Genomic DNA, 575,678 nt, shown 5'->3' with positions numbered 1-575,678 from the left:
TCCTCCTTAGTCTCTACCAAAGTAGAGACTATTCTTCCCAATATAAAAATATTACAATTTATACATTTAGAAAACACAGAAAAAAAAAGTTACATTAACCCATAAAGTCCCAAACATCCATGGCTGACTGAAATCATTTACTGATCTAAAATGTTTAATAACTTCTGAATGATTAATTCTATTAATACATGTAAATAATTGGTGTAAAATGCAATTTGTCATCTTTTCACGGTCATCAGATATGACCCATTTGGACGGTCAGAGGCTCAGTGGTGAACATGGAAACACTGTCATCTTCTACAACATTGATTCACTGGTAAAAAAAAAAACCCAAGGAGTTGGATCAACGACAGTGGATGGAAACACATATTTTATGTTCAGTTAATGATATCTTTGCTGAAAGCCACTTTTTCTTCAGTTTTCTCTGTTTCTGTTAAAATAACCCTCAACTTTAATCTGATCTTTTATGAACATCTACATGATCAGTCAAATATAGGGAAATGCATGATTTGCACTGAAAAAACAAAATACAGAAGATAATATTTAAATTAATGGTGACATTCAAGAAGCTCTGGGTCTTTATGGGTTAATTTAGCATTGTTTCATTACTGATTACAGATTTCTTAAGATTGGTTTTACCTATTAACATAAATTCTGGAGGTAACATATTCTAATATGAGATGCCTTGGTATTTAAATGTGTTTTTGAGCGCATTAGTGATTAATGGTTTGTTAACCCTCAAAGACCTAAACAGCCACTGGCAACCAAAAGCATCTACCGATCTATAATGTTTAATACATTTCTAATCACTAATCCTATTAATACATTTAAATAATTCAGGTAAAATACAGTTTCTCAGTTCTTCATTGTAATCAGATATGACCCATTTGGCCCTTGTGAACATGGAAACACCATTGTCTTCTGCGACACTCATTCACCAACAAAACCCATGTAGTTTAACATAAGAAAACAGTTGCAAATGCTTGTTTTTATGTTCAGTTAATGCAATGTTTTGGTGAGAATGTCACCTTTTCTTCAGTTATCTCCGTATTGATATTATAACCTCTGAATTTACTCTGACACCATAATCAGTAAATAAAAAAAAAAAAAAAAAAAAAAAAAAAAAAAGGCAAAAACCTGATTCTCACTGAAAAATGCGAAATGGTTAGGTTTAATACAGATACAAATGAATTTGGAAGTCACAACAAAAATAGTTTTAGGTCTTTGAGGGTTACGAATGAAATTTGCCGCTTGACAAATGCATTACTAACTTGTTTCACTGTTACTCATGGCACGTAACCAATCAAATTGCACTGTAGGCGGGACATGGCTTGAGTGACTGCTATAATCAGAATGAGGAGGCTGCATCAAAGTCAAAGTAGAGCATTCATTTCATTCATTACATTCATTTATTTGATCAGTTTCTGGATTAAAAAAAAAAAAAAAAATACACCAACAGTGATAATCATAAAAATGTGACTGTTACCTGATAAATGGTCTATCCCTAATCTGTAGACCAACAGTGATGGAGTAAACATTTCTGGGCGAATAAATCTGATTAAATGTCACCATTAATGAATTATTTTACATGCAGGAAAAACAGCGGTGGGCTAGAGAAGTAGAGCGGATGATGAAGAAACAGGAGCATGTTGAGTATCAGCTGAGGCCTTAATTCACAAATGAGAGAATTATAGGGGGGTATTAGTTAGTCTTATAGGGTTTTCCTCAGGTTTTCAGAGGGCTTAGGTGCTGCTGGCATCCTATGTGTGTTTAATTTGAACTTTAAGCCTCTTCACACACACTTTTGGATCATTATACTTTAGGATATATAAAATAAAGTTGACAACAGTTAATGCACTTCCAGTCAACTTTTTTTTTTCCCTTTTTTTTTAACTTCCAGTCAACATTTATTGCACTTAATTAACACCTTTTATTTAAATTTAACCAGGAAAAATCCCACCGAGAACCTTAAGAACCTCTTTTCTGATGGAGTCCTAGCCAAGAGGCACCATGAAATACAACACACAGTTACGACATACAAAAATTTACAGGACAAGTCAAACTATGAACAAGTGTAAGTTATTGAGTTAGTTTCTAGCACTTTGAGTTTGGAAAGTGACTGAATTGATCTGCTTAAATGCTTTTAAATCGAGTCTTTTCGCTACATATTCCATGCGCAAGGAGCAGAGGAGAAAAATACCCCTTTACCCAGTTCTGTATGGACATATGGCACAGACAGGAACAACTGATTATTTGATCACAGACAATAAGAATCAACACTTATTCTTGTATTTAGCTACAGACATAGGAAGGAAATAATCCAAGTATGGGTTTGTAAATAAAGGTGTACCAATGTCATCGCCTCCTAGTGGACAGGGCAGGCCATCCCACTCGGGAATGCAACTCAGTGATATATCATAGCTTTAGAATTAGTCATAAACCTGAACCGTGTCAACGATTTGAAGTCATTTTGATGATGCATTCCTATAAAATAGATCTCCATATTAAAAAAAAAAAAAAAGTGGCAGTAACAAGGCGCTTTTTTACATCAGAAGAAAAACACAAGTAATTTCGAAAATAAAAGCCCAATTTAAAGTTTAACACTTAATTACCTGAACTTATAAACAAGTCTTCAAATACATGATTATGTTCTTTTTATCAATAAAAAAACACTCGGAACGGTCATTATGTAACATCTACCAATTAGCTTTGTTGGCTCACATAAATTAATTCATCATACAGCTGGATGACATGGCCAATAATTATAATCTGTACCTCTGACCACATTTTTTTTTCCCCAATCAAAGCTATACATTTATGTGTGCAATGTCAGTGAACAACAACAATAATAAAGAAGTAGTGCTTGTAAAGGTGTCACCGCACAATATTTGTTAAAAATGAAGGTGATCCTAAATAAAATAAAACCCCTCCATATTGAGTATATTATAACAAGTAAATCAGTTGCATTTTAAATCCCATGGAAAGCACTTTTTTTTTTTCTTTTTTTTTTTTTTTTACATTTTACAGAAAGAAATCCAATATATTACTAGTTGTAATTCATTACATAAATATCTATGTCAGAAACACTTGGATGCAACACGTAAGGCTTCCTACGGGAGGGAAACCCTGACTTAAGATATTAACCATACCAGCATGATCTAAAACTACTTATTATTGTCATTATTATGTGCACTCTCCCTGTTCATTAGACATTTTGCAGTATATACAGTTTGTCGTGTCTCCACCAGTGTTAAAATTAAACCTCCAAAACCCTCTTTCTGTCCTCACTGTTGCCCATCTTAGGTGATCAGTTAATCAGATTGCTGTTTTTGCTTCAGTTTTACTTCCAAACGGTGAAAACGCAGTATCAGTGCCTCCCTACGCTCAGTGCTCCCCCTTCCCCATTAACAGCTTGATCTTACCTCGCACATGGACCATCAGTTTGTGCTTCACACATACGTCAGAGCGGGATGACACATGGAAGTCAAGTCTACACTTGCCTCTGGATTTTCATAGACTTTATCCCCATTTCCATTAATTCTCTGATCCCTTTTTGCTTGATATTCTCGTGAGACGTGCTGTTTTGTTCGTTTGTTTTTCCTTAATGAACTGTGTTAATGAGAACAGAACTACATTCCCTTCAAGACAGCAGCGGATGTATTTGCCATCGTTAATAGGAGTCTGTCCACATTTGTCTCCTTGATCTTTAGCGGTTCATGATCTGAGTCCTGTGGATCTATGCAGATGAACCCCACCCAAAACTAATCCTCAACCACACAGCGTCCCTGACCACTGCCACCACCACCACCACCACAAACCCCCCTGTCCTTTCTGTTGTAAATATGTCCTGAGGATGTGGGATCCTAAAATGCCCCCCCTTCAACCACCTCCCGACCCCTTTTCACCTCCCCACCCCCCCACTGTTGGAATCTCACTGTGTTTTCTGTTCGCCTCCTTGGTTTTTGTCTGTTTTTGGAGATTTTTGCCGCATTTTTCTGTTGTCTAAAGCAGTGGTGTGAGTTGATGAGTAGGACTAAGCTGGATGTTAAAAAGATGAGATAAAGAGGTCTTTATGGAAAATATACAAAAAAATAAAGCTTGAATTGAGAAAAGGGTTCAAATATAGAGAAAAAATTATGATAAAGTTGTCATATTGTCATACTAGAGATGCTTTAGTTTGCTAATTTACTTTCTTTTTTTTTCTACAAAAGACTTGGATGAAATTATTTATAAGATGCGTCCCACAAGTCATGATCTTTTTTGGACGTAAAACAAATACATTTATGAACATTTTGTTCAAAAGAAAATAAATATAAATTATGTTAAACATTACTAGTGTTTGTATGTAATTATTTCCTGAGTGTCTCTGAATTTACACCTTGCTTTCCCCAGCTGTATTACAAATGAGGCCTTTACCTCAACATATTCCTAAATTAAATAAAGGCTGAATGAATGAATTTTTATCACTGTGTGTCCAGCAGATGGCAGTACAGGACCATCACATCATCTGCTGCTGAAAAATGTCTAGTGCACAAAATGAAATTAATCTCTTTTTCTTCTGTTCAGTCAGTTTGTTTTTTAAGGTGGAAACTGTTCAAATTACCTGCACTTACATGAAAGGAATAAACCGGACACAAAAATGAAAAAATAAAAAGTACAGGAAGATCACATAATATGACCGGATATTTCTTACCTTGAGTAAATTAAATAGATTACTCTACAATCATGTTAAAATAAGATCTTCAACTCTGACTTACCTTGTAACATGTAGAAACCCCAGAACAAAAGGTCCAGATGTAGGAAGAGATGTTTATTTACAACATCCAGGTTCATATGATGGAATCTGATGAGACAAAAAGTGCGATCATTAACCAAATTGTATGCATCAAACAGTGCAAACCAGTTTTACAGTGCATCACAGCACTGCACTTTTACATTTTCTTGTGTTACAGCATTATTTGAAAATATATTAAGTTGATTTTTTTATCTCAATCACAAAGTAAAAGAAGTTTGAAGTTTAAAAATCAAAAACAAAAAGACATAACATGTACACTCACAGTCAATGAAAACTTTGAGGCCATATTTTTTGATATAATTTTTATTTTGAAACTCTAAATTGTAATTTTTTCATATGAATCATTTGTTTAGGATATTGGCATACAGAAACAAAAATGTAAAGTTTCAAGTATGATTTAAAAACAAAAAAACTTAAAAGAAAATGGCACCTGCCAAACACAAAGTCACACCAGTAGCAGTCCTGGTTGGGAGTTGTCACTCTCTCTTTCTCTTATTTTGGACATGGTCTGTCGTCTTCAGAGCCTGTGGTGTTGTGGCGTTCAACCAGGTTTCAGATTGTGGGTTGGGAACAGCCCATACATAGGCCTGGCTTTATCACTGGAGCTCAAACCGGCCTCCACCATACCCAGTGCCCGGAGACATTGTTCATGTGATGGAAGTGGCATGATGCCGTTCACTGGACTAACAGTGGTGGCCTTTTTTGGGCCTTTATACAGGCCTTCAAAACCAATCCTCAAATTGTGCAGATACCCACTGAGTATTGCTCAATGTGTATTTGGTCCACTTTTGCAAAGAGACCAACCCATGTGCAATGAACCCTGACAACATGACAGCTCATCATTATCTCAACTACCCGAGCACTAAGTCATCAATAAATCCACAATGAATTATTTTAACCCCCCTACAAGTAGAAATATGCAGACATTTCTCCTCAAAGTTTCTACTGACTGTCAGTATACATAAATATTCACAGCGTTTGGTCAGTATTGTTGCTGTACCTTTGTCAAGTCTGTTTGGTAATGATGGCACAAGTTTGACACGCCTACTTTTGGGCAATTCCTCCCATTCTTCTTTGCAGATCCTCTCCAGCTCCATCAGGTTGGATGGGGAGCGTCAGATCTCTGCAGATGTTCAATGGGCTCTGGCTGGGACATTCATTCACAGAGTCGTCCTGAAGCCTCTTTGATAAGGTGGTCATCATCAGGGATGTGTTTGTCCGTGGCTGCATTCATCTTTCCTCCCACAGCCTGATGCTGCCTCCACCATGCTTCACTGTAGGACGGTGTTGAACAGGTGATGAACGCTGCGTGGTTTCCTCCAGACATTCAGGTCAAACCGTTCAATCTGTGTTTCAGACCAGAGAATGTTGTTCCTCATGGTCTTTTGTCAAACTGCAGGTGGTCTCTCATATGCCTTTTACTGAGGAGGGCCTTCCATCTGGACCCTCTACCGTACAGGTCTGATTGACGGAGCACTGCAGATGATATGTTGTCCTTCTAGAAGGTTCTCCTCCCTCCACATATCGACGTTGGAGTTCTATCAAAGTCACCGTGGGCTCCCTGGTCTCCTCCCTCACTAAAACCCTTCTACTGCCATCCCTCAGATTGGCGTCCAGTACTAGGAAGAGTTCTAATGGTTCTAAAAGGTCTTCCATTGACTCACTGGAACCTTCAACACTGCAGACATGTGAGCCAATACAATCCTGTCTCTGAGATCGACAGACAGGTCCTCAGACTTCATGACTTGGTTTGTCATCTTCAATCAATTGAATTTAACACAGGTTTGAGTCCAGTCAAGTAGTGGAAACATCTGAAGCATGATGAGTGGAAACAGGATCAACCTGAGCTCTGATTTGAGTCTCATGACAAACACTCTGAAAACTTATGGACATGTTAGATTTTAGTTTTTCATTTTTTAATAAATTTGCATATGTTTCATACAAATTTTTTTTTACTTTGTTATTATGAGGTGTTGTGTGTAGAATTTTGAGATAAATAAATGACTAATCTATTTTAGAATAAGATTGTAACACAAGAAAATATGAAAATATTCACATTTTATAAACTCTAACGACTTTGAAACTTTGTCACATAATTCCACGTAAGTTCCTTATAGAAATCAAACCCTTTTTGACCGAAATTGGTAAAACTTTGGTTTATAAAGCTGGGATATTTATTTGTGTCAGGGGTAAGAATATATATAATATGCACTATTGTTACTTTTTTTTTTTTTTTTTTTTTTAAGCTTTTAATAGCATACTATTTTATTTAATTTGTCATTTTATTTTCACAAACCTAAATTGTGACCCTTGTGAGTCATTTTTACACAAATTTAGCTCTTCTAATTAATAAAAATTACATATAATCTTATAAAATCTGTCACTGGCACTTTTCACATTATACACATAATCATTTCTAAGTTTAACTGAGGTACTATAGAGGAGTTCAGATGACGACGAATAAGGATTTTACTACAAAGTGAATCTACATGTCAGAGGATTCATGTACATCTTTAAATATAGAAATATAGATGTATGAAGGATGAGGATTGAATGTGTTTTGTTTGGTTGCAATGTCTTTCACAACAATACAGCAATATGAACAAAATAAGTATTGAGTCAACAGCATAAACTCAAGAAAACTGAAAAAAACAAACCAAATACTCAAGAAAATAACAAAATTAAAATTACAAAAAAAATTAAAAAGAAAGCTTATAAAAAAACAAAATAATTAAGAAAAAGGGACAAGTTAATGAAGAAAAGGAACAAAAAATAATAATTAAAAAAAGGAACAAAAGAAATTAACAAAACCATCAAAAAAAACCCAAAACAAAATGAACAAAATAATCAAGATCACAAAAAAGAAGTGAAAATGACCAAAACAATGAAGAAAATGAACAAAATAATACACAAATGGGCAATCCAGTAAAGTGACACACACCCCTCACCTTTCTGAATCTTTTTTCAGGGTCTTGTTCCATCATTCTTCTACAGTTTTTCATAGCTTTAACTCTGCAAAATGAGTTTTTGAAACTGGAAATAAATGTCATAAAAACCAGAAAAGCCGTCCAGACTACACCGTGGAGAATGGTCCGTCCTGAATGATCCACTGGGAGCATTTTAGCCATTTAGCCACTTTAGCCACCAGCAGCAGCAGCTGTCCTCAAAGCTGTTATCAGCTGACAATAGCTCTTCCTGCTCTTTTAAGTGGACAAAACAAAGCCAAAATGAATCCAGTGTTGTGGATTTTGTTCTCTGGATTTCACCTGTTGTTAATTCTCTCCTCAGTTGGTGAGGTTTTAGTGCTCTAATGGCTCTCCAGACAATTTGACACCCATGCGTGCACCTGTGGGCAGGTGTTTGGGTGTTTGATTTATGGCACTTAGCAGGTCCTCCTCTGTAACCTACGCCGATGAGAGCTATATTTACACTGTTGTACATATTTAAGTCCTCACAGGCTGGTTATATATAGAGCTATATATTTTTGAGTGTATTCAGTTAAGGAACATGCTCTATTTTACAGAATAATTTTCTCATTTTCTCTCATGCACTTTATTGTGTCACTTCATTTTATTGTTTGTCAGTTTTATTGTATATTCTATGGTATTTATATATTCTTTATATTAACTACTGTGAAGCACTTATATACTATATTAGATACTTACTTCGATACTTATATTAGAAAGTGCTGTGCAAAGAGATTATCACTATTAATATGGGCCTGGCCAAGTGAGAAAGCACTGTGCAGCAATACTAATCATTCCATATCTGTCTTTAAAAATTAATTTAACAGCAATTATAATAGCTCAAATTGTAGGTCTAAGCAAGTACTTTAACATGCCATTAAGGAATAATAAACAAATATTTTATTTAAAAAAAACATGAATTTATCATCATTGACAAAGTAACGGAGTGAGGAAAAATATACAGCGGTTATTCAAGGTTTGTTCAGTGTGATGCACCAGAATAATAATAATAAAATTTTTATCAAGATACTGATAAAAGTCTTTGGCCACATATGTTTCATTACTATATTTAATACACCTTTTCCTGCTGTCTTTTATAATAAATAACATTCAAAATCATTATAGTGTTTGATTATTATGAAATATAAGATTAGACAGGCATTTATTTATTTACACATTGCTATTTACAATCTGAATTTATGCTGTTTACATTCATTTACAGCCTTTGCTGTTGGGAATTTACACTGTATTCTCATTTATTTTCTTATACATCCAGTTGAAATTCAGGGACAAATTAAATAAACACAGTTTTAGAAAATAGAGATGTTTGTCTTTCAGGCTGAGTAATCAAAAATATTGTTTTAGCGAAAAAAGAAACTGAACCTGACATTCACTTTCGCTTGGCTACGCCCATATAAGGAATACAAGTTCAAGAATTACAGCACTGCTTCACACAAACACACATGGTCTATTGAGCAAATTTTCTTATATCTCGATGGCTGTAAAAGTCATAAAAGTTTTAAAACTGTTAAAAAACATCATCACAATTGACATTGTTACAATTAGAGATAGCCTACACTTACAATTTTGATTTAGAAACCAATTCCTTATGCGTATGTAGAATGGTTTTTCATTTTGTACTGAACATATTTAAATTCCCAATTAGAATTCTGTTGTAATTTGATATGTATCTGTAGATATCTGAAATTACATTAAACCATCTACCAGTTCAATAAATTTGCATAACACAATACTCTAAGTTATCCTGACAAAAACAAGTGTATCTTTCAATGTTCTGTACAATCCCTGTTTGGAATTTGTTATAAATGCAGAGTTTCTGCAAAGTGCATCACTTTCCACCAGATGGAGGCAAAAGCAAAACAATGCATCATTTTAACCACAAGGTGGCAGCATAGGACAGCTTTAGATTAACTGTGAAAGGGTTTATTTAGTATAAACACATTTTCCTGGTCTGTATGGATCTATATAGACTAGAAATAAAAGAGAAATGAGCAGATAACACTGTGGCGTAATAACTTTAGAGTTTAAAATGCAGTAAATATGTAAATTAATATGTTGCATGTAAGTATGTAACATAATGAAGGATGTTACAAGGATGGATGGATGGATGGATTTTGCAAGTCTGACAGAAAAAGAATGAAGAAAGAAAACATGACACTACTTTGATTATAATGATTCTACTTGAGTTCATCTTCGATATTGTGCAGAAAGCATCCTCATGATGAAGCCTCTCCACTGCACATTCTCCGAGGTTAAAACAACTAAATGTACCAGCATCATTTTGCATACACCTTTCATCCCTGTGTCAAGATGAGATTAAACATTTTAGTCCACATCAAAGTAAATGTGGACTCTAAAAACTCGTTGGTGCGTCTGTGCTGCTGTTTAACATGCCTCTAATCTCCACAAAGTGAAATGAATGCAGTCTGCTCCTTCAGCTCTGACTATTAAAGTGGTTTGACGGCATTTTCCTCTCAGTGCCTTTGCCATTTGATGCAGTATCCCACAGCACAGCTCACACATCACCCACTCACTTTTCCTTTTCCTTTTTTTTTTTTTTTTCCTCTGAAGCCGCACATCAACTGTCCTGACATTTCGACATCTCATGGGCTCGTTTCCTCATTGTCCAGATTGTATGAACATTGTACAGGAGTTGGGGGAAATAGATTTTTTCCTAAACTCTTAACCTCAATTTAGATGGTCAGTTCTGTCTTCAAGACTGCACCGAACACTATTTCAATGTAAAAACCCTTATTTCGGTCAGGTATATCTATATGTAGAAGTCCAAAAGTAACTGTATAGTCTACATTTTTGTTATTTTGACCATAAAGGATTTTTATTATCAAAAATAGCATGGATGGGATTCATGTCATTTTGAAAGGATGATGTCAGATCATCTGTGATGCAGCTTTTACTGAAGTCATTCAGAGCAATATCTTATCAAAACTCTGAAAGATGAGCAACATTTGGAAATGATGGCTTTCATCTTCAGCCTTGATGCATTGAGATCTAAAATATGCTAGAAAAGCAAGCTGTTGTAAACCATTTACAAAAGGGCATGTGTTTGTGCATCATCCCCATTACAGCCATCAGACTTTACAATTCCTACTTTAATTTATTACCCCGCCCCCCGAAGTGGAGGCAAGGGGTATTGTTTTAGTTTCAGTTTGTTTCTTTGTTTGTTAACACTTTAGCAGCAAAACTATTGGATGAATTCATACCAACTTGAATTTATAGATTGCCAGCGACCCAGAATAGATGTGATTACATTTTGGGAAAAGTAGGTCAAAGTTTAATTTTTTTTATATCTTTTTTCCGCCCATTTACTTAAATTGGCCTATATTTGTCTATGCTGTCTATATCTATGCTGACATCAGCTGGATCGATGCCAAAATAAGCTATAATATATGAAAGGGGCGGGGTTTGTTGTTCCTGGCACCACTTGTTTATAATTTTTTTGGCTTCATTTTATTTTCTCAAGCTAATGTCAAACAAATTTACCCCATCTGTATGTGATTAATATATAGTCATAATTTCAACATTTCTAGTGTAAAATGATGTATCATGGGTGTAAAATAAAGGAGCATCCAGTAAACTACTTTATCTTTGCTGTGGAGGACCTTTTTTTTCTTATTTAATTCTACCTTTTATATTTTATTAGCTTACTTATTCTATCTATGGACAATAATGTTTTTTTTATTTTTTTATTTAGGGATGTGTATGAATAACCTGCCTAGTTTTGTATGTTTATTGTACAAAAAGTTGTTAAATGTATGAAAAGAAAATGTATTTCTGTTACTGGAGTTAAATTATTTTCTTCTTCCCACTCCTTTTTGAGCATAGATGAATGATTTTGGAATTTTGAATTTGCATGTATTCTGTAATGCACGAAATAAACAAATAAAACTAAATAAAAATGAAATGGAATGACATAAATATACATTTAAAGATGTGTAATTCATTAATGGTTTTCAAAACATTGGTTTGTTAAGATATTTTCGAGGGATATAAGCAAGAATGATTTTTGATGTATTGACTGGTATCCTAAAACTGATTTTGATTTGAATGTAGGTGAGGCGCATATAAGCATTTAGCTTCTGCCTAAGTCTGTTCAGTCTCAACAGAATTCAGTCGGTTGAATTAAAATCAACCTCACTGATTGTATGTTCTGAATTATGGAAGATGACTGAACAAACTTAAACCTCAAACCTTAGCTGAAGGGTGAGGATTGTCATCTTTTTGCATTCTTCTTCTTATTTGGGCAGGGGGCATGGATTAACTATATAGTGAGCAATTAAATAAGTACTTGCCTATCCTTGTTTTTTATGGATTAATTCAAGATTCATAGGATTATTACGAGGCTTTATATTACTCTACAGTTGTAAGTTACAGTGCACTAAATTGTTAACTGATTTTTGTTCTAGCATTTTTATATTTGGAATGACACTAAAGATCCTTGTATCTTGTTTTTTTTTTTTTTTAACAACTTTTATTTTTCAATTTTTAACAGTACAATACAGTCTCCTCAGGTTGAGGAGCAGGAAAAGAGCAAAAAAAACAAACAAACAAACAAAATATATATATTAAAAAAAAAAACAACAGAAAAATAAACAGATGAAAAGAACAGCCTGTGTTGGTGTCAGAATATTAAGGACCCTTAATAGATACATTTGTCTCTGAATGTCAGCCATTTTCCCCAGTTTTTCATAAAGACATTTTCTTTTAACTTCAGTTTATATGTCAGATGTTCCATGACAAGTATATCATCTATGATTGAAATCCATTGTTTATAAGACGGAGCATCAGTCTTAAGCCAGTTCTTTGTTATGGCCTTCTTCCTGGCCACCAGGAGGATCTTGACAAGATATCTGTCTTCTTTATGCACTGATTCTTCCAAATGTCCAAGGTACAGAACAAGACAAGAATTTGGAATTGCATATCCCAACACATCACAGAGAACTGAGAGAACCTTTCCCCAGAAGGGTTGGAGATTTGAGCGTTTCCAATTGTATCTTGTTTTTAAAGACACAAACAGAAACACTCTGCAAAGATGTAATGAAAAGGGTCATATTTAATCCAAAGCATGAGCCTTTACTAACTCTAACTTGAGGATTTTTATTGGCTAAATTTTAAAACCTACAGGAGCTCAGATGCATACTTCAGTTTCAGATAACAAGTCCTGGATTTTCAACACCCATCAGCCACCTCCCCCTCTTCTTACCTATTGAGGGCGTGCAAAAAAGTCGTGGTTCCTACCATGAGAAATTGTTTTGACATCGTACGTATCCATGCTTTGCAGAGAGGCTCAGCGGCAACATTAAAAAGCCCAGTCAGTCTTTCTGCACACTTAAAAGAACAGAGGATGCCAGCCTCCCTCCCACATCTTGTCTTCTCTCTGCCCACTTTCCTGTCCATTCTGAGCTTATATACTGAATAAACTGGCATTTATTTTGCCCCAGAAATGCTTCAGTGACTTGACACCACCGCTAAGATCACCCAACATACCACCCATCTGACGCCAGGCATCATCTGCATCAAGGCCCTGCTTGGCCAGCAAGCTGCAGCAGCAAGTTGGAGGGGTGACAAAAAAAAAAAAAAAAAAGAAAAACGAAAGAAAAAGGACAGAAAAAAAGAAAAGACTTGTCGCAGTTCAGTCTCTTGGCAATGTGCATTTGCTGCTGCTGCTGCCTGAGGGAAAACAGCTGCTGTTACCAAAGTATGTGCAGCTTTGAGGAGTTAGGCACTTTGTCAGAGCAGAGGCAAAAATGTGTTTACATGATTCTTTTTGTCTGTGTGAAGTGCAGAAACAAGGTGAGACACAGACTTACACCAACACACATGACTAGGTTCATTGGCTGTGCAGTTGTACACTGAGCCCCCCGGACACTCATGTCACTTCCCATCTGTCTTGTACTTTCTGTCGAACAGCCCCATGGAGCTAATGTGTTTTCAATCTAGGCTGAAATAACTGCTGCAGCACCTTGGAGGAAGTACATTAAAGTTTAACACCGTTGTATGAATTTTCTGTGATGTTGCATTTGGAAAAAAAAAGTTGGCATGTTGTCGAGAGTTGCGCACAAGTCCAAATCAAGACTCACAGTCTCAGTATGCCCTAAATACCGCTGCAGATACTGAAGTGATATAATGCATAGTTTTAGCTGTGTTTTTAAAGGAGTTATGTGTTGTAATGATATTCCAAACTCACAGAATGACTCAACACCACACATCCACAGACTGTATTAGCCACTTAATAAAGTATAAAGCTCTTTGTTCACACGTCTCTCTATTATGATATTAAGTTTTTTCCAGCTAATCAAAATAACACTGTGTCTTATCTTCATGTGCTATATCAGCTGAAAATCTATATTACAAAAGCCAAGTGTGTGTGTGTGTGTGTGTCCAAGGATTCACACAAAGTCTGGAAAGAGCTGACTGCTGCAGTTTGGCATACTTATGTATTTTTGGTCAAGGACAATGGCGAATACGGCAAGATGACAGGGCCAATATTTTGGGAGATATCATCATTTTGGTGTAAAATAGCCTTACAATCACATTGCTATGGCCAGAACACTTTTGTGGTGACTGCTGGATAAATGAGGTACAGCATCTATGAATACACAACAGCACAACACAAACCACCTTAGTTTTCTGTATGGTTTGTGTTGTCAACAGCTTCACTATTCACTCACTGAACTTAGTAAACATATCAACATCCCATAACTTTGTATCTTTATAAACCTCAGAATCAAACCTCACTGATGTAGAAGACATGCTGCCATTTCAGAATCAAATTCCATCCTTTTCGATTACAGCTGTGTCCAGTAGTGAGAACATCATCAGCGCTTCTAGCTTTTATCACTTTCTATGACTCTAAAAGTTGTTTCTTATTAGTTCTCATCCCTTCTGGTCACTTTCTGACTCTTTGGTCAAAGGCCCCATGCTGTTATTTTTCTCCACCATGGAAGACTGGCACAGTGACTCACTACTCCCTCTTGTGGTCACATAAATGCCCTGGCTGTTGGTGTAAACCTATTAAGTTCATAACACTACAATCCAGTTCAGTGGCATTTTTGGCAGAGCTTCAGGAACCTATTCTACACTTTCTACAGCTCATATTTATATTTTATATACTTATATTATATACTATTGAATAATAAGACAAGAAATGCCTTTTTTTTTTTACTTGCATCACCATCCATCACCTCTTTATTAAACCGATCACAGTCATTATTCAGCAGTGACACATGGTTCATGCTCAAAGTTCCTCAAACACTAAACTTTTAAAAAACTATTGAATTTACTTTTCAACGCATATTAAAACCTAACCATATTATCCCTGTAGGTCAGGTTAAAACAGTGATTCCAAACTATAATGCTCTAAATGTATCTGCTTTTAATATGTGCTGAATGCATTAATAATCCTCTCTTGTATGCATTGAATCCTCATGCATATTCTTTGATCATTATATAAGACAAAACAATGGGCCTTTCTTAAAGAGGGCTAATCAGATCTAACTGCCGTCTCCTGCTGGTCAGCAGGAACCAGCAGAGGCCACAAAGGCTGCTCAAAGTATTGATCACCATCTCGTGGTTTCCTTTTTGGCCTCCTCTGCTACCTGCTGACCAGTAGGTGAAAGCAATTAGAGCCAATTATTCCACACTTGGTTGAATGTATTACAGTTTTTTCCAAATGCTTACACTCTGAAGACCCCACAAGAGAACTATAGAGTCTCTTTCACACCCAAATTCACAACAATACATAATGAATTGTCACAGATTTGCTTTTTCTTTTACTGTCTCCAAAAGCATGCCCTGTTTTTTTATGTTTTTGTATCTTCTACTTTCATGGTTTTTATTTTGCCTTCTGAAGATACAAAATTCCAAGATTCATTCTCCATAAAATAAGGAAATGACCCATGCTGCAACATGGAAACTCCAAGTAAACATTCAACAGACATTGTTCTTTACTTACATACATCAGTTTATGTCCTATTTTTTGTTGCGTCTTTTACAGTTTAATTTCCTACTGCTTTTTCACCATTTATAAACTCAGACAACTTCTCTTCTATATTAATTAGGAAAATGAATTCACATATCATTAGTTAATACATTTTCCTGGGATATTTGATCACTTTATAAGAACAGATCTGCAAAACATTTTGGATCTCTGTAAGTTTAGAAAAAACAGCCTCAAACAAAAGCCCCAGAATACATTCTCAGCTTTGCAACATATTTGCAATTCTTCAACAGGCTCTTGGAGTCATTGAGAAAACACTTGAGGCATAGCTAGAACTGGTTACACACAGCGTCTCAGCAGCACAGCAGTAGCTCTACAAACAGACCTCAGGTCAGATCACCTCGATGTGCAAACTCTTAAAACCTGAGTTACTTCTCAGCCTCGAGGATCTTTCCTCCACAGTCACTTGTTTTGTAGAGTCCTTCATACTGATCAATTCACTCTAACAAGAGCAGAGAAGATATTCATTCAGTTTAGGGGTTAAGTAACGCACTGACACACATAACAGTAGCTGATAAATACAGTTATGAGGGCAACAATTAAGCTGGAGCATCATTTATGTGTTTTGCTGCAACATTAAACAAACCACATTTCATTCCAAATATAAATCCAACTTAAAACATTTCACCTCAAGAAATACATTTTTACTGCGCTGTATGATTTTTTTGACACTTTATTTATAGATATTTTAGTTTTACAAAACAAGAACATGAAAGTGTGGTCTAGGGATGACAATTATAACATACAACATCAGCCGTTTTCTTTTTTTTTTTTTTTTTTAATTAGTACTGTCATCATTTAATGTCTGTCCATTTTCTCCAGTGCCTTTTTCCCTGCTCCTCCTGAAGCAGAAAGGCGGGTGCGGGTGGCTCCTTCTGTAGCCAACATTTTGTTATGTCTTTTTTTAGCTGATGTCAGCAGTATCTTTAGAAGGTAAACATTCATGTGCTAAGTAGCCAAGATACAATACTATAAAAAAGCAGCTGATGTTAAAGCTAGTGTTTTTGATATTACTTTGGTTGCCTCCAACCAGAAGGGCTGAATAAGTGGACACAACCAATGATCTGCTGTTGCCTCCCCACACTCTCCAACACTGTGCAGAAACAGCACAGAATTTGGACTTTTGTTTAGGTGTTATAAAAAAAACTAAATGGATAAGATTTTTCCAACCAAAGAACACCACATATTGGAGTTTGTTGGTGAAAAATGTACTTCCCATGCCTTTGTCCACATGTCCTCTGTGATCACAATGTTCATTTCTCTTTCCCATTTTTGTTTTATGTAAGTTGTTGAGTCCATCTTGAATGTGGTCATGCTGTGGTAGAGTTTACTTAAAAGGCTTTTGAGACTTTTGGAGTCGTTAGCCCGAATGAAAAATGTTGATACATGTTGAATGTTCTTTCATGTTTTCTGAAACTGTAGGTCTCTCAAGATCATACTTTATAAAGTGTCAAAGGACATTAAGTTTGCATTTCTATTGGCCTTACACACAGCAGTAAGGCCATGTAACACCCATTCTCAAAATCTTTTAAATCATTTTAAAGATTCGGGCATTACGTAGGGTAAAAAAATGGTTCCGATGATAATGAGTCGGCCTACATTTACCTGCCATATAAGTGTCATGCATGGATGGAAAAGGGCTTTCCAGTACTTTGAGACCTTGCAAAGACATTTGTCAATTTCAGCCATGGTCACTGAAATCTTTATGAAAAATATCTTGGTTGCATGGGGTAAAAAAAAAAAAAAAACACCAAAAGTTGGCAATTTTTTCAGCATATCAAAAGTTGCTGTTTTCACTTGAAGTTGCCAAAATTAACATTATCATAGTGTGAGGGATATTGTTGACTGCAACTCATGCAATTTTGAGAAAAAGAGAAAGAATTTATCAGTCTAGGATTGGGGGATATCAATATGAAGGGAAGTCTGGTTATGTATAGTAAAGTGATTTTGGTTCCGTAGGGTAAATTCTCAAGCCCTTGAAGCTGCTAATCAAAATGATCTGTCAAGCCCAAAGGATTTAATATTATCCCAATATCATGCTTGAAGTGAATAAGTATAAATAATGTTTTAAACCTATAATCATTAAGGTTAAGATATAAACCAGTACTCTTTTGAGCAAGTAAAGTATGAGACAAAAAATGTAAATGTCAAATATGTATAGTGTACTATTTTTTATGACTTAACTTTGCTCTGAATGTTGCATTTGCTTATCTATAATCCCCCTGATTTGCCTCTGTGTATAAAATATTCTATATTGTGAATAAACTTTACATAATATTCCCCATGGTTTTCTGACCAACTTTTTATTCTTGTACATTGTTTTATTTGCAGTGGTCCTCAGCTCTTTAGTTATTTAGCAGCATTTTCAAAACCTTCACGCCACCTATCCATCGAACTTCAACATCCCTGAGGATCCTCAGGAACCCATGGGATGACGCTTGAAAGTTCTTCAGGAAGGAGGAAGGACTCAGGCCCTCATTCCTTTGGTGAAAGCTGATGATGTAGCTTTTTGTAAATAAGACCTTGAAGTATCCTTCCGCAACTTTGAGAAGCAGCTCTAGAGATAGAGAGACCAGGAAGAGGAGGAGGAGGAGGAAGTGAGTGCAGGATGAAGATCAGGAAACAGATGGAGACAAGGCTATATCACTGACTGTAATATACCAGTGCACTGTACTTTTACACAGACGTTTTGTTTATATGTACTGTTTGTCTCTTTATTCCTCTGTAGTAAAAATAAATAAAAACAAGTAGTAACCTGTCACTGTTTTGTGATCACTGATATTCAATGTCACATACAGAACAGGAACACTTTTTCACATGATAAAAGTAAAAGGTAAAACACAACACAGAGCCCTAGACAGCATTATTTCACATAAACTATGTCAGTGTGGTGTTCAAACAAATAATTGCAGTTACCAAAATACTGTTCTGATAGGACATTTAATCTTGAAGTGAGATGTTTAGCTCCAAGTATTGCATCGTATGAGGCTACACTGCAAAAATCTAAATCTTACCAAATGTATTTTTCTCATTTCTAGTCAAAATATCACATCATAACAAACCTACAAAGCTATTAAACACAAAAGAGGAAAAAAAAACAAAAAGAGGGACAAAAACCCAAAAAAAACAGCAACATAAATAATATTAACTCCTCTTTACAATGCTCGAGGCTGATTAAGAGTTAATATAATGTATACTAACAACAAATTTCTCCATCAAAAGGACATAGGAGACAGCAGGACACTTGTTGAAAGTAGAGAAAAAAGGATTCTATTGTCCATTTGTTTTGTTTTTTTGTTTTGTTTTTTGTATTGTGTCAGAGCAGTTCCTTATGCCTAAGTACATGTTTATGTAAATGTATAATTTGAAATATTAAAAAAAAAAAAAAAAAAAAAAATCACATCACACTTAAAATAAGACAATCACCTAAAGAGCAACTTTTCACTGAGATATAAGAACTTATTTTTAGCTAGTAGTGTTGAAAATCTTATTTCAGGAAATCTTACCAAGATAGGCAGATTTTTTTTTTTTTTGCTTGAACCAAGCAAAAAAAATCTGCCAATGGAACAAATGAAAATCATCTTGGTAAGATTTTTTGAAATAAGATTTTCAAGATCTATTGTCTAAAAATAAGTTGTTATATCTCACTGAAATGTTACTCTTTAGGTGATTATGTCTTATTTCAAGTGTGATGAGATATTTTGACTAGAAATGAGAAAAATACACTTGATAAGATTTGGATTTTTGCAGTGTAGTGTGCCAGTATGAGTATGTCTCCTAATATATTTCCCATATTTTTATTCCACCTAAAGCACATTTATTGACATACTGTTCACATCCTCAAGGTACATGTTCTGCTTTCCCTGTGGTTCTCCACACAGTCCACTCCACAGTCTTGTCAAAAGGTCATGTTGTGGAAACACCCCACAGCACGAAGCTCTACAGGGTAAAAAAAAAAAAAAAAAGACTGTTGTGTCATTGTGTAATTACAGTTATCACAGGCTATCAGTGTTTGTACAGAGTTGTCTTCAGTGAGCGTCATCAGGGTGTCAGAGGAGGATTTGGCTGCATTCTTTTTCCTATTTTCAGTGATGTGGATGAGGCAGCACGTTGCTTTCTGTAGGGTGCATAAAGGAGTAGTCTGAGATGTATATGCAAATACAGACTTTTACTAACATGGATGGATTTAGCAGGAAATTAAAGGCTTAATGAGAGGGGAAGCAGTTGTGTGAGTCTAGAGGTATAAGGCTATAAACCAGGAGAGATTTATCACTACGGTACATTTCAGGTAAATAATACCTACAGCACGCTGATACCTTAGCTCATCTCCTGCGCAGACAACGTGGTAGAAAAAGGGAGAGACTCAGTTTGTTAGACAAAATATTGAATTTAACACTCGCCCAAAATGATTCATTCAAATCCAAATACGACGACACATCACTCAATACTGCAGACGAACATTTTCATCATCATCTTCTTAATCTCCATTTTCCTAATCTTCCTTATCTTCTTCATTGATCATCTATTTATCATTGCCATCATATTATCCTCATTTTCATTGCCTTCATCTTCTTCATCATCATTATCTCCATCTCCATCAGATGAGATGACTATTAGTCCTATGATGGGAAAATCACAGTATTACAGCAGCCTGAGGACAGTAATAATTAAAGGATTAAAGTCAGAAATATGATAATATATATGTAAAGTAGCATTCAGTAAAAACTGGAATGATAAATATGCACAGAAAACATATGTAAAAGAGCAAAGTATGACCGATATTTAAGTCTAGCAAGTGATAAGACAAAAATAATAATAAGTGCATAGCTGGAATTAAAAAGACAGCATTGATTAAAAAAAAAAAAAAAAAATCACTGAATGTGTATTTAAAATGCACAGACAGCATATAAATAAATAAATAAATAAAACTGATTGTAGAAAAGGCTTGTGGAAGTCAAATAAAGCACATAAGTATATGGACAGTATAGTCTGCATGTCTACACGACAGATGATTGAGCTACAATGGGCTGTCGAGCTGCTCTTTGATGTTCAATTGAGCAGTAAATACACATTGTTTTCACCCATTTCATGCTGTGGAGAAACAAAAGGTAAGATCAGCCTTCTCTACAATGCGAGAAAATGTCCTACTTTGAAGCTGTAAATTCATACAGATGCAGTTTTTCACCATTTTTCATGCTTGAGGAAAATTTGTTACACGTGTTTTTACATAGAGTAATAGCTTACATCTGTGGGTGTCATTCATTCCATTTCATTTGAAATAATGCAAGACGATGTAGGAATAATGTAGCGTAAAATTGCTCCAGTATTTACATTATGTTACGTACTTTGAAAGCAATACAGGTCACATTTAAAAGTATGTACTGTATATTTACCTCCGCCAAGGAGGTTATGTTTTTGTTGGCGTTGGTTTGTCTGTTTGTTTGTGTGCAAGATAACTCAGAAAGTTATGGATGGATTTGGATGAAATTTTTCGGAAATGTTGATACTGGCACAAGGAAGAAATGATTACATTTTGGTAGTGATCGGGGGTGGGGGGGGTGGGGGGGTCCACTGATTTGCCTTGGTGGAGGTCTGCGCTCTACGAGTGCTTTTCTAGAAAAGACAGCACAGACCTCCGCCAAGATAGATCAGTGGGCCCCCGTGGCCCCCACACCCCCGATCATCACCAAAATTTAATCATTTGTTCCTTGTGCCAGTATCAACATTTCCTGAAATTTTCATCCAAATCCGGGGCACTGATCTGCCTTGGCAGAGGTCTGTGCTCTCCGAGTGCTTCTAGTTAGAGTATCACTCCTAGCATGAGCAATGACAAATGCTCAAAAACCCAAATTCCAGGTTCAGACAACCGAAACCACAGGAGGTGTGTGCTGATGGAAAGGTCAAGTTTAGATTATACCAATAAAAAAAGACAGAGCTACAGCTCGTTGTCAAACCTCTTAGCCTCTTTCTTTGCTTCACTTTACATTACAGGTAGGACCAGAATGTTATGAACCATTTTTACATAATGAACACTAAATTTCAAAACTAACTATATTTAACTGATTACACTGGTCTATGAGTAAAAAAGAAAAAAAAAACATCCAGAATAAAATTAATGAATTTTTATCAAATTTGAGTCACTAATAATGAAAAATTAAGTCAAAAATTATGGTCGACTACAGTTTCCAAAATACAGTCCTGGGTCAAAATAAGAAATTTTGAGAATTAATGAAAGGATGGGTTTTAGTCAAAAGGATTGTTTATGTCAGAGCTACCAGATCTACATTCACATCACTTCACCGCACTACAAGATTTGTGAATCTATTGTATAAATGTCTATAATCAGTATATACCCTATGTGTAACAGCAGACACTGAAAACATCAGCGAACCAGCACTTTTCTCATTTGTTTTCTAATTCATCTTATTAAAGTATTTATTAGATTTGTTATGACCCTGGGTCATAATTTGGCTATTTATGTGTATATGTGTATATGTTTTCTGTTTAATGTGTGTTCTCCTCCGTCCTGTAGGTATGCTGTGCCCTTTTTGTGTCTGTCTTGTTTTTTGTAGGTGAAGCTGCTGATTGGTGGAGCAAGATAACCCAGCCCTTTTAAAAATGGCACTGATCCTCCAGTTCGTGTTCTCTCCTTGTCTGCTGCCAGTTCCCAACTGTGTTTCCCGTGTGTGGTTGTCAGTCTTCATGCGTTCGTGTGTTAATTCACAATTTTGTAAATAGTTGCAAATAGAGGTTTTTTTTGTAAATCGATCTTTTGTCTGGTAGGGGAGGACGGCCCTTTTGTTTTCACATTTTCTCCTGTTTTTTATAGGGAGTTTAGGTTAGTTTGCTGTATTTTATTTCTTGCATTTATTTTGGATTAGGAAATTTAGTTTTTAACCTTGAAGACTTTTATTTGTTGTTTTAGCCGCATCCTCCCTTAACCCTCCTTTAGTTGTTTAAAAAAATAAATATTGTGAACTTTAGTTTTTGACTGATGTGTGTGCTTGGGAGCTGGGAGGGGACAAAGTGTGAGCACGTTATGTTCGCCCAGGCTGGGCGTAACAGATTTAGTCTCTCAAGCAGATAATTTCCACAAAAAAAAAATAAATAAAAATAAAATAAAATATAGGACCAATGGCCCTGTAGCTTACCGGCCAAATTAAAAGCTTTGGGAAATGTATCCAGATGCCATTTATTATCACCCAGTTATGTGTATTTATTATGTTACAGAAATAGCCCATGTTTTGGTCATATTCCAATCCGATCTGTAAAAAATTCAAATTCCAACTTGATATCATTGATACTTACTGATTTATTGTATCAATCCACTTCCTATCTCTTATAATGGGAAAATTTTTCAAAGTCGCACCAAATCCAGAATCAGATCCAGATCCAAATAATTTCACTAACTTTTGTTGACATCATCATACGGAAGCTGTATACCAAGTTTGAAGTCAATCAGAACTGGAGTTTCGGAGAAGAAGACGATTGAAATTTTTTCCCCATTAGAGCCCATGTTAAATTTTCCATAAGTTCCCGAATCCAGAAGAAGATCCTGATCAGCATGTGGACATTATGTTTTGGTCATCTCCCCATCAGGACTGGACTGTAGAAATTTCAACTTGATATCATTTATATTTACTGAGTTATTGCATCGATCCACTTCCTATCTCTTATAATGGGGAGATTTTTCAAAGTCGCACCAAATCCAGAATCAGATCCAAATAATTTCACTAAATTTTATTGACATCATCATAAAGAAGCTGTATACCAAGTTTGAAGTCAATCGGAATTGTAATTTAGGAGAACAAGACGGTCGAAATTTTTGTAATGGACGACAGATGACAGAAGCTGCATGACAACAATAGCTTACAGCTGATTGGCCGGTGAGCTAAAAAACTAAGCAAGAACAAAAACTTTAGACCAGTATCATTTGTATTTATTTATTTAGTTATAGGACAGTGTGTATTTTCTGTCTGTCATCCTGGACAAATGACCAACATAATAAAACATCATATGGATTACCAAGTAATAATATACTGGAGGAAAACCGTTGAACATGACAAATATAGGAAAGTTTGGTCAGGCTGAAAGGTTTCAGGCAAATACATAAAAAGGAGTTTACATTCTAGAAGTACAATAACATCTCCTGGAATAAGAATACGCTATAAAGAAGAGAAGCGAGAGGAGAGAAAAAAAATTCTTAGTCTAAAACCTACTTTTAATAAGAATTTTTGGGTCACAGTAGTATTACTTGCAGAGTACTTTCACAGCATGGATTTATACCGAAGTAAATCAATTACATATCTGTAATTAGAGTAAAGTTATGGAACAACCTTGATAAAGAATTAAAACATGCAATACATGTCAATACATTTAAAAGGATGTTTAAAACTAAGGTATTCAATAGATAAAAAATATTCGGATAAAGTAAGCCAATTATCAGATTTTGCTTAGAATATATTATTTTTAAAAAAAATCATTATTATTGTTTAAAACTGTGCCATCTTGTTATCTTGTTTTGTTTCTGCAATTTTCCTTCTTGTAAACAGGGTAGGCATAAATGAGCCTACGCCTTTTCACCCATGTTTAATATAGAAATCCAAACTGTATTTACGTATATATCATGTTTTGTTAAATGAATAAACTACTACTACTAATTTAATTCAATTCATTCAGCGAACCATTTAATCCTAAAAGGTGTTGCAGGTTCAGTTCAATTTTTTAGTATCATTACACAAGCCGTACCACAAAATAAAGGATGTGCTATAACCGACCAGTGTCTACTTCTAAAAAACACACACACGCATCTGACACATTCACTTAAGTTTAAAAATAAATGATACAAATGTTTCAGACTTTGAAGGCTGCTAATGTTTTTACAGAGTTCTAATGGCCAAGGGAATAGAGCTATTCTTGAGTCTGTTTGTTCTGTGTTTCATGCAACGATAGCGCATCCCTGTGGGTAAAATTGCAAAAAAGATGATGGTGATACTATATATCTGCATGTTTTTAGTGATGGGAGGAGAAAGTCACCATCAGATCCACTTTCTGCCAATACTATTACATCAAACCATGAAAATATTTTAGTTATTTCAGTTTTGGCATAAAAAAAATACTGACCTTCCAGTGTTCTGTCATGTAAGTCAATACCGACTCTTAACAGGGCATTAGTTTTCCGAACATGGATCATTGATGAGACTATTGATTCTGCCTCTCTGGTTGAATTGGTTCAACATGAGAAACAGGGATACTACACCTGATGAGTGGCGTTTTGGCACTTAAGCTCCTCCCCTTTGATGCTCAAAATGAGAAGATGATCATTATGGACCTTGAATCAGAATGCAAAAATAAGCCATACAGCCCAGTCTTTTAAAGTGTTGGACAAAACACACAGTTTGTTGAATCTGAAAGAAAACACAGGATCATGTTAGTCTCACATTTATGTCAAAATAAAGATAGAAGACATAAAGATGAACAGTTCTTGGATGAAGTAATAGGAGCCCCTTCTCACCAAAAGTGTCGCCACATGAAAAGGTCAATGAGAGGGAGTGCAGCCTTCAAATAACACGTGATCAGGTGCAGTTACTCAGATAGATGAGGAGGTGATGAACGATGAAGGGTCAATCAGTGATGGGGAATGAATAAGCAGCAGCAAGGTCACTGGTGTGAGATGGAGACAGGAAATTTAAAAAATAAAAAAACACAAGGCTGTCTTACAGACCACATAGTTCTAGAATATCCTGCATCTGCCATCTTGAAGAATTCAGTGATGCACGCAGTGTTTATGCTTATTTATAGTTTCCCCATTTTTAGCTTCATATTTTATAAACAATTGTTCTTGTTTCACCTGATTTGTCATTTAATTTGTTTTTTTAATTGCACTGCAATAACTATGGGAACTGATTTTAAAGACACATTAGTGGTTTTACATTAATGACGCAGCATTTAGTAAACACTTGATTAAGAACTCATGAAAAAGATTCAGATTTTATTTTAAAAAAAGACATACAGTAGATGAAGAATATGGGAGGCATATAGTATTTAGAAGGAAAACATACTGGCTTGCATCATTAACTGCATTTTCTTTATCTTCATAGTCATATATGTAGCATATAAAAAACATGACACAAGTCAAATAAAACAACTAAGAGATGAAAACTTGAATTACCCTGAAAAATGGGTTCAGTTTTATCTTTTGTGGTTTGAAATTCATTTACTGTTTTGTCTCAGTTTCTTTTTCCAGATTAAGAACTCAAAAACCTGATAATTCCAAATGCATTCAAAATTAGAAAACATTATCAATGATAATCCTAATACAAGTGGTGCCAGGCACAACAAACCCCACCACTCTCACGTATCATAGCTTATTTTGGCATCAATCCAGCTGATGTCATCATGTCTATGTGTGTGCTGACGTCAGCATATCAACTGCCTCTATATATGTGGCAAGGTTGAAGTACATTCAAACAAAATTGATGTTTTTATAGACATTTGAAATGTCCCCATTTATAAGTAAATGGGAAAAAAAAGATAAAAAAAAAAAGTCACAAAAAATTGGAACTTTGACCTACTTTTCCCAAAAGGTAGCCACATATATTCTGGGTCACTGGCAATCTATAAACCCAATTTGGTATGAATTCAGCCAGTAGTTTTGCTGTTACAGACATGTGAAATTTCACCTATTATAAGTAAATGGGGAAAAAAAGATTTTAAAAGTTCATGAAAAATTGAAACTTTGACCTATGTTTCCCAAAGTTTTATTAATCAAATTATCAAATGGAGGAAAAAAAAAAGATTTTAAAAATTCATAAAAAAAATTTTGAACTCACTTTGCCCAAAATGTAACCACATCTATTCTGGGTCACTGGCAATCTATAAATTCAATTTGGTATGAATTCAACCATTATTTCTGCTGCTAGAGTGAGGAATTTGCCATAAAAATATGAAGCACATGTCGCCCATTATAAGTAAATGGGAAAAAATATTTTTTAAAAAGTCATAGAAAATTTTAACTTTGACCTAATTTGCCCAAAATGTAGCCACATCTATTCTGGGTCACTGGCAACCTATAAACTCAATTTGATATGAATTCAACCAATAGTTTTGATGCTACAGACGTGAAAATCTGCCCATTATAAGTAAATGGGGAAAAAAAAAGATTTTAAAAATTTATAAAAAATGAAACTTTAACCAACTTTGCCCAAAATGTAACCACATCTATTCTGGGTCACTGGCAATCTATAAATTCAATTTGGTATGAATTCAACCATTATTTCTGCTGCTAGAGTGAGGAATTTGCCATAAAAATATGAAGCACATGTCGCCCATTATAAGTAAATGGGAAAAAATATTTTTTAAAAAGTCATAGAAAATTTTAACTTTGACCTAATTTGCCCAAAATGTAGCCACATCTATTCTGGGTCACTGGCAACCTATAAACTCAATTTGATATGAATTCAACCAATAGTTTTGATGCTACAGACGTGAAAATCTGCCCATTATAAGTAAATGGGGAAAAAAAAAGATTTTAAAAATTTATAAAAAATGAAACTTTAACCAACTTTGCCCAAAATGAAACCACATCTATTCTGGGTCACATGTAATCTATAAACCCAATTTGGTATGAGTTCAACCAACAGTGTTGCTGCTAGAGTGAGGAATTTGCCATAAAAATATGAAGCATATGTGACCCAGACAATGTCCAACTGGGGGAACATGCTGGCTTGCATAATGTCCATAACATGACCAGATGCGGTGTGTTTGTTCAGTTTTTTCGGAGACAAACTGCATTTATCACCATTACATTAAATGTGTCAGTGTTTGCCAAACATTTCCCACAGTTCTCCCTCAGCCAGATATTAAATGAGCAACTTAAACAATCAAACAACAGCACTCAAAGCTAATGCAGATGAAGCAGGATCAGAGTTTATAGGATAAAATGAGCAAAAATAAGACAATTCAAACAACTGATACGTAGGGCACTAATGGCTAAATGATGAGCACTTGTCCACTTCTTGTTCTTCACCTGTTCCTCAGTACTACTGGACTCTAAAGCACCTCCGTGGCTCATTAATCACACATTATATCCATCAGTAGCTTCATGGAGTCTCTGCTGGTTGCCCGGCAACCGCATAGTGACAGCCAGACTCCAGGTCAGGACACCCTGCTGAGAAATAGTAACAGTGAAATAGATGTAGCAGCAAAAATGTGTTATGTAGCCGTCATATGAATAATAGAGAAGTGGTAATAGCAAACACCGGAGCGAATGTAGTTCCTGAAATGTCGACTTATTTGGTTTTTGTTATTACTCCGACGGCATTTGGAGTCTCTGTGCAGTACATTGATGTATGTGCTATGGGAAGTGAGTCATACAGGAGGAACAGAACTAATCTTTTATTTGTTTTTTTCTGTCAGTGTCCGAGAATCTATAAAAAGTCACAATTACCAGATGGCTTGTGAGACGAAGCTGGCTGCACCAGAAATTTAGCAGATATTGCCCTGCTTCACTTCTTCTCCCTGTATTTTTTAAAGCTCTCCACTGCATGAATCATTTATGGACAGCGTGCCCTGTAGCTGTGTCAGGCACTGAAATATCTTCTGTTTACATAAGGGAATGTTTTCTGTCGATGTATATGTTGCATTGTTGAATCGCAGGCTTCTTTGTTACTGGTGTCCTTCGTTTTTATCCTGCAACTGCGGCTGTTTATTGGTCTGTTCTCTCAGTCAAGTCTGTGTGAAACATCGCTGCACAACATAAATGAAACCCCTTGCTATTTTCTTTAATTAAAGTTGATATTATCATCCTCTTACTCTTATTAGAGGACTAAGTGTTAACACAATCAGGATGCTCTTTTGTGATAAAGGTCAAACAAGAGGATTAAGACACAAAAGATAAGACATGACAAGATGCTCTTCATTTGTTCTGGTGTTTTATTTAACCCATAAAGACCCGGTGCTACGTTTGTGACAATTCCCAAATACATTTTTCTCTGTATTTAACCTTTCTTATGTGGCTTATCACAATTTATTGTTATATTATCCTCTTCATTGCATGTTTTTTTTCCAGTGAAAATCATCCAATCCAATTTTATTTGTAAAGCACTTTAAAACAACCACAGTGGACCAAAGTACTGTACAGAAAAAAAAACAAAAAAACAAAACAGAGTAAAACACAAGAATAGATTAAAAGATAGAACAGCCGTGGAAAAAAATAGAATACCAGATAAAACCTAAATAAAAGAATAAAATACAATAAAAGCTGTACCATTAAAAACAAAAAAATAGGTATTTTCCTATATTTAATTCACTGATCATGTAGATATTCATAGAAGCTCAGATTAAAGTTGAGGATTATTATATCAGAAAACAGAGAAAACTGAAGAAAAAGGGACTTTTTTTTCAGTAAAATCTATCATTAATTCAACATAAACCCAGTGTCTCCATCCACTGTCATTGATCCACTCCATGGGTTTTACTGAAGAGTCAGTGTAGTAGAAGATGATGGTGTTTCCATGGTAACTACGGAGCCTCTGAACGTCCAAATGGGTCATTTGTTATGACCATGAAAAGATGACAAACTGTATTTTACACCAATTATTTACATGGATTGATAGGATTAGTGGATCAACAGGTATTAAACAGTTTAGATCCGTAGATGGTTTTGGTTGTTTGGGTCTTTATGGGTTAAAATGCTCAGGTTTCAGTATCAGTTATTTGTTAATTTATCATTTTAATCCAATTTTCAGCACATATAAACACATGCTCTTTCCACAGAAACAGGCCAGGACCAGTGACCAAAGGTTCTATATTACAATTCTGACATATATATTTGTCAAAGTTTTTATTTCCTCCCAGAATAAATGCACCAACGTAACTTCAGCTGTATTTAGTCATAAAAATGAAGCCAAAAAGTGATTAAAGCAGCACCGAAACAAAGTAGAGTTCCACAAATCTTGAAAATATCTCACATTCTCATTCACTCACTCTACTTTTTTGCGTTATTATTTTTTATTTTACCATTTTTGAAGCTCCTAAATGTGTAAAAGAACTAACATATCTGTGTCTGGTGGTCGGACTCATATGCTGTTCTTTAAATAATGGACTTTTTTGCTGTGAAATTCTGGAATAATTCACCTGCAGAGATTAGATTTGTTGAATGAATAGTTTTGCAGTTTTATTAATGTAATATTCATTTCCCTGTGAAGCAGTTTGCGAGTCTATTATGAGTGCTAAAGAAATAAAGTGTCTCTTCCTGATCCTCATCACTATCATCTTCTCCAACATCATCTTTTTCTTCTCCATTATCATCATCCATTATGGTCCTTGTACCTCATTGTCATTGTTATCATTATCATCATCTTTCTCCATCCTTCCTTCTCCATCGTGATGATCTTCTCCATTATTGTCATTCTTCACCATCATCATCCTCATTATCTTATTCATCCTCACCTTTCTTCTCCTCATCATCATGCTTCATCATCCCTTATAATCCTTGTCCCTCAGTGTCATCGTCATCATCCTTCATCATCCTTCATCATCATCATCCCTCTGCTACATTGTCATCTTCTCCAACATCATCTTTTTCTTCTCCATCATTATCACTCTTCATCATTATCATCATCCGTTATAATTCTTATACCTCATTGTCATCGTTATCAATATCATCATCATCCGTCTCCATCATCATCCTTAATATCTTATTCATCCTCACCTTTCTCCTCCGCCTCCTCATCATCCTTCATCATTCTTCATCATCCTCATCATCCTTCATCATTCCTTATAATCCTTGTGTTTCAGTGTCATCATCCTCCTCCTCCTCCCTCTGCTTCATTGTCATTCTTCTCCATCATCATCTCCTTCTTCTTCATCATCTTTATCATCATCCTTCTTTATCTAACAGTTCAGTTTAACTGTTGAAGGGTGTTCAAATGTAAAAAATATATAGATAATAAAAAGTAACAAAATAAAATAAAATAACACCTCAGCTTCTGGCTCTTTCTTTAATGAATAAACCTGATGAGTAGAAACTGGAGCACTACTTAGACAGGAATGATCACATAACCTTAAACAGATAAAACTGAGCCAGAAAATGTAAAATAAGTGCCAGTAACATTAACCTAAAGCTGAAGCAGAGGCTAAAAAGATAAAATCCTGCAGCAACTTGGAGGAGGAGGATCTGATCGATTTAAACATTAGTAAAAAAGAATCTTTAAAATCAATTCTAAAACCAATGGGTAATCAGTTCTGAGACTTGAATACAGGCGTGAAACTGCCTGACCAAAAAAAGCTCATATTTCACAAGTCTGCCGTTAACTGATGCAACGTCATGTCCCCACAGGCTTGGACTGTAGGCACAAGGCATGATGGGTAATCACTTCCCATGATGTTTTTCCATTGATAAACAGACCAGTCTTTGTGTTCTCTATCAAACTGATAGTTGTTTAAGAAATGAGAAACTACTCACAGCATTAATTTAGACCTGACAAGAGGTCATAATAATCAACAAACCGGGAGCTCATACAAGTAGTGGTTTTTCAGGTTAAACTTCTCAGTTTGTCAAGATAAGATGAATGACACAACCATTAAAACAGAAAAGTTACAAGCTTTTCATATAGGTTCCAAAAATTCTTGAAATAAGATATTTCAGCTAATAATGAGGAACATTAACAAGTAAAAACAATGGTTTACATAATATCCCAGCAGAGGAACCAGGCTATTTTTATTATTTTAAGAGTGAAACCCCTTGCATAGCGTCTCTATTTATAAAAATGTAATTATTGTCCTTGGAATATGCTAAATCTACTTAGAATTTGGCATTTTCCCCTAGTTTTAAGGCCCATTATGGTCTCTCAGAGGCTTAAATTTAATCCTACTTTTACAAAAACTGTCCAAGTGTATTTTTATCCTGTTGGCAGACCTTTATTTTAAAATATAGGTCAATTTGTTTATATTAAATAACATGTGGTTCTTTCTAGCAGGGGTGTTTTAGAGTATGCATATATAAAAGAATAAAGCCAATAATATAGGAATACAAAATACATGTAAAGGCATTGGAATGTGTACATGTATATAGAATTAGCATATTTGGTTAGGATCACACTTTGGCAGTTTTCTACGCTCTTATGGCCCTGAAGTACAAACTGTTCTGAGGTCAGTGGGTCAGAAAGACAGTGATGAGTTTTTAAAAATCTTGGCTCCTGCTCTAAGAAAGTGTGTTCTAAAATGAGGTCAGAATCTAACGTGACCCTCAGGTTTTTCTTCTGACCTGGTTCCTGGCAGGTTGTAACACCGCCTTTAGACACTATTGATGCAAAATCATTGAAGAGGAAAGAGAAAGCTGGCAAGAGTCTCTAAAAAACTCCATTAAACATTGATTTTACTCACCACATGTATAAAGTTTAGATAAATGATAATTACATTGGGTTGAAATATTTAGTTTCAGGTGCAGTCAAATGTCAGCATGTTATTATTTTCTTGTGGGTCCTTAGAATGAGCTGGATCAGAAGTTACTTAAAGTCTCAAAGACCTAAACAGCCCCCGGCAACAAAAAGCATCTACTGATCTAAAATGTCTAATAACTTTTGAAGCACTAATCCTGTCAATACATGTAAATAATTTAGCTAAAATGCCGTTTCTCAGCTTTTCAAAAGCAACACATGCATCTTATTTGGACATTCAGAGGATCTGTAGTGAATGTGGAAACAGTGTCATCTTCTGCAACATGGATTCAGCGACAGAACATGTAGTCTGATAAATAACAGTGTACAGTGAAAGACAGTGTCATTTTAACTTTCAGAGAGTTGAATTTAATGCTGTTTTAGATAACATTTGGTCCCACTCAAAATTAGATTAAAAATACTCTATGGCCAGTTTCAAATTTTCAGAGTTAATTCTACTCAGTTCAGTGTCAAAATTAACAATGAAATGAGTAAAAACATTGAACCCTGTGATGTTTTCAAACTGTTGAGAGTAATAGGATTACACTTTATACAGTTATTATTACTCCAAATTTTGTTTAGAAACAACTAATATTTTAATATTTTTGCTCTGCGTTGTTATTCTCATCATGAATTTGCACCCCATATGAATTTTGAAACAATGATGAATTGTAGCGGTCCCAAAGGTAGTTTGCTCTATGGGTTTCAATCACCCAACAACATGCTTTTCCTTTGAAAGAGCAAAGCCCTCCCTGCTTGTATTACAAAGATTGCTTTAGTGTGACAGTCAGGTTCGGCATTGTTCTGCCTATAGGTTTAACTAACAGTGTCACATTGATTAAAAAAAAAAAAAACATAAAAAGGCCAATAAATATTGTAAAGCAGACACATTTACCTAAATAAACATTAACACAAACCCCCTTAAACTCCTGCACATAAAATAGAACACAATGAATAAAATGTTGAGTACCCACAATGCAATGTGGCAGACTGGCTCTAATCATCACTCTGTAGAGTTGAATTTTACACTGCATCTGTGCAGAACTTTACACTGACTTTTAACTCTACTGTTAGAGCTGGTTTACTCTCCATAGAGCTATAAATACTTGATCTAGGTTAAAATAGGTTGACTCTGGAATACTGACACTGCATTTTTTACTGTGTGGTTGTGGAAATGTTTTATGTTTATTTACTGATATATTATGCAGAGTCACTTTTTCTTCAGTTTTTCAGTTTTGAAATAAGCTTTGACTTTGCTCTGATCTTTTATGAACATCTACATCCCTCCATCCATCCATCTTCTGAACAAGTGTTGTGGAGATGCCACATGGAGAGTCTCTCCCAGTTACCATTGGGTGAATGCGGGGTACACCTTGAACATGTTGCCAATTCATCACAGGGCTGACATACATACAAACACCCTTACATTCACACCTCCGAGATATTTAGATTAGCAAATTAACCTAGTAACATGCCTGTTTGTGGACGATGAGAGGAACTGGAGTCCCCAGAGAGTGAACATCTGCATGAGTAAATCAGTGAATTAAGCACAGGAATGATTTTTCCTGAGAAAAATGTAAAACGCAGAGGATAATATTAGCATTTAAGGGTTGTAAATCACTTAGGAAAGGTTAAATTTAGAGAAAAATCCATTGCTCTGTAAGTCTTTAAGGGTTAAAGAAAAATGTTTTCAAAATAGCAGGATAAGTAGTTCAAGGGTGAGCTTGAGAAAACTGATTTATGCGTTTCAGTGATTATGCGTTTTCGCCCGCACACAGATGCAAAAAGACACACACACACACACAGCGTTTCAAATCAATGTGTTTCTCCCACGCAGCGAATGTGATGGCGCTCAGGACAGCTTGAAGTGCCCCTGAATGCACGGTGAGGACAGAGGAATGAGGGGGTGCGGACTCTTAAACCCCTAAACGTCCACACACATCGATTATAATCACAGGAGGACTGAGGAGAGGAGGGTGGAGGAACGTGTTTGTTTTAAAAGACGGAGAACAAAGCACAAGACTGCATGTGAAAACAACGCTGCCAACGGTCTCTGTGTGAAGCTGCAGGAAACACAAGAACATTACGTATGACTTTAGAGCATATGTGCAACAACATCTACACTCCTCGCCCTGTCTTTCGGTCATTGTGTCTTCCATATAACTGCTGGTGGTAAATCACTCATTAATCTTGAAATAATTTAACTTTCCTTGGATGCTTAATGTAATTCAACCCGAGATCAATCATGGAAGTCCATCGCCCAAAGGCAGATGGACAAAATTGGTCGAAAACTTTGAAATCAGTTCTGTAGCCTTTTATAGCACTAGTTAACAGCTCATAGTTTCTCATTCATATAATGGAGACACATTAAGGGGTATTTTCCTGTCATCACCAGTCATTTAGTCACAACTTTAGGGTCTAAAATGAAATGTAACTCTAATGAGCTTTGACTCTTACCAAGAGACATGACGGGTTTTTTTTGCTCATGTTTTAATCATTTGTCTTTTATTGTTTAAAAAATGACTTATATTGAGCTTGTTTTGAGTAGAGCTAAAACTTAGAGTGACATTTTCTAATTATCCACCATTAAAAGTCTATTAATGCTGCTTCAAGGGCTTAAATTTAATTTTTAAGTCACTTAGTGCCACTGTGAAAGCTTGACTGCCCTAATACTAATGCACTGCATAAAAGATCTCAAGTGAAAGTTTCTCTGTATTAAAGTTACAAAATAAAAATGCGTAAGTGGTCCAGTCCAGTCAAAAAGCTCTTTCTTGAGGATGTTCTCTTCACAGTCTGGTTGTTTTGGAGTGCTGTTGCAGTGAGAGGGCAGCTTAAGAAGTAGAAGAAAAAATGAAGATGAGAGCAAAAGGCACTGTGTGACGCTTTGTAACCCCCCCCCCCCCCACACACACACACACACACACACACACACACACACACACAAACACAAACACACACACTGTTCGTACATCATGCTTTACTTGGATTAATTTACTTTACAGGTACTTTCAAAACAAGTTATTTCCATCGGCGTGATCAGTGGGACGCTGTTGGCAGTGCAGCCGGCATAGCAGTGTTTAGTGTCATCTGAAATATGATTCTTCCAAGTTCTCATAAATAAATCAGTCTTTAAGAGAAACACAAAAGGAATGAGATTAAATCATCATTCAACAGTCCTGCTTGGAGGTTTATGCGTTTCTGAGCTGCACTGCATGTGAACTGAGTGAAAAAAAGAAGCTTTGAGGGTCTACTGTCAGGTACTTTTGTTCTTTAGAGATACAGAGAATAGATAGAAAAGCTCAGGAAACACAGGCAATAACAGATTAACAAGCGCTTCCAAAGTCAATTTACAGGATGAATAAATTGTAATTAGTCTCCTTGTGCGAGCGAGATGATTTTAAGACAACAAACTGTATCAGAATCCTGTGTAAATTGAGAAAATAATGGGACATTCCTCCTCTGTCTACTGGAATGTACCAGGCTGGCAGGCAGACGGTTAAACAGTCCAACACGCAGAAGGCTGATAGAGTCATAAGGCTTATGAAACTAGAAGTTGAAAGTATTTTCTGAGAGTGGAGTATAATTCATTCGTGCTCAACTCTCACACCCAATTCTTTCACGGTTTGGTGGAGAGAGAGGGAAAACTCTGCCCTGCCTCATTTCCATAAATGGACGATTCTTTAGAGCCACGCGGTATTGAATACATTTCTTCAGTAGCTTTTTTGGAAAAGCCTTTATGGAGGATTGGACTTTTGTTATGTCAGTGTTGTAGCAGTGGTGGTTTCCAAAAGAAAACACAATGTGCTCTTTGTGGCTATTCCTGCAGGAGAATAAAAATAAACATCCATTAGTGGGTCAAAGCCAAAACGGCATGGGATCATCAGCTCAATTCATCACGTTAAAAGTCTTGCAGCTTCAAGGGCAGTAAATTCCTGTAATTGCGGGTGAAATGGTGCCTGACACAAGCACCATTACCATGATAGTGGTGATGCTTGTAGAGGATTAGCCTTATGATGAAGTGGACGCTCTCTGTTAACAGGTGCATGAATTTTCTCTGTGCATCATTTGAGCAGCGCCTCTCCCACCCTTCCTGTTTGGATTCCCAAAAGACATGCACACACAAGGTAAACCTAATGTAGGATTAAAACAGTATTGTATAAAATGTGGCAGTGAAACAGACGGTAAAGTCACAAAAATGCAGTAAGGCCAGTAGTGACACATGGCAACAGATGGCAACAATTACTGAATCTAATATCTTTTTTTATTCATTTTTGTCACTAAATTTCTCTGTCTCACAGCCAGATGGTTTAGTAGTATTTGAGGCATTTTTTAAGGAACATACTAACATAAAACAAGGAGAAAATGACAATTTAGAACTTTAGTGATAACACAAAAACTGGATTCGTGAACTTCTCAGTGAAGAGTTTTTAACTAAATTACGACATCTTTTTTCAGATTCAAGCGTTGCAGGTAAATAGTTTGTACTCCAGGGAAGAGGTAAGCTCTATATTAAGTACAAGTATGAAGTTAAAAAGACACTATGAAGTTCAGTGTAGCACAAAAGCTTGACTCAAAAAGAAAAAACTGAAACAGATAAATGAAATGAGTTAAAATGTCTGCTAAATAAGATATTAACAGGTAAAAATATCATCAAAAATGAAAATACAGGCCAAGTAAAAATAGGTAATATTTTCTTCAAATGGGACAATTAAATATTCAGCTGACATTAACATAAGAGACCCCTTTTCTGTTTTTCTACCCACTGGGTGATTATCATCCATCTTATCAAACATGCAAAGAGAACGCGCCAACTCTGATTCAGAGACCAAAAATGAAACGCTGGAGAGCATAAAAAAAACAAAAAGAAGAAGCTGCAGTGAGCTTTGAATCATGCTGTAGTTGTTTAATCTGCAAGCGACTGTTTGTAGAGGTTCATTTGAGATTCCATTTATGCAGCCTGTTTGTCTGCATTTCATTTTTTTTTTTTTTTCCATCCTCCCCAATAAATGGTTTGAACACTGTACAAAAACAGAGCCATTATCTCCTCTTGGAAATTGAGGAAATGTTCATATTTTCTTTGAAGTCTGTAAAACCTGAGTGACTTAGGGACAATATTCCTTCAACAGTCAAGTGTGCTCTGAATTGGAGTGTGAAGACTTACTGTGCATATGGCGTGTCCATCTGCAGTTTGGATGCACTGATGCACATGCAGAATAATGTACAGGATGTACGTTACGTGCATGATGACGTAGTAAGTGCATTTTTATCACTAAAAATGTCACATGTTGATTAACTGTTCATATTTTTGATGCAAATATCCACAAAATACCATTTGGAAACTGTTTCTGTATTTTCCACTGCTGTGACTGTACACACACACACCGAATATTTATGATAGCACAATTATTTCCTCATTTCTCAAAGAGCAAATTTTCCCACAGGGAGCATTCATCTCTTTCCTCTCATACCATGAACAGTTTATGGGCATAAATTAACACGCCTGAGAGCCGCAGATCAAGATATGAAAAAAGTGTCATGACCTTTAGTCTAGAGTTGTTCCGGTCTGATTGAGATTCCTCTTTTGGCAGTCAGCCTGTCAGACCACAAGTCATCCAAATCTGCTAAAAAAGCTCATTATTAAGCTTCTGCTCATTTCAGGTCTGACCTTCACTTTGCTGAGGATCTTCAGCATCACCCAAACATTTTAAAGAAGAAAAAGATGGTGTGCTCATCAAAAATTTAGTGTTGTTTTGGTCTGAAAACTGACGCTCAAAGGTGAGGTTTTTTTCATAAGACACATCGTACTCAAGTGGAAAATTAAGTAAAATAGGTAGAGAGTAAAGAAAGGACAAGAGACAAGTACATCCTGCTAAACTTGTTCGAGAAAAAATACTGAGCAACAACAGAATGTTTCCAGAGACCAGTCTTTAAAGCAAACCTGACTTGTTGATTTAAGAGGATTAGAATAGGTATATAAAAGGAAAAAAAGTTTATTATATCAAGATATACCTTTAACCTGGGGCTAAACAGTACAAAAACATTTGCTCAGTGTTTTATCATGTGACAAAAAAGTCAAACAATGTCAGGAGATGGACTGTTTTGGACATCATTTGTCTTTTATTTAACCCATAACGACCCAAACATCCACCACCAGCCAAAACCATCTACTGATATAAACCATTTAATACCTGTTGATCCATTAATCCTATCAATACATGTAAATAATTGGTGTAAAATGCAATTATGGTCATCAGATATGACCCATTTGGACGTTCAGAGGCTCCGTAGTTACCATGGAAACACTGTCACCTTCTACAACATTAATTGGATCAATGACAGTGGTTGGACACACTTTATGTTCAGTTAATGATAGATTTTACTGAAAAAGTCACAATTTCTTCAGTTTTATGCATTTCTAATATAATAATCCTCAACTTTAATTTGAGCTTTAATGAACATCTACATGATCAGTGAATTAAATATAGCAAAATACCGGATTTTTATTTCAAAATGCAAAACACAGGGTATAATATTTGAGAAAATGGTCATGATCACTTAAGAAAAGTTAAATATAGAGAAAAAGGGCAGACACATACTTATGTAATTCTAACAAATGTGCTATACAATCGATTATTTCCGTATATTCAGCTTATTACTTGATACTTCACACAACTCGGCTCTGTATATATTTTTCATTTTTATCACAATTCACTTTTAAGTAGCTGCTATTCCAGTTTTGTTGTATCGGTGACTGTACAATGACAATAAAAGCAATTTAATCTTATAAGAGTGAATAGAAATACAGATGTAGAAGAAGAAGTAGTAAAAAAAAAAAAAAAAGACATCCTGGCAAAACTTAGAAGTGCTGATAAGACTATTAAACCATTACGGCTTCAAATAAGATCAAATTAAAAATGCAATGTACTGAAAATAATGAACTGCATAGTAATGATAATAAAAATCAATAACCATTGCATGAACACTAAAACAACAGGCCTGCATAAAAAGGATGTAGCTGTCAGCAAAACAAATAAAATACAGATACCTGCAGCAATATAGTGTTTGTTCTTCCCACCTCCGGGTTTACATTTATACACACAGAGCTGACATTTACCTTAACTCAAGGCAAACACTGGAGCGTCTCCTCTCACTTTCAGTCCCGCGGGCCATCATGTCTTGTCAGAATGATTGACGGTTTCCCAACTCAAGACAAAACCATCCATCTGGATCAGTCACAGGTTGGTGTTTCTCCCACAGGAATAAAATGACTTTTCATTTTTCATGTGGCACTCAAAAAAAAAAAAAGTGAAATATTACTTAAGCAGAAACAAAGGTGGGCGCATTACTTAAAATAGATTAATGAGACCTGGGTCCCATCCTCATCCGTTATTTTCTTCCTTTTTCGTTATTCATTTTTTTCTCTGCATAATTCTCCTTTTCCTTTTTTAATTGAAGTAAAGCAAGACAGAATAATAGCGTTATTTTTGACTACGCTGCTTGGAGGTGAGCACCATAAAAAGATACAGCGTTTGATTTTTTTCATTAATGTTTTCTGTCTGCCTTAAAATGAAAGGATTCTATTCTGAACATTAGTAGAATTACTTTGTACAGTGAATAATTTAAGTGATATAAGCTACATACACACCTGATCCAAATTTTAAGACCAGTTGAAAAATTGCGTGAATTCACATTTTGCACCGTTTGAGCTTGAGAAGGTTCTAAGTAGAGTTTCAAAATGCAAAAAGAAGAAATGGGAGTGAGACAAAAAAAAAAAAAATTAAGTAAGCAGCAATTAAACTGAAATAGGCTGTTCATCGGTCGATCAAAAGTTTAAGACCACAGCCTTTAAAAGCCAAAATCTGTGCTAAAAAATGTGGATTCAGTGTCATTTTCTGTCAGGTATTCACACTGTCATGACCTCCTGATGGCAAAGGCAAAAAGCATTCCCTCTTTGAATGTGGTCTGATTGTTGAGGTGCAAAAGCAAGGCCTCTCGCAACGCACCATCGCTGCTGTGGTTGGACACACTAAGAGTCAGTAATTTTACTGGTCCGGCCCCCTTCAGATCATATTAGGCTGTATGTGGCCCCTGAATTTAAATGAGTTTGACACCATAATGTAGAGGCTTGGAAAAATAGTTTCACTTTTGCAGGAATGCATGAAGCAACATCAGGTTCACGTTCATTTTATATTTAGTCTGATTTGGACTGAGAGGAAGGAGCTGCAGAAACCAAGTGTGCAGTTTCAACCTTCAGACATTTTCTCCTCCAGATTTCAGCTCTAGGTTTTTGTGTACTTTTTGATACTGAATTGGACATGGTTAAGTTGGAGACTTATTGTGGAGTAATTCCGCAAACTAACAAAACCAAGTAATTTACAGCAAATGTGTTTCCCAAAATTGTTAAAACATTAGAATTTGTGTCTCCTCAGGACCCAAAGTAACAAATGTCCATGGTTATTTATACTTCATACTTTAGTTAGGGCTTTGTTTACCATGTTATTTTTGTGTTTTTGGGTCAAAACACAGTAATGTCCTGTCAGAGAGCAAACTTTAATTGATTGCCATTCCAACATTTATTTCAGTATAAAGTAGCTCCTTGTTTTGGATAATCCCTTATGGTCCAACTGAAGCAAAAATGAGTTTCAAAGTAAAAATATGGGTCATTTAGCAACACTAATCTGTCAAATTGTCTCTAAAATGTCCCGTCAGAGAGATTTCGAATACCGCGTTTTGACCCTTTTGCATCTTTTGCCTAATTTTTGCCCGTTACATGTGGTATAATTGTCATCATTTCTTGTTATGTCTTACATCCGAGTAGTAGTTTCTTGAATAAATAGTCCACTACACTCTTTACATTTCATATTATTCTCATGTATTTCATGCTAACAGTTGGCAATGCAATAAAAGAGAATCATTCTGGGTTCTAACTCGGTGCTAAAATAATGTTAAGCTATACATGAAAATGACTTGACAAATCATTACGTCAGTGATGTTGTAGCAAAGGAGATGCCAATCAAAACATGATCTGCCACATCTACATAGTCTAAATAAGGAACTAAACAGCAGAACACACTGCTTAGGAATACACTGCAGTAAGTTTTGGGTTGACTTTTCCTCATATTCTTGTCAGAAACGTTATTACAAACCAAGTTTCCAGAGCCTTTAAAAGGTTACAACCAACTGAATACCCTTCACCTGCACTTCCCTTTGTTAGAGAGGTAGAGAATGAAAATAAAACAACTAAAACACACAAAGGTGCTCAGTTGTTAGTGTTTGGCTTGTCTGTCCTAATCTACTGTAAAAATACGGCAGGTAATCAAACACACCCAGGTGATTACAGAGTGGGGAAGCAAAATTTACAATGAACATTTAGTTGTTTTTTCTCAGCAGGCACTACGTCAATTGTTTTGAAACCAAACATATATTGATGTCATAATCATACCTAACACTATTATCCATACCTTTTCAGAAACTTTTGCCCATACGAGTAATCAGGAAAGCACACGTCAAAGAGTGTGTGATTTGCTGAATGCACTCGTCACACCAAAGGAGATTTTGCGATAAGTCTGTCATTTCTGCGGTTCAGAACAGCATCAACAGTGAAGATCTTTTCACCTGAAAAGATCATTACAATGGAGGACTTTTTCTTGAACCATGTAATAATTTTCTTGCACCTTTCCAATCTCTTTTCCTTCATAGCTGTTGTCAACAAGTGTTTTGGTGTTCTTGTGTAAGATTTTAACTTCAAATCATATTTTATTGCATTTCTAACGCTCTTGTTGTCTACCTCAAGCTCAATTGCCATTTTTCTCATGGATTTGGTTGGATCCTTTAGGATTTTGGATTTGAGAGCTTTAATAAAAGCTTTGGTACATTTTTTGTTGCTTCCTCCACTTCCAGACTTTCTCGTAATAGTTTTGCTCATAGTCATTCTCTTCTTTCCATTATAAACAGTCTTTATGGACACTCCAACTATTTTTGAAATCTCCTTTGGTGTGACGAGTGTATTCAGCAAATCACACACTCTTTGACGTTTGCTTTCCTGATTACTCATATGGGCAAAAGTTTCTGAAAAGGTATGGATAATAGTGTTAGGTATGATTATGACATCAATATATGTTTGGTTTCAAAACAACTGACGTAGTGCCTGCTGAGAAAAAACAACTAAATGTTCATTGTAAATTTTGCTTCCCCACCCTGTATAAGCATACTCATGTACATTCTAGTGCGTTTCTGCAGTTAGATCCCTCAAAATCCTCTACCTTTCAAACAATCGACCGGTGTTGTTTTTGTGGTGAGGTCGGGCTGTTTATTTAAAACCAGTGAAGTGGTTCTGACATTTTTAAACAGCTATTTGTTTGGCTCCATCACCTCTCTGGGTCCCAGGGCACAGAGGATGACTGTAACTCCAAGTTAATGCTGCATCCGAAGTTGTTACTCTTACAGACAAACAGAGAGACCACAGCATATATTTCAGTTTTATGCACTGGTTCACCCAGTGTTTTTCAACCTTGGGGTTGGAGCTCCATGTGGGGTCGCCTGGAATTTCTAGTAATTGATAAAAATAAGAATAAAAACTTACTTATAAAAAATATATGGTGAATTGACAGAGACAATCCCAATCCATAAAGCCAAGACTGAAACTGAGGCACTGTGGTACTGTTTATCTTTCAGATCTTCATTGTGGTCGGTTTCTTTCATAATTATTGTAATGCATTATTGGTTTTTTTTAGTATTAATTGTCAGCCTTGTAAATCCAAGCTGGACTGACTGTACATATCCTGACCAAGAAAAATAAAATTCTCACTTTGTGCAGTAATCTACACCTGTCTTTTCTGCCTCCGTCCATAATAATATACATTATATAGACTAAATGTCATCTAAAATTAACGTTTATTTGCAACATACTATAGCAAACTATTACATAGTCAAAAACAAATTAATTTCAGCAAAAAAATGTCTCTGTTTTGAATGTCTGGGGTCACCAGAAATTTGTGGTGTTAAAATGGGGTCACAAGCCAAAAAGGGTTGGGAACACTGCTATAGATACATTACATTACATTAATAAAATCACAAAAAAGAGCTATTAGAATAATTAATAAAGTAGGATATTTTGAAATTAAAATTATCATAGTAAAATTCTCAGTAATCTACATCTGGCTTTTCTGCCTTCGTCCATAATAATATACATTATATAGCTTAAATGTCGTCTAAAATTAACATTTATTTGCAACATAGTATAGAAAACTGTTATTTTTAGGAAAAAAAAAAGTCTCAGTTTTGAATGTCTGGGGTCGTCAGAAATTTATGATGTTAAAATGTGGTCATGAGCCAAAAAAGGTTGGAAACCACTGGGTTAACCTCTCACTACCTTTGTATTAAAACAAAAATGTATGCGGTGCAGAATTCAAAAGCATCTGTGTATCTTCATCGTCGGTGTCGGTGGCATAATCAGAGAAGTGATGAGTCTCTGTTCTGTTTATGTCGATCTTAATCAACACCTAATCCTGCTGCTTTGATGTCACACTGAAGGGCATATTCATCTCTGGGAAAAAGTAAGCAATCCCAACCCAAGGGGCTGCATTAAACTCAATCTGCAAAATCCTTTGGCAGCTGGGAGGCATGTGTGATATTTTTGTCTGCTCTCAGCTGTCTGTATGTGTTTGGAGGTGACATCCAAAGAACATCACTGCAGTGTGGATGTTCACCCCAGGAGCAATTCTGTCTGCTTTTTGTTTCTGTCGTTTTATCACCACACATGTTCCTGTATGTAACGGCCAAGGCCCAAGCCACCTCATCTGGCTGGCGGACCCCCTCCCTCCCCCCTCTCTCTCTTTCTCTCTCTCTCTCTCTCTCTCAGCAGAAGGCGGCCCAGTGCCATGGTGCCATGTGGTGCAACCTCGGAGATCAACATTTTCATAATGAGGTGTCAACAAGGATGACGGATGATATCGCTCCTCTCCTCCTCACTTTGAGCTCCGAAGTGCAGAACTCGCCAAAACCGGCCAGTAGGAAATCAGAGAGTGGAGGAGATCTGGGCGTTGTGTGTTTTTTCATCTCCCTTCTATTAACGGAGATATCAGCTGTGATGCAAGCATGGAGAAATGCCACAATCCCAGTCTAATCTGCTGATTTCTTTGGTTTTAAATACAGTTTCCACCACTCTGTGATTGGTGTTGATCAAAGGCTGAGATTACATTATTTTGTTCTGCCAGCCTCTATAAATTTGTTTTATGTGCACTTCACCTGTTATATTAGACCAGGTCGCACCACTGTTTTGCTTTTCTTTGTTTTTTTTAACAACAACAATAGAGACAATGGGTGAAAATTATAGCACATATACAAAACAAACCTTTCTAAATGCCATAATACTGTATTAAGCCATAAAGACCCAGCGCTACTTTTGTGGCAGTTTCCAAATGAGTTTTTTTCTGTACATTTAACATTTACTTCCATTTATTATAAAATAATCCTCCACATTTTGCATTCTTTTCCAGTGAAAACCAGGTATTTTCCAGTATTTAATGTACTGATTATATAGATGTTCATTAAAAACTTAGATTAAAGTTGAGGATTATTAGATAAAAAACTGAGAAAACTGAAGAAAAAGTGACTTTTTCTGTCATTTATATCATTAATTGAACATAAAACAAGTGTCTCCCTCCACTGTCATTCATCAAACTCCATGGGTTTTACTGGTGAATCACTGTTGTAGAAGATGACGGTGTTTCCACGGTAACTACAGAGCCTCTGAACGTCCAAATGAGTCATATCTGATGACCATGAAAGATTTTACACCAATTATTTCAATGTATCGATAGGATTAGAGGATCAAAAATAATTATACATTTTAGATCGGTAGATGATTTTGGATGATGGTGGATGTTTGGGTTTTTTCTACCATTTACAATACATTCATCTTACATCAATAGGGTTTTTTTTTTAAAAATACACAACTACATGAAATCATGAGTCATTATGAAATGTTTCATTAGAACAACTTTAATTAAATGTCCAGTGTGTAAGATTTATGGTGATTTACAAGCACAAAAGAAATGTAAAATTCATTATTATGCTTTATTGCCTGAAGGACTATTTGAGCTACTGTGGGAGCAAATTGAACTTAGACATTAAAAACAGAGTGGTTTTCTTTCTTCCTTTTCTCCCATTTTCTTACAGATGGCAACCAGCACTAAGGTACTTTACTATCCCTTCGACTAGAGTTATTACACCGATAAACAAAAAGCCCAGAAGGGATTAACCAAACACTGACTCGAACAAAAGCTTTAGCCTTTTTCTCCTTTTTTGCCACAGTAGGGGACAGTTAGGTGAGGTGTGTTCAGATGGGTGCAATCTGAAACGTCACCACTAGATGACACTAAATATTACACACTGAACTGCGTAGTACACATTGGAGCACCTCTGCATAATTAAAGACATTGCATAATTAAAGATTTGATAATATGCACGTATATACACAAAGATAGTGCTGGGAGGGTCCCTTTTAAAATGTAATTCACTACAGATTATAGACTACATGTCTGAAAATGAAATTTGTAACATATTGCATTAAAGTGAGAACTGGATTAACAACATAATTTGTTTCATTAGTACATGTAACAGTAGAAGTATATTCCATGTGCAAATAAAAAAATATATACATAAACATTAAAAAGAGTGTCTGTAAGTCAGAATATCACAAAAAAACATTTGCTTGGTTAAGTGGAATGAAAACAGTGAATAATTGTGTTTTCTGTATCATTTCTGAATTTGGATTAACAGACAATACAGAAATACCAAGTTATATGGGGGGAAAAGCTATGAAATGCCACCATATATGAATAGCTGCAGGAAAAAATGTTAAAGGCTCTGACAAAGTGAAAGAATCGGAAATAATGCTCTTTCTATTTGCGTAACGGTCGTAGATGGAATTATGCATATTTGGGTTTTCTTCTGCATTTGGATGGAAATCTAGTGTGAACAAATATGGGGTTAAGACATGACTGGAGTGATGAAATTATTATTATTTTTTATCCCTGTTTGACGCAGTGAGTAGCTTCTAATTTCTTAAACAACCATTAGTTTGTAGAGAACATAAAGATGGGACTGTGTTTCAATGGGAGAACATCATGTGGTCTCACATCAGTGTGAGAAGAGAGGGGATGAAGTGATTACCCACGATGCCTTGTGCCTACAGTACAAGCCTGTGGGATCAGTGTTCTGATCTGGGGTTGGTTCAGTTGGTCAGGTCTAGGTTCAGCAATGTTATGCGTCCACAAAAAGTCATATTTTTGGCCAAATTGTAATATCTGTGTAAAATGAAGGAGCAGTTTTAGAAGAGTAAAGTTATATAGATGTTACAATTTGGCCAAAAATATGACTTATGCAATTATACTACAGTGGCTTTTCCACTGGATATACAATATGCACAAAAACTTTACCAATATGTACTAAATGTTGAAAAAACAGAAGTGCATAATGTCGGTTTTTCCATTAAATCACAAATGTGATGATTTGTTCATTCATTATCACGGGATGGGAAGTCATTCCATAAACATGTCGACAAACATAAATATGGTGTTGATTTGCAGATGTATTCATTATTATTATTATTATTATTATTATTGATAATAATATTAATAATAATAATAATAATAATAATAATAATAATAATTACCCCTCTATCCCATACTAAATTAAAAATGATTTGGTTTCCTGGTGTGTCCACACATATCGCGCCAGGTTTCTTTTAAAACTCTTCTTCTTCGCTTGTTGTAACGTCTGTCAATGTCCGCTTTTTTTTTAATTCATGGGACTCTAGTTGTGGAAAAAGGTCTTTTCATTGCAGTTTTGCGTGATATACCAGTTGCGCTACGTCCAAAAAAAACACCTCTTGCCAGCGCAAAAACTTTTAAACGAAATACGAGAGTTTTGGCAAAATTGTTGTTTTTATGAAGTTATATTCACGCAATTAGAGGGTCAATGGAAAAGTGACTTATGACACCAACATCAGTGGATTTTCTTATTTCCTGACGGCTGACATTTTCCAAGATGACAACACCAGGACTCATCAGTGTCACACATAGATTGGAACACACAGAGTCCAGACCTTTGAGGATCTTTGGGATGTGAGGGAGGACACTTTACATGGCGGTCCAACAATCTCATCATTAATCCAAGATCTTGGAGAAAAATGAATGTAATTAAGGGTGTAAATAAACACTGTGACCTTTATTGTGACTTTGCATAATCACTGCAAGGCATAAACGATGCAACAGCAAATGTGCTCACTGATAAAAGCTGAAGGTGGTCCGATGAAATATGGTGTGTGACTTTTTCTTTAGGTAGGCAGAACATACTGTATATAGCTCATATATAGATTATTTAAACACAGCCTTTTGGTTCCTTCTGTTGTCTGCATGAAAACAACAGAGCACAGATGTTCAGTTACTGTCCAGTTCAACATGTCACTTGATTGGCTATTGCAACTCTGTACCGATTTAGCTTGGTTTTGTTAGTTAAGGCTCCTTTAACATCTGCAAAATGTTAACAGTCTCTACACAAATCCCCATGATGTGACTGAGTTCGTAACATCCTGAAGAGATATTGATTTTGATCATCTCTTCATCAATCTGTCAAGTGAGCAAGTACAAATGGGTCATAATGGAGCTCATCCTTGAACACACAGGGCTTTAGTTACTGTCAATAGTCAAATACACTCTGCTTCTGCGTAACATCCTTGAAGTGAACAGAACTGAGAGGTTGATTATAACCTTGCAATCATTAAAAAAAAAAAAAAAAAGACTCGAGCTTAGTCAATTTACCAATGACATCAGTGTGTTTGTGTGAACTGGAGGTGTTGTCAGTGTGAACCAAACAGGAGCTGATGCAGTTACATGTGCACTCAGTCTCTAGGGCTGAATTGTGATAGTGTTGGGTGTGTGCAGCTGTGTTCGCTAATTATTCGTATCCAGTCGGGTATTCCTAATTAGAAAATCATCCTGATGTCTGAATGTGAGAGAAATTAAATTTCACTTTCATGAATAATGCGGAAAAACTGTAATTTTTGTGCAGCAGCAGTTGTGATCTACATACTGAACACGCTGCTCTTGTTGTTTTCCACAAGTATTCATCAGGAGAAATTAAACAGGAGATCATTTAACAAATGAGAGCCCTGATGTGCTCCTTGTTTCGTTTGTAATGATTACTGGTGGTGTAATAATGATCGTGTCAATAATGGGTCAGGACGATGGCACTCATCATTTATTTACCAAAGAGCTCCACAGTGAAGTGGGGCTACTTTTGGCTTCCAAGAGCAGTGAATCTTGGGTATTGATCCATCCGTCATTGCTCTTGAATTTCTCTGGAGGTTTATGTACGTGGCAGTGAGAGGCTTCTTACTGTTGCTTCATCTGCACCAACAGAGTTTTTCTTTGTCCCCTGTGACTGTGGTTTACATTAAAAATAAATTACTTTTGGTCTGGTAGACACATTTCTTATGACCCAGTATTGACTGACTTTAAGATGTATGTAAATCCAGCCTGTTTATGTTAACTGTTAGTGTTTACACTTTACACTAAATGCTGGATCAACAGAGCCAAAAAATAAAAATAAAAAAAATCCCACACTCTAATATTCCTTATAACCACCTTCAGATTTGATCAGACATTTGCTGTTAATTCCAATAAGCTTATGCAGTTACAACATGTATTTCCATCCATAACTGCATTAATTTTTTGCCAAGGTCTCACACTGATAACTAGAAAAGCACTTGCACTCTAAAAAAATGATGAGTTGGCTCAGCGTAAAAAATTGAGGCAACAATTTCCAGTAATCTTTGAGTTATTTCCACTTGGCCGTAATTGCTTAAATTCCACCAGACTTCTGTAGTTCGGTAAACTCTATTACTTTAGTACAAACAACATGATTTGCTTTTTACTCTACAAGCTTAATTAAGTCTAACCAACTTAATTTTGTGTAAAAATTACTCCATTTAGTTATAATGACTTTTTGTTTTACTTTTATTCTCCTCAAAAATGTCCATACAAGTTTTTACCTCCATTTTTGAGTTGGTCTAACTTATTTCTGTACATCAGAATAAATTCCCCATAGAATTTTCAGTTATTTGATCATATTGCTTATTTCTCTATGCATCTTGATTACTAGATCTGTGTGCTTGTTAATATCTGAATTGTACACAATACTGTTGTCTCCATGTTATTATCAACAGTGATTTATATTTGTCAAGCAGTGAGGCGTTACATCAAACAATAAAACTGTCATCAGTTATAAACATTAAAGGCATCATTTGTTCTATGGTTCTGACTCATGGTGCAGTTCTATAAAAATACAGAAATAAACACTAGAAGGCCAGTAAACATTAGCATACACACATTAACTCCAAATTAACAACAATACCACAACCCTGCTGAACCCCTGCACAGAAAAGAACACATTTACAATAATATACCCAATACCCACAATGCAATGCAGCAAACACGCCACAATACAAACTACAATTTTAAATTAGAAAGGAGCAAAATGTGTATTATTCAGTCTTTGAATAATTAAAACTACTGTTGGAGAAACAAAGCTAAATTCTGTCAAGCCTTAAAGTTTAGTAAAGTTCTGTGTAAAATCGTGTTTCTCCTTTTTTTTCTGTGCTTTCCTCCATTTCTTGTGGTGGGCGTGGTCTGTCAGTACAACATGTCCAGGTACATCAGATTTGAACTCAGCTTTAAGAGGAAGATTACAAGAGTTTTAAGTTGTACTAACTTAATGTACTAAGTTACTAAGTTAAGACCGTTTCCCTTATTTTTCATTTAGACCAACTTCATTAAATAACTTAACTGATTGCAATGTGTACATGTAACAAACTTATTTTTTTAAACAGAAAAAGCTCTAGATTTTAAGCTTAACTTACTAACCCCATGACTCATTTTTTAGAGTGTGGAGAGCACAGACCTCTGCCAAGGCAGATCAGACCAGCCACAGATGAACAACCATTCACTTACATTCACACGTACTGGGGATTTAGATCAACCAGTTAGGTGGTAGGATGAAGCCGGAGTACCCAGAGTGAACCAGAACATGCAACACACCAACAGCGCTAACCACTGCACCACATACCACCCCCCACTGCATCAATAACAGTTAAGGAACTTGTTGCAGGTGAAACATATTAATCATTGCAGTAGTTATCAAATAGAAGGATTATTTGCTCAGTTAAATCCAGGCAAAGATTTTCTTTTTTTTTTTTTTTTTGGGCCAGTCTATGTATAATCTTTTCCATAATGAACAATCTGGTCTAAAGCCTCAGTACTTCAGGATGTCATACTTCCTTAAATAGGCTTCCTTTTGGATAATTTCGTGGCACATCACTGTCGGAAATCACCCTTTTGTGCCACTGCTCATAAATGCACTTTAATGATAGAACAGACTGATGGCATTTCACCTGGAAATGTTAGCGGCAGGGATATTATACCCATTAAGTTTCTTTTTAAAGTTTTACCCTTTTCTGTGTTACAGTGAAGCGCCTCAATCCATTTTCCTTTTGTGTGAATCTCTGAAGCTTTTCTTTTTTCGCCTTTCGCTACATGATTGAGAGTGACTGAGAGGGGAAAAAAAAGTAATTGCAGCAATTTTATTGAAGTTAATTTTGAATATGACCGGGTTCCCATGCCATTCAGGGTTTTAAGAAGCAACTTGGAATGCAGTGTCAATTACAGAAATAGATTTTCTCCAGAGGGCATCCTCCATCTGCTGCAAAGAGCCTCATGATGATTGCGGTGAAGTGTGATTTCTTGAGGAAGCTTAAGTGTATGGTTGAACTGTCTTCTGCTGCTGAATCGGGTTGAACACACAAACCCTGAACCTGCAGTTGAGTGAATAACTGCATTCGCCAAAGCTCATAGCTTAAACCTGTCATACCAACACTTCAGTCCAATGCAGGAAATTAATACAAACATTTGCCAAACACCACAGGCCTATAGCCCAGACTCAGCAATGGCAAGGACAGACAACATAAATGCCAAATGAGGAAGGTAAGGTCCAGTCCCATTTCTATTAGCTGCCATAACACATGCCAAGTAGTTTTACTCCTCGCAATAAAATGCTCCTGTGTGCCAGTGCCATCAGCAGGAATAAAATTGCTGTGAGCAGAAATTCCCACAAGTTATCCAACATAAAACATACACAGCTCTGGAAAACATTAAAACACCACACTGGAAGTATCAAGGCATAAAGTATCAAACAGGAAATGGGAACGACTGTTATTGGGAAGAATGCCAAAGCACATAGACGGGCAGGGCCTGAAAATCAACGCTATTACACTAAATACTGATTAAAATCTATATAATGTTTTCTGAGTTCAAACATAAGTATTCTGTGGTTTAGAGCCAAACATGAAATTACTTCCTCACATTATTTAAGCTCAACAAACACAGTGACTGATTTGTTTACAACTATTTTCTTCATTTTCTGCAAATAAATGCTCTTTATGAGCCAATGTCGTAAAAAACGATGCCGTTAGAGACTGCCTGGATGGTTTGGCACTGAGAATGAGATTTTATGTAAACTGTGACAATATATTTGACCCTGTTTTATGGAGAGGATGTGGGTTATTGTGAAATTTTTCCCACAAGCATTATGGGAGAAGTTAATAATGGAATGCACAGAAATTAAATTCTGGACATAGACCATTTGTACCACATGTCATGTACTGAACAACTCAAGTGGTGCCATTTTATAATAGTAGGATCGGTCAACAGCCATATGTCTTGTGAAATTTTATAAATTATGAGTTGACACTGACTGCATGTATGTGTGAGCATGAGTCTATAGTCTAACATATTACAGTGCTTTAACGCTGATAAATCAACCATTTCTGAAAGTTAAATATATGTCAACAGTTAAAAGTTGGAGAACAGACACCTCTTCATGCAGTTTTGGAAATAATCAGACCTTCTGAGAGTTTTAAGACGACATTTGATATAACAATTCTTTTCCCACAATGCAAACAACGCAGTCGGAGGGCTTGGTTTCACCCTGACCTTTAAAATCAGTACAGATGTTTTCAGTACTGTACGAGGCTGTGACAGAACATATGGATGAGCGTGGCTTCATAATCCTTATATTTCGCACAATGAGCACTAACCTCAGGGTAAATATGGGATAGTTTACTTTTGGGGATATGTATTCAACAGACATGAATATACATTTTAATCAAAACTCAGTGGTCCAGTGATTATTTCCAAAGTATAATTTCAGTTCTTGTGTTAGATCCACAAAGCTTGGACCAGTGGACTATTGACTTAATAAAATCAAACTGGGTTTTCAGCTTCATTTGGACACTTGTTTTTAACCATGGCCTTACACACCTTCCTTTAAGATTCAAAGTGTTTTATTGTCATGTGTACAATAAGGAAACCATCCACACTGAATGTCAAGAGAATTTAAGATGTATAAAAATAGAAACAGAAAAATGTAACTGGGAAGAATGAGCATAAAATATACACTATTAATGCAAAGAGAGAGAGAAAAAAATCTCTATATATTTATGTTTATGTTTATGCATTTGGCAGACACTTTTTTCCAAAGCAACTTACAGGGGAAAAGCAATCAAATTACTCAATCAAATGTTATTTATATAGCGCCAGATCACAACAAAAAAAGTTATCTCATGACACTTTATATATAGAATTGGTCAAAACCAGACTCTAAGCCAATTTACAGAAACCCAACAGAATCCTCCTATTTAGGTTGTTTTTTTTGTTGTTTTTTTTTACATGCAGTATATACACATTTGCAATGTATGGGTAATTGTGTAAACTGTCAGATGAACTTTAAGAAGGTGGTGTGGAAAGAACATAAGAATGTGTATAACCTGTCACTATACCATCATTATGTGCATCATGTCAACATTTACTGTGCGAGAGTGTGGGTGAAAAGCATTGGTATTTTTGGGTTTGTCTTACTGTAAAATGTGTTGCATTATTGTTATATGTGTTATTTAGTCTTTGCGCTTGAGCCCCTCTCAAAAAGCTCTTCAGCTTCCCTGAGTGTCCCATTTCACATAATGTAAATGCAAAATATAATGTTTTTACACTTGGATCTTTTAATAGATATGCGAATAAAATAAATGAAATGAAATTAAATGTACGCTAAGTTGTAGGAGACATTGTCAAGCAACCTTTAAATGCTATATAAGGCTCAGAAGTTAAGGTAATTTATGATGAGGATATACATGGTTTAACAGTGAAGTAAACTTACATTACAGGGAATAAGTTAATTCATGTATTTGAGTTAATTTGTTAAAAATATATTGACAGTGTTTACCCAATTAACTTACTCTCTGTAATATGAATTTGCCTCACTGTTAAACCTTATATTTCCTCAACATAAATTACCTTAACTTTTGAGCCTTACACTAGTATTTCTATTCATACTTTAAGACAAATGTTGCTAGTAGCTTCTAGAGAAAAACAGAAATCATTTTACCCAATAAAGACCAATAAAGGTGGTTTATTAATGCTTTCCAGAGCTCTATAAGCCACATACACATGCCATTTAGGTTTCATTCCCATGCACCCAAGCCACAAGCTCCAAATTTTAACTCCAAATATGACCGCCCCCTCTTGTTCATGGTCCCCTTACCGTGCAGTCCACCTGGGTGAATCTCCAGGCAATATGCCATTTTTTTATGTTGCTGAGACTGTCCTTTACAGTTCACTTCAGTTACTTGGCAACTAAATGACACGGCACGCAAAAATCTTGAGCCATCAGAGGTAAAATGACTTTAGGAAAGCCCATGTGGAATGCAATTTCAGCTTTCTACACCTTGACATAATCTCTCCCTTTCCATCTTTCTGTGAAAAGGTTATATTACACTACTTAACCTTTCAGTCTGGGTCATTTTGAGGAAATTAATACAGCATTGCCTGACCAGGACACGTCGAGTTTACAGCGCCCTTCATTATCATGTTTTGCTCAGAATGAAACCTGCATGAACTGCATTGAAAAAAAGAATAATAATTCAGGGCCCAGAGGGCTTTTAGAGCAGAATCTGAGAAACCACTGTATGCAAAGGCCACTAGAAATGGAAACACTACCTAAACGTGACGCTGAATCAGTTATGAAGCAACATCTGTGGTATGATATTAGTAGGATGAAAGAAGAGGAAGAAATTAAATGCTTTTTTTCCCTTAATGATCTTAGCAAATACTTTTTTTTTTGCGTATTCTACATTTCATATACAGTCTTCTCTCTAAAAACAAACAAAAAAACCCTGCTGATGAGACGATATGCTGTTAAATAAACTGCTGGTCAGGCCCACAGCTTCCTCTGTTTTGCAGCTCACATTGTGGGAGTGGAAGGAAAAGACAGAGACGCTGGAGGTCAGGTTAGGCTCTGAGGAATACCTGGTAGACGTTTAGAAATAAGATAAATGAGCTGACGGTGTTGCTCTGTTGGGGGGGGGGGGGGCTACACAGGAGTCGTGTCCATTTACTAGATACTCCACTGTTGACTTCCATTAAGGAACCCTGTGGCCAAAGACAGCCTTGAAAAATAGTGTTGGAATCAGCAGGCTAATGGCATATACAATACAATATGGGCACCTGCATCACACAGGGCCTGAGACGAACAGTGTTCACAGGAAATACAGATGAGCTGACAACGTTCTAAGAATGCAGGTCTGCACACGTACAGATGTTGAATAATCAAGACATAGTGAAGCAGACTGATCAGGGTGTAGTGTATCGAATAGGGCTCAGACTGACTTGACATCAGTCTACTTTATGTCATTTTAGGATTTTCATAACACAATCAGGAGTAAGATATGGCTCAAATGTGTTTTTATGCCTGTCAACCATGCTTGGTGTGATTTTGACCATCACTTACAAGGCCTTAACCACCAATAAATCCTCTTCAAATCAGAAATTAAATTGATTTATCGTGAAAACGGTAATTTATATCTCAGTATGATTATTTATTTTACACTTTAACACTTCCCATCAGGCATTGCTACCTTAACAAAAACATTTTTCTGGTTAACTATAAGCTGACTAACAGCTGCATGTTTGATATAAGTTACTTATTAATGTTTAGGGAGGTGGGAAAATGGTTTAAATTCAACCAATAGGTGCATTTACAATGTATTTATGGAAACATCAAAAGATTTGCCAAATAGAAAAAAAAATGTTTTGCCCCTTTCAGAATAAATTATGACATAGCTGTTTACTGTGTATTCCCTGATCTTCTGCAGCATTATCTGGTATAACATGTAGTATGAACTGATGATGATGATGATGATGAAGTATCATCCCTGCAAAAGACATCAAAACATCGAGAATGCTCTGCGTCTTTTTTACTAAAGCTGTGGAAAATTGTTAATTAAATCCCTAGATCTATTTTTGTGGTGACTTCTATGTGAATTTTTCTCTTTACTTAACCTTTTGTAAGTGATTTATTACCATTTCTTGTGCTATTTTCCTTCATATTTTTCAGTGAAAATCTGATATTTTCCTATATTTAATTAACTAATCATGTAGATGTTCATAAAAGCTCAGAGTAAAGTTGAGGGTGATTATGCCAAAAACAGAGAAAGCTGAAGAAAAAGTGACTTTTTGGTCAAATACATCCCTAATTGAAGATAAAACCATGTGTCTACAACCACTGTTTGTCAAACTCCATGGGTTTTACTGGTGAATCAATGTTGCAAAAGATGGTGTTGTTTCTATGTTTTGCGTAGCATGTAATTTTCGTGTCCTTTTTACTATGTTACACGCCAATTTTTGTTTCAAAAATACTATTAAAAAATATGAAAAAGTGTTTTATCTGAAAAAAAGTTTCTCTTTTATCTCAGTAAATGTGTATTTTTAAAATAGACCCAAAGTGCTTCCGAACTTGCTTCATAACATTAGTCTCCATCTGGTTTGAATTTTTAGTCCCCATGTCCTGTTTTTAGGGACCAGTTTCATAGAAGCACCCACTTGGAAAAGCCTGCTGTCCATAGTTATCAGACGTCACACTGAGCAGCCTTGATAAGCTGCTGATGTTAGGTCACTTACTTGTTCCAGATGATAAGACATTTTCCGACGGTGATAAATGAGAGCAGGAGGTGTGTCTGCACAGTTTGCATTTCACCTTCTTGGGGCCATCCTTTATCCTCTCCAAATGATCCTTTTATTTCCTGTCCGACAGACGGAATTAATTTATTACCATCTGATTCTTTGAGATATTCAAATAGAGGTACTTCACAGAAACATTTATCTTGTCAACACTTTTTTTTTTCTTTCTTCCAGACCTCATCAGGAGCTGCACCATCTGCACCTCAGACCATGTGTCCAAGACGCACAAAGGCCAACATTCAGAGAAGATTCATACCTCAGAATTTGTTGATGCATCGTCCTTTTCCAAATTGTCTGTGTTCCAAATGAGCAGAGACAGGACACAGGAGCTTGTCCAGTCCAGTCATCATCAGACCAGCTGATGCGGCTGAGCTTTGGGTGTCACACCTGCTATCAATTAACACTTTACCTGCAAATGTTAAGGCGTCCAAATAAAACCAAAAGTTTGAATGCGATCTGTACTTTTGTCTTTTCTTATTATATCCAACTCATGTCGATTATTCAATTCTGTTGCAAGTCACATTTGTCCTGCTATGACTGATAGACTTATTTCTATCCAGCTCTTTTTATTTCCATTTTCAAGTTACATGTAAAGGAGCCCCAAGTGAAAAAAACTCTGAATGCAAAGGGAAAAAAATTACCCTGGGGAGAGACAAAAAAGTTGTATCACTTCAATGTAAATAAGTGCAACTGAAACGGAAGTAGTGAATAATGTGCTTAAATGTGTGCAGTGATGAGGAGGCAGAGGCATCCAGTGAATTAAACTTACAGAAGAAAGTAACAATGGCGCACCAGAAAGAGCTGCAGAGACAAAAACATTCTGGAAACTGTATAAAAATGATCCAGATGAGTTAAAACAACTCCAGGTTTTTGTGAAAATACATTTAACATCCATCAGCTCCTGTATTAACATTTTAGGTTGAGAAATTTTTTTGAACCACAATGGTGATAAACCCACTGTTAATATTTGGATAACAGCAGGAGATAAACATGCACATACATTCACAGTTTTCACAAATTTCCTAAGTATTTGGTTAAAATGTGCTTTCCATTCAGACCTTGTGTCTCCCACTTTTAATCTATTGAGCAGAAGTCCAAAATCACTATGACCCAGGGGACCTTATTTGGGGGAAAAAACTGCAGTATGTATCATTTACAAATATGATGTTTGTCACTTTAAAAGAGAATTATCCAAGTCACAGTCTGTGATAAAACCTTCTGTGAGAATATGTAAAAGGAAAGTCCATTGCGCTGTTTCACACAAAACTAGATGCTTCTTTACTATTATTACCACAAACCACTTTCTCAGCTCTTACAATGATCTTTTAAAACTGACAAACATCTTACATTTTTATTTTATTGGTTTATTTAATAGGGGCTATGCATATTTATGAACATTGTTGTATAAAAAATACACCCATAAATATGCCAGAATTAGTAAAAATAACTACTTTTCATCTGCAGTCCCGAGGTAGATGACAGAACAACACATAAAACAGCCAAAACTGATACATCACTCGTTCGCTATGAATTAAAAATTTTAGAAATACACATAATGATGACATAGACATCATCAAAACAAATGAACAAACAAACAAAAAACAAATAGACATAAGATGATAACAAGGGCATTAGCCTATATGTTCACCTCTTACTTACATACAATTTAATGTGTATATTATGTTCAAATCTGATCTCACAATCGTTTGCCATTAACTGCTGTTCATATTTTTTCAGAAGTTAGGCCCCGTGGGTCAGCTCTCTACAAATTCTTAATGGAGACATCAGTACTTTTTTTCATTTACATTATTGTCCATCATTATCCTATCACTTCTTATTCCTTATGCCTATATTTCTGTTACATCCCTATGTGTTAAATCTGTTTTTGTTTTTTTTTCCCCAAATACTTAAAGTTATTATTATGACTCTCAATCAGCCCTGAGCATTGTAAAGACAAGTTAATAATATTATTTATTTTGTTGTTGTTTTTTTGTATGATTTTGCCTTGTTTTCTTTTGTTTAATAGGGTTATTGATTTGTTGTGTAATTTGTTTTTTTTGTATTGTGTTTGTGTGAGGGGTTTTATGTCTAAGTACATGTTTATGTAAATGTATAATTTAATTTTAAAAAAAAGTTATTATTGAGAGCATAGATATACATTAGTGTTGCTAGCTCATCTACGATTGATAACATTAACTAATCTGATCCTGACACTTTGTTTATCAGGGAAAATGAACTATGTCCGGACCATCTCCAACATTGTTTGTGATCCATATATAATGCAGAAGTCCACCATAATGCTAATTCTGAAAATAACCATGAGGTCTTTTGTCCATCATTTAGCAGAATGAAAGGTAAACCAATAATGGTCCATTACAAAGCATTATTTTCTATGAATTTTCATGCATTTTAGAGAGTTTGACCTTACTGTGGGTTCAGAATGGGAGAAAAACAAAACTGCACAATGTGTTTTTACAGCATGGCTTTGATTGTGGTTTTTCACACATAGCAGTTATTCCGAGCTGAGCAGATACGCCGTTTACAGCAGTAAACAGCAGAGCATTGATTAATATTCAGAGAACATGGCATATTCACTGGCTGTGTGAAAGAAAAAAAAAAAAAAAGAAGAAGTACCGTGGTCTTCTGCTCCGCCTGAGAAAAAACACAACTGTGATTCTGCTTTAACACGAGCTCAGATCGGTGTTTCTGAGGGATAAGCTTGACAAAAAAAAAAAAAAAAGTAAATATATTTTATCTGTATTTTCGGGTCTGAAATGACAGATAAAAAGTTGTGGCTTAGCACGTTGCTATGGCGATGACTCTAGAGTGTTCAGCCTCTTCCTCATTTCCCAGTCTGTGAAATGTAAGCTTGAATTTACTGAGGGCTTCTTGTTCCCTAAGGACTCCAACCTTACGTACCATTGTTTGTTTGGTGTATTATTATTCATTGCGTGTATGTTTGAGGTCTGAATACTTATTCACAGTCCTGCCATCCTCTGTTTGACATGATAAAAGTGCTCAAAATTTAGCATAGTACAATCAGTTCACCAGCTTTATTCTATGGTAGTTTTTAAAATCACCCACAGTGTCTTTTTTAGCTAAAAACTCAAGTAATCACACATTCACCCACACATGTAGCATAAAGAAACATCCATCCTTTTTCCCCAATATTTATTTTGTTTAATATTGGACATTTGGCATGAAAAATACAGCAAATACATGTAACCAGCAACCATGAACCAAACAAAAACAAGACAGTCGGCTATCATATATCAATATCATAAGTATATCATCATACCAGAGATACAATGAAAGCACAAACATCAATAAGCTCACATTTAAAGCCTCTCGCTAACATGAGAATAGAACTAACCGACATATATATATATACAAATTTTATTATTTTTTTTACAGTGTAACACAAGCAGGCACCAGATGTGGCAAAAAAGTAAGAAAAAAGCAATCTGGTAGACTGCTTTGGTAAACATTTATCGGATGTAAACGCACAAACACAGCCAGCTTCACCATCAGAGAAGGATTTCCAATGCTAATAGAAGCTAAATATAAGATTTCATCATTTCATTTGTACGCCTGCTCTCTAGTGACCTCAGCGCTCCACAGTGGGTTTACTTGTCAAGTTCTCCTGCCAGAAGCTGAGACTTTAACTAGACATATATGATAACACTCAAGGCGCCTCCTCAAAAGGTGTTAAACAGAGAACAACTCGTCTCGTCGTCCCTGACTCGATTTCTGAGAAAGAAGAGGAGCCGAAAAAATAGGTTTTCCTCTTTGTACAGGAAGCGTAAGGCAAAGGGAAAAGACTATATATGACAGAAGGAACAAAAATAGCAGCTCTTATCACAAATATTTCTTGATCAGGTGAAGAACCTCTAGGCCCAAACAAAATATCCCCCTCTCTGCCTGAGGCGAAAATCCTTCTTTGCAATAATGAATTATTCCACAAAAGAACAAAACAAAAAAATCCAGCTGGGGCACATGTTACTCACAGCTATCCTCGAAGAAGTCATTATAAATAAATGAGAGATAACTTTCTGTAGTGTACTCGCAAGGGTTTTTGCTACTGGCTGAAAATCTCAGAACTCCCACAGGCCAGTTTTCCAGGAAAGTCTGGAGCTCGAGGTGGGAATCCTACGCTTAAATTTGAGTTGTAAGGACCAGAAAATAATGAGACCCTCAGCAGAGCACGATCAGGGTCAAAGCTATTTGTTGCTTCATGAGCTGGAGAGGCTGTTTTTCCTGTAGGGGTGACATATATGCATGACACCAATGTTATTTTTTTTCCCAGAGGCCACACATGAATCATCCTAAATATGAGAGGGTTACTATTTCACTGCCAGAACGGTGACATTTACTGAAGATGACATATTTTGTGCTGTCACTCATATCAGAATTCGTGTGGAACTGAACAGGCAAATGAGGTTTGCTGCTTTGTCCTCCTCGTGCGTCGCCTGAAGCACCTAATGGGATTCTTGTCGAGGGAGGTAGAGATAAGAAAGAAAGTGCAGAGTGTGCACCGTCCCCTGCCTCTGTCTCAGTTTGGTTTCGATCTGCATCAGGCATTGTTCAGGGACAGGGTCAGAACTAGATTTCTCATCCCCGAAGGTGGATTTTTACCTTATTTCTAAAGACTCAGTACACTTTCTGCATTACAGTGAATTTTTTTTTCCTGATGCACTGTTTGAGGATGAAGGGGTTTGGGAATTGAATGCAACAACAAACCCCTGCCTCTAAAAAAGGCACGGTTTATTTCAGTATATTTCAACTCTGTCAACATTAATAACAGCCTGACTATCAGCCTAATCAGGGAGAAATGCTTGTACAATTATCTCTGCTTCAGCCTCCGTGATTTATATCTGCAGCTTAAAAATAATACAAAAAGCAGAGACAAAAAAGTAGTTGTGTCAGAGTCAAACCAAAAATCAAAAGGCAGAAATTATATATGAGTTATCTAATTTTGCTCTTGTAAAACAGCCGAATTAAAAAAGGTGTAGCAATTTTGACAGGTTACAGATACACTGAATACACCTTTGGGATTATGTCAATTTATAGATTATATTTGAAAACATTTGCTATGCTGTAAGCAGTCACAGAAAAAATTATTAGACCACCCTTGTTTTCTTCAATTTCTTGTTCATTTTAATGCCTGGTACAACTAAAGGTACATTTGTTTGGACAAATATAATGATAACAACAAAAATAGCTCACAGTAGTTTAATTTCCGAGCTGATATCTATCCATTTTTCATGGTTTTCTTGATAATAACCAAAATCACTTTAGTTCTTACATCAATATCTATGGCACTGTACTGACAGAAACAGTGCTTTTAGGCATTCCATGTTTTCTTGTCTGTCTGTTTTAGTCACATGATACACACAGGAGTTAGTACTTGATGGCATAACCATTGTTTGTCATGACTTTTGATGGTCTAATATTTTTTTCTGTGACTGTAACTAAACACAGACTTAAGGATTTTTTCTTAAAATACTCAACTCATCCTCACTATAGGAAATGCTGCTGACCCTGTTTAGTTTATAATATGATGTGGGCAGACAGAAACGGAGACTTTTAGAAATGAGTCAAACATAGATGTTATAAGCACATAATCACATATTAACCTGTCAGTCCCCTCTATTAGATGTTTACACATCATGGATACCCAATTAAAGGTGATTCTGTTCCTGTTGTGCAGTTACATTTTTAGAGATAAACGGTTAGCTCATTTTAGTGTCCCTGTAGGGAAATTTAGTCTCTGCATTTTACCCATCCTAATACAAACATCAAGCCTTTGTTGCATTAATTAATTACACACAGAAAAAAAAAAAAACACCCCCAGTGTGTAAAGGCCATCAGAATAGGTAAAGAACCTGAAATCCTCATGTGGATGAAGATACAGTTTTAACCCATAAAGACCCAGTGTTACATTTCAGGCAGTTCCCAAATAAATTTTTCTCTCGATTTAACTTTTCTTAAATAATTTATCACCCTTTATTTTAATACTATCCTCTGTATTTTGCGTTTCTTCAATAAAAATTAAGTATTTTCCCTTATTTAATTCACCGATCACGTAGATGCTCATAAAGATTAAGGTTAATTGTCATCATAACTGATCATAAACCAAGTGTCTCCATCCACTGTCATTGATCCAGTTCCATGGGTTTTACTGGTGAATCAATGTTGTAGAAGATGACGGTGTTTTTACGTTCACTACGGAACCTCTGAACGTCCAAATGGGTCATATCTGATGACCATGAAACTACATTTTACACCAATTATTTACATGGATTCATAGGTTTAATGGATCAGAAGTTATTAAAAATGTTACACTGGTAGATGATTTTGGTCACCAGTGGTTGTTTGGGTCTTTATGGGTTAAATTACATCTAACTGGTTCTACAGCTGATATGTTGAGACACAACGAGCACCACTCGACAAGTAAAACACCAGAGAACAGCAGTTTATAGAACAGCAGGTTGGGTGTTTTTCACATCTGCTGCAAACCTGCTCACTCTGCAGTTGTGAGGGTTAGAAGAGACAGATATCCAACAAAAGAGCATTTTTTATGATAAACCTCAGTCTTTCTTGGAGGCTTTTGGGAAAAACTTTCATGTTGGCAAGTTTTTTTGTTGTTTTTCTGCAGCCTCTAAGGATATACCAGCTATACAAAACTGCAATAAGTTGCATTAGCTGTGGAATAACTTTTAACTTTGCATGACTAAGAGCTTACCGTCATTATTCTGAAATAATGCTATTCACCTTCACTTAATTCTCCAGTCTAAGGATAACCACAGGACAGAGTCTAATTGGTGGAGAGTGAGAGTATTCACAGCGAGTCAAACCCTCGATGAATTCGCACATTTCTCCAGAGCACAAAGTGCTGGCAAAGATATGGAAATCACTCATGGTCTCCTGCTTTAATTACAAAAGCACACACAGAGCGAAGGGCCGCCAGACCAAGTGTTTACAAGCAAAACTCTGCTGGGAGTTTTCATTTGCCAATTGTCTCGATATACGCCAAACTCACTGCTACCTCTGCCACCGCCTTTAAACGGCTTTCTGACAGCGCCTGCAAATCTCAGCTGTCACCCCCACGCCGTTGTCATTCATGTATTCACCCGCCTCTGCATTAGAAGAGGGAAAAAGAGGGGGTGGTGGGTGGGTGCCGGTTTCAGCGACGATGGATGAGATGGGAGGACATGAAACACAGGACCAGAATGATAAGAAATGACGGCACCAAGCTGTCAAACTATACAATATGTAGGATGAAGTGTCACCTCACACAACTTAACAAAAAAAAATAACCTTCTGTAGAAGCGATAAAATCCAGGGTGTATTCTACATCTAAATGAGAAGATATAATATTCACTTCAATCTTATGAATTAGGGGATTGTTTTGTTTGGTTGTATGTCAGTAGATAATGAATGCGTTGTATTCTGCTGATACAATACGCACCGCATGTAAAGCCTGGCACACAGACTTGTTTATAGCTTAAATACATGGTTTGTCATTTCTGCATCGAGGGAGCCCACACAAAAACAAAAGACATAGTTTGTTGTTGTCAAATAGAAGCTTATGATTGTTTTCACCACATTGCAGATGAGGTTATGTACTGATGTTTCATTCACATTGCATTTAGTGACATTATGTCATTTCAGTCTAATGTAAAAGCCACAAGTGTTTTTAGAACGTGACACAAAAGCTTACTATCTACAGAAAGCATTGCCTGATTTCTTTAAGTATTTTTTTTTAATTCATTTATGTTTTTAACTTAATGGGTTGTCTCCACAATATCTTAATGTACATTTCTGCTGTCACCCTTTACCTCCCTCTTGACATAAGTCAAGAAATTATTGATAATGGTTTTGGATACACATAGTTTTTTTTTTTTTTTTTAATGAGGGTCATGTGTTGAAGATTTTAAAGGTTTTGTACAACTTTAAGACTATATTTCTTTGCAATTTGTAAAATATTTTCAGTTATCTCCAAAAAAAAATAAAAAGAAATAGCTGCAGGTAACGATAGCAAACATAATATTAAATACTAACTTGTTGGCTTGTGTTATGGTAAGTTAGGTACTCATAGTAAGCTTAATATTGAAGTATAATCAATACATTCACCTGCTATGAGTTTACTGTATTATTTTTTCCAATATGATATAATGACAGGTGGTTAAATGAAACATGGTATTACATTGAATAAAATTACATGTTTTCTGAATTGAACATGGTTGGAAATATCTGATGATAAAGTACAAAAATCTAAACATTACATTATATAGATGTACTTGTTTTAGGTAAATGCAAAAATGTTAAATATTATAGCTTTAAAGACAAAAAAAAAAAAAAAAAAAAAAAAAAGAAAAATCAAAGGTAAAGAAGCAGAGGCAGTCACTTCTAGTCACCATGTGGGTCAAGCTCCAAAAATAATGGATCCTTCATTTCCCAAAATCCAACTCTGAATGTCAGATCCTCCCTGACTTTCTGTTGAACACTAATAACATCATCAGGCATTGTGTTCTCTCAGGCTACAGCAGAGAGAAATCTACCCTTAGCTGCAGGAAAGATTTTACGACTGTTCACACAGCTTCGCTTTACGATCAAACAGTGTGAAATAAGATATGATTGCTGTTTTATCAATGTTACTTTCTCCTTACTGTAAAGCACTCTTAGCTACATTCTTTGCAAGTAAAAATGCTACATACATGAAATTCGTTGGTGAATTTTTGTGAAAGAATTGAGGAGCTCAGATGTGGTGTGTCGGTGGAGCAGCATGTTGTTGGGTTTCCAAAGGCTCAGCTGTGAGATTTGCACGGCAGGAGACAGTCCCGCAGAAACACCTCGTTAGTCTGAGCCTGGAAACAGGAGCTTTGTGCTTAGGTAATGCTTAGGGTAATTGGCAGCGCTGTGGCAGAAGGCAGAGAGAGTCCATAAAAGACACCACAGAGATAATTGAGCAGAAAAGGTGAGTTTGACTAAAGCACCTTTCTGTGGTATTTGAAGCAGGGGCAGACTAGAGGAGCAAGCAGGTGCAGCGAGCCTTTCAAGAACGGACAATCTGCACCTTCTCTGCTAATTGACCCACTCACGCTAATACCTGCATCGGTGCTTTGCCTGCATTTGTAACAGCTGCAACTACAGAACCATATTTGATCTTGGTTTTGGAACACCCCGGAGTGGATCAAGACAAATTAACCAGGTCCTGTCGTAGGCAAAATGATCTTCTATGCAAACACACACCTTTTCAGTCTAGAAATTCATGCAACAGTTTGCATTTAGATTTTGTCTTGGAATATTTGTTAAGGATCGATGGATCGTCACTATATATTTTTATGATCGTCTGTATGCAGTTTTAATCTGATATCTGATAAAAAATATAGTTTTACTGTTTTTCTTGATAAATTTGTTTCAATCTGGTTGAAAATGCACAGGTGTAATTAATTCAAAATAGCTGCATTCCATGTATATGCATCAGTTCCAGGGTTTTGTTTTGTGTATGCTGGCTCTCCGGGACATTTACATGGAACAGCGTTTAATGTTATTAGAATCACTTTTGATTTTCCTGCTCAGACAGGCCAAAATGTCTGCTGTGGGTATATCTGGGTAATATCAGACTGACGTTTACATAATGCAGTAATATGAAAAATGAGCATTAATAATGGAGTGTAAATGTTTAATCATATAAGCAAGGCTAGACTTTAAGGTCATGCTGTGACTTGTTACCAGGAAACACTTGTGTTTGTTTCTAACAGCCACAAATCAGGGAAATATGCTACGTGTTACTATTTATTTTCATGATAACATAGATGACTTACAATCAGCCCTGAAGTAAACATGAGTGAGAGTACAAAGTGATGAAATAAGAGCTAAAAACTTTCCTTTAAATCACTCTCACTGCCATCCCCTGCATTATGTGACTGTGTAATAAAAAGTGTGATTTATATTTTTTATCTGTCAGTGAGCTCTTGCTGCCTTCAAGGCCCATCAGTCTTCAGAGTTTCCTTGTGTAACTTACAGGAAAATAATTCTGATTAATGTAGCTGAAATCCACACCGACTCACCGCTGAGCTGATCAATCCTCCTCGTTTAACATTATACAGTATGTATGTCTCTGTCAAAAATTAACCTTTGGCACAGTAACAACATAAACACAACATAAAAATGTACAAGAGATTCATATTTGCAACATGGTTTTCCATTAAAATGTCTGCCGCAGCCAGTGAACAGACTTGAATGACAAATGAAGCCACACAAAGAGCACAGGCACTTGATGTTCTTTCTGGGATGCAACAAAGCGGATGCTGCCAATTAAACATAAGAAAAAGAATGTCACCAAAGTGAAACAGCATTTCCCCTGTCACATTCTGCAACCATGCACGCAGAATTTAAACAAGACCTCTAAGAGCGGCCTCGTAAACCGGGGCAGGGATATTACTTAGGGTATGACTCAGAGTATATTAAAATGGAGGGTGAAAAACTGGAGATTGACAAAAACAGATGGTGCAGAGTAACCGCTGCCTGTGATGTGAGCGCCGGCCTCCAGACTCAGCAGGTGCCCACGGTGCTGACGGTGGTGTAGCTGAACTTGGACATGGAGGTGGCCATCGATGTGGCCATGGAGGTGGCGATCATGCCATCTTCTAACCCTCTCTCCTTCCTCCTGCAACAGCTGCTGCGACGGCAGAGCCGATTGCGGCAGCAGCAGGCGAAGGTGGACAACAGGGCTTTGCGGAAACGTGTGTTCATGAAGCAATAAATGATTGGGTTGACGCAGGCTGAGGTGTAGGACAGCAGGTGAATGAAGGAGATGGGCGCTCCTGACAGCGCTTTGAACGCCGACTGCTGATCGAAGGCCTTCCAGGCGTTGACTAAGTATATGGGCATCCAGCAGATGAAGAAGAGCGCCACGATCACCATCAGCATGCGGATGACTCTCCTCTTGGCTTGCAGTTTGGCCTGAGACGTGTTACTGCGAGCGCGCTCCGTCTTAGCCTGGTGTGCGTTGGATGCGGCTGAGAGGGTGGGGAGCTCCACAGCAGACGACGGTTTCTTGGATACCTGGATGTAGCAGCCATCATCGTCATCATTAGTCCCGGTGAGAGGCTTAGTCACACCGTTCTGCTGGCCTGTGAAGAGGCAGGAAGACAACGAAGGACGTTCAGAGTGAGATAACATGAGTAAAAATGGATTTATTGGCAGATCATGTTGAAAATCTCTCAGGGGCTGCTTTTGAACTATCACAAATAATACATCAAATATGACAAGAAAGATACAAACCTTAAACATAGAATCACAAAAGACAATATTAATTAAATAATGATGAGACAGTCCTACAATACATATAGGATTACACTCCATTTAATATCAGGATTGACTAGAAGACCAAAAGAAAATCTTTTTCTGCAAGTTTTGCATGACAAAAAGTGATGCAATTTGAATAAATAAGCAGTAACTAGGGACTGGAGATGGAAACTAGCAACAGCTATAATCTCTTTATGTGAATCATCAGTTAGTACAGCTTGTTTGTAACAGGTAGAAGATATACTGCGTAATTTGCATTCGCACTTTATAAATAAATGAACAAGCTGAAACAATGGTTTGAATGCAACGAGAGGAACAAGATTATTTTTCATATTTTAAGAGTGAGACCACTTACATTACAACTGTTTTCATTGCTTATAATAAGAATACCTTGTTTAAAGGCAATAGTGTGTACATTTAAGATGGATCGAACTGGAATAATTCACATATCATTTTAGTAATTATGCATGATTGCTGTTTTTGTTGTCTTTAAACGAGCTCTTTATACCTGTAGAGGGAATTCATGTTTCTATAGCTGCTTGGCTTCAAAATTACTCTGTTAATTCATTTCATTTTGTAGCAGGTGGCATTTCTATCACTTACTATATTTGAGTGTGGGCCAGATTTATTAAACTCTTAACTAAAAAAGCCAAGAGCAGACCAAACAAACATTGTGGCCACCTTAGGGGAGGGTGAGGCAAGGGGTATTAGAGTGTGGGTTTTTTGTTTAACACAAGACATTTCAGTTATATTTAATATAAGACACACAACAGTCTCTGAGCTGATGTACAGTCGCGGAAAAAAAATATTAAATGACCCTTGTTTTCTTCAATTTCTTGTTCATTTTAATGTCTGGAACAACTAAAGGTACATTTGTTTGGACAAATATAATGATAACAACAAAAATAGCTCATAAGAGTTTCATTTCAGAGCTGATATCTATCCATTTTCCATGGTTTTCTTGATAATAACCAAAATCACTTCAGTTTTTACATCAATATCTATGGCATTGTACTGACAAAAACAGTGCTTTTAGGCATTCCATGTTTTCTTTTCTGTCTATTTTAGTCACATGATACACACAGGAGTTAGTACTTGATTGCATAACCATTGTTTTCGATGACTTTTGATGGTCTAATAATTTTTTCCGTGACTGTATGTAAGAAGAACTATTCATATTCTCTGTTCAGATACAATTTTGCTGTGATTCTCTCTCATTACGGTATGTGGGGCTGACTCGTAGATTTTGTGAAGACGCCGTTTTGCAGATTTGTACCATGCAGTTCTACAACACAGTGACAGAAGCAGAAACAAAAGAGAGAATAAATTCATTTGCAGTCTTATTCACTGAGATCTTCCCCGGATAATAATTGATCTATACCCAGACGTGAAAGATTTTTTTCATTTTGTATAGCAAAAGGAACTTTATGAGATTGTGATAATGAACTGAAAACAAACACTTTCTTTGTTTTAATCTCAGGAGGATCATTGTCACTGCACTCAAACACTTTAAGAGTGTGTTGGTTCAGCTCAGTTTTAATGATACACAACCGGAGCTGACAGGATGCTTTAATTTCTTTAACGGATAACTGCTAGATATGCTGTTTCACCACAAAAGTCCATACTATATTTAGCAGTAGATTAACAGTTGCTACTGAAGGCTATTTCAGAATATCTCAGTCTTGTGTGTGATTCATCAAGACCGAGATGGACGCCATGGAAACGGGGGCTGCTAATGCACACAGTTACAGCAGCAGTAAAAAAATCCACCTGAGGGGAGCACATTGCTGAATTTACTGCATGACAAATGTATGTGAGGCCACGCAGGAATTCAGAACATGCTTGACAACAACTGAAGGAGGTTTTAGAGACGACAGATGAGGAGTATTTTTAGATGTAACAGGTGCAAAACATGTAGGAAGTCACAAAATAGGTCAGTGTCACACCTGAGGCAAGAAAAAGCAATCCTCCCTTTGCAGGTTGTGTATTTTGCAATATTTTCATGGGTTTAAAGTGTGACAACTAAATTTAATGTCACAAAATAACAGAGTGCCTTTCTTTTGATAAATCCTGTTGCTGTTCTCATGAGAAGGCATTATACAAAAGTCTACAGACGTGAAATAGACGACTCCACTGTGTGAGTATAAAGTATTTGGCGGCTTGGGTTGAATTTTATGACAGAGCTCACCAGTGGCCTCTGCGTTCTGGCTCAGCTCAAACTGAATGCCTCGGAAGAGCTCTCTGGAGATCAGACCGTAGGCTATAATCATCACCACTCCTGGGATGAAGAACAGAGTGAACAGCAGCAGCACATACCTGAAAAAGAGCCAAAAAAAAAAGAGAGAGACGGGTGTGAAAATCAGAGGGAAATACCAGTGAATCTGAGTCAAATTTGTTCTACAGTATCAGATCTGAAAGGCCTGAAAAACTTTCATCAGGACCAGATAATCTAACATTATATAGACCTTGATGTGTGATCTGGCGCTCTGCTGGAGGTCTTGCAGATGGATGACTTCCCCCACTACAAAAAAAAACAAAACCTGCAGATGGTTGACCCCTGTATCTACATGTAGTCGATCAAAAAGTACTGCAGCGTCCCAGGGCAGCTCTGCCAGCCTCTGAAACTGCTTCTCTCTGCAGGTTGTCAAACCGCACCCTGCAGCTTAATCCTTCACAACTCTTGCATCTCTTCTGAAAACTTTCTATTTGCCACTTGGGGTGTTCCCCGTGTTTGCATATGTTATTCCCTACTGTAAGTTTACTTGCATATATTTTACAGTTCAGTTAGTATACGGCCCTCCAGGTAAAAGATACCCGCAGAAAATTAAGCTTACTCATCTAATGATGCACACGCAGTCATAAACATGTTTTGGACATGTCCTGAAGAGGCCCTAAAGACCCAAACATCCAAAACCATTTACTGATGTAAACTGTTTAATATCTGTGAAACCACTAATCCCATCAATACATGTAAATAATTGGTGTAAAATACAGTTTGTCTAATCTAAATTCTAATTAAGTCAGAGATTGCGCATTTCATCATGTTCCCAACTATCATTACTTTTTCCACCTTTAACCTATAAAGACCCAAACAGCCACCAGCGACCAAAACCATCTACTGATCTAAACTGTTTAATACCTGTTGATCTATTAATCCTATCAATACATGTAAATAATTGGTGTAAAATACAGTTTGTCATCTTTTCATGGTCGTCACATATGACCCATTTGGATGTTCAGAGGCTCCGTAGTCAATGTAGAAACACTGTCATCTTCTACAACATTGATTCACCAGTAAAACCCATGGAGTTTGATAAATGACAGTGGATGGACACACTTGGTTTATGTTCAGTTAATGATATCTTTGCTTGACAAGTCAGTTTTTCTTCAGTTTTCTCTGTTTTTGATATAATAACCCTCAGCTGTAATCTGAGCTTTTATGAACATCTACATGATTAATTAAAAATAGGAAAATACCAGATTTTCACTGAAAAAAAAAAGAAAAATACAGAGGATAATATTATAATTAATGGGGATAAATCACTTGAGAAAAGTGCAATATAGAGAAAAACTCACTTGAGAACTGCCACATAAGTAGCGCTGGGTCTTTATGTGTTAAAGAAACATTCCTTCAAAATTTCAACATGTCAAGATCCAGAAGTGCAGAGAAGGCACTCATGAAAAAGCCAGGCAATTTTAAAGATTGCTAACACCAGCATGTAAAGGTCTCAAAATCATGTGAAATATGGAGTTGGAGAGGATGAGAACAAGACTTTATCACATGGAACTAGTAGGATAATGGTAACTGTCCACTGTCGGCTCCTTTGGCTTATTTCATCTCATTTGTATCCGACTGTCTGAGCTCAAACATGCTGAGTTTTAATAGACCTTACAGACTTTCAATAGACTTTACAGCTGCTCCCATTGATATAATTTTTTATTTCTACTGCGAGACAATGGAACGAGCATGAGATAAGTATGAGCCATTTACTTTCATGACTGTACACAAATCTTAGATACAGACATATATACATGTTAAGACAGCAGCTCTACTAGGATATCAGCTTTAAATCACTTAAATAACTGATCAGTCTCTCATAGCCAGATGTACTTCCATACTTGAGCACCATCACTATGACCATTATTAAGTTTGCATTAAATTTAAGACAAGATAAAATACATCTTTATTGTCATTGTACCAACGTACTATGTACACAGTACAACGAAACTGGAGCATGGCCCTACACAGAGCAAAGGAGAAAAAGCACACAACAATAAAAACAGAACAAAATATACACAGAATAAATGCGCAAAAATATGCATATGTGCAAAATAAATAAATACAATGTGTAAGTTTTTTGCTTAAGTTATGAAGTTTGGTTTGGATTTCTTTAAACAAATCACCTTCGTGTAACAGTAACTTTGCAAAATACTATCGGGAGAGAAGGTGTTTTTGTGGAATATTTGCAAGGAAGGTGTGGAATTACGATATCTAAACCCAAACCATAAAAAATGCTGACTGAAATAGCTGTAGGATCAGGGGTGCCGCTACCAATTATGGGCCTGATGAAAGCATAATCGTTGTGGATCAGGACGGGGGGTTGGTGGTGGGTGTCACTTATGATACTGTGAAAATGAAAATGAAACTTAACATGCTTTCAACATTTGCCTCTTGACTTCTACACCTCTCTTATACAGCGGATCTTACACAAAATTTTATATCCACTGGGCCCCCTCCACCACTGTATGGGCCCCCACAAATGCTGGGCCCCATGAATTTGTTATGTTTACCCCCCCCTTATTGGTGCCCCAGTGTAGGATTATTCCAGCGAAGTGCATCGAATTAATTACAAACAAATATACAACTGATAGAAAGAGGCACAAGTGACACATTAACAGACATGGAATATCAGCTGACTGAAAGTTCCAAGTTTTGGATCTGTACTTGAGTCGCATTTTCATATTCTCTTGAGTTCCTCTGATGTTATTTAGTACCATCTTATACTCAACCACACACTGTTCTTCATCCCAGTTCTTCATATCACTACACTCCCTTGTGCAATCACATATTACAAAGTGAAATAAACACAGCTCCCCTGCAGATATCACCCACTTTTTGTTAAATTGGGTGTAGACTATGTATATACAGCTGAAAAAACACAGAAGGAACAATTCCGAATAGACATGAAAGCTGTGATGCGTGGAATCCACATGACAGCATGAGCTGAAACTGAAACAACAACTAAGCTCTTGTTTGGCTCCAATTCTACCTCCTTATAAAACCGTGTTCTGTTTGTTTTTACAATAGGTGTTGATTAATTTGTTCCTGGTCTGCAGAGAAAGGTGGCTAGTTGGACCAGTTGGACCAGTTTAATCACAAAATCTAACAGGACACACTTTAAGAGGATCATCACAATCCGGCATAAACCAATAAATGCTTTCAACATGACCTTATAAAGTATCTAGTTCATGTTGACACGTAAGGTGACAAGATCTTAAAATGTCACAGAAGTACATTGCGTAAACACCACACGCAATAAATGTCAGAGACACAACATGAAGAGATGTAGCAAGGTTTCAGAGACAGTCATGAAATTACATTTTGCCAAGCAAACAGTTAAATATACTGTAATGGCAATCTGAGACACTTTCCGCTGCTGCAGGCTGAGTATTCGCTTGTAAATGTGTCAATTTTCCTGCACAGATAGAATAACGATCACGGCTCCCTCAAGTGTCTGGATTTATCACACCTCAGAGAAAACGATGTGAACAGAGCAAAGAGCAATAAAACTGCTTCTGACAATGACATTCACCACGTCTGTCTTCTGCACCTTCAGCACTGGATGGTATTTGTAGAGGCCATGTATAAATCAGAACTTGTAATGTGAGTAAAAATGACCATATGAAATGCATTAATGTTGAAATTAACAGATGGTCCCAATTAATTTTGTGTTCATATTTAGGGATTTAATGGACACATGTGGCTGAAGGTTATGTGGGTCAACCATTCATTTTCATTTCAGTTGCATTTTCATCATGCAGAAGACTGCGAAGGCGTGATTCCAAACAGTCTTATGGAGTGTGACCGTGATGTTCTGTGTGTAAGACAAAGGAGGATTTAGGAGGATAAAACAACAAAAGAGGAATATGAAATACTGTCATATATTCTGGCATTGTTTTGTTTGTGTTATCTTAAAATAACAGGTTTATATCTACAGAGAAATGTGTTATGTGTGGTCCCGAGTTAACTGAAAACAGAACAGACAAAACAAACACAACAAACACCAAGTCATACATTTTCAACCAAACTCGTGAACTTTGGAAAAGTTTCAAAAACAGAAATGCAAATGTGTGTTTCTATCAGAGGAAATTGTTTAGGTTGCATTGTAATCGCTTTTCTATTGGACATAGGTGCAAAACTTTACTGATATTTACTAAATATCCAAAAAACAGAAGTGCGTAATGTCAGTTTTTCCATTAAATCACAAATGCGATGATTTGTTTATTGTCGCAAGATGACACAAGAAGTCGTTCCATAAACATGGTGATGGACAGAAATATCATGTTGATTTACAGACATATTCATTATTATGATATATTAAACCTCTATCCCGTACTAAATGAAAAAATGATTCGGTTTCCTGGTGTGTCCACACATACCGCACCATGTTTCTATTAAAACTCTTCTTCTTCGCTTGTTGTAACGTCCGTCAACATCCGTTTTTTTAAATCACGTGACTCTAGTTGTGGAAAAAGGTCTTTCCATTGCAGTTTTGCGTGATATACCAATTGCGCTATGCCTGAAAAACCACCTCTTGCCAGCACAAAAGCTTTAATCGAAAAACAAGAGTTTTGGCGAAATTGTCGTTTTTCCATTAGATACATTTTTATGCGCAAGTAATATTTGTGCAATTTGAAGGTCAATGAAAAAGTGGCTTGCCAACAGGTAGCACTGCAGGCTACGTCATATATGGCTGTAATAAATAATTCTGTCAGCTCATCAGTCCACATTACCTGTTGTACTGCACATGTTTTGCACTGGGAAGATGCGACAAACACCAACTCAGTCAGCAGATCCGTCATGAGTGTTAAGTTTGTTTCCTCTATACACATTTACTCATTGGTAAAAAAGGCAAAAACCACCTAAAGTGAAAAAAAAGTCAGTGCATTAAATAGATTAAAACCCAGTTAATGACTCTAATGAGGGACTTCTTCACTTTCTGCAGCCTCCATAGATGCAGGTGGGAGTGGGACCACTAATAATTCCACTCATCGTATCAGCTCAATGTGCCTCAACTCTGCATAGAATTTTTTTTTTGCATGATTTGTTAAACATGGCATAAAGTCATGCAGATCCCAGATCCAGAATTATCCAGAATCATCATTGTGTCATCATGTGACAATTCAGGATACTAAGATGAGCTTGTGGGAGACCAGCATCCCCATGAGCCTCATGATGGATGGATGGATGGATGGATGAATGGATGGTTGCCTCCAGTGCCACTCACACTGGTGTATGAATGTTTGGTGTTGGTCGGAGGGGCAGTAGGTGCAAAATGGCAGCCACGCTTCTGTCAGTCTGTCCCAGGACAGCTGTGGCTACAGATGTAGTTTACCACCACCAGAGGGAGAATGTGAGAGCGAATGAATAATGGGTCAATAATGTAAAGCACTTTGGGTGTCTAGAAAGGCGCTATATAAATCTAATCCATTATTATTATGGATGGATGGATGGATGGATGGCAAAACCTTTCAAATCAAACATTTAATTTTGTCAAGTATAACGTAGTGTTGTAACTTTTCTTCTCTGCTAATGTTACCTCACTCTGAGTAACTGCAGAAGAAACAAAGTAATAATATGTTTACATTGCGTTGCTATGACAACCAGGCACCCTGAGGGAGTAGTACACCTGAAGTGGAAAGGCAACATGCTGGCGCAAAACCATGTCAATTCACATCAAGCTGAGACAAGTTTAGCTGATACATAAGTGGCATAAATGTCACTAAATATCATACACTGAAGGTGTGTCTAACACTACGTTCAATCAGCAGGTCTTCATGCACAATTTGGATTTTTTTGGTGAAATCTGATTTTTGTGTGCTTGTTCATATTACACATTAAATGCGACTTATATCAGTTTTGAGTATGAACTGAATGCGACCCTGAAGTGACCCGAATGCGCAAAAGAGGTCCTGACGTAATACGTGACCACGCAGGCATGCACTGTGTTTACGGAAGTAAATATGGAGGCATCTTGTCTCAGTGCAGAATTATGACGTTTGTCACATTTCAATGACATAAAGCAGGCATGCCCAAAGTCCGGCCCGGGGGCCAATCACAGCCCGCGGTCAGATTTTATACGGCCCACAGCTTCAGTTTTATATTATATTATTTATGGCCCTCTTGGACTGTTGAACCGAGTACATGAATCATAAAAGGTTCAAAATGCAGTTTCTCCTTCCACCTCATGGTGGCAGCACCACTCTAACTCTATCTGGCTCTGTGACCTTACCGTGAACCCTTTTTCGCTAATTTCTAACCACGGCGCCTGTAAATAAAAAAACGAAAGTTGACAGTGAGGGCCGCCGCTTCCAGGAGAGATGGGAATTGCAATTTTTTTTCACTGAAAATTGAGGCAATTATGTTTGCCTAATTTGTCAAGAGACTGTTGCCTTGTTTAAGGAATTCAATGTAAAGAGACACGAGCAGACAAAACATGCTAACGCATACGACAAGCTAGCAGGGAGTAAGCGTTCCGAAAAAGTGAAGCAAATTCAAGCTGCTTTAAACTCACAACAGTGACTTTTCATGTGAACCTGTGAGTTCAATGAATTCGCCACCAAGGCAGGCTACCAAGTTGCCAGGTTAGTTGCCTATAACTGCTGGTGTTATGTACTTGTAGATGTGACACAAAATATTACTTTCAGAATGTTTTTTTCAAAGAGTAAGAGTCATATGTTTTAATCTTAAACGTTAACAGACTTTACATTACTGAGTAATATATGAGTAATGATTACTCATATAAGTCATGTTTAAAATGAATGTGGGGTTAAGATTTTTATCAACTTGGATGTTTAAGATACGCTGTACAGTTTGTTCTATGTTATCTGACTCCAGATGTGAAAGGAAGGCAGAATTGTTTTTTTTTTTTTTTTTTCTATTTGTTCACACCTGAGTGGCTTAGATTTGGTTACATTGCCATTTAAAAAAACAATATTGTGACAATGAAAATAAAATTGTTGTAGAACAGCGCATTTATATGTAATTTTTACTGTTTAAAAAATGTCTGAAGGGACCACTGGCCCCTGGCAATGTCCACATTATCAGATCTGGCCCTCTGGACAAAAAGTTTGGACACCCCTGACATAAAGGTTGGATAAATGTGACCTGGCTGTGACTAAATTTGATATCCCCCGTAAACATTTTTACAAATATTTGCAACTGTGGGATTTTATCAGGTCTTATCAAAGCAATTTTACAAAAATTCCTTCAATGCCAGACTTAGAAAAAATTCAAACCAAAAATTCTTATAGCAAGGGTATGATTTCTAAAATGTATGATTTGCTTATGTCAGCTTCTTCTGAATCTTCTGTCTCTAAATTTAGTGCTCGGAAAACTGATTTACAGGAGGAGGTAACTATGGAGCAATGGAGGAAAGCCTGTGAGGTAGCCCAAACACAGACGGGCAATACATGTCGAAAACTGCTGCAATTTAATTGAGACTTTATTTTACACCAGAAAAACTGAAATTAAACATACAGATCCCAAATTTCTGTCATAGATGCAGAGAAAATAAGGGCACTTTGTTCCATTCCATCCATCCATCCATCCATCATTTTCCACTTATCCGGGGCTAGGTTGTGGGGGTAACAGTCTAAGCAGGGATGCCCAGACTTCCCTCTCCCCAGACACCTCCTCCAGCTCTTCTGGGGGGATCCCAAGGCATTCCCAGGCAGGCCAAGAGACATAGTCTCTCCAGCGTGTCCTAGGTCTTCCCCGAGGTCTTCTCCCAGTTATGTCCAAAAATCAAGGAATTTTGGGGAGAAGTTAGAGGTATGTTACAGGAGATTTTATCAGTGAAACTAGTGCTGGAACCCAAGTTTTTTACACTAGGATTATACCCTGGAGAAATTCACATAAATCGCTATGAGAAAATCCTCATAAATCTGGGAATATTACAAGCAAAGAGAGTGATCGCTCTGTCATGGAAAGAAATGGGCAAACCGAGCATAACAAAATGGCTCAAAGAATTGTCTTTGTGTTTACCGCTTGAAAGAATCACATACACTTTAAAAGACAAACGACATTTTTGAAACAATGTGGGGCTGTTTCATTAATTATATTAAGAACAAAGATTTGACTTATCTGTCATGGGTATCTGGGACATCATAATTATTCCCTGTACAGATCCACAGTCATATGCTGTATTCTGACAGTACTACTCATCATCTGGAAGGACTCTCATGGACTCAAGCACTGATTTTAAATGTACCTTTTTGTCTGTTTATTTGAATGTTCATATGGTTCTATTTTGTATGTATAGCCTGTAAAAAAATCTCAGTGAACACGTTATTGAAAAAAAAAAAAATAAATGTGACCAGGCTTTTCAGACTGAAGTCGCATTGCAAAATATCAGATGCGTATCGGATTTAGGATCATATATGAAAGTGGCCTAGGTCAGATTTGTGCTGTTCAAACAGTCTTTAATAGATCGGATACAGGTCACATATGGGCAGAAAATCGGATTTGGACTGCATTTGCCTGCAGTCTGAATGTAGCCTAAATGTTTAAACCACAGCACCTGAGTCCTGAGATAAAACAAGAAGGTCCTACTTTTGATCCTAGGGCTGGCTTATGTGGAGTATCCTCCCACCGTCCAAAGACATACACCGTAATAGGATAATCGGTCTATATAAATCACCCATAGGTGTGAATGTGAGCATGAATGGTTGTATGTTTCTGTGTATATGTCAGTTCTGCAATAAAGTGGGTATACCCTGTCTTCCCCCAGTGGTAGCCAGGATAGCCTCCAGCACCCCCAAGGCCCTCCCAAGCACTAAGCAGCTAAGAAAATGAATGAACATGTTCCTATTGCTTTATGTAAAGTGCACTATATTACTTTGCTGCAACAAATGAGCTGTATAAATGAACTTGTCTTTTCCATTTGGCTCCTTATCAACTCTACATCAAACAGACACAGAAGGGAGAGAGGAATTGTTATAGCTAAATGAAAAAAAAACTAGAATTAAACACAGCTGAATGAATACGATAAAGGAAATGTACAGATGTGACTTTGATCATGGTAAATCTTTACCATCTGCAGCCCTTTTGAAACGTTGTAATCAGAGAACACGTGTAACCGATGTCTGTGTCGTACATCAGTCAGCACATGAAAGAATCAGCAGAGGGGAAGAACCTGGGTGTTGCTCGTTCTCTGATATTCTAATGTCTTCCTGGGCAACCCTCTGAACTCCACACAGCCCCTCTCTTTCACTTCTCATACCGCTTTAAAACATTTTAGAAAAAAAAAAATGCTTCAGTCAAAGCCGCTCCTCCGCTGGCTGTTTAATTCTGCGGGAAAATCTGTTAAACAAAAGCTGGCAGGAAGTGAAATGTGTGGAAACGCTCGTGCACATGAAGAAAAAAGGTGCTGGTGCAGTCTCGAGGGGGAAACCCAGATGGATGAGAGCAAGGCAAAGGGAAACATGAAAAAACACAATGAATATTCATATTCCCCCCCTTTTGACTGTTTTCGTATCACCTGAACGCTGCATGATAATCAATCAAAATAGGTGTGTTTGGTTTCTATTAATCATGAATTCGTATATTTTTCTGCAATGTAAACAAAATATGACCACAAACTCATTTTTCTGAAATGTAAAATTATTCTTCTTCACTATATTTGCACTTCTCTTTTTTTCAGTTTTATACTAGCCTGAATTCACCAAAAACATACCAAATAACCAGTTGATGGTGGTGAATAGGGAGAACCCTTACAAGAATCTAAACTCTGAGGACTTAAAAGCAGGAAACTGATCTCCCTGACTTATTTATAGTCAAGGCTAAATACTATTGTAAAGCTATGTTTAGTTCAGCTGTAATCACCATCTCCTCTCACCATGTTGTGCTGTGCTTTAACAGCCTAAACAGCTGCCAGTGACCCACTGATCTAAAACATTTAATAACTGTTGAACCACTAATTCTATCAAAACACTTAAATAATCCATGTAAAATTTAGTTCCTCAGCTTTTCAATAGTTTCAGATATGACCCATTTGGACATTCAGAGGCTCCGTAGTGAACATAGACACACTGTCATCTTCTGCAACATAAATTCACCAATAAAATCCATGTACTTTGACAAACAGATGCTTGTTTCGTATGCATTTAATGATATACAATATTTTGGTGAAATGTTCACTTTTTATTAGTTTTTCTCCGTTGTGATTTAAAAAGCTTTAAAATTTACAAAGTGAATTAAATATAGGAAAATATATGATTTTCAGTGATATGATTGATATGATCTAAAACACTGAACTAAACAGATATATCCTCCTGAGACCCAGGAAAGTGAAAATTTTAGCTTTTGTACTTTAAACAATTGTGTTAATTGGAAACTGCATAATGCAACAGTTTTTTTCAGATACATTTTAAAAAATTTATTTATGTATGTATGTATGTATGTATGTATGTATGTATGTATTTATTTATTTATTAATAAGATGTCCTTTGCAATAGACAGCATTTTTTAAGTAAAACTGTCAAACTTTTGTCCCCTAGAGAGGATAAAAATGCATTACTGGGTCTCAGGAGGATACTGAATACTTTTAACAATACAAATTCTCCCAAGCGAACACAATGAGTCCAGTTGGTCACAGTAAAGCACCTCTAAGTTGATGTGAACACAAATTAACACAAAACAATCAGTAGAACAACAAAGCACAAGCTAACAATCAGGACCGTCTTCACTGCCATAAAAATTAATCTGGCAATGCAGATTTAATGAGTTTTGCCATGTTTACATGTTGCCTCGTTTATATTTTCCACCTTCACCTCTTTCATCAGTTTGAAATCCTAATACGCTGCCATATGCTGGTGCAGTTTTAGCTTTCTTTGTGACTAAAGTTGGCATCTCTCTTCTTGTCGTCTCCCCTTAAAAATGCATTAGCTTTCTCATAAACAGATGCAACACCCCCCTCCCCCTACCTCTACCTCTATTTATTTGAGTGCCTCGGCTCAGTTAAGTCCTCCTGGTTCATCAGACGTTAACATAATAGGCTATAATGCACAAGATGTGGCTGGTTGCAGGGTTCTGACACATTTGACATTTCAAAATTCCATATTTTTTCCAGCTGTCTTGGTAAAAAAAAAAAATTCCAACCATCCAACCAGTCTTTACACTGGAAAAAAAAAATCTAAATCTTACCAAGTGTATTTTTCTCATTTCTAGTCAAAATATCTTAATATCTCATCACACTTCAAATAAAACATGATCACCTAAAGAGTAACTTTCCTGTGAGATATAATAAGTTATTTGTAGACAACAGCTCTTGAAAATCTTATTTCAAGAACTCTTACCGAGATGATTTTCCATTGGTAGATTTTTTTTGCTTAATTCAAGTTTTGTTTTGTTTTTTTTTTGCTTAATTCATCCAAAAATCTGCCAATGGAACTGGCTAGGGTCAGGGTTAGGGTTAGACTGGATGAACTGGAAATTGACCCATGATATGACATTTGTCCTGGTACTTTTTGGAAAAAAGAAACGTTCGAGTAGACAGTATTTTGACTTTCTAAAAGGGTGATTAAATCTAAATCCATGAGATAATGCATCCATAACATTTTAAAGGAGTGATATTTTGTTTTTTTTGTTTTTTTTTTTTAATGGAATGATCCATTTTCAAACATTTTCCTGTGGTCTACATAAACTGTAAATGCTATGCTTGGCTCTGAATTCTTCAATAATTCAACTCCACAGGTCCATCTTCATCACTATTTCTGAGTAATGACACCAGAAAGGTCGTTTTGAGCGCTGGCCCTTTAAATGCAAATGAGCCACTTCACGCCCCATCCCCTCCAGGTTGTTGGCTGTGCTTCTCTGTCCCGTTCAACCACTTGTGTTCGTTAATACAACCAACAACTGAACATTTTAGGTGATTGGCTCGAAGGTTGGGCATATTTTTCAGTTTTTACTACAACCACTGCTGCTGATGAACAATTATGGCGTACTTGGATAAATGTTCGTCGGAAGTCTTGATCTTATATGTGCAAATGTCGTGATGTAACTAGTTATAGACGTAACAAATTTAGCAGGAATTAAAACAGGTTGTAGAAATCCACTCGATTTTTTCCAGAATGTTTAAAGATAGTTTTGCAGCACCTGGAGGGTTCAAATACAAACTTCATGAACTATTAGGGTCCAAATACACATATAAAAGTTCCAAAAACTAATAATAAAAGTGGGTTTAGCAAATATGACCTCTTTAAACAATACTCCTTGTGCAAAATTGCCAGTGCATACCATGAGTAATCACAGAATTAGAATATAATTGCATTGGCTTTTGTTCACACAACTGGATCATTAAGAACCTGAGAATCATTTGCTCACCATGTCAGAGTGTGATTTCAAGCTGAAATTGGTTCAATAACTTTAGGTAGTGCTTCATTAGGTGCAAAAGATCAGCCAATTTTCTTAGAACTGTTGTGAAAGTAAATGAAGTAGAAGTTTTGAACCCCTAACCCTGCCTGTTATAATAAAAAAAAAAAAAAAAACTTTCTAAATGTGTGAAGATGAAACCGGAGTTAAAAACTTGAAAAGGTCCTCACACTCAGTGACGCATCTGGACTTTTGACATCCGAGTCTTCTTCTTCTTCTTCCTTGCTGAACAGACTAATTAACTGCTCTCCCACTGCCATGTCTTTTCCCTCTGAAGCTTAAGACTTGATAGACAGACAGAGAAAAAAGGATTCTGCAGCCTGTTCAACCACAAAAGCCTGTCAAATACAGAGATGTTCAGTACAACGTTTCGCTGTTTTGAGCCTCTTCTGCCTCTTAATTGCATCATCCCAGCGCACCCCCAGTTGTTTATAGACAGATGTAGGAAAATGCCTGAACAGTACATCCAAAAGGTGCTCATCAACTGTCTATGCACAGAAGGACATTCCTAACACTGAGGAATTCAGATGACGGCACTGATGCGTATTTCAATCCTGACCTTTAGCGTAGGCTTTAATCTTTCATCTTTTTCAGTCATTTGAAACGACAAGAAAATGGTGACATTTATCCTTGCAGCTCCATTACCGAGGACAGACACATTATCTTCTGTAACTCTGTCGAACTATGTTGTCTTTACTTCTTTTCTAAGTCCTGCTGAGACCCCTGCTGTGATATAAAACTGATCTGTTTCTTTTTGTCTCTAATCAAATCTCAGCAGGAGCTGCCTGTTCACCTTTTCATCCCTCACCCAATGATTTCCTTCATTTTTTTTTTTCCACACACACCACAGCCTTTACAATGTCAGCCCTGGGATTTAATCCTAAAAGGACAAGAGGGGAGCTTTCCCTTCATTATTACTTCGAGTCTTTATCCCTTTCATTCCTGACTTGGTAGGAAACTGATAAATCTCACAAACCACTGGTGTTGAAATGTGGCTTTGCGTTATTCAATTCACTTTGAAAACCTGGGATCATGAGGGCAGTGTTAAACATAAGGTGGACAGACACTGTCCAACATACTCTCGAATTAGCGTCAACTTTCGAGGCATGATCAACCTCCATTGCTGCAAAACTGCTTTAAGTTGTTAACCCACTTCTTGTTCGCCTTTTGTATACTTGTGAAATGTACATTATTTTTCAGTTTTGTTTAACCTTACCTTTTTTTTTTTTTTTTTTACCTCTGAGAGTTCACCGCTTACCTTTGTACCATTTCAAACTGTTCATTGGACTTGAACTGCTTGAATTTCAATACAAACTGGAAAAATTGTGGTGTTCTAAAACTTTTGACTAGTAGTGTATATACAGTTACGGAAAAAATCATTAGACCACCCTTGTTTTCTTCAATTTCTTGTTCATTTTAATGCCCAGTACGACTAAAGGTACATTTATTTGGACAAATATAATGATTAATTGCATAACCATTGTTTTTGATTACTTTTGATGGTCTAAATATTTTTTCCACAACTGTGTATATATATATATATTTTACATTACTCTTGTATATTTACATATCTATTCACACACATACAATCATTCATCCACATACATATGCATACATACATACGTTTACACATATACCCAAGCACACATACACTCATACAAATACACATATAATCTTTTACTTATGCTTTTCTTAATTGTGATGGCTCATAAATAAATAATAAATAATGCAAAGTAAGAAATATATACATAAACAACAGTGAACATACTTCAGCATCTGTCTGTAATGAAATGACCAGTTTCAATTCCATCATCTAGGTATTTAATGGAAACACTGCACCTGAATGTACAGAGAAACATGGACTGGTGTTTACTTAATTTAGTTGTTGTTCATATTGCACGTGTACATATTTCTCATCTGTATATTGCATATTTCAGTAGTTTTTGTAGTACTTAGCAGCATATGTATATTTACTATTTTACCCTGTAGCTTTTTACACATGCCTACATTTTCAGTATTTTGTGTGTTTTGCTGCTAAACAGAACAGAGCTGCTAAACTGATTTCCATCGTCCCTGTGACAGTGACAATTAAGATCTATTCTATTCTCAATGTAGATATTGTCAATATTGTAATAACTGGTCCAAAATGCAAACAAAAGCTACCACACACAGCTTAAACCTCCAGAAACCAGAGAAAACTCCAGGAAAACTTAAAGCTTCTGTGATTCATTCGACTGTAATGCTACCTCAAAACAAATATTTGTGATAGTGAAAAACAGATATCCATTTTACAGCTTATAACTTTGATAAAATGAAGCATGTATCATTTACCCTCAGGGGCTGAAGTATTAAAATCCTTTACTTAATGCTGAGGAAGCCGACTTAGAACCAAGTCAAAGCCCCAGGATTTGTAAAAGCAAACCTTCCTTTTGCTGTTTTCACCTTTCAGTTCAAACCAAAACATTTAATTATAGAAATAGACCTGACTTTGCTTCATGCTGCGCTAGACAACAAACCACTCCGAGCCTCAGATAAGCTCCAAAGCAGAGCAGTACAGTCACATCTGAGGATACCTGAACAGAGATTGGTAATTGCTGCTGTCAGTCAAACATGTCCAAAAATATGGCTATGATTGACTAACTGGTAAACTGGTTCCAGATTCTTTATTCTGATCACATTCTCACATGAATGAAAGTTTTCCTCAGGACCAGCAAGGTGCATTATTCCAAAAAAAGAGAAAAAAAGAGGTATGATTAAGAACTTATATAAGTATAACTATAGATGTGTAATAAATAACAGTGTAAGGTGATAAACTAAAAATGAAGGCGCTGAAAAGACAGAGCAGCATGAAAGAGACCAAACAGACCTGAACTTAATTGAAAAACTCAAACCAAAGATTAAAGAATTCATGGTTGAATCCTTGCTTCCTCTCAGCCTTAAACTATAATTTGCTGAAAAGCAATTATGGAATTTTTGCTCAATGATGCTGCAAAAACTATCAAGCACTGCAGCATTTAGTAAGGGTACCAATACAGCGACCCAAAAATGTTCCATTCAAGTAAAAAAAACCTACATAAGACAAACTATATAACTATATATTCTCCCAGTAAAACGTTAACCCACAAAGACCTAAACAGCCATTGGCAACCAAAGCATCTACTGATCTAAACTATTTAATACCTGTTGATCCACTATTCCTATCAGTACATGTAAATAATTGGTGTAAAATACAGTTTGTCATCTTTTCATGGTCTTCAGATATGACCCATTTGGACGTTCAGAGGCTCCGTAGTTACCATGGAAACACCGTCATCTTCTACAATACTGATTCACCAGTAAAACCCATGGGGATTGATAAATGACAATGGATGGAGACACTTGTTTTTACATTTAGTTAATGATATTTTTGCTGAAAAAGTCACATTTCCTTCAGTTTTCTCTGTTTCTGATATAATAACCTCTGAATTTACTCTGAGCTTTAATGAACATCTTTATCATCAGTGAATTAAATATAGGAAAATACATGCTTTACACCGAAAAGATCCAAAATACAGATGATAACATTACAATAAATGGTGATAAATGACTTAAGAAAGGTTAAATGTAGAAAAAAATAGATTGGGGAACTGACACAAAAGCAGCATGAGTTAAATTAGTTATGGAAAATTAAAGATCTGGCTCCAATTCTGTGGCTTTCACTCATTTTAAGACAGCTAACACTGTGAAAATCATACTTTTAACTCTCCTCTTTGCAGGTACAGGACTGATTGACTCTGGACAGGTGTGCTGGAATAGTGCAATGCCAGAAACAAAGATATTAGTCCAGAATTTTCTCTTATTGCAATTTGGGCAACAATAAAATGACACGGATGACTCACATATCTGCCTCGTCACTGACATGATTTCGCTGCCACCACTTTCTGGCACGTTCAGTCTGAAGACAGAGAACGGACCACGCTGTCTGTTTAGCAGTCAATGTGATGTATCTTCACTTCAGTTTCTCTCGGATTAATTTCACCGTCTCCTTTCCTTTCCATGTCTTTCTGCCACTCATCCATGGTTAGACACTACAACTGGGCCATGTAGTCAATACTTGTCATGTATTCTCCCATCATTTGGACAGATATAATTGTAATATTTAAACACTAACTTGAAGCGAAACAAAACAATCTCACTCACAGATGGATTCCGCCTTTCCTCACTGACAACTGCTGTGTTTTCATTGATTACCTCAGTTGCAGAGGCCGGTCACAGCCCAGTGTGTTCCACCACAGCTTCATAATGAACTGAACATTGCTCATAACATCATAAAAGTTCTGTTTTGTGCCAGACTGAGACCAGTTATTTCTTCAAGTTTTAAACATCCATCTCAAAGTTATAATAAAACAACACATTACACCAACTCCTGTCAGTTAAAGTGGCCTAAATAAACTTTTACAGTGCTGACAGATCCTAAGGAATCTGAAGAAACATTAACCCAGTGCTACTTTTGCGGCAGCTTCTGAATAAGTTTTTTCTTTCTAATTCACCATTCTTTTTTTCCCCAATATTTTTCATTGAAGAAAAATAGAACACTTCCAATCACAGATGCATCCAAAAAAAAAAATGAAAGAGCACTCTTACTAGAGTGTAGGAAAAAAAAACAAAAAGAAATTAAATGTGCAATAAAATAAAAAAATTACACCCTCCCACACCCCCCCATCCCAAACCCTGCCCCACCCAAGCTCATCCTGACCAGTACAAAGTAATGGTTACTTAGGTATTATAAAGTACAACAGGCACACATTCAATCAGGCAGTACCTCTAAGTTCGTTCTAGTTAACCATTCTTAAGTGATTTATCACCATTTATTCAAATATCATCCTCTGCATTTTGCATTTTGTCAGTAAAAATCAGGCATTTTCCAATATTTAATTTACTAATCATGCATTTTATCACCATTCCTATGTTAGGCTTGAGGGTTATTATATCAAAAACAGAGAAAACTTAAGAAAAAGTGACTTTTCCAGTAAAATATACCATTAATTGAGCTTAAAAATAAGCATCTCCAACAACTGTCACTTATCAAAGTACGTAGGCTTTACTGGGGAATCAATGTTGTAGAAGATGACGATCTTTTCATGGTAACTACGGAGCCTCTGAAAGTCTAAATGGGTCATATCTGATGACCATGAAAAGAAGACAAACTGCATTTTACACCAGTTATTTACATGTATTGGTAGGATTAATGGATCAACAGGTATTAAACATGTTACATCAGTAGATGATTGGAGTCGCCAGTGGCTGTTTGGGTCTTTCTGGGTTAATGCTGCATACATCCCATGATACAATATTCTCCCTAAAATCCAGTAATTACACTGGTATACAGGCAGCTCAAAATGAAGAGCACAATGAAAGTTTTGACACCACTGTACGATCCGTCTGAAGAGCAGAATATATGATAAAATTAAGATCAGTCCCAATTTAAACTCAACAGATCCCCCAGTCTGTCTATTCCTAATGTGATGTGGTGACAGGTGTGTGTTTGGAAAGTATTTGATAGCAGTTCTGCCAATCATAATCAAGAGCCAGATCAGTTTTACAAGTATTGATCTGGTCCTTCTCACTGACATTTTATTATAAGTGATTATTTCAGATTATTAATGGTGAGCTGTGAGTGTGGCAGCAGAATATTACTGTTGTTTCTGCTGGAGGTGGAACTGATTTAAACACCAGGACACCAGATAAATAGATAAATATGAGAAGTGGTCACATGATGAATGGGAAAAATAAAACTGTTGTTATACACAAATCTGTTTTCAGTTTTTGGACACATCATATTGGATGGTTCATGGTTTACCACGTAAACTTCAGAGGGAAATCGGGATTCCCACAGATTTCTGCAAGTTAAATTTAAGAATTTTTCAGACTCAGAACAGAATTTAATGTCCATTTCACAAGCAAAAATTTGTGACTCCTAGAATTTAGGAAAGTGCATTTGTTTACTCCAACGCCTTGATTCCCACCGTTCTGAGTCATTTGTCACCGGGGGCTGCAAAGTTTGCAATAATTGGTTCCTAATTTCAATATAAATTGTCAGGTTGGAATGGGTGGAACTGAGTCGAATAACGTTACTGTCTTTGCAACTTGGACATATTTAAACACAATACAGCGAACAAGTTCATAGCAACATAACTAAAAATCTACCATGCACTGGAAAAAACATCAAAATCTTACCAAGTGTATATTTGTCTTTTCTTGTCAAAATATCTCGTCACACTTAAAATAAGACATAATCACCAAAAGAGTAAATTTTCAGTGAGATATAAGAACTTATTTTAGACAATAGATCTTTAAAATCTTATTTCAAGAAATCTTACCAAGGGAATTTTCAGTTGTTCCACTGGCAGATTTTTTTTTTTGCTTGAATTAAGCAAAAAAAAAATTCTTGAAATAAGCAAAAAAAATCTGTCAATGGAACAAGTGAAAATTGTCTTGGTAAGATTTCTTGAAATAAGATTTTCAAGATCTATTGTCAAAAAATAAGTTGTTATATCTCACTTACAAGTTACTCTTTAGGTGATTATGTCTTATTTTAAGTGTGATGAGACATTTTGACTAGAAAGGAGAAAAATACACTTGGTTTGATTTTGATTTTTGCAGTGTATCAAATTCAATACCTTCTAAAGACTTTTTTCAGGTATTAAATACAGATTTGTAAATTTTAAGACTTAAAATACTTTTTAAGACCCCGCGGGAACCCTGGAAATGAAACCTTGGTGATGGAGGCGATAGCAGCTCATAAACATGAAATGTGAGCTTGACTACATTCTGCTTTTTGGAAATTTTATAACTCAAAAAACCATTGATTTAATGTTTAAGCTTGATTTGTTTTGTATTGTTATTATCATCTTCAAACTAACTAAATCTGTCAGAAGAATGTTGCACAGGGTGAAATAAGTTAAAAACTGATAAGTTGCCAGAATACATGAACAGTGGAGCAGTGAAGCTTTGCTGAGGAAATGTCAGACATTCTCATAATGACAAAATCAGCATGCAATCTGCGTTCAATCTACATTCAGTACAAAGTACACAGCTGGAAAATGAAGCTATATTTTTTGTGTCAAGGTAATGCATATGTAAATTATACAATTACAGTCTATGTAAATTTTCTGGGAGCTGAAATCCCGTTTAATGAGAGACTCCATTCGCACATCTATTGAGTCTCTTACCCCTACTGTGGTTGTGGAAACACACTGAAAGAATGAAAGCCATGCATATAAATATAATATTAATTCCACATCTAAACATTTTACATAAAGATAGAAGATAACATTCTGAATAATAGAAGTGTGTTATGACCATGTTGATGAGGCATGTGATCATCTGTATTTTCTCTGTATGTACGTCTGTCAGCAAGATTACACAAAAACTACTACACCTGCTTTCACAAAGCTTAGCAGCATGGACAGGGTACAAGCTAAGGACGAAGCCATGACTTAAACAGGAAATGAGACATAGGTGGAGGCCGATGCATGTCATTAACCTACTAACAACATCATATTTTAAAAATTAAAAACCATTATTGAACCATTAAAAGTCATCAAAAACAATGGTTATGCAATCAAGCACTAACTCCTGTGTGTAGCATGTGACTAAAACAGACAGAAAAGAAAACATGGAATGCCTATAAACCCTGTTTTATTGCTATTGATGTAAGAACTGAAGTGATTTTGGTTATTATCAAGAAAACATGGAAAATGGACAGATATCAGCTCTGAAATTAAACTCTTATGAGCTATTGTTGTTGTTATCATTATATTTGTCCAAACAAATGTACCTTTAGTTGTACCAGGCATTAAAATGAACAAGAAATTGACGAAAACAAGGGTGGTCTAATAATTTTTTCCACGACTGTATCTTAGTACTTTGAAACAGCACATATTGTTGACAGCCACCCGGGTCCGTGATAAAAGGGGTGTATTACATGTCCGCGGTGGACTGTATTTGGACCGTCAGCTGCTTCTTCTTCTATCTTTATGACGTGTGCTCTGTTATACGTTAATTAGCCATTTACACAAACTGATAATGTCTCTGAGGGTTCTATGTAGCACCACAGGTCAAATGTTCTCTATAGCATTTCTGAATGTTCTGTGTTGAACAATTTAATGAGTGCACATATTATTTCTAGCCCATAATTGGTTAATAAGCATCATTAATCAGTCTAAGACACCAAAACCAGAGAACCAACATATTATAACAATGACAGACCAGCTGTACATACCAGGCCTGCTCTGACTGGTTGCTGGGCCAGTGCATGCGACACATGTGGCCGACCGTCCCGTTGTTCTTGGGGAAACACTTGAGGACACTGAACACGGGGTAGGGCACCATGACGAGCAGCGACAGCGCCCATGTGGCAGCGATGACGCGGTAGGCGTGAGAGCGGGTCTGCCAGGCCCGGGACTTCAGGGGGTTACAGATGGCACTGTACCTTTCAATAGCGATGGCCACCAGGCTGAAGGTGGAGATGCTGACAGAGATCCCTGCAGGAGGCAAAGGAGGTGAACGTTAAGGTGCTGTTCAGACTTTCCTTTAAGTCTATCATAAGTGAGAGTGGAATAGGCAACATCAGATTCAAATTTCTGATTCAAATTTATTTGTCATTCCAGCATATAAAATACACAGAAACAAAACACTGTACTCAGGTTCCGCTTATCAGCAGCATTTAGAAAATAATATAAAATACTGATAAAAATAATAAAATACTAATAAAAATGGGAATAGGAAAAATCATGAGGAAAAAAAAAACAAGGGAATAACAGTAGTTTAGGACACAAAACAGACTTAACAAGCACGGTCTGATCTGAGCTCAGCAGTTTCTTAATCCCATCTAATTCCCTAATGCACAGTGCAAGCTATCATTTCCTATGGAATTTAAAAAAAGCATCAAAAGAGTGAAGGCAGAATGAAATGTTTTGCTGCCTTCTTATTTTTTCCTAACCACCACATCCAGTCCAAAAATTAGCATCTAAAGCATTTAACCCAGTGGTTCCCAATCTTTTCTGGCTCGTGACCCCATTTTAACATCACAAATTTCTGGTGACCCCAGAAATTCAAAAAGGAGACTTTTTTTTTTTTTTTTTGCTAAAATTGATTTGTTTTGATCATGTAATAGTTTGCTATACTATGCTACAAATAAATGTTAATTTTAGACGAAATTTAGGGTATATAATGTATATTATTACGGATGGAGGCAGAAAAGCCAGGTGTAGATTACTGCATAAAGTGAGAATTTTATTTTCCTTGGTCAGGATATGTACAGTCAGTCCAGCTTGGATTTACAAGGCTGACAATTAATACTGAACAAACAATAATTCAAACTATAAATTATGAAAGAGCTACAGCATCTGAAACCAACCACAATGAACATTTGAAAGATAAACAGAACCACAGTACTTCAGTTTCAGCTTCACAGTTTGTCATGTGTTATACATGTTGGGATTGTCTCTCTCAACTCACCATATATTTTTATTAGTAAGTTTTGTTTGATCAGGCGACCCCATTTGAATTCCAGGCAACCCCACATGGGGTCCCGACCCCAAGGTTGAAAAACACTGATTTAACCAAAATCTCTTAGCATATTTCTGATAGTAGCGGCATAACATTAGAGTTCAAAAGTAGTAAATTCTGTTGATTTTTGTGATAAAAGAAAAAACAAGCCTGTTATATCCTCCTTAATGTATATTTGTACATATTTATTCTATTATCAGTAAAAGATGCATAAAACAAGGTGTGATTTATGATATTTCCAGTATAGATAGAATTGGATTTGATAATTTGTCTGTTGAAAAGCCCCTTGATGGAAAAACTAATAAAGCAGAGGAAATTATTTAATCACTTGTGCTGCTTCAATGATGATTGGACCTTCAAGTAACCCGACTGAAGTGTCACTGCTGTGCATTACACCTACTACACTACATCTCATAATGCATTTCTGTGCTCTATTTTCAGACGACTTATAACACTTTAATAGAAGACGTCAGCTGTGTGGGCTGCCCTTCACTGTGTCCCAGGATGCATTTGTCCTCCCACTGCTTGAGGAATGTGGACATAGGCAGGCCTGACCATTTGAGAATGTGAACTGGGTGATCCAATGATGGTTCTGCATAGTACCATAAGACAAAAGGTTCTCCACGGCAGCTCTGAGGGTTCGGTACAGCACCGTTTGACAAAAGATGCAAGAAAGCAAACATCGCTGACATCTGTTCTTAACTCATAAAGACCCAGTGTGATTTTTGTTGTAGTTCTCAAATGAATTTTTCTCACTACTCAACCTTTCTGAAGTGATTTATCGCCATTTATTGTAATATTACCCTCTGTATTTTGTGTTTTTTTCAGCGATAATCATGAATTGTCTTATATTTAATTTCTGGTCATGTAGATGTTCATAAAAGCGCAGATTAAAGTTGAGGGTTATTATATCAAAAACAAAGAAAACTGAAGGAAAACTGACCTTTTCAGCCACGATATCATTAACTGAACATAAAACAAGTGTGTCCATCCACTGTTATTTATCAAACACCATGAGTTTTACTGGTGGATCAATGTTACAGAAGATTATGCTGTTTCCATGTTTGCTACAGAATGGGTCACATCTGATGACCATGAAAAGATGACAAACTGCATTTTACACCAATTATTTATATGTATTGATAAAATTTGTGGATCAACAGGTATTAAACAGTTTAGATCAGTAGATGCTTTTGGTCGATGGTGGATGTTTGGGTCTTTATTGGTTAAGAAATGTGTCCACACTCCAAAAAACGAGTTTAAATTGAATTGTGTTACTTGCAGTTGCTTTAGATGTTTGTTGGTTTGTCTTATTTTTGGATGTTCTGTTGTTCAGTATATGCCAGTCAAAATCCCTAGTTTTTAGTCTTGAGTGAAAATTGAAGATGAAGATATTTACAGTTTTAAATGGTTTGTAAAGTGCATAACAAGACAAAAAAAAACAAAAAAAAAAACTGAAAAATGTTCTTGTCATCTTGGATGCAATAAAAAAATGAGCACAATGTAAGATCTTACACAAAAAGACAAAAACAATATAAAAGATGGCTATTTGTGGTTTGAACTCACATTTATGGCCAGAACCTGACAGGTATAGGCAGTGGAACATTACAGAAATACAGATAAACAGTCAAAACAATTATAATGATAAAAAGTTGGTTTAACACTTAAATACACATGAGTAAAATTCAACACAGCGACTATTGGAAGAATGTAAAAAAAAAATACATCACACTGACAATAATTACTGTTTTATCACCCAACTCTATTAGGTTTTGTCTCAGATGATGAAGTTCATCACTGGTTCCATAATTCAATAGATAACCTGAAACATTAATAAGAGAACTACTCAATTAAGACCATAAAGACAGGGTGAGGAAAAACAGTAAATTGACTTGAGGATGTCATTTTCTCCTCTTGATGTAATAACAGAGTGCAAGGACGCTGTCAGTAAGGTTCAACATGAGCAACATTCCTTCAGTGACGATCCGTGGCCAAGTGGTATTTGCATGTATGAATATGCATAAGCTGCAGATGGAGGAGCTCAGTGCACAGCTTGTGTGCTAAAGGTGAGCCACGGTGAGACAAATAGCATTAATAAACTCATACCTGCGTGTCACCAGCAGCTACAAAGCAGACCTCGAGGAATAAACCCAATGCACTGATCCTCTGCTCAACAAGCAACAACATCAAATGTTGTCTTATATTAATCCCCATTGTTCCTTCACAGCGGAAGGGCGCGCCTTGTCTGAACTATAGCTCTGTATTATCATTCAGGGGAGGAAGTCATTATGCATATGGCTGTGAGCATGGCACAAATCAATTTACAGGAAACATATCCGAGTGCTGGCCTGTCCTGAGAAACATTTATCCACCCTGGGATCAAACACAGCATCGCCTGTTCACCGGTGAGGTTTTAAGGTGACTTTTTAAGAGAAACTGCATACACGGATTAAAGCCGGAGCACTGTGTGGAGATTGGTTGCGGGATTTGATGCAGAAAGAAAGCAGGAAAGGGCTTTATCTAACTCCCGTGGAACAGAACAAAGACACTCACTTACACAGAGATAGAGAAGAACAAAGAGAGCATCGTTATCACAAAAAGACGACTGAATGTCTTTTATGCTGCGAGAGCGGTTAGATAGACTGTGCATTATTAAAAGCATTTCAGCTCTTTGTAAGATGGGTAATTTTTTTTTTTTTTATTGCTGCTGTACAGACATGAAACTTGACAGGATACTACATCAAAACCACTGGGCTAGGACGCACTCACACAGAGAGGTCGAACTACAGATTGTGCTCCATATCAGAATCGATCTCGCCGAAGTCCACAATGTCTCATTCCGGTGAATAGTAGAGGTCAGGTCATTTCATGTCTGTCTACCTCTGTTTCCAAACTTCTCATGACACAACAACATCTATATCAAGGCTCCACCAACAACCTAGGAGATAACTGTGTCTCGGTTTTCTCTAATGTAATGCTGCTTTTTAGTGGATGAAAACCTAGTTACGAAACAGCTATTGGACAAAACAAGAAATTATGACTGATGTATGCGACTGGAGCGGTGAGGTTTTAATGCAGTAGGTTGGAGAAGATGGGTTTTAAAATGCTAATGTAGACTGTTGACTGCAGCATGGCTTGCAAATCCATAAATATTTTTCCAATGCTGTCATCTTCTGCCTTAAAGATGAGTGTCTACAGAAGTTTGGCAGTAAAATGTCTGATTACATGTCAGCATTTGAGAAATGAACACTGGGATGTCATTTCCAAAGGTTTTTTTTTTTTTATGATGAATGTTTAGATACATAGGTTTTTAGGTCTTCCTTGGAGACAGTAATTTATATATTTTTAGTCTAGCAGATAATAACTCAGTCCCCAGTCAGGCACAGTAGGTAAAACTGGATGCCCCTGAAATTAAAAAAAAGAAAAAAAGACAGAGAAGAAACTGAATCCACTACAAGATAGAGCTCTGACAACAGCTGGTGTCGAGGCCAACGTGAACAAATAAAAGCTGATTCTGGGTAAAAATAGTACAGATAAACTTCTGATGCTGCCGATTAAGCACAGCGTTCACCTCTAAAAGCACATTTAACAAGAAAGTCTGGCTATTTTCGGCATTTTTATATCACTCATGTGAAGTTTTATTGTCAGATCTCAGTCACCGCAGCTCTGTGTCTTACTTTAAGCACCACATTACAAGCAAGTACGCACTTTAAAGCATCTATATGTAATAATTAACATTACAATGCTCAATGATCTCATGTCAAAGATGTCAGTACATTGCATTGCAGAGATATGAGCTGAATTTATTCATAGCTACGGGTTGACATGTTTGTGTAAATGTATGTGGCCACTAGAGGGAGTAGTGAGTCACTTTGTCGGGCACCCATGTCCAAGCTGAGGATGAGAACTGGTAAGAAACAACTTTCAGAGTCAAACAAAGTGACAAAGTGATGAAAAAAATTGAACTGGAAACAACTCTAAATTTAAAAAAATGGGGTTTGATGCTGAAATGGCAGCATTTTTTTCAACACTGGTGAGTTTGATTAAGAGGCTTATAAAGATATAAAGTTATTATGTGATGTTATTATCTTTGCTAAGTTGATTGTTTGCTGATTAATAGTTGAGAATAACATGTGACATTTGTGACTTTATTTGGCCGATTCCAAACAGATATTTAGTGCAGCTAGTGACAACACAAACCATACAGAAATCAGAGGTGATTTTACTGTAGCTGTTCAGATGAGCATTATAAGACTATGTTTTTTAGAGAGTTTTTGTTTGAAAGACAAAATGTAATGATATTGTAATACAGGGTTGAAAAGTAACTAGGCATTAGAAATTGCTTATAGAATTTTTAGTATCACTGAAGTCATGACGAAAACATTATGGGGATTTCTTATTTTCTTGTTGTCTTATTTCTTATTCTTGGACTCAGGAGGTTCTCAATGATATCCCAGACAGCATCCTTCAGTAGGTTGTTCATTCCATCCCTGACCGTTTGAGGAAACTGGTTGATACCACCGGTGCTTACGTTGAAATATGAAGATTTACTTTCATTTTCCCAAGTAATAAAGAGCATGTACCATTTGTTTCAATACATTTATAATAGGAATATGGATTTTATTACCAATTTTTAATGCCTAGTTATTTTTCACCCATCCTGTAGATGTGTACTAAATAGAACAGAATAGACTTTATTTGCCATTTGCACAGATACATCGCAGTATAGGTACATTGGAATTCTTGTGCATTTCCCTGAGTCACAGAATCCAAAAAGAGACGTGAACAAAAACAGAAACAAAACATAAACACAGCTAAAACATAAAGCCCTCTTCCTATGATCTTAGAACTATAGTTAGATTTATTACTTTTGTTAAAGGGGTCATATTTTGCTACAACTGCTTTCATTTATTTGTGTATTTGGACCCTAATAGTTCCAAAAGTCTGAATTTGAACCCTCCAGGTGTTGCAAAGCTATCTTTATATTAATTTTGGCAAAAATCGAGTGGATTTCCACAACCTGTTTCAATTCCTGCTTAATTTGTTAGTATTTAACTAGTTATGTCACGACATTTGCACATATAAAGTCAAGACTTCCAAAGAATATTTCAAAGTACAACATAATTGTTTATCAGCAGCAGCAGTTGTAGTAAAAACTGAAAATATGTCCAAACTTCGAGCTGATAACCTAAAATGTTCAGTTGTTGGTTGAATGGGACAGAGCAGCACAGCCAACAACCTGGAGGGGGTGGGGCGTGAAGTGGCTCATTTGCATTTAAAGGGCCAGTGCTCAAAACGACCTTTCAGGTGTCATTACTCAAACATAGGGTTGAAGATAGACCTGTGGAGCTGAATTAATGAAGAATTCAGACCCAAGCATAGCATTTACAGTTTATGTAGACCACAGGGAAGTAAAAAAAAAAAAAAAAAAAAAAAAAAAGCTAAATATCACTCTTTAAAGTTGCTATCTTTATATTTATGCAGAAATAGAACAGCATAAGCCTGCTCATCACTGAATGGTAGTGGTCAAGCAGAATGACCCCCCCTCCAGCTCCGACTCAGTGGAAGAAGGTAGGTGGCACAGTCAACACATGCAGATCTTAACTGTGCGCTGGCACTGTAATCGTCTCGCACAATAAGGCTCTCACACCCACACGTCTCTTTCAAGTGTTGAGCACAGACGCAGAGAAGCCGAAACCAAATCACACACAGGGGGTTTTCTTTTGTTGATGCTCGAAGGCGGTCATGCCCAGCCACAGCTCCAGCTAACACTGATTGTATAAATGAGGGCCACAGAGAAGAGTAAATTCTGCTCTTTTTCTGTTTTTCATACAACAATAAAAGAGCAAAGAAGGAGAACTAATAATAAACAATAATTTCAAGGAATGAAGGCGGAAGAATGATGGTTTCACAACCCCTGAAAACATTAGCTTATTACATTTGGCTCAACACAATATAATACGCAATTTTTCCCATTAATCCGTACATGAAGATGAGCAGTTCAGCTTACATAGACCCATTGGAGGGTGAAGTGAAATTGAGCCACAGGTTTTCAGATGAACAGCATTCAGACCTGCACTTACAAAGACTAACTGCTAGGACACTGTGCACATCTATTCTGAAGGAGAAGTGCACTTTGGGCTGATTTATGGCACAGATTCTCCATTGATTTGAATCAGTGACATCGATGTTTATACAGAAAGCCCTAAGAAATATCAAGCAGAGTGATGTGCTTTTTGTCTGAAGGATTCGATTTATTGTTGAGCTGTAGGCCTGAATTCATCAAATCTTTAAACATTTCAGTCAGATCCACTTGACCATCTGTTTTATTACAGCTAGAGGAGGCCAACATGGGTCTCAGATCAGCACTACTACTGTTCACAAAAAAAAAAAAAAAAAAAAGAAGATGGAAAAATTGTGTTTTATATAAGCAATAAAGCTTCATGTAGAGCTGGGAGATACAGACAAATCTAATCTTGATAAATGTTATACACTTTGGCTGAAACAGGGATGTGCAATAATAATAATAATAATACATCTTGATATTTTTTGAAGTGAATGAAAGTATCAGTTGTAAGGGAAAACTACACAAGACGCCACAAGAAACACTATTATTTATCAAAATAAAAGATGAAGTACAAGATGAGAGGTGTCCTATGATGCCCGCCATGGTGAATAATGACATCATGTGTAGCTACATATGTGATAATTCAGTTCCTTGGCTGGTGAAACCTACTCCCCAGATGTGGATTCATGTTTCTCTCATTATTATTTATTGTCATTTCAAAGTTACTTGTGGTGGAGTGGAAGTGATTTCAGAGTCAGCGCTGTCAGTTCTATTATGAGAGTATAAACAGGTCTAATATGAAAAAGGAATGAATGAATAATGAGTGGAAATAGCCAATCTGAGTTCAGGAAGGGCCAAGAAATACAGTGGATTTAGAAATGAAATGGAAAATGTGCTCTCTTGTTATGCAGCACGTGTGTGAATGGCAGAACTGTCGCTGCCTTTATTTCTGAGAAAATCAAATCACAAAAGGTCCACCACGACTGGCCTATCTTCCAGTGGTGAGGATCATTTAAAAATTGATAGAAACCGGAGATAGATGTGGTGGTCCAAGATATGGGACAGAGCTACCATGTGTGAAATTTTCAAGCCAATCGATTGGGGTGAGGTAGTTAACATAGGCTGCAGCATGTCAGAAATAGCAAAAAAAAAACAAAAAACTTACAGTATCTGAGGGAAAGTGCTCTCAGTAACAAACGACAATTAGGCTACAGGTTAAGAACAAAATGCAAATGTGAACAAAGTGTTTGGCTTTCAAATATAGAAGGGCTAAAAGGGAATAGGTTATTAACAAGCTAACCCAGTGTTTTTCAACCTTGGGTCGGGATCCCACGTGGAATTCAAATGGGGTCACCTGAAATTTCTAGCAACTGATAAAAATAAAACGTACTAATAAAAAAATCTATGGTGAGTTGAGAGAGACGATCCCAATACATAAAAGACATGACAAACTGTGAAGCTGAAACTGAAGCACTGTGGTACTGTTTATCTTTCAAATGTTCATTGTGGTCAGTTTCAGATGCTGCAGCTCTTTCATAATTCATAGTTTGAGTTATTGTTTGTTCAGTATTAATGGTCAGCTTTTTAAATCCAAGCTGGACTGACTGTACATATCCTGACCAAGGAAAATAAAATTCTCACTTTGTGCAGTAATCTCCACCTGATTTTTCTGCCTCCGTCCATAATTATATACATTATATGATAGCCAATGCAGCCAATCCTCTCACTGACATCTTGCAATTAATTAAAAATAACAGTTGTGTGACAGATTCTTAGTATTTCCCCAGAAGCAGCAAAATATGCTACACAAACTCCTGCAGGATGAAGTGGATTTACCAAATGCATTCAGTGTTGAAAGTAACTATAAACAGACTTAAATGGCTTACAAGCCTCAAAACATGAACGCTACAAACAACACATGATGCAATGCTCTCTGAAAAACTGCTCTCAGCCAATTAAAATAAGTGTGTGAGAGTGATAACAAGGGAGTCAAACTGTTTCATAACTGTGGCTTGAAAATAATAAGACGACAGTTTCTGAATCCCGAGGTGACAGTGCTTTTGCAGTTTTGCAGCGCCAACACTTTGAGTCAGTCTTCTGCTTTTAATATGATCAGCAGAATCTTTTTTTTTTTTTTTTTTTTTAAACTGAGGTGTAAATAAGAATATGAACAATTTGTGTTAAGAGACTTATATTTAATATTTCACTCAGTTGATAATACTCAACATGAGCTTATGATTCGAATTTTTCTACTAAGGTTTGCCTGCATTTTAGTGTTTTGTTTTTTCCACAAAAAAATAAAACCCTTTTTCTTGTGGGATTAAAATTCTTCCATCCCTTAATGCACTGAAGAAGTCAAGTGGTTAGGTGGCAAAGTCATGTTGGACCTCATACCCTGTTATACTTAAGTCCCTGATGGGAACTGATGAGGACTAAACCCTGCTACCTGTGACATTTGGAGCAGGTTAACCCTCTGCTTTATGTTCATTCTGGACTTCAGAAAGTGTCTGTATCTCACTATACATTGTTAGAATTATACAGTTGAAGAACATATAAAAAAACCCTAAGCATTATATAATTAGAATGCAATATGTTATAATCATAACTATGTTTCGTAATTGGAATGTAATACAGCAGTTATATAATAGCTGTGATTTCTGTATTTTGCTGATTTGCTTTAAGTTGTGTTAGAAGGTAACAAGCTTAAAAAGGTGGAATGTAAAACACAGACAAAGGGACACAGGTGGGTTAGTTTAGTTTTTAGGTGTGAAATGTTTATTGTTTTATTATACATAAGGAGAAGAGTTTACGAGGTCTGTGGGGTAAGGACAGGGGGTGACAGATGTAAGGTGGGGGAGGCGCAATGTTATTGGTTGAGGCCAGAAAGAGACAACACCCTATGTATGACTGTAAAGGATGAGAAAAAAGGTTTCTCTGGGCTCTTGAGGACAGGGATCCAGAGAGATGGGTTCTGTGTTTGGAGACTTTATGTCTGTGGGCCTGGAAAACTGATTCTCTGTACCCTTGGGAGACCACGGATCTGTGTAAGTTTGTTTACTGTTCATTAAATGATTGACTCATTGTTATTCTTAAATCCTGTTTCAGGTCTGTTTTATGGTCAAGGTAATAACCAATATAATGAATGTGAGGGACAGAGAAGTGGAGTCAGATTTGTAAGTAGAATCCCAACATCACAGGGATCCAATGAGAACACAGCCTCATGTCACCGGTTGAGCAAATGTTTGAGGAGCCACAAACATGCTCATTTTAACCAGAAAGTGAACATATTCACACAAAAAGGGACAAGAGAGTGGACCACATCAGTCCAGTTCTGAGGTCTCTACACTGGCTCCCTGTCTCTCAGAGAATAGACTTTAAAATTATCTTGCTAGCATATAAAGCACTGAACAGTTTCGGCCCAAAATCCATCAGAGACCTTCTAGTCCAGTATGAACCATCCAGACCACTCAGGTGGTCTGGTGCAGGTCTGCTGTGTTCCAAAAGTCAGAACTAAACATGGAGAATCAGCGTTCAGTTTCTATGCTCTGTATATCTGGAACAAACTACCAGAAAATATCAGGTCTGCTGAGAGTCTGAGTTCTATTAAGTCCAGGTTAAAGACTCACCTGTTCACTGCTGCCTTTGACTAAAAGGCTTTTTACTTTTTAAATTTTATATTCTCATTTGAAACTCTGCACTGCAGCTCTTACTTTAATATGTGTGTGTTTTATATTTTTGGGTTTTATGTGTTGTTTTCTTACTTGCTGTTTTTAATCACCTTTTACATGTTTCTTTTATAATGTTTTAAATGTGTTTCTTTTTCCCTTGTCGTTGTATTTCAATGTCCTGTGTGAAGCACCTTGAATTGCCTTGTTGCTGAAATGTGCTACACAAATAAACTTGCCATGCCTAAATACAGTTAAAATTAACTGTAATAAAAAGTGACATGAATGACAGGACACAGGATGTGTAGTATATCAATAATTGAAATATATTTTTCATTTCAGAGACGTTTATCATAAAATTAATATGTTTCAATTGGTCTTGTTCTTCTTCTTCCGTCATAACAATATAACACAGTCTCCCGCAAAAATCATGATTGCAGGTGGAAACCATTAACTTCAATTTTATTTCATATCATTTTATGAAACTGTACTTTCAGCTCCTCTGTGCTCCTTTCTGTCATCCTTTTTCTGCCTGTAAATTAAACAGAGCAGACAGTTTTCCATTAAATGCATGTCTGATGTGTCTTGGTGCTGAAAGTCTGTTCAAGCCGCCACATTTTCAGACAGACGTTCTGATCAAAGACTTGCTCCCTGACACTTGGCAGTCTGGAGAGGCTAATAGAGAAGAAGACGATATTTTGCCATGTTCCAGGACAAGTTCATTACCAGTCTGCTAACCGACCGAACACTAACATTTTCCCCTGTGTTGTGAAGGCGTTCTAATCCTTTTTCTTGTTCATTAAACCTAATCGAGTGAACATTCACAGTAGGCTGCTTGATTACTCGCTTCTCTGAGAAAAGCTGGTCCATTTTGAGTGGAGGGTCTCCCTTCACACGTCGACTTCAGTGGAGCCTGAGAGAAAATATTTACAAACCTCAGCTGAAACTGCACGTATTAACCCATAAAGACCCAAACATCCACCGGCAAACAAAACCATCTACTGATCTAAACTGTTCAATACCTGTTGATCCACTAATCCTATCAATATATGTAAATAATTGGTGTAAAATGCAGTTTTCCACCTTTTCATGGTCATTAGATATGACCCATTTGGATGTTCAGAAGCTCTGTAGTGAACATCTTCGACAACACTGATTCACCAGTAAAACCCACGGAGTTAGATTAATGACAGTGGATGGAGACACTGGGTTTATGTTCAGTTAATGATAGATTTTACAAATTTTCACATTGTCTTCAGTTTTCTCAGTTTTTGATATAATAACCCTCAACTTTAATCTGAGCTTTTATGAACATCTTCATGATCAGTGAATTAAATGTAGGGAAAATACCTGATTCATACATGAATACAGAGGATAATATTAGAATAAATGGTGATAAATCAGTTAAGAAAGGTTAAAAACAGAGAAAAACTCATTTGGGAACTGCCACAAAAGTAGCACTGGGTCTTTATTGGTTAACTCCACCTGGCATCTAAACTCTCTGAATGTTTCACTGAAAGTTCGCCAAAAACCCTGAAGGTATTAAAGTTTCAAAATAGAATTAATGTGTTACAGGAGCCAGATGCCCTTGCAGCCATGTACGTAAAAGTTTGCTAAAAGCACTGAAAACCCGAAAACTAATATATTATGCAAACTACACCTCAGGGCGAGCTGGACTGGTAAGTTGGCCTGTAATTGCATCATAGGGACAAAAACACAAACATAGATATACAAATGTGATTGAAGGCTGCACACACACACACACACACACACACACAGAATATTGCAACATCGATCTCCAACTGCCAGCGACACAGTAGAAGCTATGACTCACATGATTATTGAGCTAAGGACAAATGAATGGATGCACGGACCAATGGGTGAACAGAAGGATGGATGGTGTATTATATGTCTAATGGGCGTGAGCTAACATATGAGTTTGCAAAGGGTAGATGAGCTTGCTGAGCAGGATTGCAGCAAAATCAATAGATGAGTATCGTCACAATGACCCTGTGTATCGACAGGCTTTGGCTGATCTATGGCCTCGCTTAGACAGTGCAGTAGCAGACACTAGGATGAAGTCTGATTGATTTTAGTTTAGACCGGTAAAAAAAAATGACATCTGTAGTTTAAAATCTGGATGATTTTGCATCGAAACAGGATGTGCAACAGATTTAAACCGATCTATTTGCAGAAATAGAAGAAAATATTCAGCATTAGGGTTTTGTGAGTATATAATAATCATCGTAATCGTGTTGTTTCCAGGACCTTGAACTCTTCATGAAATGTTCCTACATGTTTCCTCTCTTTATCTGCATTACCACTATCTACTGTGTAATGAAAAAATTATAAAAAAGCAAACAAAAAAGCCCCAAATGGATAAACAAAAAGCAAGGGTCTTATACACAGTAGTGGGGGTGAGGGTGATATTTATGGAGAGACATTTGTTTCTTTATTCATCAATCAAATAGAATAGATTTGCAACCAAAAAAGAGCAAAGAGCAAAAAAAACGGTAAGTGGCAATCAAAAAAAAAAAATCTTTTTGCTTTTAAATCAGTCCTCTTTACTTGCGAGTTAAAAACTTTTGCTTGAGCAAATCTATTCTATTTGATTGATGAATAAAGAACCAAATGCCTCTCCACAGATATTCAGTTGGCTCTTCTACAGGCTACAAAAGATTACTCACTGAACCTTAAAATACGGCAGCTTTATAAATCTTATCATTGTTATCCATTGTGCATTTATTTGAAGGACGAAATGGAGAGAAGCAGGAAATGAGGGGCTACATAACTACAAGTACTCCCGATGATTTTGATGAAAATGAAAGGGAATGACCTGCTCTTGATGCCTCATGGATGTAATCAAACCTGGACTGCTGCGATAAGGCCTTGGTTTGTGCAGGATATGTGGGTAATAAAGAGCAATGAAATAGTCAAAACTGAGAATGGAAAACATGAAAAAAGCGGCTTTACAAACACTGGTCTAAAACTGTTCATACAACTAAGGATGTATCTGTAGCTTTCATCTTTATTCCATAAATTAGCGTGGTTGAGCTGGAGAGGGCTGGGGCGCCAATAAGGGGGGGTAAACATGACAAATTCATGGGCCGCAGTATTTGGGGGGGGCCCAGTGGATATAGAAGTTGTGAAAAATGTGTGCAAGATCCACTGTATAAGAGAGGTGTAGAAGTTGAGATGCAAACTTTGAAAGCATGTTCACGGTATCATAAGTGATGTTGTTTATGGACCGCACCCCCATGTGTATCCCCCCCCGTCCACCAGATTGAGAAGATAGTCAATTTCTGTAGGCGGTTATGGGGCCCATATTTGGTAGCGGCACCCCTGGGAGAGGGCATTGTACTCTGTCCCTCATGATATCCTGTGTTGGTGTTTGGGACTATGGGGTTCATGGCCTGCTGGTCTCTGTACAACCAGTGTATTAGCTTGGATCACACTACCAGGAGTAAGTCCCACTCGTTCCCAGTGGAGGGCTCATTGCAGATGATGTGGCCCTGTGACCTCCAGTTTACGCTAGAGTGATTTGTAGCCAAGTGTGAAGCAGCTAGGATGAAGATCAGTACCTCTAAGTCTGAGGCTGTGGTGAATGGGGAAGGATGGAGCACAGATGGACGCAGTATCAGTCTGTTGTGAAGAAGAGGGGGCGGAGCCAAAAGGCAACGCTAACTTTACTTAACACTAACTTTACAACACTAACTTTACAGGCAGATCCAGGACAAGTTGGAGGGATGATATCTCTGCTGCCCCTGTGACACAGACCAGGATATGCAAAGGAGAAGGTAGGGATTGATGGGACTGTGCAGCTACAGGCTCATTTGGGATTCCTCTGAATGTGACTCAGATAAGACGAGGTGCCTTATAGAGGAAGGTGATAAGCTATTCGGGGGGAAAAAAACCCCCATAAAAGTAGAAGTCAATTTGAAAAGCTCACATAAGAAGGCAAACTGAGCTGACATTGACGTGATGAGGTAGAACCCCCAAACACAGACACTCATCTGTTGTGGACGGTAGTTTGTTGTGCAAAGTGAATATATTTTGTGATGTTTTTATCTGCCCTGTCTCTTCGGTCCCCATGTTTATCAGTCACTTAATCATAACTTCCTCCTCTTGCCCGCAGTCATATAGATACTGTATATTCTCCAGTTTTATTTCACACAGTTCTTTTTTTCTTTCTTTGGCTGTTTTTTCATTTGTTAAACTGCAAGTTTTTCAGTTTTGTTAACAATAACCTCACTAGAGCCTTCCTGTTTGTTTACATTTAGACAGATTTCCATCCCCCAAATGTACCTCAAACTTAACAAATGAAAATATGCATTTCCATCCACTAAGATCATGTGAACTGAGTATTAGAAAATGGTTCATCATCATAATACTCATCACGTTTTAATTCTTTGCCTATGCACAGTGTTTCAGAGTGAATGAGCTGACAGGAGGCCAAACTTTCTGCGTAACCTGATGCTGGCTTTAAGTTTTTCTTGAAAAGCACGGCTGGTCTGAATCATAGCAAAGTCTAGAAAAAGGTCTTCAACAGTTTGTCAAAGTCTTAGGCTACATTCAGACTCCAGGCAAATGTGGCCCAAATCTGATTTTTTTGCCCATATGTGACTGTGTTTACGATCTGTTAAAGACAGTTTGAACAGCACAAATCTGACCCAGGCCACTTTCATATGTGGTCCTAAATCCGATACATATCCGTTATTTTACAATGTGACTCCAGTTTGAACGGCCAGGTCACATTTATCCAACCTTTATGTCATTGAAATGCAACAAACGTCACAATTCTGTGAAACAGGAGGAGGAGCCGAAGGAAAAACATATTTCCTTCTGTAAACATAGTTGCATGCCTGCGTGGTCACATATTACATCAGGACCTCTTTTGCGCATGTGGGTCACTTCAGGGTCACATTCAGTTCATACTCAAAACTGATGGAAGTCGCATTTAATGTGTAATAATAAACAAGCACACAAAAAACTGGATTTCACCAAAAAATCTGAATTGTGCATTGACACCTGCCTTAGTCTTACATTTGCTTCTGCAGCTTTTCACACATGGTAGCATTTGTTGCAGTTTTTCTAAATGTTCTGTTTGTTTCTTGTGTAACTTTTCCACTTTTTTTTGTTTCCTCTTTTGAAGTTTTCATGTACAAATTGAAAATGTAAATTAAAACAGCTGGATGGAAACTTATCTCTGCTTCTACATTTTTCAATATGGTTCAAAGTTTTGTTAAAATTTTACTGCATAAAACTTCTCCTGACCTTTTTGAAAGTCAAAAACTAACACTGAAACAAAAAAAATAAAATAAAATAAATGAACTGATTCAAACTAAACTGAGAGATTGGAGATCTTTATTCGTGTCTCTGTGGAAAACCCCACACTATTTCATTATTTAATCCCACACTGTGCTGTGCAGTGATAACATAGTTTTAAGTTAGCTGTAGTTAGGATGGGATATCTGCAGCAGAGGACATACTGGTGAGCAATAACTCACTGTAATATGAAAGGCAAGTCTTCATATAAAGAGTCATCTTTTCACAGATGTTCATTATCAGTTAAATTAGCCTGAGGCTCAATCTGGAAAGAAATGACAAGAATGAAATAAGACAATGCAGCACGATAGCAAGAAGTTTGTATTAATGTCCGAGTCAGCCAGCGCTCCTGCTCTCCACCTTATCACAGCTCAGAGAATGCAGTAATTGAAAAGGAGATCCAGCAGCCCTGTCCTCACAGATGGTGCACTGCATTTCTGAGACAATAATAGGATTGTGGACCTCCCCATTCAACAGCTCTTCTCAACCATTCAAAGCTTAAAGTGAACTGAGAGGACAGAGGACTGCAGCGGATCCCGGTTTCAGCCCCGTTATGGGCCTCACGTGGCACCTCAGTTCTGGCCTTATGGGAGTCAGTCAGCTCATCGCAAAGTCACACTCTTGGAAATGTGTGATTGTTCAAGAACTTTCAGGGTGATGGATACTGTCTAACAGGCAAAGTAAGGTCCAGAGAAAGACCCATTAGAAAGAAATCCTCCTGTTAGGTTTTTGAGCAAATTCCTGGAGTGTTTTTCTTAAATTGAACCTCCAGCAACGGGGAAAGGAAGCGTTTATATTAGTGGTTCCCAACCTTTTTTAGCTCGTGACCCCATTTTAATATCACAAATTTCTGGCGACCCCAGACATTCAAAACTGAGACTTTTTTTTTTTTTGCTAAAATTAATTTGTTTTTGATCATGTAATAGTTTGCTATGCTATTTTGCAAATAAACATTAATTTTAGACTACATTTAGGCTATATCATGTATATAATGCACCTTTTTGGTGTCTGCTTCTCAGTTTCTCTTGGAGATGTCTTAGTGGGGCCAGGCGGGCAAAGAAATCTTTCCATTCTCTGTTTGGTCCAGTTTTCTGACTGTGACTGTGTCCAGGCAGGCTGAAGCATAGTAATGCACGCAGTCACATGATCACGTCAATCAAGATATGCCCTCTCAGATATCATATCCTGCATTTTACTTGAGCTTGATTTTTTTTTTACTTTATTTTAATTGTTTGATTTCTGTACATTACAAAACAAAACAAAAATAAGGGACATTTGGGATACACTGACCACAATAAACCTTTGTGACTAACAATTGTTTTTAGTAATGTGACATTGAAATGAAAATTGTCCCTTTCTTCCATTTATCATGACACTGTTCTTCTTGAGTCCTCAGTCTATGGGTCAGAATCTCCATCTCAAATATTCCATTCACAATTTGTATCCAGTTTTTAGTTGTAAGTGGTTCTAATCTGCACCATTTTTTGGTAATAGCCTTTTTATAGGCCGCTAATAGTATTTTACACAAATATCTATCATTTTTTATTTGAACTTTATTTTATTAGGAAAAGTGTGTGGTGTTTTGAATGTAAAAATATATTGAATCATTAAAAAAATATTTATTATTAGTATTTTTTTTTTTATTTTGATCAATTGCTAGAAATTTCAGGCAACCCCATTTGAATTCCAGGTGACCCAACGTGGGGTCGCAACCCCAAGGTTGAAAAACACTGGTTGATATGTTGACTGAAAACCTATTAACCCAGTCACAAGCCGCTGACTGACCAGTTCACACTAAAATTAATCAAATTAATCTCTCCCCAGTTCCTATTAGCTTTATTAAGCATGGCTGCTGCTTGTTATGTATGGCACTGGAAATAATGAGCTCATCTCCATTCAAATTACCATTTCATTCCAGCTCTAAATGCAAAGAAGGATACAGTTTATGCGCCAGGTTATCGCTGCCACTTCCTCAAATTCTATGTTTATTTAATGTTTATTCAGCCAATTAAATACTTCTATCCCTCACACTGTCAAACTGAACTTGGGCAGCTTGAAGTATTTATGGTTTTCTACTGATGTGAGCAGCTTTAATTGGCTGTAATGAAGGAATATTACAGTTTAGTTCAGGGTTAACCTTTAAAACATCCACACTTTTCATGAAACTTTGGTTTATGCCACATTAAAAGAATTTCAAGAAAGTAAAAGCACATTTTTTGGGGGGAAAAGAATCTAATTTTCTTTTCTAAAAAGAAAATTAATCCTCCCAAGCATGTTTTTCATAAGAAATGTGATCTCACAAACAACAAGTGAAAGAATGTTTTGCAGTTGCATAACACTCCAGCTGAGGAAAAAATATTGTTTTGCTCATTTTTCTTGCACAATTTCTTCTACTCATTTTGGCAGCATTTCTAGTTCATTCCCGCTGTGGTCTTATTCCAGTTTTTAGAAGTCTAGCCAAGCAAAATTTATTTACCCCATTATCACATTCTTTTCTTTGTTTAATACAAGACAATTTGGTATAATTCCAGCTGTTTTTTAGCATGACTGGTTTAAGTTTGGACTTAAAAAATGTACATATAAAAGTTTTTCCACAAACGGCAAACCTTTATTTGTTATTTTACAAACTCAGAGGTACTGTCCAATTGAATGTGTGCCTGTGGTTGTTGTTGTACTTTACAATACATAAGTAACCATTACTTTGTATTGGTCTGGATGAGCTGAGGTGAGGCGGGGTTTGGGGTGGGGGGGGGTGCAATTTGTTTATTTCATTATACATTTAATTCTTTTTTTTTTCTGCTACACTCTAGAGTGCTCTTTCATTTGTTGTTTTTGTATGCATGCATACATGTATATATATGTGTGTGTGTGTGTGTGTGTGTGTGTGTGTGTGTGTGTGTGTAGACAGACAGACAGACAGACAGACAGACAGACAGACAGACAGACAGACAGACAGACAGATAGATAGATAGATAGATAGATAGATAGATAGATAGATAGATAGATAGATAGATAGATAGATAGATAGATAGATAGATAGATAGATAGATAGATAGATAGATAGATAGACATTTATACTTAGAAATCAGAAAGGTAAATTGTAATTCTGTGATTGGAGGTGTCCTATTTTGCTTCAATAAAAAATATTTGGAAAAATAAAAAAGGCACATATTAGACTTCACTGGACAGGACATATGTTCTAGTTTCTGCCCAAACTACATAAGTTCAAGCATGCTTGAAATGTTATCCAAGGTTCAAATGCTGTTTCTCACCCATAAAGTAGGAGCCGATCCTGCACATGGCAGCTCCGAAGATGAAGTCCCCCAGGATGTTAGGGATGAGTGTCAGTGGGATGCAGAAGAGGGCCATCATCAGGTCGCTGACCGCCAGCGACAGCAGGAAGGAGTTGGTGACGGTCCTCATGCGCTTGTTCAACATCAGCACCACGATGATGATCAAGTTGCCGAAGACGCTGAGCAGAAAGATGAGTGTGTAGAGCAGGATACGAAACACGTCCATCTCTGAAACAGACAGGACATTATAGGTACTTTTATACCTTTATCAATTGCACTGTAGAAAGAAAGGACAAGTGACAAATGAATACTGAGTGCACAGCCAAGCAATAATGGATGAGAAAGAATTATATCTTACTGTAAAATAGAAAAATATTAACTTGTTCCATCAAAGTCTCTCGGCGTGCTTGAGTGGGTATTTTTCCAGCAGCCACAAGAAATAAAAATGTTTAATATTGCTATAAACAGTAATGAACAAAGAGCAGAGGTGGTCACATGGCTGGCTGGCAAACACTTCCACCCAAAGAATGAAACAAAAATGATTTGACAGGAAAGCAATAAGTCTAAACTGGCTTAAAAAAGATCCCCCGACATTTGATACATGGCAGTCAGCAGTTAAGAGAATTTTCATTATGGAAAAGATAACTTTATGTTGAGACTCACAGAAAACACACAATTTGGAAGTGGTGGGTGAGGAACGGGGTTAGGTGAAGGTGGAAAACTCGTGAAGTCTATCAACCTGTGCATCTGAGCTAGAAACTGTGAAAATTCCTTCCTCTACATTGTCATTGTTGTCTTTGTTTTATGATCAAGCAGAATGTAAAAAAAAAAAAACAAATGTATCAAATGGAATATGTATTTTTCTGTGGCGGTGTTGTTCTATTAAAAATAATTTGACAAAAACATGCATTTACTCCGTGTGTGCGCAGACGTGGGCACATTTTCTCCTCATGAGAAAACTATGCATTAAATGACACATGAAATAAAAGCACAGGAAAGAAAATAAGAAGAGGACAGATATGAATTCAGTCGTTCGCCTGGGAAATAAGATTTCAAGTGAGCGAGCTACACCACAGTCAATTCCAAGAAGAGTAAGTTTGCATAATCAACGATTTAAGTTGTGCTACTGTCAATATACTTAAACTCATTTTGGAAACGGAACTTAATTAAAATACTGATATCAAAAGGAAGAGATAAACAACAGCCCTAATGATGAGGAAGCAGAATCAAACTGAAAAAAAAAAAAAAAAATCAATCTCATTCACTTCTCACCCTGCTTTATATTCCAATGAGCTATTAAAACTGAACCCTGGTCCTTGTAATAAAAAAAGGAAAACAGGGGTGAGTGTGTTTTATATCATTTTCTTCTGTGTTGCCATTCAGCTGAGCATCCGTGGAAGCAGGGCAGCCCAGCCGCAGGGTTTTAGGGATGCTCCCTTCACTCACACTGGCCTGTCACAGCGAGTCTGTTTGAGCATGAGAGTATCTGACAGAGGACAAGGTCGGGGCCGGCCATGTGCAGCGCTGACTGAGTCCTCCTGTAAAGACAGCGACATGGGAGACGTCTAAAGGTCTGCAGAAGGGCTTGTAGACGGAGCGTCGCGCATCACCGTGAAGGCAGACTCACTCTTCATGAGGAGGGGAATCAGGACACAAACAGTACAGTGTGTTCACAGAGGTTACATTTACATTCAGGAGTAGAAAAGTTAGCATATCTGCCCCTCCACTGCTTCATGTTTTGCTTCTTTTTTTTTTTAGCCCCGTGCTGCGTGAAATACTGGAAATTTTACTGGCATATGTTTGAGAAAAAATATTGTTCAGTCTAGCAACTACTAACAACAATTTCCAAAGAAAAATATGGCAACAAATAAACAGTAACTGGCAGAAAGTCACACCTCTTCAAAATAACAAACTAGAATGGCCTTCAGAGAGCAGAATAAACTACAATAGTCCATTGTTTTTCCACAATATATTGAACTAAAAACTAAATCAAGTCTTATCATTCAACTTCTGCAACTCGTTCACAAACAGACATATGAGCACAGAAATAAATAAATAAATAAAACAGAAATAAATAATGCACTGTTTTCAGACTGTAATAAATGCAAAAACTTGTTCCTATTTTTGTATAAACACAACGCTTCTAAAAAACACCAAAGCCTCTGTTTAGAGTCAGTGTTTTAGTTAAGGCGGTAATAGGTAGGGCTGAGTACTAAACTTCTGTATGTGTAAGTTTCTTGTTTGACATTAAATTTCACCGTGTATGGTGTAAACCTTGTCAATGTCTGCAAACAGCAACCGGCTTTTAAACATTTTTTTATGTTTATTTTTTTATTGCAATTTAAAATGTGTTAAACAAGTCCAGTGAAAAACACACCAGAACACGTGGGGGGGTGTCTGATATATTGGGGGATACACACACACATACGTACTTAATTAAAAGTGTTCATAACAGTATTGTGAACATTATTCTTACTATGATCAAAACCACCATTAACAGTACTAATAATAAGAGTAACAGCCATAAGAAGAAAGAGAGAGAAAAAAAAAATACAAATAAAATAAAAATAAATAGTACACATAAATACACATACATGTATAGATATACACAGCACAATACAATTACAGAGTTTTTCCTGAGGAGTCCAGATATTTAAGCAGTGGACTCCAAACTTGTTCCCATTTGTCTGGTGGGTTATTGTCTTTTTCAGTAATGACTGTGGTAAATAGATTTAGATTTACTCTATTCCTATTCTCTGCATGTATAGAAATACCAACAAACTGGAAAATACATTGACCATAATGTGACAAAATGGAAAATTACTTTTGAAAAATATCATTTAGGAACTGGCACAGAGGGCTAGGTATCAGTTCTTGGTGCTGCTATCAACCCTAATTATATGTTTAAATGAGGCTTATGCTCTCAGCCTCTGACAAGGGTATATCCCTGAAAACCCCCCAGTCCTCTGCTATATATAAATCTATCATCCACGATAATTGTTAGACAATCAATATGAACTCAATTTGAGCTGCATGGACCTGATAATGGTTGAATAATGGTCAGAGAACCAATTATTCCCCACAAAACTACACCAAATGAATGAAATTGACACCATATGAACTCTGAATGGTAGACAGAAAACAGACAATATGAGACAAATTTTATCTCAATCTTCCTATTCTTACTTGATTTATGTCCAAAAAACTGATTTTCAACTAAAGTACCCCCATTTGGATGACTTATAATACTAATAGAGAAGCTGAAAACGATAGGGTTCTTCCACCAGGGGTCCACTATGTTGGTTATCGAGGGAGAAGACATCCAACCAAGTCTGTCCTAGTTATCGCATTCACACCAAGGATATCTGGCGGTGGATCCGGCAGTGGCGTATATCCGTGAAACTCCATTTCGAGGATATAAATAGTAGGTGATGGTAAATCATGCTAAATGCAAAAATGTTTAAAAAAAAAAAAAAAAAGGAGTGTGTTCTAAGCTACTTTAGTGACAGGAGGTGACCCGTTCCTTTCTATAGAAATAACCAGCCCCAGTTTAAGGACTGCTCTGATTTTCAATGCTTTTTCACTCATGAAAACATCACTATTTATATCCTATTCTATTTCTGCAGTTAGGTCATGCACACCACACCTTTTCACTTAGGATCAGAAATCAATGTTTAGCAGAATAACCCTCATTTTAAGTCGATCAGTCTATTGCATTACTGTCAAGTGCTTTATGAAGAGGCCTTGCTTTGTTTGATGGCTTATAACCATCCATCTTCCTCTTCATCAGAGGTTTTCAATAGGGTTCAGGTCCGGAGATATGGAGCCGTCTCTTCATTTCAATACACATCCAGCTATTCATGAAATTAAATGTAAAGATGTGGAAGAAATGAAAGCCAACACTGGACGATACACCTTTTTTTGACAGCAGCAAAAAAAAAGAACAGGGAGAACCAGCTCAGGGGCTTTGCGGGCACATGTTAAGCACCTTAACCACTTGGATGTCATGGTTGCTCCACCAAACAGCTTTCATTCTGAATTTGAAGCATGGACATTGTGGGATGCATGACAATCACTCCTGCCACCTGAGAAAAGGAGTCCCTCTCAACTGCAAATATGAATAATTCTTTTGATGCAGGATCCCTCTATCAGATGGAGATTCCTGTCACGGCCAGGGTAGTAAAAGTAGCATCCACTGAGAGGTAAATCTACAACACAGGTGACAACTTTGGCAAGGTTTGATTTATCTGATGTAATTACATCTGATATGCATAATCAGCATTAACTTATGATCTTCCATCAATCGGTGGACTCTCATTGGCTCTACAATGTCTATTATGTGAGAGATTTTGAGGTGCAGTCAAGGAAAATTGGAATTATCTGTTCACTGAGCAGCAGCAGCAGCAGTATGTCGGCTCCCGTGAGCATAAATATTCCAGGACAATTCACTTTAGTTCCCATCAAGCGTGGCCGCTGCACTCAGATCCACAGGCACAGATAAAAGTCAGCTGTTTACCTCTTAAACTCTCATATATAGACGGACCTGCTGACATGGAACGCTTTACAGCAAAGAGATCAACTCTACGGTATATTTATTTAACCTTTTCTTGCCGCTACTGTGTCTCCTCTTAGCTGCTGTGATGCAAACTGTAATTACACTTCCCTGAGGTGATCATTAAAGTGTCATCATGTCATTACTATCTTGTCTTATTTGAGCAGGTAAGAGGTGGATTTAATGGCCTGACTGATGATCATGGATGTCGTTCTAACCTGTGAATAAATTGTTACAAACATCAGCAATAATGAGTGCTAATGATCTCAGAGGTGATATGGTTACAGAGCAAAAAAAAAAAAAAAAAAAGAAAAAAGAAGAGCCACCGTTCTGAACTAACCTTTCATCACAATCTCGCTGCGGGGCTGAAATGATGAAATATTTCAAACTGTTAGAAAAGAACTGTCAGCCCTTTCCAAAACTGATCTTACTCCTAATTGCTAGTGAGCAGAAAGCCTGATGGACAAACTAGTGAACCAGAAAAGTCAGGAGAGGACTCCTGAGTGAAGTTGTAGCAGTCAGCAGCTAAATCTCCTCTCCAGCAAAAGCATAGTTACACCTTTCAATCCCTGCTCTGGTAAAACTTCAATACAGAGTAACAATACAGAGTTGGTTATCGCTGCCATTGGCAAACACTGTCATGATTTCAAAGGTTTTATTGAGGTTGTTTTTGGTAGTTCTGCTCACATTGTTCCGCTAATTGAACTTATAACACTGACACTTTATTTAACTGATGTGATGAAAACAAAGCTCTCTTCAAAATAGCCGATTTAACCATTGAAAATAAAAGGTGAGGCCAAATAGCAGCAAATATTTTCATTGTTTGCGCTACTTTTCTCACAGTCAATTTTTAATGTTAAATAAAGTAGGATGGTTTGTCATTTGTGAAAAGTGCGAGCCCACAAAATACACCATAAAGATTATCACCACATTTGCTATTCATTAGACACTATAGCACTGATAGCACTAATTAAAGCTATATTCTACTCAACGGTTTTACTTTAACAACTCCATAACTGTTGTTTATTAATAGTAAGTAGGACAGATACAGTAAACAGTCGTGGAAAAAAAAAATATTAGACCATCAAAAGTCATCAAAAACAATGGTTATGCAATCAAATACCAACTCCTGTGTGTATCATGTGACTAAAACAGACAGAAAAGAAAACATGGAATGCCTAAAAGTACTGTTTGTCAGTACAGTGCCATAGTTATTGATGTGAGAACTGAAGTGATTTTGGTTATTATCAGGAAAAAAATGGAAAACGGATAGACATCAGCTCTGAAATTAAACTCTAATGAGCTATTTTTGTTGTTATCATTATATTTGTCCAAACAAATGTACCTTTAGTTGTACCAGGCATTAAAATGAACAAGAAATTGAAGAAAATAAGGGGTGGTCTTATAATCTTTTTTTGTGACTGTAAGTCATAATGTATTGCCCAGTGGGAAAAAAGTAACACATCAATATTTCACTGGACCACCTTTAACTTTAATTACAGTATACATTTACAATGGCATCATTGATGTCACATGATGGAAAATCACAATAAATGCCACAACAGTTATTTTTGTCAATAGTTGCATTCATTTTTCTCCTTTTTCTTCTATTCATGTTCAGCTGACCTCATAATGTTGTTGAACCTAGACCTGACCAACTGAATCAACCCCAGATCATAACACGACACCCACAGGTTTGTACTGTAGGCACTATAGGCATGATGGGTACTCACTTCATCACTCTGGAACAGGGTCAGTCTGGACTCATTAGACCACGTGACCTTTTTCCATTGCAACACAGTTCAATCTATCAAACTGATGGTTGTTTAAGAAATGAGAAGCTATTCACTGTATTAGTTGAAGGGTTAAAGAACCTGCAATGATCAAACATATTAATCATCGCAGTAATAATCCAGTGGAAGGATCTGAACTAGGTAGGAAGTTTATTTTCTTCTTTTTCAGCCAGGCAGTGTCTAATATAAATGGGAATCCATATACACACAATATAATTATACATGAGAATACATTAAGAATAGACATTATTTAGTCAGTTCTAAACAGCATAAAGCATATTAAGATTGTAATTCATTTACAACTTCCTTACTTACAGCGGCATTCGGGAGGTTACTGAAGGAAATCTATTTTTTAATGGCCAATCAGTCATGTAGAATAAATGATCTTAATATGCCTCGTTCAGAATGTGCCTCATAAGAAAAATCTTCCATACAAAGATGGTGCAGCAAAAAGTACTCACTTCCTGTTGAGAATGTGTAGATGGATAGGCCAAATAAAGACAATAATACCAAGTCATTTACCAATAACTAACATTCTTTTTATGAGCATCATTTGCTTTGTTTTTACTCCCTTTGGAGATCTGGCAGGTCTGATGCTCAGACAGAGACAGGACTCAAGCAAAGTTAATTCTGATCTGTGTGTCTGAAAAATGACATTTTATTGTCAGAATGTTCAGGAGATGTGCAGCTGGTGAAAAATGGGTCCAATATTTACTGAGTTCACGTTTATTCCTCCCATTGGAAACGAATGGGGAAGGCGTGTTGCTTGTGAGCCTCTCATGAGACGTCTTATCTGAGAAACATCTTTGTAGAACCACGGAAATAGTTATTCTCCCTTAATAAATACAGTTTATTCTAATGTAACAAAGCAAAAAATGTATAAAGACTATATGTCGTTGGTGTCAAAGTATCTCTAAATTAACACTTTCTTCCTATAGTGAGTTCTTGTTAATAACTTACCTAGTGGTTAAATTTAATTTTTAATTTCACATTTATATTAAGTCTCATCTATTGAATATATATTAAGATCGTTACTCAAGTACAAGTTTCTTCTTCACAATCAGTGATCAGTAATTAGAACAAAACGTGAATGATAGGGCTGAAAGATCACATCATCATGTTTTATAATTGCAATTTTGATTGAATTTGAACAGCAATTTTCATTTAACGTTCTAGTATAGATTAAGGTTATTATCATGAACAAAATCTAAAACTGAAACAAATTTTGTTAACTCAAATAAATAAAAACTATAATCAAAAGAAAAAAACAATAACTGAGACTGTATTGTGTGCTTACAAAACTAATTAAAACGTATAAAAATTATGGATAAAATTCCCTTCATTTTCGTCTTTGTCAAAGTCAGATTGATATGAAATCAATTTATTTCACTCGAGCAATTCTTTCTGGCGGCACTATACGACACTTCACGGACCATCACTCCTTGTCACTTATCCTGTAGAGTCCGCTTACCGTCCCCACTCTACCTGGAAACATGGAGACTAAAGTTGGAAGAAAGCAGCTCCTGTATGGGATTAGTTTGAATACCACGGCAAGGAAGATAAAAGATATGAAAAAACTAAACCAAAACTAAGCATTTAGAAAAAAATTAAAAATAATAAAAACGATCAAACCTGCTCTAAAAACTAATTAAACTGAATTAGAAAAAAAAAAATTTCAAAACTAAACTATAATAAAAATCTAAAACTATTATAACCTTTGTATAGATCAGTATTTTGGCATTAAAAAAGTAATTTGCAGTGAATATTAATTAATAATAGAAAAAAAACGAGACAAATTCAAGTATTTTTCCTTAAAGCAAACCAGTGTGCACTTTTCAGACTTAATACTTTTTCAGAAATTCATATTCTACTGACACTTGGCATGAAGCCCATATTTTCTGCTGCTTTAAATGCTACTGCCTCTTTATTCTCTTTTACTCCTTGAGGCATAAAATGAGAAACTGTCCAACCCTAATCAGGAAGTTATTAAAGGAAAACTGGCCTCACAGTTACAGAATACGATCATGCAAAATAAAACAATAGCAAGAGCTTTATATTAAGTAATGTAAAGGTCGTATAGTACTAATATGTATGGTAATAAGCAACAGTTTGATGGTAAATATGTATGTACCATTATTTCTCTTCTCTGGGAATATTTGGTTACTTCAACTAATACCATCTCTTCCAATGGCTTGTTTTTCTCATCCCATGAGTCCATATTTACATTTTTCTATGTGCAGTGATGTAACGGAAAGAAACCAGTGAACTCACAAGATGCTGAGTTCCACATATGAGCTTTCTCCACGGGTTTCTGCCTTCTCTAACTGCCTCCTTCAGCTTCCTTCTGTCGAACCGGTGCAATTTTTACAGGATTAAATGTAGCTTCGGAAAACAAACATATTACTGTGAATTCTGGATACTAAATTCTGTCTGACAGTAGAAATATTATAGAAATCTGTTTAATATGATTACATTTCCCAGTGTAGCATTCTACCGAGACATTTGCGACTTTGCCTACGGAGAAAACATCCTTAAATGAAATTTGCATCCTTATTACGGGGAGCTTTGACTCAGCCGTGAAGATTTCTCAACATTTAGGAGTGGCCCAGAAAGTAAGGAATATGCGCAAAAAGGATAAAATACTTTCAACTACATGCAGTTCACGTCCCTAGAAGGCGTTGTCATGCAGTGATTTGGCAGAACAATGAATAAAAACTAATCAGACTCCAGTCTCTGTAACTTAATGAAGCTGACATTTACCATCTATGGCGTTCATCAGCTAAAGAGCACAAGAAGAAATGGATAAATTCAACTTTTTGTTTTCCAGTTTCTCTGACGGGCTTTCCAATCACACTGAGCAGCAGTTTATTAAATGTCAACATCTGTTTTCTCCTCACCATTAATGGCCGTGTTTTGGAATCATTTCATTCTAACGAAGCAAACACTCAAGTGCGAGTAAACCATCACAAACAGTCAGGATAAACTTTCTCTCAGAGCCAACAGCTGCCTCTGATGCTGCATGTGTGTCCACTCTGCCAGTAAATCTCACATCACAGACCAACTAATGGCTCTGGATTCAGTCCTTGTCATTCTTTCACTGTGGATTCATGTCGTCGGAACCAATCGGACACTGCCATCTCAAATTGCCAACGTATCTTCAGAGAGTTGACACATGTCTGGTATCCTAAAACGTTCAATCAAAAGATAGAGATCAGGCCAGAGTATGTTTGACCTCCTGAATGCCAACTCTGATCGCTTCAGACATAAGGAACTCTTTGCAAAGTTAATTTCACACATTTTCTCTGACTTTTAGGCAATTTTACATGATCAAACATTCTCTAAAATATGTATTTATATAAAAACTATGAGTAAAAATAGATTTGCCTGAGCCAGTGCCTGCAGTGAAAAAAAAAGGCGAAATGGGGGTTGTGGAATTTGCATAAGGGTCTGACCAAGCGAGGAATGGAGTGAGATAGCACCGTGCTGCAAGACTAATCAGTCCATATCTGTTTTTAAAAAATAATTTAGCAGCAACCATAATAGCTCAAATTGTAGGTCTAAGCCAGTACTTTAACATACCATTAAGGAATAATAACCAAATATTTAATAAAAACATGAATTTATCATCATTGACAAAGTAACTGAGTGAGGGAAAATATACAGCAGTTATTCAAGGTTTGGAAAAAGTACCAAAAAGTGCTCTTGTTTAAGAAAAGTGCAAATATTTAGCATACCACACTTTTCTTAACATATGAGAGTACATTATATCCAAAAATGAAACTGATACCATTTTTATTTTAGCTTTAAAAATTATTAAACCACCCTTGTTTTTTTTTTCAATTTCTTGTTCATTTTAATGTCTGGTACAACTAAAGGTACATTTGTTTGGACAAATATAATGATAACAACGAAAATAGCTCATAGTAGTTTAAATTCAGAGCTGATATCTAGCCAATTTCCATGGTTTTCTACATAATAACCAAAATCACTTGAGTTCTTACATCAACAGCTATGGCATTGTACTGCCAAAAACAGTGTCTGTTTTAGTCACATGATCACATGATTGTTTTTGATGACTTTTGATGGTCTGATAATTTTTTCCACAACTGTATGTAGAAAGGTAATTATGGAATTTTTATCCAATAACACTAAAAAAACATATCCATCGCTGCAGGTTTAACAGAAACAACCCTTTCTGAAACTGTTTGAGCTCCACATTTATTCTTGATACTTTCTTTCTTGAGTTTTCTACCTGAATATCTCACTTTGATGCTCAGATCGACTAATAGCTGCTGACTGATGTCTTTCTTACTGAGCTGCATTACTTTTAAACTCTCTGGACTTGAATTTACCAGAGTTTGAACCACTGACTATCCTTCGAGGCTCAGCTTTACTGTGACCTGAACCGCTGAACATGCATTTTTCTCCTGTAGTGGGATTCTAGCCCGAATACATGTCAGTCAAACGATGCAGATAGAGAGAGACCGAGGCTATTTTACAGACTATTGTCATCAGAATGATAGTGGCTTTGAAGGAAAACAATAGCTCAAAAAATGCTTTATTTTTACTTCAATTTACAGCATGTGTGCAGATCATCAGCCATCTTCTTTTTGTAATTTCTAATAAAGTCACAGATTGCTCATTTAATCGTTCCCAACCATCATTATTTTTTCCACCTTCAACCCATAAAGACCCAAACAGCCACCAAACCATCTACTGATCTATACCTGTTGATCCACTAATCCTATCAATACATATAAATAATTGGTGTAAATACAATTTGTCATCTTTTCATGTTCAGTTATTGATATCTTAGCTGAGAAAGTCACTGTTGCCTCAGTTATTGCTGTTTCTGATATAATAACCTTCATGATAACCTACATGATCAGTGAATTAAATATAGGGAAATACCTGATATACACTTAAAAAATGCAAAATGCGGAGGATAATATTATAATAAATGATGATAAATGGGTGTTTCTTGGAAACTGGTCCCTAAAAACAGGACATGGGGGCTAAAAATTCAAACCAGATGTAGACTAATGTTATGAAGTAAGTTTGGAAGCACTTTGGGTCTATCTTAAAAATAAATATTTACTGAGATAAAAGAGAAACTATTTTTCAGATAAAACAGCTTTTTATATTATTTTTCATACAAGAATCTGCATGTAACATGGTAAAAAGGACACAAAAATTACACACTACTATTTTTTTGAATATCTTTTTATTCTCTCACAGGTACATTTTGGGAATCAAACTAATTATGGAGGTCACAGTGTTTCACAAAAATGACCACTGTTGCAAAATCACTCATGATTTATATGAGTTTAACTGGGCAGGTTCTGCATGTAACGCCAGTGGACATGATGGTTTACACATGAAACCTGGAATGAAACTGCCGATTCATGAAAAACCCACATGTCTGGATTAGAAAAACCACTAGGATCAACAGATTTTAACACAGTGTCTATATTTATAGCGGTATATAAGACCATTTCAAGCCATGTTTCCAAGATCAAATGCACTGACACCTAGGCTTCTTTTCCTGTCCTAATTTTGGCCCCAATATTTGATTAACTATTCATTAATTTTGGGATGGCTCAGAGCAAGAGCATAACTTTTTTGCATTCATCTGAGGTCATCATTAGGTACATCCTAGGGGGAAATATGTCTAAATTTCTCTTTTATAATTGGGTCTAAAAAGCGAGCAAAGTGCCAGATCCCAAAATGAACCCAGTTTCATAGAAGCACCCAAATCACTTAAGAAAGCTTAAATACAGAGAAAAAGTCATTTGAGAACTCCCACAAAAGTAGCACTTGGTCTTTACGGGTTTAGAATCCATTATTGTTTGACCTCTAACTTTGCGCTTGTATTTATCAGGAAATCTATTAAGCAACAGAGATCCTGAAGGTGTGTGTTTGTGTTCTGTAGTTTGATGACAGTGATCACAGACAGGCTGTTGTTCACATGCAAGATACAGACACGCTAGAGCCAATAGTACGCCAGTAGTAGAAGTGCTTCTCCAATGGTCAAAATTACAATTATTTTAATGCACAGTTGGCATTTCAGTCTCTGTTTTACCTCAAGCTATGATCTTTTTTTTTCATTATTCCACCAGCATTCTATTTTTCTCCCATTACACAGTCAATATTCAGTTTTGTCAGCTGATGCTACCCAGAAACACAAACAGACTGTAGTCAGTTAACAGGAAATTATTTTAATAGCATCATAATGAAGCTGGAACAACTTATATGTAAAATCCTCCTAAGACTCAGCAATGCATTTTTGTCCTCTGTAGGGGACATAAGTGTTACAGTTTTACTTCAAAAATGTTGTCTAGTGCAAAGGACATTCCATTAAAAAAAATAAATAAATAATTTTAAAAATGTATCTGAAAAACTGTTGCATTATGCAGTTTCTAATCAAGATAACTGTTTAATGTAAAAAAAAAAAAAAAAAAAACAGCTAAAACTTTCACTTTCCTGGGTCTGACTCTAACATGGTCAAGGAAATGTGAGGGGAAATATTACATTCATATAAATTAACAGTCTAATGCCTCCATGACTGACAGCACAGGGATCTACAGTATATGTTGGGAAATATCCATAAAGAACTGCAGATGCATCATCACAGTGAACTATAGTGGCCATGTTAAAAGGATGCAGGACACAAAGACCGGTACTTAAAAATATGGAGGCCATTCCTGGACTGCATTACAAGTTTAGTGGGTGATATTTAGTGATATATAGTGGTGAAGGACAATATTACAACCCTCAGCCCCAAGTTACAGCGGCTACGAAATTGCAAAAGTCTTTCATTAAAGCTAGACTTTTGTTCTTATGCAAGGGGTTGCGAACTCTGCTCCACATTCAGAACCTGATGGTAATAAACTGCAACACTGGATGACGTCTGTGATGAAACAAAAAAGGAAAAAGTCAAGGTCTGTTTGGAGCTTTTACAGAAATATGGTTAACGGCAAACCACTTCTTCTGTAGATATGAAAGGCATTGAAATTTTTGTAGATAATTATTTGGGATGCACTGGTATATTGGCTGGACATCAGTATCAGCTGATATCAGCCAATATTGATATATGATGTCTGTTTAAGATGTCAATCAAAAGATTATGTGATTAAGGGTAGGAGTTTAACCCTTAAAGATCCAAACAGTCACTGGCGACCAAAATCATTTCCTGATCTAAAAGGTTTAATAACTTCTGATCCACTAATTCTATCAATACATGTAAATAATTGGTGTAAAATGCAGTTTGTCATTTTTTTATGGTCATCAGATATGACCCATTTGGACGTTCAGAGGCTCTATAGTTACAGTGGAAACGGTGTCATCCTCTACAACATTGATTCACCAGTAAAACCCATGGAGTTGGATCAGTGACAGTGGATGGAGACACTTGGTTTATGTTTAGTTCTTGATATATGTTGCTGAAAAACTCCCTTTTTCTTCAGTTTTCTCTGTTTTTGATCAAATAACCAAAAATTTTAATCGGATCTTTAATGAACATCTACATAATCAGATAAATGAAGCATAGAAAAATACCTGCTTTTCACTGAAAAAAATGCTAAATACAGAGGATATTACAATAAATGGTGATAAATCACTTAAGAAAGGTTAAAAATAGAGAAAAAATTCTATTCGGAACTGCCACAAAAGTAGGACTGGGTCTTTATGGGTTCAAATACTGTTTTTAAATTCATAATAAAGATTTTCTTGTTAATGGTGGTATAAATAACGACAAAAACAAAATCAAGAATCACAAGGTCACGTCAGGACAGACATCAGCTACTGACCATTTTCTATCATTAAAACTGTTTACATCCACACCAAAAATCTTTTTATTATTCAAATTCTGCATTAATCAGATTATTCAAATTAGCATGTAACCAGCATATTGTGATATGCTTTAACACACATAGATTTCTCTCCAATAGGCTGATGTTTTTGTGCATGTATATCCCTTAATGTGATTTATTTCATTGTTTTATATCTGTGCATATGTTGGGAAAAAATAATTTAAAAACCATAGAAAACTATAGTGAGGTAGTCACAATGTGAGTGGAAGACTGTAACAGGAAGTTTGATTCTACCATCACTACATATGTACGTACTCCAAAAGAAATCAGATAATGGACTGAATCTTGTAAAAACTGGGTTTTTTGATTATCGCATTTCTGAAGTGAATGTAAATATGTCAGATCCAAGTATTACATTCATCTGATTACTCTCAATTATCTGAATTTTATGGTCATGTACCGGGCTCATTGATATTGTCAGAGAATTTTGCATCAGTGCATCCCTTATAATTATAATTAAAACCTACCTGTTCTCCTTGGCCTTTTAACACTCGTGCGATGTTGACATTTTGTTTCTGCTTTTATATTTTAACTTGTTTTATTTATCTATTTTTATTTGATTTAAATTTTTTAATGCTTTTATTAATTTTTATCGTGCTCAGCACTTTGGTCCACTGTGGCTGTTTTAAAGTGCTTTATAAATAAAGTTGGATTGGACTGGATTATAATTAAGAAAACTGAGTTTTTTTTCTCTCTTCCTAAATACCCTTAATTCTGACACACTGGACTGTACAGCAGAAAACGTTAAAAACTGACCTCACATCATATACATCTCAACAAAACATCAGTGTATTTATTCACATGTAGCATAACTCACTTATTTCTGCAGTCAGGTTGTTCATGACAGTACAATTCCTACTTGTAGACTTTTTTCACAGTTTTTTTTTTTTGTTTATAGCCACAAAGCCTGGCATATATTAGGTTAAATTCATTAAAATTAATACAAATATGCTTGACTTCAATGATTAGCTCTGTTTCTTCTAAAAACATGGCCAAACCGCAATGTTGAGTCTCATAAAAATGGTGGCCAATTAATTCTCCGACAGCAGTTTGGCTTAGTGCTCGATGTGCATATGGCCATCTCTGGATCACATTTTATCACAGTAATGGGCTGAGTTACTGTTACAGTCAGCACAATGCAACTCAATTAGTCTTTCAGCAATACACCCCATGAGAGAATACTATTGATCTAGCATTACTTTGAAATTTCTGGAGTCGGAAAGAGCTTGTTTGCAGCGCATGACCAAACTCATTACATATTCAATTACCCATAAGGCCTTGTTGGACGTGCAACTTAACATACATTCTCTCTTTCTCAGCTTCATCAGAATATTAAAAAATACTTTGCTGAATATTTTAACTCAAAACCTCATTTGATGAAAACAAGCAGGAAAGACGGTGGCGTGCAACAATAAGCTTCGGTGTTCACATGTTCAGTAGGTGTGAGCTCGTGTCTATTTAAAGAAAAAGCATTTAGCAGATAAAATGTGACTGAATTACTGCACTGCGAGCTCCCTGGAGGCCGATACGTTCGGTAAATTTCTGTCCACTCTGCTGCCTCTGCAAACATAATGAAAAAGAGCCAGACGCCTTCTAACATTCAACAACATATAAATCACATTCTTATAGATCGCATGTTTCTAGTTCTACTGAATGCGCATACTTATTACCCTGGTAACGTCCAGCAGACATATTAAGTCCTAAATGTTACTGTAATTCACTATCATTACTAGTTTTACTGTCCATTTTTCAAAATTATCTTTGAGAATCTATTTAATTGTTTCATCAAAATTTTTTTTACTCAAATTAATGTTGAATGTGTCTTTTATTTGCTTAAATTACACGCTAAATAAGATAAACAGCATGGTGACAAATGCAGATAAATGGACAGTACTTTTATCAGCAGGTCTGTGCGCAGTAGTAATCCTAGTAGGACTTTCACAGATGTGTAAAAGTGGTCTTAAATAGAACACCCACCCTCGGGATAATGCGGATTTAAGATCATTGTACTCTCTGTGCACGCTAAGGCTACATTTTAATGCCTTTTAATTCATTTTATGTTTTACATCAGTGTGTTAAAATGAGAACAACCTCTGCACATGCAATTATTCTGGCAAAGTTTCAAAGTTTGTCTGCTCACTTGCACTTGTTTCAAACACAAAACCAGGGAGTTGATGATGTTGTTGGACACGTGAACTACCATAATTAATTGAACAGTCGTGACTCTGGTTGCGGAAAATGGTGTTTCCATTGCAGTTTTCCGTGATATACCAATTGTGCTACACGCAAAAAAAAAAAAAACACCTCTTGCCAGCGCAAAAACTTCTACGCGAAAAACGAGAATTTTGGCGAAATTATCATTTTTCCATTAGGCAAATTTTATGCGCAGTTTGAGGGTCAATGGAAAAGCGACTATTGTCATAATCATTTCATGTCAAGAGGGAAAAATATTTTATTCCAACTTCATGAGCAACAGTGTATAGTAAAGTTACAGTTTTTGTTTTTTTCCTTTGACATTTTGAAACTCAAATCTAAGCTTTTACCTCAGTTTGTGACACATGGTCTGTGTGTGGTACCCAAAACAACTGATTAACCATCAAAAATCATGTCGCATTTTTGGTCAGAAGGAGAGTATTATGGGTGCAGGTTTTACAACTGTGCAAATACAGTGTCCTTTTTAATGTAAGAAATGAAATATGAATGAAACATTTCCAGGGCAGAAGAAATGACTGTCCATCATGGAGTTGTTTTATGTTAATCAGAGAATGCATGGTGGCATATATGTCAGAATATTAATGGTTTTACTCCCTATGGGGAACACATGAGGTTGTAATTATTTATACTGATGGATTTATTCCACTTATTCAAGGTTATGGACAAAATGCACTGTCAAACTGTGTGCTAAAACCCTGTATGAAATAGAAATGTGTTAATGGTGGACAATAAATCAGTCTATCGGAACATAATTACTATAAATACACATGCCTCATCTGCTGCATAAGCAAGAAGGGGAGGGAAAATCCACTTGAACAACATCCAAAAGACATAAAAATTACAGGGAGTGGAAGATCAATCTTATGAGTCATAAAACATGTCTTTGAAAAATACGTCTTTAGTGTTAATAGAAAGATAAGAAAGTATGACGCCAATTCATGTGTTGCTTGTGCATCATGGGCAAAAATGTATTCCTTTGCTGTTTCAATGTAAATATAAAACTATATTTATTAAATTAAATCAGAAAATAAATATATAAATAAAAATAAGATAACATAAATTAACTTTGTGGTCATTGAAAGTGGAATATTCATTCGAACCAGCCATATAAAAACATGAGAAGAACAGTCTTTTTGGAATAAGGGTAAAATAACCTGAATAATTAACACATATAAATGAAGTTTCATGGCAGTTCAGGCACAGAAGCCATACATATACAGTCACAAGCTCCTTTTCTGTCTAGTCACTCATGACCTCAGTCTGTCTCACCCCAATTAGAGCAGTTAAAAACCTCTCCAACCTCCTCCTGCATAAAACAAGAGGTCATCTCCTTGTGTATAATGTGAATTTCTTTATTTGCTCTTTAATTCATTCATAACGTGTGAATCTCAGGCTCTGGTGGGGGGGGGGGGGGGGGGGGGTGATGATCTCAGGGACTATCTGCATCATGCTCTGGCCGAGTCACTGCCAAATGCAAACGTATGTAATTCCGTGATAATGGTGTGGTCTGACGTTAAGAGTCCAGCCTGAAATGTGGTCGATCGAGGCTGCCTGCTGACGAGAAGCAGGAGGAAGGGGGGGGAAATGGGGAAACAGAGGGTGTAATCTGTGGTCTTCTAATAGAATTGTGCAGTGAGAAAGGAGAAAGGAGAGTTTCTTGACACTTCTGTAACCTTAAAGGAAAGATTTTCAGTCATTTTGAGGTGTGGTTTACCTGAGTTTTCCCTGAAGGCAAAAGCTTTTTTTCTGCTGAAACGAGTAAAGCTCAATAAAAGCCATGTCTATTCAGTCTGAAAGTATTAATTAATCCTATTTAAGGTCGTCAAGAACTAAATAGCTTTGTTGACTTGCAATTGAAGTCATGCACCAAGCACAAAATGAGCTGACTTAACCAATTACACCCAGATGCAACATATGTGTGTTTATGCTTGGGGATGTTTGCATGCATTTCCATTTAGAGCGAGGAGAATATATGACAAGAATGTGTTGATGGTGGCTTAGTTTTAAAGACACGACTGGTTAAATGACTCACTGAAGAAGGAAAATTATGCATCATGGCCTCATGTATATTTCAGTAAATCACAATGCATTTCATCAGTCTCATATCTTGGAAACAAAACCATTATGTACGAGGGGCATTTATGTTGTGTTTGACTCTAAAGGGAAAAGCAAACAAAAAGCACCCAGGCTTAAACCATTATATCATACACATCCTCCTACATAATTGTTACGACTGGTCATTCCTGTGTTGCATCTCATCTTAAACGCACACTAATATGTTTAATCCACCCTTTAATGCGGAAGTGCTTCGTAGTTTTCTGGCATCACTGAGCACAAATTCCATAATTACCTTTCAGCATTCTTGTAATTCAAGTGATCTGTGAATAAACAACAAGCCTACCGATGTCTATCCAGGCTGTGGGAAATCTGCCCCCTGACAGACTTTGGTTAATCGCAGACAAGTAGGCGGATAAAATGCATGACTGACGTCCGTTCACATCCTTCACAGGTCATTTATGTTTATATTTAGTAGAGCTACACAGTGTATCTTTGAGCATCGTCATCGTGATGTACGTGTGTGCACACTGTAAAAATCCAAATCTTGCCAAGTGTATTTTTCTCATTTCTAGACAAAATATCTCATTACACTTAAAATAAGACATAATCACCTAAAGAGGAACTTTTCAGTGAGATAGAAGAACTTATTTTTAGACAACAGATCTTGAAAATCTCATTTCAAGAAATCTTACCAAGATAATTATCACTTGTTGCATTGGCAGATTTTTTTTGCTTAATTCAAGATTTTTTTTGGCTTGAATGGAACAAGTGAAAATTATCTTGGTAAGATTTCTTGAAATTGGCTGATTTTTTTTTTTTTTTACCTCTGCCAAGGAGGTTATGTTTTTGTTGGCATTGGTTTGTCTGTTTGTCTGTGTGCAAGATAACTTAAAAAGTTATGGACGGATTTGGATGTAAATTTCAGGAAATGTTGATACTGGCACAAGGAACAAATGATTAAATTTTGGTGGTGATCAGGTTACTCTTTAGGTGATTATGTCTTATTTTAAGTGTGATGAGATATTTTGACTAGAAATGAGAAAAATACACTTGGAAAGATTTAGATTGTTTGCAGTGTAATAGTCACATCGCAGGTCCTGCAATGTAAGAGGCAAATGAACTCAACGTGTTCTCATCTAATTTCAACCTGGGTCCCTGACACACACTGCGTACAGCAATCCACCAGTCACAATCGTTCTTAATCAGTTTGCCGAAGCAGTCCACACCCCTGCACATGGAGTGAGTGGCTGGTAACAACATTGAAAAATGAGCAACGAACAAGAGAAAATCACCAAAAACAAAGACTTGGTGCCAAAAAGAAAAGTCAGTTATCTGGAATTCTTTAGGCTACAAGAAAGATGATATTGAAACACGTGTTCTGTGATGACAGTGCCTTGCACATGTTGCACCTGTTTGACCATTTAGGTCGGCACAACACAGCTATTATATCCTCCTGAGTATTTTTCATATCGCAATATATATCCCACGGTAAAAAAAAAAAAAAATTGCAATGTCAATTTTTTACAGTATCATGCAGCCCTAATATTTAGTCTTTTGTTTAGGACTAACAGGAGACATCTGCAAAAAAAGAGGGTATGCATTTTCCAATTCTGACATTACTTCATTGTTATTTTCTGGCTGGAGCAGCTTTAAAATATTTAAAGAAAAAAAAACAACAACTAAATAATACACCAGCCAGCAGCAAGCTGAAGGCAGTAGACTAATGAAAGTCCTATATGTTATTACATTCAGTCTTAAACGCATATACTACATCTGGCCTTACATGTAAAATTACATCTGGTCTCTAATGCATACTGCTGTGTTTAATCCATCCTTTTGCCTGTGTTATATTAAGTCCTCAATTCATATTCTACATCTGCTCTCAAACATATACATTACATGTGGTCTTCGGAGCCTATATGTTGCATCTGATCTTAAATGGATAAGCTGCACCCGCTTCTAACAGCTGGGAAAACCGATCTGAAATAAAAGACACACAGAAAGCGTTATACTCAACCGTGTGAGCCTGTTGAAACGATACCCGACTACACACAGGCCTGGTGAGTCCTTTCCGGCATTTATTGAACTTGATGCATTGCCCAATTACCATGTAACGGCGCCCCAGGGGAAATATTTTTCGTTGGGCCCTTAATGAACATCTTCACCTCTGTCCCTTATGCATTGTGCACAAAGTCTGCTGCTTGTAATCTCCTATTAAGTACACTGCCCAAAACTTACGTTATTATTTGTTGGTGATCCAAACACCACATTGCAATTCTCAGTGAAAGAGGTGGAATTGTACCCAAATTAAGCCGATCAATTAAATGGGAATCCCTTGTTTACATATATAGTGAGATGTTTAGAAAAGCCAGCGTCTTCTACAACACATTAAACATTCACTGGTGGGGTTTGCAGCTCAATTCCCATAAATCACTATGTAAACAATGCCAGCTTAGGGACACTTTGCAGTTCAATTACTGATTGGACTTTACTTTACTCTAGAAACTTAGGTAGATACAAGGTCCACTGAGTTAAGCTCAATCTATAACTGTACCTCCAAAAATAAGATAAATTAACTAATCATTTTCTGGATCAGCTAGTTGCATGGAGGACTGAAAAGCTATTATGTGCTGGCCGGGTTTACCCTCATACACAGCCACTGTATGCGCGGTTGAGTCACATGATGGAGGATTAACCGAAAGTGAAATGGGTCTCCATCAACGTACACTAATACCAGCTCTGAAACTCCAGCTATTCCCTCCATTCCTCTGCTCGAGTGAGTAAATAAAGGAGCTGTGCAGAGAGAGGACATTAAAGATCAATACAACCATTGCATGGTTGATGTTTGAAGGGATTTTTATTAGTGCCATCACGTTCTACATTCTCCACGATGGGCCTTCAAGATTTGTGATAAACACAAGGGCCACTCTTTGACTATGCTGGAAATTAACCAGCATACCTCTAATTTCCTGTATGTAATGAATTTTTCATTTTCTGTCATACCATTGCATAGCTAAAACAACATCTATAATGTTTCAAAAGGCAGCAAATTATATAATTTTGACCCCTGCAAACTGTGTATACCTCTCTTACTTATAGCTATACGACAAACAACGTAATACCCTTACAATTTTACAAATACAGCCACAATCCCCCTATGACAGGAGGTAGTGTTCAGAGCACAGACTGCACATAGAGATTGATGAAGAGAAAGACACATCAAAATACACTTCCGGTACATTTTAACTTAAGGATGTTAACAGTTTTTTAAATGTAAGTTTTTCACTGACGTCAGTTTTTTCACTGCCAGTTACTTGAATATGATGTATATAAAGTGTTGAGTCTGAATTGTTTTAGTTCCTACGTTCCATAAAGGCAACACGAGTGTGGAAGGTCTCTAACCCTTTTTGTTATGCTGTCACTAGTCGCGTTTCCATTGGACAAAACTTTACCAATATTTACTAACTGTCAAAAAAATAGAAGTGCATAATGTATTTTTTTCATTAACTCACAAATGCTATGATTTGTTTATTTGTTTATTTATTTATTTATTATCGCGAAATGACATGAGAGGTCATTCCATAAACATGGCAATAAATGTAAATATCATGTTGATTTACAGATATATTCATTATTATTATATATTACCCCTCTATCCTACTAAATTAAAAAAAGGATTTGGTTTCCTGGTGTGTCCACACCCACTGCGCCATGTTTCTTTTAAAACTCTTCTTCTTCACTTTTTGTAACATCCATCAACATCCTTTTTTTGTTCATGTGACTCTAGTTGCGGAAAAAGGTCTTCCCATTGCAGTTTTGCATGATATACCAATTGCACTACGCCCAAAAAACCACCTCTTGCCAGCGCAAAAACTTTCTGTTGAAAAGTTTGAGTTTTGGCAAAATTGCCATTTTTCCATTATGTAAATTTTTATGCACAAGTTATATTCAAGCAATTTGAGGGTCAATGGAACAGCGACTACTCATGATTCCATGCCCCTCTCAGTTGAGGCCACGCCCCCCACACCACATCAGGGCCAGAAGTTTTGCTCCCAAAAAACATGCAACTGGAAAAAAATTCAACCTCAAAAATCAAACTATATAAGGAAGTGAAAAATGAAAAGAAACAATCTATTCAAAAGAATTACCAAAGTGAATCAACATTAGATTAAACCTGAAAAAACCTTTTCATACACTTATTTTTAATTTGAATACATTGTTGTATTTTTCAAAATTCAAGATCAAAACTTGAAATTTCAGTTTCAAATTTTATTTTTTCATGTGCAAAACTTTTGGCCCCAGAACAGCTCCATAGATAAAAAAAAAAACGCCACAAGTGATTAGGCAGGTATAATGACTAATCACAGATCAGAATGAGTCAAATATGTCTGTATTAATCTGACTGTGGCTCCAAATACAGGCAATTGTGTCCCACAGGACTGTATTTTAGAAAACAATTGTATTACAGTCAATGCGAGAGACAAGTCATTTTTAGATCCTGTTTGAACTATGCCATCATTTAAACACATATTTTTCAGCTTAAAAAATAATTTCACACATCAAGAAAGCTGCAGATTGCACTGGTCCACAAGTAAAATGCCTGCAGGATAAAAGTACTGAAACGTTACCAAGTTTGAGTCACTGATAAGGAAAAATTCTGTCAAAATGTTGGTTGGTTGGTTGGTGGTAGTTTCCAAGATACAGTATTGGGTCAAATGTGAAATTCTGAGAATTAATGAGAGAATTCATAACTTTGTGCACATTCACTTTTCAGATTCTTTCTAGGGGACGATTTATAAATCTATTGTATAAATGTACATAAACCAATATATATGTGCAATAACACTTCATCATAGATATTAAAAACACCATTTAACCTGCCTTTTTGTCATTTATTTAATTGATCTTAATAAGGAATGTAAAATTTAGAATATTTAATCTCGGAGGCAGATCATTTCTTTAAAAATAATGTAGACCAGTGTTGCTGAGAGACTGGTAGACTGTTAAAACAAAAAATGAAAGACTATGCATTGGAAAGTCATCCACAGTCTGGTCAGAGTCGATGAAGACGTGTCTGCAGTTTCAACATGACCAGATTTGCAATGAATTTCAGCTCTTTTAATGCTTTTTATATCTCTCCACTTGTTTAACACAAAACCACGTTACTTTACTATCTTTACCACAAACTATGACTGTCCTGGCTACTTAAATTTAACATCAACAAACATTGTGTGAAAATAGTTGCACAATGACTGCAATTCACGTTCTTTTTAAAGTGAGGTACCATGGGGTATCTCAAAAGGGGCAAGACATTGTCTATCTATTGTAACATTTGGCTTCATTTTTATTATAATGAAACATATTTTGAATCATTAAAAACATTTTTTATTAGTATTTTTTTTATCAAATTTCAGGCGACCCCATTTGAATTCCAGGCGACCCCACGTGGGGTCCCGACCCCAAGGTTGAAAAACACTGACTTAAGGGCTCAGTATTATTTTTATTGCTCCACTGTTTGTATCTCTCCTCATGAAATAATTGTGACAATGTGATTTAGTCTTGATAGATAAAGTGTCACTGGGACTCAAAGGTGATTACTGATGTGTATAAATGAGGGAAAAAAGGAATGTAAAAACAAAATTAGTCCAACTTGATGGGCAACAGTGTATTTAGAGTTATATGTATCAGTGTTATTAATTATATAGGTGACAATAAAATGACAATGAATACTATCTTAACTTATCTCATCTCATCTGATCTAAAATTGTTTGGTCTGTTAGTGAATTCTACAGTAATCAAAGTCTTTATCACATACAGGATAACATCAAAACATTATATATATGTATTCCTAGCGGTAGAATAACCAATAAATCTGATGTCACACATTAAAAAGACTACAAATGGAGTATTAAACCATAGTGTGTTAGATTCAAAGCACCCATCATTATGCATGACAAAACCATAATTTCATATTGATTTTCATCATTACATACCCGCTGTAACACTAAAGGATTTTTCATCTTCAAGGAGGAAGCAGCTTATAATAAGAAAGATACACTAATTATTTTTATTCTCTCACAGCCGGCGTCGGTGCTGTTTGCTCTGCATCACCAGGTCGCTTCAAATGTTTCTAATTATTTGATCTGATTACTGTGATCATGTTATGGCAGTCACCACATGTATACAAGCTGTTACAAGACACCTTGCTGTAGAAACTGCTCGGATATTTTGCTGCACACCAACATTTTTAGTGCAGTTCACTGATGCTCTGCAGTAAGAAGTCTCTGTGTGTCTTTTTTTTTTTTTTTTTAACTCAGAGCCCAGAGGCGACTGCTTGGTTCGACTCGGAAAAATGAAACAGTGCTCATTTAATGCTTATGAGATCCACTTCATGATAACTTATCTCACATGCACTCAAAAGGACCGGGTGAGCTCAGCAATATGCCACATTGAATCAGCAGCCAACGTGGAGTGTCTGGGACGAGCGAAGGTGCAGCTACAGATGTTGTTCCACATAAGCAAAGCCTCGTCTGGACTGAACTGCTCTGAGGAGTCCCCAGTGTTCAGATAATGTGAAATCTGTGCCATGTTGTTTCATTTCTGTATCGTTTACAGCTGCAGAGCAAAGAAACACAACAAAACTGCCTTTGTCTAAAGCATGTACCCAAAACCCCAGATCTTAGAGAAGAATATACATTGATTTCTTAAACTATTTGCCCCTTAACATGTTGTTTTATTGACAGAAAATGTATCAGAAATAGTCTAAGAGTTTATAGATTTGCTAAAAAATACACATCTGATCTGGTCTGATGTCAAGAATGAGCATAAAAATGCTGATCTGATCCAAGAATATGCAAATTTTTTGAGTTCTCTGAATATATTAGTCACTTAATTGACTGTTTTATATGCAAAAGTCATCAATAATTATTTTAATCTTTTATGAGATCACAGATTTATTCAGTCCTTTAAAACAGACATGTTCTTTTTCTATATCCTTTTCTCCAGAATTAACAGATATTTGAAAGATAAATACACACATTTTTGGAGTAATTGAATATTCTGAAACCATCGGTCACTTAATTGGTCATTTTATCAACAGAAAATCAATCAGAAATTGCTTATCTATTTGCAGATTTGATTATTACATCCTTTTAAACAGTTACGATTCTGCTTTTTCTCTATATTTCCTCCAAAATAAACATATAAAAGCGTAGAGAAGCATAGAAGAATAGAGAAGCATAGAGAAGACAGCACAATATCAGCTCCTCAGTTGATTTTATCAAGAGGAAATTAATCAAATAGTTAAAAAATTATCACAGATTTAAAGTTTCTATCCTTTTTTAAAGCAATTTTTATGTTTTTCTTAGTGTTTAAAATTGAAAATACTGGGGCTTTGTCTCTTACAAGAATATAATTTATTAGACAAAAACCTCTGTGTAGGTGTTTTTCACTATTTTCTGCAATTTTAGAGTAAACTAAATGTAATGAGTTGCAAAGTAACTGAAAATAACTGCTTGTAGAAAATAAATTAAAGTGTGTTTTCATTGCTAAAATGTTTAATATTCATTTCAACACTGAGAAAGGCACATTAAGCCCACAAAAATACAGGTTTGTTTGCACATAAAGGTTTTTTCCAATAGAAATAAACCTTTTACCATGTGATAATAGGCATAAAAGTCTGCACCCACAGTCTGCAAGTCAAGGACAAAATCTCCATTTCAATAATTCGGTTGTTGGACAAGTAGAAGGTCAGGTGGGGCTTTAATTTCCTGTCCCAGCACAGGAGTATTACATTTAAATGCAACAATGCAGCGGAATCCGACCATCAGGCTTCACTGCCTCGCTCTGTCTGCAGAGGAGAAACAGCTCCACCAAGAATCAAGGTAAATTAAATAAAAGAAGACTGAGTCAAATGTGTGTTACAGAGGGAGTGAGAAGGAGGCAGTAATCTATCTGCCAGAAATTTCCCCTGGTCCTTGGTCAAACACTGAGCAGCCCCTGTTGATTTGATTGCTCTCCAGGTAGTCGGACCTTGAGGATGCATTGAAGCCTATACTGCTGCTGCTGTACACTCCTACCTGAATAAGGTCAATAAAAGTAACGCAGCACTGAAGAGGATTAGCTGTGAATTATTTAGTGGGGGAAGATTTTAAAATTTCTTGACACTGCAGCAAACACTAGGGAGAAAAAAGTAAAAATCTCACCCACGTTCGGAACTCATTATCTAATCAGTCCATATTTTCCACTTCTTTTCTGATGTGAGACAAAAACTCGGGCGTCTTATCTTTTCTGGCGTGAAGCTTAATCTCTTCAGTATGGAATCAGCATTTGGGAATTACAAGGAAAGAAAATAAACATGCAGAAACAAATTAAACAGCTTTTCTTATAGAGCACAGCCACGCTGCTGCTAATTCTGGCAGAATAGATGCAAAGAAACCTAAATGGGGCTCTGTGGTGATTGAATGGAAACAATCACACTAAGTGCTCACTGCAAGTCAGTTATATTTTCAAGTAATCACAGTGGTACAAGACATCTATTTAGAGGCAGTAAGTGGAGATTTTTTGGCTGTGTGGGGGTAAACATCACATTCTCCATGTGTGATAAAACAATTTTTTTAGGTCTCATGGTAATTTTAAGGCATGTGGCCATTTGTTATCACAAGAAAATGCAGGAAAACTGGCAAGGTCCGATTAAAAACCAGCCTATTTATTTAATCCAGAGGTTGTTGCATTTGATTATGTTGAAAGACATAAACTTGGAATTGTGAAAAAAAAAAAAAAAAAAGCATACTCCCTGGACATTTGGAAAGATTAACCCTTTCATGCATGAATTACGAGAGCCTTAATTAGGATTTTTTTTTTTTTTTTTTTTTTACTGAGTGTTTTTATTCCTCTAGGCATTAAAAAAACATAACGCAATCGACATGTTTTTATGAACCTCTTTTTCATGGAGTTGCAAAATTGTCCTTTTGGCTGGACACCATGCATTTAATTTTTGAAGAGAAGAAACGTATTTACTGAAATACTGTGTGAAAACTATGAAATAAAAACATTTTAATGCAGCTAACCTGATGTTTTCTCACATTTTAGCATACTCTAATACTGGTCATTACTCACTCCATGGAGATAATATGCGAAAAAAAAAAAAGAAAGAAAGAAAGAAAGAAAGCTGTTTGTTTAACCCATAAAAACCCAGTGCTACTGTTGTCATCATTATGTTTAAAAAAAAAAAAATGTTCATTACGGTCTAATAACAACAACAAGCAAATGATTTACACTCAAACATGTTAGTGTAGATCAAATTTATGAAGAACAGCAAGTAATTATATGAACTGCAATGTATGGGATGATGCATGAGCATCCACCGTGTTGGCAGATATGGAACTAAAATAACAAAATCCATGAATAGAACAGCTGTAAAATAGCTGTCCACTGTAGTGACCACTGTGCATGAAAGGGTTAAACACAGATTTCACAGACACATAATTATAATGAGTTTAACAGAAACAATAAGGTTGGTTTATCAACCATCTGTTTAAGTCCAGATGTTGATTTCTTTTTTCTTTTTTTTCCCTGAAGGGAGCACTTGGATGCCATCTGAGTCTGAATCTGAGTAAACGCACTTTAACACCTCAGCTTGGATGATTCACGAGAAGAGAAGAGAAGAGAAGAGAAGAGAAGAGAAGAGAAGAGAAGAGAAGAGAAGAGAAGAGAAGAGAAGAGAAGAGAAGAGAAGAGAAGAGAAGAGAAGAGAAGAGAAGAGAAGAGAAGAGAAGAGGCTCTTACCTTTTGCTTTGGTGGCCGGTCTGGGGATCACCGAACTGCTGTTGGAGCTGATATTATAATCAGCAACTTCCACGCTGAGGTTTCCACAGCCCGACCCCTCCACCTGGCTCGTGTTGACAGCCTGCAGAGCCATTCCTGTCTGACGACCGGACGATGACAATCAGAATAATTCTTCACACCTGACCGAGTTCTTTCTTTCTTTCTTTTTTTTTTTCTGCTGAACCTGGACTCAACTTGCCACCATCGCCACCTTTCCCTCCATCACAGCCGGAGCAGGGGTGGTGTGGAGGAACTTGGATGAAGCAGAGTGAAGTTTCTGGTGGTTGAAAATCTAGCGGCAGCAGGAGTAAGAAGAAGAAGCAGAAGAAGCAGAAGGAGCAGAAGGAGCGGACTGTGAGAGGTGCGTCAAAGCGCACACTTGAGGAAAGCCCCGCGTTACGCACGACGCAACGGACTGAAGCCTGACTGTGGAGGAATGAACAGGAGCTGCTACTAAGGCAACTGATGAGCGCTCTCTCTCTCTCTCTCTCTCTCTCTCTCTCTCTCTCTCTCTCTCTCTCTCTCTCTCTCTCTCTCTCTCTCAGTTGTTCATGAATGCTTGTTATCTAAAGCTGCAAATTGAAACCACTCCAGGTAATAAAAATCAGGGAATTAATTTGCTTTGGATTGTTATGTGTCAAAAGGTTAAGTTATGATTGAATAAATGGGCCTTTTTAAATGTCTTTATAGCACCGCTTTGGTACAGACTGTTGTGTTTTTTGTCACACTAGAATCAGACTTTTATACGTGTTTCAACCAAAAGGATTTTTTTTTTTTTTCTCATTTCAGGTGCATTACTGCTGCTGATGTGCAATGCATTAGTATTTTAAGGTGTTATACTGCTGCTGGCCACTAGATGCTGACTCCAAAATGACTTGGGTCCCACCTATAGATTCTCTATACATATACACTGGGAAAAAAAATCAAAACCTTACCAAGTGTATTTTTCTAATTTCTAGTCAAAACATCTCATCACACTAAAAATAACAACATGGAGAGACTTACTCATATTATAAGACTATAGCACGCAACTTGTGAATATCGCTGGAAAAAATGGACAATAAATAGGACGATAACTGACACTATGATATAAATGTTTGTGTTGTAAAATTTCAAAAATGAAACAATAAAATATAAGTTAAATAAATAAGTAAATAAGACATAATCACCTAAAGAATAACTTTTCAGTGAGATATAAGAACTTATTTTTAGACAATAGATCTTGAAAATCTATTTTCAAGATCTCTGTTCAAGATAATTTTCACTTGTTCCATTGACAGATTTTTTTTTTTTTTTTTTGCTTAATTCAAGTTTTGTTTTTTGTTTTTTTTTTTGTTTAATTAGAGCAAAAAAAATAATCTGCCAATGGAAAAGTGAAAATTATCTTGGTGAGATTTCTCAAAATAAGATTTTCAAGATCTATTGTCTAAAAATAAGTTCTTATATCTCACTGGAAAGTTACTCTTTAGGTGATCATGTCTTATTTTAAGTGTGATGAGATATTTTGACTAGAAATGAGAAACATACACTTGGTAAGGTTTTGATTTTTGCAGTGTACAGTCAAACATCTCCCACTTGGTCACGTACTAACATTTGTGCAGGGTGTCACATTTAGACACATGGTGTATCATTTTAGGTAGGAAGGGGTTGACTCGCCCAAAAGATGACAAGTCACTTTAGTTAAGTAACAACCTGACTGGGGTTAGGAGAATCATTTAGGGGTTTTAGACTTTGGAAATAAGGGTAGGGGAAGAGATAAATTTAGAAAGATAAAGACAGAATGAAACGGGACCCAAACCCTCGTCTCCACATACTACCCTGATCACCCCCTTCTAAAGTTTTTGCCACTTCATCATCTTCTTAGGACTTTTTCTGCCTTTTGTTTGATACCTAGAGCCTCAAAAATCTGTACAAAAGGGGCACTGAAAACATCAATAGCATCAATGTGTGATGATTTGGAAGTGAAGGCCTGTTGCAACTTACTGTCAAGTGGCTTAGTGTCAGAATCACTGCCACCATTTCTTCATTAAATTGTTTCCTCAGTAGATCAATAATGCAAGCACTGCTCATTTTCACTCAAGGAAGGGACAGTAGTTCTGCAAGATCATTAGGAAAACAAAGAGCCACAGGTCTGCAATGTTAACAGGGAAAATCCCAATCACTGCTCTTTAAAATGCATTGTTTTAACACTTTTCTAAATGCTTGTGTCTTGTTTATAGCTTAAGTGCTTTAAATGTTCCATTTGACACTAATCTGCATCTCTAGTTGCCCAGAAGAGGGTTAGATGTTATGTGTGGTGGCTGTTTTTCTTGAGAATAATCACCAGATACCTCAGGGTTAATTCACATATTTGCATCCTGAGAAATACTACTGAAAATGCTTCTTGAAAAAAATGTGAAAATACAGGTTCCAGTGAGAGGTGGTGTTAGTTTACACTATGGGAAGGCTTCACTGTTTTAACTGTGATGGGCTGTTTGTTGGACAAATGTTCTTGTCTCTATTGTTACTGCTTTTGTGCTGCTCTTGCATGTGGGAGGTTTAGTGTATGTGTGTGTGATGCTCATGATGTGTTGGTGTTTCTTCCACATTTTACACATTATTAAAGAAATGGTGCTTCTTCACTCTTTCTGGCATTCCTCTAATGCTGGCAGTTTGTCAGCTACTCAATATTGATTTTTCCTGCGTGAAGGTTTCACACAAGCCATGGCCAGCATGACTGATGAGATGGCGAACCATTCACCTTCCCATGAACGAACATCCTGCTCCAGTCGAGGCATTTTGTCAATATTCAGCTGGAGAAGAGTTGAAGTTAGCAGTGTGAAAATCCACTCAAGAAAAGGCAAATGATGCTCATATGAGGCACTAAAACCACTATTAAAGGTAATGTCACTTACTCAGTTTAGGCATTCACAGAGCCTCGGGTTCTGTTAATGAGTTTGATTGCTTGTGCTCTTCCAGGGTGAGAAACTGGAGAGGTGACCTTTGACACGAAAATGATCTAATAACATATGAGACAGTCTGCTCTGGGCAGGACAGAAGAGAGTTCAGTCAAGAAGATAGTGACTGTGTCTAACCATAGTCCTTTTTTTTCATTCAGTTTTAAAGTGAATGAAATAACATGGATGTATCTCAATGCCAAACATGATAAGAGTTGTTCAAATTATCTAAATGCAAAGGAAAGGAGCTTCAGTGTAACCATTATTATCACCTTTAACAGAGGATGCACTGGATACAAGAGAGAATGCCATCCCAGAATTTAGAGCAACAATAACATCTAGACTGCAAAAAAAAAGGGTGTCTAAAAGCAAGATAAAAATACTAAATCTGAGGGAAAAGGTACTCAAAACAAGTGAAATTATCTGTCCATGCAGCAAGATAATATCACTTGACAAGATTTCTTGAATTAAGATTGTTGAATCTAGAAATAAGCATGTCTACGGATGTATTTAGAAGGCTTAAAATAAGTATAAAATGCTGGTTTTAAGAGGAGATTACTTAAAATTTAACTTTTTACAGCCTCAAACTAAGTGAAATATATTAAATATAAACTGACTGAGTTGGCTATAAGAATTTAAGTGTTAAAATAAGAGTAACAAGTTGGGGAAAAAAATCTTAAAACAAGCATTTGATTCAGCTGAAAATGAGCAATACTATCAGGAACTGAACCAGAGTCTACCATGTCAGAGTCCAAAACCTTATTCACTGAGTTAAACAGCCATGCAAGCAAAACTTTAATTTACTCCTCCTTATCAAGGAGACATGAGTGTCCATGTTAAATTGACTAAGAGACCACTTCTTAAAGAAACTGCTCTTAATCCATAACCGCATATCCTATCTCAAAAATTCCTGCAGGTGATACTTGTGGTGAGTCTTGTAAATGCATCAATATATAATATGTGGAAAAAAGTCAGAACTGAATAAGCAGTGATCATGGGAACATAGACTTTGTCAAACATGTTAGTGACAGACATTTAACATGGACGTGAATGAGAGAAAAAAATCAGCTTTGGTTTCACGTCTCTATGACATTCTTATGGTCATTTTTCACATTAGTCAAGGGTCATGTTAAACTGTGTTATCATTTTTGTCCTGTTTTAAGTGTAAATAGCAATTAATTGTTTAAAAAAAAAAAAAAAAGTGAGTTGCTGTCATTTTTTCAGATTAATTTTTTTGCAGTGCATGCTTGAAGTCAGAGCAAAAATAAACACTGGTTCTTTCAGATACTTTTTCTGTGACTTGAATCTAGCAACTTGTCTTTGTTTGTTGTCTTTGTCTTTGTCACTGAAGCTTAAAACAAGATTTATGTTGCTGAGACTTTGGGGGAGAGATGTAATATATCTTATTTTAACAGTTATTTATCTCACTTTAAGATTTCCTGTCTATTTGAGACAAAAAAGATAAGGTTGTGCTTGATTTAAGATTATGGTGTAAAGCTGAACACTAAAATAAGAAATTAACTCTTAAAACAAGATAAATTAACTAACACTTCAAAATCTCAGTTTTTTGTTTTTTTTTATCTTGGTAAGAACCAAATAATTTGCTGTGTACCCTGATTGGATTGCTCACAAAAACAAATCTTCAACTTGACAGACAGGAAGCACATTTTCTATGTTATTTCACAGCTGTGTAGTAGTAACAGTAGATCAATACTGACAAGTTTCTACAGTTATGTCTTCATTTTGAGAGCTGTTACATTTTATCTTTTAGGAATATCATTTATTTTTTTCTGCAGTTATGCCTTAATAAAACTGAACTGTGAACTGGAGCTTCAATAGGTAGAAAAATGCAGTAAAATCAGGCTGAAGGAAGTGAAAATGTGAGTTATGATTATTATAATAAATGACGGAAGATGATGTCTTTAATTCAACTCAAACTTAGAAATGACCACGCAGGCTAATAAATTTGCAGCATATTATCTTGTACAGATTTGTTATTTTTATTCAATTATGGTGATTCAGGATTCACGCTGATAAATGCGAGTCAACAGTATGACTGGTGGTGGAGCTTTTGCCTTTATGTATGGTCTATTTTCATTCCGACCCTGTAATAAAGTCAGATTTTTTACCATGTTGTTCACGTTTATATCCTGGGGATGTATCCAATATGTATTTTATGCAGCCCTTCATCTGAATATTGTGGTTTCACCCACATAACAACCATCTCCATGCATTATAGTGTTGCTCCTCCTTTCCATCTCTCTTGACCTCATGACGTTTTCCATCAACATCAAGGAGAACTGTTTCGGAAAAGTGAGTAGATAGGAGGTAATTATTTAGATTTTTTTGGATGCACTCTATCACCTAAGTCTACAGTCCTATAAAGAGGCTAAATCCTGCCCCATCTGGCGTTCACCACATGAAAAAAATCATGTAATACACACAGCAGTTAGTGGTGAAAGACAAATCATTGTGTTGTCATTTGCGTATATGATATTTCTCAATTTTAGATCATTTTACAAGGCAAGAAAGTTGTAGTTTGTTCGCGTGAAATGCTTCAGTTGGAACCAAAGATGACACAACACCTCTGCAGACTCCACATTTCATCTCATTCGTCAAGAATCAGTGGAAAAATTACTAAAAGAGATGAAATTAGTTACTTGAGAGCTGCAGAAACACCTTCAGCAGCTCCGGGAGTTTGTAGAGATACACCTATAAAGGCATCCCTGTTACCAAAGCAAGTGATGAAGAAGTTGTGATGATGTTTAGTTAGGTTTGAGATCTGTTGACCACCACATGGAATATATATTTACATAGTAGGGGCTCTGTTGTCTAGAATATGCACATCGTTTTTTGTTTTTTTTTTTTAATCTTTTTTTTTTTATCTATTTTCATTGTGCATCTGCAAAAGTACAATACAAAAAAAGAAAGAAATTCACATTTTATGATCCAAGATTTTGTGACAAACAAAGTATAAACCCCCCCTCCAGAAGGGATGGCGACCCACATACCAACCCAACCTGGAACTCGAAATGCGAAAAACACTAATAAAAACAAATACACGTATATAGATGAAAATGAATATAATAAATATGCACATATTTTTCTGATACTGGACTCGCTTTTGTGTGTATGTGTCCTTTACTTGACTCACTTTACTTTTTTTTTTTATTGGCTGTTCTCAAACTTGATGTGTGTGTATTTTACTCAAAACAAATCAGTTGCGATGTACAGTGGTATTTTGCAATGACAATAAATCTTATTCTATCACCTCAGAATGGATTTATGATTGTTCATGAACCCTTTACAGAAGGGGCTGTTTTAGATGGAAACATCAACAATCTTCTTATTTTTTAACAAACTCATCTTATTTTTACTTGGAAAATTTTCTTTTGTCCACTTTTTATCATCCACTGAGGCATTTCATATAAAATACAATGGCACTAAGCGATCTTCATGTTAAATTACATCTTTCTTAAGCTGAAATTGATGGCAATTGATTTTTTTTTTTTTTTTTCTGAGAGGTGTGTCCCATGGGACCCTCATTATTTCCTGCTATCTTTAAGCCAAGTCAGCTGATTTGTGTCTTCGCTCAATCTCAGTCTTCATCCACTCTCTCCACCACACACAAACTCGCCTTTAACCACTCTCTTGTAATCTGTCAAACTCTAAGTGCTCGCTCTCTTCGCTGTCACTCAGCTGTCACTTCAATTTAGCGGCTGTTATGTGCTGCCAATTTTCTCATTTTCTCTCATTCCACATTAAGTGTCTCCTTGAAATACAGTATATACAGAATGTGTGTCATTTCCTGATTACTTGCTCTATATTATTCTATCTATGGTGAGAAAAACACCTTTATCCCAGCACCATCTGTTACTCCTACAGCCATGGCAAGATGAGTTAATAAAATTGTACACAGGCGAAAAGATAACAGCGAATGCCACATTATGATAAATATGTCTTCAAACAGGTATGCTCTTGTAATTGCTTAGTTCAGATTATCTGTGTGTTAAACTGATGCACTGTCTTATCTGTGAATCTTCTTTCTTCTGAAATACTAATATTATCTCTCTCAGAGCGGATCTAGATGGGAGTTGGGAAGGTGGGCAAGTCAAAATCTCTTAAAAGCATGCATTAAGTGTGTTTTTATGTTGGTTTCAGTGCAAAATTATAAAACGTCAGTCTGAGTGTAGCTGAAAATGTCAAATTTAACCACAAAGGATTGAAAAATACTAAATATTTTATCCATTTGGAGTGTACGGAAGTGTGCTTATTATAAATAATTTCTGCACCTTAAAATATCATGTGAAAATATATTCTATTAGGATTATCTCTAAATTTGAATATCATTATTTTTGTTCAGTATTGTGCTTAACCCTTTATCGGGCATGAAGTGACTATTTTTGGTAATTTCTGCAAGCATTAAATACGAGGCCAATCCCATGCCTCAGTGGCATCAAGAAGCATGTTGGTTTTTTATAAAACTATACAGTGAATCAGAGAGATTTTATAGAAATTTTGAAGCTGTAAATGGTGAATATGAGTGATTTCTGTCAGTTAAAGACCTTAGAACAGTTGCTATAGATCTTTTATGGCAAGAGAAGGGAGACTGTTGTCACACCAACTAACAAGGAGGCAGATGATGATGTCCAATAACACACTAAGATTGAAATTTTGAATTTCAGAGTATTTCAATAAGTGCCGTATATAGGGTTAAAACGTATGCTCTCTTTATCAACACTTGAATTTTGTTTTTTGAGTGTATTCTTCTTTGAGTTTTTGCTTATTTTCATATTTTTTTAATGAGAAACACTAATACAAACTAGTTATGATACTTGACCATGTCACTACTGTGTGTTTGCCAAAGTGGGTGAGGTTCATGTTGTTAATTTGTTTTAGTATTTCTTCCTGATATATCAGCTTTGTATCTGACAGGAATGAAATACCTGCAGCTAACATCTAAAAGCAGTTCTCTCTACTTTTATGACATCAGATGAACTAAGCATCACTTCAATGACTATTATTTCTGCATCATTCTGTATCCCTGTCAGCAGTTCACTGAAACTGATAATTCAGGATGCTACGCCTCTGAATTTCTTAAGAGGCCTTGGCACTGAAACAGTTGGGAGACCCAGCGAGAGATGATGAGAAATGTATCATCAGCAATCTGCTTCTCACGTTGTCAGAACACGGACGCATCAATGCAAGTCACGCTCAAGCTATAGTTTGTCCAATTGGGGAAAAGGGTTCCTCTGAGGTCTTTTAGAAGTCGTTAAATTACATTTACAACAGCATGTTACTTTTTTTTTTTTACCCGTCCCATACATGAATAATGCCTCAAGCAAGTTCACCTTATGGAAAAAAAAATCTTTGTCATCGGAGTCCTTGATGTGAGAACTCGTAATCCTCAGTGGGATGCCCGTCATGCTGGCCTGTCACATGTCTGAAAGCTGTTACAGTTAAGTGCTCCCTCTGAACTACACTTGGCTCCTTCTTCTTGCTAAAAAAAAAAAAAAGTAAATCGGCTTCAAACCACAAATTCTGACAAAAGCATACTTGCACATTTTTGTCTGTCTGTACCGCCAGCAGACGCCTCCCCTCCGAAATCCCACCAACACATAAATGCTGCTCAGGGACGTGTGCATCAAAACCTGTCAGTACCTTCAGCTTTTCAGATTTTGCAGATGTTAACAGTGGTTTCCCCTCACCGCTCACGTCTTCCAAGTCAACATCACCTCTTAAAACCCCTCTCTACTGGTAAAATAAACTGTTAGAGTGGTCATAAAGTGTTAGATGAAAACTGTCAAGTGATGCAATGTTTGGCTGAATCTCTGGCTCTGAAAGGTTTGTTGTGTCTCCCAAATGAGGATAAGAGATAAAACAGAATTTTATAGTCAGTATGTAGGAACTAAAGCAGTCAGGTCCATGAGTTATGTAGAAGTACTCACACCACACTGCAATAAAAGTAGAAACATTGCCTTCAATCTTCACGTAGGTACATATTTTCTGTAAAATGCACGTAAAGTCAGAGTAATAAGCACCGGTAGACCATAAGAAAAATGTTCTTTGTCAGTGTTTTGTCATTTTATTGCTGTATATGTTAAAAGTTGAGCTCATTTCGACTGCTTTATATACTGTAGGTAGTTTAATCCACAGAAATGCATCATATTCTGGCAGATCATTATATGTTTTTGCATTACTGTCCTAAAAACAGACCTCATTTCAGTTGTGTGATGATGTGTTTTCCACTTAAATCTTGCAACTATTGATAGTTTTTAGCATCACTGAGCAAGAATACAAAGTTACCTTTCAGCATGTTTAATTTAACTGGTCTAAGATTAATTTAATTGGTCAAAGGAAGTGAGAGTCTTGCAGCTACTATTTACCTGTGTTTTCAGGCTATAGAAAATCTAGCCTGTAATGCAGATTTTGACTAATCATTCAGGTACAGGGATTAATACATGGCTGACTGCTGTAACTACAGATTCTGGCAGGTACGTCTCTATTCATCTCGACACAGCTTTATTTTTCCAGAACAGAGTGACACACTGTCAGCATCTACATGTAAGATTAGTCTTTTTATTTGAACTGAGAGACCTGCAGGAGGAAGGCATGTATGTTCCACTTCTGATAGGGCTTTTTTTCTTGTGATTTTGGGTCTTGGAGTTTTAATCCAAGAGAGTTTATGTAGCTGACGAAGGAGTAGATTTTATTCTCAGCCTATAAAGAAACACTGAATGATTCAGCTAGTTTTCACTGGACGGGAAGAGGGTGAAAAATTGTCATCTGAAATTATATTTGCTTCTGAGATGTCATGAAATAGATGCATGAAGTTGCACAAAATGGAAATGTGTATTTATCGTGAATGCAACACTTGAATAACAATATACTAAGTTACATTCCACCACTGTCTAAAACTCATGAATAATCCATTTTACTGCTCTGAATATTTGCAGCCCAAACATACAGCTGCTAGCAGTGAGTTTAAAGTACTATGCATGCACATATGCACAAAGAGACTTTATCAAATGTTATGAGGCTGTGTCTAAGTGCAGCAGAGAAACCTCGCTACCACTCTCATCCAAATGCATTAGTTCCTTCATCTATCATTATGAAAACTCAGCTCCTGATGTGTGCTTTGACTCTCCATCAAAGACATAAACACAAACATCTTTGGTAAAGGGCCAAGATGAGACAAGGTCTTGTCTCTGTATCTTATGAGCAGCTCATGAATAGACACGATGCACATGTCAGCAAAGAAGCGGGAACAAAGAGTTATTGCTGAGCTGTAGTTTACACTCAAGCATTTTGCTGTCAAAGTAAAGCAGCCTGAGTGGCACACAATAAAGAGAAAGGCTTCAATAACACTAAAGATAATTACAACAAGATGAAACTTTACTTCAAAGAACAATGCGGATCCTGTCAAAAATAACAAACTATTCAAGGTCGAAAAACAAAACCGCTACTTCTGCCTGTAATAAACAACAATATGTCCACTGATGATTACCTCCCATTAAGCTGTGTTTAATGGGTGCATAGATGTGATCATGTGTGAGTACAGAGCCTCTATCAGCACCTATGATTATCTGATGCTGCAAGTTTGAACCCAAAGCAGCGTTATACTGACCTCTGCTGGTCACATTTTACGAGTAAATCAAAGTCATTCACAAAAAAGTCCAGCAACATTCATGTATGTCGAGTTTTACACATATTCTTTTCCATTTATCCTTCTGTAGCCTAGGACATATTAAGAGTAGGGTGTTTTTTGACAGGATAATGGTGCATTTAATATCCCCATGTCCTTTGATCTGTTCAATATAGAGGCAGATGACAGCAAATGATGTAAATGTAATAAGCAAAGGAATGTGAATGTTGATTATTGGTCATTTTTTAAATAAAATTTTCAAAAGAATATTATACACAGGTATAATGTACAACAATGACCCAAAAAAATGCAACATTTAGACAGCGAAGTAAAGGCAGCGAGGGAAAAAAAAATCCCCGAACAGTTCTTACATGCTCTGGATGCTGTTTATCACGGTGCTCTGAGGTTTGTTTCAGACCTCAGAGCTCATATTCATCACTGTTTTCTGTATGTTTGAGCTGGATGGATAGATCTTTTTACATTCAGACTAAAGCATTGCTATTCTTTTATTTATAAATGTATTTTAGGTCTGCTTTCAATATATTTACATCATCTGTTGCAATGACTTTAACCCGTAAAGACTGCCAGCGACCAAAAGCATCTACTGATCTAAAATGTTTAATACCTGTTGTAGTTCTATCAATACATATGAATAATTGAGGTAAAATGCAGTTTGTCTTTTCATGGTCATCAGATTTGACCCATTTGGACGTTCAGAGGCTCTGTAGTGAGTGTGGAAACACCATCACCTTCTGTAACTTTGATTCACCAGTAAAACCAATGGAGTTTGATCAATGACAGTGGATAGACACACTTGGTTTTGCGTTCAGTTAATGACATATTTTACTCAAACAGTCACTTTTTCATCAGTTTTCTCTGTTTCTGATATAATAACCTTTAAATTTAATCTGAGCTTTTATAAAAATCTACATGATCAGTAAAATAAATATAGGAAAATACCTGATTTTCACAAAACAAAATACAAAATACAGAGGCTAATATTATAATAAAATGCGGTAAGTTACTGAAGAAAGGTTAAACAGAGAGAAAATTAATTTGGCAACTTCCACAAAGGTAGCATTGGGTCTTTATGGGTTAATAGTTACAGTCTCTGTTTCCAGGATCTGTTATCTCTACATGTTCCAAAAGTCAGAACAGAACTGTCAAAGAAATGCTCTGATCCTATTACATGGAACAACCTACAGAAGGAGATAAAAATGAAGGATCTGGTCTCTTTAAATGCATTCAAAGTCATTCTGAATGAATGGGAAAAGGGAAAAAATCTGTGTCGGTGTTTTTCAAACTGATTGAATCATGTTCTGCTTTGAGACACTTTTAAGGAACATTGTCATTATACTTGTAGTACCTTTTAAATTAATGATGGTGTTTTATATGTATGTTTTTAGTTTATTGTTTTATGTATGCTTTTAGAACTGAACATTATTATGTGTTTTATGTACATTTTTAGTGTGAATGTATGGCTGTAATTTCTATTTTTTTGAAACTTTTCTTGGCCAGGACACTCTTGAAAAATACATTTTTTAATCTCAATGAGTGTTCTTTTCTTGGTTAAATAATAATAATAATAATAATAATAATAATAATAATAATAATAATAATAATAATAATAATAATAATAATAATAATAACACCAGCATTGCTAAAAGGTAATCATTTAGTCATCATGTTCTACTAGATTCACTCATTCTCATTTTATTCATTGTTCACTCTGGCAATCACAGTTTCCTCAGAATCCATCTCTGTCTCCCTTTAAGCCACTCCATCATCTGATTGCCCAGAATAGGTGTGGATGGTACAATAAGTCCCTCACTGCTAGTTCAGACTGTGCTTTACAAAGTCCTGATGGCTTTACAGACTTATCCTTCAGCACACACAGCTGTAGAGACTCTGGTATGCATTGTTTTATGTTTCCAAAAAGGTCCTATGAAGGGGTGACGTGTAAATATGTACCCATGGACTTACATTCCAACATGGACTATCATGGCTTATACTTTCAAACGCACAATAGTAATGGATATTGTACATCACCTGCAGCCCAATCTGTGGTTTGTTTTGTAAAATCAGGTGAGTTTTTTTAACAGTCTAGCACAACTGCTGCACTGATGAGTAAAATATATTTTGCAAAGCTGATATACCTGAACTTTAATGGGATTTAAAAGCCAAAGAATCTGTCATTTACGAAACACAACTGCTAATATTCTCCATCACAGAATTTCATATGACTCGATGGAAAATCACTGAAGACATCACTGATACTCAGCCCCGGAAAATAATCTTATGTAACCACTCTGTTATGAGTCCATAATAAAACAGTGACAAACACTTGACCAGAAAGTTTTTCCAAGATCCTGCATTAACAACTAAAGTAATATTCAGAATGTAATGGATTCAACAGCTACAGCTCATTATAATTAAAGTAATATGTCATGTAAAAAGGTCCTAAAGGTACATGGCAGCTTATGACTATGTGCAAACCTGAAAGTGACGCCTTATTTGTATCTCAGTATTTGTATGATTTTATGAACTGTTGTGTTAATTAGTGCACACAGATTCAGCATATGCAGAACATGTATCTCCCCAAACCACCACAGACTGGACGTCAAGTAATTTGGATTCTACGCCTCTCTTCTCTTTCTTCAGACTCTGGGACTTTGATTTCCAAAAGAAATGCAAAATTTACTTTAATCTGAAAAGAGAACTTTGCACCACTGAGTCATAGTATCTGCTGGTGCTGGTCCACTGTGTTTTATCAGGTTAAAGGTCAACGCAGGCATCTACAAGGAAGTTTTAGAGTGCTTTAGGCTGATCAGCTTTATGGAGATGCGAATTTCATTTTCCAGCAGGACTTGGCACCTGCCCACACCCCTAAAAGTACAAATGCCTGGTTTGAGGACCAGGGTATTCATGTGATTGACAGACCAGCAAACTCACCTGACCTGAACCTATTGTGAAGAGGAAGATGGGAGACACCAGACCCAACAACTTGACGTTGTCACCAAAGTGAACTATGGAAAGACCTACGAGAACAGGACCATTAGCCTGCTCTGGCATCCTGTAAACTGTAAATGACACCCTCAGGTCACATGTTAGTCTGAACGTGGAGGGTCCTGCAGTCTCCTGATGTTGTTTGTGTGACTTCCAGATTGGCTGTAAATCTGCATCAGCTAAAAAAGCCATCTGGATGGACTGCAGAGGGTGGATCTCCCCAGCCTTCTGTGAGTACTTTATCAATCAGGTAAAAGACAGGAAATGGAACTTAATAATTACTCATTAAGTGGAGGATCTGATTTAATATGAACCCATATGTCAGCCAGACTCAGGCTGATGATTAAATACTTGCTATCTACCTCAAAACCAGTTGCTGCAGACATACAAAACAGACCCCGAAATGGAACAGATGATGAAGAACATGGACTTCTCCGTCACCCCTGTCCTCAACGTGGACGGCTACATTTACTCCTGGACGGACAACTGATGGATAACATTTAATTCCACTTACCTCATGGCTTCTGAGCAGCGCCCTATTTCCATGAATGAACAGGATATGGAGGAATGAGAGTCCTTGAGTAATAAATTCTTCAAATAAGCTAAAATCAGGGAATAAATTGGTTTCTGGGACTCAATATGCCCTGAGTAAAACTAAAATGGATAAACAGCTAAAGATGAATACAAATTGTTATGCAAAAATCAATCAAATCCAGCATTTAAGACCTAAACAAACTAAAAAAAAGCCATTTGCTGGTAATTTCCTGAAGTATAGTGATCAGGACCAACTAATCTAATCTATCAACCTTTTATTACCTGTTTAGACCCGAGTATGGAGGAAGAACAGAACACTAGGACCTGAAGGTTGTGAATTTTTGGGCACAATTTTTAATCACAACTTTGACACCAACTGGGGCAGTAGTCTTCTAATGATTTCCATTAAGGTTCTCATTCACAAAGACTGTTTTTTGGAAAAATGCAGACATAATTCTACCTGACTTTGCACCAAGAGACTGTTTTCCTTGAGAGAGAAGATGCTCCAGAGAATCTCATTGTGAAATTCATCTTTTCTAAGCCCAAAACTAACATTACTTGCAGCTAAATCTTTTGACATTTAGGAAACCCAGTAAAATTAGCACTGTTATTAACATTGGACTCTCATTGCTGTATTATTGTGCTGTTGCAGCTGTGGGGGTATCATTTGACTGGTGCTCTGAATCCTACCCTGGGAAGTCCACCATGTCAAGGGGTGGAAGCATAGGCCATTACGGACTTTGTAGGAAGACAAATTGATGAAATCCTGTTTCCTCACAATCCACTCCTATGGCCAGAAGCTTCTCATCCCATACGGACACTCGAACGCCATCATCCCAAATGAGAACGAGCTGGTATGTAAACACACAAACACCACTATACTAGATATTGTGCACATTTATGAGGACACACAATGTTTCCACACAATATCAAGTGTATTTAATCTGTAAAGACCCACAATAGCTTGAGAAGATAAAACAATCAATAAGGGATGGAGTAGGAAATTAATTGATAACTATATTGATAATGGATGCAGTTTGAGTTAGGCTTCTTAAAAATTTGTTTTCTTTACTCTCCTATGTCAGCAAATGCAATGTCTTTTTTGGTTTGGACCACACAGGACACTTGAGGGTGTCCTCTTGAGATTCTAGCAACACTGATTAACACTTTTCTTCACTTTCGTGTCATTTCATAGACTAAACAATTCATCAGTCAATCAAAAAAATAATAGCGAAAAAAAAAAAAAAAATCCTTCCATTAGTTAAATACTGCAGTGACTATGTTTCAGCTTCAACTGATACAGTGGGTAGCTTTATATTATTTATAAACAACCATTGCTTTACAAGAGAGGATAAAAGATTGGAAAATGTCTGAAAATTTGGAAATTTAACAATTTATTGAACTCTAATGCGGCCTGTAGACATAGCAGTCCAATATGCTACTTGAAATGTTATTCAGTTTAAAGATCTTCATTTGGTGGCTTTTCAAAGCAAATATGCACAATAAAATCAGCCTGTTCAAAATGCATTTCTGCCACTGCTCAAAATCAGCATGATGTGGAAGTGGAAAGCCATTTCTTCCACTGTGAAGAAAAAAAAAAGATCATTTCAGCGTGCCATAATGACGTACTTTCCACACTATGCCACTGAATACACAATATGCAGATGAATATTCTAATTATCACTGGATGCATTTACATTAATAAAGACAACACTCTACACATTGTCATAGAAACTGAGCTCATCTAAACCACATAAAAACACTGTCAAAGAGACCAAAGAAACTGAAGTACACACTGATGTTGATTTGCATCTATTTTTGACAAATAGTAACAATGCACAGCAAAAGCCCCTTAAACATCATAAAAAAAAAAAAAAAAACAGTCCATCAGTCATTGAATCTCCATCTGCCAAAATTTAACAGGAGATGACTTGGAAAAAGCTGTGAAACCCTGATAGTGGAGAGGCAGGGGTTGTTTGTTGTTCCTGGAAAGGGTGATGCAGGTAATAACCCACAGGAGCAATCTTCTAGAGAGAATTATGCAAAACAGGACTATGTCCATTCGTTTCTCCAGCTTTAGGAGGACTCGAGCTGTAGGAGGCTGGCCGACTTTGCTAAGCTATTTAAAGCAGAGCATCACTCATTGGCTTGGATTGGTGCACAGACATATTAGACTTTAGCAGGTGATATATGAATCTGAGGAAACTGTGTGTTTGCCAAAGCCCTGAGGTGAAGTATCTCACATATGCTGCAATGTTTATTTCTCTATTGCAGTCTGCACTGTGCATATACACTTGGTACAACTGCTTAAGCCAGTGTTTTTCAACCTTGGGGTAGTAATTGATTAAAATTTTTTAAAATTACGATACATTTTTTTACTGATTCAGTTTATATTTCATTCTAATTAAAACACCACACACTTTTCCTAATAAAAATCAAGTTCAAATAAAATGCCGGGTATAATATCTGAGAGGGCATATATTGATTGACCCGATCATGTAACTGCATATGTTACTACGCTTCAACTTGCCTGGCCTGTCCACCTGACCCCACTAAGACATCTCCAAGAGAAACTGAGAAGCACACACCAAAAAGGTGTATTATATACATTATATAGATGAAATGTTGTCTAAAATTAACATTTATTTGCAACATAATATAGCAAATTATTACATGATCAAAAATAAATTAATTTTAGCATAAAAACAAGTCTTATTTTTAAATGTCTGGGGTCACCTGTGATGTTAAAATTGGGTCACGAGCCAAAAAAGGTTGGGAACCACTGATCTAAGCAAAAAAAGCATGAATCCTTTAGTCTATTCTGAAAAAACTTTGAACTGTCTTCAAACTTCAACTGTTTCTTATGTTTACATTTATGTAAATCTGTTTCATTCAGGTTTTGGATGTGTTTCTGCACTCCACACATCCTCTTTGACACATCTTAATATTCTGACAGGATGCAATCGCACCTCTTACACCAGTTCAAAGAGGGTATCATAACTCATAAGTATGCAATCACATGTGCACGTGTGCATGACAGCTGTATTTTCTGCTCATTTGGCCAGACATCTAGCGTTGGTGGTGGGGTGTCAAATCCTGTCAGGGTAGAAGAAGCTCTGTACAGTCATTTGCATTTCCTGTCTTTGTAAGCCCTACTGTACAGACTCCACCAGGGAATCATGCCTTTGATATTGAGCACATTTAATTCTGTAAAACTCTTGCATAAATATTTAATGACGGAAGAACAGTGAACCACTGCAAAATTTATACTGTATTTGGGTAAATGTTTTAATTCTTAGTGTGACACTGACTTGTGTTTGGTTCATTAGATGGAGGTGGGTTTGGCTGCTGCAGAGGCCATTAAGAAGGTCCATGGGAAGTAATATACAGTAGGAACATCACCAGATGTACTGTTCAAGTACACAGCGAGTTTAACTTGATCTACAACCTTTTTTTCTGCAAATAATCTGTATATTTTTGCATTGTATCAATATAAATGTAGTGACTGTTTCTTCATGATTTCACAAATACCCCTTTAAGCAAAACAGCAAAATACTGCAGAAAATAAAAGAACATTTAGGACATATCTACAGTAGATACATAACTTTGAAAACTGCAGATGGAAATATGCTACCTTTTGTCAGACAAATCAAAGTATATTCTATAAATATAACAGACTGTTCTGCTTTTAATGTTAGGGTTTACTCTTTGTCTGCCATCTGTACATTGGCAATAAAATGGTCCAGTTTTATCGCTGCTCATATATAAGTCAATGGCTATCAGTGATAAAATCTCAGTTACTTTAACTTTATATATATATCGCTATTCACCCAATTCTTTTCCAATTGGACACACGTTCTTTATCACTAGGAGAGGTGCAGTTTACATTTTGATGGCTGAAATTCTAATTCTAAAATTTTTTTAATACATTTTTTAAATTTCAACTTTGACAATTTGTCCAACCAATTTCTCTGACATTATTCACCCAATTCTTTTCAAATTTCACACACATTCTTTTCTTGTGGCTTTCTCTCATTTTTTTTCTTTTTTTTTGTTTTACAGATTTTTGCAATTTAAAAAAGACTGAAAATTAAGTCTCAAAATTAATCGCTGGGTAGGAAGGGTATCAGTGAGCAGGTGGGGCAAAGTGGCGGGGGTATTAGTATTATCCAGTTACTTTTTCACTTGTTTAGTAGAATAGTCAGTCAGGGAGAGTATCATATCCAGCTTTTGTTTAGCTGCTTATGTTGAGCTATTTTCAGATGGCTGAACACGAGATATGCTAAATATGTGGGTTTTTCTAAGATTTTAATTTAAGTTGAATAAACCTATTAATAAAAGAATGAAAATAAACCAAAAAAGCAACTACTATAATTATAAAAGTGTACCAGGCCTACAAAAGATTCTAGGTCTTTCACCTCTTCTGGAAATGCTAAGTCTGTGCTGATTTCTTGTGGATTATGAATATATCAGTTTTCATATTTACTGTATTTGTAACCTACTCTAAGATATGCTGTCTGTTTGTTTTATTTTTCAATGCAACACTAAACTCCACAAAAGCAGAAGACATGTAAAGACGATGTTTTGCAATGTCTCACGTTCATTATGTTTTGTATTTATGTGGATTTTCCCATATTTAAGGCAGTATGCGTCACTTTTCTGTTGAGTATTAAGTGTTTTGTTGTTTGAGGAGCCTTTTATACAACAAATAAAAAATTTCAGTACACAGTGGGAAGAGTGGAAAAGGTGGATATGACTCTGAAACAAGAGCAAGACCGTTTAAGTTCTGACCTTTTTCCACAGATCTCAACTCTGGCTCATCCAGAGACTGGGCTCGACTACAGGGGATCCCGTTTGCTTTCACCTTCGAGCTGAGAGACGATGGGACATACAGCTTCGAGCTTCCAGAGGACCAGATCCAGCCAGCCTGCGAGGAGGCCTACAGCGGAGCCCTGCACATCATCATCCACGTCCAAGATAAGGAGTTTATCAAGCCGACAGGCACAGCAGCCACTGTGACTGCAACACTGTGGACCACCATGATGGCTGTGTTTGTCACCAGCACAGCAATAGTGTAAAAAATGTCAAAAACCTAACTAACCTAAGCAAACACAGTTCAGACATGGTAGTAAAATATTCTTAAACATGTAACTTATTTATACTCTCAGCTGTTTGATCTTTATTTGTTCATATTTGTCTTAATTTTCTGATCAAGTCTGAAGTTGATACACTGAAATATTTTAATTCTCATTATGTAACACACATTACCTGCTAACAAACACCAATAACAACTTATGTAAAAGCAATAAGCATGTCATAATGTGTGCATCTTTTAACATTAATAAAGCTTATTTATTGAATTTAACACACTTGGTAGAAACATATCACTCATGTTTGTAACATTTTTTCAGGTCTGAGCACAGTAACATAAAATGTGACGTCCAGTGTGATGTCTGAGGGGGAAAACATGTAAACTGACCACTGTTAAAGCGAGTGCTAAGACTGGAGGAGAGGGGTCTTCTCAAATTCAACAAGTCTGACTGTCATTGTCTGTAGCTGTGTTGTTGAAAGGCTGGAAACCTTGTTGTCTCAGACCAGCCAGAGGCAGGAAGAGCTGCTCCTCAGGAGGAAACTGGTCCCATCTTGTCCACGTCCAACCTGGAGGAGGAAAGCAAGACCACATCTGAACCTCCTGAGACATTCACGTGCATGTGAGGACATTACATTTAGGGTGTACTGCAAATTATACTTCATTCTGCTAAAATGTAACACTGTTCTCATTAGCAGACATGTTTTTGCAAAAGTGAAACACAGTAACAACTGTAATAAATAAAGATGGTATAAATTTTGGTCAAATATTTCTAAAGGCAAGTCTTGGAGATAAACAAATAAAGTGCAAAACTTAAATTTTTTTGGTAGAAAATAGTTAATTTGTGTCAAATAGCATTTATTGTTAGACATGTCATTCAGATTAGTCAAGTTTATGTAATAATAATAATGAGATGCTAATTAGGAAGCAAGACACTGGAACTTCATTTGTCCAAAATCGAGGTGAAAAAGTTGACCTGAAAACCCAGGTGAAAAGGCTTTTCTGGGACTTGTTCTGTGCAGCACATACGCAGCCTGTGCCTACAAACTGAACACGGCTTTCGCAGCATTTTATGTTGGAGTATGAAGAGTTACAAAACAGTGAAAAATATGATTTTAGCATTGTTACAGTTGAGTATGCTGATGATATGACATTCCAGTCCTTGTAGAAATTCATATGAAGAGGACTGAAATAAACTGGTTTGTGCTTTCTGACACACTGGTGAAAACCAGTAAAATCAACCCTAGGTTCCTATATGAGGACTTTTCAAAGGCAATGCTTAGTATTTAAACATATAAGGTCCTACTAATGCCCAGCAGCTAAAATGAATTATTAATGCATACAAAATAAAAGCTAAGGGATAATCTTGTTTTTTTCTCTTGTGCACATCAAATACAAGTAGTATTGAAAAAAAAAAGTAGTTCAACTCGTAACATACCCTCGTTCTTCTCTGGTTCCAGGTTTTCCGGTTCTCCTGAGTGTTTCCTGTCCAGTTCACCTCGCATGATTATGGTGACATAATGATACTGCTCCTCCACTCTGATGGAGTTCACCACTGACGCAAAGCAGACGTTCACCAAACGCACTCCTGCCTCCTCCAGCACCTCTCTGTGAGCACATTCCTCCCACGTTTCTCTTTTAATGACACAATAACACAACTAATGTCACATCCTCTCAAGAGCATCACATTCTGATGATTCACTATCAAATTACATGAGTCTACTGTTAAAATCAACATATTGACTCTAAAACTAAATATTCTCAGTAGTTCGAGTAGTAGTACGATAAGCTCTTGCTTTTTTTTTTTTTTTTTAACCAAGGCGACTAATGAATCACAAGCTTAATTACACTGCAAAAATAGCACAGAAAGATGGTAAATAATGCTGAATTTAACTAAATTACCTTATGTTAAGCACAAACTTAAGCGAGCTTTTAAATAGTTATTAAAGACACCGTTGATTTAGTTTATTACTAGTGAGATCTAGCTTCAATATCTTAAGACAATGTTAGATTTATCATCTTAAATTGTGATATGTTTTCTAATAAACATGCTTGGCAAGAAATGGAAAAAAAAAATTCACAGATAATACTTTTTTCATTTCTTTTACCTCCTTGTGTGCTCGAAACTGCATTGGAAAATAATGTTAATTTATGTCTTGTGTAGGGCTTTGTGTAAGATACTTGCATTAAATCAATTCAGGACATTTCTGAATATTTAGTTTTTAGTTAAAGTTGAATTCGGAACACTAAAATGGGTTATTGATATTCGTTCAGGTATGTGGGGCTATATGCAAAACTCAGAGGCTGCAGCACAGAGGTGAATGTATGAATGAAGATGAGTCATTCATAAATACATGTTGATCGGCTGTGATGATTTATGAATGGAGATCACTACCTACCTACCCAAACTCCAAGTGACCTCCGGGCAGCTGATACTTCCCTTTGCCCATTGCACTTTTGCGTTTTCCCAGTAAAACGCAGCCTGGATGGGCCAAGTCTGTGACCAGCACCCCGACCCCCACACCGGGCCGCTTCAAGTTTTTACCTGACATCTACTTCTGGTCATTAACTAGTCATAAATGAAGAGGATTAATGATCTAAACAGTCTCACTCGACCCACCGCGTTTAGCCAAAGAGTGTGTGTGCAGGATGTGAACATGCATTCACCTCTGTGCACTTCCGGGTTGTTGTGCGATGGGTGGGGTTCAGCTTTGTACGATTTTCTTTTCATTTCAGTTACGACAACCTTCTCTAAAATTAATGAAATTCGTGTATAGTTTCCTGAAACGTCACAAAATCATCAAACGTCATCAAAACGGAAAAACTGGCATTTATTTATTTATTTATTTTTCCTCCAACTTTATTAATCAAAATCTGGTTAAACATTTCCACCATTTTCATACAAAAATTCTTATTTTCTCCAGACTGAGCAACATTTTCAAACTTAAGAGAACAATAGTATTAAAAAAACATCTTAAAATAAAATAAAATACAACTGAATAAAATAAATTAAATAATTATCAAAATAAAGTCAGAGGTCTAATCAGGAATCAACAAATTTAAATTGTCATATACAATCAAAGCTTGTTTGGTTTTACATGTCTTAATGTCTTTTTAAAATTTGTTATTTCATTTTTGTCAATTGAGAACAGTGGGGGGGTCTTTACAAATCTACATTTATGTATAAATTGTTTGGCCATAATAATCAAAGTGTTATACATAGTTTCTCTTTTTCTGTTTTCCATTATAATTCCAAATTTAATGTCTTTGTATTCCAATTTAGGCGACTGAGTGTCCTTTTCAGATGTCCAGTCTTGAAATGTTGTCCTAAATGTCTTGGTGTATGGGCAGTCAAAAAATAAATGTTCTAGCGATTCAATTTCAAATTTACAAAAAACACAATTATTTTCCCTAATATTAAATCTTTGTCTCATAAAATCGTTGCAAGGGTAAATATCATTTAGTATTTTAAAATGAGTTTCTTTCGCTTTTGGGGGTATGGGTAGAGTCAGGTATTTGGTTCTAATTACCTCCGCCAAGGAGGTTATGTTTTTGCCAGGGTTTGTTTGTTTGTTTGTTTGTTTGTTTGTTTGTTTGTTTGTTTGTTTGTTTGTGTGCAACATAACTCAAAAAGTTATGGACAGATTTGGATGAAATTTTCAGGGTTTGTTGGAAATGGGATAAGGAAGAAATGTTTACATTTTGGTGGTGATGGGGGGGGGGGGGGGGGGGGGGCACTGATCAGCCTTGGCGGAGGTCTGCGCTCTCCAAGTGCTTCTAGTCTTGATTATAATTTCTTGAGGAAAATCTTTTAATACATTGGAAAAACTGACATTTAAGATCTAAAATATAGAGACTTTAAGGATAGTGATAAATTATAATCAAGATTAAAACCAAATACCTGACTCTACCCATACCCCCAAAAGCGAAAGAAACTCATTTTAAAACATTAAATGATATCTATCCTTGCAATGACTTCATGAGACAAAGATTTAATATTGAGGAAAAATAACTGTGTTTTTTGTGAATTTGAAATCGAATCTTTCCAACATTTATTTTTTGACTGCCCATACACCAGGACATTTTGGACAACATTTCAAGAATGGACATCTGAAAAGGACACTCAGTCGTCCAAACTGGAATACAAAGACATTAAATTTGGAGTTATAATGGAAAATAGAAGAAAGAGAAATTATGTATAACACTTTGATTATTATGGCCAAACAATTTATACACAAATGTAGATTTGTAAAGACCCCCCGTTCTTAATTTACAAAAATGAAATGACAAATTTCAAAAAGACACTAAGACATGTAAAAACCAAACAAACCTTGATTGTCTATGAAAATTTAAATTTGTTGATTCCTGATTAGACCTCTGACTTTATTTTGATAATTATTTTATTGATTTTATTTTATTTTATGATGTTCTTTATTAATATTGTTCTCTTAAATTTTGAAAAAATAAGTATTTTGGTATGAAAGTGTTTGAAATGTAAAACCAGATTTTGATTACTAAAGTTGGGGGTAAAAATAAAAAAGGACAGTGATGCAACACTGCCCCCTAGTGTAAAGTTACAATTATATTTATGAGTGGAAGTTGAGTCTTACTTAAAACGTCACATTTATGTATATATTCTGTTTGTTATCTGGGCATGATTTTTTCACCCTATAGTTTAAAATAAAGACGACAGATTAAATTTATTTTGACTTGTTTGTGCTAAACTAATCTAATTTAGAGTACTTTCCACTTTCTTATTGTAGCTAAACAGATTTAACAAAGATAAGTCCTAAAATAAAGTGTAAAAAATAGTATGGTGGTTGATCAAATTTGAAGTTTACAGCTACTTACCCAAAGAGCCATGCTCGGCAGAAAAAAAAGAAAATTTTAACGAAAAAAATAGAAGAGGAAAAAGAAGAAGAAGTCTAATTAAACTGCATTGATTGTTTGTTTAATTATTGTTCGAGCATGCGCAGTTTAATTTCAGTTAATAGGCGCTGGAAGGTAGACTTTTACAGTGTGTTGTTATAAAGACTAACATTAAAGTGTGTCATTTTAGGGCTTTTGCTGGTGTTCAGTCTATTGTCTGATGATACAGGTAAGTAATAATGACCTTTTCCCTGTTAAAACAGTGTGAGAAGCTAACAATTCTGATACACAACTAGCCTACTATTAGTGAATGTTCTAGCATAGGGTTTTATTATCAACAGGTGTTGCTAATAAAGGCCTGCTCTGTTAATTAGTGAAGTAAATTAACATAGATGTAACTTCAGTGTTGAATACAATGATATTACATTCTGCAATTTACATTCACTTGAGTCAGAGTATCAAAATTTTCACTTACATCTGAACTTCCATTTTAGTATGATAGTTGCACTATTGCTAAGCTATGTAACTAATCTTTTCAGTTTTCCAACATTTAATCTATGTAAAGTAAATTTTATACCAGTAGATCAAATATGAATAGATTATGGGACAGAAAGATAATCGAGTACATTTCTCATATGACTTAAAACTCATGAGTTTATTATTTGACTCAAAGAAACTGAATGAATAAAAGAGTAGATGAATGGATGTGTAATAGAGCTGTTTTTCATCTGGAAATACTAAAGTGTAAGATGTACTATTAGAGTGATTAAGGCTTGTAAAAATGTCAGATCAGTAATGCTGGAAAAGAAAGATTTTACTCAATAAATACAGCTTTATGAGCGTTAAATAAAGCATATTAATAGCCTAGTGTTTGATCATACTGTAGGTAATGGCCAGTTGCAGTAATTTTCTAGAGCAAAGTTAATAAAGCAGTTTTTTCACATATAAGTTTTACTTTTACTTGCATCCGTTCAAAAGTTCTCCAATCACAGCTGACAATTCCCTTCAGGATGACGATGGAGCTGTTGCTTTCCTTTCTCCTTCTGCTGCATAATCTACTTTTATCATTGATAGAAGCAGAGGTTGGAGTTGGAATATCATTTGGCTCCTGTCTTGATGATGGAGACAGAGGAAAAGTCTGTTGTGCATCATTATCATTTAAACCATGGAAGACTGAGTTCTTCATACTACACAGCTGCCAGCGTTTTATATTCTAATGGTGAATGAACTTATTACAATTCAGAATCAGTTTGACGCAATAACAATGAGAATGAGCTTGATGCCTGCATCCCTGGTTGCTGATGTTATAGCCTGTGGGTGGCCAAAGGAAACAAAGTTAATAGCGCCATTAAATGTTGATATTGGGCTGTTGCTAATGCTGATTACTATTTTTTGAAGGAAATACTGTATACTATAGTGTTGCTTCAGCAGTGACCATGGGAGAACTCAGGAATGATCACTAAACACAGGCCATAATTGTAAATTTTCTATTATATCACTTTTATTAATCACAAATGCCCTTCCTCAGTGGTGGCCTATAGTTCAACATCATGCATTTTTTTACATATTGCCTGAATTCTAAAAAGAGTAGTGTACAATTAACTCTCAAAAGTAAAAGCTGAAGTATTAATTGAAATTCATCACATTCTTATATTGGATATAAATCCTCAACGTCAGATTCTTCAAGAAAAATACATGAAAATATACAATGCATATATACGTTCAAACACATAATATTAAAATAGCACAGGTCTTTCAAAATTTCTGCAGCTGCCTCCCTTATGTTAATGTGATCGATTTAATTAAAGTTGAACAGGTTGGTCTCGATACAATACACATGCTAATGGATGTTGTAATAAAAGTTGTTATCCAGTTAATTTTCTGAGAAGGAACCTAAGGTAAGAGACATTTATTCTGGGACTAATTTTAGCAAGAGGCTTGCATTAACTAGGACAGTCACAATTATGGCATAATTGCCTTAATGTCATATTTGCAATTATGTGAACTGACCGCAATTATTTAGCATAATTGTCTCCATTCACCTGTATAAAAACAGAAAAGTCATTTATCAGTATTTCCACATCATTTTCCATTTGCGGTTGGACAGGCTAACTTCTACAGGAACATAACATTATCAGTGATTTCTTTGTATATTTCAGTAATAGGATTTGTCTATTTAATTTGTATCATATCTGCTACCTATGTGCAATTTCTGTTTCCAAAGCCAAAAAAGCAAAGAGAAATTAGATTCTTGCCTTCCAGTGTCCAGTACCATTAAGCCTCAGGTGTCTAATTTACTACCCTCTTGAGTGATTCTGAACAGAAATGTCCACTTTCAAAAAACCGCTATGAAAACTTTACTGATCTAATGTGCCCTTGAGCAAGGCACTTAACCCTCCATTTGCTCCCCGGATGCTTGATATGGTGAGCTCACTGCTCTTAGTATGCAGTATGCGATGCAAGTATGTATATATGGTGATGGGTTAAATGCAGAAGACCAATTTCAATGTGTGGTGCATGCGCTTGTTTACGTGTGTGAACCCTACTGACAAATAAAGATTCTTAATTCTTAGTTTTTCTGCTTTTTTCTGCATACATCTCAGCCTTGCTCAAAACTATCAAACATTCAGTCATCTTAAAGATTTTAACGCCAGTGACAGATTTAAAATTTACTACCCTCTTGAGTCATTCAAGACAAAAATGTCCCATTAAGTCCCATTACAACTACATTTTTTAATTTCAAAGCCATTACAAAATAAAATTATGCATCCTGTAATTTTATGGTATTTTTTTCTTAAAATACCCATTTCCTCATTATAGGTCTATGCATAAAATACTTGTCTTTTCATTTGTTTTAATGCTTGTGTTATTGAGCTTATTAAGCTGTTATATCAAAATGTGTGTCTGTTTGCTGTTTCATGTCTTTGACCTTATTGTAAAGCAAATAAGGTGAGATGAACTTGCATTAGTAAATTGTCAAACATGGTCATATCACTATTTTAAGTAAATAAAAACATGCTCCCCTTTCTCTTACTGCTCTTCACAGAGGTCACTATGGAGCTTGGCTGTCTGGTCATAACATTCCTGTGACGACCAAGGAGCAAGATGAAGAGGAGCTTCTCTGTGGAAGAGGCTCAGAATGAAATCATATGCCCTTTAACTCTTAGGGAGATACAGGAAAGTGAAACATCCACAACCTCAGAAGGAGAGTGTGATATGGGTTTGGTGGTGGAGTCAGATCTCTCTGCTTCCTCTTCTTCTTCCTACTGAGAGTGGAGAGCACACAAAAGATCCTGCAACAGAAAGGACTTGAAAAAGTGGGCATGGTTTCCTACTGATGCAGAGACTACCCACTAGGTTCTACATATAGAGCCCAGAACATTTTACGTCCACTGTGGACATCCCAGAGTCAGCAGGTAGATTCCCTTCGGACCAGTACACACCAGCCAAAATGAGGAGTCCACTGTGAGTAACTGGACAAAAATGTCCAAAGTGACACATGACTGTTAAATAGCAGTTATTCTTCATTAGATTCAATGTATGTGCGTAAGTACACTATAAGACTTATATTATGCCAGTGACCTGATAATAAACTGTGATCATTATGTCAGCCTCTTTAGAACAGTCATTCTTAAGGCTGATCATATTTCCTGAGGGAGCAGTCCAAAAACTTTAAATCTAAACTACTGTATTTGATTTACTAGGAAATGTTAAAGCAGCTCACATTCACTTAGATGATACCTCGATGGGCAAGTTTTAATGGGAGGATAAAGCTTCCTCAATGACCCACTGTCACCATCCCCTGTCGGTGCAGTGTCTGTATGGCCTGTATCAAAGACTACTGGAGCAAGGATGACCCTATGACCCCATCAGGTTGTTATTTAACTAAACTGACTTGGCATCTTTCAGACTAGTCAATGCATTGACAAACGACACCTTCCTGCATAAAAAAGATGTCCTAAGGATACTCCATGCATCTAAATGTGACACCCTGTCCAAATGGCAGCATGTGACTAAGTGGGAGATGTATAGACTGTATATGTATAGAGAATGTATAGGTGGGACCCAAAGGTTTTTGGAGTCAGCATTTAGTGGCCATCAGCAGTATTACACCTTAATATACATCTGCGTTGCTCTTCAGCAGCTGTAATGCACCTGAAATGAAAAGAAAAGTCCTTATGGTAGAAACATGTTTAAAAGTCTGAATCTAGAGCGACACAACATTCTGCAGTTAGATCCATACACATCTTACACAGTGGTGCTTTAAAGACTTATGAAAAGACCCATTTTTTAAATCAGAACTTACCCAGGAATCATTAAACCTTTTGACACATAACATTGCAAAGTAAATTTTATTACCTGGTGTCATTTTAATTTGCAGCTTTAGATAAGATGTTCTCATGAACTGCTTTGGCACAGTAACAGGGAGCTGAAATAGAAACAGAAAAACACACACACACACACACAGAGAGAGAGAGAGAGAGAGCTCATCAGTTGCCTTAGTAGCAGCTCCTGTTCATTCCTCCACTGTCAGGCTTCAGTCCGTTGAGTCGTGTGTAACGCAGGGCTTTCCTCAAGTGTGCAGTTTGATGCACCTCTCACAGTCTGCTTCTTCTTCTTCTTCTTCTTACACCTGCTGCCGCGAGATTTTCAACTACCAGAAACTCCACTCTGCTTCATCCAAGTTCCTCAACACCACCCCTGGTCCGGCTGTGATGGAGGGAAAGGTGGCGATGGTTGCAAGCTGAGTCTGGCGCGACTTCTCCAGGTTCAGATGGTTAAAGACAAAAGAAAGAAAGAACCAGTGCAGGTGTGAAGAATTATACTGATTGTCGTCATCTGGTCATAAGAGAGGAATGGCTTTGCAGGCTGTCAACACGAGCCAACCTCAGTGTGGAAGTTGCTGATTATAATATCAGCTCCAACAGCAGCTCGGTGATCCCCAGACCGGCCCCCAAAGCAAAAGGTAAGACCTTCTTCTTCTCTCTTTTCTAGAAAAGCACTCGTAGAGCACAGACCTCCGCCAAGGCAGATCAGTGCCCCCACGCCCCCCCCCACCCTTGATCACCACCAAAATTTAATCATTTGTTCCTTGTGCCAGTATCAACATTTCCTGAAAATTTCATCCAAATCCGTCCATAACTTTTTGAGTTATCTTGTACAGAGACAGACAAGCTACACTGGCAACAACATAACCTCCTTGGTGGAGGAAATAAAATCTTCTATGGCAGCGATAACCAACTCTGTATTGTTACTCTGTATTGAAGTTTTACCAGAGCAGGGATTGAAAGGTGTAACTATGCTTTTGCTGGAGACGAGATTTAGCTGCTGACTGCGACAACTTCACTCAGGAGTCCTCTCCTGACTTTTCTGGTTCACTAGTTTGTCCATCAGGCTTTCTGCTCACTGGCAATTAGGAGTAAGATCAGTTCTGGAAAGGGCTGACAGTTCTTTTCTAACAGTTTGAAAAATTTCATCATTTCAGCCCCGCAGCGAGATTGTGATGAAAGGTTAGTTCAGAACGGTGGCTCTTCTTTTTTCTTTTTTTTTTTTTTTGCTCTGTAACCATATCACCTCTGAAATCATTAGCACTCATTATTGCTGATGTTTGTAACAATTTATTCACAGGTTAGAACGACATCCATGATCATCAGTCAGGCCATTAAATCCACCTCTTACCTGCTCAAATAAGACAAGATAATAATGACATGATGACACTTTAATGATCACCTCAGGGAAGTGTAATTACAGTTTGCATCACAGCAGCTAAGAGGAGACACAGTAGCGGCAAGAAAAGGTTAAATAAATATACCGTAGAGTTGATCTCTTTGCTGTAAAGCGTTCCATGTCAGCAGGTCCGTCTATATACGAGAGTTTAAGAGGTAAACAGCTGACTTTTATCTGTGCCTGTGGATCTGAGTGCAGCGGCCATGCTTGTTGGGAACTAAAGTGAATTGTCCTGGAATATTTATGCTCACAGGAGCCGACATACTGCTGCTGCTCAGTGAACAGATAATTCCAATTTTCCTTGACTGCACCTCAAAATCTCTCACATAATAGACATTGTAGAGCCAATGAGAGTCCACCGATTGATGGAAGATCATAAGTTAATGCTGATTATGCATATCAGACGTAATTACATCAGATAAATCAAACCTTGCCAAAGTTGTCACCTGTGTTGTAGATTTACCTCTCAGTGGATGCTACTTTTACTACCCTGGCCGTGACAGGAATCTCCATCTGATAGAGGGATCCTGCATCAAAAGAATTATTCATATTTGCAGTTGAGAGGGACTCCTTTTCTCAGGTGGCAGGAGTGATTATCATGCATCCCACAATGTCCATGCTTCAAATTCAGAATGAAAGCTGTTTGGTGGAGCAACCATGATATCCAAGTGGTTAAGGTGCTTAACATGTGCCCGCAAAGCCCCTGAGCTGGTTCTTTTTTTTTTGCTGCTGTCAAAAAAAGGTGTATTGTCCAGTGTTGGCTTTCATTTCTTCCACATCTTTACATTTAATTTCATGAATAGCTGGATGTGTATTGAAATGAAGAGACGGCTCCATATCTCCGGACCTGAACCCTATTGAAAACCTCTGATAAAGAGGAAGATGGATGGTTATAAGCCATCAAACAAAACAAGGCCTCTTCATAAAGCACTCGACAGTAATGCAATAGACTGATTGACTTGAAATGAGGGTCATTCCGCCAAACATTGATTTCTGATCCTAAGTGAAAAGGTGTGGTGTGCACGACCTAACTGCAGAAATAGAATAGGATATAAATAGTGATATTTTCATTAGAGAAGGATCGTTGAAAATCAGAGCAGTCCTTAAACTGGGGCTGGTTATTTCTGTAGAAAGGAATTAGTCACTGCCTGTAACTAAAGTAGCTCCCTTTTTCTCCTTTATTTCTCCTTTATTTTTATTTGTTTTATCAACCAACAATACAACACAGTAACTAGGGGTCACTGGTTGAACACAAAATATTTAAATGACAGACAGTAGTAATTATGTTTTGTTTTGTTTTTAGTCCAGCCATTTTCTCCAGCGCTTTATGAAGATATGTTCCGTGAACCATAGGTATGAAGTCAATCTTTCCGTAGAGTAGATTTCCTCTATTATAACAAGCCACCAATCCTGACAGGGTCCACAGGGTGAACAGCAGTTTTGAGCCAGTTCCTTGTAATGGTCTTTTTTTAGAAGCGATTATAAGAATTTTAAAGAGGTATTTGTCTTCTTTCTCAATTAAATCTCCAGGTAGCAGTCCCAGCAAAAATAGCTTGGGGTCCATAGGAATTGTGAAAGTCATAATGCCCGCAATTATCTCAAAAAGCCTTTCCCAGAAAGACTTCAAATTTGTACATTGAACATAATCTTTTTTTTTATGTTTTACTGCAGGTGTCGTCCAGTGTTAAGGTATATTGTCATCACCTGCTATGTTAACACATAGTTAGAGTTGGTAGAAATACCAGTTTGTCACATTTGTCACACTATGGTCAATGTATTTTTCAGGTTGCTGGCATTAATATACAGAATAGAAATAGAAAATATATAAATCTTTATTGTCTGTGTCTCTTTAAGTTTTATTTCCATTCAGAACATAAAAACTTCATTTAACTGCTATGAGTTAATGTTAATTAACATATTATGAATACAAACTTAAAAGCCAGGTGCTGTTTGCAGACATTGATGAGATTACTTCTTAGACATTGAAATTTAATGTCAAACAAGAAACTTACACTTACAAAAGTTCAGTACTCAGCCTTACTTAGTACCACATGAACTAAAACACTAACTCTGAAGGGAGGCTTTGGTGTTTTTTGGGGGCGATGTGTTACATTTTCCTTTTTATATTACAAGGACCACGGTTCAGTTTTAGTAACTCATTGGAATATTAAGCAGAGTGAGAAACGGATGAGATTGATTTGTTTTTTCAGTTTGATTCTGCTTCCTCATCACTAAGACTGTTGTTTATCGCTTCCTTTCAGTATCAGTATTTCAATTATGTTCTGTTCTTAAAATGAGTAGAAGTGTATTGACAGTAACACTACTTATGGCGTTGATTATGCAAACTTATTCTGTCTTGGAATAGACTGGTGTAGTTTGCTCACTTGAAATCTTATTTCCCAGGTGAATGACTAAATTCGTATCAGTCCTCTTCTATTTTCTGTCTTTTCCCGTGCTATTATTTCATGTGTCATTTAATCCATAGTTTTCTCATGATAAGAAAATATGCCTGTGAGTTTTTGTCAAATTATTTTTGTTTCGTTCTTCAGGTGTAAGTGTTTGTCAGCCAGCCTTGTGACTACCCAATATTTTTATTATTTCTTGTGGCTGCTGGAAAAATACCCACTGACAGACTTTGATGGAACAAGTCAATATTTTCTATTTTACAGTAAGACATCTTCCATTCTCATCCATTATTGCTTGGCTGTGCACTCGGTAATCATTTATCACTTGTCCTTTCTTTCTACAGTGCAATTGATCAGCAGATAAAAGTATAAAAATACCCATAATGCCCTGTCTGTTTCAGAGATGGATGTGTTTCGTATCCTGCTCTACACACTCATCTTTCTGCTCAGTGTCTTCAGTAACTTAATCATCATCGGGGTGCTGATGTTGAACAAATGCATGAGGACCATCACCAACTCCTGCTGTCACTTGTGATCAGTGACCTAATGATGGCCCTCTTCTGCATCCCATTGACACCCATCCCCAACATCCTGGGGAACTTCATCTTCAGAGCTGCCATATGCAGGATCGGCTCCTACTTTACAGGTGGGAGCCCCCCTCCCATCACGGCCTGCATGACTTTGGACATGCCTGATTTATGCAAACAGATCACCACATGGAATGTACATTTACATGGTAAAGGATTTTCAAGAGGTATTCATGGGTGAGAGAACAAAATAGCTGCTTCTGCCTGTGATAAACAGGAATATGCCCACTGATGATTACCTGTCATTAACCTGTGTTCGGTGGCTGCATAGATGTGAACATGTGTAAGTACAAAGCTTCCTTCTGTACTTACGTCTATGTTTGAACCCAAAGCAGCTTTATATTGACCTCTGCTGGTCACATGTTACGAGTAAATCAAACTCATTCACATAAAAGTACAGCAACATTCATACACATCGAGTTTCACAGACATATGTATTTTTCCACTTATCCTCCTTTAACCGAAGATATTTCAAGAGAGATTTGACAAAATTTGACCTCTGTATTGAGTGTTTTTTGGACAAGATAATGGTGCATTTAATAATCCCATGCCATTTGATCTGTTAGATATAGAGGCAGATGACACCAAATGACGTGAATGTAATGAGATAAGGAATGTAAATGTAGGTTATTGGAGAGTTGACCGTGACCCAAAAACAATCAAACAGTTAGACAGTAAAGTAAAGGCAGCAAGGGAAAACAATCCCACAACAACAGCATTGTAAAAAGGTAATTATTTAACCACAATGCTCTACTAGATTTCACTTCTGATTGGACAGAAAAAATCTGGATTGTACAATTAAAAACCGCTCACTCCCAGTTCAGACTGTGCTTTCCAAAGTCCTAATGGCTTCAGCGGCTCAGTTATGGGCTGTTTTATGCTTACAGAAAGGTCCTATAAAGGGGCGACATAAATATGTAAATATTTGCCTATGATCTTATTATGTTCTGACATGGACTATCATGGCTTATAGCGGTGTTTTTCAACCTTGAGGTCGCCTGGAATTCAAATGGAGTCACCTGAAATTTATAGTAATTGCTAAAAAAAACAAAACATAACAAAAAACAACTTACTAATAAAAAAATATGTGGTGAGTTGAGAGAGACAATCACAAAACATAAAAGACATGACAAACTCTGAAGCTGAAACTGCAGCACTGCGATACTGTTTATCTTTCAAATCTTCATTATGGCCGGTTTAAGATGCTGCAGCTCTTTCATAATTCATAGTTTGAGTTATTGTTTATTCAGTATTAATTGTCAGCGTTGTAAATCCAAGCTGGACTGACTGTACATATCCTGACCAAGGAAAATAAAGTTCTCACTTTGTACAGTAATCTACACCTGGCTTTTCTGCCTCCGTCTATATTTGTATACATTACATAGCCTAAATGTCATCTAAAAGTCATGTTTGTTAGCAACAGTATAGCAAACTATTACATGGTCAAAAACAAAATAATTTTAGCAAAAAAAAAAAGTCTCCATTTTGAATGTCTGGGATCGTCAGTAATTTGTGATTTTAAAATGGGGTCACGAGCCAAAAAAGGTTGGGAACCACTGGCTTATAGTTTCAATGGTACAATAGTTTACTTTGAGCAATCTTGTTATGGATAAACTTACTTTGTACCTCACCTGCAGCCCAACCTGTAGTTTGTTTAAAAAAAAAAAAAAGAAAAGAAAAGAAAAGAAAAACCAGGTGAGTTTTTTAACAGTCTAGCACAACTACTGCACTGATGAGTAAAATATCTTTTGCATCACTGATATACCTGAACTTTAATAGGATTTAAAAGCCAAAGAATCTGTCATTTAAGTGACACAGTTGTTTATATTCTCTGTTATAGACTTTCATGTGACTCAATGGAAAATTACTGAAGATATCACTGATAAACACCTCGGAAAGTAATCTTATGTAACCGCTCTGTTATGAGTCCATAAAACATTGACAAACACTTGACTATAAAGTGTCTTTAATATCTTGCATTAACAACAAAAGTAATGTTCAGCATGTAGTGGATTCGGCAGCTACAGTTCATTGTAATTAAAGTAACACGTCACATAAAAATGTCATAAAGGTATATGACAGCTTACGATTATGTGCAAACGTGAAAGTGACTCCTTATTTATATCTCAGTATTTGTATGATTTTATGTACTGTTGTGTTATTTGGTGCACAAAGATACAGCATATGCTTTATGGGTTTATTACACTGCATGTTACTCTGAGTATATAAAATGTTATCTGAACAGTAACATGACCTAGATAAATGTTGAGCGACACACATCTTAAACTGTTAAATCCTACCTTTATCAAAGTTGAAGCTTGAAGTTGCCATTTGTCAGAGTAGAACATATGACAATAACATGATTATTGAATTTATTTTTTAAATTAGAATAAAAGAAGAGCATTGCCTGGATAAGTTCATAAACGGCTACCTCACCAAAACCTTGAAATGCTGGGGAAAAGCCTTAGTCGTAAAAGACAGAATAAAACAATGCAAAACATGTAAAAACTGACTACCTGAAATATGCAACAAAATGAAAACATCCTATATTTACTTGTGTGCATTAGCATCTGAATTGGCTACTCTTTGTGTTTACAGACTGGTGGTGAGTTCCTGTTGCTAAAGTGTAAATAATGGTGATTTTTAGTATGCTCTCTGGATAATCTGACTCTTTATGGAATTATGCTGTGACAAATTGTGATAAATATATGTCTTGGGTTTTTTTTAATCGATAAAGAAGATCAGGCACAATCGATAAAGAAGATCAGGCGCAGCTTTAATGTGTTCAGGGCAGAAGATAAAGTGTCTGCCATTTTCAATTACAAGCTGCTGTTTGTGGTAAATAACTCAGGTCCATCCCATGTAGTAGTGGTGGTAATGTACCTTGAAATTGGTTGACATACACTATAAAATGCATGAAGATGATGATAAATTATACGCTCCTGTTGTCAATCAAAACAACCACCACCAAAAAAAAAAAAAAGTCAGTGCTTCAAAGACAGTATCATCATGGTCGAGGACTTCAATATTGAAGCATTTTTCTTCCAGGTATGTAATTATATCACTGATTATCAAAGTACGGAAGAGAAGAAAAAGCTCTGAAATATATCCAAGTAGATTATTTTAACAAGTTGTCAACCATCCAAGAACTGGCAGTGGAAGTAAATCAACAAAAGCTGGCAAAGGAGAACAAGACAGTCCATATTTATAGCACGATAAAGTGGTGCTTATCTCAAAATTAGATGCTATACTGAAGAGGATTTTTTTGTGACAGTATCACACAAAGTTCATTTCTGAAACAAAGACTCAGGAATTCAGGGCTGGATGAGGGTTTATTATAAAGCAACCTGTCATGAAATATAGTTTTAAGTTTCAGTTAAACTCTTCAAAATGTGTGTCTTCGTACTTTGATCTAAGTCTCTGTGGCTTTCTGGAGGAAAATGTAACCCACCAGTGACAGTAATAAAAATGTTTCATTTCTTGATGTTGATTATGACACACAGGAATCTAATCAAACACAGCTAACATGGGAATTTAACATTAGTTAGACTTAGACAGACTTTGTTGTCATTCAGACATACAAGCATATACAGAGCAAAATGTCATTGCATTTGCTCCCTACAGTATGAAGTAACAGAATAAAAATATAGACAGTAAAAATGTACGATATGTACACAGTGGAATATAGATCATGCAAAAGGCAAAAAATAGTGCAAAATACAGTGTAAAATGTAATAAAGAATGGATTAAAAGTGTCAGTTGTGCAGTAATACTAGTACAGTCTATGAATTTAAGAGTGTGATGACCTGGGGGAAAAAAATAGTTTAATTAGTCAGGTTAGTGATAGGATTTTTCATGTTCGTTGATTGGAAGCTCCAAAGACGAGTTCAGGATGCACTTGGTCTCAGTCTAAGAATTTATTCTGATCACATGTGAAATATAAAAGCTAGCGCTGGTCTCTCTGGACAGGAGCTCCCGCAGGAACTCGAGTCAAAGAGCCCCAAATACCGGGTGTGGTTGACAATTATCTTCTTGGGTGACTCCACCCCGAACAATGGGTTGGACTTCGTAACATCATCTGACTTCGTCTTCTGATTGGGCCTCACCTGTTGATGTGAGTTGCCACCCGTCAGTCCACGTCTTGTTGCTGGGATGTGTTACGCAAAGTGTCATGACTGTTGTTACCTCTGCCAAGGAGGTTATGTTTTTGTCGGTGTTGGTTTGTCTGTCTGTTTGATTGTCTGTCTGTCTGTCTGTCTGTCTGTCTGTCTGTCTGTCTGTCTGTCTGTCTGTCTGTCTGTCTGTCTGTGTGCAAGGTAACTCAAAAAGTTATGGATGGATATGGATGAAAATTTCAGGAAATGTTGTTACTGTCACAAGGAACAAAGGATTAAATTTTGGTGGTGATTGGGGGTGGGGGGGCCACTGATCTGCCTTGGTGGAGGTCTGCGCTCTCCGAGTGCTTCGAGTTTTAGACATGTATCTATTGAAATGCAAGGTCCTAGCTTCTGTAGCCACAACATCTTCTTCAGTGAGCAGAGCTGACCCCGAACTTATCAGTACTGGTGTCCATGAGTTTACTGGGAGACAAGCTTCATCAGCAGAGAAATATGTGATATTTTAGAGCAGTTCAGAGCAATACCATAATTATTCTATTCTTCATTAGTAATCACCAACAAAGAAAGAATGAAAGTTAAAACTGAGAAATCGGAAGCAAAGTAGAAAACAGTAACAGTTAATAGCACTGAATCATTTAAAATGTATTTTTCATGGCGGTGATATCACAATCATCTGATCAAATGTATTTCTGAAGACTGAATAAATTCAAGTGTTTTAGCTCAGATTACACATTAACCCATGCAGCAATAACATGCGTCCTACGTATGGTAGAGGCAAAGGTGTATCTTTGATGAGCTCCTCAATACCTCTATAAAAGCTCAAGCAGACCAAAGCAAACAAGGGGTTTTACCTTCACAAAGTGACCATGGTTACATTAGTGGGACTCAGCCTTTTGCTGCTGCTTTCAGCTCAGCTTTTAGCAGAAACAACACAGAGGTGAGTTTCATCCTCAAAAGGACTTGAGTTTAAGGAGAATTTAGTGTCTGTGGTGACTCAGAGAAAGCAAACTCAGAAAGGACCTGAAATTTGGAGGAGTCTGATAGCATTGTTTTTAGTGAAGACTAGTATTAACCAGTTTGAAACATATAATATCTATTTAGTGCTTGTGGGTTGAAGAAGCACAAGAATTTCTGGCACTGTTTGAGGGTGCCTTATGAATTGCAAATCCTATCAAACTGTAATTTTAGTAAATACATTTAGACCAAATATTGTAATCTAAACATTGTACGCATCACATTTTTTATGTATCATTGAATTATTTCTTTGTACAGATCAAATGTTAAGTCACAGCAGCAACATGTGTAATAACAAAATAACAAATATTTACTAAAATCTTCAATACAGTTAAAATTACATATAAAATATAATATTCTAAGATGTAGTGAGACTTACATTGCCAGACATTTGCATGTTCTCTGTAAGTGCCTAATATGTCTTTTGTTTTTTTGTGATGCAACAGAGTGGAGTATGACTACTTCAAGTACCATCCCATGGGGGAGGTAAGAACAAATAATCACACACATACACTATTAAATATTATATTATCTAATCAAATTATTTTCAACCAACAAACTCCACTGAGGTTATAATCAGTCAAAGATATTTTTAATCATCAGTTAATCTATAATTGTTATTCCAAGTAGTGTTTATACATTACTTAAATGATTTTTTGAAAGTGGTGTGCACTTAATAAGAATAAAGAGTCAAGAATGAAAGAATATGAAGTATTTAGGTTGAGAAATACTGAAATATCCAGTATCTCAGCAAAAACTCAAAAAGCAGAAACAGTCCCAAAACTGATAATAGATCAATGTAACTTCATCATTTTCTTCATTCATCTCCAATTAATCATGTAATGAACCCTCATCTTTATCTGGTCTCCCTTCATATAAAACTGGAATGATCGAATATTATGTATAAAATAACATGTGTCCGTATGATGGACCAAACCAGTTTACTTACTATAATACTTTAATATTTTAACTGCTGCTGATACTGTAAAACCAAAATGCTCAATCATGCAGATCACCAACTGGATGGATCAGATTGTGAAGGAAAACCCCAACGTCGTCACCAAAGTGGACTATGGAAAGACCTATGAGAACAGGACCATTAGCCTGCTCAAGGTAATCCAGCATGCTGTTAAGTAATAAAATGACACCCTCAGAATCACATGTTAGTCTGAACGTGGAGGGTCCTGCAGTCTCCTGATGTTGTTTGTGTGACTTCCAGATTGGCTCTAAATCTGCATCAGCTAAGAAAGCTATCTGGATGGACTGTGGGATACATGCCAGGGAGTGGATCTCCCCAGCCTTCTGTCAGTACTTTATCAATCAGGTAAAAGACAGGAAATGGAACTTTATAATTACTCATTAAGTGGAGGATCCGAGTTAATATCAACCCATATGTCAGCCAGACTCAGGCTGATGATTAAATACTTGCTTCCTACCTCAAAACCAGTTGCTGCAGACATACAAAACAGACCCCAAAATGGAACAGATGATGAAGAACATGGACTTCTACGTCACCCCTGTCCTCAACGTGGACGGCTACATTTACTCCTGGACGGACAACTCGGTCAGTGCTCAAAACTGATGGATAACATTTAATTCCACTTACCTCAAGGTTTCTGAGCAGCGCCCTATTTCCATGAAGTAACAGGATATGGAGGAATGAGAGTCCTTGAGCAATACATTCTTTAAATAAGCTAAAATTCAATCAGGGAATAAATTGGTTTCTGGGGCTCAACATGCCTCAAGCACAACTAAAATATATAAACAGCTAAAGATGAATACAAATCGTAATGTAAAAATCAATCAAATACAACATTTAAGACCTAAAGAGACAAAAAAAAATGCTTTTTGCTAGTAATTTGCTGAAGTGTGGTGATCAGGACCAACTAATCCTATTCATGAACCTTTTTTACCTGTTTAGACCCGACTATGGAGGAAGAACAGAACACCAGGACCTGAAGGCTGTGAATGTTTAGGCACCGACCTTAATCGCAACTTTGACATCAACTGGGGCAGTAAGTCTTCTACTGATTTTCATTAAGGTTCTTATTTACAAAGACTGTTTTTTGTCGACATGCAGACATAAATCTACCTGACTTTGCACCAAGAGACTGTTTTCCGTTAGTTTTGTTGTTTGATGAAGATGCCCCAGAGGATCTCATTGTGAACAATTCATCTTTTCTAAGCTCAAAACTAACATTACTTTCAGCTAAAACTTCTGACATTTAGGAAACCCTGTAAAAGAGGCACTGTTATTAACATTTGACTCTTATTGCTCAGCTTTGGGGATATCATTTAACTGCTGCTCCATCGTCTACCCGGGGAAGTCTGCCGTGTCAGAGGCAGAAGCGCAGGCCATTACTGACTTCGTAGGAAACCGAACTGATGAGATCCTGTGTTTCCTCACCATCCACTCCTACGGTCAGATGCTCCTCATCCCATACGGACACCCGAATGTCATCGCCCCAAATGAGAACGAGCTGGTACATAAACATAAAAAAACCACTGTAGATATTTTACACATTTATGAGAACACACAAAGTATTCAAATCCTGTCAAGGCAGATGAAGCTCTGTAAAGTCATTTTCATTCCTTGTCTTGTAAGCCCTACTGTACAGACTCAAGGAGAGATCATGCATTTGATATTGAGCACATTTAATTCTGTAAAACTGTTGCATAAATATTTAATAATATAAGAACACTGTAACACTTTAAAATATATGTTAATCTCCTAAGACCCAGCTATGGGTTTTCTGTCCACATTTGTGGACAAGAGTTTCACAACTTTATACAAAAAAAAAAACAAAAGAAAATAAAACTGTCCACCACAAAGGACACTCCATAAAAATTTTAAAAACTGCAACTGAAAAAACTGTTGCATCATGATGTTTCCAATATAGGCACTTATTTAATTAAAAATGAAAAAAGCTTGTACTTTGCTGACATTTCCTGGGTCTTAGGAGGTTAATGTTTTAATTGTCAGTGTAACACTGACTTGTGTTTGGTTCATTAGATGGAGGTGGGTTTGGCTGCTGCAGAGGCCATGAAGAAGGTCCATGGGAAGCAATATACAGTAGGAACATCACCAGATATATTATGTAAGTACTCAAGGAATTTAACTTGATCCATTTTTTTTTTTTTTTTTTTACAATTAATCTGTATCGTCTTGCATTGCTTCAACATAATTTAAGATTCAAGTACACAATGTGAAGAATGGAAAAGATGGATATCACATTGAAACAAGAGTAAGACAGTTTAAGTTCTGGTCTTTTTTCACAGATTCCTTTTCTGGCTCATCCAAAGACTGGGCTCGGCTACAGGGGATCCCATTTGCTTTCACCTTCGAGCTGAGAGATGATGGGACATATGGCTTCGAACTTCCAGAGGATCAGATCCAGCCGGCCTCTGAGGAGGCCTACAGTGGAGCCCTGCACATCATCACCCACGTCCACGATAAGGAGTTTATCAAGCCGACAAGCACAGCGGCCACTGTGGCTGCAATGCTGTGGACCACCATGATGGCTGTGTTTGTCACCAGCACAGTGATAGTGTAAAAAATGTCAAACACTTAACTACCTTCACCCTTAGATGCATGAGTGACTGGATCCTACACACTTTTATAAGTAGGTCAAAAATGACCTGTATTGAAATCAGTGTGTTTTTATGGCACTTTTGTCATTTTGTCATGTTAAAAATATTAATTTGTATTTTATAGAAAAGAAAGAATATTTAAAATAAAAGAATATTTGAAGTATGTTTTATCTTTCATTTTTTAACTTTTTTTTTTTTTTTAAACAATGTCAACATTCGTGAGTGAGTGAGTGACTGAGTGAGTGAGTGAGTGAGTCAGAGAGAATAGAATAGCCTTTATTGTCATTATGTAATGAAATTAGGAGTGCTACTCCAGTCAGTGCAGCAATATAAATAAAACATTAACACTTCAGATACAAAGTAGAGCAAATATAAAATTACAACAACTAAATAAGACAAGAAAAAGGAATAAATTTTTTACATAAGAAAGATAAGAATCCTGCTCAGTGGAATAAAAAGAAAAAAAGACAAAATATGAATAGACACAAAGTTTATGGTATTAACAGTATGTGACAGTATGCATATCTATGAACTCCAGTCTGTATAAAAGTTGTGCATTTATATTTTAATAAATATTGCACTGTTATTGCGTAACAGAGGATTATTGCACGATTTATTGCACATTATTCACATTTGCGAGGTTATTGCACAGTTTGGAAGGGATTGTATGAGGATAAGTTGGGGGAAGGGATTGTACAGGAAGAAAAACGCCAGTTATATCCTATTGCAGTATAAGAGAGTGAGTACCTGAATGTGTGTATGAGTGAGTGAAACTATCCTGTTAATGAAACTCACACAAAGTTTCCCGAAACATAATGTCAAAAGAGAAAAAAAAAAGACATTTTGGAGCTCTCATGTTGAAATGTTAAAGATTGTGATTCAACACTGCCCCCTAGTGTAAAGTTACATTTACTGTACATTTATCAGTGGAAGTAGCCGCATGAGTCTTGTTAAAACACGTCACATTTACATTTATATTCTGAACATTGTCTATGATTTTTTTCACCCTGTAGTTTGTAAAATAAAGCTGATGGTGTGCAAATATGCGATTAAATTTGGTTTGGCTTGTGCTGAACTTTAGAGTACTTTCCACTTTCATATCGTAGCTAAGTAGATTTAACAAAGCTAAGTCCTAAAAAAAAGTACAAATATACTATGTTGGTTGAGGAAATTTTAATTTTAGAGCTACTTGAACCCAAACGGCCAAGCTCGGCAGAAAAAACATACTGTAAATTTACTGACTTGAAATACCGCTACAAAAAAATTGTAGAAGAAGAAGAAGAAGAAGTCATTCGTCATTACACTGCACTGATTGGTTGTTTAATTATTGTTCGAGCATGCGCAGTTTAATTTAATTTAAAAGTAGATTCTTACTGTGTAGTTATGTAGTCTAACATTAGAATTTTTCATTTTAGAACTTTTATTGATGTTCAGTCTATTGTCTGATGATACAGGTAAGTAATAATGGCCTTTTTCTTGTTAAAACAGTATGAGAAGTTAATGATTCTGGTACACAACTAGCAAACTATTAGCAAATGTTTTAGCATGGGGTTGTATTATCAACAGGTGTCGCTAATAAAGGCCTGGTCTGTTAATTAATAACTTAAAACGACACTGTGATGTAACGTCAATGTTGAGTATAATGACATTACACTGCAGTTCCTGTTAAAATTCTGTTTTAGGGATAGATGTGAGGAATGTGGCGTGGGCTGTAATAGTTTGCTGTTAGAAGGGGATAAAAGTGTATTTAAAATATACATTGTAATGAAATTGTTTAAAGTAATAAAATGAAATCGTCCCTGCCAGTGTTTTTTTTTTTTTTTTTTACTATACATGTGATGTATTTGGATGTATTTTACCACTTCTTTATGTGTATGTTGCATTTTACTGATGTGAATGATATCTACATCTATTTTATGAACATCATAATATGATAAATGTATTATTATTATTATTATTATTATTATTATTATTATTATTATTGAATAGTATTCTATAATAATAATGATAATAATTTTATAGAACACTTTTCAAATAAAGAACAAAAGCATTTACAATGGAAAATGATGAAATACAAGATAATACAACACAGAAGGTAAAAGAATAAAAATAGTACATAGGACACAATAACATAAGTGTGCAGCTCAGCTGAAACCAGGATATTCCCTCCAGTAATAGTGGACACTGACTCAGAAAGTCTGGCCATTCCACAGTCTTTTGTTGTGGTGTTGCCCTCCTGTGGTAACTACAACCAGTGAACAACAGATTTTCAGCTTGGTGGCAAGTCACTTTTCAGAGAATCCTAGAGGGTTTTTAAGACTTGGTTTTGCTTAAGAAAGGGGAGTTTTGTTTTTTAACTTAATTCATCAGGGTATCACAAAATTTCAGAACCAGCAAATTTCTATGTATACAACATGTACTGTAGTGATGTAGTAGTATGATGCAGCACTAAATGGAAATGCAGTTAGTAAAGAACCTCCGATTTGAAGTACAATACTTGAGCGAAGTTTCAAAAGTTTCACTTATATCTGAGCTTCCACCTGTTGTACACCATTTTAATCTGATAGCTGAACTATTGACAACCAATGTAATTAATCTTTTCAGTTCTCCAACATTTCACCTGTGTAAAGAGCACATTTTGTACCAGTGGACCAAATACGAATAGATTATGGAACAGAACTATAATTGAGTACATTTTTCATATGACTTAAAACTCAACAACCCGCAAAGTCTGGTTTCCTACTGATGCAGAGACTACCCACTATGTTCAAAATAAAGAGCCCAGAATGTCACAAGTTCACTGTGGTTATTCCAAAGACTGCAGGTGGATTTCCCCTTGGAGCAGTACATACCAGCCAAAATCAGTGGTCCAACATGAGCAAATTTACATTTTTGTCCATTTGCATGAGGGTTAAATAGCTGTTATTCTTCATTAGATTCAATGTATGTGCATAAGTACACTCTAAAACCAATAGTAACAATTCATCATCATGTCAGCCTCTTTAAAACACTTATTCTTAAGGCTGATTTCATTTCCTGACAGAGCAGTCCCAAAAACTTTGAACCCAAACTATTTTGCTCTTTATTTATTTTTTTATTTACAGTGAAATGTTTAAGCACCTCCAATTCACTCAGATGATACCTCCATGGGCCAGCTTTAATGGGAGGAAAACAATTCCTTTCTCTAAATCTGCTTATGAAGTTGTCAGTAACTTTAAAAAAAAATGAAAGTTCTTCATCTCTGTTCTCAACTTCTTGCCTGTTTCTTCCTCCTAGTGTCTGACAGAGTGAACATGAGAGGTAAACTGGACAGAGGAGCAGTTCATCTACCCCGTTTGGACCTCCCCAATGACCCAGTCACCATCCCCTGTGGGCACAGCTACTGCATGGCCTGCATCAAAGACTACTGGAGCAAGGATGACCTTATGCTACTCCTAACCCTAAACAGGTTACTTAACCAAACTAACTTGCTGTGGCATCTTTCAGACTAGTCAGTGTATCAACAAATGACACCCTCCTGCCTAAAATGATATCCCAAGGATGCCCCATGCGTCGAAATGTGACACCCTGTGCAAATATTAGTATGTGACTGAATGGGAGATAGAATGTACTGACCCAAGGCTTTTTGGAGTCAGCATCTAGTGGCCAGCAGCATTATTATACCTTAATATACTTCTGCATTTCGCTAACATCTAAAATTCTTCTAAAATTCTGCATTTCGCTAACATCTAAAATGAGAAGGAAAAAAAAGCCCTTTTGGTAGAAACAATGGTAGTGTTCTACTATAAAAGTCTGATTCTAGAGCGACGAAAAGCACAGCATTCTGTAATTAGATCCATATAAATCTTACACAGCAGTTTCAAGACATATGAAAAGGCCCATTTATTAACTCATAACATACCCAGGAATCCTTTATCCTTTTGACACATAACATTGCAATGTAAATTAATTCTCTGAATTTTATTACCTAGAGTCATTTCAATTTGCAGCTTTAGATAAGAAGCCTTCGTGAACTACTTTGGCACAGTAACAGTGAGATGAATGGAGTGAGAAAGAGGGAGTTGTGTTTGTGTGTGAGTGAGAAATAGAGAAACACACACACACACAGCTCATCAGCTGCCTTAATAGCAGCTCTTATTCATTCCTCCACAGTCAGCCCATCTCTCACAGTCTGCTTCTTCTTCTTCTTCTTCTTCTTCTTCTTCCTCCTGCTGCTGCTAGATTTTCAACCACCAAAAACTCCACTCTGGTTCATCCATGTTCCTCAACACCACCCCTGCTCCGGCTGTGATGGAGAGAAAGGTGGCGATGGTGGCAAGTTGAGTCTGGTGCGACTTCTCCAGGTTCAGACAATTAAAAAAAGAAGAAAAAAAGAAATAATTCAGGTGCAAAGATTGTCATCATCCAGTCGTAAGAGAGGAATGGCTCTGCAGGCTGTCAACGTGATCGAAGTAGAGGGGTCGGGGTGTGGAACCCTCAGCGTGGAAGTTGCTGATTATAATATCAGCTCCAACAGCAGCTCGGTGATCCCCAGACCGGCCACCAAAGCAAAAGGTAAGAGCCTCTTCTCTTCTCTTCTCTTCTCTTCTCTTCTCTTCTCTTCTCTTCTCTTGAATCATCCAAGCTGAGGTGTAAAAGTACGTTTTTTCAGATTCAGATGGCATCTAAGTGCTCCCATCAGGGAAAAAAAACAACCTTATTCTTTCTGTTGAACTCATTGCAATTATGTGTCTGTGAAACCTATGTTTCATCTTTCCAAATGTCCTGGGAGCATTTTTTATTTTTCCAAATCCACAATTCCAAGTTTACGTATTTCAACATAATCAATGCACCAACTACTGGGTTAAACAGATGGACCGACTCTTAATCAAACTTTGCCAGTTTTGCTCTATTTTCTTGTGATAACAAACGGCCACGTTGCCTTAAAAATACTACCAGGAGACCTAATAAAATTTTTATCACACATGGAGAATGTGATGTTTACCTCCACACAGCCAAAAAATGTCCAATTACTGCCTCTAAATAGATGTCTTGTATCACTGTGATTATTTGAAGATATGACTGACTTGCGTTTGTATTTCTCTGCATCCATTCTGCCAGAATTAGCAGCAGTGCGGCTGCGCTCAAATGCCCAAATGCTGATTCCACACTGGAGAGATTAAGCCTCACACCAGAAAAGATAAGACGCCTGAGTTTTTGTCTCACATCAGGAAACAAGTGGAAAATATGGACTGATTAGATAATGAATTCCAAATGCGAGATTTTTGACTTTTTTCTCCCTAGTGTTCGCTGCAGTGTCAAGAAACTTTAAAATCTTCCCCCACTAAATAGTTCACAGCCAATCCTCCTCAGTGCTGCATTACTTTTATTGTCCTTATTCGGGTAGGAGTGAACAGCAGCAGCAGTATAGGCTTCAATGCATCTTCAAGGTCCAACTACCTGGAGAGCAATCAAATCAACAGGGGCTGCTCAGTGTTTGACCAAGGACCAGGGGAAATTACTGGCAGATAGATTACTGCCTCCTTCTCACTCCCTCTGTAACACACATTTGACTCACAGTCTTCTTTAATTTACCTTGATTCTTGGTGGAGCTGCTTCTCTTCTGCAGATGGAGCTGCCTCCCTTCAGGTCAGAGGGTGGCAGTGAAGAATAATGGTCAGACTCCGCTGCATTGTTGCATTTAAATGTAATACTCCTATGCTGGGACAGGAAATTAAAGCCCCACCTGACCTTCTGCTTGTCCAACAACCAAAGTATTGAAATGGAGAGTTTGTCCTTCACTTGCAGACTGTGGGTGCAGAGAGCGTGACTTTAATTTCTATTATCACATAGTAAAAGGTTTATTCCTATTGGGAAGAACCTTTATGTGGAAACAAACCTGTATTTTTGTGGACTTAAGGTGTCTTTCTCAATGTTGAAGTGAAGATTAAACATCTCAGCAATGAAAACACAATTTAATTTTGTTTTGATAAGCAGCTGTTTTCAGTTACTTTGCAACTCATTACATTTAATTCACACTAAAATAGCAGAAAATAAAGGAGAAAAAAAAAAAGTCCAGCAACATTCATGCACGTCTAGTTTTACACATATAGTTTTTTCCACTTTTCCGCTCCATCTTTAGTTGAGGATATATTAAGAGTGATTTGACATCTCTGTAGATCAAGAGTGTTTTTTTGACAAGATAATAGTACATTTAATATCCCCATGTCATTTGATCTGTTAAATATAGAGGCAGATGACACACAACGATGTGAATGGAATGAGAAAAGAAATGAGAATGTTGGTTTTTATAAATTTTCAGTGGAATGTTATACACAGATATAATGTGCAACAGTGACCCAAAAACAATGCAACAGTTAAACAATGCTAACTGACAAATTTTACAAGTAAAACCCCTCACTGCCGGTTCAGACTCAGCTTTACAAAGTCCTGATAGGCTGTTTTATGTTTCCAAAAAGGTCTTATGAATATGTGCCCATGTGCTTTTTATGTTCCAACATGGACTGTCATGGCTATAGTTTTAATGTTACAATAGTGTACTCTGAGCATTTTTGTTATGGATGAACTTACTTTGTACATCACCTGTAGTTTGTTTTATAAAATCAGGTGCATTTTTTAACAGTCTAATACAACTGCTGCACTGATGAGTAAAATATCTTTTGCACAGCTGATATACCTGAATTTTAATGGGATTTAAAAGCCAAAGAATCTGTCATTTAAGTAACACAGTTGTTGATATTCTCTGTCATAGAGTTTCATATGACTCAATGGAAAATTACTGAAGATATCACTAATACTTACGCCCGGAAAATAATCTTATGTAACCACTCTTTCATGTGGGGCCATCTGTGCATTATAATAATAAATGTTTCACTCAAGAATTAATAATTGCTTAGATAATTTAATCAACAATGAGTTAACAGAGTCTAAACACTTGACTATAAAGTAATGATCAGAATGTAGTGGATTCAGCAGTTACAGTAACATGTCACTTAGAAGGGTCATAAAGGTATATGGCAGCTTACGATAATGTGCAAACATGAAGGTGACGCCGTATTTGTATCTCACTATTTAAATGATTTTATGTACTGTGTTAACTAGTGCACACAGACACAGCTAATGCTTTATGGGTTTAGGACACTGTAACTGCATGTTACATTTAGTCTGTCAAATGTCATCTGAACACTAACAAGTCCTAAATAAATGTTGAGCGACACAAAGCTTAAAATGGTAAATCCTGCCTTTATCAAACTTGAGGCATGAAGTTGCCATTTGTCAGAGTAGAATACATGACAATAACATGAGTAGTAAATTTATTTTTTTTATTAGAATAGAAGAAGAGAATTGTCTGGATGAGCTCATAAATGGTTACCTCACCGAAACCTTGAAGTGAAGGGGAAAAGTCTTTGTCATAAAACACGTAAAAACTCACTTCTTAAAATATGCAACAAATTGGAAACTTCCTATACTTACTTGTGTGCATTAGCATCTGAATTGTTTGCTCCTTTTGTTGACAGACTGGTGGTGAGTCACTGGAGCTAAACTTACTTGAGATTAGAATATTCATTGTTAGAGACTGAGAACTACTTTCTTAATGTATTTTTCTATGCATTTAGCGTTTTCTAAGTGATTTTTCACTGGTTTTTAGAATATAAACGGCTGCATTTTTCATTTTTCTTTATTTAATTTACTGAGTTCATAAAATGTCAGAGTAAATTCAAAAGTTATTATATCAAAACAGAAAGACATCATCAGTCATTAACTGAACATAAAAACAAGTGTCTACAACCACTGTCAATTGTCAAACAAGGTGGATTTTATTGGTGACTCAATTTTTCAGAAAATGATGGTCTTTCCATGTTCACTATGGAGCCTCTAAACATCCAAATGGGTCACATCTGATGATGTTGTAAAACTGAGAAACTGCATTTTACCTCTTGTTATTTGCATGTATTGATGGGATTAGAGTTTCTAAAGTTGTTAAATACTGTAGATGGTGACTAGTTAGGCTCTGAGGGATAAAAGTGAAAAGCTAAATAGAACACTGTTAGTAAAAACATTAAAATTATAGCAGTTCATGAAATTCATGGTGAATGTGGGTCCTGAAGAGACATAGTTTGAACAACTGAACTTTTAATTCTTACTTTTTAGTGACAGGTTATTAAAAATAGGTTGACGTTGCTGCTCTTAATAACATTTATGATCCTATGTTGTGTGGACCTTTGTTCTTTATCCGAGTTATCTTATTTTTGTCTCCACACATATCTCTGACTCTTTGAATCTTATCTAATCTGGTTTCTAATGAACGTCATCTTCATTACTATTCAGTTCAGACTGCAAGCAGCAGCTCATGGTATTGGCTGGTGCATTAGTCATGGAATTGTTCAGTAAAAGAACATTTATACAGGGCGGTTGAACGTGTTATTGATGACTAGTTTTGGGGTTTATTGATGGCTGCTGCAACTGAGCAACGCTGATCCTGTTAAGGGAAGAAAATATCAGGCAGATGATTAGAGTTGGCAAGCTATACCTGTGTCTGACGAATATAAATAATGGTGATTTTTACTGTCGGAGTGTGCTCTTTGGATAATCTGACTCTATGGAATTATGCTGCTACACATTGGGATAAATACGATCAGGAGAAGATCAGGCCCGACTTTAATGTGTTCAGGGTAGAAAATAAAGAGACTGCCATTTTCAATTACAAGCTGCTGTGTCTGGTAAATAACTCAGGTCCATCCCTTGTAGTAAGTGGTGGTAATGTACCTTGAAATTGGTTGGCATACACTGTAAAATACATGGAGAAGAGGATAAATTATACGTTCCTGTTGTCCAGACCTTCCATACTCCTCCAAAAAGGAGAAATTTCAGTGTCTTTCCTTGCGTTGTAGTATAATAATATATTTTAAGTAAAACCATTATTTTTTTCCCAAACTTAATTAACATTTTAGTGACAAAACTGCTATTAAAAGCTGCAACAATACCAAAATAATCGGTTAGACTGTGAATATTATAGCTTGCCATGGGACAAAACCACCTGTGTAACCAACCTACATTATATCAATAATGAGGTTCATGGCTAGTGAGGCGCTGACTCTTTAAAGTTCATTCATATAAATTATTTATAAGTTTATAAGTTAATTGTACAGATCAGCAGACAAATATCAATTTAATTTTATCATTGTTTGTTTTTTCTTTTCATGATGACAGGTTAGGCTCTGCCTCCCCTGCCTGGATTATACTTAACCCATTCATCCAAAACAAAGTGCTCAATCTTAAAATAATAGGTTCAATTGTGAATATTATAGCTTGCCGTGGGACAAAACCACGTATGTGGCAAACTTACATTATATTGAACACATTCATCCAAAACAAAGTGCTGTATCTTCTTGTACTCACTCATTTTACTTTTGTCTCCCAGAACCTGTTTCTTTCTAGTGCACCCACTGTACCACAGTAGTCACAGTAGTTTATACATGTGTAAATTACCTTTTAAGGGTTAGCCTACCTTGGCAAATTAATCATAAACATCCATTCTTCTACATCATCAAATGAAAACAAAACAACCACCCAAAAAAAGTCAGTGCCTCAAAGACAGTATGTTTGATATGTCCAGAGAGTATCATCATGGTTGAGGATTGTAACATCTAGGCATTTTTCATTCAGGTATGCAATTATATCACTGATTATCAAAAAAAGGAAGAGAAGAAAAAGCTCTGAAATGTATCCAAGTAGATTATTTTAACAAGTTGTTGACCATCCAATAATTGGCAATGGAAGTAAATCAACAAAAGCTGGTAAAGGAGAGCAAGACAGTCCATATTTATAGCATGATAAAGTGGTGCTTATCTCAGAAGTAGATGCTGTGCTGAAGTGGATTTTTTTTGTGACAGTATCACACAAAGTTCATTTCTGAAACAAAGACTCAGGAATTCAGGGCTGGATGAGGGTTTATTATAAATTACAATTAATTATAAAGCAACCTGTCATGAAACACAGTTTCCAGTTTCAGTTCAACTCATCAAAATGTGCCTCTTTTTGTACTTTGATCTAAGTCTCTGTGGCTTTCTGGAGGAGAATATCACCCACCAGTGACAGTAATAGAAATGTTTCATTTCTTGATGTTGATTATGACACATACTACCAGTCAGGGAGTCAAATCAAACACAGCTAATATGGGAATTTTACTGGAATCAGTCAGGTTAGTAGTCACCAACAAAGAAAGAATGAAAGTTAAAACTGAGAAATAGGAAGTAATGTCAAAATAACAGTAAGTTACAGTTAATAGCACCGATTCATTTAAAATGTTTTTTTAATGGCTTTGATATCACAATCATCTTATCAAATGTATTTCTGAAGCCTGAATAAATTAAAGTGTCTTGGCTCAGATTGCACATTAACCCACGCAGCAATAACATGTGTCCTACCTGTAGCTGAGGCAAAGGTGTATCTTTATCTGATGAGATCCTCTATAAAAGCAGTAGCAGACCAAAGCAAACAAGGGGTTTTACCTTCACAAAGTGACCATGGTTACATCAGTGGGACTGAGCCTTTTGCTGCTGCTTTCAGCTCAGCTTTCAGCAGAAATGACACAGAGGTGAGTTTCATCCTCAAAAAGACTTGAGTTTAAGGAGAATTTAGTGTCTGTGGTGACTCACAGAAAGCAAACTCAGAAAGGACCTGAAATTTTGAGGAGTCTGTTAGCATTGTTTTTAGTGAAGACTAGTATTAACCAGTTTGAAACATATAATGTCTTTTTAGTGCTCGTGGGTGTCAAGATATTCCATTTTTTATTCCATATTCCATAACTGTGTGACTTACAAGTCCTATCACTGTTATTTTAGTAAATATTGTTAGACCAAATATCATCAAAATCTAAACATCTTACACATTACATTTCTTATGTATCATTGTATTATTTCTTTGTACAGATCAAATGTTAAGTCACAGCAGCAACTTGTGTAATAAAAAAACAACAAATATCTGCTATAATCAGCTAAAAACTACATATAATATAAAATATAATATTCTAAAATGTAGTGAGACTTACATTGCCAGACATTTGCATGTTCTCTGAAAGTTCCTTATATGTCTTTTTTTCTTTGTGATCCAACAGAGTGGAGTATGACTACTTCAAGTACCATCCCATGGGGGAGGTAACAACCAATAACCACACATATACTATTAAATATTATATTTTATCAAATATAACAAATCATTTCCAACCAACAAACTCCACTGAGGTCATAATCAGTCATTGGTATTTCTAATTATCAGTTACTTTGTAGAATTTATTCATGATTTAAATGATTATTGAAAGTGATATGCACTTAATTAGCATAAGAAGGCTTCTAGGCTTCTCACTGGTTTTAACAGGCGACATCACATCACCCATATCCTGGCATCCCTCCATTGGCTTCCTGTGTGTTTTAGAATTGATTTTAAGATTTTACTGATCACTTTTAAAGCCCGAATGGGCCTGGTCCCTAGCTATATAGATGAGATGCTAGTTGACTACGAGCCAGTACGCAGCCTTAGAGCCTTGGGCAGAGGGCTCCTAGCTGTTCCAAAGTCGAGGCTTAAGTTGAAAGGTGACTGGGCCTTTTCCATCAGGGCCCCTCAACTTTGGAACAGCCTGCTCAAGGAGATAAGGCTTGCGGAATCAGTGACATCTTTTAAATCACTTCTTAAAACACATTTTTATAGACTTGCTTTTATGTGATGTCTGTCCCTTCTTAAATTTTAATTTAAATTTTTTAAAATTTGATTTTTATCCTGTTTGATTATTAATTTTTATTCTCATACATGATGTTTTATCTCATTTCTTCATTTTTGCATTGATTTGACAGCATTATGTTATGTTATCTCTGCCCTCTTTACTCTGATTCACTTAATTTATTTGAGGTGTCATGTTTTTGCATTTGTTGTACACATCTCTCTTATTGTGTTGCTTCTGTTTTAGTGTTTTTACTTGCTTCTTGTATCCTGCTGTTGTGCCCTCTGCTTTGTCTGTCAAAGCACTTTGTAAACTTTGTTTTTAAAGGTGCTATATAAATAAAACTATTATTATTATTATTACTATAAGAATAAGTGAATATGAAGTTTTTATCCATATTTATTCCATGTTGTTCCAGTTAGATTTCCCTCAGAAGTTTTAGTTTTTTCATGTGTACATATGCATTTTACTTTCTATGATTTAGTATGAAGTTAAGCTACGTTTTATGGACAAAAATACTGGGATACATGACACCTACCACTTGAAAAACTTCCCAGTCCCTTTAATTTGAAATATTATCACAATATTAGTGTTAATGTTCATGTCACTTATCGTGGTCAGTAATTATAACAGTAAATGCCAAGTCAGTATTTCTTTTTAAGTTTAAATGTTGATTTTTCTTCCTGAATGAGAGATGAAAAAAACAGACAGGTACTGGTTGAAATTGATTATTTTTGATGAAATTGTAGAAAAATTTCAGAAATTTAGAAGTGGAACATTTAAAACAGTTGCTGATGCATTCTGAAGCATTTTGTAAGTCCAGATGACAATGCAAAAATAAAAATACAACTAAAGATGAAATAAAACAAAAAAAAAACATTTAGTACAATATTTATTGCAATATAAAATTATATTATAACATTTCCTAGTATTGCTTTGTAGCACAGCCCCTTGACTTTTAAGAGTTTTGTCCATATGGTGTTCTGTAACTTTTAATGTTACTTCCACTACTTTTCAGAGAGAAATATTGAACTTTTTTACCCTGCTTGTACTCTACTTTTAGATTACTTTGAAGATCAATAATTTACACAATAGATAATATGACAAGTTCTTAAAATACAACACATATGGTTAAAGATTAAACCAGTGGAACAGCTCCTAAGGTAGCATTGTTGACTCTAAAGTCACATCTATGTAGCAAATTAACAGCTAAACAAAAAAGTGATTTTGGCTCTTTAACCTCCTGAGACCCAGGATAGTAAAACGTTTGACTTTTTTACAGTAAATAATTGTCTTGAAAGACAAAAAAAAAAAAGTATTTCACAGGGAGCTACTGGTATACTGGTTTTAGACAAACCGGAGGTGGTCATGGAGAGGGCATGAAAAATAGAAAAAAGACAAAAATCCAGGTACTCATTTGTTTGGAAAAATTGTAAAAAGCCTTTATTTCATCAGGGCCTGTAGATTAATTCTTTGGGGCTGGAGTTAATAATAATCTAAAAATAATTTTTAAAAAAATTCTCTTGATTGGAAACCGCATAATGTAACAGTTTTTTTTTCAGATATATTTTGTATTTATTTATTTTCTAATGGAATATCCTTTTCAGTGGACAGTGTTTTTTTTTTAAGCTGTGAAACAATCAGGACAAACAAATCATTGCCGGGTCTCAGAGGGTTAAGAAATGTTGAAAACATCCAATATCTCAGCAAAACATCAAAGAGCAGAAACAGTCACAAAACTGGTAATAGATTAGTGTATCAGAACTTGGTAATTTTCTTTGTTCTCCTCCCATTAATCATGTAATGAACCCTCATCTTTATCTGGTCTCCCTTCATATAAAACTGGAATGATCGAATGTTACACATAAAATAACATATCAGTATGATGGACCAAACCAGTTTACTTACTATAATACTTTAATATTTTAACTGCTGCTGATACTGTAAAACCAAAATGCTCAATCATGCAGATCACCAACTGGATGGATCAGATTGTGAAGGAAAACCCTGACGTCGTCACCAAAGTGGACTATGGAAAGACCTACGAGAACAGGACCATTAGCCTGCTCAAGGTAATATGGCATGCTGTAAACTGTAAAGTAATAAAATGACACCCTCAGGTCACATGTTAGTCTGAACGTGGAGGGTCCTGCAGTCTCCTGATGTTGTTTGTGTGTCTTCCAGATTGGCTCTAAATCTGCATCAGCTAAGAAAGCTATCTGGATGGACTGTGGGATACATGCCAGGGAGTGGATCGCCCCAGCCTTCTGTCAGTACTTTATCAATCAGGTAAAAGACAGGAAATGGAACTTTATAATTACTCAATGTGTGGAGGAACTGAATTAATATGAACCCATATGTCAGCCAGACTCAGGCTGATGATTAAATACTTGCTTTCTACCTCAAAACCAGTTGCTGCAGACATACAAAACAGACCCCAAAATGGAACAGATGATGAAGAACATGGACTTCTACGTCACCCCTGTCCTCAACGTGGACGGCTACATTTACTCCTGGACGGACAACTCGGTCAGTGCTCAAACTGATGGATAACATTTAATTCCACTTACCTCAAGGTTTCTGAGAAACGCCCTATTTCCATGAATGAACAGGATATGAAGGAATGAGAGTCCTTGAGCAATACATTCTTTAAATAAGCTAAAATTCAATCAGGGAATAAATTGGTTTCTGGGGCTCAACATGCCTCGAGCACAACTAAAATGGATAAACAGCTAAAGATGAATACAAATTGCAATGTAAAAATCAATCAAATACAGCATTTAAGCCCTAAACAAACTTTTTTTAAAAAATGCTATTTGCTGGTAATTTGCTGAAGTGTGGTGATCAGGACCAACTAATCCAATTCATAAACCTTTTTTACCTGTTTAGACCCGACTATGGAGGAAGAACAGAACACCAGGACCTGAAGGCTGTGAATGTTTAGGCACCGACCTTAATCGCAATTTCTACGCCAACTGGGGCAGTAAGTCTTCTAATGATTTTCATTAAAGGTTTCAATTACAAATCTCCCTGACTTTGCACCAAGAGACCTCTAGTATTGTTGTTTGATAAAGATGCTCCAGAGGATCTCATTGTACAATTCATCCTTTCTAAGCCCAAAATTAACATTACTTTCAGCTAAAACTTCTGATATTTAGGAAACCCTATAAAAGAGGCACTGCTATTAACATTGGACTCTCATTGCTCAGCTGTGGGGATATCATTTGACTGCTGCTCCAACATCTACCCGGGGAAGTCTGCTGTGTCAGAGCCGGAAGCACAGGCCGTTACTAACTTTGTAGGAAAACGAGCTGATGAGATCCTGTGTTTCCTCACCATCCACTCCTATGGCCAGCTGCTCCTCATCCCATACGGACACCCGAATGTCATCGCCCCCAATGAGAACGAGCTGGTACATAAACATAAAAACACAACTATAGATCTTGTACACATTTTACAGAACCCACAAAGTATTTTACACAATATCAACAGCAATAATAATAATAATAATAATAATAATAATAATAAACATTAACAATAATTATTTATCCTCTGTCTATCAAAAAAAAAGTAAAAAGTAAATCCTTCCACTGGTTAAATACTGCAGTAATAATGTTTCAGCTGCAACTGATACAGTGAGTAGCTTTTCGTTACTTAAACAACCATTACTTTGTGAAGAAGCATAAAAGGTTGGGAAATTTTTGTGTCTCGTTAACATGTCTGGAAAATTTTCAAAGTAAATATGTGCAATAAAATCAGCCTGTGCAATATGAATTCCTACCACTACTTAAAATCAGCATGCTGTGGAAATGGAAGGCCATTTCTTCCACTGATGAATAATTATGTACTTTTCACACTGTCAGTGAATATACAATATGCAGATGAATATTTTTCTGTATCCACCCCTGGAATCTTTGCAGCCTGATTATAATTATCACTGAATGCATTTGCATTAATAGAGACAACACTCTACACATTGTCATAGAAACTGAGCTCATGCAAACTACATAGTCAAAGAGGCCAAAGATACTGAAGTACACACTCATGTTGATTTGGATCTATTTTTGACAAATAGTGACGATGCACAGCAAAAGCCCCATAAACATCATTAAAAAAAAAAAAGAAAGAAACACTCCATCAGTCAATGAGTCTCCATCTGCTAAAATTTTACAGAAGAGATGACTTGATAAAGCTGTGAAACCCTGATAGTGGAGAGCCAGGGGTTGTTTGTTGTTCCTGGAAAGGGTGATGCAGGTAATAACCCACAGGAGCAATCTTCTAGAGAGAATTATGCAAAACAGGATTATGTCCATTCGTTTCTCCAGCTTTAGCACAACTCAAGCTGTCGGAGGCTGGCCAACTCTGCTAAGCCATTTAAAGCAGAGCATCACTCATTGGCTTGGACTGGTGCACAGACATATTAGACTTTAGCAGGTGATATATGAATCTGAGGAAACTGTGTTTGCCAAAGCCCTGAGGTGAAGTATCTCACATATGCTGCAATGTTTATTTCTCTATTGCAGTCTGCACTGTGCATATACAGTAGGTACAACTGTTTAACCAAAAAAGCATGAACCCCTTAGTATATTTTGAATAAATCTTGCATGTCTTAATCCTACATGGAACAACAAGTGAAAAGAAAATCTGAATAGTATAATGTAGTCAACTTTGAACTCTCCATTTCTTATGTTTATATTAATGTAAATCTGTTTCATTCAGGTTTTGGATGTGTTTCTGCACTCCACACATCATCTTTGACACATCTTAATATTCTGACAGGATGCAAAAGCACCTCTTACACCAGTTCAAAGAGGGTATCATAACTCACAAGTATGCGATCACATGTGCACATGTGCATGACAGCTGTATTTTCTGCTCATTTGGCCAGACATCTAGCGTTGGTGGTGGGGTGTCAAATCCTGTCAGGGTAGAAGAAGCTCTGTACAGTCATTTGCATTTCCTGTCTTTGTAAGCCCTACTGTACAGACTCCACCAGGGAATAATGTCTTCAGCACATTTAATTCTGTAAAACTATTGCATAGATATTTAATGACAGAAGAACAGTACAACACTGTAAAATGTATGTTTGGCTAAATGCTTTAATTGTCAATGTAACACTGACTTGTGTTTGGTTCATTAGATGGAGGTGGGTTTGGCTGCTGCAGAGGCCATTAAGAAGGTCCATGGGAAGCAATATACAGTAGGAACATCACCAGATGTATTATGTAAGTACACAAAGAATTGAACTTGATCTACAATGGTTGTATTTTGTTTTTTTTTTACAACTAATCTGTATATTCTTGCATTGCTTCAATATAACTTAAGATTTCAGTACACTGTGAAGAGTGGAAAAGGTGGATATGACCCTGAAATAAGAGCAGGACAGTTTAAGTTCTGATCTTTTCCACAGATGCCAACTCTGGCTCATCCAGAGACTGGGCTCGACTACAGGGGATCCCATTTGCTTTCACCTTCGAGCTGAGAGACGATGGGACATATGGCTTCAAACTTCCAGAGGACCAGATCCAGCCGGCCTGCGAGGAGGCCTACAGCGGAGCCCTGCACATCATCACCCACGTCCACGATAAAGAGTTTATCAAGCCGACAGGCACAGCGGCCACTGTGGCTGCAACACTGTGGACCACCATGATGGCTGTGTTTGTCACCAGCACAGTGATAGTGTAAAAAATGTCAAAAACCTAACTAACCTAAGCAAACACAGTTCTAATTTTGAAGGCATGGTTGTAAAATATGCTTAAGCATGCAACATATTTATACTCTCAGCTATTTCATCTTTATTTGTTCATATTTATCTGAATTTTCTGATCAAGTCCAAAGTTGATATATTGAAATATTTTAAGGTCTCATTATGTAACACACATTACCTGCTACTAAACAGCAACAACAACTTATCTAAAAGAAATAAAATACTTTCAGACTATTTTTGTCATAATCTGTACATCGTTTAACATTAATAAAGCTTATTTATTGAATTTAACACACTTGGTAGAAACATATCACTCATGTTTGTAGCATTTTTTCAGGTCTGAATACCGTAACGCAAAATGTGACGTACAGTGTGATGTCTGAGGGGGAAAACATGTAAACTGACCACTGTTAAAGCAAGTGTTATGACTGGAGGAGAGGTGTCTTCTCAAATTCAAGGAGTCTGACTGTCATTGTCTGTAGCCGTGTTGTTGAAAGGCTGGAAACCTTGTTGTCTCAGACCAGCCAGAGGCAGGAAGAGCTGCTCCTCAGGAGGAAACTGGTCCCATCTTGTCCACGTCCAACCTGGAGGAGGGAAGCAAGACCACATCTGAACCTCCTGAGACATTCACATACATGTGAGGACATTACATTTAGGGTGTACTGCAAATTATACTTCATGCTGCTAAAATTTAGCCCTGTTCTCATTTGCAGATGTGTTTTTGCAAAAGTGAAACACAGTCGCAGCTGTTGTGTCAATTTCAGTCAAATCACTCTATAGTCAAGTCTTGGACATAAGTAGACGAAGTGCAAAACTACTTTTTTTATATATATATATATATATATTTTTTTTTTTTTTTTGGTAAAAAATACTTTATGTCCAGTAGCATTTATGGTTTGACATGTCGTAGATTGGTCAGGTTTGCATAACAGTAGAAGGGGATTAAGTATCTAAATGGATCAAAGAGTATGTGTGCAGAATGTGCAAATATTCACCTCTGTGCTTTTCCGGGCTGATTTTCTTTTGCTTTCAGTTAAGACATCTTCATGTGAAAATAATGCAATTTGTGCATACTTTCCTGAAACATGTCAAAACAGGAAAAACTAGAAGCACTCGGACAGCGCAGACCTCCGCCAAGGCAGTGTCACCCCCCCCCCCCCCCCCCCCCCCCCATCGCCACCAAAATTTAATCATTTGTTCCTTGTGCTAGTATCAACATTTCCTGAAATTTTCATTGAAATCCGTCCATAGCTTTTTGAGTTATCTTGCACACGGACAGACAAACAGACAGACAAACCAACACCGGCAAAAACATAACCTCCTTGGCGGAGGTAAAAAAGAAGCCATTTAAGATCACATAGAAACTTTAATAACAGTGATGCAACACTGCCCCCTAGTGTAAAGTTACACTTACATTTATAAATTGAAGTTGTCGCTTGAGTCTTATTTACATTTACATTGTGAACGTAGTCTAGCCATGACTTTTTTTTTCCTCCTATAGTTTGTAAAATAAAGGCGTTGTCATGTAAATATGCTTCAGGTTAAATTTGGTTTGGCGTGTTCGTGCTAAGCTAAACTAATTTAGAGTACTTTGCACTTTCTGTTCATAGGTAGGTAGATTTAACAAAGCTAAGTCCTAAAAATAAAATGCAAAAAATTTGATGGTTGATGAAATTTGAGGTTAATGGCTACTTGAACTCAAACAGCCCAGCTCGGCATGAAAAACAAACAAACAAAAAAAAAAAACTGTACATGTTAATACGAAAAACAGAAGAAGAAAACGAAGAGATTACACTGATTGGTTGTTTAATTGTTGTTCGAGCATGCGCAGCTCGATTACAGTTAATAGCCAAGAGGTAGACATTTACAGAGTGTAGTTATAACATTAAAATGTTTTATTTTAGGACATATGTTGGTGTTCAGTACATTTTTTTATGAGTACGATACAGGTAAGTAATAATGGCCTTTTCCCAGTTATAACAGTGTGAGAAGCGAACAGTTCTGGTACACAACAAGCTAACTGTTAGTGAATGTTCTAGCATGGGATTGTATTAGCTACAGGTGTTGGTAATAAAGGCCTGGTCTGTCAGTTAGTGACGTGAAACGACATAGAAATGAACGTCATTGTTCCATATAGTGGTATTACACTCTATTTTAGGGACAGATATAAGGAATTTGGCAGTAAACGTTTGGCGTTAGAAAGGGGGGAAGTGTACTTAAAGTATGCAATGTAATGAAAACATAATGAAACTAAATTGTTCCTGCCAGTGTTTTACAATATATATGATGTATTTGGATGCTTTTTATTGATGTGGATGATATCTACATCTGCTTTATGAACATCATGGTCTTCAATAATAATAATAGTAGATGAATACACCATTGTAAGCATTAAATAAATCTTATTAACAACCCAATGTTTAATCATACTGTAGGTAATGGCCAGTTGCAGCTATTTTTTTTTTTCTTTTTTTTTGATGTAGCTCTCACTGTTACTCTACACATCATCTGGGGGGGTAGGGGGAAACTAGAGCAAACTTAGCAAAGCTGTTTCTTCACATACAAGTTTTGCTTTTGCTTGCATCCCTTCAAAAGTTCCCCAATTAGAGCTGACAATTTCCTTCAGGGATGAAGATGGAGCTGTTGCTTTCCTTCCTCCTTCTGCTGCATAATCTTCTTGTATTATTGATAGAAGCACAGGTTGGAGTTGGAATATCATTTGGCTGCTCTTCTGACAAAGGAGACAGAGGAAGAGTCTGCTGTGCATCATCATCATTTAGACCAGTGAAGACTGAGTTTGTCATGCTACACAGCTGCCAGTGTTTTGTATTCTAATGGTGAATGGACTTACTACAATTCAGAAACAGTTTCATGCAATAACAATGGAAATGAGCTTGGGGCCTGCATCCCTGTTTGTAGATGTTATAGCCTGTGGGTGGCCAAAATAAACAAAGTTAATAGCGCCATTAAATGTTGATATTGGGCTGTTGCTAATGCTGATTATTGTTTATGAAGGAAATACTGTATAGTGTAGTGTTGCTTCAGCAGTGACCATGGGAGAACTCAGGAATGATCACTAAACACAGGCCATAATTGTATATTTTCCATTAAATCACTTTGGTTAATCACAAATGCCCTTCCTCAGTGGTAGCCTGTAGTCCAACTTCATGCATTTTTTTTTTTTAGAGATTGCCTGAATTTGGTAAAGAGTGTCGCACAATTAACTCTTAAAAGTAATAGCTAAAGTAAGCAACTTCTTACATTAAATTAATTGACATTCATCACATTCTTGCATAGGATATAAATCCTCAATATCAGATTCTTCAAGAAAAAAAAACATGAAAGTATACCATGAATATATACATTCAAACACAAAACTGAAATAGCACAGGTCTGTGAACATTTCTGCAGCTGCCTCCCTTATGTTAATGTGATCGATTTAATTAAAGTTGAACAGGTTGGTCTTGATACAATACACATGCTAATGGATGTTGTAATAAAAGTTGTTGTCCAGTTAATTTTCTGACAAGGGGCCTAAGGTAAGAGACATTTATTCTGGGACTAATTTTAGCAAGAAGCTCGCATTAGCTAGGACAGTCACAATTACGGCGTAATTGCCTTTATGCCATATTTGCAATTATGTGAACTGACCGCAATTATTTAGCATAATTGTCTCCATTCACCTGTATAAAAACAGAAAAGTCATTTGTAGGTATTTCCACATCATTTTCCATTTGCGGTTGGACAGGCTAACTTCTATTGGAACCTGACATTATCAGTCATTTCTTTGTACATTTCAGTAATAGGATTTGTCTGTTTAATTTATATCATTGCTATGTGCAATTTCTGTTTCCAAAGCCACAAAAGCAAACAGAAATTAGATTCTTGTCTTCCAGTGTCCAGTGCCATTAAGCCTCAGGTGTCTAATTTACTGCTCTCTTGAGTGATTCTGGATGGAAATGTCCACTTTCAAAAAACTGCTACAAAAACTTTACTGATTAATGGTTTTCTGCTTTTTTCCGCATAAATCTTTTTAAGAACTTCAGCCCTGCTCAAAACTACCAAATATTCAATGATTTCAAGGACTTTAACTCTTTAATGTCAGTTTGATTACTTGAAGTAACTGTTGTAATTTATGACAAATACACAAAAAGTGAGTCATTTGCCATATAACAAATGTTGGAAACCTGAGGTATTTTTAATCAGTTTTGGATATGTCAAAGATTTGTCAAAATAATGACTTTGGTGCATTATTAGCCTATTTTTTTAGGCAGCATCAGATTTAAAATTTACTACCCTCTTGAGTCATTCAGGACAAAAATATCCCATTAAGTCCCAGTATAATCACATTTTTAAATCTCAAAGCCATTGCAAAATAAAATCATGCATTTTGTAAAATAATATAAATGTAAAAAAAAAACTTGTCATTTCATTAATTTTTGTGCTTATTAAGCTGTTTTAATTAAATGTGTGTGTGCTTGCTGTTTCTTACGGTGGCCCAGAGGTGCAACAGGCCAAAAAATTATCCACTAGACGAAAAAAATTATCTACTACAAGAAAAAAAAAAAGAGAACAGCCTAAAAAAATTATCCACTAGATGAAAAAAATTATCTACTACAAGAAAAAAAAAGAGAACAGCCTAAAAAAATTATCCACGAGATGAAAAAATTTATCTACTACAAGAAAAAAAAGAACAGCCTAAAAAAATTATCCACGAGATGAAAAAAATTATCTACTACAAGAAAAAAAAAAAGAGAAAAACAGCCCAAAAAAATTATCCACTATAAGGAAAAAAAAGAGAACAGCCTAAAAAAATTATCCACTAGACAAAAAAATTATCTACTGCAAGAAAAAAAGAGAACAGCCTAAAAAAATTATCCACTATAAGAAAAAAAAAGAGAACAGCCCCCCAAAAATTATCCACTAGATGAAAAAAAAAAATCCCCTATAAGAAAGAAAAGAGACCAGCCAAAAAAATTATCCACTAAAAGAAAAAAACAGAGAACAGGCAAAAAAAATTATCTACTAGCCCAAAAAATTATTCACTATGAGAAAAAAAAAAAAAAAAAAGAACAGGTGAAAAAAATTATCTACTATGAGAAAAAAAAAGAGAGAGCAGCCCAAAAAAATATCCACTATAAGAAAAAAAAAAACATCATCCACCTTTTCAATTACGGGGGTGCTGTTTTCCCGAAAGGTGTCTTGCTTTAAAATTAAGGCCACCACAAAAAATAAAAGGATAGGCTGAAAAATTTTAAGGCTTTCGGCTAATGTGGCTAATGCTAAGGAAGTACCCCACCGGAAGTGGAGGTCGTGCGCTAAAAAATAAAGTTATTTTAAAATATAGATATTTCCATTAATATAGTTTGCAAAGCAGTTAATGATTAAATACGGTTCCAGTGTCTGCTCAAGGTTAGGCATGGGCGTTAAATGGTTAAGGTTAGGGTTAGGGTATGGTTGGGGTTAGTTTTCAGTGGTAAATGGCCCTTGTGTGCACTGTGTGAAGGTTCGTTGCTAAGCTAATGCTAACGCGAAAAGTTGACGGCAACTGTGTGAACTACCAGTGCGAGTAAACAATTGTGTGATTACGGTGTTGAATTGTTCAACTGCCTGACATTCAATATCATTTTTGATGAATATTCGCTACAAGAAGTTCTAAAATTATTTTATTTTGAGAGGAGGAGAAGAGGAGCTTCCTGTGGAGCTCCACTATCATGGCATCGCCCATTTCTTGAGAGACAGCAAGTGCATATTGCGGCACCGACACTTGGTGCCGCGGCACCTCGGCTGGTGCCGCGACGTACCGCGGTACCACGGCTCGGTGCCAGGTACCCCAGCACGGCACCGCGTACCATGTCTCGGTACCACAGCTCAGCTCGTTGCCAGGTGCCGAGGCACTGCGGTACCACGGCACACATCTTTATCTCCACAAAATGTCCTTCTTGATCTAGTGTTAGTGAAGTCACGCCGTTTGAGTTGAGGAGGAGAGGTCTACCTGCAAACAAATGGGCAATGCCATGATAGTGGAGCTCCACAGGAAGCTCCTCTTCTCCTCCTCTCAAAATAAAATAACACAAAGTTGCTGTCAACTTTTCGCATTAGCTTAGCAACGAACCTTCACACAGTGCACACAAGGGCCATTTACCACTGAAAACTAACCCCAACCATACCCTAACCCTAACCTTAACCATTTAACGCCCATGCCTAACCTTGAGCAGACACTGGAACCGTATTTAATCATTTAACTGCTTTGCAAACTATATTAATGGAAATATCTATATTTTAAAATAACTTTATTTTTTAGCGCACGACCTCCACTTCCGGTGGGGTACTTCCTTAGCATTAGCCACATTAGCCGAAAGCCTTAAAATTTTTCAGCCTATCCTTTTTTTTGTGGTGGTCGTAATTTTAAAGCAAGGCACCTTTCGGGTAAACAGCGCCCCCGTAATTGAAAAGGTGGATGATGTTTTTTTTTTCTTATAGTGGATATTTTTTTGGGCTGCTCTCTTTTTTTCTCATAGTAGATACATTTTTTCACCTGTTCTTTTTTTTTTTTTTTTCTTATAGTGAATAATTTTTTGGGCTAGTAGATAATTTTTTTTGCCTGTTCTCTTTTTTTTCTTTAAGTGGATAATTTTTTTGGCTGGTCTCTTTTTTTTCTTATAGGGGATTTTTTTTTCATCTAGTGGATAATTTATTTTAGGCTGTTCTCTTTTTTTTCTTACAGTGGATAATTTTTTTGGGCTGTTCTCTTTTTTTTCTTGTAGTAGATAATTTTTTTCATCTAGTGGATAATTTTTTTAGGCTGTTCTCTTTTTTTTCTTGTAGTAGGTAATTTTTTTCATGTAGTGGATAATTTTTTTAGGCTGTTTTCTTTTTTTTCTTATAGTGGATAATTTTTTTAGGCTGTTCTCTTTTTTTTCTTGAAGTAGATAATTTTTTTTCATCTAGTGGATAATTTTTTTAGGCTGTTCTCTTTTTTTTTTCTTGTAGTAGATAATTTTTTTCATCTAGTGGATAATTTTTTTAGGCTGTTCTCTTTTTTTTCTTATAGTGGATAATTTTTTTGGGCTGTTCTCTTTTTTTTCTTGTAGTAGATAATTTTTTTCATCTAGTGGATAATTTTTTTAGGCTGTTCTCTTTTTTTTTTCTTATACTGGATAATTTTTTTGGGCTGTTCTTTTTTTTTCTTGTAGTAGATAATTTTTTCATCCACTGGATAATTTTTTTTAGGCTGTTCTCTTTTTTTTCTTGTAGTAGATAATTTTTTTCGTCTAGCGGATAATTTTTTGGCCTGTTGCACCTCTGGGCCACCGTAGTTTCTTGTGTCTTTGACCTTATTATATATATTATATATTAGAAACTTGTAAGTTCTGATGAAATTGCTTTAGTATATTATCATACACAGCCATACATGCACTCTTTTAAGTACATAAAAACATGCTTCCCTTTCTCTTACTGCTCTTTACAGAGGTCACTGTGGAGCTTGGCTGTTATTTAATTCCTGTGACGACCAAGGGGTAAGATGAAGAGAAGCTTCTCTGTGGAAGAGGCTCAGGATGAAATCATATGCCTAGAGAGATATAGGAAAGTGAAACATCCACATGCTCAGAAGGAGAGTGTGATGTGGGCCTTGTGGTGGCGTCAGATCTCTCTGCTTCCTCTTCCTTTCCTGAATTTTGCACTGAGAGTGACGAGCGCACAAAGGGTCCTGAAACAGAATGAACTGGAGAATGGACCCACAAAAAGTGGTAAATTAATATCAAAATAATCTGATGAAAGTTTAAAAAATATATATATATATATATATATATATATATATATATATATATATATATATATATATATATATATATGTTTATTGTACCCTGTACCCTCTAAGTTGGTACTTATTCCTTAAGAAATTGTGATTTGTCCATTTGCACATCTACCCACATATCATTTAGCAGTTTTCCGCTCACACCCGTTTTCCCCGCTCGACCTGCCCGGTTGCTCTGGCTCCTCCCAGTCTTACAAGCCTGCTTTTATCTGAACTGAAAAAATACAGTATTTTTCCTTCTGTGAACCAGACAAAACCGTCTTCTCTACACCTCTGGATATTTCTCTGTGCCTGTTCTGTTTAATATTTCTTTAAATCTGTTGATAACCATCTCTTCATCTCTGTTTTCAGCTTCTTGCCTGTTTCTTCGACCCATAGTTTCTGGCTGAGAAAACATGAGTGGTAAACTGTGGACAGAGGAGCAGTTCAACTGCCCCGTTTGTCTGGACCTCCCCAATGACCCAGTCACCATCCCCTGTGGGCACAGCTACTGCATGGCCTGCATCAAAGACTACTGGAGCAAGGATGACCCTAAGGGGATCTACAGCTGCCCTCAGTGCCGTCAGACCTTCTGCCCTAAACCAAACCTGTCCAGGAACACCATGCTGGCTGAAGCTGTGGAGCAGCTCCGTAAAGGAAACCTGAAAGGTGATGTACGTGATTCTGTCCGGAGTGCCAGAAGTGTTGGTTCTTCATCCAAATCCAAAGGGAAGCTGTCCTCTGCGGCCGTGCCGTGTGACATGTGCAAAGACAAACAACGGGCAGCAGTCAAGAGCTGCCTTGTCTGTATGAGCTCATACTGCGAGGCCCACCTGAAGCCCCACCAGACCAAGAAGGCCCTGAAGCAGCATGAGCTGATTGCACCTACAGGCAATCTGTCTGAGAAGATCTGCACCTCGCACAAGTATCTGCAGGAGTTCTTCTGTCGACAGTGTAAGGTGTTTATCTGCTGGCTGTGTACCAGCAACCAGCACAAAGGACATGAGAGTGTGTCCACAAAGGCTGAACGACTGGAGAAGCAGGTGAGAAAGGACACTGATACTTGCCAAAATACAACTTAGGACTGTTCCACAATCTAAAACTAAAATGTAGTTACAAAACCCAAGTAGGTAGGGCTGCATGATATTGGGGAAAACAGTGACATTCTGCAATATCTATTTCAATATTAAAAAATACAGGGATTTTTGCCAATTTCTACCATAATTATAACAACAACATTAGAAAAAATAATGGTAGTAGTAGGCTTTAGACTCTTATGGAGATATATATATATATTAATCTTTGTGGTGCCAATTTAAATGATCAAATAAAATAAGTGTGTTTCCTTATGTTGAGGCAAAAGTTACAAGGCATTGTCAACTAAGTAGTTGTTTGTGGTTAATACCCATCTTGATTTCAACCTCTAGCCTAAATGTTTTTTATTAATAAACTGACATTTCACTGTGTAGCATGTCTGCACTAACTCTGCATGTCAATCAACAAAAGCAACACATTGTATGTGTTGAAGAACTAAATTGGAGTAAATTATTTACGGTATAGCTGTAAAGATTAATGATGGGGAATGAGAAAAGGAGTTTCTCTTTTGTACCAAGACGCTAACATGATGAATTAATTTGCCTTGAGATGTGAGTTTTACACATCTATACATTCATACATACAAGAGCGAATAAATGACTTTGGCTTAAAGAGAGGTTTTATATGAAGAGAGGTCTATATATAGTACTATATATAGACAGCTCATCACTCACTGCAGACTGTCCATTGTTCTGTGAGATGTTTCTGTTAAAGGAGTCACCCTCTGTCATGCTGTAACTGCTCCTGCTTTTGTGTCTCCCTGTGGCTTCATCCAGGCTGAGGGCATTCCTAACTACATTCCACTCCACTCATGACGCTCCACCCTCTAACGCTGTATCAGATATATAGCTGTTTCCTTGTGGTTTTGTGTGTGAAATGGACAGAGGTTGTCGGAGCATTAACACAATGTGTCCTTTATGTTTCTCTGTAGAAAGTGCTGTCAGAGATCCAGACAGAGAATTCACAAAGACTGAAAGACAGAGAACAGGAGCTAAAAGACATGAAGAAGATGATAGACGTTGTACAGGTTGGTCTAGAGCTGCAAATGAGCTGTAAACTCTAAAATGTAATGAAATGTAGTGAGAGGTATTTAAAAATGTTAAAATAAAACATCTATATTTATGAATATAACATATGAACAGACTGGCAGAGACAGTGTTGAATGATGTGCCTTTGCGCAAAGCATTTAACTCCCCATTTGCTCCCAGAGCACCAGACATAACAGCCTACTGCTCCCAGTTGGAAGTGTGTGGTGTGTTCATCTTTAACAAGTGATAGGTTAAAAACAGAGGGTCACTTTCAGTGTGTGTTGGGTGTCTGCATGTACAATATACTGACAAATAATAAAGATTCTTCATCATTGCATATTCATAATACCATGCCACTGGAGAATGTAATACACATCTAAACTTAAATTGGGTTAAAGAAACAAAAGCTCTGTGGTAAGATTGTGAAAAAGATTGTGGTTTGGTTCACATATTACATACAATATGAGTTATTGTTTGTTACATATTTGGTGAGTTTTTCTGTATAAAACCAACCTCCAGTATGTTTTCGTAATTCTAACCAAGTGATGTCAGAGATGTACATGTATTCAAGAATAGCTTAAAAGCATCATTATTGTTTAGAATAAGGAGTTGTTACAGTTACAGGAATATGCACTGAATTTATTCACAGCCATGGCTGTGAAAGTAACAAAATAGAGGTATTGATGTTGTTTTCATTACTGGACACAGCTTTAAATTTAGAGAATGGAGTCTGATTCTGAAATCACAGTGTTTCTTCTACACATGTGATTTGATTATGAGGCTGAGGAAGTGCAGATCTTCACAGCACAGACCATGCAGAAAATGGTTTTCAGTGTAAAAACAGAGCTAAGATAGCAGAGTTAAAAGGTAAAGTATAGGTTTTGACTGGCCAAATTTCAGTTTGCAGGAGAAAAGTTGATGATAAAAATGTACAGATGTGTGTAAACAGTGAGCGTCACAGATATTTAGTCAGTGATACAGTCTGTGGAGACGGAGCATTACTTCATTGGTGCTTGTAGTACACTACTTTTCCCTACTTTTTGAGAGTTTGGAGTAACAATACTAAATAAAACTCCTTTAACTGTCTCCATATTGTTTGTGTATGTGAAGCATTCTGCGGATAGGGTACATGACGACACAGAGCAGGTATTGTCGGAGCTGCTGCGCTCAGTGGAGCGTCTGCAGGACCTGCTTGAGGAGGTGCTGGATCAGGCCAACAAGGAGAAGTTGGGTCAGGCCCAGGATGTGGTGGATAACCTAGAGGCTGAAGTCAAGGAGCTGAAGAGGAGGGATATAGAGATGAAGGACCTGGCCCGTTGTGAAGACCACATCCACTACCTGCAAGTGTGTGACTTCAACTTGATTCATTTACGAACTTTATACATGTTCCTTGAACCTTTTTTTGTATTAACTTATTGTTTGCATGAGGTGTTTCAAATACAAATACATATTTCTACCAAAACATAACCTGACAATGTTCTTGCAGACTTATGAGTCCATGTGTAGTCCTCTGGAGTCAGGGGACCTGCCCACTGTGCATGTCAATCCAGAAGCTTCCTTTGAGCCTCTACGAGACGCCATATTGGACCTCAGAGAGCACGTGGAAGACCTGTGTAATCAGGAGTTGAGCAAAATCACCAAGCAAGGTCTGATAAAAGAGTTTTGGGGTTTTTTTGTATTCTAATTCATCTAGTCATGCACTATAAATATTTATCTTTTTCATCTGATTGTGTCTATTTTTCCAGTGAATGACGTAACTCTGTTCACTCTTGGAGATGGTAAGTATTTTTCTTTTAGTGTAACAATATTGTGACTGTGGGTCTTTTAAAAAATGATATTGTCTGAAAATAGATTGTATCAATATTAGGCCTTAGAGGTCTTCAAATTAGTGTTAATTTCAACGTCTTAATTGCCACAAATATTGTATCTAATTGAATTTATTCATTTTAATCTTATTATTGATATGAATCAAGCTCTTCTAAGATAAAGTCTGTGCAGTATTACTACTTTCTCTTTTACTTCTCTTTATTTTATAGTTGCACTACCAGTTGATATTATACTTAATCATATTCCTGCTTAAACCTACTTCTGCACAGGACCACATACATACACCCTACTTGTTTTTTTTTTTATTTATTATTATTATTATTATTATTATTATTATTATTATTATTATTATTATTATTATTATTATTATTTACTAGTGATATTTGAATATGAAGGTGTTTTGTCAAAAACATTTGCCTTAAATTGTCTAAAATTATGTTGAAGATTTAAGACATTGCCACCTGTAGACACTTTGAACAAAAAATTCTAGTTGTGCTGTGTTTTCTGGTTTAACACTGTCTTCTCTTTTCTCATGTAGCCAGTCGGGCTGGCCAGAAAGGCGGGATTTTTAAATGTGAGTTTAATATTATGAAATGAAGTCTGAACATGTCACATAATCTTCTGTATGAATCTGAAAATGCATTATTTCTATGGTATTTTTCTACAGTGTTTTCTGGTCTGGGTTCTCGCAACGCAAACAGCCGATCACCAGGTATGATCAATAATTTCTTTCTAGAGTGCATCTACCACCACTGCATATTTAATTTAATCCTTGAAAGTAAATAAAAAAATTCTATTGTATTGTATGCATGTTTTCACAGCTCCCACACCCAGTCTGTCCGTCGGAGCAAGGAGTGGAGAGAGACGAGGCCTTGGTATTGTACATTATAATGATTACAGTGATCCAGCCAAGTCAAATGTATTTCTATAGAATTTTACAAAACATACAGTAGGCAAAAGAAAACAAAAATCAAAAATGTACACAAGCAGACTTATAGATAAAATAGATAATGTTCCCATTTAGTGGTATATGTTTAATAGCTAAATAAAGTGTTTCATCTCTCAGGTTTGGGCCTCAAAAGTCAAGATGTGAGAAGCAGAGACACACCAAGAGGTACAACTGTTTGAAAGCACTGGTAAACTAAAAGGAAAAACCTCTTCTTAACCTTAACCCTTTGCTTCTTTCTTGCTGTAGACAGAGGAATCACAAGCTCACCCAGGCCAAGGGAACGGCAGAGAAGGGAGGAAAGAGAGACAGGTGTGTTTATTCAGCTTTTCCTGGCACAGACTTTCAAGACTTCCTGGTTGTCATGGGGCTGCTCCTTCCTCCTTTCATCAGTCAAAAGTCTTACAGGGTAAAGAAATATGTATTTAAGATGGAAGGTACACATTCATTTTTAGCCAGAGATTGTATCTTTTAATTGGTCTGTCTTATTTTTAATTCAGCTTGAACAATATTGTTTGACAAACTTTCTCTATCAGTGTGAGGGCACTTTTATCAGCAACTCAGCATGGTGACAACAGTGATGGAGGAAGTACTTGGATCTTTTATGTCAGAGTATATGGAGCTTTTTCACGACAGACATTTTGACACGTTAAAGTGGATGGACTGGCCTCCTGTTGCAAGTAAATGGCACTAACACAAAGCAAAGTATCGGCTATGAAAACAATCTCCAACACAGGATAGGAATACTGTTATCAAGTACCATGTGTGTGCAAATGTAAGTGCAAAATACCTTTTACAGCAATTTACAGCCATGTGTAGAAGTTCTATTCCAACATAAGTTGTTTTGATTTAGTAAATTTCTAATGACCACACACATGCATTTCTTAGTGTCTGTATTAAGATACAATCTGAATATATGGCAAATATGTACAGCAGTAGAAACAAAAGTTTCACGCAACAAACAGCGTCTAGAAACCAGAGAGGCAGTATTTAGTGTGTTTGCACTTAACAGGCCTTTAACCCTTTTATTCAAACAATATGAGATGTACAGTATATCATTAATTTTCTGATGTTTTATACCAGGTGTCTTTCAGGTTTTCTAATTGTTTATGCTGCTTGTTGTCATTGGGATAGGGATCATAGGAAATTGTGACTTTAACCTCCACAATAGTTCATAGTGTTTGTCTTGTCTATTTTGTGTTTCTTTTGAGGCTGTGCACATATTTCCTGTTTTCTTGTATCTGTAGAAAAGAGAATGAGAAATAAGAATGTACACTCATGTCAGCCCCGCAAAAATAACAAAGCTAGAGGTGGCCTAAGATTTTGCACAGTACTATATATGATATAATATGTTCTGATGGCTTTGCAGGTGGTAATGGTAGGGCTCATTACGTTCCATTACTGTGCTTAGAACTGGGTAGTAAATCTCTAATAAAATATGCAGTAAGACGTCATTATTTACTTTTCTAAATTTTGTATTATTTCTTTACAGTAATAATATGAGTCCCTAAAGTAACTTGCAATTAGAGTTATACAACTGCAATAGCAAGAAAAAGTACAATATTTGCCTTTGAGTTATAGTTGAGCAAAAGTATCAAGTACTCAGTTAATGTGTAAGAATTGAGACTCCAGTGCAGTACTCAGAGTGTTTTTTTTTTTGTTTAACCTCCACTATTTATAATGCACATAAATCACATGTTCTCCAAACAGTGAGGGACACCAACTCAAGGCCAAGTCCAACTCCCAGCCGCAGAGAGTCCCACTCTTTATGGTCCAGGTCCAGTCAGAGCCAAGCTGTCCCCGCTGCTGTCCCGGCCCAGAGCCCAGTCCCAGTCCTGGTCACCCCAGCCCCTTCTCCAGCCCCGACTCCAGCCCCGACTCCAGCTCCGACTCCGACTCCAGCTCCAGCTCCGACACCGGCACCCGCATCAGCTGGAGGTAAAATAGTTGTGTCACTTGTTTTAGGACTTGAGGCTTACTTGATTCACACTGAAGTATAACTTAACTTTACTGAGAGTGTTCACTGACACTAAAACCACTGCAGTAGTTGGAGTAAATTTTTATGATTTGATAAAAGACTAAAGACAGCAGCGGGGCAAGAAGACAGTATTAGATCACCTATTTCAGTAAAAGTACAAACATATAATGAAAAAATTCCAATACTTATTTAATTAAAAGTAGACAAGATAAAAGTATGTAGTATGCCAAATGTAGTTACTATTAAACGTCAAAGAAAAAGCAGAAAAATTGTTCCTCAAGAAAAATACTTGAAAGCATTCCACCACTATCAGTCAAATATCTGATATTTTATTGTAACTTTGATTTAATATTTATGTGAGGACACACAGAAACAGTGTCTTCTGTTTTCACTTTGGAACCATTAGACCTAAAAGGCTATATTTCAACTTCACTGTTTTAACTCCATTCGCTATTGTTCATTTCTGAAGTTTGTAATTGATGGCTCAACATTTCATGAAGGACAGGTCATCAGAAGTTTATAAGACATGACTTGTTTCACCTGAATAGTGGCTCGACTTGTCTTGGTTTTTAGAACAACTTGACTTGCCTTCACTCCTACCTCTGCTTCTTGGTCCAAAATTATTCAAAATTCAGTCGCCTCTCTTTAATTTTTTCTAAATCTTTCTCTTCTGTCTCTCTGTGGCTGTTCAGGATTCAGTCGGATGGCATCGATCAGCAGTATATTCCGCTCCCATCGCCGTGGTACTACCCCGGCCACGCCTGCTAGCCCCCCTGCCAATACAACTCCATCTGCTGGACCAAACCCATGTAAGACTTAACTCTACCTTCTCTACCATCCTTTCTCATCACTATATTAAAATAACTTTAATTTTCCAGAAGATAAGAGGAGACAAAGTTTTGTGACCTGTGATCTTATATGCTAATGTATATTTGGCAGCCAAACATTTGCGCTTGTCTCATGTCTATTTGCTTCTCCTGCAAATTCTTGAATTGCTTGAAGTTGGAAGGGCATTTATTTATTCAGCACAAGAGAAACTACTTTCTGCTGAGACAGGCTGTCTAGATGATTGAGGCAGAAATGATGAAAGAAAAAAATATTAATAACACAAGGTTGAAAAGCAAAAAGACTAACTACAAAGAATATCAACTGCAGCCCGCTCAGCTTATTTTCTGTATAGTGTGTTTTTTTGTCCCTGTTCTTCATCAGCTCAAGTCTACTAGCAACTAATTAATTCATGAAGTATTTCATCTGAAATGCAGCCAACCTGAGCCTGCCTTGTGTAGGCGTTTTCATACTCTGAAAGCACTTGAAACTTCTTTTACTTGAAAGTTGCAGTTGAGAAATGTTAATAATTGGACTCATGAAAAGCAGAAAGATGGATTAATAGAATTTGTTATCTATCTGCCAGTCAATGTGTCAAGGAGGATTTAAGTCCATCTAGTGCAGTTTGTTCATATTTACAGTTCTTTTTCTTCAGCTGTCTTTGTAATTTACTATTTAAAGGCATTATCGTGAGCTTTACTTGATGAGTAACTCCTGTTCATGTGTCTCCAGATCATGTGATAATGTGGACCTCAAACATTGCAATGTATCATCAAGAAGACTGACAGTTCGAAATGTGTAATCTCTAATATGCAAACATTTATTTTCAAGGTTTTTCTGTTGAGTAATCAATGCTTCATGTGTCTTACTATATGTCCACTTTCAATCTATGTGCACTGATGGCTTGAGGTTCAACCCTGTGAAAGCTGGATACTAGATTATGAATAGTTCTTGCTATAAATTCGACTGATGATTAAGCCATAATGTGAGAAAATTCTACAAAGACATTCTGCAAGGTGAAGCCTAAACGTTAGAGTGAATTAACATCACAAAATTCTTATTTTTGAATGAAGGTGAAATTCAAAGTTGTGTTGTGGCTTTTGACTTAAAAACATTTTAACATTTTACATCGTCTTTAATTGTTATGTACCATGTTGTTTGCACTGGAACAGTACAGTATGTGACTGTGTGCTCTCCACAGGGGAATGTCTGCTGTGCCTGAAACACCAACAGAAGGTAAGATATCAGCTTTTAAATGTCACTGTCTTTCCTTTGACTCATCATTATAGTCATTTGAACATAGATGAGGGAGTTGCACTAACTGTGCCAATACTTTGTCCTTGGATAGTTAACCCTAACCTCTTCTTGGACTCACCCACTCCTGACTCCATGAATCACGCCCCTGCTTTTCCTGCATGTAAGTAAATGTTTGAAAATGAAGCATAAATGCTGTCACTATAGCAATATCTGTTCATATGTCTCATTATTTAATAAAAATTGTGCCGAAATGGAGAAGCAGCTTGAAAAACTGTACACACCATGGTTCAGAGGCTTTGAAAACAATCATTAGCAGCAGCAACCTGAAGTAATTGTTTTCTGTGTGACTCTTTGTTAGTCTTTCAGATTGTTGTGGAGGAATTTTGGCCCACTCTTCTATACAGTATCACCTCAATTCATTGAGGTTTGTGGGCATTCATTTATGCATAGTTCTCCTAAGGTTCTGCCACAGCATTTCACAAGGTTTGAGGTTTGGATTGTGGGCCATTGCAACACCTTAATTCTTTTTTTTTCCTCAGTCCTTCTATTTTAGATTTGGTGTTGTGTTTGGGATCACTGTCCTGTTGACCCAGTTTCTGCCGAGCTAAAGGTGTTCGACAGATGGCCTCACGTTAGACCCTTTAGTGTACAGAGGAGTTCTTGGTTGACTCAGTGACTGCAAGGTGCCCCTGTTCTGTAGCTGCAAAACATAATCAGGACCCCTCCACCACAGTGCACGGCAGTTGGTGTGAGGTGTTTGTGATGATATGCTGCGTTTGGTCATTTCCACTTTGGTCTCGTCTTAACCCATGCTGACATCTTATTTTTACAGAGAAGACAGTTTCTTTCCCTTTATTGTAATTGTAATGAACTTACCATTTAACATGCTAACTGAGGTTTGTGGATATTGAGATGTATTTCTGGGTTTTTTGCAATTCCTCTGAGCTTTCCAGTCTAACCTTGGGGTGAATTATCTGGGACGTCCACTCCTGAACAGACTGGCAACTGTCTTGACTGTTTTCCACTTGTGAATAAACAGTTGAATACAGTAGAATAATGGACTAGATTGTTTGGAAATGGACTTAGAACCCTTCCCAGAATGATGGGCAGTAGTTGCTTCTCTAAGCTCATTGCTGGTGTCTTCCCTGTATACACCTGAATGCACTAGATCAGCAATCTGCCCAAACCTCTGCTTTTATAGATATGATCCCACTTGCTGAAAATGAATCCAGGGCTTCCATAGGAATTCAAAGGGAGAGGTTGAACTTAATTTTTCATGTGCCGCTTCTCCATTTTTGCTTCACTTTTGTTAAATAAATAACACTGAGTCTCTTGTTTGATGTTTTACACATGTGGTTGAATTCAAAGGACCACATGATTTTTTTTTCCTGGTATAGAATTCAAAGAGGGTCGCTGTCTTTTTCTAACGTAAGCATTACAATTATGTATGCCTGTTTTTCAGTGACTAACACATAAAGTGTTTTTTCTAGTGAGAGAAATTAACATTGACAGCATCCAGGCACCAGAGCCAAGAACCAGAGATGAGTTCCTCACATGTAAGTCACAATCTGAAAACAGAGAATAACCTTTTAGACATGAAATAAGTACAAAAGTCTGAATGTCTGCTGCAGGGATTAATAAAAACTGCAAAATAAAGTTCAGTTAGTGGCGCATAAAGTACTGTTCTTATAAAGATTTGAGGCACTTGTTCTTTTTGGTCTACTGCAGTTGTTTATTGTCTCTTCCAGACTGTGTGACCTTGACCCTTGACCCGAACAGCGCACACAGGCGGCTGGCGCTCTCTGAGGGAAACACCAAGGCCACCCTGCAGTCAGCAGCTCAGCCCTACCCCGAGACTCCGCAGCGTTTCGATGGCTGGACCCAGGTAATGTGCCAGAGCCCACTGTATGCTCAGCGCTGTTACTGGGAGGTGGAGTGGAGGGGGCGGGGCTCCTCAATGGGTGTGGCCTATGGGGCACTAAACAGAAAGGGCTCAGATGCCAGAGCTGGGCTTGGCTACAACGCTCAATCCTGGACCCTGGAGCTGTCTGACACCTGCTGCTCAGCCATGCACGACAATGAAAAGAAGGAGATACCGGTCTTCTACTCCCCTCGTCTGGGAATCTACCTGGACCTGTCGGCAGGGACGCTGGCCTTCTACAGCGTGGCTGAGAGCATGACGCACCTCCACACTTTCCGGGCTAATTTCACTCAACCACTTTATGCTGCATTCGGGGTGGGCAGTGGGGTCGGGGTAGGTCTTGACTTTGCTCTTGGTCAGTTCAGCGCAAGTTCAGACAGCATTAAAATCTGTTCCATTTGAGGAGGTTAAACAAGAAAATGATTGCAAACATTTGGATTCAGTTTCCATCTTTTGATTAATGCACCATTTAGTTGTACATCGTATTTTTGTTACCTGAATTTATTTAGTTTTTGTCATAAATTATTTTGATATGGTCTCATTATAAGTGAAAACATTTATGATGAAAATTAATCCACCAAATTAACAGATGATCCCTTGTAAATGTTTATAATTTGAGACCATCATGGCATCTCAATTTTGTTTGAATGTTCTTAATGATTCATGTTTTGAATAACGTAAGAAATGTTTTATTATAATAATGACCGTTTTAAATTCTAAAATTAATCATTGCCTACATGACTCAGACATTTCCTCACGTAAATATATATATATATATATATATATATATATATATATATATATTCAAAACACTGGACAGCAAAATATTCTTTTGCTGAAAGAGGAATTAAACAGTTTTAATTGAGATGCTAACCTTATGTTTGTAACTTATTCTTTTTCGACTGATCAATCTTCAACATTCACACAAATACATCCATTAAAATCAGTTTAGACTTTGTTTCGGGGAAGAGGAATGTTCATGACACAATTTCCACTCACAACATCCAGTTCAAGTTATAATAAACCACTCAGTCACTCACTTCGTTTCCATTGCTTTATTTTAAAAAAAAGAGGCAACTGAATAATAGCCATGAGTAGTTTACAGAGGATCAGGTTTTCAAAAAGGAGGCATGAAGAAGTCACAGGGCATTTTACAATTCACCAGACTTGAACCTCTTGCCGCAAATCCCATCATCAGAAAGCAAAGGGATTTTATTCGAGTTGATTTCACAACTACAGCTAACCTAAGGTATGAACAGTCAGAATGTGCATTCCCTCTGCTCTAATCCTCCTACATGAACCTGAAGCTCTTCATCGATTGTTTAATACAGTATGTTATAGCTAATTCTCACAAAATGCCTTACATAAACACAAGTATGAGCCAGAGAAGCGGATTTATTAAAAACAAAAAACAGTTTTAGCTTAAAATGACTTCCCTTATGTGGGCTTTTACACATGGAAAACACAAAACTGCTACATATATTAAACTCTTATGACCAAATGTTAGCCAATATTAGCAACAGGCACACATTATACTAAACTTAGCATTAATATGTTAGAATTAATATACTTCAAATACTCATGTCAGTAAAACAATGGTTAAAAAAATAAAAGTGCAATTATAATAATAATATTACTAAGTGGGTGAGTCTGGCTGGCTTTACAAGGGAGAGCAGCACTCATGATGGAAAGGTCAGGGGTCAACCTAGGGTTCAAGCACACAGATTTGAGCTTACTATTATCTTAACAGGATATTTTGGACTTTTAGATGTGCTCAATGGCCTTGAGATCGAGTCAAGACAAAAAAAACATTCATAAATAATAAACCTGAATGTGATAAACAACTAAAGTCATATGCCAGTGGTTTTCCCTCTTAAGCTGAACCTGAATGCTCCATGAGCCTGAGAAAAGGATGTTGGCTAAAAACTCTTATCTCCAATTGGCCTCTGTAGCAAAATGTTTTCATTCAAGCTGTGATCCTCAACTAACTAAACCTCCAAATCCCACCGAGTGCAACCGATATTTACAGTACAAACATGGCTTAAAACAGGAACACAAATCAGAACAGTGCTGGCTTCTACTTAAGGCCTCTTAACCAGTAAAAACACACAAAAACACACAAGACCTGAAGGAAAAGGCTGTAAAGAGGCCCATTTGCCTTGCATCCTTTTGCTGATTTGGTACCCGGGTTCCCTCAGGCTGGCCCCACCTGCCTGCTGGACAGGTGCATGCTGGGACATACTGAAACGTGTCATGCAGACAGACACTTGCAGGGGGACGGAAAGGGGGCACGGCACATGGACCAAACATCCGTGCAAGAGTAAAATCATTAATATAATACTGGCATGTTAGATGCATGGTCTGTCTATGAGATTAGCCTGGCAGTATGGTGCCTTCTAATGCCGTTTGCGGTTGTTAGCAAGTTGTATCCCTTCTCTTCTCAATGTAATAATTTGCTGATGTCCGTCTGCCTTTTCTAATGGGCATGTTCAGTTAACAGACTCGACTAGCTTTGTGCCATTTGCCTAAAAACTAAAGCTTTTCCAACCCACTACAGGACAAGCCCTTTATAAAGTCTGGACCCTGGATGCTCACTCTTTCTTTTCTAGCCTTCTCTTTCTTTCTTTCTTTTTCTTCCAACATGAATAAAAATGAAAAGATCCTTCTTCTGACAATTCTGTCTTTATTCTTCTTCACTTCCACAAACCATCTTCCACATGCATGTCGTCCTTTCTCCTCTACCTGCTTCTGACCATCCAGAGCCTCACAGGAAAACTACAGAACCTTAATTAAGACTACTACTGAGAAGGTACTGCGCTGAATCCACAGGCAAGCTAAGGCCTTTATAACTAGCATCATGGCAAACATCTACACATAGACACTGCGGTATCGCTAAAAACAGTCAGTTCAATCAGTTGTGCTTTAAAATTAAGTCATTAAAAAGGAGGGACTGACATTAGAGGCCCTAACTCCATCTCTCCAAAGGCAGAAAGGAGGAGAGGAGTGCCCAGGGAGAAGGGGATTGAGGAGGTTCATGTCTTGGAGTGTGTTTGCCTCTTCCACTCAGTGTTTGGTTGAACTTGATGGGACATGAGAGATGGAGGCGAGAGGCCTTCGCCGTTCTTTGAGGTTCCCCCAGGGTGGTGGAGGGAGGGCGAGGGAGGTAGGGTGGGGAGGACCAGGTGTTGGATTACTCATAGACTTTGGTGCTCTTGCACCGATCATGGCTGGAAGGCTCTGGTTGCGCCTTAGGCCGTCCAACAGGCTCCCTCCACCTGTCGACACAAATGTAGCAGAATCCTGGCGCGATACTGCACCCCCGGGCTCTGCACCGTGAAGGACCTTTGTGAATCCCAGCCTGCGGAGTCTCTCCACAAGGCCCACGTTAACCAGGTCAGGCTTAGTGCGACCAGATTTGGGAGTAGGGGCTGATGTTTCCTGTGATGGGCTTGGAAGGTCAGGGTGAGGGGCACGGCCCAGATTCAACCCGTAAACGTCCTGGAGGAAGAGCTCTGCTGGCCGCGAAGCAAGGAAATTATCAGCTGAGTGCTGGCGTGACTCCATGGGCACAGGAGAGGGAGTAGGCGAGTGGGAGGGGGAGTTAGGAGGGGTGCCTGGGAGAAGGCGGAACAATGGCTGCTTGGGGGTGGGTTTTGGCGAGGGCGAAGGGGTATCTGTTGAAACTTGTGCAGAAATTCCCCTCTCCAAGACCAGCTTTGCAAGGCCACTGGGGGGTGCAGGAGAACGCCGAGGGGGGAAGGAGTCACCGAGGCTGAGTCTGCAAGGAGTCACAGGAGTACTGGGACCTGTCCTCATGGAGCTGGGAGTGTTGGCCAGTAGAGACGACTGAGAACTGATAAAGTAAAGAAGAGCAACAGATTAAACTTCTACAGTTTTCCAACAACTTAGCTTCATGACCTTTTTAAGACCATTAAGAATTAGGTTCATTATGGTCTTAAAAACCTATTTAAAACCCAATGTCAAAAAGCACACAGGATATGAAGGGAAACCAGAAACAATTCAGAAATAATTTATTCATAGTCAACATGAAAATTCATTACTGGGGTTGGAGGAGTTCTTTAGAATAATATTTGGTGATGGCAGGTATTTGCAGTTACGTTTTAACAACAGCTCTGTTTATCCCATGCAACTCAAATATCTTTATACCAAAGTTCCTAAATTAAGCATTTCCTAACACAATGAGCAGCAGGCAGTTAATACAAATTTTATCAAAAGACATTAACATGAGCTGGTGTGACAAGGCATTGCATCTATTGGTTCAATGTCTACTTTATAGTTACAGCATGATCGATAGTTTTTCTTACCTCCATAAGACATCCAAAAGTGATACTGAAGTTATACAACTTCATAAAACTTAACATTACCTTCATATTTTAAGCAATTCTTAAGATTTTGCATAGGACATTAAGAATGACCAGAAACCCCATATTACAGGAGACATAATGAACATGTACTGGCAGATACTTCTCTCAACATCTCAGATATACCATGACTCTTTGTCTTTAATTTGCTGCTATTCTGTACTGTTCACTACATGAAAACTACCATTTACAGTTCACATACCTGGGGGTAACCTGTGTGACATCAGTGGGGTGCAGGATGCGGCAGGTGGTGAAGGTGTAGGTGGAGAAAGTGGAGCTCTGACACTTGCCTGGATTTTGTACTGAACAAAAAATAGAGAAAAAACATCCTTAATGTACGTGGATATTACAGAGAAATACATGTACTGTCAATTACTGCAAATCGAAATCAGAATACTGATTCTGCATAGTTATTCACCAGACGAAGATGTGACTGTTGATGTTGAGGTGTTAATTTGATTTGATTGGACCGCTGCTGTAGAGGTTCCTGGAATGGGCTGAGGTGTTACGTTGGACTTCTCTGTGATGGGACATGGGCCGGGGGTCACGCAGAGGTCGGGTCTGAGGGAGGATGAGGATGGTGGCAAGGTGGAGGCAAGAGGTGAGACAGGTGACACGGCATGCTTCCTGTCTTTTCTCTCATCTGGTGTAGATGAGCACCGCACTTTGAAGGTGATGCCGCCTTCCTCCTCCTCTTCATCCTCTTCATCTTTACCCTGCTCTGATGCCCCCTTCTCCAAGACGCCAAAACTTCTCTCTCTGTGCTCTTCGTCCTCCTCATCCTCTTCCATGTCAGACAGGCGGTACACAGCATCTTGGGCCAGGGGGCGGAAACCCTTTGTCACCACTCCAGGGTGAGGGTCCAGGATGGTGGCCAGGTGTGGTTTGGCCAGTTGCTGCCAGTGGTGGAGCGTCAGTGAGCCTGACACAGACAGAATTATATTTTATAAGATGAGTTGTCAAAGTAATACCAACATTTTTCAATTTTCAGTTAATTACAGTGATTTTAAATGAGAGTGTCTTAAACTTTCTTTCCTCCTCTTTAAGACTAAACTGAATGTATTTAGCAATGAGAGGTTTTGGGAAAAACTGATCAACATGTTTCATCTTTTTCCAACATTTTAAAGACCAAAACAGCTACTTAAAAATGAGTGCACGCAACAAAATCTTAAAAAAAAAAAAAACACGAAAAAAAACAAAACATGTCTGATGAATAATTTTCACCTTCCATGGGCTTGACAATCTGCAGCTTCTCCGGTAGGAAGGTCTTAAAACACTGGAGCTGAAGGAGAGCTCCGACAGGTTGGAGAAGGACGACATGACGCTGCCCATCGGTGAACTGCAGCCGCTGTTCTCCCCGTCTGCCTCCGCTGCTATTAGAGCCTGCAGCTTCTTTTCACGCTCCGCCTGAAAGAACTGGCGTTCACACAGGAAGTTCTGTCGTCGCAGTGAGAGTCGATGCAGGGCTCTGGTGAGGTCGTTTCCACCTGGTGAGCCAGGCTGACCCATTTTTACCTCCTCTCTGCAAACATTACAAAGCTTTGTGAGCTGAATTAATGGAAAAATAACACACGTGGACAATGAAAGTCAGTCTTCTCCTCAGTAGGTACTGGTAGTGTGTGTAATGTACCCCTGAGCAGACTGGAAGGGCTGAGCCGTCATCACTAGAGAGCTTTGCCCTGAACCGGGGATGGGAGGTGTAGCTGAGGCTGCTTTTGCTGTTGATGCATTGATGGAGCGAACCGTTTGGAAGACTCGCTTCTGGGAAATTCTGCAGAAGTTAGAGAGCGGGACAGGAAGGGTTAGAAGAAATGACCACAAATCATCAAGATAATACATTAAGAGTCTACCACCTTATGTTTTCTAAGCTGTGTGAAGGAGGATAACGCTGAACAATGAGTCCATCTAGAGGAGCAGAATTTAAGTGTTAAAAGGAAGAAAATCTAACCAACCACTGCTGCCATCCATCGACAATATCAGGTAAAGTTGGCAGAAGATACTAGATTCATCATGGTTTAGCTATTTATACATGTGAAACATTTTACTGCTGATCTGACCTCTATTCCATTCATTGAACACAGCAGACAGATGGAGACACCTTCACTGAGAACTCCAAGTTGTTCATATTTTTAGATCATTTGAGTTTCTGACCTTTGGTCCTGGAAAGCAGTCTCTTCATCTATACTCAGCTCTCTCCTCATGGTGCCCTCAATTTCTGCAGCAAGAGAGTCCTGTACACACAAGAAAACGCAGGATCATATACAAGAGGCACTTTTTATCCAGTTGAAGGATTAAACTGCAAGTGATAAATCTGTATGCTGCAACTAAATTTCCAAGGTGTTCCTCTCACCATGGGGTAAAGGCCATAAGAAAGGTGCCGTCGCATCCCAGATGAGGGAGTATTTTTACTGCGAAGCTCTTTGATCTCCTCCTGTGACTCATGGAGCATCTCGACACACTCGGCATTTCTCTCTGTCAGCTCGTTCAGCTGCAACACACACACAATAATGACACAAAACGACTTTTAGAAGTGATTCTATTTATTCAGACAATCACTAAATTACAAAAAAAACCAAAATTGTGTGCCAACACTTTTATTTGTGTGTGTGGAACTGCACCTCTGCTGTTAGCTGTCTTTGAGCATCTTTAGAGGCCTGTAGGTGGATCCTCAGCTCCTCCTTCTCTAGAGCCAGCTACAAAGGAACAAAAATGTTTAAAACAGACACACACACACACACATATGCACCATCATAGGATATACAAAATGGATATAACTGTTTTTTTCTCTATTATGTGGATGTAATAAAAGTATAATCCACAATACTCCATCTCCCTCTACCTCAAGGTTAAAACAGTTAATGAAAATTAAGAACTAGAAATTTTCAAAACCATGAAAACTGGGTAAGAACTACATTAAACACAAATTAAAATGAAATCGAGTGGCAGCTAAAATAAAAGCTTTGTTTTCATCCCCCATTCTCACTGAAAAGAAACTAAACTATAAAATACAGCAGTAAAAGTGTGTAACATTTTAAATCCTATATTAAATCTGCTCTGTTCTGACCTCTTTAACTCTGTGCTGTAGTTCTACAATCTGAGAGAGCAGCTGAGCGATTTCCTCCTGGTGTCTGAGCAGCTCCTCGTTCTTCTGAGACAGTTCATCAGTCAGAGACACCATCTGGCTGTTGGACTCACCTGAAACAAAGACAAACACAGACCAAGTTAAAATTAGCACAACGGACTTGTGACTGTGCCTTCTGAACTTGTGCAGGTGTGTGGTCTGACTCACGGAGCTCCTTGACACAGTCATTGACCAGCTGCTGCTCCTTCTCCTCGTAGCTGATGGTGTCTCTCTTCAGCTGACACGCCTGAAAATAGATGAAATTTCTGAAGTTTACAACTCTGGGCCACATTTTAGACACACACTGAAGTCAATCTAACTTTGTGAAAACCTCTTACCTCAGACCTGAGTGACAGATTCTCCTCCTCCAGCTCCTGCAGCTTATTTTGCAGTGACTCCAGCTGACTGAGGGCAGCAGCGGCCGTGGTGATTCCCGGAAGCTGGTTTTGCCGCTGTGGTGTTGAGACACTGGAGTCGGTCTCGCTTTCTTCTGAGGCGCTGGCCACCATCCGAAGCAACTCATCCTTCTTACTGAGCTCATGTTGCAGCTGGTGAACCTGATCAACATGGACGGTACAGCAGTCATAATAGGGATTACATTAAGACCCTTTTAATGGAAGTACTTTCAGGGTTGTTAGTGTTGAGTGGGTCACGCTGAGGGTGGACTCATAATAGTGAGTGATAGCAAGTGTTTAGTGGAAGCTTTTTTATGATAGTTTTATGTTTTTATGCATTCCCATGTGACTCTAATGCTTTTATACCCAAAGGTGTCGTGGACTTGAAAGTAGTCATTTACAACAGGTTTGAACTAATCATGAAATGTGGCCAGAATTAGCCTGTATGTGTTAAGCAGAGTTCCTACAGGTTTCTACAAGTTAAATTTAAGACTTTTTAAGACCTTTTGAAGACTACTTAGAACAGAATTTAATGTCCATTTCATGGCCATACTGGCAAAAAGATTCCTAGAATTTAGGAAAAAGTACAGTTTCGGAAAAAATGATTAGACTACCCCTTGTTTTCTTCAATTTCTTGTTCATTGTAATGCCTGGTACAACTAAAGGTACATTTGTTCGGACAAATATAATAAGAACAACAAAAATAGCTCATACGAGTTTAATTTCAGAGCTGATATCTAGCCATTTTCCATGGTTTTCTTGATAATAACCAAAATCACTTCAGTTCTTACATCAATAGCTATGGCATTGTACTGACAAAAACAGTGCTTTTAGGCATTCCATGTTTTCTTTTCTGTCTGTTTTAGTCACATGATACACACAGGAGTTAGTACTTGATTGCATAACCATTGTTTTAGATGACTTTTGATGGTCTTATAATTTTTTCCCGCAATTGTATTTATTTACTCTAACGCCTTGATTCCCACCATTCTGTGTCACTTCTCACCGGGGGCTGCAAAGTTCGCAATAATTGGTTCCTAATTTCTATATAAATTGTCAGGTTGGTAAACTAACATTACTTTCATTGTAGCTTGGACACATTTAAACACAATACAGAGAATAAGTTTATGACAACATAACATAAGACCTACCATATCAAATTTAATACCTTTAAAGGCTTTTTTAAGGTATTAAATGCAGATTTGTAAATTCAAAACTTTTAAGACTTTTTAAGGCCCCACGGGAACCCTGGTTAAAGTACCTGGTCCAGGGCCTGTGCTAGCTGCTCCTCCAAGGCCTCGTTGCGTTCCTGCAGCAGGTGGTTCCTCTGCAGAAGGGACTGACCGATACGAGCTGCCAGCTCCAGGTCTCTGTCCCGCTGTCCAATTAGAGCACAGCGTCAAACAGCCAATCAGACATTACTGCTTAGTGGAAAACAAACTGTTGTCTAAACAGTGATTATCCTTGGTCTACAATATTCCACACAAGATGTTTACATGGCTAATGAAAACGAATATTCTGTAAATACTACAAAGTTTTCTAGCTAGCGGTAGACTTTTTTTTTTACCCGTTTTATTCCTTCAGTCTCCTTCCTGATAAAATCAGTGGTGCAATATTTGCTCATAACCAAAAACCTGCTGATATCTAAGACTTTCATATTGTTAAAAGTATGCGTTGCTCCTTTCCACCAGAAATGTTGTTCATTTGAGATTTATATTCCAAATATATTGAACAGTCAAACAGTTTTTATGTAGATGTAGTAAGTAATAAACATGACACCTACCTCAGCCAAAAGGTGTGTGACCACGTCAATGTCATTGTACGTCTTGGTCATCTGCTCCACACGATCAGCACTGAGGACTGGCAAAAGACAAGAGTTCACTTATAGGGAACAAACAAACAAATTCCCAAATATACACACAATCATGCAAAATATGCCCACAGGGACAACCATCTCTAAACACAAATGATACACCACATCACCCTAAACACACTCCTGTATCATGCCAGTTTCAATCAAGACCAAATAAAATATTCAGACCACAAGCAACTCAAACAGCTTCACATTAACTTACTTTCTGCACATTTCTTTAAGTTTCATCAGCAGCCAGTTTTTACCTGGTTCAACTGAATGCCAGGAGACATGACTGATGATACAGCAAGTACTTTGTGATGTAATGTGGTTGTTAGTGGTCTGACAATAATAATGATTCACCATAACTTAACATAATGAGATTCCAAACACACACACACACACACGATACGGTGCTACAGAACTACAGGCTCTCTATCGTAGCAGACCTATACTAGGCAAATCTCATGTCTATTGCCAACTACATGCAGAAAGCAGAGAGGGGCTCCAGGTCTGTGACTCTGGAGGGGTCCAGAGGACAGTCGAGATCTGGACTGAAGCCCCTCACACTGGAGCTAAATGAGGGAGTTGGAGAGCAGAACAGGCAGATAGAGAGAGGAAGATACCTTTGGAGAGGCTCTGAGAGCCGGGATGGGAATAAGAGGAGGGCTCCAAAGCGAGATACGCTGGAGACAAAGAAAGATAAAAGAAGGGAAGGAAACAAGTTCAAAAAGCTTAGAAGCAGTCTGCTTGTCCTGAGACTAAAAGAGGAAAAGAGTAGCAGAGAAAGAGAAGGAAGCTGAGGGTGAGAGCTGTAGCATCAATACACCAACATCATGTAGAAACATTAGTTTGTCGAGACTGAGTCGGCGGATCTACACATCAATTAGCTTCACTTTTATTTAGCACCTGAATGTGTGTCACCAGCGCTGCACCGCTCCCTCTTTCACCTGTTTAAAAAAAAATGGCAATGCTAATGGTGAAGTCATTAGCTCTAACAAAAAGCCTTTATAATAAAATGAGAAAAGCTTCTAACCTCTGCACCAGTTGTGTATACAGCATTTATGCTTTTATGCTGTGTTTGTTCTTTGCAGCTTGATTCCTTTTGTAAATGTATAACTATCACAGAGGGATTATGTGCAGTAAATAGTACTAGACAGCTGCTCAAATGGATGAGGGCTGTCCAGTAATCTGAGGCCCACGGTGACCTGTGGATGTGGACACTGCACGTCCCTCCAACAACGACTGCAGAGATTAAAATAACCTCTGCTCATGGGAGTTATTTTGGTCACACACACCGGAAGACAGGCATTTATATTACTGCACAGCATGCATCAAAAAACACTAACTGCAGTAATAGAAAGTTACTTAAGACCATAAACTGCAGAGGAGAAAAGTTCAAAATTATGATTATTATTTTAGTATTGATTGTCGGACTGTAAGAACACACAGTACAATGGTCAATGGATGACTTGTTAAAAGACACTATGGAGGTTTAGATTCAAGAGCAGATGAACCTTTAGCACCATAAACCCTGGAAATTGTAGATTAACCAGTGGTGTCAGAGGGTGAAATGTTCATTTAATCAGTTGTACTTAAATGAATGCCGAAGGCGAGGGCAAAGGTCATGTTTGTGGGCATTTGACGCTTTGTGTTACATTGTTGAGCTGTTACTTTACAGGGGGTAAATAATCTAAAAACTTGACTTGTATTCCACTTCCACCATTATATTGACTTACATATTACCCTCATTTCAACCTGCACTTAACACTTTTATAAATGTCATGTGATTGGTCTTTCACCACCACTGTTCCTCAGTTTAATTACAGCGGTGGTTGTAAACAGATTGCGGACAGATCTCAAATGCGGTTGTTTTTTTTATTATCACTACCTTACCTTGGCTCTGCTGACAGTGTCTGTACACTTGCAGACTTGGTTCATAAAACACATCCTGATTCTGATAATGTGAGACTAGGAGTTTACATGTGAGATCAGCGTAAACACTCATGGGCGAACTAGACATTAGAATTACTCGGAACACGTTTGGAAAATGGCTTGTACATTAAATTGCTGCTCTTACAGTACTCCTGCCAGGTTTGTTTAGTACAGCTCACTGCTCTGATTTCACAACATGACTCAAAAACGCGACACCTGACACTTCAGATATGAGTATCATGATATAGCAGTAGTGAATTATTAATGCGTGATCAGAATAAACCATAATCCTTTGAGCGTTTAAACACCTCCTTATACAAAGGACGTGATTTCTTTACAATACACAGGCACATAGATATTAAAATACCTCCTAAAGTGCATTGGACACTATTTATAGGGTACTTCTGATGTTCCACTGCAGAAGTGGAGCAAATGTATCACTGAGCAGCAATCTGACGCCTACACTCCCCTTACTGTACCCCTGATAGATGTGCACGTGCAAGTGCAAATATACACACAGGCCATAGTGTTTCCTGTACATCAGGACTACACAAGATCAAATTAGAGCATACAATATATACGTTTACTCAACACTGCTAATGAATATAGAGGAAACACTGAACCATGAAGTCATTTTGCACCTTCCTCAAATTGTCTATAGTACACTGTAGGCAGGAAGTTAATTCATGAGCTCCAAGTAAGTTCCCCTTTAAAGTGAAAGACACACACAGTAGGTCAACCATTAATAAAACATGGAATGTCAGAACGTGGGAAATGCTGGTGTTATTTATACGCTGGGAAAAAAATACCAGGTCAGGTCCGTGTTTGTATTTACGGGTAATTTGAACGACCAAAGAAAAAAGCACAAATACACTATGATCACACAACCAAATGCAGAGATATCAGACACAGAGATTGTGCATAAAGTAGGAAGTTTATCCAACCACTACCGCATACCACAACTTACTTGAATGTAAACACTCATTCAAATCCGCCCATTTCCTGTTTTTCAACACAGTAACTCACAAATACAGTACATGCAACCTTGCCCCTCCTGCCTGCAATGCCTTTACTGACCTTGCAGGCACAAAGTATCTGTTCTGCAGTCACACCGGCTCACATGTCACACACATACACCAAGCAGCGCTATCCTCCGCTCACCTTCCACGGCAAAATGATCATATGTGTCCTCATTGTGGATGTTTAAAAGCGGCATGTCACCCTTCTGCTGTCTTGTCTTCCCACTCTGCTCCCCCCTTCTGTGTCTGTCCCGTGACTATGGCCCTGGCATTCAACTCAGCTCCACTTAACTCTGGATCCCTCTTGCTCACTGTCTGTCTCTCTCTCCCTCAAACGCACACACACACATTTAAAGTTGTTGAGGGCACGCGCACTCGCACATATACACATTGGCAACTCATGTGCCAAATAATATCGACTGTAAATCCCAGTGATTTTAATTGAGGGGGATGTGAGGAATAACATGAATCCCTCACGTGTTTAATGCACTGAGACAGAAACACGCCATCTGCTCACTGATGTCATCACAGGCTTAACCAATCAAAAGACAACAAAGAAAACAAAAGAGGTAATTTGCTATTTTGAAGACACAACTGACCCAAAATGCTTGTAAATCACTCAATAACATAAATATTGCATTAAAACACAGGTGGACACACTTACTCATGTAGCGGAAAGTTTCCTCGGCCAGCATGGGGGAGATAGCGCTGTGTTGGACCGGGCCTTCATCAGGAGGAGAGCAGCTGGGGGAAACCACCCAGTCCTGGCTGTCTGACAGGTACAGGGAACCAGAGCCGGCCGAACCGGAGCCCACCGAGTTGGAGCCGAAATGCCTCCCACTGCTGCCCAGCCCTTCATCTGAACAGAAATCAGCAAGTAGGTTTAATATTCCTACATGATGATGATAAACCATCATAACTGTGTACTTTAGTAGCTTTTTTTTTTTTTATTGAAGCATAAAAGCCACAACATCTTCCCGTCACATTAATACGTTACATATTCCTCACAGTGTCATATTTAAAAACACATTCTCAATCAAACAAGGTACAGTGAGGTTAATATGTTTCTAGTTGTCTCTGTCCCACTTTCTTAGAGATTAAAACTTTTTTTCTTCAAACATCCAGAGAGAGAACAGCATGGACATATCTAGCTTTGTAACACATTCAATAAAAAAGAAAGATTACGAGCAATAATAGAGCAAAATAAAAAGTAAAAAAGGACATATTATATCGGATAGTCTCCTTTTATGTCACCAAGGTAACATTTGGCATGTATTGTTTCACATAGTTTTCCCATTTTTCCCAATGTTTGATGAATAGTTCTAATTCTAGATTAACAGTGAAGGTGATTTTTTCCATTTTGTAAATGTCCCTGGTTATTTGAACCCACTGCTGAACAGTTGGCTCATCTTGTACCATCCATTTTTTGTTATTGCTTTTTTCCCTGCTGCCAAAAGAACATTCCAGAGATATCCATCTATTTTCATAGGAGGTGTTTTTGAGTCATAAATACTTAGTTTTGAAGTCAGGGGGAATGTATGTTTTAAAAATTTGCTGCATTGCTTTATTGATCTCAGACCAGTAGTTTTGTATACCCTGACAGTTCCGGAATCTGTGGTAGTGATGGGCTAGCTGACAGCCACAGTTTCTTCAACATTTACTATTTACCTGGGAAAAGTACTTTAGTAGCTTTTTATATTTTATTTGATATTAATTTTCAAATATTTTCTTTCTTATTTATATTTTCACATTTTATAAACTAATAAAAAAATGAACTGAAATTGCACTGATTCTTCCATACACATTTGCCATAATATGCAAAAAGGGTAATGCATTATTGTGGGTAAATTCAAGTTACATGTATTTTGTGGTGGGGGGTGTATTTTTATTTAGCGGACAGACGTTTGTGCCATACTCATTTTGAACAAGGAATTTGATTGTTATACTGTAAAATATCATCCTCCACCAATTATATGTCTTTACATTCGAGGGATCACTGGAGAAATGTGTGCTTCTCAGTGTATTACACATGTATTTCATAACATTCATATTGGCCCCAGAAATCAAGAATCATTCAGAGTCTCCACTTGTTTTAAGCCAGGCTGCATCTTTTGTGTTTTTGCCTGACTAAACATAAAAAAATTCAATTAAATACAAATTTCAGTTAAATTAATATACTGGATGAAATCACAGTGAGTAGGAGCTTAAATGTGACTGATGAGACATTCAAATCTGTCTGGGTGGGAAAATGCTCTTGGCTTGAGTGCTGTACAAGCCGATGTCCTTCCACTTGAGCAGACATGTGGTTTACTGGGACACATGGGACTAACTATAGCATCAGACCCAAAGACATAAACACACTGAGCACAACATACTGTAAGGCAGCAGGATACTGGAGGAGACACATTATTTACAGGGAAAAAAAAAAAGATTTTGTGAAGATAAAGCTATTTTTTAATCATACTGGAGCGTGATCATTTATTTTATCCACATCTAAAACAGCTCACCTGTCTCGGTGCTTGACTCTTTCTTCTCCACCACCCGTGGTTTTGCTTCAAACATGTCCTGTCCACAGAGTGGGAGGGGCTCCCCACTCACAAACTGGCTCTGGACAGGGAAAATGGGAGCTGCTAACGCTGTGACATCACATCCTGTTCTTAAAATTGACCGGTGGCGCCCACACACAGCTTCACCTAAAAGAGACAAGCGAATACTTATTACTTCTGTCACCTTGTACTTCCACAGAAATACTGCTGTTATATTCCAGTCCAGAAGAATTATTCCTCTCCCATAGCAAAAGAGATGATTTTCAGGTGCATTTCATGTCATAAACTATGCATATATAAATAAAAAACAACCTACAAGCATTGCGAATCCCACTCCCACAATGTGCTGCACACATTTTCCTACCCTGTCCTAGTCAGGTGATGAACAGTGACACGACACCCATCATGCGGGAATCCCACAAGGATCCCATGACCCATCCAAAAGTATCAGTCAGGTTCACTTGAATCTGTGTATGTAGTCGTGGGACATAATAAATAACATCTCTGTTTGCTTTCAGTTGACACTATTCAACATTTACTCTGTTTATTCTTTCCACTCAGTTGCCTCTGACATTTACATCCAGAAGAAAAACACAATCCTCCCACAGTTTGACATCTGTGAAAGACTTCCACTCACTTCTGTATGCCCATCTGACAAGGTCAACTTTTCACACACACACAAAAAAAAAAATCAGCCAGTAACCAGTCGAGCTGTACTAACTCCTCCTTATATGCCACATGTTTTAAGGGAGGGCCGAGGGATTAAAACAGAGCCCTCCCACATCCTGTTGCCGAACTCTGTGAGGAAACTTCTTTGGCCTAAAGGGATGACCGGAGGAATGAGATGACAATCTGGATGTTCCCTCTTAAAGGGATGAGCACAGACAGAATTGATAACAAACCGGTTTTTACAGAGCAATGTCATCTTGATTCCAGCCTGCCATCCTCACTGACCCCTGCACCATCTGTATCACCAGTGTGCACGCCTGGCTCATGCACGCAGACCGACATGTGTATCTGTGTGGGATCGGAAAGCATGTCGGTGGAAGCAGAGAGTCCTTGGGCAACATTCATCCTCTGCTTACATAACAGAGAGCCTGAAACGGTTTGCTCTATAAAGGAGATTAAAGCAGCGCATGCGATATTAAGGCCTAAACACAATACTTAGCATTAGAGGACTGGCAAATACCATTATTGACCTTCATGACCCTGCTATTGATTGACTTACACTGGAATAAACACAGATATGGGAGGATTGTGTCGACATTTCCATAAGGCCTTTAAAAAAAAGAGCTCAACTCAAAAACAAAATCTGACTCAAAATCAAATGACATTTAATATTCTGAACAGATGCAGAGAAATAAATGCAAAGTAACATCTTTTACAAGCATGACTCTGTGTTCTGTGATTAGAAATGCCACTGCTGATCTCGTCTCAGTGCTTGTGAGTCATCTCATGAGTAACACTCACAGTCAGACAGCCTCTATTGTTTGAGACACAGCCTATTCTGATGACATTACTTCAAATTGATTTCTTCATTTTCACGTAGCCTGTTCTGATGTACTTACAGTACCGGGCATAATTCATTTTAACACATAACTTTTCTCCAAACATTAAATGGATTACAGTGGTTTGCATTCCAATGACCACACATACTGTACATTTTGCTCTTGTCAATAAAACAAGACCACAATACCTAGATGATTTTACATAAGTACAGAGCAACATAAACATGTAAAATTCCAGTCCAGCAGTGTGGTTCCAACCCTGAAGTAACTTTCTAAACCACATGCAACAGCATTTGACCCATCAGCCTGTCACAGCTCTCCCAGAAGAGACTGTCTGCTTACATCAGCTTTACACTCACTTCACCTCCCTTCGTGTTTAATCAGCGGATGACACCCTCAACAACAGTGACCGACAACAAAGTCTGTCAGAACAAATGCTAATATCTGACAAACCCGACAAAGTTCTTTATGCAAAGAGGTCTCTGTCAGCTTTTATTGATTTCATTTTCTTCAGTTTATCCATTTGTGCTCCATCATAGCACAAATACACTCAGCCTATTTCAGATCAGACACTGGAACCTGGGGACATACTTTAAAACAAACAAACAAACAAAAATATTATGTAACTGTTTTATTTACCGCCTGCTATACTTTGACTGATAGCTTAAGTCTACCACAACAAACATTCATGCCTGTCATTCTCCAACACTAACCAGCTGCTGAAGCAAACCTTCAATCTTGAAGCTGGCTGTGGAATCAGAAAACATGCAGACTCACACATTTAATTAACTAACCTTTACAAGTTTATTTCCAGTTAAGAGATGGCTACAAGTAGTTACATTTCCCTCTTCCACCTTAATGGAATGTGGCACAAATGTAAATCAGATGCTTTTCTCTCCAACAAGACACACTGTACAGTGACGTAAACACACACAGGAATGTGCATACAACAGTAGATTGGTGGTCTGACAACTTGCACGTCTATTTCTTTTGAAGGTTGGTGGTTTTACCATGTTAACCTGTAATTAAGTACATTCACTCAAGTACGATATTAAAATACTATTAATTTCAGTATGAACTGTTTTCTTCTACTCTAACACATATCAGAGGCAAAATTGTGTTTTTTACCCCACTGCATTTGCTTGACATATTCAATCATCAATCACCCAATTATATTTACAGTATTTTAGCCCAGCAATGCATTTTTGTCCTCTGTAGGGGACAAAAGTTTCAGTTTTACTTTAAAAATGCTGTCCATTGCAAAGGACATTCCATTAAAACATAAAGAAAGAAATAAAAACAATTTTTCAAATGTATCTGAAATAACTGTTGCATTATGCAGTTTCCAATCAAGACAATTGTTTAATGTAAAAAAGCTAAAACTTTCACTTTCCTGGGTCTCAGCAACAATACTAGAAGAACACATGAATAGGTCATTCACTACAAACCAATAACAACAGTCTGAAAGGGCCACTCCGCTCTTTTATTCTTAGTACTTTGCATATATTTTAATGTCAAGAGTTTTGTAAATTTAAATGAGTAAAGTACTGGATGCGTACCATTACTTGTAAAGTATTTTTAACCTGTAGTATGACTTGTTTTTGTTTTGTTTGTTTTTTTTACCAAATCTGGGCACTTCCTGTATCACTGATGGTAAATACAACCCATGGATTAACTAAACTAAAACAGAGAGCCATAATCTCCTGATGTTAAATTAAAAAAAATCGTAGCAGCATAGCTAACAGCCACAACAAAATGATCGCTATTTGAAGGTGACCAAATGAATCATGTTGAATTATGGCAGCTCTGAGGCAGAATGACGGTGAAATTGATCGGTGTATCGTCTGCTAGGCGATGATGACAGCTCGACGTAAACGTTAGCATTTGCTAACATAACGCCATCGCAACCTGAACATGAAATCATCTCTAACAAATCATTATATATATCAAGGAGGAATTTATTTTAATGACACCCACCTTATGTCAATTGTAATCCACAGCATGAGCAGCTCCTGTGGTACATGCGGCTGTGATCGTGGGTCTATGTCCGAAAACCTCAAACAATAGGGAAGGGAGGGAGACGTGCAGCAGACAGCCGTACGTTGAATATGCGACGGGCGTGATGACGTCGTTAGTGTGCGCCTGGTATCTGTGTCAAATTAAAAGTCCTGTCTGTCAAAGATTTTTCGATTCGTGTTAAAAGTGATGTGGAGTCGGCCACAAAAACCGCCAAATACAGACACACGGTGTATTTTTGACTAAAATAAGAGCATATGAGCCTTCTTGACAAGACGTCGGCGAGAATATCAGTGTGTTCTTTCTATTCTTATTTTGTTTACTTCGGCTGTCGAGAGAAGGTAAGCAGCTTCTTTTCTTCACGTTAATTCAGCTAAAGTTGGTTCAATATGTGCTGTATACACAATATATAGTTATTTAAGTAACAAAATGAAAGTGTGCTTTGGGTCTAGAAAGAGTAGGAGTACAAAGCCCTTTAATTTTGCTTTCTACACATCGTTTTGTATAGTACAAAAAAACAAGTGATTCAAAACGAGATAAGAAGACAATGTTTAATAATAGACGTGAAAGAATAGTAAATGTTCGTCCCTGTAGTTAAAAATGGCTGCCTTAAAGTGGAATTGAATTACATCGCAAATTGTGTTTCTGGCCTCTTTTCACAATGTTCAGGACTGCCTTTGGGGACATCATAAAAAGCAGGGCGGAAAGGAAATAAAATCCGAGCTGCTAATTGAATGAAAACACTGCCACATTTTATGAATGGACGTGGATCTCTGTTGAACGTCCTCTTATTTCCTCAGATCTCTACATCCGTGTCAGCTGATGCAGCCAGGTAAGCTGCAGGCGGATGAATAGATGGTTGACTGAGTTTGGATGGGTGGATGGATGCTGGCTGCTTTCTAGTTTCGTGGGGGGATTTCGCCTTGTCTCATATTACACCGTGTCTGTGTGTGTCTGTGCTGCGCTCCATCCCTCCGTCTGCCTCCATCGCGCTCCGTTTCCTGCAGCTTCTGAGCGGATGAATGTCAGATCCCGAGATTTTATCGTCGCCAAAAGGACTCCATGTCTTTCTTGGTAAGAAAAATATGCAGCATGCATGTGTTTTTGTTACTGTACCTTCGTGTCGCTGGATTGTGACCTAGTACATGTAGTCACGGATCAGTTGGCTCCCGCTGATGCCTCTGGTGGATATGGGAAATTCAATCTTAGATTCTAGATATGAATGCACGAGAATGATATCAGCCTAAAGTGTGTTATTTTCAGTGCTCATAGATAGATAGATAGATAGATAGATAGATAGATAGATAGATAGATAGATAGATAGATAGATACTAACAAAACCACATTAATAACTGCATAATTAAAAAAAAAAAAAAGAAAAACCGGTTATAATGAAAAATAATAAATGATAACAAAGATTAAGTAATAACAAAAAATAACTACTAACATAATAACCAAATAATGAATCACTTAATGATAATGAAAAATACATAATAACATTTATCATAATAACAATAACTGTTGTCAATCAAGAGAAATATGCCTTAAAAGCTCATGTTGGTATTGTGACTGAGCTTTATATTGACATCTGGCTCAAACTAACTCCTGCAAAGTGCTGCATCTTCACTGTCAATAAATGTATTTACCCAAGTGTTGGAAAACATGACACTGCTGCAGCTATCTGTGAATAATGGACGCTTCTAATTATGTATGCAGCTTTTATTTTGCTCTGTTGGGACACTTGTTTACCTGTTATCATCCTTCTTATTCTGTCTCCACTCATTACTTCCGATAAAACGCCCTCTGAGTGCCTACATAGCTGTGTTTCCTGATGCTTGCTGCTCTCCTCGTCCTGGACACTCCCACTCTGTCTGAGGCGGCAGTGTATCATTTCCACCTCCGGCCTCCCTGCTCCTGAGCTCCATGTCCTCCTCCTCACTCCCCCTCCTCCCCCCTCATCCTTTAGGGCATGTCTCACCTGTGCTCCTCCCCCCCTTCACCAGGACTGTTCCTGCATCTCCCACGCTCAGGTCCAGCCCATGGACATAGAGGAGTGCTATGAGGACACCAGCCACCAGTTCCTGGTCAGTAGTCAAGATGTTGTCAGCATGGAAACAGGCATCGTGCTGATGCTCTTCCATCATATTATCAACAAGCAGCATCTTATATCACCACTGCAGCGCTGTACCCTTAAGTTTTTTAAAGGCCATCACATTTGGAAAACGATGCACCAAGTTAACTTCCTACAAACTCGCAAGAACTTTAAATTTCATGTCATGGATTTTCCTGAATAAATCTCTGTGAAAACTTCTATTAAGTTATTGCAACCTTGAAAAATTATAAGGCTCTATTCCAAGAACTGCAACGTTTTTTTATATTATCACTAAATATTATCACTTTACCATTAAAAAAAAAAATGTTAAGAAAATTAGAATAATCCTTCTGGGAAGTATACAGTTTATATTATGGGCTTTTCAATTCCAAAGCAATACTTATTATGTCATTTTCTAAAACACATATCTAAGTAGCTCCTAGATATAGCAAAGGTAATATTTTACAGGTAAAAATTGCTTTAATTTTGACTAAAATAAAACTATAGGCCTATTATATACTATAATATATATACTACTAATACTATTATCTCTCAATATCTGTAGATCTTTTTTATACCAAGACCAAATATCTTCTAAGGTGTGATAAAACACCTAAAAAAGTTAAAATGGCACTGACTCAACATTTGGTTGCAAGAAAGTGAAAACTAGTGGAGATTTGAATTTTTAAGAAAGAAAGTATTAATTTGATTTCTGTAACATTTTATATATGATCCTCAGGGGTTCACAGATGTTCGATACAAATTTCAGTCCAATCCACTGAAAAATAGGCAGTTGATTAGGCTCAAAATACACATAGTTATAATTAAATAAAAACAGTGTTTGGGGTAGAGTCTTTAAGGGATGTTTGTTTAGGAAATTCCTTGGCATTAAATGGGAGGTCTGTTGTGAGTTTATATGGAATGACCCACTTTCTGCAGCTGATGGTCTTGGTTAGAAAATGTCATATGCATGAGTTCACTTGACAGTTTTCGTTTTCGATTATATATGTACATGTCTATCATTTCCCACAATGTGGTGCATATGCTGTGTGAAATTGGCATGCTTTAATAATACAGACAACATGCTGGGGCAGTCAGGAAGGTGACAAATAAAAACAACACATTGAGCAGGTGTGTTCTAAAAAAAGAGGCTTCATCAAAAATCCCAGCAGCTGTCTGATGCTGAATGAAAGGCTGATTCCTCTGTCCTAAATATTTGTCTGATCACTGAAATGGCAAGCATCCCCCACCCTGTTGCTCTACTCTGTGTCACAGTGCCATCCAGTGGCAGCATTCACCCCCATAACACAGCGTTACCGTATCACAACAGTGAAGATTAAAAGGTTGTTACAGAACAGTCATCCATATTTAGGAGCAAAATATTAGTAACACTATAAAAGGTGAGGGTTATGAATAATAGGGACTTACTTTTTCAGACTGAAATAAAAACGTTGTGTAGAAGTATAAACTGTGTGGGTTATATGTGCGTCAATGCAGAGCTCAGATGGTTCTGAATACACTCTGCAAGGGCCGGCTGGTGGTGACGACCTCACAGGGCTGTCAGCTGAGCCGGCTCACTACCAGATCCTGGCGGAGCTCGGTGAGACCATCACAACATATGCCTCAATTTGACTGTCACTGTTTTAAGCATTAACAACTCACGTGAACCCAAAACCTGTGCCACAGGGAGGGGTTTTAACAACCTGAGCCAGGTGAACATGGGACGCCACATACCCACTGGGCAGCTGGTTGCACTCAAACAAACCAACTTGGACGAGTGCACAGAGGAGGAGCTGCTGCAGCTCATGGTAAGATCATTCTTACCCAGCATGTTTTAACTTTGTGCTGAATATTGAATAAGATATTGTCTAAGTGTTACAGAAGTATTTACTGAAGACAACTTAGTCATACCACATGTCTAAATAACTTTATTGCAGCTCATGCTGATATAATCAGTGGTACTGAGCATATTTTAGCAGTCAACAAGTCAAATTCATGAACTTTGAAGACCTGTAACATGCTATACTGGCAAAGAAGTATGAAAGATATGAGGGAAAGTAAAAGAATTTAGTTTCATCCCCAGTGTGAATACAGCTGACTTCCAATATGACTCCAATGGCTGTACACGTCAGGTTTTTCATGTGTTTTCTGAAAAAGGTGCAGCAGTATTCATTTTGTGAACAAGCTTCAGTCGAGCTCCAAATGTGCTGTTCCCAAGCCAAATCTCGTTAAAGTTGCACTTACCCATATTAAATGAAAATAACAATAAAGTAGTTATTTTTAGGAGAGGAGAGTTAATGCAGCTAAAAGGGAATGAATTGCATAATGTCATGTTATTGTTAGTGCTGGTTGAAATGATCACTTTAGAGCATGAAATTTAAATTATTATTATTTGGATTTTTTAAAGCCTGGTTTTGTATGGAATACTGAATAAGTTATTTAATAACTTCTTTGGATGATCCAACTGATTGTATATTTCATTTATCCTCTCCTGTTTTGTTAATTAATGTATTTGTGTGTAAAACCCCAGAACGAGGTTCTGCTCTGCAGGCTTTTCCGACACCCCAACTTGCTGACCTCCCGCCTTGTTTTCAGCTCCTCCTGCCAACTGTGGGTCCTGACCCCACTTATGGCTTACGGTCAGTCTCTGCCTCTCCTAATGCATAAATAAAAACAATGACAAGATGACCATTAGAACTCAGACATGCTCTGATTTCCTCCCCTTTTGTCTTCAGGCTCTGCAGACACACTACTAAGGACCTATTTCCCTGATGGAATGAGTGAATCCCTGATCGCATACCTGCTGTATGGTGTACTTAAGGCGTTAGAATACCTGCATCGGATGGGTTACGTTCATCGGTCAGAAGAATAGGAACACTGCAACATAAAAGATGTATTTTAAAGAAAAAAACAACTACAGAACCATAACTAATGGAATGTCCCTGTGTCCTGCCTGGTCCCTTTTGTTTCAGGGGAGTGAAGGCCAGTCACATTCTGCTGTCAGGGGAGGGACATGTCTACCTCTCAGGGCTGCACAGTGTTTACAGTATGATGCGTGAGGGGAAGAGGATGCGAGCGGTGTTCGACATGCCTCATCACAGCCCCGCCCTGCTGCCCTGGCTCAGCCCTGAACTACTGCGACAGGTCAGATCACCAACAAATGACATGAGATTTACTTTTGTTTGCAATGAGTAAACACTGTTTTGCTCTCCCTAGGACCTTCATGGTTATGGAGTGAAGTCAGATATCTACAGTTTGGGCATCGTGGCTTGTGAGCTGGTCAGTGGCAGGGTGCCTTTTCAGGACATGCCACCCACTCAGGTAAGGACAAACATGCCTTAAAACCTCTTTCTCTGATGATATATGTCAGACGTGTGCAGCTGTATGTTTTTTTTTAAATTAGTTATTTCTTACATCACACAACACATCAGTAAGTGGAGTGGAGAGTCAGCTGTGTTCTGTAACTTTTAGCTCGCTATTGTTTGCAGAATCAAATGCTGGTTATTTTTTTTTCTTTGAAACAAACAGCGATATGGGAGATGAAGCTGCCCAGTAAAGGCCCCAAAATGTCTAGTGGAGAAATATGACCATGAAAATATCAACTATGGATTAATTAATATCAGGCAATGTCTACTTTTTTGTCATTGTTTTATTCTTCATTTATCAGTAATGGGGTTCCTGGAAGTGAGCTGTAAAAGCTGCCAGAGCCAAAATCAGAGGGAAAAAATTGTCAGAATATGGAATTAAATCTGTTCTTACTGCTCCTCTGTCCTCTCAGTCCAAATCAAAAGACTAAATATAAATATAGATGAACCTTGTGTTGTTTCATGTTGTTACGGAAAAGTGAAGCTACTTTTACAGACCTCGTGCTTAAGACACAGAGGAGAGCAGTAGAATTGTAGCCAGGTGATGTGTGACCAAATCTGATCTGTGAATAGTAATTACAGCTGTCAATCATTTATTTTTTCACCCTAAATGTCTTTAATGTGCTGTGACTGGCCAAAATCTGGGAATTATGGGGTAGATTTTCTACAGCCTGGAAACAAAAGCAAAGAGTCGGCATCAGTTGAATTAAAATAGACTGAAAGAGATCATGGAATTTTCGTGCAATGATGCTAAACCAATCAAATATTGCAGTTTTACATTACAAATGGTCACAAACACTGGTCCAGTGGTATGTAGCCACACAAAAAATATTTAATGTTCTAGTCCCCAGTTTTAGGGAATATATGAAGAGGTTTTTACATTCATATAGGGAATTAACCAAAAGACCCAAACAGCTACTGACGACCAAAATTATCTACTGATGTAAACTGTTTAATACCTGTTGATCCACTAATCCTATCAATACATGTGAATAATTGGTGTAAAATGCAGTTTGTCATCTTTTCATGGTCATCGGATATGACCCATTTGGACATTCAGAGGCTGTGTAGTGAACGTAGAAACACTGTCATCTTCTACAACATTGATTCACCAGTAAAATCCCTGTGGTTTGACAAATGGCAGTGAATGGAGACACTTGTCTTTACATTCAGTTATTAATATCTTTGCTGAAAAAGTCACTTTTTCTTCTGTTTTCTCTGTTTCTAATGTAATAACCCGCAACTTTAGTCTGATCTTTTATGAACATCTATTGTACATGAGTAAATTAAATATTAGATAATAGCTGACTTTCACTGCAAAATGCAAAATACAGAGCATAATATTTTAATAAATGGTAATAAATAACTCAAGAAAGGTTAAATAGTGAGAAAAATTATTTTTGGGAGATATTACAAAACTAGCACTGGGTTTTTATGGGTTAAGTCAATGTTGATCTACCAGATGTTATTGTACTGCTCCAGTCACTATTCATGAACCTTCAAACCTTTTCATTCAACTTATATTTAATTTTAGAATAAGCTTGATGCTTTTATTTACAATGTGGTGGTGACATGGTACTGCTGGACTTTCAATCCTGTTCAGATGCTGCTTCAGAAGTTACGAGGATCCCACTGCTGCCTGCTGGACGTGGCTCCCTTCCCGCTGGGGGAGCTGGGGGGGCTCAAGGTGTCACGGTCTGGGGTTGACTCCGGCATCGGGGAGAGCGTAGCCACCGGCAGCCTGACGCACAGCGCCACCGCACCTCCTACTGACCGACCTCAGAGCCCCGGACCTAAGAACCACTCCGCCACCCTCCACAACCTGGTCCAGCTGTGTCTGCAGCAGCAGCCTGAGCGCAGGTGAGGATTGGCTTTTACCCAAATTAAGAACAAGATAAATGCATCAGTTATTACTTTTTTGACGTTAAAATTTGATTCTGTGTTGCAGTAATTTGGTTCATATTTAGAAGCTATTTATTCCTACATAAAAAAAAGAAAGAATTGTGTGAATTTAGAGATGTAATTTGGGCTCTATGAGGGGGCTACATGTTGGAAGCACTGGAAGAAACCAACAGCAAAGAGAAACGGGGGTGTGACTTTTTGAGACATGAAGATGTCATTACATGGCTACATTAGACGCATAATATGAAAATGAATAGAACTAAATACAATAAAATAGCAGCAAAACAACAGTATTACTATTAAGTAAAATAAAGTAAATAAATTTGATATGTATCTAAAAAGTAAAACATAAATTTAAAAAGTCCAGGTAGCAAAAATGTGATACCATTGGTATTTATACTATGCTGACTTGTGCCACTGGTTGAGTCAGTTTTTCATTGACTGAGCAAATTTGCAAGTCAGTCTTGATTTTTCATATCATAAGTCAGATCTGTAGCAGGCAGTTTTTTATGTAGGACCAAAATTAGAGCTAAATTAATACTGCACAGTCATGTTTTAGCTGCACGGAAGTGAAAACTAAACTAAAAAAATTGTATTAAAATAATTTCAGCAGTGACTATTTAAATAAATGTGTGTTTGCAGTTGTCCTCAGGGTACAGAAGAGGATTAGGGCCACTGGAAAAAAAATTTAAATTAAGTTCCAAAATTTTTTTTTATTATTATTCTGAGAAAAAAGTCAGAATTCTGAGAAAAAGTCAGAATTCTGAGGAAAAAAAAGTCAGAATTCAGACTTTTTTTTCTCAGAATAATTCTAATATATATATATATATATATATATATATATATATATATATATATATATATATATATATATATATATATATATATATATATATAGGACCTTAATTTAAAAAAAAAAAAAAAATTCCAGTGACCCTAATCCTCTTCCATATCAGGGATTCTAGACTGTTTAGCACAAATTTCTACCCAATACTTTGAAAAATAGTCAAAAAGTAATTTAGGCCAAAAGGGAGAGTTTTAGGATTTTACAGGTTCCCACACATTTTTTTTTCAAGAATCCCATGATGAGTAAATGGAACAGCTGTGAATTTGTGTATATATGTAAAATAAGCCTCATGTTTTTGTTTTTTTAATCTTCTGTAGACCTTCAGCTTCTGCCCTGCTGACACATGCCTTCTTTAAGCAGGTGGGTTTCTCAGTTATGACACGTCAGTTCAGTCATTTCTGCTTTTACATCATATTAAAATCTAAATGCTTTTATTTCTTCTATGTGTTTCTTAGGTGAAGAGGCACACCAGAGACTCCTTCCTCAGCCTCATGTACCCAGCTGCGCCCCTCACCAGCCCTGAGGACCCCCCGGTGTCCAGCCCCCCCGCTCCGTCCTGCCACAGTCCCACTTCCACAGCAGACACCCTCGAGGCCGTGTGGGACTTCTCCTAAAACGGCATCTCCCACTCCCGACTAGCAAACCAAACACAAGACAATCAAAGCAAAGCAATGAGGCCAAATTCTACTGTGCTTTTTGTTTGTTTTTTTTTATCCATATTAACCCGACTCTCTGAGCCTTTTTAAGTAGTTTGTAGTTTTTTTTAAATATGTATTTGTCTGAACACATAGCAGGGGTTTTGGGTGGGCTGTGGGTTTATGAGGCAACTGTGAAATGCTGGATCAAAGAAGCTGCTCTGGATATACTGACATCAGGATCAGTATTAATATTAATAATAATAATGGTGTAACATGACAAGGACAAGTCATTAATGAGTAATCGAGTACTTCCTCTACGATAAAAGGCAACTATCAGTTAAAGGAAAAGTCCACCCAGAAATGATGTTAAAAAAGAAGACATTTTGTGTAGGTGCAAGGGTTGGAATTGGCTAAAGTGGGGAACAAATGGCACATTCATATCAAAATGTCTGACTTCATGTTGCTTTTAGGCTTTTTTTATGTGTGTGTGTGTGTGTGTGTGTGTACCTGATGCATATGGCTGCCAATTATGGTACGTCCAGCTGAAACCTCGTGGGGAATGCTTAAAATTTTGAAGAGGCCAACATCAAGTCATGCCCAAATCGCATAAATTACACTGTTTTTCTCCACTTTGTGAGTATTTAACCCCTCAAATATGCACTTCTTGAATACATTTTATTTGCATAGCATTTTTTTTAGCAGACTTACAATGCTTAACAGGAAGAAAACAAATCAAACTGAAAACAGAAAGAAGAAGGGTTATAAAACACCTGATATAACTGCGATAATAAAACATGAAGTTGTAGGAAAAAACACCAGAATTTTAACATACAGCTCACTCACCTAGGATTAAATATAAACGATCGGAAATGTATTGATTAGGATTACCATCTTTTTTTCGAGGAGTCCCAACATCACAAACAACAAACTAAACAATAGAAATAAAATGTAGATGAATCTGACATTGTTTTGTACTATGATGGGAAAAGGAAGCCACTCTTCAAAGCTTCCAAGTTGAGAAACTGAGTAGAGCAATAGAATCACTACCTGAATCTGGTCAGTGATTTGTAATTACAGCTGTCAATCATGTATTTAACCCTCCGACTTGTCCAAAAACACCTGTGATCAGACAGAACCATCCGTCCCAGAGTAGATTTACCACAACCTGAAACTCCAGGCAAGGACTAGATGCAGTTCTGCTTAAATTACAATATGCAGACAGGAAATTATGGAATTTTTATCCAGCGACACAAAAAAACATTGAGCACTTCAGCTTTAAACCGATAAATATTCATTCATTAAGGACTTAAGACATGTTTCCAGTCCGATTTAAAATTTTCAGACTGGTTTCAACATCAAAATCTGTCACCTTTGGTCACTAACTGAGACTGAGGAGTAACCACTGATCATGTAGATATGATTTGGAAGAATACGTGCAATATATGTCAGGACGCAGTGTGTTTGTTGTGTTTCTCTGGCTAAGTTGTGTGCAGTCTTACCACAAGTGACCGGTGTTTCAACCATATTCTGCAAAAGGCGTTGTTTGCTGTGACTTTTATCTGCAGGCGTCCTGATATAAGTGGATAAAATAGAACAGACTTTGTTTTTGGAAAAAGTTAGGGTGGATTTTTCCTTTAAAAACTTAGACTGTGAATATCAATGGGAGATGAACTGTGTTATATACTGAGGTATAAAGAAAAAGTATTTGCGACACATACTGTATGTGCATATATATTCATTTGTATCTGTAAATGTATTTGAACCTGCCCCAGTTAGTTCAGTAATTTTAAGGTATTTGTTGACGCTTAAAATTAACCGAGTGTCAAAACTGTTCAGACAAAAAGGCCAAAATCTAACATGTAAATATGTTTTTTTGTATGTTTGAACATATATGCACATCATGTCCATGTACAGTACTTTGAAAACATGTTTGTCAATGAGCAAATGGTACGACCTGGACTCTGCAAAGGAGCACATTGAGCAATAGACTATATCTTGTGTTTCATGTAGGAGATAGATGAGTAGTGATATTTCTACTGTGCTCTGTGACCACTTATCCGACAATGCCTTTATGTTTTACTGAAACCTGCTTTCTGAATATGTTGATTTCTCTGTGACTGTGATGAAGTGTACTGTGTATGAGAACTGTGATTTGCAGTACATATCAAACATGGTAGCTGTATGAGCCTTATATATATATATATATATATATATATATATATATAAATATATATACATATACATATATTATCAATGATAGCCTATATACTGTAATTGTATGTATATACAAATTTGATTTCTAAACTCCTTTACCTCTGCTTCATTTCTTTATAGATGTTCTATTTTTCTGAAAGTATGAGCATAGTGTTGCCTGTTGTCCCAGTCAGAGCTTCTTCAGCCCCAGAATTGTGAGATACGATGGAAATTTATACAAGTTACAAAGGAGAAGAAATACTCAAACCCCTGACTTGCATTAACATGGATATAAACTTAAAGGGGAGGGATTTCCGCTGGTTTGTGGATGTCTTAGGTGCAGCGATTGCATTATGTCAGTGATGCATTTTTGCATCATTTTGCACCTATATTCAGATTTTTCTCGTCTTAGGTTACTCTGCCTGAATGTTATAATGACACAACCCTGCTTAACTAAACACACTTTAGCATTATTGACAAAATCTGTTTTTAAATGCCAGAAGAGAAGTAAAACAGACAAATATAACACCTCAACATAAGCCATTCTTGATAATGAATAGCTCCTTTCAAGGTATTATATTTGTATGTTTTAATGACGAATGAATACATGTCAGGGCATTTTTATGTAGTAGTTTATAAATGTAGAGATAGTTTTAGATACTTTGTACGGTATGGGGTAGATTACTAGTGAAGCATATTTTTAAAGGTAATGTTATTAATGTTTAGAGGGAAAGCAGTTTGTATAGTAGCTAGTTTTATTAAAATACGATAAATGCATAAAACACAATATAGTCCCAATTAATGAATAAAGGTCTGGGTTGTAATGGGTTTTATATCTATTTCTCAGTCTCTTTATTAAGATACAACAATAAAATACTTGTAAATGTTGTTCACAGTATTAAAAATGTGTTTAAAAAAAAAAAAGTTTAGCTATTTAATCTCTGCAAAGTTGTCCTTTTAACTCAGATAAGCAGCTGTTCTGATATCTTCCACTAGGGGGCGACAAAACACTGTAAACAATAAACTCGAAACAGAAACCCATCCCTTAGTAACCACGTAGCTCCACATCGACACCGTAAACTACAGAAACTGTCGCAAACACAACAATATTGTGGTTAAACATTAAATTGGGCAAACATGTAGTAGTTTTCTACTATTTTAGGTTGATATTTTGGGCTGTAAAACGCCAAAATTAGAAAAATACATATTGTGTTGTTACGGCAGTTGAACACAAGTAGTGGGTGAGTGTGACCTGTATCCGGTTTCCCTACCAAATTAAAAGACAGACACAATAAATGGAAAAATGAACAGGGACACTCTTATAGTAACTGAAAATCATGGCAATAAAAAATCCCCACATCTCTCACACAATGAGAGTGTGGCTTCATGTTGAGTGTACAGAATTTTACTACTGCTATTGGAGCTAAATCTTTATTTCTATCTGTACAGAGAAATCAATATATTGATTTATCGATGGAGGGTCATTTGTCATTTTCAGCAGGGGGATGGTTCAATAGAAACTCCCCTGTGGCTCCAAACAATCTAAACAACATACAAATGCATCCCAGAGGACACTGATGCAGGATGCCTTAACCAATTGTAACATTTCTAATTATACATTTCAACTACATCCCTTTCTTCTCCTTATCATATAACTGTAATGTACATTTGTGCATTAAATAGAGTTGTACAGGAGGCAGAATTCATTAAAACATTATTTTCTCAGTTTTCTCACAAAACACTACGAATGGGGCAGTTTTAAAATCACAAGACTCCTACATTTTTTGTAATCATCTAAATTCCCCTAAATTTACTGAAGAATGTTGTGCAAAATATTCTGCGAAAGGCATCGTTTGCTGTGATTTTTCCCTTCAGGTGTCTTGATATAAGTGAATAAATTACAACAGACTTTCGGCTTTAAAATCTTAGACTGTGAATATCAATGGATTATAAACTGTATTATACAAAAAATACAAAAACCAAGGCACTCTCTTATAATTTCAATTAATTTTTATTTCAAGTAAATGAGTGAGCATTTTACAACACAAATGACATGCATACAAGTTTAGTATTTCAAATTAATTAATTTACGCTCAAAAAGGAGTGGGAAGAAGGAAACTTATTTAATTGCACCCCCATTTTTCATCAATAACTTAACATAATGAAGTTTTAAACCTTTATCCTGTCTATAAGCTTCAAACCAGGACAATGAACAAATAGGCCTATACCAGATTATAATGAACTCATTAACAGTACTTACATGATATAACCAAAATATGTGTGAAAATATAGGGACACTATACATTCATGGTGGTGTTAGCATGGGTAACAGTTAACCATTAACTTACATAATAATAATAATAATAATAATAATAATTGCATTTTACATTTTTAAAATGCCTACATTAATTATGGCATGTCTCAATGATCACCATACATATACTGTATTATATAATGAGGTACACAGAAAAAGTATTTGCAACACATGCTGTATGTGCGTATATATTCATTTGTACCTGCAAATGCATTTGAATTATTAACAACATGGAAAATGTAGTCATGGAGGATCAGTGAAGACTCTTCTGCTGAAGGATAGATAATACATTTACTTTACTTATATTTAGCCTGCATCTATACAAACTGAAGTTTTAGGGAGAAACTGATTGTATTTGATGGCGATTATATGTGTGTTTATTGCTGGATATACTGTTAAAAATCTCAGTTCTTTTGAACCATGTGATGCCTCATACTATAGAGTATGTTCTTTTATTTTGAAAGTAATCCTAACCGGAAGTTACTTATATGTGTTTGTCGCCACCTTGATGTGATTACAAGTCTGCAAACGGCGTCAGTGACAGTTTGTCTTCGCCGCACAGGTGAGTAGTTATCACTGTGTCGACGGGTCAAATCATATTCTTCATATATTTGTCCGTTTTTCTATCAAATGTAAGACTTATGTTGCCGGACAGGCTCGGATAGACGAAGCATTTGTGTCACATGAGGAGGCGGAGGAGAAGAAGGGGAGGCTAAAAGAGAGAAATAGGCTTTTTGACAGTAGCTTTAAGCTAGCTTTGGTCAGGTAGGGTAGAGTAATACAGTTCCATTAGCCGAGGATAAGAGAAGGCGTTGTACAGGCTGTTTATTTGTACGGAACACAACAGAAACAGACATATTCACGGTGTGTTTTGTCGTATAGGCTCTGTCAGCTTGGAACCAGTGGGCAGTAGCTCAAAGTACACAGGGTTACTGAAGGTATTTCTTCGCTAGCACTACTGTAGATAGCTTCGCCATTTATTTGAACTAGCAAAAACATCCGCCTCCACGATATGTAATTACCTGTGTTGTTATCATTGATAGAGCAAACGCTGCCGGGAAATACTCGTCCAAGAAGAGCCTGAAGAAGTGGAAACACAGGCCCAGCTGGACTGCACAGCTCTCCTCTGCCATGGAATTCATTTAGGAAAACTTTCTCAGTCCTGCCTTTTCCATTGTCTGTTTCCACAACTTCGAAGGACGCTTTGGAAGAGTTGGACTGCAAGATGATGAGCTCTGATGCCATGCAGCAGAGGTTTAGAAAAACATGAAGCAGCCAGGGAAGTAACCTCGGTGGAAACCACAGCCTTTTGGTTGGAGGGTGTCGTTCACTGGCACCATGGCATCCAAAGAGAGACTGTATGAGGTCTGGATGCTCTACTCCACTAAGGTAAGACCACTCAGCTTTAGGTCTGACGTTAAGCTCCCTATCTCCTACAAACCCGGTGAAATTGAAGAAAAAGCAATGACATTTTCTCTGTGACATTGACATTTACGTTTTAAAGTTCAGGGCATGTCTTACTGAGCATGTGTGTGACACAAACAAAGGCACACATTTTTGGCCAATATGTTTTTAGTAGGTGCATAAACCTGTGAAACAGCATCAGGAGACTCTAAAACACTCCAGTTAAGTCCAGGCTAATGAAATTGATTGCAGCTCTAGGAGGTTTTATTGGCCAGGGAAGCTCTGGACGTAGGTTTTTTCGTGAATAATTTATTCACAGAGAACTCAGTAGTATGATAGTCCAAAATCTTGTAAACTCATAATGTTTAGTAAATGCTCAACACCTTCTTCATCTTATCTAACATACTATTTTGATAAACAGTGTGCATTTAGCCAAAGTAAGGTTTATAAAATCATCCTGACATGTAATCAATTAATGGAAAGATGTGGTCCTGCAGTGAACTGTGCAGTTTGCTTTGTTTTACAGTAGGGATGAATGAATGACACACTCGTACAGACAACATCCCTTGAGTCAGCTGTTGGCTCGATTTAATTCGCTTGGCGATAAAGCATGCGCACATCCTGGCACACAATAAAAACAGCCTGCCTGAGCTGCTCTTCACGTGAGCCTGGCTGCGGTCTAAACACTTACTTCACACGGTAATCCCCCACATACACACAATGCACAGTACCCACTCTGAAATATTTAGCCCGTTAAACCAAAGCCTCACATTTGAGATGTGTTGTTGAATAATCCATCCCCAGAAAGTGTATGGACACACAAGCTTGAGTGCAGACACAAATAGAATATATACAAATGTAATGCACGTTTAATCATCCAGTTGGTGCTTAGGGCTTATAATAGAGGTACTCTGTTGCTTACCCACACACACTTGTGAAAATGCCAGCCGTTACTGTGAGCATACACACGGCATTTGTTCTAGCATGAGTGTGTATTTGCATTGACTAAGCATTACATTGCAAGGATGGATCATTTCCTTTTATCCTGGCTATGACCCAGGCTCTGCAGGGCCAATATCTTTCTCTGTGTGAGGCAAAAGCAATGCTGAGAGAGCAATGTTTAAATATATATGTGCAGAAGCTGGTCTCTCCCAGAGCAGCTGAAATGTAAGGTATGACTGTGCAGAGGGGAGCCTCTGTCTGTGCTATATATATTTGTATGTGTGTATATATTTGTGTGTGTGCGTGTGTGTGTGTGTGTGTGTGTGTGTGTGTGTGTGTGTGTGTGTGTGAGGGTTGCCAGGATATGTTGTCAGTAGGGAGAACCTGCAGTCACGTGTGCTGAATCAGAAGAGGAATGTTGGTGTTTGAGGACCCCCTGTGTTCCACTGAAGGGTTAATTGTTCCACCATCACTCACTAGCCCCCCTTTCCAGCCCTGACACTAGAGAAATTATTTTCATCTCTAACTCCAGCTGCTTGGGTTAGACACACATGAAAAATAGGCCTGAAACTTTTCTGTGTAATGCAGTTTTATTTTAGGTTTGATTTTTATCACCACTGCATCAGTGGTCTTGATCAGTTGAAGAATTAGTCATCATATTATCTACTAATTTGCAGATAGTGAACTGCTTTAATGTCAGAGGTGAAGCCTGTGTTTCAGTAGGTGTTGTTGACGGGGTCATTGTGTACACTATAAGCAGAACTCACTCATCCTGCTTTGTTAGTAGACATTAAGACAGGTCTGGCTAAGGGTTGCTTATCATGCATGTCATTATGAGTTACTGGCAGTGTTTGCATTTAAACAGATGTGTGATGGTTAGTTATACAGTGCATATCCACTGGCATCAAGTATGTTCATTTAGTCCACTTCAACCCGCCGAATTTGGTGTAACATTTTGTGTGTAATGTTTTTAGGAAATGACGACATGATTAAGTCACTGCGAGTGAAAACAAATTGAGATTGTCTCCATAGTGACTTATGTACTGTAGAAATGAACAAAGAGAAACTCTGTCTGACAGCCAAAAAGCCCAGCTGCCACAAATGGTGCACTGATGAACTCAGAAGGATGGTGTGAAAACTTCAAACTTGCTGAGAAAATTATTCAGATTCAGAGAGGAATCGAGTGGTTGCACTAACTCTGGTGGTTTCACTGAAATCAATTAGTACATTTAGTACAGTCATCAATGATCAGATCGAGTTCACAATTTTTGTATTTATTGTTTAAATAACTGATAACATCAGTTCAATGTACAAAAAAATGCAAAAATTTTAGTTAAATGAATGAAATGAATCACTTGACCTAAGCCTCCTGAATGCCTTGGAAATAAACTCTGGGTGTTATTTTTATGTATTTCTGGCTACATACTCTATATATCAAGCCAGCAGTGGCAGATGTCTGTTTGGCGTATCAAAAATGGGGGCAGAAATTCTCAGATTGCGGCATGAAATTGAAGGCTGATAAAGAGCCGCAGTGGTGACAGGTATGACTGGTGACATCTTTGCTCTCTGAAATACGGAGACAGGTGCATGCTATCTTCTAGTTTTAGAATGCAGTGTTTGAAGTGTGTTGCATATCCTGTTTTGTCCAACCTGGGGGGTTCTTAGATGAATTTTACTCATTACATTGAGAATCTGCTATGTTTGCAGCGGCTGACTCCATCTCCCTTCAGAGAGGGTGAGAGGTCACAGACAACAGCTAAGAACATTACATAACCAGCGATCCTCTTAGCTGCCTGTCATTGGTTCATGCCAGTGCGCAGTCCCCGAGCAGCCGCTGCCGTCGGTCGTTGCTGGTACAGAGGAAGCGGCATAACACTGTAGTGCCTCTCCTCATTCACCAGTGTTATTATCCAGAAGAGCTCATCAGAGAAAGGGGAAGGGGTTACTAGACTTGTGACTGCCTGTTACTGTCTTCAAGCATTTGCCTTCTTCAGAAAAGCCCCCTTCACTCTCAACCACGGGGAGCGTGTCTCTAAAGCCAGGGCATTATTTCACCCTTCACTGAGTCCACTATCTTAATTCTAGAGGAGAAGTCCTTAGTCCTTGAAATTATCCACCAACCAGAGACTTTTGGTTAGGAGTCACAGGGCTGTCATCCCATCGTATGCCACCCCACCCTCCCTTGCTCAGTTAGTCGCTCTTATACTCAAAAGAGAGCAAAGCGACTGTAATTTGCATAAGCCCCTGCATTAATGGAAACAGGATCACAGTTAGAGAGTCAGAGGGAGATACAAAGTGAAATAAAACTGAAAATTTGTGGTAGAAATGAAGAAAGATTGGAAAGTGCTGCTGCACCACATATTTACTCAAGCAGATTACTCCGATCTGCATTTGCTGCTTGTTTGCTTGTTACGGTCTGATCTCTGTTGAGGCGTACACACACATTCTCAACAATCTGGCACACTCAGGGATCGGTTTATGTGCTGCTGTGCGAAGTTTGCTCCCTCAGGCTAGCTTTTCTCCCTGGATGCTTATTTCGTTCTGTGTTTCCCTCTGTGCTATGAATATCTCTGGAATAACACTGATGTCACTGACATTGTGTGTCAGACATGCCTCATGTGGTTTAGGTCCCTCCCACCAGCTCCTGAAAATACACTCCGGACAGTGACGTCATGGTGATAGGCAGTGATGTGAGACTGAGATGGTGCAGGAGCAGAGTGACCGCAGCCGTCCTTTAAAGCCACAGGGAGTGAACCTTTTTAAACATTGTGGTTTTTCTGAATCTGTGTGACTTCCACACAACCTGGTCATCTACAAACTCCCAAACTGAGCCAGCAGCGACGCAACCAGCCTGCCGACCACACCCTGTCTAGTGTGATGGGGTGTATGTGTGCACTGCATGAGCATGTATCAGCTGATTAACCAAACTACCAGACAAATAAAGTCAGAAATGTACTGATATCTTTCAGTGTATCGTCAAAGTGACCTGTAAGCTGAATGCAAAAGTGGTTTAGCTGCAGCGCAGTTCATAAACTTGTCATTCTTGGTTGACATTAGTGTTATGTATATGTACTCTCACCTTTTTAGCCATATGAGCCTTTATTTTCAGTCAAATTAACCTGTACACAGGGTTCCTAATTCTATGCAGTATGAAACTTTGCTGTAGCTTCATCTTAGTGGATAAATGGGGAATGCATTACTCTGTCTGACAGGTCAGGTATTCACACGGAGAGTGGTAATTATATAAATGACTGATAATCATAATTTATTTTACTAATTGCATTTCAGGCAGTCTTTTGTAAGGTATTTATTGTGCTTTTTCAAATGATGCACACATTTCTATGCAGGGCAGCCTTTCCATCTGGAATATAGCACAGGGTTGGGTGTTAATTGATTTTTACAAGCTACGCTGCAGTCATGGTTCAATTACTTGGCAAAGCATACTCCCATAAGTTAGAATACAGTGTATCATACAGGACCTGTTAACAACCTGGTGTAAAAGTCATTAATGCACATCATATCCTTCTCAGAATTTATTCGGATGCTAAATGTGGCCTGGAAAGAATACCGAGAAGTCTGGGAATGCAATGGGATGTACTGGTAAATATTCAGAGGAATGTCTTAATCGGGTTGTGTGTAAGTGGTTATTTATTGTAAATTCAGCACTGGCAGTCTGCTGTATAACTCTGTGCAGAACCGCGTGAGCTACAGTCCCAGCGAACAGGGCATCTCTTCTATCAGTATGAATGAGGTCTGTCAGAGGATCCTGACATTGATCCTTAATCAGCACTTTTCCCAAGGCAACCAATACTGCTGCCATTCTTGTCACTCTATGGGTCTGTGGGGAGCTTAATTTTGAGAGTGAAGTGCATCGATCTGTGTGTCTTTGTTGCTACTGGTGACCCTGTTAGCAGTAAAGAGGACAGCATAAGCAGATTTTGAGGAATGTGCACTCAGCTAAAGGCCTAATATGATAATAGTTGTACAGAGGTGATACTTGTGATGCTCTCATGGGATTTGTTTCATACAAATTGGGACACAAGATGATTGTTTGTCTTGACAGGATGACGGTTAAGATTCCTACATGGTCTTTATGTGTGTGTTTGCAGGCCAGTGATGAAGGCCTAGCATAAACAGAGCCAGGGTGTGTCCCTGCCTGCCACGGTCCAAACCCTCAATGGGCATCTGTGTGCTCCCAAGCTGCTGCCTAAATGAGGACATTCTTTTAGACAGACACACACCAGTGCACACTGACACACACACACAGACACACACACCACACCATGCAATCACTGCTGCTAGCAGGCACAGTCACTTGAGACAGAAGCTGCTGGCTGAAATCATCATCTGCTCTTTGGGCTGTAACCTTAACATGCCCACAGTGACAGCCGAGTATTTCCTGCTTCAGCTGAAGAAAACGCTCAGCCAGAAGGCATCAACAAAAGGACATTTCTGTCTCTACTCAGTGATTCATGCAGTTAAGGTTACACAGGAAAAACCAGCACTTGCCATGCTCTCCCACCAGAACGTATCCTTCACACGTGGCTGTTTCTGACTTCAATCAGATGTTTCTTTTTATTTCTCTTTTTTCCCCGTTTTTCTGTTTCCTCTCTTTCATGCATCTATAAACACACATACACACACACACACACACACACACAGGCCACCATTGCAAGATTGTTCTGATGACTTCAGTAGGAACTGCACAGACCTAGCTTCCTGCTCCGTTCTGGCTGATTCCCACTCTGACACGCAGACAGAAGCAGACAGCCTTTCAGCCCCCTCCCACTCCTGATACACATGGCATTGCTGTCCTGACAAAACCAGTCTTTTCCATTTAAGAACTCACTCAGTTGCATATTTAACATGAAAAATCTAAAAATCCATTTGTATTAGCCTGTGTTTGGATCCATCTTTCCGTTAGCTGCTGCCAAATTTTATCTGCTGTGATTGTCTTACCTCAGTAAAAACTTAAACAACAGAACAAAACAAGTCTCAAACATGACAAGATTTTGCCTATGTGAAATAGATATGAAAATGTTTTTTTTAATGCTTCTAGATCAAACTATTCACAGAAGTTTAGTGAAATACTTGTTTGACAAAAATTACTTTGAAAATACTGAAACTTTTTCATTCAGGTTTGTAGCTCTGTCTTTAAATGTGTGAAACTTGCTTTTCCTTTGGCATTGCTTGGACAAAGCAAAAACTGTCACTTTAAACCCTGGATTGTTGTTTGAAATTTTACAAACCATTCCCTTCAGGAAGTACAGAGTCTTGCTGAAACCATTTATGCTCTGAGTCAAGGTCATAAAATCACAATTTAGAGGTTTGTGAAATGTGTTTATTTTAACAGCAGCAAAGCAGGTTGATGAAAGCTTAATCAAGCACCTTCACTGGGTCTACAACTGATTTATATGTTGAGGTTGTGTCAGTAAAAGGCTGACACCTGACCTTTTGATTGCTGCGAGGGTCATCAGTTGCCTGACAGTGAAACAATCAATCAGAAAGAGCAGAGTAATGCATCCCCAGGTTGATCCAATGTAGCACCAACCTTTTCGATTTACGTAAAATTGACCTTACAGGATGATTCATTTTGCAGGTGAAGATAGCTGTGAAAATGAGTTGTTTTGGCCAACTGTTAACGGTAACAGTATCGTTTTTCTTGTTTTCTGCTTCTTTATTTACTGGGTAACTTTGTAAATACAAATGAATGAGAACAGCTGCAAGGCACTCTCTCACATTCATTTTACAGCTTGAGTAGTTATGTTTGCATACATAAATGCTAATACTCAGGACTAACATTTGTTTAAAGAGGTTAGCCTTTACTAGTGTTTTACAGTGGTCCCCTGTTTTTGGTGCTCTGTTCCTGTGAGCTGAGTGGAGTTTGTGACTTAGCAGGCCGAGCCAGGCCAGTCTTCCTCTGTGGCTGAGGCAGCCATCCCTTCCTTCTCTGGGCATTGTTCCAGGAATTTAGGAAATGTCGATCAGCCAGCTCTGAACCCCCCAGAATGCAGCCAGGCATGTTTTCCTATCTGACAGGTGGTTGTTTTAGCTTCCACACCCATAGAAGATAAGACATACTCCCATCTGACACATAACCGCTTTCACATGGTTAGAAGTTCATCTTCCAGTCACTGTCACAATCAACATCTGATTTAATGGCTTGTACTTAAGTCCCTGAGGCAATGAAAAGCTTTGCATTAGATTTTGTATTGTCATTATAACTGTGAATTATAGAGAGACAAAAAGTTGTATGGCCTAAATGGCTATTGTTGTCTGGGTGTACACGCACAATGAGTGCAGTTGGAATTGCAGACATAGTCTGTCAGCGGGCAGACATTTATAAATGTTAACCATGACAGATTTTGTCTGTAAAGTGCACTAACCATATGCTCCCTCCCTTCCATTCTTTTTCTCCTTCTGTACATTTCTCAGCGGGACCCAGACTACTTGAAACTATGGCTGGAGATTTTCATCAGCTCCTATGAGCGATGCCTGAATGTGGACTTCGAAAAGCCACCTTCAAGGTAACTATGAGCTTTTAATGCCATGTAAAACCTGGAAGTAACAGTGAACTGGGTCTGCTTTACTTCCTGTATTTACATCTACTCTGTCCATAATGCATCATAAATCCTCAATACGTTTTGCAACACTGCAGTTTATTTTGTGCTTTGTATTGTCAAAGATGGGTCAGAGCAATCTGTGTGTGCACGCATCATCCACTGTGTGACCACACACTGTGCAGCCTTCCACTGAGAAACCCAAAATAGCATGCCTGTACCAGATGCTTTTGTTTAGAGCAGTCACATTTTTATGCAGGTGATGCTCTGTTTTGTTAACACATGAAAATGAAATTATGATGCAGATAAAGCTACACAACTGATGAACTGGGTTTTTGTTTATTTCATGCACAGTTAAGTAAAATTTCATACCCTGCTGTGCAGTCACTTGAGGTCACGTGAACATCAGATGTCAGACAGCTACATTTCATACCAGAGGGAGGGGCAAGTGAAAGGGAGGGGTGAAGTATGGATGTTGAATATAATTTGTTGTGCTCCTCATCTATCCTGCACTGTCATTGTCTTCTGTTTCCTCTTTCCCCACCTCCCTTGACTCATTTTCCCCATCCTCTCCTGTTTTCTCTGTTTCCATCTTTCACCTCTTATTCCTTCATTGTCCTTAATTGGCCTTTTTTCAATTTTTGCTCTTCCTCCTGGACTCCCTCTCTCTCCTCCTTTTCCTCTGCAGCTGCCACATCTGCCCCTCCATCTCATCAATTCTCCTTGCGAGGGCTTAGCTCTGCTCTCTGTGATGAGCAGGACAGCACACATGCTGTTTTTTCCTAGTAATGAAAACCTGAACACAGGCCATGACCAGGCATGTGTATATATTTGAACGCAGAACAGAATATGACCAGGACTCCTTGAACTGAACATGCTGCAGGAATGCTTTTGTGATAGAGCTCTCTGATAAAAGACGATAGTGTTAATCTGCACTTAACTAAGTGTGATTTGAACCCGTCGACTGTCTGCAGAATACATACAAATAAATACAAATATGATGAAATGTGAAGCAGACTCTTACGTGTTTTGGAAATACAGTTGGGGTCAGATGTTTACCTTACATTTAAACAATTCCAAGCATTTAATTTCAACATACATTCACTGGGCACTTTATTTCATGTAACTGACTAGTACTAGTTAACAAATAAAATAGCTGATGAATGTATATTCCTGATTTTAGTTTAGGTAACTTGACCACTTTGTTTTGACTTCATGAAATATCAGAATAACAGCACTGATAATGGCTAACTGTCCTTAAAGGGATCCTGATTGTGTGAATGCATTTTAGAGCCTTTTCTCAGTACCACTGTTCTATGGTGTGTATTCATGGGCAGATCAAGAGCAAGTGGCCAAGATCTCAGATAATAAATTTGAGACTTCCTCAAGTGTGATTTCACAAGTCAGTAAAGTAAAGGTTTTGGAGCAGCCACCACAAAGCTTTAACCTTTATCCAACAGAAAATTTGTGGGCTGAACCAAAACAGCCTGTTTGTGTAAAGGGACCCACAAACCTATCTCGGTTACATGAATTCTGCAGCAAGAATGGGCCAAAGGTGCTGCAGAGTGTTGTACAAATCTTATGCAAGACTCCACTAAACGTTTCTTGCTGTGTCTAGAACTTTTAAACTGAAATATTCAGAATTGTGGCGTTTGAATGCTTTTATTACGTGTGAGTTTTTGTTAATCATTTTTATCTTCTGTTGTTCCACTTTCTCTTGTTATTCTTCCTTATCTCCAGGCCAGAGGAGGTTCCCCCTGTGTTGACCCTTCTCCCAGACAACATCCTGCAGGTTTTGCGCCACCAGCTGCTCCAGTGTGTCCAAAAAGCCTCTGATGGCTTGGAGCCTGAGCAGCAAAATCTGGCACTGCTGCTGCTCAAATTCCTTATCATCATCTGCAGGTCAGGAAAAAATGCACACATATAGTAGAACCACCATTAAAAGCACAACTGATGTCCTTTTACATGCTTATTTCTTTTTTTTTTTTTTTTCCACGATAACATGGTTGTTCATATAAATGCAAATGATGGATGAGCTAACTGTGTGTTTGTGATGTTTCCCACAGGAACCTGTCCAATGTGGAGGAGATTGGCACTTGCTCTTACATTAATCACATCATCACTATGACAACACTCTATATTCAGCAGGTCTGGCTACTCTTGAATAAATTTTAACATATGTTTTCTCAATCACTGATCTTAAATAATAGCTCAGGGCTGTCACAGTATGATTTTTTGGCTAGATTTGGTGGATTTTTAAAACATAGCTACAAATCTTGCAAGTTTTTAGGCAAAATTTAGCCCATCTCTCTCCAAAACAAATGTTTCTTGGTGAATATATCTCTGGCTTTATGTGTTCAGCGATTGGAGGAGAGAGAACAGCAGCTATTTAATGGACCAATCAGCAGTTAATGAATGTACCTAATACCAAATACTGATCCCTACTGATGTTTTAAGTCTAATTTTTCATGAAGTTATGTCAGGAACATGGAGATTAGCTCATGATACAACTTTTTGAACAGGCTTTACTTATTCATTAAATAGCGGATTAAAGACATTATTATCACTGTACACAATTATATATGTTGATATTTCTTCAGTTGTAATTCACATTTGTATGATTTGGAAATGGTCTAGATGTGCTATGTGAGCTTGAAGCAGATGTCCTTTGTGTGTGATGTTACAGCTGAAAAGTAAGACCAAAGAGAAGGAAATGGCAGACCAGAGCCAGGCCGAGGAGTTTGTCCGTCATGCACTGGCTTTCTGTGAGAGCCTCTATGATCCTTACCACAATTGGAGGCATCGAGCCTGCGGGTAACAATATTCAGCATGCAATGGTTGCCAAGCTGATTAAGGCTTGAAATTCTTGTTTTGTTTTGTTTTTTTCTATTTGCGTCTTAGCTTTGTTGTTCTTTGTGTTATTTCCAGGGAACAGCTGGGTACTGTAGAGAGGAGCAGACAGAAGTATAAGGCAGCTCCACTCACTGTTGAATTTGTTCCTTTCTTTTATCGTAAGTTTCTTTGTTTTTTTAAAGCTGAAATGTATCTATGTGTCTGCCATCTCTGACTTTAGCTTTTGAAGCATTATTCACTGTCATGGCATTTTAACACCCACCATATCTCACCCATTTATAACAAACTGTGCAAATGACAGGACAAAATACTGTGTATAACATTACTCCAAAAATCACTAATATAATTTGGTGTTTCTATTTAACAATATCTGTTTTTTTATCAAGAGTAGTAGCTTTACCACTGTCAAGGAAACTCTGAATATCCTGGATGTGACAACTTGTTGGGCCCAGTTGGACTGAATCTGTTCTAGTCGGGCTCAGTCTCTCACTCACTCAGTTAGAACATGAAATTCTAGTCTTCAGTCTTCATTTCCAGTTGTTGCCAGCTGTTCTCACCAATATTTCTTTGAAGTATCTTAAAATACTTTCAATTAATGACATCCCCATTGCCACAAATGACAAGGATGTGCAAAAGGCAAATAAAAGGCCTCTATGACAGACACTAGGTCAAAGACATGTCGCACTAGCTGACCTGCGTCATTAGATTACTTGGTTTTTCTTACAAAGTTCACTGGACTTCTTATTCTTTCTGCAGGTGATATGGTCCTCACTGAACAGGCTATCCATAGAGGATCTCACTGTTTCCTACTTTTTTTTTTTTTTGCACAAATTGCCCTGCAAATAAACTACTGGTAGGCATCCATGCTTGTTTTAATACAAGAACCCATAACTGTTGACAGAGGGTTATCAAAACATTTGGATTAACTCTGTTTATGAAACACTACAATCTTCTGCATTTGGTGACAGTGGTTTTAAAATGTATTGAGTAGCACATTATAGTGTCAGCTAGTCATTGAATATGTGTCCAATGTTAGAATACTTAAAATAAAATAGCTCAGGACCACAAACATTATATGTGCTTTAAAACCTTTACTATGTGACCTTTGATTGACTTTCTGCAGCTAGAAGATGTCTTTAATGGGTTGGTCTTAGAGCTATGGTTGGATACAGTTCACTTATGAATCAATGTGATACCAGTTCCGAGCATTAGGGTGTTTGATACTTTACAGCAATTTCAGTTCCAGTTTTTCCAGTTTCAGCTTATTTACTTTTTCATTCATTAGAAACAATTTACGCCCTTCACATCAATCTGTGAAATTAATTTACTGTCTCACTGACAAATGGCAACTGGTGGATTTAAAGAAAGAAAATAAACCATCTATGGATTTTTAGTTACCAAAATATGTGCAAAGTGGGCACAATGTTAGTATTTAATCAGAAATTCTGCTATAGAACTTTTTTCCCCCACAGAGGTACTTGGGGTCCTGTTGTACAAGAATATTGTGGAGTTTCCTCGAAACAGCTTGACAAGACTTTATCTTTCATGCTTTTCTAGTTGTTTGACTATAAAAAAAGTTGTTGCCTAGAGTAGATTTTGAGATTTATAGATATGAATTTGAGGTGCATGTAAAAGCACTATGAAATTACTCTGTGTCAAACTACAACACAGAAAGTAAAAGTACAGGACAGAGGTGTGCCCAAAAATGACACAGAACTTTCTGGAGTTGGTCTCTGTCTTCTATCAGGGTTCCTGCAGGGTCTTAAAAAGTCTTAAATGTCTTGAATTTACAAATCTGCATTTAATGCCTTAAAAAGTCTTGAAAAGGTGTTAAATTTGATAGGGTAGATATTAAGTTATGTTGCCATAAACTTGCTGGCTGTATTGTGTTTAAATGTGTCTGTTAAATGTCCAAGCTGCAAAGAAAATAACGTTAGTCGACTCAGTTCCACCTGTTCCAACCTGACAATTTATATTGAAATTAAGAACCAATTAATGGTAACTTTGCAGCCCTCAGTGAGAAATGACTGAATGGTGGGAATCAAGGCATTGGAGTAAATAAACAGATTTTCCTAAATTCTAGCAGTCACAAATTTTTTTCCAGTATGGCCATGAAAAAAGTATTAAATTTAACTTGTAGAACCCTGTAGGAACCCTGTTCTATATACTGCACTAGTGTCTTTCACTTAGACTCTTAAGTACTGTTTGACCCATGTAATTCAGTCAGGAACCGTTAAAGTGCTAAATTTTGGACCCAACCCCACTTGCATCCGATTATCACTCCCTCTTTCCTTTTGAGTTATGTGCAACCTTTTCTTAGAGAACCTGATTTGTCAGTATAATAGTTATTAATGTAGTTTGCTCATCCTTTGCTTCTCCTGCGTACGAGCGCCCTGTCTGTATACAAGGAAGCAGTCCTTCACATCATCAGACAACATAAACACTTAACTCCTCACTTCACATCTTTTTTCTTGAGAGCACCCATGCTGTCAGTCACCTCCCCGCCGCCTCCTCTTTCCTCCCGGGGGGCCAGTTCAATCCGTTCTTTGTGTCCATGTTCTGTTTGCCAGCATTGAGATGAGCTGATAGTGAATGGTGTCTGTGAAGCCACTTCAGCAGCGCTGGCGGCCATTTTGAACAAATACTCCCTTCTGTCCTGTGTCTGCTGTGGTTTGGCGTAAGAGATAAACCTCAATGCTCAACCTGACAGACTGCATGTGGTTCAGTGTGGCTTCTTGTTTTTTTGTTTGTGTTATCTGCAAAGAGGGCGTGTTGGAGATGTTGATGTCTAAAGACAGTAAATTCTTTCAATTTGGATTTTGTTTGCCTTTATAAGTGAAAAAATTACACATTACTTTTAATTAAGCAGAACCATCTTTGGATAATTAGACAATTGTAAGGACATATTAATTACAAACAGTCTAAATAACATAGACTTCAATATATTTGCGGCATGAATGGAATGAAGGTAGGATGCAGACATCATGGAGCCGCAGGATTGCATGGCTCTGCCCAATCGAATGTGTTGACAGATGAGTTAATGGATGACTTGAGACTACCATGACCCAGAGGTTACTGGCAGGACTGCCACATACCTTCTGTGCACAAACTAATGTCCTGTCTTATCTCGTTTCAGATATCACTGGGTTTTCATTCATAAGCATCTGTATGTGTTTAATATATGTGAGACATCAAAAAAATACAACCAGTGTGTCTTTGGGTGCATTCATCAGTGTTTTGTTTATTGACAGAAATAAAGGAAGTGGAGCAGTTTTGAGCTTTAGTTTCATCTTGTGGTTGTGGTGTATTTGAATAGCAGCCACACCTAGATCTCACTTCCAGATCTAATAAATGCACCTGTCTGTGTCGTTGTTTGTTTGTTTGTTTGTATGTATGTGTTGGTGGGTGTGTGTCATCTTCTACAGAGTGCTTCCAGGAGAGTGAGCACCTGAAGGAGAGTCTGAAATGCTGTCTGCTGCACCTGTTTGGAGCCATAGTTGCTGGTGATCAGGTAAACATCTAAATGTCTTTATGATCGTAAAGGCCTATAACTGTCCATGTGCTGTGTAATAAGGCAGGACTTTGTACAGTCCCAAACACAGCATGACCAATGTGAGAGGAATGTGCCAGTGTCTTAGATTGTGTCTCCAAAATGTTGGTCCTACATCTAATTGTGAAATGTTCAAAGATGGCCTTTATCCGGGGCTTTGTGAAAAAATTCACAGTTCCAGAAATAGAGGATGACCTTATAGTGTGATCGTTACTAGGACCTACGTCTGCTAACAAACTGACCAACAGGAAAGCAGCAATGAAGGATCAACACAGTACATGTGTTTGTGTGTAACAAAAGTACTCAACCTTTCTTTGCCAAACCATGACCTCCTCCGCCTCTTCTTTAAATGTTTTCCCCATGCACATAAATACCACTATTGCAAGGGTTTTAATTTATGCTGGGCTTCATTGTTTGTCACCATCTGCAGCACCGTGTGACATGTTGGTTTAAACTTGTATATTGACTTGTATTCTAGCTTACTTTTTAGTAGGTGTTATCAGTGCACTGTCTACATACTTAAAACTTGATGTCATTCCTTTGTTTAATACTTGTGGTTACTTGAAATAAGTATTTTGGTGCCACCAGGGGAGTGTTTGTAGTTTGCATTATATTTATTTCATCCAAGCATAGCTGCTGACCCAGCTCATACACATTTCTTGAGGCCTCTGTTTCGCGTCCTCGAGCTAAAAGATTTATTTTGACTAACCCTCTTTGTCTAACCACTATAGCTTTCACTCCACCTCTCTCAACTCCCTTTGTTTCCCCTCCTCCGTTCCTCTCTCTATGGCAGAGGAATGCTCTACTCGCCATCTCTCCAGCCACCATGGAGGTTTTGATGCGGGTGCTGGCTGACTGCTCCATGGGGAGCTGCTCCTCAGATGAGGGTGAAGACTGGGACAGCGAGGCCCCCGACCGTAAAGCGCTGCTAACTTTGGGCTGCCTACGGGAGGTGGTGCAGCGCCTCCTGGCCTCCAGTTCTGACCAACGGCAGGTGGAGATTGCCTCCGTGCTTGAAAACTACTTCAAACTGCTCAACTCGGACCCGGCTGCTGTTGTTGCTGCACGCCAGCAACAGCAGCAGCAAGTCAAGGGCCGAGTGCCAACACTGGGCAGACACTGGGAGAGTCGATTTGTGGCACTGCAAGTGAACATGCTAGGTACGGTTGTTAGGGGTTATTTCGTTTTCTGTTTATTAATGAAAATGTCAATGCTATACGTTGACAATAATGATAGTACATGTGTGTGTCTTGTTGCATTTTGTAGAATATTAGTTTTCTTTGTGTTTTGATTCTTTCTTTGCCTTCCTACCTTCATTCTTCTTTCCGTCTGTTTCCCAGACACTATCAGGGACATGTTCCTGTGTTCAGACAGGCCAGTTCTACAAGCCATCTTCCTCAACAGTAACTGCTTTGAGCATCTGACACGACTGCTGCAGAACAGCAAGGTAATGACATAGCTTCCTCTCTCTTGTACTTGAAGAGACAGCTCAGATATCAGAGTGTGATTGTGTGCATCTGCTGTGTGATTTCTCGCCTAATGTGTCTTCCTCAGAGCTGAGCAAGATCACACATTTCATGAATATATATATTTGTATGATATTTAAATCATAAAACACATTGTCATACCCACACATAGTTTCTTGAAGTCCAAAAGTGCAGATTAGCTAGGTGTTAATTTGATGTCCTAAATTGGCTTTATATTGTTCTTTTAAAGAAGGTAAAGCATTATAATATATTCAAATCACAGCAACCTTTCAGAGACTACAACAACATTTCACCAAACACGCTGATATTTTACAAAACATACTTTAGATGACACAGACACATTTCAGAAAAAAAACAACCTTTCAGAAAACACAACCTCATTTCACAGTGTGGTTGTGTTTTGATCCTCGGGGCTGCTGTAAAAACACTGTTTGGCTCTGATTTTGGACTCCTATATTAACACTACAGTTTAACTCACATGCTGTTTATTATATTTACTAAGTCAGTGTATGATATAGTTCAGGCATTTTACATGTAATCCACATACTTTCTATCCAAGTTTGGTCTAGTCTTCTGTCACTCTGTTTAGTTTAGGTTCAGTGTGAGAAACAGCATTGTGTCCACTTTGCATGTCAGTCTCCCACAGCAAGGCTGGATCACCAACACGCCTCCATGCGACGACCACAGCTGAGGGTCGTGGCTTTTAACCTCTCACCCTCTCCTCCACTTACACCACCTTTCCTTCCCTGCACTGTTGCCCCAGCTCTTCCCTGTCTTCATCTTCTCTTTTCTCTCAGCCTCCCCACATGCTATGTTGACATGTTGCCTGTTGTGTGTGTCAGCTGGTTAATGCTAGGTGCACGGCGGCAGACAAGGACCAGAAAGATATAACCAACAACAGGTTACTGACAGGAGAGAGGGACACTCAGGTACCACCGAGAAAGCCCTGTCTCACCCAAACCCATCCCAACCCCACCACCTACCTGCCCCCCGCCCTCACCTGTTGCTGCCAAGCCCTTCCATCCTCCTGTCACCAGAGTCACATGGTCACTCCACAGCAAAACACCTGCACTGCTTTTACCCAGGAAGTTATTTGAGATTTTATGGAAAAAGCAAAAACATTAAATGAATCATTATATTGTTATTTAGTGTTGGCTTTTATGGGATCCTCTTGAACTTTAACTTGCCACATAGGGGTGAGCGATCTGACAGTCTTATATTGTGAATATTATACATAGGAATTTTATACATTACCATGTTGCATAAATAACAACACTGACAAGACAAAACAAAATGCTCTTAACACACTAATGTTCATCTCATTTGTTAAATGTGGAGGAAGGTCACAGTAAGTCAGTGAGCTGCTGATGGCTGCATACATCCTACAGAGAAGGGTTGAGAGAACTTCAATTTAAAAGCAATAGTGCTTGTAATACAAGATAACAAACATACTTTCAATTAAATATGACAATTCAATTCAGCATACACAACAGAACAGGAATATTATTTGGCCAAAAAGTGACTTTTTTTTTTCAGGACAAGGTCAATTTCTATCCTCAGTGTATAAAGCACACAGATGATAAAGATAATGAATGAGGACCATATATGGAGCAGGACTGAAAAACAATTAAACTATCAGGATGGTGTGGAATTTCTGTAATGTGAACATCATATGACTCAAATGCAGTTTAGACTGTGTGTTATAGACCCATCAAATCAGACAAACTGGCCACAGATGAGACTCCAAGTGGTGTTGAATTCATTACTTTCCTGTTAACCCACCTGCTGTGAATATATGTAGATCTTGTTTTCAAGCTGTTTTGCTGTCACTATTGAACTGTTGCAAACCCATATTGCCACTGTTATGAATAGCTTGGATGCAAAATATTAAAAAGTATTTTGCACTTTCATGTCATTTATTTATCATGCCCCAGGGGAATAAAAGCCGTAAGATGAAAGGCTTTTTGTTTCTATTGCACTGTTATTCCCATTTAATACCAAAAGATTTCTATAGTTGCCAAAAAGTGCCAACAAAAAAGTGATTATATCATCTAAGTCTAACAGAAAGTTTAGGAAACCTTGAATAGTTTGGCCTGGATTTTCCAAGAGTTGATAAACATTGTGATTCAGATCATTGCTCATGATTCCACTCCATAAGCTCGTCATCTGATCTTTTGACTAAATTGCCTGCTCCCACTGTCACTGTCCTACCCAGTAGGTCTGAGGCGTGTTTTCTGAATGGAGCAGTGTCAGCTATCAGTCTCAGCTATCATCTCGCATGCACTGAAAAGGTCATTTGTTCCCTTTAGTGTATACAAGCTTTCATTCTACGCTTTGTACTTATTCCACTCACAGAGCCACCTTTATAAGGTATAATCCTTTCATTGATCTGGATAATGTGAATACAGGTGGACAGACCTGCACGAAGACACACACATACACACACCTGTAAGCCTTTGTTGTTGTGCAGGTGTAATTTAATGCAGTGGCAGATGCAGCATTTTGCCCATCATGTTTTTATGCATTGAACTTTTGTTGTATTTGAGGTCTTTAAAAAAATCATCTGAAGACCTTAATATTTAGAGATTAAAAACAAGATGTATAAAAAAACCCCACCAAAACCAGAACTCAAAGTTTTATCAGTGCACTGTTGCAGTCTTGCTATGGATTGACTTTGTTGCTCCCTTCACAGCTACTTCATGTTGTTTTATTTACAGTTAAGTTTCCTCACCCTTCCTCCACCCCTCCCCTCCACATCGGCCTGGTTTTCTGCGGTATATTATGGGCTCCACTGGAATGCTATCACATTGGCCTGGTGTGTGTGTGTTCTCACAGAGTTCAGCGGTTTGAAGTGATCTGGACTCTCTGATGATGATCTAAGTGTTTGATTTTTGCCACAGTCCCTCTCCAGCTGGTCCAAGATTCTCTGCAGCTGCATGTTTATTCTATTGAGGCTCAGTCAACTCAGAAAATGTTGGTTAAAGCTGGAGGGGGATGCATTTTGAGATATGTTTATTTGTCATTGTTTGGTTTGTGTTTTATTGGGTGCATGCTTTGTGCGTTTGAGTAAAAACAGTGAAGTGCTTCTTGTGGCTGCTTCTGTCTGTTTTTGGAGGTGGGTGTTTGTAATTCTATTTTTTTTTTTTTTTTTTTTTTTTTGACCGAACTGTAAAAGCTTCCTGCTCCAGTTCAGTCTTCATGCTATTAAAGGGACTGTGTTTAACCTGGAGCAGAAAGACAACACTACTTGTCTATACTGAAACATCTGCAGTACAGGCTGTGATGCCAGCCCCTACTGCAGCCACAACCAGTTTTCCAACATTACTCAAAACATTTACATGCACACTAATATTCTACAGTTATTCTGAAAGTGACAGTATTCTAAATGTGTCACATAATCTGCATTTTCCATTTCCATATTCTGATTAAGCTGATATTCCTGTTATTTTCGGAACAGTCTATGACCATGTATACAAATCATTCAGCATATCACATTACTTATAGTCAGCTAGAATAGAGACAAATGTCCTCTCTGGTATAAATTGATACCCAAAAGAAAAAAAAACAACATTACAACATTCATTTTGAACATTACTGAAGCCTTGATGCCTCAGTAGGGTTTTTGGACATGAGAAAACATTATGCTGACCCTCAAGAAGATGGTTTTAGGATTAAAAGACAGAAGATCTGTTTCCACACTTGAACAGTCCAACTAGTGGCAAAATTTGGATTTGATCAGAGTAACATACAGCTGCATGAAAACAGAAATATTTGTCACATATTTGTTTTAATTTGCCCTGTAGACATTTTAATTGGAATATTGTCTTTTTCAGAATAAGGGCAAAAACCAGAATATTTTCTGCATGTAAAAAGAGTCAATGATTTTACTGACATTTTTTTGTGAGCACTAATTCAATCAAAGATATCCACTTATATCCCTGTTTTATTACTACAATTGTGCTGCATGTTGTATTTATTGTCTCAAATAAGTTGATTGTAATCATTTTAGCACTAAAAACCTTTTTGGCAGATGTTGCAGCATGGTTGTTGCTTGTATAAACATGCTTTAACATGTGGAAACAGAAGATGTGTCTTCATTATCTACACATACTTCATTGTGGCTTAAAGGTAGTGGAAATAGTTGTTGTAACGATTGGCTGACATGTCTTTTTTTCTTCTTCAGGTGTTTCAAGGGCGACTTGACTCCCTCGCTGTAGCAACCATCAAAGCCCTGACAACGGTGATGCATAAGTCACCTGCTGCAAAGGTAAACACTGCACAGAACACAAATAAATGCAACACTTGTAATGCACTCAAGGTAAATTGAAATTATGGTGATAGTCTGGACTTGTGTCCTCATGGGAGTCCTGAAGGTCATTCTGTGTGAGGAGAAGGCAGAGAGACAGAAAATTAGTGTGCTTTTTCATGTAAGAGAATATTTATTTTCTTTTCTGGTGAAATTGGGAGGTTGTGCGGGTTTATGTAATCTAGAATCACAATGATGTAACTATGCAAAAAGTGTAACTCTTAGATTACCAGTCTGAAAAAAAAATGAATCAACACTATTACCACCATTTTACTGAGGTTTACTCACCGTGTCCCCCATATATTGCAATTTACAGTTAATAGTATTCCCATTGAAAGATAGTGTTCATTATTGCATGCATGTTATCTAGCTCGTCCCATTTGATATTTTGTTCCTTTCAGTTCTCTCTTTCTGTGCTCCATGCTGTGTAGAGACACAAGCCAAGCATGCAAATGCTGTCCAAATCTTCATTTATAAATGCCAGCACAGCCTCCATAATTCATAACTGGGAAGAGGCAGAATAAAGAAACCAAAAACTTGGAAAAATATAGGATTTAAGATGATGAGATGCCAAGTTCACGTAGGTTTAATTATCACAATGACGGCTATGTTTATGGATGTATGTTATGCAATTTATACTGGATATTTTGTAAAACAAAATATATGCACAACAGATATGGTATGATTGTAGAAATCTTGAGTTAATGCCGTGTGAACAGGGCTTAAGCCTGTTTTAATGTTGCATTTTGCTTTTCAGGAGATGTTTAATGTGGCATAGCTTTCTACTACTGTCACTTAGGGATAAAACCTCTTTATGAGAAGAGTATAAGAGTTCGTTTTTATTATCCTTGCAGGAGGTATTCAAGGAGAGGATTGGTTACAATCACTTGTACGAAGTGTTGGTCTCACTGGGACAGCCATCACGGCATCTTCTCAAAGAGCTAATGAACATGGTAAGAGGAAAATATATTACGTTTATTTGAGTTATGTTTGGTCATTTTCAACATGTAGAATTCAAATAGACACAAATATATAATTGATCAAAAACAGTGATGAGTCCAAAACAAAGCAAATTTATACAAGTGCCAGAAAACAAACAAAATTTGTGCTTTTCTCTTCTAAGTGTCTTTTTTTAACTGTGTCTGTAAATCTCCAGGCAGTGGAGGGTGAACACACCTCAGTGGGGCTCCTGGGCATTAGTAATGTGGAGCCCCTGCTACTGCTGGTCCAGTGGCTCCCAGAGCTGGACTCATCAGAGCTGCAGCTTTTTACTGCAGACTGGCTTCGCCGCCTCAGCTGCCTCAACCGCCAGACTCGTGCCACCTGCGTCAACGCTGCCATGGTCATGCGGGCGCTGGCTGCCCTGGAGCGCCAACAGCGGCTTCACCGAGCTTGTGCTGAGAGCCTGTTTGGATTAGTGGGCTCACTGGGCTCTCAGTCATTGAGCACCAGGGAACTGCTCGGATTCCTGCGTCTTCTCAGACCTCCAGATTCCAGTCAAGGACACCCCTATGTGGGTCCTGCGCTCAGAGCCCTTCTGACCATGGTACGCAAGCAAGGCCTGGAAAGTGCCATGCAGTACTTTGACCTGTCACCCAGCATGGCAGGTATCGCAGTCCCAACAGTGCAGCGCTGGCCAGGCTCTGCCTTCAGCTTCCTGGCCTGGTTGTCACTGGATCAGGACCAGTTGGGCTCACCCAGCAAGGACAAACGGAAGCAGCTCTACAGGTAAAGAAAAAAGGTGGAGGAAAGAACAGGATGGTTCAATGTATGGAAGATAAATGGTGGCATTCATTTATGTCCCTTGCTGAAGGTAACAGACCTTCATTTGAAACAGGCTTGTTTTAGGGACATGTCCTTATTTGGGTCCTTGTTTTGCTGTGGAAGAATTGCTGCAGTGTGTTGTTAATACAAGCACTCTTTAAATCCATTTCAAATTTCAGTCTCTTGAGAGTTTCAGTGGACAGAAGTCCATTTATTTAAAATATAACATTTTTATGAAACATTTTCTGGGAAGTAATGTGGAAAACTCACCAACTTGCACTGGAAAATATGAATATTGGTGCTTGGAGGTTACTGCGAACTAGACTTAGGCTGGGACATTAACACACATACGGCCACAGAGACTGAAATCAGACAGTAACATTTTAGATGAGTAATCTAGAGAAACAAAGCAGTATTTGACATGGAGCAGGAGCTTTTTTTCCTCTGGCTAATACTTTGGGATTGGCCTTTATACATGGGTGTTGACCACACCCTCAACCATTATCTTTGAACCTGCTTTTATTTTATTATGGATGGGCATGTTATCTCCTGCTCTCACCTCTTTTCTTCATTTCATCCCATTTAGCTTTTTTACTCCCGGGGGGACTGGGTTTGAAGCCTTCATCAGCTCAGCTGGTGTCCTGGTTATAGCTGTTTGCACGAAGAAGGAGTACGTCACAGTCATGCTGCCCGAGTACTGCTTCTGCGACTCTCTCTGGGTCAGTCAGATTTGATGACATTTACTGAAATTTATTTACTAAAGGGCACTACTTACATGCACAGCTCAGCATAGTATGGAAATGAATGGTGTGTTACTAAAAGTAATTGTAAATTTGACCTTTTCTCATCATATTAGGAATAACATTTCAGTCTGTTCATGTTTCAAAATTCTAAAGGTTGAGTATCATAACATGGATCAGCATGGGTCAGAAACAGAAAGAATTTTATTTATCCGAAGGGGCATAGGCAGTGGTTGCATAATAACAGACGTTGCTTATTTGGTAGAAATAAGGCACAGCAGAAAAGAAAATAATCAGCATAAATGAGAGTGTCCCCAGTACACTCTCCTGTGCCACAAACAAAGACCAAATGTCTGCCTTTAATAAATAACTTCTAAAATTCAGTAGTAAGAAAATACATGCAAGGCTTTGTTGTTTATTACAAGGGAAGACTGGGAATAGATGAGTAAAAGGGAGTGTGATACTGATTGTGCTGAAATATTTTGTCATTAATGTAAATGAATATTGATCCTCAGTTATACTTACTCTAACACTTAGTCTGATTAAAGAGAGCAACCATCTAAGTACTGATAGGATTATACTCTGTCTGAATTTATGTCTACAGCACAGCATCGGTGTGGTGCACGTGCCAGGAAAGAGGCCATTTGGACAGAGTCTTGTCTATATTTATGTGGATGGACAACAGAAACTGTCTGCTCCTCTCAAGTATCCCACCATGACAGAGGTGAGACCAGAAATCCCATGTTTTAGGACTGAAAATGATCAGCTTCATTGCAGTTTGGGGGAGTAATCATTGAGCAGGAGAAGAGTAATTACTATTTCAGCAAGGTTTAGTTTGTGTTTTCCGCATCCACAGCCATTCACCTCCTGCTGCATCGGCTCAGCGGGCCATCGAACCACCACTCCCCCACCCTCCCAAATCCCTGACCCTCCATTCTCCTCTGCCACCACACCCACAACTCGTTCCTCACTGGGTGGCATCCTGTCACCACACACCTGGGGAGGACTGCTGGGGGGAAAGCCAGAGTCTGTGACCAAGCTCATCTCAGCAGGGACCCAGGACAGTGAGTGGGGAAGCCCCACCTCCCTGCAGGGCCAGCTGGGAAGTGTCATGGTCTTCCACGAACCCCTTCAGCCGAACCATGTGAAAGCCATCTGTAGTGCTGGTAAGCAAGATGGCATGAGAGGGACCAGAAATAAGTGATTTAAGAATCCAAGTGAAATGCGAAGCAAATAATGTTTCCGTTTCATTGTTACTGCCACCAAACCCCCTTTTTGGGCCAGTTTTTCTTTCCTGAAGCACACTTGTTTGTTGAAAATCCTTTTCAGTCATGTCATGTTAGACATTAATAATAATAATAATAATAATAATAATAATCATTATAATTATAATAATAACAATAATAATAATAATAATAATAATAATAATGAAATACTCTGAGTAACAAAAGGAGAATATATTCACTGACTTCATTCAAACCTTTATTCAGGGTTCGTACAGGTGCTTGACATCCTTGAAAATGCTTTAATTTCAATGTTGTGTTTTTTCTCTTTTAATTTCTAAACTTTTTGCTTTTATGAAACATAATTTTAGATATTTATAGCAAAATACAACGACAACATTGTGATGAAAAGGGAAAAATATAATCGTGACTGTATGTATTCCTGTAGATATGTATTTTACCCCAGCGATAAGGTTCTGTGGTAGAAAAATTGGAAAATTAGCCTGAGAAGTGCTTGAATTTAATCTTGAAAAATGTGTACAAACCCTGTTTTTTAAATTGGCATTTCCAATTTCTCTAGAATTTAGAATCACTAATTAAACAAATATTGTTCATTTCTAAAGTTTATTTGCTGGGCAATGGATGGTTCCTTCTTCCCCAGAGGTGCCCTTTAGATATTGGTGCATTAATAGCTTCTCAGTTCTGCATCTCAGTAGTACAAGTCACATATTTAAATTCAGTTTTTTGATGATCATTGAAAAACTGTCCTTTCAGATAAATGATAACCTTTGTACAGACATTATTCTGTCCAGTCAAAGTTAAGAATTGCTTCTCAAATGTATGCTTTTGAGCAGAGGTGGAAGTTAATTCCTCTTTCATTCTTTTGTTCCTATACACAGGTCCAAATTGCATATCTCCATTTAAAGCGCAAGAATCAGAACTTGGGGATCTTTCAACCAAATTGCTGCTGCACTATTCACCCAAGGTAATTAAATCTTTGTAGTTTTCTTCTTTCACCTTCAATAGCTAGTTTGTGTGGTTGAAATTCTCTGAAGTATATTGTTTGTTCAAGATAAGTTATCTGACATTTTCTCATTACAGTTTTTAATTATATGTAAATACTGTATGTGAGTCATCAGTGTACATCGTTTTAATCTGTTGTTTAATCAGACATGTTTGACAGGGTCTTAATGTTTTTACTGACTTGGAGACAAAATAAAAAAATAAAAAACGTTCCTGTGGTTAATAAACATGCTGTTATTGTCACCCAGGCGTGTAGGAATCCCATCTGTCTGGATCTGTCGCCCAACATGCTGCACGGCCGCCTGACGGGGAACAAAGTTGTTAATTGGGATATCAAGGTAGTACTGTCCAATTTACACTGTCAGAAGATTATTCAGAGGCGCTAAGTTGTGTAGTAAAGGTGTTGCATGTTCAGTCTTAACACGTGTTGTTATTGTATCTGTGGCAGGATATGATCAACTGCGTGGGCGGTCTACCAGTGCTGTTTCCTGTACTGGAGCAGTTGGCCTTGGTCACTCCAGATCAGCAGGCTAGTGATCCTGCAGCCGGTTCAGATTTCATCACCCCTGATGTTACCACACCAGCTGATGGAGACTGGGTCATTCTGCCCTCTAACAGAGCTTCAGGTCAGAGCGCTACTGCAGGCTGCAATCTAGTGATGGGAGTTGGTAAAGTGTTAACATGACAATACATTTATTAACACTCACCTGACTCCAAATCAATTATTGTGGGTGGAGGACAATTACCTAGCTGGTTTAGAGCTGGTGGACTTGTCAGACTGGATGTAACCTGATAGTTAGTGGTAGCAACGTCATCTTAAGTGGATGAAATGAGATAATATTTGTATAGTAGGGCTGGGTAAAAAAAATCCATTTTGCATTATCAATTAATAATGGATGAGATTAATTTTTCAGAGCAGGGCTGCAAGGACCTGACCCAGGTACCGGGCGTGGAGGAAGGGTGGGGAAAACACCTCCGTCAGTGGTCCACCCGGCCTCAAAGTTGTACCCGGCAATGTCTCTGTCCTGTTCTTTATTTAAGAGCAGATTCAGCTATTTACTGCTGAAATTTCATATTTATTTCCTTTCTAATGTCAGTACTGATGCCAGTATTGATGTGTTACATGGCTGCGGTAGCCAAATAATCAGGTTACAGCTCAAAATTGTACTTTGGTATCACTAAATGAATTTGAATCAATCAATTAAAACTGAATCAGATCAAATCGAATCGTGATTAATCGATTCAGAACCTTATGAATTGAAATCGAATCGATTAAGGAAATTGGCCACGATACCCAGCCCTATTGTACAGCATTTATTGTTTTTTCAGTTTTCTCAGGAGTGCTGCTACATTATGACACTTGTTTCAACACTCAGAACTTAAAGCCATATTGCATAGAAAAGGGTTTCAGCATATTACTGGTGTTTCCTTCCTCACTTAAAATTCATTGTCATTTTACAGACATTACAACAAGCACTATTGCTGCTTTTCTATGTGAAATAAAACCATGCTGGGATATTTCTTCCTCTTTATGATGATTATGTGTTTCAAGCTTCCAGCAGCAGTAGTTGTGTTTTAATGTGCAGCTGTCAGAAAACCATACCAGGGGTCCATTTGGAAATTCATACTTATAGCAAGAGATGGTATGATATGAAAATAGGAGTTGTTGATAAATCGTCATACAAATAATTGTGATTAATGGTGTAATTTTTATTTATTTTGGATATTTTATTTATTGTAATCTTTATGCTACCACTGTAGTGTAAGTATGATAGTACTTTAATCATACACATCCACCGTATGATGAAGAAGAGACATTTATTTTTATAGTAACAATAAACTGCCATGCCATTTGTGCACCATTGAACTCATAACATCATCATCATAATAATAATAATAATAATGGGGGACAATGGCATGATTTTATTGAAAGAGAGCCAATCAAACAATGAAAACAATGTTAAAAAACTGGAAATTTAGTTTCTTCTGGCCATTTTTCTACAAGTAAATTTGAATTATTGTGTTATTAATTTAATAATGTAATAACTGTGACAGGCCTAGCAATAGCTGCAGTCTAACACTCACCCATATTCTCAAATGAAATGGGGAGAATCAGTTGTATTTTTTGTCTTTTTTTGTTACAGAGGCACGCCTGGAGAAGAACTTAGTGGCCACCTTTTTGTTGGTGCTAAAGCATTTTCTGCAGAGACACCTTATCAACCAAGAGAATCTGCTCCACTCACATGGGGTCGCTACACTGGGAGCCCTGCTGCAGAAGGTCTCAGTTAAAGCCTTTTTTTTTCCCCACTATCACACGGTGTCAGGATGTAGCAATGAGGAGATCTGGATCCACTTTGGAACAACCCTCTGCTTTCTCTGCTTGTTCCATAAATCAAAACAGTTATTGGTGCACTTGTAGTCAACACCACTTTCTGCATTTTGACAATCTGCCTAGAGAAAAATATGTGCAATTTATAAAGTTTTGCAGAAATCACAAAGATTTCTCTATAGTGCTAAATTATTTTACTGTTAGTTTATACTTAGAGATTCCACTAAACAGTTTAAACCAGGAAAATCAGCTCCAGTGCTTCACCATGATTTGTGACCTAAAACAATGCATATTTATTAATTCCAGTAAAAGCCTGGGTGCCCTGATAATACTAATCCCGCATGAGTCATGCTAATTAATTTCAGCTCAGCTTTAATTTTTGAGGTTATTAAATTTCAGCAGGTATGTAGGTTCAATTTTCTTGTCGTTTTTGAAAAAATTAAGCAGGACTGGGATCTGTGCAGGAAGGTTTTAAAAGTATGTTTGTCCATTCTGCCAATTTCACAAAACGGATTAACTGCACAAAGTCCACTCAAGGTTTCATGCAACACAGGCTTAAGCTGCAACCTTCTTTTTTTTTTTTTTTTTTTTTAACCCAGGTTGGATTAGTTTTACACTGTGTTGATCTGCTTTTCAAGAACGTAACAATTACTGGTTGACTTTAGATTGGTTTTTAAAATGTTTGTTTCTGTTTAATTTATCAACTCTATTTCCTTTTCTTTCTTGTCTGATCTAAGTGGTTAAGTGTTTATTTATTTATCAGGAAGTTAGAAATATCTCAAAATCAGGCTTTAGACCATGGGAAAATAAAAGCCTCCACTGAGACCATGATAAAAGAAAATGTCTGAGTGTGAAAGTTGCTTTAGGCAAGGCAGCCACACCCTTTAAAATAGTTAATGTCCAAATAATCCAATGTTGTGTTTCTGAATATTTTCCCTATCTGTTGTAGACAAAGTTATTAGCCTCAGAATTTGGTTTACATTTGTTTTTTGATGAGATCTGTGCAGATATGGGTGAACTAATAAGAATGTATTTACAGTGTGTTGTGTTTGTATGGTTCTAGCTCCCGGTGGGTCATGTGGATGTCAGTGTGCTTGTTGCTATGCAGCTCCTGATCGAGCAGGTGACATATGAAAAGAACCAGGCCCTGCTTCAACAGCTTCACACACATCTGTTGTTCAACTTCAACATTTGGAACAAAGGAGACTTCCCTTTACGCATAGGTGGGATGCACATTCATGTTTTTCTTTTTGTGTCTCTTTTGCATAACCTGTTTTTAAGTCCAGTTCACTGGATTTAATGTCTGTCTGTTGTGCTACTGTTGCATTTAGTATGCAACACAGATTTGTCCCTGAAGACACCATTGCAAGTTTTGATTCTATCAGTGTTTCTGTCTAATATAGGTCACATCCAGTACATGTCCACAGTCATCAAAGACAACAGGAAGCAATTTAGGAAGAAATATGGAGTTCAGTTCCTGCTTGACGCCGTACGTCTTTATTATGGGTAAGACTGACTTTTTAATACCCCCAAAGTGTTTTCAGATACATTTTCCTCTTTTTCACACATTGTTCTCTTCTACTCTTCCCTGTAGGAAGAACAGTAATAAGGAAAGTGATCTCAGTGAAGATGACATTCGTACGATCCGTGCCTCTCTCTGTGGCCTCATTAAATACTACATCAGCAAGGGCATGTCACAGGAGGAGATGCACAGCATCCTGGGATATATTGCCGCTATTGGAGATGAAGAGCAGGTTAGAGGAAATTATCTCAGATGTGTAGATTGCTTATTCCCTCAACCCAAATGTCTGTACAGTTAAATCAAGGAAATAAAACAATTACTGCAAATACAAGTTAATTCCTTTGCGTTTTAAGAGGAGCCAGTCAGCAGCTTCTGAAAAACAGCCCTTAGCTCTGTCGGTATAACATACCAGTAATTTGGACTAGGTCAAGTTATTAATAGTGCATTCTTCCCCTTACATTGTGAAAAGGTGTTGATGCTTACGAATCTTGCCATTTGAGGGTTTCAGTGTGTGAAAGAACATGACCTTTTGAAATAGGACTTTCTGCGGCCCTGATGATTGTTTGTATAGAAAGTATCTGCTAGTTTTATGCCTGGCAGCCTTTTTTTCCTTTGCATTGTTTTTGTAACATTTTCTCACCTTAAGCAGCAATCTTGGGACCAATTTCCTTTACGACATCTATCAGCAGACCATAGCTGAAACAAGCCACTTAATAACTTGGCTGCTCTCCGACATTGTAAATCTCTTACACCTACCAAATCTACTTTTGAGACATAGTGTCTCTCACACTTTGTTGATATCTATTGCTTCTGCTTGTCACACCTCCACCCCCCTCTATCTGTGGCCCTGTCTTGTTTTTCAATTTGTCTGTTACTTTGCATATCCTCTTACACTGCAGTACTATAAGTGGAAGCTGACATCATCCTCTATGAACATATGGTCAATATAATCTCATGATCCGTCTTCTCTGTTAAGCATCTGCCATCTCGGCTACTATTTATCTTTTCAGCAAGCCGGACTGAAACTTCAGATGTTCCACCTAGACTTTCTTATCTCTCTGAAACTTAGGAAATCAAATTTGTGAAATAAATAAAAGCTAAATGATGGCACATTTCTGCATTAAAATATTTATAGACCACGAGGACCATGATATGTTCTTGTGGTTTTCAGATATGTACTTGCATTACATCAAATGTTCTGGCCTGCTTCCTTTTGATTTCCTGACAGTGTTGTCATATCCCTTTTACTGTGTTAGTGTTCAACATTACTTCTGACTATTTAATTGGGACAAATTGGCTACACCACTAAATGTAATGCAAATAAAACCAAACTCAGGCTGTGATAGTGAAAGCAACATCATCTGTGATTCCATTTATTGTTTTGGTTGAGAGGTGAATAGCATCAGAAATAATCTACAGTGAATTCACATCTGATTGACAGTTTTCTTTAAAATGTCATTACATCAGCCTTTAAAAACACTGTAATTTGACAACCAGTCTAAAATATCACAAGTGTCAGTGAGCTGATTTTCATTTGAAATTACCACATTTGATTTTTTTTTTTTTCATTGATTTTCTTATACTTCCTTTATGTACTATTTTTGTTCTGTCTTGTTAAAAGATGTCTCCTTTCTTTATTCACTCATCCATGGCACAAGATGCACTTAAATAGCTGTATTTGTGATCACATAAGAATAACTAATCATGATCGAAACGCTTAAAGTGTTGTCATTATAATATTTTGTTTGGGATTTTACCCACTTCAGCTGTGGTTTTGTATATGTTTGCAGCTGTGTGGGCTGCTGGAGTTGTTACTCAGCCTCCTTCAGAGCAGTCCGGCCAGGGACCAGCTCTTCTTACTCCTCTATGAACCCACTGCTGCTGATTCCTGCTATGCTCTCCTCCTCAACAACAAACACTCAGACCGACTCCGAGAGCTCGTCTTTAAGGCAAGTTACACTGACTAACCCCACGCCTAAACAGATGTCTGTAAGCTTCATTTTGTGCACTGATGACTATGTAACACAGTGAAAATAACAGAGCTCTCCTCTGTGCAGCTGTTTGAGCGCATGTTACGATGTGACCGTGTCTATGAGAAGAATAAGCAGCGTTTGCGGCTGAGGGAAGCAGGTTACTCAGGCTTATCGTTGCTCTTCTCTGAACTTCATATCACTCCGACTTTGATCCGATGTCTGCTCAACCAAGTGCTTCACACAGGTCTGCTTTTCTTTAATTAGTACCTTTTTGATTGAATACATGCTTTAATACATGGCCTTCTTGTCAGTAATAAAAGTGGATAATAGTTAACATATGACAGCCTTATTTATTTATCTAAAAGGCCTTATGCTCAAATTTGCTGTATTGTTGTCTTTTAAGTTTACTGGGCAATCACTGGATTCACCCCAATCATTGTCCTCCCATCATGTGATCTTTTTTTGATCACTAGAATCAAAATAATAGACTGTCTAAAAAAAAATTAAGGACAAGCATCATTAAAACACTGAGTTAAGTTTTATTCAGCTGCACTGATAAACATGTACTTTGGCTAGAGACTGAAAGTTTTCTGTAGAGTCTGAGAAACTGACGCATACCTCTGACTGATTGATGGCACTAAGGCAGCAGACCAAATTACTCCCTAGTCTGCCGTAAGGGAAAAACACCAGGCCATCGCATTACCACACGGAAGTCCCAATCAATACATTAGGCAGTTGCGCAAGGTAAAAGTGTGTGTGTGTTCACAATCTACAGATCAGGTGGTGAACTACAAGGACCTGATGGCTCTTGTCCAGCTCACGCACCGAGCCGGGCCCAGCGTACGCCTTATCGTCTGCAAAAGGGTGAGGGAAAACCCAGACTGAAAGCTGCTCTTAATACATATATATTGAACCCCAGCAGACACAGGAAATGACGGAAGGTTCCTGTAATGGATTCATGTTATTGAATGTTTTTATGTTGCCTTTTATATCCTGTTTTCATATCCTCCTTACACACACTTTTTCACACATCCTCATTCAATATTTACTGTTTTTATTACTTGTTTGGGATCTGTCAGTTTAATACAGTCCATTTGCTTCATTCTTTCTGATTTAAATGGCTTTATCCTGTTTCCTCTCGGAAATACCCAATTTCCCATGATGGTCTGTAAAAACTATTAGTAAAGCTACAAACTATAAAGCTGCAAATTAGTAAGGATGAAGGCTGTTAACACACATTAAGAATTAAATACTTTGCAGTAAAAGTTAAAGATTATATTTTTATATGACTAAATTTGCCTGCAGGGATCATTCATTTTTAAAGTGTCCCCTTCTGTGTTTAGGTGTACCAGCTGCTACAATCCCAACAGGATGCTGCTCTCCAGATTTCAAAGCAGCAGTGTTGGCAGGACACCCTAATGCGCCTTTATCTGCGAGGTGAAGGGTCCCTACCGCTGCGTAGCGTAGACACCGTCAGCACCTGCAGCCTGGACCTGAATCGGTCCGGTGGCAGCAGCACAAACCGTCTCGAGCTGCCGCTGGAGAGGAGGACACGAGCGGGCAGCGCGAGCCGGCTGGACAGGTTGGAGGACGACCGACTCAGCATCGGTGACACTCGTTCTGTGGACAGTTTGGAGAACGGTGACCTCATCTCACTGCTGGACACACCATCTTCATCTGCCTCCACCGAGCCACAACTCCACACCAAGCCCTGGGTGGTGGGGAAATCTGGAGGCCTGACACTGGATCTGTCCCACCTGCAGGCGTATGAGCCAGGGGAGACTGGCAGCCAGACTCCTGGGAGCATGCCCAGCACACCATCCCCACTGGAGACTTGCAAGCCTTTCCCAGGGAGCTCCGGTGAGCGGGAGGCAAGCTCCTCCCTGACTGAAGATGGCTTCCTCTTTAGTGACAACATTTCACTGGGGGAGTCCTTCAACAATGCTGAGGTAGGACAGGTTCAGGCCTTTTGATCTTGTTGATGTAGAGCAAAAGGAGTACCGTGATTCATTAATGTATTTATTTATTATTTATATCTGTCTGATGAAGCATATTTTGTTGTTATGATGAGGGCTTAAATGGAGAAATGCATTGCAATAGATTGAATGGATTGCAATGAATACAAAAAATGGGTCTTTGTATTCGTTATAGCAAAAAGACCTAAAATCTGTACAGCTATAATATTTGTTCATTATCATGAGTTTTAATCGTCGCCATATTGAACAAGATTAAACATTTAAGATTTCTTTCATGTCTTTTAGGCCTTTTTTTGATTGCATGTTTTATTTAATGTGATCAGAACCACATTTATTTCTTTTTGTGCCACAAGAATAAAGAAACACAACTTTCACATTGTACAAATGAGTGAATACAATAGGTATATACAATTAAAAAATTCAAACACTAAATATATACCAGTTTCAGTGCAAATTTAGAAGCACCACTATGATCTCTATCTCTGTCCTGTAAAATCTTAAATTCTACCAAAGTAATCAGCTCTGACATTTTCAGGTCCTGCGAATTATTCCAGGATGAAGGGGCAGACTATTTAAAAGCTTTTTTGCCTAATTTTGTTCTCACTCTTGGGACCAACATTTGCACTTTACATTGTCATGCAGTTTCACTACTGGCTCTACTCTCATAATGTCCAGAGGTTTACAGAATACATCCTCTTTAGGTACTAGTATGGTGCTTTAATAAAGAGTAGATCGTACAGATTTACCCACCTTCTTCACTATAGATTGCTGTTAAAGATGAGCTGGAAACATCATATTAAAAACTGAAGATAGTCTCAGGAAGTAAGCAGGTGATAAGACCACCTTTATTTTTAATTTATAAGATATTGCCTTAGTGCTGCTGAACAGACAGCGCTTTGGACTCGATGGGAGAAATGTCAGTGTCGCCCAGGGGAGCCTAGAATTGACTTTTATCTAATGCGCTATTTTGTCAATCTGTGTCAGTGAAAAGCATAGGTGAAGGACAGATAAGCTGTCTCCTCCAATGTTTTCCTCATTCACAACATTAAATTGTACTGGTTGACAGCATCAACCATATGAATGTAGGTAGTGCCTAAATGATTGAGTTTATTTGTTGTCCTCCACACAAGATGCTCAACCCTAATGGGCTTACAAGGCATCAGAGGATAATTGCTGTGGACCAACAACTGTTCATCACATTTTATTACAAAACCACAGGTTATTTTAAAGCTCTGTCTCTCACACAGTATTGTGCCATCTTGTCCAAGCTTGGGAAAGTAAATATGCAACAATAAAGGTTCCCTTCCTGGAACTCAACTCAAACTTGCTATAATCATACAGCGAAAATCAATCTTAAATGGAAAGCATTTTATTAAAGACTACATTGATTATACTCTTGTAGAATAGAAAGCAAAAATTTAAATAAAATGAACCACTCTCATTTTCAACATTGTGAATTTTATTAGATAAAAAGTTTGCTTTTTTTTAAATTTATGCTTCATATCAGTCCTTTTGCTCACATTTATCACCAAGATTTTTATTTTACCAAAAATACACCAACCATTTTAATATATACATTTAAACTTAAGTCGTAAGACTTAGCCTTAACAAATTTGAATACATAATGTAAATATCATACATGCACATAATACACGCAGTAGATGAGTTTATGTCAGTTGTAAATGTTCATCTTGTTTTTGTTTTGAAATCTCATGTTACAGGCAGTATACCTGCACTTGTTTGGTTTCATCTGTTTTAATGATGGCTTTGTCCTTGTTGGTTTTCTTTGGGGTGGTGTTGCCCTCTAGCGAGCTGAGGAGGAGCTGTGCAGCATGCTGCTGGAGATAGTCCTGTGTGTGATGTGGCGTGGTGTAGAAGGTTCAGATGACTCTGCGTGGTTGGAGCGCGGTCAGGTCTTCTCAGCTCTCACCAAACTCGGTACTGCCAATGAGCTGCTGCTGCCTGTAGACCAAATCAAACTCAGGTATCCCCTTTATTAGTTTGGACGTATGATCTGAAAACAAGGTCAAGCCAGGAGATGTTCATTTTCTCCTTTACCTCCTGTGTCTCATTCTCTTCAGTTTGATGGAACGAATGCTGGAGTGGGCAGTGAGTGACAACCGTGAGGCGTCCGCTGCCACGTTGCCACAGCACACGGAAAACGCGGTGCGACTTCTTCACATGGTGCAAGACTTCCTGCAGGCAGAAGGCCTCGTCAATCCAGCTCTGTGGACGGAGAAGGTGCTGGAGGAAACTGTGACGCTGATGGACAGCCTCATGGTCTGGTATTCTGCAGGCACTCAATGGTTCCAACTCTCCCAAGTTGGGCTGAGGCTGCTGCTGGGCTTCATGGCCCAGGAGGACCCTGATGTGAGCTTTTTGCCTTAATTATCTATTTTTCACCCATCACATCTTAATGGCTTTTAATCTATAGAAAAGGGCTAGTTCAATCAAGTTACTCACCCTTCAATATATCTTGTCGTTTGTCAGAAATGACTTTTCATACTGATTAATTTCATTTGAGTCATTTTGAATATGGATAATGGTAACAAATATCCTAAAAGCTGGATTAATAATAAGCAGACAGGCTGAAAGCATTAAACAATGTGAGTAAAACTGAGGCACACTAATCGATTGGCTGGTTTTCAGCTTGACTTGGCCAGTGCGATGAATGTTACACATCTCTGCAGTAGTGGTGCCAGGTTGCTGAACTGAGCCATGAGTAATTGCATATCTGCTGCTGCTGCTGCTGCTATAGCACAGTAACATGGTAAATACTGGAATTCATTTGCAGCTGATTTTATTTGTACAAAAAAGCTTTGTCCAAGGGCCTGGAGGAATTTATTTTTTTGAGTTATTTGTAAAGGAGCCTGAGAAAACGTCTTGTAACCTGGTATAGCTTAAAGTAAAGTGTGAAAATGTATTTAATAGTCAGTGTTATGTCATAAATATATAGTTTATTTGTCCATTACAGAAGAGTTACATAAAGGTACTATGTTTAGAAAGAAAACAAGAATTGGCCAAAATTAAAACTGACATATTAGACTTTAAAATTGCAATTGTATCTATTTCATTTGTGTCACTTGTGTTTCCTTGTACCAGTAGAAAAAAGAAGATATTTAGATCTTATAAACACACAAGCTTATGCACATAAATGATAAATGACCCTGTCCTCAGGTATGTGCCATGGCCACAGCCAAGCTCAATGGCATCTTACAGACAAAGGAAGTTTCCAGCCAGGACGAGGCCTGCTACCTGTTAGGAAAGGTAGAGGGCATCCTACGCCGCTCCATCCAGGAGCAGACTGAAGAAACATACTCCTTCCTGGTTCCTCTGCTGCGAACGCTGCTCTCTAAAGTGCACCGTCTCCTCTACATGGAGCTGCATCTGCCCCAGCTCCCAGATACCAACGGCAGCCCGTCGTTCTTTGAGGACTTCCAGCTGTACTGCAATTCACCAGAGTGGCGCGTCTACCTCGATAAATATGTAAGATGCTACATTTTCAGGAGTGTTTGAAAGAATAAAACTGGAAAAAAAGCATCTTTCCACCATACATTTTAATTTGCAAGATTTCCCTTATAGATGCACTTCTCTGTTTTCCATTCAGTTTGAGTGGTACTCAACCTAAATATGACACAGAATGAGCTGTCTTTTCCCTCTATGTAACAAGAAATGGCAATCTTGTCAGAACATTTGCTACAGTCCTTCTTTTCTCTGTTTACAGATTATCCCCTACATGAAGCAGTATGAAATTGAGACATTCAGCCAGGGTCATGAGACCATGGCTCTCTACTGGAAGGAGTGTTATGAGGCCTTTATGGTCAATCTGCATAAAAGAGAAAGAGAAAGGGGCGAGAGTAAGATCCGTTTCCAGGTGAGTTACTTTAGTCTTAAATAGTTCATCGTTGCTGAAGAGTAACAGTTGCCCTTCAATCTCAAATTGCTTGTGTTCTTTGTGTTTCCACCTAAAGTTATTATTGCCTTTACTCTCCTATCAGGAACAATTTGTAGAGCCTTTCTCACGCCGCGGACGCCAGGAGAACCTGCGCTACAACAGCATGTTGAAGCTGCAGCATGGCCAAAACAGTGCCACCCTCAGGCAGTGGAAGGCAGCACGTCGAGGCCTGGTGTGTGAGAGAGGACCCTGGGCCGACAGGTACTGTGAGAAGATACAACAGATCAATAGAAGCCATTATCTTATTAAGAGAAGATGATATTACAAAATAGCAGGAACATTTTATACAATACAGCCTACATTACACCAAATGACTATTCAGCCAATGGTCACAGATTAAAATAAACTCATGAGACTTTTTCTACAGTTGAGGTGCACTTTCATCTCAGTCATTTGATGAAATATTCTTAATAAACTGATGCTTAATATCCTGTTTTAGTCTGTTTTTTTCTAGTATTGGTCTGATGTTTAACGTTATCATAGTTTTAGTCTTTTTATTCGAACAAAGGCTGAAGTTCAATAATGCGAGCATAGTCTGCAACCAGTACGGTCTCAATCACCAAACAGGAAGCAGAAAACCATTATAATTTCAATATCTGATTTAGATTTATATGACCGAGTTGTAGACTGATTATGCTGTAACAAAAACAGTAGTTTACTTTTCTCTGTTTAGTGCTTCCTCCTTTGTGATGGACTTTAAAAACAATAAGGTAGAGTTTTAGCGCCCCACACAGGCTGGACTGTTGGTTGTTTCTATACACACAGTCATTACATCACCAGGATTTTTTTTTTACTTTTCTTGTTTGCGGTAGTGCAGGATAAGGACTCAGACCTCAGATTAATCACTTTTTGTCTCTAAATGGCCAAATCTGATTTTTGAGTCTTACTTTTATGTTTTAATCAAAAATAATCTGTTGTAATGGTAAATAGTACACGAGGAAATCTTAAACCAATGACTAAAAACTCAAACTTCTGACTGTGTTTTTAGTCTAAAGTAGGACTAGAAATGTACACATTACTTATGACATAGATACATGAATGCTATTGGCAGATTTTAGGTATAACTTTGACTTGTGCTTATTTCAGGCAACAGGATGAGATGCATTGGAGGGTGTCCAGTGCTGAGAACTATTCCCGCATGAGGTTAAAGTTGGTCCGTAACTACAACTTTGATCCTCACCGAGAGGCCAGCGCCCTGCGAGACAATCTGGGTAAGACAATATTGTTTGTCCATGAAGCTTCTCTCTCACTGTGAATTTTGACAAGTCTTGCTCCAGTACTCAGTAGATAGTGATGACAAGGGAAAAGTGTCATCTTACCCAGCTTGCCCTTGGTTAAAAATGTCTGACCTTGAAATTTGTCCTTTAGCCTTAAGATTTCTGTCCTAACCTATTTCTGCTTCATGAGAGGGAGGATCGATCTACTCCCACTGTGTTGTCGAGTTGAACTTTGTCTGATTAGACTGAGAGAGACATTTAGATGATTAATTGTAATCATGGTACAAACAAAGATAAAGAGCAAAAAGGAAAGCTAAAGCTGATAAAAATTATTAGTAATCAGGGCAAAAAATACTGCAGTTGTATGTAACATTTAGCAAGGTTTGACATTCACTAAACACAACAGATTTTTTAACATTTAACAATTTTTTTATCAGCACCATCCATGAACGTAACTTTGGCAATACCAAAAGAAGCACGTTAACAACAATGAAATATTTTTTTATCCATGTTTGTGAATGCATGTATTACTATTTACACATTTTTTGGAAAAAATACTGCCTTTAAAAGCATTAAAAGTTATTAAATAGATTTTGTGAAAATTAAGGCCTTACGTGGCATTAAAAAGCATTAAATTCTATGTCCGGAGGCATTAAAAAATTGAGAACACTTAATGGAAAAAAAGTATTGTTATTCAAATTAATTTTGATTATATAAACATTTAATAATTTTGATCGGAAGTGTAGTGTAATGATTGACAGGCGCAATGCTTTAATTGGCTGTTGTTTATGGCCGATGCACAGTCACAACACAGGATGCTTGGAATGCAATGTGCTGTGTGTGTGCTCGTGCTGTGGCAAAAGAGTGGAGGGAATATTAGCAAATGTTGGAAAAATGGGAAAAGGCAAGTTTCAGCAGAAGTGACTGGAGGAGGAACTATTCAGAACCTGGTTAAAGTCTGTCAATGGTAAACCATCATAAAACTATATATAAAACTGTATCTGCAGTTGGACATTGCATTAAATTTATTTAAGTGGCATTAAAAAGCATTAAATTAGATTTGCTGACACTTGCAGAAACCCTATTTAAAGAACATTTTAGTGACAATTACAAGTGATAATTAATTTTTAAAAAAGGTGTTTTGGAGAATTTACCTGCTGGACTCTGAGCACAAGTCTCTCTTTTTCAAAATGCTAATAGCAAGTAAAAGGTAGCTTGCAGTAAAGATTTGATCCACATCACTAGGTGACTTGATACTGTCAAACTTGTGCAGGATCCTTGAAGGTGAATTTATGTAGATTGTCAGGCACTGGCTAGCATGATAAGAAGCTAATTTACAGCCCTGTCATCTGATATTTGCCGCTGCACCATCTGCTCATGCCTTGGGTGGGTTTTTAATCCTCTCCTGTCTTTTCTGCTTTGTCCAGGTGTCCATCAGCAGCGTGTAAACCCAGAATCTCTGCTGCTGGAGGCTGTGAAGCAAGTCAAAGTCAGTGACCTGGAAGACGACATCCTGGAGCTGCCAGAGGAAGACGCTGCCACTGCTAATAACCAGTCAGTCACCAAATACAGCACAAAACTCAAGTTTTAATAGTTATAGCAAAGTCAAAAATATATTAAGGCCCTTTTTTTTTTTTTTTAACTTAACCCCATTCTTTGTCTTTGTTCTACAGGGTTGAGGCAGAGGAAGCAGGGCAGAAAGAGAAGCTGGTGCTGTGGGAGGACTGTGAGCTAGTCACCATTGTGGACGTGGTTCCTGGTCGACTGGAACTCACCACCCAACATATTTACTTCTATGACAGCAGCCAGGAAAAAGAGGAAGGTGGGAAGGCTGTGTTTATCGATTCATGCAGTTTAGCTTTTTATCACTTAACGCTTAATTTATCCTCACACAGACTACTGTAGTACTCTCTGGACAGACCCATATCTCAGTTATTCAGTTTTTGATCAATTTAAGATGGATAGATAGATATACTTGATTGATTCCAAACTGGGAAATTGTGGATTAAACACAATGTTTTCATCACCACATATCATATTAATTTATCTGCACAGATGATAAATATTAGTATTCATTTGCTGATTACCATATGTTTAATGTCTGTAATGTTTACAATTTGAACAGGCAATTTATTAGTGTTGATGCTTTTTCCACCTTATTTACTAAGTATATTTAATCTGTTAATTTCTTTATCAAAGACAAAACTTCAGAAGAGAGACAGTTTCATTACTGATATTACTTCTGTTTCCGTTGGCGTCACTTTTCAGTTGAAACCAAGAATCAGATGTATACATTTAACAATTTTCCGGTGTCTTTCTAAATACCAATAAGCCAAGATGTGGTTCAAAGCAGGATAAAGGCTTTTCCACATTTCTGAAATGTTAATATAATGATATGATGTCTACATATGCAAACATAAAAAATGGAATGCTTCATAAAATTAAAGAAAAATTAATTAAATTGTACAGCTTTTTATGTCTTTTAATCTATTCTTGTATTTTATTCTTTTATTTAGGTTTTATTTATTCTTCTGTACAGCAGTTTGGTCCATTGTGGTTGTTTTAAAGTGCTTTACAAATAAAGTTGGATTGGACTGGATAAAAATCATACCATAAGATTAACCCAGAAAACATTTTTGAGAAGCTTCGCTAAAAGGTGCAAGTCATCTACGCTATCAAATCTAATATGAATATTTACAAGATGTGTCACATAGAAATTACCTGGGCAGCGGTTTTCAGAAGTTTTCCTCTGACACTCGTTTCCATTCCACAAAACACTCTAATGACATTCATCCTCCCTGTAGTTTGACTGTGGATCATCTCTGTGGAGCAGTCAGCCTCCATCGTCTCAATGTACTTGTAGGTTATCGTCCTTCAAAGCATCTGAAATGGCATCAAATTTGCAATTCTTTTCAACACTTTATGGATTTCATTGAAATACAACTTGTAAATTTGTAAAATATATGCAGGTATTAATCTATTTTTGGTTTCAAAACCCCTGCATATGATTTTTTTTTTTTTTTGTCTTTTTGCATTTGCTTAAAATTATAAGACATAATATAATCATATTTCAAAGACTCACTTGAACTTCCTAGTATTCACCTTGATTTAACTGTATCAACATGTGTGTTAAAGGAGTGGGCCATGACTTCAAGTGGCCCCTGTCTCAGATCAGAGAGGTCCACCTACGGCGATATAACCTGCGTCGCTCAGCTCTGGAGATCTTCCTCATCGACCAAACCAACTATTTCCTCAACTTCAAGAAGGAGGTGATGAACTTTGACTCTCTTCACTGATTTAAAATTTCTATCAACAGAGACGTATTGTTCCCTAATAACAAAACAAATATAACCCTCAAAGTACTTTTAGTGCTCCGGCTCTAAATATCTACTGACACTTGAAATGTGTTTTATATTAACAGGTGAGAAATAAGGTCTACAGCCGCATGTTGTTGCTGCGATCTCTCAGTCTTTACGGAACCCGATCACCTCAGGAGCTCCTCAAGGCCTCCGGGCTCACACAGGTTAGAATGGATCCACATGACAACATAAAAAATACATTAAACATAATTAGCATTAGCATAATGACATATAGTATGATTTACAGCACTTATGAGCTGATTTACAAGTGATTTCTGCTTATGTCTCCTTATTTACAGAAATGGGTGAACCGGGACATCTCCAACTTTGACTACTTGATGCAACTCAACACTATTGCAGGCAGGACATACAACAACCTGGCTCAGTACCCTGTCGTAAGTTCATTATGTGAAGCTTTAGGCCATGAGTCGGCAACCTTTGCTATCTAAAGAGCCATTTTTGGACAGAAATTTAAAAAAAAAAATTCTATCTGGAGCCAAAAAAATGTCCTTAATATTTTTTGCCTCAAAGTGGTGACGCTGTGAGCAGCTGTCATTTGTTATTACTGTGTTGTGCAGCAAAAATTTACTGGTATGTGAAGACTTTCTTTGCAGTGGAGTATACAGATGAATGCCCTCAGTGTCATAAAAATTAAAGAGTAAAAAAATAAAGAGCGTAAATAAAAGAGTTTGGATTATAGTCTGCATTCCTACAACTGTATAACATTCAAATGATTTTATGGTTGCAACAATAATAGCACAATATTTAAAACGTGTTATTCATTTCCTAAATTTTTTTGATAAAGCCACAGGGAACCAAAGGAAAATGGCTTCAAAGCCAAATGTGGCCCAGGAGCCACAGGTTGCCCACCCCTGCTTTATACTATGTCAGTGGACAAATCAGTTGTTAAAGAATTAATTCTAGTGTTTAAACTAATTTCTCCCTGTGTTTGGGCCACCAGTTCCCTTGGATTCTTGCAGACTACACTTCAGAGGAGCTGGACCTGTCTGATCCTCGGGTTTTCAGGGATCTCTCCAAGCCAGTGGCAGTACTTAATGAACGGAACGCTAAGGCTGTGAGAGAGAAGTATGTGTAATCCTGTGAATAATGCAGCAGGGATAGAGTTTGGGGAGCAGTTGAAGGCACAGTAGGAGGGTTAATGTTTCTGAATGTGTTTAACAGGTATGAAAGTTTCGAGGATCCAACAGGAACCATCGATAGGTTCCATTATGGCACCCACTACTCAAACGCTGCCGGGGTGATGCACTACCTTATCAGAGTGGAGCCCTTTACCTCGCTGCACATCCAGCTGCAGAGTGGACGGTGAGTCAACAAATCACTCAAATCCAAACAACAATTTACTGCATGTAACACTGGACAGATTTTTTTTCGCTTCGTGTTCTTGGACTCCTGATGCTCCTCTCTCTCCAGTGGAGCTCGGGTTGAGTGGATGTAATTTCACCACTCATTGGGTTAATTTGCCATTCAGGCTCGTAGCAGCTGTTTGTAGTCATCAGTTTAGAGATGATAGCTTTTGGCTCATCACTTTCATCCTTCCTCGCTTTAGGTTTGATTGCGCAGATCGCCAGTTTCATTCTATCCCAGCGACGTGGCAGACCCTCATGGACAACCCCAACGATGTCAAGGAGCTGATCCCAGAATTCTTTTATTTCCCAGAGTTCCTTGAAAACCAGAATGGTGAGAGTTATTTATATAACATGTTAAGCAGAAGAAATAACAATCAAATAATTTATTAGAATAGGACCATGTTCAGATTGATAGATTTTTTTTTTTTTAATTTAGTGATTTTTTCCAAACATGCAATGAAATGTAACAAATACTGTATGTGAACAAGTAGAACAGAAATAATGATACAAAACTCAATAATCAAGACAGTCTTAGAAAGAAAAACAGCATAGTAGTTTCATTTACATGCCTGAAAAGGGGCGGGAAGAAGTGCAACTTGTAAATGCATGTGGATTAATTTGGACTACACATGTATCTCAGTGTCCAGTGTTTTATATGTTATCAGTGCATTCTATACATGCTTCTGTTCTTTCTTCTGTCTCATCTCTCCTTTGTTGTTCTCTGCTTCCTTGTCCTTTACTCTCATTGTCCTCAGGCTTCGATCTAGGTCGCCTGCAGATTTCTAAAGAAAGGGTAAATGATGTTGTTCTACCCAAATGGGCCAAGTCTCCTGAGGATTTCATCTACAAGCATCGCAAAGCCCTGGTGAGATGCAGGGTTAATTGTTCTTCAGTAGCATGACGTGCACCTTGAGGATCATTCTCATGAGACATTGTTCGAGAAATGCAATCAACTCTAAATATGACCTGTGTGTTTTATTTATTTTTTTGTTGTTCATGTATGGTTAGAATGGCTGATTTAGTATGACATTGTATTTTTGTTTACAGGAGTCAGAATATGTGTCGGCCCACCTTCATGAGTGGATTGATCTGATCTTTGGTTACAAGCAGAAGGGCCCTGCAGCGGTGGAGGCTCTTAACGTCTTCTACTACTGTACCTATGAAGGTAAAGCTTCCAAACAGCCATCATAAGACCATTTCATGTCCTGTTTCTTCAGTAAAATTCAGTTCAGTGTATGCAGAATGCTTGCTTGCAATGAGTGATAAAGTCACGTTCCTGACTTTTGGAAACAGTAATTGGAATTCACACTACCAAACCGATTTGCATGTGTGTCATTGTATAAATGTTTTCCTGTTACAGGGGCTGTGGACCTGGATGCCATCACTGATGAAAAGGAGCGTAAGGCTTTGGAGGGGATGATCAGCAACTTTGGACAAACTCCCTGCCAGTTACTAAAGGTGCACATCAGATGCATGATTCTAACGAAAGAATGGTTTGACCATCGTTTATCTAAGCCTATGTTTTACGTCCATTTCATCCCTTTTTTCCTTTTTGTTTTTTCAACTTTATCATTTTTCCATATCAAAAGCATTGACAATCTTAAAGCATTTCTTGCAAAAGTTGTGAACTTTATCCTCCAACTCGTGTACTGTATACCTAATTTTTTCCAGGTCCAATCCCAACCTTTTTTCCTTTTTAACCCTTTTGTGTTGATTTTTTTTTTTCTCTTTCTTTTAATTTTTTATAATATCACAAGTGTGCACCCCAACATTCCTGTACTAATGAGTTTAGTTCTTAATTTTGTATTATATAAATTACATCTTTTGTATTACTGAGGGAGGGCCAATCAACCAATCATCCTTATCTGTATTGTCTGTGGAGTAATGGGTGTAATGATGTGTGATTCAGTTGTAATTTTAAGATGAATGGATGAGAATGGTCAGTTGTTATGTGAAGAAACGTGTGAACCATGGAAAATTGAAATAAAAAGAAAGAATGAAAAAAAGAAAAGATATTAACGAAAAAAATATGTTTCCACTAACTCTGCAGGATTGTGAAGTAATATAGTGTTGATATAGTTTATTTTAAACTGTTTGTGTGTTCACGTAGGAGCCACACCCAGTGAGACTCTCCCAGGAGGAAGTGGAAAGGAGGAAAGCTCAGCTCGACTCGTGTCCTCTCAGCATGTTCGAACACCTCAGCGATCTCAAGTCTTTCTTTGTCGAGGTTTGTGGTTTTGTTTTTTGTTTTTTTCAGCTTATTAGGTCTGGTTAACTAAAACACACCTATCAACCATCAACTTTTCTCTCGCTATGTTCCAGGGCATCAGTGACAATGTCCCACTGGTGAAGGCCGTGGTACCCAAGAACCAGTCCCACTCATTCATCACACAGGGCAGTCCAGACACAATGGTTAGTCTTGTCACCCCATGGATCGTGCTAATATTTAGTTGAGTAATGCCTTAGAGGTCTGATCTAGTATTTGAGCTCAATACGGTGTTTTTGTCAGCTTAATCTTTGCGTATTAAAAGAAAGAAAGAACTGTATGTACAATAACAACTTATGTATTAACAGCCTATTAACAGCCTACAGTAAAGTCAATAAATGGTCCTGTATTTTGCTGTAATTTCTTACATTTTGCTAAATATGGGAGCTGCACTTTTAGTCATGGTAGCAGCAGCAATTTGATACTTTATTAGCAAAAGTCCATTACAGTTTTCAACAAAAAATAGAAGCTTAAGTGAGTTTTCCTAGTTGGACTTCTGAGTTGTAAGTTCATTTGTCTTATGTAAACGTATTGTGTTATTACATTTATGTTGTTGCCTTTTAAGAAAAGCATAGTCACTGATCTTAACTGGAATTTAGCTTAATTGTCAATAATAACATGTACAGACGAAGACATGCTTTTTGGTTGTTTAATTATCATTCAAAATAGCTCAGCGCCTTTATTTTATCAACTAATTTATTACAAGATGTATATTCAAGCAAAAATGATAATAAGATTCAAATATTCCATTTTTTTATTGTCAGTTCACTAGATGCATAGGACATACAGAGAATGGCGCCTTCAACAACAACCTTGTTATTAAAAAGCCATACAATAAAAAAAAATCTATCTATCTATCTATCTATCTATCTATCTATCTATCTATCTATCTATCTATCTATCTATCTATCTATCTATCTATCTATCTATCTATCTATCTATCTATCTATCTATCTATCTATCTATCTATCTATCTATCTATCTATCTATCTTTATCTCTCTATCTCTCTATCTCTCTCTCTATAGAATAGAATAGAATAGAATAGAGTAGGAATAGTTAGGTAGTGTAAAGAATAAACTATAGTAGAATATAAAGTGTATATATAAATCTATTTACAGCTGCAGTGGTAGTCCAGTCTGTAACGGCTATAAGGCGAATAATGGATCAGAACAGCAGCAGCAGATATGGCAATAGTGCATTATTTGTAATAAAGTGGGTTGAGGTGGAGTTCTTGTGTAAATGTGGGGGTGGGTCACAGTCCAGGGGCAGAGGGGAGGGGGGAGGTAGTGGACAGAGTTCAGCATCCTTTTTTTTTTTAAACTCTTTTTTTATGAAAGTTTTTTTTTTTTACAGATTCAAAAATAAAACAAACAAGTCATGAGGTCAAGGGGTTACAAAGATCGCATTGCTTAGACAAACAACACAGTTTTTACACTTAATGGTTTTCAAATTTGTAGAGTTCAGTATCCTTGACAACCTGATAGACAAAGCTGTGTTGTGGATCAGGCCTAGAGGCTTCATTACCTTTTTCCTGAAGGCAGGACGCTGTAGAGGGAGTGGGAGGGGTGGGAGGATTAAGATGGTGACAATGAAGAGATGATTACTTTTTTTGAGTTTTTGCTTCACGTGGTATTATAACCTAGAGCATTATTCAGATGGATGTTCCCCTGTAGATCAGTAATGCATGTGCTATTTCCAGGTGACTGTGAGTCAGAACTGCCTGGTTGGGACCCATGGATGGCTTCCTTACAACAAAAACATCTCCAACTACTTCACCTTCATCAAAGACCCCACAGTGTCAAACATTAAGTGAGATTACTGCACCCACAACAGATGTACTCGTTCAGTACTTTGGCAGTAAATGACCTCACCTTTACCTTTTCTCATGTCCAGGACACAGCGTTTCCTGTCGGGACCCTTCGCACCAGGTGTGGAGGTCACCGCAGGACTGTTTGTGGTTTCACATGACGGCAAGTTGCTCTTCAGCGGCGGACACTGGGACAACAGCATTCGGGTTACCTCATTGGTCAAGGGCAAGACAGTGGGACAGCACATTAGACACATGGGTAAACAGACCGTACACATACACCTGTGAACAAACAGACCAATTCTTTTTCTGTTTGTCAGCGGCATCCTGTTCCGTCTGACCAGTTACCATTTGTCTCTATTCCAGACATCGTTACCTGCTTGTCGACAGATCACTGCGGCATCCATCTGATCTCGGGTTCTAGAGACACAACCTGCATGGTGTGGCAGGTTCAGCAGCAGGTGAAGACCACCAGTTCTCATGAACATCCAGAGAGACACTGGTTTTCCTTATGTCACATTTCTACTAGTATGTCGTTTTATCTTTTGTTTTGTTTTTCAGGGTGGAGCTCCTGTGGGTCTTTGTCCCAAACCGGTTCAGGTGTTGTATGGACACACAGACGAGGTGGTCAGCGTCAACATCAGCACAGAGCTGGACATGGCGGTGTCTGGATCCCGGGTAAGACTACATCACGCACACAAGCCTCTTCAAAAATTCACAACAACGCTTTGCAACTTGCTGCATTACATCTCATCTTCCCATTAACCCATAAAGTCCCAGTGTTACTTTTGTGGCAGTTCCCAAATAGTTTTTCCTCAATTTTTAACTTTTCTTAAGTGATTTATCACCATTTATTATACTATTATCATCAGTTTTTGAGATTCTTAAGGGAAAGTCAGGTGTTCTCCTACATTTAATTTACTGATCATGATTGATGTTCATAAAAGCTCAAATTAAAGTTGAGGGTTATTATATCAAAAACAGAGAAAATGGAGGAAAAAGTTGCTTTTTCAGTAAAATATATCATGAACTTAACATAAGAATAAGCGTCTCCATTCACTGTCATTTATTAAACTCCATGAGTTTTACTGGTGAATCAATGTTGTAGAATATGATGGTGTTTCCACGTTCACTACTGAGCCTCTGAATGTCCAAATGGGTCATATCTGACGACCATGAAAAGATGACAAACTCTATTTTACACCAATTATTTACATGTATTGATGTAGTACATGTAGTTATTTAACTTTTTATATCAGTAAATGATTTTGGTCACCAGTGGGTGTTTGGGTCTTTATGGGTTAAAACATACTTTTCATTCTTAAAATAAGTCCATGTAAATTAAGTGTGAATTTCCAATAGTCTCAACTGGTATAATTTAAAAAAAAAAAAAAAGAATCCCTTAAAAGCAGGGATGCTTGCGCAGGTCTCGAAAGTATTAAAAACTGTGGAATTTTGTGTGAAAGTCTTAATAAAGTATGGAAAAAAGTTTCTCTGAATTTTAGAGTAGGTTAAAAGGTGCATAATCTTGTAAAATAAATACATGAGGAAAGCACTTTATATGATTTCACTAACCAATCGGTACTAGAATTATTCAAGTGAAAGTTGTTTGTGTGATATTCATGCATTTTGTGATTTTCATATATTCTGAAAACGTTTCTGTCAGTAAAACATAATTTACTGCAAATTATGCATTCATTCATATGTACATTTATTAAAATGAACTTTTCTACTGCACACAACAGGTACAATCTCAACCAAAAAAGTAGGCACACAAGTATAAAAGTACATAAAGTCAATTTTTTTTGGATAAAGAGCAAGCAAAAGGTGTAAAAGGTGTGATTAAAATGAAATTGTTTGCTCAAACTTGACCATCCATTCACCAACATTCACCATTCTCTCTGATCCAGGATGGGACAGTGATCATCCACACAGTTCGTCGGGGTCAGTACATGCGTTGCTTGCGTCCACCTTGTGACAGTTCCCTGCCACTGTCCATCCTCCATCTAGCTGTGTCCTGGGAGGGTCACCTTCTGGTACACACCTGCATCGAAGGCAAAGCAACACTGAAGGTGCATACAGTTGGACTTTAACACTGATCCAGATACAGATGTTACTGTTAATGCCTGGAGGACACTTTAGTTCACTCACACATTAACACTTACAGGACAGATCCACTTCTGCTTTCTGATAACTGAAGAGGTATTTTTGTTCTTCCAGGATAAAAATGCGCTCCATCTGTACTCTGTAAACGGGAAGTACCTGTGCAGCGAACCTCTGAAGGAGCAGGTGACAGATATGTGTGTTTCAGGAGAGTTTGTGGTTATCGGCAGTGAGCAGGGATACCTGTCGATCCGAGACCTCTACAGGTAAACTTCTACCCGTGCACTGTGATAAGATGAAGCCTGAAGTTCAGTACACACACACACTAAAATGTACATTTATTAAAGGTCTTATGTATATTTAGTGCATAAGTATTTATTTTCATTTTTTTTATTTGGAGGAATTTACCATATAAAGATAAAGTTTTTATCTTAGTTTTACAGGGTTCCCATGTAGTCTTAAAAAGTCTTAAGTCTTGAATTTACAAATCTGCATTTAATACCTAAAGTCTTTAATAGGTATTAAATTTGATATGGTAGGTCTTAAGTTATGTTGCCATAAACTTGTTTGCTGTATTGTGTTTACCGTAATTTCCAGACTATGGAGCACACCTGAATATAAGCCGCGCACTGCCCTCTCCCACGTCTCACCATCGATTCATTGAGGCCAAGCTTACGTGCAGCAGCCCTATTTCCTTCTTCAACAGCCAGATCGATCGCCTTTAACTTAAAAGCTGCCTCATATACATTTCTTTGTGTGTTTTCCATGGTGAGGGTGTGTGCATGACGCACAAAATGACTGATCTGAAGAATTTAGTGAGTTTACGGTGATTGGAGTGGTTTCATTGGTCCACTGTGACCTGTTCGGTGATGTCATTGATGTGGTGTGACAAGCCTAAATGTATTGGTGGCATAAAGCTCATTAGCCTGTAAAACATGACTTAGCTGCATCACTGTTTAAGCCGCAGGGTTCAAAACGTGTGAAAAAAGTAGCGGTTTATAGTCTGGAAATTACGGTAAATGTGGCCAGGTCATTGTTGGAAATGAGAACTTACCTGGTTCAATAAAGGTTAAATAAATAAGTAAATAAATGTGTCTGTTGAATGTCCAAACTGTAAAGAAAGTAACATTAGTCTACTCAGACTCGTTCCACCTCCTCAATTTATATTGAAATTAGGAGCTAGTTATTGCTAACTTTATAGCCTCTGGTGAGAAATGACTGAGAACAGGAGGAATCAAGGCACTGGAGTAAATAAATACATTTTCCTAAATTCTAAGAGTCGCAAATTTTTGCCAGTACGGCTGTGAAATAGGCATTAAATTCTGCTCTAAGTAGTTTTTTAAAGGCCTTAAAAAGTCTTAAATTTAATTTGTAGAAACCTGTACAAACCCTGGTTTTAGTTATTCTTAGGAAAGCCATGTTGCACAATTAAGTATCACAAATATTAACATTAAGTGCAAAACAAAGCTGATTTTACCAGCAATTCATGATTTTTTTCACTTGTAGTTTTACTTTTAGTATTAATTGTCTATTGTAATCCAAACACTAAAGTAATTTGCAGTCATGACTTCTGCTTTTCCTGTTTGATAAGTTAGGTAAGCAAGTGTACGTCAATATAATTGATCGACACCAAACATTGGCTTATGTTTATTCTGCAGAGGCAGTGTTAAAGAGCACTTTAAGTAACATAGATGAAAGAAGTTTTTGTCATATGCATTGATTGAAACTGTTGATTGATTAATAATTTCTCAGACATGAATAATTCTGAGTAAAGCATGAAACTGATTGATGTAGCTGATGTTTACTCTGTGTTGTAAAATCCATTTGCTTATGCACACATTCTTTCTGACCCTCTCTTATCTGCATGTGCATATTTAACCTTCACCTCTTTTCCTCTGCAGCCTGGCTCTGTGTGCTGAACCCATGGCTATGCGTGTGCCGGTGCGTTGCGTATCGGTCACGAAGGAGCAGAGCCACGTCCTGGTGGGCCTGGAGGACGGGAAACTGATCATCGTGGGCGTGGGCAAGCCAGCGGAGGTAAAAAACTCGCTGAGGAACTACATCGCTCAGAGTCTGGAGGGATCGCCGCTCATGGCCTCTCCTTTGCTGGCCCCGCTTCGAGCTCGCTCACCCACTCGCCTGCTGCACCAGCGAGACCAGCTGGTGTTTAGCCCCACTTGCAGTTCCCACAAACCCTAGCAGCTCTAGACCTAGTCCCTGCCTCTCCCTCCTACTGCTGTAGATCTGCAAATGCTGGAGCTACACACATAACGTACACAAACCTGCTGATGGATAAATACATTCAAATTTGTTTGGCCTCAATGTCCTTAAAGATCGAAACCTACAGTCGCGTCTCCTTCTCAGGGATGGTCGTCACCCTCGGTCAGTCATTAGGCTTAACTCATCGCTTATCAAATACAACACCTGAGCCATTCAGATTTCACACATTCCTTCAGCAGACACACAAAACTACAACTGTGATATAGAAAATACATATTGTGCTTTTACCTCATTGTGTTTTTTTTTATATATATATATATATATATTGGCATCTGTGCCATATTTGACTTGATTTGCCAATGACATGGGACGTGGACGACTCCATCCCATAATATTAACCTGAAGTGTCATTGTTTTACCTGTATGCTTAGGAATTCTAACAAATATGCTGTGAAACAAAACCTAACACTAAATAACGCTTCTGCAAACTCAAGCCATAACACTAGTGTAGCTACAATCAAATGATGCAAACTAATAAATGTGCCAGATAGAGTTTCGTGTTTTAATAATGTAAATAGTACACGTGTAGTACAGGTGACCCCCCCCCCCCGAAATTGAACTGAATCATTGCACCTTTCTGCTTCTCATCTTCTCTGTATAAATTGACTCACAGCAAAGTGAATCAAGCTCGATTTTCTTTTTTTGTTAAATTTCATCATCAGCTTTATATGGAAGCGCATTGCCTTCACTAAAGAAAAATATTATACACCTTATCTCCTAATTAAAAGATCCCGAGCCTTTAATTCTGAGAAAAAATCCCAGAATTATGAGAAAAGTTGAGCCTATTTATCATATGACGCAATTATTCCAAATAGATGATGAATAGTACCTTAATTGGATTTCAGTGCATGAATATTTGTATGTGAAATTCATCATTTTTGTTGAATATATCCCAGGTTATGGGATGGTAATAGGCTTAACTTTTCTGAAAATTACAAGATCAGGTGTCTAATCTTTTCTCTTCAGTCAATGCAATCGTCTTCTGTCGCTTCACGAGTAATCAAGCTCCAATGAACTAATCAATCACTCATGAATCATATCCCTCCTCCTTCCCCTTCTCCTTTTGTTTTCTATGACTTCACACTTTCTTCCCCACTTTCCCCTCCTCCTCCTCCTCCTCCTCCTCCTCTTCCTCCTCCGCTCTTCTCAGATGCGTTCAGGCCAGATTACGCGGAAGCTGTGGGGCTCAAGCAAGAAGCTGACCCAGATCTCCTCGGGGGAGACGGTGTACAACACCCAGCACGACCAGACCTGACCCACCCCCGTCCCTGAGCCCTAAACCCTCCCCTCCACCACATTCCAGTCACCCAGTCCACCTCCATGCCTGTCAGTCATCAAAACAGGTCTCCTTCTCCTCCTCCTTCTCCTCCTCATATCTGACTGCTCATCCACGGTTTCATGAGTGGTGGACAGTGGTTTCCATGTGCTGGACATACATTATTATCACTAAGTCTGCATGTCCATGTGTGTGTTCAGGTTTCTGTCTGTGTGTAAAGCTGCTTTGGATTGACCGTTCGGCGCTGGCGCTGTGCTTTTAATCCAAATGTAGCGCCAGCCTCAGCACCCTCACACCACTACCCACCACTCCTAAACACACCACTGCAACTTCTCTCTCAATCTTCCAGCTAATCATTATCATTTTGACATTAAACTACATCTCCTCAACCAGGAGCCTGTTCACACACAGAGGCACTGTGTATCCGTCGACCTGCTTGGCTCAGGTTTGACTCGATCCGCCAGCTAAACGCTCTCCTAGCTCAGGAGCTCTCGATTGCTGAACTGCTAGCATGGATGTTTGTGCGTATTCCGTGAGCGTGTGTGCGTGGGTGCATGTTGTATTGCAGATGCTTTATCTCTAAAATATCGTTTCAAGTGGCCTTTTTTGTCCCCCCTTCGTTTGTCTTGGTGCAGACAGGCGGGCCTGTGCTCTGTAGGCCGAAGCTTTTCATGGTTGCCTCAAAGCTGCCACATAGCAGCCTTATGCAGTAAGACGGCTCCATCACCCACAAGACCAAACTCTAGGCCTTTTCTATACATTTTTATAAATGTGTGTGTGACTTTTCATGTTTTTTTTGTAATTGTGAAAGTCTGCGTTGTTGTTTTTACTGAAGGTTTTTTTTTGTTTGTTTGTTTGTTTTGCGTTGTGTTTTGACAAATTTTATGCTTGTATCCGGCAATTTCGGTTCATATGCATGGGGTTGTCGGTCCATTTTGAGATTAAGTAGCAAACACAAGGGTGGAAAAGTCGTTTTTTTTTTTTTTTTTTTTTTTTTTGTGAATTTATACATTTAGATTTTGCTAGGGCTGGATATTGTACAGACATTCACCACCGGGACTGATACTGATGTTTGGCTTTGATAGTGGTTCCTGTACGATACTTGTTTCAATATCAATTTTGCATTTTGACACAAAGAAAAATTGCATTACTGTAAGTTACAAATCTTAGTTTCGTAACATAAAACAAAGTTATTTTTTCACCACTTAAGTTTCATATTTTCTGGCAGTTTTACAGTAAAAATGATAAACCTGTTTACAAAGATAACGTTATTAATAAAGTGCGTTCATTCTGCATGCATTGATGCTCCTTGATAGTCACTAGCTTCTAAGCAATTCAGTCAGTGCCAAAAAGTATCTAAACTTGATACCCAGCCCTAGATTAGTCTTGTTTTATTTGAGAAACTTTTTTTTTTTTTTTTGATAATTCTCCCTCTAAGTGAAACACTACATTCTCAAACACAGCAAGTTCTCACATGAAGATGTATTTATCAACGTCTCTGCTAAATAACACTTGGTTCCCCCCCACTTCATCGAATGTTTTAAGTTACTTGAATCCATGTTTATTTATAAGTGAAAGTAGCAGATTTTTTTTTTTTTCTTCTTTGTTTTAATCACACTTTGGATACAGACACCGGTGTGCATATTTTAACCTCTTTCTGACTGTTGGGCGTACCTGTAAAAGAAGGAGGAAGAACATTTCCTTAAGGGCTTTTTGAGATGTCAGTGTTAACAGCAATACAGCTCCTTTCGTCGGGTCCCGGTCGACGCTTTCTTCTAGTCTTTCCCACATCGGTTGCTCAGCTAGCCCCGTTTTCACCAGTCTTCCTCTAGCTTAAATGGGACAGTAAATGCACCCAAACCTGCCATGGGACCCCCTCCTTCCCCCTCGAAATGCCTTCAGCACTCTCGTACTATATCTGCATCTCATTCTCCGTACTGCTCATTACGATCTGACTGATTTCAGAGGAGTTTTTGGATTTTTTTTTTTTTTTTTTGGGCATCGTCTGCATGTTTTGGTCATGTCGACATGTATTTTGGTGCGTGAATGTGGTTTCTGTACTCTGTAATATCCAAATCACAAAAACATCACAGTTCAAAGCTGTGGATGTGTGATTCATATTTTTGCACCGGATCTGTGTGTGTGAGTTGTTTGCATTATGTGTGTACATGTCGATGAAGCATGTGTTCATTTTTTTTTTTTTTTTTTTATAGCCAAATTTTAGATTTTTATCATACATGTTGATATGGTGTCTCTGATTCTGTGAACTATATTTTGGCTCTGTCATGGATTCAGTATTGGACACAGGGTTGCTCTAATGGTTCTTTTTTTTTTCATGTGATTTTTGTATTTAGTTTTTATTTAAGCATCATTGAGAGGTGGAGTGTAAAGACCAATCTGTGTCCTTGTTTGAGAGATTTCTGTGAAAGGTGCATAAATTCCCAATGCATTTTTTTTTTTTTTTTTAATTCATTCATGTTATTCAGAAAGACCGCTGTTAAGTTTAAGTTGTTAAACTGACTTCCACAACTGCAATAGAGTGCCTTTATCTCAGCGTGGTGTTAATAATGAACTAGATTGGTATTATCCAAGCTTATCATCCCTGACCTTACAATGAATAAAAAGAAAACAGCATTCCAGATGTAAAACCTTCACAGTTTCAACGGGAACCAAGAATATATGACTATAAATTGAAATCAAGAAGTACTATTTTGTGTCTTAGCAACATTCTCTGTGATTGTCACCAAATGGATGTGTGTATATCTGTGATTATTTATGAATACAGTATATAATGTACAGCATGATTTTTATTTTGGCGTATTTGAAATGTACTTTTGCACTTTCCAGGTACTAAATTGTAACAAATTGTTTTAACTTGGCTCCCTAATCTGTACAAACTGCTTTGTATACACAAGTAGAAGATGATCATTAAAGTCTTGTCTAAATTTATCCATGTGTCAGAGGTTTTTACTGCGAAAAGAAGAATGAAGAGTGATTGCAGCAGCTGAGGTAAGAACATTTGTTACAGATTCCTTAAACAAAACCACGACCGCAGGTTTCAGATGCCAAAATTTATTCAGAGACACAAACTGGACCCGAGTCCTTTTAGGACACGCAATAGGAAGCAGATAAATCAAGTTTCCCACTCTTATTCTGTGTCTGTCTGTGGTTTTCATGCAGAGACTGGGTATGAGCAGATGGACGCCCTCTTCAGTTCGCAGTCTGCAGCCGTCCACCAGCTCTGGTCTAGACAAAGACAGGAGGGTAGGGACAGATTTATGGAAAATGTCAGTAAACATCATCTATTCACATGTTATTGAGAGCAGTTAATAAAACAACGGGGCAAAGTGTAAAGTTTACGGTTTATCTGCATTTATTTATGGTGTTAAGGTAATTAAAAATGCTTGCGTCAAGTGAATTAGGGCAAAGATAAGACATGTTGAAGGGTTTGTCTGTTTGTACATCAGGGCAAAGACCACTTTAATGCAACTTTGAGTATCTTATCAAGCTGTGATATAAAGTCATCTTATTTAATCTTATCAAAATGTCTGTTCTATAAACATTTAATGAAACCAGTGTCACTCGGCCTATTTAATGCAGCTTTTTTTTCAGCTCATGTCATGGATTCTCTTCTTATAAAAACTTCATCAGAGCCAAAACATTCCGATAAACAACGCTCATCTGTTGCTTATTTTTAACAGGATTGGACTGAAAAGTGTACGCCATAAACTGAACATACATCATGAAAACCCTGAGGATAATTTAGAACATGTATGCTTAGTTTCTGGGCTCAAATTAACAAAAATAAGTACCAGAATGAAGAATAATTCAGTTTGGGGGGTGAATGTCTCCACTTTCTTGCAATTAAATAGTGATTGTCTATCATATTAATATCATTTTTTGGTCATACATCATAAATGGACTTCCTCAGATCTTGGTAAGCTGAAAAATCTGTATTTCCTTCTGATGATAAAATGTTAATATTCACTGCAGATTTATACAAAGTCAAAATGGTCATGTAGTGTAATTTTCATTGGCAGTAATACTATATTCAGTGGTTTTATTTCATAGACAAATATTTGTATTATGTTGACTTCAATATTGAGCAAATTATAACCTATAATGATTTGGTTTGTTCACTAGATGATTTCTGCACAGGTTATTTAACAAGTTCAGTGCTTTTTGAACTAATTTCTGCATCTGGAACATCATTAACTTGTTGCAGTAGGTGACAAAAATTAAGTGTAATTTTCATTTCGATCTTTTATGGAAAATTCTTGACATGAGTTGGTATGAAAGGAGCCATAATGGATGTTTAAATGTGAAAAACTCCATTCTAACATTGTTATTTCTTTACAAATTCACCATTTAGAGACATAATCTCTATGAAATGCTGGCCTTAGACATTGACCGTCAGATATTCTGATGTGCGAGTCTTACCGATCTTGAACATCTCCACACAGACAGGTTTATCAGTGTGGATGTTGGGGTGACCTGGCATCCAGTCGCTGTAACTCCACTCTGACCCGTCTACCCATGATCCCTGCTGGTTCTGAGGTGCGTTCAACGAGGACACACATTTAGTCGGAGTTGTACATGGTTATGAAATTGTGACAATATTAAAAAAAAATCAAGTATAATTCATCATCCTGGCTTAGTGACTGGAACATAAACCATTTCTGAACAAAAGTTCCAAGGTCAGTGTTTCACCAGTGTTAGAATAACACTATCAGTCTTGTTGATAACGTATCTGATGACAGTATCCTTGGCCTTCGTTCAGTGCCACAGTATAGAACCAGACTGTTGGCGTCACATCAGTAAGAACTTGATTAGAAATGATGAGTTTCCAACAACATCAGAGGAGTTTATTTTTAGTTCTTAGACATGTTTTCTGGATATACAGTAGAGCAGCAGAGCTCAAGGGCGCCACTTTGTGCCGGGAAGTCATGAGGACAGAAGAACTCAGAAAAAATACATTATATGGACACAAGTATTGGGACACTTTGAATTCCGGTGTTTCTTTTTTCACAGGGGTCTGGGATACAAAACAATAATAACAAATGTCATAATATAGCTTTATGTTGCCATAAATATCATTGCATTGGTTAGTTTTGTTTAAATTGTTATTGTTGCTTACAAAATGCCTCAGAGATGGCTTTTACTTAATTTCTCTCAACATTGATTTTGTTTTTATGTTTTTGTTTTTTTTTTATTCATGACTATGATTTTAAATGTTGTACCCCTAAATTTCTAAAGTATTTTTCATGCTCTTGCTGTAAATAATAATTTTCTGCCACAACTAACCACTTACTTTCTTCACGTCCCGTTAAACTTTAAGGAAATATTGATGTTTTTATCTCAAATCTGCACGAACAGGATATCTCACGAGTTGTGGCCATGATGTGTCCCAATATTTTTGTCCATATAGTTTATAAATATCCATATTTCCTAATATTTATCACAATAGAAAACTATATGAGGACATTTATCATTATTGTTTTGTAACCCAGACACCTGAATTCAGCATGTCCCAATACTATTGTCTATATTGTGTTTGAACAAGTCCTCAACTTCAGCTGAGAACTAACCCTTTTCTATATACATCCACAGTTGCATCACCACATGAATATATAAAAAATATCCAATATCACTGCCTTGAAATATGACAGAGCTGTGTGTCGTGCTCCAAGACAAAGAATTTTCTTAAGTAGTGATTGGTACATCATTAGAATCCTTAGGCTAGGAGGGATTTTATGTCATAGTTTCTCTTTTGATAGTGAATATTTATGGTGAAAGCTGGTTTATCTCACATTTCAAACAAATTACAAAGATTGGAAACAAGACACAAACAATAATTGGGTTAATAGTTTTCACATGATAGCAATATGTGAATTTGATTTGGTTTGCATATAAACAACTAGTTGAAATATCCTTCATAGTTTGACTTAAATACTTGTTTTTTTTCTTTTTTTACTTCTACTGGAGTCAGAATATGTACCGCTGCTACTACTGACAAATTATACTTTTAAAGTGATGGGAACCAAACCTGACCTTTGAAAAAGAGGTATGGACATGTCCCAAATGTAGCTAACAACTAACACAGTGCTTATTTTTATTAAATATTGACATTCTCTTTTATGTGTGTTTATCAGACGGACTTGCCTTGACTCTGCCTCCCAGCCAGGTTAACACAGGGGTTCTGTCCCCACCACTGGTTACCAGGGAAACCAGACGGGCATGGAGGTTATCACTGGTTACAGATGATAGCTCAGCATTTGGGGCCAGACTTCTGCAAGAGGCCTAAACACAGAAAGGAAGGACAGATTCTGTTCACATGCGTGACAGTTTATGGAAGTGTTGATATGATGAAAAACTATCAGATGTTTGTTGAACCTCTGCATCTTGGAAGGACATTGGTGTGGGGTTGAATTCATAGCAACGTCCATCAATGACCTCCCCCTTGCATGAAACAGTCCGTGTTTGCTGCTTGGATGTGGAGGGTTCGGTTCCCTGCCTAAAACCGTCTGGAATAGACCTGACAGGTTCGGTTCCCTGTCTGAAACCATCTGGAATAGACCTGACAGGTTCGGTTCCCTGTCTGAAACCATCTGGAATAGACCTGACAGGTTCGGTTCCCTGTCTGAAACCATCTGGAATAGACCTCATTGGTTCGGTTCCCTGTCTGAAACCATCTGGAATAGACCTCATTGGTTCGGTTCCCTGTCTGAAACCATCTGGAATAGACCTCATTGGTTCTGTTCCCTGTCTGAATCCATCTGGAATAGACCTGACGGGTTCTGTTCCCTGTCTGAAACCATCAGGGATAGACCTGATGGGTTCTGTTCCCTGTCTGAATCCATCTGGGATAGACCTCATTGGTTCGGTTCCCTGTCTGAAACCATCAGGGATAGACCTCATTGGTTCGGTTCCCTGTCTGAATCCATCTGGGATAGACCTCATTGGTTCAGTTCCCTGTCTGAATCCATCTGGAATAGACCTGATGGGTTCTGTTCCTTGTCTGAATCCATCTGGGATAGACATGAATGGCTCAGTTCCCTGTCTGAAACCCTCTGGGACCTTATGAACTGGTTCTGTTCCCTGTCTAAAACCACTTGGGAGATCAGAATCAACCAGTTCCTCCACCCGAACCCAGCCGCTTCCACTCCTCTGGGCTGGAACATCAACAGGAACTGGAAAACAGAAGCTCAGACTTAACTTCTTTGTCAAATATTATTTTATCTCAGACCTCCAATGGGATTATTTTCAGACTATATGAGCCATTTGAGGTCCTTACACTCATTGGTCAGCCACTGTCTTCTCTCCATCTCCCCATGTCCATTTCCCAGTGGAGGAGACATATAACCTGGAGATGGGAGGCAGATTGAAGAGCATATAAATATACCAGTATATACTAAGGTAAAATATGATGATTAGCCAATGCATTTAATTATTTCTAAAGTTTTGTGGTAAATGTAATTCCTTCCCAATATTCAGAAATGCTCAAAATACATGGTCTCTAATATACAATGATATAATATGCAGAAAAAACAATTAGACCACCCTTGTTTTCTTCAATTTCTTGTTCATTTTAATGCCTGGTACAACTAAAGGTACATTTGTTTGGACAAATATAATGATAACAAAAATAGCTCGTAATAATTTAATTTCAGAGCTGATATCTATCCATTTTCCATGTTTTCTTGATAATAACCAAAATCACTTCAGTTCTTACATCAATAGCTATGACATTGTACTGACAAAAACGGTGCTTTCAGGCATTCCATGTTTTCTTTTCTGTCTGTTTTAGTCACATGATACACACAGGAGTTAGTACTTGATTGCATAACAATTATTCTTAATTTAGCAATTTTCCATTATCATCATTATTATTATTATTATTATTATTATTATTATTATTACTGCTGCTGCTGCTGGTATTAAGTAATATTAATTATGGCGTGAACTTTTAATGCTCATTGACTTTTTTAAAATAATTTTACTTTAAAATAAGCATTTTCTACTCCACTGAAATTATGAGTGGCTTTTCAACCACAGGTGAAATGTTATCCCTTCATTTCTTACTGGTTAATTAAATTTATCATAACTCAGTTGTCTGTATTCCATGATGTTCAAGTGTTCTCTTCATGTAACAATAAATGTTTAGATACTTTATTAATCCATCAGCCATTTCATACAATTAAACAAGAAAGAAACAGAGCAAAATAATACAATAAACCATGACATATTAATATTGACTCCATATTGAAAGGTCTGTGTGTGGACTCACCTGTTCTCCTCTCCATCTCGCTGATGTGTTCCTGGACCAGGCCGGTGTTGAGGTCCACTATGAACCTCCTGGACGGCTCCGTACCTTGTCTGAAGTTGTCAGGGATTGGGATTGGGCGTTCAGCACCATCCTGAACCAGCCTTCCAGGAGCTGAGATTGGAAGAGCCTGTAGGCCTGCGAAGGGTATTGTATATCTATATCAAACTGGACACATATTCATATACATTCACAGCATAGACAGAGGCCTTTACATTAAATATTATTAACAACTGACACAAATATATGTAGGCTTCTTTGTCACACTGTAGTTGACGTTTCCTATCAGCCAGCACAGAGGTCATAACAGTCAAAACCTTTGGGGCCAAGATAACGAACCACAATGTCACGATGATTTATGACAAGAAAAACATGTGGACTCGTGAAGTATAAACTGTATAATATGTGTTTTTTTAAATAAATATTTGTAGTAAAACCTTGTTATTATATGTAGTCTGATTATAAATAAATCAGCTGTAATTATGCTGCCTTTACACAGTTATCTTCCTAACAGTCCCAAATTTAGATTGAATCGAATCGAATCAAATAGAATAGCAGCCAATTCCCTAAAGTGCAAAAAAGACTCTATAAAAATATCACACCAAATACAGCAAAATATATGTAATATGCAAATACTACAGAGATAAAATATTAAATATACAAATACTGCCAATTACTACAAAAATATAACAAAAAACTCTGTACTACAGATAAAGAAATACAGGGGTTGGACAAAATAATGGAAACACCTTCTATGATGCCACAATGTTAGGTGTTTCCATTATTTTGTCCAACCCCTGTACAACATATGACAGAATAGAATAGAATAGAATAGAATAGAATAGAATAGAATAGAATAAGCTTTATTGTCATTGCAAAATACCATTGTACAGTGCAAAGAAATTTGGTTTTATGTTCTGTAAGGTGCTCAAGTAAAATACACACATCAATTATAAAACAATCAAGTAAAAAACAACACACACTCACACACAAATGAGTCCAGTGTCAAAATGTGCAGAATATTCAGATGACAGTAACGACTATAAAATTCATTTATACAAGATTTCATTGTAATCGCATTATTAAAACGAACATCCCATGTTAAGATAGTAATACATGGAAAATAAAAACACTAATTATGGTTCATATGGTCTTGATTGACAGATTTTTTTTTTTGTCACATCAGTTGTCTTATATAACTATAATATCATGAGTTCCACCAAAGTAAGAGTTTATATTGTATTTTAGATATTCTGATCGTGACAGTGGATTATACCAGTATTTAAATGCTGTTTGTGTGATGTAAATAAAACAGGAATAACATCCTAAGTAAGTTTATGTCTTATGTAACATGTCACATGAATTGAATTATTTTAAAAAACATTATTAAATCCATTAATTAAGTGTCTGATGAACATTTTTCTGTGATAAAAGAATCAAGAATCCATTGAGGTCTTCTTACCTGACAGCATCAGGAGTAGCAGCAGCAGCTTCAACATCCTGTAATCACCAAAATAAACATATACTGACACTAGAGAGCTGACGTTTTCTGCTCGTTTCCTCTGTTGTCTTGTATAATTATAATAGTGTTGTAATACTATGATACTATAATAGTACAGCGCTGTGATACAGTGTGGAAACAGTGTGTTGCTCACCTGAGACAGCAATGATGAACACCGAACACCCCCGACAGAAATGCCACTAATAAATACTTCACTGTCAGGTCATAAACTGTAACGTTATCAATTTTCAAAGAGATTTCTGATTAATCTTCAGCTCTCATAGATGGTTATTGCTTAAATTTGCTGCACTTTGCCCTCATGTTAGCTGCCTGATAAAGGTCTGAACACAGTGTTACTATAACAACCAGTTTGATATTGTCCTAATAAACGTCAGTTCATAGTGAGATAACCTGCTGATCTGTGTGTTAATACACATCCTGTTTGCTAGGTTGCATAAGTTTAGGTCACTTGGTTTAATTGAGAGCAGCTCTATCAATATTTGTGAATGCGGGAAGAGAGTAAAGATCATAACATGTGAATGAATGAAATGTCACAATGATTATGAAGAGGCTGTATGTGGAGGGGTTTGTGTAACTTCTGTACCTCTTAATACTATGGTAATCTAGAGTCAAGATTGTCACTTAAAGTACTTTGTATTCATTCTGGTAGGTTACATCAGTGGGTAAAGCAGCATCTTCTACCTCTGGCTCCACCTGGTGTTTACACAGCATACATAACGCATTACTCAAGAAATCTCCATCCATGCAATTTAAGATTAAAAGAAGCAGAAGCAGAGATATGAGTTACTTATGCTTGCTTGCATGTAAGTATTTCCATTTATGCTCCTGTATATTTCTTCTTCATTACATGTCAGAGGTAAATATTGTGCTATTCACACCACTCTTACTTCCTGACAGTTTTTAAACATATACGGATTCACTAAAAAAATGAAAGAAATATTGTGTTGTAACATCCAAATATGTTGTTATTAGTTGAAATATCTTGTGGTGTTAGAACAGAAAATTTATAGTATGAAAATATTTTAGTGTAATGTGAAATTATTTTTTTTAACAAATATTTTTTTGCTAGAACCTGAAAATGCATTATATAGTTACATAGTGAGCATATCTTGCTATAACATTAAAATATTTTGTTCTAACATGAAAGCACCATCTTGAAACATATTTTAATATTAATCAGGAAAGTGAGAGTTTTGACTTTTTTTTGTTTTTTTTTTTACATTAAATAATTGTCTTGACTAGCAACGCAATGCAACAGTTTTTTCAAATAGATTTTTCTTTCTTTCTGTCTTTTTATTTATTTATTTGTTTGTTTGTTTGTTTGTTTTTAATGGAAAGTCCTGTGCAGTGGAAAGCATTTTATTTTTTATTTAGTTATTTATTTTACTTTTATGGTAAAGCTGTGGAGCTTACAGAAGACAAAATGCATTGCCGGGTCTGAAGAGGTTAAAATATTCTGGTACATCTCAGAACAAAAACAGGAGGAGGGGGAAAAAAAGAAACTTCCATTGTAGCCTGATACTAGTCTGTTTTTGTTTTCTGGTTTGACAGCGGCTCACTCCATTATTTTACATCCCACCTGTAAAAAACATGATCTGTGTCTGACGTCTGTTTGTATTTTCCTCCCACAGCTTTATCGGCAGTGAAAGTGTGGGTAGAATATCTGTAAATAGGCCCCGAGTGACCTTTATTGAGCAACTCTTACGCTCATTCATCCTCTCATCCCATTGGCAAACCCATACCTGCACGTGCTCAGGCACGTAACATAATTTGTTCTTCCTGCGTCAAGTTGGCGGAAGTTCTCAACAAACTACAGGAAGTGGACTAGGTTAGCCTTCAAGATTAAATAATATCTACATCAACTACGAACTTCAGTGTCTCCCGAACGGTAATAACTATATAACTTCACCCAACAGTTACTTAAATGTGAGCCTCTAAATCATATACTATAAATAAGAACTTAATAATGGACAAAATTCTGAGTTAAATTTGTTGGAGCTTTTATTTTGAAAGGTCGTCCGGAAGCCTAATCCCTGAATCCTTATACACGAACTTCATTTCTTTAGGTAACAGTGCTAGTTTTCGCTGTTTGACTGCTCAACTTCCCAAGTACGGACACGGCGGAGTTGATACCATCTGCATACTTTTTAGCCGTTTTGCACAGTGAGTCGAGTGATTGTTTTGTTTTGTCGGACAAGTTGACACCAGTTGTACGTTACGCAATGAACGTGACAGTGACAGAGTGACTTTCCGCAGCTAAAAAACACACCAGCTAGCTTGCTAGCTCGGTTAGCCTAGCCAAACAGTTTGTTCACGCTGAGGAGCAAAGACCTCTCCAGGTGTGTCCGATTTCAGTAATTATCAGCCAGCCTTCCAGTGTCCGATCTCTACTACAAATGGCTTTGGTAACAGCATTAAGAAGACTGGCTCATGTCCGGATATGTGAGTACACACGGAAGACGGCTGCAGTAACCTTTGGTGCCCGGCATACAAGTCTGAAGAGTTTTACAACCAGCACACAGCCTCTGAGGTGAGTGACTGCACCGACAGGATATTATACAAAATATATGAGTAATTGTGGACATAGCACGGGCTTGAGTTAGTTCTTCTTAACACTCTTACAAATGCACACACCTGATGAAATGGACTAATTAACCCCTGCTTATGAAAAGTAACTAATTGTGCACCTGAAACATGTTATATATTCTCTATTCTTTGTAATTGCAGTGGCCTATATAAATCTTTTCTTTATTTCTTAACAGAAAATTTAAATAAAAAATAATTTTAAAAAGTCCTCTTTAGTTCAAACATAATGCAGAAAACAAGTAATTAATTATGACTTCATATCACACACCGGGGCCAGAGTGCACTGAAATGCACAAACTTAACATATTCCTTCCAGTTTTAAGCCCCATTGATGCAAGAAGGAAGAACTGTTTGTCTTAAATACTGTGAGAGATTATATTGATGTGCAAGTAATTATTGCTACATTTAGAACAATTTTGATTGAATTATAAACATGGTTATAATAGGGTTAACATTTTTAATGACTGAACTCAAAGGCCACATTATTCTTAAGTGAACTAGTAAGTGTGTTTGTGTCTAATTCTGTAATAGAATAACTGACAGCAACTAGAGCATGGACATTATGTGTTGGTTTGTGTACATTGTCAGCTGTTGTAATGTTGAACAGACATGTTACTATAATTGTTTTGATTTTTGACATATTCTGCTCTTTGCTCTGTATTTGTCGTGTGATCTCTAATGTCTTATTTGGTCTTCAACCTAAGGTTACTCAGATTATTCATTTAGAAGATTAAAAACAGAACCACTGGCAATCAGGGACAGAGAAATTTTCCACTTATTTATGGAGATTATCAAAATAGTTGGCAGTTAATAACTCGAGTGATTGTGGCAGCTCTAAACATATCCTACAATAATGAATTGCTTAGTTTTGTTTAGACTTGTGACTCAGATTTGATTGAAGTGAATGAAGAAACTTGGATTAGACTCAGAAGTGTGTTTTTTTTTTTTTTTTTTGTATCTTAAGGGGAGCATGTTGCTAAAATGTAAGCCTTCACATGTTCACAAGGCTAGTGATCCATCTTTCTGTTAGGGTGCAAGGATCTCATCAAGGCCAGGCTTCCCATGGCCGAACAGCTTGTTGGATTGCATAACAGTGTAGTTGTCACTCAGGTTGAAGGTTTGGTGAGACCGACTGACCTTAAACTGGTTGACACTGTGACGTCAGCTGGGCAGGTTAGCCTTTACCCTGTCAAAGCTGTCATTCAAAAACAGTTCAGCCAGCTGCATGTTTTTGTTTGTAAAGGTTATGCAGTTCACATGAAAGCAGGAGGGTCTCTGATAAGTGATGGCTTTTCATAAGCTCATTATATAGGATCGGTGTTTGCAGGAGCCTTTAGATTTACACAGGATTCTTTGTGTATATTTTCAATTGTTAAGTTTGCACAGTGGTTCATTACTACAGGGCATTAGATGGTGCATTAAAGGGCAACTATAGATTCAGAATAACCTGTACTTGAATATTTAATACTTAGTCATTTAAATGAATTGGAAACAGCTGTGATAAAAAAAAAATACTTACAGGTTCTTCTCACTACACAGTTGTCAAGATTGATTATCACAGTTCTGTAGATTTGTAAGATGAATAACTTCGTAAGACAAGGTTCAAGGTTTGAGTTCCACTGTAGTGACATTAAGGGCAAAAATTCAAGTTCTTGGTTATGGACTGTAAATATATCAGTTTAGGGTCAAATTTTCTCAGGAATCTGAAATCATTTATGCAAAATCTTTTGTGGTGTACAAATCACTGAGCCTTTATTGACACAAGGTTGAAACAAAAAAAAAAAAACATGAAATTTGGCCTATGCTCTACTTGATTTAACCATTTAATTTCTGTCAAAAATCAAACACAATATGCTTTCTTCTCTTCATCTGTGAGCTTTGAATACTCCCCAGGAGGCCTTCCTCCACCCCTGGATGGCTTTCGTCTTGGCATCTTAGCCCTATTCAGTCAGTCTGAAATTTTAAAAAATATATATCAATTAGGCATTACTCCATAACATGTGTAAGAGTTGTTTTATTAGTTTAACTATAAATTGATATATAGAAGCCTTCCTAAAGTGATTCTGACTGGTTAAATTGGCTTCATCATTGACAGAGCAAGTCCAAATCTAACAAATTGGTCGGCAGTTTCAAAAATGAATATCAAAATTTGGTTGTAAAAAAAACTTGATCTCACTTTAGGAAAGTAAATGGGCCTAAATAATATAAACTAATTGTAGCCCATGTAGGTGGGCATAATTGATTACATTTTGGAGGCTAGATATTGAAAATTGAGTGAATGCAAGGTTTTTGTTTTTTTTGTTTTTTTGTTTTTTTTGGGGGTTTTTTTTTACAATGGTATGTATTTTTTTCACAAACTAAAAACTGATGGGGGTAGGGTTAGTAAAAGTAATGACTTTTACTTATCTAATACTAGAATATACTTAATTGTTGGGTAATGCTTTATTCATAACAGAAAAAGAAAGAGAACAGTGTATAATACATACAGATTTATGATAATATCAACTCTACATAAAGAATTATAAGCCAGATTCTTACCTAGAAGCAAAAAACCCAAACAAAATTGTCACTGGACGTCTTCTGAGGAACTGGCTGATATGTCATTGACTAACTGAAATCACTGAAACTGATCCTCATTCAAAAGGGCATACCATAAGCTCTTCTTCTAAGGTTAAAAGTAAGTTCAATGAAAATTTGCAACAGAATTAATAGGGGTTTTCAAATTATTTGTCACTGAAAAAGGGTGATTTTTGCCCACGTTTCAGCAAACATCATGCAAAAAGTCACACAAGGACAAGTGATACACATTTTTTGATGTTATATTCTGAAATTACACAATTTTTCCAAAAAATTCAACACAAGACACTGTATGAAAGGTAGACATTTATTCCTAAATATTTTTTTCACAATAACGTCACAATAATGATACTCAAAGTTTCAACCTTGTCATAACTCTTCTTGATAAATGATAAATAAGAACACATCAGCTCACTTTGAGAAATTATGTTTAACCTCGCTTTGTCACACAAACAAGTAGAGAGGTATCTTTTCTGAAATTGAGTGTCAGTAGTGAAGTACAGTATAATGTGTTGGTGCATGGTAATGAGTATTAATGTGTTTTGTATGGTCACTGTCCGGGGAAAACAGCCACTGCAATGCAAAGACTGATGGGGATCGAATTCAACAAGATTTGTAGAAATATTTATGCAAACAAAGTTCCGTTCATCAGGATGTATAAAGCATTTGAATAGTGTTGAGCTGTGACATTTACATCTACATTTAATCATTTTTTTCATGTATATGTTCTTTTTCATGTCTTCTGTTTTACTTCTAAGGACTAAGTAGAATTACTTTTGTTTTGTTGCATATTTGGGAAAAAAAAACTGAACTGAATAAGCTATTAAATATTTTCCATTAAAATTCATACCTAACCATAGTTATTTTCATCACTTTAGTGTGATCAAGAAGGAAATCTAACGCCAGTTTTTACTGTGACATAGAGACCCACTGTTCTTTGAGCTCTGATTTGATAACAGACACAGTTCTACGGTTGTAAAACCTCACACATCTGAGATAAAATGTTAAACTTCAGGATTAAATCCCAGCATACCCAGCTTGTGAATGTTGTATAAAACTAAGAAAATTGGTGTGTTTGTTCAACAGTCACTGCAGTCAAATAGTCACTTGACCTAGAGGGTTAAGCAGACGAAGAATGTTGATCCTTTTACTTCATTCTGAACAGAAACGGTCAGTGGACGAGTGTAGTGCCCCCATCAACACATTTAGTTGTTTTTATATGAAATGTACCCGAGATGGAATTTACTTGCGCGTGGCCAGGGGTGAAAGGCGATGATGATGATATTAAATGTGTTATCTTCTTCTTTCCAGTGATATTCTGTATAACTGTAGCTGTGCTCTCCCTCTGTGATTCAGGTCAGACAACAAGGTGACAGTTCACTTCATTAACAGAGATGGAGAGAAGATCACAGTGAAGGGCTCGCCCGGAGACTCGCTGCTCGACATCGTCATCAATGAAGACCTTGACTTCGATGGTTTTGGTAAGATCTCACACACACACTTTTTTTTTAAATTCTCTTTTTATTAGGATTTTCCATGGTTCACATGTTTATTCACATAACAATTCACCATTCTCATCCATTCATCTGAAAATTACAATTGAATCACACAGTGATACGTTCGTGACTCCTCAGACATTACAGATAAGGATGATTGGTCCTCCCTCAGCAATACAAAAGATCTGATTTCTGCAATACAAAATTAAGAACTAAACTCAGTAGAACAGGAATGCTGAGGTTCACATTTGTGATATTAAGAAATTAAAAGAAAAAAAGCAAAACATTGATACAAAAGGGTTAAAAAGGAAAAAGAGGTGAAATGGACATAAGACGTGGCCTTCGATAAACGATGGTCGAACTGGTGTGACATACCTAATCCATCTTTCCCATCTGTTCATAAACCGTACTGTGGTGTTATTGCAAAAGTAATTCATTCTGTCTTAAAATACTATAAATGATGACACATGAGTTTGACAGAGGTCTCAGAGAAATTCTATTACTGCTATTCTTCAAGAACCCATGGAATTATGGGTGGTGACTGTCACATTTGGCAGCCCTGATGGTCAATACAAAATAGATGTACTTTTATAACTGGGCATGAAATAAAATAGCTTCCTGCCAATAAATGAGGCAAATATGTCTACGATTTGAAAACACAGTAAGACGATTTATAGATAGATAGATAGATAGATAGATAGATAGATAGATAGATTTGAAAAAAGCCTTCCACACTATTGTTTATTCATTCAGCTTCTGAATAAATCATGAGGGGGGCGGAGCTTATCCCAGCTACGTTTAGGGCGAAGGCGGACAGCGGTGATCCTCACATCGTCCAGTTTTTCCAGTAATGTGTAATGACACCATTGATCGTTACACATTACAGGAAAAACTGGAAAAGTATGGCATCAGAGGGACTGTTCTGAACTGGATTAACTATGTAAGTAATAGGAAAGAGTTTGTACAGGTGTGTTAGTATGAAATGAGCAGAATTCAACATTACCTGTTGGGTCCCAAACTGTTTAATTTAAATATAAATGACATTTGTAAGGTGTGAAAAAAATTAAAGTTAGTTTTGTTTGCAGATGATGCAAACATTTTTCTCAAAGCAGTTGCAACAGAAATGAATAAATTATGGTTTGATTCAAATAAATTATTTAATTTGCCCAAATCAAAATGTATGCTGTTTGGAAATTGAAAAATTAAGACACAGATAAATGTAGTGATAAAGTTAATATAGAGAGAGTGTATAAAACAAATTCCTTGGTGTGATGTTGGACCATAAGATCTCCTGGAAACCCTACATACATTACGTGACCTGAAAAGTATCAGAGTATATGAATGAAAGGAGGAGCCAGACAGTTACTGGATGACTCTTTATTACTCACTTGTGTTCCCCTGTTTAAATTAATGCGTAGAAGTATGGGGAAATACTTACAAAACCAACCTACAACCATTATGCACACTTCAAGAGATAATAAACAATACAACATATCTGGAGCATACCAATAAACCATTGTTCCTCTTACATACACTCAAATTAAGGGATCTGGTAGAATTTAAAACTGTACAGATATTATATAAAGCAAGAAATAAAAGAGTTCCATGTAACATGCAGAAAATATTCACAGACAGAGGGTGGTTATGACTATAGAGCCCAGGTCCTGGAGAACCTGGTCCTCCATGTTTTAGATGGAGCCTGCCCCTGTTCTGACACACCTGATTCAAATAAGCCCATCAAGCTCTGCAGAAGGCTGAGAACGACCGTCAGGTGTGCTGGAAGAGGGAAACAGCTAAAACCTGCAGGATCACTATCCTCTCCAGGACCAGGACTATAGAGTGAGATTTTGCTTGAACAAATCTTAAAGATGTGCATTTCATGTTGTGAAATAGAATAGAACAAAATATTAGTGTGAAAACATCACAAAATTTAAGAAGTATAAAAACCTTATTTAACTTTAGAGATACAGTAACAGTGAACAGGAGTACAACAATAATAGGTAAGTCATTGATGGCATGTTATAATTTGTTCTCTTTTTTAGTAATTTAACAGATCACCTTTTTATTTTTTTTGTTTATGGACTGTATACTTCAGCTGATTTGGCAAGTCACCAAGTAAACTCAGCATCTTCCTACTCCATTCAGAGATAAAGTGTTGTTAAAGAGCCACAATGAAATAGTTGTACATTTTGTGACTTTCTTTTTTATTGTTGTTGGTTAACTTACTGCCTTCAATGTTCTGAGTGTTCCATTTAAATTTGTGATTTCTTTTTGCCTTTTGTTCACCTTTTATATTTATATTTTATTCCTAGTTATGTGTGAAATAAAGTTAGTTGTTACAGTTGAAGTACACTCATTACCTTGTGTTCTTCCTCATGACACAGACACAGGGAGTGTTACAATGACTTAACGAGGTTCAAGGATTCTTTACTCGTCTCCCATGGGAGAAATTTGTCTTGGACAAGGGCAGAACATAAAAAAACCTGAAGCATTAAAATACAATAAATACATCAACACACAGGTACATACAGTCAGCAGAAAAAATTATTAGACCACCCTTGTTTTCTTCAATTTCTTGTTCATTTTAATGCCTGGTACAACTAACGGTACATTTGTTTGGACAAATATAATGAGAACAACAAAAACAGCTCATAGTAGTTTAATTTCAGAGCTGATACCTATCTGTTTTCCATGTTTTCTTGATAATAACCAAAATCACTTCAGTTCTTCCATCAGTATCTATGGCATTGTACTGCCAAAAACAGTGCTTTTAGGCATTCCATGTTTTCTTTTCTGTCTGTTTTAGTCACATGATACACACAGGAGTTAGTACTTAATGGCATAACAATCGTTTTTGATGACTTTTGATGGTCTAATAATTTTTATGCGACCGTACATGCACAAGCATAAAAATATAAGACCTTAATAAATAAATAAATACCCTAATAATTAAAAAAACAAATATAAATATTCATTTAAGCCTGTATTATTTTTTGTTTGCTGCAGAAACTCAAACAGTTCTTGCGACTAAAGAGTATTTTATGTTTGGGTTTATTTTTTGTTTTTGTACCATATTCACATTTCAGGTGTGCACTTAATGTGCTTTGTGTTATTTGAGGGACTGAAGATGGAAATTAACCTTGGCTGTCGTCTTGCATATTGGCACACAAAGGGGAGGCGAGGGGTATTGTGTTTGGTTGGATGTCTTTGTTTGTTTACACTTTAGCAGCAAACCTATTGGTTGAATCACACCAAATTGGGTTGATGGAATACCAGTGACCCAGAATAGATGTGATTACATTTTGGGAAAAGTAGGTCAAAGTTCAAATGTTTTATGAATTTTTGAATTACTTTTTTCCCCCTTTTACTTAAATTGAGTGAAATTTCACAATTATAAAAACATCAATTGAGTTTCAATTTGCTTCAAACTTGCCACATATATACAAGGAATTCATATACTGACATCAGCACAAGCGTAGACGTGATGACATCAGCTGGATTGATGCCAAAATAAGCTACAATACGTGTGAGTGGTGGGGTTTGTTGTGTCTGGCACCACTTGTTAATATGCACTTCAAACTTTAACATTTTAAAAGAAACAGGCCTTTCCATGGGGTCACTGTAAATAAATTATTTTTCAGATTTTATTGAATGTTTGCTATTTGGGATATGTGCAGTTATGACATTAATATCAGGGTATGAGGTTTGTGTCAGATGAGTGTATTGCTCTATTTCCTGACCTATTGTGATAAGGCTGTGGGTTTGTGTGTTCGAAGGGGCGTGTGAAGGAACACTGGCGTGCTCCACATGTCATCTGATCTTTGATGAGGACGTCTACAAGAATCTGGGTCCGGTCACAGATGAGGAGATGGACATGCTAGACTTAGCATACGGCCTGACTGACACGTAAGAGACCATCCACAACCAAACCTGACAGCTGTCTGCCCACTAAACCAGGGGTCAGCAACCCTGGTCCTGGAGAGCCACGATCCTGCGTGGTTTAGATGTTTCCCTCTTCCAGCACACCTGATGGTTGTTATCAGGCTTCTGCTGAGCTTGATGATAGGCTTATCATTTGAATCAGGTGTGTTGGAAGAGGGATACATCTAAAACATGCAGGATCGTGGCTCTCTAGGACCAGGGTTGCTGACCCCTGGACTAAACCACAGCTCTGTTTGGATCTGTGCGACAGTCTGTGTGTTGGTTGTTTTTTGTTTGTGATTCAAATTTCAGTTAAGATCAAATCATTAACACGCGTTAACGTTATAGAATTTTAAAACCCTACATTACCATTTGTTTTGGTTAATCAGTTTTTTGTTAATCAAACTGATTTGATTCTCGGGATGTAACGATTACCGGTATAATGATAAACCGCGGTAAAATTGCAGGTGGTTAGTATTACCGTTTAAATTCTAATAATCATGATAACCATGTTGGATTACTGCACTTTTAGGGTAAAAAAACCCTATGTAAAGATCTGCTTTTATGTCAAATATTTGAGTATAGTTTTAATTTATTACAATTTTAATTTTATATTCCTAATGTTTGGAACCAATATTCACTTTTAAAGTCTTCGAAAAGGTTCGTTAAGCATCTTTGTGTTATTTATGCAATAAATTATATACATTTTTCAAATCGGATTTTATATATTTTTTTAGTGTTTTCTGGCCTTTCGTGTTGACATAGTAGGTTAAAGTGAAAAAAATAAGAGGCAGATGAGATAGATGAAGTTCTGCTGAAAATTAAAAAAAAAAAGATACCAAACATGGGTATAGTAAACACACATTTTCAATAATACCGCAATAATAATAATGATAACAGTGATAATTTTGGTCACAATAACTGTGATGCGAAATTCTCATATCGTTACATCCCTATTTGATTCATTAACTGTGGTGAACATTACGTTTGTAATGTAGACCAAAACATGACGATACATTTCACATTTTTTCAGCAAAATTTCTATGCAAATATAAGATTAATTACTCAAGTTAATGACCCAGGATGTGTACAGTGCATCTGGAAAGTATTCAGTGCTACGTTTTTTTTTTTTGTGTGTGTGTTTTATTTTGTTACATTTTCTTGATAGTCTTATTCCAAAATAAACTGAATTAATTTTTTTACCTCCAAATTTTACACACATTACTTCATAATGACAAAATGCAAAAAGTTTAAACCTTTCGCAAATTTATTAAAAATAAAAAATGAAACTAACATGTCCATAAGTATTCAGTGTTGGTCATGAGACTCAAACCTGAGCTCAGGTTCATCCTGTTGCCACTCATCATACTTCAGATGTTTCCACTACTTGATTGGAGTCAAACCTGTGTTAAATTCAGTTGATTGGACATGACACTATCTGTCTTGATCTCTGTCTGTCTCACTCTCTCTCGCTCTCTCTCTTTCTCTGTCTCTCTCTTCATATTGTGATAAATATCATTCCATTGGTTAGTTTTGTTTAAATTATCTTTGCTTCCTAAATGCCTCAGAGATGGTTTTTACTTCATTTCTCAGCATTTTTTTTTTTAAATTTAATCCATTACTATTTTAAATATTCTACCTCCAAATTTCTAAAAAAAAATTTCACGCTTTGACTGTAAATAATATAAACAACTAACCATCTACTTTGTTCACATCTCACTGAGGATGAAAAATCTCCCATTAAACTTTAAGGAAATATTGATAGTTTTTATCTCACATCAGCATGAACAGGACCATGACATGTCCCAATACTTTTGTCCACAGTGTGTATTTTGGATTAAGGCTTTAACACAAGAAAATGTAAATGAGTAAATGTCATTATTTCTCCTGTCCTTGCTCTTAAACCTCTTCTCCCTTGTGCTTTTCTCTATCAGGTCTCGTCTGGGTTGCCAGATCTGTCTGACAAAGTCCCTGGAGGGCATGGTGGCCCGGGTCCCTGAGAGCGTAGCGGACATCAGACAGAGCAAGGACGGCTCATCTTAACCACGGGCTGTAGACGCCGCTGTAGTGCCTGCACAGAGCTAAGAGTGCCACATACACACTGTCCACACACAGGCCCACTGTTTACATGTGTCACTGCTGCTGCCACTCAGCTGTTTCCCACCTTCACATAGAAATAAACAAAGCTGCACATGGACACGTTTGTAATCACTGCCCTGGGGTACTGTTTGTCCGGTTTAAGAAGCAGCGACGTTTGCTCCTTCACTTTATGAAGTCACTTTTATTAAAGCTGCAATAAATTTACACTGGAACACAATATAATTATTTCTAGACACAAAAGTTTCCCGTGCATGAGTGTTTGTTTTTTTTTTTCCCTTTTTTAGTGTGGATCTGTTTTTACATTTAGTCAAATCCCTTTTTTTCTGAATGAATTTGGCCTTTTTCCACTGAGTCGGTGAAGGTCGGGTACAGCTGAGTGCAGCCACAAACTGAAATATTGGTCTCACAATGAAACTAACAGTTCTTGGCACCTTAGAGATCGTGTTAAAGCAGCCCCCCCCCCCCCCCGTATATTTTATTATAGCCGATAAAATGTGTACCATTTCTGTTGTTGTTTTAATCAAATCCTTCGTGTAACCATATAATTTAATCCTGTGATTGTACATAGAACACTTATATACTGATGTATAGCGTGACAATTGATGTAATAAAAAACAAATCACCTTTCTAATGGTGTGTGGAACTGTTGGTTTGTAAATGTTCGTGTTTTATTTGACAAAAAAAGTAGCGATCACTTTCGTACTCGCGTTTATAGTTTATTTGCACAGCTTATTAACATGAATACAAGCAGAAAACAAGTACAGATGTATCCAAAGCTAAGCATTTAGCTGCATAAAATATAAAGCTAGAAAAACATGATGCAATAATGTATTCATCTTATTTACATAATGTCATTAATAACAAACAGTTGAAATTAAATTGAACCAATACAGGCTTTTGTGAAAACCACATTTGTTGGCAACAAATAGAAAACAAGAATCATAAACAAATTATGCAACTAAAATGTAAGTGAATGCAACAAAAGATGGAAATGTCTGCCCTTTTAAAATACAGACAAGAATTAATTTAGCTGTTTGTGACCGAATATTTAAAAGAAAAGGCTGTGAAACATTATTTGCATCTATGAAAGTAGTCAGTGAAACGATCTTCTTTAGTTTTGGCTGTAATTCATGCTACAGTAACAGCAGGATAAAGAACGCAGATAAACTTAAACCTATAGAACGTCAAACTGCTAATTACGGTGACGAAATAAATAATCCAAAATGGTCTGAATTAGAGGTAGACCGATATATACTGATTTTTTTGTTTGTTTTTTTTGAAAGCCGATGTTGAATCAGCAGTAAAAATGCTGTAAGATATTTGATCAGGCACCTGTGTAGGCAGCACTTGAAGTTCAGTAAATGTTAACAGTACTATGTGTAGGTGTATTCATAATTAAATTTATATCGCTGCATAAAAATCTTAAGTATCTGAGTGTTTCAATTGTATTTTACGGTCAATGTGCTTTAAAAAAAAAAAAAAGCCATAAATATCGGCCTCAAAAATTGGCTGACCAAATTTTTAAAACATCGGCCTTAGAAAACCCCATATCGGTCGACCTCTAGTCTGAGTAGACGAAGTCTAACATTTAGCCACAGTGTAAAAAGCAAAGTGCTGTTGGGTCCTTAGTCACAGAGTCTATCCTGGCTGCATTTACACCCCAGGCCAAGTCGTACCAAATAAAGAGAAAACTAAGATGTATTAAATCTGTTAGACCGTTTGAATCCAGTGCAGGGTTATGTTGACATTTAGTAAATGTTTGAGCCTTAACACCTTAAACTGATGAGGCTACACTTGTGCAATATGTCCAGATAGATTTGCAGCTCGAGCGCAGACGGGTTCTACTGTATAATATTGGGCATGTTGGTTCTGACAGTGAAACAAGGCAACACCAGGTAGTCTTTACTTGGCAGATTTTAACTTTGGCCTGTTGTAGCTTAAAACACACTGATTATATGAAACCTGTCAGTCAGTCGGGTAACAGGTCTTTCAGTTTGTATGCATCCAGTAAGTGAAGAAATGCAAGGTTAGAAAGTAGGAGTAAATCCAGCCTTAAGGACATTCCAGTCACATTTCTTTAATGGCAAGAAGCACTAGGAAAAATGGACTTAGTCTTCTAACACATTTTTAAAAGTACCATAGTAAACGGACTTAACGGGCCTCGTGCACGAACTGTTCTTTAAAATACAGATGTGTGTATTTTTCTTTATGCCTTTAACCCATTAAATTTGTGATTATTCAAGTACTGGTTTATCTGTGACTTAAAGCTGCCTATGACTTTTTTCACCAATTTGTCATCAAATCTGTAAAACCCCAGTGACAGCTGAAGTATCACAAATCTGTTAGTTTTTCCGTGATTACGCACCTGAATCACTCCTCTCACAGTGAACAACTTTTAAGTGTACTCCATCACAGCCAGTCCATTTGGTTCCGTTCCAAACCACTACTCAGCCCTTTTTAGGATTCCACGCAGCAGCAAGAAGTAAGGAAGCTGGTTCTGTGTTTGTTGCTGCTGCGTGGAATCCTAAAAAGGGCTGAGTGAATGGTTTGGAACGGAACCAAATGGACTGGCTGTGATGGAGTACACTTAAAAGTTGTTCACCGTGAGGGGAGTGATTCAGGTGTGTAATCACGGAAACGCTAAGATTCGTGACATTTAGGCTACCCCTGGGGTTTTACAGATTTGTTGAAAAATTGGCGATGAACGTGATTGGCAGCTTTAAAGAAACAGTGATGCCACATACCAATTTGCACATTTGAGTTGTGAAATTTAATGTTGACAGTTAAATAATAAACGAGCAGAAAAGTAATTGGATCTTACTAAATACTTCTGCTCACTGATATGCAACCTGGAAGGGATTAACTTAGAATTTTAAATTAAAAATCATTTTTAAACTAAGTTAATGTCATTTTTGGTAGTTCATTCAAGTCCAGGCTCAACTTTAAGTCTTAAAAAAATCAAATTCTGCACCCCTCCCAGTGGCAAAGAAAATGTCAAATTTAGAAAAAATCGGGTGAACAATCTTCAAATCTGACCTCAGAGATTCCTGGTATTACTATTTAATCATGTGGACTGGGTATATGTTTCACCTTATTTCCAGATGACAATATTTGTAAAGTTTATTTGATTTGTATTTTTAGTGTTTTGATTCAACAGTGTTTCAATTCCATGTAGTTTGACGTAAAGTTACATCTGTGTATTGTGACATTGAAAGGAGCTTTATATTACATTTCTGAAATGTTTGTCACAGTCTATAAGAAAATAGTCTTCAGTTATCACTCAGGACCAAAACTCTTTAAATCTGACATAATCAATGATGTGAGTTTTATGGAGGTGATCGACTGATGGCTTCTATTGTTTCTACCTGTCTCACCCATAGGACAGAGTCATACAGTAATACCAGGAATTCTGTCTGTCCATCTCATTTGTCAGACTGTTCACCTGATTCTTTTCCACTAGGAGAGGTGCAGTGCATGGTTTTAATGGCTAAATTTACATTTATTTTTACACATTTTTGACTTTTTTTATTTTTAAAAGATTGAAAGTTCAGACTTTGGCAGAATAATATTTGTCAGAGCTTCAATGATCTACCTGAAAAGGACAGTAACTTAGTTAAATCTAGTTTAAAATTATCTTTAATTTCAATTGATCCCTGACGAGGCAGAGTATCAGTGAGCAGGGGGGCCAACATGCTGTGTCAGGGTGGGGGTATTAGGAAGCTTCACTTTTCTAATTGTTTTTAACTCAGTTCACATGGATTTGCAGCAATGTCTGATAAGTGTCTGTTGAATTGGAAGTACACTATATGGACAAAAGTATGTGGACAAGTTGAATTCAGGTGTTTCTTTCTAACGGGGGTCTGGGATACAAAACAATAATGACAAATGTCATGATATAGTTTTATATTGGGATAAATGTCATTGCATTGATTAGTTTGGTTTAAATTGTTGTCTTTGCTTCCAAAATGCCTCAGAAGGTTTTTACTTAATTTTTGTCAATGTTGATTTAGTTTTTTGTTTTTTATTCATGACTTTGATTTGAAATGTTTTTACCTTTATTAAATTTCTAATATTTTTCGTGCTCCGACTGTAAATTTTCGACCGCAACTCGCCATCTACTTTCTTCACATTGGAAAGAAAAATCTCCCATTAAACTTTCAAGGAAATATTGATGTTTATAAAATATATGGATAGAAGTATTGGGACACATGTCTACAGCTGTAGGACGTCCTGTTCATGCAGATTTGAGATAAAAAAAAAATCAATATTTCCTTAAAATTTAATGGTAGATTTTTCTTAAGTGAGATGTGAAGAAAGTAGATGGTTAGTTGTGGTAGAAAATTATTTACAGTTGGAGAATGAAAAATATTTTAGAAATTTAGAAGTAGAACATTAAAAAGCATAATCATGAGTAAAAAAACAAAATGAATGTTGAGAGAAATGAAGTAAAAACCATCTGAGGCATTTTGGAAGCAAAGACAACAATTTAAACCACACTAACCAATGCCATGATATTTATGAATATAAAACGATATGACATTTGTCATTGTTTTATATCCCAGACCCCTGTTGGAAAAGAAACACCTGAATTCAACATGTCTACATACTTCTGTCCATATAGTTGAACCCATTAGTCCAAACTCTACCATGTTCTTGCGATGAGGCTCATTCTTTCACAATGTACTTTACAAATACAAATATCCTTTATTGTTGCTTTAAGTTCCAGTCCCGTTTAGACGTAGGACTCTTCCGCTAACAGCAGCTGCTCAAAGTCTGGCTCACCAGTGACTTCGCTGCATCTCATCAGCCATTCCCTGTGACCCTCCACCAGGGCCAGCGCCACCTGCTGGCTGCTCTGAGGATTACTGTGTGAATGAGAGGAGAAGTAGTCCTTCACTGCCTTGGTTGCGTAGGGGGAGAGGCAGAAGCGGCCCTCGGTGGTCCCGCCCTGAGAATCCACCTCAGAAACCTTCAGACCCGGGTCACTGGGGAGCCTGGCCCTGCGGAGACTGGAGGCCCGTTCCACCAGCTGCTGCCCCGGCTCCGAACCCCGGCGCTGATAGAGCCTCACCATGCACTCCTCCTCCTGAGACTTGTGTCGTTTGAACAGAGACAGAGTGGGTCCCCTCTGCTTGTAAAACAGACCTGGAGACGACGGCTTCTGCTCCACGTTTCCATCCTTGGATGCTCGGCGGGCTTTGGTTTGACAGCTGGAGATTCGTTTTCCTCCTGCCTTCTCACCTGGTTTTGGAGTGACTTTTCCAAAAGCAAGTGGCTTATCAGTGGTTCCACCCTGTAAATAGAAAAAAACACACCTGTTTATTTACATTGATGCAGTTCATAAAGATGGAATATGTTCGACTGGAAACTGCAGAACAAATGACATTGTGGTGACTGACTGACTGACAGACATCTCTCTCTCCCTCTACCCCCTACCTTTACCTCTCTCTATCTCCCCCTACCCCCTCTCTCTCTAACCTTCCCTCTACCTCTCTCCCATCTACCCCTCCCTCTACCCCTTCCTCTATCTACCTCTCTCCCAACTACCCTTCCCTCTACTTCTCTCCCATCTACCCCTCCCTCTATCTACCTCTCTCCCCATCTACCCCTCCCTCTACTTCTCTCCCATCTACCCCTCCCTCTACCCCTACCTCTATCTACCTCTCTCCCCATCTACCCTCCCTCTACCTCTCTCCCATCTACCCTTCCCTCTACCTCTCCCTCTCTCCCCTTCCCTCTACCTCTCCCTCTCTCCCCATCTACCCCTCCCTCTACCTCTCTCCCATCTACCCTTCCCTCTACCTCTCCCTCTCTCCCCTTCCCTCTACCTCTCCCTCTCTCCCCATCTACCCCTCCCTCTACCTCTCTCCCAACTACCCCTCCCTCTATCTACCTCTCCCCATCTACCCCTCCCTCTACCCCTTCCTCTATCTACCTCTCTCCCAACTACCCTTCCCTCTACCTCTCTCCCCATCTACCCCTCCCTCTATCTACCTCTCCCCCTCCCTCTATCTACCTCTCCCCCATCTACCCCTCCCTCTACCTCTCCCCATCTACCCCTCCCTCTACCTCTCCCCATCTACCCCTCCCTCTACCTCTCTCCCATCTACCCTTCCCTCTACCTCTCTCCCCTCTACCCCTCCCTCTACCTCTCTCATTCACCCCCCTCTACCCCTCCCTCCCTCTACCTCTCTCCCATCTACCCCCCTCTACCTCTCTCCATCTACCCTCCTCTACCTCTCCATACCCTTCCCTCTACCTCTCCCTCTCTCCCCATCTACCCCCCTTACCTCTCTCCCAACTACCCTCCCTCTACTCTCTCCCAACCTACCCTCCCCATCTACCCCTCCCTCTACCCCTTCTCTATCTACTCTCTCCAACTACCCTTCCTCTACCTCTCTCCCCATCTACCCCTCCCTCTACCTCTCTCCCAGCTACCCCTCCTCTACCTCTCCCCATCTACCCCTCCTCTACCTCTCCCCATCTACCCCTCCCTCTACCTCTCTCTCTACCCCTCCTCTACCCCTCCCTCCTCTACCTCTCTCCTCTACCCTCCCTCCCTTCTCCCTACCCCTCCCTCTACCTCTCCCATCTACCCTTCCTCCTACCTCTCCCTCTTCCCCATCTACCCCTCCCTCTACCTCTCTCCCAACTACCCTCCTCTACCTCTTCCCAACTACCCTCCCTCTATCTACTCTCCCCATCTACCCCTCCCTCTCCCTTCCTCTATCTACCTCTCTCCCAACTACCCTTCCTTACCTCTCTCCATTACCCCTCCCTCTACCCTACCTCTACCCCTCTACCTCTCTCCCCATCCCTTCCCTCTACCCTCTACCTCTCTCCCCATCTACCCTCCCTCTACCTCTCCCATCTACCCCTCCTCTATCTCCTCTCTCCCCATCACCCCTCCCTCTACCTCTCCCATCTACCCCCTCTACTTCTCTCCCATCTACCCCTCCCTCTACCTCTCCCCAACTACCCCCTCTATCTACCTCTTCCCATCTACCCCTCCTCTACCTCTCTCCCCATCTACCCCTCCCTCTACTTCTCTCCCCATCTACCCTCCCTCTACCTCTCTCCCAACTACCCCTCCCTCTATCTACCTCTCCCCATCTACCCTCCCTCTACCCCTACCTCTACCCCTCTACCTCTCTCCCCATCTACCCTTCCCTCTACCCCTCTACCTCTCTCCCCATCTACCCCTCCCTCTACCTCTCTCCCAACTACCCCTCCCTCTATCTACCCCTCCCTCTATCTACCTCTCTCCCCATCTACCCCTCCCTCTACCTCTCCCCATCTACCCCTCCCTCTACCTCTCTCCCATCTACCCTTCCCTCTACCTCTCCCTCTCTCCCCATCTACCCCTCCCTCTACCTCTCTCCCAACTACCCCTCCCTCTACCTCTCTCCCAACTACCTCTCCCCATCTACCCCTCCCTCTACCCCTTCCTCTATCTACCTCTCTCCCACCTACCCTTCCCTCTACCTCTCTCCCCATCTACCCCTCCCTCTACCTCTCCCCATCTACCCCTCCCTCTACCTCTCCCCATCTACCCCTCCCTCTACCTCTCCCCATCTACCCCTCCCTCTATCTACCTCTCTCCCCATCTACCCCTCCCTCTACCTCTCTCCCAACTACCCCTCCCTCTATCTACCCCTCCCTCTATCTACCTCTCTCCCCATCTACCCCTCCCTCTACCTCTCCCCATCTACCCCTCCCTCTACCTCTCTCCCATCTACCCTTCCCTCTACCTCTCCCTCTCTCCCCATCTACCCCTCCCTCTACCTCTCTCCCAACTACCCCTCCCTCTATCTACCTCTCCCCATCTACCCCTCCCTCTACCCCTCCTCTATCTACCTCTCTCCCAACTACCCTTCCCTCTACCTCTCTCCCCATCTACCCCTCCCTCTACCTCTCCCCATCTACCCCTCCCTCTACCTCTCCCCATCTACCCCTCCCTCTATCTACCTCTCTCCCCATCTACCCCTCCCTCTACCTCTCTCCCATCTACCCCTCCCTCTACCCCTACCTCTATCTACCTCTCTCCCCATCTACCCCTCCCTCTACCCCTCCCTCTATCTACCCCTCCCTCTACCTCTCTCCCATCTACCCTTCCCTCTACCTCTCTCCCCATCTACCCCTCCCTCTACCTCTCCCCATCTACCCCTCCCTCTATCTACCTCTCTCCCCATCTACCCCTCCCTCTACCTCTCCCCCCATCTACCTCTCTCCCAACTACCCCTCCCTCTACCCCTCCCTCTATCTACCTCTCCCCATCTACCCCTCCCTCTATCTACCTCTCCCCATCTACCCCTCCCTCTACCCCTCCCTCTATCTACCTCTCTCCCCATCTACCCCTCCCTCTACCTCTCTCCCATCTACCCCTCCCTCTATCTACCTCTCCCCATCTACCCCTCCCTCTACCTCTCTCCCCATCTACCCCTCCCTACCTCTCTCCCATCTACCTCTCTCCCATCTACCCCTCCCTCTACCTCTCTCCCAACTACCCCTCCCTCTACCCCTCCCTCTATCTACCTCTCCCCATCTACCCCTCCCTCTACCTCTCCCCATCTACCCCTCCCTCTATCTACCTCTCCCTCTACTTCTCTCCCATCTACCCCTCCCTCTACCCCTACCTCTATCTACCCCTCCCTCTACCTCTCTCCCCTCTACCCCTACCTCTCTCCCCATCTACCCCTACCTCTCCCTCTATCTACTTCTCCCCATCTACCCCTCCCTCTATCTACCTCTCCCCAACTACCCCTCCCTCTACCCCTACCTACCTTTCTCCCCATCTACCCTTCCCTCTACCTCTCTCCCCACCTCTATCTACCTCTCTCCCATCTACCCCTCCCTCTACCCCTACCTCTATCTACCTCTCCCCCATCTACCCCTCCCTTTACCTCTCTCCCCTCTACCTCTACCTCTCTCCCATCTACCCCTCCCTCTACCTCTCTCCCATCTACCCCTCCCTCTACCCCTACCTCTATCTACCTCTCCCCCATCTACCCCTCCCTTTACCTCTCTCCCCTCTACCTCTACCTCTCTCCCATCTACCCCTCCCTCTACCTTTACCTCTCTCTACCTCTCTCCTGCTACCCTTACCTCTCTACCCCTATCTCTCTCCCTCTACCTCTCTGTATCTATCTAGTGTTTTTTTCCCACTCACCCCACTGTTGTCGTCTTCTTCCTTCTCTAAGTTCTCCTGTTGGGTAAGTGACAACCTCCGGTCTTTCTTCAGCCAAGAGTTTGGGTGGAGACCTTTTAACGTCCCCCAGCTGACTTGATCTTTAGGTGGAGAGTCTTTCAGGACAACTGTCTGGTCTGGATACTCCCCTGAATTCCACGTAGGGCTCACCGTGAAGGGTGTAGCGCTGGTCGAAGAAGGAACAGGTAATGAGGAAGAGGTGGCGGAGGGAACGGGGCTCTTGTTTGGGTGAAGCCCCCGTCTGATCGCCCAGGTGTGGTCAGAGCTGAGGGAGTCCAGCGAGTCCAGAGAGGAGCGAGTTGGTGCAGGGGAGACGGGAGTGGAGGAGAGGCTGGAGGAGCTGGCCTCCAGAGCTGCTGACTTCACCCCTCTGCTCCTCCAGCTCTGAATGTTGGAGGGTGTGTGGCTGCTGGCCTTCTTGGAAACCTCTTTCTCACCATCATCACAGGTGAGACCGTCAGCGCTGCGGGAAATGTGAGGCTGGAGTTGACTCATGTACGCGACGGCAGGCTCTGACCGGCGCCGCAAGCTGTTCAGACCATCCAGGGACAGGGAGTCCAGGGTGGACGAGGTGTCCAGAGATGGTGCATCCTGGCCGGGGCAGCAGAGCCCCATGTCTGGGTCCAGCCTCCTTCCTCTGGTTCTTCCCAGCTTCAGCTTGTGGCGTGTGTCTGGGTCAGTGTCCAGGTCATAGTCGCTGAAGGTGAGGATGGAGTCCAGGCTGCCTTGTAGTGGTTTATGGCAAAGGCGTGTCCGTCTGCTGCAGAAGTTTGGTGAGCCGCCGCTGCTGTTGTCCAGCTCGTTCTCCACACTGTCATAGGACGAGTCAGTCAGAGGATACTGCCACGAGTCTGAACAGGGGAAGAATGAAGAGGTTAGCTCAACTTAGATGGAGGACATTATCACAACTGCTGAACATCATCATGGTAACTGTCTTCAGTTTAAAAACTGTAAGAAATGTTATTTCCTCAGTACAACAAGTATCCTGTTAATGTCATTATTGTGTTATCTCACACCTCTAATCATCTGTCATTTCTTTGTAATTTGAGTAATAGGCTTTGTATAAATGTTAATTAAATCAAATCTGCTCTGTGTGGTTTTTGTTGGTATTCAATGTGTGAACAAATGAATGAACCGCAGCATAAAAACTTGTCTGAGGGGCATTAAATAAAGAGAAAAAGCATTTTAGTATAATTGTCAACTAAAACTTGTGAAAGCACAACGTAAGTGTTTCACAAAAAAAAGGAATGGAAAAAGCTAAACAATAACAATATAGTTTAAAATGAATGTAAAATGTCCATTTACTTATTTCTGGAATGTGAAAACAACAAATGAGCAACTGTGTCAAACTCTGCATGCTGTATGGTTTTTTTGTTTTTTTCTACTTGATTTTTCCAAAACATGATTGAACACCATTCTGGGAAAAAGTTGTAACTTTCCCTCTTCATGGAGTTTGTCAATGACCGTCTTTTGGACAAGTATTAGATGCTTTTCCCCTAACTTTAGCAGTCAAGTTCCCTTATATTGAAGAACTAATCCTCAAAACAAGCCATAATTTTGATTTTGTGATATTCTAAGACAAGGTCAGTCACAAATTAGGTCCATCTGCTGCATTAACTTTAACATTTTCAGCTTTTTTGCATTCAAATGTTTTTATCCACTTGCACAAATTAAAAAGAATGGATGAAGCTGAAACCTAAGTGTTCAGACTTGACATACAGTATATAAAAACTGCACTAACATAGTTGGGTACCTGATCCCATCTCCTCAGTGTTCAATCTTTGTGGTGGTCCCCCAAACAGCAACGAGGGGTCCTCTCCAAAAATCTGCTGCCAGTGTTCAATCATAAACTTCACCAACTCACAGACCTGCGGCAGACAAGAGGATGACAGTGTGTAAATCTGTGTAGAAACCAGGGTTATTATAGCTAAAAATAAAACTAGCACTGAAACTAAACTAAAGCAAAATATCAGCATGTTCAGTTTTTCATGGCTCGTACAAAATGAGACCTTTAAGAAACAATTACTTTCAGCTTCTATAAATTTAGGCTTTTTTTGTGCTGCAAGAAAGAGTACAGGTGTCAAACAGGTGGCCCGTGGGCCAAAACCGGCCTTCCAAAGGTTCCAATCTGGCCTGTAGCATGAAAATTTGTAAAGTGTAAAAATTAAACTGATATTAATCAAAAATGTTTAACTTGTTTTAGTTCAGGAGCCACATACACCAATATGACTGAACATAAAATAACAGCATTATAACCCATTAACAATAAAATGTGGACAAAATGAAAATTAAGTGCAATATGAACAATATTCTTCCTGTGATTAAATATTTTGTGTATTTGTAGATCCACTCTGATCTGTAAGTTGTGTTAATAATAAGCTGACACATAATATTGTAGAAATTGTTCATAGTTCAGTTCCAAAGTCCAAACTTAAATGTTATGCCTGATACCAAATGTTTGTGTAATGTGTGTAATCTGCTTCGTTTGTACATGTGTGTACATGTATAAACGAGGCTTATGCTGTCAGGGGTTGACAGCAAGGGTATATCCCCCCCAGTCCTCTCTTATATATAAATCTATCCAGAATAATTGTTAGACAATCAATATAAATTCAGTTTGAGCTACATTGACCTGATAGTGGCAGAGTAAGGATAGTAATAATAAACCAATTTTTTCCCACAAAACTCCACCTAGTGAATGAAAATGACACCATATGAACTCTGGATGGTGGTGAGAAAATGGGCATATTTGTAAGACGATCAATATGAACCAAATTCTATCTCAATCGGCCGATTATTGCTTGATTTATGTCCAAAATACTTTTTTCAACTAAAGCGCCCCCGTTTGGACAACTTATAAAACTCATAGAGAAGCTGAAATCCACAGGGTTCTTCCACCAGGGGTCCACCATGTTGGTTATGAAGGGAGAAGACATCCAATCAAATCGGTCCGAGTTATCGTGTTCACACCAAGGATATCAGGCAGGGGATCCAGCAATGGCGGTCGGGGTAAAACCATTATATTCCCCAAACTGGATTTTGGGGATACAGTGATAAGTTGAGGCATAATATTGTTAAAATTGCACTTATTTTTCTAAAGAAATTTTAGTTTTTTCAGGTTATTTACATCTTTTTTGTTTGAATAGTTTGGAAATGTAAATATTTTCAGAATTTAATGTTTTTTATTGCAATAAAACAAAGAGAAAAACTTAGAGTTGTCATTATTTATAGGTTATTATGCTATTATTTTAATGGTATGGCCCACTGGAGATTATATTGGGTTAAATGTGGCCCCTGCTCTAGTGACAATAATTCTTAGAAACTCTACAACACATCCAAACTCCAGTTCCCATTCTGCCTTTTTTTACACTTTTGACATGAATGCATTAAATCTGAACATTTACAGCTCAATATGACACAATTCTCTGTAGTTTGAACTTTACCCTCTCACTACAGATGACTTTGTGACCTTCCTTAGCATTAAACACAGATTTTTCTCCCCTGAACGTTTTGCTTCTGTGTTTACTCATTTCATCACCGTTAAACAAACCTCACCTTCCTGGTTCCTTCTCCTTCCACCTCGGGGCTGCTCGGGGCTCCGGGTGGCCAAAGCATGCTGGGAGCGATGCACACTGAAAGGTTAAAGCTCGTCATCTGGTTTTCCTGGGCGTTGCCTTGGATACCGTGCAGCATGGCCAGCAGGTGGCGCAGCAGCAGAGCGTTCTCTCTGGGCAGCCGACAGATCATCCTTGATTAAGAGAACAGAGAATTAAATCCACAGTGGGGACAGAATGTACTGTGTGAACTGCTGATATGAACAGTTAGATATCCAACACATACTCAATATGACTATTGATCACATTTGACAAATTAACACCTCTGCATGTGTGATTTATAGGGGATCATATCAGGAAAAAAGATGATTAAATTCTCTGATTGAAACATGTAAAACAAAGCAATGAAAACAAGCACAATACCTAAACACATTTAAACTACAAGCAAAAACCACTACTGCAAATCAACAAAAGCAAATATTAGTGAATAAATAACAGTTAAAATGAGAAAAAGTTTAATAGATACATGTATATAAAGAGACCCAGAGGAATATGAAATTTAATGGAATGCATTTTTAAGCCTGTTTCATTCAGGTTGTTCCAGAGTTGGAGTAACACAAACTACAAGCTGCTTCAACATCTCACTTTGTTTTGATCCCATGGATGCTGAGTAAGCCTGTACAGAGCTGACCTGAGGGGTCCTGTATCCAACAGTACACAGGGTTCCTACAGGTTTGTACTACTCAAATTTAAGACCTTTTAAGACTATTTAGAACAGAATTTAACGCCCATTTCAAAGCCTATTTCATGACCATACTGGCAAAAATTTGTGATCCCTAGAATTTAGGAAAATGTTTTGATTTATGCCTGCAAAGTTAATTGGTTCCTATTTTCAATATAAATTGTCAGTTTGGAACAGGTGGAACTGAGTAGAATAATGTTAGTGTCTTTGCAGTTCGGACATTTAAACACAATACAGCGAACAAGTTTATGACAACATAACTTATCACCTACCATATCAAATTTAATACCTTTTACAGACTTTTTTAAGGTATTAAATGCAGATTTGGAAATTCAAGACGTTTAAGATTTTAAGACCCCACGGGAACCCTGAGTATAAGCAGATCAGACTCATGTTCAGCTCTGAGACCATTTAGTGCTTTGTAAACAAGAAATAAGACTTGTACTATCTATCGTTGGACACACGAGGAAAAACACCTCTACTTTTGGTTGACTTTATTCATTGTCAACTGTTTTTTTCAGGGTTCATACACATTTTTCAAGTCAAATTCAAGCACTTTTAAGGGTCATTTTCACCTTTTTCCAGCACAGCACCTTATTGCCGCAGTAAAACACATATCTACAGGAATACATATACTTTCTATCACAATGATGTACATTGTATTACGCTATAAACATCTAAAATTATGTTTCATAACAGCAAAAAGTTTAGAAATTAAAGGAGAACACAAAGTTTTAACCAAAAAAAGGGAAGCCACTTGGCATTCTTTAGACACTCACACCGAGACAAAGATTAAGATAGAAATGTACCTGGAGTCGACCTGACAACACCCGCTAATTTTCTTTTTTGACAAAGTTTTATTTTTCTAAATGTATCACCTCTCTGCAAGTAGCTTTGGCATTCCATCTAACCTGGCAGAGTTAATATTAAAAATAAATAAGTCACATCACAGTGATAATTGCAAGCACTTCAACAAAAAGTCAACCACTTTTCAGATCTTGAAAACGCCAACATTGAAATTCAAGCATTTTCAAGGATTTCAAGCATCTGTATGAACCCTGTTTTTTAGGTCGGATCGGAGCCAGAAACATTTTTATTCTGAAAATTCCCTCATATTTCTATGCAGACAAACTCCAACACACATTTATTCCCAAGTCCAGACACATTACCTCTTCACATCCTGCACCTGCTCTTCCTCCTCATCCTCTTCCTCCAGCACATCCATCCACTCTTCATGAAGCTCAGAACACAACAAGCTGCCAGGGATGCTGCGCAGGAAATCCTGACGATAACACAAACAGGCGTCATCATTTACATTCAATACAGTAAAGAGATATGACTTTTGTCTTTTAACTAGAGATGCATCAGTAATGACAGATTATCTGACACAATATTATTTTTAAGATTACTGACATTAAGTATCATTATCAAGATGTAAGTTGATTCCTTTGTCTTCATGGTTTATTCTTTTCACTTTCTCAGCTAAAACAAATCATTTTATAAGAATTGTTTTTTATTTTGTTTTCATCTTCACAAATAACTCAAATTAGATTAATTTTCTTTACTTTGATGTAATGTTCTTAAAGACAGTGTACAAAGAACTACACTATATAATGAGACTACAGGTGTGTTTTTGTATAAAAGGTTTTATGACTTTTACATCATTTTCATCTTGTGCCTTTTATGGCATTTTAACCTCCTAACATCTTATGGATAGTTTATCTTGTTCTTCTTTACATCTTTTAAAACATTCTCACCATCTACAAACAATTAAAAACCACAAAGAAGTGTCAGGTTTCATCAGCTTTCACACAAATCAGTCTTTAATCTAGTGACAAATAACAAAATTCAATACTTTCCGGTCCAGTGTAATAGTTAAAAGTATTAACCCTTTAAGCGCCACAGGCCATATAAGTGAATGACAGACAGCTTTTTGAAAATGTGATATCAAAACTGAATATTAAAAAAATTAATAACTCTGGTGCCTAAAGGGTTAACTCATGTGAACAGTGTTTTAAGACAATATTTTTGGCCCTAATTATTAATGCATGTTTTATCCTGTTAAATATATATATATATAATATATATAAATATATAAATATTTATTCATTTAAAAAATCTGCAGATTTGGTTCGGATGCAACACAATCAGATGGGTACACATGATAAATAACAGACAGTCAGTGCTGAAAGTTTTCCTTTCTAACAAAATTCATATTACTGAACAACAAAGTTTTGCGTTTTTATGCGTCTGCTTATTAAAAATGATGCCAAGAAAGAGATTTGTTGCAAAAATAAAAAGTTTCATTCCCATTACAAGAGTCTGTCAAGGGTATTGTTTTACTTTCAGGCACCTGCGCTATCATGCTAATATCTGTTCAGTTTAAGGGCTCGTGCACAGGAGCTCTCCATGATCCATCCGGATAACAGGATGATAATCCAGATTACATTCACAAGCCACTGTAGGCCTCTGCTATGAACAGCTTGTCCTGCTAACGTAGCTAAACAGGGTGTCATACCGAGGCTGAGTAGGAGAGCCGCAGATTACATTTATGCTTACAGATGTGGGTCAATCAGGTAATTGACACTAATGTGTGCACAGGAACACACAAGTACACACAAACAACAACAACAACACAAGCAGCTTCACACACCTGCATGTTGTATTTGACAAATTATAAGCATTTATGATATAGTATATTAATATTTCTAACATGTAACAAAAGTTTTAGTGTTTGGACTGAATATTAATCTTTGCTCATTAACTCAATGCATAAATTATTTAACTTTTTTTTTTGCTGACAATATGGATGAGTAGAATCAGAAACACAAACAAAATTATTTCATCTGGTCTGGAATTAACAAAGCCACTGTGAATGTTAAAGCCAGAAAAGTCTCAAAATAACCTATTCTCAAAAATACTTAATAATGATTGGTTAATGCAACTTAAATGTTTTACATTTCTGCAGGGAATATTAATCTTTTATCATTAAATTCCTAAATATTCTTGTGCTGTGTGTGTTTTTCAGCTCTGAACCTTTATTTAACACATCGGTTTTATGCAGGACCAGTTACCATGTAGGTAAGATACTATGACACTACATTAACACCATTTAGAGTCAACATGTGACAGCAACACTGTAAGAACTTAATTAAACAAAAACCCTTAGTTTCAGGGATTTTCAGGGATATTCACTAAAAATTTCAACTGAAGCCAATGAAAAATAAATGCACAAATGGACTGACATGTTGTTCAGAAAGCTAATTTCCACAAATACACAATTAAAGCAAGTACAGATTTCGGATTATGCAAGGTCCTATTTGAGCTAAATGTAAAACCAAGCTTTACCTTAAAGACTCCAGCAATGACGAAGACATGGTCTCGTGTCAGGGGAAGCTGAAAGTCGCCGGCGTCCAGTGAGTCCCGAAGTTCCCTGACAGCTCGAGCCCCCGCGGGTCGACGGAAGATCCCCTTCGTCCATGAACCCTCGTGGTACAGAAATGACAACATATCCTAGAGAAAATGTGACCAAAAACTCAGGCTGTAAAACACCTTAGACCACTGTTTTTTAGTTTCTGTTGCTTTTCATTAGACAACTGACTTTCCTACAATGATCAGTGACATTAAAGTCACTAGTCGCTTTTCCATTGACCCTCAAATTGTGCGAATATAAATTGCGTATAAAAATGTACCTAATGGAAAAATGCCAATTCAATTCAATTAAAAGTTTTTGGGCTGGCAAGAGGTGTTTTTTAGGGCATAGCGCAATTGGAATATTGTGCAAAACTGCAATGGAAAGACCTTTTTCCGCTACTAGAATCACATGTATTAAAAAAATGGATCTTGATGGACGTTACAACAAATGAAGAAAAAGAGTTTTAAAAGAAACATGGCGCAGTATATGTGGACACATCAGGAAACCAAATAATTTTTTAATTTAGTATGAGATAAAGGAGTAATATGTAATAATAATGAATATATCTGTAAATCAACACAATATTTACGTTCATCAACATGTTTATAGAACGACTTCTCATGTCATCTCACAATAATGAATAAACAAATCATTGCATTTGTGATTTAATGGAAAAACCGACATTACGCACTTCTGTTTTCTCGACATTTAAGTAAAAATCGGTAAAGTTTTGCACAGATGTCCAATGGGAAAGTGACTACTGTTTATCACACAAATACAAAATCATGACCAACAAGTCCCAAACTCTGTTTTTAATAAAATTATCATTATATTATATGCATCCAACCTGCACATAGGTAAAATTTGGACAAATAGTAACTTGGAAATCAACTTCCACACAAACATTTTATGGATCATAATGTCTAGTTTAGACTCCTCTTTCCCACAAAACCCACCAAAGGTCACCTGAGAACACATTAAAGACTTATTTCACTGTATATTTTTTATTCATCGATTTTATGTGTCTTGAGGCTCAAAATTTACATTTTTCTCTGACTCTTTAATCATCAAAACACTTTGTCCATCTATCTTTTATGCCTTTTTATCTTTGACATCATTCTCATCTCATTATGTCTTTTATATGTCTTTCTTGTTTCATCTTTTACATCTTACTGTGTATTTTACAATAGTTTCATTTAGTTGCATTTCAGCATCTCTCATAAATTTGTCAATCAAACATTTATCAACTCTTCTCTAATGTCAAGTTTGTTACTTAACTGGTAACTGAATAAAATCAGCTCTAACCCCTATTTTGGTCAAAGATTTGGAACAATCAAGTTGTACAAGTAACTCCATATAAGGTACAAGTTGAGATTTTTTTGATCATTTCATCCTTCAGTTAATCACAGACATCAGTGAAGAACACATTTATTGAAATCCATGGTTTTCACTGAAGCTAAAAAAAAGTCCATTTGCGTATGATTCATTATGGAATAAAAGGATCAGTTTCTTGGTTTGAATGCGTTCTCACCGTCACTGGTTTAGGCAGAGTGTCCTCCACACACACCCTGCTGAGCGGCTGACTGAACAGACATCCTCGAGGACCAGCCAGGGACATCTCGTTCAGCTGTGAGGACGATCCTTTCCAGAAGGCCCAGGTGATCAGTGAACGCCTCCTTTTGAAGGGTTTCCGAGACAGTTCTATGAGAAGACAGTGTCCCATCAATTTTATTCTTTTAGAACAGGGGTGTCAAACTCATGTCAATTCAGGGGCCACATTCACCCCAATATGATCTCAAGTGGGCCGGACCAGTAAAATAATAATAGTGAAAAAAGTCCAATGGGCTCTATGCACAGCCCCACTACTTCCTGAACTTCAGGTGGGTTCTTTATTTCCTGCCTTTCATTATTGGACACACTGATTAATCCAGGTGTGCCTAATTAATCAGTAGTCACAACAAGAAGTAGCAGACACACCTGGATTAATCAGTGTGTCCAATAATGAAAGACAGGAAATACAGGACCCACCTAAAGTTCAGGAAGTAGTGGGGCTGTGCATAGAGTCCATTACATTATGATAATGTTTACATACAATGTTTCCTTAAAAATATGAACATGAACAAGTTGAAGTATCTTTGGAAAAACAAGTGCAATTTTAACAATATTCTGTCTCAATTTATCATTTACACATGTGCATTATAACTTACATTACAGTTACAAATACATAAAACCTTTAGTAGCAGGCAGAATATTAGTAAAATTCCACTTATATCTCTTATGACATTTCAGATTGTTCATAGTCGCACAAAACATGATAGAATGGAACAAAATATCAGTGTGAAAACATCACAAAATTTAAGATGTATAAAAAATCTTATGTAACTTTAGAGATACAGTAACAGTGAACAGGAGCACAACAATAATAGGTAAGTCATTGATGGCATGTTATAATTTGTACTCTTTTTCAGTAATTAAACAGATCACCTTTTTATTTTTGTTTTTTGTTTATGGACTGTATACTTCAGCTGATTTGGCAAGTCACCAAGTAAACTCGGCGTCTTCCTACTCCATTCAGACATAAAGTGTTGTTCAAGAGCCACAATGAAATAGTTGTACATTTTGTGGATTTCTTTTTTTTTTGTTGTTGGTTAACTTACTGCCTTCAATGTTCTGAGTGTTCCATTTAAATTTGCGATTTCTTTTTGCTTTTGTTCACCTTTTATATTTTATTCCTAGTTATGTTTGAAATGAAGTTAATCATCAATATTTGGTTGTTACAGTTGAAGTACACTCGTTGCCTTGTGTTGTTCCTCATGACACAGACACAGGGAGTGTTACAATGACTTATCAAGGTTCAAGGATTCTTTACTTGTCTCCCATGGGAGAAATTTGTCTTGGACAAGGGCAGAACATAAAAAACCTGAAACATTAAAATACAATAAATACATCAACACACAGGTACATACAGTCACAAAAAAAATTATTCGACCACCCTTGTTTTCTTCAATTTCTTGTTCATTTTAATGCCTGGCACAACTAAAGGTACATTTGTTTGGACAAATATAATGATAACAAAAATGGCTCATAGTAGTTTAATTTCAGAGCCGATATCTATCCATTTTCCATGTTTTCTTGATAATAACCATAATCACTTCAGTTCTTACATCAGTATCTATGGCATTGTACTGACAAAAACAGTGCTTTTAGGCGTCCCATGTTTTCTTTTCCGTCTGTCTTAGTCAGATGATACACACAGGAGTTAGTACTTGATTGCATAACCATTGTTTTTGGTGACTTTTGAGGGTCTAATAATTTTTTCTGCGACTGTATAAGGGCTTGTCTGGGGACTCCTAAGGGTTAAACGCTGCCGGTGGTCTCACCTGTGGTCACCGGCTGCTGCACCGTTTGGACTGGCCGAGGCTTCAGGATGAACTGGCACTGCTTGGACACCTGCAGCTGCTCCACCTGCATCGCCCTGGCCCTGTCCTCAGATGCCGCAGCCTCCCTGCTGCCCTGAGACGCCCTCACATGACTCATCTGGATACTGAAGGGAAACTCATGACCTGACACAGACAACAACAGCACTCGTCACTGCCTGGAGGGATGACGGAGTTGCAAAAAACACCACCATAACATCATGGTTTTAGTCAGCGAACACTGTGACCCCTCGCTGCTTCCCCACAGGAGCTGGATCACACACAACCTGCAGTGGGAATCAATGAATGGTACCAGTGTGTCTACAAAAACATCTCACCCTGGTGTCAACACGCAGGAGTTTTAAAGAAGCAGCATTTATAAACAGACTGGAGGAGTCATTCTGCAACACAATACACCAACAACTGCTTTAAATAGATTACAGATATTCTGTCAGACAACTGTGAACTAGGTCTGGCTTGTCCCTTTTCAGATATTTTTGGGTTTGTAATACACATTTCAGAAGATCTGCTAAAAATATACATTTCTGCTTGTTATTTCTGAGTCAAATTAATTAGAGACACAGAGATGTTGATCAGATTAGTCAGATCAGGAGACTAGTGTGTATTTCCTCTTCATTTTGATTAGTTTGGGCATTTTAAGTTTATTTTTAGTTTGTTTTTGGTCATGTGGTTGATTTATTTCTGTGACTATTTTGTTCATTTTGGTGATTAGTTCATTTATATATTACTAAATTAATTTTATTGATTATTGATATAAACATCTAAAATTATGTTTCCGAACAGCAAAAAGTTTAGAAATTAGAGGAGAACACAAAGTTTTATCCAAAAAAAAAAAAAAAAAGGGAAGCCACTCAGCGTCTTTAGACACATTCGCACTGAGCCAAAGATTAAGATAAAAATGTACCTGAAGTCGACCTGAAAGCACCCGTTAATTTTCTTTTTTGACAAAGTTTTATTTTTCAACATGTATCACCTTTCTGTCAGTAGCTTTAGCTTTCCATCTAACCTGGCAGAGTTAATCTTAAAAATAAACAAATCCCATTATAGAGTTATAATTGCAAGCACTTTTCAGACCTTGAAAACACAACATTGAAATTCAAGCATTTTTAAGGATTTCAAGCATCTGTATGAACCCTGACATTGTGGTGAAGTTAACGTGAGCTATTTGTTGTAAGTTTACTGGTGTATTTTCTATTTGAAGTTGGAAAGGTTTAATAGGTTATCAGGTTTAGTTAACATTGCACAGAAACAGCAGGTGGAATTCTCTTCCTGATGCCAGTATCTGTACCTCTACGTGAGTAAACAAGGAAATGACAACATTAATGAATTTCACTGACCAATCAGAGGATATGGAGCGTTGTCCCTCTTTGAGACCACCCACAGCTGGTAATCTTTCACATTTCCCTGAGTAAAAAAGACAAAAGGCACCAGAGATCCATAAGCCTGCCCTAAAACCAAACTAGATTACTCTATTATAGAAATGACATTCAACAGTCTACTACTATGTACGTAAAACTTCATGAATTTAATCATATGGATTGATCAAGTAACAATAATCTACTAAAATCATGTGAATAACGTCTAAACGGGTCACTGTCTGTTCTGTTATTACTAGATTTCTACTTACGATGATGCCAAACTGCTGCAGAGCCAATCGAACCACCTCATTGGTCGAATCCGAGTTACTGACAGGAAGCGTCTTTGTCTAATCAGTGCAGAAGAAGATAGATATCCATTAACATACAGACTTTTTTTAATCACTGTCCTTGATTCATATGTGAAAATCTTTGCCATAAAATGCCATAAAAAAGTTGTCTTACCAGAGCAAATGTGTTAATCCCTTTCCCATACACCCTCAAAGGAATGGTTTTAGGTTCTTCTTTCTCTTTTTCATCTTTTATCCGACTGAAAGCAAATAGAAACAACATGTAAGACATTTCCTTCACTATGCTTTTATACTATGTATCACAAATATACAGATAGATGCAGGTATTTGTGATAATACAGTTTACCTTTTGAGGAGGGAGAGCCATTTCTCTTTCTGTTCTGCAGAGCTGGAGAAGCACCACAAGTAGGTTAAACATCCGTAAAATCTACTTTCAACAATTAATTTCAAGACAATCAAATTTATAAATTTTGCAAAGAAAGATGAGGTCGATTTTTAATGAATCTTAAAATATCAACGGTCAAACGTGTTAAAGTATTGATTAAAGTCTTATTTTGCTGTGAAAACCTTTGTATTAATTTTAGAAAAATACTCTGTACAGGGAGGATGAAGCAAAATATGCAAATGTCAGACAATGATGTTTATTCTGAATGGAAGTCTATGTTTTGGTAGTGACAAATGTTGGGAAAATCATTAAGAAAATACCAAATGAACAATGAGTGGACCCTTAGTAAATATGTGTCCCTTAGATATAGTGCAATAGATAAATGGTAAAAAAATTTTATGGAATAAAGTCCATATTTTAATCAAATTCCAACTGTGAATTTGAAACAGTTCAGTAAAATGATCCACAAAGCCGATCAAATAAAAGGAACTCCCTGCTTTTCTAGTGCATAAGCTGTATCAGGCCTCAATCAGTGTGTCTTTACTCCTTTGGTGTCAAAGTTCACATTTACAGGCCGACAGCATCACCAACATATTTACTACTGAAACATAAACAACATCCTCCTGTGTGAGGACAAGTTAGAGGACAACGTTTACAGAAACATCGAATGTGTTTGGGTCAACTCCGTACTTCCAAACATACAGGATTTTCTCAGCAGATTCAGTCCAATTTACAGCCTTTAACGTTTACAGTAGATGTCACGGTTATTGATGGAAATGACCACTAAAAATATGACTACTGAGTGGAAAAAACGACATAAAATAAGGACAAAGCGGAACTGCAGGTAAATACAGGCTCATTTTTTGTTCCTCCCCTTGATAAATGTCCACGTGTACATGAATAAAATGGTTTGGAGATTTGATAAACACCAGAAAAACTCAAATTAGTGCTAAAACTAAATAAAACCTACACAAAAAGTAGTCAAATCCTCCACATAAACTGAGAAAACTAACTCATCTGTATGTGCTCACTGACTACAGGTCTAGTGTTAACATTGTGCGAGTGTTTGTGTTTTACCTAAACATTGCGACACAGTTGTACGTCGGCCAGCCCATGACGAAGCTCCTGTCTGGGTTCGTACTTCCCTCACACACCTCGTCCAAACATCCTGCCGTCCACATCTCACACACACATACCTGGGCCTTCTGCTTAAAGTGGTTGGCTGACCTGCAGATGTGCACATTAGTCTTAGAAATCTCAACATCAGAGTGGTATTTATTAAATTCACAGCTGAAATGCTCAACTGAGCCAGACAGTGTGAGGAAAAAAGTCATGAACTAAAAGATAACTGGTGAGTTTAATGGGGGTGTCAGCTAATACATGACAATTAAGTCAACATGAGTAGAACATAAGATGACACAGTAATAATTTGCAGATATTAAAAGTAATATGAAGACTTAAAATGAGGGTGAATTCAAGTCTACGCAACAAAATGTCTAATAAAATCATGTCAGAGTTTAGTTTCCATAGTAGTATATTGATGCTAAAATTTGATCAGTGAGAAAATTTCACATCATCACAAGAAATTCTTCTTGTTATGATGGATGTAGTAAAATGATTTTTACATAACATACACTAACTTGTGTTAAAATGTGGTAATTTATCACACTATGGCATAAAAACTCTCATTATATGATCATAGATGTGTATGTTGTGAAAACATGAATCCCCAGGAAAGAGGAAGACTGCAAGAGAAATTTTAAACATGAAATTTTTCACGTTTTACAAGATAAAATCATACCTTAATAACACCTATTATCACATTATAACATGATATGGCTGTGAGTTTATCTTTTATTTTATTGGATTTGCAGGAACAATACACATTCATCAACACTGCCGTAAATGTCCCAGAATTAGCCAAAAGGCTATTTTTCATCTGTTGTCCCTGGACAGTACTGTGCTACTTGAAATCTTGTTAAAAGAACATTTTCTTATTCTGATACAAGATGTTTCATGACACAGATACAATTTTGTTTTTCCAACCTGGTACCAACACAGTTCTGCAGGTTTCAGAATCACACATTTCAGTGAAATAAAATTGATTAACAGTGTGTTTGTTCATATACTAATGCAAAAAACTGATGAGGTTAACATTTTAATATTCATATTTTAAGTTTTGTCATCATTTTTTGCCTGAAAACAAAGCATTTTTGCATAAATTTTGAAAAAAAAAAAAAATTAGTTTAATAGTTTTTCTGCAATTATGAAAACAACTCACATTCACAGATGAGAAAGGTGGCTATTATTTGATTTTTAATAACTGACTAAAGTCTATTTCTGGATGTTGCAAAGTTGAATAGTTTATATTACTGACATTTTTTCCATTAAAAAAATGCAGGAATCCTGACATTCTTTTTCAACAAGACGAATATTAGTGCTTTTATCCTTGAACACCTAAAACTTTTTGTTGTGAGTTCTGAATGAATTTTTCCACTACAACTAACCATTCATCAGTGATTTATCACCATTCATTCCAAAAGTATCCAAAGCATTTTGTATTTTTCTGTGAAAACAGTCTATTTTCTTACATTTAATTTATTGATCATATAGCTGTTCACAAAAACTCAATATATATCAGAACAGAGAAGCAGAAGTGAGTTTTTCAACAAGAAATATCAGTGTCTCAACATAAAAACACTGTCATTTGTCATATTACATGGGTTCTACAACTGTACTCAGTGTTGGAGAAAATGACAGCGTTCCCACGTTCACTACCGAGGTTCTGTGCATCCAAACAGACTGAAATGATTACTGGATCAAAAGTTATGAAACATTTTAGATCAGCTGATACTTGTGGACACTGGTGGCCATTGAGGTCTTTAGGGTTTAAACTCTTTCAGGATAAAACCATAATTATGGATATGACGGCATCAACACACACAACACACAGTGGTGCCTACTTGGCTTTGGCGATCACCAGGATGTCCGTGAACATAAAGAGGTGTCTGTCTTGAGTCTGCAGTCCAGTCTTCAACTGAGCATGTCCATGGAGAAGGAACGACCTCTCAGCGCCGGTCAGGAAGGACTGGATCAACGGGCAGGTCTCTGGGCACACAGGAACCAGGAAGGACTCTCTGGAACAAAACCACATGAGCCTCATTTAACCAAATCACTGAGGTATTTCTGTTTCCATCCTCAGACAACATGGATCTTCACTGATGTTGGTACGTGGACAACATATTGTGTCCATGTATAAGTTTAAGGCTGCAGTTCAACTGGCAGTTACACACATCTTTTTTTTTTTTTTTTTTTTTTCTACAATATGTGTGTGGAAGCATTGGCTCCATTTATAGTGGTGGTTTTATGCCTCAGAAAGTTTAGTTGATCTACCGAAATTCAGTTCAATTCAGTATCTGAAAATCTCCACTAAATACTGCTGAACTGAACACATCTGTCTCTCACTGGGAAAAAAACAGTACTTTGGATGAACTTTAAAAAAAAAAAAACCTAATGTCATCTGTCACACCTAATTTGATTTTATTTTTCTGAAATCAAACATTCACTTTAAGTACAAATATTAGGGTTAATGCAATGAAAATACACAGTTTTTTTGGTTTGTTTGGGTTTTTTTTTTTATACTTTGATCCAACTTAATTTTCTCAGTTCAGTTAAAATAGCCTATTTATTACTTTATCAAAGTATAGCTTTAGTTTAGATAAAATTTTAAAAATATGTTGTTACATGCAATAAGTCATCATGTTGACTTTAAACTGTAATTTCACTGACACTGTAATACATTTTCTTTAGTCATGAGCAAAACATCACTTTACTGCAAGTCATTACATTTCATTAGTCAGTGATTTGGTTAGTTTTAATTCAATTTACTCACAATAAACAAACAGAAAACTCTTCAAAAGAACTTTATTATGATGTCTTAAAACATGCAACATCTTTAAACTAATAAACTAAAAAAATAAAATAAAATAAAATAAAGTAAAATAAAAGCCTCCAGTTAAGATATTTTCATTGTTTTTTGTCACTTCCTTATGTGACATAGTTTTTGTAACCTTTACCACATGCTACACGCAAAACAGACCATGGGCAAAACATAAGGGAAAACTGTCAAAATATGACGGATTTTGACATTTTGAGAATCCCAGAGATTATCAAAGTCTTAAAATGCACAAGAATTAACTGGAAGAGTTTACAAGGACTACTTTTGCACCAGTTCTCATAAGAGTATGTACATTCTCCCTTAACACCTGAGATAATGTGGTTATCCTTTGATTAAATCACAAGAATGTGAACCATTACAAATTTGAGAGCAAGAGACCAACAAATTGAGTAAAAATATGGTTCAGTCCCTGGGGAGCGCAAGCTATAAACAAAGCGCAGAAGTCAGTTTCGAAGAGAAAAAAAAACATCGTCTTGGTCATTGCACATTGAACAGTAATCACAGTCTCAGTGGTAATAAATGATGCAGTATTTATACCACACAGAGAATTCTGTTAACAGTGACAAGTGGAAATTATGCAACTTTTACAATGAGGCAGGTGTTTTTATTATGTACATTTAACAATAACTTCTTCCACTCCCCTGCAACGTACCTGAATAAAATCTAATACAAGCAGAACAAAAACACACAAATGTCTGTCTTTGATTATTTCTTGAGCTTGACCCGTGTCAATTTCTTTGGTCCTATCTCCATGAATATTTTCTGCAGTGCATTACAAGTGTGTTTTAACTCACGTGGATAGCTCCGATTTAGAGCATAGATGAGGCCAAATAACATGGCACTACCATGTGCAACTGATGGCAACCCACAGCTATGACAATGATCCCAATGTAACGGTGTGCATGCAGAAGATCCTCCTCCTCCCCGATGACAAACACTGCCATGGTTCACCTCTCTAGCTCTTGTTCTGCTTCATCCTTCTGACCAACCTAATTAAAGAGATGGCAGATCAGTATCCAATTTAACAATATAAAAACCTACTCAGACAAATCTCCCAATCAAACCAAATCTAAACAAATTACACCCACACAAACCTATTTATTAATGGCCACTGCAGGATACAGAACTCAAAATTAATAGTTATAGGCAAATATCTATGTATGTATTGTAAACCTTTGTATAGAATTTGAGCCCAAGCATATGCGTTACTTATCAAATACTCCGAGTGAGAATACAAACCTAATCCAAATTAAACTATCCAATTTTGCAACTTGACAGAAAAAACACTAGCCTATATAATGTTCAAATGGACACCTGGAGTTACACAAATTGTGATTTGTAAAAGCTTTTAGCGGATGCATAAGACTTCACACTATGAAATATAAACTGCTGCTTCCACTTTGAAAAGGGGAGATTCTACATTTATTTTGTTAGGACAGTATGCACTATTTGCAATAGTCACTACAGATTACAAAAAATTGGAATTTATGCACACACAGACACATACCAAAAATTAAAAAAAAAAAATTAAAGGCAATATAATTACAGAAGAGGAAAAGGCAGGAGCGACAGAAACAGGCTGCATGGTGGTTGACGCATGCGCACTCCTTGGGAATGTTGTTATAAGAGCTTAAGAAACAGTCATATATATTATATCCCAGTTGAGCCACAATATTTATTTAACTAGGCTTATTGCATAGGGGATAAACAACTTTGAAGTGAACAATATTTTTTTATTTAATTAGACAAACCTGACAGATTTAACTAATGTTGGATTAATTGAAATGGTTTAGACTGTGTTGAGGTTACAGTTAATGTTACCGACTGATATGAACCATGTCTCCCATCAGCAGTGGATGAGAGACACGGCAGTTTACAACACACAACACAGGCTCATTTCGTAACAGTTAGTGTACAGTAGTGTCTACGGCAGGGGTATTCAAATCCGGTCCTGGAGGGTAGATGTTGTGCAAAGGTACGTATCCTCGCTCAGAATTGTTTCCCCTGGCCTGGGGAGCATAATTTTGACTTTTTATCTCATAATTATGGCTTTCTTATCTCGTAATTGTGACTTTTTACCTCAGAATTTAACTTTTTGCTCATAATTATGACTTTTATCACAAAAGTTCGACTATTTGTCTCATAATTATGTCTTTATCTCATAGTTATGAATTTTACCTCATAATTTTGACTTTTATCTGATAAATGACTTTTTATCTCAGAATTTCAACTATTTATCTCATAATTACGTCTTTATCTCAATTATGAATTTCACTCATAATTTAGACTTTTATCTCATAATTATGACTTTTTCTCTCATAATTGACTTATCTCATAATCATGACTTTATCTCATAATTTCAACTATTTATCTCAAAATTATGTCTTTCTTATCTCAATTATGAATTTTTCCTCATAATTTACACTTTTATCTCAAATATCATGACTTATCTCATAATTTCGACTACTTATCTTATAATTATGTCGTTCTTACCTCATAATTACGATTTTTACCTCATAATTTAAACATTTATCTCATAATTTTGTCTTTTTATCTCGTAATTTTGTCTATTTATCTCACAATTATAACTCGTATCTCAATATTAGGACTTTGTATGTCATAATACGAAAAATATAAAACCCCATGGTTCGTCATAATTGTGAGATTAAAAGTCAAAGTTATGCTTCCGCAGCCAGGGGAAACAATTCTCAAAGAGGATACGTACCTCGGCACAACACCGGTAACCTGCATGTTTTAGATAGTTCCCTCTTCCGGCGCACCTGGAAGCCATTACATCGTTATCAGGCTTCTGCAGAGCCTGATGATGAGCTGATCATTAATTGAACCAGGTGTGCTGGAAGGGGGAAATGTCTTAAACAGTCAGGATACCGGCCTTAGAGGACTGGATGTGAATACCCCTGGTCTACGATCTTCACATGACCCTGGTCCAGCACCTGCAGTTGATGAGACCCCAAACCCCCTCCTTCCCCCGGTGAGACTGAGCCAACGTTGACCGACACAGGCCCTAACGCCCTCTCAAACATTACCGAAAATTAAGGCTTAACATTCTAAATACCTCTACTGTTTTTACTTGTGTCACAGAAAAATAATATTAGGACTTTATCGTCGCACTTGCGAGGAAAACATCAACCGTTGAGTGATGAATTAATGTAAATAACCTGGTTTAGCTACACATGAAAAATATAAAGATACTGTAAAACTGCTGTCCAACCAGCCACTAACCACAAATATGTATTTAAAACAAACATTACGTGTTTAAAAAGATTCAAATTTCAAATTCTTACCTTGTTTAAACTCATTCTTTCCGAGGATGGAGAAGTAACGGGTTTCTCCACAGAAAGTTCTCAAAATGGCCGACCGCAAAACTCCACGAGCGAAGGAGCGCGTGTGACGTCATTTGGTCATGTGACAGGAAAAAAAAAACTCCCTCTGGTTTGAAGTAAGATAACTAGTTAGTCCACACATTACTTTCAATTTGCTTCAGAGGGTGTATCATTTGCTTTGAAGTAACCTGGAGGGAAAAAATGAATTAAATGTAATTTAAATGAATGACAAAGTGGTTGCACTTTTTTCACTATTGATTCTGGGGTAATGTAAGACAAATTTCACTGAGTAACACCAACAACTAAGTGTAAACTGATTAAATACTGGTTTAACTTAAAATCCCCATGAAACAGCTGTCGGAGAGTTGTTTGATTTTGTACATTTATATGTTTCCTGTAAAAATGTGACTATATTGAGGCTGACCTCTCCAAAAACACTGTCACCTCTGATAGGCCAAAGTAACTGGTGACCCATGATGTCTTGCTAGGTGCTCAGCAGTTGACATAAAATTTGGCAAATCTGTTTTATCAGACGTCAAATTATTATCTGCTGTCACTTAAACAAAAATCTTTTTAATGTACACATGCAGCACAAAACATATAACACTTTCATATAACACTTCAACATCCCATGATCCAGTTTGAACTTAAGTTCACGTTACACTTCAGGGGCTTAAAAGTGTAAAATGGTTGCATTTTGTGATGGATTGGAATGGAGTTTATTTAAGGGCCGACACAATCTGGCTGGGTTTTATGACTGCCTCTTAAACATAACCTTACTCAGCTCTCAACATTACCTTATATTATTGTTCGTTGTGGTGAACTAGACTTGCTAGCTTAATATTTTTCATAAAATATTGATCTATAATTGCCTTCACAGTCTTGTGCAGTTGAGTAACTCACATCACCAACAGCGTGACTTGTAATGCCCAGCAGCAGCTAACTCATTTGTTTGGACTTTTGCATGTTAAGAAATGTTCTGAAGATGTTGTTTTGCTTTGTATGTGAAGACAATCCTATCCCCTGTTTCCGATGAGGAGTGTTCAGGGTTAGGTTATTGGATTATTCTCCTCAGAGCTCTGTCTACAGTATTTGGGTTCATCACCCCTCCAGAAAAACTATACTCCTGTTCTAATACAGACACTGAGGTTTTGATAGACTGTCCTTGGCCTTAATCTACAGTCTGTAAAATCTACTGGAGCCATAATCAGCATTCTTCAAAACATATTCCCTCATTTATTGTTTCGATGATGTCTTATAAGTCACAGTCTGGCACATCAGCCTCACGTCTTCCATAAATCTTCATTGGGTTCAACTGTGTGTAGAGCTTGCCACATACTCCACAAGAACAGAGAAATTTGTTCGCCATGTTATGAGATATGTATGTGCAGAGACAGTTCATTGTGTGTGTGCGGTGGTGGATGTGTGAATGCGTGCGCGCGGCCGATATGCGTGTGAGATGGTGAATGCCGGAAGTGCATGTGTATGTGCTGAGTAACAGAGACAGCGACCGGGCAAAATAGTATAATTCAGGCTGAAATAAGTACAGTTAATTATGGTGTATGCTGCCAAGAATAAAGCCCCTCTTCAGTACAAACATGGCCTGGCACTTGTGTCCTCATCCTCTTGATCAACGTGGAGTTTTTGGGAGTTAACCCTGGAAGAGAAGCATCTTCGGCCCTGGAGGAAAACTACTTCTTCTCCCAACCATGGTCAGGAGACCAAAGCAGGAATGGTTAACAGCCGAGACATTTCTTACTTCATGAAAAATTCAGGTACTGAACTTGTGGGGGGGGGGGGTCTTCCGCTTTTTCGCATTAACCACACCCACTCCGAAAACCTGACCAATCGCACAATAGTTCTCGCACACTGCCCAAGAAAAAAGTTCTGCCTGGACGGTGTGTCAAGACCAAACTGAGAAAACTTCTAAATCAGGGGAAAGTGACATAATTTTTTTCTCGACCCCTCCCACCCCACCCCCCCACCATTGGCAGGTATAAGAAACCAAACCAAACAGCCTACAGATAACATAATACCATAATTAAGATAAACAAAAAGAAAAACAACTAACAACACACAGTCCACACAAACTGACAAAAACGGGGACCAACGCAGCCACAGAGCAAAAATGGATTAAAATTTGCTCATTAATTATACTACAAATATCCCATTGTTGTTATTACACATGATTATAAGTATCCTATTGTTGTTATTCGTCTTCTTGAGGTGGTAAAAACATGAACAAAGTTCATTCTGGCCAAGACATTTCACACTTCTCAAGAAACTCAGGTGCCGAACACGTCCCCCATTTTTCCACATTGACCATGCCCACTTCAAATTCCTCACCAATCACAAAATAGTTCTCGCACACTGCATGAAAAGAGCCTTCTGCCCGGACAGTGTAGCCCTGTACATACTCCACGAAAACGTTGAATTTTGTTTGTCTTCTCAAGGTGGGAAAAACAAGAACAAACTTGTTCTGGCCAAGATATTTCATACTTCTCGCGAAACTCAGGTGCCAAACTCGTGGAGGTCCTCTGCTTTTCTGCATTAACCACGCCCACTTTGAATACCTGACCAATCGTGTAAAAGTGCTGGCACACTGCACAAGTGTTTTACATCTATAATATGTTGGAACAGTTTCGAGCCAAGCTGATGGGCTCTACTCAGGTTTAATCTTCACTGGGTTCAATATTCATATGTAATAGTAAACTTGATCAATTTAACATGTTATCCTCAGATTTTGAAGACACAATCATGGCTGCATGTTTGAATGGATGAAGATTAGATTTTTTTCCTCCAGTAACACAATTTTGTTTAATTGTCCGGTGCAATCCTCGCAAATGTAGCATGTTGGTAGTACTTTAACTGAAGTACAGCATCTGAATACTCCCTCCACTACTGTTTTAAACCCCTCAGTGACCCTGACGCCTTTGCAGATTTTCCCCCTCCCCTCAGGTTTTCATTTAAACTTTTTCCACCCATCTTAAGTTTGCATGACAAACATTTAACATGATTATAAATGAGGCATCAAAGAGCAGCTGCTCCTCACTCTAGTTATGTAAATCATGTTATGAGTTCTAATGTGAGAACAGGGAAAATACAGAGAAAACTGCATTAGTTCTAAATGAATGCCCCTATTAATGGACTATAAAGAGAGTGTTGAGGCCGCCATATCTCTGCAGGAGCGTCTGAATAAGGTTATTTCCCCCTCACTTTCCCAGACCATATGGTTCAAGACTGTTATTAATAGATGCCTGATCCTCTGATAAGTCTAGCAACAGGAGGATTATCTATCCAACCAAACGCCTCAGTCAGGGTTGTACCTGGGGCATGCGAGTGTGAGCGTGAGTATGAGTGTGTGTGTGTGCACGTGTGTGAGAGCGTGGCTTCAGCGGGTTTGTCTGACCGACCTGACCGTGGTAACCTCTGAGTAAGGCGTTACTCCTGGTCTTCTCTGAGGGCGTTAGAAGTGACCTACTCTCCTACTAAGTGTGGCAGGTGTAAGGGAGCTCTGTGAAACTGTTTGCGTGTTTTGTGTTTGGTGTGACCCCCTGCTGTCTGCTTTGGAGGCCTGTGTTAAAAAGGTAGACTTCACCCACAGTTCGTTTGTGTTTTGAGTGTAGGTCTACCACTAATTATGTTTTCCCCAGTTTCAGACTGAAGTGCCAGGCTGCTGTTTTGCCTCCAGTAAAATAATCCATCTATATTGTTTGGCCTATGTTTGGAGCCTGTATCATACCTGGGTGATCAGATGGATTATTTCGCTTTTCCATAGGACAGCTGATGCACTGTCCCTCTGAGTGTTCAAACTGTATGAACTGCATCCATAACCCACTGTTATACTGAACCAGGGCTTCTGCCGGTACCAGCAAATCTAATTTACTGCTTTTTAATGCCCTTTTTAATGCCACTTTAAACAAATTTAATGCCCACGTCCATCTGCAGCCGGTTTACCTTCGACAGGCTTTAACCAGGTTCTGAATAATAATAATAATAATAATAATAATAATAATAATAATACATTTTATTTATAGGAGCCTTTCAGGACACTCAAGGTCACTGTACAAAGTTGTTAAAATAAATAAAACAGGATTAAAATCACACACATACATATATAAAACACATAGGTACAAATGGCAGCAGATAATAGTGAAATTATGGACTAGAGTAGGCCTGTCTGAATAAATAAGTTTTAAGATGGGGTTTGAAGAAGGTAACAGAGTCTGAATTTTTTATATTATATTTGTTTATAGTTCCTCCTCCAACCACTTCTGCTGAAACTTGCATTTTCCCATTTATTCTGACATTTGCTAATATTCCCTTTGCTCTTTCGCCACAGCATGAGCACGCTCACAGCATGTTGCATTCCAAGCATCTGATGTTATGACTTCGTGTATCGGCCTGAAACAATCGCCAGTTAAAAGGTTCGGCCTATCAGTCATCACACTACGCTTCAGATCAAAATGATTAAATGCTTATATAATTAAAATAGATCATTAACACCGTCAAACTTAACTAGACAAAAATTGTTACCTAGACCAACTGACATTTGCATTGTTTGTTTTATCCTTTCCTAGGCAGGAGGACGAGCTGTGGGGGGTGTGGGTGGGATTCACCTGCATGTGGGGTAGGCCCATAGTGGCCGTCACATCCAGTCAAGTGGTAACACATGGACACATTTGGTGTTCAACAGTCTCTGTCTAGTAAGCAGAGTAACTTATATGTGTGTATTCTACATATTTGAGTAGGTATTTATAAGCACTTTAACATTATGTATAAAAAAATTTGGGGAAATCAAATATTTAGGTGGAAAATGTCAAATTACTGCTCGGTAATATGCGGACTTCAAACGGACATCAATGTTTTTTAGCTTTACACAAACATTCAAAACATGCAGTTCACAACAGAAATTGATATCAAGTAGGACAAAACCTATTATGTTCAACTATGCTGAAAATACAGTTTGGAGTAAAATATCGAAAAGTCTCTGTTTTATTTACATGAGAATGTGGTAACACGTGGACGACTCTTTACCATTGTATGAATCACCCGAAATGTTGACTTATTTTTTAAAACTTGCTTTATTTAATGTATTTAATACTAACAGTGTTATTTACAACTTGTGCTGGTCCATACTGATATAGTTAAATTACAAATAAAGAGTCATTTCTTGGTAACAGTTCACAGATGGTTTTTTTAAAAATGTGACCAGTGTATGAATTCACAAACTTCATTATTCGGAATTTTAATTTCTCACAGTTATAGACAGTCTTTTGCATGTGTTTTTGTTCATTTAATGCAGCCTAGCAGAAGGTTGGGAACTTCTCCTATACTGTGTAAGTGGCATTTTAAAAGGGATAACAGTTCCATAAAATAGAGATCTTTGGCTAAAAAATGAGCCCACTTCATAAATGATGTGTGCAACTTTACTTCTACATATTGATGTTCACTTTCGCTTGATCAGACCCATGAGTGTTATGTCCCTTTTGTTTGCTGTGATATTTTTGTAGTGTATGTTGTGTTTTTTTGCTCATGAGGTGCTCACATGTTGGTGTATAGCAGTGGACTGCTAGAGAATCTCCCCACAGTAAGTATCCCGCCTTGCTCTTATTTTATCTTGTGTCTATTTTAAAAAGAAACTTTGAATTAGTAATTGTTTAAATAAAGGTAACTTGTCTTTTAACTATTGTTTCTTATGACTTCCTATCGTTTTAATTTCATTATGTATCAATAAATGATAAATTGGTGAAACTGAATGCATGTCTCCTGCTTTTCCTTGAACCGATACATTTGTTTTGCGCCGGCACAGCCAAGTGCTGTCGCCGCAGGTCACATCAGGCTTTGGTGACCCGTACAGATATGTATTGGGAGGTTTCTATCTGGGTTAGCTCAAATCTCAGGAGGAAATGCTTTGTACCCTCCAGCTAATCACCCAATTTAACGATCTTTGCAGAATAATTTGACTTCCTGATGGGAAATGTGTCACGATTGCATGTTCGGATTCAGGACACTCAAAACAAAAACAAACAGACTCAAGTACAGTTTTTACCCATAAGCACTTAAATGTACACACATTTTAACACTGGACTCACTTTTGTTTTTGTGTGTGTGTCGTTTTTTACTTTACTGTTTTATACTGACTTTTTTTTTACTATTCACTGTCATATAATTGATGTGTGTATTTTACTTGAGCACCTTACAGAACGTAAACCAAATTTTGTTGGACTGTACAATATTATTTTGCAGTGACAATAAAGCTTATTCTATTCTATTCTATTCTATTCCCTCAAATGCTGTATTTCTTTATCTGTAGTATAGAGTTTTTTGTTATATTTTAGTAGTAATTGGCAGTATTTGTATTTTTATATTTTATCTCTGTAGTTTTTGCATATAACCTATATTTTTCAGTATTTTGAGTGATGTTTTTATACAGTCTTTTTTGCACTTTAGGGAATTGGCTTCTATTCTATTCTATTCTATTCTCCTTCAGATTCATTGATTGACCTTCAGTGTTAATGCAGAGTACCTGGAGATGGTCTTGGACCTGGTGAGAGCCTTGGTGATGACCAGAGATGGGGCCGACTGGCGGCGATAACTCTGAGACTTCAGCCGCTAAAACCAAAGAACAAGAGTCACATCAGGAGGAGGAGATATGATGATATGACGAGACTTAACACTAGAGTACATAATGATGTTTGACCATTCAGGTGGAGCTGGATGTAGTAGATCCTCCACATTGGGGGGGATCAGCCCCCACAACCCAGACCCAAATAACCAGAGGATAATGGGTGGATGGATATACATCTACTGGTTATTATTTATTACAAGTTATTACAGATATTACAAGTGGCCTCTGTGGGCGTGTGTGTGTCTTGGGAATCACACAAAATCCGGAAAGAGCTGACTGCTGCAGTTCGGCAGACTTAGGTATTTTTGGTCAAGGTAGACAATAGCAAAAATGGCAAGTTGAAAGGACTAATATTTTGGGAGACAGTAGTAATTTTGGAATACAATAGCCTTACAATCACATTGCTATGGCCAGAATGCTTTGGTGGTGACTGCTGGACAAATGCGGTACAGCATGCACGAATACACAACAGTATAAAAACTAACACATCTAGAACCAGTGGATCTCCATGGGTCAACACACTACTTAGTATTTATCTACTTACATTCTTTTAATGTAGATAATGTTATTTTTTGAGCAGTCAAAGAAAACCCTTATGTTTTTGAAGAAATCAAAAACTCAGAGGCATTATAAGCTTAAAGTCTTTAAAATCTCATGGCTTTTCAGTCTGAATAAAAACATTTAGTCAATAAGACCTTCATTAGTTTTTTACTATGACTGACTGAAAACTAACAAACTTTCTTTACTCTCAAACAGCAAACTTTCTCTTTTTCTAATAAATATCAGTATTTTTACCTTTATTATTATTTTCAAGTAATATAAATAATAGTAATGTTTACTATTACTGTTTATGCACTTTGTTTTACATTTCTTTTCTATATATAATGTACATAGTCTTTATATTCATATTCTTGAGTGTTTTTCTATAATTTTTTTTTTTTTTTATCTAGCCAAGAACTACCTCTCAGAAAAATGTTATGTGCACATAATGATAATAAACATTCTTGAACTTGAATTTTCATGTTATTTTCATGTCTGTTGCAGTGAATAAGCAGCTCTAACAGGTGAGTGCTCCTCTTCTATTATAATGTTACAGGATGTGTGAATGTGCAAGTGCAATGCAGAACAGTGAAGGTTATGGGTTATTGTTAAGTTGAACGCTTCTTTAATTCAGGTTTTCCGGTTGACTGGTAAGTGCATGTATGTTCTGACTTAATGTGGACACTGTTGATGCCACTTTGTGTTGTTACTGAGCGCTGAGTGAAAGCTTTCAGAGGTACTTTAAGACAGACTGAGGCCAAATGGACTGTATGTAGAGAACAGAAGGCAATTTACAGCCAAGGTTAAAGCCGTCTTTTTACCAACACAAACAGCACAAATCACTGTCCAGAACAGCAACAACCACTTAGCTCTATTCTGCAAAGCTCGAAACCTCGAAACCCCGTCCTCAGTCCCATCAGAGTTGACTCCACAGTTACATCATGTTTGCTCTCTCCTCATTTGTTACGTAAACACCCTATGGTCAGTACATTCATTATATTATCCTGACTGACTGTGGCCTCCAAAATGACAGAAGCTACAGATTGAATCAGAAGAAATAACCCACAGAGGTACGTAAGAGGGCATGGACTGGATCAAACTGTACCAGCTCAGGCCTAATCAGTCTCCGTCATCCTGAGTTTCTCACACTCGAGGTGAGAACAAAAAGCAACTTCACTGCTTTCCATTAAAGTGCTTGTATCCTTAATTGAAGACCCTGGTGCTAAAAGTACCGAAGTCACATTTTTGGACAATTCAAGTTGAGCATATAAACATGTATTTGTTTAGCTAAGTCCACCCTATTAATAATTTTAACAGACTTTTTTTGTGACTTCAGTACTTTTAGCCCCAGGGTCTTCAATTGAACAAGATGATTTTAAAAGTATCATGGAGAATGCAGTGAAGGAGGAATGTCACTGTTTTTCTTGATGCCATCGTGGTTGAACAGTTGTTACTGTGTTTTATTGTTAATTGTGTGTCATGTATGTGTTTAATGTTGTTTGGACTTTGTATGGCTTCTACCTTGGCCAGGTCTCCCTTGCAAAAGAGATTCCTAATCTCAAAGGGACTTCCTGGTTAAATAAAGGTAAAATAAAAAACAAAATAAAAAGACAAAAGTGTGGCATTTCAGCAGCACCTCTTTATGAAGGACTGAACCTGACATATTAAAAAATATATACAGAAATATAATGGTACGGAAATGAATTTACCAAGCCATTTTTATATTTCTGTATATATTTTTTAATATAGCAGGTTCAGTCCTCCATAGTCAGGAACCCTTATTTCAACAAAATAATGATAATAAAAAAAAATTCACTAAATTATGAAATGCTCTGGTTGAAATTACGACTTTTGTGTCGTTAGGGTCAGTTTCAACCCAGTTATAAAAAATAAGATTACAAAGCAATAATTAGAGCCAAAACTGAAATCATAAGTGCACTGCCAGCCAACGCACTGACAGTCAGTTCCTCTCCCAATCATGTGAGCTTTTGGGGATTCGCATTTTGCCTTGTTATCCAGTATACCTGCACAAAAACTAAATAAGCAAAGACAAGCTTGTCCACACATGTGAGGACAGTTCAGTATAGAGTTGGTGACTTGCAGAGTGCACATCGAGGGGTATACTGACAAAAAAAGGCCCAGAGGCTCACACCAAAAATATTAAAACCAATATTTTCATGGATAAGGAGGCCTAACAAGGTAACCAAGAGATGCACTGGAAAAAATCTAAATCTTACCAATTGTATTTTCCTCATTTCTATTCAAAATATCTCATCACATTTAAAATAAGACATAATCGCCTAAAGAGTAACCTTCAATGAGATACAAGAACTTATTTTTAGACAACAGATCTTGAAAATCGTATTTCAAGAAATCTTACCAAGATAATTTTCACTTGTTCCATTGGCAGATTTCTTTGCTTAATTCAAGATTTTTTTTTTGCTTAATTCAAGAAAAAAAATCTTCCAACGGAACAAGAGAAAATTATCTTGGTAAGATTTCTTGAAATAAGATTTTCAAGATCTATTGTTTGAAAATCAGCTCTTACATCTCACTGAAAAGTTACACTTTAGGTGATTATGTCTTATTTTAAGTTTGATGAGATATTTTGACCAGAAATGAGGAAAAATACACTTGGTAAGATTTTTTCTAGCATGAGAAACAAATTAGATGATAGATAATTGTTTTAGTGTATTTTACAGCCGATGTAAGACATGGGTCAAAACCAACCCGTTAACATAAGAGACATAACATAAGGTAACAAAACTAACACAAGAGTATTCCATACAAGAGGAAGGTTAATCCACATTTCCATTGTTGCGGCTGCTTACAGCCATATTGAGCTCTTATTTTCCTTTGTTGGATCCTATTATCCGAGTTTCCCCACGAGGATCATTAGAGTTTCATTTAATCTAATCGTGAAAGGATTTGTGACTGTGAAGGAGGGCGACGAACAGCCGTTATATAACCACGTTTCATTGTGTGTCAGATTAACACACAGCGCAGTGCAGTCACCTGCGGCATTAGTCACGGATTCAGTTCAGTTGGTAAAGGACACACAGAGGTAAAATACAGTTCATTTTAAACATATACTAAAAGAAGCTTATGTTTATGTTTTACCTCTGTGTGTTTGTGTTGCTTCTGAGTGCATGACAAAGATCCAGAGTACAGTACAGAGTACAGCGTGTGTCCACCTGACCGCAGATGTTTGCCTTGGAATGTGATGGTTCATGACAGTCCAAGTAACAGTGTAACTACAGGGACTTCAGAACAGAACCAAACCATGCAGCTCACTTTAAAAAACCCCTACAGTAAAGATTAAAATGACAAAAAAAATTAAAAATGACCCATTAAATTCTAGGCTTGGATCAGAATTCTTGCAGAAACATTCTTAACAGCCATCGGCAATGTTGTTTAGAACCTGTTGATCTACTAATTCTATCAATACATGTAAATATTTGGTGTAAAATACAGTTTGTCATCGTTTCATGGTCATCAGATATGACCCATTTGGACGTTCAGAGGCTCCATAGTTACCATGGAAACACCGTCATCTTCTACAACATTGATTCACCAGTAAAACTCATGGAGTTGGATCAATGACAGTGGATGGAGACACTTGATTTTATGTTCAGTTAACGATATATTTGCTGAAAAACTTACTTTTTTGTCACTTTTCTCTGTTTCTGATATAAAAACCAATGAATTTACTCTGAGCTTTAATGAACAACTATATGATCAGTGAATTAAATGTACGAAAATACACGATTTACACTGAAAAGATGCAAAATACAGAGGATAATATTACAATAAATAAGGATAAATCACTCAAGAAAGGTTATATATAGAGACACAAAAGTAGCACTGGGTCTTTATGGGTTAAACTCAGATGCTGGGGCTGGAAAGATTTCATTCTCTCCCCTCAGCGTATTATACGACTACAAATATTTTTTGACATTTCACAATGTAATATTATTGATTTAACCGGGTCACAGGGGGGTGAAACATTCCATCGACTCGAGCCACAACATCACAATGTTACCTTTCAGTTCTTAAAATAAACTCACATACGCAGACGGGTGAGATCTGGGTCTACAAAACAATATGCCTGTAAGACCAATGATCAAATGGAGACAAAGGGGGAAGTCACTCATATCTATGCATCAGTCTCACAAAAATATTAACATGTGTATCAATTGTGTAATTAAAGTTTATAATAATGCATTAGACCAAGACTGTGCATCATTTAGTGTAAGAAAACATCACTGCACTTAATGTAATATGACAAGATGTTTTATGATACGTATCAATTCTAAAAAATATGGCCCATAAAGTTGGAATAATTTGTTTTCAGGCTTTTTATTCCTATTTATACACATCAATAATGACCTTTGACTAGATGTAATGATTACATACAGAGTCCTGGTCACACTTGAATTGTCAGAATCATTTCACAAGAAGAGGTAAAAATAGATTTTATTCCAACTTTATGGCACGCAGAGTTAGATTTTACTGACAGAGGTGACTGTAAATGCAGATCCAACTCATCTAATTGCATAAATAGGAGGTGTATTCTTTAAACTCAGCCAGTCCTCCTGAAATTAGTTGCAAAAAAAACTCAGTGTATTGAATTGTAGCTGCTCTATCATGATGTATGACGTATTACCACAGTCCAGTCAACACATGCCAAACACTGAAACAATATTTGGCAGGTTTTCAGGCGTCCAAGCGCATGTCGCAGCACAGCACAAGTAACAATATGTACTTGGAGGATTTTCTAAATGACACTTTTGCACATGCACCGTCAAGGCCGAGCACAGTATGTCACCACTGACTGAATCACACTGTGCACACTAAGAATGAAGAGAGAATAATTCTGTGCAAATACGTGACATGATATGAATGAACTAACGAGGCCATGACTCACACACTAATTCAATCTCCACAGAGGGAAACAGAAGGGGACTGAAACAAGCCAGAGCATAGAGTATGTAGGCACGCCGTCACTTTCATAGACTACAGTAATAACCAACTGTCTGCCCCAGAGCACGTCAGTTTAACCCATAATGACCCAAACAGCTACCAGAGTCCAAAAGCACTGCCTGATCTAAAATGTTTAATAACCTCTGAAGCACTAATACTATCAATACATGCAAATAACTGGTGCAAAATGAAGTTTCATGGTCATCAGATAGGCTGTGATCCATCTGGACGTTCAGAGGCTCTGTAGTTACTGTGGAAACACCGTCATTTTCTACACTGTTGATTCACCTGTAAAACCCATGTACTTTGATAAATGACAGCTGCTAGAGACACTTGTTTTTACATTCAGTTAATGATATATTTGCTGAAAAAGTCACTTTTTCTTCAGTTTTCTCCGTTTCTGATAATATAACCTATGACTTCACTTTGAGATTTAAAGAACATCTACATTATCAGTGAATTAAATAAAGGAAAATACACAATTTACAGTGAAAAGATGCAAAATACAGGTAAAGTCACTTTTTCTTAAGTTTTCTCTGGTTTTGTTATAATAATCCTCAAATGTAAAATCAAAATGATGATTAAAGTATATGATCAGAAAATTAAATATAGGAAAATGGCTCATTTTCACTGAAAAAATGCAAAATACAGAGGATAATATTATAATAAATGGTGACAAATCAGTTAAGAAAGGTTAAATAGAAAGGTAAAATAATTTGGGAAGTGCCACAAAAGTAGCACTGGGTCTTAATGGGTTAACTATAAATTTTGATGGAAAGTCATTTTTTCTTCGGTTGCTTTTTTTTTTTTTATATATATATATATATATATATATATATATATATATATATATATATATATACATATATATATATATACACACACACACACAGGGTGGGGAAGCAAAATTTACAATGAAAATTTAGTTGTTTTTTCTCAGCAGGCACTACGTCTGTTGTTTTGAAACCAAACATATATTGATGTCATAATCATACCTAACACTATTATCCATACCTTTTCAGAAACTTTTGCCCATATGAGTAATCAGGAAAGCAAACGTCAAAGAGTGTGTGATTTGCTGAATGCACTCGTCACACCAAAGGAGATTTCAAAAATAGTTGGAGTGTCCATAAAGACTGTTTAGAATGGAAAGAAGAGAATGACTATGAGCAAAACTATTACGAGAAAGTCTGGAAGTGGAGGAAGTAACAAAAAACGTACCAAAGCTTTTATTAAAGCTCTCAAATCCAAAATCCTAAAGGATCCAACCGAATCCATGAGAAAAATGGCAACTGAACTTGAGGTAGACAACAAGACCGTTAGAAATGCAGTAAAATATGATTTGAAGATTTAAATTCTCATGACTTTCAAAAAACTAATTGGTCATACACTGTCTTTCAATCCCTGCCTCAAAATATTGTAAATTTTGCTTCCCCACCCTGTGTGTGTGTGTGTGTGTGTGTGTGTGTATATATATATATATATATATATATATATATATATAACCCTCAACTTTCATTCGAGTTTTAATGAACATCGACATGATAAGTGAATTAAATATAGGAAAATACATGATTTTCACTGAAAAGAAAAGCTAAATACAGAGTCAAATATTATAATAAATGGTAATAAATCACCTGAAGAAATCATTTGGGAACTGCCACAAAAATAACACTGGGTCTTTATGGGTTAATATCTCAGAAAAACATCCAAATTTAGAAGCATATTTAGAGAATATTAACCTTTATATAGAAATAATAAATCAGCCGTCGGCCTAAAACAGTGTGCTGTAATAGAGAATCATTTAAAACACTAATTAATCTATAAATAATGTGATAATGCATTGCCAGTCACATATATAAGGACATTTCCTTCAACAACAGTAACTTCTAAAGGCTCTAAATCAATCTACAGGGGTCTAAAAGTCATGACGCTTCCATTCTTTTTTATTAGTTTGCATTGGCTCTGCAGACGCCTTCTGTAAAGTGTGTTTTGGTTGTGTATGGTCTCTTTGATTTCCTGTGGCGCCGTGCTGGCTGTACAACATCATCCTGAAATTGACCAAAGGATGCTTCAGTTGTTTGACTGGGTTGAACTCTGAACCTCCTCCTCAGCTGACAGAACCGCCTTCACAATGAACTCATTCTACACATTCAGTTGCCAGAGAGAAACTCTAGTCTGTTTTGTCTCATTTTATCCTCTAAAATTAGAAAAACAGCAACAGAATTCTCTGATAGCCTAATTATGGTCTGTCTTTTTTTTTTTTTTTTCTCATACCCTAGAATTAAAGCAGAAACATGGTCATTATTTACCCTTTTGTTTTCCTGTGGTGCGCCCCGACTGAGCCCATCCGGTGGTTGTGGTTGTTGTTGTTGTTGTTGTTGTGGAGACATGTTGTCCATTCAGCCCTCAGATGTGACTCACTGTCCGCCTGTCCTCAGGTGATGCAGCGGAGACACAAATCCCATAAATAACCTCCGTCTCCGGAATGAAGAAACCATCTCAACACAAGTTCTCCTCAAGTGAAACGAACCTTAAAAACGGCTCTGAAAGGAATGAAAGCAGGTGACATGAAAACCAAAAGACAGTCACAGACAAACTTCAGCTGTCTGCTCTAGTCATCAATGACACGCACTCTGCAGGATCCGACTCAAGCCACCCGGTCTGGATCAGCACGGATCAGCGTGCGTCTTTACGCACAGACCGGAGGCGGCGTCTGTACGCTGCAAAAAATAGGTCTGGACTTTCTATTTTTAACCAAATTCATTCAGACCGCTATTATTTTACAGCTGCAACCAGAGAAATGGTAAGAAAAATGACTTTCCTTAGAGCATGTAGTATTTTATTCACTAAACTGAAACAAATCACGGAAAACTATTTCTCAGAGTGTGTTAATCCAAATGTAAGAAGCTCTTTTGAAGCAGGTATGACCAAAAACATTTTAATCATATTCACTTGTTGAAAAACTATTACAATATTTTTGCCACATTTCAATGAGAAAAAAAAAACAGAGTTTATGTTTGAGATGCAATGCAAAAAAATTAGAAAAGTGGCTGCCTTAAAAAAAAATTAAGTAATGATTAATGAACTTTTTAAAATACATTTAACTTAAAATCTTTTAATATTTTTAGGTAAATCAACTTGGAATTTAGTGCATTGAACTTAATTATTTAAGTGTAAACTATGCAAAGCAGTTGACATTACAAAAGATCTCACTTAAGTTCATTAATCTTTTTTGTAATAAATGTATTTATTGTTTTTGTTTTTTTAAACACACACAAAAAACTAAACAATAAAACAAAACACAGGCTGGGAGTGGTCAAAAAAACAGATAAATAAAATGATATATAGTCAGTGCACTGTAAGCCCGGATAAGTTGAGTTCACTTTATATAAAAAAAAAAAAAAAAAAGTGGTTTCCTTAAAAAAAATTAAAGATTAATGAACTTTGTAAGTACATTTAACTTAAAATCTTTTAATCTTTTAAAATTTTTAGTTAAATCAACTTGGAATTTAGTGCATTGGACTTCATTATCTAAGTGTAATAACTATGCAAAGTTGATATTACAAAAGATTTTAAGCAAAATGTGCTGAAAAAGTTCATTAATCATGACTTAATTTTTTAAGGCAACAACTTTTCTCACTTTTTTTTAAAGCAAACTCAACTTATCCAGGCTTACAGTGTGGATGGATTAGTAAGCAATAATATACATATATACATACATACATATATATATATATATATATATATATATATATATATATATATATATATATATATATATATATATATATATATGATTTTTTGTGTGTGTGTGTGTGTGTGAGTGTGTGTGCAAAAGTACTACGTTTCAGCTTCTCAAATGTGAGGATTCGAAGCTTGTATCCATTTGGCTCCTACGTAAAACAAAAAACCAAAGTTAATTCAGACAGCATTTCAAATAAATGTTAATGTCCCCTTAATGTGAACTAAAACATCTTATTAGACTCAAAAGACAAACATGATAAGATAATGGGTTAATAGGCTGTTGCTTCAGGCTTTTTGTCACCCTGAAAGCACATTATTAGATTCCAGTGTCTGTGGGAAACAGTTGTGAGTAGTACTGACTGCAAACTAGGCTGGAAGGTTACAATGTAGGACACAGCCATCCCTTCAATATAGTGATTTTACTGCCAGTGATGGAACAAAAGCACTGTCTTGTTGTTTGTTGTGCAGATATTAATGTGTTTAAGCCAAACAAAACAAGAAAAAATGGAGTACCAAGGAAGGAAATGGGCAAAAGTAATCATGAAGAGAATGTGTTTAAAGGAAAAATGAGCATTGCCCCAAACTTTATTGTCCTTCTAAAAACAGAAGTGGGACACAAACTGGGCTAAAGAAGAATCAGGCCAGAAAGTGAAGAACTGGAAAAAAAAAAAAAAAAAATTCAAATCCCTACACTAATTTGGCAAAAGCAATTCTCGCCGTCACCTTTTTTCTGAAAATCCAAGTGGTGATAATTGTTTTTTTTTCCTCTGCTGGTTTTCAGGCTGTGCCACTTGTGAGGAGGAAAGCAGCAGCGATCCTAAAATAAACGTTTCAGAATGAAGAGTTCTATCCTCGAGTCAATCAGCTGATCCGAATCTGACTGAGATGAAAAACAAACTGAACATGATGTTGTGTGAGTTATCGCCAAAGTCTGCTGATGTCTAAGAGTCAGAGACGTTCCAAAACAGCTCTATAGTTTATGGTCTGTCCCATGACTTTTGGCCTTTATGAAAGTCTGTGTGGAGCTGTAAAAGAAAAACAACAAAATTTAACCTCTTCTATATACATATGTCACCCTATTTCTATTACAATGAAGCATTTTTGTACATGTATGAATTTATAACCAGGAATAAGGAAATAACAATAATAATATGAATAACAGTGATTTTTAACATGTCCAAACCAACTGTATTTGTAAAGCATTTTAAAATGACCACAGTTGACCACAGTCGTACAGAATAAATAAATAAAAACAAAATAATGGAATAAAATACAAAAAAAGACTAAATGATATATATAAAACAACCAGTGTTGTGCAGAAGAATAAATAAAAGCAAAATAAAAGAATAAAGTACAAGAATAGAGGTAAAAGACATGAAAAGCTGCACAATTAAAACATATAACCATAAAAACAGACAATGAACAAATGCAAGATAATTGAATTTGTGCTATTAAGAATGACTAACGAGATTTCTGTGCAGTCTGCTTCTTTCTTTTTTTTTTTAATAGGTGGATAATGTCAGGATTGATTTTGGTTTTATAACGATGGTAAAATGTTCAAAAAACGCTTTAAAATAAAAAAATTTATGTGTATGGTTAAACTAAAACAGAAACTTGGTACTTTAATGTGTGTCCAAAAAAATCCAAATACTACTGTTCTGTTTGTTTAGAGGAGTTTGTTCATATTTATGTTCTCACAATTAATGCGAAGGCTTTTACCTTCATGTTGCAGTACCTAACTTCAGCCACCAGGGGTCACTGTAGGACTTTAATCAAACCTGAGCCACAGCTGTTCTCATGAATGCAGAGGTCAGAGGTCATATTTCCATGCTTCTTCAGGGTGTTTTGGCTGTTTAACTCTGCTGATTTAACCCATGTCACTTCATCAACAGTTAGAAGACATTTCTTCAAATAAATGTCTGACTGAACTGACCTGTTTAACATGTAAACAAGATGAAAACAGAGGTTTGGTTTATCTTTTTGGATCATATCTATGCTTAATAATACGTAAAAATATAAGAGAGACGCAAAAATACATTTCAGGTGCGATTATTTCAAGCTCACTGAGGTCTAACGTTGTTCAGTTTGTACAAAAATGGATAACACATCAACCAAAAAATACAAAAAACACTTTATATAATGAAATTTTATGATTAGATATCTTGTAAATTCACAACATGCATTACCCCCTTCCATTTCTGTCTGCTGCACGTAAGCTTTTTGTATCTAATGTGTTTTTATTCATAATGTGCAATAATGTCCTGCTAAAACTATCAAAAAGATTACCTATAAAATAGGATGAGAGAATTGTGTTTAGTGGCTTCTGAAAAAGATTTTTTATACATTTCATTATTTCATTACACGTGCATATATTTCAAGCTGGTTTCCCTGTGGCATTGTAATAATAAAGGTAATCTGAGTCTTAAATATGTCTGAAAGTAAGTTAATTAGCTGTGCTCATCCAGGTTCATCCACAGAGGAAGGCATTAGATGGACCACAGTGTCTTTTTTTGTCCTTATCCTTGATTTAACCCTCATATTTCAATCATAACACCTTCACTTGTGATTCCACATCCTAAATTTCACACATTTGACACAAAAAATACTTCACACCTTTTTATTTCTGTATTTGTCAATAAAGAAAAATAACAGAAATGCATGAAATGAATTGTATTTGTGTGGCCCGTGTATGAATAGATGATACAGAGTGAGTTCTGTCCACAATGTTGGTACTGAAGAACCTATACAGTAAAATACAAAGCAGAGAGAACACAAGTCACTATAATACATGTGATTTTAACAGATTTAACTGTGAAAATCAGCAGAATGGTGCAGATATAGCATAGAAATAAAAGACAGTGACTCAAAACACAAAGTAGCATGAATATGTGTCAGACGCCATGCATTAAAATACGCTTCTATCACAAGAGGAATAAATGTATAATTTCCTTTTTTTTTTTTTTTAACTATCTTTGACTCACTGTTCTATTGCACTGTGAAGATGCTCTGCTTGATATTCTTCTGCATAAATGTCATCTATTGATGGAGTTACAGTGTTTCAGAGATAGTTTAGAGTCTAGGTGAGACATGTTTGGTGTGTTTTTTTGTTTTTTTTTATGAGACCTCTGGTTGTTTTTCAGTCTCATGTTGGAGGCTCATCCTCAGTAGTATCTTTTTTTTTTAGAGCTGAAACAATTACTCAATTTAAAAAAAATATTGGATTCAAATTTTCCTTCATTTCACTTCAGCTAAACATTGGTTCCTCCGTTGTGTTTCACACGGACGCTTATTATGACGCACACAACGCCTGGATCGATGCAGAGTTCTATCTTAAGTTGTTAATAAATTGTATACAAATGTGTTGAAGACTGATTGTAGATGTTATTTGACTTGTTTGGTGTTTATGTGTATAGATATTTTTATATACAGTTTTATATTGTTTTTTAAATACTGATAATTTTTATATATCCTTTACTTTTATTCTTTTGGTGGTTGTTGTTTCTACTGGTTTTGGAATAAAGAATGTCTTTTCCATATTTTTATAATTTTTTCACCCATTCACATAATTGTTCAATTGAATCAAAGAAAATAATCCATAGATTAATCAGGTAGAAAAATAATCTGTATACTTACTCTCATAATTACAGTTATTTTATTTTTTAGGCTGTACTGAAAATCTTTGTAGACATATACTCACAGGTTGTGCTGACTGTACTGTTATATTTTTCTTTTGTATCCCATTAGAGCAGACAGTTCTTTTGTTATTGTCGCTTTTGTTGTTGTCCTCTGTTTGTTGTAATTGCTTAGGGTTGGGGAGTGGAGGGACAGGGGTGGATTTCTTTCTCTTACTTTTTCTATTTTGTGAAGTATTGCATGTCTGTTCTTGAAAACGTAAAAAAAAAAAAAAAAATCTATAAATAAAATCTATATTTAAAAAAAAAGAAAAATAATCAATAGGTGCAGCTCTAATCTTTCTCCACTGAAAAACAAACTTTTATTCTCTCTTCTGCATCAGTTGAAGTGTTCGAGAACTTTTTGCAGCTGAAACATATTAATCACAGTAGTAATAAATAAAAAAATAAATATATATATATATATTTTTTTAACCAATAATTGTGCTTATTTATGACTGTAATGTAATTTTCTCCACCTAAGCTCCTATATGCTGATGACAAGTATTTATTTAGCTCATGTGTCCATCTCCCTCTTTAACCATCAGCTACGTAGTTTGTTACCGTAGAAACCAAAACCAAACATGAAAGAAGATATAATCCCACTGTCTCCTCTGGTTGTCAGATGATGTGGTTCTTATATCTGGTGGACTTGTGTCTGATTTCATATGCCATCTTTCCATCCCAGTATGTGGGGCAGACGTCAGTGCTGCTGGTGACAGTTATATATATATATATATATATATATATATATATATATATTTTTTTTTTTTTTTTTTTTTTTTTTTTTTTTTTTTTTAATTCAGAGCTAAAACAACTTATTTAGACTCCACAGACAAACAGGATAAGCTGATGGGTTAATAGGCTGTTGCTCCGGGCTCAGTCATGAATAGTACTGACTGTAATCTAGGCCAGAAGGTCACAATGTAGGACACTTTCACACCTTAGATGTAGTGGCTACATTTCAAATAACACACACATTTACACGTTTGGATTCGCATACTAGTGCATTTAGGAGAAATTGTAGTTTTAGTGATTCATGAAAGTAGGATGGGGCGATTGTGAAATTCTGGGTCAATGTGATTTTTAAAGTGACAAGTTTTTCAACCAGTTATGACAACACTAGTGTTTTATGTTTTTTGACATGGCCATAGAACAGGGTGTCTGTGGATCCTTAAAAAGTCTTATTAAAATTGCTAATTAATTCTTAAATCTTTGTTTGTTTTCTTGTTGCTGGTAATTTAGTTTTCTATCTTTCTGCATATTATTATTATTATTATTATTATTATTATTATTATTATTATTATTATTATATCATAACTATTACTGTTACCACCTTTTCAGAACTTTCATGCTGTGATTATTAAAATATACATACATATGCACATACATATAGATATAATATGCATAAATACAACACAATTAGCTATTCATTATTATTATTATTATTACTATTATTATTATTATTATCATCACCGCTACCACCTCGCTACTTGTCATTTCTACTTGTACCTTATAATGTGCAATTGCCTGTTTTGTTTTGTTTTTTTCAATACTGTTTCTTTTTATAGTTATTGTTTTACTTTTTCCTTGTTGTATTTCTTGTGTGTATATTTGGTATTTGTGCTGCTATTGGAACCTCAATTTCCTGATGATTTTACCCAAAGGATCAATAAAATTATATCTAATGTAATGTAATGTAATGTAATGTAATCTAATCTAATGTCTTAACAATTCCACAGAAACAGTAAATGAGATTGCTATATTTGCTTTGGAAATCTTTGTAAAGAATTGTCATTAGTGTCAATCATTTTATTAAAATGAAGATGGGAATCATTCATGAATCAATAGCAGAAATATTAGTCATAGACAAATGGAAACATAACATTAACTGGATTGAAACATGGTTAAAACCAGTTCATGACTATAACTATGAGGCCTGTTGTACTGTTATTGAATAGAAGGTCTGAAATTTGATCAAAGATACCTTGAAAAATGTCATAAATTAAGCTTTCCTGTAAAAACTGTACACCCCCTTGTATGTTTTCCGGTTTTATTCTTTTCACAAATTAATAACTGTCCGTACATTTGATATTTTTGACAGGAATTTACAAAGAAATAACCCCGTTACTGTCAATGTGCAAATACATTTGTAGAAAGTGAAGCCAGTGAATTGAAAATACACTGTGACTGCATAACTACGCTGTAACTTACTTCATTCTGCTGAAGTTCAGGCGGTTCCATCATTCATCAGATCCTGAAAAACAAATCGATTCATTTTTCAAACTGTTCAGGCAGACAGTATTAGTCATAAATTTTGCTTGTAGTTGTTTATCATACAAATCAAAACTTCCAGGAATAAAGATAAGGTGAAACTTTTAGACAGAAAATGCAAATACAAGTTGTCTGATACTTACCTGTGATGCATCTTCAAGACTGTTATTTCTGTCTAAAGTAAATATGGGCCTTTCTGTTCTCGGTTGGTTCCTCCCACCGTCCAAAAACGTGTAACTGGTCGATCTAAATCTCCCATAGGTGTGAAAGGTTGTACGTCTGTGTACGTCAGCCCTGTGATGGACGGGATAGGCTCCTCACAAGGCCTCAGCAGTTTAGAAAATGAATGGACGGACGGAAATCAGACAACTATTCCATCACAAAAGTACTAAAACATGACAAATACACACCAAAATTTGAAAGATATGACACGTTTGCATATTTGTGTATCAAATCAACAACCTAATATTGTACCATAGAAGAACTCCTGTAAATTTTATGCATTTAATTTTATTTTTCCTCACACATTTACGGCCACGTCCTATTTTCGAAGCCCTGACATAATGAGAAATCAATGAAGACAAAAGGCTGAAATATTACATGATGGGTTTTTTTATGGGAGTCTTTCTGTCCTGACCTGAGGAACACTGAATGTACAGCAACTTGGGTGTTTTTTTTGCACTCTCATATTTTTCAATAATTTTATATTTTGTCTTCATGGTATAAATGTTGCTGAGAATAATCACTTAAACCACAGTTACTGCTCTCATCTCCATTCCTATGGCTGTGATATTACAAGTACCAACTCACTGGAGCTCTGTTGGATAAGGTCAGTGACGTTCAAGGGGGTGAATATTTATGCAGTCCCTTATTTTACATTATATATTTTTAATTAATGACACTGCCTTGTAGAAATTCATTTTCAGTTTGAGATTCAAGAGTTTTTAAGAGTTCTAGTTAAAAAAGCCAAATTATATGCATCATTATTCTATTTATAAAAGGCAAAATATCCAGAGGGTTGAATACTTTTTACAGGGATTGTATTGTTAGTTTTTTTTTTGTTAAATGTTAAACTCCGTCAGTTATTATTAAAATTGCAGACTGGCTTTAACCCTCAATTACCTAAACAACCACCAGCAAGCAGGGCAATACTGCGATAAATCACTTCGGAAAGGTTAAACATAGGGAAGAATATATTTGGAAGTCACCATAAAAATGTCTTTGTCTTTAAGGATTAAACTCTTAAAATTTTTTAAAATGTTTATACTTTAAGGATGTTTATTTCTACCTGCCTTTTTTTGCACTGGTGTGTTACATATTGCTGCTGTAAACTGTAAAATTTCCCCATGGTGGGATCAGTAAAGTTTTATCTTATCTTATAGCCCTTCATCACATTATTTCTGGGTTTTGCATCAAACATATATACTCACATTACAAAAATATCAAGATAGATACCGTTATTGTTGAGTCTTTTACAATGTTTAGATCTTATTGCATTTTTACAACTTTCAAAACATTTTCATCTTGTGCTGCGTTTCACAAATGATTTGTAACAATAAATAACCAAAAACCAGCCTTTAAACTGAAATCTATAACAAAAATCCCTCATCTGTAGTTGATATTGACCACTACTTTAATACCTATATACTATAATAATATAACATCGATCAATGTTCAGCCAATGCATTTGTGCATCCTTTGAGTAAACACTTTTCAATGTAGAGCAAGGAAAGGGAAAATGGAAATGAACAAGAAATTGGTAAAATTATTGCTCCAAAATTGATGGTCCTTCTCGAAAACAGAAGTGGGACACAAACTGGGCTAGGGAAGAACCAGGACAGAAAGTGCAGAATATTCAATCCCTAAATTGGCCACAATCAGCCCCGTTAAAAGTGGATCACCTCAATGATTACCTTCCCTGTTGATAATGAACAGCCTTGGGCATGGCAAAGAAAAGCAACGCACCCCTCCTCAACAGAACCCACTCATCCTTGCTACAAACACACTTCTTCCACTCTTTACAGACAAAAGGAAATTTAAGGAAATATTGATGTTTATATTATGAGCTGTAACCATGATTGTCCGTATGGTTTACAAACATCAATATTCCTTAAAGTTTGGTGGGAGATGGGAAGAAAGTAGATGAATTAAAAAATAAATAAAGAAATAAATCAATGTTGAGAGAAATTAAGTAAAAACCGTCAGGGGTCTGGGATACAAAACAATGATGACAAATGTTACAATATAGTTTTATATTGGGATACATATCATTGCATTGGTTAGTTTGGTTTAAATTGTTATCTTTGCTTCTAAAATGCTTCAGAGATGGTTTTTACTTAATCTCTCCTAACTTTGATTTTTTTTTTTTAATCCACGACTATGATTGAAAATGTTCTACCTCTAAATTTCTGAAATATTTTTCCTGCTCTGACTGTAAATAATAATTTTCTAACACAGCTAACCATCTACTTTCTTCACATCTCACTGAGGAAAAAAACCTCCCATTAAACTTTAACAAAATATTGATGTTTATATCCAAATCAGCATGAACAGGACATCTTACAGCTGTAGACATGATGCGTCCCAATAGTTTTGTCCATATAGTTTATAAATATCAATATTTCCTTAAAGTTTAATGGGAGATTTTTCTTCCTCAGTGAGATGTGAAGAAGGTAGATGGTTAGTTGTGGTAGAAAATTATTTAGAGGTAGAACATTTAAAATTATAGTCATGGATAAAAAAAAAAAAATTAATGTTGAGAGAAATTGGAAGCAAAGATAACAACCTATGTAATGATATTTATCCCAATATAAAACTATATCATGACATTTGTCGTTATTGTTTTGTATCCCAGACCCCTGTTAGAAAAGAAACACCTGAATTCAACATGTCCACATACTTTTGTCCATGTGTATTTAAAGCAAGACATAGTTATCACATATATAATCCATCCATTTACGGTGTTAATACCTGTATTTTCCAGAGCAACGACAAAATGAGACACAAAATTCAGATCAAATAGGTCAAAAATGAGACAAACAGAAGATTTTATTTTATTTATTTAATATCATGAAAACCAGCATCATGTGAATGAGTATTTCTTAGTTATCAGTGACACATGTTGGATGAATTTGTGTACTCTGAATCATATTTCACTGCAGACTAAGACACTGTTGCTGAACTGATGCAGTAGTACCTGAGATTCTAAGATGAAATGATCCAAGTCTCAAATGATCTAATTTCTTACCTGACAGGTGTCCGCCACAGCTAAAATACAGTATAATGCATTTGGACACAGTTTTTAACTCTATATTTCAACAACCTTGTTACTAAAACGAGGCTAAATCATGCAAATGAGTGTAACTGTGTGTTTGCGTAGTGGATTTACCAAGTCCTGTGGTCATGTTGTTGCAGGCAGAGGGAAAAGAAACCTGTAACAGATGAGAAACTGTCTGTCAGAGGAATGATCATCACACAGGATTAGAATACAGTTCATTTAAGTACTGTGTGTTCACTATAAAAGATACAGAGGGAAAAGACAGCAGTGGACATGTACAATAAGGGCTTTATTACCCAGAGTAAACATTGAATCATTAGATGCCTCTTCTTTAAACAACTACAACTCTGCACTTTATTAAAAGTAATTTATACTGCAACTCATTTTTCCCCTTTTCTTCTCTATTGTAATTGAACTTGATTTTAACGTTAAACTAAACAGTCAGAAATTAATTCTAGACCCCCAGCAAAAACCTTGCATTTAGAAAAGAAGCAGAAAACAATGCATGGTTATCTTGAAAATACAACTATAACAGCTCCAAAATAAAAGTAGAGGATGTCATAAAATAAATGATGGAATAATAATAAGAATGAAGTGCTATTACTCTGTTTTTTCTAAGTTATTTTATGTAACTCATGCATTTCTGTCCTGGTCACCTGAGGTAAAAGCTCACCTTAATGTACTGCTTTATATTTTATTTCTATCCCATAGTTTGTTGTAGTTTCATCAATACAACTCAACAACTAGAGATTTAACATGACTGCTATTCAGCACACATCACAATAGGCAAAAACTACACAGAAATCACAGCAAAACCAAAATAAAGACACAAAAGTACTTGGGTGGATCAGGAAAGATATAAAGGAGGGAAAATTAAACGTATTTACCTGTTATAAAACTACTCTTTAGCTTCCACCTGGTCAGAGTTTACACCATGAGACGATGAGTGAATGTATGTGCACAAGTATTTCTTATTGAAACTAGATTAAAAAATGTACATATTTGTCAAATTATATGGAAAAACTGAAAATCCAGTCGGAAATTAAAGACCTATGACAGAAATGATACTAAACCCATGTATAATAGATGATTAAAAGTTGGTTGTGCTACTATGTTAATGTGCTTTATTGGCATGAATATAATGAACAGTATATAATAATAATAATAATAATAATAATAATAATAATAATAATAATAATAATAATAATAATAATAATGAGGTCACCATAAGGATAGTTTAATATCCAATATTTTTTTTTTTTTTTTGTAGTATAATGGGAATGTAGGAGCTTCTACGTCAGACTCAAATGCTTGTAATTTTAAGAAGCTGTGTAAGACTAAGAATAATAAAAAATAATAAACGTGATACATGCCTTAAACTGGGTCAAAAAGATTGTCATCAAATAAGTATATGAACTAATGATGGCTACAAGATACAACGTGGATACAAGGAAAAGACTAAATTAACCACAGGTTTGTCTAAATCTTTCATAAATAGCAATAAACACATTCGTTACTATAAGTGTTTCTTTCGAGTTCCATTGTTGTGTCAAATGAATAGTGGTAAAGATTTAAGTACAAGTTTTACATGTTTCTCAAGTTTAATAACTACATTTTGAGACTGATTTTATGAATCATGGACACACCCACCATCCATGATTCTAAAAACACATGCACACAGGTGCAAAAATTACAGCCCTTTTAGTGTTTGGATCATACACCTGCATGCTTGAAATGACAATTTTCAGCCTAAAATGAGTGCAAAGCCTGACATCTACTGGTGTGGAATATTATTGAACTGGAAATCTCCATCACTCATAAAGCAGTCAGTGTATCATATCTGTGTACCAGCTGTAAAGTGAATTAAAATCATGGTGAGTTAAGAGTTAACTAAGAAAGACTGTTTATTTTCTAACAGGCAAATGAAGTTGATAAATGCCTCTATTTTATGGGTTGGTTGATACTGAAGTAGTGGCAGAATTATTCTCTGTAGAACATTTCATGTTATCTAGTCAGGTGTATATATATATATATATATATATATATATATATATATATAGTCGCAGAAACAATCAGACCATCAAAAGTCATCAAAAACAATGATGATGCAATCAAGTACTAACTCCTGTGCGTATCATGTGACTAAAACAGGCAGAAAAGATAACATGGAATGCCTAAAAGCACTGTTTTTGTCAGTACAATGCCATAGCTATTGAAGTAAGAACTGAAGTGATTTTGGTTATTATCAAGAAAACCATGGAAAATGGATAGATATCAGCTCTGAAATTAAACTCTTATGAGCTATTTTTGTTGTTATCATTATATATGTCCAAACAAATGTACCAGGCATTAAAATGAACAAGAAACTGAAGAAAACTATTTTTCCGCCACTGTATATATGTATTTGGACAGTGACACAAATGTGGTAATTTTGCCTCCGTATACAAACCACAGTGGAGCTGAAATGAATCACTGAAGTTGTAGACTTTCTGTTTTAACCTTTAAATACCTACAATTATTTGTGTGGCAACTTCTACCTTTTCAAACTGATTTATTGCAATTTATTATAATAATATCATCTGTACTTTGCTTTTTTTTCTGTGAAAATCAGGTATTTAACTTCAGTAAATGCTTTTAGTCACCAGTTGTTACGAGGTCTATGAGGGTAAATTCAAGGGGTTTAACAAAAATTGCAAAATGTGCATCACTGTTCAAACATACATGGACCTGACTGGATTATTCATTTATTTTTAAAAACATGGTTCATTTAGGTGATAAATCAATACGACGCCCCAAACTGACCCTTTCAGAGCCTTGCATTGATGTTAAACAGTAGGATACCCATCATTTATCAACACTAAACAAACACATTGCAACCATACCAGCCTTATGTTTAATTAGATTATTAGTTTAATAGTAGAACAATATTTTCATTTGCTAAAATCATGAAAATGACTCAATCCAAACAAAACAACTTCCTACAAATCTTTTATTTTCCTTCCACCACCAAACACAGGATGTAAAAGGCTGCAGAAACATTCACTGGCTTAATGACGAAACGTCAGAGGAGCAAAGAGTCTGTTTGAAAGGAGACCACAATAAAATAAGGAAGAAAACAGCTGATCATGGAAATTGAGACAACTTACAACAACAGTATGTGGTGGTTTTTCTGTAGATTTTTATTAAAAATCAGTGATCCTGTTTTCACTCAAGATCAATGCCTGAGGGGTATTCCAGAAAGCAGGTTCAACAAAATCTGAGTCTAATCCTAAACTCTGAGTTGACTTACTCCAAGCTGAGAAACTCTGAATATCTTTAACAACAATTTATGGCCAAAATGGAATAGGAAGGAGATGAGCTTATATTGTCCTATTGCTAATAGATATAAATAGATAAATAGATATTCATCGGGAAATAATAGCACATCTACTCGAGGTCTGAAAATCTTCTCCTGATGTAAAACACTAACTGTGCTTCTAAATCTGAGGAAGCACATTTGTACAGACCAGCCCTGTCTAACAGCGTGTTTCACGTGGGAGGAGACAAGTGAAACTCAGGGTTTCTGAAACTCAGGGTTTCTGGAACAGAAAATCCAGAGTTTCCCTCATTTCGGGGTTAACAAACTCAGAGTTTTCACATAACCTGCTTTCTGGAATACCCCTCTGTTAATCGGCAGGTTCAAATCGTAGACAGACACTCTATAGTCCAAAACTGCACAAAGTGTACCATTTAGAAAAGAGGTGGAAAAACTAACATGATTTTGAGTAATGTGCAGCATTATTAGAGGATAATCACTGACAAGTGAATGGCTCAAGGGGTAAAAAAAAAGAAAACATGAAAAGGGGAAAAAAGGGCTCCAACAGACTTTTTAGCAAATAGTTCCGATTCACAGGAAGCAACTGAAACTAGGGCAACAGAAAAAAGTCACATTATTCTTCATAGAAAGTCCATTAAAACTGCTTTTGTCAACAAAGACAACTTAAAACCTGCGCCGCTTGTTATTCGGCCCGTCAAAGACTCCCCCAACTGGGCTGCCCCGGCCAAATCCTGGGGCCGGTCCGCCTTGAGGGCCCATGGCCTGCTGCTTTGGGGACTCAACCTCTGGTCGGCCCCCCATTGCTCCACCCGGGGGGAATCTATCATTTCTCTGCAGTGTCACAGCCACAGCATTAAGAAAAGGAGCCAGAGTGAAGGGAGTGTGTGTGGTGATCGATAAGTGAACGCAAAGTTCATCAGTCGGGGTTTAGTTTGATCCAAGTGTCGCCGTCCAAGAGCGTAACGGAGAGAAGTGAACCGAGCAGAAAAGGGAGAAAGAGCAACACATCTATTAGTCTTTAAAGCTTAAATGTACTGACTTCCCAAAACATACTATTTGTTTTTGCAACAAAAACACCTAACTGATGGCTTATGTTTCAGTTTAAGTGAGACAAGGATGAGCCAGAGTTTATGTTATTTAACCCATAAAGACCCAGTGCTACTTTTGTGGCTGTCCCCAAATGATTTTTTCCTCTATATTTAACATGTCCTAAGTGACTTATCACCATTTATTATGAAATAGTCCTCCTTATTTTGTATTTTTCCCGTGAAAATCAGATATTTTCCAAAATGTAATTTACTGATCAAGCAAATGTGCATAAAAGCTCAGATCAAAATAGATGGTTATTATATCAGAAAGAGAGAAAACTGAAGAGAAAGTGACTTTTTCAGGAAAACATATCACTAACTGAACATAAAACAAGTGTCTCTATCCACTGTCATTGATCCAACTCCGTGGGTTTTACTGGTTAATCAATGTTGTAGAACAGGGGTGTCAAACTCAGGTCCTCGAGGGCCGGTATCCCGCATGTTTTAGATATTTCCCTCTTCCAGCCACACCTGGTTCAATTAATGATCAGCTCATCATCATGCTCTGCAGAAGCCTGAAAACGATGTAATGGCTTCTCGGTGTGATGGAAGAGGGAAACATCTAAAACATGCAGCATACTGGCCCTCGAGGATCTCAGTTTGACACCCCTGTTGTAGAAGATGACTGTGTTTCCACGTTCACTACGGAGCCTCTGAACATCCAAATGGGTCATATCTGATGACCATGAAAAGACAACAAGCTGCATTTTACACTAATTATTTCCATGTACTGATAGGATTAGTGAATCAACAGGTATTAAACAGTTTACGTCAGCAGATGTTTTGCTCGAAGGTGGATATTTGAGTCTTTATGGGTTAAAGCCATATAATCCATACAAGATGAATATTTTACTGTTTAAAGTTCAAGAACTAATTTTTAATGTCAGTGTCTTTCTTTTTCCCAAATACATTACCATGGCTCCGTTCTCGGACATCATTGGTGTGCCCATATTTGGAGTTCCCTCTGGGCCACCGGCTCCCGCCCTTCCACTCATTCCCATCATTTGAGCCTGGTTTGCAACGGGCCCTGCAGAGGCCTGGTTAAAGCCATCTACACGCAAAACAACGGAGCATCGGTTGGTCATCTGGCGTTCAACGATATGCTTGTAATGTTCTAAAAAAAACCTTCTACAACTGAACACTACATCTAATCTGTCTAGGTTGACTTTTGGTCACCAGCTCATAAGGACTGCACAGGATCAGGTTATCAGACAATGGAGTTACACATCACCTACAGTTCTCTTCCTTTACTTACATCTGCTGCACATGCATCATAATTAACAATTCGAGTGAGGGCAGGAAAACCAAGTGTTGACAATATAATTTAGTTTCCATTGTCTGAACTTAAAAATAATTCATGGACTATACTTGAACATGTTTTTAACATAAAACACATCTAATATGACTGGATTTTGAGTCTTACATTTATTAATTAGGAATATATTCCTATGTTATTTGTCAAAATTAATCGAATATAGACTACTGCAAAAAAAACATGCAAAGAATACAACCAAAAGCCAATGTAAATGTTAGACTAATAAGCAGGTGCTACAGTATGTTGCAGTACATACATAAAAATAGACAGAGAAAGCAGATTATATGATGAGGAGCGCACTCATAGAAATTTGTATCATTTGCTTACTAAACCTCGGATTGCACATTACCGTACTGAGGTGAACGAGTGCCCAGTGCTCAGACAAACAATAAATATACAACACCTATACTGCTGCACATTTCCTTGGTGAAAAACACACATATACATACACATTACAATGATATTATTCCAAAACAGAGATGAATGAACACAATAACAGTATAAGACTTTTCAGTATCTATGAGTCCATAAGCTGCTTTACTGGGGCAATTTATAATAAGACAATTACAACATTGGGAGGCAGTGTTTTGCCCAAAATATTTACTCTAACCAAGAAAATGGCAAGTGCTTCAGTAGTGCGAGTAAAGCTAGAAGAAGGTCTGTGTCAGGAGCGCTACTTCATTTTGTTGTTTTCTGCACAATGACAGTAAAAATCAATCAGATTAGATGGAATATAGAGTATCTGGTGGTAGAGGTCATGGAAAATGTATATATGTAAACAGGCAGTACATTAACTTTAACAAATAAGAAAAAATATTCTAAAAATGTCCTGCACATGTGTAACTTGTACAGTATTTCTACATAGATATTTACAGCAGTACTACATGTAAGGCTGAATGATAAAACGCTAAAGATACTCGTCATGACACGATATTACTCATATTACTTTGGCATCAATTCTCACAAAGATAATTTTATACTGCAGTGTCTTCATAATTTAACTTACACCTTGTTAACATTGCTGGGAATTGTCTTTCTCTGGATTTTTTAAATGTTCTGACCATTAAAACTGTCATGTGAAAAGAAATAATGATTACACGGCATTTATCAGAATTATATTGATATAAACAAACTGAAAATTTGCTGATAGCCGCGTTCTAGCTACATGCACATGAACACAAAATTGGATAACAAAAAAAAAAATTACAGAGAAGAGCAAAAACATGGAATTTACCAGATCCTCACCCACCCAAATATGGTATATGTATTTCTACTGATAAATGATTTAGTTTGAAAGGGTGATGTGCAATCCTAGGTCCTAATATGTACTTATTGAAGAGTCAGTATGAACCTCTAAAACTGTCCCTGGCCCCTCATCCTGCTCTCAGAACACCAGCTAATTTATAAAATTCACAATTTTCACCAAACACAAAAGCCTCTGCATTTAGTTAAGTTAATAAATATTGTGACTTGAATCTAATTTAAGTAGTACCATAGAATGTTATCTTAACTAAGCTCTGTTTACAGTTCAGGATGAGAGCTCAGGGGATGAAATATTTCTTTGGATCATGACTGCCCACCCCAAAAATGCACTCTATCAATATCATGTATACTATTTTTTTTTTTCCAAACAAATGTTATGTGATATATTTTCTTCTACTTTAGATTGCATCCCAACGGACACATTTACACTGAATAGTTACCTTTGTAATTGGAAGACAATTAACAGTGATAAATAAAAATAAAGCACTCATATTTCACTAATCATTGTCACTTGACCTGGTCGGAACGTGCCCATACCTCCCATATTAATGGCTCCACGAGGGCCCAGCTCACCCACTCTCATTTCCTGTTCCCTCTGGAAGAAGTGAAGAAAGCCTTTCAGATCAACACTCTGCTGAAGCCAACAGAAAGCCTAGCATTCATTCACACTCACACAGCAAAGATATGACATTCAAACACAAAACTGGCTACAGGTTTGCGACCTACGACAGTAACATTCACATAAGGGCCACCTTCAATGAAGCATGTGCAGGGGTCAGGCTACACATTTTTACAGTTTAACAGTGACAGTAAAATGTTATAAAATAATAGTTAATTGTATCCACAGGCGCTGTTTGACAAACTCACTGTGGATCAGGAACCATGAGTTGCAGACCCTTGAACAAGCAACATGATGCAAAGTTTGACAGCATAGAGAGCTCAAGTCCCAACCCTTCTGGTGTGGCCCATGGGATCAAACTTAAAAAAAAATTAAATAAAAGAAGTAGGACAGTCAGTGATGAAAAACAAATAATTTTATCATTTTGTTTGAGGAGTGTCATCCTTTACAGATATAGTGTTTATCACTTCATAAGGTAATTTTAGAAGTCAAGAAAGTCATCACCAACACAAAAATGACGACTGCCCTGGCAAGTTTTACCTCAATCTTTAAGAGCAAATTGACTGATAATAAAAAACATCTTCAAGCCGGGTCATGTTAAAGCTACAGAGACATCCTCAATGACTGAAGAGAGGCAGTTCCAAAGACATAACCTCTGCCACTTTCAGGTGTGTAGTCTTTATATTTACATTGTTTTTTTTTTCCCACAATTTTACCATAAATCACAACTTCCTTGGCTTGTAAAATTATCTTTCAAATGTACAAATACCATATGTTTAAATGGTGCCACAATTTAAATAGGAATCAAAAAGTACTCATCTCTTACCTCTGACTAAAATAAAAAAAAAAACTCTTCTGAAATAAGGTCCCATGGGACACAACTGGAAAGGGCAGGAGTTAGGTTCTTTATGTGCTCGTATTTTGACTCTGTTTTCTACCTTATTCTTTGCTTCTTTTCGCAGACTCATCTACCGATCAAATCAGCGTGCTTTAGGACACATGAGAATTAGGAATTTCCTGGATCGTCTTGTCACTTAAGGTTATGGTTTATTGCAAAAGTGTGATGTTAGTGAATTAAATACCTGTAATTTATTTGTAGCATACTTTAAAATCAAACTATTCCCATTGTAATTCAAGATTTATTAAAGAAAAGTTATTACATATTTGACAGTAATCACTACTGGTGTTGTAATGAGTTGTATTACCTGATAAAGTAATTAAAAATAACTATATTTTCTATAATATGACTAAAGTAACCTTCTCAAAAGCTTCTAAACCTGTACTCAAACTCTAAGATGGTAACATTTCCCATGCATTAAATTAATAAATGAAATGTAACTGTAAAAATAAGCTGCACTACAAAGGGTCGGCATTGTTCATCTTATCAAAGACACTGTTATCTGTTCAGTCGTGCAGTATTCATACAGTATTTACGCTTCACTCACACAAAAATGCTCAATTACATCTTCAATAACAAACAAACACACATGGTGAATAATAAACATTAGAGATGACAGAAGATCGATCACCGGTTAATACCACCATGTTTGTTTTCTTACTATACTTACCATTTAACTTTCTAAATGTTCCAGTAATTAAAAAACAGATGATTTGTACTACAGCTGTTTCAATAAACTACTCAACTAATGGTGATAAAGCTTTGAATATGTTTGATCAGAACTACTACTGACACTTGTACTGCAGCAAATTCTAACACTTAAGGGTAGCAAAAGCAGGATTTACATGTTGGGACTCAAAACTACCCCACAATAATGTTCCCAGAACAAAACTGCAAACTATAAACACAAAAACTACTGCAATAGCTACCACAGCGCTTGAAAGAATCATTTGTAAAGAACAGGAAGAGTCCTCTGATGGCTTATGTTAAGACGTCTAAACAGAGCAAAAGTTTTAAGAAGGAAAAGTTTTATGACAGAAAACAACACAACCCACCAACAGACATTCAGACTCACAACAATATATAAACACTTCACTTTTTTTTTAAACACATCTTATACATTTAGTCTGGTTTGTTTTGCTTGATGGAGTTTATGAATATATTCTGCTGTTTTCTTCTATGTGTACTGTGTCTCTAAAAATCGCCTGTTTTTTATTCACCTCATTTTTAACTTCTGCTGTTCGGTTTTCTTCTTTTCTGCCCCTGTGTTTAACTTCCTGTGATTGACAATATAAATCAGTCAATGGTTCAGTTTGACCTGGACCGAAGTGCTTGGAAATTTGTTTGGGATCAAATTGGGAAGTCTGAAAATACAGACCACCTAAGGCACCTGTGAAAGCACCTTCAGGTTGTTTTTACTCTGGTTTGTTTTTCTCTTAGTGGGATTTTTAGGGGCTGGTATTAACACTCACATACACACAAACAAAAAACAACCTTCCTGGGTCTGACCCCAACCAAACATGTTTCAGTTTAAAGGCTCTCAGGCACCAGTGTCCTTTTTTTCCAGTAAGTGACATAGTTCGCAAACTGAAGCAGTATTACTGGAAATACAGCCCATTTGGAATAAACGTAAATGCTCTAACAGACTTTCTCTATGAAAATTGTAATTCCCCAAATGCCTTTACTTGTTCTACATGTGTTACAATATCCTTTTTCATCATTTATTTCTATGCAATTTGCTTCTGTGCTGCAAAATTACAAGTAAATATGAGATGTAGAGTTTATTGGTAAAGATTACAAGGAACAATAACAAAGAGAGAAGCTGAAAGAAGAAAGACGATAAGAATACACCCTAAACCACATGGAAAATGATTTTTTAGTCTCGTCTGGTTTTAAATGATCCTGCATAGTGAGTTAGTTTGTAAAAGCTAAACAGAACAAAAGGATTTAAAGCATAAAGTTATAATATAGAAAACAATGTACCACACCAACAGACATTCACTCCAAAAAGGACGTTTATCTAACATAATATAAAGGGAAAGAAAACCTGTATCCTCAGATAAAGTATAAGTATATAATTATATTTCTATCACATGTCACACCGTCATCTGAACGGGGTTTTATAGCTCATAACGTAATAAACTGCAGTGTTAATCATATCCTAATCATTATACTCCATTTTTAAGTGAATAACATAAAGACACGAACCTATACTACGACCTAGCCTGCACTAATGCAAATATTTTATCTCCCTCAGATAATAAAATGATAACAAAAAAACACCTGCATTTTACAAAATCAAACAACTACAATCATTCAAACACACTGATTGTCAAATCAATGTCAGGTTAAGCTGTGAACTGTAGCTGCTAGGGCAAACCAAACATAATGAAATTGTTAGCTTATTAAATCTGTTGTTTCAAGTAAACGTGCATTAAAGGACATTCACTGATTGAGATGTGACGTCTGTCTTATATGACCGCATGGATGCACACAAACTAGACTTAATAATCGTTTTAAAGATCTTCAGATTTAGTGAATGCAACAAGTATGGGTCAGAGTCTAAAACATGGAGGAAAATGACAGTTTTGCAAAACATCTGTAATAATGTGGGCAAGGCATAGTCTAATGGAACTGAAAACACCACAATGCTAAAGAGAAACTCAACTGTTCAGAGATGATGTAAACTTTGAAAAACGCTGCTGCAGTACTTAAGGCATACAAGCAATTTCACACCATTGCACACATTTACCTGTGCAATGAAATATGACAATTTATGTTGTAAACAGTAAGGAACGCTATGTGAGTGTTTATCTGTATCAACTACTGTGTGAAATGTGTCTGTAAATGTGTTCCAGTTGTACTCACATTGTCCATGTAGTTTGGTTTGAAGCCGTCTGGTTGGCGTCTCTGGTCCTCCTGTTCTCTGTGTCTCATCATCTCCTCCTCTCGACGCCTTCGTTCCTCCTCATGCCTAATGACAGAGACAAATTAGATGAATACAATACACTAAAAACACACATAGTTCCCCTGCTTTACATCAAATGCAAACAGCCTTGAATTCTTTTAGAGCAAAGACACGGATTTCGCTAGAGTAATTAATCTTGCTAAGTGCTGGATATTTATTTTTATTTTCAGAAACCTATCATATTTGTCTGACATACGGCTTGAATGAGGACAGTTTCTGACAGATTAATGTCTATATAAGCTTAAAATAACTGCACCTGAACTAAGATAAAGTAACTAGCACATTACCCAATCAAAGTCTGAATGTTTGATCAAAGAAACGCACCTCATCTCTATCTGCTTTCGTCTCTGCAGCTCCTGGTTGCGAAGCTCCTCCAGTCTCCTCAGCTCCTCCTGACGTCTCATTAGATCTGACCGACAGGAAGAAAACGTGTACTAAACAATTCAGATGAGGAAATGTTTTACTGAAAAGATGCATCGCAATACAGTCATCACAACCAAACCAAATGCGACATCAGAGGAACTTCAAAGTTCTAACTGTAATGCCCTGCAGAAGAATTTGTTTGTTTTTTTTATAATGTCCACATACTGCAGTAAGTCACACAGTCTAGTGTTGAAAAAATGCAGCTGTTTATATTACAAATGCCTGTAGTTTTCATTTTTGAAAGCACTTTCTAAATAACGGGGAGTTTAGATTTATCCGACTGCTTTAATTAAAACATGAAAAAGCAACTATTTGTGGTAGTACTGAAAAAATAAGCACGGTATTTATCTCTGCACAGAATACTACAAGTTATGTGAATTTTTGAAGGTATACACTAGTACAAATGTCCACTAGTAGAGATTTGGAAATACTGTTCAGTCAGATGGACATGGTCTGGATTTGGAAAATCTGTTAACAAGCAGAAATCTATTGTGTGTCATATGACACATGATCCAACACTGGAGAGAGAAATAACAAATAGCACCTGCAATATACAGGGTTTCTGAAGGTATCAGCAAAACTAATTTAATGCTTTTAAATGCCACTTTAAATAAATTTAATGCCCATGTCCAACTGCAGATACAGTTTTATATATAGTTTTATGATGGTTTACCATCAACAGGCTTTAACCAGGTTCTGAATACTTCCTCCTCCAATCACTTCTGCTCCAACTTGCCTTTTCCCATTTTTCCAACATTTGCTAATATTCCGTCACGGCATGAGCACGCTCACAGCACACTGCATTCCAAGCATCCGGTGTTGTGACTTTGTGCACCGGCCATAAACAATAGCCAATTAAAGCGTTCCGCCTATCAATCATTACACTATACTTCAGATCAAAATTATTCAATGTTTAATAATCAAAATAAATTGTGAATAACAACGCTTTTTTTTCCATCAAGTGAATTTAATTTTTAATGTCTCTGGACATTGAATTTATGCTTTTTCATGCCATTTAAGGCCTTAATTTTCACAAAATCTATTCAATGACTTTTAATGCTTTTTAATGACCCACATAAACCTTGAATATAACATTACCTGTACCATGATGATACAAAGAGGCATTGTGTTGGTTTTCCAAATGAGAATTAAAAAGCCAGAAAAACAACCCAAAAAGCAATGTTTTCCTATAAATATACAAACAGTTCACGCATATCACAGCCACAATGAAGACAGCACAGAAAACGACTCCTACCTTGCCTCATCAACATGAGCTGATGTTCATGTTTTGCCGACTCCAGCTCAGCCTCCAGTTTCTCTTTTGCCTCTCTGATGTTTCTGTCCACCTGTTCTCTCTGCTGTTTCTCCATCTCATCAAGCGCTTTCCAGCGAGACGAGTATTCAAACTCAAATGTTCCTGGCTGGGCGAAGCGTGGCTGTTGCTCTCGCTCTCTGATGACAAAAAAAAAAAAAGGAGGCTATAACTTCTAAAAAATAAATAAACTTCCAAAGAAGGCAAACCAGATGACAAATCACCTTCTATTTGTTCTATGGAAAAACACATATGCAAAAGTAGCAACAAAAACTAGGTTATATTTAAATCTGTCAAACAAGTGATTTTAGACTGCATCTTGAAAAGGCAGCCAATATCAAGACATCAGTCTTTAACTTACTTGTGGTATTTTGGAGTTTTTGGCAGCACTTTTTCAGGCAGTCCCTCCTCATCGTCCAACTGCTCTGAAGGCTCTATGATGGCTGGACAAGGTGTGCTGAGCAAAAAAAAAAGAGTGAAACAAAGTTAAAACCCCTCAAGTGTTTAATATCATTCAAAAAAAACATAATGTAAAACAAAATGAACAATGATAAAATGACTAACATGTGAATTCAGTCAACAAAGCCGCTGTTTTTACTAAGTACACAGCTTCACATTTCTCTCACTTACGTTGTGAGCAGCAATGCCCCCTCAGTACAGCGCTCCAGTGCTTTACGTGCAGCTACTTTGTTTGCAAACTCTACTATGCCTCTGCCAGTGGGTCGGCCACGGTCATCAGTCACAACAACTGCTCGTTCCACAGGTCCGAACTGAGAAAACGCCTGTAGGTAGAGAATGGTTTCCATATTAAACATCACTTACAACAGAGCAGCAACACAAACAAGCAGAACAATATACATCATTTTGAATCAACTTTAAGAAACAAAGAGATGAGTATTCTGTCAATGTGCTCAGATTTTTAATCGAAATATGATTTTAAAAGTTCTTCAAAGCGGTACCTGCTCCAGCAGCTCATTTGTTACAACGGGCAACAGGTTGCGAACTGTGAGTGCAGCCCCATGTGAGGCAAAGCGGACCCGGATCGGTCGATTATTCAAAACGGTCCCATCCAGCTCAGCTTTGGCAATCTCTGCCAGTGTCCGAGTTTCCTGAAAGACAATGAATAATAGGTAAAAATGATGATTATTATTATAAATGACCATTACCTAGATCTTAAAGTTAATTAGATGGCTATGAAAGATGAATATGAGATCCGTGAGACTTTGGCTAATTATTCAATTCAAGGTATGGTTGTATTTTGGAGGCTCACAGCAGCTGAAGAAAAAAAACATTTGGCTATAAAGATATACCCAAGTGATGCTAAAGTAACATCTGCCAAATTTTTTTTTTTTTTTTTTTTTATCCAAGATGCAAACATACAACCTTGAAACAGGAAAAATATAACCCCTACTTGGCTCATTGTCCATCTACTAACTTTCCAACCTTCATTCATAGTTTGCTTTCTGAAACATAATTCTTACATTTGTTAGTAATAAAGAATTCTACCATATAGTTCTGAGGAAAAAAAAACAAAACAAAACAAAAACACCTAGTCCAAATATCTAGATCTGAGCCTTTAATGAAAACGTCTAAGGTGTGATCAAGTGGAACATGCATTACAGGTATGAAACACTGCATTATTTCTTATTTTCACCTGTAGCCCTCTTGCTACACAAAATGAATTCTATAAAATGACATTATGTTTGACATATGGGAGAACAACTGTCATTTTCCTAGCACGCTTACCTCCAAACATTACAACCAATAATCATTTATTTACAGAAATGTGGCCAAATGAGAATTGTGTCAAGATTTACACATATAAGATGAATGCTGCACCAATTTAGTGTCTATTTAACTTTAATAACGTTGAAGAGAAAACAAAAGGGATAGAATATGTCTGTGTTGTAAAATATCACACGAAGCATTGTTTATATTATTTCTAACTAATACCAATTTCAGCTAACCATACACCATGCTAACACATTAGCTAGTCTTAAAGTTCAGTAATAATGACAGCCTTAATAAATCACAGCTGTTATCATTAGCAGCAGGTTTTACTTACTAAACGGATGAAGCCAAAGCCCCGGTCTCGGTTGATAAACACTTCGGTAGTTTTTCCATATTTTGCGAACATGTGTACGAACTCCTCCTCCGGGATATCTAGGGGCAGATTCCCGACAAAAAGACGAGAGCGCTGGGTGAACGTCTTCTCCCCTGGTTTCCGAAAACTCGTTATATCCAGAGTCATTTCGGCCGGGCCCTCTGAGCTTCCTTCCCCGGCTCCTTCTGTCTGTTCGGCCGGGGTCGGCTGCCGTGGCGGCGGGGCTGGGCTATCTTTGTTCGCCGCTGGTTGTTCTGGAGCAGGGGAGTCCGTTCCGTGTTTGGCTGCTGCTGGAGAACCGCTGCTCTGCATGGTGGCGTGTTGTTGCATATTCCGGCTGGCCATGCTCGGATAAAATCGTTTTTGCAGCGTTATCTGTACGAAAGTAACGTTGTATTTGTGCAAAAAGAGTCTGACATGAACGCAACCGGGGTATCCGTTTGTAAAAATGGCGATGGATGCGTGCGCAGCTTTCCACGCATGCGCACTTTCCATTGCACAAAATTTATGTCAACTGATTTATAACTATAGTCAAGATAGATAAATTACAAACATAGAAATTAATCCATAAAAACTGATCAATTAATACATAAAATTGATAAATTAATATATAAAAATTGATTAAGGAAATAAAAAAATACGTGAATAATGCAATGTACTACAGGCTAAAAATATATAGCGTTTCTGATTAGGCTACTTCAAATTTAATAATCATGTTATAATTGTTTATATATTTATTTCTGGTTTTATATTTTAATAGTCACAACAACTCAAAAATTATGTTAATACACCTATTAACATATAAGCGCACAGAAATAAACTTTACTCCACAGTCTGATGGTTCTGGGTTCAACAGTAGAAAGTTTAGTGCATGGTAAAAGATGAATTTGTGCAAATTATAAACACTAACTGAAATTAAAGTGGTAATACTGACCACTCACCTCCCAACCGTCATGCATCCAGTCAGGGCATCCCAGTCTAGGTTTGCAGCATGGCTACTCCATAAATTACAAAGTGGATAGATTTATACAGTCATGGAAAAAATTAGTAAACCATCAAAAATCATCAGAAACAATGGTTATGCAATCAAGTATTAACTCCTGTGTGTATCATGTGACTAAAACAGACAGAAAAGAAAACATGGAATGCCCGAAAGCACTGTTTATGGCAGTACAATGCCATAGCTATTGATGTAAGAACTGAAATGATTTTGATTATCAAGAAAACCATGGAAAATGGATAGATATCAGCTCTGAAATTAAACTCTTATGAGCTATTTTTGTTGTTGTTATTATTATATTTGTCCAAACAAATGTCCCTATAGTTGTACCAGGCATTAAAATTAACAAGAAATTGAAGAAAACAAGGGTGGTCTAATAATTTTTTCAGCAACTGTATATAGCAGAGGATTGGAGGGATTTTGGGGATATACACTTGCTGCTAGCCTCTGACAATGTAAGCCTTGTTTTACTGGTGCAGCCCAGAGATCAAATTGGGTTATGTGGCCCCTGAAAGAAAATTTGAGACCCCTAGTTTGCAGTCTGCAATGTTGTTAAATGAATGGTGTCCAGCACAACAGACATCAAAACAAACTTCACCAAAGCACACAAGCGTGGCCAGATGGTCTGAACTGAACCTTTAAATACTAATTTCCTTCAGGAGGGCATGTTTTCAAAGAGTGGGGCAAAGGGCAGCCCAATAACGAAAAGGGAAAACAGCATTGCATGGAGATCAACAAATCTTTGTATCATTTATAGGCTGTACACCCATGCTCAAGTTATCAATTTAAATTTCCTCTTCACATATTTGCTTTACAGAAACATAATTACTGACTATGTTCAATTTCTTTCTACAGAAAATGATGTCAATGGTGAGAGTTGCTCAATAAAGAACTCTTATGTTTGTGCCAAAAACTTGAGTTGAACACGAGGACATCTTGGTCACTGAGATCAGTTTTATTCAGGATGTCATACCTCGATGGCGTCTCTTCTGGAAAAGATGGAATATTCTCAGAAATTATCAATAAAATGGTCATATTTAAAATGTCATGAATTAAACTTTAAAAACACATTGAAATAATGTGAAATGCACATGAACAACCTCATGCTCCATGTAAATTTATAACCAGGTGAGGGAAGTATTTTCAAGGGAAACACTGCCCCCTGCTGACGGATTAAGTAACTGTTTTAGGTAAAAGCTCATTTCATTAATCACTGGTGGTTTTGTTTTATGACTGGCCGATTTTCTGATTGCAAATTTTAAATCACAAAAGAATACTTAAACAGTGTCATATGACATCTATGAAATATTTTTAAAATTAAAACACTAGGTAGTAAAAGGACAGATGTCTTCATATTGACAGGTGAGTTTCTAGTCACATAAATCTGTTTTTGGGGCCATATTTCCTTTCAACAAACATCTTCTCTTTCCAGCACTATTTCACCTGTATGATCTGATCATTCTTTTTGTACTTTGTTAACATACTGGGCCGAAAATAACTGAATCCAAATTGAAATATTACACCGTTTATTACAAAAACACAAACATGCTCAATCAAATGTTTTGGGAGTTGCAAAAGTAAATCAGTTTTACATGGTCTGTCAACGTTAAACTAAAACTAGGAGAGAGTTTCACATCTGCACTTTGGAGTGAACTTGACAGCAGTGCTCCAGGTGACCTAGTTTTCTTCTTTTTTTCTCCCCCTTTTCTATAACATGCTTTGATCACAGACCCTGGAGGGTTAAAGAAGCAGAGTTCAAGCGCTTCTCAAGGCTTATATTTAGAAACTACATTTGCCAGGAAGCAGTTAACTAATGCTGCTGTCATAGATGTTAAACCTCTTCCAACATTTAACAAAAATTGTGTTCCTACATGATACTTCTTATAAAATTCAAGTCAGATCTGGTTTGCTGTTGGATAAGCCCACACATATTTGAAATATGTCATTAATGAACACGAGGCCTATATAAATGCGCAAATATATATGCATTGGGGTCATGCTAGATGCTATATAACCTAAAAAATGTAAACCAAAGCTAGATAATTTTTCCATATTAAATGTATACCTGTTTGATCAGGTGCAGGCATACCAAAAAGTTTTGAAATATCAAAAACAATCATCAGATCTTATTTACCAGTCCTAATTTTCTTTCTCTATTTTGCATCTTGATTTCCTTCAGCAACCTGAAAGAAACATTTCAATCTGTTGAAATATTTTTACCAGTTTTTTCTCCTGCAGTGTTGCACTTTTTATTTTTTATCAATCATCTTTTGAAAAGGTTTGGGGGGAAAAAAGAAAGTGGTATTAATAATAGGCTTTGGGAAACTGAGATGGGTATTTTACTTTCAACCTAACCAAATAAAATGACTGCAGTAAAAAATATCTGTTGGTTGGATGTGTTTGTATGAAGCATCACTGTGCAATGAAACAGCTGTAAGAGTGATACATCTTCTCTGTTGACTATCTTTGTCAGATTGGGGAAATGCTGTTACATCACTGGGATCCACAGCTCTGACAGTAAACTTGAGACTTATTTTTTCTTAATCACTAATCACTGAGAATTACATAAACCATAGGATGAAATAAGGCTTTAAATCTTGTCCTCTTAAATTGTATATTACTGTATTGTTGCTCGAAATCCTTCATTAACATAAAATAGTCATTTGGGGGGGAAGAATAATCCAAAAAAATGGTTGTAGGATGTTGCTTTTTCTTTCAAACCAAATATTTTATCAATACACTGAGACTGGTTCATTTCTTTTTTATATTACATGTTTAATAATAAATAAAGTAATAAAGTAGTCCAGATCTGAATCTAATATTGTGAGCAGAAAATTATGTAAAGGATATAAAAGGTGAAACAAAATAAAACTAGAAAAGCACTCAGAGCGCGCCAAGGCAGATCAGCGCCCCCCCCCCATCACCACCACCAAAATTTAATTACTTGTTTCTTGTGCCAGTATCAACATTTCCTGAAATTTTCATCCAAATCCGTCCATAACTTGAGTTATTTCGCAGACAGACAGACAAACCAACGCCAGCAAAAACATAACCTCCTTGGTGGAGGTAAAAAGAAATATAAAATTATTACAAAATAATAATAATAAAAATGGGATAGTAATTTAAAAAAAAAAAAAACTTACAATGGAAACAACATGAGGGGCTTTTTAACAGAAAAAAAAATCTGTCACTAGGGCAACTGTAAAAGAGATGACTTCATTTATTTAAAAAAAAAAATATATATATATATATTAATACAGTGAGAAGGATGTTAATAGCGAAACAAGATATAATTAGCCTAGTAATAAATATAAAACAAAGAACAAATTAAATTAAAATGATTAAAAAAAAAAAAAAAAAAAAAAAAGACCCACGATGGAACCAACATTTTAACAAAAAAGAAAAAGCTTTTTTTTTCTTTTTTTTTTGCCTTTTGGGGTTTGGCTTTTTTGTTTGTTTGTTTTTCTCATACTTTATTTACATAATACCATATACACATAGAACAGAACATGGCATAGGGAAAACATAATGCTTGCGGTGAGGCAGGAAGAAATTAAATTAAATATAAATACATATATAAGTAAGTAAATAAATAAAAGTAAAGGAATAAACAAGAAGAGAAAAAAATAATTATAAGATAAAAATAAATAAAATTAATTACATAAATAAATAAAATTACAACTTAAATTCATCACATAAGGCTTTAGTCTTCACAGCTTTACGGGTAGTGCAAAAGTTAAGTGTGTGTAGGTAGGATTTTAAGTAAGATTTAAAGACCACAAAGCTGGGTTTCTGACTGGTAAATTTGCTGGCATGTACATGAAATTTGGCTAATAAGGAAATGAGATTAAGAATAAACCCTTTCTGAGCAGGCAGATCAATAATAAAGAAACACACAAAAAATGCTTAGTCCTTTCAACCAAATAAAAATGACGTAATCGACGTAACATGACGTAAACGACGTAAAAGACGCAGCGACACCAAACAGTAACGCACGCCTCTGCTGGTCTGGACAATCACGGGGGGGGGTTGTATTCGCCTCAGAGTGAGACATCATCTACTCACACGCGATCTCCGTCACACGCCCAGCCTCAGCACCAGTGCTCGGCGTCTCCGTGGGCTTTTCTCGCCCTCCGTCCTCACCGTGAACACCAGACGCCGTGGGAGGGGATGAGGCCTTCATGAGACGGTCGAACCCGCCGCGGGACCTGGTTCTTGTGCAGCCTCGGCCGGCTCCTCGCGCTCCGTTATGTCTTTGAGCCTGCTCCCCCTCTCGCCATGCCCGCCGCGCGCCGCCGCTCCTCCTCCTCCACCTCCTCCTCCTCCTCCTCCTCTTCCTCACCTCCTCCGCTGCTGCTGCTGCTCCTTCTGCCGTCGCTGCTTCTGATTTCGTGCCTGGATGAGGCGGTGGGAGCAGCGGAGGAGGGCGGCGGCCTGCCCTCCTCCTCCTTCTCCTCTCCCGGGGACAATAGCCTCGGTGCCGCCGTCGGAGAGCCCACCGCCCCGGGCACAGTGATGGGCCCCTCCGCCCTGATGGCAGGTAAATGCTCCGAACCGGGCTGAAACTGGAACAGAACAGTGTACATGTGAGTCACAACCGAGCCGAGCCAGGTACCGATGTGATGAGCATCCCATGGCAGGCTGTTGTTGTCAAAGTCAGGCCAGAGGCATCATCAAACCAGTCATCATATTTATCTGGATGAATCATGTTTTTTGGGTATTGTTTTGGTCCTGTTTTACCTGTTATTCCAAAAATATCACAAATAACAACATGCTTTTTCAATGTCCACTTAGGATAAAAAAAATAAATAAATAACCTTTAACTGGAGGACATAATAAGCTGGCATTAGCTGTGATGTACATTGAAAAGATTAAAGGAAACATAACTTTTTCAGCTAAATATGTAATTAATTCTACATAAAAAACAAGCATCTACCAGTGTCATTTCTCAAAACGCATGAACCAGTGTTGAACACAATGATGTTTCCATGTTCACTACTGAGACTATGACAGGATGCATCTGAAAAATACATGTGATGCTGCTGAAAAGCCAAGAAACTGCATTTTACCTCAATTATTTCACTGTATTGAAAGGATTAATGGTTGAAAAGTTCTTAAACATTTTAGATCAGTACATGCTTCTGGGTCTTTAAGGGCTAAACTTTGAATGCAAACACATTGTATAACATGGAATGACAAAACAAATAATATAAAGTACTTAAGAGGATGAAAACATCCTGAAAGACACAACATGCTGACAATGTGATAAAAGACTCAAAAAGTCAAAAGATGTACAACACAACAGCAAAATGATAATAAAATGATGTCAGGTATAAAAAGGTGAAAATATCCTCTAAGACTCAAAAAGTCCAAAATGTTTTAAAACATATGCAACTAATCTGTCATTCAACACAATGACAAAATGACGACAAAGATGATAAAGTACACAACAAGATGCAAATATTGTAAAAGGTACCAAAAGTCTAAAACAATCCAACATAATGACAAAGCGATGTGAAGTACGAAATGTCCAGTTGAACATTTACACGTTGTGCTTAAAATGTTGTACAAGACACAAAAACGTGAAAAAAAATACACAATAAGTCAAAATTGATGTCATAGACGACCAAAGATTTAAAAGGCAAAATGAAAACACTAAAATTAAAAAAAAGACACGTTTTTGCAAATTAAGATGTAGAACATTCAGAAGAATCAAAATAGAAAAATCATAAAATAATCGCAAAAGAAAAATGTGTATCACAATAAAAATTGTAATAATGATAATCACCACTATCATTATATACTCATATAATTTTACTCAAGCAGAAATATTGTCGTTTTTGCAGCAATATTTATCTGTATCATATCATATTTGTATTGCATCATATTATTTTTGTCATATAGGACCTAAACAAGGGTATTTTTTTACTTTTTTTACTTTATCCAGTGTACTTTGTTTGCACATGACCGTTAATGCACAGTATATAGTGTAAAAATACTCCAAATGTATGTATGTATGTGAGTGTTTTTCTTATTCAACCATTGCCGCTAAATAGAAGTTCTAAGTGAATGGAAGTAAATACAAGTTTGTGATCACGTGCAGAGGTAGAATTTATATTGAGAAGGGTTATTAGTGAGCGCCAAAAGGTTCTGAGGTAGGTTTAAAGTGGAGTAACATCAGAAATAAGGACTTTGATATCTGGATATATATAAAAAAAAAGACATGAAAAGATGGATAAATTAAGTGTGATGAAATGCTGATAATAAGTGCGTATTAGTGTTGTGGATGTCAAACTGTCACCTCTTTCTGTTGTTTCTATTGAATATGTTTTACAGCTACACTAATAGGATCCTGTTGAGGTTTGAGGGATTATGGTTTTATCTTTTTGGCCTGAGTAGGTGATGTACTGTATTAATGGAGAGCATGTTAATCCTGCGCTGAGCCTGTGCTCCTGGCTGGACTCGCCACTTTAAAGTCTGTGTTTACATTGGCTCAGGGCATGGATTCCAGCGCTCTCCAGGAAAGCCCAAACACTTGTGAACTAGGGGTGGGAAAAAACATCAGTGCACCCAATTATTATGATTTAGGCTACGTTCAGACAGCAGGTCTTAACCCATAAAGACCCAGTGCTATTTTTGTGGCAGTTCCCAAATGAATATTTCTCTAAATTCAACCTTTCTTAAGTTATTTATTACCATTGATTGTAATATTACCTTCCTTATTTTGCATTTTTTCAGTGTAAATCATGTATTTTCCTATATTTAATTCACTGATCATGTAAGATGTTAATTAAAGTTCAGAGTAAAGTTGAGGTTATTATATCAGAAACAGAGAAAACAAAAAAAAGTGACTTTTTCAGCCAAAATATCAACAATAAAATAAAAAAATAAACCCAGTGTGTCCATCCACTGTCATTGATCCAACTCCATGGGTTTTACTGGTGAATCAATGTTGTAGAAGATGATGGTGTTTCCATGGTAACTATGGAGCCTCTGAACGTCCAAATGGGTCATATTTGATGACCATGAAAAGATGACAAACTGCATTTTACACCAATTATTTACATGTATTGATAGGATTAGTGGATCAACAGGTATTAAACAGTTTAGATCAGTAGATGGTTTTGGTCAACATTGGAGGATTGGGTCTTTATGGGTTAATGCACAATTCAGATTTTTTAGTGAAAGCTGATTTTTTTGGTGTGTTTGTTCATATTACACATTAAATGCGACTTCTATCAGTTTTGAGTATGAACTGAATGTGATCCTGAAGTGACCTGCATGCGCAAAAGAGGTCCTGATGTAATACATGACCACACAGGCATGCACTGTGTTTACAGAAGTAAATATATTTTTCCCACCGCTCCTCCTCCTGGGATGCAGAATTGTGACGTATGTCATATTTCAATGACATAAAGGTCGGATAAATGCAACCTGACCGTTCAGACTGAAGTCGCTTTGGGAAATATCAGATACGTATCGGATTTAGGACCACATATGAAAGTGGCCTGGGTCGGATTTGTGCTGTTCAAACTATCTTTAATAGATCGGATACAGGTCACATATGGGCTAAAAATCTGATCTAGGCCACATTTGCCTGCAGTCTGAACATAGCCTTATTGATGCCGAATAGGGCTGGTCAATAATTCCAAATTATGGCATGATGTTGGGATAAAAATGTTGGTACAAGTCAATATTGGTTATTATGATGATAAATGCAAAATCGTTATTTCTCGTCTCATAAACGTGAAACTATAACAAGATCAGCTTGAATCAGAATCAGCTTTGCTCGCCAGTTGTCTCTCCAGTAAATATTAAGGAAAAAATGTAAGAAAAACAAAATAAGACAAAACAAACTCTATATACATACATGTCAACTATATATGTAAAGACACAGGTAGCAATTTATATACAATAACAGTGCATTATTTGTGCAAATTGTGGGCAATAAAACTGAAAATCAAGGTAAATGACACTTATTTGTGCTTGTAGAAGATGAAAAAAGACAAAAAGGCAGTGAAAAGACATAAAAGATGGAAAATTATGGAAAAGATGAATCCAGAAGAAAATTACAGGAAAAAATGTCAAAGAGAAAATCTACATTAGATATAAAGGAATTAAGAAAACCAAAATGGTATAGAAGACAAAAACAACATATAAGATGCAACCAAAAATGATAATGACATGATAGAAAGATCAAGATAGAAATTAGTAAACAACACAAACACAATGTAACAAACCAAAAATAATGTAAAAGAGGGTAATTTGTAGTGTTAAATTAGTTGTAAATGACACAATGAGACAAAGCGTTGGAAAAGACACAAGACGAAAATGACATAAAAGACAAAAAATGAGATAAAACATGGTTATTTGTGGTCTTCATTTACTTGTAAAGGACACAGTAGCTAAAAATATAAAAGTTGTTTGGTCCTGAGTGGAAGTTGAACAAATTCTGTGCAAAGGATGAGAAGAAAATGTTGTAAAAGATGCATGACGATAAAAACAAAATGTGAAAAGACCACAAAAGAAGACATAATATGTATATAATTTAGAGATAGCACATTTCAATCGATTATAATGATGGAACGTTTATCACCATAAACTTCTACAACAGTAAAATTAAGCCAAGCCATAAAAACACTGAACTGCATTAGATTGGACAGGTTGGAGTCCATCTTGTGCAGATTCATTTACTTCTAATACTGAAAATTTGCAACTTGCTGTAAGAGCTTGAACGGATGAATGTAAATGACGTCCTCTTCTGTCGCTGGTTTTGATGTATTTTTCATTCACCCACCGATTTAGCCGTGCTCAGCTCATCATTTTTTCATAGTGAGAGAAAGGTTAGAGAGGGATATGTTGGAAACCCGGTGGAGAACGCTGCTGGGATGATGTACTACACTCTGGTAGAACATATGGGATCTATTATCGTTATTGTTTAAACTCATTTTAGTTCAGGAGCCCCATTCATCCCAATATGATCTCAAACACTTCAGACCAGAAAAATAATATAATCACTTATAAATCATTTGCAGCTCTTTTTATCTTAAAAAATGTTATTTTTGAAAATGTGAATAATCTGAACAAACATGCACAATCTGAAATTTCCACAGAAAAATAAGAACAATTTTATTATTATTCCTCAATTTATCATTTTTAAATCCTCTCTTAAAACATATTTCTTCTTGTTGACGTGTAGCCCCTAGAAATCAACATGCATAGAAGTAATTTATATCAGTTCACATCTGTTTTATCTGCGCTGAGTTTCAAGATTTACACAGCCTCTGGTCGGTCCCTGAAGGCAGCATGCCCCCATTTCTCTGAGTTTATCTGTTTATCTATTTATTTGGCTGTTTTCCATATGTTGCACTACTTTTGTGAATAAAATAAATTGCTAAATCACACCCAGTAAAAGTGTGTTTTAAACAATGTATTCCACTTTTCTTTTTTTTTTTTGAAAAATCAGAATTCTTATTTATCAGCCTCAGGACCCAACATTTTCATTTCAGTGTTCCAGTACAGATGAGTCTTTATTACTTGAGAATATTCTGCACATTTTGATATACCACACATGGGGTATCAGATTATATGGAGTGTTTAAAAAGGGAAATATAAACAGGTATGGGCAAAAATGTATATTACAGACTCCTAAGGGTTAACTCAGTTTGAGATATTAGCTTTTTTAATTTTTTTTTCTTTAGTTTTGCATTTGATTTTATGTGATAATAAATCTTTATGTGTTTAATTTGTATACAGCACTTTGGCTATCTGTGTTGTTTATAAAGTGCTGTATAATTAAAGTTGGATTGGATACATGTGCATTACAGACTGGGGCACTGATGGGGGGGGGGGGGGGGGGGGTGTAAACATGACAAATTGATGGGGCTCACTGTTTATGGGAGGCCCACAGAGCAGTGGAGGGGCCCAGTAGATATAGAAGTAGAGAAAATTTTGTGTAAGATCCGCTGTAGAAGAAGTAGTTTAGGTTGCGTTTTTATGGTATCATAAGTGACGTTGTTTATTGAGTGCACCCTCACGTATATAACCCCCCCACCACCACCACCACCGTGCGACAGATGGAGAAGATGGGAAACATCAATTTCAGTAGGGTCCACAATGATTTCATGGGGCCCATGATTAGTAGCGGCGCCCCTGATTACAGATCACAGTAGATCTACACAGGCACTAAACATTTAGTAACAGGCGTAATATTGTAAAACTTTTGGAGTGAGGAGTTGTCATTATTCTTAGGTTATTGTGTTATTATTTTACTGCTCTGACCCACTTGAGATCAAATTGGTCTGTATGTGAAACCTAAACTGAAATGACTTTGACACCTTTGACTGTTAATATCTTCACGTCATATCGGACCCGGATTAGACCCTTTGGTGGGCCGGTTTTGGCCCACGGGTCGTACGTTTGACACCCCTTTTATTTTAGCAGCCACACTAGGTAACTCATTATTGATACTGGGCTATGTACAGTCGTGGAAAAAATTATTAGACCATCAAAAGTCATCAAAAACAATGGTTATGCAATCAAGTACTAACTCCTGTGTGTATCATGTGACTAAAACAGACAGAAAAGAAAACATGGAATGCCTAAAAGCACTGTTTTTGGCAGTACAATGCCATAGATATTGATGTAAGAACTGAAGTGATTTTGGTTATTATCAAGAAAACCATGGAAAACGGATAGATATCAGCTCTGAAATTAAACTCTTATGAGCTATTTTTGTTGTTCTCATTATATTTGTCCAAACAAATGTACCTTTAGTTGTATCAGGCATTAAAATGAACAAGAAATTGAAGAAAACAAGCGGTGGTCTAATAATTTTTTCTGTGACTGTATAAATAACAGCTATTCTTGACAGTAACTCGGTGTAGAGTTTCTCAGGTTATCTAATTTTTGTCCACATACAACAAACACCACCTACCGAAGCGTTAACTGTCTCTCTGTCATGGTGCATTTTCTTCCAGAGCCTCAGTTCGCCCTCAAGGTCCTGGTGCGGGACCAAGTGACCAGACAGCCTCTGTCAGGGGCCTCGGTGGACGTTTACATCAACCACACGCTGACGAGCTCTGCCAGGACAGAGGAGACGGGGGAGGTTCTCCTGTGGGTGTCCTACAGTCCAGGCCTCAGCCTCACTCTGCTGGGCATGATGGAAGGCTACATCCCCAGCCCCCTGCCTTGGAGCACGACCAGGAGGCCCAGTGAGTACCACCCACCGGGATATTATACACATTTATCTGACTGAGAAAAATGAATGAGAAAAAACACCGTCTCTGACATGTAAAGATCACACACCAGTCATTAGCATAAACAGTGTCAATGAAGTAGAACAGGGGGTGAATAACACATCTATGGGTGAAACTAACACAAAAGCTGATGTACTGAAAACACAGGGAACACTGCTAACTAACACTGTCATTGTAAATAAACACTACCATGTCATCTCAGCTGCTTACATGATGACTGATAGACATTATTATTGCACATTAGAGCAGGGGTATTAAACTTATTTTATTTCAGGGGCCACATACAGACCAACATGAGCTCCAGTGGGCCGGACCAGTAAAATAATAAAATATAAAAATCTATAAATAATAACTCCAAATTTTTCTCATCATTTTAGTAAAAAAAGGGTGATTTTAACAATATTATACCTCAACTTCTCATTTACACGTGTGCATTACAACTTACAGATCACAGCGGATCTACAAAGACACAAAGCCTTTAATAACAGGCATGATACTGTTCAAATTCTACTTATTTTGGTTGTTCATGGTTTAGATTATTCACCTGTTTAGTTTTTATTGCTTAAATTTAGGTCAGTGTTTTTCAACCTTGGGGTCGGGACCCCACATACTAATAAGTAATATATGGTGAGTTGAGAGAGATAATCCCAATACATAACAGACATGACAAACTGAAGCTGAAACTGAAGCACTGTGGTACTGTTTATCTTTCAAAAGTTCATTGTGGCCGGTTTAAGATGCTGCAGCACTTTCATAATTCATAGTCTGAGTTCTTGTTTGTTCAGTATTAATTGTCAGCCTTGTAAATCCAAGCTGGACTGACTGTACATATCCTGACCAAGGAAAATCAAATTCTCACATTGTGCAGTAATCTACACCTGGCTTTTCTGCCTCCGTCCATAATAATATACATTAGATAGCCTAAATGTTGTCTAAAGTTAACATTTAATTGCAACATAGTTTAGCAAACTTTTACATGATCAAAAACAAATTAATTTTAGCAAAAAAAAAAAAGTCTCCGTTTTGAATGTCTGGGGTTGCTAGAAATTTGTGATGTTAAAATGGAGTCACAAGCCAAAAAAGGGTGGGAACCACTGGATCAGGTGAATTACAGGCCTTCAGTGTTTATAGTTTTGTCCTTGTTTTCAGAAATCTACACAAGCAAAGTGTGTTGACCCCAATGTCCATTTGGTTGTACTGGAGACGATTTGACTTCTTTCTAGTCAGGCTGTTTTTACAGTGTGGATGTAGAGGATTCTCCATCACAAACGAACATAACTGAATCATTTAACGGATACCTCTGTAAGTCATTGCTTTAGCTAATTGTAAGCAAACAGTATTCAGACTCACTGCATTTTTAATCATCATTAATATTTAATGTAGTGTCTGCAACAACATGCAATCTGTCACTGAGGTTTGTTCCTGATGAAGCAGTTTGTGTTGCAGGGTACATTAAAGTGTAAGACAACGCCATGTCCTATAGTCCTCGTATTGATTGTTTCTACAGAATTGTGTGGAGCCGAGGCGGTGACTCCTACGTATCCCTGCCTCAGCAAACTGTCTTTGTCCTGAGCACTGAATCAGATGCAGAGGGGGGTGGGGGATCGCGGATCTAAAAGGGGCCCGGGTTTATTGTGTGAGTGTTACTGCTCCCTGCGGTCCCTGGTCTGAATCAGACGGGAGCAGCTTCTATAAAACAAAAAGAAAATGACAGCAGGGACGTGATGAAGCATGAAGTCAGACGGATGAAAAGAGAGTCATCTGTCGAGACCTGCTTCACTCTGTGGGACCAGAGGCGCCTCCCTTTTGTGCTGTTTGTGCACCGACAACAACTGAACCTGAAAACGAGGCTTCACGTGGTGTCGCCACCTGCTGGTAGTTGTACACACCCACAGACCGGATCGGTCTAAATCAGGGGTTTTGACACTCCATCTGGCCCTCGGGTATGAAATGACACTAAAGATATTAACAGTCAAGGGTGTCAAACTCATTTTAGTTCCAAACTCTAACATCTGTAATGCACATGTATAAATGATAAGTTGAGGCATGATATTGTTAAAAGTATTTTTTTCAGGTTTTTCAGGTTATTTTTATTAAAGGATAGTTTGTAAATGTAAACATTACACTGAAAAAGTAAGTCACTAAAGGTTTGTTAATTAAATAATACCAACAAAATAAGCCATGGTAGCAGTTAAACCATTAACAAAGCCAGGAAAAATGCTGCTTTTTAATTTTTTCTACATATTTTTAGCACCTGATAGACAAAAATAGTAGCTGAATGGTATTTGAATGCATTTTATTGCATGTAAAAATCATCAGATGTTGTATGAGGTGTGTGTTTAAGCGTGTAGAGAATCAATTTGACATATTTCAGATCTTGCAGTATTTCTAAAATTAACATTTTTCTTCACCAGATTACGATCACTATCACTAATTGCAATTTTGTCCGCAATATTTTGAACATGACCTTTCAACCAAAACATACATTCCTGTTCTGTTGTAATTCCAATCTATTTGAGATTTGTGTGGCTTCCTTTTGTGTATGTGCAGTTTTTTCGGCTGTGACGATACCGCTGCTCCCTCACAGCCAGGGCAACATCTGGCTGTTTGAAGACTCTGTCGTCATCACCGGGAAGTTACCAGGTATGTCCAACGCACTTTGACCCATGAGAAAATCAAAAACTAGCCTGAACACAAAGGAAACATCCTATCTCATATTTACAAAAAGCTCTTATAATGTTGCGCTTGTTCTATTTTTATTTCCACAGATAGCTCATCCCAACCCAGAGTTAAATTCCCCAAGAACCTCCTCATGGTCTCTGATAAGGCCAATGTCTCCTCAGTGACTGCATACCTGACTGTACCACAGCGCCACCTAGCGAAAGATTGTGTCAACTGCACCCCAGGGGTCATCAGCAACAAATCAGGTGATTGGATTTTCCACATACTGCACTGAAACAAGGAACCACAATAGGGAAAAAATAACCTCTTACTGGATTGGTGTGTGCCTGCAGTGTACAGAAGCATTGAGCTGAAGGCAGTGGCGGCCATCGACGTCTTGCTCTACTCCAATGGTGAAGCACTGCAGATTCGTGGACCCATCCAGATCAGCCTGCCTCTGGGACACAGCACCCACCTGAGAGCCTCTGATACTGTACCAGCCTGGGCCTTTAACCTCAAGACTGGTAAGAATATAGATACACAGCTCAGACTCAGCACTAGAGTAACACAAGCAAATGAGATCAGAATATAACGGAAATAAAATGACACCAACTGGGAATTACAAAGATATGCTTACCTCCTGAATCCATACTATCAAAATACTTGCGATTTCAGAATGTAATGGGACTCAGTATTAGGATTTCTAGTTATTTTTACTCCTTTAAAATTAGAATTATGTCAGATTATAACATTACATTCCTCCATCTCTTGCTGAGTTTGATGGCAGGTCCTCTATGTTGCTGCTTTCAGGTGCATGGGAGAACCAGGGTCTGGGGGTCGTCAAAGCCGTTGGGAACAACCTGATTTGGACCTACACAGCCTCCCATCTGGGCTACTGGCTCGCTGCCCCCCTGCCCTCTCCAAATGGTATTATAGCTCCATATACCTACATTATGACAGCGCTCTGATGAATGGGATATTAATAAATTATTCCAAATCTCTCCACATAGATTACATGGGACATGGTAGCTCTCTGGAATTCCTGTCATACCACACCTACCTGCTGTTGGGAATTCTGGCCGGAACGCTGGCTATAGTCATCGGGTTTCTGTCGGTACTGCTGTGTCACTGCAAGTAAGGAGTCACTTTGGGGGTTTATTTACAGTATGTGGAAGAGAAGGTTTCTTTTTCCCATTCGAACATTTATAAATACTGTAAAAATAGAACTACTTGTATTGACCGGGTATCAAAATCTTATTGATCTGGAAGCCTGGAACGGTAATATTGATCGGCAGCAGCTGTAGACAAGTCTTGGAAACATACTTTATGAAGAATAGAGAGGCTACAAACTCCTAAATGTACAATTTAATAAGAATAAAATTAATAAAAAAATAAAGTGCCCAATTACTTTGTTCTGGCATGGATTGAAATCTGTAAAACTGCACTCAGTGGTGGAAGTACCTTTACTCAATTACTGAAGTACAAATTTGAGGCATTTGCATTCAGCTGAATATTTTCTCTATTTAACCATATTTCAGAAAAGCAAAGAATCCCTCCACCACTGACTACAGTCCATTCTGATTCAGTCCTGTGTCTTCCTGTTACAGAGGTTCGCATCGAGAGCCCAGGAGAAGGAGGGCTCGCTTCTCCAAACTCACTGTGGTGAAGAAAGACCAAACCACCTCCACCCACATGGAAGAGGGTCTGCTGTTCCGCTCCGGAGAAAACAGCCTTGCTTCGTGCAGTGTCCAATGTGAGCCCTTGTCCACTCCGAGACACAAAACTAACTACAACATCTACGTGGAAGACCCGGGGAGTCGCCCGGCAGCTCCTCTTTACGAGAACATCGCTTCAGATAGGATGAAAGGTTCTCAGCCGCTGCCGCCTCATTACATCAACAGCGAAGAAGTGGCTCGGCTTCGGGAGAAGACGGAGCAGAATCGGGCCAATATGAACTCTGAAAACTTCTTCCAAGATAAGCTCGTTCATCTCTATAACCAGCCGGTGGCCATTATTCAGGCTCCGGAGCTTTTCAGTTCTCAGGAGCAGCAATTAAAGTCTGCGACGTTTCCCCGCAATGGAGTTGAGTATGATGGTCACTCTGAACCTGCAAGCAAAGACAGCTACACCCAGACACTACCCAAAGTTCCACATCACCACTCCCAAGGTGGAAGCAGCCCACAGCAGAGCAACCAAGATGACCCCCAGCCCCTAGAGATTCCTCTACAGGGTCAGGGCCCTAATGCCGTTTGGGGTCGCTACAGTAACCTCCTGGAATCCTCTGTCTCGGTGCCTGGGACCTTAAACGAGGCAGCAGGTATGGAGGCCTTCAGTGGTGGGCACGGTGTGCCCGGCGAGCTCCAGGGGATTTCAGAGCGCACATTGTTGGAGTTGACCCGAGGCAAGTCCTCCTCATCCCATCCGAGGGCCTGGTTTGTCTCACTAGATGGAAAACCAGCAGCACAAGTACGCCACTCCATCATTGAGCTCCAAACCCGCCACCGCCCACCCAGCAGCAACGACACCAGCCTGGACTCAGGAGTGGACATGAACGAGCCTCAGCAGAACATCCGCGAGGCAGAGCGTGACCGGCCTTCGATCAGGGCCTCCTCCTTGCCGCACCACAGCCGAGGAGGAGGACGCTACGGCGAAGAGCAGGACCTGAGCAGCAGTGAAAGCGGCAATACAGCGACCTGCACGCCAGAAGATCCTTCCCTGAGGAACATTTTAGACGGGAGTAGTGGAGCTATTCCCAATATTCCTGAAGAGAGAGATGGCATGGATACATCTAGCGCTCAGGAGGACAGCGAATCCCGAGGTACGCCACCTCCACGGCGCCTGAGGAAGGTGAGGGAGAAAGGGAAGACAGACAAGAGGAGTACGAAGCATGTGCGTGAGGGAAGACCTCTGACGAAGAGAAGTTAGAGCATAGCTTTCTGCAAACATTAAGACAAGCATTGTACTTCATCAGTGCTTAATTTAAATTACTCTAAGTGACACGTGGAAATGATGTTCAGGTTTTCATAAAAGCAGGAAACACGGTACACTCGTACAGGTTTTGGCCTGGAACATGTTGCAAAAATGCTTTGTGGTCAAGAGGCAACAACCACAGCTTGAAAATTAAGCTAACCCCAGTCTTAGATGTCAATGCTAATTCATTACAAAACAATAAAGTAGATGCTAGTTCCAATTCACTTATACTGAACTGTTTTTTCCGCTAATACGATTTTATTCTACTCTCTTACTCTAGTTTTGATTTAGAAATTACACTTATAAGACCACTGAATGAGTTTGTTACACATAAATAACAAAGTTTACTGCTTTATCGTGTTAGATGACGCTCTCGCTCTGACTTCAACCCCAGCTTATGATTCCTAAAAGCCAAGCTGGCAACACCAAATGCTTCTAAATGGACATCCAGAAGTCCATGGCTGTTAGAAGAGGTGATGTCTACCCTTATTATGAAAGTCAAAACACAGTATCTGTTTGTGCACAATCACAGAATTCACCATTAACTCTTCACCTGAACAGTGTATGATGATGTTGTAATCCCATTCACCTATTCTGTGTCATGGTTGGCTCAGGAAATATAATGCACAAGAAATAATTCCGTTACAATGGGAGGTGACATTGGCTTCACAGCTCATAGGTGTTTTTGCGACAGTTCCATTTTGGAAATGTTCACGGCCTAAAACTATACAAAGTTTCATGTTTTTATGAAAAAACCACCATCGTGTGACATTCAGCACATATCACCTGGAGTTTCCCATGAACCATTTCACCATAATGAGCTACCGTCATCACATCAGTACTTCATGATTTGTTGGTCCAAATTAGTTTTCACTTGTGCTCACACAGGCATTGTTGTTGTTGATTTACATGATTGTACAACTCTGCCAAAGAATGCATAAGCTAGCTCAAGAAATAACGCAGGATATATGTCACATTTAAACATCATTTGCTGCTGTTAAGACAAGTTTGTGCACCATGTTATCTCATTGTCCCAAATCTGAAGATCACCAGCGAGATTCTTCACAGCAAAATGTCCGTGTGAACACGTCCCATGGTCCCCAGTGCTGGCATTACTAGAGGGTGCCTTCGTTCTGCCTGTAATCATTCCATATGATTATACAAGGCACGCTATCTGTCTACATTTAGTCAAATCTGGTGAGCTTGCAAGACAGACACAGATACAGGTCTATGTGTAGTGCACTTATCCTCACCGTAAATGCCTGCTGTAAATTAATAAGATGTTGAAGCCTTTCCCAGTTTGCAGACCATGCTGCTTCATTAAACTTAAAAACAGACTCGGGGCTTCATGTTATTATTGGGAAATTAAAGTACTTAACTCAAGACACGAAATGCTCCTTCATATTATTTAGCTGTTGTTCTTGATTTAGCTTCAACTGTCCAAACGCAATAAAGCATTATGCAAAAGCTAGACAGAATTTCACGTCATTATGTAATAAAGCTCACATTTTGTGATGATTAGGCACAGCCTGAATGCAGTATCCCTGCAATAAATAAAAAGTGTAAATGAGCTTTTCCAGGTCTAACTCCTGAATTTGGCAATATGTGCAAGATAAAGCTAATCCTGCTTCATGTTTACATGTGGTTATTTAGACTAAGATCAAGGTGATTTTAAGATTTGGCTAATTTCATTAAGAGGACATTATTTAGGTTGGTTATGACACAGTATTATTGCATTTTCATCCAATAAACGCCAGATTTCACTTTTTTAAACAGCTGTAGCGTGTAATAGTTTATTACAAAATGTGAGGAAAGATTACATACATAAAATGTGATTTTTAGTCAATGTTGTAAACGCTGGTTACATTATGTCCAGTTATTGCATAATGCACTGTTTTAACATATTGGCGTTGTTAACCCCACAAACGTAATAAACCGCAAATGTAATAACAATTTGCAGCTTTTAACGTAATAATCCCACAAATGTAATAACTTTCCCATAAACATAATAACGGTTGCACTTTTGTGGGGATTTATTCTGTCTGCGGGATGATAAAACTCTTCAGTTTCCAAAATTGTAATAACTTCCCACAAATGTAATAAATTAGTACATCACATACATTTAAGTAATGCATGCATGAATATTCATTCATTTTTATTTTTCTTCCCATTTATTCTTACCCTTTGGGTACTTGCCTTTTTAGAATGATCAAATGTTGCAGTTCCACCACATGGAACTAATTCAAGATTAATAAGTGTTTAATCACAAATACAAATGGAGGAACAAAATAATGGGCAAAAATGTTGTAAAGGTTTTATTATAAAAGCTTCAGTATGAACTGGATATTATTTATTTTCATTAAGTATAATAGAAGCCTATGTTTGAGCCATGTAAATAAAATGTCTGGATAAGTTTAACAATGGAGAGGGTAAGAGCACACTGTGGGAAAATTGAGTATTACGTTTGTGGTAGGCGACTGCTATTACATTTGTGGGATTATTACATTAAAAGCTGCACATTTTTATTATGTTTGCAGTTTATTACATTGTGGGAGTTCTTACGTTTGTCGGGTTATTAGGCATTGTTTCTTACTATGGAGTAAAACGCGATGTATATGTAAAACTGAGCTGCCATTTTGAAGTTCTTTCACCTGATATTCAAGGTTTTAAGCCTACAGTTGTTTTAGAATGCATGAAAATGAATGTTTCTTTGTGTGTATGACCATAGATTGAATTAGCGCTAACGTCATGTTGTCATATTGTTCGTTGAATTATTTCACTGTCAAGTGTCGAGGAGGCTTTGTTGTTATACGAAATATTACTCTTACATCAAGATTTTTCGAGTATTGTCAACATAAAATACAAATCACAAATTAATCCCAATAAACACTATCTGGAAACAAATACTTTTGCACTACAATAAAAGTATGATAGAGACATTAATATGTATTTTAGATTTGATATTTACATGATTGTGTGTTAACGTGACATTTGTGTTGGAGTCTTGTGCTGGGAGCTTTTCTGATGATAGCAAACATTAGCTTATATTGCACATTGTTGCAGTTGTAGAGGAGCAGAAGAAGGGTGCTAGGTGCATTTCCAGAAATGTATTTAATGCACATTTTGTGTTGGAATATGTTTATGGACGGAGCAAAATTTAAGAAACCTTCCCAAATTTGGTTCACGTAAGGTAGTTTTTGCCTTTTTTTCCCACACAAGAGTAAATACAAATGGAAGAAATGGAAACACTTTTTGAATAAATTCTGACTCAGCAAACATTTAACTCACATGACTGATCAGCTAACTGTTCGGCTGTTTGGTTCACTTTCTTGTTTTTGTGATTTTTCATATTCGTTTGATGAACCATAAACCCTTCTAGTCTTCTACAGAGAACTCAGTGTACAGATGTAATAACTGAGACACTTGTTAGCTTCGAAATAGAGTCAGCTGAAGTCAGAAAAGAGACATTTTCCAGCTCAAAATGGATTCCAACACAAACTTTAAGCACACAACCATGCACAAATCTTTCACACTAAACCTCTGGTTATACTGGGCAGGTCATGTCACTTCTTTTGCCTGAATTGAAGGGTGCAATTAAATTTGATACTGCGCAACTACACAGTAACAATTGTTCTCTATCATACAGTATTATCACTTGCTTTTCTTTTCTTTACAACATTATTTGGTGCCTTGGAAATTTGCTGTCACCACCTATATCGCTAACTTGCTATTACCAATAACAACGACATTAAACTGAAATATTGACTTTATATGCTTGAGAAGAATTGTAACAGGTTTTTAAATGAGAAATTAGATTAGCGTCGCAATGTAGTTTTTTTCTCGTTTCACCCGTTTTTGTACGACACCAAAATAAAATATGGTCGCATCTATCGGTCCTCTACAGCACATCGAACATTTAGCACTGGGTTGAATGTCAACAAGGTGAAATACTAAAGACTGAAGTCATTCTCATCAATGATCAATTTTGGTAAAACACCTGTACCAGAATCTGGGTCCACTAGCAATATGTACCGCCATGTTCAATCTGAAATGGAATTTTGCAACAACAATTTTGCCATATTTAGTCTTCCATCTTGGTACTACTGTTAAATTTCATATGTACCTTTGTATGTCTGAAGCTTGATCTTGTAGCTCCAAGCATTTGTATTATTTTGTGTAAATATAGACAAGCAGCCTTTTTGTATTTTGTGACTGTGCTTTAATTGTGCTGTTTTTCTTCCATCTGAAAGGAAAGTTCGTTTAGGTACAAATATGTCAATAACTGAATGACATAGTTTGTTTTGTTTTTTTTTAGCAGGTGCCATATGTTTAATCTGTATGAATCTTTTCACGAGCTTAATGAGTGAGTCTCTTTAATGGGAGAGTACAAGAACAACTGCAGTTTTTAATGTAGCAACGAGTTTAGCACTTAATCATTCATCACGCTTACAAAGGAGGACACCTTCTCACTAGTCATCGGCTTGAAAACAGGTATACTTGAGTTACAACAGCAACACAAGGAGTAGTTTATGAACACGACCCTACTGCCACTCCCGTTTTAAAGTGATTCTCGCTGAATGTATTTGTGTTGATTTCAATGTGTTCTATAGTGTGCTCCTCTTGTGTCTAGCCATTGAACTTCATGGACTTTGTTTCTTCCAAAGTGGGCACCTCTTGTGTTGACCTCTGTAATAATGGTAGTGTTACTAGTCTTGCCTTTTTGTGCACTAAATTAATAAACTTACTTGATACTGAGCCTTGTTTATAGTTTCCTGACTTTCTCGACTGGCTTCATCCATGGAAACAGCCTGTACTTCTACAAATGCATCTTGGGAGCATTCATTCATTCATTCCTTCATTCATTTTCTGATTTTTTTTCTTTTTAACAATTAACACAAAAAAATCATTTGCATTTGTTTGTGTCTATTTGATGCGTCCACACCTTTTTAAACATAAAAAAGATTTTTCCGCAAATATTTCATAATTGCGACAACGTATTAGGGCCACATAAAAAAACAAAACAAAACACTTGTCACTACGAGAATAAAGTCATTATGTAACAAGAATAAAGTTGTTATTGAACGAGAACAAAGTCATAGTTTTAAAAAAGTCATTATTTAACGAGAAAAGCAGCATCCCCACTATAGTTCTCTGGTGTAACCATCGATAACCCTACAGCTGACTACTTCATCAGTTTCTCCCCCACAAGAGGCAATTTGCTACAAAACAGTTTGATTCTTACAACAAACCCAAATGTGTGCAAACTGTCTTCAAAGTCCTTATACTAATGTGTTGATGGAGGATAGACTCAGTATTTGGCCTTGGTGCCTAACCCCCAAATGAAAGTATAACTTCACAAAATGTTCCAAGTTCTACATCGATGAGTAGGTACAATTTCTCATTATATTATGACTTTATTCTCAAAATATAACAACTTTATTCTCGTTAAATGACTTTATTCTCGTTAAATAACAGCTTTATTCTCATTAAATAACGCCTTTATTCTTGTTAAATAATGATTTTTTTCTCGTTAAATAATGTCTTTATTCTCGTTAAACAACGACTTTATTCTTGTAAAATAACAACTATTCTCGTTAAGTAATGAGTTTTTTAAAACTACAACTTTATTCTCGTCAAATAACGACTTTATTCTCATTAATTAACGACTTTATTCTCGTTAAATGAGTTTTTTAAAACTACGACTTTATTCTCGTTAAATAACGACTTTATTCTCGTAGTGACAAGCGTTTTTTTTTTCTTATGTGGCCCTAATACGTCGTCATACATAATGATATTTGAGATGTGTAAAATTTCAAGGTTGTCCAAAAAACTTTTTTCCGCTGCTGTACAAACAAACTAACATTCATTGTGGATTAAACAACTGTGTGAGCTTGGGCATAATGGTTCGAGATAAAAATGCAGAATTCACAAGATTAAAGTACAACCCATTATGCTACTGTGTGCTTCTTTTGTATTTTGTTATGCTTTATACTACCTCATCTGACTTTCTATTTTTCATAGACTTCTGCTCAGAAGTTTTTATCTTAAATCTCAGAGTTTGTGACTTTTACTGAGTTACTGAGTGGCTGAATGTCAAAGGCCAGTTCCCTGCACAACAAGGCTCCAAAACAGCCTTAACCCATAAAGACCCAGTGTGACTTGTGTACCAGTTCCTAAATGGATTTTTCTGAAGATATAATTTTTCTTAAGCAATTTATCACCATTTATCATAATCATATCCTCTGTATTTTGCATTTTTTTCTGTGTAAATCAGGTATTTTCTGATATTTAAATCACTGATCATGTAGATGTTCATAAAAGCTCCAAGTAAATTCAAAGGTTATTAAATCAGAGACACAGAAACCTGTAGAAAAAGTGACTTTTTCAGTAAAACATATCATTAACTGAACATAAACCAAGTGTTTTCATTCACTGTCATTGATCCAACTCCATTGTTTTTACTGGTGAATCAATGTTGTAGAAGATGAAGGTGTTTCCAAGGTAACTATGGAGCCTCTGAACATCCAAATGGGTCATATCTGATGACCACGAAAAGATGATAAACTGTATTTTACACCAATTATTTACATGTATTGATAGGATTAGTGGATCAACAGGAATTAAACAGTTTAGATCAGTAGCTGTTTGGGTCTTTATGGGTTAAGGTAAGTACGTAACCATGCACATATTTTAGAAATTTACTTTTAATGAAAAGTCAGTCTATTTTGAAGGACTTACTGCATTGGTTTTATTAATTAGTTCATATGGAAAACTGGAAAACCCACTGAAAACATTATGGCGCAGACTTCCTCTGGTGCTGAATGTCTATTAAAACTCCAATCAGTGTCAGCTCTGAAGTGTGTGGTTTGAGCCCTTTGTCATTTGTGGTGCTTCGTGGTTTGGATTGCGGTCTGGTTTGTCTTACAGGAAACGCTGCAGTGGCTGTGCGATCTGGCCCTGGTTTCCATGCACCTACAAAGAAGTCCGGTTGTTCTCTGTTTTCCATGGATACAAACCCATGCGCTGAAGCAGGGCTACGTTTCGACTGTTTCATAGGTTGCAGACAGTGACTTTGTTTGTCACCGGAGCTGGATTTAACAGGGCGACCAAAAGAGGGAGTTATTACAGGAAAAAGAGTTTGTTTTTTCTGCAACACCCTCGTCTTCGCCTTTACTGTTGTAAAACCCAAGTCTTGAAACATGTGACATAACTGGTTTTGCTGGATGTTTAAGGGGACTGAACTGTGTGTGAGCACCTCTAAGTTCAGAGCACCATGGGAGGGAGTGGCAGGAGTTTTGTCCCACAGTGCCACTCCTGGGATAAAAAGGTCCTTGAGGCTGTTCTCTGGTTGTTTGGCACAGGCACTGGAAAGACGGGAGGCCGGCTTAGGAGTGGTCTTCCTTTCGCATGCTTTCCAAATCAAAGGATTATAAATGACATACCCATCCAGGGGACAGGAGTTGGACTGGCGCAGGATCCCGTCAACGCAGTCCCTGTGGAACTGAAGTGTGTTTGTGTAGATGTGACGGGCAAAGGGAGACACATAAAGAGAATCTATAAAGAGTTTTGCATCTTACTGAACAGTAAGTCTCAGAACTCTGTCTTCTAATATACTTTAAGTCAAGCTTCTTCAGTGTTTATTAAGAATTAAAACAGACTCAGTTGTGGGATTTAGAGTTTTTACAATTGTTTTCACACTTGTCTCAATACCATATCCTCCTTTTACTTAATATAGTTGTCTTAGTTGTGCATGTGCTAGTGTGTCTTGTGGTCAGAGGAGATAAAGATTGACTCTTTTTTTATTTATTTATTATTTCTTTAATCTCAAATATAAAAAAAAAAAATAACAGGGAAAAAAAAAAGTTAAAAAAAAATTTTGAAAAGGAGCAGGACGAAGTACAACTTACATACTCCTGCCCCCTTACCCCATCTTACCCAACTTGTTTTGATCAGAGGGGCTCAGTGTGTATCATGGCCTGAGTCAAACATGGCTTTGGTAATATCAAGGCTGCTGGTCCTAGAGACTTTATATTCATGGATGGAATTATGGTTTCCATAATGTACAGTGTTGGAGAAACGTTTTTTGAACACCTCCTGTATTTATTACATTAAGAATCACTCTTAACTCATTGAACTCTGCCAAGTATTGGTCCATTTACCAAACCCACGTGCTCCCTTCTGCACATGCTCTGTTCCACCAAGGTCAATACTGGGTATTTCAGCAGATAATGAAACACACTGAGGACATGACATGTTGAAACATTCAAGAATTTAGTTTTATTCATTTTTCTTGTTAACAATAAACAAAAAAAAGTATTTGCATTTGGGTCTGACTGATGCAGCCAGACTTTTTCAAACAAATATTTCATGGTAATATTTGAGATTGCGTAAAATTTTAAGGGTGTCCAAAAATGTTTTCCACGACTGTACTAAAATATTTTGGGGAGGAGGGTCCATCTCTGTGGAAACATGATCTAAGAGCTTTAAGCAACACTTGTGGGACCTGAATCATAATGTGGAGGAAACGCCAGTTGCTCAGGAACATACAAAACTCATAAACAACAAAATATTGATACTGACTCAGATTCTAACTGTAGGTCAACTGTGTTTAAGCACAGTGTATGAAGAGTTATGAAAACACTGACATGATATTGAGACATGATAAGTGTGGACACAATTGTCAAAAACTCAAAAAAAAACTTAACAGAATTGCAACATTACTGTGTTTTTCACTTCATTTGATTTCTCATAACGCTTTACCCAGTTTTAAATGTTTTTGGATTTTGGCGAACAACAAAAAAAACCCCACAAAAATGTATTACAATTTAAAAATACAATGAATCACACTGACATAATTTTTTTTAATCATGAGACATTGTTATTCTCCAAAAAATGAATGTTAAAGAGTTTTTACCTTGTGACGGCAGGGCAGAGTTCGCACGTGTTGTCCCAGAGTAAACCTCTGCAGACAGATCCGACACTGCTGACCCTCATCCAGGAGCAGAGATCGTGGTCTGACCCTTACCACAGACAGACTCTCTAACACTTTCTCTGGCAGAGGATCTTCAGCTATACGAATGCTAAGAAAGAGATGAGGAGCACATGAAACACAGATGTGTTTTGTTGCATGGAATAAACACATCACTCTTAAATGCCATTGTTCATTTTTGCCCACTATGCTTCTTTCAGGGCTTAGACTTTTATTCTAGTTTTGGAAACCTAACTAAGCAAAATGTGTTTGACAAGAATGACAATATTTGGTCTCTTTCTGTTTTTGTGGCTTAAATTTTCTTCAATATTTTGAGTGTGATGAGCAGTGAATATTCATTATACAACTGCTCTGAGATAAGATGGGAACTGGTAGATAGAGAATTCTCAGTGCTATTAGCATGTATAGCAGGGGTGTCAAACTCATTTTAGTTCCGCTTAATTTCATCTCAATTGGGTTGGGCTGGTAAAATAACAACATAATAACCTATAAATGATGACAACTCCAAATTTTCCTCTTTGTTTTAGCGCAAAAAAAGTTAAATTAAATTATGAAATTGTTCACATTTACATACTACTTTCAAAAAACACACCAATAACCTGACGTTTCATAAGAAAAATAAGTGTAATTTTAATAATATTATGCCTCAATTTATCATTCACATGTGTGCATTACAACTTACAGATTGCAGTGGATTTTAAAAAGATACAAGATACAAATGCATTTTAGTAACAGGCAAAACATTGTTTGAATTTTGGAGTTTGGAACTAAAATGAGTTTGACACCCTTGACTTAATATATTTTGTCTAATTTTTGCAAATTCATTCCAGATTATAACCTTTGGTGTTGGCCCGTTGAACACCCCTGATGTAGAATGTTTCTAAGAACTGGTCCAGACAATGAGAGCTTTTTATTCCAACCAAATCTTAGTTGAACTAAATAATTGGTTCCTATTTTTTCTGTTTTTGTGTTTGTACTACTTTTACCAAGTTGTTATTATTTTCAAGAAGACACTGATGACTGATCTTTAGCTTTAGTAATCCAGACATAGATATAAATATTAATAACATACCTGTTTTCTGGTTGAGATGATGCTCCACCTGGTTCATTCGACAGATCTTCTGAAACAAGGCACCATTGCTCTCTTCTTCTCTGTTTACAGTGTAGTCACAGATATCAGTGGTGTGTTATTCTACAGTGGCTAACAGTTGTATGTGCGTATGATTAATGCTCTCAGAGAAGCTTGTGTTTTTAAAACCCATTACACGTAAACTGACAGCTCCTTGTCCTATGAAAAACACTTATCTCTGAATGTGTTGACTATGAATGTTTGTGATGAGCTGAAGTTTCTGATTTTCCCTCTTGTTAAGCTAAATGAGCTCTTGCATTTGTTGGAAAATGCAGCATCACAAACCTGAAAATATACAATGATTTTTCAGAGATACTGTATGTGGTTCTCACATATAGAAAATAATGCATTGCAGATTCAGCTACAAACAGCATGTGCTGTACCACAAATGATTGTAAACATGTACAGCACTAAAATGCAACATATGCATGAATGCAAAAATGTCAGATAAGTTGCTTTCATTTGTTTATTTATTTATTTAATCTCAGATTGGGATGCGTTACCCGGGACTTTGTAGGGTGGGGGGAGGGATGGAGTGGGTACTGTATATATGTTACGTGAAAAATCCAAAAGTATTGTTTTTTCTTATGTGACTGGCACTTTTTTTTTTACCTTGATTCCAACAAAAAGAACATTGAGAAAAAAAAAGTCAGATACAAAAGGAAAACATTAAAAGGGACCATTTCACTCCTTTCACCTTTCAGACTTTGAACATTTTTTTTTCATATCATATTTTCCATTAGAAAGATCATAATCCATTAGTTTTAATTGCTAAGGTGGATCTTCCTAATACATAGTGATACTTTTACTAAGGTAACAGATCTGGATACTCATATTCTCCCACTCATGATCATACTGTAACACGCTTGAAGCCTCTGACAGGGTGTTGGCTGATGCAGAACCAGAATCATCTCCAAATATCTTACCGTCCGTGAGGCAAACGGATGCTGTGGGTGGCAGCCCTTCTCTGAACAAGCCTCACATAAATATAAGTATCTGCACACTGTGCATCTGAAAAGAGGAAAGACACAAGTCATGGGATTGTTTTGACTACACAACAACTCACATGAACGCGTCATCATAAAATGCAAAATGGTCATTGCGAGTGTAGAAGCATTATACCTAAATAATCTGCTTCATATTTGTTTTACTGTTAATATTGTGAATCAAGTTTTACAGTGTGTACAGCTGATCCAGACCAGAGTTATTAAAACTCAAGACTAAATGAACAAAAACTTAAGCTAGAGCAGAAAAAGCAATTCATGATGACCGAAATCAAAGTAGAAATGATCATTTTTACTAAACACAAACATAATAAACAACACAAACTAAACAGAATAGGAAGTAATTCCAGCTTTTTTCTGACATTTTCACTTTTGTGGGTATTGTTAATGGCTCTAACTGAATTCAGTGACTTTCCACAATTGGGACCTTTAACAAACAATGATTTTGTAACTCGCATTGAATGTCATATTTGTCTTTCATCCTAACTTATTCAGCTTCTGCAATCAAAGTTTTTCTCATAATACCTGAAATCTAAAACACTTAAACTAAATAATTATGTCAAATAGGCAAAAATACAACTACAGACGTAATAGTAAACCAGTTAAACTAAACTGAAAACAAACTGGGAGAGTAAATACAACTGAAACTCTGATACAGACTTCTGATGGTTCTCATGGAATCTACATTTTATCTCAACTTCTTAATAAATCCAGCTTCTTACTTGAAACATTTGCCTGTGATGGGACACTCTCTGCAGCTGTGACACAGAACGCCCAGGTGTTTGTCTGGTTTCTCTCTTTCTGCTGCAGTGTAGAGTGTGTTGGCATTCTTCACCTGTTCCCACAGTGACTTGACAGAGCTGAAGTCCTCTCTGCACAGTGGGCATTTCACCATTATATCGTCCTGGGAGAGCTTCTGGTGATTTGCCCAAACCTTCATGCATGATATGTGGACATTATTGCCACAACTGAACCTGGGGAAAAAACGGATATCTTCTCTAAATGTCTGATTTCATGTTATGCCAGGTCAGAAACAGTCATAAAGTCCAAAGCTACATAACTGCTGTATAATAAAGTTACATACAATCTAAATCAAATGTGATTTTTGGTGATATCTGTTGGTAAGTTACAGATTGCTATGCTTTTCCTTCACCTCAACCTCTCCCATGCTAGCTGGTAAAAATTTGAATATCTCCATGTTTGTTTTCTTTGGGTTTCTTTTAGATTTTTATTTACAATGATATTAACTCTGATCGGCCTTGGCGGAGGTCTGCGCTCTCCGAGTGCTTTTCTAGTGATGAAAGTGACACCAAACTCAGTGCAGACTATTCTGTGTACAAAAAAGACAGAAGTTCTCTTCCTGAGTGGCCAAAAACCACTGCTGCCTGTTTCCGCAAAAAAAGGCTCTATGTCAACAGCTGGATATGAGGAGGTGGAAGTGAGAGTGCCATTTAGGGTCAACTTCTGGCCGGGTAGAACATGTTACATCACCCAGAAACATCACTGAAATGAAACCGTAACAGTCTAAAACTCCAACCACAGCAGCCAACACACCTGCAGTAAGACACAGGTTGTTTTTTCTCCAGCAGCTCCTCCTGACAGATAGGACATACATCCTGGGCTTGGATCGGTTTCCGGCAGACGCTTCCAGGCTCCTGGCTCATCAGTGGCTCGCTTTGTGACTCAGAACCGGCAGAGGGATCATTTTCCGTCCGGTGAGCTCTGGTTTGGTGTAAACCCTGAAGAACCTCCGAGATCTGTCTCTCTACAAGTCCATGCTGAAAGGAATCTAGAGCAGAGTTATTTTTATCATTACGTGTTAACAGGAGGGCAGAAGAAAGACATGGGCAGGCAGGGATAATTTTATAGTGCAAAAAAAGCCATTGTTTGTGTAAATATGTCATAAGAATTGTTAAAAAAAAAAAAAAATAAGAATAATAATAATAATAACAGCGCACACACAACTTACATTCATGTTCTCTGGGTAATCTGAATTTTCGCAATAAAACCCTGCAATAACAGCCCAGTTAATCACAGCAGTTTAATATATGAGTATCTTTAAACATGTACATATTTTCTCCATATTAGTGATACCAGCAGATGTGTTTGCATGGATCCTGCTCCCTGACAAACACAGCACAAGTGCACGTATGTGGGTCACCAAGGCACACCTGAAAAAACAACACATCAGATCTCTGTCTTAACCCTGAAACTGAAATCAAGAGACTTTTGTTTTCATTTATCAGCATTAAATTAATCAAAGTGTGTTTTACCTTAAAATTCCTAGCCTCTCCCTCCTCTTTGAGAAGAAACCCTGTTGGCCCATAGGTTTTCAGGAGAAATATAGTGGTGTTGAGGGCTTGGTCCTGGTGGAAACTCACTGCATCGCTAGCTGTATTCCTCCAGGTAGTTTTTCTAAACATTGTCATGCCTCTGCAGAATGAAGGAATTCAGTAGCCATTTACCTGGGTAATACAGACACAGGACAAAGTTAAATGTTAGGATCATATCTGGTTTAGCGCAAATGAAGGATATTTTACCATGAAACATCCAAAATGTCCAATTTGTCTTTATCTTTATAGCGCTTTAATCGAGTCATTCAAACTTAAGAAGACTAACTTTTCTATAATTTTACTAAAAGAAAAAAGATCACTAGCACACGTATGGAATCAGAATACCTCCAGTACAGTATAATTTGGACATGCACAAATCAATATAAACCCATTAGCAGAATATCATGCCAGTGTTTTAATTACATGAACTCAAATGTAAATGTAAATAATTGTTGTGACAAACAGTTGTACTGATGTTAACCATTTAATATACAGTTCCTTGTCATAGTGTTAGTGGTTTAATTCCTTCTTACAAAGCAAAGTTCAGTTCACTTACCAGTTTGTGTCTAAATTTCTGATCTCGTGCATTTGTGCTCATGTGTTTTCATCAAGTAGAAGCAAACAGCTCAATAAATACAATTGTAATATCTGTGTATCATACACCTGCAGAAGCTTCTCTCAAGCTTATTGGAAACTGGTGAACAAAAGAAGCTGAAACAAATTCTGACAACTTTTGTCATATATGTGCTAAATTTAGACCTGCTTACAAGGGGGCTTCAATCCAAACATGACCAGAACATTGCCACAACCCACAAGCACAAGAAAAGTGACATTCTGGAACAATTTAGAGCCAAGCTGATGGGCTGTGCTATTCAGATTAATTCATCATTGAACTTGATGTTCATATCTGGAAGTTAATTTAACCAATTTAGCACAGATTATCTTCAGACTGTGAACAGACAATATAAGGCATGGATACAGGATTGGAAAGTTAGTATTTTTGACATGGCCACTTTTGATATCAGCATGGCTAATATTGTCAAGATCACATAATTTTCCATCAATAGCAGACATACGTTTTTTTGGTTGGACAGAGTTATACAATTAGACCATTTGAGTTACAAGTAGGCCTACTTAAGTCCTTTACTTTAGTAAAAGTATTAAACGTACTGAGAGCTCATTGCAAAAACACACTACATGTAAAACTTAAACACATAAAATCTTCCCTAAGTAAAAGTGTAAAAAGTTGAAGTAAACCTTTTCACAAATAAAATCACACTTCACAGTAAAAAAGCAAAGTACTCATTGTTAAGTAAAATGGTCCTGTGTTTGAGTATTCCATTCCACCACTTAAAGCTAGTACACATTAACACTTTTAACAATATAACACAAATAAAAAATACCCAACAGAACATTTAGAAAGGCCTTCAGGTTAGCTTAGCAGGCACCAAGTGTTGGGGAAGCTAATATTTACAATATGCTAATGCAGTTTGCTGACTACTTTAGAGTAAATTTTGCTTTAATTTATTTTAATACCACTTTAAAGTCGTGTTCTTACTCTGACTAAACCTGTTAACAATCGATTGGCCAAAGAATATCCCAATTTGACAGTGTTTAAAGTAACATCAGTTTAGTCTAATGTGAAGTTACTAGTTTAGCAGAACACCTACCGGTAGCTAATTAGCATAGGCTAATTAGTGTTAATTATGTACACCTGTTAACGAGTAACTACTGGATATCCGTGTGAAAAATGTACTTACAAAGTCAAAACACCACTTGCATTTCTCATTAGTATCTTTACGTTATTTACGAAGAGCTGGAAACAACTTCATGGTTTGTTTTGCCAGGACCCACACCGAAATGTATGAACGCTGTAGCCATGGTGATCAGAGAGCAGACCGTTGCGTTGCTAAGCAGTAATGTGATCTGAAGAGGGCGCTGTTGCCTAGGAACAGAAAGACTCCTCCTGATTGGTTGGGTCTGTGCTGTCTGGATGTGGAGGACAGACGACTTTTGGATAATGTGTTTTATGGGAAAAGAAAAGAAAAGAAAAGAAAAGAAAAGAAAAGAAAAGAAAAGAAAAGAAAAGAAAAGAAAAGAAAAGAAAAGAAAAAAGACATACTGGTGGTAACAATTAAAGGTCATCTTAGGTAATACATGGTAATATAGAAAATGATATATATATATTTTATAATTGTACAAGATACAGATGTGGTGCTTAGAATTCTTCATTTGATTAAAAAAACAAATTCATGGCTCAAGTAAATCTAATTATTACAGGAACACACCATTTAATTTGGAACAAACTGTATCTATATGGGGTTTTTTTCACCTGCCATGTTAAATGCTGGGAACACAAAAACTCTTATACAATGATCATCTGTATTAACCGATAAAGACCTAAACATCCACCATTGACCAAAAGCACGTTTAAAACCAGCTGATCCACTAATCCTATCAATCCATGTAAATAATTGGTGTAAAATAGTTTGTCATCTTTTCACAATCAACATATATGACCCATTTGGACGTTCACAGGCTCCACAAACCCATATAGTTTGATAAATGACACAATTTATAGAGATAAAAGTGGATGGAGACACTTGGTTTATATTTAGTTAATGATATATTTTGCTGAAAAACCCAGCTTTTCTTCAGTTTTTCCTATTCTGATATAAAATCCTTTGATTTTACTCTGAGCTTTAATGAACGTCTATATGATCAGTAAATCAATATTGGAAAATACATGATTCACACCAGAAATAGCAAAAAATTGAATAATTTTATAATAAATGGTAATAAATCACTTAGGGAAGGTTAAAAATACAAAAGAAATTCACTTCATCGACACAAAAATATCTCTGAATTTCTTTACAGGTCAATAATAAACTGTCGTTGGAGTTAAACTTTCTTAAAATCTAATCTAATTCAATCTAGTCTATATATCTCTATGACACGCCTGCCCCTCTGTCTTCCCCCATTGGCAAACATGTGATGTCATCCCCAGCCTTCCTCGGTCTCCAGCAGATTGCCTCAGTACTGCCTCTGACTCTGGTGGGAAACACATCAGCCGACGGACTTTATCTCCAAGAACCAGAGATTTCCACTCGTGCTTTTCCCTTCCACAGTCAAACCGAAGGAGTATTCTCCAACACTGTGCTATAAAGGTAAGATAGAGCTTCATTTCGCAGCAGAGTCCAGGTCAGCTTTTATAATGTAGTCTATGTGGTGAACAAGGAGGAGGCATATGCTCACAGAGATTTAAAGAACAGAAAAACAAAAAAAAACTCTACAGCTAATCATGTTTTTGATATCTTTACATAATTGCTTTACTATGTTGTTGGCAGAGTAGAGAGTGACTACAATTTAAGAGGACACAGCTGCTGTTTACTGACTAATAAATTTTTTTTAAAAAAATGCACTTAAGAATGAGAGATTTTTTTTTTTTTTATAAGAGGAACAGATGGTCTCTAATCACCATAAATGTCAATTACGCAAAGCTGCTTTCTGAGTTTGGCACCACATTAACTTTATTGCAACACAAAAATATTTCCTGAATAACACTTTTAACAAATAATGTGCTCACATGTTGCAGATAAAGGGGTAAACTGGACTAATGTGTTTCTAATAAAGGGGACTCCACATGGAAAAAGTGTAAATCCTCGTGCTCCGCTACAGATGGCCCACATAGTTAGGGAGTTACTTCACTTTGAGTTATGAAGTGTCTTTGTAGGTCATTAGAGAGATATAGTGGTGTTGTGTGTCTTTGGGTGTGTACAAGAAGATATTAATCTTGCAACTTGACAAAGATTTCCTGAATTAGCAGCGTGGGGGAAATGATTTTTAGGTGGTCTGTTTTTGCTGAATTGAACTGGTTTTTATTCCAAATGATGACACCTGGAATTGAGATAACTGTCACTGTATTATTTTCTATCATAGTGTTAAAATCCCCAGTTTATTTGCAGTACTGTATTAACTCTATCTGTATTTGCCACTCCGGATTATTTATGTCTTTTGGCAAAAGCTTGGTTGGACTTGCATAACATGCATAATAAGCATGCAGGAAGGAAGCTGTGGGGAACAGAGGAAGTAAAAGGCCATATCTGTAACCCCAACATCCAAAAAGGGGAGCCCTGCCACTGCGAATCAGAAACACAGGCTCGGAGCCATGCACTGGATTTAGTCGCGTTTTGTTTATGTGACTTCTGATAAGGGAGCAGCTACAGGACATGTAAACTGTTTTGTTTCAGTGGTGTTCTTTTTTTTTTTCAGCTTATCATCCAGCGGAATACAAAACATCACCTGAAATGAACAGTTAAAAATAGCAGTAACTGGATTCTAGCATGCTATATAATACTAAAGTTCAAATGCTTTCTTCTAAGTAGAGTTTCTGGTACACTATACAGACAAAGTATTTTGTATTGCTGTATTTTGTGTAGTATACATATTGAATTCAGGTATGTAATAGATAATGACAAACATCATCACATACTTTTACATTAAAATACACCCTTTTATTTCATCTTTAAGATTAACTTTGTTTCATCAAAAAATGCTTCATATTTTGTTTTTATGTAATTTTACTCAATGTTGATTTTTTTTTTGTGTCATTATAGTTGTGCTACGTGCACTACCTACAGATTTCTGAAATATTGGCCGTATTCTGACTATAAATAATCATTTTAATCCATGAAGAATCATCATATTTCTTCAATTTTCACTCAGGAAGGAAAATCAGCCTGTACAGTTAAAAGAAATAAAGATTTGACATTTACCATGATAATTATTGACAACAAATGACATGAACATTTTTATCATGATAATATTTTAAATCAGGAATGGGACGTCATATAAGCTCTAGGAGGGGTGTGTCCCAATATTTTTGACCATATAGTGTATCTCTACTTTACTTGGTAATTTTTTCCAACATTTTAACACAAATATCTGTATATTCTACTCCTTAAATTCACAAAACACTTCAGTTTAAATGCATTCAAGGGGAATTTTTAGAGTATTTTTAATTTGCATCATTAGCACGCCTTCATAGTACTATGACTTTCAACATATATGGGTGAAGAAAACATTGAAAAGGTGATTCGTTATGACAAAATGATTATTTAAAAGGCACAAAAAGATGAAAATGACATAAAGGATGCAACAAGACAAAAATAACAAGATGAGTAGGGTGTTAAAGGCATAATAAAAGACAAGCTGGATGGAGAAGATGTAACAGGATGAAAACACAACAAAAGACTTCAGATAAATACAATTGAAAAGACATAGTGAGACAAAAATGACAAAAAGCATAATGAAAATAATAACAGCACTGTGCAAAAGTCCTAATCCAACATCAGGTTTGTTGGTTTAGTAAAGTTCTAATAACCACTTATGCAATAATCAGTGTCTGTATAATGATCAACTCTGATATATGTGAAGTATGAACAGCGGTAAAAACAAAAGTTTAAGGGATAAAACTGCTTCTACAAACCAAAGTGGTCATATTTAGTGTGTTCTCCATTGGCATTTAACATGTCTAACCCTTTTGTTCAGACAAAGTGAGATTTAATGTGTTAACTTTCTGTTGTTTTATACCAGGTTTTATACAACACATGTCAGATGTTTCTAACCATTTGTGCTGCTTCTAGTCACAGGGTCAGAGGTCAAACTAAATAGTGACTTTAACCTTTAGAACACATTTAGTTCAGTTTGTGTGTAGTTTAAAGCTGTGCACATATGTCCTGTATTTTCTTGTTGTATCTGAAGAAAAGTGGATGATAAATAAATATATATGATAACTTAAACCCTGCAAAAACAGCAAAGATAAAGGTGGAAGAACACTTTTGCACAGAACTGTATAGCCCTTTTTACAACAAAGTGTACAAATACATGTCTTTAACACATATATAATGTCAAACAAGTCAAGCACAACCAAGTACTCTTCATCTGATTAGATTAAGATGAAGACTGGTCCAAAATTTCGGAGCTACATCTACAAATGCATGGTCACATCTGGACTTAAAGCAGGATGTGGAATAACTAAAAGTCTTTAATCAGATGATGAGTGAGGACAACAGCTGGAATAAGGACGTAGGAGCTGTTTTTGTTACATAAGGAATCAATTCTGTGGTTGATAGAAAGCAAAGGGGTTGATGTGGGATTGACAGATGGATTTAATATCTGGAAATGGTGAAGATGAAAACCACGGGAGGGAGGATGAGGATGATGATATGGGCAGAAGATGATAATGTGGCCTTTATCGTCATGGTTTTACTGTGTTTTTAAGGTTGAGTAATTGTAAGTGACGAAACAAGACAAAAATGCAATAAAAGAACCATCATATGTAACAAGATGAAAATAATGCACAAAATTAAAAAAACACAAAAGATGCAACAACGAAAAAATTATGTAAAAGACCAGAAAGATGAAGTAGAATGGAAAAGCATGAAACTAAAGGGCGACATGTTCTGTTGTTGACATTGGAAGTGAAGTTAATGTTCATTATTCTCCGTCTGTTGTATCTGATTTGAAGTCAGAATGGTTTAATAGTCTTCACTTTATATTAACATAACACGAAGTTCAGTTCATTTTGCGTAGAAACACCCACTGTTGTCCATAAAGTTGGAATAATTTAGTTTTCAGACATGTTCATCTTTTTATTCCTATTTCTACAAATCAGTAATCTCCTTTACATGAGTCCCAGTTACACTTTATCAAGAATAAATCACATTGTCACAATCATTTCATGCAAAGAAGTACAAATATTTGATTCCAACTTCAGCGTATTTTAAAGCAAACTTTTTCACTTTTACCGCAGTAAAGAGTCAGTACGTCTACTTCTGGATTAAAATAAACACATACTTTGTCTCTATTTGCAACCTTTTCCCATGCAGCACAACAGAAAGTGCAACAAAATGCTCCCACAGACTGAATCAATTTAGATGAAAACATCGCGTTTCACTAAAGGATTAAATTAAATTACAATCATCTAAAGACTTGCAGACAAGCTCAGAATGCGAGCAGATGACCAGATGGTTTGTTCGTATTTGGGTGAAGGTGCAGAACACATGAACCGGGGGGCTGTCATGGTGACCCAGCTCCTTTCAACACACAGCGCTGGATCACGTTAACAGCTGCAGCAGCTCAGGAAACGGTTTTCTTATTGAGCTCAGGGGAGAAACTATTTGAGATGGTGCTGAAACTTTTACCTGTTCCTCCATACTGCATAAAAATAACATCCAGCAAAACATAAAAATAACCTCCAGTTTTTGGGAGAGGACTGTCTGCATCGATCCACACACATCAGTTTGTTATGTGTGTTCTCCTGGTTCTCTTTTATGAAAAAAAATGTTGTTGATTTTTCTCAGAATATGAAGATCAGAGGAACGATGGAGCTGAAATGCTTCCTGAGTCTCCTGGTGTTGTGCTCCCTCGATAAGGTAACATAACTTAACATCTATTAGTCTGAAATCTGCTGTTTCAGTGTGTAACCCTTTTATAAAATCCACATGATGGATACATTTTTGTCAAGCATTGAATGGATGACCATTAAAGAAGATAATCAGCAGTGCAATTATAAATTAAAGCTGCAAACAGTGATGATTGGAGCTTTGTAGCTCATGCAACAGCTGAAAATAGAATGAAATATTAAAAAATTTGACAAAATTGTAATATTTCTATCAAAATTGTGGCTCTTCTTTTGGGTGTAGGTTGTGGATCCTTGACTCGGGTCTATCAGGCACCATTTTGGTATTTTTTTAGTGTAAAGAATTTTTTAAGCTGCTATGTTAATTCACTAGGAGGAGTTTTTTTTCAAAGTACAACATCTGGAAGTGACAAAAAACTGGGTGAAAGCTTAACCCTTTATCGGGCACGTGACTATTTTTTGGTAATTTCCACACACATTACAAAACAGTGACAGCAATAGTTACAGTGAGGACAGTGAGGCAACAATCTCTGGTCCATTTATGAACTATCCTTTCACAAAAAAACATGAATAACCAGGAAAAAAAAAAAAGTGGAATTTTAACAATATTCTGGCTGTTACTAAATGTTTTGTGCATATGTAGATCCAGTGTGATCTGTAAGTTGTAATGTACATGCATTTACAATAAGCTTAGACATAATATTATTAAAATTGCACTTAATTTTCTTAAGAAAGTTCCTGTCTTTCACATTTTTTAAGGATAGTTTGTACGTGTGAATATTGTCATCATGTAATTGTACTTTTTCCACTCTAAAACAGTTGCCATTATTTATAGGTTATTATGTATTTTTACTTACTTACTTTTATGTATTTTACTGGTCTGATCCACTTGAGATTATACTGGGCTGTATGTGGAACCTTTGAAACTATACATTTGTTCAGAATATGCCAGTATCATACATCATCCTGTAAATTTTTTAAAGCTGCTGGTGGTGGCGAGCCCTGAGGAGGATTACCAGGAGCATCTGAACCATCGGGGCGAACACAAATCCACACGGAACCAAATCGCTTCAGCCCAATACGAATGTTTCCAGAGGATTTTGAAACAGTCACAGCGCAAAACAAAAGCAATAGGTGAGCAAAGTAAAGCTGTGTGTGTACGTGCACCTACATGGAAAAATAGAATTGTGTCTATTTCCTCTGAGTCACTGATGGTCTTGTGATTGTATTTGCAGCAGGTCCAGTGTGTAACACAACGTGGGATGGATGGTTATGCTGGGATGAAACCGAAGCCGGTGTCACGGCTGAGCAGAACTGTCCCGACTATTTTGAGGATTTCGACCCTCATGGTGAATTTCTCAAATACTTTTACCTTTACTGACTTACTCAACTTGTCAAAACACAGAGTCAGGACCCGAAAGATGATTCTACTGGTTCACCAACTGTTGGAGCATGAATAATATAAGAATAACAATAAAAAAAGAATAAGAAGAGTATCTATAATAACACCAGAACAGACCAAATGACATAAAGATGCAACAGGACATAAATCAAGGATGTTAAGACGCAATAAGACTAAAATATGATGTAAAATATGTAGTGAGACAAAAAAAAAGATGTACAAGATGCAAACAGACATGAACAACATGAATAATAAATTACTTAAATGACACAAAGAAATGAAATGAAACCTAAATAATAAAAATTATGGAGAAGACTCAATGGAAATGACATAAAAGCCAAAACTTGATGTAAAAAAAATGCAACAAGATGAAAATGGGATGTGAATGAATGTAGAAATTCTGTAAATGTCTGTCCTGATGTATTTAAATAGTAAATATCCCATGAGATAATGTACAATATGTATCACAAAAGTAAGTGACATGTACTTAGTATTTAACTCAAACACTCTACTTCTACTATCTCAAAGGCAAATATTGTACTTTTTACTCCATTAACTTCATTTGACAGTTTTTGCTGTAATCCTTTTCTGGAGAGTTTTGGTATTAAGGTTAGGGATAGTAGTGGGATTAGGGCTAAATACACAAACTGACTGTCCATATGCATCTGATGAGGTGTCATTTCAGGTAATATCTTGTAGTTTTTGTGAATAAAATGTGACTGAAACACATTTAAAACTACCTAATTTTAAACATGACTTAAATTGAGATGTTTGGACTCTGTTGGATAAAACATAAGCTACAGGAACCATATTCACACCATTTTCTGACCCTTTTTACAACTGCATTGGAGCTTAAATGCAGTTGTAAAAATGTTTTTCATACTGTTGGTTTCAAGCCGTATAAATGCGGTGAATCTGAAAAACTGTCTTGTGTTTCATCGGTTCAAGAAAAGACAGTAGATCGTAAAAACTTGGGGAAATCGGGCCAAATAATTCAAGTAAAATAACACATTTAAGACCGCATTCCCTATTTTTAGCATTTAGCACATATATTCTTGTTTTTTCACTAGACTTTTTCTACTAATAGTTCTTGGTTTTGTACGATATTTTAACAGCCCCTGCGTCCAAAGTGTGCAGTGAGACAGGCCACTGGGGACGCCACCCGCAGAGCAACAGGACATGGACCAACTTCACAAACTGCAAAGCCAACACCACACATCTCGATGAAAAAATAAAGATGCAGGTAAAGAGAATAATGCTGCCGTGAAATCACAATAAAATCAATAAATACATGAAAATAAAACAAATATTCACTGTTTTCTATTGCAGGCGGCAATGACTCATTTCTACTTGGTTATGATTGGACATGGGCTGTCGCTGGTGTCGCTACTCATATCACTGACAATCTTCTTCCATTTTAAGTAAGTATGGATTATTCTACGTTATAAAACTGTGGAGGATTTTTGTTGAAAGTTTACCCTTAGGACCAATTTTGTCATTTTTCTTTTTTGATTTGGTGATCATTATGGCTGTGTTATAGATTATGCCATAAATTTCTGTAAGAATGTTTCTTTTTTGATTAATGTATTATCAGCTACAACACACAAGTGATAATTTTCGCACCCCAAAAATGTCCACAAAAAAAAATGCTATAAAATCATTATATATCAATACTGTTAGCCTCATAGCACAATTGCCTAAGTCATATTTTTGGCCAAATTGTGATATCTGCGTAACGTCATTCTCCTAACATTGCTGCTTCATTTTATGCAGATATCATTATTTGGCCAAAAATATGACTTAGGCAATTATGCTATGAGGGTAGCAACATTTTCCAGCTTTTTCTTAATAAATCTCTTAATCTACTTCAACTCTGCTCAAAACGACCAAATATTCAATAGTTTTCAGGATTTTAACCCATTAAATGCCATTTTGAATGCATGATGCAACTTGTTTCGTTAAATAAAAAGCACAAAGTATGAGATTTTTTTTCCCTTATCTTATCTTATCTTTTTTGTAACTTAAATCTTTTGTCACTTTTATGTAGAATTGTAACAGAAACCAAAAAGAAAAAGACAAAGACAAACAAAAGAGACCCCAAAAAATAAAAGAAACAAAAAACCCAACAACAAAAAGAACACACAGACGAGAGCACAAATGAGTAAGAAAACAATATGCCTGTGTAGCAACAGTCAGTCTACTGATTTCGTGTAAATATAGTCCATTTATTCCACTTTTTATCCAGTTCTGGTTCTTGCAGTCTTAGTCTGTGTGTTAATTTTTCCATTAGAAATATTTCTTCAGTTGTGGATATCCACACAATTATCTTATCCTATCTTATAATTGTGATGTTTTCTGTTACCTGCCTGGGGACTATGGATGCAAATTAGCATTTTCGCTATAATCTGTCACATTTACATCTATTGTTGTTTACTACAGATGTCCATTACTGTGCATTGTCCAAACCACATAAACTAATACATAAAAAAAATAATTAAAAAAAAGAAAATCTCCATCTCAGTTCTGACTGATTCTGTCTGAACTCAGAAGGTTTAAGAAAAGCCTTAAATGACAATATTTTGAACTTGGATTGAAATTAGATTTTTGATTTACTTTACAAGAGACAAAACTAAAAACTAAAGTTAAGGGATATTGTGTGGTGGGGATTCCAGAGGCTGTGATATTTCTACATTATCTGAATAAACAGAACAATCTGACAAAACCTTGCAAATATGAATGATTGTGTGTCCTTTTTGTCAACGCCCTCAGGAGTCTGAGCTGTCAGAGGATAACGCTGCACAAAAACCTCTTTCTGTCCTTTGTGCTGAACTCTATCATCACCGTTGTGTGGCTCACCACAGTGGTGAAGAAAGGCGGAAACACATACAGTGATTCTGTGAGTGACCAGAGCGAAAGACTCCAGCATCAGTCAAATATTTCTGATGTGTTTTTTTTTTTTATTTTGAGCTCGTATTTCTTATTGGTTCCAGGTGAGCTGTAAGCTGCTCATGTTCATTCACCTGTATCTGTTCAGTTGTAACTACTTCTGGATGCTCTGCGAGGGCATCTACCTGCACACACTCATTGTCGTGGCAGTGTTTGCAGAGAAACAACATCTGATGTGGTATTATCTACTTGGCTGGGGTAAGTCAAACATTCTAATAAACACTCAAGTACATGCAGTTCCACACATTTAACCCATAAAGACCCAAACATCCACCACCAACCAAAAGCATCTACTGATCTAAAATGTTTTAATACCTTTTGATCCACTAACTCTATCAATACTTTAAATAACTGGTGTAAAATAGGCTACAGTTTGTCATCTTTTCATGGTCATCAGGTATGACCCATTTGGATGTTCGGAGGCTCTGTAGTTACCGTAGAAACACCATCATCTTCTACAACATTGATTCACCAGTAAAACCCATGTAGTTTGACAAATAACAGTGGTTAGAGATGCTTGTTATTATGTTCAGTTGTTGATATAGCTCATTTTTTTCTTCAGTTTTCTCTGTTTTGATGTAACCTTTGAATTTACTCTGAGTTTTCATGAACATGCAAATTAAACATAAGAAATTAAATAGCAGAAAATACATGACTTCCAGTGAAAAATGTAAAGTATAGATGAAAATATCATAATAAATGGTGATAAATCACTTCAGAAAGGTTAAGTATGGAGGAAAATTCATTTGGGAACTAACACAAAAGTAGCACTGGGTCTTTATGGGTTAAAAGAAGTATGTCCATTTGTTTTTCCAGGCTTTCCACTGATACCAGCGGTGATACATTCAATAGCACGTCTCTGCTACTACAACGACAGGTGAGCAACCTATAACAGCATTTCCACATGCAAATGATGCTTTTAAGGCTATTTCTTTGGAATATAATGTAATTGATTTGACATGATACATGTTTTCACAGATGTTGGGTCAGTTCAGATACATCTTTGCTCTACATTATCCACGGGCCCATCTGTGCCGCATTAGTGGTAAGTGACGACTGGTGGTGACTTTGTTCTGCTCGTGTTGCAAAATGTTTTACGTAACTAAATTACAGTAATTGGTCGGAGTATGTGCACATGTACTTGGATATGTTTCAGTTTTATATCCACAATAATGAAGATAAAAATGCTGAACTTTTTTAATTTTTCCTGAAAATTTTAATTAGTTCAGTCAAAAAAAGTGATTCATGTGCACCAAACAGCAAAGGACACAATATATTATCAATGTTATTATTACTAAAATTATTGTATTCCAAAAAATCTTCATTACCGCACACCTTCTAAGTTGAAATATTGGCATTATATTGTGTAAAAATTAATAGTGGTCTGTATTATTTGCATTATTCAAGGCTTTAAAACACTGCATTTTTAACCAGTTGGAATTTGGGAGTACGTTATATGACCTAAAATGTCCATTTTACTTGAGAAATACCTATAAAAAGTTAAACAACCGGTCTCTTTTTTTTTTTTTTTTATCCAAATAGTGTTTAAAAAGTAATGCATGTCCCCAAAATACTAATTTTAGTTCAGACATTTAGTTCCACATTCCAATATCATCTGAAGTGGGCTAGACCAGTAAAATAATAATATAATAACCTATAAATAATGTCAACTCCAAACTTTTTTGAATGTTTTAGAGTGAAAAAAGTACAATTACATTATGAAAATATTTACATCTATAAACTATCCTTTAAAAAAATTGAAAAACATGAACAGCCATGCACAACCTGAAAATTCTTAAGAAAATTAGGTATATTTTTAAAAACATTCTGCCTCAGTTTCTCATTTACACATGTGCATTACAACTTATAGATCACAGTGGATCTACAAACACACAAAACAGTAACAGGCGGAATATTGTTTTTCATATAATGTTAGTTTTTTACACTTAAAAAAAGAAACACTTGGAGTTGTCATTATTTCTAAGTTTTTACGATAGTATTTTACTGGTACGACCCACTTGAGATCGAATTGTTCTGTATGTGGGCCTTGAACTAAAATGATTCTGAGATCCTTGACTGTTAATATGTGATTTTTGCATTTCCCAAATTCACCCCATGGGCTGGCTTGGACTCTTTGGCAGGCCGGTTTCAGCCCGCAGGCCGTATGTTTGACACCCCTGGTGTATTGACTCTTAAGGCATTAATCTGCATCCTATTTAACATTTTATGTACATTTAACTTTTACTTTTGTACTTTTAAAGTCAGGTTTTTGGGATTATTTGTTCCACTGACATACACTGCCAGACCTCTAATGTGAACAGTTTTTAATGCTGAAAGTGAAACACGTGCATTTTAGCCCTATTTTGTTGTTTAGTTTCACAACAGGACACAGAAAAAATATGTTGTCCAAATCCTTCTCCTTTGCAATTTTCTGACACATATGACATGTTCAAATTGGTAAAAAAAAAACAAAAAACAAAAAAAAAACACCAAGTTTATCTGAAATGCACAGCGTAAGAAGCTTAATTGTGTCAATAACAGTTTTAATGCTTTGCAGGTGAACCTTTTTTTCTTATTAAACATCGTCCGAGTTCTGATCACCAAGCTGAGGGTGACACATCAGGCCGAGTCCAGCCTTTACATGAGGGCTGTGAGGGCCACGCTCATCCTCATCCCTCTGCTGGGAATCCAGTTTGTGCTGCTTCCTTACAAACCCCATGAACACAGCGTCGCCGAGATCTACCTGTACATCATGGACATCCTCATGCACTACCAGGTCAGTACACACGGATGTAGCCTATGAGACATGATTATGTGTCTGTACTTTAAGCTCTGACCAGATGATTATTGATATTTGTTTTGTTTTCACATTTTCAGGGTCTGTTGGTTTCGACAATATTCTGCTTCTTCAATGGGGAGGTGAGTAATGAGCCTGAGTCTGACATTATTACTGATAGTTTCACACTCAACAGCAGGTAGAGCCTAAATAAAATATAGTATTCATCCCTCATTTAACTACCAAATACACTTCACAGTAATTAATTAATTAATATTCCTGCATAAATGAAATTATGAATTTACTATATTCTAAATAAAGATTTTATACAACAAATAATGGTCAACTTGGCTCTTACAAGCATAATTAGGGAGGAGATGTATCCTTGATGAATGGATATTATGACTCTTCTATCCACTATACTTATTTTTGATGAGCAAACTGCACAAAAACCGCAAAAAACACACTATTCTTCCAAAAAATGCAGTCCTATTTATGTATTACTACATTATCAGCTGCAGTTGTCATATTTTCAATGGATTTTAATGCTAATTTCATAATGTAATAACCAGCCATGCTATTGGCTCAATTATTTTATTACATTATGGGTAAGTTATTATGTTACTGGCTTGATTGCAATTTAAAGCAGCCATAATTATTACCTTAGTGGCATAAAGGTATGAAAAGAAATGTATTTAGGCTATTTTGTGAGAAATCAATTGAATTGTGTATTTCATAATTAGCAAAACTGAAGAAAAGATGAGAACTACCGGTACACAAATGCTGATGACAGGAAGTAGCTGCAGTTTTTCACATGAACAAATTTGGTTGCCGTTGACAACCATTTCCGTCTCCAAAAAGCCAAGATAAGCTTTGGTCCGATACAAATAATGGTTGATGTTACAATGGCTCCATCCACTTGTAAACAGTGTATATTCCCTGCAGGTTTTCATCTCTGAAATCCTGTTTGTGTTTCCTCTCGTAGGTCCAGAGTGTTCTTCGGAGACACTGGAATCAGCAAAGGATGCAGTTCGCTGGCACTTTTGCCAACGCTGACTTCTTTCGCTCGGCTTCGTACGTGGCGTCATCACTCACCGAGGTCCACCGCTGCTACAGCATTGAGAGCCACACCGAGCACATGAATGGCAAGAGCTACTCAGATATATTCAGATCGGACAGTCCTTTTGTGTGACAATGGACCGCGTAAAAAAGATGGAAAAACAGAACAAAAAAAAGTATCTTTGGTCATTTTTCTGTTTTTGGAGTTATGCTACTGTCCATGAAACTGAATATTTAACAATTTTAATCCTTCCGCCACAAGTTTTTCCCTTGAATCTTACTAAGAAGGACTTTCTAAGCATATGGCACCAGCTACTGATGTTAACCCCGAGAAAATTCAAAGGGACAACTGCTGCAAACTGGGGACGATCCTGTGAATATTTGCTTTTTTTTTTTTTTTTGGACTACGTGGATTAAGTTTAAAGAACTTTCAATGAATGAACGAAAGTCAATAAGAAGTTGATACAATGGTTGTTGGTTGTTGTTTGAAGGTAGTTTTTTTTTTTTACTCCTGGCCAAAGGTGCAGACATTCTGGGTATTTAGTTCGAGGCACATTATCTCTGCAGGCAGAATGTGTATTTCACTGGGAGAAGTCAGAGGCACATAGGCTGCATGGGAAGAGAAGCAAAAAAGCTTCCTGTTTATCTTGCTCCTCACTCTTCTGTGGTTAGAATGACTTGTTAACAAGGGAAACCATATCAGCAGAAAGCGTGTACTGTATAAATCAGCTAAATCATGATCGGTATTGAATAGTACTGAAATGTAACTGCCATCGGTCACGGTTTTGGACATTTCCTGAGTTTCTTTACCAGATGGGTGTTACTGTGGTTGAAATTCCAGATATCCAGGACTTGGCTGCAGGGAAAATTCTTGGGAAAATTTGTGAGTAAACTATGGGGTAAGGATGCTGTCAAAATATTTGTGTGCATAAGATAGAAATGCGTGCATATTAGTCTATAGTTGTGCAAAACATAAATATTTGTAAACTCTTGAATGAGTTCAGTCATGCATAAAATGTATTGTTTATTTTATCTGTCAGAATATGAATGAATAAGTTTTGACAACAAGAATTACAAACATGAAATGCAACTTTCGCAACTCTGCTGTCAAAACTACATCACCACTTCACGGGCATTATTTATCGAGCAGTAGATAAATAATTCCACAGATACCACATGCGTTCAAGTTCCTTCTCCAAGGTCAGAAAAATGTACAAATGGTTTGATTTGACCTGATTTCGTTCTGACCTCGTCGGCCATCTTGCAAAGTGATCCTGCTCAATCTTACCTTGATCTTTGCCGTGGAAAGAGAACCTGAACTCATGTGCGATGTGTGGAATCGATCATGCATCTGTATCTTCTGTTCGATAAATAATGCCTGTGAAGTGGTGATGTATTTTTGACAGTAGAGTCAGGCTGATGACTTTGTATTCGTGATGAAGAAAGCGCAATCGTAAAGTTGCATTTTGTGTTTGTAATTCTTGATGTCAAAACTTTTTCATTCCTATTCTGACAGACAAAATGCACACAATACATTTTATGTATGATTGAACTCATTCAAGAGTTTACAAATATTTATTTTTTGCACAATTATATTTATTTTTGCACAACTATAGGCTAATATGCACACTTAATCTGTCTTATGCACACAATTATTTTGACAGCTTCCCTACCCCATAGAAACCTTGATCAGTTTTGTATAGAGAGTTTTAGATGAAAAAGAAAGATGTGCTTATACATTCATTTCAAGAAAGGCTACTTGGAATGTGTGGCAGTTTCTTTTTAATTTATGTTTTATTTCCTGCTCCTAAATTAAACAAATAAGAGCGTCAGTATATTGTGCATTTTTCTGAATATTTCATGATGCTGGAGAGATGACAAAGGATGAAAGACAATGACGAGTGAAAAATGCATGAGGGTTATTTTTGTTGTGTATAAATGGCATATTGTATAGGCACATTCCAAAAACAGACAACCATTCATGTATTTTGTATATTTTCCAGCCACATCTTATTCAGAATCATTTACACTGCAGTGGATTTCTTAATTCATGCTAAATATTCTACTCAGTAGGCCAATTGTGTCCTTAACAAGTGAAGAGCTGCTGGTTTCAGCCTTTATAAACAGTGAGAAAACCTTGTAAAATTCTTGTACTGTAAATATTTTCCTTTTCTTGACAATTTCCAAGACAAGTATACAGTGATCCTTGACGCCATATGTGTTTTATTTTCTTATTCACAGCTTCAATATTGATTGGTGAGTGCTTATGTGAAATTGTGTTGGAGTCGGTTTTGTACTTTGGGACATTACCTAACAGCAGCCTTACATTCATAATGAAACCACTGATTTCTACATTGAGGAAAAGGGATATTGTGTTCAGCAAAATCTTTATGCTCGCCATTGAGTTCTTCAGAGCTTCCCTTCTGCTCTTCTACAGCAGCAACATAATACAGCACTAGTTACTCTTAGCTAGAAATGGCAATAGCCAACATCAACAAAAAAGTGGTTCCAACACAAACTTCATATAAGCACACAAGCAGTCATAAATGTACTGCCGCAAAACCAATTGAATATTTATGGTGTGTTCAAGTGTTTAGCGACATTTTACTACATAAAAAGTCAGTCGTTTCTTATCAAACAAGTGAACATTAGAATTAGGCCATTGTAGCATTTTATTTGCCTTTTATTTAAAAATTTGATCAGATATTTTGGTTATATTTCCATTATGAACATTTTTCTAATAACACTATTCATAAATGTACACACTTTAAATATGTTAACAGCCGATGTTTGGGATGTTAAATATTCAATATGTAGCATGCTTACGTGAAGTTTGTTTTGGAGCTGGTTTGTATTAGCTAACATATGCCAGCTCTGTTTTTAAGATAATAGTAGCTAGTGTTGCTCACTGTTACTGCCGGATAGGAGCAGAGGAGAAACACCGAAGCACTAAAAGATGTATTGTTGATTTTACCACCAAAAAATCCCACCCACAAACAGTTTGACTACTATCGAAATGATGACACAGCTTAGAAATAAACCTGCTAACAGTAGCAAATGCTAAGGCAAACAGCAATTTGTGTGTTGGGCTGTTGAGACTGTTAACATGGATAAGCTAATCAAGACAGTTAGCAGTCAGTTAGCTTAGAAATGGAGTTCGCTAATAGCCCTCAATGCTAGAGACTCAAAAACAAATTTAATTTTTCACACAAATGAAACAAATCCAAAATTCTGATCATTTTTTTTTCCTATTACATGGTAGACAGGATTTTTTTTTTTTTCTCCGATTCTGATTATAATCCTTGTCTTGGAGTTGTTTTTATGCTTTGTAAGTAGAGAAGCTGCTTGATAAACGTGTTATAAATGTCAGAATTCTTACTGTACATTTACTGTATATTACACTGGAAATAGGTGTGTATTATTTTGTCCAGGCTGAAGCACCTGACTTAAGGCATTAGAAAAAATATTCAATCTTCAAAACAAGTATTACTTTAAGTGTTTTCTCATATTTGAGGTAAAAAAAATCTTGCTGTTGAACTATTCTTTTAAGAAATCCTGATGCTTGTTTATTCTGAAATAATAATGCTGTAAATAAAAACAAGCTCTTTAAAAATGAAATTCAGTGTCAGTCACAGTTTCTGTATTTCCCCTCATCCTCTTTACAGTCTCTTGTGGTGCAGTTTTAAGATGCTTTGGGTTTATTCTTCTCTAAGACATATGGAGGAAAATATATGAGGGTGGGGTTTCCTCGTCTGACCTTAGAAAATATTTCCCACTGAAATGGATATTGTTTCCAGACAAAGCAGGGCGTGTTACTGTCTGTTTCTTTTCCAGATCTATATGTGAACAGGTACAATTAGGAAATCCCTAAGGAAAATGGCCACTTGGACTATTTAGCTGCATCATTTATCAACTTCAGTGTAGATAAAGAGTTTCATCTGCAAACACGTGCTGATCAAAAGCATCTGAGTGCACTTATCATCGTGAGTAATATTTACGAGCTACTTGCATGCCTTTTGTAGTCATGACCTCAATCCACAAAGGACTCTGGTATCTGCGGTTCTGGAGGATCCCAGTTATCATGGGAATCACGTTACTTTGGCCTGTGCAGAACCCTTTTTGTACATTTTTTTAAGAGACTAACCCAACATTAAACTTACATCCTGTTAGATGAGCAATGGTGTAGTATCCTGTGTGGTTTGATATGGCACACGTTTCCTCTTTCAGCAGATAAAAATAATGCAGAACTTGAAGCATGTACCCATAAAAGCTTTCAGCGAATTTAACTTTCAGATGTTTTTGTTGTTTACCTTGCACAAGGCTCCTCCTCCCTTTATTTACCTCTGTGGAAATCAGACCTGTGGACGTATTGCCAGGCATCCTGTTTCTAAGAATACATTGCCATTGAACACTCGGTATGTGGTAGCAAACATTTCCTCAGTCTCATGACTAAACCCTTGTTTACTGCTTTAACTTCCGCATGCTTCAATTCCAACTTAAAGCCTTTAGCTGATGTTTTCAGGGGCACACAGGCATCCAAGATGTGGGTAGGTGAGCTGTTTTCTGTGTCTTTGTCAAGGACGTTTCCACAGGACATGAGCACATCTGCACCTGTGCATGGATGTCTAGGCTGCAGAAGTGCAAAGGGCTCTTTAATATGAAGCAGACTGATGACGGATAGATAAATCATACAACTCTGCTCCATGTTTTGGCTTTAATTTGGTGATTACTTTAGCTCACTAATCCACTAATCCAGAGTATTTCCCATGAATGAGAAGAAGAAACCTCATAAACTTATGTAATCAAGTGTGGGTTGACTAGACTTTAGTACATTCCTGTGGACATCAGACAGTTCTCAGGAATATGCGATGCAAGAATTAAGCAAGGTCTACTTTTTGGTTGATTTAGAGGTCAGAATGCATGACTAAAACTACAAGTTCAGTCCAATGTGTCCACAATCATTGCATCATCAAACTGTTCATGCATTTCATTTAACCCCTTCATGTTAACTGTTGCTAATTTGCATCAAACTGGAATCAGCCAATACAGCAAATATATTCCCCCAATGGCAGCTCAGGCATATTCAACACATACTACCTAGGAACCCTTAGCAAGCACTTATGGACTAGTAGCCTATGTCTGTTATCATAAAATTGCATTGTAACCACATTTCTACCTATTTTATGTGCTATAGCCAAATTAAGACTCCACTTAATTTAGTATCTTCTTGAAAGCAAAACCAAATAATTTATTTTTCAATACACTTGTATATAAATTCAGGCATTAAGGTTAAGAACTAGCAACCTGCAATTGGTAACAGATGTTTTAGTTCAACAAAATTTAGCTTATTTACTAACCTTAACCTTTAGCCACAAACTTCTACTGAATTTATCCTTAAGTGCAAATGAATGTTCAATATTCATCAAATTTGATTAAATGAGGAATTCATGAGTTACTACAGTCATTAGAAAGGACAGGCTTGAGGTCATAGTGACTTTGACCTTTCACCTTTGACCACTAAAATCTCCAGCTCATCATTGACTCCAAATCTTAAGTTGTTCCGCCAACACTTTCCTAAGATATCTTGACTGACACAACTAAAAATCTGCACATGAATACAACCAGAGAAATATATTTAGTAGTGTGTACTCTTTGTTCTTATTTACAACATTAAAATACATACGAGTGAACTACAGTAAATACATATGACCAACAAGACATATGATCCAATCCCTGACCACCATTACCAACCCGGTCTGGGATACATTTGACCACAGCTGTAAGTACTGTACTGTAACCACTAATGTGTCCAAACAAGGACATAACAAGAACACACCACATCACTGCAGGACATGGGGGTTGAACAGTTCAAGACAGAGTTCATGCATGTATTTTAGTCCTCGAAGGATTTGAGTGCAAGAGAGTGCGTGCAAGTGATGAATTGGACACTTTGCAGATCAGTAGAAGACCCAGGTGTCCACTAGTGTTTGGATCACTGAAACCACATAAAACTGTCTAAAAAACGCCTACATAAGAGTTCTTGCAGGACAGTTTTTCATTTTGGAAAAATAAAAAAAAATAGAACCACATGCAACAAAAGATTGAACTAAGAATGACATACTTCAGACTGTCAACACTATATGGCATCACCGATCAGTTTATGGACTACTTTTCCGAAGCCTCAAGTTTTTGGCTATTATCATGTTGGCTTTTTGCACCAGAAATTACCATATTTGGACATCAGGTTGGAGTTGGAGAGGTGAGGAATGATGGATGTAATTGATAAGTTAATGCTACTGCTAACATCCTGAAAACACTGATGATGCTGCCAAAAGATGGTATAGTAGATGCCATCAAGTAATATCATCTACATACTAAATGATAAGATAAATTTTTGAGCTTGAGAAAACAGGTCTTCAGGAAAATTGAAGAAAAAGAGGCACAGAAACAGCTCAGAAGTCATGTTATTTCAATGCATGTATGTAATTTTTGCTGCTACGAATCTAAGGGTTATGACCTGTACATGGCCAGGGTGAATTTATGTTGTTGCCATTCAGACACAGATAGTACAATGTACAACAATGCAGAATAAACAGACTGAGAAAATCATTTATTCCTGCTACTATCAGCCTTGTAAATGGTACTGCAAGTTTTGTGGAATTTGTGTTGCCATTTGTTTGATGTCTGTTTATTACTCCTGGATAAATCAAATTTCCCTCAAACTGAGAATTCCAAAGTAAAGCCTTTTTAACAGAAAAACCAAACAGACTGATAACTTTGTGTTATCATCGTGCACCTGAAACATCAAACCCAGGTCATATAAAGTCACAAGTGTCTAAATCAGTGTTTTTACTTGCTTTACTTGCAGATCAAGGTCAGCACGGACACCTCTGGGAGACAGATCAGACTGAACATCCACTAGAGTTATGGTGAAATCTACAGCGGTGGCCAAAATTATTACAACACCTGACAGATATGAATGTATTGACCTATTTTGGCCTTCAAAATATGATTTCATTTCATACTGTTCATATAACACGCAGATGGTTGCTCTGAGCACAACAAATATCAGATGAAGTGAATCCTACTCTTTTTATTCACTTTTAACTTAAATATTTACATAGCCTTTAACCCTTTATTGGGCAAGTGACTATTTTTGGTAATTTCCACATGCATTACAAGACAGTGACAGCAACAGTTACAGCGAGGACAGTGAGGCAACAATCTCAAGTCAAATGTGGTCTAAAGGGTCTGTAAGGTCCACCTCTGTATGAACAGTGAGAGTACCTGCTCTGTTAGGTACCATGAAGTAAAGGTACTAATGTAAGGAATGATGTTCAAAGGGAGAATGTGGATGTGGACAGGTGTGTGGATCAGCACTTATGTTGGTCTACTGTTCTAAAAGTGATGATTCTAAAATACATGTTTGTTTCACTTTACATGTGTTTTTCTTGTATTTTTATATATACTCATTGGATTTCTTTTCTTTTTTTCTTTTTTTTTTGCCACTTAGGGGTAAGGAACCAAATATGGTGACGTCATTGACCTTGATTTTCTACCTAACAATAAAAAATTTGAAAATTCTCTCATGAGTAATAAATTCTTTTTATGCTCTCCAATAACACACTAAGGTTGAAATTTAGAATTTCAGAGTATTTCTATGAGTGTCCTATAAAGGGTTAAGCCCAGCTGCCCCATTTGTACCTGAGGCTGCGACAGTTCAGTTGGTGTTGCTAATGCTAATGCTAATGCTAACGCTTGTAGCACATTTTATACATCCATGTAACCAGAAGAACATCAGCTAAAAGCTCAACAAAACCAACTGCCAGACAACAAAACACAACCAAACAACAAGCACTTAAATGGGCAAATATCTAAACCACGCTAGCAGTCTAAGACCAGAATAATTTAATATAACAACACAACACGAGACAAATTTAGCAACGCTAAGCTAACACTAAGCAAATCCAACAGTACAAGTATTATTTCTCTACTGATAAAACTCACTGAACAAGACAAAGAACACCAGTTAAGGTCACATTATTAAGCTATTATCATGAACATTGTCTTACCTTTGCTGTTTTCTGATCATAACTTGGTTTTGATTGCAGCTACTGCTATTATGTAATCCATTGTTTTGTGTTATGTTGAAATGATTCCCACTGGAAACAAATGGCCCAGGGTTTAAAATCGGCCCTCAGGGACAAATAAAGTTGTTTGAATTGAAGTATAAACAACCTGAAGGACATTTCCAGTGGCTGTTTGTGCACAGAAAACTGCCCACAACATCATATTAATATACCAGGAAAATAATTGGTAAATTAACTTGTAATAGTGGCTGTGTGGCCAAGTGGATAAGGATTCTGACTGCAGATCAGGAGACTGAGGGTTTGAGTCCCTTCACAATTAGGCATGTTATGTTACTACTGGAAAGAAAAGGACAATGTTTTGAAAATTATGTCAGACCTTCTACAGTAAATTCCTGTATTGTAAACCATCACCTTTACCACATCAGGCAATTTTTCTGTGAAGAAACACAATTGTGTGACACCGACAGTGAAATAGGCAACTTTTTTTTGTTAGAAAATGAGCTAAATCTCCTTCTGATGGCTCTACTCTATGGTTTATAGAGTATAATGATGACTTTGTTGATATTTAATTCATTTCATGGGTATTTTAACAAAAAAAAAAATACAGATGAAACCTCCTAAATATGCCAAGTGTTCTAATAATTTTGGCCACCACATATAATATAAAGAATATACTGAACCAACACTTGAGATACATATCTTTTCATTGGTGCTCAACTGGATAACAGATTAAAGCCTTTGCATCTGTGTTTTGTCCAAAGTCCTCCAGAACCCATGGTTTATCTGAGTGTTTGCACTGATTTGAAATTATTTTTGCAAAAACAGAATAAAATTTGGTGGTGGAAAAGACCCATTTAAAACGTATCTGTATGAATGTGGGCAGGGCATTAACCCAAACAATTATAAATTATGTGATAGTAGTAGATGATGTTGTGGAGATAAGTGCAGTTTTCACCACCACTGCTAATGAGAATCTAAATATAACATTTTATTTATGTCGCATTTAATGTCATATTCATGTTGTCATTTCATTAGCAAAGGGTATATGTGGATTTATTTGGAGTAAAATAACAGATTCCTCTGAATTTGCATTTAATGTGATGTTTCTTCCTCTTTGTTGCAGTATTCTAAAGTTGAAAATATTACATTTTATATGAAAAAATGGTGGTGAAGCTGCTTCAAAGTAGTAAATTATTTGTTCTAGGTGTTTACGAAGCCCATCCAACCTGGCCTACCCTAAAGGAGGAAACTTCCCATTTCCCATTTGTCATGAGTGTGGGTCAATCTCGGAAAAAAACTACATGCAATTTCCCAGCAACAGAAACAGCGGCATGTCTGGAATGCACACGAAGAAGAATTAACTTGTAGTAAAAGTACCATCAGATATGTGACATCAGGCCATTAAAGTAAGACGATGTCAAATCATGACTCTGGTTTGATTTAGCTTGGGTTTTCACGTCACCGCATCAAAGAAAGTGGTTAAAAACAAAAGGGCTTCTGTTGTTTTTCAGCCTAACAAAAAAATATCTGGTGGAATTACTAAAAAAAAAGAATTTTCAACATACCATTTCCAATCATTCCACTTCATCAGAAGAGTTTTACAGAGAACTTTCTTGTTAATTCACCCTCATAAAAACAATCACACACATACACATTCCATACACACATCTTACTGCGAAGAAAAAAAAAACAGCACATCTGGGTTCTAGCGTGTTCTGGCCACTTGTGCACAGGGATGTCTTACTCTGGAGAACAATGGAATGAGTTCTTGGCTGGACTGGAGGGTGTGGAGGGCGTACAGCACAGGGGTTAGGGTGAGCAATGTGGCCCGGCGGTGTGGATGTGACCCGGGCCTGGGTGGGACCGCAGGAAGGCCGCCTCTTGCTTCACGCTGCTTTCAAACCGCCGCAGGGTCATGAATTATCTGAGCAGCTCATTGGGCGGTGATGTCAATACTCACTCGTCTTTGGTCACCCGGCCACTTTGGTGTTTCTGAAAGGACGTCATGATCAAATATCAAATGTGTGAATACATCATTTGAAGAGTTCGTTTCCAGAACGCAGGCCAGGGGTGGAGCTAGGAAATCTGGCACCTCTGAGATGATCTGTGGGACTGTGGTTTTAATCAAATAACCCTCCTCATTTCTGATTTTGTTATTACTTTAGGGATCTCTATGGAACACAGGTTTTTTCTCATAATTGAATTTTGTTAAAATTGTCTGTTTCTTCTACTTTTGCTTCCTCTGATGTTTTCCAATCTTGAAAGCAGTGGGGAAACTCTTTAATTTTCCCATTATATATATGTGTGTGTGTGTGTGTGTGTGTGTGTATACATATATATATATATATATATATATATATATATATATATATGATAATTATTATATTGATTGATATTGATTGAAATTAGTGTAGTTTGTGTGTTGTTTTGTAATGAGTTGAATTTTGGGTAGGAATGAATAAACTTTTACTTCAGCTTTCTCAATTTCTAACACATTACAGAAATGATAAAAATGTATGCATTTATTTATTTTTATTGCTCTACATGTTCGAAATAGAGTTCATTCATCATTCATTCATTTTATGTAAATTAATTAATGATGACCAAATTTTAATCCAACATGATTAAACATGGTGATAATGCAGATCTGTACATGAGCAAATTTCTTCGATCCAGACCTCCTTAAATATGAAGTGACCCCTGGACTTAAAGAGCATGAATAATCCTCGACACATCATAACTTTATGATAAATTGTTCTTTAGATTTCCATGACTTTCATGAAAATACACAAATAGAAAAAAATTGAGACAATCTAAGCCTTCTAGTGATACAAAGCATGCCTATTGTCACACAAGTAATTATGTTTATGACTTAATGAATAGTGTGTGTGTGTGTGGGGGGGGGGGTCTATGATCGTGGTAGGTGTCCAGGTGATCAGGTGATTATTAAAACATTCATAATAGTTGCAAGTATAAACTCAAAAATGGCTAAAAGATGGTGCAACTCTCACAAAATGTTGGCTTCACTAAATTTTTCAAAGAAGAGAGTGGAGGCATTATGAGGCATTCAATTTCTGGAACATTTCTGTTCAAGATCACACATTTTGTTTTGCATGTCCTCAATGTTAAATGAAGATCGGAAGAAAGGCCTGTGAAATGTTACCGAAGCTCATTTGTTGAAAGAAGAGCTAGATTTATAGAGGAGAGTGTCATCAGCACACAGGTTGATATGAGTCACCACCAGAATGTGATATTGTTGATGTAAATAACGAAAAGTGTTGGGCCAAGTATGGAACCTTGAGAGACACCTTTGACTGAGAGAAGACACTCCAGCCTCATGGAGAGTATACACCCACAGCAATAGCTATTGAACCTGTATTTCTTCACCTTTGCAGCAAAATGGAATTATCAATCGAATCCAATGCCTTTACGAGGTCAACAAAAGCAGCTATACAATATTCTTTGTTGTCAACGGCACTGACATTATGATTTACAGCTTTAAGTGTGGCGGAAATGCAGCTGTGCCCTGATCAGTGTTCAACTGATGTGGATTGAAGTGGGAGCTTTTATGTGTCCTTGTGGTCTGGGTCCAACGGGAAATTACATGTATATATCATCCAACAATTACGATGCAAAGGCGTACGGCAATGCATCTTCGTAGCGCTTTCATCGTTAAAAGTGAACATCACAATGCCACTTAGAGCACTGTTTCGAGCCTTTACCTAAAAAAACATCTAAGGCCAGTATCAGATATTTTACCAGGCAGTTTTCAAAACATCTCAAACAATAAGAGTATTAGTGTTTTAAAGAGCCCAGTTCCTATAGCGCAGGGCGGTGGGCCAGTATCCACTCCAACGAGGCGGCGTCGCAGCTCTCGTCTTCAGCATCATCCTGCCAACAGGAACTCCCTCGCTCCTCTCCCAGTTTCCTGCCATTGTTCTCCGAGCTGCCACCAGGCACACGCTCCTCCCAGGATCTGGGAAAAGGTGGGATGTTAAAGCGAACCATTTCCCTTTCGATCAGCTCCGACCTCTGCCGCTGAAGGAGGGGTGTCTGTGTGTGTGAACGGAGAGCCAGCCATGGTTTAAGCTAACATGCCTTTGTGTCAGTGTGGGATAACAGGGTGTGACTTACTTTACTTCATTTCACTTCACTGTGAGCTGTCACGTTTCAACAATTTTGGCTAAAATTTGCAAATTACACTAATGATACAGGAGTGTATAGTAGTAATGAGACTACAGCCTAATGAAACACACAAAGAGCATTTAAAATAATTTTTCTGCATCATTACACATTGTTGGCTTTATAAACCAACAAAAATACAACCACTGAGGGATAGATTATTACATTTATTATACATTTATATGCATTTATTTTCACCATTACTTGCCTCCAAGGTTCAATATTATGTAGCATTTGTGTTTGCTTGTGTCCATTTCCTCTTTACTTACATTTAACTCATACACTGTTGTTCCTAACACAGACTTCAACAAAATTCTACAGCAAAGTTTTATCGTTCAAGCTTTAGAAGTTAAAAATGTAAGAAAACTTCTTCTCTTCTTCTGCTCCTGAGGAAATAACTGACAATGCCTATTACCACAATATCAATATTACATCTACAGTGCCACACTACACTTCAAATGCATTTCTATATCAGTTTTATAGTGCAGTAAGCTCTGGTAAAATGCACCTTGTAATTTTTTACTTACACCTTTTAGATTTTTTTTTTTTTACTGTATTTTTTATGGTCTAATACTATGATTTTTTTTTAACATCTCTTCACATTGCATCGGTCTGAGCCTCCTAATTTAATTGCATAGGATTGTGTGATGATAATAAAATCTATTCCGATCTCAAATTCACATTGGCTTATATGCAGTTTCTGTGCAAATATGTTTTGTGCTAGGAACAAGTTTGCTCCATTTCAAAGCTAATGTAGCTTGTGGTTTCATTGGCGCTGCAGAGGAGGAAAAGACAAGAATTAAAAAAACTCATGAGCAAAGACAGATTTTCAAAAATGGACTCAAGTCAGATTGAAATCAGCAGAACTAGAGATAGAGTTGCAGAAACTTCACATGCAAATCTTACATATTGAAGCTTTAACTGTAATAAATAAGCTGAGATAATGAATAAATTATAAATAAATGATAGAGTTGGTTGCTTTTGCTCATCTTGTACTTCTCACTCCTTTTCACTCCTTCTCACTCCATACATCTGCGCATGCGTCGGCGTCAGTACCTGTCATACGATAGCTCTGCCTTGAAGGATCACTTTTACCAATTTTTAACCTGTTTTTACGGATATCTCTTACCTTTTTACCGTATGAATTTTAACTGTATATCCCTGGGCTTTTATAATTCAAGTGTTTTTAGTAATCGAGCGTCTGTATTTTACGATCGCCGAATAAGAAACCGGGTACACATTGGCGCCAAATTCACATCTGGAGAGCCTGGTCTTCCACTACCAGAGCTACAATGCCAACAACACCTCACGATGACAGTGAGCCTCTAAAAAGAGCGAATAAGAAAATAGCAGACCTGAAGGAAGATATCCATCGTCTGTTGGAGGAACTGCGAAGGAAGGAGTCCCTCCTGTCCAGCTTCACAGCTCGTTTTCCTCGGCTGTCCGGCTTCATGGTTGCAGAGCACTCTAAAAAGTTCGCAACAACATTGAGTGCAAGCCTTCAGGATACAATCCCTTGGGACCCTCTGACTTCCCGGCAGCCCTCCTGTTCAACCCCAAACCGTGGGTCATCCTGGGCTGAGGTGGTGGTCCGCGGCCGCAACCGGAGCGCTGATGGTGCCGCCGTTCCCCCTCAGCTAAGCCTCTCCAACCGCTTTGCTGTCCTGGATGATGACAACCCGGCTCACCCAGCTGATCCTCCCGCTCCTCTCCCATCCACAGACCGGGACACTTCTCCGCCGCCGGCTCACGCCAATACATCCACACTGCCGGTGGTGGATACCGCCTGTGGTGGCCGATCGGCAGAGGGTCCCGCTGACAGGCCAACCCAACGTCCTTCCAAACGGTCCACAACCTCCTCCATCCGGCACAGGACCCTGGAGGAGCCTGAGCTCCGACGCTCCGGTGGGCTTCCTCGTCCGGACAAGTCCGGTATTCTAGCCAGCCCGGCCCAACGTCCTCCCCCCCGGACCTCGACCTCCGACACTCCGGTGGGCTTCCTCGTCCGGATAAGACCGGGAACCCTCCCTGTCCTGATGCCGTGAGTCTGCCTCACTCCCCTGCCGGACCACATAGTCCAGCCGGCTCACCCACAAACCGTGAGTACCACTACTCCATGTCCCCTCGTCCTCTGTTTGAGCCCTCCACTCTGATCGTGGGTGACAGTATCATCAGACACATTCGTTTCGCCAACTCCATCACACGCTGTTTTCCTGGAGCCACAGCCGCACACATACTGGACAAACTACCGGACCTGTTACCGTCACTTCCATCCTCCGTAAAACGCATTATAGTTCACGTTGGCTGCAATGACACAGCTCGTCGGCAGTCCGAGCTGACAAAAACTGATTTTAAGACGCTTTTTAGTTTCCTGCAGAGCTGTGGCAGGTCAGTTTTTATCAGTGGTCCAATACCAACACTGTCTCGCAGCGCGGAGCGTTTCAGTAGACTCCTCAGCCTGAACACCTGGCTCCAGCTGACCTGCCGCACTTATGACTTTGGTTTTATCGACAATTTTAACCTCTTCTGGAACCGCCCCTCCTTTTACAGGGCCGATGGCGTCCACCCAAACAAACTGGGCAGCTCTACACTAGCTGGAAACATTCAGTACACTTTACACTCTGCCCCACGTGACTGACTGTTTACACCACACACCCCTACACCTGTGTTTCCCCCCTCACCCACTAAAACAGCTCACAGCTCCCCCCTTTGGTCACACAGCACACTCCCTGCAAAACCACACCCCGCCAGTCACATCCCGGTTTGGACAACACACAGACTCCTCAGACACCCACCAAAAGTACCCCGCTCAATGGACCCAGACAACCTCATCACTCTCACAGTCAATAACTCCAAAGCAACCACACCCCCAACCAACAACTCATCTGCAGCCTTCAGTATGGCACTTCTAAATGTCCGCTCTCTTTCAAATAAGGCTTTTATTGTTAATGACTTGATTTTAGATCATCGGATTGATTGTTTATTCTTAACAGAGACATGGCTGAGCACGGATGCACCAGCAGTTCTCACCGAGGCCTCCCCACCAAATTTTAACTTTGTATTTTCTATTAGAAAGGGCAAGAAAGGTGGTGGTACTGCCTCAATCACATCTGATGCCCTTTTTACCAAGCAAATTTCGTTTGATCAGTACCCCACCTTTGAGCACCATGCCTTTGTTTTTAATAACCCTGCAATTATCTGCGTCACTGTTTACAGACCACCAAAACAGTGTGCAGCTTTTATTGATGAGTTTTCAGAGTTTTTATCAATAATCCACACCTCTTACAATATGATTTTAATTTCCGGTGATTTTAATTTGCACATTGATAATGAGTCCGATAAGTTATCCAAAGATTTTATGAACTTACTGAATTCCATGGACTTTACCCAACACGTCATGCAGCCGACTCACAACAGGGGACACACTCTGGACCTTGTCATTAGCCATGGTCTGTCCACGAGTGTGTCCTCTGTTGTTGATTTGGCTGTATCTGACCACTACTGTGTGTTTTTTAGCATCACCGGTTTTAACAAAAGGGAGACCTCGGTGAGGACTGTGAGGAGGCGCTGTCTGACTCCTGAAGTGGCTGCAAATTTTATTGAAGTTTTACAAAAATACCCTCCAGTTCCTTTATCTGCATCCTGTGATTTTATTGTTGAAAATTTTAATAACAAACTTAAGTCAAGCCTCAATTCTGTAGCTCCACTGATTACAAAAAAGGTGAAAATAAAGCCTGCACCTCCATGGAGAAATGAGGAAACACGAACGTTGAAAAGAAAATGCAGGATGGCGGAAAGAAAATGGAGGAAGAACAAAATAACAATAAACCATCAGTTATTCTTGGAACAACTTCAAATATACAACAAGGCAGTCAGACAGGCAAGAAACACATACTTCGCCAATATAATTTCCTCACACAAAAATAATTCCAAACTCCTTTTCTCCACCATTGATCATTTAATTAATCCAGATATCACCAGACACTCTGCCACAACTGACTCCTTGTGTGATAGTTTTGCAGACCACTTCAGGAGCAAAATTGATTTTATCAGATCTAGTATTTTACCTGTTCAAGGAACCATTTTTAATAAGACTGAGGGTCTACTTTTACCTGATGAAACACTGGACAGTTTTGCCCTGATTGATGCTCAGACACTTGGTAGAGTTTTCTCCCAAGTAAACCCAACCAACTGCCTTTTAGACCCAATTCCCACATCGCTTTTTAAGTTATTTTATGGATCCTTTGAAAGCGAGCTTTTAAACATTGTTAATTGCTCTCTTCAGACGGGCACCTTTCCTGCTGCCTTTAAAACGGCGGTGGTGAGGCCCCTTCTGAAGAAGAGCAACCTGGACCCAGACAATTTTAATAACTACAGACCCATATCCAACTTACCTTTTTTAAGCAAAATTATAGAGAAAGTTGTTTTCAATCAATTGAATGACTTTTTAAATAAAAATACCATTTTAGAAAAATATCAGTCTGGTTTTAGGATTAATCACAGTACGGAGACAGCTCTTTTAAAGATAGTCAATGATCTCAGGTGCAACTTGGACTCACACAAGATCTCAGTCCTGGTGCTACTGGATCTGAGCGCTGCTTTTGACACAGTAGATCACCCAATTCTTTTAAATAGACTGAGACACCTGGTGGGCCTCTCTGGTACTGTTTTTAACTGGTTTCAATCCTATCTCACAGACAGGAAATTTTTGGTAAGTATGGATACATGCTCTTCAGCGATCCATGAAATTAGATGTGGTGTGCCCCAAGGATCAATCTTAGGCCCCATACTTTTTAATTTATATATGCTCCCACTTGGGGATATCATCAGGATACATGGCATCAACTTTCACAGCTATGCTGATGACACACAGCTGTATATTGCCATGTCTCCTGAAGACACTCGGCCAGTTGATGCCCTTTTTAACTGTATTTTAAATATTAAAACCTGGATGGCAGAAAACTTCTTACAGCTCAACCAGGGCAAAACTGAAGTTTTAGTTATCGGTCCTGAGGCTACGAGAGAGAAATACTTACCAAAATTACAAGCATACTCTTTCAACCCATCGGTACAAGTAAAAAACCTGGGCGTTATCTTTGACTCTGAGCTCACTTTCATCCCACACATTAAATCTATTGTAAAAACAGGTTTTTACCATCTTAAGAACATAGCCAGAGTTCGTCCAGTTCTCTCTCGAGCCAACACGGAGATGCTGATGCATGCTTTTATTTCCAGTAGGATTGACTACTGTAATGCCCTGCTTTCTGGTCTTCCCAAAGACAGAATCTCACAACTCCAACTTCTCCAAAATTCAGCCGCTCGAGTGCTGATGAAGACCAGAAGGCGGGCTCACATTACACCGGTTTTAAAATCACTGCATTGGCTCCCCGTGTGTTTCAGGATTGATTTTAAGGTCCTTTTAATAGTCTTTAAATGTCTTAATGGTCTTGCGCCTTCTTATCTTTTAGACTTGCTTTTACCCTATGAACCCTCGCGGACCCTGAGGTCCTCTGGCACTGGCCTTTTAACAGTTCCAAAAGCCAATACAAAAACCCATGGAGAGGCAGCTTTTCAGCATTATGCTCCTTGCCTCTGGAACACCCTGCCAGGGAACCTCAGGGCCGCAGAGAATGTAGAAATTTTTAAAACCAGGCTCAAGACCCACCTTTTTAATTTGGCTTTTAACTGATGCTTCTGTTTTATCTACGCAAAGGTTTTATAGTTATATTTAATATATATATCTTAAGATTCTTTTAACCAGTGCTTCTGTTTTATCATTTTAATGTTTAATATTTTTATTATTTTCATATATGTCTTAAATTTAGCTTCTTTTAATCAGTTCTTTTATATCTTTTTAATGTTTCTTATTCTCCGGTGTTTCATCAGAGGGAGCCCTCCATGCCGGGGGGCGGCTGTGGACTCCGGGGGCTGTGGCGCCTTCTCTCACTGGGGTCCGCTCCTTTCTGGTGGGTGGGGGTCCCAGTTGGCCCTCTCCCGCTAGTTGGGATGCGGGGCTGTGTTGCTGGTGCCTGGTCGCCGGGGTCGGCGGCTGCCTCCTGGTGCGGATGGCTCCCTGAGACAGCGCCTCCTAAATTGATCTTTTACCTTTACTTGTACATTTTTGTTCTGGTCTACCCGTGCTCAGTCAGTCTTCTTAAGTATGTGTGAGCTTGTGGGTTTGCATGTATATGTGTGTGTGTGTGTGTGTGTGTGTGTGTGTGCGGGTGAGTGGGTGGGTGTGGGTGGGGGGCGGGTACTGATTTTTAAACTGATATGTAAAGCACTTTGTGCTACAGTTTTTAATGTATGAAAAGTGCTATATAAATAAAGATTATTATTATTATTATTATTATTATTATTATCTTCAAGTTCCTCTACAGCAGCAATACTATGCATCAGGAGCTACTATTAGTTTAGAAATAGAAATGTCAACAAGTGACCAAGATAAAATCCGTGTATGTACACAGGTAGCTCAAATCTGAAATATTGCATTTTTAATTCTGCATTAAAAAGCTGGTCTTTAGTTACCCTTAATTAACTCTAAGTACAAAGAGTTGCTGCCCCAGTTGTTGGACCATTTTCTACAGTTTTCGTGAGAATAATAATATACCTGTTAATGGTTGGATGGATGACACAAACTGATATATTTTCTTATTTATTTGATTTTTTTTTGTTTCTTTCTGTAATATTATTGTTGGTTGTCTCTTTCTTATGTTTTTTTTATAACATATATATACTCTCTATGTGCCTTGTTTGTTTGTTACTTGTCTTGGGTAAAAGAAGAAAATCTCAATAAATACATGTTTAACCCATAATGGCCCAGTGCTACTTTGTGTCAGTTCCCAAACTAAGTTTTTTTCTATATTTAACCTTCCTTAAATGACTTATCACCATTTATTATAATATCACCCTACTTAGTTTGAGTTTTTTCAGTGTAAGTCAGGTATTTTCCTATATTTAATTCATTGATCATCTAGATGTTCATAAAAGCTCAGAGTAAATTCAAAGGTTATTATATCATAACAGAGAAAACTAAAGAAAAAGCAACTTTTTCAATCAAATATATCAGTAACTGAACATAAACCAAGTGTCTCCATCCACTGTCATTGATCCAACTCCACAGGTTTTACTGGTGAATCAATGCTATAGAAGATGACGGTGTTTCCATGGTTACTATGGAGCCTCTGAACGTCCAAATGGGTCATATCTGATGACCATGAAAAGATGACAAAGTGCATTTTACACCAATTATCTACATGGATTGATAGGATTCGTGGATCAACAGGTATTAAACAGTTTAGATCAGTAGTTGGTTTTGTTCACCAGTGGCTGTTTGGGTCTTCATGGGTTAAAAAGACAGAGTTGTTGCTAATTAAATTGTAAACCATCAGGTTTTGGGTTATGGTCTGAACTGGGCTTAATGCACTGAAAATTAATCTCCAGTTGTATTCGTTTTTTTTTTTTTCCCCTATCAAATCATCTGAAAAGACACTAAACCTGTCAAATAAACACACTGGAGTGAGTACGTCTACTATTTGACAGTGAGACATAGTGGAGCAGATGGAAATCTTTCGGAGAAACCGAAAAGATTCAACTCTAGTACAAGTACTTGGGTAAAGTTCCTTTCCACCTCCGTTTTTTTCCACGCCGGTGGGACTAAATGAGGCCAACAGTTCGGTCCTTTCCCAGTGTACTTCGAGTGTTTTCGAGGGGCGTCAGTGAGGTGGGGTTGGAGGGTGCACAGGAAGGAAAAGGAGTAGCTGGGAAATCTCATCCAGGCTCCTCCGCGAACAGGAGAGACACCCCAGTGAGGGTCTGGGTCCAGGTTCAGGTAAAGGGGGCCCACGTGGTTTCAGCAGAAGCCCACCACTGGGTCTCAGAGATGGGAATTTTCACATGCGGCAGATGAAAAGAGGTTTAAGAAAAGAGTCGAACCTCAGGGCTCATATATTTCCTGAGGAAGCGTGGAATGACTTCTTCCTGTCTGAGATGAGCAGGACAGGAGGCTAATTAAAGCAGCACAGGCTCATTTGGTGGATTTAACCAAGTTCTGCAAAACAGCACCCCCGCTTGTCCACTCAGAGGAATAACAATAACAATATTCAGCTGTGAGGCATCTTTAATGTGTAAAGACCCCAATGCGACTTTTGTGGCAGCTCCCAAATGATTTTTTTCTCTAACCTTTCACTATTTCACAATTTATCCCTATTTATTATATACCCAGTGCCCATGAAAACGCAACACTTGAATGTGTTTTATTGTTCCTGAGCTGCATCAATATGTTTAAGTTTCACCTGTATGAGATAATCCCAGACAATTTCTTACAACCTGAGACGGGTTGAGCTATTGTCACACTTGAATGAACTTGTCTGCATTCATAAGACTTGTTTTTCTCATTGCTCAGCAATGAACTGCTCAACTTAAGGAATTGTGGTCAGTTAAGGAATGGTCATGTTCTGTACATAAAGGCGAGCTGAAAAGCATGAAAGTCATTTGCAATAACTCAGCGATGCCTAGACTGACATGTGACCACAGATGCCATGCTCTGGGGCTCCTGGAGGCTGGAATCTCTGCTCGGCAGGTGGCGCGCCGTTTTGGATGCAATGTGTCCACCATAGTCAGGATGCAACAGAGGCATGAAGAAACTGGGTCAGCTGCAGACAGACCTCGCCCTGGACGAACATGTGTGACCACGCCACAGCAGGATCGCTACATTCAGCTGCAGCACCTCCGGGACCGCTTTGTGACTTTTGGTTTTGGGGGTCCTTGAGTTTCTTTCTTCATCGTTATTTTTTGTCAACAAATTTGGATGTGATTTTTTATTTTTACTGTATAGAAATGGCCTATGATTAATTCCAAAGAGCTTATGGAATAAAAATCCTCATCAATTTAAAAAAATATAAGAATCTTCAAGTGTTGCGTTTTCATTGGCACTGAGTATAATATTATCCTCTGTATTTTGTGTTTTTTCAGTGTAAATCATGTATTTTCCTTTATTAAATTAAATGATGATTGATGATGATCATGTAGATGTTCATTAAAGCTCAGAGTAAATTCAAAGGTTATTATATCAAAAAACAGAGAAAACTGAAGAAAAAGTGACTTTTTACACAAAATATATCAATAAATGAACATAAAAACAAGTGTCTCTTACTATGGAGCCTCTGAACGTCCAAATGAATCATATCTGATGACCATGAAAAGATGACAAACTGCATTTTACACCAATTATTTACATGTATTGACAGGATTAGTGGATCAACAGGTATTAAACAGTTTAGATCAGTAGATGGTTTGGGTCTTTATGGGTTAAAGACAGATCTGAAGACCAGGCAAGATTAAAAACAACAGATGAATCAGAGGTGACCAAATCTAAGATGAAATAATTTTACAATAACACAAAAGAGGACATGTCGTTCTGAAGATAAACCCTGAGACTTTTAAAACTTGGTGATCCTGTCTTTTATATTGAGCATTTTTTAGCAGTTATACACAATGTTAGTTCACATGTCATCTGTTCATTTAAGACCCTCCAGATTCTTATTTTTTATAACAACAATATTTCATAGATACATCATGACATATGCAAAACTTTCTTTTGCACATTGTTTTTTTTTTTTTTTTTTTTTTTTACCTTGTATATGTCCTTTATATGTTGCATACATTTCTTCTGTTTGTGGTGTAAATTTGGCCTTTTGTATATTTTCAGTATTTTTCAGTATTCAGTATAATTCAGCATAATATATGATAGTTGTATCTACAGTCTTCCTTTTTGCACTTTAAGAATCTGCTGCTAAACTGATATTCATTGCTCTTGAATTCTATTCTATTCTATTCTATTCTATTCTATTCTATTCTATTCTGATATTTGGTTTTGTTCATAAGATATAGTTTTAAGTGAAGGAAAATGTTCCAGAGTGGTGCAAATTCACTGGTCCATTTTTACTCAATTTGTCATGTTTTACAGATTCATTCTCCCAAATTTTGCACTTTCAGGGATCATTTGCGATCAGAGTTGCAAAAAGAAGCTATTACATACGTTTCTGTGAATGTATTTAATATTGAATATATTAACATTGAGCAAATACATCATGAAAGTTGAAACATTTAACCTTTAATTCATATTAAAGGTTCAGGCTGTTTGTTGCATCATCTTATATATTCTGATAAAGTGTCTGCTATTACGGTATTAGTCCCTGAGCGTCTTCAATGGCAGTTCACTGCTCCTAATGTATGCTATGTGCTAATGCTAAAGCTAATGCTAAGTACTGTGTTTGTATAATTATGGGTAAAATGCAGAAACTGAATTTCCCTATGGGGATAATAAAGCAACTTTCCCTTTTAACCTTCACCTCAAATATGTAATGTAGCCTACATGACCACCTTCTGATGTCATTACTCAACCTTATTTATTCGGTCCAAACCTGTTCATGGAAATACACTTAGATAACATTTCCTTTTATACAAGTGTTCCAAAAGTATGCTTCACCTTTATTTTATTTTCCTTATATGGAAACACAGCCTTTGTCTTGGACCACCGCTCTTAACCCTACTTGAACCATTTGTTTAACTCTAACCCAGTTGTTTTTACAGTTGCAGAAAAAAATATTAAACCACCCCTTGTTTTCTTCAATTTCTTGTTCATTTTAATGCCTGGTACAACTAAAGGTACATTTGTTTGAGCAAATATAATGATAAAAACAAAAATAGCTCATAAGAGTTTAATTTAAGAGCTGATATCTAGCAGTTTTCCATGTTTTCTTGATAATAACCAAAATCACTTCAGTTCTTACATCAGTATCTATGGCACTGTACTGACAAGAACAGTGCTTTTAGGCATTCCATGTTTAAGTCACATGATACACACAGGACTTAGTACTTGATTGCATAGCCATTGTTTTTAATGACTTTTGATGGTCCAATATTTTTTTCCGCAGCTGTATGTCTAAACCTGTAACCATGGTAATGTCTACACATCATTTGGGCTATTACGTGTTGAAAAATGATTCTATAAGGGCTCCCCCCGTGTTGAAATGTGGCCAAGCATCAGTATTTGATGAGCAGGGAGATTAAATGTAAAACAACTGCTTTATCAGAGATCTAATTCAACAGTTAATTTGTATTTTTGATGTTAAATTTCATGCATGGAGCAAGTGGAAATTTACCTCCTTTTTTCGTTTTCTGTTTAAATATCCATTATGGTCTTTGAAGTACTAGCCAAGCAAAATGTTATTCCTTCATTGGCAGATTTTTTAGCTTAATACAAGATAATCTAGTTCTATGTCAGCATGTCTTTTGCAGAGTATCAACATCCACTGCACACGCTCAGCTTATTGTGACAGTTCCTTTAAATGGCTTCACCCTCTCTTTTACCTCGTCCATTTTTCCATGCGGTGAAATGAAAATAGCAAACCTCCTGCTAAAAATGACCAGCCTGGACAGATGTGGAGTGAGCCGGCTGCTGCAGGAAACGGTGAGAGTGTCACGTCTTTCAGTGCGAGTGGAGAGAAGAGGTCGACCCAGAAACATGTGCTGCCTGAACTCTGGCTCTCGTGTTTCCTGTAAGGGCGCCTTCTTCTCTCCCTCTCTCTGAGCCCCTTTCCTTTTTTATTTTGTCTTTTTTTCCCTCCACCTTGTTCGGTCGCACACCCATATGAATGGAAAGACACACTGAGTACAGACTCACATGTTTTGTTTTGGTTTTTTTTTTCCAGAAACAGGCAGTCGGATGAAACAAGCCCTGCTCATTTTTCATGTTGTAATGACTCAATACATCTGGAAACACAGGTGAACACATGTATGTTGTATTCAATACCCCAGAAGAAAATAAAACACACTCTTATCCAATTTAGTTCAGGGGCCACATATAGCTCAATATGATTTCAAGTGGGCTGGACCAGTAAAATAAAAGCATAATAACTTATAAATAATGTAAACACTGGACTTTTCTAAATGTAGAATGAAAAAAAAGGAAAATTATATGATGAAAATGTTTAAAACTGTCTTAAGAAAAATTTGTGGAATTCAACAATATTATGCCCAAGCTTCTCACTTATACATGTGCATTACAACTTATAAATCACAGTGGATCTACAAATACACAAAACATTTCGTAACAGGCAGAATACTGGTAAAATTCCATTTATTTCTCTTGAGACATCTTAGGTTGTTCATAATTGTTCAAAATGTTCAAATTTTTTGTGAATGGATTCTTTGTAAATGTAACTATTTTGATGTAACTTAACTTTTTTTGCAGTAAAACAAAGAGAAAATTTTGGAGTTTGTCATTATTTATAGGTTATTATGATCCAACCCATTTGACATTGAATTGGTCTGTATGTGGAACCAGAACTTAAGTGATTTTGACACCTTTGACTGTTAGTATCTTTCTTGTAATTTTTGCATTTCCCAGATTCATCCTATAGGCTGGATTGGACCCTTTGGTGGCCCACGTGCCATATGTTTGACACCCCTGCTCTAATCCATCTCTGTCTCCCTCTAGTGGTGCCTTTCTGTCTGGTTTTCACAACAAAATGCTGCTCTGGATGAGTGGGGCTGAGTTTTTATTGAACATATCTTGCTTCTCCTTGTGGAAACAGCACAGTCGTTCCAAAGACAGATATTTATTCCACATCCATAGTCAACAATAAACACATAATTAGCAAATTTACAGTCATACGTTGCATTTACACTTGACGTTTTATGCTGAAAGAGTAAATGAGTTCTTGCAAAGAACTTAATAATTTAGGTTCAAGCATGATTTTTTTTTTTTATTCCATTAAAATTATTAACTACAGTTATTGCCATACTTTTGCCCCATCTTGGCCTCTTGATGTAAAAATAAAAAATTACTAAAAAAACAACAGCAAGTTTCATTTCCCTTAAAATTCTGTGTTGCTGCGTAACGTCACTTAGTATTTATTTGGGTTTTAAATTCCCTCCAGGCTTTTACATAGTACATTGCACCATCCACATCCATTTCCCGTAGGTTGAAAACTGATCGACTAGGTGAATAAATTATGCCTTACCAGTCCTGTGGTTCTCGTACACACCACAGCGCAGACGCTGCGTCTACAGCTTCAGACATGTGGACGCAACCAAATATCTAACCTTCACTGTACGAGTCACACACTCAGAAAGAGGAGGTGGCCTTAATCCATATTGTTTTACTGTGGAGATGACTGGTTGTTGCTCCTCTGTTTCTGTCCATCTTGTGTTTGAGTTTGGTTTATGAGAAGCAGACAGGTCCAATGTCCAGGCCAAACTCCTGGTCAGCCTTTCCAATGTCCATGGGCGCCAAGTCCACGATGGGCAGCCTCACCGAAGTCTGAGTCCTGTACTCGATCACTGTCTGGGCCCACGCTCCGTTGGATTTCTAACAGAATGCAAACAAACATCAGTCTATGTCACTGTACAGGGTGAAGTCAAGGGAAGGTTAACATCTGGTCAAACCAGTTAAATTACAATAATCTACACCAAACTTATATTTTTGGGTAGGTAATTATTTATATTTTCAGGAAAATGTATTTTGAAATGAGAAAAAAATTTGTGAAAAAAAAAAAAAATAGATGAGTTTTATGAGTGAGAATGTTTGGAAAGTGAAAAAGTTTTCTGCCATCATTCTGGGTTCATTTTATAAACTCTCATAAATAAACTAAATATTGTTTAAAAAAATGCATATGATATTGATAATTGACATAAAACATGTTTAATTTGATATTTACTTTTGTTATCCATCTGTGACGCTGTCATTGTCAAAACACTTGCTATTTAGGTATGATAAAATGTTTTTTTCCCTCTAACCAATTATTAGGTTGTAAAATAGAGGGTTTAGCTGTATACATTAGCTGATTAGCCAAGTCATGTAAATTGGGGTGGGACAATATAAGTTCGACTTCTTCCTACTCCTTTTCGGACATTAAATATTGATAAAAAGCCACAATGAAATAGTTATACATTTGTGATATTTATTTTCTTTTTTGGCTGATTTATCTCCATATATTGGAGTGTCCTTTTAAATCTGGAATTTCTTTTGCCTACTTATGTTCGAAATAAAGTCTATTTATATCTATCTATATCAGAATGGAAATGGCAGAATTACATATGATATACCCATGTTTGCTAAAAATAGACAAAAAAAGAAAACAAATCTAGCAAAACAGTGGCTGAATATTGCCAAGCTACTATTTTTACAGTCTATTTTACTCTTACTACAGTTTTATTGTACTTGCTGTTTCAATAGATGCAACATGCTGCACATTTTGAGTGAGAAAGGTCATTTCACTGCAATTAAATCAAAATTCCTAATGTCCTAACAGTAGACAAACTAAATTTGTCCTTGTTTTTCGAGAAATCCAATCTAAAATTATTATTTTATGTGATGGAAATGAAGCTTAAATGAATGAACTGGGTGAGCTTTATTAAACCATCAGAAACATGTTAGGTTTCTGCTTTTCTTGGATGTCTCTGGAATAAGGAACATAGCTCTGAAATATTAAAATGATGTGGAAGGAAAGGACTGTATTGTGTATGTGTTTGAGAGCTACATTCACAATTCACAGTCAATTCCATCAATAAAAACATTGTTTGGTTCACAATAACAAGCAAAGCAATTTTTAGCAAATGCAAGTGGTTGAATTAATATATTGTTTTAATTTCATGTTAGATAGTTGTGACCCATCTGAGGCGAAATAAACACTGAATATGACCTTGAAGAAAACAACAGTAGTGCTGATTCCAAGATAAAGAGGAAGAGATGATCATGAATACTGTCTTACCTTTGCTGTTTTATGATCATAACTTGGTTTAAATGAATGAAGCTTCTGCTATCGACTAATCCATTGTTTTGTGTTACGTTGAATTGATTCCCACTGGAAACAAATGGCCCAGGGTTTAACATGCTGCTATTGTAGAGGTGAATGTGGAGGACTTACCGCGCAGCCGTCCTCGATGACGCTGTACCGGAGGCGGGTGTTGCCTTGTGCCCTCAGTTCCTGGCCGTTGGAGCCTTTGAGCACCATGGCCTTCTTCATGTTGTTGCTCTTCCCGTCTTTATAAGCCACACTGTTCCTGCAGTGGTAGGTGATGTTCTGGTGCGCCTCTTTGGACAGAAGCTGCAGCAGCTTCAGCTGAACCGCCACCACATTCGGCTGCTCATCTTTATTTCCATAGAGGAACTGAAACAGCGTTCAGATCGACAGCATTAAACTGAGGACTGGGAGTCAGTGAGTTCAACTGAACAAGCAAAAGTACATTTCTGAAGTTTCTAGATTTGCTTACTCTAGCTCCATTGTTTATGTTGGCTCCAAACCAGATGAGCTTGTTGGCATTGGGAGTGGATTTTGTCCACCATGCTTTGCGGGGAATGATGGCAGGATTAGCAGAGATGCAGGTTTCACCAGTTTCCATATTACAGAAGACTTTGATGGCATCCTTTGCACTTCCTTGGTTTGGATCGATCCAGTATTCTCCTGTATTAAATAAAATCAGTGAGATTAATAATAATGATTTATAAATAATAAGAAACCAGTAAAAAAAAAAAGAAAAACAAAGCCCTCACCGCTCTGTTTCTGTGGGTAGCACTGTTTAATGTCCTGGCACGTTTTGGCAGGGTTCATCTTGCTGCCATCTGGGCTGCGGAGGTTCTGCAGATGCCCACTGAGGGTCTTCAGGGTGGCGTGGATGCCGGTGTCTGTGCGTCTGATCAGAGGACTCCTATTGGGCAGAGCCTCGTCTTTGTTGAACTCGGGAAGTGGAGGAGGAGGGTCGGCTGCTACATCGTCCTCGAGAAATTCCACAGCCTCTGGGACATCACCGTTTCCATCATAGTCACCCGGGGCGACGAAGAGGTCATCAACTGCTGCGGTAGGGGGGCCGGGTGGTCCTGGTGGTCCTGGTGGTCCAGGTTCACCAGCTGGACCCTGAATAAGTACATTCAACTTCTTAAAACCAAGGCCACTGACAATCATTTGGATTATTGGGGTTACATTTGGTAGGTCAGGGTATGTTTTATCTACATGTTTAAGTCAAATTGAATGTATTTTATGAGCACAAGTTAAAAAATTTCTTTCTAGCATGTGAAAATATTTTGGGGTGTTTATGTAGTCTTCATGCTTTGTATGACTAAGATGCTTCCTAGAAATATGTAGCAACGGCATACATTTCTTTATCATCTCTGGGTATCTCATTTATTCAGAAATCTGCAGAAACATTAATATGAGCTTTAACACAGACCATCACCTGCTCTCCTGAAATACAAATAAACTATCACGTTACCGGTAACCCAGTGTCTCCGCTGGATCCCCTGCTGCCAGGAGCACCCATAGGTCCAGGCTGCCCGATATTTCCTTCTTTTCCAGAAGGACCCACTGGACCTGGAGGACCCTGTGTGTTGACGAGACAGTGACAGGCCACTTCTTGTCATTTATTTTGTCCCTTAAGAATGTCGATACTTTATATTATACACATTATTATACACTTACCCTTTGCCCAGCTGGTCCAACAATGCCTGTAGGTCCTGCGTCTCCTGTGGCGCCCTGAAACAAACATGAACCACAGGTCATCTTCTCTGACTCCTTTCAAGATTCATGTACCACCTGGTGCTCTGATGAACCACAGATAAAGGTTACATATTTATGAAGTTGTACAGTGTTACAGAGCAATACTTACAGTTATTCCAGGTAAACCATGAAGCCCAGTGAATCCTCTGTGTCCTTTCTGACCCCTTTCTCCTGCTTCTCCAGCTGTTCCCTTTTCTCCCTGTGGTCCTTGAGGTCCCTAAAAGCAAAAAAAAATGATGACAGTTAAACACTTGAATGAGTTTTTAAAAGTGCTCAGACTTAGTTACATTAGGTTAAACATGATTTGTATTTGTTTATTTTCAGTGGGCGGCAGATACTTACCACTTTCCCTCTAACTCCCGGTTGTCCTGGGGGTCCAGGTGCTCCTCTGCCACCCTATACTCAAATAATCAAAAGTTAAGCAATAGTGATGCCTTTTTCATTAAACAGTAGCTTAATTAAGTTTACAGCTAATATTTTCAGTCATGTGAGAAACGTACATTCTCGCCTCTTAGTCCTGGACTTCCTGTCAGTCCCACGGGGCCCTCAGTCCCTGGAGACCCTGCAGCACCAGCCATACCCTCTGGACCAGCGTTACCCTTGTCTCCCTGAAAACACACACAATACATGAGTAATTAAGCAAGTCAAGTTTATTTACATAACACTCTTCACAGAAAGAATTCACAAAACGCTTCATGGTAAAAAAAAAAAAAAAAAAGGTAAATACATGACATAAAGCAAAGAAACACACAACAATAAACTCATAAAATGCTCCAATAGATTCCATGACTTACAAGTTAGAGGTCACAGACTTACCCTCTGTCCTACGAGTCCATCCTTACCAGGAGACCCCTCTGCTCCAGCAATACCCTAAAAATTAAATAATGAAACTAATGTAAAGGATGTTTTCACAATAATAATGTAATGTGGATTAAATTATAAAAACAAATCAGTGCTGTGATTCCCGCTGAATAACTGTATCAGCTACCATTCTAAACATAGATGCAGAAGTGGATAGAGGTGGATGTGGTTTGTTCAGAGCCATTTTGAAGCCATTTGACACCAGGATGTAGTTGATGAGGAGCATAGTGAAAGTCACCGAGCTAAAGCTAAATCAATGAATGCACTGAACACACTGCTGATCAAATGAAGATGTTAATTAATGAATCAAATGATTATGTTAATCACTGCGAAGTAATGTCAGCTGAATGTAAACATAGGTGGGTCTGATAATAGTCCCTATTGTTTTGTGTCCTTTAGTGTACATTGTGCAAATTTGCTCGCTGATAAATGCAATACTTCATTCCTATTAGCTACTAATATTCACAATTTACATGACAGTTTCTTAACCAACACTACAAGCACCTGTGTGGAAAAAAGCATTGACTTATATTTTTTTACATTCTACTAATAATGATTTAATTGTGTGTAATGAGCTGCTGTGCAATTTGAATATAGTCTATGTCTTTTTTTCCATCTATATAAAAGTTTTCAAGAAATAAATTTTATTTCTGTATACCTTCTACACAGAAGTTAAATTTTTTTGGATGGGAGTCAGTAGGAAACAGGATATAGTCCCCACCTAGTGGTCATCAGTGGTACTGTAACGTAAGATACTCCCGCTTCAATTTAAAGTTGCGTTTTTATGTTTTAATTTTAAACTGAGAGGACAAACCTCAGGACCAGCGTCTCCTCTTGGCCCAGTTGCTCCTGGTAAACCAACACCTCCTGCAGGCCCCTTGGAGCCCCGAGTTCCAGGTGTTCCTGCTTTTCCTGGTGGACCCTAAAAAATATGTCACATCAAATTACAGCAGCTGTTCACATGGTTCTGGCATACGTTAAACGCGGGAGGGGCTTTTTTTTATTGCGGCTTGGTATAATTTAAACAGTACATACAGCAGGCCCTGGCAGTCCCATCATGCCTCTCTCTCCTCTGACTCCAGGCTGACCCACAACACCTCGTTGTCCTGATGCACCAGCAGGGCCTGGGGGCCCATCAGGACCCTGACAGAAAAAAATGAAACAAAAGACATTTAAGAACAATAGCACTGAAGCTGAATATTCCACAGATCTTCAGTAAACTGCATGTTACCGGAGGTCCATCTTCTCCAGAGTCTCCTTTCTCTCCAGCGCTACCAGGTGCACCTCGAGATCCTCTCTCTCCTTGACGCCCTTGGGCTCCATTCTCTCCTCGGATGCCAGCTGGACCCTGCTTTCCTGGGGCCCCTATGGGTCCATCTGCACCGACAAGTCCCTGGTGGAAATAATTTCCAATCATTTAGAAAATGCCATCAATCTTCACATTTACATTAAGAACCAAACTTAGAAGGGTTCTGCTGTATGTTTGGAAGGGAATTTTCACTTACAAGAGAGCCAGCTGGTCCAATTCCTCCAGGCAACCCAGGAAATCCAGGAGATCCCTGTAGGAAGGAAAGACTTTCAATGACATGCACTTACATGATTTAAATACAGCAGCAGTTACGCTCTATAATGCAGACTAGAAAATAAGGAAACAAACGTACTGCTTGACCCTGTGTTCCTCTTCCACCTTTCAATCCTGTCACACCAACAGGACCCTAGAAACATACACACGAGTTAATGGTATGATTTTAAAATACAAAACTGAAGGAAAAACCTGAGTAAATGAATGAGTGGAGAAACAACAACTGCAGATTCTTCTACTGTTTTATCTCATTGTCTTGTTCTAACTGATTGATGGTTATGATTCTTTTTAGAAAATCTTGACTTAATCATCCAAATGTAAAAGATTCGAGTAAATATCAACTAACACCATCATCAAAACATCAAATGAGGGAATGTCTTTTGTTAGAATGGTCTTTATCCCCATAGAAGAGTTCACATACTTGATGAATCATATACCAGGGGATGTTGATGATGTGTTGGAGACGTGCATGACCAACACCATTGGAACATATTTAACATTAGCTTTTCCTTTATCCATTTGGGTCACACATCAGCATTTAATTAAAGGATGAAAGTGCTTGTTTCATACTTGTTCTCCTGGTTTCCCTGCCATCCCCTGTGGTCCAGGTGCTCCTGATTCTCCTTTCTGGCCTGGTTCCCCTGTTTCACCTTTGACACCAGGCTGGCCATCAGGACCCTGACCAAAAAACAAGCAGACATAGTGTTTTAGTCCAGCTTTCATTCATATTTTGCAGTATTTTTGCACATTTGAAAACTTACAGAAGGTCCAGGGAATCCAGCAGCACCAGTTGGACCAGGCTCACCAGTAGAACCCTGTTTGCACGAGACACAAACATGTAAAACATCAACAAAATATCAAAGGACAACTTCAGTTTTAATCCAGTCAAAAGAGCAGATACTGTACTGACAGCAATTCCTCTTGACCCCCGTCGACCTGCAGGTCCTGGTGGGCCCGTTTCACCCTGTAAAACAGAAGCATTAAAGTCAAATACAATCATTTTTAGTTGTTAGAACATGGTATGTATTTAATTACAAGAGCCAGCAGAACAATTCATTTTTACTTGTTTCATAGTGTTATTTTTTAGTAAAGTGATACACAGGTGATAAATTACATTTCCATTTTAATGTTCATTAGTTAATGTTAAATTCTGAGCTGTTGATCTCACCTTCTCACCATTGGGTCCACCTGAGCCAGGAGGTCCAACAGGACCAGCAAGTCCCTTTACATGAAACAAGATTATATTAGAATATTTCATACTGAATCTTGAATATCTGTTTCATTGTAATGCAGCATCAGCCTCAGAACATTACTGTAATAACAATAACAATCCTGTGGTTTATCCAGAAGGCAACGGGTTGTGACTTACCCTCAAACCATCAGACCCAGCTTTGCCTTCAGGTCCTTTCTCACCAACAGATCCCTGTTAGAAAAGATGAGCTTTGTCAGTGTGAAGCTTCAACACTTTCATACACTCATCCTGTGATAGCAGTTTGTACATCATTACCTCTGATAACCTAAACTTTATGCATGTAAGAGGGAAATTGGAACGTCAATAGTATAAATTTTACTTTGCTTATCAGCCAAGAATCAGAGAACACAGTACTGAAAATCCTAGACCGTGTTCAGTTCAGTAAAGAGTGAGACTGAGCCACAACCTGTTGGGTCACTATGTCTAATGCCTTATGGGACAAAACAGAGTACAACCCTCTGCGGACAGATGCAGAAATAAATTGCTGTCATGTCACTTCAGGCTTCTAAAACTAAAAGAACACGGAGCCAAGAAGTCCCGATTTAAAGTGAGATCATCTATTCTTCAGGTTGAGTGAACCATGAATCTTTGTCATGTCTATTGCTTAAATGGAGAATGAGTGGAATTTTGTTATTTTACTGGTGATTGTTTTCATTAGTTTTTTAAAAGTAATCATGTTACACCCATTTTTCTGTAGTTTTTTACATGAGCCACTGATTTACTGCAACTTACTGCATCTCCCTTTGGACCAGAAGGTCCTGAGATGCCCCTCTCCCCTGGCATTCCCATAAGACCTTGAGCTCCTGGTTCTCCGACACCACCCTTTGGCCCAGGATTACCCTGAAATTATGAAAAATAGAACATATTAATACTGCAACTCAAGACTATATACATTTAACTTGTACAGGTTCTGGTGTTGTGGTTGGGTTACCTTTGGCCCATCTGGTCCTGGTGCTCCTGGACTTCCTTTTGGTCCCTGCAGTCCATTAGGTCCAATTTCACCTCTCTCTCCTGGAGGGCCCCTTTCTCCCTACAAAAACGAGCAGGTGTCAAAGACAACAACAGTCCTTACTGCACTGAAAATCAAACATAAAAGATCTGTAGGCTTCATTTGGAAAATTCATTTGCACCAGTGATACAATCAGACTCACCCTCACACCTGTTGGACCTACAGTACCGGCTTCTCCAGCAAGACCCTGAAGAAAACCAAACATGTCATTTACCAGGCCATGAAACGTTTCTGAGTTAAGTGTAAGAGTGTTCATCTAAAGGAACAATAGAATAATACAAATAGATTTCATACCTCATCACCTGGTTTTCCTGACTCTCCGGGGGGTCCTGGCAGTCCAGGCAAACCCTAAAAACACCAAACCAGTCTTATCAGTCAAGAACAACAATATCAACATTATCATCTGTACAACTTCGTCACTGTCACTTCCACTCATCTCACAGAGACCAGGATTTAGTGCCATCTATTGGTGAGGTTGCAAATTGAAACCAAGTGAAAAGCTCTGTCTTTAGAAACCTCTAAGACAGCTTATGCTGGAAATGACTTCAGCATAAAAACATGGACATCTCTGCAACCAGTGCTTGTTTTGTCTGGGTTTATCTGGGATACTGTAGAAACAACACAACATGTTTGAAGTGGATAGTCAATTCAATTCAATTCAATTCAATTCAATTTTATATATAGAGCCAAATATCACAACAAAGTCGCCTCACAGGGCTTTACAGAAATTGTTATGCAGATTAAAAAAATGTTCCAAAAGCCTGGCATACACTCGTACACACTAAGCTGAGTTTGTTCAATTCATGGTTCAACTGATGTTTACAGTCACAACAAAATTACAGAGTGAGAGATTCATGTCTAAAATGTAAAGAAAACAAATTTGTCGAGTTATTAGACCAATTATAGCAACACAACTATTTTTGTGAATCATCAAACACTAACTATGCAGTTGTTAAGTGTGTAAAGTGTATGGCTAATATAAACAACAAAAATCATGAATACTGCCAACAGAGCCCCCCAGTTATTAAGGTGTTTGCAGTTGTGGTCACTGTATTTAAAGGGTTTTATGCTAATCATATAAAATATAAATAATGTGGATCATCATTAAAGTGTATAGAGTATGTCAGTTAAAATACACATATAGTCAGTGTGTATTCAGATGGGGTGCAGTAAGACCACTAAAGGTACAACAAATGTATAAACCAGTGTTTACCTGGAAACCATTCAGTCCCTGAGGTCCCTGCTCTCCTCTCTTTCCTGCGAGACCCTGGAGAAAAGCAAAGTGAAAATATAAACCTATGAAAAACCAAAGGATTGTTAAACTGTTCGAACAGTAGAAGATGCTCACGGCGGGGCCAGTGGGACCAGCAGCTCCTGCTTCTCCATCTTTTCCATTCAGTCCCTGAGAAACATTTACAGTGATTAGAAGAATATCTGGACTTTTATTAAAACACTGACAACCCAATAACACGTCTCCATTGTAATTCATGAGGAAAACTATCTCACCCTTGGACCTGGAGCCCCAGCGCTGCCAGCCTCTCCAATCTTACCAGCATCACCCTAAAAAGCAAAGATCCAAACACAAACATCACTATCTGTTTTTTTACGGCATTTAAATCATCAAAATGTAAGATTCCAGCTTTTTTGTGAATGCATTTTTTCCTGAGCCAGATGATATGATGTTACATAAGGGTTAAGCTGTAACACATGGACACATTTCATGTTCAACAGTCTCTGTCATGTAAGCAGAGTAACTTATATGCATGTATTATACATATTTAGGAATTTATAAGCACTTCAACATTTTTATAACAAAATTTGGGGAGATAAAATTTTAAGGTGAAAACTGTCAAATTACTGCTTGGTAACACGTGGACTTGAAACAGATATACATTTTTTAAGCTTTACGCAAACATTCAAAACATGCGGTTCTCAACAGAAATTGATATCAAGTAGGACAAAAACTTTTAGATATGATGTTCAACTATACTGAAAATACATTTTGGAGTAAAATACTGAGAAGTTTTATTGACATGAGAATGTCGTAACACGTGGACAGGCTGTCATAGTAACAGGTGGACGACTCTTTACCATTGTATGCATCACCCAAAATGTATCAAAAGATCATTACTTTCTGTAAGTTTCACTCAGATATCTGAATTATGAGTAACTGGAAAATGTAAAATTGGTATTTTTGTGGTAACCCATGGAAAGGGCCTTTTAAGCAAGTCACAAGTGTTCAAACTCATAAATATCAGTAATATTCACAAAATAATGAAAATCTAATACTTGAAACGTAACAGTCATCTATATAATCAACAGACTGAATAAATTGTCACAATTTTTTAGTTATAATTTTTAGCGTCAAATTCGAGCTACGGCTATGGTGTAAAAAGTACAATTGATAAAATCAGTTGTAACTTTTTTTCTACAAGTGGTGTTTTAAAAAGGATAACAATTCCATACAATAGAGAACTTTAGCTAAAAAATGAGCCCACTTGATAAATGATGTGTGCAAATTTACTTTTTCATGTCGATGTTCACTTTTGCTTGATCAGACCCATAAGTGAAATTATTGAAATAATGGTGTGTCCAAATTTAACAAGGATATTGTTTGTCTCACTGAATAAGATAAACAGTGTTACTGACAGCAGGTCCTTTTGGTCCTGGCAGGCCCATCTGTCCAACTCCACCTCTGTTTCCAGTGGAACCAGCAGGTCCTGGTTTCCCATCATCTCCACCTGAGCCCTGGAAGGACATAAAAGGTCTAAGTATATATACCATTAGAACAACAAAGGCCACTCATTAAAGTGTTTTTGGGATGTCAGAGGTGCCTACCAGAGGTCCTTGCTTTCCCTCTGCTCCCTGGGCTCCAATAAGTCCTGTCAGACCCTGTCAGATAAGACACAAAATAAGGGAAAAATATGTTCAGTCTTTTCCACATAAAATATCATGACAGTGTCTGCAATAGTTTGCTGAAAAATGACTGTATAAACTTCTTTACTAAATGTAAACATAGCATTACCCGAGCTCCTGTTAAACCTGGCTCCCCGTTGCGTCCTGGATCTCCATCTGCACCCTTGGCACCAGGTGACCCTTGCAGCCCACGTTCACCCTGGGCGCCCTGTTCAGTACAAATGCATGTTGAAAACCATGAATGTACTTAAAGAGCCCTTTCAGGAAACTTATGAGATATGGTGAAAGTACTCTGCACTGAAAAATAATAACATTTCATATTTTGGTCCAAATAGTCAGTGACCTTTTTAATCACATGGTGAGCACACTTGAAAAAAATGGAATCTATAAAGAAAGTATGTTTAAAGTGAGCATTTTCCTTTGCTGTTCCTCTGTCTTTATGATGCTTCTCGACTCTTATGAGTAATTACATACACAAAAGTCAAGCCTATAGGATGCTTTACTGTAGGTAAATGGTCTAAATCTTCATAACATCAGAAGGAACAAATTATTTAATTATAAATGGGGTATATTAAAAAAACAACAAACCATAACAACCCACAAAATTTTCAAGTTTATCTGCCAGACACTAGATGTTTTCTAAAAAGTCCACTTTCAATTTGCGCACACATTCCATTTGTAAAAGTCAAATATTAACCTCAATTTGCTCCAAAGTTTTTGTGATATCACTAATCCTACTGGTAGATCGGCCTTGAAATTCAGATTTTTGGTGAATGTAGAGACATTTTCTTCCTTCAGCAAAGGACAGTGACAAAACTCTCAAAATGTCCAATTCTACACAGTCAAAGATGAAAAAAATACTTGATTTGGAGAGAGGGGGAATTGGGAGCTGTATCATGTACAATCGTGGAAAAAATAATCAGACCATCAAAATCATCAAAAACAGTGGTTATCCAGTCAAGTACTAACTCCTGTGTGTATCATGTGACTAAAACAGACAGAAAAGAAAACATGGAATGCCTAAAAGCACTGTCACAAGCATTGTCAGTACAATGCCATAGATACTGATGAAAGAACTGAAGTGATTTTGATTATTATCAAGAAAACCATGGAAAATGGATCAGCTCTGAAGTTAAACTACTATGAGCTATTGTTGTTGTTATCATTATATTTGTCCAAACTAATGTACCTTTAGTTGTACCAGGCATTAAAATGAACAAGAAATTGAGGAAAACAAAGGTGGTCTAATATTTTTTTCTATGACTGTATGTGGACTTGGATGTTGGTCAACTCACCTTTTGGCCTGGTAAACCATCTGCACCGGGGAAACCTCTGTTTCCTGGAGCGCCCTGAAACACAGGAAGAAAACATCATTATTTAAGGTTTGTGGAAATTTGAGATCATCACAACATCAAATCAGAACTGAATCAACTTATTTGTTTTAACACATTTATTTTACTGCATTAACTGTTATGAAAAAAATAACTGGAATGATACTTTAGGATGGTTTAAGATGACTACAAGTTGACTTACTGACTCTCCTGGAGGTCCTGGAGGCCCAATGGACCCAGCATCACCTCTCGGTCCACGTTTTCCATCCTCTCCCATTGGACCCAGTGGACCCTGAGCACCGTGGTCCCCCTATCATGACACAGCAGTCAAAAACCAACCAATGAGCATCCAGACAAACAAAAGAAGCACCAATAGACAAAATAAGATGTAACATTTGATCAATTTCAGCACGATCTTACTCTTTCTCCCTTGAGGCCAGCTTCTCCTTTAAATCCAGGAACGCCACCATCACCCTGTTAAAAACAACACGGCCAAAGTTTATATTCTTACTACATGATGAGGTTATTTTATTATTTATCAGTGACAATCAGATGGAACATGACATCTTACCACTTGGCCTTTGGCTCCGACTGCTCCTGTGGATCCCTGGGGACCGGGAGGACCAGGTGGGCCCAACAATCCTGCTGGTCCCTGGACACCTCCTAAACCCTGAGAAACAGAAACAGTTTTATTTCGTTTCAGATCAACAGACAGCATAAAATGGGAGTTGAGTCACAGGTTGCCCAATAATCCCAAAATGCCAAAACACTCAGTGTCGACTTACTGCTTGACCACGGGCTCCTGGAGCTCCATCAACACCTGGTGCACCCTGTTATGAAACAAAATATGACACTATGTGGCCTTTCACAGTGACTTGAAACACACAGATCACAGTGTAAACTTTGGCTAAAACATGTGTCATGACACTACCATTAGATGACTTATGATGTCTGGTTTCATACCTCTTTTCCCATTGGCCCTGGAGGTCCCACGTGACCAGGATCTCCCCGGGGTCCCTGTGGTCCTGCAGTGCCCCTCACCCCTGTGGGTCCAGCTTCACCCTAAATCACAAGGAACAATCAAGTTAAAATCAAGGACTGTTTTTTGTGGTGACTTCCAAATCAATTTCTCTCTACATTTAACCATTACTGAATGAATTATCACAATTTATTGTAATATTATCTGTTGTATTTTAGAGAGTAAATCAAGTATTTTCTTATATTTCATTTATTGAACATGTAGGCGTTAATACAAACTCAGTAAATTCCCATGTTATGTCAGAAAAGAGAAAATCACAGGAAACATGACTTTTTCAGCAAAATATCTCAGTAATACCAGATAAAACCAAGTGTCTACAACCATTGTCATTAGTCTAAATATTTGATCCAATGTTGCAGGAAACAATGATTTTTCCATGTAAGCTACAGAGACTATGGATACATCTGAAAAAGACATAAATGCTGAGAAACAGCATTTTACCTGAATTATTTCACTGTATTGATAGGAACAGTTGTTCAAAAGTTCTTAAACATTTTAGATCAGTAGATGCTTTTGGGTTTTCAAAGGTTAAGAAAGGTTACAGTAGGGTTTGTCAATAAAATTTTAATCTATCAGAATCAGAACACTTTATTAATCCCAGGGCAAAAGTACTGCATTAATTGCAGCGCAATCATTATCACCATTTAAAACTACTATAATTATCTAGGTTCTTCAGCTTTCATCCATTTTCATCTTTAAATGAAAGAAATTATGAATTGACATTTATTATGATAACTGTTGATAGTAAATTAAATCCTCCTGAGACCCAGGAAAGTGAAAGTTTTTGCTTTTTCACATTAAAAATTGTTTTGATTGGAAACTGCATAATGCAACATTTTTAAAATTATTTTTATTTAGTTATTTGTTTTTTAATCGAATGCCCTTTGCAATGGATAGCATTTTTTAAAAACTGTAAAACTGTGAAACTTTTGTCCCCTACAGAGGACAAAAACGCATTGTTGGGTCTCAGGAGGATAATTGATGTCACTGGACGTAAAGCCCATCTCTGGGTTATGAAGTCAAATGGTTAATCCTGGATAAGATATTGAATATAATGGTGTGGAAGACACCTGACTGAACCATCTCACCTTCATTCCTGGGTTACCAGGAAAACCAGGAATACCAGGGATTCCCATCGGACCCTGAGGGTAAAATGAACAATGTTAAATATTCATTTTGTTTAGTTTCAGTTTCATCTGACGATGATCTGACCAGATGGTGTAAACTCTCACCAGAGGACCAGGTTTGCCAACATGTCCAGGTGTACCACGTTTACCCTAAAACAGAGGCAAAAACATTTTTTTTCTCCAATGTTTTAAGTGTTTATGTTTGTTCATTTTAGTCAGATGAGTGTTTTGCGTCTTTCTTACCACTGGTCCAGTTGGTCCAGCTCGGCCTCTTTCTCCCTGCATTCCCACTGGTCCCTGAAACCCCCAACAGGCTCAATATATGTCATTTAGAAACATAACTGACTCCTAACTCTTTATAAAACACCAGTGTGGATGTGTTTCTTACCTGTGGGCCTGGAGCTCCCATCCCACCTGGAGTACCTGAAACACCCTGGAAAACACACAAACACAAAAACAACATACGTTTACAAGAAAACTAATGAATGATCACTTGCAATAGAACACTTTTCTTGTCATTTTTGGCTGGTTTCGTCTCTGTTGGAGTCAAATATAGAGCCAAAGCAAATGAGTAAAAAGTATGAAGATTAGTTACAGAATTTATCTAAAAAAATACTCAGATTAGTCACATTTTAAGTTCATAAATTAATGTAAATACTTCAGATTTTTGGAGTTGAAAATCACCTTTGTAAAGCTGTACAATAAATATTCATGTTTCCATTTGAGAGTAAAGAAAACTGACTTTTTCTGTAACATTAGTGGACGAGATAAACTCCTACCTTGGTTCCAGGGGCTCCAGATTCACCCCTTGGCCCAACAAGACCTCCATGTCCCTGTGAGATTGACACAAGTACTATTATCATCTCCAGGTGAAAAAGAATGAGAATCATTAAATGCGATGCTTGAATAATGACTTACCTTATGGCCTTTCAGTCCTGGAAGCCCTGGAAGACCTGGAAAACCTCTTGCACCCTGTAGAGAAAAGGAGGACAGCAACAAATAGAAACAATTTTACAACAATTGGGATCAATTTATGAAGCTGTGTAGGGAAACATTGGCTTTGTCTGTATGTGTGCAATAAATATTTGTATATTACTGATCATAAAATGTGATTTGTTGCAGAAACTAAATATTATGTGCACTTTGGAATGTATTGCATTTACAGTTATCCAATAAAAGAAAAAAAAAATCTATTAAATGTATTGAAATGAATAAACAGTTAGAGAATACAACTGTTTATTATTTCAGGGAGAAAGGCAATATCTATGTTGTGTCATAGTTATGTTCAATTTTGTTTCTTTTAACTAAAAACAGGATCAAACCTATCCCAACAAACAGAGTTAGAATAATGGTCATACTCTATAAACACAGGATACACATGAACAATAATTCAGAATTTATTTTGAATGTAAAATGTGTGAATATTAATTTAATTTCTTAATTTTCATATTTGTTGTTTTTTTAACCTCTTGGGATCTAGGGAGGTACAATGTTTTGCTTTTTTTGCATGAAAAAATAGTCCTGAGTGAAAACTGCATAACACAACATTTTTTTCAGATACATTTTTAATTTTTTTTGGATGAAAATCCTTTACGGTGGAAACTTTTTTTTTTTTTTTTAAGTAAAGCTGTGAAACTCTTATTATTTTCATCTATATTTTGATTTGTATTGACTATGTACCACTAGATGGCAGTATTTACAACCTTTTCACTACTGAACAGCTTTGACTTATGTCATAAATGCAGTATTTTGATTAATTAATTTCCATGCAAAATTTTGATAGGGCTTAGTTACCGCAGATCCTGGATATCCTGGCTCTCCTGTAGCACCTGCAGGTCCAGATTCTCCCTAGAGAGATGGATATGAGGAAAGAGAAACATTAATATAAAAAAAAGCAGCACTGATGAAAACAATCCCCAATAGTACAGTGAGTGCCAGTGACTCAAAGTAATCAGCATTTATAATGGACAGTGTTTGACTCACATCTGGGCCTGGTTTTCCCGGTGGTCCATCTGGTCCTCTGTGACCGGGTTCACCCTGTGGATGAATTCAAGGAAGTATGAATCCTAATCCGACACAATTTAATGTTATCATTTAAAAACAAAGTGACATGGATCAGACAACAATAATGTCGCCAGTGTACAAAAGACCTGTTCCTACCATTGGTCCTGGTTCTCCAGCCTCTCCTGGGATTCCCTGACCACCAGATGGACCCTGAAAAAGACCAGAAGAACAATGATCAACAGTCATACCAGAATATTTTAAAATAAAAAGTGTTTTCTTAAAATCTTGAGTTATTACAGTTACACTAAGAATAAAATATAAATTATAAGCATTTGATTTACAAGTCATAACGGAGTGATAATTCAAGAACAGTGTCTAAAATTTTAAACTGATGCCTAAATATTATAAAAATAAAGAATTAATAGAAAAAAAACAACTTATAAAATATTTCAGGAAAAAAAATATGCCAAAGAAAAATCTAATACTATGAAAACACTATTTTTTTTTATCAGGAATAAGGATTAGCATCTTGATAGTTCCCAGTTTTTCCAGCAGCTGCTCTTGGTATTTGATAGGGTACAGTTTCATTAAGATGTTTGCCTGTCTTCATTTCTATGAAAAATTTTTTTACAAATAAAACTTGAAAACACTTAGACAGTGATAACCTTTGCTAACACAATTTTTAACACCCCACAGCAACATACTACCGCCAGCTCTGATATGCAAATATATGTAAAGTCCAAAAAACACATCGGCTATATTTAAAAGTTAATGGTTCACAAACCTTGAGTAAAGTGATTTTTAGAAAATTATTATTGACCCTGTGTAATTTAGAATCAAATCAGTATAGCTTTGATTGAGATATGGTATGGTTTTAAAATTTCAACTAAAAAATGGAATTTAGGAATATTTTAACCTTTGCCATGGAAAAGATCAAATGTAGTGATATGTAGTTTCACAAACATAAATAATCATCAAAATAAATGTTTCCCCCCAAAATGAGGATCTGATTCTATATGTAAAAACTTACTGGTGGTCCAGGCTGTCCTGGAAGTCCTCGTGGTCCTGCCTCACCCTAAATGGTACAAAACATTGATCTGAGAATTTAAGCCAAGTTTCAGAGTAAAATGATTGGCTGCTTTTCAACAGTTGTACTCACCCTTGTCCCTGACACCATCCCAGCGAAACTGGACTTCTCATTAAAACCAGATGCCATCTGTGACACAAGGTTGCCCTTTGGGAAATTGAAAATACAAATTTAGATATATCAAGTCGAATTCATCAGAATGAAGTGGTTTGAATCTTTTGTAATTTGTATTCTGTATTGAGAAAGCTTTTCTAAAACACCTCACCCCAGGTGCAGCGTTTTGACCCGGGGGTCCTGGCTCTCCTGGATTTCCTGGCACACCGGGCTCTCCATCAAAACCTGGAGGTCCTGCGAATCCCTACAGGTTGTATGACAAAATGTAATTAACAATGGAATTTTTTACAAACTGGGAATGAATAAAGCTAAGACAAGATGTGTTGAAAACATCTAACAACTTTAGATCATAGAAGGAAAAAATCAGAAAGAGGCAAAAAGAAATTATAAAGACAGATGGTTTACATAAAAAATACCCTCCTATGTTTGTTTCCGGCTTTGTGTACATGAAACAGATTGATGAAATTACAGACTAGTGTGAGGTCCAAATATCTAGGGTAGACATTACTGGTTGTAAGCCTGAACATTTACAGTGTCAAAAATAAGGAATTGTATGTGTTTTCTCCTTCCTTCAGACTTACCCTTCTGCCTTTAAAACCTCTTGGTCCAGTGGGTCCCTGAGATCCTGGAGGACCCTAAACCACAAACACATCATCAAAAATTATTCATATGATGTTCTCTTTTTTCTTCCTTATACTGGTTATATTGTCATTAGAATAGAATGACATAAAAAATATATATATTAAATCTTTCTGTCATACATAGTCATAAAACCCCCTTTTACAACATCCTTTATATATAATTTCTAATCATAAACATTTGTAAAATTATATATTTTTGCTCTGAAATTCAAAACTGACTCCATTTTAACAACACTATTGGTAATAAATGCTGTTGTGTGTTTGGCGCCCTCTAGTGTGAGAATCAATGGTTACACATAATTTCTGGGGTAATATTTTAAATACACCGTAACACAGGTAGCGAAATTAGAAATACTATCAAAAAAAAAAAAAAAGCTTCACTACAAGAAAACATGAGTCAAAATGTTACTCGAGTGAAAGCACCATCAGGAAATTTTTTTTTAATGATCAAAAATGTGAGTAATTATTACAAAGGGCTACTAATATTATAAAAAATATTCTGTGTTTTGATCATTAATAAATATACTAAGAGCATTTTAATGTTGCAGCCAGTTTTAGACACTTTGTATATTAAACTACCATATTATATGAGAAAGTAACAAGCAACTTTCAGTGTCACATCTATGTAATGGAGTTAAAAGGATATTTATTACCCGTGAGATTGTAGAGGAATAGTAATTATAATATGTATAATTGCAAAAAAGAAGTAGTATAACATAACATAAAATGGAGGTACTCAGTACAAGAACCTTAACTTTGCATTTAAGTAAAGTGCTTTAGTAAAAGTCCTTAGTTACGTTCCACCACTAGATCATAAATACTGTAAGAAAATAACTGTCACTGGCACCATTGTGTAGCTTTAATACATGTAATGTTGAACTGAAACACTGAAATAATGTGAAAAATAAAAACAATGCAAACCCACCTGCGGTCCTTGAGGCCCAGTGATTCCAACCACCTGAGAAGAAAAAAAGAAATAAAGTTAACAAATTTATAGAGTCTTCAGTTTTCTTCTAAGCTAATTGTCAGAGCAATTACTCACATATGGGATATCACCAGGTTCACCTTTCTGACCCTGTAGAAAAACCCCAAAACCACTGTCATTAGCCAAATAAAAACTGAAATATGAATAAATATATAACAACATTTAATTCATTTCTATTCAGCACTGTCACTGAAGAGGGTAAATAAAACTCAAAAAGTTAATCATCATTGTTGAACATTTTGTTCAGTAAAGAAAGGAAAGATAAAGGAAAAATAAAAGAACAAGCAGGTTGCTAACAAATAACCTCTTTTCCCTGTAGTACAGTGCCTAGCATTAGCACATAGCACTCACACTGAGTATTTAATAAGCTAACTTAGTTTGGTGCAAATGAGGCAATACGTTCACAGTTAACTACAATACACATGTATTTTCTAGTCTTGTCTCATAATTATCTCCAAAACAAGCTACTGTTTTTTTTTTTTTTTTTGTTTGTTTTTTTCATTTATTTCATTAATGGATGTGCATTCCATCAGCAGACATTCAATAATCATCAGGTGAACAAACATTTACACACCCATGCTCGAAAAGGAGAATGAAGAAAATCTTATATTTCCTGCCCCCTTCTAAATAATAACAGCCTTAATTGTTAGCCATACACAACTAGCTATAAAGTCATACTGTATAAAGTCTGACAAACCAAACAAAACACATCCAAAGATAATACAAAATGAATACAAATTAATACAAAACCAAGTGCAAAACTATTATCCAGGAAGTACAAAGCAAGCAAAACATACGTAAATGTGTACCTGACAAAATGATGCAAAAGAATTAAATTAAATTCACAACTATACCTGTGAATTTGCATTTCTTATAAAGGTAAATTAAATAAAAGGGGCAGGCAAAGCTAACAAACTAAAGCTACTATTATTTTAGATCTTTCAGCCATGTGTACCATTACATGTTAGCTCTGGGTTTTTTTGTTTCGTTTTTTAAACAATTTTATTTTACTAAAATATTAATAAATATAAATGATGACTTACCTTGAAGCCCATGATTTCTACAAGAAGAAATGAAATAGAAAGTTAATTATATTTGTAGCTCAGATTACATACTTGTCAATGCTAAAGCACTTCAGGAAATTAGTAAGATGTAGTAAAATAAGTAAAAAAAAATACTATGGCAGTGTCGGTGGTATACCTATTCTCCCTCCAACACTAGCAAAGGTTTCACACACGGGGCAACACTCCCCCTCAGGTGTGACCACCTTCTCGCAGTTGGACAAGATTTCACACTGCACTTCATCACAAAGGGACACGCCGTTGTCACAGACACAGACTCGACAAGGCTCTGGCTTCCAGATGGCGTTGTGGTGGTAGACCTCGTCATCCACTGTGCAGCTCTCCCCTTTCACTTCATCTGCAGCTGCAACACAGGAACAGAAACCCATGTGATGTTTGAACAGTGGCTTCATTCAAAACAACATAAGGTGACGGATGAAATGAAGTGTCACCTATGTTAGGGCCTGAACCAGTAGCTGATGAGGCTGGGGTCAAACACACAGGGCAGCACTCGCCCTCTGGGGTCACAGTTTTCTCACAGCCACCCAGGTCTTCACACACCACGGCCTCACAGAGCACATTACCCTTATCGCACACACAGATGCGACATGGCTCAGGGTTCCACATCTCACCCCTGGCGTAGACTTTTCCATTTTCTGTGCAGGTGTCTTTATGAAACAGAAAGGTAGATGAATTAATTCAAGTGTAATAAGTGAAATACGTGTAAATGTAGGCTGAATTGAACAAAAACCTTACTGTCTTGCTGTAAAGAACCGTAACAGTGGTTTTAAATGTTTAATCTCACTGACTAGACTCATGCGTATTTCACATCACAGAAAAACATTTTACAAACCATGCTTTTGGGTTTCAGAAGTGTGGCCACCATTCTAGGCAGTCATTGGTTTCTATCAAAATAAAAATCAAGTCTGCGTCACTTATGTTTGATTTAATGGACAATTATGAATCCGGACTTGACGTTCAACAATTAAAAACCATTGGATGCCCAGAACAGAGATTCCCAAACAGAACGCATTGTAAAATGGTCATTAAAATGTAAAACCTGCATGAATTCTAGGCAGCCAAAAACCTGCAACATGGTCCTTTACTTATCATTGTCTAACATGCTTCTCCCATGCTAGAAAACATTCTGAAAGAACACACCGGTTTTCCATAAATGTAGCATGTTTTAAATACATTCAAACAATTCATTTATTTGTTTCATACCTCCATCAATGCTCAAATGTGACACAACAATAGGTGCAGAGACAAATGCATTTCATCCACTTACAAAAACAGTTGTATAACATTGTACAACATAAAGACAGAAGCAATTTCCCAGAGGAATACACCTCATTTGCTATATAAGTGACTTTCTCAACTTTTTGTGCAACTGTTAAGTGGCAGCTATGGCAGTTTTTCTATGTAATTATCCAAATATCTTTCATTTCCGTGTGTTTAGTTAAAAACCCTCAGGGTTTTCAGTTACAAAGACTAGCTTGGTCCCTCAGGTTGAAAATAGATGTTCATTTTCTAAAAGAGAATGTGTTTCTCAATTATACTAAGTGTACCAATAACAGTTAAATTCAAAATGCCAGAAATCATGCTAGCTCACCAAGCTTCAGGCCAATGGGCAAAGTTAGCTGAATTAGCATACTTACGATACTCACGATGAGCTTCTTTAGCATTCAATAATTGTAAAATAATATTAAAGTGAGAAAATATAACTAAAAGAGCTGGCAGTTTGCTAACAGTTGCTAAGCTAACTTAGCTTGTTAGCTTTGACAATGAGACACTTAATTTAATGTTATTATAAACCATGTATTCCTTGTATGTAATTCTGTCTCATAATTATCCCTTTAATTACGGTTCTATTCATAACAGAAACAGTAGTTTTTACTCCTAATGAGCTTCTTTAAATCTCATTTCACCATTATACATGATTTTTTTCAATGAAGTCGGTAAAGTAGGAACATGATGTGACGTGTTGCTAACAGTTAGTAAGCTAACGTAGCTTGTCAATGTGCCAATGTGTTATACTATTGTTCCATTCACACTTATGTATAATACTACTTTTAAGGTTAAACAAATTATGCACTACATTTACTAAAACAGATGAACAGTTAACTGGAACCTTTCTGCTGTCTGTCTGCAGATTCAGGTCTAACAAATCTAAAGTAAGAATGACAAAAAATGGAACAGTGATAAAAAAGAAAGGTAACAATTGTCATGAGAGATGATATAATCAGAGAAACCTAATGAAAAATGAAAATAATATGACTGCCAAGCTTTTCATTGCACAGGAGTTGGTTGAGTAGTCTTATCTGGCAAATAGTCCATGTATTCCTGCACAGAGTCATAGGGAAACTTAACATACACTACTGTCACTGTAAAAAGAAGAATTATATTTGGTATTAAAGCTGAAGAAACAGATAAAGTACACCAGCAGTCCTGACACAAGACTGTCCGACTGCCTGAAAACATCCAGGATGCATCCACATAACATTTGGAAGCAGTCGGGACATTCCATTTTACCATATTCAACGTCTTTAGCCACGCACACGGGGCAACACTCGCCCTCTGGGGTCTCGGTGGTCCAGCAGTCGCCTACATCCTCACACACCAGGTCCTCACAAAACACTGAGCCCATGTCACATATACACACCTGACACGGCTCTGGCTTCCATATCTGATTGTTGGAGTAGACTTTGCCGTTTTCTGTACAGGAATCTTTGTGAGACAGAACAGCGATTCACATCAGTATCTAGGGTCTAACACACACTCACAGACTCCATTTGATGTCAATTTTAGAAAGAGTTTGCAATGTCTTCTTAAAATACACACTTCCAACCCTTTTTTTGTAAAAGGGTTTACACATTGAGACATTGGGAAGAGTATGACCCAGGGTGGATAGCTGATAGAGCTATTTACCCAGGTGTCTAGTATAATGGCAGAAACACTTTCAACCATTGTGTGCAATTTGGCTATTTACACCCAGGTGTTGAACATTAGCCATCAGACAGAAAGGCTTTCTAACATGTAGCTTTGAAATATGTATTTTTCCTAAAGCCGTGATCTTTTTCTAAACTTAATTAGGGAGTTTTTGTGCCTGAAGTGAGCAAAGTTGTTATGCCAATCAATCAGTGGAGTTAAGAAGTAGATGGATGGATGGATGGATGGATGGATGGATGGATGGATGGATGGCAAGGTTGTAATAGTTTTAGATTTTTCATTATAGTTCAGTTTTATTTAGTTTTGACTTTTTTTCCTCTAATTCAGTTAGTTTTATTTAGTTTTTAGAGCAGGTTTGCAAGTTTTTATTAGTTTCAGGGTTTTTTTTCTAAATGCTTAGTTTTAGTATTAGTATTGTTTTTTTTCATATCTTTAATGATATGATCAAAGAAATCCCATATAGGACTCTGCTGCTTTCTCCCAACTTTAGTCTCCATGTTTCCAGGTAGAGTGGGGACAAGAAGACGACTCTAAATGACAACTGACGAGAAGTGACGGACCGTGAAGTACCGTATGGTGCTAAAATTGCTCATGCAAAATAAATTAATTTCATATTAATCCAATATTGTCAAAGACGAAAACAAATGGAATTTTATCCATAATTTTTAGACGTTTTAGTTAGTTTTGTAAGCATACAAAACAATTTCAGTTAATTATCATGTTTTCTTTTTATTATAGTTTTTATTTATTTCAGTTAATGAAAATATTTTTTCAGTTCTAGTTTTCATCTTTTCGTTGGATGGATGGATGGATAGATGGATGGACTGACAAAATACATACAAAAAACCTCCTCCTATGATGATGTTTCATTACACACTATATTCCATTACATACAACCCTTTTCATGCGTACACACATGGGTGTAAATAACTGAATTGTTTCTGTGTGTCTATTTTTACCCAGATGCAAATAGACACTCCCCTAGAGGATTTATATGAGCACATTCAAAGAGTCAAGAATCAAAAGTTAAGTGATAAAAAGCAGTTAAACCTAAAACTTCTCCATCACATTGGAAAGTTTGGTAGTTCATGACTGTTTAAAGGTACAACATGGAACATTTTATGCACTTTTGGGCTTATGTCAAGTTTGGAGTCTTTGCCCAACTGAAAGCCAGTAGCTGGTTGACATTAGCCAACACCATACCATAATAATACGGTATAGTATTGTGATTCACTGTTGCTGCAATTGACTGAAAAACTGAGGAATTGGTGAATTTTGCCACTACATGAGAAGCAGTACTGAGGCTACAGTCACGGAAAATATTATTAGACCATCAAAAGTCATCAAAAACAATGGTTATGCAATCAAGTACTAACTCCTGTGTGCATCATGTGACTAAAACAGACCGAAAAGAAAATATGGAATGTCTAAAAGCCCTGTTTTCATCAGTACAATGCCATAGCTATTGATATAAGAACTTTAGTAATTTTGGTTAATATCAAGAAAACATGGAAAATGGCTAGATATCAGCTCTGAAATTAAACTCTTATAAGATATTTGTTATCATTATATTTGTCCAAACAAATGTACTTTTCGTTGTACCAGGCATTAAAATGAACAAGAAATTCAAGAAAACAAGGGGTGGTCTAATAATTTTTTCTGCGATTATATAAGGTACAGTTGGCAAAACTGATCATTTTTAAAGGTATACTACAATTGAATAATAGCACATTTCTACACATATATGTTAGATATTGTACCTTTAATCCCACAATGATCTATTACGGATTAAATGTAAAGGGATTTCAGTTTCATAAAAACAGAGAATATGTGTGAAAAATCCTCTTTTACACATTTGACATAAAGACATGTTAGAATGAAAAGAAAATATTCATTCCCAAAGATCAAAATGTTTTAGTAGAAACATGAGACACCGGCACACAGTGGCAGTGACACCCTCCTCAGTATAAAGAGATGTTTCAACATAAAATCCACATAAATAGGTTGAGGGCAGATTAGTGTTTGTGGATTTTTATGGAACAGACAGACTCATCTCCTCGGTCTGCTCTGCCTCAAAACGGTTCTTAAATATTTATTACCAGTGTTATTGTCCATGCTAGCAGGATGTGGTGCTGCCGTGGAACACACTGGGCAGCACTCGCCCTCGGGGGCCACCGTAGTCTGGCAATCCCCCAGCTCTTCACACACCACCTCCTCACACACCACAGTCCCAGAGTCACATATACAGACCCGACACGGCTCTGGGGTCCATATCTCATTGTTGGAGTAGGTCTTTCCACTTTCTGTGCAGGTATCTTCATGAAACAGAACAGCAGCCACATCAGTACTGTGGGCCATTCACTGTCAGCTCAAAGTGTTTGGTAAAGTCAACTCGTCATGATGGGGCTTTACATCAGCAATAATCATTTCAGCTCTACTTTTCATTCACATAACATTTACTTTTTCCTAAACCTAAACCTAAACTAGACTCTCAACTCTAAATTGTGTTCCAGTCACATTTTAATCACAGAAAACATGGTACCTCAAATGACCCCTAATAGCACGCATGTTGAACTTAACCCTGAGATGGGTGGCCAAGGAGGTTATTAACCCTTAACACCCACCAGGGTGCTGGTGACCCCTCTAAGCCTGACTAATATAGGCATCCTACACATCTTTAGAAAGCTTACATTCTTCATTACTTTGCTATTTTATGGAATCATGAGCATAAAAGTACAATTCATCCAAATCTACCAGCATGGTAAGCATAAAAAACAGTCAAATAAGATGTAAAATAGGTGAAATATTCTCTTATAAATTATCGTGTGTATAGGAGGGTACTTGATATTCATCAGATATACTGTATTTTGAGTATTATTTTGACTTTACAAGCATTTGAGTTTTACAACAAGTGTCTGTTTGGGGATTATTCATATCCCTTTAGTCCAAAATGGTCCACAGATTAGAAAATCCAAAACTTCTATCATTTAAAGTATTCCGAAATTATCACATATGGTGAAAATTACAGCGCAAAGTCCATTTCTAGCTGTTAGATGTTGGCGACATCTTGAAAGTTGTTGTAGATTTGACTTTCTCACCTTTTTATCTGGGAAATTGTGGCACCACCATATGTTTTTTTTTTAGTTTTGGGATGTACAGGAAGTGCTTTATTCTCTGTCTTCACGTCATAGCAAAACAAGCTTTTACTCTCTATAAAGGATGTCAATCATTCAGGATTTCAGCCAATCATAAGTGTTTTTGGTGAAAGGAGCCATCAGCAATGGACAAGGTGTGTCACTTTGTTAATTAATTATTTATTTATTTAGTAATTACATTTTTGTTTGCTTTGATTCCATTGAACTTTTTTATTTTAAATTTGCTATATTTTTTATATACTGGGGTTATTCAGTTTTATACATTTTTATATAGTGGTAAACAGTAACATGGTATATGCTGTATTTTGATCACAGTATATATGAAATTCTCTAAATCCCATAAGTTTGAAACATATGAAGTTGTGTTGCATAAATCTGACATAAAGCATATCGTAGTAAATGTAATTCAAATTTGACATAAAGGTTTGAATCATGTTTGAATGGATATAATGTAGGTTCTGTTTCAGCCACATGTCAAACAGTCACAGCTGCAGAGAACAGAAGACGTTATAATTCCAGTGAGGTATCAAACCTGTATCTTGGTGTTACATATTGTCTGTCATAAACTTATGTATTAGAGAAAAGTGACGTACTGGGGACTGAAAACACTGGACCTACTCTTGCAAATAAAAACTGTGCAAACACTTTTCTATCTTGCATTTTTAATAGATATATAGTCTAAATCGTGGCCTTATTCAATGTGTACTTCATCATCATAGTCAAATCCAACCTCAGCTCATTAAATTTTCTCTTTCATTTCTTAAAATCTTTCTTTAAGTCATGAATTTACCCACACATTGGAGCCAACTGTGTTACAATGTGTAACTTGGTAAGTATAATATGAAGACTTTCTGGGTTAAACTATTAAAATGAACATTTTTCAGTGAACCAGTGGTCATGTTAATAGTTTTCCTCTAACTTTTAATGGAGAAACATCATTATTCAAGATGAAATTATATCTTACTGGAAGGGCTCTTTAGACTATATTAGACTGATATTACTTTGGCTGCAGAGGATGTGATTTTAACTTATTATCTAGAAATCCCCCAGAAGGCTTTAGTTAGATAGATTAGTAAAACTGCTCCTCCAAGCACAACCATTGTTTTTCATATCTTTGACTATTCTATGAAACAAATGACTTCACAGATAATGCATACAGCGACAAATATATCTGACAAAAATATGTACTGTTGTAAATTGGTAAATCTTTGTCTTTGTTATGAGCTCTTTTTTTTAATGTTTCAGTTAATTACAGTATGTTCCAGTACAAATTTTGCAGTTTCTAATCCACAACTAAGACACAGTATAGGTCATTTACACTTATACTGCTAAATAATAGACATGTTGATGCTAAATAATGTTGATTTCATTAAAAAATACAACATACCTGATGCATTTAGGCTGTGACAATATCATGGATGCATCACTTGTCAGGTTTCCACCTAAATGTATTGCAAATTCGAACCAGATTTTTAGAAAATCTGCAAAGAAAAATATACATTTATATGCATTTTTACCCATTACTTCAATTCAAATACTACATCATCATTATAATCATCATGGTTTAAAAGTAGTATTTGTTAAAACTATCTGAAATTATCTGAAGCACGGATCTGAAACATATAATGGTGTGTCTGACATTTCTTTTTACAGGTCATCATACATGTGATGTTTTCAGTGTCTGATTTCCTGTTTGTGTTATTCAAGCACCTGTTTCTTTTTTCTAATTGCTCCACACATGTAGACAAGTAATTATTCACTAAATCTGTTTCCACTACATTTATTTGCATTTATTTGCATTGATATATTGACTTTTCCACCTCTCCCAAGCATAAAAATCATTCTTCTTCTTTTTTTTGGTAGCTTTCTATATTTCCACTCAGTCTTTTTTATGTGCAAATTAAAAGTGCAAACAAAAACAGCTGGATGGAAATGCACCTACTACAACTTGAGATCAACTTAAAACTTAAAGACAGGCTGTTGTGATCATTATTCCAAGAAATATAATCATCACAAAGCCGATTGTCCCTGTCGTACAACCTGAAATATTCACTATTATTGTTATTTTTGGTAATAGCCATCGCAAAGCCATGAAAAAACAAGGTTAGTGCTTTGGTTTGTTGTATTTTGGGTGGTGGCTTCTCAACTTTTTAGGCCTTTAGTTCTCCTATTACTGCTTCGAGCTGACACATTTTCCACAATAAAGCACTAAAGCACATTTTTCTAGCTGCACAATTTGCACCATGGTATGCTGTTAGAGATTGTTTGCTTTAGCATGAAAGCTAAATTGATGCTTTTATTTCCTGTCCAGGTGTATAAGTAGAAACCATTAAATACTAAATAATTGCAATAACAATTATAACATTTTTATAATGTGCAGCTCATATTTACATTCTGTCATATGCTGTCTGCAGTTTATCAACTTATTTCATCTTATTCATACATTCACAGACTAATTATCATATAAAGTTGTTGTTCCTCTTCTTCTTCTTCTTATTATTATTTATATGTTGTATCATTTTCCTTTGTTTTACTTCATTTTTGACTTCATTTTTACAGTTTTTTTTATATTATTATTATTTTATATTTAATACTATTTAAATATTTTGCATTGTATATTTCTTTTCTTGTTTTTTTTTTTTTTAACTCAGGAAGTACCATCTCTATAAGGCACATCCAAATTTCATTGTGTATGCTCTGTGTATACAATGACAATAAAAGGAATCTTGAATCTTCATTTGCATAGATTTCTTTAATTGTACAAAAGTGTTGTGTAATCATTTTGCTCACATTTCCCTCTGGAGACAAATAAAGTTTTTTGAATTGAACTGAATTGACCTGTTGTTGATGTATGATTGTAAAAGCCCCATAAAGACGTGTACGTACCAGCTGAAAGGAAACCATTTACCTGTTTTATCATCTGTACTGTGAATCGGAGGTGCTGTGGAGCAGACGGGGCAGCACTCGCCCGCCGGCGTTTTAACCGTCACACAGTCTATTAGCTCCTCACACACCTCGTCCTCACATACTATCGTCCCCTTGTCACAAACACACACTTGACATGGCTCGGGGCTCCATATCTCATTGTTGGAGTAGGTTTTCCCGTTTTCTTTGCAGGTGTCTGAGCCAAGCAGAGCAGCAGTGAGGAGCGTTGGAGGGTGCACTGCAAAAAAACTCATGGCTCATTGTTTTTTTGTTCATTAGAATCACTGTGATGCCCTTTTACTGTGGCATCAAACTTACAAGTATATGGAACAAACAATTACCTTGCAAAGCAGCATGAATATTGTGCTTTTTATACGTGTTGTGTTTTGTGTGGAATAAAACATTAAACTTTAAGCACATCTCAGCATGGTCCCAAAGTATTAGCAAATAAAAAACACAGATCCAAGAACCTTTTCCTGTGAGAAAACCAAGTAAAGGATAAAAACATGGGTTCTTTTTTATCATTACAGATTCAATAATAGGTCAAACACATGCACTTTCTACTTCTGGCTGGTAGGCTGCACCCAAATTAAACACTGAAAATGGAACATCATGTTTACAGTAATGTCTTTTATGTCGCAAGTGGAGAAATAAAGTGTGAGGAAGATTAATAGAAGGATCTACTACCTTTGTGGTTGAAGGCAGAACCCATCACATACTGGTATATTTCATTGAATAAACACACTGTCTGTAGTAAACTTACAGACCCTTGGTGAGGATTTCTTTCTATTACAAACATCAGTAAGGATTGGCTTTTCATTCCTATCATCACCAGCAACACTGGCTTTGATTTCAGCCAGACGAAGAAAATCTGAAAGTAGCAGTGGATAGTTTTGACCCATTAGCCCATGTATCACTGGCCCAGTATGATTCCAGTGCACCACTCCAAAAGATTGGGCCCATATCCCAGATGGTGTTAAAAATAAAAGTTGTTTAATGGGTTTGGCTTGGGCAGCACAATGTTCACACTTTTGGCAGATGGGTCAGAAAAACGTAATCCACAAATGGTTCTGTCGACAACAGCATAGGAGACAGAGAAGTTTCTAGCAAAAGACTGTACTGACAATACACCCTATTATTCTGAAGCTGGATTTCAACAGTTATCCATACTTATTTATTAAATTTAAGTAATTTTTTTTTCCATTTCTGGACAGTTCTAAAAATTCCATGATAACCTTTTAGCATAATATCATTAAACGTGAGGAAATAGGTGGTGGCACAGTGGTTCGCATGGAGGTCCTGGTCTCTACTGTGCCGAGTGTGCAATAACCAGAACAATATTGTAATATTTTAACTTCACTTTACCATAGAAAAGTTGTCTGTTATGTCATCCACAATCTATGTTTAGGACAGACAAGGGCGCTTTAGAAGGACCTGTATTGTCAATTCTCTTTTTATTCCAATTTGTCCAACAGGAGCTTTAAATATTTAAGTCATATCTGCCTGAATGGATCGTTAAATGACATCCTAGGATATAAATTATAGGTTTATGATCTGTAAGTGAAATGGATAGCAGAGTGGCGCAGCGGAAGCGTGCTGGGCCCATAACCCAGAGGTCGATGGATCGAAACCATCCTCTGCTAAGGCTTAGTTACTCAGCCAAACAATATATTCTTCTGCACATGAGTCTGATGACACTTGGATTTCTATCAAAATATGAAGAACCATGCAGATAGAGCATTAGGACCTCCAGTATGAATGGAGCCTAAGTAGCTTTCAAAAAAAAATTCTGCTTCCAAAATTGTACTTGACTCTCTGATGTTGAATGTGTTCTTCTGTAATTTGTTAGAAAACAGGAGCTTGTAAACAGTAGTTGTGGTTTTTAAACTTTAGCAGCAGAGTGGTTCAGTGGAAGAGTGATGGGCCCATGATCCAGATGTTGATGGATTGAAGCTATCCTCTGCTCAGGTCCACTGTAGTAACAATAATTATCGGCCTCCCAGACTTCATTTTCATCTCTTGTTTTTTGTTATGGAAGAATCAACAGACCCCTCCTTAATGACAAGGAGGATGTAAACACTAGTTCTGGTTTTCAGACTACAAAAAAATACCGTAGTGGTCCAACTGAAGCTGGGCCCATATCCCAGAGGTCAATGGGTTGACACCGTCCTCTGCTAAAGTCTGTTAAAGTCTTGATGGTTACAAAATTTGACTTGAGGTTTTCTCTTGTTTCTGATGTTGAAGCTGACAAAGCACTCCTCTGTGAAAGTCTGTGGATTTGAAAGAATTAATCCTGGTTTTCAGTAGAGCTGGCATTTACAGCAGAGTGGCGCAGCGGGAGCGTGCTGGGCCCATAACCCAGAGGTCGATGGATCAAAACCATCCTCTGCTAAAGCCTGGTCATTTTGCCAGAAAAGGCTACATTTGTTTGCATGTAAGGTTCACACATGAGTCTGATGGCACTTGAATTAATACCACACTATGCAGAGAGAGCGTTTGGACCTGCAGTGTGAATTTAACCAAAGTGGCTTTCAGCAAAAATTCTGCTCCCAAAATTGTACTATTCACTGTCTGCCATTGAATGTGTTCCTCTGTAATTTGTTAGAAAATAGGAGTTTGGAAGCAGTATTTCTGGTTTTCAATTCCAATATTGAGCAGTAACAGCAGAGTGGCGCAGTGGAAGCGTGCTGGGCCCATAACCCAGAGGTTGCTGGATCAAAACCATCCTCTGCTAATACCTGGGTACTTATCTCATGTAGGTGGATTAAACATCAGAACTCACACAATAGTGCCTATCACCTCAGGCTTATTCTGATGTGGACTGAATTGTTGCACCATTTGATGAAGACTAGTAGCTTGTAAGCATTATCTCTGGTTTTCAGACCATGTTTTAGGCATTAATAGCAGAGTGGCACAGCCCATAACCTACAGGTTAATGGATCGAAACCATCCTCTGCTAAGGCCTGTATATTTTAAGTGTCCCTTGTTGCAGAATTAAACTTGAGAGTGTCTGGCATCTTCCTAAGAATCTATCTTTCCAAAATCTTTTCAGTACACGTACTAGTATTAATATCAGTGGCACAGCATCCCATAAGCCAGAGGTCAACAGATCAAAACCATTCTTTGCTATGTTCAGCCTTTTGAGCCCACATAGTTGTCATATTTTATTAGAAAAAATTGGAGTATCACTCTGTTCAACACATCTCTTACCAAAACATCTACTTGTATTGATTTTTTTTGGTGTGTTCTTTTGCTTTTTCAAGGACACACACTCTCCAAAGCTAATTTTTTCTTCAGTGAAGCCGAGGAATAAAATGATGCAGCCAAAAAAAAATAAAAAAAATACTCACACACTAGTAACAACCAGAAGTCTCAAAAGGCTGGATGTGTATTTTATGTATTGTATAGTTTCTGATACGATGAAAAGCTCCTGAATGATGATAAAAGCCACCTTTTACAGGTAAAAAAAAAAGACAGAACAAAACTATGTCACTATGTGTCAAGCTAAAGAAATAAAAGTTCTTGAATGCCCGTGTTGGCACTGATGCTGAATGAGGAGTAAGTTAGTTGGACTTCAGAGCCAGTCAATGACTAGACTGTGGTCGACTTTGACAGCTACTGACTGTAAAAGTGTCTGTAGACGGGTTCAGTATGTAATCATCACTGCTCCAACAGTACGTCTCACACACTCTAAACTGCAACATAAAACAAGACCAGACCAATGCTTTTCATGTTAGCACATCACGGAGCGCAAAATGTACTTATATGTCATTTAGTCAAGTGGTATGTCTCCAGTTCCAGCCAAAATGATGCCAGTGGAATGCTATAATTTTCATGTTTGTTGTGCCTATGTAGAAAAACGTAGAAAAGCTGGAATTGTCTCACACATAGACACGTAATGGCAGAAGATTATGAAGTAGGTAACTATAGAAAGTCATAAATACAAATTTTTCTGAACAAAGTAGAAAAACTGTGATTTAATGATTCATTTAATGATTTAATTAGATTTATTGCTGTTTGTTTCTGTTTAAAGCATTGCCTAAAAGTTGAACTTCTACTTCTGAGCAGTTTACATACTTGCATGTTGTTTTTTTGTACTCAAATAACTGAAATTGCAAATAAAACAAAACAAAATAAAATGAGAACACATATAAAGGTGGGTTTGTAAATCAGCTGCATTGAGTCTTGGTGAAGTTTAGCTCTAGTTCTGCATTTGAGCAGGTTCTAGACCTAAAATGCATTTTTATAAAGACATGTAAAGACAGATCAACTGATGAAAAGAGGGTCTTGTTAACACTGAAGACTGATTCAGATGTTTAAGTTGTTGAACTGCATAAACTGCGGCAAGGGCAAGCTTAAAAAAGGAACTGAATATTATGAAATATGATCAGATTGTATTGGATCGAACAATAGAAGTCTGCCTTTGTTAAAAACTAGAACAAAAATAGAAACATTTAATAAAAAATACTGAAAATTAAGCAAGTCAACCTTACTCCAACCAGTGCAAACATAGTTTTCTGAAATTTATTTGTGGGAAAACAATATTCCTGCACTGGATTTTTGTATGTTATTGGTTAAATCCAACTCAATATTAGCTTGAATACCATAAATTTAAACTTTGACCAAGTTATAAATATATATTCTTAAATGATATTACAGATGGAGAAATGATATTTCTAATGAAAAACATTCATTGGTTGTTTCTATGTTTAGTGAAAAACCTGTTAATTCTCACAAATTTCCGTCTTTAAACTGAAAAACAATAGTGATCCTCTCTATCTATTTTTATTTTTGGCACTTTATTGACTTTATTGATTTTATTATTGTACTTCATTTTATTAAATGTTATTATTGCATCTATTTTTCATTGACTGTTTGATTATTGACTCTGCAGTTACATGTAACAACACCAGGATCTGATACAAAAATTCCTAAGGGGTACAATGAAGTTTATCTTATTGTATCATATTTTGTTCTAAAAAATAATCTCAGCTGAGAGGCACTTTCTTAACCTCCTGAGACCCTATAATGCATTCTTATCCACTGTAGGGGACTTTTTTTCCCATAAAAGATGTACCGGGAAAAAAAAGTGCATCATGCTGTTAAGTAAAATAAGCCCCCCCCAAAAAAGTATATGTTCCTGGGTGTCAAGAGGTTAAATAATTCTGTCTGTCAAGTTCATTGTCTTTTTTTTGTATGAAGACCAGTTCTTATTGTATATTTTTAGCTCTAAGTCAAATTGCTAGGAAGTGGACCTATGATTCCCTGTGGACTTATGTTTATCTTCCTTTGAGTAAAATATGTTTTTAAGTCATGTAAGACAAAAGTACACATTTTTTTAACAGCGTTAGACCCATTTTAGTCCGTGTGTAGCCACAAGTCCATCTCCATGAAGATTTCATGCCATGTCTCCAAAAAAAAAAAAAGAAAACTAACAGACTAAAGGTCAGTGCTGAAAAGTAGAGGGAGAAGGCGAATGTGGCCACCTGCTGCAGGCGTTCAGAGCATATTTTAATCTGGGCAGTTAAGCGCTGCCCTAAGTACTAATTATGTGGTGGAGCCTCTCCCCACGAGAGAGCCTCGCTTTCAAAAGCACGAGTTATTTCAGGGGAAACCACAGCGCTGTATTATACGTTGGGCTTGGGTAGCACTTGTGGCTTGACTTTATTTGGGAGTGCCACACCCGAAGAAGAAGAAGAAGAACCCTCCTGCTACGAAACCTGTTGCCCTCTTTTTCAGACTTCTCCAGGAAAACTTTACTTTTCAGGTTGCTCAGAGTTGATATTTTTCAACCATTGGATTTGATTTGAGCTCATTTCATTTTCATACCCAATAAATCATGCTTATATACGTAATACTGTTATAGATTTGGATCTAATTGTGGTTTAGATTCACAGCATGACTTCACTGGAACTGGAAACCCATTGTGGTTGGCAGGTTTCCTTTAATGACACTGAACCCACATATATAGAACATCTAGAAATGCAGTGATTCACAGCTTAAAGGGGATAAGTGAGATACTAAGGATTGGGGTTTAGTGTAAAAAAAAAAAAAAAAAAAAAAGAAAGAAAGAAAAAGAAAACTTGAACCAGTTTTCCTCGTTTTTATGTGAAATTGTAAATACTTTCACTTCAGACCTTGCTCAGTGGAAGAAAAGTATTTCCACATTGGACTAACTGGCTGTGATCATTATATACACACTATAATTCTAACCTGTAATGAACGATTACAATAGAAGAGTCACAAAAAAAAACAAAAAAAAAAACTGAGATCGGTCCAAATAAACTTGCTGGTTAAAGCCTTTGCCTTCTCTTTTTTTCTCTCAGTCTATTTTTTTTCCTCTAACAAATACACTTTCACACACACCGAGCCAAAAACAGCAAGCGAAAATCTTAAACGACCGGGGAATGGTTTAACAAGCCGACAGCCAGCGAAATAAATCTTTGCACAAACAGCATATATCATATACAGTACATGCTGCCTGGTCCAGAAACAAACGGAGCTATGGATTTCAGTTCAACGCAACACAGTAAATGCACATAACATCATACTTTTCACTCTAATGTATCAGCAAATAGCATAAAAACAAAAATCTCTGCCCACATATTCAGAGTTTGTTTCAGTTTTCAGTTCCAGTGAAGGGAACTCCGAAGATTACAGATATTAGACAGTAAAGAAACAGAAGAACTCAAAAAATTCTACAAATAATTATATTTGGATGAACTGAATTACTATTATGACCTCACAAGCTAAGATAAATAGTGACTGGGTCTTCTGATTGTGAATCTGAGTGAAAAAGTAAAAGTCCAATCAAAACAGATGAGTACCTGAAGTTTAGGGGTGGGATGTTCAGCGGTCACAAGTGGGTGTACATGTTCAGAAATGGGTGTAGAAATCTGAACAGATCAAGTAAAATGATGAAAGAGTCTAAGTTGAGGTTAGAAAACACTCAAGCAATAAATCAATGTAAAACTAGTGAAATTCTTCTTCTGTTTGTTTACAGAGTCAGCAGAAGAATTCGCCCACATCAACATCAGATTAGTTTCTGGCTAATTCTTTGCAAAGTTTCCATTTTTCTAAAACCGTTTGTTTCTGGAGCTGAAGAACACAGTGTTGGTATTCATTAACATGATATCAAACTTTTAATAATTGCTTTTCTTGTTCATATATTAAAATATTTTTGCCTGGATCATTGGTGAAACAAAATCTAAAATTCTTCCCTTTGCATACATTTTGTGTTGAATATTATATAAATTATTAATTGTTGAAATTGTTGATGAATAAACATGGAGAATTTTCTAATGAACTGGTAATGAAAGCATTAGTTGCACCTTTAAACAAGATAAAACTTGAACTATTCATTGTTTATATGGGTAGAAAGAGCTGATTTCTTCCTGAAATACTGAACATATTAGTGTACACACAGAATAAGTGGATAAAAAGATATATACAAAGCTGGTGTTACAGATGTTCTGTAATGAACAAAGAAAAACAAGAGAAAAAGCATTTTCTCTCCTACTGTTGAATAGCAGAGGAACATGGAGATGCTAATCATTGGCATTTAAATGATAAAATAAGCAAATAAATAAAGATAACAGTGAGGTTTTTTGAGGATGCTCTCTCCAATTACGGGTCAGATTCAAGCTTAAACATATTTAAATACACAGAGACAGGGGCAAAAAAAGTGAATTTCTTCTATTTCTGAGCCTGCAGAAGAAAAACATGATTGTTAGTTGTTAATTTTCCCAGTAGTTTTAAGCACTAGATTCAAACTCAAACATGTATCCTTCAAATAATGGTGGATGATGCTAATGAAACTAGCCATTATTTACAACCATAAACAACAATAACTTGAGATATTTCTGCAAGCTGTCAGTTTAGAGGTGAATAAAATAGATGAATAAAGATACATTTTGTTCAAGATGGATGGAAAATCAAAGACAGTTGTTACAATCTTACAAAAAAAAACCTGATTAGTAAAACTTTTCTGTCTCCTCTTGCAACACCAGAGCCTCAGTGGAGGTGAATTTGGATGGAAGAGAAAGAGGCATATTTTACATTCAGCATCCTCTGACTTGGGTGTGTCTTGTCTGCCTCTGGCCCAGAGTCTGACCAAAATTAGTGGCCTGCTTTTGTCCACCCCATCCACAAGGCCACATCATTATAGCCGTGGCTCTCGAAACCCCTTCATTCTGCCTCAACCTCGCACTGAAATAGCCCGGCCGGCCCCCAGCATGCTTTAGTGCAAACTGCAAACCGTAGGGGAGAAAGTATTTTTGACCCAGGATCACGTCCACTGGGACAGTTCAGATTAGAAAAAAGAAATCATGTTGAGGTTGGAGAGCTTTTCCACAGCAGAATGAGGCAACTATAACCTTGATTTTTCACTTTTATCATTAACCACAATGACCACTTGTTATCGCCTTTACCACCTTTCATTAATTCTTGAAAGGTTTGCAGTTTTTGCCAGATGTTCACTCCTAATCCCCATTTAGCAGCTTCTTGAACAGGAAAATAGTGTCTCATTAAGACACTGTGGGTGTGATTTCAACCTCCAGTTCCCAAACCACAAGGCCAGTGTGGTCCTGTAGTTGGGAGGTACAGTAGCACAGTTAAAACAAAACAAAAAAAATCCACTGGGCCACAACCTAAATAAGGGAAATAATGGGAAAAACAAACATGTGAGCTTAAAAAAAAAAAAAAAAAAAAACAACTCCTGTGAAAGTCAAATTTCCAGCGTGATAGTATGAACTTTTATGATCTTTTCTGCTCCGTTTGTCTCATAAATCTTTCAGTGAAACACCACAGCATGTAAACATATCAGGTATCTGCAGATTAAACCAATCAGAGGACAGGAGCGGTCATATTTGTCACTCACCATTCTTGGTATCTTCTTGGCAGGTCACAGCGATCACCTGAGCCAAGGTGATGGCCAGGCACAAAGTAATCCTAGAGCGCAACGAGGGGCCCATGTCTGGATGCCAGACATGCAGGTCCTCAAACACCGAAATGGACGAGGGGAGTCAGGGAGCCCAAACCTCCAGCTACAGCATCCAGCCTGAAAAATCCAAAAATCCCTGAGTGGAACAGGCTCCTGGATGAGCGATTACTGCAGGCTCAAACTGAAACAAGCTCCCTCCTTCACTCTCTCACTCTCCTCCTCTTCCCGGTCTCTCATCCTTTTTATTTTTTTTCTCCTGCTTTATTCCAAGGCCAACCTCCTCCTGCTCAGACTCCTGCAGCTGCCTTGAAAGATGACACTAATTAAAGACCGCATCAAATTTGTCCGGCTAAAAGACTGATTAAAGAAGAAGGCCTGGATGCACAAAGACAAAATCAACACAGCAACAAAGGCAGGATCTACTGTATATGTGGCTCAGAATTTCATGATTAAACTGCAAGCAAGGACCCTGTTTTTAGGCAATTTTCACAACTATGTTAAGGATTTTTTATCATTTAAATCAGCTACATAATAATTTAAGCTTGAAAATCCCAGCAACAACATTTCATGAAGTAACTCCTTGTATCCTCACTTAAAAAAATCCCTATAAGTGAATGTGAAGAAAACAATAATTTTCATAAAACTGGAATTCTAGCTTTAGCAAATGTGTAAAAATTTTGTGTAATCAAAGGACATTACATATTAAAACACACAATTAGAACTGTAATTTGTACAATATGTATTAGGCAAATATCAATATGAAAAAAAAAAAAAAACATGAATAAGTGCGCAAGTGTGTGTTATGTTGAACATTTTCTGTAAAAATACAGAGGAAGTATTTGTTTTAGCCTCTACTTTAGTTGGAGTCCCTAAAAAATCATCTTATAATTACTGCTATTGACAAATTACATCTCGCTTTATTATCCCCGTAAGGAAGTTTATTCTCTGCATTTTTGCCATTCTAATACACACACATTACCTAGCATTAGCATTAGCATATAGCACACATTAGCATCAGTATCTATAAGAGCACTGACAGCAGAATTAACCTATTAGTGTCTCTTTTTAACCTGAACTGAACCTCAAATCCACCACGCCGCTCAAATACAGGCCATCACTTCACTGCCAATTAAACTGTAATAGTTTCCATTTATTTAACAAAACAATTTTGTTTGTTTTTTTACCAACACTTTAACTATAGTTGTAGTTAATAGGTTCCACTAACAAGACAGTAAAAATACTTTGTTATGCAGTGCTTGGTGAAGTCATTAAGCTAGCACTTAGCATTAGCTCATCCATGTCCCCTCACAGGTGGCTCCGCCTTCACATTCCCAGAACTCCGCCCCTTGTGGCTAAATATGGTCACTTCAAGCTCAAAAAAAAGGAAACATTTGTGAACCAAAAGCTTCAAAATGACACTTCAGAAAACAAAAGGTAATGTAATGGTTCATCCATCTTAATTATACACATTCTAAGATTGGAATGTGTTGTGATGGGAGCCAGTTGTTTGTTGATGTTTGCTAAATGTAATGGTAGATACTATTGTGACTGTTGCAATTATGGAGGAGTGGGAAAGAAGTATTAAAGCACTTGAGAGCTACCATAATTGAAAAAATAATATTAATAATTGACGTAGATTTCTTCACATTGTTACACACTGCACTCTTAAACCTAAACCCTACTAGGTTTTATGGAAATGGGTCAGTAAAATGATTTGAAGATTGAAAAATGAGTCAATAATATCCTGGAAATAAAAGACCCTTCAGACAAAAAGGAGATAGTTTGGGTTGTGTCTGTTTTGCCATCTACCTGAAATTGCTGACCTACATGTGTGCACTCCAGCTTGAGTGGTTTACAATGTGCATGTTACATTCATCTGATGTGTTTTCCAGGGCAAAGCTCTGCCGAGTCGGTGCGTCAAGCAGACTGTCAGTCCCTGAGGTAATGTCCCAGAGGTTGAGAACGAAACAAACAACATGACTTGACATCTTCTTGAAACTGTTTGCAGAATGGATTCCGACACAGAATCCTATTACACTGACTTTATCTTAACTGACCCATTTACGCTAGTCTAAAGTGGCTTTCTGTCACTAAATGAATGTTTAACTTGTTTCCTTTACAAACGTAGGTCAGGAAGTGTTTAAGGTGCTGGAGGAACAGACTGATTTCCCATTAAGGAGTCAGAGAGCGGGGCAGATCCACAGGGGATACAACCTGAGGCAGATGGGAAGGCAGTTCCTCCATAAGATTAGAGCCTGGACTCTACACATCCACTTTCATATTATACGCTGTGATGAACTTGTGGGGAGAGACCAAAAGGCCAAAGGGCACAAGGCTCACTCCCTGAAAGACCTAGTGTTTATTTACTCGATTTACTCCTGAAATACTGAGCATTTTACTGTCCAATAATATGTAAGCAGGCAAAAAGCAGGTTTTGTGTGATTCCTTGTATTCCAGACAAAATCAAGTACCCAGCATGTATATTTGGATATTTTAAAGTTTCCATGCATGTAGAGCAAAGAAAAACAAGTGAAAATGGTGAAATTCTTCTACTACTGTTTGTTTACAGAGCCAGCAGAAGGACAGGTCAGTGCTAATAATTTGTTCTGGTTACCTGAAAGTTAGTCAATCAGATCAGGGTCAAAGGTCAAAGCTCTGTGAGGATTTTTTCAGCTGGGGCCTCTTTAAAAAAGGCCAAAGCTAAAAATGTTGTTTCAGGTGCAGGCTGGTGTCTCATATTTAATAAGAAATGTCTAAACTCTATAGCATGTAGGGTCCCCCAAAAATTATAAAGCTTGAAATTTACTTCATAAGTCCACTTAAAAAAAATAAAATAAATATAATTACTGCTCTATTCCCTTATTTAAAGACTAGCTGATCAAAAATGCTTCCAAATACCAATTAATCTTAACAAATGCAGCTAATTTACATTCCATATCACATATCCACCATCATCTGCTTTCTAAACTGTGTCTAATAAGGATACTGCTAAGTCACTGAAAACACTGGTCACATTGCTAACTGTGGCTAACAGCTAACTGTAGTAATAAACTGTAGCTAACAGCTAACAGTAGTACCTAACTGTAGCTAACATCCAACAGCCAACTGTAGTACCTAACTGTAGCTAACTGCTAACAACTAACTGTAGTACCTAACTGTAGCTACCTGCTAACAACTAACTGTAGTACCTAACGGAAGCTAACTGCTAACTGTAGTGCCTAACTGTAGCTAACTGTACCCACAGCTAGAGTAAAGCAAACAGGAAAAATGTTTTAGTTAATAAACAGATGATCTGAAATTGAACAATTTCAAAGAGAGACAGAGAGAGAGAGAGAAAGAGAGAGAGAGAGAAATAACAGTTCGTCTCATTCTCAGAGCTTTTTCGTCCATAGTCTGGCCCCATGATCACAGGTGAGTGATGCCGACACTAGTTTTTTTTTTAAAATTAATTTATTTATTTACACAACATGACCTCCTAGGGCATAGTTTTAAAAATTAAAGGGCATCTTAATGCACAGAAAAGTGATACTGACCTCAGCATCTGTGGTCAAGGACGCTTCTTAAATGTGGTGTTTAAAACATACAGGCTATTTGTGGATATATAGACTAGACAGAAGCATAACCACAGAGCAGATCAGCCCATGATCATACAGTACAGTACAGGACACACACACACAGAAAAATGGACTTCATCCAGCCTAAAAAAAGCTCCAGTGAAAAAACCATCAGATCTTATAGAAAAAAAACCAAAGACATCCCTCGACAAATAATCCAGACTGCTTTTTTATGTTGGCAGTAGAAAGGATTTTAACCAAAGCAGATGTTTCATGTATCACAGAGTCAAAGGGGAACATGAAGACAAGATGCAGCTATTCAGTCATTCCTGAGTTTTAACTTTACACACAATACTATCATAAAAAAGTCCTAAAAGTTGTTTTTTTCCAGCTCATTTGTCATGTGACAGGAAGCCCCACTGCCACAGTGACCTATTAGGTTTACACACCTGTAGTCCCGTATTTTATTTCACTCTACCTGCATTATTTAACACTTCACGAGTCTGTAAGAACACTCCTGAATTAGCCTCTCCATTGACGAGAGGACTCACTAAAGCAAGGATGTGTAGCAGTGTGTGTTCCGTTGGAGGGTTTTGAGACCTGACTGTTTTGTTTTCACACTCATGTTCTGTCCAAAATGTTCGCAGCCGCCACTAAGAACTTTGTGAAGCAGGTTGGAGACACTGGGAAGCTGATTCCTGTCCCCAGCCTGAGTGAAGCCGACCGCTACCAACCCCTCAGCCTGGTCACCAGGAGGAGGAAGAGGCATTTCTGGAGGAAGTACAAGTTCGCATCAACACCTTTTTCGTTGAAAGACATTCTAGTGGGGGAGAAGGAGATCACAGCAGGTAAAGAGTTTCTACTTAAATGTAGGAAAGTATATCTCATAGCACTTATTTCCTGTTTTTTTTTTTTTTTTAATTTATTGGATCACTTAACCTGTTAAACTGTGGGCAGTTGTTTCTAGGGGGAATCATTTTAATGTGACACAAAACAATAGATTAGTGTCATTCATATAAATCCAAGTTATGATATTTTAAAAAAATGTAACAACATGAAAATACCTTCCAAGAAATAAGATATGCATAATATAAAAGATGCAATAATATGAAAACAATCAAAAAGATCAATATACAACATAATGTAAAATGTGTAGGAAGATGAAAATGTCAAAATGTCAAATGCATTATAATTAAAACAACACAAAAGATGTAATGGTAAAAATAACATAAACAGCACGAGTGTAACAGTACAAACCTTAAAAAAATGCAACAAATGAAGTCAAAGTAACAAATAGAAATGGAATAAAAGATGCAATAATATGAAAATGATGTCCTTTACTCTGAATAGATGGAACACAGGCTGAAAACAACAAAAAAGACAAGATGAGAACAGTGTAAATATGCAACAAGACTAAAATAATGGTAATAATAATGATGTAATGTAATTATAATGATAAAATAGTAATGCAAAACTGATGCAACAAGATAAAAATGGTTGAAAAAAAAAAGTGACACGACAAAAAGAAACAATGTGAAATATGAAAAGTTCATAGATGTAGCATATCAAAAACAGTAAGAGCTGAAAACATGAGGAAAAACAAGATGAAGAATCAGAAAACAGCAAAGGTAAGACAAAATTCATCATCATTTGCTTCATAATGTGACCTTCTTTGTCTCGTTCAGTGAGTTTACTGTTGGATCTGGTTAGTGTTAGTTTAGCACCTCAGAGTTTCTCATTGGTCTGCTGTTTTATTAAATTATTCATGACGTGCTGTTCTCACGCTGTTAGTTTATTCTAGATGTTTGCCTGTTTAAGTACCTTTTGTTTTGTTGTTTGTTCTGTTTTCTTTTCTTTTTTTTCTTTTTTTTTAGCTTACATTCTTGTGGTTACATGGATGTATAGAATGTGTATATTGCCACAGGCATCTCATATCGTTACCATGGCAACACAGATGGAACTATGGTACTGTTTGTACTTTACTGGAGTATTCTTCTTCTACTCTACCACATCTCAGGCTCCAAAACTGGACTTATACTCCACTACATTCGTCTGACTGCTTTATTTCCTTTCCAGATGACAGCGTTTCGTGTTCCAAATATGTTGATTTTGTGATAAACTAAAGGATGAAGTCGCCCTTCATGGATTGATATGAAAAGTTTCTTTCTTTATCTCAAGAAACTCCTGAAAAACTCTTGGATTTAATATCAAATGCAGCTTTGCCAAGCTGAAAACAGATCTGAGTTTCTGACCTCATAACTTTTACTGATTCTCACTGGACAACAACACTATAAATATATGTTGATTTTATCGAATGTGATGCATTGCTGTAGATTAAACCATTCAGAAGTGCATACAATACTGCTGTTTCAATGCAAATGTGACATACACATGAATGCAGCATGACATATTCATGAGTTTTTCTAATCCTCAGATCTCCAACTGAAACTAAGATAAAGCTCAGATAGTTAAAAACACATTTGGTTTTCATTTCAGCCGGAAAAAGAGATCTTTATGTGTCTATTATGTGCAGCATGAAGGATTTACATAGATCTGAGAGCAGAAATAGAATTTTCCTAAGTATGTTGCATATGTTTCATCTGCACACTAACACTAGATGCCACTAAATCCTATATAATATCCTTTTAAAATGTAATGTAATTTTAATTCACCAATTATATTGTTTCAGATGCAAAAACCGTCACCTACACTGCAAAAAGTGAAAAAAAAAAAAGCCTCGTTTTTGGCAAACTGGAAGAACAATAATCTTGTCAAACATACTTTGCAAAGAGTAATCTCAATGTAGGAAAAAAAAACTCTAATTTGGTGAAAAGTATGTATTCCAGCTGATGATTTAAGCAGAACCAAGCTATGACAATAGTATGCATGATATCCCTACAGACTAATGAACATAATTTGCTTAAATCTTATGGTCCATCGTAGCTGTTTACTGCTTTGTGTGTCTATTAAGCAAATGTTAAGCAATTTGGTTAACCTGTTCCTGCCCATGTCATTTGTGTTAATTTTCGCCTATTTGCCAAGTTCCAAAGCTTATATCTGAAGAACCACAAAGACAAAATTAATCAATGACATTTCAGGATTCAAGTACAGTTTTTACCCACAAATGGTTAAATGTATTTGTATCTGTATTAATATTTTATATTTGTAGTTTTTGTATTTTGCCAATATTTTTCAGTATTTTGTGTGATATTTTTGTACAGTCTTTTCTGCGCATTAATTGTTTGCTGCTAAACAGAAACAGATATGCTAAACAGACAACGACAATAAAGATCTATTGTGTTGTATTATATTCTATTATTTCTATTCTCATTTGAAAAAAAAAATACCTCTAGTTTCAAAAAAATTTAGTATGTGGGTAAAATACAACCAGAACTATATCAATAAGAATATAATTAATCATTGAATGGACTAGTCATGTGACCTCATGACACCAAATAGGTATTTACGTCCCATTAGTTTCAGTCAATATCCAGGTGATTCTTTCACTAATTATGTTTTGAAATAAACTTAACAGCTCAATTGCAGAGATTCTAAGTTTTCCAACAGGTATAATATGTCTGTGATAACAAAAGTTTCATTGTAGAAACTTTAATGTATTTAATACAAAATGGCGGCTGGATTGGTGATGATCTGGCGGAAATAAAGAGGTTAAATTTAAGAATATTAAGCTTTGTTCTAGTCAGATATTATTCCAATCTTCCAGCCTTCGAGGACATATTTCTCAACATCTCCCAAACCTTTTTGTCTTTGGAACAGGGGTGTCCTCTTACCAGCTCCTCAATTATGAGGACAAATCGGATGTGGCCCTCAACGGCCGACTGGGAAACCACATCATCAATGACGTGGGGTTCAACATCAGCGGCTCCGACTCTGTGGCTGTCAAGGCTTCGTTTGGAATCGTGACCAAACATGAGCTGGATGTGCCGACTTTACTGAGAGAGCTCAACTCCAGGTACCACAACACACTGCAGTCACAGCCGAAGAGTTAGAATTATAAATACTGTTAATGTGTTTGAGCTTGAGCTGATTTTTCTGGCAACTTTAAATATCTGTTTTTTCTACTCCGTCCATTTTCTGAATTAAACCTGAATGAATGATGAATAAATGATATAAAAGATAATGACAGAGATGACAGTGATGTAATGATAAATTATGGAATGATAAAAACAACATAAAGACACAAGACTGACACAAACGTGAAACATGAAACAACAGAAAATGTCCATCTTTTATAATGAAAAGGTGGAACAAGAGGTGAAAGCAGATAAGAAGAAACAACAAGACACTTTAAAGTGTGTTAGTGAGTATAGATAGTATGTCCATCTTCAACAGCTGCTCGACGTGCTTTCTTATCTGTACTGAATTTCAAAGCAGCGGTATCATCATTATAGCATCACTTTGGGATGATGAGAACAGACGCCATCTATGACTCATGTTTTATTAATGATGGAGAAAAATCTATTAATGATCTACTTTTGGATTATTTATTTAATTGTCACTAAAAACAGGTAAGTATATCTTAAATCCACCTGTTATGAGTCGCCACTTTTCCAGTTTTTCAAGTAAAACAGTCCATTGATGCCTTGACTTTCGACCTCTTTATGACAGATGGAATGTGAGACGAGGGTTTCCCTGTTCAGATGAATAAATGATCATGTTATTCTACACGGTTACCCGTAAAGATGCTATGAGGAGACGAGGCAACACAGAAAATGATGCCGTTTAATTTCTCTGTCTCCATCAGGAAGGTGGACCTGGATCACTGCCTCGTTCGACAGTCCAAGGAAAGTGGGCAGAGCATTCTCTGCGTGGTCATCGAGAGCATCCGCACCACTCGCCAGTGCTCTTTGACCGTCCACGCCGGAATGAGAGGAAGGACCATGAGGGTAAACAAGCTGTAATTTACTACAATAAAAACAGATACACATACAGTACATATACATACTGTTTTCATGGGTAATACAGACTGTTGATATTATGTCTATCCTTATTTTATGTCTATTTTTTATTTTTTTTTTATTCTACTTGGCTCTATTCTTCTTTTACTTTTGTAAAATTATGTATTTTATTATTGTGTCTTATCTTTAGTTTTTGTCATTTTATATCTGCTCTATTCTTATTTTCTGAATAGTTTTTTTTTAAATTATTAATATTGTTTCACTGACTGGATTGCTAATTTCACTCCTAATTTCATTGAACGTACAATGACAATAAAGGCTATTCTATTCTATTCTATTCTATTCTATTCTATTCTATTCTATTCTATTCTATTCTATTCTATTCTAATCTACAGGGTGTCCCATAAGTCTCCATACATAGGAGACATAATACATTCCATACATATATGGTTCTAACATGTATTTCTTTATATTTCTTCTTTATAGTTCTTCAGCAGACACGCATTGAAAGGTGTTCCTGACAAAATGGCAGTCATATAGAGCATATTATATAAATAAAAATGGTTTATGTCAAGAAACGTTTATTTTCCTATGTATGGAGACTTATGGGACACCCTGTATATAAGTTTTTTTGTCACTGTGGAGTAATTTAACACAAGAGGAGTGGCTGAAATACACACATTCAGATTCATACTAAGGACTAAGATTAGAAAAAATAAACAGTGATCAGAGCATTATTTACATATTACAACTGTGACTAAAAGCAGAATATATACAGGATAATAATAAATAGGACATAAGATGCAGCAGTAGCATAATTGTACAGTAGTCAAAACAAATCCTCATATGGTATTTTGTTACCGTATATATTGAATGAAGCATTAAACCAATAATCTACTATGTTTTATGAGTATAATAGGTAAATATTTTGTGAAAATAATTTAAAAATGGTTATTATTTTATAATATTAAGTGATGCATTGGTAACACATCCAAGGTGTACTCTACTTTCACCCTTTGGTAGGTGGAATCCCAGCACTCTGCAACCCTCTTAAAGACTGATCAGTTAAAAAAAAATGAATGAATGAATGAATTAATGAATGATGCACTATTTAACCCTCAGAGCTCCAAGTGTATTTTCTTGATTTCTACATACTTTCTTAAATTTACCTTTTTAAGGTAACTTGCAAATAACACAATACCCAAGTGTTTTATCCTCCTGAGACCCAGGAAAGTGAAAATTTTAGCTTTTTTTATATTAAACAATTGCCTTGATTGGAAACTGCATAAAGCAACAGTTTTTTCAGATACATTTTTTAAAATTTTACTTATTTACTTATTAATGGAATGTCCTTTGCAATGAACAGCATTTTTTAAAGTAAAACTGTCAAACTGTTGTCCCCTACAGGGACAAAAATACATTACTAGGTCTCAGTAGGTTATGTCAAAAATGTTCAGGACAATTAAAGCAGAGATAGAGATAATTCAGCCTAAATTCTGAAAGTCTAAAGTCAGATATGTGAAAACTTTCAAATCTCTTGTGAAAATACTCCTTCCCTCAATGTGGACGAAGGTGTTTAAATAAGTTTACCAAAGTCTTCGCTTCACACAAGTAGTGGAATACATGAATAAAATAATAGTTAGCTGTTGAAAACATGGCTAAAATTAAACTTTGTAACACAGTTTATTAAGCATAAATGTTGTCACCGTTTTCACCAAACATCTCCAATGAGGCTCAACAATGACGTCATATTACATAACAAAACTCATTAGATGTGTGCAAAAGAGAAAGGACCAAATGATGTTAATTTCTGTTTTTTTGTCTTTTTTTTATTCAGTCATGAAGTATTTGAACCACTCTTTTATGGTGTAAAATGAGAATATAACCGTATTTACCGTGGTGAAAACACACAGTCCTTAGAGGCTTTTTAAAACTATATGTCTCGAGTTTTGAAGATGAAAAACGTATTTTGTAAAGAAGATGTGACATATAAACAGCCCTTGAGGATGTTCATAGAATTGTTATATGTATATTTTATTGTATATTGTATATTATTCCCTTGGGTGCGGTTGATGATGGCGGTGTGATTACTTTAAGATACTCATTCATTAGTAAAGTCAGTCACTATTTAAACAATACTAAATCCATATTTTAAGTTATTATATTGATATACTTTTCTCTGGGTTTTCTTTCTTCACACTAGTGGAAATAGGCTTCCACATGCATGTTCATTTCATTCATTTTTCTGCTGTGCTGCAGTTTCAGATCGACGACGGCAGAAACCCCAAAGGCCGAGACAAAGCCATCGTGATCCCCGCTCACACCACCATCGCCTTCAGCATCTGTGAGCTGTTCATCCGTCTGGACGGGCGGCTCGGTAGGAACGCAATTACGCCATTACACAGCACATAAAAATGTTGTGCAAGCATTAAAATTAAATGAAGCTTATGGCGCTCAAATGAGAAACTATGTCTCTGTTAAAAATAGCTTTGTCTGCCATAGTTTTGCTGACTTGAACCCACTACTAAACTGAGATGAAAGTGAAAATAGACTTAAACTCTAATGATAGTGGTGTTTGGAGGAAAACTGAGGGCTTGGATGTGTTTAAGATTGAAAACTATACCCCACATGAATAAGTATAAGTACTGGATATTAGCCTGAGGGTATTCAGTGTTGTCAGTAGGTTGTGCATGCATTCCTGTCTCATACCTCTACACCTAAATGCAGGTAATTATTTCAACTCATTTACACCCCTGAATCTGACAACAGAATGTTTACACTGAGGAGCAGACATGCTGAGGTGATGCTAAAACATAACAAAGGCAAACTAGTGTCTACATACATCTAATGTCAGTCATTTTGACAGAACATTGTGTCGATTAACCCATAAAGACCCAGTGTTACTTTTCCAGCAGTTCTCAAATGAATTTTTCTCTCTATTTAACCTTTCTGAAGCAATTTATCACCATTTATTATAACATTATCCTCTGTATTTTGCGTGTCCTCATTAAAAATCAGGTATTTTCCCAGATTTAATTGACTGATCATGTAGATGTTCATAAAAGCTCAGATTGAAGTTAATTCTCATAATATCAGAAACAGAGTAAAATGTAGAAAATGAAAAAAAAAAAACCCATCCATTGTAACTGATCCAACTCCATGGGATTTTACTGGTGAATCAATGTTGTAGAAGATGACGGTGTTTCCACGTTCACTACAGAACAGAGCCTCTGAACGTCCAAAATGGGTCATATCTGATGACCATGAAAAGATGAACTGCATTTTATATCAGTTATTTACGTATATTGATAGGTTTAATGGATCAGAAGTTATTAAACATTTTATTTTGGTAAATGATTTTGGTCGCCAGTGGTTGTTTGGGTCTTTTTGGGTTAATCTGTTATATTTACTGTGTATGTGAGAAATTGTTTGTTGTATAAAATATCAGGAAATGGTGAAAATGTGTTTCCAAAGGCCCAATATATTGTCCTCAAATGTTTCAGTTTATCACAACCCCAGTATATTCAGATTTCTGTCACATATGAGGAAAAAAAGTAGAGAATATTTACATTTACAAAGTGACAAACAACTCCTCAAGGAATTTATTTCCTCAAGAACTGGACTACAGTTAGGAGAAAAACTACAAGTCTTGTTAACAAGTAATTAAAATAACGTTAAAATAATATGGGTACTAACTATAGGTGCTCTCTGTGTTAGATATCTGTGTTGCACTGGAGTCTCAGGGGGGGTTTGAAAGGGAGCAGATCAGGGAGCAGCTTGGTGGTTTCATCGGTCGCTTCTCCATGGGTCGACTCCGCCGGTTCTTATCTGGGATCATCTACGGAAACCCTTTCAGAGCAGGTACTGAGTTCTGATCCATAAACTAGTCTCTCCTTACACCGAACCAGGATTTTCTTTTAACTCATGAAGGCCCAGCGCTACTTTTATGTCATCTCCTGAATAAAATTGTCTCTATATCTAACTTTTCTTAAGTGATTTATCACCATTTATTATAATATTATCTTCTGTGTTTTGCATTTTATCAGTATAAATCAGGCAATTTCCTGTATTTAATTCACTGATCATGAAGATGTTCATAAACGCTCAGATTAAAGTTGAATATTATTTTATCATTTACAGAGAAAACTGCAGAAAAAGTGACTTTTTCAGTAAAATATATCATTACCTGAACATAAACCAAGCATTTCCATCCACTGTCATTTATTAAACTCAATGGGTTTTACTGGTGAATTAATGTTGTAGAAGATGACGGTGTTTCCACGGTAACTATGGAGCCACTGAACGTCGAAATGGGTCATATTTGATGATCATGAAAAGATGACAAACTATATTTTACACCAATTATTTACATGCATTGATAGGATTAGTGGATCAGTATTAAACAGTTTGGATAAGTAGATGCTTTTGGTCTGTGATGGATGTTTGGGTTTTTATGAGTTAATCTCATCTCTCCATTTGTGCAGATGACAGAACATTTGAGACGCTCACCTACTCTGACACCTACATAGACGATGCGGTGACCGACTACTATGAGAAATCCGCCAGCATGACGGATGTGTCCACGGCTTATCTGAGAGAGAGCCCACACACACGGGTTAACCTCCTGAAACACAACATCCCAAAGGGGCCGTGTGCGCTCTGTGGCATGGGCAACCAGAGGCGGGAAACTGTTTATGGCTGCATGGAGTGCTCCTCCGGGGGCCAAAAATATATCCGCCTTCACGCCATGCATTGTTTTGACCTGTGGCACAAAATGCTGAGGTGAACACGACAAGAAACAGACTGTTTTTACTCTGCAAGATGCTACAACTGCTACTGTTTACCAAGCTGAGATGTTTATTCCTCTTTCTGATAAGAGAGAGACAGGGATAGTAAACTGTTGACGTGCACTGCAGTTATTAAAGTAAAAAACAAAATGGCTGCATTTTGTATTTACAAGATCAGGGTTTCATAATGAGACAGTTTAAGCTGAGTTATCAATCATCTTCACATTACATGGAGATCAGAAGTAAAAATCCAAATTTTTCCACACTAATATAAATACAAAATGGAAAAAGCATCAAAACGTAATATGTAGTAATAACATCCAGAATGGATTTGGAATCAGTGCATAACATGACATGGAAGGTATTGGAAGAATTGTAATCTTTAAATCAAATATTTATGTACCCTAAAATCAATGAGTTATGCCAGACATGACATTGTGTAAGTGGGTTTTCAGTGAGTTAGTGTTAGCTTGGTGAGTTTTAATTCTTACTATTTCCCATCTCCACTCTCTCATCCAAATATGGACACGTATTTTTCCAAAAAACGTGACCTTATCACTTGGGTCAGATTGAATACTTTATACCTCCTGTTTTTTGGATAAAATATTTTTCTTCCCTGGTACATAGACTACTCTATCTGTGATACACTTGTAAGCACTCTGCACTGGCCTGTTAGCATAACTTAGCTCTATTAGCATGCTGTTGCATTGACTTTTATAGTCTGTAAGATAGCATGCTAATTAGGCTAACTAGCATTAATTTGTATGTTTGAGTTAATACACTATGCAAAGCTTTACATTACTGTGTATGCTAAGTTTCATCACTTGGGAGACCTTTTGCATGTCGCTGTTGGTTGTTGTGGTTTGTTACTTCAGGAAGTTAGTGTTAGCTTGGTCAGTTTTAATCCTTTCTATTCCCCATCCCCACACTCTCATCCATCATCATGGTGCATTGAATTTTATGGTCTGTAAGCTAGCATGCTAATTTGGTTGACTATCACCACTTTGTATGTTAGCCTTAATACATTACGTAAAATTTACATTATTGTGTAAGATTTATTACTTGATTTTTAACATGTCACTGTTAGTCTTTGTAGTTGGTGATTTCAGTAAGTTGGCCTTAGTTCGGTGAGTTTCTTCTCCAAATAGCGTCACTTCTGGTTCCGAAAAGGCTTAACATGTCACAGGGGCCTTGTCGTCTTTATTAATATGCATGTGACCCAGTGAGAGCTAAAGCCAAAATGTAGTCCTACACTGGATAAACAAGACAAGCCTAATTTTATTGGGATTTATTGCTGCCTACTTTTTATCTTTCAGTGTAAAAATCACTCCTCCATGGCATGTGTAGACGATTGATAACTAGGTGTTTATCTTTAGTGACTGCAATGCTCTAATAAACACTGGACATGTGTCCATCAGCAAAGCACTGTGACGATCCAAACACCTCGAGCCATTACTTCAGCATCAGCCAACTGTTTCAGTCAATAATGTGAATAGAAATCTTTGGTGTTATCTCTCACTTTGTGGTGTTATGTACAGTATCGCTTTCAGTTTACCTCTGGCACAAAACCATTTCCCCACGTGTGCTGTGTGTACTGTAGTCTGGGCCAGATGCTGAATTATACAGCAGCCGTATTAAAAATGGACACAGAGGGATCATGTTGAGGCCACCGAGGGAACCGGTTAACAGCAACAACCTCCGCCTACCTTTCAGGTCTCTCTTATTTTGAAAAGTAGGACTTTTTGTTCCGTTGTGTCTAATGAGTCTGGTGACCTGGGCTGGTCTCAGGTTCTTCTTTCTTCTTTGTTCCATTTATTTCCTAGAAGCTTCCTGTGCACAGTTAGGTGCAAACGATAACAATGGTGTTGTTTACATTAATTGTACCCAGAGTCAGATATAGTATTTGGATTATGCACCACAAAGACTTTTTTCCTTGCATTTTGTGTCTTTTATTGTTATTTGCCCAATTAGTCTAATAAATTTCACTGCAAAATTCAAACAATAAATATCTTCAGTTTACAAAATTAAATGTGGTTTGGAGTTGTTTGCCTCTCCCCATAGACCAGAGGTGGGTTATATCGCTATTTGTTTGTATTTCCAGCTGATATTATAATTGGATCCTCAAAAAGTTTTTTCATTGTACATACATTTGCAAACCATTCAAAAACTGTATATGAACTTTTCCAAGGATTTTCCAAAATTAATTAAAAAAAAAAACTTCTTCCCTCACAAAAATAAAAAAACAACCCCCCCCCCCCCCCCCCAAAAAAAAAAGTACATATTGCTTTTCTTTAAATAAATGTTCAGCATCATCACCATCTTTCTAAAACAAACAAACAAACAAACAAACAAACAAACAAAAAATCATATATTTGGTTAATTTTTTCTTTTTTTTTTTTTTAACTTGAAAATAATGACTATTTTTTTTGGATATTCATATACTATAATTGAATTTATAGGTAGCTTACTAACCAAAATACGGGAGTACTCCCTCAAAGAAGCCAGTTGTGAAAAAATATTATATGTATCTTAATGCAGACAACAGAAAATAAGATTTGGTATATACACTGTTTCCCATAAAGTTGGAATATAATTATTTCTTACACCATGAAATTATTATGACAATTTGATTTATTTGTGATAAATAAAAGTGTAACTGGGACAGTATATAATTATTCTACCTGGTCAAAGGTGATTACTGATGTGAATAAATAGGAACAAAAAGAGGAATGTGTCAAAAACAAAATTATTCCAACTTTATGGGCTACAGTTACTGTATGTGAACCTACATATAATTACTAGACTTGTGTTTGAATATTACTTTAAAGAAGTAAAAATGTATCAAAAATGATTATGCACAATTATAGCAGAATATCTGATTATGCTACATGTCATAAGTACATTATGATCTTCATTAAAGGCCAAATTCATAGCCATTTCCTTCATACTTGTATGTATACTTTTATGAATACTTATGTATAATTTGCAGTTCAGTAAACTTGAGTTTTAAAAGAAGCATATTTGAGTAGTTAAGGATTAAGGACTAGTTTATTGCCAAAAATCTTACAAATCTCCTCATTTTTACCATATTTTACGTGGACACCTTACCCTCCTCGCCTATAGAGGGCGCTGTGTCAGTCGCTGTCCTGAACTCAAACCGGAAGTGTTCAGTGTCAACAAAACGCAAACACGTGTGAAGACAGAAGCATGTGTAAAGTTAGGCATGTTTCAGTGCTGATACCGGGATACAGAACTATTTAAATATTAATTAAACATATGCAGTTTAATGTGGATTTACTAAAATGAAGTTTGCTTATCGGGTAAGTAAACCGCTGCTAGCTAACTTAGTTTTGTCGCTATGCTTTACAGTGTTAAAGCTAGTGGATGAGGGAATGAATGTCAATACAAACTCCATTCAGATAAATGTAATTACATTCATTAGTTTGACATAACGTTGCATTTGCATATATGTCGTAGTTTTATAGAGGCATTACATTCGACATTAATTCAATAGTAGCTACACTGTAAAGACGTAATTGAATGTTCATTACTGTTTTATATCAGAGCTCAGTGTGACGGTTTCTCCTCAGCAGCAATAATAACACAAACAAGTGTCTAATGCAGCTAAATTGATGTTTCTTTTACAGTTTTCTAATTTGTTCGGAGCAGTCTATCGCCAGGGAAATTTGAGTTTTTCCAAAGATGGAAACGCTGTGATCAGTCCCGTCGGAAACAGGATATCTGTCTTTGACTTGAAAAAGTAAGTGAAGCTTTTTAGATCAGTTTATTTATGACATGTAGGTGCTCTGCAGAGTTGTCTACTAGTAATCACGGTGGATGAGAGACCATCAGCATGGCATGTTGGATTTTGAGTATTGGCATGTTTTTCTCAGATGTTAAAAAATTAGTAAATAGAACTATACCTATAGTAATTTGCATGGTCCAAGTACAGAAGATTATTTGGGATATAAACAACATCATTAACCCTGTTATCATATGTGTTTTGGTGTAAGTCTCTGTTTAGAAAAACTAAGCCGGCACTGTTCTTGTCTTTGTCCTCTAGCAACACATCTGAGACATTACCAGTGTCCACAACAAAGAACATTACATGTGTGGGTCTTTCTCCTGATGGGAACTTGGCAATTGTGGTGGATGAAGGTGAGAAGTTTGAGTGACCTGAGAGCAAACTGTTTCATTGATGTTCTGTCAACGTGTATACATGTGTTAGCATTAAAAGAGCAAGTGTGTTCATTCAAGTGTAAGTCTTCTGTGGTAAATGGGCTTCTTCCTTTTGCGATTTTTGCCTGATGATAGTCTATTGTCTCAAACATTGCCCACATGTAAAAATTAAATTATCTGTATGGAGTCTTCTATGTATATTTTGACGTTTTTGTTTTATGCATGCATACATGCAGATGGTGCAGCCTTACTGGTCAGCCTCATCACTCGGGCTGTTCTCCATCATTTCCACTTTCATAAGCCTGTGAACAGCATCCGCTTTTCACCTGATGGCAGGTAAGCAGCACCTGACTCCTAAACTCAAACCAGATGCTGGTGAGGTACAGCTATTTATTATAATGTTATTCTCTGCATTTGGCATTTTTCAGTGAAAGGTATTTCCCTATATTTATATCCCCTATATGTAATTAAGTGATCATGTTCATATGTTGAAGATGTTCATACAAGCTTAGAGTAATGTAATTCAAATTTTACATCAAAACACAGAAAACTGAAGCAAAAGTGACTTTCAGTGAAATATATCATTGACTGAATGTAAACAACCACTGTCATTTATCAAACTACATGAGTTTTACTGGTGAATCAATATTGAAGGTGAATCTACGTTCACTATGTAGCCTTTGAATGTCCAAATCGGTCATATGTGATGACAAACTGCATTTTACCTCACTTATTTACATGTATTGATAGAATTAGTGAATCAACAGGTATTAAATAATAGATGCTTTTGGTCACTGGCGGCTGTTTAGGTCTTTGAGTGATCTGCTCACCTATAAACTGGTCAGATGAAAGGTGTCCACGCACTCAAGAGCTTTGACATCCGATCACATTTGGAATGTTTTTTAACGCTGTAGGCATGAACAAATCCTTTGGCTGATTGAGGGTCTGACTACTCAAGTGATGTCTTCATGTTGATGAAATTTGGTGCCACATGTGATTATGTTATCACAAATGAATCATAATATCAGGTCTGAACAGGATCTGATTTTTGCCAAACACTAAGAGCTGAGTTTTGCAAAGATTATCAGCATTGCATGTTTTTGGGATCATATGCTTAACACCACTTGCTAGTTAGTTTTTTTTTTTACTTTTGCCCCACAGGAAGTTTGTGGTCACCAAAGAGAATGTGGCGTTGATGTACTACGCTCCTGGGAAACAGCGTGAGTTTAATGCCTTCGTGTTGGACAAGAGCTACTATGGGCCTTATGATGAAACCACATGCATCGACTGGACTGATGACTCCAAGTAAGGAAAAGAGCTGATTAGTGAGATGTAACAGTGTCTTTGGAATCCTATAATTGAGCCAATGTGTCGTTCTTCTTCAGGTGTTTTGCGGTGGGCAGTAAAGACATGTCAACGTGGGTGTTTGGTGCAGAGCGCTGGGTTAACCTCATCTACTATTCCCTGGGTGGACACAAAGATGTCATTGTGGGCTGTTTTTTTGAGAAAGACAGCCTGGATGTGAGTAATACTCTGTTGTCATGGTGATGCCACCCCCATATTGTCCAAAAGTAGTCCTGTCTGACATCTTTCCAACACAGCTTTTCACATTTCAGTGCCTTTTCCCCTTATTTCCATTGCTTCCTCTCTCTGTGGGAAAGAAATATATCAGAGACTCATAAACATATACATACATAAGCATTAAGATGTATTTTTAACGTCTCAGATCTAAATGTTGTGGAAGAATGCCCATGCAACCTCTTTAACTTCAAGGCAGTGGATGTCTGGCCTCAGTAATTATATGCCTTTCTCTAAATTACCTTACAAAGAGTCCCTGGTAAACTTATCAGCTTAAATTGTTCTTAGCACATTCTACAAATAAACCAGTCTGGTTTTAGACAAAATCACAGTTTTTACTGCAACCATTCCTTCCTAGATTACATTATTACTGTTTTGGATAGGATGAAACACTGCCGCGGTTTTGTATTGATCTTTCAAAGGCTTCCATACAGTTGAAAGTACAGGGGTTGGACAAAATAATGGAAACACCTTAAAAAATCAACAAAATATAATTTAGTATGGTGTAGGTCCGCCTTTTGCGGCAATTACAGCCTCAGTTCTCCGAGGTATTGATTCATACACCTTGTGAATTGTTTCCAAAGGAATTTTAAGCCATTCTTCAGTTAGAATACCCTCCAACTCTTTTAGAGACGATGGCGGTGGAAATCGACGTTTTACTTGAATCTCTAAAACTGACCATAAATGCTCAATAATGTTGAGGTCTGGGGACTGTGCCGGTCATATGAGATGCTCAACTTCATTAGAATGTTCCTCATGCCATTCTTTAACAATTCTAGCTGTATGGATTGGGGCATTATCATCTTGAGGTGAAGGTGTTTCCATTATTTTGTCCAACCCCTGTACATTGCTTTTACAGTGGCAAGATCTGAGTTGGTTCAAATTGCCAAAGCTGTCCCGCAAGGTCCAATCCTCGGACCTGTTCTTTTCACACCCCGTTGATGATCAAATTTGTTCTATAGCACTTTGCAATTTACATCTTCTTGCAGATGATGTCATCTCGTCAGGAAATGTGGATTCATTTTTTTATTTGTCAGGATCCCCATTGTCTATAGGGTGGATTAAAATTTGTCCCAGTGGGCTCAATGTTTAAGTACATATAAAAACATGCTTGTAAATACACAAATTAGACATGAATACTTTTCCTCTCTCTAGACACTCCCCTTCACACCAGACAACTGAGGCTGGTTAACTTTACTTTATACTTTATTTTCCCATTGATGACAACATTAAAGTGATAGAATCTATATTCAACTCACATGTTTGAATAATGTTAAGGCTTAAAGTTATGTATAATTTAATGTGTGTGTCTACCATGCTGTGTAGGGTTTCATTAATAGCTAGCCTGGCTATGGAGTCAGACTTTCAGAGCTTATGTATATTGAAAAACATTTTTGTTCTGTCCGTTAGAGGAATCTGTTGTTAAGTTTATCCTTTCCTTACAGTAGCTGTGGCATGTTCAGCATGTGCACGCTTGTAAATAGTATTTATAGGTTTTTTTGATTTGTCTTTATTTTTGATTTTGCTCTTTTTTGCTCCTGTGTGCTTTGTTTGTATTCCACTCATGCTAATGTTGATTTGGAGTTTCTCCTTGTGGGACTAATAAAGAAATATCTTATCTTAGCTGGACTGAGCATCACTTAGCTACCTTAGCTAACGTTAGCATTCTTACAGGCTAAAGCTAATTAGCATGCTTATATTTTATGTGAACTTGACATTACTGTTATCAAACACAACTGTATGTGTTAAAATTGACAAAGTAGCTAAAGTTGTGTCAAACATGACATTAGTTGATGTGGTCAGTGGTTAAATATGAACACTTTTGGCTCCAGAAAAGAGATGGCAACAGTCAAAATGCCAAACAAGAGTCAGTTTGGCAGCACACAAACCGGTCTGTATAATCTATGATCAAAACTCCATATAGTCCTCATTGTGAGATGAATGGAATAGTTTTGTTCCCCACTTTACATTACTGTGCTATTATATCTACTGCATCAAATGACTGCATTAGTTTGCAGGTGCCTATTTTTACTGAGCTCAGACAAAATAGGTTTTATTCTCTGTGCACCTGCAATCTGGACCAGTATGGATAACGATGTTGAGCTTGATTCATTTTTTATCTTCAGAGTAATTTAAAATTTTAATTTTGTCATACTTTACGTCTGGTATGTATTTAGCTGATTCATTTGCCTCGTAGTATAATTGCTTCAGCTCTTCTTAGGAGCTCATTGTTTTAATGAATGACCTTTTTATTGTTTTATGGCTTGCTGTGACTACTTGTCGATATTGTAAAGGAGGCCTGTACTTCAGTGCTTTGGGAGACAATATAAAGGTTGAGTGAATGAATGAACTGCCACCCTCAGGTTTATCGCTGACAGTGTGTCTGACCTGTTTTGGCAGTTGTACACGGTGAGTCAGGACGGGACGTTATGTGTCTGGGAGAGCGACACCGAGCTGGATGAACTTACCCTGAAGAGGAACAAAGCCAAACCCCCGGGAGAGGGGGAGGAGGATGAGGTTGAGGAGGAGAGAACTGAGGGACAGGAAGGAGAGGTGATCAGGGGGAAAGCTGGAACACCCAAAGAGAAGGAGAAGACCAAGAATGTTCGTTTCAAGCAGAGGAGCAAGTATGACACCTCTTTGCTTATTTTTCCAGCTCAGTTTAGTGTTTAGGTTTTGGTAAAGTTCATTCTGCAAAAACTAAAAGCCACATTACACGTTACACACTCATCCCATTTTCCGACGTCCTTCCAAGAAAACACTGTAATGCTTATACCTTGACACTTAAAGTGGCAATTATCCTGCTCTGCATTAGACTGTTGGCTTCACAAACCAGGGGTTTATTTGTCCCCTGGCAGCTTTAAAGCTGTAATCGCAGAATCAGCATTTGTAATGAGAATCAGTGAGCGCTGTAGCTTTGAGCCAAGACAGCTTTTTTTTTTTTTCTGCAACTGCAAACTGTAATGACTTCTCCTCTTTTTTATTTCCTTCTCTGCTCCTTTAGGCACTTCTTCAACAAGGAGGGGGATTTTAATAATTTGACAGCGGCTGCTTTCCACAAGCCCACTCACATCCTGGTCACAGGTTTCGCCTCTGGAATCTTCCACCTGCACGAGCTTCCAGAGTTCAATCTTATTCACTCCCTGAGGTGAGGACAAAAATATGTCTTTAAGAGTATGTCCTTAAAAAACTTTCTATTAACAGAGGGGGGCAACATGTTATTAGTCCACTTCATCAGTTTTCACGGATGTATGTGGGGCTTCTTACGTGGTTTAATGGCAGCTGGTATTCTCTGTTATAAAGGTGAAACTGGCTAAAAAAAAAAACAGGCTACAACAGTGTGCATGAATGAAAAAGTAAATTAAACAGTGAGCCTTTATCAGGGATGTGTTTTAATTTGCTGTCACATAATCCTGTCAAGTAAGAAACTGAATCTTCAAAGCTACCAGAACCTTTAAGAAGACAGTAATTTTACCTCCCAGAACAGGTTACTGATCTACATCTGCTTTGAGCTGTTAGTTTCTTCGTGTCGTTTCGTGACTGGTATGTGAACGCCTCAGTTCATAATCCAATTAACATCCAATGCATTGAGGCATCCGTAAACCAGGAACACCTATGTTTGTGGGAAATAAATAAATGTTGGCATGAGGGGAGTCTGCAGACTTTGGGAGCTTAGTTAGCATATGGAAGACACATTTTAATTTTAATTAGCATATTTCTCAACGCCATGTTGAATATTATAACGGTCATATTGCATCCTGAAGAAGGTAAATAAAGGTGTGTGTATGTTTTTACTTTACATCAAGTTGTACTAAGGTCCTAACCAACACAAACGTAATGTGAGCATATAAACACGTGCTACTTTTACATATTGAACTGTTACTACAAGATGACACCAAATCAATACCAAACAATGACTCAGACTGGACGCTACAGTCGCTCAATATTCACTGTAGTGTTACAGAGTTGTTTAATGAGACAGGATGTAGCACTGCTAGGCTAGCTCATTTGCTTGCTAACTGCTATAGACATTGCTACGACACAGTACATTGACATCTTTGACATAACACCAGAACTGTTATTTCTTCAAACACTGATAGGGTTAGAATGTTGAGAATCACACATGCTTACATGAACAGGGTTCCCACGGGGTCGTAGAAAGTCTTAAAAGTCTTGAATTTACAAATCTGCATTTAATACCTTAAAAAAGTCTTTAAAGGGTGTTAAATTTGATATGGTAGGTCTTCAGTGATATTTCACTTGTTCCAACCTGATAATTTATATTGAAATTAGAAACCAGTTATCGCTAACTTTGCAGCCCCCAGTGAGAAATGACTCAGAATGTTCATTTTTGCCAGTATGTCAGTAAAATAGGCTGTGAAATAAGCATTAACTTCTGTTCTAAGTAGTCTTAAAAAGGTCTTAAAACATCTTAAATTTAACTTGTAGACACATGTAGGAACCCTGATGAAGTTTATGTTGAAGTCTGTCTTGCTGTGTATTTTGTTGTGTTTTACCTTTATGATGATGAATATCCTTCAAGATCAGTCATTACGATGTGCATGCCTTAGTGCTTTACTTCCGGTGGTCATTTGTTGCCGTTAGCTACCAGCACGTTACCGCAGATAGCTAACACGTGTGATGTAGACTCCAATGATGACAAGACATTTACTTTTACCTTGTTTATTGAATCCCAGCACCACATATGGAACATGTAAAAAGACAAATGTTGACGACAATTGCTGAAACAAAATTTGTAACTCCTGCACAAACCCGCCTCTCCATCCAGGGTTTGTACAGGTGCTTGAAATCCTTGAAAACACTGAAATTTCAATGTTGAGTTTTCAAGGTCTGAAAAGTGCTTGAATTTCAGTGTAAGTGCTTGCAATTATAACTGTGATGTGATTTCTTTATTTATTTTTTTGTATATTAACTCTGCCAGGTTAGCAGTCAAGCCAAAGCTACTTACAGAGAGGTGATAACTTTTGGAAAAATAAAACTTTATGTCAAAGAAGAAAAATACCAGGTGCCCTCAGGTCGACTCCAGCTAAATTTTTATCTTAATCTTTGTCTCGGTGCGAGTGTGTCTGAAGAATGCCAAATGGCTTCCCTTTTTTTTGGACAAAACTTTGTGTTCTCCTTTATTTCTAAACTTTTTGCAATTATGAAACATAATTTTAGATGTTTAGACCATAATACAATGTACATCATTGTGCTAAAAATTGAAAATAAATAATCATGAGTATATATATTCCTGTAGATATGTATTTTACCCCAGTGATAAGGTGCTGTGCTAGAAAAATTTGAAAATGACCCTTAGAAGTGCTTGAAAAGTGCTTGAATTTGACCTTGAAACCTTGACCATCACATTCCCATCACACAGTATTCATAGCACATGTAGTGCACACTCAGTGGGCAAAAAACACTACTTATATTTCACCACAAGGGAGTGCCAAACAACTACAGATTAATACAATAATAATAAAAAGCTTCACTTTACTCAAATGTACAGACAGAACATCATGTGAGAGCAAACACCTGTAGATAGAAATCAGTGTGTTATCATGGATGTAGTTAATGGTGAAGGTCATTAGCTTAAAAATTGATTTAGCTGATGTCAACAAATGACAGGCTAAACACAAATGTCACATGATCTTATATATTTAACCCTACTATAAATATTACCAATTATATCTTTTAAAGTTATAAGGTGTGAATCCTGCGGATGTTATTGAACTCTCTGATTGTGTTAATACTTCTCCTCAGTATATCGGACCAGAGGATCGCCTCAGTGGCTCTAAACTGCTCTGGAGACTGGATCGCCTTTGGCTGCTCAGGTTAGATCTCATCCTCTTACAGTGATACACAGCAGACATTTCACCACCAGGTTGAAGTGTTTGTCTCTTGAGCGTTATTTTGGTTGTTTCAGGTATGGGTCAGCTGCTGGTGTGGGAGTGGCAGAGCGAGTCGTACGTCTTCAAACAGCAGGGACACTTTAACAACATGGCCTCGCTGGCCTATTCACCAGACGGACAGTACATCGTAACAGGAGGCGACGATGGCAAAGTAAGCACATCATATTTACAATCAAGTCCAAAATCAACCCATGAAGATCCAGTGCTACTTTAGTTGCAATTACAAAAATGAATATTTCTCTCTATTTAACCTTTCTTAAGTGTTTTATCACCATATATTATAATATTATCCTTTGCATTTTGCATTTTTTGAAGTGATAATCAGGCATTTTCCCATATTTAATTCACCGATCATGTAGATGTTCAGAAAAGCTCAGATTAAAGTTGAAGGTTATAAGGTCAGAAATAGAGAAAACTGAAAAAAAAATGACTTGATCAGCAAATATATAATTTACTGAACATAAAAAAAGTGTCTCCATCCACTTTCATCGATTGAACTCCATGGGTTTTACTGGTGAATCAATGTTGTAGAAGATGGCAGTGTTTCCATGTTCACTGTGGAGCCTCTGAACGTCCAAATGGGTCATATCTGGTGACCATGAAAAGATAACAAACTGCATTTACACCAATTATTTACATGTATTGATTGGGTAGTGGATTGGAAGTTACTAAATATTTTAGATAGGGAAATGATTTTGGTTGCCAGTGGCTGGGTCTGTATGGGTTAAAGAATTGGTCCATTTTAGCATCAATATTTCCAGTCCTTTTGTTATTGCTGTATATATTTATTAAAGTACTCTGCATAATAGGATAGTATGGCTTACAAAGCATTGAATTAAGACTTAGTAGGAATAGGAATAAACTGCTGATTTATATGCAAAACTCTCAGCTCCTCTGCCTTCAACATACGACTGGAGAAAAAGTGTTAAATGTAGTTTGATGACCTGTAGTAAGTCCTGAAGGCTTGGCCAGAATGTGCATATTCACAGCCGACTAAGCACCTCTAGTCCGTGCACAAATTACCTTTTGGACTCCCTGGCCAAGAGGACTGTAGATTAAAACATCAATATTTTTTCTTAGCCTAAATGTTTGCATGTTGGGTGTGATTTATATGTTTATTGAAAATACGCTACAGTAAAACAACTTAAAGGATCTCAGATGTACTTGGGGGCCTGTTGTACAAGGATATGGTGGAGTTAGCTCAAAATAATGGTTTTACCTCGTACAGCCTGTGTAGAAATGAATCAGATGCTGTTCTCACTTTAGCATCTTATGATTAGTAATGCAATAATGAAAAAAAGACAGGAAAATTAACTTAAAGAATTGAAATTAAAAGAAAAAATTAGAGCCTCTTTGTGTCCATTTAAATATAGTTTTCAGAATTTGCATTATCATTAAGTGCTGGTCCATGCCAAGGCTAAATGTAAAGAGTTTTTAAGGATCTGCAGGGACCTAGAGTTCGACTGTAATGTATTATTTCCAGACTTCAAGAATAATTGATTAATCTCAGTGGAAATTATGTGGTTACAGTTGATCTATGCAAGTATAAGGAAAAGTAGCCGGGAAGAAATAATCAATATTACAAATATACAATCATTAGACCACCCCTTGTTTTCTTCAGTATCTTGTTCATTTTAATGCCTGGTACAACTAAAGGTAAATTTGTTTGGACAAATATAATAATAACTATCTATCTATCTATCTATCTATCTATCTATCTATCTATCTATCTATCTATCTATCTATCTATCTATATATATATATATATATATATATATATATAAAGCTCTAAATATGCATATGTACCAGACAAATATTATCAGTATGATAAACAATGGTAATGATAAACTTTATTTTGAACATAAGCAGGAATAAAATATGAAGGTGAACAAAAGGCAAAGAGAGAAACCACAAATTCAAACAGAACACTTCAGAACGAAGGCAACAATCCAAGAAAAATAGTCAGTAAAAGAAATTTTCATGAATTCCAGTTACCCTCTTTAAGGATGTGCAGATTTGGGAACTGTGTAAAATATTATTGTGTGTAATTATGTTGTTATAAGGATGAATTATGCAGTCTAACTTGAGGAACATATTTCATAAAGCATGTGAGACGTCATTAAAGCCTGAGGACAGAGGTGACTGAGGCGCTCACTTTAATTTCCTCCCTCCGTAACCGACACCTGTGCTGTAAACGCAGGTCAAAGTGTGGAACACCAACAGTGGCCTGTGCTTCGTCACATTCACCGAACACACCAGCAGCATCACCAACGTCACTTTCACCTCCAGCGGCTTCGTCATCGTCACCGCCTCTCTGGATGGGACCGTCAGAGCGTTCGACCTGCACAGGTGAACTTGGACCGACGCTGTGTTCAAGTGTAGCAGAAAATCTCATTTTCCAAGTAAAACAGTTGGAAATTTTGGAAAAGTCACGGAATATTTTGTCTGGAATGAATTTACAAAACAAGGGCAGGTGTGTTAAAAATAGACTGGGCTGCAATGGTCATTATTTGACTAAAAACAACATGTATTTGGACCTAAATTATTACGATCCATTAAAAAAGGCTATTTGCTGCAGAGTTTGGAAATAATTTAGGGCAGTGGTTCCAAAATCTTTCCAAATTTAACAAAAATACATCATCGATTGCCATAATACTCCAGTTTTACTCAATCTTCTGTTGTCAGAACAATGTCTTTTCTGTGTCTTTTACATCTTCTTTATGTTTTTTTGTCACGACCCCTTTTATGTTTTACATCTTGCATCTTTTACAGTTTTTTCTTGTTTAAAAAAAAAACTATAAAAGATGCAAACTGTAAAGACTCTTGTTTAATCTTTTACACCTTGTTGTGTCTCCTTTGTCATTTTTGTCCTGTTACATTTCTTGCCACTCAGTGTTTTTGAACTTTTCCAGACATTCTTCTACTATTTTACTCTTATAAGTAGTGATTTGATTAAAACCAGCTCTGCAACTCATGCTGGATCCAGATCCTAAATCCTAAATGCAGACAGAGGTTGTTGTAATATCTTCTTCTATCTTCTTTAACTTGGTTGTCGTTGTGTTTTGTGTAATTAAAGGTACCGAAACTTTCGGACCTTCACGTCTCCCCGTCCTGCGCAGTTCTCCTCCTTGGCAGTAGATGTCAGTGGAGAGCTGGTGAGCGCTGGAGCCCAGGACTCCTTTGAGATCTTCCTGTGGTCCATGCAGACGGGCCGGCTGCTGGAGGTGGGCACGGCATCACTCACTATCATATCCCTAATGACAGAAGGTTTACGATAAACACTTGTCTGAATATTCTCTGTGATGAAACGCCATGGCAGCTCACTGTTTAGATCAAACATACGGCACATGGGCCAAAACCGGCCCACCAAAGGGTCCGGTCTGGCCCATAGGAAAGTTACACTGAAGATATTAACAATCAAGGATATTAAAATGATTTTAGTTCAGGTTCCACATACAGACCAATATGATCTCCAGTAAAATAGTCTTACAGCAACATATAAGTAATAACAATTCCAAATTCTTCTCTTTGTTTTAGTGGAAAAAAAGTAAAATTGCCAGAAAATATTTATTGTCCTTTCATGAAAAATATGAACAGTGTGAACAAATATGAACCACATGAAATGTCTGTCGAAAAATAGGTGTAATTTTAACAATATTCTCCATGTTATTACATGTTTTGTGTATTTGTAAGTTGTAATACACATGTGTAAATGATAAACTGAGGCATAATATTGTTAAAATTGCACTTTTTTTCCTAAGAAATTTCAGGCTGCTCATGGTTTCTCATGTTATTGAGTTTTTGAAGAATATTTTGTTGATGTAAAATGAAGTTTTACTTTTTTCACTGTCGTTATTTTAATGTTTATTTTACAACTATGTGGCCCCTGAACTAAAATGAGTTTGACACCCCTACTCTATACACATGGTTTTTCTTTAGGCACATATTAATACAACATTCTAAACACAAAACAACCATGAAAACCCTTACATTTCTCAAGAAAAAAAAAAGTGCAGTTTTACCAATATTCTGCCTGTTCCTAAATGTTGTGTGTATTTGTAGATCAACAGTGATCTGTAAGTTCTAATGCACATGTGTAAATGATAAACTGAGGCAGAATATTGTTAAAATTGCACTTACTTTTCTCAAGAAATTTCTAGTTGGTCATGGTTGTTCATGTTATTCTCGTTTTTGGAAGAATACTTTGTACATGTAAGCATTATCATTATATAATTTTACTTTTCTCTATGTTATTATTTTCCCGGCCGAACCCGCTTTAGGCCATGTTGGTCTGAATGTGACCCCTGAACTAAAATGACTTTGACACCCCTGGTTTACATATTTTCTTCCCTTGGGATGTGCAGGTCCTCGGTGGCCACGAGGGCCCGGTCAGCTGCCTGTGTTTCAGTCCAGTTCAGTCCATCCTGGCCAGTGCATCATGGGATCGCACCGTCCGGCTGTGGGACATGATGGACAGCTGGCAGGTCAAAGAGACGCTCCATCTCACCTCTGACGGTACGTAACGAGTCGTCAGACTACAACCACTGACTGGGTTTGAAACCTGTTATTTTATTATATTTTGAATAACTGCAACTTCCTGGGGGTTTTAATCAACATTTAACTGATGTGTGAAAGGGGTCATATTTTGCTAAACCCACTTTTATTAGTCTTTGGTTCATTTATTTGTGTATTTGGACCCTAATAGTTCATAAAGATTGAATTTCAACCCTCCAGGTGCTACAAAACTATCTTTACATTCATATTGACAAAAATAGACTGGACTTCTACAACCTGTTTCAATTCCTGCTTAATTTGTTACATTTATAACTAGTTTTGTCATGACATTTGCACATATAAGGTCAAGACTTCTGACGAGCATTTCTCCGAGTACGACATAATTGTTTGTCAGCAGCAGCGGTTGTAGTCCATACTGAAAATATGTCCAAACTTCGAGTCGATTACCTAAAATGTTCAGTTGTTGGTTGAATGGGACAGAGCAGCACAGCCAACAACCTGGAGGGGGTGGGGCGTGAAGTGGCTCTTGTGCATTTAAAGGGCCAGCGCTCAAAATAACCTTTCTGGTGTCATTACTCAGAAATAGAGTTGAAGATGGACCTGTGGAGTTGAATTTATGAAGAATTCAGACCCAAGCAGAGCATTTACAGTTTATGTAGACCTCAGGGAAATGTTTGAAAATGCATAATTCCATTTAAAAAAAGCAAAATATCACTCCTTGAAGTTAATATACAATAACTCTGCATTTCTCAGTCCATATGATGTACATTTTAGCATGAGCATTTTTTTGCATTATCATCCAATCCAATCCACTTTTTTTATATATAGCACATTTAAAAAACACAAGGGTGCCAAAGTGCTGTACAATCCAGAAAGACATAAAAAACAAAAAAAACAGAAACAAGAAAGACAGAACCAAGACCACACAATTCTCATGCTGGGTTAAACGCCAAGGAATAAAAGTGCCCTTTAAGCCGAGATTTAAAAGTTTCCAGAGAAGGAGCTAAAAACTTGTTGCACTTGTGACCGCTGTCCACTCTGTCCTCAGTCCAGCGGAAGTGCAGATACTGACATAAAAACAGAATGTGGTAAAAGCACTCATTCATCTTCTTGACTGCAGTTGAAAGTGAGAAGACACTCTGTAATGTCCTCCAAATGTACAAGTCTGCAGTCAGTCTTTGAAGGACATTTCTAGTGGCTGTCAATGTGAACTGAGCTTCATATTAACATAATGTGTCGACTATTAAACCGCCAGCCTCAAATCTGAAACAACAGACTGATGAGAAGAGAGAATAATAGACATTAACTTAACTGTAATGTGCAAATCAGTTTTCAATGTCAGCAGCAGAACTATTATTGTCACCTTTTCTATGCCATCCAATCTCCATTTGTAGATGAGTTGGACATATTTTATCATGTAGAACAAAAACTAACACAAAAGGCTGATATGTTTCATGACATTGTCATTTTTGTCTCATTATGTTTCATAAAGCTTCAAGCATTTCATGTTAGTTGTTTTTCAGAATTTTAGGTTGTTTTTTGTCTTTTTGCAGAATTTTTTTCTTTTTTTTTTCTCTTATTTCATTGTTCCCTCATCTTTTTCATGCTTCTTTTATATCATTTTATGTCCTTTTAGTCTTGTTCCTTCTTTTATCCCACTTTTTATCTTATGTCTTCTACAGACTTTTTTTCTTGATATATTAGTTTTGTCTTTTATGGCTTTTTTGTCATTAGGTTAAATTAAATTAGATTAGATTAGATTTTATGGATCCCACAATGGGTCAAAGCAGCAACAGAATAAAGTGCAAGAAAAAGTCTGCATACATAAAGATAGTGCGAAAACATATAAATTAGAAAATAATAGTAGTAATAAAACTATACAGACTATATACATGTTTACAGTAGAGATGTCAGACGGTACAGATGAGACACATACAGGATGGGTTGTTGTATTTTACCAGTGGCGTTGTACCTGTGGTGCCATTGTGTGTGAAAAGTGCCTATGCGTTATTGTAAATGGACACAGCAAGAACAGCAGCAATTTTGTAAAAAATTGTCATGATGTTATTTGTTCACATTATTTGGGAGTGGATATTTAAGGAATATTTTCAAGACACAATTATGCATTTAGGCAGTTTACTTATTTCAGTACAATCAGTTTATAGTATATGTAGTGAAATACTGCCTATTTACATTCTTCAACATGGAGTATGGTGGCAGGGATGAAGAATTCAAAGAAGAGAGAGGCTAAAATTGCCCAGCATGCCTCACAACATTTGAATACAGACATAAAATTGTGCCTAGTAGATAGTCAGGTAATACTTCTAGTCATTTGGCAAGTTTGATGGCAGTTTCGGGCCTGTGAAGGCTGAGGAAAATCCGTACAGACGCCCTCCTGTGCTGCAACATTGATCAATCGGACACAGAACGTGCATTATATAGTAGGATTTCTTTTGATGCATTTCTTCTTAATGTGTCTTTATCATCATTTTAAGTTGTCATCCTGGGACTACCTTTACCCCGCTTTCATTTTACTTCTTTTTATGCATAGTTTTCTTCATCTTGCATCTTCTTTGGTGTGTTTATCTTAAAAAAATTTTATATGGTCTTTCTATATTTATGTTTTTCATCTTGCTAACCCGTCTGCATGTTAAATTCGTCATGTGATATTCACCAAGGGGTCATCCTTTAAATCATGTCAAACTCATTTCAGTTTAGGGGCCACATACAATACGATGTAAAGTGGGCCGGACAAGTATAATAATACCAATGAAAAAAGTAAAATCCCATTATGAAAATGTTTACATCTACAAAATTTCCTTAAATTTCCAAATAACATGAACAACGTGAAATGTCTTAAAAAACAATTTGTGCAATTTTAACAATATTATGCCTCAGTTTATCATTTACACGTGTGCATTACAATGTACAGATCACAGTTGATCTAAAAATGCACAAAACATTTAGTAACAGACAGAATATTGGTAAAATTGCACTTGGCTCTCTTAAGGCATTTCAGGTTCTTTATATTTGTTAACGTTTTTTGTGAAAGGACAGTTTATAAATGTGAACATTTTCATGTAATTTTACTTTTTTACACTAAAACAAAGAGAAAAATCTGGGGTTGTCCTTATTTCTAGGTTATTATGACAGTATTTTACTGGTCTGACCCACTTGAGATCGAATTGGTGAAACCTGAACTAAAATGATTTTCACATTCTGGATTGTTTATATCTTAAATGTAATTTTTGCATTTCATAAATTCATCCCGCGGGCCTGATTGGACCCTTTGGCGGGCCACGTTTGGTCCACGGGCCGTATGTTTGACACCTGTGCTCTAAATCTAAAGTATTTTAAGTCCAGTGGTCTGAAAAAACACATTTATATTAGGAAAATAAATACCCAAGTAAAAAACATATGCCTTAAACTCTAGTTAATTCCAGTCATGAGGTGTACTTTCCAGCTTCTAGTGAAGTGTAACCAAACTTTTAAGTGTTTGTTCTCATTGTCTTAGAGAAGAATAATTAGAAATAGAGTAAGTCTGATAAAATGTGTAAGAAAAGTCTTAAGTTGCATTAGTAAAAAGGAAATCTTTGTTAATAACCTGAATAATGTTGGTTTCGACTGGACACTATGGATGGTAGGACAGAATGTGGTGAGATATGCAGTAAGTACTACTGGAGACATAAATAGTTTTAATGAGGATGATGTTGCTGCCAGTTTTTTTTTTTTCTGTTTCAACTGAAGCCAAATAAAACCACAGGCCCAGACAGTTTGCAGTCTGTGCTCTTCAACTAAAAGGAGTTAGTGCAAGGTTGTTTCAGCTCATCTTAGACACACACAATAATCAGACCTGTTCCTTCCCCTAAAAAACAAAACACAACACACATTTTCGCAAGCGTGCCAAGTGATTTTCAGCCGATGCAAGAAGCTCCATTCTGTATAAAACCATGAAGTAAGTCGTGGTGAATCTCTGGACCTCCACAAGTCTCGATCCTGGCCAATTTCCTTCTAAGAATAACAGGCTCAGATGCTGACTCTGCTTTAAACAGTCACAAAGGCGCTTATGCATTCTAAAGGGTAGCCCTGCTTTCAATTCAATAAAGACGCAGAGTCTCTTGAAGTGTCTCATTGATCTCAACATCAACCTGGGGTTTAGTTCTGTGGATCAGAGGCTTTCTTTCCTGCCGCTAAAAGGCTGTGTTCTTTCCCTTTCTGCCAATAAAGTTAAAGATTAAGAAACTTCCTAAGATGAATGTCAGTCACTGCCTTTATTGTTACAAACCGCAGGGCCTGTTGAGCTGAAAACAAGAGGCTCTGGACTGATGGTAAAAAGGTTTGATATCGGTATTAATGTCATGTAAGTAGATTCAGAATCATCTTTATTTGCAAACACATATAAGAATAAATGTTGGTAGGTAGATATTGTCTCTCAAGTAAATTATAAATACAGGATATAATTTAAAAAAAAAAAAAAAAAAAAATATATATATATATATATAAAATAAACTACATACATAAGGGCACAGTATCAACTCCCGTACAGTTATAGTGCAGTTTATTTGTGCAGTGGACATCAAAAATTTCTGGCGACCCCAGACATTCAAAACAGACATTTTTTTGCTAAAATTAATTTGCTTTTAATCATGCAGTAGTTTGCTATACTATGTTGCAAATAAACGTTAATTTTAGACATTTAGGTTATATATACAGTATATAATGCTCCTTTTTGGTGTCTGCTTCTCAGTTTCTCTTGGAGATGTCTTATCGGGGCCAGGTGGGCGAAGAAATCTTTTCATTCTCTGTTCAGTCCGGTTTTCTGACTGCGACTGTCCGGACAGGTTGAAGTGTAGTAACGGACGCAGTCACATGATCGGGTCAATCAAGATATGCCCTCTCAGATATTATATCCTGCATTTTATTTGGACTTGATTTTTATTAGGAAATGTGTGTCAGGTCTTAATTTGAATGAAATATATATTGAATTATTAGAAAATACTTTTTATGCGTAATTTTTTTTTTTTAATCAATTACTAGAAATTTCAGGTGATCCCATTTGAATTCGAGGTGACCCTAAGTTTGAAAAAAAAACTGTGATAGGCTGTTATAGACTGTATTTAAAAAGTGGATGAAGCCTCTGCGATGTCACCCGTCGCTTTGCCTCCAGTTTGGCATTTTTGCTGTCAACATGTTTTTGTTTTGGAGCCAGCGGACCCCTGGAGCTAATTTTCTGAAAACAGAAACCGCACCGACTAACACTGTCATTTCAAACACCACCAGATAAGTTCAGCAGTGTGATAAATGTTAACACATGTATTTCTATAACAGGTGACATTGGTTGCGTTGGGTGTTAGTTAGCAGTAGTGTCAGACTCGTGTCCAAATATGGTAATTTTTGGTTCTAGAAAAGTGAGACAGTGATGGTCAAATGCAGTCAGAAGCTAAAAATTGGTCCCAAAACAGATAATTCAACTGTAAAGTCATCAGGTAATAATTCTGCTCCAAGACTTTTAACTCACAACGGTAAAAGAGCCAATATCACACATGTAGGTTTTAGCAGAACTACTTTGGCTCCCAGTTCATTTTAGGATTAGTTTTAAAATGTCACTTTTAGAGCTTTTAATAGTCAAGCCCCTGTTTACATTTCTGAGTTGCTCAAATTGCATAACCCTACACCCACTTCAAAACTAGAGCAGATGGACCCTTTCAGAAAAGTGATAAGTCTTGGGTAGTTGGGGCATTTTGCACTCAGTGTCTTACCACTATGGCAATATTTTGTATTTTGCACAGTCAGTCTCTTTTTTACACCTGATACACTAATACAGAGTACCTGCTTTGTTTTGTTTTACCAATTTACTTTTCCTTGCTTCGTGTACAGTCTATTTCCTTTATTTCCTTTTAGTTTGGTTTAAATAGTTTTAATTGCAGTATATTTCCTTTTAGTTTTGTTTAGATAGTTTTAATTGTACAGTTTATTTCCTTTATTTGCTTTTTGTTTGGTTTAAATAGTTTTAATTGCACAGTTTATTTCCTTTTAGTTTGGTTTAAATACTTTATATTGTACAGTTTATTTCATTTTAGTTTAGTTTAATTCTTTACATTAGTTGTGTGAAGGGAGCTCACAAAACAGGAATTTCATCGCTCACGACTGCTGTTTATATAACAATAAACTTCTTCAATCTTGAATCTTTCCGTGGCCCCCAGACTCTGGAATACACTGCCACTTTCACTTCGCACTTTTAATTCTGTTGAGTCTTCTAAAAAGCAGCTGAAGACCTTGTTGTTTCGACAGGCTTTTAGTTAGGTGTGGGTTTTATGACAGTTTGCTGTTCTGTTTCTGGCCCTGTGTATGTTTGTATCCTACTTCTGATTTTACTGTGAATTATTTGTGTTAAAGTGCTGTATAAATAATCTTTACCTACTTACTTAACCTTAAGTTCAAAGAGTTAAATGGATTTGGTGACCTCACTCACTGTTTGTGTTTGTGTTTTTCTCAGGTTTGTCTGTGACATACAGGCCTGACGGTCAGGAGTTGGCTGTGGCCACTCTGAATGGTGAGATCTCTTTCTGGGACCCTCACACAGCCTCACAAACAGCCTCTGTGGCCGGACGCCATGACCTGCAGACGGGACGCAAAGAGACCGATAAAATCACAGCCAAGCAGTCTGCCAAGGGCAAGTGAGTAGGAGAAAAACTCAGGTCTGAGGGTGCTGTCAGACTCTGTTTGTTTTGAGTCCAAACCACAGAGATAAACGCCATTTGTTCATTTCTGACGCCGCCTGTTTGTCCTCTTGTTTTACGCTCAGGTCTTTTACGTCACTGTGCTACTCGGCCGATGGGGAGTCTATTCTAGCAGGGGGCCAGTCCAAGTTTGTCTGCATCTACAACGTCAAGGAGCAGATGCTTATGAAGAAGTTTGAGATCTCCTGTAACCTGTCGTTCGACGCCATGGAGGTACAGCCACCGTTTGAACTCTGACACCTGAGGAAGTGAGCACTGACCTCTAAACATTTGGGTGTTTTCTGTGTTCAGGAATTCCTCGACCGACGCAAGATGACGGAGTTCGGCAGCTTGGCCCTGGTTGACGAAGGAGCTGGAGACGGAGAGGGGGTCAACATCAGCCTCCCTGGGGTCCGCAGAGGTACACCAAGGGTTTCCATGGGTCTATAAACAGTCTTAACCCACAGACATCAGTTTAATTTAATCCCTTCTTCAGTTATTCAGGACAAAAATGTTCACATCTAAAAAACAGCGTGCAATAATGTGCACGCTCTTGAAAACCCTCGGCCTTAAGCTGTGAGAAAGTGAGCTCCCATCACCTTATCATTGACTATCTGCTACCCCCCCAGTTGAGAACCAATGGTGCACGCCAAAGTTTTTGCACATACGGACAACGGACGATGAGCTGTGGCGAGGGCTGGTTGTAAAAACTGCTATGAATACTTTGCTTATTTATTTATTTATTTATGTATGTATTTATTTGCTTTTTCTGTATAAGTCTCTTAAGCAACTTCAGTCCTTCTCAAAACTACCAAACATTCAATCATTTTAAGGATTTTAACCCTTTGAATGTTAAAATGTTTGATCAATTGAAGTCATTGCTATTATTTATGAAAACTACACAAAAAATTAGTCATTCTCCATGTAACAAACGTTTGGTTGCGGGGGTGTTTTTTTTAATCAATCTTAGATATGTCAAAGATTTGCCAAAATATTGAATTTGGTGCATTAGTAGTTTTTCTGCAGCATCAGATTTAACATTTACTACCTTATTGAATCAAAAATGTCCATTTCCAAAAATTGCGTAAAACTGGTACAGAATTTTTTCCCTGCATTTTAGGGGGGGTCAGGTATTTTGATCAGCTTCAATCCTGATCTAAACTATCTAATACTGAGTAATTATCAGATTGTCAGTTTCATTATGTGATGCTAATATATTTAAGAAAAGAATCACACAAGTAAAGTTTTATTTTATTTTCTTATATAGCACTTTTTAAAACAACATGTTACAAAGTGCTTCACATAAAGAAGAGATAGATCAAATCAAATGAAGTCAAATCCAATTTTAAGCCAATTTACAGAAACCCAACAGAATCCTCCATCCTACAAATTCTAAGTTAATTTCCACATAAGAAATGTTGGGTGGCTGGGGATTTAAATTTATTTATTTTTTTCAGTCTTTGATAAGTGAAACATTAGTCAAGATATTGACTTTGGTACATTATTAGTTTTTCTGCAGCATCAATTTTAACATTTACTACCCTTTCGAGTCATTCAGGACAAAAATATCCTATTACATCCCATTATAACCACATTTTTTACCCTCAAAGACATTACAAAATATAATCATGCATTCTATAATTTAATAGTTTCATTTTTATGAAAAATATTCACTTATGTAATTTTTGCTGTTCAGCACTAAAATCATCCATTTCCTCATTATATGCATAAAATACTTGTCATTCCATTCATTTTGAGCTTATGTTATTGAGTGTATTAGGCTATTTTTTTAACTTAGTTTTCATTAGATTTTCTATTTTATCAGTGCAATTCAATGTATACAATTAAAAACAGTTCCAAAAGTTTCTTTTGCTTTTTCTCAGCTGTATGTGCATTTTTACAAACCTCCATAGGCAATATAGGGTGGAAATTAAAGAAAATAACAATCACAGCAAATAAATAGATAATGCCGTATTAGGCTATTTTAGATATGATTTTGATAACTATTGAAAATGTATTGGATTATGACAGTTAATATCACATTTATACAGTTAGATTCACTTCAATCTTGTGTGTACAAACTAGTCACAATTAAACCAACATGGAGCCCCTAATGCAAACTCTAGCCTGGTCTGTGCTTTTATTCCAGTGATAAATCATGCTGTGATAAGCTTTTAGTTTAAGATTAAGTGAGTTTGAACAAGATAGCACAACTTCTATTTCATGCATAGTGGTTTATCTTCTCTGAACTGGAGTTTATTAACACCACGGCCCGTTGGTGTTGGGCACAAAGTCTTAATCCAAACTGCAGGAAAGCACTGGTTTAGCAGACTTAGAGATGCTGTACTCACACCTGCAGACATCAAGTATACCTGAGTACTTTCCTGAAATTCAGTCTTATTATGTATTTCCCTGCCTCTTTTGGGTGATAGTTTTGCTTCATCTTCTCATCAGTTATGAAAATGTTGAAAACCACGGGGATGGAGTCCACGCATAATGTGCACACTGAGTGGGAGGGGTCATGACAGGGTTGGAGGCACATTATTTCTACTCCAATTTGGAACCTGTTTCGTGGATATGATGTGTAAAAATAGTGTGTTTTAACATTGATTTAATATGTGCAAGTACAAGTTCAATGAGAGTTGGCTCAAGAACCGTGCATTTAGTACTTGGGCTGAAGCCTGGTGAAAAATAATGAATACGAAGCCTGATATATTTTGGGTATAAAGGTATTGGAGCTGGATGGGAAGCAAGAAAATCATAAAAGTGCCTCAAAAACCAATCAGCAAACACCTGCCATCGACTCAAACTGCTCTGTATTCACATGGGGAGTAGCAGCAAAGTTCAACCCAGCACAATAGGTTTTAAACAGCATTCATAATAGTCTTGAATTTACCTTGTTGAAACTCTGAACAACACAATGAGCTGAAACCTGAGCTGTTTAACTGATAGTAGATGACATTTTCTTTCCTTCATTTCCATTTCCCTACAGGTGATATGAGTTCAAGACACTTCAAGCCTGAAATCAGAGTCAGCTCACTGCGATTCTCTCCAACCGGTAGGTCACAAAATGACACCCGGCTGCATTTTCATTTCCCCTGCGGAAACGTTCGCATCCATCCAAAGTCACCCCTCCTCTTTTGGAATCTGATAACGGTGACAATATATTGTGTCGTGTGTCAGGTCGGAGCTGGGCGGCCACCACCACTGAAGGCCTCCTGGTCTACTCCCTGGATGGATCTATGGTGTTTGACCCCTACGACCTCGACCTGGATGTAACACCGGCCAGCATTCGCAAGCAACTGCGGCTTCAGGAGTGGACGTCCGCCATCATCCTGGCATTTCGACTCAATGAAAAAGCCCTGAAGCAGGAAGTGCTTGAAACTGTACCACATGAGCAGAGTAAGACACTCAGAGGGGTTTTATGTCACTACATGTGGGTTATCTGTGTTCTTTAATGTGTGATTTTCAGTTGAAAATACTTGTGTTTGTGTTTTTAGTCCCGGTGGTGTGTGGTTCACTTCCTGACATTTACGTGGAGAAGCTGCTGGGTTTTGTGTCAGCGTGTTTGGAAAAGTCAGGTCACCTCCAGTTCTATATGACCTGGGCTCAAAGTCTGCTAATGCTGCATGGACAGAAACTAAAGAACAGGTCAGGAGCCATACTGCCCACCCTCCAAGCCCTCCAGAAAAGCATCCAGAGACACTTCGACAACCTTTCCAAACTGTAAGTCTGAGCCGTTTTGTTTTCTGGCTCTTCACAACCTTCATTTTTCATGTGTTCAGTAAATATCCATTCTTGTGTTGTATCTCTTTAGGTGCGACTTCAACATGTATAATATTAAATATGCGGTGGCGCTTTCCAAGCAGAGAGGTGTGAAGAGAGCAGCTGAGGAGGAGGAGAGGGAGGATGATGAAGATGAAGAGGAGGAGGCATCTGAGGAGCTGAGCGAAGCCTCTTGGGAGGATGCAGAGATGATATTATGAACCGTTTCACCACAACAGCATGGCTGAAATAATAATGTTGGACTATGAAAAAAAAATTGTTTGTGAACTTTTAGTTTTTTATTAAATTTGTATGTAAATGTACAAGTTTTTCTGTTGTCAGGATTTTTTTTCTATTTTCAAAGGTTTTAATTCTGGTTAGAGTCAGATTTGGAAAAAAGTGAATCGATCATCCCCCAGGACTACAACTCCCAAATTAATCTGCGAGATGTAGTCCTTTTAGATTCCATAAAACAAATGGAGCCTTTAAGCAGTAATTTAGCTAGAACCCTTGGACTTGACTTGAAAATTTCCAGTTTATGCCACTCTATTCTCTTTCTTATTCTCTTTCTACTCTGTTTAATTGCAAAAAGGAATATTGCACTTTTCATTCTACTACATTTAACATGATACAACACAGTACTATACACTATATTTCATAGGATATTATGTATCTAATAGTGGCTCCACATTGACTTATTACAACATTAATGGTCCTGAATGTAAGATCTGTGTTGGAGTGTGTTTCTGGTGTTGGCTAATAGTACCTAGTGCTCCATGTAGTGCTATAGTAGCAAAATCAGGGCTGTTGTAATGATGCAGGCAACTGAAAAAGTAAGTGGCTTAGAAATTATGTTGCCTAATCCTCTGTAACTCTGCAGAAATTGTTTGGAAAATTAATGAATGAAGTTAATTAGTTTCAAGTATCTGCAGTACAAAAACAGACTCATTCACAATGTACACACATGAGCATTGTTAAACTTGCATATCACCACCTTCCTAAAACAACTACTCAAGTAATTTTGACAAAAATGCCTTTTTTTGTGTAAATCGTGAAATATTGAATTTCTGGTTACTTTTTTGTGTGTTTTCTGAAAAGTCTGAAGAAATAACTATGGCAATTGGGAAAGTGATGAAATCGAACCTTTAAAATGCTTTAAAATTTTACCTATTATGATAAAAAACAGTGGGCTAATATAACATTAACACTATACACTTTGAAAGGAAGTGTTCATCACTACTTCAACTTTTAATACTTTCAGGTATATTTTGCTGACAGTACTTAGGAATTTTAAAATGACATTTTAAATACTGGATTGTCCTTAATAGTTATTTTATTAATCATATATGCACTGTGGTATTTTAACTTTTATTTAAATATAATGTCTGTACTTTTCCATTTTTGCTTTTGAGGACTGTAACTCCCAAGGTACACTGGGAGATGTAGTCATTTCAGTTTCTATAAAAATAAACAAAACCTATGAAGCAGTGGTGAAATTGCTTGTTACATCAACTGCATTTCTTTACATTAGCATTAAAAACAGTGGCTTTATTATCGTTCCTTTAAATAGTTTTCTTTAAGTATTTAAATTACACAATATGACTGATTATTTCTAAATTTAATCCCACCCACCCCTCCACGCCCCACATCCTACGGTCCGCCCACGGAAGTACCTTCTGCTACCCGGCGGAAGAGGCGGAGTCGGAGTCAAAATGAGGGAAAATAAGAACATGTCCGAGTCCCCGTCTCAAGCGGGAAAAGAAATACCGGCGAAAAAACAAAAATTAAGTAGTGACGAGAACAGTAACCCCGATTTGTCAGGAGACGAGAACGTAAGTAGCCCAACATAGTTATTTCCTTACAAATAAATGACCCATTTGGCGAGTTAGCATCGTGCTAAAGTAGCCTCCTAGCTAAAGTGGTTAGCTAGCAGCTTTGTCCACCTACAGCCGGCTGCTTTCAGACAACCAGACTAAATGTTTTTGTCACTGTTTTAACTGTCAGTTTATTTGCTCTAAACCTCACGACAAATGGGACTTCATTCATCAGTCTCCATTCATTGTGTGCTTGGAAATCGTGTTTTGTTGAGAGTCAGGCTATGGTCATTCACGTGTGAATCAACGTTAGCTTTAGCACTATCAGCTAACAAAAGTTAACCAGTGAAAGGACTGACTGACCTGGGAATTGTTAAATGGTTATATTATCATGCTGTTAACTTTAATGGGAAGGCAAAAGTCTGAAAGTTAAAATGTTCAAATCGATCCGAGACACTATGTTATTGTTTAGTTGCATATCAAACATGGTCAGACATAGTTTGGCCTTGTTTGATATTTTTCACATGTTAAATGTACTTTATCAAATCTATAATACCCCATGTTCAGCCTCTTTATGGAAGAACACAGTGGAAGACTAAGCTAATGCATTTGTTGTTTAATGTTTGCAGAAAAAAATAGTTATAGTGACATTAACAGTTGTGTAATTACTAATTGACTTGTTTTCTTCATTCAGATTTTTCTTGGCTTCCTGGCATTATTAGACCTTTAGATGTTACAGAAATACAAGTGGCTATGTGTAACCTTTCAGAAAAATGCTTAGAATTGCACATATTTGAGATACTACTTGTGTATTTCTGAGTGATATGCAGATTTATAATGGCATTTTACTTTTCCTGTCTTACAGGATGATGCAGTCAGTGTTGAGAGTGGAACCAATGCAGAGCGCCCTGACACACCCACTAACACTGCCAACGCACCAGGCAGAAAGAGCTGGGGAAAGGGCAAATGGAAGTCTAAGAAATGCAGATACTCCTTCAAATGTGTCAACAGCCTGAGGGTGAGAAGATCTATAATATTTAACACTTGGCTGAATGTATTTTTATATTAATTAAGAGCTAATTTGATAAAAAATCATGTAACATATGTGGGATACATGATCTGACTCACAATTTTTCTCTTCTCTTGTCAAATGTAGATGAGTTACAGCCAAACTATTGACTAACATTTATTTCTCTAGGCCTCTGCTTCTTGAAGGCTTACACTACATTTTAAATCATATGAACTGTTGTTGCAGTATTTTGATCAAACCTATATGTAAACACTCGAGCACATTTTTCTAGCTGTACATACACTATATCTAGGACAAATGCAGTATTTCAGACTGCTGCTTAGACTAAAGGCGAAGACACACCAACCTGATTTTTGGGGGTCGGTCGTTGTCGTGCAGTCTGGCAAGGTTGGTGACATGAGTCTGCTTGGTGTGTTCCGTGCGATTGGCCGTCATTAGTGCCATTGCCAGTCATTTCGGTCGATTCAACATGTGTAATTGGCCACTACCCATCGTTCAGTCGGATCAAACTGATTGGTAGAGGGATTGCCTTGCCCTTGACCAGTGAGTCAGTGAACAAGCAGTTTACATGTGAATACAGCTATGCCAAGGTACTTCACACAATTATTGTCTTCTATAATAGGCCATTAACTGCTTGTATTGTATATGAATTAGTGCCAGTCAGTGTTGACGATGGACTTCATTCATTCCATGAAGTGAACCACTGTGAGCCTCCTCAGTTTTTGCCTGCAACATCTTTCTTCTTCCACAAGAAGAAGCCAGAGAGCTGACAACGCCAGTATCTTTTTATTACTAGCCATTCGTTCAACGAGTACAACAACAACCCTTCTTGACTACTCAAAACTCTCTGCTGACAACAATGACTGATGACAGCAAGCTCTGTTTTGGTCTAGAGGGATCTTCCATCATTTCCGGTTTTACGTCTCGTGCAAGCACAGAATGTAGAGCGTCACGTTGGTAGTCGACTTGGTGTGGTCTTCACAGTTTTTTGACCGTGCTGGGGAGACGAGAGCCGACTGATAAGTCGGGCTACCTTTTCTGGCGACTCCCGGCAGTTGGGTTGGTGTGCCTTAAGGTAGGCCACAACTTACACTGGCCCAACCATAGTGAATGAAAAATGCTTTTAAGCTTTAATGTAACGGTAAAGCGTGTTTATAAAGCAACCTTTGTACACATTGAAAGCTGGATCATCAGGTCACACAGTCACTCAAATTCTTTACTGTTTTAAGCCATCATTTTGTCTACTATTTCTTCAGCAGCAAAACAACATATTACACAAAGTCTGCAGGTGACAGTGGGCAAATGGAACACTTTTACTGCAGACATGCACTCAAGTCACAGGCACTAGCCTAGAAACCAGAATACTACACTAAACAGTCTGTTTTTGTGTTTACTTGTAGATTTCATGATACAATCTTTTATTATTGTGTAAAATAGGGCCTTAATGCAATCCATACAATATTTAAACAAGATAAATAATTCCCTTTACTTCACACTCATGTTTCCAATTTGGATTGATGCAGGCAGATTTAAATGCCATTTTCAGCTCAGCTCATTCTATACTGCAATATATAATTATAGCTTTGTGTGCAGTAATTCTGATTACACTGTGATATAGTAGCATATAGTTAACTTTTGTCATAAATGTGACTTGTAAAGCCATCAAGACAAAACATCCCTGAAAAGTTTGCTTTTCAAACAGGGAAATGATCAGTATTTACATAAATAAACAAACATGCTCAAATATACAGTACACAGATGCATAAAGCAAGTGAATAAACTAAACATATTTATTTAAAATCCTTGCTGACTTTTGTAGCTCTAATCAATCTACAGAGCTTTTTGAAGAGCTGCTCTTTATTGCTGTCCTTCAACGTTGTTTTCAGATTCTACCTAAATGAAAATGTTTTTATGATGCAGAACATAAAAACTACCACATATACATACTGTACATTTATGAAAGGTATTTCATTTATTATACCTTTAATTTCATAAATTATAAGGTATGATGGGCTTTATCTTTCATATCATCTTATTTACTAATGAGGAAAAGATGACATGCCATTTAGTTTGGTGTCTTAGGTTTGTCAGTTTCATTACAAATTCTAGAAATCCATCTTCATCAGTGTTTTTCTAAGTCTTTGAAATGGCCTCAGCTGCACTAAAACCCAACAATGACCCAAGGTCTATGAACAAGCAGTTAATTCTTTATCCAACAGTCTGAATAACTACTTCATTAACCTGTAATATTATATACATGCCCCTATGAAATTTGCTGCTGACTGAAAACTGATTTGTGCAGGAGGACCACGGCCAGCCGCTGTTTGGAGTCCAGTTTAACTGGCACAGTAAGGAGGGAGACCCTCTGGTATTCGCAACAGTCGGGAGTAACAGGGTAAACTATGACCTCTGCTGTTTTCAACTTCTTCGTAGTAATCCTGTTTGATACACTGTGAATGTTGACTGAATTATCTCCAGTGTCATATATTGTCTATTATTTATTAGAAGTTGGTCAGTGTGTTCACCTTTTCTGTGTTTGCTGTCATTTTTTCACCAGGTAACTCTGTATGAATGTCACTCTCAGGGAGAAATAAGACTGTTACAGTCTTATGTTGATGCTGACGTATCCTTTAATCTGCCCCATGGGTAATTCCTCGCTTCAAATTGCCCTTGTAAATGTAAAAAAAGCGGCACAGAGTCTGTGTTGGCTTCAAACCTGAACAATGCCTTTTATCCAGTTATCTCAACATGATAAAAGCCTTGGAGTGTGCCGCTGCCAGCAGGGAAGTGTTATTACTGCCAGATGTGAGTGTATGTTTACAGACAGGTTTAGCCAGGAATGGGGTGTTTTTTATTTGCTGTTTCCTTGACAAACCTGTGCAAAGGCAGATGAAAACTTCTATACGTGTGCCTGGACCTACGACACCAACACTAGTCATCCTCTATTGGCCGTCGCCGGGTCCCGTGGCATCATTCGAGTCATCAACCACATCACAATGCAATGCATCAAGGTACACACGATCCATGAGCCATGAATTTTGGTGTTTTTTCTTTCTACCCTTCACTACATAATTGCATGTGAGTGATCTGAATTGTAAACTATAGAAAGTGTTGTAGTCTAGGTCATGAGTTGTTTTTAGCATATACAGCTTATTAGAAATGTATAGCAATAATGTAAGTAATAAGTAGTGGAAAACCAAAAATAAACCAAGAAAATTAAAAGGTTCAACCTATGAAAAAGTGCACGTTGAAGCTTCTTATCCGGGCTAGTCATTGCCATTCATGTTTTGATTTTTGATTAGATTCAGACCCCAATTTTAAAGTTTCTGATGATGATGTGCTTTCAGTGACGCAGAGTAGATGCTTATTTCACTTTTTCTTTTTCTAATTTATTTTTTATTGACATTCAGTATCAGACATTGATATCTGGTACATCATATGTACATATATGATACATCTGTTTTCTGCTCTAAATGCCAAAATAATATTTTTGTTTTATGTGCAAGCACTGAAAAGAAGGGCAGATAACCCAATAAAAGAAAAAAAAACAACTATGTACAAGTAGGGAGTGATCTTTTCCATACAACACAATCATTGATTGCTTATTTCACCTTTTCATTTCACTTTTTGTATGTTTAAGGTGGAAATATCCAAATTTCTGAATGACTTGAAATCTGTACATTTTATTTGATAACAAAGCAAATAGACTTAAACATGTCCCAAGTGGTGCCAGTATGACTTTTTCAACAAATCATTCAGCTCCAGTTTATATACACATTCCTCTTTGTTCATATTCACTGATTTGACTCAGTCTGGAAGTTTGTTGCTGTCCTGTTTTTACCCCTGTGACATCAATAATTAGTTGAAAAGAAGGAAATGAAGGTAAAAATGACTGCCTGGACAGTGAAAATACTAACCCAGAACAGATCCTGTTTCTAATTTCAGTGTCTTTTATACCCAGCATTATGTAGGACACGGAAATGCTATCAATGAGCTGAAGTTTCATCCAAGAGATCCCAACCTCCTACTTTCTGTCAGCAAAGGTAAGACACCCCATATCTCCAGATGTTTTGAAAAGAGACACTGACTCATGAAAAGCAAATATTTTGACCATAATAACTGGCTTTTATGTCTTTATTCTCTTCATCTGGACTACTGAGTTGAATGTTTTTATTGCCATGTGACTGTCAGCTGCTTGTTATGGCTCCGGTCAGAACAGCAGCATGATTTGGCAATTTGATACGTGTCACATGTGTTGGATAGCAGTTTAGCAGTTTGCCTTTTTCTTTTTTTTTTTTTTAATTTCTTCTGGTGAATGCTAAACAGCCTGTTTTAAACTCAGCTCAGAAGCGTCACCTTCCTAAAGGGCATCGTGATTGTTGCTGTCTGATCAGCGCAAAGGAAGCAGCAGTCTATTAAATTCCACTGTGAAGATTCCATCACCTGCAAATGTTAAATGAAGGGAAATAGAACGTACAAACCAACAGCAGCTTGGTGGAGTTATTAAAGAGGCTGGTAGAAAGGGGCGCTGAAACATTGATGTAGTACATAAAAAATCTGGAATAACATGTCAATACAATTACCGACTTGGGGCCTGATTTATTAAGATCGCAAATAACTAGTGCAAATTTGCTTGCTCCCGCTAAAAAATGTGTGTGCTATTGATTTGCGTGTCACAGGTGATCACCTAGGATTGCCTGCCCAAATGACATCAGGTGCAAAGTCTTGGAGACCGCCCTATTTAAAGGGGTCATATTTTGCTCAACCCACTTTTATTAGTCTTTGGTACATTTATATGTGTATTTGGACCCTAATAGTTCAAAAACTTTGAATTTGAACCCTCCAGGTGCTACAAAGCTATCTTTATATTTATTCAGGCAAAAATCGAGTGGATTTCTTCAACCCGTTTCAATTCCTGCTTAATTTGTTACGTTTTATAACTAGTTACATCATGACATTTGCACATGTAAGGTCAAGACTTCAGACGAACATTTCTCAGAGTATGCCATAATTGTTTATCAGCCGCAGTGGTTGTAGTAAAAACTGAAAATATGTTCAAACTTCGAGCCGATTACCTAAAATGTGCAGTTGTTCATTGTATAAATTGTTGGTTGTATTAACGAACACATGTGGCTGAACGGGACAGAAAGCACGGTTAACAACCTGGAGGGGGTGGGACGTGAAGTGGCTCATTTGCATTTAAAGGGCCAGTGCTCAAAACAACCTTTCTGGTGTCATTACTCAGAAATAGGGTTGAAGATGGACCTGTGGAGTTGAATTAATGAAGAATTCAGACCCAAGCATAGCATTTACAGTTGATGTAGACCACAGGGAAATGTTTTAAAATGCATAATTCCATTTAAAAGGGCAAAAAAATGACTCCTTTAGATGAGGATTTTTGTGTGTACTACTGATTGTTGTCATGGAGACAGCACGCTGGAAGAACTGCTCTGGGATACACCAGCACTAATGGCAACAGTGCGCTGGAATGATCCAGACGCAAAGAAATGTAACATTACCAGGACTTTAGTCATAGAACCTGTTGTATGACTTCTGCTTGTGACTGGCCCTAAATCATCCCCTAGTTCATCTAGAAAATCTAAATTGGTATTGCTGGGTTGCCGATACATCTCAATTATTTTTTCTTCCATCATTCCAAAAATGTTGATGCGAGCAGAAATGATTGGTTCTCTGCATTACTGTTGGTTGAGCCTATGCTGTCTCCTTGCCACAACAGCTGTAGCCAGTTTTTGCGTAAAGCTATGCTAGTTAAAACCTGCCTTTCAGATATGCTAAATATAGATGCGAAATCAGCCACTGCAATCAATTTTGGGTTTGGTAAATCACATTTCACGCGCTACATAAATATTTGCATCTACTCCTCCCAGTACTTTTGCACATTCTGACAGAAATGCCCATATTGCATATTCATCAAGGCAAACACGCTAAATGGGTTGCGTGAGCTATTTTGCCCATTTGAGAGACACAACCCTCGGTGCGTCCTGTTAGTAGATAAGCTTCAACATGTTTTTGCGTGCACAGTCAAGTTTGCGCACGTTTTTACATGCGTTAACCTTTAGTAAATCAGGCCCTATGTCTCATTAATTCCTTTTTGACTTCCTGTTTCCTCAGATCATGCCCTTCGTCTGTGGAACATTCATACAGACACATTAGTGGCGATATTCGGCGGTGTTGAAGGTCATCGGGATGAAGTGCTGAGTGCCGTGAGTATCACCTACTGATGATGATGATTTACAAATATGAAAATCAGACTACTTGAATCACTGGTTTTAAAATATCTTAAATATGACATTGCTCCACTTTAAGTGTGTTTTCGTAAAATGGAACCAAAAAGCTCAGATGCCACCTGTGTAACTGGGTCAGAATTTATTTTTGCAAACCCAAACATAGCACTGATGGTGAAAATAAATACACAACAAAAAAACATGGTACACAGTTAAAAACAGTTGCGTTCAGATGAAGAGTTGGTTTTTTTTTTTGGTGTTAAGTTTCAAATGAGCCCAAAGGTGTAGTTGTATCAAATTTTAATGCAAGTTGCACAGAAACTAAAAGTCAAAGTTGCTTGAATATCAATTAAAGTTTGAAACAGGGTGTCTGCAGATCGTTAAAAAGTTTAAGGCCTTAACTATCCTTAAAATAGATAATTGAGCCTGAAATCTGACACTTAAAGGTTTTAAATATTCCACAGATACAATAAATCATATTGATCTATTTACTTTAGAAATCTGTGTGTAGAACTAGTCAAATATGTAATTAGTGTTGATCATTTTATTATAACGGAGAAGGGAATGAGTGGAGCCTCCAACAGTCACTCATGATTCAGTGGCAGAAACACTGGTCACGGACAAATGGAAATATAACGTTGGTTGCACTGAAACATGGTGAAGACTGGTTCAACACAGTAGTATGAGGACTGTTTTACTGTTATTTATGTGAATGGAAAGTCTGAAATTTGATCAAAGACGCCTTGAAAAATGTCTAAAAATCATACATCTGACTTTCTCAAACCTGCATCAATCAAAAATAAGTAAAATAGTTTATCTTAATTCTATTTCAAGTCCAGGTTCAATGAGGTCTGGCTCTAGCTCAGCACATTTATGAAAATAACATGTGAAACAAAAAAATGCTTAAATCAGGAACTTGCTGCTGGAAGAACAGACAGCTGAGATAAAGTAGTCAAAAACACTGATTTTCCTGGATATGCTTCCTTTAAGTCATCAGAATCAGTGTTATTGACCAAGTTTGTGCACATAAACAAGGAATTTGACTCTGGCTTAACCTTAGCTCTCACATGTTTTAGATAAAAAGTAGAATACAGAATAAGAATTTTACAAATCTCTGCAAATAGCGTGACACTAAACAACACAAATATAAAAAACAATAGTGCATTATATGAAGATAATGGTGCAAATATACAGGGGACATTCATAACAGTTATAAAGAAAAGTCTAAGATTCAACCTTTGGAGACCCTAAAGAAACCACAGGCCATAACAGCTGATGTGCTTTGTTGTAGGATTTTGATCTCCTGGGTGAAAAGATCATGTCATGTGGGATGGACCACTCCCTTAAACTGTGGCGAATCAATTCAGAGAGAATGCAGAAAGCCATCCGTGGCTCTTATGAGTACAACCCCTCAAAGACCAACAGGTAAAGGGAACACAAGGAATAAACAGAAGGAACTGTTGTGACAAGTCCAGTTTTGTTAATTCACTGTTTTTTTTTTTTTCTTTAGGCCTTTTGTTTCACAGAAAATCCACTTCCCAGACTTCTCAACCCGTGACATCCATCGAAACTACGTGGACTGTGTGCGGTGGCTGGGAGACCTGATCCTGTCCAAGGCAAGATATTATCAGAGTGTAATAGTCATGTTCAGTCTGATGTTGGGATGCTTGAACATGGTCTTATTGCTGTTCTCTCCGTAGTCTTGTGAAAACGCCATTGTCTGCTGGAAACCAGGAAAGATGGAAGACGACATCGACCACATCAAACCAAACGAGTCCAACGTGACCATTCTGGGACGCTTCGATTACAGCCAGTGTGACATTTGGTACATGCGCTTCTCCATGGACTTTTGGCAGAAGGTAAAAGGAACACAGTGTTAAGATTGTGGCTCCAATTACATAAACATGTTGCTGATTTCTTTTTCTTTCTTTGTGCGTAGATGCTGGCTCTGGGAAACCAAGTGGGGAAGCTGTATGTGTGGGACCTTGAGGTGGAAGATCCACACAAAGCAAAGTAAGTCACTGATGTTCTGTCATCACACATTAGTCTTTTTGTGTGGAACTGGCAGTGATCACACAAAATATCAACATAAGAGATGGGAATTGTGAAGATGTTATCGATACTACTCTAATGGACTTATTCATCCAGTACTTTAAGGATTTTCTTATTGGTCTTTATTACAGGGTTTGTACAGATGCTTGAATTTCAATGTTGTGTTTTCAAGGTCTGAAAAGTACTTGATTTTTAGTTTAAGTGCTTCAAAGTGCAATTATAACCAAACCTCCTTACAGAGTGGTGATGCATTTTGAAAAATAAAACTTAATATCAAAAAAGAAAATTTCCAGGTGTTCTCAGGTTGACTCCAGGTACATTTATAGCTAAATCTTTGTCTTGGTGCGAGTGTGTCTGAACAACGCCAAGTGTCTTCCCTTTTTTGGATAAAACTTTGTGTTTTCCTTTAATTGCTAAAGTTTTTGCTGTTATGAAACATAATTTTAGGTGTTTATATCATAATACAATGTACATCACAATGGAAAAAAAAATTCTGGAGTGTATGTATTCCTGCAGATATGTATTTTACCCCAGCAATAAGATGCTGTGATGGAAAATTTTGAAAATGATCCTTAAAAGTGCTTGAATTTCACTTTGAAAAGTGTGTATGAACCCTGTTATTATTAATATTTGTTAGAAGGAAAGTGCAACAGCATTGTTTCCTAGTGTGAATTAGATGTAAGTAATTATTCACCACAAAACAAAATATTCTTGACTGGTCATATGTTAGTATAAAACTGAATGCAGGTCCATCAGTATTTTAACAGTGTAGTGGTTTTCCTAAACAACAGGTCAGATGATGTTTTAACCATTTCACATTAAATTTATGAACAGAGTCACAGGGAAATGACCTAGATACTGGTTAGTTTTAAACCAATTATGTCGAAGTTTATTGATCCTCCAGTCTTTAATTAAGAGGCCAGAGTTTAACCAATGAGACTTCAGCAGTTATCAGTTGTCAAATATTACACAATCGCCTTATGACAAGCAGTTTATTTTACATGAATGTGACTGTCATTTTATTATCATTTCTCATAATTTACCGTAGTTTTACCGGTTCCCTCTAAATGACTTCATCTCGTAATGTCTATTTTTTTTTTTTTTTTTTATCTTGTAATGTGTATTCATTTCTGGAAAACTGCTGTTATGCTTCTTTATTTATTCATACTTTCATCCAACATATTATATCTAAAATATTGAATTTTTTTAATTAACAGACTACAAACAAGAAGAAATAGCTCTTTTTCCTCATAAGGTGCATGTGCATTATTAATGTTACTCTACAGGGTTGGCATGAAGTTAACAGCAAAGACAACAATATCATTAATTGCTATTATTTGTGGGACTCGACTCATATTTCAATATCACTACATTCTTTCAACTGGCACCTTTATCTAATTATGTGTAATTCTGCTGTGAAGAGTACATGGAATGTACTTTTTTTTTCATAATGTATAAAATGAAGCTTTTTAGACATCACAAATTCTGGATTTTGGCATGCTTGTACTAAAGTAACAGGGAAAAACCTGATTAATGAGACAATAATGTAATATTATATCTTTTATCATCTTTTATTGATAATGTCAGTAAATTCATAGCTCTCAAACTGAAAATTAAAGTCAAAATAAATGGCTAAACTATAAAACCAGGCCAAAAAAAAAAACTTGCCACTTTGTTTCAACTCTGGAAATGGTTCAGATCCTTCCATTGGATAATTGTTGCAGTGATTAATATGTTCTTTAACCCTTTAGTTAGTAGCTTCTCATTTCTGAAACAACCATCAGATTTATAGAGAGCATAAAGATTGGACTGTGTTTCAATGGAAAACGGTCCCGTGTCTGATGAGTCCAGATTAAATAAACTTACTGAAATGATGCCACAGTCAATGCATGTGGTCAAAGCTAATTCCAAAAAAGGCTAAATATAAATTAAAGAGTAGACTTTTTTTTGCTTTGACCAGACTGTCTTAATACATCAAAGAAATCTGAATCGGTCTACATATAGCTGTGGTTTTTATTTTTTGAGATATTTTTCATCATTATCAGCAGTTCCAGCACAGAGTAGTTGGCCAAACCCATTAGTCGGTTTATTGCAAATTAATATGGAGTTAGGTTGTACTGGATTGAAAACAACTAAGAACTATCAGACCATTGTTTCCTTTTCCAAAACAAAGTAAATGCGCAAACACATAGTATAAGACATATGTTGAATGCAGAGTATCTTGATAATAAAAGTAGTAGTAATGAAATAATACTGTTTTCTGCCCATTTTGAGTGATTATAAACATTGATGGGATGTCATTAATATTAAAAATATTAAAGATTTGCAGCTCAAATAGACAGGTATGAATTTCAACCCAGAAAACGGCATCCGGTCCTTTATTAGAGCTTCTCCACCTCTACATCTCCACATTATTTTTCTCTCTTCAGGACTAATGCAGCTGTGAAGGACGAATATAACCCTGGTGACATAGAATGAAGGACACTTTATACCGCATGATTGAGGGAAATGGTTTTCAAGTGGTCGACTGTAATTTTAAAAATACATTCAATACAGGAAGCGAAACTCTGACTCTTTGTAGGTGTCTGTGTATCAGCAAAAGAGAAAGTTAAAAAAATAGGCAATAATAACTTTGAAGGGCATCATTAATCAAGAGGAAAACGCAATTTAAAAAAAAACCAACTTGTGCTTCCAGTCATTCTGATGTGAAGCTTTTCTGGACATTTTACAACAGGAGCAAGTAAATACAGTTAGTGAAACATGTAGAGTATAAAAGTGGAATTATCAAACAGTTTATAGATTTTTTTTTTTTTTAATAAAGCTTATCGTATATTATCTTTGCAGAGATTTGACGTTTGAGCAGGTAAAACGCTTGTAATGCTAATAATACATTTTATTTGTAATGCACTTTACATTTGACATCAAATCTCAAAGTGCATAATACAAAGCAACAATATACAATAAAAAAAACAACAGATAAAATCAGATAATAATGCAAATGTTTGATCTGATTGACTTAAATGTCTGGGATGGGATGGCAGTGAACAAGCATAAACATAAAACCTGAAGCAACCATTGTGGATTAAATATAATAAACCTGATCTGACAAACATTTATTTTTTCTGTATGTGTTCTGTTGCGTTGGATAAATGAAAGTTAATGGTCGTATTTTTGCCCTCTCCAGGTGCACCACACTGACCCTTCCCAAATGCACGTCGGCCATCCGCCAGACCAGCTTCAGCCGCGACAGCAGCATCTTGATAGCCGTGTGCGACGACGCTTCGATCTGGCGCTGGGACCGGCAGCGCTGAACCACTTGGAACTGACCAAATGTGTTGTTTGTCGCTTAGCCCTCGGGGACACGTCGTCCTGAATTTAGCTGCCGTACAGATGTGCACTGCAAAAATGTCCATTAGAACATGGAGTCTCATATGTGGTCTCAGAGAATTCCTTTACAAGTGAGAAATCCCCATTTTTTACTCGAGTTAAGAACATGTTATTTCCTCTGTGTGTACTGGAAAAGCTTTTAACCCATAAAGACCCCGTTCTACTTTTGTGGCAGTTCACAAATCAATATTTTTTGAGATTTAACCTTTCTTGAGTGATTTATCACCATTTATTATCATATTATCCTCTGTATTTTGCATTTTTTTCAGTGAAAATCTGGTATTTTCCTGTATTTAATTCACTGATTATGTAGATGTTCATAAAAGCTCAGGTTAAAACTGAGGGTTATTATATTAAAAACAGAAAACTGAAGAAAATGTGACTTGTTCAACATAATTTATCATCTACTGAACATAAACCAAATGTCTCCATCCACTCATTGATTAAACTGCATGGGTTTTACTGGTGAATCAATGTTCGAGAAGATTACAGTGTTTCCACGTTCACTATGGAGCCTCTGAACATCCAAATGGGTCATCAGTAAAATGTTTGGGTCTTTATGGGTTAAGAAACATCTTACTGACATTTTCCCGGTTCAGACGGATTATCTCTTAAGGTGACCTAGATGTGGATGAAGACCATTTGTCATTGTGATGGGTAAATGAAGATCCTGCTAGTGAAAATAATGACATATTTTGTTAAAATAAGGTATAAAATGCCTTTCTTCAAATAACTATGCATAGATACCAAGTTATTACGTTAAGAAACAAAGTCATTTTGTTTTTGCAGGACAGTTTTTCTCAACACAATGATGTAAACAAAACAGGATTCTACACACCCAGTATTTATCCCATGACACTTTCCATCCACAATGGAATCACCACCATATTCTGATTTTTAAACTTGGATGGAAGTCAAGGGAACAGAAATAAAACCACAATGGCAAAGTGAACATCATGAAGGGATGTTCTAGCCTTATGTGTGCCTTGTTGTTTCCTATGCAGCCTCATCCATTCCACTCTTTCAATCACTCACGGGGAACTTTATCGCCTCTGCAGGTGTGTTTCACTTTTCAGATGATGTTCAATGACCACACCGAAGGGAAAAATGGATATTTTGCAGTGTACTTTTTTTTTTCTTAGCACAGAGTAAATGGTAAAGAGTTATTCCTTTACATCCCTTTGCATCTTTGCTTTGATGCCCCCTCTTCTCTCTTTCCTTTTTTCTATGTCCACTCAGAATGTTTTAGTCAACATTCAGTTCATGAAGTATGTGATGTGGGAAATAAATGTGATCATTTATATCCTCCTGAGACCCAGGAAAGCAAGCTTTGAGGCTTTTTTTTTTTTTAATTAAATAATTGGCTTGATTGGAAACAGCATAATGCAAGAGTATGTTTTTTTTCAGATTTTTTTAATGGAATGTCCTTCACAGTGGACTTTTTTAAGTATAAAAAAATGCATTGCTGGCTCTCAGGAGGAAATACCAGGAGAGAATGCACATGAAAATGTGTTAAAGTAAAAAAAAAAAAAATACAGAGGTAGAAGAGAATAATAAAAGATTTTAAGTGCTGACAGTAAGGAAAGGGAGTTGAGGGGTCTTATGCTTTCAACGTGGACTTGTATCAGAATTAATGTGGACTTGAATAAAAGTTATTTTTCTACACACACTGTGGTTCATTTGTCCTGTGTACTGTATTGGTCACGTGATCGCCGGCATCGACCACCCTTTTTTTTTTTTAAAGCAAGGGAGAAAAGCCAAAAAAAAAAAAAATCCCTCCTAACTTCACAGCCGCCACAAAAAAAAAAAAAAAAAAGGACGCTATCCGTTTGCGGTGTTATCTGGCCCGCTGAGCCCACGCGGACTTTTGCCCTCCGCCTCCAGATAGGTGAAGATAAACCGGCGGGATTAGACGCGAACTACCGACTCCAGCAGCTTTCGGACAATGTTTTCTCCCAAGTCACCGAAAAGTCTGTCAAAGTATGTCCCCGGTGGCAAATCCCCGTCCCGAGCCGCGGAGCAGATCCGAATGGTCCGATGCGCGTGCAAACCGGACTGCACCTGTAGCGCCCACGCGGAGGAAAACAACCGCATACAGTGCACGGACTTGAAGGTAGGGCCTGCAGGCAAGTGGACGACTGAAGGAGTGTTTATTTCACCTTCCACTGCTTTTTCTATGAGGTTTTTCAGCTTTATCACCGCAGACAGGTGCTGAATTTTAGTCTAATTCACTGTTTTTTTTCCTGCGTATTTACACTAATGACACCAAAGTAATGGAGTACAACTAAAATGGACACAAGTATTTATACCAGGAGTGTCAAAGTTAATTTAGTTCAGGAGCCACATACAGAGTTAAAGTGGGTTGAACCAGTAAAATACTGTCACTACTACTAACTCCATTTTTTTTTTTTTTTTTAATTTCAGTGTCAAAAAGTAAAATGACATGAAAATATTCACATTTGGAAACTATCCTTCCACAAAACTGTAACCTCAACAAATATGAACACCCTCAAATGTCTTAAGGAAAATAAGCCCAATTTTAACAATATTATGCCTGTTACTAAGTGTTTTGTACCTTTGTAGACATTTTAGTCCTTTTTCACTGTTATTATTTTACTTGTCAGACCCACTGTTGAATTGGTCTGTATGTGACCCCTGAACCTGAACTGTTAATATTGTCCGCACGTTTACATGTACAAAGTATCCTTTAGAATATGTGGATAACATGAACAACCTGAAATGTCTTAAGGAAAATAAGTGCAATTTTAAACACTATATCTCAGTTTATCAATTACACTTGTACATTCTATCGATCTACAAATACACAAAACATTTAGTAACAGGAATAATGCTGTTAAAATTGCATTTATTTGTTTAGAGTGTTCTTGTATTAATATTTACCTAAAGAAAAATCCCAGGTATAGAGCAGAGGTGTCAAAGCCCCATTTACTATTATTCACTTTTTTTCCCAAAATAAGGTCCCATGCAGGATAACTGGAAGTGGTACAAGTTTAGTTTTCTATTTTCTACACCTTTACTTCAGGCTTTGGTTCAGATTGATGACTATAAATGTAAATGTGTAAGTATCCAATCTGATATTAACAAGTAAGTGATTAATCCTTAATTACTACAACATTTGTTTAAGGAGAAAAAACACCAACTATGCAGTACTGTCCAGTTTTTACCTACATGAAAACACAATAGCAATGAAGGCTTTTATTAAAACTGAAAATAGCAACAGCATTCTGGATCTGGAGGATTTCACTCGTAACATTCACAACTGCATTTCAGCACATTTAAGTTGAACCAGTGTCGAAGTAGAAGACTGGTAAGTGTCTGTACAAAATGATCATGACTTGAGATAAAAAAAACATCATGAGCTTTCTGGCTGTTGTATGTCAGATGAGATCAGGTCAGATGTTTTCTCTCAAGGTTGGTTTGTAATATGTCAACAAATCCTGGTTCACAGGATCAGGTACAGTAATGGAAGGTAATCTTTACTTCTTCTTTACTATTTCAGCCTTTTACTCTCAGAGGCAAATATTCTACTGAAAACCACATTTTTACAGTTTTTGTTCTCAAGAATGGGTGTAGCTTAAAATCCTCTTATACATAAAATCATCATATCTTTGTAGTTTTCTTATAGATTAAACTAGACGCCAGTGTATAAAGTAGAATTCATTAACATGTTCGAATGATTTCCCTTTTTCTGGGGATTTATTGCTTCTTTTATTTGACTAAATGACCTTTGACATTTTCAAAAACTTTTTAAAACTTTATCAAAATCACTGAACTGGAAAAAACTAAAAAGAAACAAAATGTTTGGTTCTTCATACAAATACCATCATCACTTTTTAAATGTGACAAGAAGTAAACGAAAAAGTGTAGATCGGTTTTATAGTCCAGTGATTTCAATAAAAGTTTTATATTAACGTTTCGCAACCTCGACATCTCCTGATCTGAACAGTTCTTCCACTACTGCTCCAAGGAGGATTGTGTCACCAAGTGCAGGATCATTTCACAAAAAAAGTGTTCCCTCGACTGATTAATTTGAGGAGATTTAGTCTCTCTGTCCACAGACAGCATTTAATACTGAAAGTCAGTGAAGTGAACGACTGGAATGACTCACGGAATATTCCTCTGGATTGTCTGAAACATCTACCTTTCACTCCTGTGGAGGTTTAGCCCTGATTCAGATTCAGATTCAGATTCAGAAAACTTTATTTGTCCCCAGGGGCCAATTTAAGGCACAAATGAGCAACAGAGCACTTATTTAAAAAAGATCTAAACAGAAAATTTAAAACAATATATACACAGTATATCCAGTGCGAACAGTGTCATGTAAACAGGAGTGGCGGGGGTTCTATATTAACATGTTACTGTAGAGGAAGTAATGGGTGATAAGTAATAATAAATACAACAGTAGACAGGTACATGCCAGACTGTGTAGAACAGACTTAAGTGTCATATTGATTATTTATTTATTTATTTTTTAATCGAGAGAGATTGTCTACCTATTGTACCATTACATAGAGCATACAAGGACTACAAAACTGAATAAACATCAAAACACTTATTTCCTCCATGCTAACCTTTACTTAAATGTCATTTCAAGGAAACACTGTTACATTTATTTAACCCGCATCATTTTGACCTTAACCCTTAACCCTTTATAGGGCACTCAGAAATACTCTGGAATTCAAAATTTTAACCTTAATGTGTTATTAAAGGACATAACATGAAGACTTTATTACTTTTGTGAATTAAGAAAAAAAATTGTTATTTAGAAAATCAAGGTGAATGAAGTTACCATATTTGGTAAAACTAGCAGAAATAAAAACAAAAAAATCAAGAATTACGTGTAAAAAAAAATACATGAAAACAAAGGTAATGTGAAAGGAACATGTATTTTAGAACATTAGACCAACATAAGTGCTGATCCAGACACCTGTCAACATCCACATTATCCCTTTGAACATCATTCCTTACATTAGTACCATTACTTCATGGTACCTAACAAAGCAGGTACACTCTGTTCATGCAGAGGTGGACCTTACAGAGCCTGGAGACCACATTGGACCTGAGATTGTTGCCTCACTGTCCTCACTGTAACTGTTGCTGTCACTGTCTTGTAATGTATGCAAAAATTACCAAAAATAGTCACTTGCCTGATAAAGGGTTAAACATCTAGAACTATTTTTGTGATAACCTCCAAATGGGGTTTTCTCTACATCTTACCTTTCCTAAGGAATTTATGATTATTTGTTATTTTATCCTCTGCGTTTTTCCATGAAATCTAAAGAAAACAGACTTTTACAACAAAATGTACCATTCACTGAATGCAAAAACAAACATCTTCAACTGTTTTATCCTCTGCATTTATAATTTTTTAGTTAAAATCAGGTATTTTCTTATATTTAATTCACGGTTCATGTAGATGTTCATAAAAGCTCAGAGTAAAATCAAGTTATCATATATAAACAGAAAAAACTGAAGAAAAAGTGACTTTTTTGGCAAAATATATCATTAACTGAACATAAAACAAGTGTTTTCACCCACTGTCATTGATCCAACTCCATTGGTTATTCTGGTGAATCAATGTTGTAGAAGATGATAGTGTTTCCACGTTCACTATGGAGCCGCTTAACGTCCAAATGGTTAATGTCTGGTATTGATAAAAACCAGAGAAACTACATTTTACCTGAATTATATAGACGTATTGATAGGATTATTGGATCAGGAGTTATTTAATATTTTACATCATTCAATGTTTTTGGTCACCGAGGGTTAAAATAACTGATAAACCTACTGTTATTCAGATTTCAACCCTTTTGGGTTATGATAAAAACCTCAGTTTTAGTTTGTAATTTGTTGCTACAGAAACAGAAAGATGCTCTGCTCTCATTGTTGCCCTCTGTCACAATAAATGTTGAGAAGATGTAATTCAGATATAGACTTCTTAGTTTCTACATAAATGAACTATAAAGGCAGTCACAACACAGTGTTTGATGCTGAAGGGAAAGCTGGTGAAGGGAGCTGCAGACATGAATTAAAAACAACATCCATCGATTAAAACTCCATAGGAGGAATTGGCTGTTTTAGACTGAACTCCCCCAGGACTCTAAAACATTACAAAAAACACTAATAGACCATTTTAACAGCCGACATTTCATTACTATTCAGCTCCATCTGTTTGTGGGTCTTTCTTTCTTTCTTTCTTTCTTTCTTTCTTTCTTTCTTTCTTTCTTTCTTTCTTTCTTTCTTAATTTCTTTCTGTCTGTCTGTCTGTCTTTCTTTCTGTCTGTCTGTCTTTCTTTCTTTGGAACATGCAAAGAAACCATATAAAACAAAAACAAAAAAAACATTTTAATCAGGGGTCTAAAACATGCAGCCTGAGGGCCAAAACCTGCTCACCAAAAGGTCCAATCTGGCCTATGGGATGAATTTGGTTGTGAAACTTATTTTAGTTCAGGTTCCACAAACAGACCAAAAATAAAATAATAGCATAATAACATACGAACAGTGACAACTCCATTTTTCTAAGTTCTAGTTTCCAAACTCCAAATTTTTAACCATATTATGCTTCTTACCAAATGTTTGTGTAACATTGTGTGGAATATACATCTATAAATGATAAGTTGAGGCATAATATTGTTAAACTGCACTTATTTTTCTTACAAATTTCAGTTTTTTCAGGTTATTCACATGATTTTTGTTAAAGGATAGTTTGTAAATGTAAATATCTTCATAATTTAATGCTTTTATTGCACTAAAACAAAGAGAAAAAGTTGTCATTATTTATAAGTTATGATGCTATTACTTTACTGGTTCGGCCCATTTGAGATCCAAATGGGCTGAATGTGGCCCCTGGAAGAAATGAGTTTGACACCCCAATATGGTCGAAAAGGAGAAGGAAGAAGTATAAACTTATTTCATCCTACCCCTCAAGTGCTTTTACATCTTTATCAATAACTTAATTCATGAATCAAACAATAAGTTTTTCTTAATTTAACATTAAAACCAATGCTAATACACAATACAATAATTGAGTTATTCACAACAATATTATCATGGCAGTGCATTCATACAAACAGTCCAACAGTTTTCTTCAATTCTTATTTATCAATACAACATCATCCATAAACCAACAGCCCTCATAGTCATTATTAAATACTTCTTTTTAAACTGAATTGGTTCTGTATGTGATGGATCTCTGGAGTTTATGAGACTATGAGAAAATCTAATCAGTAACAAGCTTAAAAGGTTCTATTGAAATGGGAACAAAAGTCTCTGAATCAAAGATAAAGATGGAATAAGACAGAACTGTACATTACACAGTTACTTGTTGGTGTTTATCGTGTGCTTTGAAAAGGTTCTGTTAATGTAGGAAATGAAACCATTAAGGACAAACAGTGTAAATGTGTGGTCCACAATGGGGACGATTATAGTTAATACACTTATCGTATATCCTTGTGGACAGAGGCGTCTGCCAAGTGAATGTAATGTAACCATGTGAGTTACTGAACCCAGACCAGAATCTGAGGAGGATTAGGTCCATATACAATAGAACTGAACTGAAACAGACTGGTTTTAGCAAAGCCAAGATTTACAGTCATTTCCCAGCACTCCTGAGAAGAAACAAGAACCTACTCATGGCATCAGGTAGTAATAACCAATAATTATCCAATGGACAGGTCTGGACTATTTGCTGAGTTGAATCCAGGTCGAGGCTTTTTCTTTGGCCAGGTTGTAGATATGAAACAGGAACAGATTTGTTGCTCACCTTGACAGCCTTTATAGTCCTAAAGTGGTTCATCTTACAAACTTTCCGAACATAAAAAGTAGCAAGACGGGCATAAAATAGCCATATAAAGGTGACTTCAGTAAGCGCTTCCAACTTTATAAATTATGAAACTTATTTCTTACTCAAATTGTTAGACAAAGCTTTGAACAATCCTTGAATCCTTCAGTTTTGTCCTTGTATTCTATGGCTTTGTTGCTTTGTTTACTACATCCAAACAAACACCACACATTTTACTCTTTTGTGGTGTGATCAGAATCAGAATACTTTATTAATCCCAGGGGGAAATTATTGTGTGTTACAGTTGTTCCATTCAAGTATAATATCAAGTAGCAGGAAAGAAATGATCAATACAAAAAAAAAAAAAAAAAAAAAAAAAAAAAAAAAAAAAAATATATATATATATATATATATATTAATATATATATATATATATATATATATATATATATACATATATACATATATATACACACATATATATATATGTGTGTGTGTGTGTGTGTGTGTATGTATATATATATAAAAGTATAAATATATATATATATATATATATATATATATATATATATATATATATATATATATATATATATATATATATATATATATATATGTACAGTCACAGAAAAATTATTCGACCACCCTTGTTTTCTTCGATTTCTTGTTCATTTTAATGGCTGGTACAACTAAAGGTACATTTGTTTGAACAAATATAATGATAACAACAGAAATAGCTCATAACAGTTTAATTTCAGAGCTGATATCGATCCATTTTCCATGTTTTCTTGATAATTAAAAAAAATCAGTTCTTCCATCAATAGCTATGGCATTGTACTGCCAAGAACAGTGCTTTTAGGCATTTCATGTTTTCTTTTCTGTCTGTTTTAGTCACATGATACACACAGGAGTTAGGAGTTAGTAATTGATTACATAACCATTGTTTTTAATGACATTTGATGGTCTAATAATTTTTTCCGCAACTATACATGTGTAGAAAGGTCTAAATATGCAAACATATATATATATATATGTGTGTGTGTGTGTGTGTATATATGAATGAACATATATACATACCAAATGTACATAATAAAACTCTCTATTAAGACACAGTTAGAACAGCACATATTCTAGTGTGCAAATAGAATTATAAATCCCTGTTCTTGACACTGATATTTATCCAGAGTGCATGCAATGTCAGCATGTAGTTAAATCAGCTCATCTTTATCTTTAATTTCCTCTTTTTCTTTTTTATCGGTGACTCTTATCTGTGTACTTTCTTATATATCATTCATAGACATTTTTTTTCACGCTGTAAATGAACTAAACCATAATACACTTTGATCCTAACTGAAGCTACTGTTTGTGACTGAACCCAAAATCAGCTGTTTTAGTCAACACTGTGAGTTTTTATACCTGTAGAAATCTGATTCATATCAAACTAAAGTGTCCAAAGTCTACAGCAAATACAGTCGGTAAAAGAACCACTGCACTAAAGGGTGCTTTTGTCCCCTAATAATGTTGAATGTCACTTTTATGGGACGGTTTATATCCACGATAAACAACCCATAGATTTCCATAGAGAAGTTGATGTCCATACATTGTGATTTATTTGAGAACTGTTGCACTTTGAACGGTTGAACTCAACATTACGACATTAATGTTTGCCTTTCTCGCTGTAACACAGATGGGTATTTATTTGTCCAGCTGTTGCATAAGTTGCGATGGAAGCTGTAAATTAACGTGATGGTGCTTTTTTTGATTTATTCACTTGGCCTAATGGATCACACTCTGACCTCCTAAGCCGGGGTTTGTGGGTTTGAGATCAATGTGTAGTGGTTTTCCAGTGGAAGTGGACCTATAACTCAGAGGATGATAGATCGAAACCACCCACTAGTGTGAACACTTTCCACTGGGATACCACAGTATGTGCACATAGATCATCATAAAATTATCTGCCTAAACCTAGAATAGAACCATTAATGTACTTTTGTGCTTTTATTTTTTGATGTTTATTAGAGGGAAAAGTAAAAGTCGGATCAAAACCTTTTTTCACGCTTTTTTTTTACCCCGACCCCCAAGAGGAGGCAAGGGGTGTTGTTTTTGTTTCACTTTTGTGTAACACTTTAGCAGCAAAACTACTGGTTGAATTCACCCCAAATTTGGTTTATATATTACCAGTGACCCAGAATAGATCTCGTTACATTTTGGGAAAAGTAGGTCAAAGTTCAAATTTTTAATGAATTTTTCTAATCTTTTTTTCTCCTTGTAGTTATAATGGGTGAAATTTCAAATGTCTGTAGCAGTAAAACTATTGGTTGAATTCATACCAAATTCGGTTTATGGATTGCCAGTGACACAGAATAAATCTCATTATATTTTGGGAACAGTAGGTCAAAATTCATATTTTTTATGAATTTTTTAAATCTTTTTTTTCCTCCCATTTACTTATAATGGGCTAACTTTCACATGTCTATAAAAACATTCATTTTGTTTCAATTTACTTCAAATTTTGCACATATATAGAGGCAATTGATATGATGACATCAGCACACTCATAGACATGATGACATCACCTGGATCGATGCCAAAATAAGCTACGATACATGTGAGGGGCGGGGTTTGTTGTGCCTGGCGCCACTTGTATTTAATGTTGAAAACCCACTAAGTTTGTGGTAAAGTAAAAGTTGGATCAAAACCATCCTCAGCTCTTTTTTCATGCTTTGTATTTTAATGTGTATATAGTTATTATAATTCGATGAGCAGCTGCATCATCAATGAAAAAAAAATCCTTATTAGCTACTGTATAGCTAAATTTTTTTAGGTTCTCTTCTCAGAATAGAATAGAATAGCTTTATTGCCATTGTAACAAGTACATGTTAGTAAATTAAAAGTACCGTCCAATCTTTGCATCATATAAAACCTACTATAAAATATTGTCCTTGTGTGAATTTAGCCTCATTTTAATGGCTTTCATGTATTGAGAAAGATTTATATAATTCCAAATAGTACCTTCATGCTGATTGTATTTTGTAGATCTACCGATACTACGCAGATGCTACAGGTCCCTCAGAACAAGGACAAATAGATTCATAGACAGTTTCATCACCACAATTTACTGCAAATAGTAATAACTCTGGTGTTCTTTCTGAACAGTCACTTCCCTCATTGTAACCTCATGCAATCACTTCCAACAATGTGCAAGTACCCTGTAAATGTGTATTATGTGCAATAATCCTCTGTTCTTACAATAATAATGCAATATTTATTCAAACACAAATGCACTATTTTACAGACTTTCATAGACATATACACAGTTGATATTGATATTATTCATAGATATACATACTGTTAAATACTGTAATGTTGTATATGTATGTGTATTCTTATTTTACTTTTGTTAAATATAATATTCTATTTTCTTATTTACTTTTTAGGGTTTTGTTTTTGTGTAATTTTGTATTTGCTCTATTCTTATGTTCTGACATATTGTTTTTTTTATTCATATGTTTGCACTGACTGGAGGAGCACTCATAATTTCATTGAACTCTATTCTATTCTATTCTATTCTATTCTATTCTATTCTATTCTATTCTATTCTATTCTATTCTATTCTATTCTACTAAAAATGATAGTTTCCATTTGGTCTGGGTTTTGTGCAGCAGTTTTTTCCATATACTGTTGACTTATGTGCTCAGTTCTTGAGGTCCCGGTGACTATTGACTTAAGTAGAGTCACGTTGGAGGGCTTATTTGAAGGGTCCGGTCATGTGGTTTTTTGGTCCCAAATTGGCAATATGGGCTCCCTCAGGTCAATGGACTACCCATATTTTAAGATGACACCAGCAACTGTAAGTGAGGTGTTGTGTGTGTGAGAACAGGTAAATTAAATGGCCTGTGACATCTTATCTAGTTGGAATTTTGCTGAATGTGACAAACTGGAACCAACTCTGTGCCTTCCATCCATGAAGACTGTCCCTTCTGTGTTAATTCACAGGGGATTAACTCAGTATTTTAATATGGTTGGACTTTACAAAGAGGCCATTGAGTGCTCACATCTCTACAACGAAGCAACTTTGATGCTCGTGGAAGCATCCAAGGTTCATGTCACAATCAGCAAAGAATATACGGAGCTGATACTTAGTGCATTAGTGTTTTTTTTTTTTTTTTTCTTTTTATGGGATTATGGGGGATTGGTTGAAAGGATTGATGGTGGTTGGCATTACCTGTATGGAGGGAGGAAGTAGCCAAAGTAAACAGTTATGCATGCTTTGTATGGATGGAACAGGAAATTAAAAATGTGCTTTAGATTTAGGTTGTGTTTGTTCTGGGCCAGGACAGAAATAACATGTACTGCAATGCTATGTCTTGTGCAAAAAACCAACAACAACTAAAAAACCTAAAACATTTCTGTTAAGTGTAAGGTTGAAACAAAGTAACTGCTACTGTCAGCAGAGGAGAGTGGTTTAGTGGAAAGATGGTACATTGATGTCCACTCCCAGAATGCTGAATACTAAATGCTAAATATAAATGGGTCTTTCCAAGACACTGGGTTTATTTTGGTACCTGGGACTTGCCAGCTTTTTAGACCCAATAATAAAAGAGACATTTAGACATATTTACCCCCAGGATGTACTTAATGATGATCTTAAATAAATGCAAAAAAAAATTATACTCTTGCTTTTAGCCATCCTAAAATTAATGAATTTTTAATAAAATATTGGGGCCAAAAAAGGACCAAAATTGGGACAGGAAAAACTATTTAGGTGTCAGTGCGTTTTATCTCAAAAACGTGGCTTGAAATGGTCTTATATACCGCTAAATAATGTGGGTTTTTCATGAATCCCCAGTCTCATTCCAGGTTTTGTGTGTAACCCATTATGTCCACTTGTGCTACATGCAGAACCTGCCCATTTAAACACAAATAATCACGAGTGATTTTGCAACAGCGGTCATTTTTGTGAGCACTCTGCCTTGCATGTTTACGTCGATTCCCAAAATGTACCTGTGAGGAGACTAAAAAGATATGCGAAAAAATAATGGTTTGTAATTGTCGTGTCTTTTTTACTGTGTTACATGCAAATTTTTGTATGCACGTGATCAAATAAAAATATATCTTAAAAATAGTTTTCTTCTATCTCAGTTAATATTATCTTTCAAAGTAGACCCAAGTGCATCCAACTGGGTTCATAACATTAGTCTACATCAGGTTTGAATTTTTAGCCCTATTGTCCTGTTTTAGGGACCAGTTTCATAGAAGATAATATTGTAATAAATGGTGATAAATCACTTAAGAAAGGTTAGATATAAAGAAAATTTAATTTGGGAACTGACACAAAAGTAGCACTGGGCCTTTATGGGTTAAACAGCTGCTACATTGTCTTGTTAGTGATAGACTAAGGGTAGACTGGATACTATAGTGATTAGATTCACCCTGCTATATCAAACTGGGATAGAAACTGGACTCTACAGGGCTACCATGTAGAGGGGCTGGGCGGGCAGTGTCACTCACACTGGTGTATGAATGTGTATGAATGTTCGGTGGTGGTCAGAGGGGCCGTTGGTGCTTCCTCAGCCTACCCCTGTGGCAGCTGTGGCTACAAACGTACTTTATCACCACCAGAGTGTGACTGTGGGGAGCGATATGAATAATGGATCAATAATGTAAAGGGCTTTGTGTGCCTTGAAAAGCACTATAGAAATCTAATCCATTATTAATCCGTTATGATTACCAGGTTACCATGGTAACCGCTGTAGGTATGCTGCCAGGCTATTCAGTGATATCTCAGAAGTCGTTTCTTCTCAGCAGTTATTTTTAGTTTTGATTGTTTTAAGGTAGAAATATAACAAATGATCCCTTTAACTTATTAAACCCTGTTTCCAGAGTGAATTATTTCAACATCACACAAATAATGGATTAGCCGATAGCTGAAGCTTCATTCATTTAAACCAAGTTATGATCAGAAAACAGCAAAGGTAACAGAAAATTCAAAATCAGCACTTCATAATGCAATAACTTTTTTTTTGTTCAGTGAGTTTTATCGGTAGAGAAATAATACTTGGACTGTCTCATTGGTCTGTTTTATTAAATTACTCGTGGCATACGCTGGTCTCAGACTGTTAGCTTAGTTAGATATTCGCTCATTTAAGTGCTGTTTGGTTTTGTTTGTTGTCTGACAGTTGCCTTTTGTTGACCTTTTAGCTAATGTTCTTCTGGTTACGTGGATGTATAGAAAGTGTATATTGCTACAAGAACATAGCATTACCATGGCAACACAGATGGAACTGTCAGCACTGAGGACAACTGGGCTAAAGAGGCTATGTTTAGTGTATTGGCTATAAAAAGGAATAAAAATATAGAACTAATGTACAGTATGTTTTGTCTTTCTCTAGGAGATTGAGTTGAATGATACGAAGCTAGGCCTTGACAACTTGGCCTATGAGTATGGCAGTCAGAGCGAGCTCTACCCTCTACCAAAACTACTCCAGGGTGGTCTTCAAACTCCTGGGCCTCCCACCCTGAGCATCAGGTACAAACCAATCCAATGCAGAATCTCCACTCTGAGCGGAGTACATGCTGCCAGTTTGTCTTTAAGCAGCAACCTACTGAAGGTGGAATACGATACGTCCATCATCACACCCAAAGAGATCGCCCTGCAGCTGCACAACATGGGATACAGAGCAGAGTCAGCGGTGCAGGTCAGGGTGGACGGGATGCACTGTCAGTCTTGTGTGCAAACCATTGAGGGCCAGATTGGTTGTCTCCACGGGGTTTTTCGCACATTCAGGTGTCCCTTCAGGATGCTTCGGCACTGATGTATTTCAGCTCTCTTTTAGTCGCACAGTTGGAGCTGAGAGATAAGATTGAGGATTTGGGGGTTTGAGGCCACTTTACTATCTGAACCGCCACCTGGAGAAGACATAAACCGCTGGAAAATGGATATATTGACTGTAACTGTCTGGATCGTGGGGATGACTTGCGATTCTTGCGTGCAGTCGATTAAAGGGAGGATCTCTCAGATGACAGGAGTGCATTCCATAGAGGGTGTCATTGGAAGAGGAAAAGGGAACGATAACCTTTACCCCAGACTGACGAAGCCGGAGCAGCTCAGAGCAGCTATCGAGGACATGGGCTTTGAAGCATCACTACAGGTAGGCTGGAACAAATCTGAATGACACTTTATTGATGCCTTATGCTCTTAGTCGAACAGAATATGGCATCTGTCAGGATAAGATATGTCAAATGAGTGGCCCACGCAGTGTGGTTTGAACACATGTCTAGGTGTAGTTCAAGAATCACTGTTATCCCAAAGTGACATCAATACCAACACAGTATAAGGGTTTAACCCTTTAACAACGGCAATCTGTCCAGCGCTTCATTTTGAACTTTACAGCATTCAAATTACTGTAACTCCTGAACCGTTTGTGCTATCCAAAGTCAAACGGCAATCGGAAAGCTGAGATCCTGAGCTTCCGACACTATGTAACACTTATGACAGCAATGTGGAACTGTTTCAGAGACTTCCACACGGCTAAAAAAACCTGGAAATAACAAAAATATGAAGCCATATATGGATACTGAATGTTCGAGACCAAAAGCATGTTTGAGCAAATGTAGAGTAGTTGAAAGTTATTTCTACAATCTTCAAAGTATCAGTATGACAGTTGCAGTTGTTTCTGATCATAAATATGCTAAAACTTTAAGTCCCTTTTGTTCTTTTTCACTGAAACACACTGTTTTAAGTATTTATTATAATAATAAGAATTAATAGCTAGATAGTGAAAGTTTAGTTCTTCCTGAAAACAGAAGATTGGCAAAAAATACATTTTGCTGACACTTTTTTTGCAAATAAAACATGAAGACACCTAGGCAGACCTGTTGTAATAGCAGGGAGTCCTTTAAAAACCCCATAACAACAGAGACAAAGGAGTCCGCAGTCTATTAGTCCTGCATTTTAGTTTTAAGAAACTGATGGAAGTAAAGCGAAGTCATTAGATTGGATTGAACGGGCCTTTTGTGTGGAGGTGAGGAAGATCACTCCGTGATAAACCCATGATTTTACTGCACACCTTAACAATGCCCTGCAGTCATTAGTTATTTTTAAGGGACAATGACCCAACTGAGCAAAAAAAGAGAAGTTGAGCAGTGTTTCAAGAAAACAGAGTAAAACATTCTCATAAATGCAAGTCGACATTAAAGCCACAAAGCTTGTGATAAAAATACACGCACCAGTGGGGTTTTTGCTGATAGCATCAACTCCAGAATCAAGGCTTTGGGTTAATGATGGCGCCAAGATACTCAGAACTATCCATAGCATCACAGCCTGGTCATAAAGTGGAAAATCGTCCTAAAATCAGTTATCATTTCTATTGTCCCATTGACACATTGATAGTGAGGACAGATGACCTGCACTAGTCA

At 37.1% G+C, this 575,678-nt stretch overlaps 20 protein-coding genes, 2 long non-coding RNA genes, 1 other non-coding gene and 1 pseudogene across 37 annotated transcripts in view; 15 read left to right on the top strand and 9 right to left on the bottom strand.

The window, feature by feature from the left end:
* Positions 1–65,599: 65,599 nt before the first annotated feature.
* On the bottom strand, positions 65,600–138,957 carry LOC115430565 (cholecystokinin receptor-like). Its single transcript, XM_030150654.1, has 5 exons — positions 138,512–138,957; positions 110,217–110,465; positions 90,599–90,860; positions 69,871–69,998; positions 65,600–67,507 (listed from the first exon to the last, which is right to left on the bottom strand). Exons 1-5 carry the CDS (start codon positions 138,642–138,644, stop codon positions 66,927–66,929), a joined length of 1,353 nt encoding a protein of 450 aa, XP_030006514.1. The 5' UTR covers positions 138,645–138,957; the 3' UTR covers positions 65,600–66,926.
* Positions 138,958–143,757: 4,800 nt separating this feature from the next.
* LOC115436371 (carboxypeptidase O-like) lies at positions 143,758–157,749 on the top strand (annotated as a pseudogene).
* A 48-nt stretch (positions 157,750–157,797) lies between these two features.
* nudt15 (nudix (nucleoside diphosphate linked moiety X)-type motif 15) lies at positions 157,798–160,397 on the bottom strand. Its single transcript, XM_030155947.1, has 3 exons — positions 160,164–160,397; positions 159,199–159,395; positions 157,798–158,329 (listed from the first exon to the last, which is right to left on the bottom strand). The coding sequence occupies exons 1-3, from the start codon at positions 160,310–160,312 to the stop codon at positions 158,199–158,201; spliced, it is 477 nt and encodes a 158-aa protein (XP_030011807.1). The 5' UTR covers positions 160,313–160,397; the 3' UTR covers positions 157,798–158,198.
* A 15,935-nt stretch (positions 160,398–176,332) lies between these two features.
* On the top strand, positions 176,333–180,180 carry LOC115436362 (carboxypeptidase O-like). Its single transcript, XM_030159223.1, has 9 exons — positions 176,333–176,403; positions 176,927–176,966; positions 177,492–177,593; positions 177,700–177,804; positions 177,928–178,044; positions 178,402–178,495; positions 178,761–178,963; positions 179,494–179,578; positions 179,760–180,180. The coding sequence occupies exons 1-9, from the start codon at positions 176,333–176,335 to the stop codon at positions 180,032–180,034; spliced, it is 1,092 nt and encodes a 363-aa protein (XP_030015083.1). The 3' UTR covers positions 180,035–180,180.
* A 10,369-nt stretch (positions 180,181–190,549) lies between these two features.
* On the top strand, positions 190,550–198,073 carry LOC115430503 (carboxypeptidase O-like). The gene is made up of 9 exons (XM_030150565.1): positions 190,550–190,668; positions 191,188–191,227; positions 193,758–193,859; positions 193,972–194,076; positions 194,200–194,316; positions 194,677–194,770; positions 194,997–195,199; positions 196,928–197,012; positions 197,198–198,073. Exons 1-9 carry the CDS (start codon positions 190,598–190,600, stop codon positions 197,470–197,472), a joined length of 1,092 nt encoding a protein of 363 aa, XP_030006425.1. The 5' UTR covers positions 190,550–190,597; the 3' UTR covers positions 197,473–198,073.
* A 7,489-nt stretch (positions 198,074–205,562) lies between these two features.
* trim25l (tripartite motif containing 25, like) lies at positions 205,563–217,978 on the top strand. The gene is made up of 16 exons (XM_030150500.1): positions 205,563–206,335; positions 207,319–207,414; positions 208,526–208,759; positions 208,902–209,061; positions 209,161–209,193; positions 209,781–209,816; positions 209,910–209,954; positions 210,064–210,117; positions 210,309–210,356; positions 210,438–210,500; positions 211,899–212,126; positions 212,859–212,975; positions 214,192–214,227; positions 214,340–214,408; positions 215,739–215,804; positions 215,997–217,978. The coding sequence occupies exons 1-16, from the start codon at positions 205,709–205,711 to the stop codon at positions 216,569–216,571; spliced, it is 2,487 nt and encodes an 828-aa protein (XP_030006360.1). The 5' UTR covers positions 205,563–205,708; the 3' UTR covers positions 216,572–217,978.
* Positions 217,210–235,045, bottom strand: trak2 (trafficking protein, kinesin binding 2). The gene is given in 18 exon segments (XM_030150488.1): positions 217,210–220,022; positions 220,754–220,853; positions 220,970–221,473; positions 221,776–221,829; positions 221,832–222,073; positions 222,182–222,322; positions 222,703–222,782; positions 222,902–223,039; positions 223,170–223,244; positions 223,616–223,746; positions 223,841–223,919; positions 224,011–224,229; positions 225,329–225,445; positions 225,851–225,927; positions 226,546–226,605; positions 229,538–229,732; positions 231,381–231,566; positions 234,905–235,045. Coding segments are annotated over 17 exon segments (3,057 nt in total). The 5' UTR covers positions 231,436–231,566; positions 234,905–235,045; the 3' UTR covers positions 217,210–219,232.
* Positions 235,046–235,063: 18 nt separating this feature from the next.
* Positions 235,064–245,998, top strand: stradb (STE20 related adaptor beta). 6 transcript variants are annotated; one of them, XM_030150512.1, is made up of 13 exons: positions 235,064–235,284; positions 235,744–235,775; positions 235,951–236,017; positions 236,947–237,027; positions 238,533–238,635; positions 238,722–238,843; positions 239,566–239,674; positions 239,771–239,894; positions 240,008–240,179; positions 240,252–240,356; positions 242,004–242,260; positions 243,467–243,509; positions 243,605–245,998. In XM_030150512.1, the coding sequence occupies exons 3-13, from the start codon at positions 236,006–236,008 to the stop codon at positions 243,761–243,763; spliced, it is 1,287 nt and encodes a 428-aa protein (XP_030006372.1). In that variant the 5' UTR covers positions 235,064–235,284; positions 235,744–235,775; positions 235,951–236,005; the 3' UTR covers positions 243,764–245,998. The 6 variants fall into 6 exon arrangements, with proteins under 6 accessions (XP_030006372.1, XP_030006389.1, XP_030006399.1 ...); XM_030150529.1 differs by having other exon boundaries at positions 236,763–237,027; XM_030150539.1 differs by lacking the exon at positions 236,947–237,027.
* A 2,817-nt stretch (positions 245,999–248,815) lies between these two features.
* On the top strand, positions 248,816–304,526 carry nbeal1 (neurobeachin-like 1). 4 transcript variants are annotated; one of them, XM_030158711.1, is made up of 55 exons: positions 248,816–248,856; positions 249,338–249,683; positions 257,076–257,167; positions 258,941–259,102; positions 259,267–259,348; positions 259,887–260,014; positions 260,129–260,211; positions 263,479–263,564; positions 264,397–264,763; positions 264,944–265,050; positions 265,933–266,019; positions 269,274–269,357; positions 270,251–270,349; positions 270,553–271,124; positions 271,747–271,879; positions 272,505–272,624; positions 272,757–273,066; positions 274,023–274,108; positions 274,395–274,484; positions 274,595–274,772; positions 276,291–276,424; positions 277,539–277,698; positions 277,879–277,981; positions 278,070–278,229; positions 279,788–279,946; positions 280,055–280,214; positions 280,746–280,834; positions 281,314–281,919; positions 283,755–283,930; positions 284,028–284,316; positions 285,124–285,432; positions 285,671–285,820; positions 285,945–286,102; positions 286,988–287,112; positions 288,546–288,672; positions 288,792–288,940; positions 290,254–290,387; positions 290,540–290,641; positions 290,777–290,872; positions 291,439–291,563; positions 291,660–291,800; positions 292,045–292,175; positions 292,600–292,709; positions 292,892–293,009; positions 293,205–293,302; positions 293,955–294,071; positions 294,167–294,256; positions 295,811–295,920; positions 296,005–296,177; positions 296,285–296,379; positions 296,480–296,596; positions 297,829–297,990; positions 298,139–298,287; positions 299,923–300,058; positions 301,452–304,526. In XM_030158711.1, the coding sequence occupies exons 2-55, from the start codon at positions 249,633–249,635 to the stop codon at positions 301,554–301,556; spliced, it is 8,280 nt and encodes a 2,759-aa protein (XP_030014571.1). In that variant the 5' UTR covers positions 248,816–248,856; positions 249,338–249,632; the 3' UTR covers positions 301,557–304,526. The 4 variants fall into 4 exon arrangements, with proteins under 4 accessions (XP_030014571.1, XP_030014580.1, XP_030014557.1 ...); XM_030158720.1 differs by lacking the exon at positions 265,933–266,019; XM_030158697.1 differs by having other exon boundaries at positions 299,923–304,526.
* Positions 304,527–304,639: 113 nt separating this feature from the next.
* Positions 304,640–308,636, bottom strand: LOC115436040 (proteoglycan 3-like). The gene is made up of 4 exons (XM_030158745.1): positions 307,971–308,636; positions 307,740–307,877; positions 306,018–306,129; positions 304,640–304,823 (listed from the first exon to the last, which is right to left on the bottom strand). The coding sequence occupies exons 1-4, from the start codon at positions 308,616–308,618 to the stop codon at positions 304,750–304,752; spliced, it is 972 nt and encodes a 323-aa protein (XP_030014605.1). The 5' UTR covers positions 308,619–308,636; the 3' UTR covers positions 304,640–304,749.
* A 4,844-nt stretch (positions 308,637–313,480) lies between these two features.
* Positions 313,481–326,270, top strand: LOC115436032 (adrenodoxin). Its single transcript, XM_030158734.1, has 4 exons — positions 313,481–313,952; positions 317,942–318,066; positions 321,858–321,987; positions 323,937–326,270. The coding sequence occupies exons 1-4, from the start codon at positions 313,819–313,821 to the stop codon at positions 324,043–324,045; spliced, it is 498 nt and encodes a 165-aa protein (XP_030014594.1). The 5' UTR covers positions 313,481–313,818; the 3' UTR covers positions 324,046–326,270.
* A 2,480-nt stretch (positions 326,271–328,750) lies between these two features.
* LOC115433557 (rho GTPase-activating protein 20-like) lies at positions 328,751–368,635 on the bottom strand. 4 transcript variants are annotated; one of them, XM_030155034.1, is made up of 16 exons: positions 368,278–368,635; positions 360,341–360,426; positions 349,473–349,646; positions 347,587–347,736; positions 346,471–346,512; positions 346,279–346,363; positions 346,086–346,163; positions 345,796–345,862; positions 344,390–344,584; positions 342,553–342,722; positions 340,955–341,119; positions 338,776–338,888; positions 336,866–337,058; positions 335,052–335,178; positions 333,272–334,161; positions 328,751–329,395 (listed from the first exon to the last, which is right to left on the bottom strand). In XM_030155034.1, the coding sequence occupies exons 1-16, from the start codon at positions 368,365–368,367 to the stop codon at positions 328,835–328,837; spliced, it is 3,186 nt and encodes a 1,061-aa protein (XP_030010894.1). In that variant the 5' UTR covers positions 368,368–368,635; the 3' UTR covers positions 328,751–328,834. The 4 variants fall into 4 exon arrangements, with proteins under 4 accessions (XP_030010894.1, XP_030010903.1, XP_030010911.1 ...); XM_030155043.1 differs by having other exon boundaries at positions 335,064–335,178; XM_030155051.1 differs by having other exon boundaries at positions 344,402–344,584.
* Positions 368,636–371,632: 2,997 nt separating this feature from the next.
* On the bottom strand, positions 371,633–377,790 carry LOC115433811 (uncharacterized). The gene is made up of 2 exons (XR_003937428.1): positions 375,598–377,790; positions 371,633–372,453 (listed from the first exon to the last, which is right to left on the bottom strand). It is a non-coding gene; the product is annotated as an uncharacterized LOC115433811 (long non-coding RNA).
* A 908-nt stretch (positions 377,791–378,698) lies between these two features.
* pspc1 (paraspeckle component 1) lies at positions 378,699–394,685 on the bottom strand. Of its 2 annotated transcripts, XM_030155318.1 has the most exons (10): positions 394,202–394,585; positions 393,096–393,245; positions 392,767–392,918; positions 392,498–392,593; positions 392,080–392,276; positions 390,726–390,810; positions 390,302–390,407; positions 386,454–386,511; positions 384,253–384,389; positions 381,910–383,081 (listed from the first exon to the last, which is right to left on the bottom strand). In XM_030155318.1, exons 1-10 carry the CDS (start codon positions 394,583–394,585, stop codon positions 382,914–382,916), a joined length of 1,533 nt encoding a protein of 510 aa, XP_030011178.1. In that variant the 3' UTR covers positions 381,910–382,913. The 2 variants fall into 2 exon arrangements, with proteins under 2 accessions (XP_030011189.1, XP_030011178.1); XM_030155329.1 differs by lacking the exons at positions 381,910–383,081; positions 384,253–384,389; positions 386,454–386,511 and adding an exon at positions 378,699–379,088 and having other exon boundaries at positions 394,202–394,685.
* Positions 394,686–399,286: 4,601 nt separating this feature from the next.
* fam171b (family with sequence similarity 171 member B) lies at positions 399,287–416,884 on the top strand. The gene is made up of 9 exons (XM_030155457.1): positions 399,287–399,780; positions 406,220–406,453; positions 409,049–409,141; positions 409,267–409,425; positions 409,513–409,683; positions 409,970–410,086; positions 410,170–410,293; positions 410,767–414,038; positions 414,709–416,884. The coding sequence occupies exons 1-8, from the start codon at positions 399,519–399,521 to the stop codon at positions 412,082–412,084; spliced, it is 2,478 nt and encodes an 825-aa protein (XP_030011317.1). The 5' UTR covers positions 399,287–399,518; the 3' UTR covers positions 412,085–414,038; positions 414,709–416,884.
* Positions 416,885–419,208: 2,324 nt separating this feature from the next.
* zswim2 (zinc finger, SWIM-type containing 2) lies at positions 419,209–425,674 on the bottom strand. The gene is made up of 10 exons (XM_030159211.1): positions 425,525–425,674; positions 425,346–425,422; positions 425,221–425,261; positions 424,806–425,040; positions 423,974–424,225; positions 423,174–423,258; positions 422,191–422,270; positions 421,044–421,275; positions 419,385–419,630; positions 419,209–419,217 (listed from the first exon to the last, which is right to left on the bottom strand). The coding sequence occupies exons 1-10, from the start codon at positions 425,672–425,674 to the stop codon at positions 419,209–419,211; spliced, it is 1,407 nt and encodes a 468-aa protein (XP_030015071.1).
* On the top strand, positions 424,825–444,777 carry LOC115436110 (calcitonin gene-related peptide type 1 receptor-like). Of its 3 annotated transcripts, none has more exons than XM_030158869.1 (14): positions 424,825–424,966; positions 428,612–428,751; positions 432,949–433,020; positions 433,991–434,141; positions 434,243–434,356; positions 435,525–435,652; positions 435,739–435,830; positions 437,179–437,305; positions 437,400–437,553; positions 438,172–438,232; positions 438,334–438,400; positions 439,913–440,131; positions 440,233–440,274; positions 441,117–444,777. In XM_030158869.1, the coding sequence occupies exons 3-14, from the start codon at positions 432,952–432,954 to the stop codon at positions 441,321–441,323; spliced, it is 1,431 nt and encodes a 476-aa protein (XP_030014729.1). In that variant the 5' UTR covers positions 424,825–424,966; positions 428,612–428,751; positions 432,949–432,951; the 3' UTR covers positions 441,324–444,777. The 3 variants fall into 3 exon arrangements, with proteins under 3 accessions (XP_030014729.1, XP_030014712.1, XP_030014720.1); XM_030158852.1 differs by having other exon boundaries at positions 424,831–424,966; positions 428,609–428,751; XM_030158860.1 differs by lacking the exon at positions 424,825–424,966 and having other exon boundaries at positions 428,601–428,751.
* Positions 444,778–466,008: 21,231 nt separating this feature from the next.
* On the bottom strand, positions 466,009–505,200 carry col5a2b (collagen, type V, alpha 2b). Its single transcript, XM_030158882.1, has 55 exons — positions 504,938–505,200; positions 487,483–487,698; positions 487,170–487,394; positions 487,013–487,029; positions 486,027–486,059; positions 485,910–485,942; positions 484,925–484,978; positions 484,495–484,587; positions 484,302–484,376; positions 484,173–484,217; positions 483,299–483,352; positions 483,122–483,175; positions 482,933–482,986; positions 482,057–482,110; positions 481,918–481,971; positions 481,527–481,571; positions 481,382–481,435; positions 481,244–481,288; positions 481,100–481,153; positions 479,936–480,034; positions 479,758–479,802; positions 479,544–479,642; positions 479,393–479,446; positions 479,175–479,282; positions 478,937–478,990; positions 477,751–477,849; positions 477,564–477,617; positions 477,375–477,473; positions 476,232–476,285; positions 476,074–476,127; positions 475,939–475,992; positions 475,020–475,073; positions 474,868–474,912; positions 474,648–474,746; positions 474,449–474,556; positions 473,834–473,887; positions 473,633–473,686; positions 473,375–473,428; positions 473,226–473,279; positions 473,035–473,142; positions 472,544–472,597; positions 472,388–472,441; positions 472,114–472,275; positions 471,918–472,025; positions 471,697–471,804; positions 470,838–470,891; positions 470,522–470,629; positions 470,364–470,417; positions 470,131–470,238; positions 469,944–469,997; positions 469,738–469,845; positions 469,022–469,382; positions 468,742–468,932; positions 468,396–468,638; positions 466,009–466,837 (listed from the first exon to the last, which is right to left on the bottom strand). Exons 1-55 carry the CDS (start codon positions 505,029–505,031, stop codon positions 466,691–466,693), a joined length of 4,770 nt encoding a protein of 1,589 aa, XP_030014742.1. The 5' UTR covers positions 505,032–505,200; the 3' UTR covers positions 466,009–466,690.
* On the top strand, positions 497,631–497,702 carry trnam-cau (transfer RNA methionine (anticodon CAU)). The gene has a single exon. It is a non-coding gene; the product is annotated as a tRNA-Met (tRNA).
* A 3,988-nt stretch (positions 505,201–509,188) lies between the features above and the next one.
* Positions 509,189–518,259, top strand: pjvk (pejvakin). The gene is made up of 6 exons (XM_030158895.1): positions 509,189–509,402; positions 512,332–512,527; positions 513,320–513,461; positions 515,733–515,850; positions 517,191–517,334; positions 517,958–518,259. Exons 1-6 carry the CDS (start codon positions 509,192–509,194, stop codon positions 518,257–518,259), a joined length of 1,113 nt encoding a protein of 370 aa, XP_030014755.1. The 5' UTR covers positions 509,189–509,191.
* A 3,172-nt stretch (positions 518,260–521,431) lies between these two features.
* Positions 521,432–545,418, top strand: pwp2h (PWP2 small subunit processome component). The gene is made up of 20 exons (XM_030158620.1): positions 521,432–521,580; positions 521,908–522,020; positions 522,324–522,418; positions 522,676–522,775; positions 523,601–523,744; positions 523,825–523,960; positions 526,418–526,644; positions 527,022–527,165; positions 529,784–529,854; positions 529,947–530,083; positions 532,133–532,281; positions 533,009–533,156; positions 534,297–534,447; positions 540,944–541,124; positions 541,253–541,400; positions 541,479–541,587; positions 544,159–544,224; positions 544,350–544,568; positions 544,667–544,892; positions 544,984–545,418. The coding sequence occupies exons 1-20, from the start codon at positions 521,563–521,565 to the stop codon at positions 545,150–545,152; spliced, it is 2,751 nt and encodes a 916-aa protein (XP_030014480.1). The 5' UTR covers positions 521,432–521,562; the 3' UTR covers positions 545,153–545,418.
* Positions 545,419–546,632: 1,214 nt separating this feature from the next.
* eed (embryonic ectoderm development) lies at positions 546,633–559,550 on the top strand. Its single transcript, XM_030158327.1, has 12 exons — positions 546,633–546,763; positions 547,611–547,763; positions 550,078–550,170; positions 550,333–550,398; positions 550,661–550,786; positions 551,737–551,818; positions 553,908–553,999; positions 555,312–555,445; positions 555,531–555,636; positions 555,721–555,879; positions 555,960–556,033; positions 559,257–559,550. Exons 1-12 carry the CDS (start codon positions 546,644–546,646, stop codon positions 559,381–559,383), a joined length of 1,332 nt encoding a protein of 443 aa, XP_030014187.1. The 5' UTR covers positions 546,633–546,643; the 3' UTR covers positions 559,384–559,550.
* A 171-nt stretch (positions 559,551–559,721) lies between these two features.
* LOC115435733 (uncharacterized) lies at positions 559,722–561,128 on the top strand. Its single transcript, XR_003937733.1, has 2 exons — positions 559,722–560,968; positions 561,007–561,128. It is a non-coding gene; the product is annotated as an uncharacterized LOC115435733 (long non-coding RNA).
* Positions 561,129–561,404: 276 nt separating this feature from the next.
* LOC115436347 (copper-transporting ATPase 2-like) overlaps positions 561,405–575,678 on the top strand; it is a 42,723-nt gene continuing 28,449 nt past the window's right edge. Inside the window, 4 exon segments of the mRNA XM_030159199.1 lie at positions 561,405–561,572; positions 573,653–574,033; positions 574,036–574,134; positions 574,136–574,411. Coding sequence (XP_030015059.1) covers positions 561,405–561,572; positions 573,653–574,033; positions 574,036–574,134; positions 574,136–574,411 — 924 coding nt within the window.

The sequence above is a fragment of the Sphaeramia orbicularis genome, chromosome 2 (assembly GCF_902148855.1).
Source record: "Sphaeramia orbicularis chromosome 2, fSphaOr1.1, whole genome shotgun sequence".
In the NCBI taxonomy this organism is placed as follows: Eukaryota; Metazoa; Chordata; class Actinopteri; order Kurtiformes; family Apogonidae; genus Sphaeramia; species Sphaeramia orbicularis.
This window is presented reverse-complemented; position numbering and strand designations above follow the sequence as displayed.

Coding starts and splice junctions, on each gene's coding strand:
- pjvk (XM_030158895.1), top strand. CDS start 509,192: ATGTTCGCAGCCGCCACTAAGAACTTTGTGAAGCAGGTTGGAGACACT. Junction 509,403..512,331: donor GGAGAAGGAGATCACAGCAG/GTAAAGAGTTTC, acceptor TCTTTGGAACAG/GGGTGTCCTCTTACCAGCTC. Junction 512,528..513,319: donor CTGAGAGAGCTCAACTCCAG/GTACCACAACAC, acceptor TGTCTCCATCAG/GAAGGTGGACCTGGATCACT.
- eed (XM_030158327.1), top strand. CDS start 546,644: ATGAGGGAAAATAAGAACATGTCCGAGTCCCCGTCTCAAGCGGGAAAA. Junction 546,764..547,610: donor ATTTGTCAGGAGACGAGAAC/GTAAGTAGCCCA, acceptor CCTGTCTTACAG/GATGATGCAGTCAGTGTTGA. Junction 556,034..559,256: donor GAAGATCCACACAAAGCAAA/GTAAGTCACTGA, acceptor TGCCCTCTCCAG/GTGCACCACACTGACCCTTC.
- zswim2 (XM_030159211.1), bottom strand. CDS start 425,674: ATGTTTAGAAAAACTACCTGGAGGAATACAGCTAGCGATGCAGTGAGT. Junction 425,262..425,345: donor CCATGCAAACACATCTGCTG/GTATCACTAATA, acceptor CTGTTATTGCAG/GGTTTTATTGCGAAAATTCA. Junction 424,226..424,805: donor CAACCTGTGTCTTACTGCAG/GTGTGTTGGCTG, acceptor TTTTTTCCCCAG/GTTCAGTTGTGGCAATAATG.
- LOC115430503 (XM_030150565.1), top strand. CDS start 190,598: ATGGTTACATCAGTGGGACTGAGCCTTTTGCTGCTGCTTTCAGCTCAG. Junction 195,200..196,927: donor CCCCCAATGAGAACGAGCTG/GTACATAAACAT, acceptor TTGGTTCATTAG/ATGGAGGTGGGTTTGGCTGC. Junction 197,013..197,197: donor AACATCACCAGATGTATTAT/GTAAGTACACAA, acceptor TCTTTTCCACAG/ATGCCAACTCTGGCTCATCC.
- fam171b (XM_030155457.1), top strand. CDS start 399,519: ATGCCCGCCGCGCGCCGCCGCTCCTCCTCCTCCACCTCCTCCTCCTCC. Junction 406,454..409,048: donor GAGCACGACCAGGAGGCCCA/GTGAGTACCACC, acceptor GTGTATGTGCAG/TTTTTTCGGCTGTGACGATA. Junction 410,087..410,169: donor CCCCCTGCCCTCTCCAAATG/GTATTATAGCTC, acceptor CTCTCCACATAG/ATTACATGGGACATGGTAGC.
- pspc1 (XM_030155318.1), bottom strand. CDS start 394,585: ATGGCCAGCCGGAATATGCAACAACACGCCACCATGCAGAGCAGCGGT. Junction 392,277..392,497: donor AAAACTCCAAAATACCACAA/GTAAGTTAAAGA, acceptor TTTTGTCATCAG/AGAGCGAGAGCAACAGCCAC. Junction 390,811..392,079: donor GCTCATGTTGATGAGGCAAG/GTAGGAGTCGTT, acceptor CCTGTCGGTCAG/ATCTAATGAGACGTCAGGAG.
- col5a2b (XM_030158882.1), bottom strand. CDS start 505,031: ATGGGCCCCTCGTTGCGCTCTAGGATTACTTTGTGCCTGGCCATCACC. Junction 482,987..483,121: donor CGGGAAAACCAGGCCCAGAT/GTGAGTCAAACA, acceptor CCATCTCTCTAG/GGAGAATCTGGACCTGCAGG. Junction 473,888..474,448: donor CTGGTCCAAAGGGAGATGCA/GTAAGTTGCAGT, acceptor CTTTTCTAACAG/GGATCTGTTGGTGAGAAAGG.
- LOC115436040 (XM_030158745.1), bottom strand. CDS start 308,618: ATGTCTATCCCAGATGGATTCAGACAAGGAACAGAACCCATCAGGTCT. Junction 307,878..307,970: donor TGTCCTTCCAAGATGCAGAG/GTTCAACAAACA, acceptor TTCTGTGTTTAG/GCCTCTTGCAGAAGTCTGGC. Junction 306,130..307,739: donor GGCTGGGAGGCAGAGTCAAG/GCAAGTCCGTCT, acceptor AACGCACCTCAG/AACCAGCAGGGATCATGGGT.
- nudt15 (XM_030155947.1), bottom strand. CDS start 160,312: ATGTCAGGTAAAAACTTGAAGCGGCCCGGTGTGGGGGTCGGGGTGCTG. Junction 159,396..160,163: donor GGAGGTCACTTGGAGTTTGG/GTAGGTAGGTAG, acceptor TGTCATTAAAAG/AGAAACGTGGGAGGAATGTG. Junction 158,330..159,198: donor GGAACCAGAGAAGAACGAGG/GTATGTTACGAG, acceptor TTCCTCCTCCAG/GTTGGACGTGGACAAGATGG.
- LOC115436110 (XM_030158869.1), top strand. CDS start 432,952: ATGAAGATCAGAGGAACGATGGAGCTGAAATGCTTCCTGAGTCTCCTG. Junction 434,357..435,524: donor TGAGGATTTCGACCCTCATG/GTGAATTTCTCA, acceptor ATATTTTAACAG/CCCCTGCGTCCAAAGTGTGC. Junction 438,233..438,333: donor CTCTGCTACTACAACGACAG/GTGAGCAACCTA, acceptor ATGTTTTCACAG/ATGTTGGGTCAGTTCAGATA.
- nbeal1 (XM_030158697.1), top strand. CDS start 249,633: ATGGCATCCAAAGAGAGACTGTATGAGGTCTGGATGCTCTACTCCACT. Junction 278,230..279,787: donor CTATTGGAGATGAAGAGCAG/GTTAGAGGAAAT, acceptor ATATGTTTGCAG/CTGTGTGGGCTGCTGGAGTT. Junction 290,388..290,539: donor TCCTCAACTTCAAGAAGGAG/GTGATGAACTTT, acceptor TTATATTAACAG/GTGAGAAATAAGGTCTACAG.
- LOC115436362 (XM_030159223.1), top strand. CDS start 176,333: ATGGTTACATTAGTGGGACTCAGCCTTTTGCTGCTGCTTTCAGCTCAG. Junction 178,496..178,760: donor CTTTGACATCAACTGGGGCA/GTAAGTCTTCTA, acceptor CTTATTGCTCAG/CTTTGGGGATATCATTTAAC. Junction 179,579..179,759: donor AACATCACCAGATATATTAT/GTAAGTACTCAA, acceptor CTTTTTTCACAG/ATTCCTTTTCTGGCTCATCC.
- trim25l (XM_030150500.1), top strand. CDS start 205,709: ATGAGTGGTAAACTGTGGACAGAGGAGCAGTTCAACTGCCCCGTTTGT. Junction 208,760..208,901: donor ACCACATCCACTACCTGCAA/GTGTGTGACTTC, acceptor ATGTTCTTGCAG/ACTTATGAGTCCATGTGTAG. Junction 212,976..214,191: donor ATCTGCTGGACCAAACCCAT/GTAAGACTTAAC, acceptor GTGCTCTCCACA/GGGGAATGTCTGCTGTGCCT.
- LOC115430565 (XM_030150654.1), bottom strand. CDS start 138,644: ATGGCTCTGCAGGCTGTCAACACGAGCCAGGTGGAGGGGTCGGGCTGT. Junction 90,861..110,216: donor GATCGGCTCCTACTTTATGG/GTGAGAAACAGC, acceptor TGCCTCCTGCAG/GGATCTCTGTCAGCATCTCC. Junction 69,999..90,598: donor AACCAGTCAGAGCAGGCCTG/GTATGTACAGCT, acceptor GCTCTTTTTCAG/GTATGTGCTGCTGCTGTTCA.
- LOC115436032 (XM_030158734.1), top strand. CDS start 313,819: ATGGCTTTGGTAACAGCATTAAGAAGACTGGCTCATGTCCGGATATGT. Junction 313,953..317,941: donor ACCAGCACACAGCCTCTGAG/GTGAGTGACTGC, acceptor TCTGTGATTCAG/GTCAGACAACAAGGTGACAG. Junction 318,067..321,857: donor CCTTGACTTCGATGGTTTTG/GTAAGATCTCAC, acceptor GTGTGTTCGAAG/GGGCGTGTGAAGGAACACTG.
- LOC115433557 (XM_030155034.1), bottom strand. CDS start 368,367: ATGGACAACATGTCTCCACAACAACAACAACAACAACAACCACAACCA. Junction 346,513..347,586: donor AACTGTGTCGCAATGTTTAG/GTAAAACACAAA, acceptor GTGCTTCTCCAG/CTCTGCAGAACAGAAAGAGA. Junction 334,162..335,051: donor GGGATCAGGTACCCAACTAT/GTTAGTGCAGTT, acceptor TCCCCTGTTCAG/ACTCGTGGCAGTATCCTCTG.
- stradb (XM_030150512.1), top strand. Junction 239,675..239,770: donor GACCCCACTTATGGCTTACG/GTCAGTCTCTGC, acceptor TTTTGTCTTCAG/GCTCTGCAGACACACTACTA. Junction 240,357..242,003: donor AGGACATGCCACCCACTCAG/GTAAGGACAAAC, acceptor AATCCTGTTCAG/ATGCTGCTTCAGAAGTTACG.
- pwp2h (XM_030158620.1), top strand. Junction 522,021..522,323: donor TCTGTCTTTGACTTGAAAAA/GTAAGTGAAGCT, acceptor TTTGTCCTCTAG/CAACACATCTGAGACATTAC. Junction 532,282..533,008: donor AGAGCGTTCGACCTGCACAG/GTGAACTTGGAC, acceptor GTGTAATTAAAG/GTACCGAAACTTTCGGACCT.